The sequence below is a fragment of the Serinus canaria genome, chromosome 1, assembly GCF_022539315.1.
Source record: "Serinus canaria isolate serCan28SL12 chromosome 1, serCan2020, whole genome shotgun sequence".
NCBI lineage: Eukaryota > Metazoa > Chordata > Aves > Passeriformes > Fringillidae > Serinus > Serinus canaria.
The window spans coordinates 60,701,363-61,278,078 of NC_066313.1; positions in this window are offsets into that span (position 1 = coordinate 60,701,363).

The following is a 576,716-nucleotide window of genomic DNA, read 5'->3' on the forward strand; positions in this document are numbered from 1 at the left end:
TCAGTCATCATTCAGCAGCTGTTTTCTTTCAAGGGATTTTTACTTAAAATACATTTTTTTAAAATATTATAATTTTACTGCTCAATGAACCTTGCAATAACAACATTTTAGCATCTATCCACCATGGCAGATGGCTAACTAATGAGGCCTGCTGTAGCTGCATACTGATATGTTCTGTACACAACACTTCCACACTCCAAAGGGAGGTCAAAGAGTAACGTTTATTTATATTCTTTCTTGTATTTGATTGCTGAAAATCATAAGACAGATTATTAGGAAAAACACTTTTTTGCACCTTTTCATTAGATTTTCTAGTATTTACTGCATGTGATCCACTTACAGAGCTCAAAAATCATACACTCCATATTTCAGTGATCTTTAACTTGCATTTTTTATAAAAATTATTAATACTATTTCAATTTTTTTCCATCTATTTTAAATTCACTTTAAAAAAAAAAAGCTAGAGATGTTTTTGCCATGCTTGCATTTGCTATTTTGGAAAGCTAATACCTTATTGCTTTTAGCTTACTAATTTTAAAGAAAAATACATACTTAATATAGTACCTTTTTTTTTTTTTAATCTCAAGGTACTTTTGTTGCAAACCTCCACTCTTCAGGATTCTGTATTTTTTCCTAATGAAAACAACAGATAATATTCATTAAATCCAGGGGAGGCTAACTTAGTACAACTTCATGTTTCAGTGCCTTCATGAAAAACAAGGTGATGAAAAATCACGAGTCTGATAATAAGCACGATTGCCTTGACTGCAGTCAAGGTGTGCAATATAAAGAGCTGATCTGCACTCCTTGATAGAGAGGAGAGCAGGGAAAATGTTACAGACAGAGGAACTGACTCTTCTAGAAGATTATTTATCCTACCCAGTTTAAAAGAGTACCCAAATTGCTCTTTGGAGTTGTTTTTCTCCTAGAGTAAAAGCCTATGTGAGTAACCAATATCCTAAACTAGATTATGTTGCTGGTTTTTACATCAATTTTAGTAATTTTTTCCCTTTACAGGTATGTCCCAAACTACTTGAACCAAAATCAGAATATCTAGTTCTAGATAAATAAATTTTTGCCTTTACTGATTCCCAATCTTTTCTAAATCAGTTCCATGATCCTACTAATGACTGAAAGCTATCCATGAGAATCCAAGTAATCTCATGAAATTAGGGTCAAAGGTGAAAATATTGGAAAGTAAATTACTTTCAAGTATATAACCTGACAAAACATTGCAAGTAATGAAGTAAGGATGATAACAACTTTCCTTCCAAAGCACTGCTCCTCTCCAATTACCAGTCCGGTGCTGTGTGATTCTCTATCAATAACATATTACTAAGACCATCATATTTCACAAGAAGGAGAGTCTTGAAGTAATAAATTTTAAAGCATTAGTAATCTGTATCTGACCTTCATATATACTTCAGCTATCACTTCTCAGCTCTTCTGGCAAATTTCTTTTATTATCACTTGGTTACAGGAGATAGCTGTAGTCTTAGAGAAATACTGTCATTAACTCTTATCAGTATTCTTACAATATATTGAATAATTTTAATAGTTTTATTATAATTGAAATTTCAATATGGGTTTTCTCCCTGTAAATACTCTAGAGTCTTCCAGTGTGCTCATTTTACAGTCGTATAATGGCAATAATTTAATTACATTTACTTTTGTTTGTATACTGGTATAAAAGGACTTGGAGACTATTGTAATATGATATTAAAAATAAATTCATTCTGCATTTGCTTTTTGTTTTAACACAGCTTGAAGCATCTTGTCACAGCAGTAGGATTTAAAATATCACCTTAGCCTAAAGGTAAAATGTGATAATTTTATATATATAACATTGTAGGGGTTTTGGGGGTTTTTTATAAGAGGTTTTAGTTTTCTTTCATTTGAAGGATTATTCTGAAATATCCTGGCTGAATTAACTCTTCACATAAGAAAATTAGCAGTATAAGGGATGAAAAGAAAGTGACTGTGTGTTGGTTTGTCCTCATTCTTTCACAGAGATAATGTCTTGAAAAACTCTTTTCTCATCTTTAGCATTTGCATTTACTAGCTTTAGTAAAAAATAAAGCAAATAGTTTTCTTCAAGAGCCAAAATTGCTGTTATTGTATAGTAGATTTAGACATGTTTTTTAAAGGTGCAAGTGATTAATTCCTTCACTGAAAAAAATTAGACGGCTGAATATTGCTTGTAGTGCAAGTTGGCTTGCCTTCAGCCACATTGTCTTTTTTCTTTGTGCCTGGCTGCATATTCACAGACCTTAGAGCAGACTTTAAGTGATTGCTTTCTTAAGTGGAACAACACAACATAATAATTATTGCCAGTCTGATTTTCTGTGTTTATTCTACATATTATTTAAGAGATATTTAATATTTCTACTCAGCATGAGGGGCTTTTAAGAATGTCATTAAATACTGCATAATCTACTCATTATCTTAGTAATTTGCCATAGAACACAAATTATAGTCAGGAGCTTCTCAGTCAGTGTATTTCTGGAAAAGTCCTGCAGGGAATCCACATTAGAGAAGTGTTTGCCTTTCTAGGAAGGTGTGATTTTCTTTCAGCTTGTCATATGAAAATACAGTATGAGTAGTAGTTAAAAAATTGTGAATTCATCTTGTATGCTGCTTGTCTGATAGTGATTCATCTAAAAAATTTGCTTTTATATCTCTAGATGGTGCTATGTGTACCTCTATTAGTTAAAGAAGTATAAAAAAATATAAAATTATACAAATCATAAGTATGACAAAACAACTAGAAACATAAAAATTACTGTGAAAAGATTTTTGCTGTACTTACTGTAGGCCATGAGGCATGTTTTTCTCAGTGATTCTGCTCATGGGAAAGTTAATACTGTGCTTTATTAAATAGGAATCACAAATGAGTGCCATAAAAAGACAACCTACAGTTTTTTAGAAAATATTGGGCTACTTTCTTGTAGAAAGTAGCCCAATATTGTCAGAAGTAAACTGGAGAAGCTTTTTTCATTTAACCCTACTACATGAAATATTTGTTGCTCTCCCCATACATTAATACATATGTATTAATTTTCCTTTATATTTGTTTTTAATGAAAAACAATGGAAAAAACACATTGGTTTGTGTTAAACTGTTGTATCACTGAGCTTGTTTCCAGGAAGGCAATACATGAGTTTTGTAATGACTACAAGTTTATAATATTAAAAATCGGGAAAAGGATTTGTGTTGCAAGGAGCACTTTTCCAGTGGAATTTTACTGCTATGTAGATCAACAAATTTTGAGTATGTTATAGTAATTTTAAATTCCTTATAAGTAGCTTCAGAGACACCACTGGATATTTCTGGGGGTATTATGCAACCTGAATCCAAAGAAAGTTTATAGATTTATAGGCATATCAATTTGACTAAAGAAATTATTCAAGAAACATGTTCATGATCAGTGTCACTAATAGAATACTCTTTACTGCCACACTAAATTTAAAAAGAAGATCAAGACATGATTAGCAAAATGAGCATATTTTGTATTTCTATACCTGAATCCATATTTTTTTTTAATCTTTTGTCCAAATTATAAGTGGAACATGACAAGGATGACTCTTGATTCCCCTCTACCTTTATTAGGCACCACAGATAGAAGCTACCTGGTCATAGTTCATCCACTGCAGAGTCTCTTTGCTGCCAGCTGACTTCAATTGTGTGACTGATCTCAGTCCTTTGTCTCCAGTCTTTCAACAAGCATATTCGTAACATCTCTTTATGAAAAATAAATAGACACTGCAAGCTGTCCAATATAAGCTTCTGAGACAGTAGTAGATGAGAGCAAATTAAGAGCACATTTCAATTATGATTTTTAAAAAAAGGTCTTGACAGCTTAAAATATGAGATTTAACATCCTGTCCCAGCAGGAAATGGGAAATAATTCAAGAATGAAGTGAGAAACCTATTATCTTCACCAAATGTGGAAGGTTTTTAGTCCTTTTTCAGTCACAAGAAAGCAAAGATTTATTTGTAACTTTTCTTTCAGACCCATCTCTCAATCACCTCCCCTTCTTTAACTTGCAGTGAAATTTCCAGGAGAAAAGGAAGAAATAACTAGAGAGAAATACTGAAGTGACCACATAAAACTTAACTAATAGGCACAAGAAAGTAAACTCACTTTTTTTTCCAAGACTGGAATAAATCTTCCCAGAGGTGTCACAGGAATAGCACATCTTCCAGAAAGAATGGTGCATTAACATTTGCATGTCTTTACTGCAACGCACACTTATTTTTTCAAAAATTGTTTTAGCATAAATTTGGTAGAAAAAGGGGTTTTTTTATGTTCATGAAAGAAAACATGATATTGTGACCATATATAGATGTTATTTGTCAAAAAAAAACAAAGAAAAAATCTTTATAAGCAATTATTTTGGGTGGGAGAACAATGAAAAATCAATATGTGCACTTTGGCTAAATCCCAGAGAGGCTAAGAAAAACGGCTCTACAATTTAGTCTTCACCTTAACAATTCAGGATGGGACAGAAAAGCAGGGAAATCTTTTGTGAATGCCAGACATCCCCACATTTTTAATTTTTTTAATTTTTTTGGAAGTACTCTAATTCATGCTTTGAATGCTTAAACCAGATGATTTCAGCTAATAGTCTGAGCTCATAACTCAAACACTTCTCAACCTGAGATTTTAAGAGCATGCTGTCATGTGCTTTTAGAATGGACAGCTGAGGAAAATGAGTGTGACACTTTTCCAAGTATAGGTGCATATTCATGCAATTAAACACAATCTTTTTTAGGACTCCTTTGACACTTCACTGCATATTTCAGTCAAATAGAAGAAGAGTAGAATTAAATAAAATCTTCCTTGGCTTGTTATATTGTTCCAGAGCATTAGATGTTAACCTGTCCTAATTCCTCTTGTAGCTTCTCCTTGCTGGTAGCATCTGTTCATATAAATCCTGTCAGTGAACAGACTGCAGGGTTCCTAGCTTGTTCTGCCCTGTGACTTTTTTTTGTGGTAAGCAGAACAATGCATTATGAAAAAATAGGGAATGTAGGGCCTGATCCAAATAGCTGCTTTTTTTTTCTATTGAGCTCAATGTGCTTTGAAATCAGCTTCTCTAGAGAATCCCTTGCAAAGCAATCTCTATGAATGTTCATCTGAATATTTAAAGAAGTGCACTTAGCATAAATCTGGACTGTTTTGTTTCTTTTTTTGCAATGCACATCAAAAATGATCTTGGAAATTTTTGCAGTGAAAACAGCTATAATTATGTGTTGGAAAATATTCATTCTTTCTATTTGCATGAATAATTAAGTTTTGACTAGGCAAAGAAGCATAATGGAGAGAGGAAAAGCATAAGAATGATTCTACCCTAATTGTTTGGTTGTGCATTCATAGATAAGAAGTCTAATTTTTGCTCAGAAGAATATAATAACAATATAAAGCAGTTTCAGAAAAATAGATAGTATACACATCTTCACATCCTTCAAAGCCTCTCCAAAGCTGACCTTATCTTTTTGACCAGTAAATTTCTTATTGTGGAGGAAATACAGCTTTAATATGTCAATAGTAGAATCAGGTTGCAAATGAAGTTCATCTATAAACATATTTCCGTCCTAAAAATCTGATTAGGAGGGCCTTATTTTGTTTCTCTGCTTGTATCTTCTGAGATAAATGTGTGTCAGGACTTAAGTAGCTCTCCTGTATAAGCTAATACCAGCTCTTGTGATATCTGTTTAGAGCCCTTAGGTCACAAATGCTTTGCTTTGCCTACATCAGCACGTAAATCATTGTTCTTTCAACTAAAATATGTGGCAGTCAATGGCTTACCAGAGTGAAGAGTTTAACCTGATGAGACTGCACAGTGTTAATCAGAGTATAGAGAGGTACCTTTTTACAAAGTCTTAGTCACCTAATTTTAATTTCTATTTTGAAAACACTTACAGCTTTTCCTAAAGATTTCTAAAAGCTAGGATACTTTCTGGAGTTTTCTGGCTTCATTTTATGCTGACCTCAGATATCCAAATCTCTCCAACTCCACTTGAGATCATGAATTCTAATGGGAACAAGGCAGGAGATTATTAATATGGAATGTCTTTGGGATAAAGGTCTTTCCACATCAAACAAACACTTAGTTATTTTGCTTACTAAATTAATGATGGATTAATGCCCTAGTAGAATCTGTTGAAATAGGTATTCCATGTCCCAGATATGATTCCAGCCTGCTTTAAAATTTATTTATTTATTTAAAGTTTATTCTAAGGTAGAGGATTCAAATAAGTCATATATGCCCAAAAAGACATTTTTTTTTACCTCCTCATTGATTTTGATGAGGCTTAAAATAATAACTCAGGTAGAAACATCTTTCTTTTACATATATTAAAGCATCAATAGTCTAATCCAACTGCTGATAGACTGGCACAATTAAAAGCTTAAGAAATTACAGAATTTTAGAATATGTTTAATAGACAAAAATGTTGAGGTGATTATTTGTTATATCATCTTCAGGAACATTTTCAGTCTAATTGTAGTACTAAAAGTTAGTAGAGTTGGTATTATTTTATGTATTTATGTGTGATAACAGGTTAATATTAATATTCAGCTTTAGGAAAATTTCTAGTTCTACATGGCATTCACACAGCTGTTACTAACATGAAAGAGATGTAGGAAGTCATACTGAATGCTGCCTTCAACAGTGGTGAGCCTCACTTTTTTCCTAATTTGTTCATTGCTATGAGATCATCTGAGTGTGTGTAGAAGTTTCCCAAGAAGAAAAAAAATTCTCATTGCCAGTGGAGATTTTACTTTTTTTATAAGAAATAATTTTTTACAAATATGCTGTATTTATTGAATAAAATTGTATAAATTATCCATTTGTGGGGGGATAGATGTGGGGCTGGATTTAATGTCTGCTTTCACAAATAGTTTATTTAGTCTGAAAAGATGCTTAGAATAGCTGTACACCAAATCCTATGTGATTTTTATCTAGGTCAATTTTCATAAAATTATGTGGAAATGCATAATATGTAATATTCATATAATTACTGTTAGAGATAACAGCTGTAGCTTTCTCCATGGCAGTTTGGCAGCAAAACTGTTGTGATGGTGTTTGGATGTTGCAGTAAAAATTATATCTTTTCAAAATAACCTTTTCAGGTTTTCAAAATAAACTGAAATTTAAATTTTCCCAGACTAATGTTTGTGAGAAATGAGAAGTCCCAGTATAGGGTTGTGATACCTACCTCTGTATTTCTAGTGCTTCCTATTGAGCTAAAGGTAGACCTGGAGATGAAAAATAATGATATGGAAACTGATTCTTGCATCAGTTTATTATCAGGACAATTCAGATTATAGCTCTTATCAGTAAAGATTCTCTGTTTCTGAGAGAAATTTCAAATATCCTATATAGGATTGGCTTGCCAAGGTTTTGGTAGCGGGTGGGCTGCAGAGGTTGTTTCTAGCAGAAGGTACCAGAAGCTTCCCTCCATGGCAGACAGAGCAGCTCCAGGCAGCTTTAAGGAGGCACTACTGAGCAAAGCTGAGCCCATCAATGACATTGCTAGCATGCCTGTGATAATTTATCTAAGAAGGTGTAAAAAAACCACTGCACAAAAGCTGTTGCAGAAAAGTGAGAAAACATGAGAAAAAAAGCCCTGCAGACACCCAGGTGAGTGAAAACCAGGAAGAGGAGGGGCTCCAGGGCTGGGAGCTTAGATTCCCTTACAGCCTATGATGATCACAGAGACGCAGGTTGTCTTCCTGTGGCCCAAGGAGATACACAGCAGGTGGACCTACATAAAGTCACAAAAACAAAATTATTGTAGTCCATGCCACTTAAAAATCTTCAGATTTTCTCCCTTCAAAGTGTCACAGAGCCAAGAAGGGAACCATGTTTTTACATCTTCTTTGTCTTCCATTTTTTGCTGATGTTGATATGAATTAAGGCTGAACAAGACTGCATGCACACAACTAACATAGTTTTAATTATAAACCCTGGTATCTCAAGCTCATTTCCTTTTTTCTGTGCATTCACACAATACCCAGGTTAAATTCATTTTTTTAGATACATGAGAAAAATGTATGAATTATCAGACAATGTTTTAAGGTCATCATATTTACCTATGACTCTGTCATATTTTTCATCAGCTGATGAGGCTGTAAACAAACTCTTTCTGATCCAACCATTTTTAGATCAAACTCATTTCTTACTAGGGTGGCGATATCATAACTGCAAGCAGAATTTGCCTCACTACAATTTCCTAAGAGAGTTACCAGACAAAAGCTAGTTGCCTCTTTTCATACTGCTGCTTCTCAATTAGAGGTGTTGCTTAGGTGAGCTTGCTGTTTCTTTTCTCAGCATCTGGACCTATGCCAGAAGTTCATAGGGATATAATTAAGGTCTTCACATGCCAAAGACTGAATGAAAAACTCATGAAACATTACCAAGTAGTGTTTAGGGGCTAAAAGTCTTAAAGAAAGTCCTGCCAGGAATTGAGGAAATGATGCAAAGTCTGGAAGTGGTAAATACCTTTGGGATATTTTAAGAGAACCAGACAGATGCTCAGGAAACTGAAAAAATACCAGCATAGTAATTAGTTCTCATTCCTGAAGAGAACTTGAATTTGGGAGCAATTCAAAATGAAGGGAAAAAAGAGCACAGAGTATATCTTATTCTTCAAAATATACTTGCAAGCAAGCTCAGCTGTCATGCCACATTAAACAAGTTTTTATTATGTGCAGAAAACTGAAAGTACTAATCCATTACATATCCTAACATCTTCTGCTGTACACTTTACAAGAACAGGCCATCAGAATGCACACAGGTTACATGTGGGATTTTCTTATACACCATATTCCACTATTTTCCCTAAACAATATTTTTAAAATGTTCTATGAAAGTAAAACTTCATGTAACCATTTAGGTTATGGCACAAAGCTTAAAAAAAAATATTGAAAGTATAGTTTTGGTGGGTGAGACATGCAGCCATTTTTGGTTTTAACATAAAAAAATCTTTACAGTCTGAGTTTTCCTGTTCATTTTTTAGACTTTAGTTACAACAATATGATTGAGAGGTGATGGTGTTGCACTCCATAAAGAATTAGTGAGCTTCATGTGGAATGAAGTCTAGTAATTGAGAAGGGTACTCTGAGTTAGATTTCACTGTTGGAAAAAATAGTATTGAAAAGCAAACCATCTGCAAAATTTAATTTTACAAAAAATAAAATATTGGAAGGTCATCCTGTTCCTCATAAATAGCTGTCCACTTCCAAATAAGAGTTGAGCAGAATTACTGAAACTATTTAGAGAGGTTGTTTAATGTGTAACTAAGGTAAAATCTGATGTCAGAATACTATATTTTCACAGAATCTTTGAGGTTGGAAGACACCTCTGGAGATCACCTAGTCTAACACCTGTCCTTGAAGCAGGATTAGAACACTTGGAGAGTTTAGGTTCAGTGCTTAAGAATATACAGATTCAAATTTTCTACTGTCTGTTCTCTAGGCAAAGATTGGCTATTATGTCCTTCAAATATATCCCAAAAATAATAATTCTATGTTCTTTCTGATGGGAGTTCTTAAACAGGAAATGTTAAAAGTACTTTCATCCCGGTTCTTAGTCAGGGATGACTCTAGACCAGAATGCAGAAGTGAAAATATGCTATATGTTTTGGGTGTGAGCCTTATCTGGACACAGTAATTGACCATCACCTTCAGCTCCAATTTAAAATGAATTTCAATTACTTTCTGTTTCTTAAAAAAAAGAAGCAAACAACAACCTGAAGAAGCAGAACATGAGGTTTGAATATACATATTTTCTATAAATTCAGAGGCTCTGGTTCTGATCCTGTGGAACATTAAACATACCCAAATCCTTACTATTTTCTACCTGATGAGATGTGTGTCCTTTCACAAGCCTGTTTGTGACACTGCTTCAACTCCTGTGGAGTAGTAGCATTGACTTGGTAATTAAGTTTGACAAAAACAGGCTGGCAATAAGAAAGTAAAAGACTAGGTGCTTAATATCATATCAGTATTGTATCATTATTTTGTATTTTATTTGATGTGAATATTCACTCAATATATATATATATATATTAATGGCAGGCATATTTTATTCCAGGGTTACATCAAAAATAAATTTGAAGTCTAGGTTAAAAGACAATTGCATTCACCCAAATGAAGAGGATTAAAAAATGATATTATGATACAGGCTCTTTCTCAACAGTACTGATAAATTGGTCTATGCATTCCAATAATGCCAGAGTACATACTACCTGTGCATTCATAAAAAAATAAAATTGCTATAAAATCTTAAAAATTGAGAAAAGTTTAGAAAATTGAAATAATTTCTCTGCCTTACAATTTCCTGCACTTTACAGAGCAGTGGATCCAGTTAGTTTGAAAAAAAGAGGTGCTTTTTTGTTTTTTTTTTTTTTTTTTATTTCCTTAGGAAACTTAATAGGTAATTTACAGAACATTTTGTTTGGAAGGCACATTTAAGATCACCTACTTCCCCTCTCCTGCCATGGGCAGGGACAACTTCCATTGGACCAATTTGGTCAAAATCTCATCCAACATGGCCTTGAACACTTCTCCAGGGATGGGACATGCACAACTTCTCTGGCAACCTGGTCCATTGTTTAGCCATCCTCAAAGTAAAGAACTTCTTCCTTACAACTGATATAAACCTGCTCTCCTTTAGGTAAAAGCCTTTCCCCCTTGTCCTAGCAAAAATGCCCTGGTAAAATGTCCCTTCCTCTAGGTCCCTTTAGGAACTGGAAAGCTCCTATAAGGTCTCCCTTCTCCCTTAAGCCTTCTTTTCTACAAGCTAAACAGCCCCAGCTCTCTCAGACTGCCTTCACAAGAGAGGTGTTCCAGCCCTCTGTTTATTTCCATGGCCCTCCTCTGGATGCAATCCAAGAGGTCTATGTCCTCCATGTTGGAGGATCCAACGTTGGGTGCAGGACTACAGCTGGTGTCTCCCTGAGCAGAGTACAGGGGATGGATCACCTTCCTTGACCTAAATGCCACCTGTATTTCAATGCAGCCCAGGACACAGCTGGCTTTCTGGGCTGCAGGCACTCATTCCTGTCTCATGTCCAACTCTTCATCCACCAGTATCCCCAAACGCTTCTCCCCAGGGTTTCTCTCAGTCCATTCCACTCTCAATTTTTATTGATATGGGAGATTCTTCTGATGCAGGTGTAGGACATTGCACTTGGCTTTGTCGAACTTCATGGGGTTCCCATGGGTCCACCTCTCAAACCTGTCAAGGTTCCCTTGGGTGGAATCCCTTCCCTCCAGCATACCTTGGTATTGCCAGCAAACTTGCTGAGGGTGCACTTGATCCCACTGTTCATGTCACTGAGAATTATATAAAACACAATTAGTTCCAATAAAACCCCTGAGAATGCCTCACTGGTCTCCACTTGGGCATCAGGCCATTGATCATAAATCTTTAAGTGTGTCTTTGAATTTTTTTCCACTGAGAGGTCCATCTGTACATGAAAGAAAGGAAATTTATTACTTACTGTTTTGTTTGTCTATTCTTACCCCAGGAAAGAAAAGACTCTTGTGCCCAGCCAGACTGGGGACCCTTCACTGCTCAGCCTTGCTGGATCAGAGGGCAGTCTGACTGACTTATTCAGAACAACTTAAGCAAGACCCCTCAGCAAATTCCTCTGCTTTATTCAAGTATGTTACCCACTGCCAGTGACTTAGGTCTCTTTATTAATTGTGCACCTTGAGTTTCCTTAGATATTCATCATCCTGGGCTGTACCTAATGGGGGGGCAGTTCTTCATTCTTCTGGTTCTTATCTTTTCAGAAATATATATTCCATACTTCTATTGAAGGGCTTTACTCCAAGCATACCTTATAGAAAATACAAGAAGAAAACAACAGGAAAATAAACATCAAGGTGTCTGCATGTCATAGACTGTATAGCACCTCTAATCTAACAGCTTGCCCCAGAAAGATATTTTTCCTCTCCCTCTTGAATGGCTTCATCTTCTATTTCTGCCAACTGGTTCTACGATTATAATTAGGGTTGTTAGTCTCTGCCTACCTGAAATAATTGCAGGGTAATTATCCTTACCATACTGAACATGAGGTGCCTGGATCAAAGAAAAATTTGCTTATGATTAGGCAGACAAAAGACAAAAGCACAAAAGTATAAGCAAAATCCTTCTTGCTCAGAGGAAGTAAATGACTTTGGACTAGGCCTACTAGAAGATGAGAGGTCCCACATGCTGAGATTGCAAGCATGTAACTTTTTAATGCTTACCCCTCCAAATGGGTCATAGAGCTCTGTGAGAGGTGTATGGGTTTCTTATATTATGTCTGGTAAGAAGTAAACCCAACAGCTCAGCATTCTGAGATTTCAGCAAGTGATATGGTGAACAGGAATTCCCCACAACTGTAAAGCAAGAAGTGTCACTTTCTATATTGACTCATCTTGAGGTTGTAGCTCCAGTCAACTGGCCCTAACAGCTCCAAGTGCTATCTTAAATACAGTCTTCATGGTCCTTTTAAGATAAGAATGATGGGTTCTAGTGTTTAGTTCATTCACCCCGGATATAAGGCTGCTATCTGAAAAGTTTAAAATTCCATTTTCAACCTCACAATAACATGTCTTAACAACTACATTTCAGGTTACGTTGGTAACCATTTATGGCTGTTCTTTATCTCTCTTCTTGAAGCCTTGCCATGGGGACAAATAAAATGAAACAAAAGTCATTCAGCATTGGAAAAACAGAAAGGTAAAGAAGCTATTTATCTGAAGGGCAGAGACTTCAGTCTAAGTCCATGCATTCTGCATTGCACAATCACTGAATAAAATACAAATACACTTCAGGTTTCAAGGCTGGAACTATATATTTGTTTGTCCTATGCATGGAAAATCTGTAATTAGGATTTTTTTCTTCCTGGAAAAGTAAAACCTGAATGTGGGATTTTTCTTATTTGTTCATTTTCCTGATCATCTGTTATTTCTTGTAGATACACGCAGTTAGCAGATTTTTCAGTAGACCTGATCCATCCTAAGCTAAAGTACTGTGGAGAAGGGCAGATGCTATGTTCTTGAAAAAATAGAAATGAGAGAAAACTGTCAAGATAAGATAAAAATTGGGGTCACACTGTGTTTTGCCAATAAACTGGTCTTGAAGGGTTGGGAAGACTGTTTCTAAAAGAGTAATGTCTCTTCTTTCTAAGTGTTAGCATTTCTGTTTCAAAAACTACTTTTCACTTCAGAGACATGACATGCTGAATCTGAAATTTGAGCAACAAAGTGTTGAAGATTAAAATGAAGATCTGTCCTTAACATTTTATTTTGAATGACTCTAGATCTTTATTACCATTTTAGATTTTCTTTGTGAAGCACCTTAGTGCTCCCAGAAGTACTGAGTGTACACTGCTGTACAAGGTTTGTGAAGAATACTGAGTTTCAAGACACTTCTTTTATGTACACTTATGCTGAAATCTAGGCCATCTGTATCAAAGTTCTTTATCTGCACTGTCTTATAACACCTGTGATTTAAGTTACCTTTTTTGACTCTAAATTACAGTAGAGCAGAACAAGACCTCAAACAGCAAGGTAAAGGCCTCAGAAGGCAAGCAGTATTCTTAGGCAGATTTTTCAGTAACAGGCAAATTCTTCAGTTCCCGAGGATTCAAATATAAAATGTATATGGTAGACACAGAACCCTTCCTCTCTTGTCCTGCTCAGGATAAGCTGGTGAAAGAAGCTCTCATTCAAGAAGTCCAAGTGCTCAGCTAGGGAAGCTCTAATTCAAGAAGTCCAAGTGCTCAGCTTGAACATGAATTATATTTAGATTCACCCCTCAATATAAGCAAATCCTAAACTAACTTTTGGTTGATATGCATTCCAGTGTCAATGAGATTTTCACATAGAAGTCCAAAGTGACTGGTAAAAAGGGGCTATTAATACTCATCTTCAAAAAGGGTAATAAGGAGGCTTCTGGGAAGTATCATCCAGTCAGACTCGCCTAAGTGCCCAGTAAGATAATGGAGTATGTCAAGGGAAGACAGGGAAGTGATCAGAGACAGTCAAAATGGTTTCTTCAGGAGTAAATTTTACCTAATACATTTCTACAATGAATAGAGTGACTGCATCAGTGGAAATACCTGCAGATATCATTTACTGGGACTGACAAAGATCCTTTGATAGGGCTTTCCCCAATAAACCTGCCTCTAAATCAGAGGCATGTAGATTTGATGGATAAACTAATAGATGAATATGGAATAGGCTGGATTTTGCATCCAAGGAGTCAATGGCTCAATGTACAAGTGGAAACCAGCAATGAGAGGTTTCCTATAAGACTCTGCAGCAGCACAAGTAATGTTTAACATATTCATCAGTGACACAGAGTGTCTTGCTCCTCAGCAAGGGTGCTGACATCACCAAGTTGTGTGGTGCAGTCAGCACGCTGGAGGCAAGTGATGCCATCCAGAGGGACCTTGACTGGCTTGAGAAGTAAGCCTGTGCAAAACTTTTGGAGTTCAAAAAGGCCAAATGAAAAGTTCTGCAGTGAAATCCTCAATATCAATCCAGACTGAGACATGAATGGATTTAAAACAACCCTGAGGAGAAGCACCTGGGGATACTGGTGGATGAAGAGCTCTACATGTGTGCCTGCAGCACAGAAGCCTCCTGTGTCCTGGGCTGCGTCAGAAGAAGCATGCTAGAAGGTTGAGGGAGGTGATTTTCTCCCTTCAGAGAAGGGCCATGTAAATGATCAGAGGACTGAAGCACCTCTCATGAGAAAACAAGATGAGTGGTGGGGTTGTTTGGTCTGGAGAAGAAAAGGCTCCAGGAAGATCTTATAGCAGCTTTCCAGTTCCTAAAGGGGCCTGTAGGAAAACTGTATAGGGACATTTAACCAGGGTCTGTGTGACAGAACAAGAGGCAAAGGTTTAAAAATGAAAGAGGGTAGATTTGGACTGCACCCAAAAAAAAATTAATTATGATAAGCATGGGGAGACACTGGGACAGATTACCCAGAGAAGCTTTTGATTCCATCACCATAAAAGTATTTCAGAGCACGTTGGGTGTTTGAGGTACATAATACAGTGAAAAATGTCTCTGCCCATGGCAAAGGGGGGCAACAAGACAATATTTGAAGGTCCTTTCCAGCCAAAACCAATCTATATTCTACAGCATTTTTGTGAAATGGACCCTTTTGAAAATTTTGATCTTCCTCAGGTTCAACTTCATGACAGATCTTAAGTAGTTTGATGCCTATCAAGACTAAATCCTGCTGTGGACATATGAAAAAAGTTTAATTCCATCACGGGTAATAAAAAAATATGTAAGTACCCCTAATATTCAGTAGTGAGTGACATGGAGAATTTAAATCACAGCATTGGACCTAGGGAAAAAAAAATAAATCCCTTACTGGATTTGGCTATTTATATCTTTATAAATTACAGGGACATGCAAAATGCTCAGACAGCTTTGGTGAAAGCAGTATGAAAGTGGAACAGCACAGCCCCTGCCAGTTTGTTTCAATGCCAGAATTCCAAACTCTGAGTCCAATCCTCTGGTATTTTTTCCAGTAAAGTTTCTAAAATATCTGCATACTTAATAATGCCGGGTTTAAAGTATCTGATAGCAATAACTATTTCTATTACAGTCCAAACACTGAAGGATTTTTTGTGATTGTGGCCACACAGCAATAAAGCTTTCACTGTTGCTGTCATAGAGCTCTTAAAAAAATTCAAGCCAGCTACTTATCATTCTGTTCTTTGACTGAAAAACCATTAAGCAAGAAAAAAAAGAAACATGAGCAGGAAAGAGGAGCTATTCCAAATGCTCTTGAATGATCTCCCTTGCCAGGGAAATGACTCTTTGGCTTCTGTGCACTTGGCTTGATATTTCTTTGCAGCTTTCATTTCTATACAATGAATAATGTTCTACTGTCTTATGTGGAAATGTAAAAAAATGTAAAAAGCCAATTTTTTAATAAATTTAAATTGAAAAATTTTAGAACTTACAAAATGAAGATCTGATTAGGATTCTGCTGATGTTACTGATTTATATTTCAATATTTTTCTCCAGGTGTTGTGCATTTCTGAAAAGTCAGAAAGGGAGATAAAGTTAAATGCTTACAACATACGCAAAGCTAATCAGACCCTGTTTTCCTATGTACTTTAAATGCAAATGCCTGGAAGGATCATGTGTTTGTGGCAAGAGAAGCCTCCACAAATATAATATCTTGTATTAACTTTCCTCCTCTTTTTTTTCAAAATATATGTTCCCTCTGCCAGTTATTCACCTAAAAATAAAAATAAAAGAAAAGGAAAAAAATTAATGTGTGTCACTAAGTGCATAAACAGAAGATTTTACACTGCTAGCAAAATGTTCAGAAAACCTACTGATAAATACATGTAGTAGGACACTGAGATAAATACAGAATTTGTCCAATCCATCAGGAAATTATGATTATACTATGTTCTCCTCTCCCTGACTTCTTGTCAGTTTCCCTCCCTTCCTGCCTCTCTTCCTCCTTTCCTACATCTCTTTTGCATTCTCTTCATTCTTCTTTGGAAGTTTTAAAGGGAAAGAAGGAAACAAAGAAAGAAACCAACCTGCCAATGGTGTCCTGAGCAGCATCACAAGAGGAGTGGACAGCAGTTAAGGGAGGTCATTCTGCACCTCTGCTCTGCCCTTGTGAGACACCAACTGGAGTTCTGCATCCAGCTCTGGGACCCCTAGCCTCTAAAGGACATGGACCTACTGGAGTGGGTCCAGAGAAAAGCCATGAAGATGATCAGAAAGCTGGAGCACCTGTCCTGTGAAGATAGGCTGAGAAAGCTGGGGTTATTTAACCTGGACAGTAGAAGGCTTTGGAGAGACTTTACAGCAGCCTTCCAATACCTAAGTAGAGTTTTTTAAAAAAAAAGATAAAGAGTGACTTTTTGTATGGGCAGACAGTGATAGGGCAAGGGGGAATGATTTTAAATTAAGAAGAAGAAGGAGGAAGCAGATTTCTCAGGGAAGTTGTGGATGCCTCAAGGCTGGAGGTGTTCAAGGCCAGGTTGGGTGGGGCCCTGAGCAACCTGGTCTGGAAGCTGACATTCCTGCCACCATATCTGACAATTTCTTTCTTGGGGAACTTGAGTGACAATTAGTTTAAGCCTTCTTCATATTTTACTAGTGCAATTAAATAAAATTATCATATGGTTAGTGTCTAAAGTTTTCTTCATGTTTTATATTACAACAAAATAAGAATGTTCTTTCACAGGGAAAAAAAAATATTCCTACAACCTGAGGGGTTTAATCTTATGTAATACGCATAACGTTCTGGAAACATAAGACATTTTAAATTTTCTTGGAAAAAGAGAAGGAGAGAGACATAGTAGTCCTTTTAATGACTGCATATAAAGCAAGGTCAACATGGGGATGGTTGCATCCTTCCGCAGAAATGAACTCATTAAAAAACAACATTTTATTAGCTATAGGAATAATTATATCTACTCTATTAATTTAAAACTCTCTTTTTTAAATCATTAATTTTGTCATATATCATTGACTTTTTCCTCTCCAGAATGTCAGGGAAGAGTCATGCAGTGAAAATACAGCTTAATTTATTTCAGTAAATACATGCTGTGTATGTGAAAAACAAAAGATGTAAGAATACTGGCATAAACTATCAGTGAAGAAGAATGTATTATTATCAGAATAGGAGACAAATATCCTTTTTTTTTGCTGCATATAATCTAAGTTTTTTTCTAAATAAAACTAAAAACTTTGGTTTTCAAAGAATTTACTTACTACCATTAGTGTTAATTTTATAAATGACCCTTCTGTGCTGCTGAATATTTGCCAGATGTAATGTATACACCCAGGTTGCAGCATTCCTTCATTCTAAACTCTTTACTCCAAGAGAATTTAAACTCACATCATTTATCTGCCTAAAAAAATATTTAAATACTAGATTATACATCTCTGCTTTTTCAGTGCTGTGGCAAGTTAACACACATGTGATCAGTGCTTTGATAAGATTACAGAAGTTTCTAATTGCAACAAGTGAAACTTAAATATCTCTGTGCTGAAAAGTTTATAGTTCATTAAGGCAGAGTAGTATGTCATAAAAAAATCTGTTAGTTGAGTTTTCTAAATTCTGTAATGCTTGCTTTAATGGTATACCTTTTGATGGTATACAGCAGGTGAAGTGAAAATGAAAGAACAAACTATAAATAGCTAAATCCTATTAGGAATTAGCAGCATTTGATTACAATTTTTTCCATCCAGAAGTAAGAAGAAGAAAAGACTCAAACATCAAAATACATATGGTATATTGAAGTAATAAAGTCTAGGGACAGTTGACTGCTTCTGAGGTACTCATAGAATGAAGTCTTGGGAATATTTTTTTTTGTTTTTTTTTTTTTTTAAGTGAGTCAACAGATATTGTGGTTCTTACCATTTAAAATTGCTAAAATAAACATACCAGTTATGACTGAATTTTATGTTGGCACACATTTTCTGAAACCGTTATTTCAGAGTTGGGAAAATGACCTGATTCTTTCCTTATGTGAAAAAAAAAAAACATCCTTCAGTCTCCTTTTTGTCTTTACTTTGGTCCACTAGAAATGCATCAAATCTGTGATTGATAAATACACACTAACATTTTGTTCTAACTCTGTAGATGAGGCTGACAGTAAAGGTGCTTGTTAGTGTAACTAAAAATATCCTCCAACAGAATGGAAAAATTAGTTTTATACTTCCTCTTCTGCTACAGTCAGAGCACTCAGCAGCTATTTATGTGAGTGTTTTCAAAAAATCTTTTTTAATTAGTGGTCTGGCCTAAAACCAGGTAAACAGTGAAATCACTCTTGTCACATTTGGGAGCTAAAATCCCTACACAAGAATCAATGGCATATTCTAGCAGATTGTTAGATGACAATGTATATCCTTGTAACACAAATCCAATACAACCAAAGTATTCATATGAAAATAATAATACAAAATGTAAATAAAATATCATAATACAGGTATACCAGAGTCATCCTTAATAAAGAAGGTCTATTCACTTGTCTCTAAAATCTATATTAGGGAAAATAGATCAATGTCATACATACAAAAAGTCTGTTTAATAGCCATAAAACCCATACTACCTCCCAGAACCACCCAGAAGCCACAAAGCAGTGAATAGTCCTAGAATGGGTTTGTTTGCTTTTAGCAGACTCTTTGTAACTTTTTAAACCCCTAAACTGAACAAACTGCAATGACAGTATGTGTTGTCTCTGTACTTTGACTGACTGTGTTCTCCATGGAAAGTGGGGACTTTTGGAACATGAAGGGTTGTCAGTTAAACAATGCATGACCATCGTTTTTATCCTAAGAAGAGTGAGGATGCAGATGCTTGGTCTTTAAAAAATATAATTTGTACTCAGAAGTTAAAAGATTTTTTTTCGTTTAAAATATCCTAAAATTTCCATTCATTTATTTGGATACTCAGGCACAATGTAACTTGAAATCCTTAATCTAAATTTTTAAAATAATATTTCTAGACTATCCCAAATTAAGCTTTTATAAATAAAAAACTAAAAAGAAAGTTGAAAAAGAACATAATGCATTGTTCAACTACATAAGAAAAAAGAATAATAAAGATCACAAACAGTGACTCAATATAAAAAAAGTGGAATTTGCCAAATTCTTGGTAGAAAAGTTATTTGCTATATTGGAAGTAATCACGTAGAAGAAGTACATTTTTTAAAGATTATTTGGCTTCTGTGACCTTAACTAAGCAAAATTTTTCATGTAATTCTTATCTCTTTCATTTATGTGCTTAAGGAGTAGACTAGGCTTTCTACCAATTCCATTAGTAAGAGTGAACAGGATGTGTGAATTTCTGTCCAGTTCTGTACCACCCTTGCCTTTGATTTTTGGTAGGTTTCTTTGAGAATTACATACATCATAAAGATACTCCACTCATGCTTACCTTGCTTTTATGCTTTAGGACCAGTCTGTGTTATGCTAGAGACTTGGTCATGAACATTAATATATCTTTTCATAGAATGTATCAAAGAAATTTAAAAAAATATATAGATAAAGATATTTTTGTTCATAGAGATTTTTTTTTTATTTCTTCCACTCTTCTGAAAAAAGTAAAAACCTAAAAATAAAATCCAAAGTACAGTTCCTCTAAGGTTTGCTAATTTTATTGTTAAATTTCTTTGACTTTGTGCTATGTTTTGTGGGCTATTTTGGTTATAGATCTTATAGGACCCCTTAATATACAATAGCTGTCTAACTCATCATATACTGTAATATTTTCTAGATTTCTAGAGCCTTGGAGAAACCAGAGAAATTAAGCAAGTAAATGTAAGTATGATTTTTTTTTTTAAATTGGCTTCTTTTATTCTGCAGTGAATTGTTAGGTTAATGAAGAAGAACATTTATGAGAAATGTTCCAGTGAAATCCATTAATCACTAGAAAAACTATTAAATTTAGGATCTTTTCCCTTTCTTTCTTGATCAGAGAAATACCAACAGTATATTTGAAATTGTGAGAAATGTAAGTATCCTAGATCTTTGTAAGCAGAATGGAGAGAAGACTTGATCAGATACCTGATACTCTTTAATTATCCTGTGCACTTATTTAATTATCTAGTACTTTCTTAAAATTCAGAAACAATTTATGAGGTGACAGGTTTTTGCAGATTATGACAAATGAACCACATCTAAGGCCAGAAGGGAATATTAAATCATTTATTCTGACTGCCTGTATAGTGTAGGTCATAGAATCACTCTAAAATTTATCTTCACACTTAGATTTGAGCTAAAAATCCCTTTCAAGAATGCATCCAGTCTTGAATTGAAGATTTCAATACCGGATTTCCCTTTGGCAAGTGGTGAAAAATTCATTTGTTACCTAAGATAAAATGCTTCTTTTGTGAATCTGCCTCACTGATTTCTACTATCTCACATTTATTTTGAGTGTTATTTTTTTAATACCACTAATGTGGACAACAACATGACCTACATGTTTTGGCTTTTTTTGATTAACTTATATATTCTATAAGTGAAAAGTGATTTTTTTCAGGACGAATGATCTTGCTTACAGGTTTGTTTTGTTTTAAAAATACTGTATCTCCAAAAATCTAAATAATGAATATATTTTAAATTTTGCAATGTATAAGTTTCCATCCATTAGATCCCAGCATCAATGACTTGGTTTGGGCACTCTAATGTGAATTACAAGAGACTAAAGCCATGATAAGAAAGTAAAAAGAAGAAGATTCTCTGGTGTAGTGAAAAGAAAATGCCCTATCATAAACTGGGCAAAACAATGGCCCTTGTTTTAAGTTGCACACAGTGAGAAGAGTAGCTCATGAGGGAGCAGCAAGGGCAGCCTGTTCCATGGAGGGAGGCAAGATGAAAATCAGAAATGAAACCAGATGGGTAAAGCAGTCATCTCACTGATAAGGAATCAACAAAGTGCACTGGAAAAGTGTTTTTCAGTTGCAATCAAATGGAGACACAAAAGCTTAATTTCACCAGGATCATGGCAGCAATCCAGAATGCTGAGCTCCAACCCTGCCTTGGTTTGCGACATTTTAACTCATTGAGTTAAACTCCTATACTCAAAGTTATTTCAGCATTTGATATCTGCATGATTTCTGCTTGAAAAAAAATGAAGACTACTGTTTATGTGAGCATAATGCCCTTAAATTTGTCCAAAGTTCTCTCTTGCAGAGAAATATTGAAGGTTATCTATACCCTTACAACTTGCTCCATTTTGGAATAAACCAGTTGCATAATTTTAGCAACAAAAAATATAAAGTCCTGACCTTGAAGAAGTGGAGTAGTTTCATTCACATGCATAAAGCTTTTTCACTGGAAATTACGTAGCTCAAAGAAATTTGCAGTTGTCAGGAACACAGCCATTGTGTGAGAGTACAAGTACAGTGTAGATGACCAAGTGAGTCTTTGAGGTCTGTCTTTTCTAATTTAGCAAAGTACATGGAAAATAGAAACATCAGTTTGATCTTCTGATTACTTCACTTTTGGTCAGTGTAATGTTCAACGTAACTGTGTCAGGCAGCAGAAGATGCACTCAAGAGACAGATGAGTGTTAGACAGGAAACAACTGAGAACATCCTTTTCCAAGAGAGCTGTAAATTCTGTAGGCCTGGTTTTGTTTCCTGACAGCAGTATGACTAAACAAAGTTTTATGTATACCAATATGTCTTTACTTATGGATACTGGTAGCATTTTTATGAAATATACCCAGCATGGTCAACAGCTATTGATTCTACCATCTTTTCTCCATCACAACTCTGCCCTGGATCCAGAATTACTTAGTCTTTAATTAGTTTATTCATGAAATTTTCTAAAATATTTCCTTGACTAATAGCAAAAAAAGATGAGCTCTTCTTCAGAACCAGTACTGAAAGTGCATGCTCAATACCCATCCCCAAATTAAAGAGATTATACAAATATTGATGTTTTATAGTCATGCAGACTTCAAGAGTTTGCTCCCTATTTCAGGTTCATAAAAAGATTAGAGTTTGTTTTGGCATATTTCTCTCATGTGTTTTGTGAGATAATCTAAGATCAGTTGGGATTCCAAGGTAAGCACAGATAATTGCTCTGGGGCAGACATTCTCTCAAGCAAGCCTTGTAATGTTTAATTTGCTTGTCCTGTAGGCATGTAAGAACAAAGTCTCGGTTCCTGTTTCGTGAGTTACCGAATTAAATTTTCATGAGCTTTTCCAGTATAAGATTGCAATTACCCAGGCTTCAGCTAGTGTCTTCATTGCTGTATGGGTTTTGGACCAATTTTCTTTCTCTTTTTTTTCTTCTAGATTGTAATAGTACATTGTGTCCTTTCACTGCTACAATGCTTAAGAAAATATTTTTCTCTGCTAATCATAACAGCTGACAGGTACTGATATGAGTTCATAACTGGTTTTGAACCAAACAAAGAGGAGAATATTTCATGTGTTGCTTGTAAATGTTGTAAATAGTAATGAATAGCACTCTTTATAAAAAAGAATAATAGCTGTTTGTGCCTATAATGATAACTCACGGCAGCTATTTTTAAATTACTTGGATTTTGTCTGCCACAGGAAAATACAGGAAAAAGTAGGTTTATCTTTTTATTTCAGGAAGGTCTCTGTGCCCTTTTTGCAATATATCCTTTTCAGCATGCACCAAACACATTGCATAACTGGCATAGGTTTCCCTCTGTAGGCATCACAGCAAGGAGAAAGGCATGAAATAAGGCATGAAATACTGCTTTTTGAAATGAACTATATAACATAAATGGTAAAAAAATGTTAAATCTCTCTGCTTATACATTCCACTCTGTTAAAAAGTAAAGACAATAAAAGTGGGTATCTTATGTACTTTGTGCTAAGTTAACAAGACCACAGTGGAATTAGACTCATAGAGAATATATTTTTAATATAGATTATGATAAATCTAAATTTTTAATATGGATTATGATAAAAAACTAGACAGAAGATGTTGCAAACAGAAAAGAACACAATCAATTTGGTATATTTCCATTGAAAGATATATTTGAAAGATTTACTTCTCAGAAATGCATTCTTCCAGAGCTGTCTCTTTTTGATGAAATGGTTATTTTAAAACATTCTGAAGATTCTTCTATTGGATTTTTCTATCTCTTTTGTTGTTTTTCAGCCTATCAGTCTCAAACTATGGTTCAAGATTTTATTAGCTATTTCTATCATACAGAAAACTGCAGTGGCATGGTGTAGAACACAGGGCACACATTTTGTTAATAGATAGATGAAATATATTTTCTTTAATAGTTTCTTGGGAAAAATTATCTAAAGAAGTAAATTGCTCAATGTTAGAAAGAAAAATTCATTTTAAAGGATAAGGTTACATCTGAAGTCTCAAGTTGTATGACAAAACTGTGCATTAAATTCAATTTAAAGAAATATAATAGTAAACTTATAAGTCATTTTGTGGAATTGCTGCTTTTTTTCAAATGTCAGTAGCATTTTATTATTAAAAATCAATATATTTTGAAAGAACAGCTGGAAGTATGCTGGAATGTGAGATTTTAAGTTTCTCTAATTCTAAAGGAATAAATTTCCAATTGCTCTTGTAATTTTATCTGGATCTCAGAACAAATAAAAATTAATTTTATCTTTCTCTTTCTTATTTTAAATTTCTTATTTAAGTGTCAGAGACACTGAGCTACCTAAATAATGCTTTGCTGTTAATTTTACTTAATATGCTAAATCAGTTTAATTACAGTTTCTATAAATAATCTGTGCAAAATTCTTGCCTGGACAGAATGCACTTTTCCTTCTGTATGTGGCACATTTTAGTACTTAAAAGTATTAGAACAGATGTTAGGTGCCTCCTAAACTTGTTTTCAGTTTTCTTTTATTTATATGTTAATGAGAATTTAATTACTTCATGAATACTTAAACAACCTGAGGGTGCCTGATATCATTAGCTTGAACATGACAAGCACCTCAAGTGACCACATAGGAAGAATAAAATTGCTTTTAGTTCACTTGAAGACAGAAAGATGAATTCATTTCACCCCCTGCTATGTTCTACCTGCCACACAAAGCTGAGCAAGCTGTGGGCACTGATTCAGTCTCACCTCAGTGTGACCAAAAGGATCCGAGGAAGGAATAAGCACCAAAGTGCATAAATCATTCCTTTTCAATTTGCTTCCCTGTCCTTTGATAAACAATCAGGGAATGTTTTTTGCTGTGTCTTATTTCCTCTTAATAGTTTTTTCAGTTGAAATTATTTTCTGTCAAGTAAATTTCTGTGTTCCATTCTCATAAAATTATGCACAACATGCCCTACAGTGATCAAATTATCCAGGATGAAAAACAGAATGGAAAGTGTTTAACTGTCTATCAGGAAAATTGTTGCAATAAAAGTATTATTGCTGGGCATTGCAAAGTAATAGATGGGTCTGACTCTCAGCTGTGGAAAGAAGTGGGGAAAAATTAAAAATTAATTCCATTACTTTAATGGAATAGGATTTTCAACAGTAGCTCTATTTTCTGTATGCTTACTATATAGTCTGCAGGCATAAAATAATATTTTTGACACTTCTCTTTCCTTATTCATATGGTCCTCCTTCTCAAGATACACACAAGAAGAGAGAAAGGTAATAAAAGTTAAAAAGCACTTAAAGCACTAAAAGTTAAAACAACAACAACAATAAACTCCTTCTTTTCAGGGGGTGGAGGGACATTCTGTTAATTAATTTTTGAAAGGGTTGATTTAATTTTGATTTAGATACTGCAGACACTCTGTCTTCAATAAATTCTTCTTCTCTGAATGCATAATGGAAGAGAATTTCTTAAGTAATGCAGATTCTTCCAAAATATATTATAAAGTTTAACACCTCCCAGGAAGAAATATTTCATTTGTTCATTACTGTATCATATATCCATTTAGATTCAGTCTTAATGATGCTGAAACAGTAGCTCAGCTAGGTGTGACAACAAAGTTGGGAATAAAAAAAATGTTCAAAGTCCTACACTGAAAGCTTTGACTAATCAATTTTTTCTCATGGCTGGGCAGGAAATGAGGAATATCAGAGCAGCTTAGGAAAAAAAATCAGCCAACAGTTAGATGAAAGGGGTGGACCACAAACACAGTGTAAAAAGAATGATGATTTTACTAATAAAAGAATGCAAGTATTTTCCAAAAGTTAAACCCTGCCCTGAAGAAATCACATTTGTCAGGGAAGCATTGAAGCATCAAGTTTGTCTCTGACCTTTAAAGCTTTATAAGAATAATATTCCCTTTTAATTCAAGTGTCTGAAAAAAAAAAAAAAAAAAAAGCAGTGTGTTAGATACAGAGACACACTGTTTTCTTTGATCATCAGACATGTCCAAGTTCTTTAGGTTTTCTTTCCATTTCTTTTTTTTTTTTTTTTCATTATATTGGATATCTGTTGCCCAGGCACTGGGCACATAGGTCCACATACCAAAGAAAACTTTTGTTAGCTAGGTCCAGTGAATGAAAAGCTGTGTGCTTCTGTATGCATACAGAGAAACAGTTACCAAAAAAGAGCAGACTGAAAAAACACCCCAAAACTACATGCTGAGGGATAATTTCTGAATATCTCACAGGAACTGAATAGCTTTCAGAGCTGTCAGTCTTTTTGAAGCTGCAAGAACTGACCAAGTCAGAGTGGCAGAAGCACCTGAATGTGTTCAAGGCCACTAACATCTACTTCAGTAAAATATTCTATAGTTCTAACCACATCCAAGAGGCAGCAGCTCTACATATTGCCTCTGCAGAGAGACATTAACATATATAGAGGTTCCCATATATATATATGTCTGGTAAAACATAGAGCTCAGAGAGGTATTTTCCAACCACTTAGTAAGAAACTAGTGGCACATCTTTGTGACCCTTGGCACCTGTTTGGGATAGGTTCTCAGATGAGGATCCAGACACATTTCTTTGAGTGAGAGGGGTCTGAGGTGTTAAGCAGAGTTACTGTGTAAAGTTATTTTATAAACAACAGCAGCTCAATAAGAGGAGTAACAGCTTAATTATTATGAGATGTTCTAGTAAACACTGGATGTGATCTGTCTTCATGGTGCAACCTTCACATTTGCAAATCCTTTTGCAGCAGATGGTCAGGGAGCAGAAGTAGTGGGCTGCTCCTGAAGGGGTGGAGAGCTGGCTGCCAAGGGCAGGGCAATGCCCTCAGTGACAGACAGAAGATCCACAGATCTTCCTAAACAGCAAGTGCAGAGCAGGTCTGGTGCTAGGAAGCAGATTCAGTCAGCAGCTGGCAGCAGGCTGTCTGGCCAATGTGTACAGGGTCCAAGGTACGTGTAAGATCCCTGCCAGGATTCAAGTCAGTGTATAGGCAGAGCTCTCTAGGGATCAGTTCCTTATACACCCAACACAGTCAATCCAGAACTATCCTGGCTCTGTTAAGTACACGTGCTCTAACAGCACATGAACAGTCAAAATCCATAGCCTGACATAAAAAAAAGATTCGTTTTTTGGGATACCAGAGAACTCTAATTTCTGTGTCATTTCTGTGATGATTTCATATTTCATAGGATCTAGACTCTGTGGAATGTAGCTCCTCTGCACCATTTCACCTGGGGAAAAGGAATCACTCTCACAGGCACAAATGCAGCCAGTATTCCTCAAACTTTGGATCATGCCTTTGTTGTTCCAGGGAAGAAAAAGTGATAAAGGTCAATGATAAAACGTATCTTTCAGAATTAGAGTGTAAATTTGGTCTCATTAACCAAAGAACTTTACATCTTTAAATGAAAAATTTGAATAGCCAGATGAAGGAGAAAAATTTTGAAAATATAAACATTATTTTAATATATTCACAAAGTGACAAAGATTTTTTCATCACAACAGAAACAACATGTTTATAAATCTCTCTCCTCTACTAACAGTGCAGCACGCAGTGCTCCATGAGGTATTGTTTCTATTCCCACTCTGGCTGGGTATTTAGAAGAGATCTGAAACTTCAAAGTCTTTTCCTTTTAAAGCACAAAAACACCCTAGGAAAATTTATGCTAGTAGGATTTGTTTGATCAAAAGTGGTGCTAATCAGCCAGAATTCTCTAACAATCAATGAGGAGAAATAAGGACTTGAGGGACAAAATAGCTGCCAAAACTGAGGTTACTGGAGTCACTTATTGATCCCAGCATTTTCCACATATTTTCAAGCTTTATTTCTGAAGCACACAGGAGACCTCTGAGAAGAGGGCACCTGAGCAGCAGTCAAACCTGTTTTGATGCTGCCAGAAATCACCCTGTGACACTTCAGCTCATGTCCAGGCTGGGCACAGCAGCTTTCCTGAAAGGTGCAGCAAGCAGCTGCCCTTCAGCTAGTGGGGTGTTACAGGGGTCCCACATTTCAGGTGGCTGTGTCTGGCACCATGAGTTTCTGCCACGCTGATGAGGACATCAGTAGCAGGGTGGAAATCACCAGGGATGAACAAAAAAGCAGCACTCACTGGGAGAAGTGGGTTTCTTGTGTGATTCTGGGTTGGGCATTTGAAATTCTACAGCGAGTTGTGGAAAGGTTTTTAGGATATTGATCCTGAATGTGTAGTTCAATGACTGCTGGTTAATTGCATAGTGTTAATAAATCGATAGACCACTTCTGTCCTGATTTCTTTCAAGCTGAGTGAATTGAATTTTTTTTTTTCCCCTGCAACTTACAAGCTAAATTATTAATGATTTTCTTAAATAATAATGCAGGTATCTGGTATCCACAACAAAATTAAAATTGTTTCAACTGAAAAAAGGAGTTTGAGAGATAGAATGTGTTCATTTGAAAGAATGAAGCAGAAACCAAGAAATAAAAGCTATGAAATGTTATAAAAGATATTTGAATCTATAAAATTTGACTGCTTTAATTTTCATGTTCTATGTCATTAAGAACAAAAAGGAAGGTAAATAAAAAAACTGTTTAATTATAAAATCCTAACTATCCAGATGTTTAGCTACTTGCAGGTGTTACACTTGTCAGCATTTTTCTCACGTCATTAACAACTCACAATTATTTATTTAAAAAAAAAAAAAAAATTTCCCAGGGTCCTGAAATTTCTCTTGAGTGACCTTGGACTTCCTCTTGCAATGTATTTGGTACCTATATAAAACAGCAGGAGTGTGTAATATTCCAAAACCTGTGCTGATCTAGTCAGTTTTCTGTGATTTTCCTGATCCAGATAAAGTACTCTGTTCCTTTTTAGTTAACTTACAATATGGGTGAAGTGGCAGCAGTACTTTTTCCACTATGTTTTAAGTGTGCTAACATGACACAGTACTTTATATATATAATCACACTATTAATATTTCTTGGTGATAGTTCTTTGCTTGGGGCTATGACACTTCATCGTCTTTGAAGTTCCAAGAAGATATCCTAATGTCTTTGAACTCAGCTGAAAAACCATTGATTTTTCAAGGTTTAGGGTGACCCATGAAGTCAGCTGAAGCAGTGTCCTGCACAAACCCTAGTTACCATGATTTCAGAGAATTCAGCTCTCAGTTTTAAAATTTCTGTATCTGACCCAGTGTTACAAAATAGTTCCTTTTGTTGTAGCACTGTTCTTGTGTTTCATCCTATTATAGAGAGCTTTATAGTAACATTTCTGCTATGTACTTAAGGCTGGCAGGGGGCTGGGGCAGGGAGGTTTGGGGGCTGGAGGGCAGGGGATGTAGGGGTGTGGGGGCAGTGAAATAAAAAAAGTCATAATTACACTCTCCAACTGCAAAATTTAAGGATTTGATTTAGTTGCTCTCTGTCAAAATTAAAATAAACAAGTCATATAGGTATGAAATTCTTCTCTGTAAGTTGATCACCACTAAAAGAGAAAATGACCTCTTTTTCAAATCTATTCTGTCTCTGTGAATGTTATTAATTCCCCATTTTTTGATCATCTGTATAACCATCAGGTAAAATGTACTGCTTCTCCTTTCTCCCAGCCTCCCTGCTGTCTGGAGGTTAGGGAGCTTTCTTGTGAGCTGGAAATTACCTTTTGATCTTTTTGAATAGAGCATGGGCAAGTTCTCTAAGCTAAATGGTAGAGCAAAAATTGTGGTTTCTACACTCATTTTTATTTCCATAACATAAATGATTTCATGTCATAATTGGCAGTACATTCTTCCACCTTTTAAAAGAAAAAAAACCCAAACAGAACAACCATGTCAGGAATTCTTGAAGCAAGTAACAATCATTTATCTATGATGATTGAGTGTATTCTATTCTGTTTTCAAAATAAAAACTTGGCTTCTGCTTATGTGGAGTTTATTAAAATTTTAGGAAGTATAATGGCTTTAAAAGTGGTACATGTGCATCCCCTTGAAATATTAACAGAATATAGTTGACCGGGAAGACTAAGAAATTTCTTTGTCATCCTGTAATAAGTTTTGCATGAAGATATTATAATGAAACATTATTATAGCTGTACTAGATTTTACACACTGATGATTTTTTGTTATGTTGTAATAAAATATTGTCTTTAATTTGAAACAATTCTTCAGAGGCTTATGTTTTAATAGCCAAAAAAATAGGTGAAGTTATGTGATTCCTTGACATCAGAAGTGGCTTTTAACTTGAAATAATCTGGTTTTGAATAAAAAAAGTTAAAAGTTATACATTTTAAAAACTATTTATAATCATTTTCTTGTAATAATGTGTTGTCTGTACCCTGACCAGATGATGCTATTTTTTAGAGAAAAAACATCAGAGAAATTAAAGGAAACATAATAAATGCTTTCAAAGAACTAAGTAAACAGCAAAAAACCCATCAGCCAAGAAGATTTCCACCTGGATGTAAAAGTTTGCTCTTCTCAAATTCCTGTTTAGCACCAAAGGAGGAGACTAACTCACCCTAATTTCTAGCCCTACAGGAGAGTTACAATGATTTCTGTTTCACAGGAAATCTTCACACTTCAGGAAGTAATTCCTAATAGACAGCTTGAAAAAACAGTGTTTAGCTGTACCTTATCTGTTTATCTTAACATTAGGTGTGACAGCCCACTCTTAAGGTCTGGGTCACCTCCTTATTTTAATGGAAAAAATCAAAATAATTTAAGTTTAAATTTTATGGAAAATTAGGCACTGCCTGCCTCTTGTTTAGCCAGATATTAACAATCCAAAGGATAAAAGAGGGAAAATCAATTTTCATTAAGTTTTTCTATGTATGTATACATATTGTAAACAGGTGTGTACAGTACTAATTCATTTGAGCAGGAAAAGTGCTAGCAAACACAGTACATTTATTTTAGGCCTTTTTGAAAAAATTACTAGCAGATATTGCTTGCTGGTATATGTACAAGTTTCTTGTAAAGGCAGAAATATTTACAGTTCAATGAAATAGTGGGTTTTTTCCTCCTTGGCTGCAACATATTAGTATTTAAGTTGTCTTCATTGGCTTTCTAAATCAGGAGGAGGACAGTTTTGTCTGTCAAAAATATAATTTACTCATTTCCCTAGGGGAAAAAAAAATCTATGCTGAATTTAGATAAAGTAGTGGGGTTTTTAAAATGTCATATTTAACCAGTTTATCTGTTGGGTATTTGAAGTGGTGTGCATAGTTCAAAATGGATGGTAATGACCATTAGTGACTAAGTTCTTTATTCAAGAGACACTGCAGCCAGTAGCAATCATTTGTCTCCAAAGCACTGCTGACTGGTACACCTTTGTGGACTGATTCATTCAGTAATTCTATTGTTATTCTACAATGCTAAGCTTAGTTGCAATAATGATATATTAGCATGCATGATTTTTCTATTATATAAATGTTTAAATGTTTTATCCCTGTGCCATAGAATCACTCTTGACCTTTATTTTGAAGAAAAAGAATTTATTCTGCTGCTCATGCTGAATCTTTTGACTGAGCTATTATATCTCATATTATTATAAGAATTTAATATCTAGCAATTTTAAGCACACTTTCAAATGCTTTCTGGTTATATATATATATATATTTAAATCCATAGCCATTAGCTTGACTCTGCATGTAGTATTTCTTTGTACTCATGAGTGGACAATAAATATCATATTTGGCTTAAGGCTACAGCTTGTACTTGTGATGACCCATTAGAAAGGAAAGGAAAGTAATAAAAAATTTACAACTTAGACAGAATAAATTGAAAAAAAATGAAGAAAAGCAAAGTCAGCCCCTAAGCCTAAAAGTTGAATGGAGTTCTGAGAAGTACATATGCTTGTTTGTGATTTTTCTCTTGTGCCCATGCTGAGATATACCAACCTGTAATCATACTTCTGTTCAAGGAATGATTGTGAATGTGGAAAAGAAAGAGAGGACATCAATTTGTTTAGGATAGATCAGATGCACATCACCGTGTTTTCTTCCAGTTTCTGTTGTTTCTCTTCCATTTTCTTAAAGCCACATATGACAAATAGAAGTAATGTAGGAAATTTTTGACAGTGTAGAAAGATTTTGGTAGCAGATATCGAAGATATGACAATGCTGACATTCCAGATTCACTATGGACACTCATAAAAAAATGTCCATGTGATAAAAAAGACAAAGAGAATGCATTAAGAGAGTTTTTACTGGCCCGGTAAAATAGAATTATAAAGACCACTCTTGTAGTAAGTTGTTCATAGATTTTGGAAAATTTGAAATTTCAAATGAATGAGGAAAGACAGATTATCTTTGCTATAATTTCCCTAAACAAATACAGGATTTCCACAATCTCATAATATGTAAGCACAAATAATAATTTAGCTGTCTAAATGTTGTAAGAAACATAAAAAATGTTTAATTATTTGAATTCAATACTATGAAGGAATTTTTTTACTGTGAGAGTTATGGTGGTTGAACAGGCTGTCCAGAGAGGTTGTAGGAGCAACATCCTCAGAAGTTTTCAAGGCCAGGTTGGATGGGGCTTTGAGTATCCAGGTCTAGTGGAAGGTGTTCCTGCCCATGGCAGGCAGATTGGAACTAGATGATATTCAAAGTCCCTTGCAACCCAAACCCAAGATTCTATGATGCTTTGATTTCTTTTAGCTGAATGTCTTTGTTGGTCAGTCTGAAAGCCCCCTAGCAATTCAAGTTAGTGATAAATGAGCTGTTCTAGGGAGGAAAAAATGATTAAAAAGCATTCAAGAAATAAAAAGATTTCTCAGTAAATCTGTTAAGTAATCTATAGGATATCTAGTGAAAAATGGGAAAATTGCTTTGTTTGGGTTTTTTTTCAACCTGCACTTTGTTTTCAATACATTCTTGATTTTTGTGTGTGTGTGTGTGTGCTGGGGGGAATTCTGAGGAAAAAGAAGTGGGATTAATCCTACTTTCAATATTACCTCAGTTCTCTTAATTTTCAGCGTCAAATAAAATATAAAGTTCAAAATTAATAGAAATGGTACCATCAGATATATATCAAAGCACACACCTTTACAACAAGGATTCTTCTCTTCTCTTGGCCCCTGATAACTAGAGAAAGAATTTATTTTTAAATGGTCAAACTTCCTTTCAAGGAATCATGCCTCTAGATTCTTAGCGCTCAGTCCAGGGACCTGCTATTGCTAAAACCCAAGTCCCTTCAATATTAGTCACTAGTTGAAGTTTTACAAATTGATTCTAGATTTCTGAGGTTGTAGTCAAGCTTTGAAGATTTCCTGAGTATCTGTCTCTGAAACAAATTCCTGATGTCATGGAAAATGATTAAATGAAAAAGAATTAGAATCTTAATTTACTCAACCTCAGAATATTTTACTAACTTCTGCTCTTCAAAAGTGCATAATTTAAAAGCCATATGATAGTATTTTCTAGTATGATGTTTGGAACAGAAATGACTGCTGCTTTCACTTGAAGCAGGACATGATTAACTAATTATGACAGCACATTTTTCATCAAGATTTGTGTTAGATCCTTCTGTTCAGAAATATAGGACTTATCTTTCTTCCATGCCTTGCGTTGCCTTGGCTTAGCTTTTCTCCCTTTCTTTTTCCCCTTTTGTCTCTTGAGTCAGATGGAGTATCGGCTCAGGTACTGCTTTTGTACTCGTGAAAATTGCTGGTAATGTTTGCTGTGTCTCCTTGGAAAAGTATGTGATTCGTAGCATTACAGATCTTATTAATACTTAAATGATGGAACAAAAAAATATTTTGTAAGTAACTGAAAAATACAGCTACAACTTTTTAGAACTGCTTTCTGGAAAATTCTTTATGTGATGAGAGTGTTTTGAAGAAGCCTCTAATATACAAAAACTGACAACCATTTGGATAAAAGTGATTAGCATGGATTTGAACTCCTACTTCTGTCATTTTTTAAAAGTGAAACTAGTGTGATATGTATTATAACCAATTTGAAATGATCACACACAATTTCTCACCAATTTGCATTCCAATACTTTGATAAAATAACAAACTGTATCTGACATAAACAGAGACATATAAAATAAAAGAGAATTAACAACTTCTTCTCTGAAGACAAAGTACAGTTATGGAGCTGGAAATAAAATGACAGACTGTGACATGTTAATTGCTAAATATTTTTTCCCAGTTAAACACAAGCAGTGCTAAGAGACGGTTGGTAGTTTCCAGCTGACATTTCCATTTTATGCTTCATATTTTGTTTTTTGCTCCATCCATACATTGTTTCTAACCAAGTTATAATTTTTCTGTTGAGAGCCCTTGTAAGAGAGAGCAGTCTAAGAAGCAGAATTGCATATTCCATGTATTATATAAATGAAGAGTTTCCTAGAGCTCAAGTTTCTCAGAAGGATTGACTTTGGGAGAATAATTATGTTCTTCATTTCTGTACCAATAAAAAACATTAAGATGCTTAAGAATTTACTTTGTCCTGCACTGTGAGTGGAGGACCTACAAATAATTTCTAACTGGTTTGAATCGTGATCTTGTAAGTCACAACTGCAGGTAAGGCAGTCAACATGGCCACTCCATGGATCTGGTTTCCACTTGCACACTTGGAAAATGTATGTTTTGCATGTGGCAGTCAGAATGTCAGCTCTAATTCAGCAATGACAACCAGAAAAGGACAAAGAGAAGAAGGATTGTGATTAATATGAAAATGCATATATAAAGGTGCATCAAAAAATTACAATGTGTTTGGCTCTTGTTGCTTGAGCTGAGCCCCCATTCATGGGGGAAAGGAAAGCTGATTTACAGGTATTTAATTTTTTTCCTTTTTTCAAAGATTTCTAAACCATTTTCAAGACAACAGAGTCCTTTACTTTGTAGTGGTTTTGAGCTTGATTTTTATAATAAAAAACGGGGTTTTCCTAATCTGTATATTTTTTGTCATTTCAGGAACTATAATTCATGACATATTTTAATGTATTCTACAGGTCAAAATAAAAAAAACATTAAAAGTATAGAACCAAAACTGTGCTGCTGATGATAGAAATAAATGAATATTATACTACTGATGATTAAAATGATAAATTTAATTCACTAATGTATATCATATATTAAGGGAAGTTAAAATTTATGGCAACTTGAATATTTGTTCTGGATTTGATTCATGAATGTCAAACACTATATTATGCAGAGATAATCTAACATGGCTTTATTAATTTAGAGTAAATATATACTTGTTTTCAAATATTACCATTCATGTGTCCTAAAACCTGCTTATACCCAATGACCTTTGACCCTGTAACAAGGTGTCTTTCACCTCTAGCATGAAGGCAATTCCAATGCCAAATGTGACCACTGTAAATGTACACTGCTCACTGGTGACTGCTTCGATGTAGTTACATTACATCCCTTCCCCTTACAGATGACAGTTTCTTCCATGGGTTTCTTGCCAGCATGTCTGAGTGTAGGGGTTTAGCATTTTTGGAGAGCTTGTTAGCAGCAGTACTATTCACTGGAGAGAAAAAAAAAAGAGAATGGCCACCAATTTTATTGTTTTGGGCAGCCCACACATTCATATCGTCCCTCAAAAACTCCAGGGTAATAAGGAGACAAGGAGAGGTGTCAAATAATGGTTAAGGGGCACTAAGCATAGGTACCAATACAATGATTTATTTCAAAAAAAGGTGTCTATGAAAGCCATAAAGAAGCCTACAATTTATGGCCCAGCAATTTCATAAATTTCTTTTTTTTCATCCAAATCTCCCTTTGATGTATGTGATATAGTTGTGCTACTAATATTACGTTAATTTTAATTTGAAATCAAAAAACTGAGAAAATCATCCTTGAAGCAATATAAAGAAAAAAAAATTGTCTACAGAAAATTGTAGAATAATATTTTACCAAATTTAGGATTATGACAGCATAGATTTAAAAAGCTATCCTTAACTGATGGGTGAATACTTGTTATCATTGAATTGCTTCAAATGTCTTCAAGAAATTATTTTTAATGGGATGTATTTGCATTAAAGAGATAAGCAGGAAATATTGCTAAAAAAATTAAGCACCCCTTGACATGATGTCTGAAGTATCACTACAATAATTTTCAAGATGGCACTGCATTAAAAATAGCAATTAATTAAATAATATTTATCAATGGTGAAATAAAGGTATAAATCTAAGAATATATAATTTTAGAAGTGAAAGGATAGCTAAATAACAGAAATACCATAAAATGTATATTATATGTACAGCAGATTATTTATAGATATAAAAATTCTTCAGTGCTTTATGGCTTTGAAAAACTTAAAACATTTCTATATTTTGGTTTCTTTAATACCCTATTGAGAAAAATTTCAGAACAATAGTCAATCCATGTTATTGGTTATGATCATTCATCTGGCTTCATCTCATCAGTAATAAAATTTAATGCCCTAAAAGAAATAACACTTCACAAATATGAAGCTGTCCAGTTCTGCAATATTAATCTATGGTTCCCAAAATCTTTAGATCTAAAATAAATTTTTACATGTAAAATTTCTCAGCCTTTATTTTTTTTTAATGGGGAAGCAAGGCATTCTCCTTTCATTTTGATTGAAAACACAGCACTTACTATATTTAGTATGTTTACTTTGACCTTGCAGACCCAGAGGTAGTTTGATGATTATTTAGTAAACACTGCAATATTTTATCAGTTGATCCATTGTTAATTTAATGTAAATTATCCATTGTAAATTTATGTTAAAAACCCAGACTCTTTCCCAAAAGTTTCTCAGGCCTTGGAAATTTAGGTTGCTGACAGATAAATATTTCAAGACATGACTCAGCTTCTCCTCAGTCAAAGTTGTTCTTTCAGTCTGTTTATAATTTCACTGAGACTTTGGTTGTCTTTTGTGGGGAAAAACAAAACCAAAAACCCCAAAACATGTAATAAAACCAACCAACCTTCCTCCCCCAGACAATGCCCACCTTTTGTCCAGATGCCTAATATGAATTACTTTTCCCTTTAATATCACAGAATCTTAATGGACAGACAGGAAAATTTTGGCTGATTTTGCCTAGTTGTGTAAAGGTTACTTGTGCACTTACATGAAACTACCTCAGCAAATTAACTGGGCTCCCCATTTGAGTATATTATGATACTTTTCCCAAGACTCAAGAAATTAAGTTTGGATAGTATCATAATCCTTCTAATGCTTGATTTTAGACCTCTTCTTTTTCTCTTTGAAATTCTTCCACTATTATGTACATCTCATCTTTCTACATTTAATGTCTCTTACTTATACAGATGAACTGGTTGTATTATAATAGGAAGTTTTACTTTTTTTCTCGTTATTTGCTTTTTTTTTTTTTTAATAAATACAGACCTCTGTCTTTGCTGGTTTTGATTTCCTTTTTATTATTACATTTTACCAGACATCTTTTCACTGCTGTGTAGTAGGTCTGGCTAGTTCAGAACTGTTATATTAGCAGTATTCATATAAATGAATACATGAATGCATGTACCTGTGCCTGAGTAGTAAATTCCATATTATGTTCTGGAAAAAAAACCAAAATAGTTTTACTTTCAAAGTAGAAATTGGAGGTAAATTTCATCAATGATGAAATAAATTTAATTACCGATGTACAAATCTGTCTTTAAAAAAATTTAAAGCAGCTATTTCAATGGGAAAAAATAACTCTATTTATTATTATTTTTTTTAATTTAAATCTATTAATGATAAATTTGTAATGTGTAAATTCATGCCATTCTGTTCTTTATTGGAAAAACATCACATGGTGATTTACCCATGTACACAAAAAAAGAGGATCCTTAGCAGTTGTTGGGCGGGTAGATGAGTTTATTTACAGAGAACTAAATCATTTATAAAGGAAGAGTTAATAAAGGCTATGAGAGCAGATGGAAAAAATTACTTATATGGAAGCACATTCAATGCCCAGTGACTGTGACTCTGGTAAAAAACTCAAAAGAAGTAGGAAAACCAACCATATACTCCTTTCTGTGCAAAGCTTTTAGCACAGAATAAAAAAAATAAAATTGCAAATTAAATCTTGTGGAAAATAAGACTGCAGAAAATATTTTGGTCATTCAACAGAGCAAGGTTTTTTCTATATTTATCGAATAAAATAGGCATAAAATTGAGTTTGAATCAGAATCTCTGCATGCTGGAAATTGCCCTTCCAACACTACAGAAAAAACCCACATCATGCTAGCAATGAACCTGGTAAAATGCTCATAACATACAAATTAGCATATAAAACATACAAAGGTAACCAATAGAATTTTATATTCTTCTAGAGAGAATATAATCCTTCTGCAAGTGTATATTTTATTTATTTTTAGTTTTATTTTGAGTCCATAAATTGTAATCAAGTACTTTTAGCCATTGCATGCATGAAGAAAGAACAAGAAAATGCAATTATTTAGTCTTAGTGGTCCAAACATACCTACAAACCCCAGAGTTAGTAATTATTAGATAGTCACAGTATCTCTAGAAATTACACAAATTTTCTTTTTGGAGCAATTGTAGATCCCATACAGTGAGCCAGAAGGAGATAATGAGGTGAGAGCTGTAAAAATGTTGGTATCTGAGTACATGTAGGTCACTCTAAGAATTATCTGAAGATGTGCCTGCTCAGAGGATTGTGTCCCAAATATTCATCCTGCTTTGCATACAGGTTTCAGATTCCACATTAGAATAGAAACTGAGAAATAAAACATTGTTAACCTGAGGATTAGAACAGCTACTAACTGCTAAATCTAACTTACTTTCCTAATGAAATTCTGAGCCACTTGGTAAAAAAAGGAAAATCTTTTTCTAGGAGCCCTCAGAAGCTGGATGACATGCACAAATTTCAGAAGAAATTGAGAGATCATCCTGATGAAATGATAGGGATCCATCTACATGCAATTAAAGCACAGACATTTGTATTGAAAATGCACTGTTATACAAGCAGCAGCAAGATCAGAAAATATGAATAAAGGACATCTATGAGTTTGCTAGCTTGGCTTTCTTTTTTTCTTCACTGGAAAAGCTTTACACCCATTGTCTGTGGGTTGGATGAGTGTATATATAAGAATATAGAACAAACATTTGTTCCAAAAGAAACTGTGATGACCTCTTCAGCTCACTGATAGTCCTCAATCCCCCCTCCTGTCTGGATTTTCCATGTGTTAAAATGTAATATAACCTCATTTAGACAGCAAGAGTCCTGACAATCGCAAAATACAGAAATTCAGTCATTATACAAATATGAAGAGGTGCAAAATATCATCACTGAGCAAGAGAGAAGGCACTGTTAAACAGGGTAGACAAACAACATCTCTCTTTTCCTTGCCACACAAACTGGCTGTATGTATGCCAATACCAATCCAGCAAAGTCCCAGCTCTATTGTCACACTCCAGTTTGTCCCAGTGACTGAACCCCAACTCTCAGGAGGCTCAGTGCTCATGCAGCCACGTGGCTCCTGGGGTATGGCCAGCAGATGCCCTGCCAGACTGCATCCTGGGCACTGCAAGTGCTGTCAAGCTGCACCTGCCCATGCAGACCCAGGGTTTGCCTCCTCAATATTCATGTGTGCTCCATTCTCACTGTGTCTGTGGTGCGAGAAGCTGCCATTGAAGACTTCAATCAAATCACATTGAGGGCTGTGGAAGATGAAAATAGATTTTGATATGAGGTACTATGTGAAAAATTTCACTTGCTGTATAATTTTGAAATACTTTTTTAAATCTACAAGAAATTTTTCCAAAGCTACTTCAAACAGAAAAATTAGCATCAGATAATTTCTGCACCCTGGCAAAATACCTCAAAAGATAGAAATTGCAGTACTTGAAAGTATCTCCATATACTTACATAACTCTGAATACTTGCACCACAGTAAAAAAAAAAAAGTGCTGCTTTCTAACATTTGATTTTTTTTTTTGTTGCCTCGTTTTAGTACATAATTTTTCACTTCTGTGTGATTAGGGTTGAGACAATTGTGTAACTTTTTATACTTACATCAGCAGTTATATCATTAGATTAAAAAGGTTCCATAAACACTTTCACATCTTTATATTAAGACTGAAGTCTGAGAAATTTTTTCTCCTGAGTATTTCTTGAGGATAAAATTCTTTCAGAACATTTTCAGTGGCCCACAGAATGAACCAGTAAGCAAAAAACAGAGTCTTTTATATATAAAGTATTTTACTTTTTCCTTTTTTTGCTGGATCCATTAGTTTCCAAGGAAACTACACTAGCTGTGGCTTATAACTAAATTAAAAATTAAAAAGGTTGAGTTAACATGATTTTGAATTTGAATTGCACAATATTCCTATTGTTTTCAAAAGAAAATATTTCATAGACATATTCACAAAAGATTCACAGAAACTTAGAGAACAGAGAATGCTTTTATAAATCATCCCACCAAGAGGGGATTTTTTGCTCTAATATTTTATAAAATATAGTCTTATGCTGTGATGTCTTTTTTTACCAATTATAACCATAAATATCAAGATAATTAGGAAGTCAGGCCATAAGAAATAGAAAAAAAAGACAAGAAGGAGGGTTTGAAAACTTATTGTAAAAAAAAAAAACTTATAACAAGTACCAGAGGGGCCCTGATGCCAGTGAGATGGAGGAAAGGGACAACCAGGACTGTCATGGCTTAAACCCAGCTGGTACCTAACTACTACTCAGCTGCTCTGTCACTCCTCTGCTTCTCTTCCCTTGGTGGGATGGAGAAGGAGAATTGGAAAAAAGGTAAGACTCATGGGTTGAGATAAGGACACTTTAATAATTTAAATAAATTAAATTAACACAACAGCATCAACATCAGTATTTGTAATTATTATTTATTATTACTACTACTAATCAAACAAAAACAGCAATAATAATGAGAGTCAGAGAGGAATAAAACCTGAGAAAATGAAGTGATGCACAATAGAATTGCTCACCACCAGTACCCTGCCTGTCTCCAAGCAGCAATTGGTAGACCCCAGCCAACTCTCCACAGTTTATAGAGTGAACATGACATTCTGGTATAGAATGACCCCTTTGGCCAGTTCAGGTCAGCTTTTCTGGCCATGCTCCCCACCACAGCTTCTTTTCTGGCCCTGCTCACTGACAGAACATGGGAACCTGAAAATTCCATGACCTACGGTGAGCAGGACTTAGCAACAACCAAAACATTGCCCTCTTATCAACATTATTCTCATACTGAATTCAAACCAGCACTGTACTGGCTACTAAGAAGAAAATTAACTCTATCCCAGTTTAAAAAAGGCCAGAAAAATTATAGCCATTTATACTTTAATTTCCTAACATGAAAACCCAAATAATTGGGATTACATGATCATGCTGGAGAACAAATAAGAAAGTGGTAGTGGTTGAATGTCAGTTGTCTACAGACACAGGATTAAAACAAGCAGGCAAACAAGCAAGCAGTAAGTCATACAGGATTTACAGCTTGGACAGCTTTTTTGTCAACCTTAGTAAATGACTTTATCCTTTGGCTTGTAATCAAGAAACACTGCTGACTGCAACCTGTGAGATATTGAAGCCTGGTGATATAATGCCACAATCAATGTAACTAAACAAAAGTAAAATCCAGAACAATTGGTATGAGTCAACACAAACATACACCCATTCTTTACATAGCAGCTGATCAGATCATAATCAGGTTCAAAGCTCAAAAGGTGTGTTTGAATCACATTAATAATTTTTAATTACTTCAAGTGATTTTAAGTAGCTCAATTTTTGTGATGGTTTTCACCTTTCCTCCAGGTTTGAGTGCATTTAATTTTGACTAATGAAAATTCAAATATTTCCATGGATTTGCTTAGCCAGGTCTAAATAAAACGTAACAGAAGTCTGATCCACAACACATTGAAATTTATTCTAAGATTCTCTTGCATTTTAGAGTGATCTTCATCAAAGTCTTAGTCCTTTGAATATTTTACTTACCTTGTAACAATTGTATAAGTTAGCAAGATTTTTACAGGTATCACACATTTCCACGCTCAGCACGGTTGACAGCCTATTGTCAACACAGTTGAAAAATAATTATCTAAATTTTATTCTCCCCTTCCCTCTACTGAAGGACCTAATCTGCTAAATTTAAGCAAACATATCAGATACTTTATTAAAACAAACACAGGTGGGTTGGTTAGTTGGTTGGGGTTTTTTTTGTTTGTTTTTGTTTTGGGTTTTTTTTTCTGGAGAGGCTGAAAGGCACCTTCCCTCTTCAAGTGGTGGATACACTTTATGAAGATTAAGTCTCTAAAATTCCAACATAAGGCAGAAGTTACTCCTTTAATTCAGTGTTCTGGATCTCTAATCAATTGCAGTTGCTTACTGGCCTGTGAAAACAAAGAAAGCAATTCAAATTTTTCATTGGTAGAGTTTGCATTTAATCTCCATAAACAGAAGTAATATGAAAACAGAGACAGTAGTATGAACAATAATAATAGATAAGCTAATAAAAAGTACTGTAAATGTTAGAAAAATAAGAAGAAATTAAGACAAACTATCAAAGCGTAGGTTATTGTGATACAGAAAAATTGGAACAGTTATACAGCAGATAGATTTAGTGAAGCCATTAGTCTTCAGAAAACAATTCTAATAAAAAGAAAAGCAACCACTATAATTATGAATCACAACTACATTTCATAAAAAATGTATTTGTTTGATGTTCAATGTGAAATGATTTAATATATTAATGAGGTGAGATTTAGAAATACTTTACTTAAACTATTTGTTGTCCTTTCCTTTGCAATATCATCAGAATACCATCAATCTCTCAGTCAATTCTTGATATTTTTTCGTAGTAATAAAATGTTGATATTTTTGAATAGTTAGCGATGTCAGGTGGCTTCCTAAAGTCTGATTGCTTGAAATTATTTATAGTTCAAGCTGTAATTCATTTGCACTCATTACTGAGTGCAGAAAGAGTTGCAAAAGGTTTAAAATTTTTACAGACAGCAGGCTCATGGCTTAAATTTTATCCAGTCATGTACCTTTTTGTTTTGACTGAATTAAAATTTAAGTTTGGCATATATATAGTTAAGTTTTCTCTCTTTTTTTATCTGTATCTGTATCCATAAGAACATCAATATTCATTATAATATCTTGGTCAATATTCACAATATCTATATGTATCTAGTCTGCTGAGGTAATCTTGTACTCACTTAAACAGGATTGAGAGCACTTGTTCTTTTCTTTCCCCACATGTATTTTGGAAAGTGCTTATCAGCTAATTATTTACAGTCAGTATTAAAGTATTTTTTGCCTTTGATGCACTTAAGTTTAAAAATGTTAGAAACATCAAAGGGTAGTTGGCAGTTTTGAACCCAAAATTTAGGAGGGAAGCTCTTGAAGAGGGATTTCCAAGGTCAACTTACGTTCCTAATTCACACAGTGCATTTCCTGAAAGAAGGGAAAGAAGGACAAGGTTGTCAAGCCTTGGAGATGTTGGAGTCAGTATCCCTCAAGATGCTCAAGAAATGATGAGACATCTGGGTGTGGCATTTACTGCTATGGTCTAGATGACAAGGTGGAGGTTGATTAAAAGTTGGACTTGATAATCTTGGAGGTCTTTTCCAACCTAAAACATTCTGTGAATTCCGCCAATAGGTGTAAGCTTTGGGATCTGTAACAACCAATGTACTTACCAGAGCTCCGTCTCCTGCATGGCTTTTAGCATCTGTCTCAGCACTAAACATCTAATCTCCTGAATCTACGACTTTGAGTTTTGTAGTAAGTTGAATGCTCAATAGTTATAACACACTTAAGTGTGGAATGAAATTTCAGAAACAAACATTTCCCTGTGAACCTGCTGGAGCCAAGACAGACTGCAATAAAGCATTTAGGATTTGTGGATACTGGAAAGAAATAAGGTCTTAATTCTATAAATGTGGATACCCTTGGTTCTAATTCTTGCTTTGCATTCTATCTAATTTTATTCAGTGGTCACTTAAAGAGCCTATGAACACAAGAAGCTATTCCCAGATGAATGCCCGAGGATGGGATTATGAGTGTAAACAATACACAGCACTTTAGTTTTTTAGCTCAACTCTCATCTAGGTGATACGATAAAGGTGACAGTGTCTGTCACAATGAATGCTAACATTGCTAACCATTTTATCATCATTCAAATTATCGGGATCAAGGCATTTTATCAGTTTAAAAACAAACTAAATGGATTCTATTAGTGACAGAATTTTACAAGTTCACTAAATTTTCTCTAAAACCTTTTTTCAAAGTAAGTATCCAGTCACCATGCATAAATACATTGCAAGCCACTAACAAAAAACCTACCAAGATAAAATGAAAATGTGTTTGCATTTTCTGTGATACAGCTAAGACAGTGTACAGAGAAGTCTCCTGCTTTACTCTTTGAGGGGTCCTAAAATGTGATTTTGCTATTAGAAAGGTTATGTGATTTTAATGTTAAAAAGCAAATTTATTTTCCAACTTTCTTCTACAATAATTTATAAGTCTGCAAGCACTGAGTCCTCTGCTGATCATAATTAATCACCCTTGAAAGTATTGAGTGGTGCATGATTGCAAACATATATAAAATTAAATTATATATATATATATATATATATATATATATATATATATATATATATATATATATATATATATATATATATATATATAAACTGCAAAAGATTTTTGTGTGCTCACTTACCCTATAAAATGCATATAACTTCTCCTGAATCTTGTTGAGAGATAAATGGCATCTTTCCTCATGACTTATTAGGAAAGTCAAGCTTAGTTTAATTTTGACAGCACTGTTAATTTATAAGTATCATATACCAGGTGCTCTTGCCCATAATATTTGCTGTAATTAATAGAGCCAATCTGGGTGAATCAAAAAGATAATGCACCCTTCAAAAAGAAAGACCATTGGTTTAAATTAATGTTTTACAGGTCAGAGATGTTATTCTGGCTATGAGAAAGAATTTCAATTTAAAACAGTAGAAAGAGAAAATCAGAGAGGGAGAAAATAGCCAAACACTTAAGTGACCCAGTGATCAACTGTGGGACCCTGCGGCTGTAAGCTAAAAGCTCTCGTAGTTGGCTGCTATTTCTAAACTTGGGGGTAAAGAAATAAGATAACTTTTGCCATTGACAGAGAGGGATATTAAGTTGTGTTTTTTAGCCTCTTCTTTGCAGTTCCATGCCTATTCTGTTCACGTAATTTTATCTCATCTTTTTCATGTGTAATATGATAAATCTGATAAATCTTATATTTATGTGATTTATTCATATTACATGGTATTCCTATTCACAAAACAGAATGATACTTTCTGTTAAGTCTCTAGTTTCAAAGTCTCAATAACTCCTAACTGATAAATTAAGAAAATAGCACTGAAAGCTAGTAGCAACAAGAAATCCAATATAAAACAGATTTCTGGTGGCTTACCTGGAACAGCAAGGAATATTAGGCTCAGTAATTCCACATATACTAACAGTAGTACTAAGTAGTTTTCTTGGACTTTATACATCAATGTAATCATATTCTAGAATCTTTCATGCTCTTTTCCCTATAATATGTAAACATGTTCTATACTAGCAAAAATATTTGTGGCACTTTTGATTTTGTTATGGAAGATTAAGGAGGAGAACATGATTTCTGTTACAGTGGCATCAAATGGCAAGCTGTTTTCTGGAAACAGCTATTTTCTGTCTGGTTTTGGTGTAGAGAGATAAAAACCCTAAAATGCAAGTCAATCCATCTGTCTTAGAGGTTTACTTTAGGATGCACTGTGTCACAACTTATAAATGCCTAATTTTCCTCATGTATAAGTGCAGATCATTGAAATGATCAGGTGGTTTTCAGAAAAAAAATGCATTTCAGGTAGCCAAACTAGGATGAGACCAAATCATTTTGTTTATTAAGTACAATAAATAAAAATTTCATCAGAATGAAGAATGGAAAAAAAAAAAACAACAAACAGCCATCATAACCAACTAACCACAAAAAAAAAAAAAAAAAAAAAAAAAAGGAGTGTGAGCTAAAGGCTATTCAGAATATTCAGAAGTTCCTGGAAGCACTGCTATCTAATTCCAGTCCACCAAACTCCACTACATATTCCCAAGGAGATAACTGTCCTTCTCTCTAATATTCATATATTTTACTGGGACTCTGTGAATCTTAAATGTGATTGAGAATATAGCCCAGGGTGTAAAAAAGCCCAGTATTTAATATCAAAACTAATTTAGAATGTTGAATTGGTTTTCTATGAAGACTTGAGTGCTTAGTTTAATACTAAATTCTGTCTCGATCTAGTTAGACATATAATTATTTATTCAATGAAGGTTGGTAATCAAAACTTAAGTCAACATAATTATGTGAGAATGAAACAGTAAACAGTTATTTTAAAACTTGGAAATTATTCAATACTTTTAATTTTAGACAAGCAGCAAAACCCAAAAAATATACAAAAATGGCTGCACTGGAAATGAATCTGCTACTATCCAAGGTTGTAATAATAGTCTGAAGTCACAGTTTGTTTAACTGCATCTGCTACTGGCAAAAAAATGAAAGTGCACAATTGTTGAATTCCAATCAGTGGAACATGTTTTTGCATATTGCTTTTGAAATTAAGATGATTTTAATCTTTCTGAGATGTCTTTCTATGTGTTTGTTTAAAATGTTTGTTGGTGTGTGGTTTGTTTGTTTGTTTTTTGGGGAAAACTCTAAATACAAATCACCCTAAACCCAGTATTTCCAACTATGTTTCCTATAATTATACTTTCTTCTTTATTTCAATCCTTTTTAAATATTATGTTTTGCATAGGCAAATACTACCATTCAGTAAGGATTATAAAATATCTTCCCCTTTTTGTATCCCAAACCTCATTCAGACAATTCTGAACTCCATTCAAATTTGACCAAAAGTTTTAACTATCTGGCTACCTATTGATTTTGTATTGTGTGTCAACTTTCTAGATAATACATTCCTAGAAATAAAACAATTAAGTAAATACCTTTTTGTTTCCTTTTTCTTGTTCTTAATTTGTACTGAATGTACATAATTACTTGTATCAGCATCTTAAATAAAGCTAAAAAAATGCAGACAAAAAATATTCATGGTGAATTATGTCATGCCTCATATCTTCATGAATGTACACAGAAGTACAATGTGAAAAGAAGAAATGACAGCTTTGCCATTTAAAGATAATGAAAATTTAAAATGGAAAGATTTTCAAGTAGCAAGGCTACTCAGAAATAAAGTAATGACCAGTCTTCTCATCCTCCTTCCCGCAGATAAACAAACTCTTATGTATCAGATTTATATTGTTTAGCTTGTTTTGACTGGTTGTCAACATGACTGTCAAGAAAAGGCCAGAAGTTTCTTCTTTCCCTAAATTTCTATAATGGGAACTAAATACTAAGTGTTATCTAAGCTTTTTAACTATTACAGCCTGTTACGATGTCAGTTATATGAAACATATCTTTATATTCACTGTGAATATAAAGATTTGCCAGTGCCCTGGACTGCCAGTTTAAGTGTAGGAAAGCTGCCAAAATGCTATTTTTATTTTTTTTTTTTTGCATTGGTTTTTGCTGTGTATCAATAGATTTTCCACTGTAACTTATTATAAGAATGATCCTAGCAGAATTTTTGCTGATCTTAGACCACTTATTTTTCCTTCCTCTGGATCATTACAATTGAAAGAAGACAGCATGGACGTTTTAATAACTTTTTTTTTCTTTTCTGAGAAGTGCATGCATCTGGGAGTTGACTTCTTACTTTCTTTGAAAATCTGCAATCTATAATTTTATGAGCAGAGGATAGAACTAGGAATAGAAATAACTCCCCTTTTCAACTCCCATCAAGAAAAGAAAATGGGAAATTTAATCATCTTGAACAGAGTGCTAAAACAAGATGTGGTTTGATTGAGACTCCCTAGAATCTCTTTTTTATGATATATATTAGAACTAAATTCACCTTAATTTTACAAGAGGGACGTTATTTCACAAAGAGGCATGAAGCATGCTGAAATTATCTCTCTTTTGGGTCTCATAATTTTGATCACTTTTACGATGTAAACAAAAGACTCATCCAAAATATTTCTTTGTTGCCTAAATTCTTAAAAAAAAAAGAGAAACCCAAAAGCTCACAAACTCTTCATAACCTTTATCATAGTTACTAGTGGTTTAAAACCAAAACATACAAATTCAAAGCATTTTCCTCAAAGTTAGCCAAAACCCAATTATTTGCAAATAATTTCATTAATAGGTCACTTTCAACAGCCATAGCTACTTCATGAAATTAGTATTTATATTAAAAAATAAAGCATAATTTCAAAATGCAATTGATATCTCCTATCTAATTGATATTTTATATTTTCAAATTATTGATACTCAGTATGGATAATTATATATAGAGCATAGTACATGTTCTGATATTTCTTTCTTTTTTTGTTCTTATTGCACTTCTCTCTGCTCATAGTAGCATTATTATAGCTGCATATATCTTTGAAATATGTGATCACATCAACTACCCAGAATTATAACAAAATTTTAACTTACAGAAAGGAAAAAAATATGGGATTATGTATGCAGGGGATGATGAAAATATGAAAATAAATATTTATTTTCACTTTTTTGCAAATCTTCCATATTGCACAAAATCTCATAAAACCCATTAACATTATTAAAATATCTAATATCAACATTATTAACCTGAAAAAGACATAGGAATTTCAAACTACCTTCTTCTTTCAGTCAGGGAAATCCTGTAGTGTTTCATTTTCAGTATTTACCATTTCAGCCTATGGATACACAGATCAAACCTTAAATTTCTTAAGAATAGGCAAAAAATGCTTTCTAAGGTCTAAATATACCAAAACTCAACCTCATAATGGACAATTCAGTGGTCAAACACACACTTGTGCAACAGCAAGGGATGATCTCAGTGTTTTGCAACACAAAGATGCTCCTGATCATTTAATATCCAAAACTAACTGTCTATGACTCAAGCACTGCTAGTTTCCTGGGATTCCTTTTCTGTGGATTGCCAGCTATCACTGCAAATTGATGATGAATCCTTAGTATAGTTATTTTGGAGTTCTTACCATCATAACAGTGGAGGAGGAGGTTGCTTATTTTGCACTGCTTTGTTTAGCAGGGTTTTTCAGACACTGGTGTTTTCCTATTTAAAGCAAATCTTTCTTCCTCTGACCACACTTATGCCAAATTCTATAGAGGAAAATTGCAGCTATATGTTTTTGCTTGAAAACATATATTAAATTTATAGAAGAACCCTTTATTTTGTGGAAATCTTGCTTTTTTTTTTTTTTCTCAAAGGATAAGAAAAAATTAAAATAGAATTCTGGGAGACTGTCTTGACATTTTTTTTTTTACAACTAAATATTCTGTCAACCTCCAATCCAACTTCATTTCCCCATATTCTTAGGAAAAAAGTGATGTGTGCCCTCAAGACAGTCATCAATGGATGTAACATTTTTAAAAGAAACCACTTTTTCAGGATTCAAGTTTTCATAGTACAGAACTGGCTACTTCCTTTAACTGTTCTAAGCTAATAAAATAAATTGCATTTTCCATCTGAAGACTGTCTACTACTGTCACTATTGTAGAAATAAAACAAAAAATGGCCAGCAAAGAATGTCAATGTAAGAGTCATTCAAATAAGCATTGGTATAAATAATTAAATTAGTTATTTCAGGGTTCATTTATAGCCAGTATGTAGTAAAAAGGATATAAGGACATGGATTCTCTGACTTTAGATGTCTTTGGGATCATGTCCAAGAAATTTTTCATTCTCTCTGGCATTTATAGAGGGAGCTGGGAGTGACGGGTTCACATGAAGGTGTTCATGTGGTAGACATCTATTCTTACATCAGCAGAATCCATTGAGAGCTCCCATTGCAAAAACACTTCTGCTGGTAAATATTTCATGGCTGTTAAGAATTTACTGATGCACAGGCTTCATAATTAACAACAGAGATGAAGTGATACATTTTAGGAAACAGAAGATTTAAAGATAACTGGAATGAATCAGTATTTAAAACTGAAGCTTTTTAAATTCTAAATGCAAAGTTTTTTTATAGTCTAAACCATATGGCTGTCTTAATACCATACTAAAGAATTTTCCATAAAACTATTTTTTTTTCCTCAGGGGAAGGCCATAGATGAAGCCTGTGCTAATACTGAGCAAAACACATTTGACTCTTTTCATTAATACATTATATGTGGTCTCCAGGTCCCTTTTTTTCTTCTTCTTTCCTTCGTTCCTTCACTTACTTCTCATGACTGCTTTCCACCAACTTAGATACTTTTGAGAAAGGAGAGAATCAGAAAATATATTATGTCACAACAGAGCAATAGAATAAATATAGAATTGCAGAGGAAAGTCTAGTTAAGAAAAAAAAAAGTAATGAGTTTAATTAAATAGTTAAAATTTAATGTAGATTGAAGGAAAAAATAACTTTGTATTGAATCACTTGTTTTTTTATTGTCATCCATCCTTTGGTTTTGACCTCATTGAAGTGAGTGATAGACTTCTTGAATCAAAAGTTTAGAGAATGTGCTCATTTCCCTCCCTTCTCTCACTGCACCTCACTGATCTTGTTTTGATGGCTCATTCCAATCCTTCAAAAGCACCTTTTAAAAATATCTGGGTTCTTTTTCTTTTTGGAATGCTGTGTTGGAAGGAAAGAGGAGGAAGAAATTTCAAGTTTATTTTCTCATACAAGTTAATTAGTTCTGGGTTATACAATATGAAAATACTAATAATTTCTTTTAGATACAAAACATGCAATAGAACCCTAGTACTAAAACTCTTACTCATAAGCACATTTTATCAAAATATTTTTTGAGCAGAACATAATGAAAGAATAGGACATATGTAACTTGGTTTATAGGCATTTAGTTAGATAGAAAAAATTTAAACATTTTTTGTAAAATTAACAAAATTTGTTGACCTTCTATTGCTTTTAAGTTTCTGAAGAGATACTTCTAGCTCAGTTGTAATAAAAGATAAAAAGGAATAGGTGGTTTAAATATTCTTTTAAAGGATGTTTAAATCCTTGAAAACTTTGTGTTAGGTGGGGAAAATTAAGTTAAACATAAAATAAATTAGAAAAAGCAGCCAGTAGTCTATATTATTTATATCAGTTTTGCCTGATTTTTGTTTCAAATATATATTCATTGTTCATTTATTGTTGATGACAACAACGATTTTTTTTTTTTATTCTATTATCTTTCTCCATGTAAAATGTCATCTCCTTCAAAGTTCAAAGTTTCTCTTTACCAATTTAATAAAATCCTAATAGCAGTGATCCATGGCTTTTAGGTCAGAAGATGATTGATGACTGCCTCCAGGCATAATAATGTCATTGCTTCAAATAAAAATATAATGCATCTAGTGTGAAATACAGATTGACTTTTAAAGTCTCTGAAGTGTCACATGGATGCAATATCTACTGCAAATGCTAAATGCTAATTAATATTCATGTTTTTCACTGTTAATACTCAACACAATTTATTGCATTTATTAAAGCTGTTGTTGGATGCTGCTGTATCCATCATCTGAGTTCAGGCCCCACCAAGAGAGCCCCAACTTGTGAGTTTATCTCTTACATCATCAACTTCCAAAAGCAACTTGGAGAGTTACTATTTACTGTCAGTCCACCAATAAATGTCAATATCCCAGAGCAGCAGAGGCAAGCTCCATATAACCACTAATGTTACAGTTAAACGAACATAAATGTGATTTAAGCCAGCACTGACATTCTTGTATATTATGTAAATAAGCTACACAGTGTCTGTGTCTAGACAGATTTTAATTGAAGTCTGATCTGGTCTTAGGTTCACATGGTTCTACTTCTGAATTATTCTACCAAAAATACCAAACCAAAATGAGAAAAACAGCATCTCTGATTAAATATATATTTGCAAATGTATATATATGGCACATAGAAAGTAAACACAAAAAGAAGATAAATTCACACATGTTGAGCAATAATATAAGGAGGGAAAAATATGTTAATTATTTTTTTTAAAAATCCCTTTTTCAACCTATATATCTGTATGAATTTCAGAAAATAATAAATAATTCTGAAATTAAAATCTGCATGGGAGGAGCCAGGAAGACACCTTTACTACAGAGACTTATAGCAGTATATTCACTCCACAAACAATGTTGCAAGGTTGCTGTTTAACTCGGTTGTAAAGAAACTCAATCTGATTTCCTCCCTTCATGGTATTTATAGAACTTTTTAAGAGAAACAAGAAATTTGCCCCTGCAACATTATATTTTTACAACCTGTCTGTAATTAGATAGTGTTACAAAACAAATTTAAATCACTTTATTTGTGAAATGGTTTTCTACATTGAAATAAAATAAATAAATTAATAACAACATTATTGATAAGCAGAAAACCTCCTATTTACAAAAGAGATAACTAAGTTTGTATTGGGAAATAAAATTTCCATGCCTCCATAGTAAAGACACTGTGAGATATTTCCTGCATGAAGAAATATTGACTGTAAGTCGGAAAAAGAATAGCAAAATATAATATACAAACCTGCATTTCCATGTAGATTATTAAATGATTTTCTTATTATTAGTGTATATATAGTACCCTGTTCTTTTTCAATTATTATGACTGTCTTTCTTCTCATTGTTACTAAAAAGATAATGTGAAAATAGAAAAATATTTTCTGGAAGAGTAAGAGTTTTTATAAATTAGATGTTTGAAAAAATTTAAATATTGAAAAGGAAGAATGGGTAATTCTTAGCAGCAGAGAAATCTAGTCATCTGACCCTTTAACTTCACATCCAAAATATTATTGTTTACACACAAGGTGAATAGCTAACCCCTTATTAGTAGACATCTGGGACTTTGTCCATCTAATAAGGACTGGTGAGAAATGCAGCCTCAGAAAGCATCTAACAATACCATTCCCCACAACCTGTAATGACAAATCTGTACCTCTTCTAGAACAGAAATTATAGACATATCAATGATAGACAGTAATAATATAACTATTTCTAGATTTCTTGTTCTCTGTCAGGATTAATTTTTATACTGTGCAGCAGAAAAAAAAATTGTCTCAAATTTGACTTCAAATATTTAAACAAACTAATTTTAATCACTAAATTAGTTCATAGTACAGAACAATCACTGATAGTACAGAATAACTGTAACCGCAGTTTCTCTTCTCAGCAGAAACAGTGGGTTTAAAAATCAACCTTTTTCACTAAACTGCAGCCTTAATATAAAAATTTCAAACTATTAGTTTAACAGGTGGCATAGAACTATCAATAATTGAGTATTTTTTAATAATTTTCAGGTACTGCATTGCATTCAGCAGTCAAAATGGCTTGTGGTTTAGATGTGAAAACTGCAAACTATCTCCTGTCTATTTGCTAAAACTTTCACTTTATTCTGCATCATCCCTTATGTGTTATCAATACATAGATTTGTGAGCTGTCTAGAGCTAAAAAGAATATCACTGTTTTATGAGTAAGTCAATATAGTAACTTGGAGACTGCATCATGCCTCTGCATCACAGTAGAACTGTGAAATCAAGAACTGGACTGGAACACAAAGAAATTTACTGTAAATGTAATGTTCACCTTTCCAAAGCATTTCTAAATTTAAAAAATAAAATATTTGCATGTGCGTGTTTATAGGTGAATGTATATATGCATATATACGGTAAAAACATCCTAAAATAGAAATATGAAACTGACTTGCAACACTTTGGTAATGCTAAACTTAACAGGAGATATAAATATTTTCAATATAGAAATATTTATTGAAATAATTGCAGTGTCCATCAAAGTGCACTCCATAGTTATGACTTTCCCGGGCAGTAATGGGTTGCTTATTCCAATAATTTATGAATTACAGTCTTTTCTCAGCTCTGACATTTCTATCATGTACCACTGAAGCCTTGGAACACCCAGTACCCTGTTTCTTTTCAATGTGGTTTCAAGAAAGTAACTCCCATGCATCGGTTGAAAATTAATCAACTTGTAGCTTATGCATTTGCCAACACTGAATATACTTTCAACACTGGAAGGTCACAAAATCTGGTTTTATGAGCTACAAATAACATTTCTGCTCTACATTTGCTTTCCCAGAAAAAATAATGTTTTAAAATGTCAACTCTCTCAACCTGACATTGCATAATCACTTTATTCTTGTAATCAAGCATGAAACAACCTAAAAAAGACTTGATACAAACATAAAAATGCCACAAAGTACCGAAAAACTGTGATCTTCCAGTTTCAGGAATACTAACATGTTCAGGGTCACTGCTAATCAAAGGTTTCTTTGTTATTCAGTCTGATGCAAATAAGTTCTCCCTCAGTTATTCTGGCCAGGCAAGATGTCTGTTTACAGCTGTCCAACTGTCCACTTCAAGCTATGTAAAGAAGCACAGTTCTGTGTTTGAGTTAATAAGTCCTGCTGAGAATAAAAGACTATGGAAACTAATGCAGTTTCGAACAGGAAAAAAAAAAGACAAAAAATCCATGATTGCTAATAATGGCTCTAGTTTTTGATAAATAAAAATTACAATCTTCATTCAGATACAATGTCATTAAAGAATTAGTGAAATTCTTTTTGAAGTTCTTTACTAAGTAGGTTTTATCAGTGAGAAAATTATATTGGAGTTTGATTTAGAAGCTATAAATGTCATTAAACAAATATGCATTCTTCAGACTTAATTACATATTACAATATCAAACAGTAGAAAGCCCAGGAGATAATAAAGTGTAACTGTCACTACCAAGAGTGTAATACTGTCTTAATAATTTAAAACAGATTGGATATAGGAAATTACAGTCAACGCATAAGAATTTGTAAGTGGGGTAAATCAAGTATCCTGCCAAATGGTGAAATTACCTTTCTGAAAACATGACCTATGTATTTCTAAGTATTGCTACTCTTAGGATAAACACCTTCCCTCTGAGTAACAAAATTCTCTTTAATTATTCTGAAACATATTAATGACCGACCATTTTTTGCGCAAATATTGTTTGCCTATTTTTTAAATCTGTTAGCACTTCTCAAAAATCTACATTTGTAACAGAAAGTCCAGACAATTAAATAAAAATGTCAAGCTAATCATGATGAAATCTCCAGTATGTTTCACTCATAAGGGTCAAGTTCACCCTTAAGTCTATTAAGTCTTAAGACTGCACATCCCACCCTTAGCAAACGGCTTGGCCAGCATCACTTGAGCGAGTATAAACTGAGAGTATTTGAATTGAATATATGAAATAATGTTAACCCCAAACTGATGACGTTAAGAGAAAGCCAGCCTTCATTGGGATTAAACAGTAACCAATGAGAGACAAAGAGTCTTTTGAAGCAAAGAAGGAAACAACTGGAAGAGAAGCCTAATGAAAACATGAAACTACTCCACAGAGGGCAAGGGAGAAACCCTGTCATGGAAGCAGTAGCAGACAGACCTTGTTTGACACTGAAGACATCATACCTATACAGCCTGTCTAGGCACAGCCTCCCCCAAGGCTGCCTTGAGCTACCGCGTTCCATCAGGCTGGGTGGCACTTTGGGGTGCAGGACACGGGGACCAGCCCCTGGGGTGAGTGTCTTGCCTCACAGGACACTTGATGGACACTTGCAGGCTGTAGGGAGCAGTACAGGTACAGACAAAGCTCAAACACCCACATCTTCACCAGAAGCCATGTGTGGACCTTGCAATCCCAGGAAAGGAAGTTGTTGGTAACCTGCAAGGTCTTTGATAAACAGGATTTGCATGTAAATTGAGGGTGTGGGTGTGGTCGTGGTGTGGGTGTGTGGCTGGGAGAAAAAAATAACGTTGTTGAACTAGTCATAAAAATGTGCACAGGAATTTTTCAGTTCTTATTAATATTTGGTTTAGCTAATCAATTTCTGATATTTATCCCGATAATGTATTTAATTGATTACTGATTAATTGCATGTTTGTAAACCAATGAACCACTTCAATAACATTTCTTTTGCTAAGGTGTTCCACCTTGGATAAATCATGTCATAGAATAGATTAACATCATACAACACTAGCTAGTGAGCTATCAGTATTGCTTACGTCTACAAAAAAAAGTCATGCTACAATGCCACACAGAGTGCTTTATTTATCTTAGACAACTTTGGCAGGGAAAAATAAATTTCTGTTTAAAAATAAGTACATAATATATAATCCAAGCTCATCACCTCAAATTTGATATATTTAATTTCAACAAAGCTTTCCACAAATGTTTCTATGTAAAATCCAAAGAACTAGAACAAGTTTTGGGCAATTTTCCAGCCTTCAGAGATGAACATATAATTACAGCATCCCATAGTCTACCAGTTGACTTAATTGGCTCTTAATTGACATAGTGTTTGCCAAAAAAAGAGATTTATATTCACAGATCATTAGACCAAGGATGTTAAACATTGTACTGCATGACTCATTATGGCTTGTGCTCTTAGTGTAAGAGAATGCTAAACAGGAAGGATTGCTGAGACTGATGTATTCAGGTCGTGCAGGAAACAAGAGACGTGCCCTGTGTCACCACAGACTTACACAGGTTGTAGGGAAACACTCTTCTATCTCTGACTTACTTCCAGAAATATTCCCAGAATCAGCTTTTGAGATACAAACATTTCCAAATAAACTTCCCACCTTTTAGTTCCATCTACCAGACATGACTTTAGGAAGGATGGCGACCTTTTCTCTGGACATACTAAGAATTTTAAACTAAACTTTAGGTGCCAAGTCCTACTGAAAGACTAAGTTTAAGCAAACAAACAATGCAGACTAAAATATGAAACATATTTTCAATATTAAAAAAATGTTTCACATGAAATCTTTTAATGGAATGCAATAAAGCAGAATGATTTTGTGAAAATAATTGCCTTTGGAAATCTTTCAGGTCTCTTGCAAAAGAGTTAGTGTCCAGAATATGAGACAAACATTTTAAAGCTGATTAAATATTTGAAAGTATTGATATTTTTTTAAAAAGTTGTGTTTTTTCTCATTTCACCTCCCAACTCTCCAAACAGAAATGTGAATTTGTGTGCATGCACTCAGACATAACTCATATTTGTGAAGAAATGGAGTTGCTCTCCTTTCTCCCCTCTTACTGCTGTCTGCTTTTTTCTGTTCCTTAAGTCTTTGGGAGTTAAGTTTCTTTTCTTCATTCTCAGTGATTACTAGAGAAGGGTCCTTTTTTTTATTGAGGGTTTTTTTTAGCAATACATTTAAATATTGCTCTGCAACACCATTCCCCCTCCCTCTGCAAGCAAGCAAAGTGAATTTGTCAAGGGTTGCTTGCAGCTCTGAGGGAAAGGAGAATCACATACAGCAGCCAGCCTACTGCAGTGTCTCTGAGAAATTGATCTTGTTCTGCTGTGTCAGAATAAGACTTTGATGATAATGACATTTTCAGCTGCAGACAAAATCCTTTTTAATTTATTTGAAGGGGAAGAGGCTGAAATGATTTTCTATTTCAGGATGTGCTTTACAGCTTGACTTACTTTTTAGGACTAACTCTCAGTTCAGGGGCAGGTGGGGAGTTGCTCCTGACATGACCCTGAAAGAAAAGGAAGCTTTCCAAGGAGTTGGAGATTTTCAATTATTCATTGAATGCTCTTGTTTAAAGATCACATCCTTGGGTCCCTTGCTTGAGAACTAAATTAGAGGGATGACAGAAATGTTGTAGAATGAACTGACAAACTTTAGGAAACCATGAGATATAGATGAGGGAGAATGGAATAGAATTCCTTATAAACCTGCAAATTATTTTAATATCTCCTGTGCCTTTCCTATGTTGGTGATGCCAAGGTGTCCAGTTTCATACCAGCCTAACTGTAAACTCTTTCTTTTCTCTACTAACTTTTTTGCATGTTTTTTCATTATTTTCATACAGGCAGCTGTATGCTGTCTTAGAAGAGGATTTCTGGAATGCCCTATGGTCCAATACCATCTTCAGATACTTGATCCTGTTTCAAAACATCAGCTAATTATTTCCTCACATTAAAAAGTGCTTCAGTTTCTAAAATTGCTGGTGTTCCACTTCAATTAATTGAGAATTTTTTTTTTTTTTAGTGCAATAATTGAGAGAACTAAGTGATTTGTCTTGCAAAAAGCTTTTATCAGTTTCATGAAAAGCTGGGAATTCTGAGAGGTGAATCTGTTTCTGATTCTCTAGATAGCCGTTCATGTGCAATTATTATTTTCAAGGTTTCAAACTGACAGTAAAAAGATTTTATGTGCTTAAATGTATCTTTTTAAACCTTTCTTCTGACATCAGAATTCCAGCTCCTCACATGCCATTTGCCCATGAATAACTGGTGAGGAATAGTTTAAAGACATTTTTTACAGAGATTTACAAATTAAAAAAAAAAAAAAAATACTAGAGGAACAACAAATATACAAGCGTTTTGCAAGGAATGCAAAGCAATTCTGTAACTATTCACTGCAGTCCTTGTCTCCAGGAGAACCTGGGGCTTCTGTTGGAACAGCTATCACTAAAGCACTTTCCTTTAGTTCACCTTGTCTGAAGGCAAAGGACATTTTGTACAATCAATTTCCTCCATGTTACATTTCCTCTTCTAGCATAGCCAGATAAGTCCAAAAAAATGCACCTACCTAAGCAGCATGTCATCCAGCCCATGTTCGATGTCTGTGTGGTATCAATACTTGTTTCATTCCTCAAGTATATATCAGTCCATCCAGAGTTACTAGTGGGGATCAGGCCTGTCAAAACAAACTGCATTGTTTCACACTGTGGCCCAGTTTCAGGGGGGACTTGAGCAGTTGAAAGCAAAAGATGCTTCAAAAGTGATAAAGTGTATTCTAAATCAACAAACTGCTAGTCTGTGCACACTAGCTGCTTGGCCACTATTGTAAAATAGTAGCTAAGCAGCTAGTGTGCATAGAAATAAAAATTAAAAAATAGTAGCTATTTTTGCTCATCATTTCAGGAACAAGTCATGCGGATTAATGGAAATTTTCTCACTGAAGAAATGGTTAGGATCAGGTAACCAAATTTTTATCTTTGATATTTCTCTTCAAAAATTTTATGGGTTTGGCTCTTTGTTCAGAGATAAGTCTTGGAAGTTTACCCAGAAATTTTGAGGTTATTTATGATTGGAACACAAGTAATGAATGCACAGAGATCGATATAATATATTTATGTATACAACAGTGTCATGAAAATGCAATTTAGGTTTAAACCCTATATTTTCATAGAAACACAATTTTGCTTTGTGTCTTTTCATGCATGCATCTGCGCAGACATAGACATGTGGTTACAAACAGATATAAGTATAGGTATTGATAAAGACTATAATATAGAGACTAAAAATTAGTCATAGACATAGATATAGATAAATATATCATCTTAAGGAAATAAAGAAAAAAAACCCACATACAAAGGACTAGCTTCTCAGCTGGTTGAAAGCAGCTCCTCTCTTTTCTAAAACAAAAATAGACACTATCTCTAGAAAGAGTCATGAGAGGAGCACCTGAGAAATTCTGAAAATAAGAATTTAAATAGATGGCTAACTACATGTTTATCTATGGCATTTTCACTCTAAAGGGGAAAAAGGTAAGTAATTTCATGTTCATGAAATATGAATAGAGGGACAAGGCTCACAATAGGAAATTGCATTTCAGATTGAAAAAGCACCCCTCAACCCACCAGCAACAACAATAAAACAAAACCAACAACCAATCAAAAAGGAAAAAAACAAAACAAACCAAAAACCAAACACAAAAAAAAAAAAAACCCACCACCCGCATGCAACAAAATATCCCACAACTTGAAGCAAGATGTAAAATACCCAAAAGCACTGAAATGAAACATCCCTGACCATCAGAGATCATTTCTTCTACAAAGACATTGATAGGTTCTATAAAAGTAATAAGATTTCTCTGTATATAAGTTTTAGTAACCACTACTTGAAAAATATTCAATATACTTGCCCCACTTTGACTTGGGTACTTTAGCTCATGAAGTCACAACAACCCTCTTATCAGCCAACAGCAGAGCTGCAGCAGTAATAGGAGATGTCATCTTAGATTAATGCAAGTGAAAATTGCCTGCAATTTCTTATACTTCTGTCTCTTGTGTGCACTTTAAAGTTTCATTTTTATCTCAGAACATCCTTGGTCACACCATTCCTGATACTTCGGGAAAATATTTGAATGCACCATTAGAAATGATTAGGATCTTCTGTAATAATTATTTCTCTAAAATTTGTGAGAAATCAAAGGACACTGTGGCCCAGGGATTGTATGAGGACCAGTATAAATCCATAGACTTCTGCCTAAATTTCTCTCAGAATACACCTATATTTCAGTTTTACTTCTTATCTTAGACATTGACCCTCTTGTCAAAGTATCAGCCAAAAATACTGATTTCTCCTATTCCAACAAAAGGCCAGTCAGAACTTTTTTTGACTTCTTGATCATTCATAGAGCAGTTAATTTTGAATTATTCTTGATGTTGGTATATTATTTTTTTTACCGCAACATGAATATCATATCTTTGCTTTGTTAGCAGTTTGTATTGCAGTGTCAGAAAAACCCTTAAGCTTCTTTTGCCAACTTTATTAAACTACATGAACTGCAAGAAGCCTAATATACAGGGCTCATGTATGGACATATATTAATAGAGTAAAAATGCTGGAATTAATTCAGCACAATCTCTTAAAAAAAAAAAAAAACCACATATAGAATGTATAGGAAAGCATAAAAAAGGTGTGTATATTTTTCTCACTATTTAAAATATACTCCTCTAGAACTGATTTATTTTTCATCTTCAATACTAAGATTTAAATTAAAGTGAAGAGATCTTTTTGAAGTTTAGGAAGTACTGTCATGTCCCCTCTGTCTTAGGTAAATAAAAAGTTATAATGAAAAATCTTTAACACAAGGAAAAAAAACCATATTAAAATCTATGTTATGACCTTTATTGAACTCGATTTTGAGGAAGTGCTATTCTTCTCTGATTAAAAACTTTTTTCTATACAAAAGATCCTTGTTTCTAGAAAGTTAACATTTTTTTGTATTGTTAAGGGGGAAATGTAAAATAAAGTATGCCCAGAAACATGCCTGAGACATACTTGTTTCAAACTAAAAAGTTTGCACAGTAATCACAACCAACACTTTTGTCCATGTCACATCTCATTAGAATGAACTCTGTGTACAGCAGTGGAGGACAGGTGTATCGAGCCTTACACATTCTGAAGGTAATATAGTTGGAGGCAATGACAATTTACATGGAAGCTTCTATTAGATTGCATATATTATTCATATTTTTAGCATCATTCTCATGTAGAAAGCAAGAACTGTAAAAAAAGAGATAGACAATGTGAAGAATACCATAGTAAGCAAGTTCAAATTTTTTGATGCAATCACAGTGTCATAGAAATACTAGACTTTATTCAAATTACATACATATAGATATATTTAAATAACACATTTTTGCAATTTTAAAGGAAAATTATGGATAAGAATGAAAAGGAGAGACAAGAAATGCAGAGTCCCCAGTTTGTGTAAGGAAGAAAGTTGATATCTCTCAATAGAAAAGTTAAGGAACATATTTTAATTTTCATGAATTCGTATCTAAACACTTTGAAATTTATTTAAACCATGCATATACTACAACAAAACCAGCTTATGCCTTCATCAAGATTCATTAAGTGACAAGATCTGGGTAGATCCTCATGGAAGTTCTGGTTTACACAAAATTCTGGCACATTTGAAACACCTGTAACCTTCCATATAGAAAAGTAACAATACTACTTAACATTTGTTATCACAAAAAAAAAAAAAAAAAAAAAAAAAGGTCTACTCAACAGTAAACCCCCTTTCTATTCAAAGAAAAATCCAGAAAAAGAAATTAAAAATGTATGCTGAGTTTGATCTTTCTGGACAATATATGAGACATTTTCTGTAGAATTCAGAACAAATTAAAGTAGATCCACCCCCAGCATCTGAACAGAGATGACATAAAGTTCTCCCAGATATTTCAGGTGGATAACTTGCTGAGAAGGTTCTGGCAAATAAAGAGAAAGAAAAATGAGAAAAGAAAGAAAAGAAAAAAGAGATTTTTTCATGCTATTGCTTCAAATTTTGGTAAGAGCAAAATAAGATACAGTAAAGAGACCACTTGAAGTGGCTGGGTTTGTACTCACATCATAACATGGGTGGAAATAGACTAATAAATAAAAGGCATCTCCGTCTAATACAGAAATCTTTTATCCACAAACAAAAAAGAAAGACTTAAAATCTAAATCCTTAAGCAAAACACACCATAATAGAAATCCTGTCTCAAATTACAATAATATTAACAAAGGCTTAAATTCTTCTGGTGTCAGCTGTGATAGAGTTAATGTTATTCAAAGTAGTTCCTAAGGTGTACTTTTGGATCTTTGATCAAAACAGGGATAAAAACAAGGGAGTGTTTTAGTTATTTCTGAACAGCGTTTACAGAGTGGCAAGGATTTTCTTGCTTCCCCACACTGCCACACCAGCAAGGTCTGTAGGGGATACACAAGAGGCTGAAAGGGACACAGCCAGGACCAAAGGGATGATCCATGGCATATGATGTGGTGCCCAGCAATAGAAGCTGGGGAAGGAAAGAGGAAGGAAGGTCACTTGGAGTGATGGCATTTTTCTTCCCAAGCTATGATTATGCATGATGAGGCTCTTCTTTCCTGGAGATGCCTGAACACCTCTCTGGTTACTATCCTTCCTAATATTTCTCAAAACCAAAACTCCACAGGAAGGCATTAGAGAACCATAAAGTGATTGTTATAATTTAATTTTTTTTTTCTATTAAAAAAGAATTTATAAAATGCTCTAAATACATCATTAGCTTGTTTATATGGCATGGGGAAAGTCTGTGAAGACCCTTTAGAGTAAGAGAAGGCCATGAACAATACATTTGTCTTAGGAAAATAAAAGTCCTCTAGCTTAAGTTTATGCTCTACACCTGAGAAAGGGAGATATAGCATTTTACTTCCAAGCTACCATCAATTTCATAAAAATCACATATAAAATTATATTCTGCATTATAAATTTAATTTTGCATATATTTCCTGAATGGTATAGACCAAGTAAAGATACTGCCAGTATGCTCTGAGTATGGTAAAGAAAACTGTGTAAGCAGAAGCATTACTGGACAACCAAGAACCAACAGAGACATTTTAAAATTACCCTAATATTAATAAAAAGTTATTGTCTCTTGATTGTAATTTTCACCTTCTCAGACACAAAGCTAATCACCAGCTAATTGCTAATCCATAAATTTACACATCATTAGTTCCAGGATTCATGGAACTGCTTGGTTAAAAAACATAAGCTTACTTCTAGCAAGAAATAAAGATACATTAGTGTAAAATAATGTTCATATTGTTTATTTTGCTGTCTTTTTTTATTAAACTCTTTTAATCTTCCAGTTAGTCAACTGGCACACAGAAAAAATTCATTTTTAAGGTTGGATGGATCACAGAATTCTACCTTTTTTTGCAATAGCAGTGTGTTTATAAAGGCATATTCTTCTGTTAAATTAAAACTTTTAAATACATTTAGTTTTGAGAGGGCAATTTTTGGCTTGTCAGTGCGAAACACATAGAGGAAATTTTAGAAGATGTGTAACTGTGTCACCTTTGCAGTTTTTTTGCTATTTGCCACTTACTCATGTTCTGCTTATTATTAACCCTGTTATTAGTGAGTGAGCTCTTGTATAGTAATGAACCTACCAGACCTTTTCCTGTGTACATTTTTTCAGTGCATTATGCTTGCCAAAGACTTAGCAGGTTTGCATATCAAAGCTCTTCCTTGCAGACCCCTAAGGGACTCATTTCTCCATAGTAACACCAGACCCTACAGTATAATGCTTGATTTATTTTTCCATCAACTATTGTTCTATACCTACACAGTCTTTTCTATTTTTTGCTGTCTAGAGGATACAGCGCTGACCCTGCCTGCTCAACGTGCAGGGACTCATGCCTGCAAGCACTAAGGCTTTATAAGACTTATCCCTGTGCCTTTACTTGTCATATCAGCAGCTTCATCTGCAGAAATACATTCTGACTGAGTAAGCCTGAGGTAGACAATGCTTAATTCTCCATTACAAAATCTTCCGGGAAGAAGAGAGAGATTCAGCTGCAGGGCATCCATCCCTATTATCCTAACACACCATTTACTCTGTTACTGGTTTTAAGCTGTCCTTATTCAGTCTGATTATCATGTTAGAGCCTTGTCCTGGTTCACTGTACCCAGCATATTTTTTATTCAGCTGCTATTCTGAGACTCCAGGTATTTGTCTTTCTTGTACCTCCTTGTTGTACCTTTATCACTTATGAACAAATGGAGTTCAGAAGATTTCCAATATTGAATGATATGTTAAAATGTCAAAATGTGAACTAGTTTTCTACTGGGAAGGAAAGCAAGTAAACCAAGGAGAAACAGCTATTAATAATAAGTTTAAAAGATATAGTTTCTAGATTTTAAGTTTAAAAGATATAGTTTCTAGTCCCATAACTGTGGGAATGGATCCACACTTTACATTAATATGCAGCACAGTCAGGTGTGATGTATATCTGTGCAATGGATCACAAAGATCACATAACATTTACCATTTTCCTCCTCATGCTTTTAATCCATCAAGGCTTGCAGCACCATACAGTAACCTTACACACAGAATAAAGTGATCACAGGCTACAGAATCAATATCCAGCACGCAGAAATAAGGAGAGATTAAGGTCATTAACAACGTATAATTTAGGAAACATACCCATAATTTTATGCAATTTAAGGGTTTCATGGACCACTCATGGAAGAAATCTGTTTTTCAAAGCTTCATAAGAATTCTGGCTGCATTCAGTTGAAGAGGAGGGTGTTTACAGTAAAGTTTTGCAAAACATAGCCCAGGTTACAGAAGAAGAATTACTTCAAATAAAAAGTCAATAAAAGTTTGGAAACATTACAGTGATTTGAAAATTTCAGATTTGAATTTCTATTTCTGTGGTTTTATTCAGTAAATTCATTCAGTGTTCAAGTTTATTCTTCCTATATTCATAGAAAAATAATTGTCTTGAATCTATTTTCTCTTTTTTTTCATCTTTAAAACAATGTGCAAGAGTATGCTAATGCCATGATAGAGAAAAAATTTTCAAATCACATTTTATTTTTGAAATTATAGGATATTGAAGGCTCTTTAAACCAGTCAACAGAATGAAAAATGTTTCAGAGAGTAAACCTTTTGTCATTCTGGCTACATCTATTAATCAACTATTGAGGAGAAACTGTTCACCTGATTAAGATACCTAGGTCTAGCATCTTTCTTCTTCAAAGGTATGAAAGAAAGGTGAAAGAAAAAATATTGCATTCTAAATTGACTTCTAAATTTATTGTGTGACTAGTATCATTTTAGTGTCTTGGAAAAAATATCAACACAAAGCTTTGCACTGTTCCCCAGGCCTAGTTCACCAACATTCTTGTGTTGTCAAGGGTTAATGGTTGTTTCACTGTTTGAAGAAGGTACTGAAAATATCCTCATAAAGAGCTTGCATGATTTGGTCTTTACAACCAGCAGACCTGTAAATTAGCTCTGCAAATAGGCTTTGTGCAGAGAGCATCATTGAGCAGAGGAGGTGTGAGCCTGAATGCACAAGCATGTCCTGTGCATTATTGTGAAACTGACTTTCCTAGAAGTTAACTTCTTCATAGCCAACAGAAACAACAGCCTTGAAGTGTCCTTTTCTTTTTTTTTCTCACAGTTTTTAAATTGTGCTAATCAATAATATCAAAATATGATTGGTATCTAGTGACCAGCAAATCCCACTATGTGATTCTACATATTTCAATATGAAATAATGGGAAATATTTAAGTAGGCTAAAGTACAGAGGTAGCAAAAGAAAGTAATCCTGCAATGAAAAATACAATTACTGTGAAGTCTTCTTGAGAGATAAAGTAGATTTGTGAATATTTTTTTAAAAAGTAATTGCATAAATAAATCCAGAGAGTTATGAGCTTGGATTATTCAATATTAAGCAGTTCTGTAGAGTGAGACTGTTCACTGAAGTGGGGAAACAGAACACTAATGGGTAAGCTGATATGGTAAGTAAAAAAAAATACATTGATGTAAACCTCACTGAAACAGAGCTGTGCTAATAATTCAGGTTGTTATTTAGGGTTTTCCAGCAGGCACACAGTATTCTTTTCTCCCACCATCATAGTCATCATGTTTGGTTAGCCAAAGGTGGAGAATTGTTTCTCAAAGGGAAAGGTCACTCCATGGAATTTCAGAAACAAAGCGAATCTCTTCTCAAAAACAGTTGGAGTATTACACCACAAAGAGATAGAAATGTGGTTTTTTTATTTGCAGTTTCTGTATGTCAGAAAGACTTAAACTGCAGAATGAAAAAATAATGCAGAATAAGACTGAGTGGAAATTGGGGGGAAAATGTTATGATTATGAGAAAATCCATCTACATTGTAAAAAGTGCTCAATGGGATGGAGTTTGACTTTTTATTTAGAAATGCAGTTATGGTTTAAAAACTTTGTTTTGTCACTAAAGTACAATTAGAAGCATAAGTCAGTTCTGTTAGAACTCCATGATTATGTGAAGTGGGTGTCCTATGTCTTAAACTACAGCTTGTTTTGTGTTCACAGACCATTCAAATTAATAATATGCTTTCTCAACAGGGAAGACAAACTTTGAAAGTAGTTACAAAAAGGAAGTGATCCTGATAATTCATACTCAAGAGATTTTATTATCCTCCAGTGTTTTAATAAAAGGATTATTAATACAAAAATTGCAATTTTTTCATTGTGTCTCGCTACCTATAATATTTAGGAGTGCAGTAAAGACAATTTCCATCCTTTGTTGTTTAATCTAGGTATTATTTTTAACAAAGTAACTGGATAATCACTTCTGCATTTATAGTATCAAGAGTTTTCAGGCCTGTATAGCAGAAAACATTATTAACACAAGCCCTGCAGTTGGGCCCTATGACAGGCAGGGCAAAATATTTAGTCTGGATGTTTGTTTTACATTTTCTTGTCAGGATTTAGCCAACATCTAGCTTTAAAGGCCACAATTAGTGTGTCTAGCTAGTGAAAATTCAAACAAACAGAAAAATAACCAATGACTACGCGTGATCAGAGAAACAATGACAAAGTGGGGAACCCAGATAATCAAAATCAACAGCTCCTAAGACCATCAAAGCTGAATGAACAAGTTCTAATGCCTGGAAATGACTGTAGCATCGTTAAATTTCTGAAATATGCGAAGTCTCATTGACCTCATAGTGTTGTGCTATGTACAACTGTTTCACCTTACAGCTGCTTTTAGTTTTGTTTTGTAGATCATGTTTTTTTTTTTTTAATTTTAATTATTTCCTTTTGCTCCTTTATTTTTTTAATCAGACAATTTAACTTTAAAATATTTAAAATGTAAAATTTTTATTTCCTGAAAATTTTAAAGCCAAAATAGAATTATTAACAGTTTAATATATGGCAAACTTCTTAAAAGGAGACCTTCATTTGTAAGACTTTAGACCAGACCAATTGTCAGGAGATAGGTTTCTGAAGAAATCATTTCTGTATTTAACTATTTTCTAACAAAAAACATTCTTCATTGTAAATATTTCGTAGGCATTTATATCAATTTGATACAAGATGTGAAAAAAATTCTCTTTAAAATTTAATACCTATCCTTCTATTAGTGACTAAGATTGTTTCAACAGTACTTCTCAGAAGAGAGACAAGTATTTTTAGTAACATTGAGAGGATGACACAGGGAACCTTAAATAGTAACCTGCCTCAAAAGAGAGATCTTTAAAAACACTTCAGCTGAATAATAATATTGTTATTTGAGTACTTCTTGTCAGTGAACTGTGTGTTTGAATAGGACTTTCCCTCATGTTTCACTGTTGTTGCACCCACCCAGCAAGTGTTCAAAACGAAAGGCTGCTTTTAAAGATTGGACAAGAACTTATTCTTTGTCAAAATAACCAAAGGATTGGTTAACTGACCTTTACCCAAAGAGTAATAAGTAGACATCTCTCTCACATAATAGAACTCTTCACAAAAATAAAGGGTATCTCCGATGAGGGGACTCCCTACATTCCTTGGAAACTAGCTTCCTATGCAGGCAAGACAGCAAATGTGTAAGGAAACTCTCATGAGCATTCAAGTGCAGCATAAGCTTCTTGAAGCTTCTTAACTACTGACAGCAGCTTAGAGATTGCACCATTGAGATCATCCTATAATGTTTCTGTTCCACACACTTTCCCCACAACATTAATTCCCACCTGCTGCAGAGGGTGATGAACAGTGGATTAGTTGATGGGTCCCAATGTAGAGTTTTCCTCCTAGAATCATTTTTAGGTTGCTTATGTGAGAGAAGAGAAAGCTGTAGTTCCTATCACTGTTTCCTGGGTATCTCCTGTTTATACCCAATGGCAGTCTGGCTGTAAAGTGTACATCTGTTTCTTGAGACTAGAGTAGCTCAAACCAGGCATCTAGAAACATCTATATTTTAAACCATGCGTTATTGACTTTAGATACCTTCTGGAATTAGTTAGAGATTCAGAAGAGAGGAATCTAATCACTACCTGAAACCACTCCTCCCTTATTGTTTTCTGATCCATATTTTTAGTTAATGCTTGAATTTTATTAGCCTTGTGAATATTTTATCTCAAAATTTTACAAAATCTGGGAATAAATTCATTTCCCTGTGAGAGAAAATGAGGTGCAGACTGTCCTATTGAGAGTGGACAAAACATATTTAGAATATTGTATTCAAACTTGAACATATCACAAAAGTACATTATAGTACTAGTTTGGATGAACTGGATATACATTTCTCAGACAAAGCCTGCCCTAAAGTACATATGGGCATTTTGGTGCCATTTCCATACAAAGAATAGAGATGAGAAGCTGGAGTTCATATGCCTTGAGAAACATCCTGTCTTTAAACACATCCAGTAAATCTTACACCAAATATCTTACTATGGGTGCAAGGGCATGTGAAATGCAAGAGCTTAATATTAATCTAATTAGAACAGTAATTACCTAATTCAAACAAAACAATTATTGTTATTAGTGGAGTTATAATAGTGTAAATTATCTAATTATTACAGAAAAGCATGGTGAACAGAGATAAGACTGCTGTACTAAAAATTTTGGTATGCATTTTTTTTCTTTGGCATTATATTCACTCTTTTATGCCTTCTCTTAAGCAGAAGATAAGGAGGTTTTACTGAGCTATCGGTGTTCTGATTTCTTTGCCCTATAAGAGTGTCCCTAGATAGTCAGGATGATGAAAAAAAAAGAAAAGAGAGAGGAAAAAAAATCTGGCAGTTTAGCTAGCCATAAACCATATACACCACTATTTTTGCAATCACCCTGGCACAGACCTTGGGGATGCTGATTGCTCACATGCCATCTTATCTGAGAAAAGCTGTTACTACTTATCTGGGGTCCCAGAGACATACAGGTTGGAAGGGTGAATAAAGCACCAAAGAAGATTACTTAATTTTTGTAAAAATAATAATGAAGGCATTTTTTATCTTTTCTTTCTTTCTTTATTTGAGTGTTAACATTGCTGCAACATGTCTAATAAATACTGTTGTATGTATTATTACAACTATAAAACCACTTCTCCTAATCCAAACAACAACTTGTATTACATAAAGGGCTGCTGTCTATTACTCAGTGACTGCAAATGCTCGCAAGACCTCTTACCAAACATAACATTTACAGGGCTAACCTCTCTGTATTCCTCACAGGCTACATGTCCTTGCTTCTACCTCTGTGGGCTTCCTTTGTGTGTTTGACTTGTCCGGGTGATCCTAGTTCACCCATGCAGGCCTCCTTGAACTTTTTTCCCAATTTTCCTGTTACTGCTGCTGATCTTGGAGAAAGTGATAGTTGATTATCAACCAGCTTTCTTTGTCTCCTCCTCCCTCCAAGGCTTTATTTCACAATACTCTACCAAGGAGGTCACTAAAGAACCCAGCATCTGCTTTCCCAAAGTCCCAGGTACTGAGCTTCCTGCAGACCATCCTCATTTCCCTGAGTATATCAAACTCTATTATTTCATGGTCACTGCAGACAAGCTTTCCCTTGAGCTTCACATTCCTCACCAGTTCTTCCTTGCTCAGGAGAATAAGGTCCAGCACAGCATCTCTCCTTACCAGCTCCTCTCCACTTGGATAAGTAACAGATTGTGCTAGAATCACGCACTGGCTTGTGTTCAAAGGGATTTTAAAGGTCCTCTAGTTCCAGCCCCACTGTTCTGGGCAGGAACATCTTCCACTAAACCAGATTGCTCAAAGTCCCATCCAACCTGGCCTTAAACACTTCCAAGGTGGAGCATCCACAACTTAAATTAGGGAAAAGTTCATTTGATTAGGAAAGAGTATTGCAATGCTGATGAGAAAGTTACATTGCTATATGGGGAAAAGATAGCAGAAGTTAACAGATAATTTTTTCCTTTACCATTTTGAGCACACTGCAATATTCACTGAATATAGCAAGGTTAAATTGACAGGCTTATCAGCTGCCAATCTACTGCTCTTGTTTAGCCAAGTTATATTCACAGTTCTATAGATGCTCATTCAGTAAAAAAGCCTCAAAAACCTTGAGGTTTTTTTACTTACAGATTGGAGGGTATTGAGATAAACTTATCTTCAAATCAAAAATGTTTGCAACTCAGTCTTGTCATTTTGTGTCAGATTGGCTGCTATACTGAAAAAAGTGCTCTTTGGTTCAAATGGGTCTGGAAAAGACTGAAAACATTTGCCTGGTTTGAGTTTTCTATCCCCTTTTCTTGGCAGCAGCCTTTCTCTCATAGTTTATTTAATGTCAAATCAGGGAATGGAAGATTTTCTGGATATTGGAAAATACTTTGATTAAGCCAAATATGTTGCAAATGGATGGAGGATTATATGCTAACATTGGATGTAGAAAGTGATTCCGAGTCACTGATGAGCAACAGATGTTTGATTCAGAATAAGAAAAATTTAGTGGTTATGGAAAAAGAATGGAGGTAACTCCAAGGTTAAAGCTAGGAAGGAGTCTATAAATACTACCCAGACAAAACAGTACTCACCTTTATTGTCAACACTGCTAGTGTCAAGCCATTTGCTTAGATGTTTAAAATGTCACTGAGTTTTCTGTATCATCCCTTTAGGTATAAGGGTAACTCATCCAATGATACAGCTGGAATTAGTAATGATGGTTGGGTGTTTTTTTGGTTGTTTTCCCTGTTCCTCACCCAATAATGGTATACACACTCAAAAGGGAAATTAGCTTTTGTTGGGAAAGGTAACCCTCCAGACACTTCTTTGGCTTTTCTTTGTGTATGGCCCAGGAACCGATGCTATGCATGAAAAATAACACATTCAGATTATGGGGCCTTGCTTGGTCTTTTCTGAACAGCAGTCTGCTGCATTTCACTGGCAGATTTTTCTGTCAATTATTCATGTAGGTCACAGACACACAGAACAATGTAGCTTGGAAAGGACCTGAAGAGATAATATTGTCTAGGCTTCTGGTCAGACCAGGGTAGTTTGAATCTCTACAATGATGGAAGCTACACAGGCAACCTGTTCCAGTGTTTGACTGTCCTCATGACAAAATTTAATTTTCTTATGCTGAGTTGAAGAGTTGCATATTGCAACTCATATTACAACTCATCATTTAGCCTTGCTATCAGTTTACAAAGCTCCTGGCTTTGTCTTTTGCTTTGCCATTATAGACAGCAGCGTCTCCTTGGCTCATTCTTCTCACCACTGAACAGGCCCAGCTATTCTGCTTCTCCTGATATGTCATGTTCCAGCTTCCTTCCAGCTTTCTCCATGTCCCTTGATGGACTTGCTTCAGTATATCCAGTCTTGCTGGTAAATAGGAGCCTAAAACCTGATGCAGTATTCCAAGTGCAATCCTAAATTTTACCGGCAACTTGAGAAAATCAGAGAACTTTGGCAAAAGTTTGGAACAGCATTCAACCTACATAAAACACTTCACAAAGCATTGATTTAGACCATTCCACTCAGAAAACTCTAAATCCATCTGATTTTAAGTGACTCAAAACTTCAGGAAGGGTAATTATTATGAGAAAGAGAGTAAGACAGAAAAGACACAGAAAAGGATAAATTTAGCTACCACTCTTGGGTTCTGGCAATGTCTCAGCTAATATTACAACCAAAGGAAGGAAGGGTCATGAGATATGTTTGCCTCATGCTTCAGTTTAAAGACTCTTTGGCTTTCCTGAGCCCTTCCCCCAGGTGAGACTTCCTGTCTGGTTGTTGCTCAGGAGCTGGGTTAGGGGCTTCAGAGGCAGTATGGAGCATTGCCTCTGTTCTCCCAGAGATTGGCAGCCCCTGCAGGGTGGCATACCAGGGGGAGTGGGGTGTGCAGAGCAGGGCATCACCTCACCAGAGCAAAGCCTGACCTGTCCCTTCTACCACACACACCTCCCGAAATCTTTGGAACCAGAAATTCTTCCACTCTTTCACACTGAGATAGCTGTGTTTTACTCAAGCAAAACAAGGACAGAAAGCAAATATCATCAGTCCTTAGAGCCTGCACTAGTCCTGCCATGTGGATGGTCTGGAGCTGGGGTTTTGAGACAAAGAAATAAGAAGAGAAAGAGAGAAGAAATAGAAGAGAAAGACAGACAGAGAAAGGAGAGGGAGGGGGCCCATTCCACCCTCCTATATAGTTTAGCTGCTGCATGCCACAAGACTTTTCACACTGTTTTATTTACATATGCACAGCCAGTTTTCCACTAGGAAGTGAGTGGGGGGGGGGTCATCTGAGTGTGTCTCAAGATGGAACAGGAAGTTGGCTTGAAACATCATAGACCCACCTCTGTGAGACCCTCTCCTCTGACTTCCTGTCATAACAGCAAGAAAGTTTGACACAAACATGCTTAAGTCTGCAATTAGTTCACCTCAAATCTTTCTCTTTTCCATGCTGAACAGACCCATTTCTCAAAATATTTCTTCACAGTAGAGGTGCTCCATCCTTCTAATTTCTTGGTGTCTCTCTTCTGCACTTACACTGTACAACATGCCCATGTCCTTCTTGTGCCGCAACCCATTGCTGGTTGCAGTTATTTGGCCAACAAGATAGCAACAATTTTTTTCTGGAAGAGAAATTTGTATTTACCTTTGTTGGAGTTCATGAGGTTTTTTCAGCTCAATTTTCCAGTTTATTGATGTCCCTTCACACAGTAGCTCTATCGTTCAGTTGGCCAATTTCTACTCTCAATTTTTTGTCTTCAATGAGATTCATGGAGGATGTACTCTATCCACTGTATTGCATCACTCAGATCATTAATGAACTCTATTGGCCTCAGTACAGATTCTTGAGGGATGCCATTACCAACTGACTGCCAGCAGGATTTTGTGCTACTGGTCACTTCTAATTCAGCCTGACAGTCCAGCTAATTTTCTACTCACCTTTTCATGTACTTATCCAGTCCATCTCTTGTCAATTTGGCTTTAAGGAGAATATGCCAAAAGCCTTGCTAAAGAAAAGTCAGTGGGCCAAGAGCACTTTGTGCACAACATTTTCCATAGATATAAGCAGTTAACTTTTTAGTTAACAGTTAGATAAAACAAACGCTGCAGGAAATATGTTATGGTTCTTTAATTTAATGGTAAGTAGTCATCAGTGAATACAAATGAATATTGTTTCACAACAGACTGAAATGTCAGGAAAAGAGAGATTTGGCACACACCTAAGGTCTTTTCCTGGTCTTAAAAACTACAGCAGAAGGATTCCCCTCATTTTGATACAAACACTAGCTGCTGGCTATCAGAAGGTGCTGTTCTGGTGCACAAGTCTCAAGCATTCATCCTTATTTGTCAGAAAACATGAAATAAAAAGGATATTTGAAATGCCTACGCTTTTCAGGAGGGATGAATCATATTAGACAATAATAATTTTACAATTGCCAATAATTTATCTCAATTTACCAATTCCTGGAGAGATGATTGCATATATTAGACCTGCTCATGTAAGAGCAAAGATTATAAGAAACATTTATGGCACACAAAGGTGTAAGGAGTTCAAAGCTTGTCTTTTTTTCATCAGAAGATTCAAGAGTTTTCTTATAAAATTGTATTTGGACAGAACATAAATGAAGATTTTTCTATGTAGCAGGTGATAAGCACTATTTGTGATAACAAATAAATTAATAAACAAATAATCTGTCATCCTTCATCTTTTAAGCCTGGGAATGGGAAAGATAGGCAAATTTCAGAAATATTTAAATGGTAATCATACATATGTAAAAAAAAAAATGTGATAAAATAAAGTAAAATCCTGAGATGTAATTATCACTTCTCTACTTACTTTTCCCTTAATTTTCAAGAAAATTGCCTAATAATGCTTACTGCCCTTTTTCAGCTAACATATAATCATTTCTCTTTGCCTTATTGGAAAATTATTACTGCTCACTCACACAGTGATGACTACAAAGTCTTCTAACCACAGCAGACATGAACAAAAAATGACATAAAGCATCACTGATAACATGGTTTCTCTTTTCAATTCTATTTCTTAGAAATATGCTATAGGGAAGGATGGAGTAGCAAATCTTATGAATATTTAGCATAGTTCAGGGAAAATAAATTATGTCAAGTCGGGGATGCTGCCAACAAAAAAAAATGTAAAATACTGCCATGGAAGCTAAGGGCAATTCTGGGCCTTAGGTAAAATTTCATAGATGGCATCTGGAGTTCCCTCTTTTCCTGTTCTGTTCCAAAAGAATCAGTTCTTTGAGACAAAGTCAGAATGGGGATTAACTCTGCTACTTTTCTGAGGAAGACACCCTAGGGAAGAGGGAATATTGAGTATTTGGTGTTTCCTGCTGATTCCCTTGCTGCTGTACAAGTTATAACCTAGTGCTTCCATAAAACCCTTACAAGGGTTTCTTTTTTTCTTCAGATTTGTCAAGTATGACTAATAGAGCAATGCATTTACATGTACTTAGTCCACAGGGGTTTGAGGATTAATCCCTTATAAAGATATCTGGTCCTCAAGTGTAAAGAAAATTATTCTAACAGAAACAAGCAATTTCCCCTCAAGGTGAAACAAAGACTACAACTAGGAAAAGATTTAACAGTAAAGAAAAACAACAATTCTCTATCGAGTCTAGTCCTGCCGAATAGGATGACATGGAAGATACTTAAAGGGTGTTCATCTCTTGAAAGCCTGTTTGATTCTCTTCCAAGAATATGATTTGGCATGATGATCAATGTCTGTAGTCCCACATGTTGTCCTGTTTGTAGGAAACATATTGATAGCAAGCCTATGAAATAAGCATTAAGATGATTAAAAAGGTTAGTTATACATAAAACTGTAATTTTTTTCATGTTATCTACTATTTGAGCATCAAAGTATGAAGTGCTTTTATGGAAAAAATCATCTGTATGTATTAGCAGTTAATAATGTTATGTAAAAGATGTCATTCAGATCCATCTCCAAAAGTCACGCTACAGCTGCATTCTAATTAGTTCATTACAAAGTATGTCCAAATGCAGCAACTGGGATTAATTGTTTAACTGCTCTCTGTAGCTTTAGAATGACTTTTAAGCATCAGGGAAAGAGAGAAAAAAAAAATTACAAAGATAAAAGTTATCCAAGATCAGAATTTTGATACACTGCCAGGTCTGAAATACCAGCATGAGAGCAAAAGTGTTTGGAAAACTTTACATTATTTGGTGTAATGAATGCTCACAACTCACAAATAAGCACCTATCTTTACCTAAGGACATTTGCAAGGGATGAAACAGATTCTTGGACATTTAATCATCCTAAAAACATTGATTTATCAGGTATGATGTAAACCTGACTAATTCAATTGAATTCTGTAATGCAGTGTCAGCCTTGCTTATTATATAATACTTCAGTGGTTAAGATAGTCAACCCAGAAGTAAAAAAATCGTGGGACTTCCTTCCTTCTAATATGATTAGAAATAACAGTTTCATCATCCTACAAATGTTCACTAATTGCTCACCTTCTGACTCTAACACACATTCTGTCCCTGACCAGAATTGTGAGCCACTGTAGAGATTCTGCAAACTCAGAACAAGACTTTTTGATGCCAGAATGAGACTTGATAGAGCTGCAATCCGACATACAGGCATCTTCCACCTAAGGTGGAAGGAACCATCAGCACCATCCTTGATGTTTTTAATTAACAACTTTGTATTATAAGATACATACATAGAGCAAGAATCTAAATCTCAGACACAGGGACCTGAATCCAAAATTATAGAATCAGTCATCCATGCTATAGCCTTCTGTTCTGGATCTGTGGATGCTGTGCATGATGTGTCCTCCTCATTTTGAACTAGATGAGAGATAAAATCAATAAATATATTTCCAGAAGATCATATAGGTGTTTTGTTAGCCAGGAAGTCTTATTATGACCTTATGAAAGCTGTAATTCGGCAGGTAATTAGATGACTGCTTAGTTTAATCACACAAGTATTGTTATGCTGTTGTCGTCCATGAAAGCATTCACTTGTTTAGAAGTAGGTACATGGTATTATTACTGAATGAAACCTTTATCTCACTAGTTCATTTCCATGCATTTTAATTATTTGGGTTCTCCTTTTCTGGCTTTTTTTTTTTTTCAATAAATGACTTTACAAGATCTTCATTACTTTCTAATTGCCAAAACTGATGTTGACTATTTTGTTTCTTACTGACAAGTTGATATCAAGAAATTCAGCAATTTAAAGCCTTCATTAATTTCATCCTTTTCTCATTTAGTAATTGGACTAATCTTTTTACTATGCTCTTATCTGCTGTAGCTCATCTGATTTTCTCTACACCTCTGACTACAATTCCCTCCCCATTTTGGCTGCTTTTTGCTCTCTGAGGTATCTGACTCTGTCCAGGTATTCTTGTCTTAGGGTATCACTTGTTTTTCACCCTTACATCCTCAAATAGTGGTTTTGAACTCCTTCTGGAAGGTGAAAAAATCCCATTTTTAATATCTGTATCTACATGAGGATTGGAAAGATGAGTTGGCTCAAGTCAACTGAGACTGGCTATATCACAAAGGCTGTCCTAAAAAAACCCACTGCCAACAAATGGGCACCTGCATGCAAAACTGCTTTACATTTTGCAACTTGTCCACTTCCTCAATTGTCTGTTTAGCTGCACAGTGGAAGAACTAAGACTAAGGTCAGCACTAAGGTCAGACTTCATTTGTGCTGATTTGTCTCAAATAATTACAAAAATAGCTAACAACACTGGGAAATAATGTTTAAAATTACTGTCTGGCTGTTAGTTTTGGATGAGTTAAATCTGTACTGTGAAACATAAGCAACTAAAATAATGAAGTACAGGAAGAGTAAAATGCTCTAGGGTAGATATTTAGAGATGAAAAAAGCTTGACAGAAAAGCTCTGTTTTCCTCAGCTTTCAACAACATTTTTTTCCCTTCCTCTTTTTTTCTCTTTACCCAGTGTCAAAGACAACACTCCTGCCAAATATAACCTCTGCCTCTTTGGATTGTAATTTCTGACAGCAGACAACCCATTTCAAAATCATCTACATATCTGATAATTGCTGCATCAAGGAAAGGTAGCACATGAAAATAGAACAGGACTGCAGGACTGGAGCTCTTTTGAGGTCCTAAATCTCTGACTATATAAATAAAAATATTCATACAGCAAACCATATGAATCTTTATCCCCAATAGATTACCATTAAAAGCTTTAATGTGAATTGAATTTATATTGATGTCTTTTCAGACTTCCAAATAAATAAGGGACTTGACAGAAATACATAATGAGAACACTATAAAGTTGCTTAGGGCTTTGTGTTATACCAGAAACTGCTCTGTGTTGCCAGTCTGGTTTTGTGTCACTGAAGCTGGAGGTTTAACCATTGCCTTCATTTAAGAGGAAGGAAAGAGCCCCATGCTGCATGTGTGATATCACTCTGCAGAATATCAAGGGTTTGCAACCCAAACATATAAATGAACTGCTATCATGTGCTTACGTGCATGCATTAAAAATACAAGATGCACAGAGGAAAGAGATAAACAAAGCTGCTGGGCCACATATACAGGCTGCCAAAATGACCACTAGAAAAGTCTTTGCTGAAAGACTGTCTTGGTTAAGTGAAGAATGACCATGGAGATCATCAGCTGATTTATTTCTTTTGGGTTCAGAGAAACAATGTTTATTGTTCTTGCATTGTTAGTGAATAAGTACCTTTCTTATTTCTAATTTTACTGTGAGTTGCTGTCATTCTGAATTACAGAGGGCCACTCAGGTAAAAGAAAGAGGTGGGGAGGGGAGGGGAAAGGGAGTATGTAAATAAATCCTAAAGGAGAATGAAGTATTTAAGTGTTTTAAAACCAGATTCTGTTTTATTGAAATACATTATTTCCTAAGTTTTCTCTTGGATTTATATGCCTAACTCGTAACTCAGTTGAAATGAATATGATAAAATGAACTCATAGAAGTTTCTATAAAAACTTACAATATAAGAAAATCCTTCTGATTTTGCTTAGATTAAATTTGAATGTAATACTTTTTCTTCTTTGTTAAGCAGAAATTTGCTTCCTCCAGAAGCAAATCGCCAGAAGGAACATTTTTGTAAATTTTGTGAATTACCATGAGTCTACTGGACTGCATCTGCACCATGAGAAGCCCATTAGCATGTTGCTAGGTGTTACAATGATGAAAGAATAATGTCTAGGACAATAGTCAAAGAGAGACAGTTTTCTGTCTCATGACTACTTCTACATCTAATTAATTTCCTTTTTAATTTTTTTAAACCAGAATGTTATATAAAACTCTTATCTTAAATGTGAATTTGGTTAGGAAGTAATATTGATTATTTACCAATGAATTTCCTGAAAGGGAGAAAAAGCAAGTATTTCTCTCTGCCCTCTTTAATTATGATGTTCAAGTTCCAGTAAAAATGTTTGCCTTGTGGGGGTTTTTATTCCCAAAGGAAAAATCTCTTTCAAAAATTATTAAGTAACACTATTGTTTTCAGAAAACAACATTATGTCTGTTTTTGAGGCATATGTGTCACATTTTGATATATCTTGTCAGGTTTAATCAATCCTGTTGATGTATGTGAGACATGATCCAATTTCACATGATCAGAATTGCTTCATTTGACATACCACCATTTGACATTGAAGGTCAAATTGCCAACAATAACAAGTGAACACAAACTTTTTACTGTATTAAAATATTTTAGAAAAACTGAACAATTTTTAAAGACAAGTAATGTTCTTAGATTTTAAATACTTCCATTTTAACTATTTGTTGTATTTTGGTGGCCAAATCAGCATTTCTGGTATTATAAATTTGACCAGTAGTGTAACTCAGCACAGAGATAGAACCTTAACACTCTTTGGGTTGATAATTCATTTGTAAAATCTGATAGAACAATCTAAAATGGAGAATGAGGAGGTGTTTGCCTTTTTTTTGTGAAGGCTGGGTAATTAGAGTACTGAAGTGTGGAGCACAAGACCTTGTGAATTCAAAGGTATTCTCTGCCATTACATATATGGGTTTTTTTGAAAAAGGTGGACGAAAAGACAAAAAATTTTTATTACTACAAATAAACCCTAGCCAAACCAAAAAGCTCCTGCTTCTTATGGAGCACTGATAAGGGTGGGAATTTATTTATTTATAAAGTTGATATCTGTTTTCTGGAAAAAAATAGCAAGCAAACAAGGAAACTGTGTTATAGCAGATTTTGCTTCATATGCATGTGAATTCACTTGAATTTGTGTGAATGATTTCCTGTGAATGAATTTACATTCACTATCCTCCATCTGTAGCAATATCTACAACTTCCCTTCCAAGGGTGACATGTGCTGAGCTAAAATTTTTATCATAAAAAGTTTCTGGAATACTCAGTGTTTCAAATTCGTGCTGAATAAACTTTACTGATATGGTTTCAAGAAGCTCTTTATCAGAGGATTCCGTATTTGCTGCTGAATCTTAACAATGCACTTCTAAGAAGCCTAGACACTTTCATTTCCTTGAACTTTACCTCACTGAGCTACCTTTCATATCTTTATTTGCAATAGAGGTATAGAAATTTAGAAATCAGAAATGAGTCCAGGCCTAAAATAATTGTCTGGTGCTTTATGATGTAGGAGCAGGGAATATCTACAACCTGTGAAGGATCCTTATCAGAGCGGATGGACATTCCTGAGAGAACTGCACCCTTTGGGAACCCCATGCCAGAGCACAGGGTACCTGTGAGAAGGAAGGATCAGCAAAGAATCCCCCATAATTACTGACCATAACCTCACATCCTCAACCTCTGCTGTTTACAGGGAGTGAATCTGATCAAGGAAAATGAGGAAAGGGAAGCTGTTGCAGTTTGCCTGTTTTTTCACCACCCAAATCAGTAATTAAATTTTATTCTTAGTGCAAAAAAATGAAGGCTTTTTTTTTTGGTTTTTATTTTTTTTTTACAAGTTCAGTCTCTGTTGCTTGCAGTTGTAACTGGTAAGCCATCTCCCTGTTTTTATCTTGAACCATGTGCTTTTTCATCCCATTTTCTCCCCCATCCCACTAGGGAGGGAAAGTGAGTGAGCAGCTAGGTGTGGTTTTGTCCATTTGCTAAGGCTAACTCAACACAGACTGAGTCAGCAAAAAAACAAACATATTTTTGTTTTCACGTGGTGTATGAAGAAGAAGGGGTAAATGGTAAATCCTTTTCAGTGGCAGAGGTTTTGTGCATAAGAAACTGAGAAGAAAGGGGTCAAGACGATCATATTGTGGCTGTTGCACACTTTCAAGGATAAGCATTAATCAAAGGGGAAAAGTGATTAAATTTAAACACTTGTATGAAACCATATTAAGTGTAATGGGGATTTACATCTGGAAAAAGTAAAAAAAATATCACTGAAGAAAGACAGAGGCTAACTTCTGAATTGAGAAGATTAGTTTCACAACTTTCTCTTTGTTCATATGCTATTCACAGATTCATTGCAAGAGGATTTGTCTCTAATATTAGAAATATTAACTATAGATATATTAATTATATTATATTAATTATATTAATTATATTATATCATAGTATATCACATTATATTATATTATATTATATGATATGAGATTATATTATAGATATATATTATATTATATTATATTATATTATATTATATGATATTAGATTATATTATATTATATTATATATATTATATTATATATTATTATATATTATCATATTATATTATATTAATTATATTATATTATATTATATTATATTATCATTATATTATATTATATTATATTATATTATATTATATTTATATTATATTATATTATATTATATTATATTATATTAGATTATATTAGATTATATTAGATTATATTATATTAGATTATATTAGATTATATTAGATTATCTTAGATTAGATTATATTAGATTATATTAGATTATATTAGATTATATTAGATTATTCATATTATATTAGATTAAATTATATTACATTATATTATATGATAATAAATGTATTATAATATACATGTAATACCTAAATAAGTACATATAAACAGTAAGATATATAATGTGGATGATAACAGGGTAGATATGAAACAAACTTACATGATATAAGGCCGATTTATTCAGCAGGGAATGCATTTGGATGCTGACCTTTAAAATCTTTAGGATAATAGAGATTCTCATATTTATAGAATATAGAAAAATAGTGCTGTGATTTTTACTTTGGGAATAACTAAACCTCCTTCTGTTAAAGGCTGTTGAGAATATGAGGTTTTATTTTTATCTCTTGCTGGCTGAGGTCATTTCTGCAACCTGATGACAATGTTTTTACCAATACCATCTGAAACAAATTGAGGTCAGTGTACATTTTCTCACTGCCCTGCTCTCAGACTTCTTCCATGAACTGGAGAAAGTTTCAATTTACTGAAGCACTGAAGTAGGTAAGATCCAATCAAAGTAAAAGCAGAATCAATAAATACTAACCTCAGATGACTAAATAGTAGCGACATCAGACAGGGGAAAAAGTTGCTTGCAGGTCCAAAACACCATTGTTCTCTATGAAGCTATGTATTTTTTATATTGCTTGTTTACTGAGATGTATTTAACATGTTTGAAAAACAACAAGATGGGTTTTTCTACCTAGGCTGGGAATGCACCTATAAGTTTTTACAAACGTTCAGAATATATAGACAATCCATGGAAGCCAGTCCATGGATATCCAATATATCTATCCAACATAGATGCCAACCAAAATTCAGCTCATTTCTGAAGTGTATTTCCCACTTCTTTATCTCCTAGCATTTAGAGGTTGTTTTAAATTAATTATACCTTTTTAAACACTGTGATCAATAAAATATACATAAAATATTCACAAAACAAGTTATGTATTGAACTAGCTACACAAATGTGGTAAAAAATTAGTTTTAACTCTAAAGGATTCAGTTATCTCTGCTAATGTTTTTTTTTTTTGGTATAAAAACATTCAGAAAAAATTAAATATTTTCATGTCAACAGTATCACAAAGGAAATATGTTTTAAGAAGAAAAGTTGTTCTCTGTAGTTATAGAATAGTTATGGGTTTATGTATAATTTTAAGTTTTCTTTTAAAACAAACACAATTACATTTTTTGCTGAATATCAATTAAACTGTATTATGCTCAGAATCGCTCTGTTGTGTCAGCACTCAAACTTTTTTCTCACTCATCAGAAATTTCTATAAATCAGCATTAGCTATGATTTCCCTGCTCTATCTCCATGAATTTTTTTTTTTTTTCCAAAAGTTGTACTGGGTTTTATGTCCAGGGTTTTTTAGCAGAGGACTACAGGGGAGGCTTCTGGGGGAGGCTTCTGTGAGACGCTAGTAGAACTTCATCCATGTTCAACAGAGACAGTGCCAGCCAGCTCCAAAATGAACATGCTGCTGACCTATCAGGAATGATGGTAATGCCTCTGTGGTAATATATTTAATAATAAGAAAAAAAGGTTATTGTGTAGTCATGATTACAGTCAGAGAAAAGCAGGGGAAGAACATGAGAAGAGCAATTCTGCTGACACCAAGGTCAGTGAAGAAGGAGAGGGAGGAAACACTCCAGGCACTGGAGCTGAGATTCCCCTGTATCTCGTGGTAAAGACCATGATGAAGCAGCTGTGTCCCTGCAGTCCATGGAGGGATGCAGAGAGCCACACACAGCCCATGGAGGTGACCCATGCTGGATCAGGGGGATGCCTGAGAGGAGGCTGTGAACCCATGGGAGCTCCATGTGCAGGAGCAAACTGCTAGCAGGGACCTGCAAACATGTGGAGAGAAGTGCCATGCTGGAAGAGGTTTCCTGCTAGGACCTGTGACCCTGTGGGGCACCCACAGTGGAGCAGTCTGTCCTTGAGGGACTGCACCCTGTGGAAGGGTAGCAGTGTAGCATTTTGGGAAGGACTGTTGCTTGGGATGCACTCAGACTGGAGACGTTAATAGAAAACTGTCTCGCATGGCAGGGACCCCACACTGGTGTGGGGGAAAGAATTTTCTCCCCAAGAAGCAGCAGAAACAAATTGTGATGAATTGTCAATAAAGCCCATTCCCTGTTTCCCTGTACCACTGCAGGGAGGAGGCAGAACTGGGAAGGAGGGAGGGATAGGGGCAGGTTTTTTTAAGGTCTGATTATATTTCTCATTATCCTGCTCTGGTTATTTTAGCAATATATTTAATTAATAGCTGCAATAGCTCTGTATTGCCCATGACAGTATTTGGTGAGTGAAATACATTAGATGTCCATATCTCATCATTGTTATTGAAATATTGATCTGTGAAGACTTGCAACAGAAGTAAAGGAGTGAAAATTTGCCTTCCTTTTCTTCTTGATATCTAGGTAAATTATGAAAGCATCCACTATTTATATATTGATATCTTAAAACGTAATTAAGGTGTACACTAATAAAATTGGCATATTTCATAGCTCAATACATTTGCTTTTTTTTCCAATTCTTTATTAATGTATAATAAAAAAATAATGTAAGTAGTAGGCTGCATGTTAATATAAAAGGTCACTCAGTTCTCCTTTACTGAAGAAGGATGAAAAACCACTTGACTTTAATTATAGTCACAGATAAATATCTATTCAGATCTTCAATATGCAGTCTATAATCACAGTTCACTACTTTTATTATAAGGAAAAGTTCTCTATTTAACATAAAGCTCTTCATTGCAAACAGAATGAGGACTCCTGGTTTTTATTCTTTTCATGCCAGTCTTTTTTGTCTGTTAAATAACACAAAACCATTGTCTCTGACCTTTCCTCCTTCACTATGTTTTCAACTTTTCATGCTATTTTTGCTTGCTATCTTCTACTTTGACTATACTTTTCTTTCTGAGTGGGTCAAGATAAAACTGAATCTTAAGACAGAAAAATCATATTGCTTCCTAGATGACATTTTCCTTTTTCATGCAGAGAATCAATTTTTGCTCATCACCAATGGTTAACTTATGGACTTCTGTGAACCTCCATCTTTTAAGCAGTAATGTCATTTAATTGTAGTCTGTATTTTTTAGTGAATTTTACAGAACTGAACTGTAACACTGTACAGCTGCTATGCACTGTTGTATTCTTGCTGATTTCAAAGCATCTTTACTTTACAGACTTTACAGTCCAATCATCCAATCAACCTAATTTGATTTAGTCAGATTTGTTGATGTCGTCAGCATAATTTAAAATATGTTTTGCATTCTGCTGGTTAACTCAATAAAAGTATTGAACAAAACTGTGACCAGACCAGACACCTCACATACTAACCAATAAGAGTTGGCATCTCTTCATTCAGTGGTATTTTCAATATCAGTTTGAGCTACCCCTGAAAATTTAATCTTGTTATAATTCTCTGCTTTAATTTTAAGAATGTCCTCTTAGACACTTCCAAAGCTTTTAAAAATAAATGCATAATTATTTCACTGTTTCAATGTTACCTGCTAGGCTAGTTATTATATCAAAGAATATTTGATAATTATGTCCCAATTTGTTAATGAGATTCAAACTCTGTGTCATTACATACTGAAAATCAATTATTGATATAAAAACACTTCAGGTAAAGATTTATGCATTCACAGTAATAATTCTTGGTTCATACTATCTGCCTTTGTCTTGTCAGGGGCAGTTAAATATTGATAACTTCCAGCAGCAGAATGAAGGCTTAATTTTGCAAGCAAAGGCTAGACAGCTAACTTAGTGATCCGCTTTCATATGCTAAATTTCTACTTTTTTTGTTTTTTTTCTTAAGGTATTAATTATTCTTTCTTTCTTTAAGCTATAAACAGTTAGTGGTTTAGGACTGGTTCTTTTTTTTTCCAAAGCCATTTCAGCTGCTAACATATTCAGGGGTGTGCAATAAGCACTGAATGCATTTCTGTCTTGATTTGAGCTGCATGGTTTCAGTTTTCAAGGTTAAAAGTGACAGTCACATTATCTGATAATATAATGTGACATTAAACATGCAATAGAAGTACTAGATCCCATTCTACAAAGATTTATGTAAACTCAGGATCCTATTATTTATATATGTCATATTTGGTACAAAAGACCATTTTAAAGAGTTGTTAAAATCAAAATTATAGCATCCCCTTCACAACTACATTTATAAATAGAAAATATGTGATGTAACGTCAAATCAGAAATGGTATTTGCTGTTGTTGACAAACATTATTTCCTCTTTAAGAGATTTAAACTATGGTGTCCCCAGTGTTCAAAAAGTCTAGACAAAATTTTAGCCCAAAAGAAGAAATGTACATGTTTAAAAACTATACACTGTCAGGGGTTTTGCTCTGTTTTGTGAGGTTTTTTAAAGAGATTTCCTTGGCAGCAATTAGTTTGTTTAAATATAAATATTCTGAAGCTAAAATATTTTCAGATATTGAAGCAACATGTGGAAATAAAGCAGACAATACTGAGGCAAGCTGAGCTCTCTTTCAAGCAGGGATGGGCAGGGAGGGAAGATTTTGCAAGCATATGTACATTTCTGCACTGATAAAGCCATTAGTGTCCCATTCTCTTTGCTGCACTCGTACTATAGAATGTGCAGCAAGCGTGGCATGACAAGAATGCCTGAGGGAATAATCCCTGTTATATCCAGGGTTTCTGTTCAGTGAGAAGGACTGCATCTGAGCTGCAAAATTGGTAAGTGAGGGGAGGCTTTGTGGAATGTAAACAATCAAACATAAAGCTGGTCAAAGGGCATTATTGGGAAGATGGGTAGGCTTGAACAAGACTTAGTACAACTTACTTTTTGTCACTGAGCAATTCATCAAGCATGAGCAATTTTTTTCTTTACAATAGAACCATAAATGAACAGCCATAAAAAGAAGATGATGCACTATAGTTGAGATATCAGCTAAGGCTTTTTGCTGTTCCATTACTTTTTTATTTTATAGAATTTTGTAGTAAAAATTCACCCCTGTATTGAACCCTTGAGGCAGTGGCATCTTATTACAATATAATTAAAAGCAATCAGTTAATTTCTGTGTGACTGATGTCATATATTTGTTCTGCCATATCTCAGTGGCAAATGTAATGTCTATATAAATGTCTAATCTGAAAAAAGCAAATTCTAAAACATAAAAACAAAACTTGCTGGATTCCAGATGTATAGTACTTACAGCATCTTGCTACATTTCTTCATTTGTGAATTTAATCTTCCAGATTTTGGCCAAAACTGCATTTACTATATCTATCTATAGGTGAAAAAAGACTGAAAAAAAACTCCAAATGTAATTATAATGACAATAGTATTGCAGTCCCTTGTGTTGCTGGCTTCACATTCTGCTGTGCACTGACCTTGACAACCCAGGGATTGCCTCCTGAATTCCTTCTGCTCCAAGACAGGGACTTCTTTTTAAATGGTAAATCCAAGGAGCACTGAAATTCCCATCTGTTAATGTGGCTCTTTTTCCAAGTAGTTTTCTTAGTAATTTAACCTTACTCCTATCTGAAAAACAAGTTACTTCAGTTTATCTACCGAGAGCCACTTCTGCCCAATGAAATGAGTAGCTCTTGTCTCCCTAAGAGGAAAACAACTTAGACATTTATTCTTTATGATTAGAGGTCTGGACAATCAATAACCATGTAAAGTTTAGCAAGGGGAAGTACTGGATTCTGAATCTGGGATGGGTATATCCAATCCTGGATATACCTGCAGACTGGGGAATGAGAGACTGAAGAGCAGTACCACAGAGAGTGACCTGGGGGTCACGGCCAATGGCAAGTTCAATATGAGTCAGCAGTGCCCTGGAAGCCAAAAGGGCTTCCTGGGGGACATCAGGCACAACGTTTACAGCCATAGATGGAGGTGATTGTCCTGCTCTGCTCTGCAGCCTCACTTTGAATCTTGTGTAGATTTTTGGGCATCAAATTATAAGAACAATATAAAGCTATTAGGGTGTGTCCAAAGGAGATGAAGATGGTGAAGGTTCTGGAGTGGAGGCCTTACAAGGAGTAGCTTAAGTCACCTGGCTTGTACAGCCTAGACAAAATGAGAGATCAAGGGGAGACCTCATCTACAGCTTCTTCACAAGGTGAAGCAGAAGGGCAGACACTGATCTCTTCTCTGTGCTGACCAGCGACAGGGCCTGAGGGATGGCCTGAAGTTGTGTTACGGGAGATTTAGGCTGCATATTAGGAAAAGGTTCTTCAACCATAGGGTGGTTGGCCACTGGAACAGGGTCCCCAGGGAAGTGATCACAGCACCAATCCCAGCAGAGTTCAAGATGTTAGAGAATGTGCTCAGACAGATTTTTGGGGTGGTCCTGTACAGTGCCAGGAGTCACCCTCAATGATCCTTGTGGGTTCCTTCCACCTCAGGAAATTCTGTGATTCTTCCTCCTAGTATGAGATACATTCAAACATTGTCCCAGCCATCCATTACACTGCATTCCTTCAAGTTAGCTGTTGGAAAACTATTCTACAGGTAACTGTGTTTTCTCTAACTTATATAGGGAATTTACCTATTCATCATTTTTAGAATATGAGGGTGACCATGGCCCTAAACAGATACTTAAGGAATGCTCAAAGCAAAGCAAGCATATAATATTTCTTCCTAGCACCTTCCCAGGGTCTTCTTAATACAGCCCAGCAGGCACTTAACTTTCATTGTTGCAGAAGCACACTGCTGACTTCTGTTTAACTTGTTGTCTCAAAAAAATTATTTGTGTCTTTTCTGTCTTGTCAGTCAGCTTACAGCCTGTACTGCTGAATGATGTTATTTTGTCCAATGTACAGGGCTATTGAAATCGAAGTTATTTTTGTCCACCCATTTCTCTAGTCATTTGAAAACCTTTTCAGTGGCAGACAGTCCTTCAATCTAAAAGCTGTCCTCCATCCAGGGACATGCTGAAAGTGTATTTTCCCTCATCGTGCAGACCACTAATGAGGATGTTGAACAATATTGACCTTAGTATCAGCTCTGAGGAGTAACTTAGGCTGACGTATAATATCTGGCTAAAGCTGGGTTTTGAAGTGCTGACAATTGTTCTTTCAGCACAGCAATTTAGTCAATTTTTCACCCAGCTTGTCATTCTATGCATCCAGACCATTTTTTTTTTGCAATACAGCTACAAGAAGTTGTGCTATGGGACACCATGCAAAAGATCTTGGTAACATTAGGGCAGTCACTTCTATTCCTTAGCCCACCAAGCTGATCTTCCTATTAGAGAAGGAAATAATTTTGGTGAGGCATCGTTCCACCCTCAGTAAATGGCTGTTCTCAGTTGTCCTCTTGTCCCAGGTGTGCCTGGATGTGGTTTCCAATCTTCAGCTGAGTATGGTCTGCACCTCCCTGAATCTCTCTTTCTTGCCCATCTTGAAGGTGAGTGTGACTTTTGCTTTTTTTTTTTTGAGTCACTTGAAACCTTGTCTGACTGTCTCAGTCTTTCAAAGATGATGAAAGATGGATGGCTTTGATGGGTTTCCATCATTATCAGTCAGTTCCCCAACTGTCTTTGAATGCTCTCATTTTTTTGTTACTAATATAAGCACAAATTTTAAGGAACTAATCCAATGTTGGAATTTATTAATGAAATTCTCAAAGAGAGAACATATCTAGATTTTGAAAAAGAATTATTCCCTTGTTTGTTTTTCTCCTAGAATCTGGTTTCATAAAAGCCTACCAATGTTATGATCTACATTTTATATCACTTTCTTAAACAAGTATTTCAGAAGAAATAAAAACAGAAGGAAAGGAAAATGGTTCTTTTTTATCTTTCTGACTTCAAAGATGAAGTCAACTGTCTTATAAGTCAAAGCAAATCTTAAACAGTAACATTGAGAAATAACACTCCATTTATGCTGTCTTTGTATTTGTACAAAGTAATAAAGGTAAGCAAAGGATTTTTTTTTTGTGTTTTGCTTTTTGCATGTCGTAGCTTCTTAGAAGAAATCAAATATTCTTTAAACAAATATGTTCAAAAGACAAATTGCATACAAAAAAAATCTAAACCATTTAGTTGTACTTCTGGTTTTACAATACTGAAGAGAATAAAACAAGCTCTTGGGAATTTTGAATGGAATAATTTAATCCCTAAATGGAAAAGAAGACAGTAAAATATTTAAGGAATTGAATGGTGCAAGAGTCAATATTGTACCAACTTTTAATAAGAAATTTGTTACTTTCAGCACTTATATAACAGTATTGTTGTACATAACTTTTATATGTATAGGTAAATCCCCTCTATATGCTCTATTCACACTTTTTCTATGTTTGATATATCCTGTTATCAGATAATTCTGAAAATTAAAAAAACCCGTGAACTAATGAATTCTTCTGTCTGATGTGTAGATGTAACCAAGAAGTGAACATATCTTCTAAGATAAAAAAGTAATTAAATTGGAAATATATGAAAATATAAAAATATTGATTGCCTTTACATAAATAGGTACATTGAGGGAACAAAAAAAATATGATTTCACAGCTGTCTTAAACTCTCTGTGCACTTCTGTTGAAAGGGAAGGTCCCAACACACTCTTTATACCTCTTCCTTTTGCCCATGCATCAACTTTGCCATAGCTTCTGTAATGCTGGATGTAGCAGTGTTTCAGACAAACCTACTGGTCTACTGATGTTTATCAGTTAGAGAGTTACATTATTATAACCACTGTCTCAAAGATCCCAGTTCTAGCACAATGTAATAATTTTCAAGTCTTCCATGTTGTTATTCTAACAAATTTGCAATCTATTTCTGCTTAAATAATATTTTCCTGTTCTATCATTTTTATTTTGATTCTTTCCAATGTATCTCAGAATTCTACCCACATTAACTTACTGTACACCTAAAGAGTAATTAACGGTTTTGTGCTCAATTATTTTTACGATGTATGCAGAGAACATTAAAGTGATTTAGTCTACAGTGTGCACATGTACTAAAACAGGTTTCTTACACTACAGCATTTTCCCTTATTTTCATATATTAAAATTTACTGGGTAATATCTGGTCTTAGCCAGACGACACTCTACAGTTCTTAGCAACATTGTACTCAGAAAAAAATTACTACTCAAAATATTTGTCATTTATCCTCTTTCTTTACGTTAATTACCTGATTATATAACTTACAGTTGCAAAGGCTTAAGGCATTATCTTACATACCATATTTACACCCAGTTATGAGATGAAATCCCAGAAAACAAGTCCACAGGGTTTTTTTGGGTTTTTTTTTTTTTTTTGGTTTTTGTTTTTTTTTTTTTTAATATAGCCAATATAGCCACGGCAGAATATTTTTGGTTTGCATTTTGAAGTGCAGTCACATCACAGACGTAGTGCTGTTTGGTCATCTGGGCATAGTTGAAACCTGCTGATTTCAGTTATCTGCCCTGAATGATACTGTGAATCTCTTGAGAATGTGCTATTGTTTGCTTGCAAAAACCAAACAAAAAACCAATTTTCTTATCTAGTTTTTTTAACTGGTTGCAGTCAAGGGGGTTTTGGTATATATTTATTTAAAGACATTACTTTGAATTTATTTGTTAATAATTTTGACTGTTCACACTCATCTTTGGCACTATTGACATTCATATGGGTTGCCAATTGTTTTCGCTGACCCTAGAATAATAATTTGTGTGCCTTTAGACTGGAATGATATTTTTAAAGAAATTTTTTATGAATAAGCATGATGGGAGTTTAGAGAAAAAAATAATTATTTCTAGGCTGATCTTGATGTTATAGATGATTATGAGATTATTCAGTATTTTTTTTTTGACATGACAGAGATAATAAAACAATAAATCACCTACTATGTCATCCACAAGTTTTGTCCATAAACAAAAAACACTACAAAAACAAAAAAACAGTAAATAGTGCTTTCTGCTCCTCCATGCAAGCATCATTTTCTGTGGTCAAGTACCTGAATATATTAATATTCTGCCACTGTTTTTTCTCTCTGTGTGAAATGCCTGTCAAATGAGCAGAGGGACAGTTAGTTATGGGCTCTTAACCAGCTGGAAGTTGATTTCATTTGAATGTCTGCAGAGAATGATAAAAACAGTCCTTGCTCTTCTCTATCATGTCTATTCAGTTTAGATTGATTTTTATTTTCTCAGGATTTCCACAATTTTGTTTTTTCTAAGATAGAAAATAATCTTTTTTGTAACAAGGTTGTGCTATTTCAGTAATAGATATAGTTGCCCCAAAGTCACCTGCATATGCAAATAGAAAACATAATTAGCCATAAAACAGGAAGAAGAAAAGTATTTAATTGGATGACTCCATTAACACTTTACTTCCTGAGATTCTCATAGAAAACATACCATGAATATGTGTAAACCATGACTGATGCAAAGAAATAGTATAGATAGTAAGAGAACCTGGACCACTTTGTTTAAATTTCCAGGAAAGGAGATTGAATTATATTTAATGTCCGCAGAAAGGACATGTAATATTTCTACATATAATGCAGAAATGAGATGCAAACGTAAGTTAAGACATGTAAGATATGTCAATTAAAATAAAACCATTTTTATACATTGGTAATTTTGAAAGGATTCTGGGTGAATGAAACTATAATGCTGAGAAAAAAAAATCTCCTAGACAAAAAGATAGAGGAAAAGCAAAATTTACTGTTGGTTATAGACCAGCAGACTTTTTTAGGAATTTTTTCCTACATGGACAAAATCGTCAAGTGTCAATTTTATATCTGAACTATTATGAATCTTAGGACATAGATTCATAATTTTGAGAGTTATACATAAGAGCGAGTATTAAAATTTGTTGAGCATAGTGTCCATATCTTTGTACTTTTATTGTCATAGAGAAATGTTTCTTTGTCTTTTTAAACTTACTGATTTTCTTTCATGCAAGAACATATCTTATGTTTTTGACACCAATAATATTTTTTAAAATATCCAACTGCCTTTTTTTATATTGGTTCTATTTCCTGGAAAATATTCAGTATCTCATGTTGCTTTATCAATCATGCATATAATGACAATAAATTCTCTATTCCAATAGAAATTTAATTGTGTTTTCATTAAATCAGCTGGATCAGGAAGAAAACATGCATTCTTTCAGCATTTCTCTTTTTATAATCTTTGTGTCTAGAAAACATGACACAAGTTAAAAGTATATTTTCTATCACTTTACTGCATTTTTGTAAAATGGATGTGTCAAGATAAAATTACTCTTCAGATCTGATATTAAGAAGCATTCAAACACAAGACATAGAATTAGTTGCTGAGCTAAAGATGCTTATGTCAGATAAGAAGTAGATAAAAATGTTGTCAATGTTTAAGGTATCCAGCACAGTTGGAAAAGAAATCTACCTGTAAGTAGATGTAAACTTAAATTTATGTTTGTTATGTAGGAATGTTCACAGGTAGATTGAAATATTGGTGCTTGGTAGAAAATAATTTGGAAAAGAAAAAGGGAATATGACAATACCAGATGCCAATTTCACCTGAAATACATGGAATGAGAAGGAAAACAGAAGTATATATTGACATGAAAAAAAAACCAACACAAACCCCACAAATAAATAGGTTGTTTTTAAGCTGCTAAGTACAATTGCCTTTTGAATACATGATTTGACAATCTTTTATAAGTTGCTAACATGCTGGGTAATAGATACATTGTCAATAGTATGAGCTGTTTCTTGAAGTCCTCTATTGTAATTTCTTGGATTCATGAAAGGATGGTAAATATGATAAATAACACCCAATTGACAGCCAACTTATCAAAGAAAAAGGTTGTTTGAATTTTGGAGGATAAAGATTTTTCATTCCCTAGTCTATCTTATGTATCAGTCTCTGTGGTGTAAGGGGTATCCTGTAGCTCTTTGGGATAGTTACTTGCAATTTAGGCTGTAACTTAAGTCCTCTTGTTTGTCCAGTCTAACAACATCACTAAAAGAGTTATACTACTTCACAGAATATAGGAGTATTGCCACTGAGATTATGGAAGAATTTTCTTTTGGTAGGTTTCTCAGTTATTCAACTGGACTACCATTTATTTTTGAAGCCTCCCACAGGGACAACATACTAGTCATAATGGGCCATCATTCAGGTCTGCTACACTGCACTGTAAAGCTCCTGAAACCTGGGACACAGCCATAGTGCCTCTGGTGGGCAAGAATTAAAGGATGAGCCCCTTCAGAGCCTACTAAAGCTACTCTTTGATCAGCATGAGGAACTGCTGCTTGAATAACATAAATTTGTTTTGCTCTGCTGCTCAGATCCTAAGAGGTTACCTCTGCAACACTCACCACCTTTGTAAACCATGTCTACAAATGCAAATAAACCATGCAGAGCACAGTAGAGGTCAGGAAACAGCTAGTTTCCACCTTGTATTTATCATGCTGGAACACGTGGAAAGTAGAGAAGCAATTGCTAGAATTTAATAAAAGATTTTCAATTGGGCATTGCTTCAGCATTTAGGAGAGAGTGCACAGAGAGAACAGGTCATAAACATATTTTCTTTTGCCATCTCATGTAGTCAGGGTGCTTAGTTAAGGCCCCATACAAAGATGAAAAAATGTCAGTACATATACACTAGCTATATATGCATAACAAGATAAAAAAATATCCAGCTTATAGGAAAGAGCAGAAGGTTGAACTGCCATGGACGGAGTTACACCAAAAAAACTTCTCTCTCCCATAATCCCAAGATTCCCTCTAATAAAGCAGTGGGAGGTGCTGACATGAAATCAGTTGTGGGGCCCTAAATTCTTAGGGCAATGATCCCCAGTACAGGTTAAAGATTGGAAACTCTCTTATCTCACATCAACTCCCATAATTCCTATTGGGTCAGACACCAAACAGGATTTCATAAGGTACAGAACTCTTCATCTATTGTTTTTTTCTACCCACTTTTGCACACTATGTAACTACAGGCATGACAGCAGCCAACTCTCCTAACTTGAAGGCATGACAATTTTTTTTATAATAACTTTAGCCCACAGAAGAACACAAATGTATCTCTCATATACTTAGCACCTGTGCTTAATAAATCCAAAATCTAAATACCAGCTATCTAAAAGACAGCTGTATTCAAAATTAGCTGCAAAACTCTCAAACTTTTAAAGTTCTGAACTTCAACGTGTAACATGGGACTTCATCAGCATTTCTAAAATATTGAAATGTTCTAAAATACCTTTATAAAGTTCAACAGCTAGATCAACAAAGGTGAAATATAAAAAGTAGAGTATTAACCAGTACCTACTTTTATATATACAATTGTCAAATTAATGCAGGGAAACATGACAATCCATGCACGCCTGGGGTATGATGAGAAGAAAGCAAGATTTTAAATGAAACCGCACTCAGTTATTTGAGATTAATAATCATACCTTATATTGGTTACTAAGAAGGTGGAAAAAAGGGGAACTTGGAAGTGGTCTTATGAATCGTGCTCTTAGCCTTGCACTTCAGTATTCCTCTTTCAAATCTATGTAGGTCACAGATAAAACAGTGCTTCCCAGCAAATATTTACAACAATCCTCACAGTAAAACCATGAAGGTTTTCTTGGCTTGGGATGTGCCATGATTTGGACTGCCAGGTTTTCAAGGGAAGGAATGCAATACTCCAAGCCATCCAATAGCAGGGCTAGTAACTTTCCTTTTCAATTATTTCACACTAATTTAATTTTTTTTTTAGTTTAAAGAGATAAACACGAAAGGTGATACAGCTAATTTTCTCATGAATTCTGTGAGACATCTTTAGGAGGTTTTATTACTCTTTCATTGATAACTTTTTTGTCTTAGTAGCATTTTTGGAACAAGACAGAGTTTTTATTGCATGAAACTGTAGGTGTGAATTGAATATCCTGGGGCATAGTATGAGAAAATGTAGTTTTTTGAAGGTTAGGAGTCCTCAGGGATAGTTCTGGAAGACAGTATAAAATGGAGGAAACTGAATCCGGTGCAGTTTCATCTATAAAACTTTTTCTTTTTGGAAGTAGCTTCAGGAGTAAATACCAGAAAAATACCCAGAAACTGCAAGAGCCAAATTGAATTGTTCAAAAGAGAATGGGGGGTTAAGCCAATGAAATGATAGGAAACTACTCTGTTTTTGAAGTACACTCTCTTCCTGAAAACCCCTAATTTCCAAATAAACTAAGATTGAACAAAAAGAGAAAAATAAAAAACATTGTCTGAAGTACACACATAGAGAAGAAAGGAAACTAAATCAGTCTGGATGGGCACCAAGTGTTCATCAGCGTGAGAAAAACAGACTGTGTGTGTATGGAAGAAGAGGGAAGCAAAGTGAAACTAGACTAGACTTGAAAGACATAATTGTAGCTAAAACCCCAACAAGTGAAAAAGAATATCAGGTTTGATTTAAATGGGAAAACAAGTTCACATGTAAGAATTAGTTGAAACAGCAGAAAGGATGATGGAAGTTTCAGTAGTTTATGGAGTAAGGGGTCTGATTGATATATGTTGCTGTCTGAAGCAGGACTGATGAATCTGCCTAAGGCAAGAGACACTGATGGTGGCTGAAGAAACACTTCTTGAAAACAAATTACCATTGAAATGAGAATATCCATTTAGTGGCATAGGAAGTACATCTCCTGTGCTCCAGCCTTTAAACTGCTACCTTCAGTCAAACCTGAGGTGACAGCCTTATCTCCTGGTCTCTGAATGCCTAAACACTGCTTTTGTTTCTGTCCCTCTGCCTCCATTTTCCTTTCTTTCCGTTTCAGATCATCCCTCAGAAAAGTAATATCTAGTGTAAAATATTGACAATCACTTGTCTGTAATTTAAATCAAACAAGGTATACTTGTGTTATAATAGTTTTCTAAGTAAAGTTTTAAATTGTGAAGATTCCATTGTCCTTTATTGTCATTAAAAACATGATAATGAACAGAGTCTTCCGAATTAGTAAATTAAGGTGATTTCACTTTTAAAGAAATAAATATAAATGTTTGAAATTCTGATCCTACATAAAAAGGCAGAAGTAATCTGCATATAAGTTCCTTGACCCAGTACATAGGCATTTACACCTGAGTATATCATATATCATATATTTTAGAAAATGAGCTGTAATTAATTTTAAGATAATTTTGCAATCAGGAGGGTTTTTTTTTTTTTTTCTGGTTGGTACACGAGCATAAAATCAAAACAGATATAAGGAAGACACCCAACATTTCTGAGTGGTAGCCTGATATTTTTCAGAGAAAAAAGATAATCTTTAAAATAACAGAGGCACAATGTCTTTATACTTTGCAAAAACTCAAAAAAAGAGAGCATTTTGATTGTCTGTTCAAAAAAGTGAAATACATTATAAAATAGAGACAAGATGAAATATTCATGCTTTGTTGCCTTTTTGTCAAAACATCCAATTATTAATGTCTTACTTTTGAAATCTGCAAAGAAAATGTGATGTATTCTTGCTCTTTTCCCTCAAGTGTAGGCTTAAAACTACATTAAATAAATTTTTTAAAAAAGCGACAATAAAGAAATGTATTCTCTTTCATATGTTTTAATCATATAGTGGCATGCAATGTAGGATAAGATGCAAGACTTATAAAATATCTGTCAAAAATGTAGAATTTTTGAAGGAGAATTCAATTCTGTAAAAAAATGTGCCATATATTATTAAGTATAAACTAGACCTGTAAAAAGCTAGACTTAGTTAAAAACTAAGCGTAATCTGTATTCAGTAAGGATAATAAACAGAAAAACAAGCATGAAGATATTGATAGATTGACATTTTCTGGTAACAAAGAGACACAATTCCTTTATAATTCAGATTGCTCCTTAATCATTCAATAATATTGGCTATAGTAGTCACATGAGAGAGAGGAAGTAAAGGTCCAGAGCAGTGGAAATAAATAATGAAAATGTTCTCTATTAACATTGAAACTAAATTCTTTAACTATAAAAGCAATTGGGTTTCTAAGCTATGCACTTGCACCTAGAAGTTATGGCACAAGATATATGGGACACACATATCTTTCTGAATAGGCAGCTAAAAGTCACTGCAGGTGCACTGCAACATCTTAGGTGTCATTAGGCACCTAGGACTGGGAATTTGAATGAAGTCTTTCCTCTTTATGGTGCATCCTGGTACGTGAATCATGTGCACAATGAGTAGACATCAATACAGAGAAATCTACTAAGAGAAAGACTCATGTTTTAGTCCTGGCTTAAATTCTGCACCTGGTACCATAATTTCCAGGAACTGTCATGTTTCTAGACTCTGCTTCAGGTCTTGATTTGGCCTGGTGTCTAAGGTGAAATTTAGGTGTATATTTTAGGTGATTACCACAGCATGCATAGAGAAAAAGAGTTTGCCAAAATTCATATTATATTCCCAAGAATATCAATGAAGGAGCAAGTGAATGTCCATCTTTGTCCAGTCTCTGCCTGCCACAGTAATTCTCTGTCTGTCACTGTAATTCAGTGACTAATGGCAGCAAATCAGCTTAGAAAGTTTCTTTTCCTAGGATGGTCAGTGCAGTGCATTAAAATTATATATTAATATATAGGCAGATGAGCCCCATGTTTTCTTTGTGCTAACTTTTTGAGTATCTTTCTCTACAGAATAATTTTTTTTCCTAAATACACCTACAAAATACATCATGACACAAAAAGTTGTCTATAGTTTTCAGAGGAAACATGGTATGAAGCTGGTAAATGCATGCAATAACTTTTGAGATAGTTTTTTAAGAAAATAAAAAGAGAACTTTCTTCACAATACACACACCCACTCATTCAGAGAGATTTATATTAAAACTCAGGTTGAAATGTTAGGGATATTTTAGGACCTGTCCTGTGAAGAGCTAATGGCTTTTCCTCATTGACTTTAACACAATGAGACATGTTCTACTCTGACATTGGAAAGAGTCAGAATTTTATTTAAATTACATGTCTTCATTATTCATCTACACTGAAGAGCATATACTAAAAGGCAGCAGCAAGAAAGCAAGGTTTTCTGCAATTTTCATAGTAACGTGGTATACCTGTCATTTTTGCAAGCTCACTCTGCCTGAGAAAATGTTCAGACATCTATCTTCAAATTCTTGGAGTGTATTTTACTTCTGTGTGTGTCATATCCTGAAATACATTTTCAAATATTACACATAATAGTGTAATTTGGTGCTTGAATTTTTGAGCCCCAGTTTGTAACCCAAGGAACACTACCAGAAGGCAGAGATATAATGGATTTTTGTGCTATATTACAGGAAGGCTCAGTGTGTTAAGATGATTGATAGTGGGATTTAATAATTTGAAAATACACTCCCCCACTGAAAATAGTGAAGAAATACTTTATTTTAGTGGTTTTTTTTTTTTTTTTTTTTTTCCTGTTTCTCATGTCTATGGAAAATTCCTGTGCTGGATTTACAAATGAAAGTTTTATTTTCAAACTGGTAGTTCTGGAAAACTAGAAAACTTTTTTGAATATTTGGTTGGTGGTTTTTTGTATGGTTTTTTTTTTTTTTAATTACTTCACCTCCCTCCTAAATTGTATCTCAGGTACACCTTATTCTGCAACTCCTCTTCCTCTAACTGGGATAGTAGTGGTAGCCACAGTCCCATAAATTGCCTTGCTCAGATGTATCTAATAGAAATTTGTTAAGATGTTCTGCAATGATGGATAAACTGAAACAAGAGATCTGATAGCTCATATGATCTTTGGTGTGATGGTTTTAAGGGGTTGATGCATGAGATGTCATCATTGCATTGACTTTATCAATTGAAATTAATTGGTGAGTAGAATATAGCCTTTCTTCCTTAGCCCTTCATTTATTATTTTAGATCAGATAAAGATTATTTTTTATATAAATTATTCTCCTCTTTGTCTTATTTTAACATTTCCTTCATTCTTACTCTGTGATAAAACTTATGGACAGTTGGAATTTTTCAGCACTATCCCAGCTAGCTTCCCCATTCAAATGACAAATTATATACATTTGTCAATCTATAATATTTTGCTAATAAATACTGAGATGCATATGGATGCATTCACATGGCACATTTTAACTCAAAGGGTCCCAAATGGCTCTGTGCTTTATCCTTATCTCATATTTACTAATGTAGTTAAGAAAGGGACATTGGCTATTTCATTGAGATAACAATTTTTACATCAATAAAAATCTAGTGTAAGCAGAGATCTTTCATTTATAGTGATAAAGTAAAGCTTTTAAACTTACTGCTGTTTTCTCTGCTGAAACAAATCATAAAGCAGTTTTCATCAGATCAAAAAATACAGCAGGTGGCAAAGACTAAATTCAAAATGTTAACAATTGTTTAAGAAAGTTAGTTCCTCAAATTGCATGAAAATAGGGTCCTGAAATAGTTTGATGAGTCATGTGATTCATGTTTCAAAATGTCTGCTTGCCCTTCAAAGTATCTGGAACATCTATTAATTTGTATATTATTTCAACATATTACTAAATACTGAGCAGAAATTTTAAGTTTTTTTCCAAAGGAGCAACTACTATAATATCTGGGAAAATTGTGTTTAATTAATGTGATGCATCCAAGACATCCACAACAAGTAAATTTATTTTACTGTTATTTGAACCTTTTGCTACCTGAAAATACATTAGAAGTTGTAGAAATTTAGTATTGATATATATCAATCTAAAGAAAATAGGTTATATATTGCATACCAGACCATCTTGCTGATGGAATTGACATTTTTAAATTACAAAATTTGGCTTCATGTAGCCTAACTTGTAACTGGGATTTATAAGCAGCAAAAAAACCCTACCATATTATTTTAGTATCAAAATTTAGTATCAATTGTTACCCAAAGATCTAGGAAATACATTACTTATAAAGTTAAGGGAGTCCATGCTTCACTGGCCATTCTTCACTAAGAGTACTCTTTTCCTCAAAAATGTGCAGGCAATTACTGTGTGATTTCTAAACTTCTAAAGCATGAACAATCTTTTTCTCACTTTATGATTTCCACAATTACAGCAGGGGCCCCTAAATCCTCTGAAATGTGAATCATGTTACAGTGTGTCACATCATGCATTTGAAAATGAATTCAATCAAGTTGATGTGACGCAACATGACACAACACATAAGGTTAGAAATGTTTTACATTATTCCTTTAAACAAAACATACCTTTAATTATTATAATATGAATAGCTATAATATACATTATTACTACTTTTAGTAATTATAAGTAATTTTTAATTATTTTTCAATAAGATGAGCATCTTAAAATTTTGATTAAGTAGTGTTTACAACATACTCTATACTTGAAAATTTCTAATATTGGCAAAAAAAAAGCCAATGGTTGTAATAACTGGTGTCTAATATTTTTCTAATTTAATTATTAATATTATTGAACTGTTAACAAAACAATTTTTTGTCACCATTTGAAATTCAGTATCCTACTTTATCCTACAAACATGGTCTTTGTTTTTGCATGTAACAATGAAGATTTTGATTTGAAGAATATTGGCTGATTTTCCCTCCCCTTCCTTAAAGCACCAGAGATATTTCCTCTCACACACAATGCCAACATATGAGCATATTTTGACAATTCTAAAGAGAAACAGCCTGAGTCATAACAAACACAAGAACGTGGGGGGACAAGCCCTGTCCTTGTTTGGCCGACTCATTAAGACAGAAATCATTTACAGGGATAACCTACTCTTTATTGAGATAGTTTACCACATATTTTAGCAGTTTTGCTCATTACTATTCTAGCTGTCTTTCATGCCCCTCTCATATATGTAATGTCAGGCTTACTAGTTTATTTTAAAAACCCTTATGTGTATTTTTGTCAGGGAAATATCTTGTCTGTGGATTCCATTTCTTCCTCTCCACCCACTTTTCCCTTTTTCTCTGTTTCCCTACACAGGGAACTGCAGAAGAGTTTGTTTTGAGTTAAACTGAATGTCCTAGCAGCAGCTGACTGAGAGCAAACTCAGAACCACCTACAGGAGGAGTCTGTTTCAGAGAAAGTCATCAAAAGCAGCCTCATTTGCTTTATTCATACACTTAGATAGTCTCTTGACGATAATGTCTTGGTTGGTAAATTGCCTTTCCTTGTGAAATGTGCAGCCAACTCTTCTGCTTCTCTTGCTGTTTACCCCTTGTGATTTTGGAGCATAATTGGACTTTCTGTCCTCTCATTGCAGGGGGTTTTGAGCAGTCCTACTAACAAAAATTAGATCACTCATGTGAGAAGGTGATAATGTGAAAAAAAGGTGTCTTATTTTTGCCTTTCTTTGGAATATTATTATGTCTCAACATGGCAGAACACATTTTTACACGATGTTTCTAATGTTTAATGGTAATGGGCGTTTATAGTTAATGTCAACTTAATTAGTTTCAGACATGAGAAAAATAAACAGAAAACAGTTTTCTTCTAGCTTGTTCTGAAACTGTGCCCTCCCACTGAGACAACAAGTGGCAACGTTTCCTGCTGACCATCTGAAGCAACCAAGCAAAGTGGCTGGAAGAAATTTGTACTTGAGCAGAAAAAGAGCAGATAAATTTCCATCTTGACAGTGATATCTGAGCTTCAGGTTTAGCCTATTGCATCAAACGTAGAAATTCAAAGCTAGGTTTCTGGAGAAGACACTGAAGAGGATTATTATGTGGCTTGAATATAAAACTTGAAGCACAGATGAACAAAATGAAGTGTTGAATGAGACAGTAGATATATTTGCTATCTGCCAAAGAAATTTTATTTTAAATTTGATTAAGCAAAAATATAAGTCTATGCTGATTTCCTACCATGTATCTGACTTTGTATATGAGAAAATACATTTTACATATTTTAATATGTAAAAGTTGGGCATAAATGTTATTTTCAAAGGCAAAAGATATGAAACCAGATAAATATAATCAGTGCATTTACCATAAAGTAATGTTTGTTATTCCAATATGGTTATATTGAAAAATCTATGAACCTCTCTGTAGATGTCCCAGTTTACATGGAGATCAAGTACTATTAGATCAGAAATAGAAAGTGAAAATAGCCTAAAAAAATTCTTATGTTCTTTTTTAGTGTTCCTTGTAGCGAATGTTACAGTGACATTTAGTAGAGACTTAATTTAGATTTAAAAAGTAGCAGGTAATGAGAAATAGAGGTGCAAAGGTGAAAAAAGCTGGCACAAAAAAGAAATCAGCAAAGAAAGGGACAGTTGTCTTATACACTTTGAAAACAAAAGTATGTTTCAAATGCAAGTTAATACATTTCCACTAACACCTCCTGAAAGAAGTGTGTACAGTTTAATATGTTGTAACTCCCTTTGAAAGAGGTCTAGTTTGTGACTTCATAGATTTGTGATGTTTTATTCAGTACCAGAAAAGCACTAAAGATGAACCAAACCAAGAAGTAGAAAAATTATAAATAATCTAGACCAAAACAGCACAGATTCACAAAGAAAATATATATGTTTGTGTATGCTTGTGCATGTCTTTGTAAAAGGAAGTAGAGGGAATGTTGAATACTCTATTACATCTTTTGAATACTTATTTGTTTATTAGGGTAAAGAGCAAGTGGTTTAAGAAGGCAAATTCATAAACAGATTATTATGTAAGAGAATTTTTCAAGGATAAGCAACTCTCTTAACAGAAATATGAGGTTTGCCAGACACAAGGATCTTTATTCTTAGATAGATGCTGGTACATAGTGGTTTGAAAGTTATTTAGAATGAAAATTTATTTTCCCCTTTCAAAGCTTTTGCTGTTGGTGGATCCCAAACAATATCTCTTTGTATAGCCTGAGGACAAACCTTCTATTGCCTCATAATACATCTCTGTAAGTGTGTCAATTTGTGAACAAAGGGAGGATTTAACCAAAGTTTTCAGTTTTGTAGACCAAAGACCATCTTGAAAACTTCTTTGGAGATGACATAAAAGAAAAGGAATCGAATGGGATTATTAAAATGTTCACTGTCTATCCTTAAGCCTTAAGAAGTGGAAAGAGAGACTCCAATTTTCTTGATCTTACATCTATGATTGCAGAGAATCTCCCACATAACCTTTCCTTGTGGGTGTACTCTACTTTGCACATTATGGAACAAAGCAGCTAACAAGACATAGCACTAGCATTTGATCAGGAAAAATGTAATCTTTCACTTCAGTTCCACCTCATTTCCAATCCCAGACTGAAGTCACAATAAGCTTTACATAGTTGTGTAAGGAGCAGAGAGCTGGACTCAATGATATTTATGGGTCATTTCCAACTCAAATTATTTTCTGATTCTGTAAGAAAAATCATACTACAGGAAGAAAAAAAAATCCATGAGATAAATCTGGCTGCAGTTTCATACTGGTTTTAGACCTCATTGTAGTTAATTGACATTGACATAAAGTTCACCATTGTCTTTAGGAGACAAGAACAGACAGTAATAACAGATCAAAATATGATACTTTTGAACGAACACACAAACTCAGAACAAATAGATTTTTATAACCCTGGAATATTCAGTAACTTATAGAAGTGTTAATAGCAAAAGATAGTGTAACATAATACCCAAATATCTATGCTGCAGCAAGGTGAAACTTACTTGCCTGCATCCTTCCACATTCGTTGCTCTTGAACCTTTGTTTACTCATATTTTCTTTGGTAATTTGTGCCTTCCTTTCAGAGTAATTTTTAGCTTCCTTCCTCATTGTTTCAGGCAAGGAGCAAGACTGTATGAGATTTAACAAAAAAAAAAAAAAAGTAAATATCTGTGCTCCATATACCTACACAGATGAATCAGTTAGACTGACAATTCTATTGGAAAATCGATACGGAGAAAATAAGAAAAAAAATTCAAAGGTTGTCAAGCAAATGGTTTGTGGAGGCAGAAACTTCAGAAAAATAGCACGATTTATGACTGCTTCACTCAGCCTATCTGAGTGAAGTACAGTATGATCAATTACAAGTATATCTGCACATCTTTCTTGACCATTCATGCATTTCTTCCCATTCTATACTCTGCATATTTTAAGATTTTCAAACAAATAGTGAAAAGCAATGATTGCAGGTCAAAATACAAATTAGGCCCATATGAGGCCCTTTTCAGATCCTGAAAGTAAAGCATATCTATCACTAAAGCAATTAATATCTGTCATTAATAGTCCGTGTTATAATTTAACATGACCTGGATCTTGACAGGCTGGAGAAGTGGGCAGAGAGCTATCATAAACTTTAAATATTGGAAATTATTTTAATACTCTGAATAAAATATTAGAAAGCAAACTGATGTTATAAACATCCACATGAACCATTCCATATGTCTATTTCCATATGTATATTTATTCCATAGTAAATTTGAAAGACACCCATAATATTTAAATAACATAAAATATGCAAAACAATGTCTATTATTATTGCAGTCTTAAATAAAACTTCACATGTTTAGGTAAATAAAAAAAAAAAAAACTATCATGGACCTTTTCTATTTGTTATATAAAAGTACCCTTTTACACAGGAACAGCTTCTGAATTTTCAGCAAAATCAGGCACATTGTATTTATGCTTTTCACACGCTCGGAACTAGGAATGGACAAATATGGTTTATGGAAGGTCATGAATACAACTATATAGAATTGGGAGAGATTCTAATCACCTTCATGAAACCAGGAATAATCTAGAGAAAGAAAAACTCAACATTCTGATGATTCTATAAGAATTGAAAGCCATGTGTATAATTATCATTTTATGTGAAAAATGCCAAAAAAGCTTTCAGGACAGAAAACTGATGGTTATTTTCTTAGTTTTCTATAGTCTATAGTTTTATATTCTTATGCTATATTTCCAATACAAAAATATTGGTTTGGCCAGGCTAGTTTCAGTTCTTTCCTTCTTAGTGAGAGTGCATTGATAATCCTACACAGGACATAAATTTGGCCCCAAGAAAATAACTGAAACAATTCATGATTCTTTTTTATCAGTCTTAGAATATAACTTCTTTATAACCTGACAGAATATTAGTAGCAGAAAACAAGGGTATTCTTTGTTTATTGTGGAGGAGAAGGGTTTGTTTTGGTTTTGGTTTTTTATATCATGCAGGTTAAGGTAGTCATCTAAGTTCCTCTGTCCAACAGAGAAATAATTCATACAGGCAGCTACCTTAACACTATTTAATTTAGATTAATCATTGTGAAAGTAGGTCCTTCATCATTAGTAGGTGAGGACAACATTGAACTGTTAGGTGAGATGGATTTCGCCTTATAAAGTAAATGTTAGGTAAGGTTTTTTTTTTTACAAAATTACTTTTCATTCTTCTGTCCAACAAAATTCTAAAGACATTCACAAACACATGCATCATTGAAATTAATTGAAAGGGAGGAAGTTGTAGCATTAAAAAAAATAAGTTTTACTCAAAATCTTTTCTAATTTGGATTATTAAACTTGAACTACAAACAAAACTAGGCACTAGTAAGCAACTTTGTGTTATTCTATAGCTTTGTTTAAATGTAGTCTCAAGCATTTCTGCAACAGTTTCTGACATTAGAATATCAAATCAGTACTATTTATAGGCCTTGTATAATACACAAAATAAAATTGCAGCATATCTTGCTCAAAACTCACATGTGTTATTTAAAAATGAAATCTAGAAAAAAATGTATTGTATAATGATTTATAGAATACTCATTATTTCTGTTTATCTAATTTCAATATGTGATATGAGCATATAAATTTTTACTGAGAGAAGAAATTATTTATTATCATGAACAGAAACAATTAATTCTGTTGGACTGCTTGGTTGAAAAATGGACACATATTGAAGGTCTGAAATCCTACTGTCACAATATATTATTCCGTATTTCAATCTTTATATTTTGTTAACTTCTAATATATTTCTCATTTTAAAAACTTCCTTTACATCCAAAAGTGTTTAGTGCTATTTTTCTAAATTGTAAAGTATACAAGCTGAGAAATCACTTGTCCTTTAATATTCTGATTAACACATTCTTTAGTGTTCCACTTTAATGCATTTGAAACAAAGCTTTCTTTAACTATATGTAATAGTAAATGAATATGAATTTGTTTGGTCAGTTTTGTTGTCCTTACTTTCCACAGATAAACAGATTGCCATTGCATAGGATCTGACATGAACTGAAGTGAAGGAAAACACATTAAGGGAAGGAAGAGATCTGATTAAAATAGATAGATGTCACATTCAATATTTAGAATTTTATTTCAAAAACACATTCTGAATTTTCATCACAGATCTGCAGTAGTTTGTCAAGTTTACTTGACAATACCTGAATTTTAGAGTTGACAAAACCAAAACAAAATGATCTCCTGTAATGTCTGACATTGATACGTGCAAGGACTAACCTCAAAATTGCTTCTGTAAATATCTAATTGTAAGGGAGTAATTGAGGTGTAAAAACAAATTAATACTGTACACAAAAGACTAAAGTTCAGAGTCCAATACAATATTCTAAGAAAAGTCTAATCAAGACCATAACAACAACAATTTGTTATTAAACTGTACTTTTATCAGAAATGCAAAAAGTACAGTGTCACAACTTTATTTAAAAAAAAAATAAGTCAGAAAAAAATCTTTTAAAATCTAATTTATCGTTCATTGAGATGTGCTCACTACAAAAAATGAAATAGTTATTGGCAACCAGCCATAAATCGAAAACCAACAACAGACATCAGGATTGATAAAAAAAATCTGACCTTTGGTATTCTTGCTATTATTTTTGTCACACTGAAATGCAGCAAAGAATATTTAAAGAGATGTATTGAATTGTCAATATTAATTAACACATTGATTGATCACAAAAGTGCATTTTCCAGATTTGTTTGCCAGGCAAGAATTAATAACAGCTGACTGATGTTAAGTATTCACTAAAAATATATCTTTTAGTATTGAATTTAGAAATGTAACTTTGGATCAAGCATTTCTTGAAAAGGAAATAAGAGAGTAAGCAGTGGTATCTGATAGGTCAAAAAAAAATCCTACCAAAAACAACCAATAACTCATCAGGTTTTCATTTGTTGGTTAACAGCATTTACACCCCCCAAACAAAAGAAAGTTTGCTCTGTCAAGGAAATAAGAAAAAAGAATGTTCATAATCTTGGTGCCTGTTTTACCTTCAGATAATTATGTCCAAGCACATATGTTGATGCCATATTCGATCTTAGTTGTACACCTGATGATACACTGAACTGACCAGTGTTCAGTATCAAATTATTTCCACTGTGATTTGGAAAATCCAATGAAGACATTCAGGAAAATTAAAAAATAAAAATCAAAAAAAACAGCTAGATGCTTAGTGTCTTAAACCCTGAAAGAGAGTTATGCTTTGTTTCCGGTTTATCATTTCCAATAAAAAAATGTATCTCAATATAATCTTCCTATCTCATGATGGATTAAACTTTATCTTTGAACAAACTCTATGGTTCATGCTACACTCCAGTCACTCTGGAAGACAGTAACTAAAAAAACAAACAAAAAAAAAAAAAAGAAATCGCTGCTAATTTTGAAGTGTGTCACTTTTTCATTTCTTTGAAGATGATTTGTACATACATAAATAAAAGTCTGTATAGGGGTTCTTGACAATATTTCTCTCTGCAGTAGAACAAGGCTGTGTAATTTCTTTTCCTTGCTTCTTCATAGTCTTGTTCTTAGTTAAATAAATAGTCTTGCACTTAGCTAAATAATGAAACTTGTATGAATCAACATAGCACTATTTCCTAAATAGTATACCTCACATTGTTTGACTATACCCTATTCCCTATTACTAGTGGTCCAATTCCCAACATGTCTGTTACAAATATTTCATGTTTTTAAATCTGTAAGATGAATTTCTTTTCTCACATCAATATAAATGCTTTCTTTTCTGGATATTATCCTGTACATAATGAGCCTGATATTGCTGCCACATATTGCTTAGCATCTGTCAGCACAGAAATTCCTTTTATAAAAAGTTACCTTCTGGTTTATCTTAGTATGCCTACTCATAATTTTGCTCTCCCCTCCCTGGTTTAAAGAAGCTGAATATATAAATGCCATATTCATTATTTGTTTTCTCTTTGGAGAGCACAGATAACTATGTTAAACATCGATCCTTCCGATGGAAAAGGTTTTTGTACTGTCCCTTTTCCTTCCCTGTTTTATTATCAATAAAACGTTTATCTTTTATATGAGTGCTTAATTATTGGAATAACATAGATGAAAAGACTGTCTATTTGAAAATGTAAGTTGTCCATATTTATTTTGTTTTACAGATTAAGACATTCCAAAATCATAAGCAACTCTTTCATTTCCCTCTATTTGGGAGGGTCAGCTCCAATAATATTTTTTTAAAATGCTGTTAAAGGAAATTAGATAAGCAAAAAGTTATCACCATTTTGTATTTTATCCCATCATGATAATATTTTAGATATATCATAAAAAAAACAAACAAACAAAAAATAAACAATAACAACCAGTGAAAACAAAACTTTTAAACTTTTCACTCTTAGGATGTAGTAGTTTGTTTTTGTTATTTCATGTATTACTGAAATAACAAAAGAGATAAATAGAGAATGAAAAAAAGCATTGCATCTGTCATTGCTATTATGCTCAGTTTCAATAAAATGTCATCTTTTGTCTTAGTAACAGAAATCTTTACCCTGTACTAGGAAGTCTAGCTTAATTACTCTTAATTCTCTTACCCTTTATTATTTTAATGTAATAAATTTTATTTGAAAGATTAATTGAAAATGGATATGTCATGTAGTCATCTCAATATTTGAGGAGTAATATTGTATCAGTAATTGATACTTAGCACTGCACATGTTCAGATTTTTTGCATTTGCAGATTTGCAGATGTTTGCTCCCCTACAGACACAAATATGTTTTTCAGAAATCATGTTCCAGGTTCTTCATCTGCTCACCACAGCACCAGTCAGTAATACAGGCTTTATTGCTATATTTAAGTGATAAAGAATTAATGAAGAACAGAGGTATTACTGAGAGAGCAATAAAATAATTTCTAATTTTTTAAGTTGTACTAGTCATAATTGTATGCTATAAATTATCCACTCGGGAGTAGCGGGGGATAAAAATAAACTAGAAAAATGCTTACACATTTGTATTTCTGAATTAAGAGATACTTATAGTATGTATAAATGCCAGTATAAATTTTCTGGAGTGACAGCATCAAGAGACAAGAAAAGCTTTTGAAAATCAGGTAATAAATGTGCATTTTGCTCAAGCTGAGAAGAAGCTTAAATTTGAATCAGTGGAAAAAGAGACTTTGTGCAGAAGGTAGTACCATAGACTCAAACATTCATATTACCAAAATGATCTGTTAGGTTTCACAACATAGTGAGTATTAAAAAGACAGAACAGTGAAAGAAACAAGTGCACAGACAGATGGGAGTAATTTGACTTAATGTACTATTGGAAAGATTTCAGAAGCTGTGAACAGGAATGAGGAGAGGAGAGGAGAGGAGAGGAGAGGAGAGGAGAGGAGAGGAGAGGAGAGGAGAGAGAGGAGAGGAGAGGAGAGGAGAGGAGAGGAGAGGAGAGGAGAGGAGAGGAGAGGAGAGGAGAGGAGAGGAGAGGAGAGGAGAGTGAGGAGAGGAGAGGAGAGGAGAGGAGAGGAGAGGAGAGGACGAGGAGAGGAGGAGAGGAGAGGAGAGGAGGAGAGGAGAGGAGGGAGAGGCGAGGAGAGGAGAGGAGAGGAGAGGAGAGGAGAGGAGAGGAGAGAGCTAAACACTGAACTTTTTAAAAACACTTCTAGGAAAGAGATGACATTGCAGAAATAGATGGATCAGCTCTGTCTTATTTACTTAAGTGTGTGCAGATAATGCCTTATGTTGATGTAAATAACTTCATATAGTGATATAAATATTTTTAATCTTTTAAAGCATGGACTTTCAGAAAGGTATTGGAGTTAAAGAAGGAAGGAAAAATTGTACTTGGCTTATCCTGAGTACATCTCAAAATTAAATTTTTCTTCTTGATAAATATAGAAAAAGGATGGTCAAAATCAGTGGTTGCTGATTTCAGTAAACTAAGTCATTCAGAGTGTAGCAAGGACTAGATCTGTTCTCATATATGTCAAAAGTATTTTGCAATGTCAAAGAGATTTTGCAATTAACTTCACAGCATGATAAGATTCTGGGTCTTTAAAAATAGAGTTATGGTATAACTCACAAAGTTCTCAGTAGTTTTGATTTTTAAATTTTTTTCCTATCACATTTTTTTATAAGAAAGTCACAGAATAACACTTCAGGTATATACATTTTTTTAAAAAGCTAGGTATTTTAAAATATTTCATTCTCTATTTTTTTTCCTAACATCAATTATCATGCAATCGGTAGTCTGCTATTTTTCTTACTTTCATTTTTCTGACAGTTTCAGTTATAGTTCTAAAGAAACACAGCAAGACTGAGATTGAAAAATTTCTGTTATTTTACTGGGTAACAGTTTTATTCAAGCAGAAAAATAGAGAAAGCAAAAGTGTGTCTTAAATGTCAGCTGGAAATAAAGCGTGTTTGTTCTGCATGTGTATCTGCCTTCAGAGAAGCTACATAAAAGGAGGAACCTTCAGGAAAAATATCACTTTGGATTAAAGAGATTGTGCTATCTTGAATTTATGTAAATTGATAATCAAAATGTACACTCTTAATACAATATGATACATTATAGATATATAGTCTGAACTTCTGATTTTACCTTAATGCTTCAATAGTTACTCTAATAACTTTGTAATACAAAGCAGGTTAAAACATTTACTCTTTTTTTGTGTAGCTTAAAAAATGCTTTAATTATGAATGATTATTAATTAATTAAGAATGTTTTTCAAAGAAACGAAAGTTCTAGTTTAGTATTTGCTTAAAATATTTAGCAGAGCTTTCAGTCGTAAAATGCAACCACCTTGGTAAAACAGATTGTTGTGCTATAGAAACACAAAAAGGATAACCCAGAAAGAGCATCTATTATGGGTCTGTTTTTAACACTGAAATTGTTTCTGAAATGATTGTGAACTATATTGCCTCTAGACATCACTGCCCCAAATATAGGGAAGTCAGACCAAGCAAGTTTTAGCTGTGGTACATTTAAGCATATGGGTCATTTTTGTGTAAAGACTAGGTTGATTATAAAAATATGTATTCTACTGCAACTGATAACAATGAAGAGAATTTACTGATTTATCTGGAAAACAACTGAATAGTTAAGTGGGAAATTAAACTGGAAAAAAATAATCCCAACCAACCCAGCCCCCCAAATCCCCAAATCCCTTTACAAACATCCTCTAAAAACGATCATATATACCCATTATTTAATAAATATCAAACCTATCTTCTATTGAAACAGGGAAGATTGAAGAGTGACAAAAAATCCATATCTACTATTTCCAGCAGTCAATTTAAAAATTTAAGCTACTGAATGACAGTAGTGCAGAGCAGATTGAAACATAAGACAAAATGTCTGAGTACTTTTCTATCTGAAGGACAAAGTTAAAGCAGTTACTTTTTTTCAGGGCTTAAACCACAAAAATACTGTTCAGAAGATAGGAAGTTCTGCTACTCTCCCCTTTTTTAGGTGTTTGTGTGTGTGGAAGTGTGGTTTGGGGGATGGGGGTGTATTTCTTTCAAGAAGATACTATGGGTACTTTAATCAATATTCAGGGTATTCAGAGGGTACCCAGCCTAGCAGGTTCATTTAGTGTGCAAGGTTAACTCGTAGGTTAGATGAGTCCTTCATTAACAATTTCAATCTGTGTATTTTTGGAAAATTCCCTTGAATGTCAACATTCTGGCTTACCTTAGATGCTAAAGCAGGAACATTTGTGCTACTCTGGGATGCTAAGAGGAGCTGGATGAGCAGTAAGCTATCATGTAACATGCATGAAAATACTAATATCTAACATTGTGCTAACCTCTAGAATACTCATAAAATTTGCCTTTTCTATTTGTATCAACCTAATTAACAGAATCCTCCTTAGGTGTCTTCTCTAACACACGGCACTATTACCAGGTCAAAACAAAACATTTCCCGAAAGCTTGATCCACATGTCATTGAAGTCAATAGAACTTTAACTTTACTGAGTTTGGATCAGATTTAATGCATTTTACAAAACTGCTAGTCTTGCCCAGATTCTGCAGTGATTACTGAAGTCAGTAATGATTTCTGACCTCCTGTTCAGTCTAACCACATCCTTTTTGGTTCAAATCAGAGGTTCACTAGCACATTAAAAAATAAGCAAATGAGACATTCTATTTCTTAAATAAAATAATTTCAAATCTATGCCAGAACAAGCATGATATGTAGAAAAATTTACAAATTAAGGCAGAAAAATACAGGAAATGAGACTAGTTGGAAGGTAATCTTTGTTATCATTAGTTGGAAATATTTCTCTGACAAGTATTAAGGTTATTGAAATGTGAATTTTAGTACCATTATTTGTAAAAAGAGTAAAACCATGTTGAAGCAAACTTTTAAAAAAGCACAGGAGTCTCATTATTTGTTAATAAATATTAAATTTAACTCCATTTAATAAGCTTATTAGCTGAAAGCATTAAACTACACCAAAAATTCTTTCTTTGCATATTTTGTATTTCTTGAGCTATAAATAAGCCACTCAAAACAAGCCCCTATAAATAAGCACCCTTAGAAGTGCACTGTTCCTAGCATATTTCTAGCCATAGATCTTGAGAAAAAATGGTTCTCAATTTCATATTGATGATACTGGTTCTTGCTAGCTAATTGTTTCTTTTTTTTCTGAAAATTTCAATAAATAAAGCTATTTCAAGGCAACTTGCTAAAAAAAGTGAATAAAATGGTTTTATATATATATATATTTAATACTGAATACTTTATAAGTTCAGAAGTACAACTCAAACCTTTCCTAATAAGAGAAAGGCATTTCAGTCAATTTGCAGACTAACCCTCTATCTTTTGACATAAAACATTGGATTTATGCTACAAGGTTTAAAATGTTTAAAAGTTAGCCCTATGTGAGCTTGTAAAATAGTCCTTTTTTACAGTTAATAGACTCATCTTCTGAAACAATGTCTTAGTGTAGGATACAAAGAACAGAGCTAGCAAGCTTTGTTCTCTTTACTATAGCTAAATCCACAGGACCTAACAAATTAACCAAAACTGCTTCCCTTTTTTTTTAAAAGTTAAAAAAAACCAAACACAAAGAACACCAGTATTCTACCCAATACTCATAGGAAATTGGCTATTTCTGCACTGCTCTACACCAGCTCCTTTAACTTCCACAGCCTTACAGGTGGATTGCTGACCACTGCCATGGTACCACGTGGGACTGACCTTCTCTCAGATGCAAGCAGGTTTAAAAACCAGTGACCACAATAATTTTCAATAGTACCTGCATGCAGCATAGGGGCTGTATAAGGATGATCTTAAGTACTCTGCAACTTCATCCTAGAAGTTGGTCCTCAGGCTTATGACTCACACTGTGCCTCAGACCAGTGCATATTTTCTTCTAACATTCAGTGGCAAAGGCACAGAAAACTTTAAAAAGCCCTCTACACCTAGTGGTCCAATTCTGACATTAGAACTGCATGGTGTCTCAAGCAAGATGGCACATGGGCAAGAGGAAAGATTCATTTAAATGCCACTTTAAAGGGAATATGATTTTCATTTTAGCTCTTGCCTCTCCCAGCATCCCAGTTCTTACACACTGATAATTTCAGTGAAAGAGTACCAGATACAGCTGAAGCTGTGGTGAGACATTGAAGCAGGGTACCCAGAGAAGTTGTAGATGTCCCACTCCTGGAAATGTTCATTGTAAGGTTGGACAGGGGCTTTGAACAATTTGCTCAAGTAAAAGATGTCCCTGCCCATTGCAAGAGGACTGGGTCTAGATGGTCTTTGAAGGTCCATTCTAGCTCAAACCATTCCATGATACAATGATTCTGTTTCCATTGTGTCTAGAGAGTGAGGCAGAGGTAATGGAAAATTTGCTTCAGAGAGAATTAGACTTTTGAAAGACTGAAAGATTATCCTTCCCACATAGTCCTTTCTGTGGACTTCCTCCAGAAGCAACAAGACATTAGAGCCACCTCTTTAGAGGTGAATGGGAGAAAGGAATCAAGCAAGGAACACCACATGAAAGTACACACCACCAGAAAAAAAATCAGAAAAACCCATTAATTGATTGGGTAGGTCATCCAATTAAATAAGGACAACCTGTCCTGTATGCAAAAGACAAAGCAGAATATAGACCAGAGAAAGGGTGTGGGAGGATATCAGGAATGTGGACACGTGTGCTGATTCTGAGTGTGATAAAGCCTCAAGTGGCACTTTCCCAGTAATGATGGTCACAGCTGCCTCAAAGTCTCAGACCTGCTGAATGGCTTGTGTGTCTGACTGACTTCAAGACGAAAATGTCTACATGATAGACAGTCAGGATACATTAAAATGGCTGTCCCATCATAATCTGAAAATAGCATTGTATGAGTAAATTAACTAGAAGCTAGCATTAGGCTTTGGATACTCTGATGTTTAGGTACAAGAATGGATCTCTTTCATTCAATGCACACTCAGATATTTTCTTAGGAAAGATAATTTTGCGACTAGGATCTTATTGTTTAACTATTTGCTCTACAACTCAAAGGAAATCTAGAGAATTTGACTGTTTATTATTTTAACACTGACAGTAATTTTAATAATTTTCCAAATAAAATAAAATTTGTACTCTAGACTGCTTGAATAGCATCCATTCATAAAATGAATGACATTATCTTTTCTTCCACAGGTTAGCAGGTGCCTTTTGTCACAATGAATTTATCGTTCTGTGACTGAAAGCTTATTAAAAGTATTCACATTCTATATTTCCAGAAACACAAGTTTGATTCATTGCCAACCTGACATGAATATAACCCATGTTAACTGTTAACGATTTTGGATTTTTTTTTTTTTAAGTAGCAAAAATGCAGAAAGATAACAAAGATTCCTCATGGTATCCGTTGTATTTATCTAATTTAACCATAAAGGAATTTTTACATATATTAATTCTATATCTTATGAAGATTATATATAGTGACTTGATACTGTATAACATTGAGGACACTGGTATGTATGTGATAACCTAATTACTTAAAGTTTTATTCCAAAGATATGAACATAGAAATTGGGGCAGGGAAGTCTAGAGGAGGTTATTGAGTTAAAAAAACACAATTGTTCTGAAATCCCTTTTTTGAAGCATACTCATGCAGTTTTCTCTCACCTCCTTCTCTCTAATTCTTACTCAGAACTCCATGCATATTTTTTGTCCAAAGACCAGACACAGCTGTCACTTCTAATTAAATTTCAATAACTCAAGCTGAGTATTTGTGAATTTGATTTAATTGTGTTAGCACTGTTTTCAATAAATACAGACAAAAGCCTTCTACTTTTATTTAACTGTAAGAAATGTCTACCAAAAATATCTTGAAATGGAAAGGTTTTTTTCCCTGGGATTATGCTGTCAAAATGAAACACAGGATTAGTTTCTATTTAGGTTGTGTGGCCACACTGTGAAGCAGCTTTATTTCTTAGAATTCAGCCCTGTGTTCCCTAACATACAAGGTAATGGCAGTTTTCTAGAACAGTAACATATAGAATATGCACTTCTCCAAAGTTGTGTTGAACTATTATTTTAATATATTCCTAGACACATAAAGTCTGGTTTCCAGGGTATTACTTTCATCACTGAAGATCATGTAGGACATGGTGTAGTCTTTGGATGTAGGCTTTGGATCTGGTTTCTAAGAAAGGGAGGTAAGATGTATGAAAATGAAATATTATCTTTCTGCATTGTTTTACATCTTATAACACATTTTAGATCTCACATTGTAATAATAATATTCTTGACAAGATAATTTAACAGTCCTAATTATGCTAGCATTTAACTGCTCCAAATCCGTGGAATTCCTCAGCTGGTAAATTTGAAAGGGAAACTTAAACAAATGTTATATACAATAGCTGACACTTTTAAAATCAATAGGAGAGTGACAAAATTTCAGTGAATTCTAATATTTTGAAAAAAATTCTCTACTGACTGTAATTGTGATCTCAAATTCCAGTAGATGGATATATTTAGCAACACCAAGGCTGCTACTAAAATTCCCAATGGTTAAGTAATGGCATGCATGGCAGAGATAGTCTGGTTTCATCATCTCAACCTCAAAAGCTTTTCCAAATATACATAAACACATATATTTTTTTTTTTCCTTTGAGATGGGCTTTAAAGATTGCTTGAGACTGTGAGACAAGTTATGTTTGGCCTTGCTTATGTTTTCCCTAACTGCAAGGAGGAAATCTCCTAGTTTCCCAGAACACTCCCTCTTATCCCTTTCTCTCTGCTGTAGGCTATTTCAGTCTGCTAAGGAAAATTTTGTCCATATGAGTGAAGAGCAGAAAATTGCTAACATTCAGAAAACAGTTGCAGAACAAAGAAAAGTCTTTAGCAAACTGCTTCATGTTCATCTGATTGAATAAATTAATGTATTTATATCTTAGAGACTAGAAATATCTTACAAATAGTCTCCAAACACATCTGCCAGATCACATACAGATGTACACAGTTACATTGCACCTAGTCATGAAAACCTGACCATGTTATGATCTTCCAAGATAGGTTTCATCTCATTATGAGTGGTTACCTGATTTTAGGCAGATTAAACTCAGTATAAAAGTTCCTCATTTTTCTCTGCTGTTTATTGAAGGAGTGTAAGATGACTAGCTATAAATGAAGGCATTTTAAACTCAGGTGAGGTTAATTTTTCCTTAAAAATCTCAGTTCAATTGCCCAGACATAGCTGTTAATACCTTTTTAAATGGCATAGTATCCATTCCTTGAGCCCTAGCTGGTGTTACAGAACAATGCAGATCATCCATAAATCCTGTGTCATAGCTGATAAGTCTATGTGAGTATCTTAAATACCCTGAGGTATCATAAATGGCACTACATACCCAATGTTTAGACAGCTGAAATTAGCCTTAAATGGTGATTGTTTAATTTTTTTGATCCATTAAACAAGTTTCAGGGAGTGTTAGCAACAAGCATTTTATTTGGAAGATGAAGACAGTTCTGCTAGGTATAGCAAACTACAAACAGCCTCATAATACCCTGGTTAGCTAGCTGTAAATCATAACAGAAATGTAAAACCAGCATTATATTTTATTTGCAGCTATTTTCTTTCATTGATTATATAAATGAGATGCAAAGATTACCTGACATAAATAGATGCAACTGCAAAACCTCGTTCATAGTGGATATGATAAAATCTCTGACTAAATCAAAGAAATATGCAATCCATTGTTCCTCAGAGTCCTGGGAGAGTGATGAAAGTGCAAGTAGCAATTCAGGTGACTCAACCATCCTTGTAAAATCTCTTATATATACAAATATACACATATATATAAATATATGTTAAAATATATACGTGATTAATATGATTGCATGCATGTGTATATTTATTTATTTGTATAAATAACCGTAGAATAATTTGGGTTGCAAAATATCCAGTTATATAAAGTTGCTTGGCAGCTTGACAAGCTAAATTGGGAAAAGCTGCAGGAATGAATATTCCACAAACTCTTTGAGCAACCTGTTCCCTTATATCACATGCTTTCAGTAAAACCATTAGAAAATAATTTAAAAATAATTAAAAATTAACAAAAACAATGATTATAAGTTAAAAAAAAAGAAAAATATCCTCAACTCAGGAATTTCTATGTTCAGCCTTTTTTTTTTATTGCTGCTTCCATGGTGTACTTTTTAAAAGAATTTAGCTGTCTTCACTATTCTTCTAGTCTCCTCCATACAAGTAGGTCTGGATTCTTGCAAGATCTTCCCTTATACTTCTGTTTATAGAACTTTAAAAAGGTAAGTTCTTGCAGTATAGAAAATATTAAATTATTTAAAATTTCATGTGGTTGCTGTTTTAGTAGGTTCAAGAGCTGCATGACAATTGTCAAAGAATGTTGCTCTGCATCAAGTTTGAGGTGTTCTGATGAGCCTGGGGCAGTACAGAGATTCCTTTGCTCACCGCCTTTGGTTGAAAAGCTCAGCAACTGAGTAACAAAGTGAAACTATGCATTCAGTCTGTTAACTTGATGGGTATGCCTTAGTTGGTGTGCAGTGTAAATTCCAAGTATGGAAAACAAGGATAAGAGATTAGTCTTCATCTAGATAGCAGAAGTGTAAAACTCAAGGTTTAGCTTATTTCTCTCAACTTTAGCAATATATGATTAAAGCCTCTAAAAAGTAAGTAGACACTCTCATTTACCCACATAGTAAGTGTTAAAAAAACTACCCACATTAACCAGCAAATTCACCTAAATATGAAAAAAATATTTAAGAACAAAGTAATTTACTCTGGAATTTTTGTCTTGGTTTATTTAGTAAGACTATAAATAACTTACTGAATACAACAACTCTCCTAGAACTAGATATTTAGGATAAACCAGGTAGATCTGAATACATTAAACTTAAAGAGAAAATCAAAGACACTGTGCAAGACAGAAAACACTGGTATGTCTCGGTTTTCTTTCTTTGTGACATTGATCAACACTGTGATTTATAACTGGAATAATTTATCAAGTCCATAGTGAGATTCTGCAGGACTGAAAAATTTCTTTTTGTACAGACCCTTTCAAATAGAATTATATCTTCTGATATTGATATATATCAGAAAAAAAATAATGTATTGGTATTTACTTCTGTTGTGTTATCCTCATAATTTATTAAACCATTTAAACATGCACAAAGATTGATATTCTGAAAACCTGTTTACTGCTTGTGTACAAATAAATAGGCAGATATTTCTCTGTCCACCTACATGCAAGGGTTATAATTATATTTTCTTTTTTATTATTTTGACCCTGAATGAATGTCAATGCTATGATGTATATCTCTGTTACCACTCACTCCCCTCAAAAACTTCCTAGTTTAATCACCATATCCAGTATCCACCAATACTGGATATGTAGTCTTAGTAAGGATCTTGTAAACTATTTCCAAACTTTCAACCTTTTTTTTAAGTGGAAAAAAATGGCTCATGATATTGGATTTTACAGTTTCACTTCTGAAGAGTTTGAGGTTTCTTTTTTTTTTTTTTATTCCTGCCTGAAGGTCAACAGACACAAAACTGACTAATGTCTTTTTCTAGTCTTAATAAGGCATTTTATCTGAGGATAAATGATGCCTAAATTTAGTTTCCTAAACCCAAAAAGAGCATTTGATCTAAAGTATGTTGAAATAGTTGGAAGTCTTTTGAAATTATTGGAAATCTTACCATTGGTAACAATGGCTTTTGGATCAGGGATTGAGAAGCCTGAACAGCTTCACTTTCAAGAGTTCTGTGTGTCTGCATGCTATCAATGATGTCAGGAGATTAAATGGAAAATAAATGACCAATCTTGTCTAAAGATAACAAATAAAAGAAATAATAAGGCAGAGTACAACCAAGAGGGAGATCATGTTGATGGATTTTGGGGCATTTTTTTATATTTTGGTTTTCTGTCATTTGAAGTTACTTGTACACATTTGTTCTCCATTTCCCTGAGCATCCTATAAACTAGTGAAAATCATTATATAGAAACATAAACTAAAGAAGAGCTTTGTTAGCAACCATTTAAGACATCAATTCTTTTCCTTAAAAAAAAATGCACAGCAACTAGAACAAAATATGAAAAATTAAAAAAAAACCAAACCCTACATAGATAGAAGAAAAACAAAGAAAAAATCCCTTGTATATGTACACTTCATAGTACAAACTGTAGACACCCTTGTGTGTAGGATTTACTTACCTAAGTTGTATGTTTTGCAGCTGAAATATATTTCTCTGCATAGATATTAGTTCTGCAGAAATACAGAAAATCTTAATTAGAATAATTTGAGCCAGTGTCTTTCATTCTATTATGGTTTCTCTGCCTCTATAAAAAAAAAAACCAAACTGTTATAAGTAATACGATTTGTTCCTTAGTAAACTAAATGAAACCTCCACTAGGTAAGGAAGACAAAGGAAGAGGAAATTGAAAGAAATTAACTGTGGTCTAGAAATTACATCTGCAGAGAAAAAGACACATCAGATGAAAAGAGTTTCCATTTTTATGAGGTATTTAGGACTTTAGTCAGAACCACGAAAAGCTTAACTCAGTGTGTCAGAATCACTTACTGGATGTATCTGATAATGAAGACCAAAATTAAAAGATTTTTTAAGATGGTAAGGATATTAAGTATTACGAGATGAAGGGTCAGGCAGGAGAGCAACTATAGCCTGGTCTTGGGAAGCATTCTTTAATGACAAATACAACTCCAAAAAATTAGGAGAACATTTACTGAATATTTACTGCAGACAAGAAGGTGGGACACACTGTCACTTCAGAAAAATGAAGAAGAATGTGGAGGTTTACCCTGAAGTATAGAAATGAGCAAAGCAGAGTAGTTTTTAAAGAAGATGGAAGGAAACGGGTAGACAGAGCATGGGAGATATTTAGGTCTACAGGTTAGGCTGTGTAATCAGGATGGCACTGTCAAAATCTTCTGCTTTCACTATGTTTTTGGAAGCAGAGATCTAACCTCTGCCTGTGAACTCTACTTTTAAGGTCTGTTTATATATACTGAAAATAAGTGTAATGCATTATCTGCCACTATTTCTGCTAGGTCAGATGTGATTCTAAGTAAATGATGAGGGTCACATTGGATCAACTTGGCAGAACACTGAGTTATGAAGTTCCTAAATAACAATTTTTACTTGTTGTCTGGGTGCAAATTCTCATATATCATGTGTTACTGCCAGATGTATATATAGGCTTTATTTAATCAGACAATTTTCTTCTAACTCTAAATGCCATTAGCAGAGGACTTGTAAAGGGTGTCATCTGAGGATTTACTGATTGACAAGTATCAGGTGATGCTATCCACACAATGCTGAATGGATTTGGGGAAAGATGGACTCAAGATGCTGATTGGCCTTGTGCCTAGAACCTTGTTCTGAAATGCAAACACAAAAAGAAAATAAAAGAAAAAAAATGTAGTTATCTATATGTGAACTCCATATCCCATAATTGACAAGAAAGATGTCGGGCTAAACTCTAATGAACACATGAAGTTGTATAAATTTAGGGTACCCTTCACAGTCTACAGTTAGTGATTCACCTGTTATTAAATAAAGCTCCTAATCATCCTAGAAAATGGAGTTAGATAACAAATCAACTCAATGAATGAAGACAACTAATGTTAAAATTAATCTTTCTAAACACGGCATGTTGTGACTTCAGTAACTATAATGGGACCCCACATCTCAAAAAGTAATTTGAGACTTTTTGTAGGATTCAATTGCCTACAGAGGGCAATATTTTAGCGTGTTTAAGATATTTATGTGGTAAGTCTGACACAGGTGACACAGAAGCTGCATGAGAGAAAGGCACATAGATATCTGTCAGCATCTGATAAAGTTTCCTAAGTTAAGATACTCTTTGTGTGTGCATCACTTGCAAACTGTAAGCCAGAGTAACAAGTTAAGAAGCATGACCTGGGAGCTATCAATGGTGATACCACTGTTTTGGGTCTAGACACTAGAGAATCAGGAGTCTGATAGCCAGCTACTGGAGGGACCATAGGTTTAAACCAAGTACTGTAGAGATTGGGATCTGAGAATTGGCTGCTTGGGGCACTGTAGATCTGGACAAGCTGGTAGATATGCCATTCTGTGGTTCCACAGTAAATGAGATGAGATGTGAGTACCTTAAGCTGAAGAAACCCAGGTGCCCGTGGTTGTAGAGGCTGGGGGTCTGAGGCTAGCTACTGGCCAGTCACTGGTGCAATTCATATTTTGCTTGTACATGCTTATATAAGTTCCACTAGCAGAATTCACTCCTGATCAGCTGGAGACAAGGAATAGGACAGAGCCATCAGTGCCACTAACATTTGTGCGAGTGCTGTTGGTAATTGGGTGGGTGCTTGTAAGGTAATGTCTTCTGCCTGTCTGTGGCCAGATGTGTGTGTCCACTGTGCTTATGAGTATGGACACATCTACCAGGCACACATGTTCTGCCTGGTTTTTGGTGACACCTGTAAAAACAGAGTTAAAGCCACCTTACATCTACTGAACCTCGGGCTAGGCAAACTCTTAAATGTTTGGGTTTTTTAAAAGTTATATTGAAATGTCTAAGCAAAACTAACAGCATAATAATCGGCATATAGAAGTCTGAAGTTAATCACTCAGCCCTTAAAATACTTTTATGTATAAAAATTTATCCAAGTATGGCTTTATTTTATTCATAGTTTCAGATTCCTGGTTTCTCCCACTTTCTAGAGAGAGGCAACAGTAACTGTATAGTGGTTTAATCTACTGCGTAAAGAACTTTCTAGCCTACTTTAAAAATATGGCCAGAGGAATCAAATATTGCTGATGATGAAATTAAAGATGTTTTAATTAAATTAGAGCCATAGAATGCTGAAATATATCAAGTTGGAAGGGAACCATAAATATTGAGTCCAACTCCCTGCTCCTTGAAGAACTACCTAAAGCTAAATTCTAGGACTACGAGCATTGTCCAGATGATCTTTGAACTCTGACAGGTTTGGCATTTTGTCTGTGCATTGTAATATTTGTTTTTCTTTACTGCCAAAATGGATATTCAACACACCAATCAGTGGTTTCATCAATTATCTATTATTTAGCATTATTATACAGCATTACTATTATTGCTGTAATGTTTTCTGTTTCCTTGTAAATTCATTCATTTTATGAGTGAAACCACTTCAGCTTGCTCACTAATTTGTCAGGGTAATGATGTACTACCGTTTCTCTGGAAAAAAATCTGAATATTACTGTGATGTACAGAAAAAAATACTCCTACTTCATTATCTCTGAAATATCTATGGACTGTTCCTTATTCTGACATTGCCATAGAATCATGAAATATGTAATGTAAATATGTAAGAAGTATGTAATTGTTAAATATATCATTTTCATTGAGGTGGTAGCAACAATGACACAGAATTTGATCTTACCTAAATATTCACCTGAATCTCTACCATAGTACAACACAGAATGCAGTTTTATGGAAAAACAGCATATGCAGTAGAAATTGATTCATATCGAATGGCTTCAGCTATCACTTTACATAAAAACCGTTGAATATTTGCATGGATAGATCTACACATCACTATCTCAGAACAACAAAGGTTTGAAGGAACCTCTGGAGATTGTCTGATGCAAAACCATAATCAAGTAGGGTCACCTGGAACCAGCTGGACAGAACTGTGCCCAGGTGTCTTTTGAATACATCAAAGCATGGAAACTTTACATCATCCAAGGGCAGTTTGTGCCAGTGCTCAGTAACTCTGGCTGTAAAGAAAGGTGGATAAGGCTGGATCCGTATGCTGAGTCCAGTGGTGTGAGATTCAATAAGTCAAAGTGCCAGCTCCTGCTGCACTGGTGAGGCCACACCTCAAATCTTGTGTTCCTTTTTGTGCCTACCCACTGCAAGAAAGACATTGAGGTGCTGAAGTGTGTGCAGAGAAAGCAGAACTGGTGAAGGTTCCAGCATACAGGTCTTATGAGGAGCAGCTGAGGGAGCTGCTCTTGTTTAGTCTGGAGTGAAGGAGGCTTAGGAGGTTTTTTTTCTCAAAAGGCTGGTCGAGATTAGAATAGCTGCCCAAGCAAGCAGTCAAGTCATCATCATTCGGGAGGCGTTAAAAGATGTGTAGTTGAATCGTGCTTGCCAGCAAGGTTTAGCTATGGACTTGGCAGTGATAGCTTTATGGTCAGACTCAATGATCTTACAGGTTTTTTTGTAACATAAATGATTCCATCTTACTGTAATTAATACTAACCTCCATAAAAAAGGAGAAGGGTTAGCTGGTAGAAAAACATAGATCTTTGTTCCTGTCTCTTCTATTACTGACTTGTCAAAGAACTAATAATATATTAAGTCTTCCACAGATCAGGACTTCACTCATAGATGGTACCTACTCTGATTGTCACGCAAAGCTTTGCTAGGACAGTGACATGAGACATAATCCAGCCTGGTTTGTAGGCAGCTTCTCAATTTTCTTTTTCTTTATTGTGCAAATCTGGTTTTGGCTCCAATATTTTATTCTCTTTGGGAATTAAAGCCATTTTCTGGAATGTTATTAAGTAGAGCTTGCCACAAAATTTTGTCAGGAACACTCTTTTAACAGAAAAGTATCCTTCAACTATCCAAAAAGACTTTGTATGTCTTATTTTTGAAAAGAAAAAAAGAAAACCATAAATTTTATATGCTTACTTAGGACATTATGGGATTACTTAATGTGTGATTACCAGAACATGGTAGAAAAAAGAGAAATTTGAACATGTGGTAGTAACTGCTTTCAACTCTTCCTTTTATTTGCCACCAGAATCAGTAGTCATTGTAATGAAAGAGCTATAACAAAAGCAGGTGTTAATTAAGTCAGTGATAAGAAAGCTTTATTTTTCACAATAAAATAGTCTGGCATACAACAGATTTATTTTTATGAAACTCATGTTAATCTCATGTTAACCTACAGTGATGAGCAATTTGTACAAAACGAATATTAAGACTTAAAGCAAATAAGTAAAATTATAAAGCATTTTGTGCAATGAAGAAAAAGAGCAATTTGATAGAACTTTGCCATACACTCAATGTTTTCTGCTTGAGAACAGAAAATATTACACACCATTTGGAGAAGAACAAAAAACCATGAACAAGTGACAATATTTCATTCTGGTGACAGCTTTTCCTAATTCCCTGATGAAAAGACATTCATAACATGTTTTATTCTCTTAATGAGAATTTTAATATTTGATTTTTAGCTTACATCCCTGAGTCATGGCAGGGGGAGAGGATGTTTGCTTGTTTATTGGGTTTTTTTTACCTTTTTCATGCCAAAATGATTTATTTGTTTGTTTCCTTGTTTGTGTAATTAAACTGGAATTAATTACTGTTACAAAACTAAAGAGCAACTGTAGCAAAAGAGGATACCAAAGTAGGTAATAGTTTAAGGGGCAATCAATGTCTTCAAAATGCATGGCAATTTCGCATTCAGGTTGTGATATTCTCACAGCCTCACAGTTCTGCTAGAACTAGCAAAAGTAAGTTAAATGCTGGGTTAGAAACCTGCAAAAGTATTGTGACTGGATGAGGCTTTAGGGATACACTAATATTCTTTGTGTTTCTGCTACTTACAGAAATCTAAAAGGAATAAAACTTGAAAGTAGGAGCCAATTTGCCTTATGCAACTAGATTGTATTACAGCTTAGGTGGCTGCTTGGATATCTAACTTATGCTGGTTTTTTCTCATTTTCTGCATTGTCTGGAGAGAAATAGGCACCTCAGGGGGCCGTTCATTTTACCTAAATTAGACGCCTACCTTAAAATAGGGGAAATTGTTCACTGGTGGTGTATTGACTGCAGAAAGAATTGTGGTTGATTAGCTGTGTGCAGACAACTGAAGATTTAACTTATTTCTATTTTTAAAATCTAATGCTTCTTACAGACTTTTAGAAGGGATGTCAATGATGAGACTGCAACACTGTACTTTTCAACAGCTAAAACCAGGTGTGTTAAATCTTGGCATATTCTTGATCCATTTTACTAAACCTCAAGTTCAAGCTTAAGCTAGGTGATGAAGTATGTCAGATCTTTCTCTGAAATCACTATTTTCCTTTATATTTGAAATATTCTTGATTCTCTTCGAACTTACCATACATCAAACAGCTTCCCTCATTTTCTAGAGCTTTCACTTAGAAAATTCAGAAATGAATTTGAGGAGATAGTTAAGGGATGTCAAGAGCAGCCACCTTCTCTTGCTCCATCCTGGAATCCATTCTGGCGAGCTGCCAGCACCCAGCCTGGCGTGCACACACACAGGCACACATGTACGTGTGTCAGCATGCAGACATACACACAAACACACACAGACACACAGACACACAGACACACACAAACAGTGGGCTGTCACACAGCCTCAGACAAGGCTTTGCCCTCAGCAGCCCCAACATTTGGACTCGCATCAGACTCAGGCACTGATGGACACGTCTCCTCCTCTTCGGCTGGCAGAGGCAGAAGGTAACAAGTGCAGCACACACATAAATAGTCAAACTGTCAAAATAACTGCCTCACCTGCTCTCCATCAGATGGTTTGACAGGTCTTAATTCTGATAATACTCAATTGACCCACAGATAATCAAGACTAGTCTAAACATTCGAGTGTACATATAAAATGGAAAAAAAACAATGACTTGGCCACCAAATCATATGTAAATATTTTCTAAGGAAAAAAAAAAGAAAAAAAGAAATATTTTATGTTCTCTTATGCTAACTTTAATGATCTATTCATCTTCAGTTTAAAAACACATCCTATTAGATTTTAGGGCAATTTCTTTGACATAAACTTGGGTGAAGACAATCTTCTGAAATAAAATATTTGTTACATTCAAAAACAGATATTAGAATGAAAGTACAAAAAAAAAGGGCTAAAAAGGATATTTAACTTTAAGGAATTGGATAAATTAACAAGCTTCAGAAACTAAAACAAACAAAAATAATCTTGTTTCTGACAACTCCCAAAAATCCTCCTCAAAACCCAGGATTCACGGAATTCATTACTGAAAGAATAGAAAACAAATAATGCAAAAGACTGCAGGCAAAATGGTTTTTTTTATTACTGAAATATCTTAAATTAGGTAGTGTTTCAAATTAGGTAATGTCTTGAAGTGAGGGGTTTTGCAGACTAAAGCAAGCTGTCAAGGTTCCTATTCTGTGATATATACCTTGTAATCACAGGCCTCTCTGGTAGCAGGAGAATACATTCAGTGTAATGGGAAATAGTCAGCTGTTTTAGGATTAAAGTAAAAATGAAAGGTAAGAGTGCATTTGAAAATTGTAACTCAGTCTTACAGATATATATAGCATGGTTCTTTCAGATTTGAAGATTCAATAAAATTTCCTGAATTTATATATACTGAAAGCAGTTCTATGTATAGAAGCCTTTACATATCATTTTAAAAGAAGACTTGGAAGAGAAAAGCTGAGGGAATAGAGATGCAACACTGCATTTGCTTTTATTTTAGTGGTTGCATTATTTTTGAGGTAAAAATGACCCAGAAGTCAGTAATAAATATCTTCTGTTGTATTTTTTTATCTTTCAGGATATAATATATAAGACGTTTTTAATTCAAAAAACCCAAAAACAACAAAACAAACAAACAAAAAAACCACATAAAGGAATTAGAAGAAAAACTAAAAATGCCCCCTTAAATTACAGCAGTGTGTATAGATAAGTAGACTGATAGTAGTTTTGTTTTTCTCTATTGTATGAATGGAAAAAATGAAAGTTGCATAGTCTGTGTTTACTTTCCAAGGCTTTGGGTGCACCATATATCATCTCTGTTTGCTATATGCTGTAAGATATCTTCCTGCACTTATTAAATCAAATATTACTGTCTGAACTATTGGCACACTTATTCCCTAGATTTCTGTTGTTCTTTTTGATTGTTTTTTTGATTGAAAACTGACATTCCCTTTCTACTTCAATTGGAGATTACAGTTTGTTTGAACTTCCCACAGTTAGGTCAGTCAAGGAACAATAAAATTTAAAATTACCATTTCTCTAGAATAATTTCAGAAACATGTTCCATGGTGCTTTGTCTTCCCAAAAACTCATGCATTTTTATTTTAATGGTTTTTCCAATTCCCAGAAGCATTGCAGGATGATATTTGGAAACAATAACACTAAAATAACCTGTATATCTTTACTGTCTCTAAAAGTTTCCTGGACTAGAGAAGTAGAATATATAAGCAAAGATATGGTGATACTAATGGTCATCTTGGCAACCTCAGCTGTGAAGATTTTTTTTATTTGTTTTGTGCTACTTTTATTTTGACCCTCCTTTTAAAGTTTCTCTTCCCAAGGGCCTTAAGATTTACCTAATACAATTATTTTGCTTATCTTAAACAGAAGAAAAACTGTAGTGGGTAGTAGGTAATTTCACCATCCTCTCTCCATTCCCTAGTTAGAAACAAGATTATGTGTACAGGCTTAGCAACCTTAACCAAGATTTTAATTATTGCATTAAACTTTACTGTTGAGGAGAATTCACCACACATATGTGCTCAGTTATGGTCATTCATCTCATTGCTTCAATATTCACCTGTGCTCTGCCTTCAAACACATAATTTTCTAATATCTACACATGTAAAATGTCTCCAGGTCATTCTTCTTTTTCTACTGCATTTAATGTTATAGTCCATTGTCCTTTCACAAGGAGGAAGGGGTAACAAAAAATGCTCAGTAACAAAAGATCAATCAAAAACGTAACATCCTGTAAGTTAGAAATATCTATACACTATTGCCTTCCTCAAATTTGTTATAACTTTCCCAAGGTGGGGAAAGCATATATTGATGAATTAATATGATCAAAGAATCATAGATTGCTTTGGGTTAGAATGGATCTTAAAGACCCTCTAATTCCAATCCCCTCTGCTATGTGAAGGGATATTTTTCACTGGACAAGATTTCTTAGAGTCCCATCCAACCTAGCCTTGGACACTTCTGGGAGTGATGTAAGATGAATGATGGAACTAACCTTGTTTGGGTTTGGAATCATAGAACCATTTATGTCAGAAAAGACCTTTGAAATCATTAAGTCCAACTGCAAAACTGACACTATTCAAGTCCACCGGTAAGCCACGTCCCTTAGTGCCACATCTACCTAATAAGCCTCAAAAGGTTGAACTCAATGATCTTGAAAGTCTTTTCAAACCATAATGATTCTATGATTCTACAAATTACTTTAGAAGAATTGCTGAAAAATACAACGATGTATTTCATTTTTTGCTTTTAAAACATGCAGGTTTTGTCATTTCCCCACCTGCATATAAGCCATTGCATACCTTTATTTATCTCTACCTGGGATATCACAGTGATCAGTAGTCTGAATGATGACATGTCAGAATTAATGACTGATTATTCTCAGTATCTCTACATCTACTATAAAATTTACACTATATTCTTAAGTTATTTCAAATAGCATTTATTTCACCTATATTCAAATGCATAAAGTTAGATCTCTGATTTAATTCTGTTTTCTAGTCTTCTTCCATGCTCAAAGGACAATTTTTTTCTATAAGGGAAGAGATTAAATCCTATGAGAAGTTTAAAATACATGAAAAGAATTTTGGCCGCAACTGTAATTGAAATGTAGGATAATAAATTTTGCTTTGGTTACAAAAAATGATTCCTTACATTGTTGTAATTGTTTTATGAAATTTCTTGCACACAAAGCCCCTCAGGTTTAATACTTAATTCTGAACAGGAGTTCTCTCACGAGACTCAGAGGAAATAATTTACACTACTTTGGTGCCAATGTTGCTGTTGGATTCCCTGTCTCACATATGCATTTTGAATATAATTAAAAGGTTTTCTAGGAATTAACATCTTGGAGATTGCTACAGAGTGCAGCAGATAATATTACCTTATTTCCTGTATCTACAGGATTAGCATGATGACCATCTATAAAGCTGGAACACTTATCTACATGGTGCAACTGACAGTAGCTGAAATACTTCTCTTACAAAATTAACATTAATGGTTCTTGGTAAAGCCTATCTTACTTTTATTTCTAAATGCATTTGTAAATCTCCAGAGAATACTTTAAAAAGTTTTGTGAAAGAGAAATTGAAGATTCTGTCACTGTTGCCATTGTTTTGACAACCTAAATCAAACATAGCTTTGAATGTTAATGGCAAACACTACCAATTCTTAAAATGATCCCAAAGAGAATATAATTAAATTGGCTTTTCAAAGTTCCTCTTAGATTTTTATTACTTAAAGATTGAAAAAGTTAAAAAATTTGATTTCAAACTATTTTATTTTTGCTACATGTTCTTACTTATAACATTCTAGTAGGGGAAATTGACATGGGGAGATGATGATTGATTGGGGTTTCTTTTTCTTAATAAATAAAGAGGAACATTTAAAAGAGAGAGTGGAAGGAAAACATTAATTACTTTAAGGTTTTTGAATAATTGACAAGGATTGAAAATGTCTAAATTAACTTGAATTTTTCTTCTGGTTTTACAGGCAAGAAGTAATTTAATCTTTTACAAAAAAGAAAATGTCATGAGGAATAGGAAATTGGGTTAAAATGTCTGGAAAACACACTACATTCACTGAAATACCTGGAAAACTATCATGTATTGCAGCTTGTCCCTCAAATAATTTAGCAATCCTGTACTTACACAAAATAGGGATTCAGGGATCCTTGGCCATCCCAGTCTGGCAAGAATCTGATGGTCCATAAAAGAAACTTTTACCTCTCAGTCAGTAACTTTAGGTGACCTTAACATTAAACAAAGAGAAACAAAATTTTCAGTCATTATTCTTGCAGTCTGCTTTAGATATAATTTAATATACATACAAGCTGGTATCTATAGTATCTTAAGTTAATATTAAAAAGTGGAATTCTTGCTATTGGCCATAAAGAAATCTGACTCACTTGTCATAGGTGTCTATACTTTAGATCCAGTGTGGATTGTCTGGATAAACCGTGTGCTGTATCTTGCTGAGATTCACAATCTGTCCTTCCTCTTTCTTAGATCCTGTCCCTCAAAACTGATTCCAAGGTCAGCTTTTTAAGGAACTAGGTCCCTTCACAGCATCACAAACACTCTGTGAATTATCAGCTCTGAGCTTATGAGAAGATAAAAAAATTGCAACCAGGCTAGTAAGTGAGAGGGATATGCCAGACTCATAAATACACATACTGTGATCTTCACAGCAAGACCTAAAAATTCAGGCTTTCTTTAATTACAAAATGAGAAAGTCTGGAGCTGTTATGCTGTGATTTTTAGGCACCAGATGTCCTGGAAATGGAAAAAGAGTTTAGAAGCAAGAAAGTTTTAAAATTAATTCTGAACAGAATGAAAGTATATACTCACACATGGCTTCTTAATTCACATAGGCTCATCATTCTGAAGTTTCAAGCTACAACTTAGTTTCTGGACTTACTGTTAATCACACAAACAACGTTGCACTCTTATTTGTTGTTAGTGCAGCTCTTTATTCAAAACACTTGAAGGTAAATGAAAAATTAGATATTGATTTCCCTGCCTTTAAGAACAAAGAGTTCCAGCTGTATTTTTGCATGAAATTTTCATACTCATTTTACATTGTAGACACTGAGGAAAGAGCAAACAGAAATAATAAAAGTAAAAATATTTTATATTGTTCTTTTTCCCTGGAGCCCACAGCATACTTACTTTTCTCTTCAGCATTGTGGTTTGAACTCCTGCCCCCAAAGTATACAGAAAGCTTTTTTATTTCCTAGTTTGAGAGGCTAGGAAATATGATGTTGTTATTCTTGCTGCAGTCATGTTATTGACCTGCCAAAAAAGACCCTCAAAACTTGTCTGGCATCTCTGAGCCTGAGCTGCTAGTTTTAACTGTTATAGCAATTGTCTGGGAGAAGCTGACTATTGCCCAGCTTGGTTTGGTGTAACTCTGAGATTTTCCTCTATGGAAAAGGTTTGAAAATCTTACACAGTGACAAAAAAAAAAAAAAAAACCCTGAACAACAACGAAAAAAGCCCAAGCCAAACTAAACAAACACACACCCACCCCACCAAACAAACAAAAAACAAATTAAAAAAAACAACATTGGCCCTTTATTTTGACAAAGTATTATGTTGTCGTAGATAACAGCCAAGTAGTGCAAACAAACAAATTCTTCATGAAAGCCAAGGAAAAAAAATAAAGAATGGGTAATAAATCTGTGGTTAAAAGCTCCATAAAAAAAGCTCCATAGAAGTGGAACCAAAATAGGTAAACTTCAGCTATGAATGGTGGAGTTTTCATATTCCTTTTGGCAAAAACCTAATGAAGCTGATGACTCCTCTTTACCTAACCCCATACTTTGGTAGGAATGACCTTAAGGTGCAGTGTCTTTGACGTGCATCAGTAATGAGCCTAAACTCAGAAAAACCTGGTTAATATTAGAAAGCCTATATCTTCCCTGTGTCAATGATTTATGAACATTACTCTCATTGTAATTAGACCAATAATAGCTTTTTCTTGTGTTTTAATTAGACTGTTAAGACTTTAATTAGATGAAGAATAAATGATGGAACAAATTTTTCCATTAAAAAATTAATAATAACTGTTTCAATAAATATGCAATTATCTTGTTGAAATCTCAAGAAAACCCCAGTCTTCACTTGGGACATCTGTACTTAGTATTCATTTTCATGATTATTGAATCTTCTTACTTGAGGAAAAGTATATTGATATTTCTATGCTCTACAAAATTATGCAGCTCTCCTTAAACATTGGGGCTTTTTCCCAATTAAAAGTAAAAAGGATATATCCCTTGCTAAGGAATATCCTCTGTATGAACACTGTGGAAGCACAAAAGCTACATTTAGGCTAGTAAATTAAATATGTCTAGGACTGTTGTTTGCAGTTGAGGCCAGCTGGCATAGAACAGCTTGCATTCGTATTATTAAATTCTCTTACTCTCCAAACAGCATGGCTACATTCTAATTAAGAATTCTCCTTCTTCTATGGTATCTCCCAGAACACACTTGGAAGTAATTCTGAAGAGTGTTGCTTGGTGTATTTGGTTTGTATGGGAAGGTTTTGATGTGGGCGGGGGGCTGCAGGGGCGGTTTCTGTGAGAAGCTGCCTGAAGATTTCTCCGTGTTCAGCAGAGCCAACGCCAGCCAGTGCCAAGATGGACCCACCCCTGGGTCCACTGGCCAAGGCTGAGCCCATCAGTGACAGTGGTAACACCTTTGGGATATCAGAGTGAAGAAGGAGAAAAAGTTACTGTGTAAAGAGCAAACAACTGCCTGAGAGAGGAGTGAGAATTCATGAGAGAAGCAGCTCTGCAGGCACACAGGTCAGGTGAGAGGGAGGAGGAGGATGTGATCCACCTGCTGGAGCTGAGATTCCCCTGCAGCCCATGGTGAAGCCCACAGTGAAAGAGGCTGTCCCCCTGTGGCCTGTGGAGGTCCAAGTGCAGAGATCTGCCTTCAGTCTGTGGAGGATCCAATGCTGGAGCAGGTGGATGCCCAAGGGAGTCTGCGATCCAATGGGAAGCCCATAGTGGAGAATGCTCTGGGCAGGACCTGAGGCCCCTTGGAGGGAGAATGTCATGCCAGAGCAGGTTTGCTGGCAAGACTTGTGTCCCCATGGAGACTCATGCTGGAACAGCCTGTTCCTAAAGGTCTGCACCCCATGGAGTTTGAGAACTGCAGCCTGTGGGAAAGATTCATGTTGGTGACATTTGTGGAGGGCTGTCTGCTGTGGCAGGGATCCCACATTCCTTAAGCACAGGCAAGGCAGTAATTGGTGAGTGATCTCTCTCTGTCCTTGACTCAACCCCCAAGTCTTGCAGTGTAATTTTTCTCCCTTATTGAGTTTATGAGGGGGAGGCTTTGGTTTATTTCCGGTGTCCAGCCAGGCTGAATCCCTCACCCTGAGTCCAGGCAAAACTGTGCCAGGGGCTGTCCTTGCAATTGAACATTACAGAGAATTGGTTACTAGTGACTGGGAAATGGTAATAGAGATTTAGCTTATACATTTGATCTAGCTATATATACATATTTCTTTCATTGTCTGCTTAAATATTGTCCCATAATAATAAATGAATTTATTTCTTAAAATCTTCTGCAAAATGAAAATACTGAGGAACTTTCATTTCAGAATTATTTCCCTCAAATGTTATATTTCCACAATGAAAGAGAGATATTGTTTGAACACAAGACATGGCAGAAATTCAAACCAAAATTAAGAAGGCAGCTATTAGCTTCCAGATTATAAGAGGCTATATTCTTAGACCTACAAAAAATACAGCATGGTTATTTGTAGCTGCACCTTTTTTTATTGAAGATTTGTTATTTCCAGTGGCTTGGTATCAGGATATGGATTTGCTGGCTCCTACCATACACGTATCCATAGGCAGTTTGTCTTGTGGTAAAGCACTCAAGCATGCAATTGACTTACATAAGGAATGCTGACAAGCATTAAGCTTTTCTTAGTAGTAGTAGGAATATACACATTCTTAAAACTGAGAACTTACTCAAGAGTATTGTATGAAGTCTTAAAGAGGACAGTACAATTTGCTGACTCATCAGCATCACTTGCTAAAGTATTCAGAACTTTTTTTAAAATGCTTTATTCAGACACTAGTTTGTTTTTTCCCTGATGTGCTCACTGGAGTTTATAGATTGAGGTTTCATTTCAGCATATTTACCTTACTTTGGGTAAGGAAATGAAAAACTTTGAAATCTTTAAATCTGAGTAATTTTTAAATTGATTTATCACTGTCCTTTTTGTATGTGGATGGTCTGTTCACTCTGGCAAACAGTTGTCTGTCTTGCCTACACTTCTCTGCTTGAACAGAATAATTTTTCTTCTCTGACAGTGGAAATTGTAAAAAATGTTTCCTATTCACATTGCCTTGTATCTGGTTGTACTGTAGAATTGATCTCAGAATCTTCTTCTCATCAAGTCTGTTTCCTCTTCTGTTAAACTCTCATGGGAGATATGCTCACTGCAAATGTATTGCTCACAGAGCTGAGGAGTCACTTCAACTCTCCCACTGCTGCTCTCGGGCATTAAACACTGGCAAAAGAAACCAGAACAATTTTCTAAAGAGAAAAACACTATGCTTTCTAAAGCAGCACAACTAATTCATATTGTCATATTTCCTCCTTTTCACAGGGAGAAATTGCTCAGGATCTAAAAGGTCTAAAGTTAAATCTGGTGCAGTGGCAATTAAGTTCCTTATCCATCAGTGTTTTACTGGTCACTAGCCTGTTTATCCAGGCCTAGAGTTTTCATAATGATCGATTTTCCTCCGGAGAAATTTGGAGGGAGACAAAGTTTCAGTGTTTGTCCTTCATGTTTACAGTGTTGACAGATGCTTTGCATGTTTGCTTCCCTGGGTGTGGCTGAATTCACAACTGAGCTGTGTCTCTATCTGTTTTTTCCTGTCCCTTTTCAGGTGACCTGACTCTCTGAGAGGGAAACAAAGAAATCCTGGCCTATAAAAAGTTGTCATTCTAGTAAATTCCTCTCTGGATGTCAGAAGACAAGTACTGCAGGCAGCAATGTGGTACATCTGCCCCAGCATTGGGACACAGCTAGGATCTGTACTTAGCAGGGTTGACTGAGCACACAGCAGAGCCAACGCCCTATAGTGGGAGCACAGCTAGTCAGTGCCTAAATAGCAGAACTGGAACCAAAAAATGGCATCTACAAAACCTAACCCAATAAATAAAGGATGCATCTTTTTAAACAGATCATTCAGCTGTTAGGGTTTGGTTTTGTTTAGTTTTTGGGCGGGTTAGGGAGGCAGGGACCGGGGAAGGCAGTGTTGTTTTTTCTGAGTGAAACACAGAGAAGTCATTTTACAGTCCCATTTCTGTAAAAGTGAATAAGAAGCTTTAGGATTTTTTTGACTGGATGAAAGACATCTGGTGCTTGTATGCATAGCAAAGTCCTTGAAGGTGCATTCATCACAGGCAGCTACTTAGAGAAAAACAAGAAGAAATGTGAAAAAAAAGAAAGCTTCAAAGAAAACAGTCCTCTGGGGTTGGTGATTTGCTCAGTGTTTCAGAATAGTGACCTGGTAACTGACTTCAGGCATAAATATCCTAACCAGAATAGTTATGTACAATTTAATTTATTTTAACAACTGACAAATCATTTATCTTCAGAAAGCACAGCCAGTAATTATACTGCTTCTCATTTTTATATGATAGCCTATCAGCTGGAAGAACTGTTTGGGAAGTGGATTAGATCAATTCAGTTCTTGCTTTACCTTGAGTTAAGCTAATCAAAATTGCCTCTTCTAGGAGATTTTTTCAATAGCTGCATTATTTCTTGGGGTTTTTTTCTCCTTTTTGGCACTGTGTTATAGTGCAAAAATAATTCAAGTCTTCGGGTCATGGGAGAGGGAGGGGGGGATGAAGGCTGGTGTCAGAGGAGAGTGAGAGAGGAAGGAAGTGGCAGAAGGAAGGAAGTGGCGGAAGTGGCGGAAGGAAGTGGCGGAAGGAAGTGGCGGAAGGAAGTGGCGGAAGGAAGTGGCGGAAGGAAGGAAGGAAGTGGCGGAAGGAAGTGGCGGAAGGAAGTGGGGGAAGGAAGGAAGGAAGGAAGGAAGGAAGGAAGGAAGGAAGGAAGGAAGGAAGGAAGGAAGGAAGGAAGGAAGGAAGGAAGGAAGGAAGGAAGGAAGGAAGGAAGGACAGGAAGGAAGGAAGGAAGGAAGGAAGGAAGGAAGGAGGAAGGAAGGAAGGAAGGAAGGAAGGAAGGAAGGAAGGAGGAAGGAAGGAAGGAAGGAAGGAAGGAAGGAAGGAAGGAAGGAAGGAAGGAAGGAAGGAAGGAAGGAAGGAAGGAAGGAAGGAAGGAAGGAAGGAAGGAAGGATTCTACTGAAAATATCACCTCTTACTTGTTTTAAAAGGAAGAGGAGTGCAGTCATTTAACCTTAATTAATCAGCAAAATCAGGGGTTTGTTCTCATACACCAAAGAGAAATTGCTGTCTGCTCTTGAATTCAATTCTGTCATATCCTTTCTGGGTACCCAACACAGTCTCAAATAGCGTGATTAAGAGCAGACTAAATGACAAAACAGTGCAGGATTTTATGACAACAGCATTAACCTATTCAGAATGTAACATTGGCCTCAAGCCCTCAGGGTTTGTCTCTAAAAGATAAGAAAGAGCAGCTGGATACAGCCTAAAAAGGGTCAAAGTGCACTAAGTTATTTGTTAATGAAAGTGAAGAAATTTGCTCTAGCTGTATTGACAGCACAGCTAGGAAAGGAAAAAAAGACAGATTTTAACAGAAAATGATGGTTACAGTAAAAAAAGAATTTAAACTGAAAAATCTTTTTAATTTTTGAAGAACAGAAGCTGGTGGAAGAAAGGAAAAAAACACATAGCCTGCTCATATCATTTCTAAACAGATAATTTTTTTAATGTAAGTGGATACAAAAGTTTATGGTTTTGTCTAAAAACAATTTGTCTTGCCTGAGCTGTCCCATGATAATATATTATAAGGCACAATTTTATCTTTTACTATTTACCTGTATTCTTATATGATAATAATTTTTAAATTACTTTTTATTATATGATATAAACTTCTTCTATTTCTTTATATTTATTTCTTATATTTCTTGAAATTACTATTTATTATATGATAATAATAAACAGTAATTTAAAGAATAGATATGTGTTATTGCTACTTTTTTCATTACCTGGAAAAAATTGAATAATATAATGTATTTTTAAGTAAAATATTGAATATTACATATGGTAGGAGAACAAGAGTTCACTGATTTAAGTGTTGCAGGGAAAGAAGACTAAGGCAAGAATATGTACCAGAGCTTTCGAAACAAACAGTTCTTGACTGTAGCTGAAAATAGCATGTCTTTGGAAATTAAAAGAAATGAAGAAAAAACTCATAAAACTGGCAATCTCCTTGAGGATACCAGATCATTTATCAAAATGTGGAATATTTGAAGGGCAAAAAATAAAAAAAAATAAAACTTGTCATCCTTGCAGGGGAAAGTATTCTCATATAATTTAAGAGTCAGTCAAATTAAAGGCCATTAATCCATGATGATCATTCCACTGTGGGTTCTCTTCTCTATAGGATCAACCCTTCCCCTGTGTGAGAGAATAGTTTGCCATTGACTATTTTTGAACCCAGTAAAAAATGCAACTTAGATGTTAAGGTTCAAAGTAAGAACCTTAACAACTAATGTGCAGGAAATTTTTGAAAACTCTACAAGAAAAGATTAGAAGATGTCTTTTAAAAGAGACCTCAACCCTTCAAGAAAAATACTTTGGATGCAATCAAATTGCTGGTCATCTAAATACAGCTCAGATTTTTCCCTTCTTCTCCTTTCATCAACAAACTTAACAGCTGGGGCCTCATCCAGGACACAGAATTGACAGATAAAGGACTCAGATGCCAAGGTCCAAAATAAATTTTTTAGCAGCAACATCTGTGTCTGTTGCAAAGCCCTTGGCTGATTTCTTGGCTGGCTGCTTGGCTGCCTCTGTTCTGTCTGTGACTCCAGTGCTGGCTATGCTAATGGCCATGTAATGGCCCCTGGTGCCCTCTTGGGGAATTAAACTGCTGATAAGCCTGCTGGCTTGTCTTTTCTCTGGGATCTTTTTTTAGCTTTGAGTGACCTGCAGCTGGAGGGGTTTGTTCCTTATTTGAGAAGGAGGCCCTTGAACAAATGCTCACAAGTTCAGCGTATGCGAGGCCAATTGATGCTGCCAAAGGAATATTTAGGAGTCTGCTGTAAAGTCACATTGTTTTTAGACATAACATTTTAGATATACCATTAAGCCACAGGAAGTGCTAAGGATGTCAGAAAGGAAAAAATTCCAGAGACCAGAGACTGTGGATTCATAATTCATTTTAGTCAGCTATGAATTTCAAAACAGAGGGCTCAAAACATCTGCCTAAGTCTATCCTACAGAATATCTGCCCACGAAGGACTGTTTACTAAATAGGTGGTTGGCTCATCAAAATCAGGGCAGGTAAATCTTTGCTGGTAGAAATACATGCTTATGTTTTGTTATTAATGCAAAATCTCCTTAAAAAGATCCTAAGTCACAAAGGATATTTGCATGTATTTACACTTAAGTGTCCTATGAATATTCTTTCATTCTCTGCCTGTAGGTACTCAGACTCTTTGGCTTCACCGTGGGCTAATAATGAGTATTTAACTGAACTTTAGTCAAAATACTAACATTCAGTTTCTGCTGACTTACTTTTCAAATTCATTCTAGAAGATGAATAATCATCACCTAGGTGAAATCCTGCTGTCTTTATACATAGAAACACAGTAACCCCTCAGGAAATGATTGTTCTACTCCCTTGAGCTTCTTTATGCATTTGGGTGATATAAAATCCCTGCAAATATAGCAAATGCTGCCAAGAGGGAATATTGGGGCATACGGAACAGGTCAAGGGAATGGCTGAGAAAAGGGTGTGTGACTGAAAGCCTCAAGCTATTGGAAACAGAACGAAACAGCCGTGTTTGCACAGCTCGAATTTTCTCCAAGATTGGACAAACAGGATTTTGGCTTGCCTCAGAGTACAGATTCTTCCACAGAGAAAAAATTATAATTATAAAAAAGGAGATTCAACTCTCTAACTTCAATGGAATTCTTTAAAAGGGGAGGGGGGAAGGAAAACAAAACCCTGAGAAGATACATGTGAAGCAGAAAAACACAAAACAAAAAAAATAGATATGAGTATCCAATTCCAATGCCTAATGTATATAATGCCAGACAAAGATGAGATGGACTCAAGACTGGGACATTCAACTCCTAGGTGTCCTCTCACCCAGGTTAGATGGCTGAGATACAGGCTAACGTTATATACTAAATGCAAGGCAAGACTGATGTGTCTAAGAGTAAGATTCATAGATATCAATGACAGGCAACTAGCTATTTTATAATTTTCAGTTATAATCAGTATTCAAATGTGAAGTGTTGTGTTGGAACCCCTCCAAAGAATTAAGTTTTCAACCAGAATTAGAGAGAAATAATGTATTGTTCAGAATGACAGTCATATTCCAGATAAAATTTCTTAAGACAACCAAAATGTTTCCTCTCAGGAGGAATAAGAGGAAAAAAAAATTCAGTATGTTATGAATCACTATTGACCAAGGATATCCCAAATCATCTACTTGCTAAACTTCAAAATCCCTCTGATACTTCTTGAAACAGACTTCCGTTTATTTAAATATTGTGTGGAAATTGAAACACTGTTAGCACATAGGACTGAAAGAAAATAATTTCACATTATTGTAAATTCATTGGTCATGATTCTCTCCCAAGACCTAAGAAATACAAATATGTGCTCTGAGTCAAGCACATTATGAGTTTGGGTCTGTAATGAGTCTCCTAGTTACTTAGATTTTTGTGCTGAGAGAAAACTCGCTAAACACTTTCATTCTTTTTTTTTGTGTCCCACCAGGTCTACACTCACAACGACTGCTAACTTCATATTCTCAGGAGACACATTAATGCCATAACTGAAAAAAAATAAAATGGACAATGAGCATTCTATTTTCTGAGTAGTCTTTGATAATTTTCTGCTCACATCAACATTACTAATAAATCAAAGAAGTGAGATAAATGGTCTGTAACACTATCCTTTATTTGACCTGTACTTTATTAAATAGTGTTGTCAGGAATGACATGCATCAACAGCTGTATGGACTGGCAAGAATATATGGACTGTCCATTCAGGAAAGATTTTTCTTAACATTGTTACAAATCAGAAGATACCTTAATTATTCTTTTCTTTAAAGCAGTTGAAATTTGGTACAGAAGGATAAATCAGAGGAATGTCTCCTGGCATGCTAGAAAATATAACTTATGCAACTATTGTGCATTCATAAATTAGTTAAACTTTTTTTAATTTTAGATTTGTAAGTTTAGATTGGATATATCAGTAAGATTTTTCCCAGTATTGTTAATTTGCAATGTTCTCTTGTTTAACATTCTATTTATACCACTGCCATTTAGAAAGCTGTTAGCTTTTATAACAGCTGATGAGGTAGTTTTCTGAGATGAGCACAGGATTGTACCACAACAAGGTCCTAGGGCAACAGGGTAAGCTTTTTGAATACATTTGAATTGAATATTTCATATTTCACTATGAAACAACACTGACATACTGATGATGAATACTTATAAAATCAATTATCAAATTTAAAAAAACAAAACAACAAAATATTTTGGCTCAGGCTGCTCATCCATGCATATTATTAGCATCTTTCCTTCCTCCACAGCATGTTTATGTGGATAACAATAAGCAAACCAAGCTATATCTGACTTTATGCAACTTGGTTGGGCAATATAATGAGAAGCTACAATGGTCCTGCAGCTAGCAGTGGCTTTGCGTGAAGATGTCTGGAAGGGCAGACCAGGATCAGTCCATTTCCTGGCCTTCATTCCTAGCCAAGTTCTCAGTAACAAAAGCAAGAAAAACAAATCCAAACAAAAACACTGAAATGTGCTGGTGCCATATTTTTCAAATGGTGTAATTTTCAGGCTTATTGAAAGATATTTGGAACTGAAACTCTCTCTTTGTATAAGATAGTCAGGTTTTGAACGATTTTTGTGCTTTAAACCCACCAAACAACCAGCCCTACACAGCTCTTTGTTCACTCCCCCACCATTGGCACAGGAAAGAGAATTAGAAGAGTAAAAGTGAGAAAACTCGTAAGTTGAGATAATGGCAGTTTAATAAGTAAAGTAAAACCAATGAAGTCAAGCAAAACAGAGCAAGGAATTAATTCACCACTTCCAGCTGCAGCCAGGTGTTCAGCCATCTCCAGGGCAGCAGGGCTCCATAATGTTTGACAGTAACTTGGGATGGTGAACACCATCACTCCAAACCTCCCCTGCTTCCTCCTTCTTCCCCCTCACCACCCTGCCTCCTCTTTATGTACTGAACATGATGTTTCAGGATATGGAATATCACTTTAGTCAGCTGGGGAAGTTTTCCCATCTGTGTATGCTTCCAAATTCCCAAATAACCCAAACCCCCTTACCAATATGGCACGAGTTCAAGCACAAAAATCTTGTCTCTATGTGAGCACTGCTCAGCAATAAAAAAACAAACATGTCTATTTTATCAACCCTGTGCTCAGCACAAAGCCAAAACACTGCCCCATACCAACCACTGGGAAGAAAATTAACTCCTAACAGCCTAAACACGCACAATTCTATGAGAATGTTCCATATTGTACTGTCAGTAATGTAATTTAGAGACTCTCTGTTAGAGGTCTCAGAGTGTAAGACATTTGAAACAGATATCTTCATATTTTATTATCTCTGATTCACTGATTATGCAGCAAAGTATTTATTCATGGTAATCTTTATTGTCTAAGTTACTAAAAACTTTGAGAATAGTCATGAAATAGTGTTTCAGCATAACAATACAGCTATCTGCAACAAAAATGATGCTTTGGACAAAATTTTCTAACTCGGTGTTGGTAGAAGCACAAAAAGCACGTTGTTGTTCATGATTACATAAAAGTGCATGTTTATGAAGTTTACTGCACTAGAAAGAATATTCAGTTCCGTGTTAACAACTTGATATGCTGAAATTACTAGTTAAATTGTGGATTTTCTTTTTGCTTTTAAGAACTATACCTACTTGAATATAATGTTTTCTGAAGGTTTGGAATAGAAAGATAGGGAATTATAATTTTTAAATTTTATTCTCAATTAATAGCTTGAATCCTTCAAGAACCGGAGTCATTTCCCCAGAGGGTGGCGACTGATGGTTCAAAGTCCCAATGGATATCAGTGACAAGTGTCCCTCAGGGGCTTTTATTGGAATGAGTGTTATCTAATATTTTCACTAATGGCCCAGATGAAGGAATTGAGTACACCCTCAGCAAATCTGCTGATGACATCAAGTTGAGTGATCCTGTTGACACAAATGAAGAATGGGATGTCATGCAGAGCCACTTGGGCAAACTTGAGAATGGGGTGCATAGGAATATCCTGAGGTTAAATAACACCAAGTGCAAGGTGATGCACCCAGGTGACAGCAGGCCTTGGTATCAACACAGGCTGGGGGATGCAAGACCAAGAGCAGCCCTGCTGAGCAGGACCTGGGGGTGAGAGACTAGGCGTGACCCAGTAATGTGCACTCACAGTCCAGAAAGCCACTGTACTCCAGCGAGTTTATCCTGCATCCAAAGCAGTGTGGCCAGCAGGGTGAGGGAGGGGATTCTGCCCCTCTGCTCTGCTCCTGTGAGACCTCACCTGAGGAGCTGCATCTAGTTCTGTCACTAGAAGAATATTGACCTGCTGGAGCAAGTCCTGCTGGAGCAAGTCCAGAAGAGACTGTCAAGATGATTAGAGGAATAGAACATCTCTTCTATGAGGAAAGGAAAAGAGATTTTTGATTGTTCAGCCAGGAAAAGAGAAGACATAGGGTTGACCTAATTTTGGCCTTCCAGTGTCTGAAGAAAGCCAGAAGAAAGATAGAGAGGGACATTTTACAAGACCACATCGTGACAGAACAAGGTATAATTCTAAATAAAATGTAATTTTTCATAGAAATAGAGTAAACTCACATACTTTTCATTTCCTTATTCAGTACTCAAGTTGTATGGTGTTCAGTTACCAAGCAGTTTTTACAATATATTTTATATCTATTCAAATTTTTTTACTTCTGGACACTAATCAAATGTTTCTTCAAAGAGAGAATAATTTTTTTTTGTGAGTTTTTCCTCTGGGAAATGTGAGTGTATCAGAAACATTAATTAATTTATTTTTGCAGCATCCCTGAGAGGTGGAGTGATACTATTTTACTGGTGATGAATAGACACATAGAGACCTCAAAAAACAGTTTTACATTTATTTCATCTTTCTGTGCTAAATAATATCTTTGAACTGTTTGGGTTCAAGCTCTTGTCTTAACTTTTCCACAAATCACATCACTGAGTTCTCAAGTCAGACAATAAAAACTTTGGGAGATATATTTATTAACCTTAAGTGACCAACCATATAATATATCATATTATGAAGAGCAGTCAGCAGATCCAAGAAGTTCAGGGAGTGCCTTACATGCAGCATTTGTGAACCCACACCTGAAGTTCTGGATCCATGCTTGGACTTGCCAGTACAAGATAGATTGATACACAGAGTGTGCACAACAGCAGCCACTGAGACAGGGCCCTGGAGAACATGCTGTACAAGAAGAATCTGTGTGTGATCAGTCCTAGAAAATAACTCTAAAGGGAGATCTTACTGTTATTTTCAGCTATCCATGGAAATTCTATAGAACAGATGGAGCCAGACCACTTCCTGTCAGAACACATCAGAGAAGTGGGAGAAATCATGCTGAAAATGGAGAACTCTTGTAACATGATATAGTTGTCTCTTTTGTGCTGTCATTCCATTAGAAAATTAACTGTTTTAACTAAAAATTACTATCCTGTTGTTGATTATTTCCAGAAGTAAACTTCCCTGGAGGAAACTGTGCAAATAGAGTGTGGGTTCTGCAGCTGATAGGACTTACTTTATAGTGAGAAAGGCAGTTCCACTTAATATCAGTAAATGCTGACCTTGATGACAAATGCTATTATAGTGTATCCTTACAGGTAGTGATACTGTACAAGACAATAAACACAATACAATACTCTTGTCTGAGTAGTATTACCGCAAATCTTTCTTATTACACTCACACTTGATTTTAAAAAATTTGGTATACAAATTCATAGATACATAGATACATAGATAAAGCCTTTTGGTGTATTACCTGAAAACAAAGGAAAAACAGAGTGGATTGTAAAAAACAAGTTGGACTTGATGATCCCAGGAGTCTTTTCAACATAAAAGAGAGATCATTGAATTAATCAGTTCTGTTAAAACACTTTTGTACTGAATTTTACCAATTCTTTTGAAACTTTTTTTTTTTCCCTATCCAACTCTTGTTTTCCATCTGGAATGGTTGAGATCTTCCAGCTGTACTTCTTTCAAGAAAAGCAATTGTTGTCCCAAGCCTTCATTTTGCCCCAGTTGTTCATCACTACTCTGAGTCAGAGCTGCCCATTAGGCCTCTTGTTTAAACTTTTCTTGACCTTTTTCAGGAGAAATAGGCCAAAGGTAATTTAAGCAGTTTGAGCAGCAAGTATTTGACAACTGAAATGAAATTGTTTAGGGAGCTACCACACAGCTAGGAAATTGGAAAAATGATGAGTGATCTTGGGGACTGGAGGTGATCTGACAGGGAAGGAAAGGAGAATAACAAGCTTCTTCCATTCGTACAGCTGCTGCTGGACCAGTCTTACCTCTTTGACACTGACTCCTTCTTTATTCTAGAATTTCCAATGGGATTTGCTATCACCTATGAGCTTTGAGCTGTGTGGAAGATATTCAGTAAAGATCTTAAAAGTGTACCAAAAATCAAGTCCAGCAAAATCTTACAGTGAGATCTTTACGACACAATCTCAAGGCTCTTGAACTAAGAGCAAAGCTCCCATTACCTCAGTAGCTATCTCTAGATCAAAAATTCCTGCAGTAAAAAGCTGGTATTTCATTATAGAAATACCATAAAAAGAACAATTATATGTAATTAGCTTGGCTTCATAAGAGTTATTTGTGATTGTTGTCTTAGATTCTATTTATTATTAATATTGCAGGGTGAAATTCATGGCGACGTATTAGAAAGACAGACTCAGGGAGCACAGAGAATAATGCTTGTTTTCTAACTTTCTCATAGCCATCTTCTTGACTTAAATGTCATTTCAAAAACATTTTCAGGTATTGTAAGTGTGTAAATTTCCTTTCTTGTAATCTAAGTTCAAATAGATTGCTTAGATCTTAACCTTCATCTACTTTTATTCTATAGCTGGATAGTTAATACAGCTAATATGCTTTTTGAAGAAAACAGATTTCATAGGGTATGGGAATTATTTGGATGGCATCACAGATTTTTGATGCCAAGGTCTGAAAAATATTATTCCAAAGGCAGCATCTGGCTTCTTGGCACATCTAGCCTTTAGTTTCTCAGTGCCTCTAGGTTCTGTTGTATGGTTGATCACATTTGAATGCTAATTTTACTTCCTAACTTCTTGGAATAATATAGATTTTTGACATTTTGTAGAATGTATGTGTAAGCATATATATAGTGAACAACTTGTACTTCTGCAAAGTATTATTAGTTGTCTTCATCAATGAGTCTGTCAGTTACTTGCATCCATACTTATCTAGATATCTGCACACGTGACAAAATGCATGTAAAATTAATTTTAAGGGGAACTTTTCTTCCCACCTGTTCAAACCATAATCATGTATGCAACACTGAAGTCAACAGGGGATAACTTTATTTCTTTGTCCTTTCCAAAATTAATATTTTTTGAAAGTAATCACAGTAGTTCCCTCATTCTTTAACATCTACAGAAAAAAAACCCCAACATTTAGTTTGTGGTAAAGTCCAAATTTTTCTCAAATTCATCTGGATCATTTTTTCTCTTTCATTTTTTTTATCTCCAACTTTCTTGCTTCTTTACATTCATTTTGCTGATCTGGTCGCAAAAAAATAAAATTTACTCTAGTGAATTTTTTCTTGTGTCATTATCTCATTACAGCCAAACTGATCCCCTTCTCTATTCTTGTTTACTTCCCCAAAAGTCTGTTCTCATTCCCGTGATCTCATGCTTTTCCTTCCTGCATTAGATTTCTCCCTGCTCTTTATACACTCTTGTGATCACTTCTTCCACTTTACTTCCAGAAAAACTGTTGTTTAGTCCAACATTTGTCCAAGGGATCCACGTAACTAAGAACGATAAATTCTGTGTAGAGGTGATATTCAGTTTACTCCACCAAATCCTCAATAATTCTGCTTTCTTTGAAATTCAGAGTACTGTGTGTCAGCATGGTAGTGACCAAGGAAAACTAAGGCTGGTGGTAGGCATTTTATTCACTAATTTGCCAAAACTTGAAACTGCAGATTTATGGGAGCGTACATGGAATTGAAGGTTTAATTGTTTCAATGATTTTCTTAATGATTTCTTTGAGATATATGTCTTCAAGAATCTTAGCTTCCATCCTGACATTATGAAACCACTTCATCTCGTGAGTCAATATATGCTGTCCTGTCAATTTTCTTTAAAGGAATCTAGAAAGTGGGGCATTTCCTCATAAGGGGACATGTCATGTTCAGTCACCCAGTTTTGAAATTTCCATAGAGCATTTTAGATTCACTCCAAAATCCAGTCCTTGACATAGAAAACCAATTGCAATTCTGTCTCCTTCCAGGGAATGCGTAGTTGAATGGGTTTTAATGGTACCATGGTAATGTATTTCAGAGCCCTGACTTTAAGGGAATTAACTTTGTCTCTTCAAAATTGGCAGAACTGGGACAGTTAGCTAAAGCCCAGGCAGACAGTGTTCATTTTATCAACAAGGGCCCTGTTGCTGATATAATGCTTTATAGATTACATATGACAGTTTTACATCTGCTAAACATCTATTCACGGCAGAAATTTTTTTCCCTTTTGTGTTAGAACTAGTGGAAAATTATTCTGAACTAAAGTTATCTCCTTTATGATACCATATACAAGTACATATACCAATTAGCACATATTAGTTGGAAAGATTTTTTTTTATACAATGCCCTAGAAAAAGAATCAAAACAACATCCAGAGTCCTCAGACATACTTGTAGTACTAAAAGAAGTTTGATGCAGAACAGTTTATTTTTCTTGCTTTTTAATTTTACCCTAGATATTTTCCTGACGAATTAAGCTAGTTTAGTAATTTTTGTTTAGTTAATTATTACTATTTTTTTATGCTCCAGAAAACATACTTAGAATAAATGTGTTAGACCTCTGAATTCATTCAGGTTGGAGATTAAATCACTCTGGTCAAGAGTGGTTTAAATGACACACTGCCTGTAATGGAATTCAGACTGATGTCAAATCATCTCTGCTAAATGATGAACAACTTGTAGCTAGTCTGCAGGGAGCTCTCTGAACAGTAAAATATAATCATGATGAGACTTAATTTATTTGTCATAAAAATAACTGTCAACTCCAACTAGCGCAAAGTATTTTGTCTGGAAAGTTAAGCAAGAAATGTTTTCTGGAAAAATACCAAGGAAATTTCTTATTCCTTCAGCTAAAATTCCCTATTTCCAAGGACACCAAATTGATTAAAAATATTGATACATTTTCTGTAAAGTATGATGACTCTTATTAAGGTTTTATACCTCTCCTTTTAACTGGTAGGCAAATCAATGCATAGAGAATGTAACTGAAGCAGAGAGAGCTCTTGAGAAATCAGAAATAGACAGTATATTTGTAGAAACTTAGGTACCTTTCCTTAAGTATATGCACTGCTAAATATATCATAACAAAATCTGGTCCCTCTGATGTCATGTAGTTCCTCAGTCTGTATTATGTTTCAACATAGGAATGTAGATGCTGAAGGTACTGATTCAGAATGCCAGCCTTACACAGATATCTGAGACTCAAAGGTGGTGGCTGCTGAAATGTTTGCTTTCTGATAATTTTTCTTGTCCCTAGATACTTCAATTCTACCCAGGCCTCCCTTTAGGAAAAAAAAATCAGGCATCCCAACTTGATTTTTTTTTCCCTTTTCTATGTTGTGCTAAAAGAAAATATATTTTATTAAATAATATATACCAAATCTTAAGGCAAACATTGAACTCTGACAGTATTAACTCATCTAACAGTGTCATGATTTGGACTCCTTCTTTGATAAGGATTTGTATCTTTGATCTCATCAGCATCTGAGTCTTTCCATCTTTGGTTATTGTACCATCTGCCAAGTTATTGATTGACCTTAATCAGAGAGTGATTATCCTGGTTTCATCTAGGATGGAATTAATTTCTTCTCAGTGGCTGTTACAGCACTGTGGTTTGGATTCAGAATGAGACTGGTGTTGATAACACACTGATGGTTTTTGTTAAGTCTTGTTTATCCTAATCAAGGACTTTTGCCCCTACCAAATCTCATGCTCTGCCACTGAGAAGAAACACAAAAGAAACTGGGAGGGAGCACAGCTAGGACAGGTAACCCAAACTGACCACAGGGATGTTCCACACCACAGAATGTCATGCCCAGTACATGAACTGGAAGGATTAACTCAGCAGGGTAGCTGATTTGGGCTTGGAAAAGGCGGGGGGGTTGACCCTAGTCATGGCTGGTGACCAGCTGTATTGTGCACCTTTTGTTTGGTTGGTTTTTTTTCCTTTCCCTTCTTCTTCTTCTTCTTATTTATTTAAAATATTTTATTTTTACTTGTTTTCAGTTATTCAACTGTCCTTATAACAATCCACAAGTTTTACTTTTGATTCTCGTCCCCTTCCAGAGGGGAGGGGGGAATATTAAGCTAGCAGCTATGTGGTGCTTATTTACCAGCTGGGCTCAAACCATGAAAGGGATTGAATTGATCTCACTGCACATGATTTTCTGCTGCAGTCTTTAGTGAAGCCACTCACTCACCCCAGGGTGTCTAAACTTTCCATCTTCTACCACCTTGTCAGCAGGATAGGGCACCCTTCCCCAGCCAGGGTGTTTCGGTTTAGTGCAAGCACCCCAGCAGAACAGTCCTTGGTCTTGTTTGATTGTAAACTTGATTGTAAAAGCCTCAATATAAAATAAAGAATGCATAAAGAAACATTTATTGCAGACTATTTAATATTAATCAATATACCTGAATCATCAGTTGGAAAAGAAAGCATTTTCTTCACCGTATAGAAACAACTAACTTTAATTTTCTCATTTCAAATCAGGGACCTTATACAAGGAAAAAGATCACAATCTAAACCAAGATAGGTAAGATGTTGACTGACTAATTTTGTCAGTGTACAAAGTACTTCTGTTTTCATTTGCCTCTCAGTTATCCTTAGATAATTTCTTGCTTTCTTCCGGTTTGGAGATTCAAAAGCCAAAGAAGTAACTGAGGTTTCCTTGAGGTAGTACAGGTAATACAAGAATACCAAATTATAATACCTACTTATTTTCTGAAATCTGAACCAAAATGTCACCATGAAAACACACAGAGTTTCTATGTCAGCCCAAAGCAAGAGGAGAGTTCTTTTTTATCATACTAGAGTTTAACTTGAACATAAGAGCAACCAAGCAGCTACTAAAATCTCTTTCTACATTTTGTCTTGCCAAACCAGTAAGAGAAAAACCAGTTTATTCATAGAATAAATTATTCTTTGGGGTAATATGGAGTGCTTTTTTTCCAAAAGGGCCATATGTTTTCCATATGAAACTACAAATTTACCTCAATAAACTAGTAGTGCATAAGGAAAAACAGATTGTTGCCTATGTTCTATATTATTAGGAGGTGTTTAAAGTGCAAACTGAAAAAATAAATGTTTTCTGAATAGAGAGAAAAAGACAAGGTTTTCTCTATCACATTTTATAGGCATTGCATAAATCATAATTTACTTCTTTTGGATAATTGTTCCTAGAATTTTGTAAACTTATGACAGATGTGCTGATGAAAAATTATGCCCATCATAGAAAATTTGGAAAGAATCCTAGGCTGCCCAATTATGCAAAATTTACAGCTCATGTAAGGGACACCTACTGTTTTAAAGAGAAAAGTGGGAATTAAAATTTTCCACAAAGGAAGTTCTGTCTGCAAGATTTAGTGGAGTTGGGACTTGAACAAAAGATGTTCAGTCAGGGTTTTTTGTTTTGTTTTGTTCTTTTCTGATACTTGTTTTGTCAAAGCAATTAATATTAAGGGCTAGAGGGGTTTGGATCCAAACATAAGTATTTTATTCATACTCTCTGCTTAATGCACGCTATATAAAGAAGAAACATAGTGAAAAAAATAGGCATATTGCCAACTGTTTTGTTTTTATTTTCTTCCTGAAGGGATTTAAAAAAAAAAAACAAAAAAGAGGAAGAAAAGGAATTTTGAATGCTATGTCCCAAACCAACTACCCAACTTTCCTCCAAAAAAGTTTTTTTTGCTAGTTTTTTAAAAGAAGCTGCAATCTGATCAAAATGAGGTACAAATCATAATTATCAAGAACAATATGTGAAAACTTTCTAACAAGTTTCATTCAAGTTAAAATTGGCCACTTGAGAGCTAAGTGTATATTCTAGAGCTTTTCTCACTTGCAAGTGCATTCATATTTTATTGTAAATTTATACTATGCAACCTATTTAATAAGTGATTTATTGTAACATTTTTATAAATTTTAATTTGTTATTTCTTACTATGTACTTATTGCCAACAGTGCGTAGGAGTCTCTGGACACATTCATTCATTTCCTTCAGAATGACCTTTGCTCTAAATATGCATTTGCTGGAGTATATATAGCACCACAAACACACAAACTCAGTATTCTGTATTCTTTCAATAGTCTGAATGCATTCTAATTACAGAAATATCATAAAGACTATAGAAAATTTGTTTTGATTGAAAAATTTTATGTTTAAAGCACTTAATAACAGCCATTGCTTATCTAATTCATGATGTTCTGTGTAATTTAATTATTTTTGTTACCAGCTAAGCTACTAAAAATTTTATTTTCTTTATTAATACAGTAGTAATTTTATTTGACTTTTTTGTATGTCTTTAGATGCACCACAAATATTTCTAACTAAGTAATGGAATAGCATTTGAAAAATCTAATTTACATTATAGTCTATCTAAAAGAGAAAGGTAATTTATCTACATAAATAAAGAAATAAAGAGATAAAGAACTGATATTTTATCAGCACTTTTTATGAATATTAGAGATATAGAAGGGCACGTTTTGAGAAGCAGAAAGAAGGGGTATTTGGGAAATAAAGGGAGAAGAGAGAAGAAGAGACATAGTTATAGCAGAAGTTGTGATACAGGATGTATTGGGGTATACTCACAGTTAAATTGCAATTTTATAGTTATTTCCAAAAGTAGAATTAAGTTTATACATACAATATAAGAATGTGCATATAAAATGTAGTAGTTTCTAGTATTCCATAAACTCCTAGCCATTTGACTGAGGTATGGAGGAGTTTAACATCTCTGTACAACTGCATGCAGAGTTGCAAGCAGTCCACAAGGATCATTGAGTCTCCTTGCCCTGCACAGGACCATCCCAAATAATCACACTGTATAAACAGTTCAGCAAATGTATGGAACCCAGGCTTAACTGTATTACACAGTTCTGAACAGACTTGAACTTGGATTTTGGAAAAGCAAAAAATATTCTATCTATTCAGCCATGTAATATAATAATAAGGGCTACTTTCACTTTCTTCATTTGAAGCCTTTTTAAATGGAATAGAATACACACTGGAATACATGATTCTGTATTTTAATTCTTAGAATGCACACCAAAAAGGAATATGGATGTATCTGGCCTGAATACTTCTTTTCAAGAACAGTTTCTCTATTAAAGACTGGGGGTTTTAATTTATTTTCTTGTTTTTGTTGCTTTAAGCAGTTTTTAGTTTGTTCATTTATTGGGGGGGGGTTTAACAAGGAAAGTATAATGTAATGAGTTGAAGGCACATTTGGGACATTTACTCCTTAGTTTCTATTCCAATAACTATGAAAATATTTTTGCAAATCTGAATAGCTTCTGCAAGAAAAGACTGGGAGGACTTCACTCAGAATACCACATAGCTCAGTTATTGACCATAGAGTGATAATAAAGGAAATAAAATCAGACATATAGAAATCTTATCTTCTCTCAGAAAAATAGTTCATTTGATGAAATTTAAAAAGGATTGTGCAATGTCTTCAGTAAGAGAGAGATATGTAATCTACTTTGAGTGCTTTAGGATAAGATTAACTATGAAACTCCAAATATGAAATATTTTTAAGGCAAAGCTCTCTACATGTTCTCCTTGGCTTTTATAATCTTAGCACTTCACTTTTACTTTCTTCATTGTGTTTGTTTCTGTAAACTGTATTGCAAGACACTTGAAGTTTTATAGTCACAAACCATCCTCCTAAGAGTTAGGCATTGCAATGAAGATTTCATCTATGTGAAAATGCCCAAAAGAAGGCAATAAATTTATGGTTTACATATTTATTAAACCTCATTATATGTATCAGTGTAATATGTATATAGTTGATTCGATTTCATGGAAACATAGGCTATCCAATGTTGGAAGGAACCCATATGAATCATCAAGTCAAACTCCCTCTTCCTTCTAGTACTACCTAAAACTGACAGTATGACTACAAGCATCATCAAGATACTCCTTGAATTCTGACAGGCTTGGAGCCATAACCACTTCCTTGGAAAGACAGTTACAATGACTGACCATCCTCTTAATGAAGACCATTTTCTAATGAAAAGTTCCTGACATTCCATTTCATTGTGTCCTAAATTCCACAAGGATCTGATATGTTACTGCTATAGACTGTTACTGTTCATCATTTGAAAATTACTTACCTTTGAAAAAGTAAGAGAGATATTTATTCCTATTTTATTTTTATTACACCAACAGAAGTCAGTGGTGATGTGAATGGTAATGGTTAGCCATTCAAAAAATATTGTGCTGACAAGTAAGGTACTCATGACATCATTAGCACTGGTGTGATACTGCAGTCTGAGTCAAGGTCTCCTCAAGGTTGCTTTGAGTTGTTCTTGTCTGAAAACATTAAATTCAGAATCAGAGAAATCATGAAACTGGAGGTGAGAATATAAAAGCAATGGGCAGGTTTTTATCTTGTTGTACCTTCCCTCCTTCCCTTTCTTTTTTTTTCTTCTTCTTCCTATACTTTTGAAAGTGATTCTCAAAACACCCATTGGTTCCAATAAGAACAAGCACGAGTACATTAAGAACAACAGAGGACAGAGTCTTTTTATGCCTGCCTTGCAGACTGTCCTCTTCCTAATTTACAACAGAAGTATATTATTCTTCTAAGGAGAGACAAGGAAAGAACAAAACAGAAATGTATTGGTTTTGAAATTGTGAATGACCTAAAAAAATTTAAGACACACTTCAAAAACATATATGGATATTTATATTTCCAAAAGCTATATCACAAGATGATAGTTAAAGTTTTGCAATGATTACAAACATGCTTAAAGGCTTGTTATTTTTGGAGGCTCTAGAAAACCATATGAATAGAAAATTTTCTTTTGGCTTAAATATGCAAACTGTTTACAGTGAAAAAAACAGAATAATAAGTATCTAAACTAAAGTTAAAAACATAAGATGGAGGATTTTGAATTGTTAATTTTTCATCTTCAATGTTATATTAATTCTTTGGCAAATCCTGTTGATGTGTTTTCTTCTGTTTGTATTATAATGTTATAGGTATGCTTTTATAAAAAAGGTGTATTCATAACTGTCTTCTCTGCTATTTCTTTTCTTGTATTTCCTTTTCTAGCAAGGAAAATTATAGTCATAGTCTTCTTATATGGTGCAGTCTTAGAATTCATCATTAGTAATTTGCAATTAACTCAAGGGTGCCATTTAGGAAGATGACCTGTTGCAAATACTCCCACACATGGAGAATGTATGCTATTACTCAGTGAATTAAATGTAGTGAAATGTTTGATTACATTCACTGTAAAAGTGTAGACCACCTTATCTGTGCCAATATATTTTCAGAAAGCAAGTTCCTTGCCAATATTTTCACAGTGGTGGTGGTGAGAGAATTCCTGTCCTTAAGAACATTCAGAAAAACAACAACCAATGCAAGAGGATGTATTAAATCAGTATCATTCACGGTTTTTCCATTTCTTCCTCTTATACATCACATTTTTTGACACCATTGTTATAAATTATAGTTATTCTAAGATGAAGGAAACAGTGATATTCAGTATCAAGAAAAACACAGGCCTGTGTTATATTTTCAGTAGCTATTTCAAAATTGCTAATTAGGTTTTGTCCCAACTTTCTCGGCCTAAATAATGAGTAATGCAATAATTCATATTCTTTTAGTTATTTATTCCACCTTCTATTCTATCCTATTGCTAAGTTGCTATATTTTCTACATGTAGACTTTATTCCTCTTCCACCTCTTCATATTTTGATTTGGCAGTCTAAAGTCAGGTAATTTTTTAAATTTGGACATTCAAAACACTGTTGAGACAGATAAGAACCTTGCAACTATGCCTGCTAAACAAATTGAAGGTGATAGATTTTTCTTAACTAGTTCTACATGGTCGAAAAGAAACATATGACAGCAAAGTCATTCAACTGAGACAGCACTCTGAATTTACTCAATCTTTGCAATGTTACTTAGATTCATAGAATCATAGAATGGTTAGGGTTGAAAGGGACCTTAAAGTTCCAACCACACTGACATGGACAGGAATGCCACTCACCAGATTAGGTTGCTCAGGGCCTCATTCCACCTCTCACTGAATAATTCCAAAGATGGAACATCCACAACCTCTCAGAGCAAGAAATACATCTAAACAAAGCCTGTTCTCTTTCAGTTTATAACCATTGCTGCTTTTCCTGTCACCATTCATCCCCATTAAAAAATCCCTTTCCCTTCAAAGGTCATTTTAGTCTAACCCCCCTCCAATAATCTGTTTCATTTTCAACTAGATTAGGAAGCTCAAAACCCTGTACTTGTAATATCAGAGTTGAATAACAATAGTAATAGTAATAGAATTATAGTAGTAGTAACAACAACATGATAAAAACTGAATGTAAATGTTGGGTCAATTTATAGTTACATTATGGCTGGATTTTAGTACAAGTGAATTGGAATAACAATTGCATTGATGCTAAATGAGCCTTTCTAATCAACAGTAATGCTGCTCAGTTAATGTTTGTGTTCATCCCTAATTGTTCTGGCTAGAGCACACACATTAGAACATTCAGGTAAGTACAGGTATGTGTGTACTAGAAAGAAATAGTTCATATTCTGTTAACCAGAAGGAATCTTCAACAATGTTTCCTTCATGGCATCTCCCTCATTATCAGCGTTCTGTGTGTGCACATGTGTGTGAAAAGTAATTATAATAACGCAGCACTGAAATTGCAATGAAAAGCAACATAAGAATTACTATAAAAGAATAAATTATCTTCTTTTACATTTTTTTAATAGCTATCGACGATGTTCGTCTGCTTATTTTGCAAAAAGTGACAGAAATACTTATAGTAATGACTCACTGTAAGTGAGACTAAACATCCTGCTAGCTCAGAAATTACAGGAGGGTTACACACAGATTGGGGAATGGGGCATTATAAATATATGTAGCTTACCCAGCTTATTTATGTTGCTTATTTTTGAACAGTTTCTTTTTAATTCTTCTCAAGACAAAATAAGGGGTGAAAGACTACTACGTTAGCATGAACAAAATTGCTGCTACCATCCTCTTTTTCCTGACATGCCCTCAAGAATAATGTGTTTTAAAGACTTTTAAAGCTCAAACCAGGAGGGAGTTCCCGTGACTCACCCTACAGCCATATGCTAAGTGCAGGTTCAGGCTAAAGAGTTCAAGTGTTGTCTGTGATGTAGGATTTCACCTCACAGATGAACACAGATGTCTGTCCTGATTAGCATACACTGCTCCCTTAAAAAGAGGAGAAGTCTATAAGATAAAAGACACACTTGGAATATGAATTAAATATTGATTTAGGTTGGTAGAAACAGGTAACTGCATTCAAATAACACTTGTTCTCTACCATTGCTAAGGGGTTTGATCACTTGGTTGCTAGGAGAAAATATCTACGCTGCAATCCATGCTTGGTGATTTAGCATTACAAAACTGATTGACAGCACCCTGAAACCTAAATAACTTCCTTGAAAGGCTTTACTATCTTTCCTTGCCTCATCAGAAGTCCAACCCAACCACATGTTTCCAAGATTAAAGCATATTCTAGTCTTAAAAAAAAAAAGAAAAAAAGAAAAAAACAGTTTGTTTCTGGAGATGTTAATCAATTCTGCAAAATGAAGGAAGATATATCATTCTAGTATAAGAAGAACAAAGGTGAACAGAAGGAAATTAAAAATGAAATGCAGGAAAAGGGTCCAATCTTATGCTTCAGTTAAACTGTGGGAATATGTTTGGGAAATGGGACAGCAAAACATCTTTCAGCATTATGCATATGGCAATAATCCCATTCATTGCTTTGAAAATCAAGAATAGATAGCCAATCTAGTATTTCTACTCAAGATAAAGCTGTTGCTGAGAATGTCAGATTCACATAACCTGTTCCCTGCAGCATGTATTGATAGGAACTCCAAATTCTGAAATTCTAAATGGCATGACATTTTCTCACAATACAGTATTTTTTTTATAAAGCTTATATCTTTCAGTAAACTCTAGCTGTAGAGATACAGCATCATGAAGCCATGCTAAAAAATAAGAGTAGTTACATCAAAGGATAGAACTGGCTTGTCTAAAAACACTAGACATCTTTTAAAAATGGGCAAAATAAATTTCATAAAGTAATTCAGAGATTTGGATCTTTTAGAAACTAACTAGCTCAATGAATATGGGAGCTGTTTGCTTTTCTCTGGATCAATCTTCCCTGTTTGCTTGAATTTCAATAGAATGATATCAATACTTAGTAATATCTCTACTTGCTCATGATTTTTTTTTATTGAATATTGTAGAATCATTGAACAGCTTAGCTTGGGAGGGACCAACCCCCTGACATGGGCAGGGACATCTTTCACTAGACAAGATTGCCCAGAGTTTCCTCCAGCCCGGCTTTTAGCACCTCCAGGGATGGGGTATCCACAGCTACTCTGAGCAACATTTTCCAATATCATCCTCTGGGTGAAGACCTTCCTGAGTGACAAGAGGCAGATTTAAGATAAAGAGGTAGATAACTATTCTTTCACATCAGTTTCATCTTAAGGGTCGGATTTTATTTTGCTGTCTTTTTTTTTTTTTTCTCTTACTTCATTACATGAGTCTCCCTATCCTTACCTTGATAATTTCTCTGCAATGCTGTATCCCTAACTTGGCTTTATTATTTCCTTATTTCTCTGCAGTCCATGTTTTCTTTGAAAATGTTTAAATTGTTTAAAAATTGGTGGAATCAGTTCTTTGCCTTTCTATAACAGATCTGCTTGCTAAATACAAACATATTTATTATTCTGGAAAAAAAAAATGTTAGCTTCTTGAGTTCTATCTCTAACAAAACATATTTCATTAAAAAACATACTGTATAAAAAATTGAGTATTAGCCAATCTTAGCCTAAAACCTGGAACAGTATAGCAGACTACTCTGCTGCTCCTCCTTTTTTTTTCTTTACCACAGCCACGTAAATATGGACTTTGCTTTCCTGGTTGGTTGGGGTTATTTTTGTTAAGAAAAAAGCCTAACCACTATTTTGTAAAGAAAATTTTCTCCTGAACAAAAAGAAAAAAACTAAAGTATTTCTCACTAAGGAATTTGGAGGTTTTTTGGAGGTTGTAAAATTTTAATTCCTGAAACCTTCTATTTGCTTGGACATAGAAGAATTTTATTGTAAATTTTATGTAAGTTGAATGCAAATTTCATTTAAATGTCATTTTTAGGTCAAAAATAGGGAAGAATCTTTGAAGAGTTGATTAAAGTCTGGAGAAACAATTGGTCTTTTTCACCACTCTTTTGTTTGTTTCAAATATATATAGTCATGGATTATTGATAAGGGATGAGGAGTCTTATTTCTTGCAAGTGAAAAGTAATTTTGTGTTTAATTTCATTTCAGATGTATCAGTTCAGTCACTAAGAAAATGTTCTCCAGCAGTACAATTTTTAGTGTTCTAGCACACCTCTAATTGGGCGCTGGCGTATAGTCTGTGTACGAGTGTTTATATGTACATTGCACCTTTACTGTGAAATTTGTCCCCACTGAATTTTCAAGACAGAAATTTTAGTGGTGCATTTTGTAATATTACTCCACAATCAGAAGTTCTTCAAGCTGTGTGACAAGAATATTTTAATCCCGTGAAAGGGGAGTGTAGGTATTTTTCTTAGCAGGTAAATATAGGTTGTAGTGCTGTTCTCTGCATTATAATTGAAATAGATTCAATGGCTTATATTCATCATGGTTGGATCGCCAGTGCTTGAAGTGAGCTACTTTTTTGAATTGTTCAGAATAACATTGTACTGTACAGCAATGCTCAATTACTAGCCACTAGCAGCCTGAATCAGCCCTTTCTGAACTCTTTCATTTGACTGTTGATAAGATGTAGCATTTGGGGCAAGCATAAGAGTGTAGAGCAGCTCCAGTTTAAGAATATGATAGGAAATAGCTCTGCAATCAGCTAAGCCTTTGACTGCAAAAGTAATTTATCAGGTTTGAAATTCTGTTGCTATACAGACATGGTATGGCTGAGTTGACCTCCTTTTTCATGAGTGAGTTAAAAATTTCCCTGTTGAACTTCTCCTGGCTTCTTCAAACAAGGAAAACAAGACCTGACCTTCTGCTGAAAATGGCATGTTACTGGTCAGTCCAATATCAAAGTGCTTATCAAAGGCTTCTGCCAGAGACAAAAAACAATTTTCTAGAAATATCTGCAGTTCTTTCATCTCACCAAAGTGAATTGAGATGGACCTCTGGCTCCCAAAATGTTTTGAGAAATTGATTGTATGAGCTATTTTATAAGCAAAGTATGTAAATGGCTGTCTGTCTTTCTTCTGATAACCTTGAGAAAAAAGTAGCAAACTGAATATACACAGCTGCCATTTCTTTTCCTACCAAAACTTGTAATAAATGTCATGTTTCAGGAAGTATAGTGCAATAAAAAGTGCTGTTTCAGCATGTGGCCACTGAGTCTGAAATTGTAAAGGGTGGAATAATGCAGGAAAGACTGTTTTTAAAATAGTTTGTACTTTTGATTTTCTCACCCTCAACCTTAAAAAATGCTTAGGCACAATGTTGAGTAAAATGAATTCATTGTGCAATGGTCGTTTTCAGGCTTTGGGTCTCAATATCAGTTAGGTGCACAAAATAAGAGAAGAAGGGCAACATTTTCAGGGTTATTCTGAAAATTCTTTTTAGTTTATAATGCATTATACTTCCAAGAGTGCTGAAGTTAGGACCTCAGTAGCTGATTCATGTCAACTAGGCATGAGCTAAAAAAAAGTAAGTTTTGTCAGAGAGTCTGCAGTTAAACAAGAGTGGGAAATTTCTACTTCAAATGTTTCATTCCAATTAAAACCTCTACCAGAAATAAAAAGAAGCTATTTAAAGGATTTGAATGATAGAAAATAAAAAGTTTTTCTAAATTAAATTACAAGGATAAAAAAGTAACATTCATTGCCTATAAACTATGTAAAATTTATTTATTTGCCTTATCCTTGTTATTTGACTAAAACCAAGATTATTTTGCTATTTCACATCTATGAGTGCTATCTAGGTCTGGGTAGCTGTGCCATTCTTAAGGAAAATCAACTTGGCTTAATCTTGAAAAGGCTTAGTAGCTCCTGCAGTTTTGAGTATCATTAATACTCACTGAAACAGAAATAAATCATAATGTGAAGGTTCAGCACCTTTAAGGAAAATGCCTATAAATATTAAGGCTGCATATTTGAAGCCTTGCATTCTGAAATTTATATATAGTGTGGATGAATCAAAAGCTGTCTTAATCAGGAGATAGACTGAATACTTCACTGATAGAAGAACAATTGTGAAACACATTTGAAAACTCAGAAAGGAGCAAGAGCTAAAGCAGTGAATGAAAGCAAAAAGCATGCAGGAAAATATTTGTGGGAATGCAGCCAGCTGACATAAACAGTGATTTAGCCTAGGTAGCATATACAGGAGGCATCAACCTGAGACCATGGGACGCAGAAATCTTAATACTTTGAAAAAAAAAGTTTTGGTGAGATTAACAAAAATTACTGTACTGTTCTGTTAGTCATGAGATTTCTGTTTCAGAAGAGTGAAGATACTGTGAAAAAGGTTCAGAAACATGAGCTCAGAGTCTGTGGACTCAATATCAGTCTTCTTTCTGTTGAACTTCTCACTTCAGGAAAGGTATGAGCCAACTGAAAGAATATCAGAAGAGATAATGGGCAGCACCTCTTACCTGTGGCTGAATGATTTGATTAGTCTACAGAACATGAGGAAGGGATGACAGTGTGAAAGGAGTTTTCAGTTATTTGATAGGCTGTAAAGAGGTAGGACGTATTTTGTTCTCTGTTCCTCAAGTAAAAAGGATAGGGCATGGTAGGATAAAGCATGACAAGGAAAGAAATTAAATATAAAAATAGTAATGTGAAGAACTTCAACAACTTGCAGAAAGGAAGGCATTTGATTAATTTTAGAAGAAAATTAAGGCAATCATCAGGCTAGAATAACAGTGAGACAGAATGCCTGTGAAACTTGTCAAGGCTACTGTCACTGGAAGAGAAGGAGACAAAGTGAATGATTTCTGAGACAGAAATAGAAGCAGATTACTTTCAGGCAACACTTGTGAATATTTTTATAGGTTTAGATGTTTTCTCCTGGTAAGAGAAAGAAAAGGTACAATAAATCACACATAGATTTCAGTGACCTCTGACCCATCATAGTAGAGTGCTCTTAGTAATCAAAGCAAATCTAAACTCTTGACAGGGAAAAAACAAATTTCTTCTTGAAATGCTTCAAGAAGCATTCAAAACTTTCAATATGTTTTTTGTAGACAATAGGTGTATGTTAGTCTGCTCTTAGCTTTTTTTCAATTGTGGGCAAGAAAAAAAAAGGCATTCTTTTACCCTTTCACTGTAGGAATTCAGTATAAGAACTAAATATTCAGTCAGTAATTGTGAGAGCTCATTGTGTGAGAGAGAAAATATAACAAACATTCATTACAGTTGTCTTAAAGAAATCTTTGTTGTTGAAAAGCTTTATATAAGTACTAAAGAAGGAAATGTCTAAGTCAGAGAATCAACTATCAATTATTTTCTATTAAAGAACAAAAGCAGGCGAGTCTATTTAGGGAATACAAAGTGAGAGTACTTCCCCATGCCCCCACCCCTTAATCTGGGAAAATTTTGTCTTTTTTCTTTCAATGAAATTAAAAAATAAAAAAAGAAAAAGGAAAACAACAGCTTTATTATCTCAATAACATCCTGAAAATGAAGAAAAAAATTACATTTTTTCCATGGGAAAAATAAGGAATATAAAGGTGTGTGGTTTCCTCTGGATTTTTGGTAATCATTTATTGCCTAAGACATTTGGAAAAGCTTTACTTTACTGTGCTGGTTCCATCTAGCTCAGTCTAATAGCAGAGGCTTCTCATTAATCCACCCAAATTCTGTCTGAGAAGTTCAGTACTTGGAAGTGTAATCTTCAATGTCAGACTTCAAAATCAGTTCTTCTTCAGTGCACTATGAGAGACAGACAAAAATTTAAAATTTAAAAGATTTGAAGCCAGTTGATAGCATCTGAGTTGAGATAGGCAATGCAAATACCAGGACTTAAAATCAGGGGAATAGCAAATCAGTGGGAAAAAAAAAACAAACAATAATCAGTAAGGGGCCAGATGAACATGCCAAAGTCTTCAAACAGTAGAAAGATAATCAGACAAAAAATGAGTAAAAAGTCATCATTCACTGTCTAGAATGCATTATCTCTGTTGAAAGGACAAGGCAAGCATTTCCCCACACTTACATAAAGTTCTTCTCTCTGCAGTAGTAGTAACAGTAAAAATATACCAAAATGAAATATATGAGATTATGTAATACAAAATAATAATCATATTAAAAATCCAAAACAATTTTAAAAAATTGTCTGCAATATCTAGTACCTAAAAATGAGAATCTATTCTGGGGTTGAAAATGCCATTATATTTCTTGAATTTGCAATCCTTATATTGAGAGTTTTACAGTTTAGCCTTTTTTTTCTTTTTTTTTTTTTTTTACAAACTATCAGATGTCCAAACCCAAAGATTTTAATATTTAATTACCCTTTGTCATCACACAGTAGAGAGGGCAGGAGAAAGGTGAGGGTATTAAAGCAATAAGGTACTTACCTGTAAGAATGAGAATCAAGAATACATAACACAGAAGAACAGTGAAACAATAAAAAAAAAACTAAAATGGCTGATAAAATCACTCTGATTTTGAAAAAAAAAGGACCTTTCCTGAAACCTGAGTTGATTAAAAACACAGGATCTAAGGGATCCTTTATTTTTACTCCATACTAAATGATCTATAGCCTTTTGTATGTTTTGCATAAAAATATAACTTATTGACAGATATTACTAATATTATTTTACAAAAAATATTTTGTAACTGAAACATCATGCCAACAAAGGACTCAGAATATTGAATGTTCTCTACTGAGTCTACTTAATTATTTGTGTCTTTCTTTTGTTCAGTCCTTCAGAGCTCAGATAGGGTTCAAAAAGTCTGAAGTAATAAAAAGGCCATAATTAATTATTTTCAGAAATTTCTTACTATTCCATTGATCAATTCTGTCATCTTCTTGGAATGGAATTTTACGTGTGTGTGTGTGTGTGTGTGTGTGTGTGTGTGAGCGTGCATGGAAGAATAACCTGTTTCCCTAGAGTATCTTATTTTAAATGCAGTAGTTTAAAACTTTACCTGGCTTTGATTATTATCAAAATGGCATTTTGGGGATCCAATAAAATGTAAATTAACACAATACTATAATCAATTTTTAGGTGCGAATTGAATTTTTATTTGTTTTACACAAATAGTTTTGGATGCCACAGTAATGACACTAGTTTATTGATTCAAGGTGCACATATAAAGGCAATCCCAAGCACAAATACAGGCTGGGAGAAGAATGGATTGAGAGCAGCTCTAAGGAAAAAGACTGAGGAATGCTGATTGAAAAGAAGCTCAAGATAACCCAGCAAGGCAGACTTGCAGACCAAAAATCCAACATTATCCTGAGCTCCATTGAAGAGGTGCGGTCAGCAGGGCAAGGGAGGTGAGACTGTCCCTCTGCTTTGCTCTGGAGAGACCCTTCCTGGAGAGCTGCATCCAGCTCTGGCTACAACACAAGGATGTCAACCTAATGGAGCAAGAGGACGGTCACAAACATGATCAGAGGGATGGAGCAACTCTCCTAGATGAGCTGGGCTGAGAGTTGGGCTATTCAGCCTGGAGTAAAGAAGGCTTCCAGGAGTGAAGCTGCATTCCAGTACCTAAACAGGGCCTACAAAAAACCTGCAGGCAGACTTTTGACAGAAGCATGTGGTGACAGGACAAGGGGGAATAACTTTTAACTGAATGAGAGTATGTTTAGATTAGATATGAGGAACAAATTCTTTCTGGTGAGAGTGCTGAGGTGTGAAAACAGGGTCCATAGAAGTTGTGCCCTACCTCTGGAAGTATTCAGGGACAGGTTGGATGGGGCCTTGAGCAACCTTCTCATGAAAGGTGTCTCTGCCCATGGCATGGAGTTAGGAGCTGGATAATCTTTAAGGTCCTTTCCATCCAACCCACTCTATGATGCTATCATTACATTATATAATATATAGAATTATGTATTATTATAAGTACATTACAATTATAATGAATGGTTCATTTTTTTTTGTCCATCTGTACTGATGTCAGGGTTTGAAAAAAAAAGTGATTGTTCATTATTTTTCTCATGTTTTGCTCTTCTTGAATAATCAGAAAATTATTCAGAAACAAGTGATAAAATAGCTTGCAATAATCATATTGGACTTAAACCTATGTTACTTAAGTGGTGAAAGACTTGGACCATTAGTTGTTCCCTTAGCAGGAAGGAACATTTTGGTCCCACTGAAGTCAATAGTAACTTTGTTATTCCTTTCAGGTACAGTAGGAATTCTCTTATAGTCTTACAGTGCTTGCCCAAGTCCTATGACATGAATATCATGCCAACAACCAGACCAATTTTTTTTTTTATTTTTAATTTTCTATTTGAAGAAAGAGCTTGTTTTTTTCTTCTTCCAGGTCAGAAACATATTTCTTTAGATATTGCAGATCTTAGGCCAAATATATTGCACATGTTAAAATGCAATAGAGGAATTAAATCACTTCAACCTTGGAAATCACTTGCCGCTTTTGAAGGTGATAAAGTAAATGCTGAACCCATTGTCAGTATTATCTTAATGAATTTCTGGCACAACTTCATCTAATTTGCAAAATCATATTGTCTAGCATGTTCTCTTCTTGAATGTTTACTTTTCAAAAAAAAAAAAGTGTTCAAGTCCAAAATAAATTTTACTCTTTTTTCTCCTGTTTCCATATATGGTTTTTTAGGGAAAAAATAAATCCCTTACAAATATTTTTATGGATGTGAGGAAAAAAGCCTCTTAAACTATGTCTCTGAAGACAAAACCTACAAAAATCCAGAAGTTACTTCAGTTTATCAGTTTGTTTAATCTTCAGCCTTATTGTCTCAAATTCACATTGACTAATGGAAACAGACAATAAAAAATTTACTCCAGTGTATGTGTATGAGTCCTAAACAAGAGTGGAGATAGGAGGAGGGGGGAGGGAGAGCAAAATAATTTTTTTTTAGATTTTTCATTCGCATATTCTGTAAATAATAAGAGATAGACAGAGATTAAATCCTCTTATCTGTCTCTACCATTACTCTGGGTATATTCCATACATTTTGTTGCATGTGTCATGGTTTTGATAACTATTCATTGAACAGTTCTTGTAGTTGGTCGGTTCTTTGAAGAAGTGACTTTTTTACCTTCTAAATAATATTATTATTTTAGATATAATTTTTTTAAATGTATTTATTTGCTGTTTTCTTTATGACTTAAGTGACAAGAGAAGGTTGTTTGTTTAGCTATGTGTCTCCATGTGTTTGTTCTAATGTCTAGCATTCACACCAAAATATATTAATCTAAACTTCTTTTTTCTTCCTACTATAGTTCTCAAGTATAGGGAGACTTCATTTCTCTAGATACTGCATACTGATTATCATTGCCTATTATAAATAGTAATCATTTTTATGCCAAAGAGACCAGAAATGTCTATTTCATTTTCTTGTCTATTTTTTAAATCTCAGCAAAGGGTCACAGTATGCTTTTTTATCATTATTACTTCCAAGAGACTGCTAGATATGATTCTATAATGATTGCCACTATTTAGGGCTTTAACTGCAGTTACTGTTACTCTAGCCACCAGTCTCTCTGGATTACTGAACACTAAATGACTTAGGACTGTTTCACTTCCCTTGAGCTATTTTAGCAAATAGCTAAAGGGGTTGAAAAAATAGCTCAAGGGGCTGAAAAATGTCTTGTCAGAACTATCTTATATTCTGACATTAAGTCAGTTTGAATTTTAATAAGTGTCATCACTTCTTTAAAGATAATAGGTATTTCTACAAAATGAAACACACAGGATTTTAATTTTTTTTTTTAATGATGTTGAAAAAAATAGCCCAGATATAGATAAACTGCAGTAGGTTCCCCACAGCAGTGTACATACAAACTAATTAAAAACTGAAGGGCAGCAGTGTTTTATCATAAGATGTGGGAATACTGGTCAGAGTTCACTGGCTCATGGAAGGAAGCCACAGTCACACAGGGCCCAAGAGTGAAGAAATAGAAACATTTCAAGAGCAATTCAGAAAATTTGTATGTTGAACATTATTTCTTTGGTTTTCACCTGTTTGATTCAAGGCATTTTCATATATATAGGAATTTATGTATGTTCTGCTGAATTATAGACATTTTATTGAATTCCCCTACTGACATCATGCAGTTTCTTTGCATGACAGAAGAAGATAAACATCCAGAGAACCATTCAGATGCCACATGCTCCCAGCTTCACATCTGCTTGGTGCACTGATCAAATTATTGAGTCCTTGTAGACATCCACCTAGCCTGAATTTATTAGATAATTCTAGTGTGCACTGGAAAAGAAAAGCTGAACACAAGTGCTTCTTCTGAGGAGGTCTACTGCAAAGTTGTGCCAGTCAGGTGTGTACTGTCTGTGCTACACTCATGCCTTAGATATGTGTAGGGGAAATAAAAGATCAGCAGCAAAACAGAACACAGATGAGCTGCTGTCAGCTTTACTTCTTTCTAACACAGCTGTGGAGTGACACCACAGGGTAGCAGGAATCTCAGCAGCAACTTCTAAGAGGCTTTCAAGACATGGAGACAATCAAATAAGTTGGCCTGGAGTGCTGTGATTAATGAGGTCCTCTGCATCTCACCACCTAACTTAGAAAAGCAGTTTGCAGTGAAGTTGTAACAGCAGCTGTGGCTGACATAGGAAATATCTAGCATGGATATCCCACACCCTGTAGATGTATGAGCCCATGGTGGAACTTCTGCATGACCTGTCATGGAGTTGTCTAAGAAGGACAAAGTTTTCTTTTCTAGTGGATGCTGGACCACTGAATTTCAGAATTATTAATCAGTGGACAAGAAGGCAAAAAGAAACTTGATTTTCACAGTGGATATGACACAAATTTGGGCAGGGAAGACACTGCCCCAAATTTGGAAAAAGAATTGCTATCCCTCCTGTTTGACTTGGTTGTTTCTTTAAAAACAGTGTTTATAAATATTCATTAAAAATTGAAAACCATTTTCTCCTGTGCTGTTACTTCATGCCCATGCTAAATATCCCTCTCTAGCTCCCTTGTAGGCCCCCTTCAGTTATTGGGAGAATGCTATAAGTTTTTCCCTGGACCTTCTTTTTCTCCTGTTTCATGAGATCTGGTGGCTGGATGGGCAGTATTCTCTTTTTTCTGGCTCCTCTCTAGATTGTGAGCCAGTACCTTCCTTAAATTCTTGTAATAATAAATTGCTCTCATTTATGTGCCCAGTTTTTTTCTCATACAATTTATTTGCATCTTTTAATTAGCCATTCCCAGACTGTCCAAGTTTAATTTCTCTCTAGTTAATTAAAAACAACAAACAAACAAACAACTCCTCAAAACAAAAACAAAACAAAAGAAAACAAACAAACAAACAAAAAAACCCCACAAACCCCAAAAAACCAACCAGCCAAAAATCTCTGATTTGCTGGACAGGTCTTAGTCTTTGGGTTTTCTGCTTCCTTGCTTTGGCCATTTCTCATTTAGCCAGTGTCATAGACCTCTCAATAGGTTGTTTCTAGAGTTGTCTAATTAAAAATAATTCAACTATAGACATGAATGGGAATAAAAAGCATTCAAAGTGGGTGTCCCTGCATGCTTAGGAGTGCCAGGTTAGATAAAATTTCCCTTTTCAAGAAAGATATTCTATTTTCAGTATTTCTTCAAATACTTGACAGTCAGCATGAGTGGGTGTGCCTTATAAAAGATCATTTTCTTCCCTCTTTGCCTCACTTTCTTTCTTTCTTTCTTTTATTCTCATCCCCTCCCCTTCCCCACTTTTATTATTTGTTCTGATCTGTCAGGACCAGAACAAAAATTTCAAGTGTCCCCAGCCAGCTCTACCATTACTTCACCTCCTTAAAGGTAGTTCTTATATTTTGAAATTTGACATGTTAAAAAGGATGTAATCATCCTATCACATGAAAAGAATTTCTGCAAGTAAGCAATAATTATCATCTACTTCCAGTCATAGATATCTGGTGCCCTTTACAAATACTATATTCTTCTATAAAAGACATCAGAATAATAAAAATATGTTCCAAAGGCAAAATTTTGAGAGTTATTAGCATCTTCAAATGCATGAGAAGAATTATTTTCTTAGCCTGACCACATCCTTAAATTTCCAAAGAAATTTATTAACTATAAAAATATTATTATTATAATATTATTATGTTTTCAGTCTCATTCTGGCAGTCTTTTTGACTTCTTAAATTCTGCTTTAAGTGAATTGTTTATTATTTACATGTATACAACATTTTCTTTATTGATTACTCATCATAATCTTAAGTGTGCTGGGCTCCACAGAACTTATCATATAAAACTTATCAGATGGAATTCACACTAGGAACACAAATTTCTTGAGCTCAAATGATTTGTGTTACATAAATTGGAAGAAAACTCTATGCAGAATTATGATTAAAACCTTTAAATCATTTTCTCCACCTCTCTTGATAACTAGCTTTGCAATTTACTGTCTGTCTTGGTTATGCTCCCAGCAGATTATTAACAATTAATTAGCAATATATCTCAGATGCTCTCTGCACTACTCTACTAATTGCATGGCACCAGGATGGGAATCCACTTGGTAAATAAACTGTAGCCATAATCATTTGTTTCTAGATGAGACATACACACTATTTACATATATTTTTCCTGTTATATTCAGGTCTTTACTCAGATGTACTGCTAGGAGACAAGAAAGACTATTTATGAGCTTTGGTTGAAGCTATTCAGCTGTTCCACAACATATAGAAAATTAAATAATTTTGCTTGTGTCATAGCCCTCTCGTCTTTTCCTTGAAGTGTTTTTTTTTTTTTTCTCCCTTTCATTTTCATTCTATATCAGGAATCTTGTTCCTTGCATTAACAAAGAAACAAGGAAAAGTGATCTCCCAAGCAACTACTAGATGATTGAGATAAAGCCATAAAACTGCAGAGTCTGAGCAGGGTCAAATGAAAAGACATCAAAAGTAAAGCAACCAGATGTTTTTCATAAACTACATAAAAATATAAGTAAATGCTATTCATGTGTGTTCAATAATAAAATCTTCAGTGAACATCCACCCCAAAATAACATTTTTTTTAAAGAAAGGTAATAGCACAAATGGATAGACTTCCTCTTTTTTTCCCTGTTAAATTATCATCACCTTTTCTTCTATATCTTCTAAGCTATATAAAACTAGACCAATTTTTGTCTCTTAAATAACAAGAATAGTTGAAATAAATGCAAATGATACAGAATTGGATATATGTAACCAATGCTTAAATTGAGTCCATAAGTTGATTTGTGTATATAACTTCTGTTAAGGTCATGTGGCTACAATAAATATGACCAGTTTAAGAAATTAATTTCCTCATTATAGAGTATTGAATTAATTTTAGTTTCATTTATCATACATTTAACACATTTTATGTTGCCTTATGATATTTATTCATTGGTCATCTTCAATTCACGTTTTGTCTCCTATGTATTGAATTAAATTGTATTGATTTAGTTGATATCATTATTCAATCCTTGATACTTCTAAATAATAAAAATGAGAGATTGAAAGAAAGGCAAAATACTTGGATATGAGTGCTGGTATTCCAAATTAAGTTGAGATCTTACTCCTCTGTTGACCTGTTTTTGTATTTAAAATCAAGTGTAATTAGCCACCTTTTTTTTATTAATGAAAAATTTTAATTTCCATATTTTTGCCCCAGGCCAATGACTTTCATGCTAAGTCTGTTCTTCTGGAAACATTATAGGCTTTCTGCCCAAAGTACACAAAAGAAGATCAACAACTTCAAATACACTTAAAAGTCTTAGCACTCAAATATGTCCAGGAAAATAGAATAGAAAATATAATCTATCACTGAAGTATTTTAAAAATCCTACAGCACTTGGGGATCTTCCTACATGACTTTCTAAATAATGATAACACTCAAAGTATAACTAGTATCTTGGCAATCATGAAACCAGCCATTAAACAGATTTTTCTGAATTTCTTAATTTTTTTTTTTTTTTTTTAGCAATTTGTACTTTGTCATGATTCTCTGCACAAATAAAGCTGCTTAATTGTTACAAGGCTTTTGAGAATAGGATTTAGACTTTCATTTTCACATCCTGGTCTCATAAGAAGCCCATGGAAGTTCAATTTCAACATAATTTGAATAGATTTATGAGGTAAAATCCTAGCTCCACAGACTTCAAAGATGACAGGATTTCACCTGCAGCCTCCTCGGAGATTTAATATTGTCCAACACTTTTTTTGGCTGTAACTCAGCACATTTATCCCAGACCCTGTAAGCAGAGCACAACAATCTCAAAGAAAGCTAACATTTTGGAGATTATTTGCAGCTGTTTCACAAAGTCTCTATAGAAAGCAACCATATAACAAGGATTTCACATTAACATCTTCCCAGAGTTAACATCCTAATGGAGCCTCCAAAACAGCCATGGATTAACTCTATTTGTTCCCTAAAGATCATCTTTTTTTTCTTTTTCTAATGAAATTATATACTTAGCAAATTCTTCATAGCATCGCAATTAACCATGTAAGTAATTATACTTGATGAAATTACTAATGAAATATTTGAAGTTGCTAACTGACCAGGTTCTGAAAGCCAAGATGTGCACTTTGCTTAAATGGAATTAACTTTTGTTCTCCAAGGCAGATTGAGATGACATTGAAAACCCTTGTTCTGTTAAAAATGTTGTTAATATTTTTGTTTAACCTATGTAGAAATTGAAAACTTGTTCTTAGTTTATAGTGTATTACTTAATACTGGTCAATTTTGAACTAAAAACAAATTTCACGCAAATACTATTTACAGAAATAGTAAGGGGGGAGGGGCTGTGCTGATAATTATGGATGAAAGGAGAATACTTTTACCTCTGGTTTTCATCTGCAAATTTTCTAAAAGAATTTGGAAAAAAAGATCTCATCTGTCCATTTCATCTTTGATCTCTATCTGGAGGGATAAACCAATGCTTACTTAAGGCTTAACGCATCAGCAAAATCTTTTTTGGTTTCTGGAGTTGTTTTAAATTTCCTCTGGAAGTTGTTATCTAAAAAATTGTATCACCAGCCCAAATAATTTATGATGCATTCATAATTCTGCTTAGAAGAAGGCAAGGATAAAATACAACAATTATGATACGTTTTCCTAAGGGTATTGTTGCAGCTTAATTCTAGTAAAGGGAAAGGAATGTCTGAAGCCTTTATTTCTTTGCTAGATGTGTCGCTTACTGCTGTTGAACATTCAGAGGGTCACAAAGTTAAATTTATTATTTTTTGAATATAAATATAAAATATAACAAGTATTTGAATCCACCTCCAGACAGAGAATTTAATGACAAGCTAATAGGTGACCAGGCATAGCAGCACATTTTCATTTTGAAGGAAACAAGATTTACTCTTAGTTAGTTCTATCAATACAGTATTTCAAAGTGCTTCCTATTTTAATTAAGGAACATATTTTCACAAGGTCTGGGAGTAGCAGCAGCATTCTGTTCTGCTAACAGAAGGATCAAAAGTGTTGGCACTTAATTCTACTCCTCTCAGTTCCATAGATTTCTAACACAGCAAAATGGTTTTATGAATACAGGATGATTCCAAATAGTAGTTGAAATTTTAGGCTTGATTCAGTAATACAGACACAAATATAAACTGACCCTAATATATGAGACCCTTTACCTTGTCAGAAACATCTACATAGAATGGAAAAAATGAGATGCAAGTCCATGAGGACACCACATGTCATACAGTGGTAGGTTAGAAGAGTAAATGTAATGATCTATTATATCAAAAAATAAAGCATGTATTTAGCATCCTTTTAAGTGCAATGGAACATTGTCACTTGTGTTCCACATCCAGCGTGATCTTTAGTCACCTGTGGACAGGTGAATTGGATTCTGTACACTGCCTGACTTTCAGTCTCCACTGCAGAAGAGCACAGGTTGTCCATAGTGGTCTCACAGCTGCCATCTGTGTATGCACAATGGAGATGTGGAACATTGCTCCAAGTGCCATTGGATGTCTGTGTATGTGCAGCTGGATACCCTTGGGGGTGCTTCTGATTTAATGGCAGAAGCTGTCTTACCGGGCCAACCACACTTTCTGACCCATCACTCTGTTGACTACACCACCACTGATTGTAATGGGACACAAGAAAACTGCCTCTCATAGAAGCATAACAATTGGAGTAATTTGACCATATGTAGATGTCACTGTTTAAGACTGCAGTCTAAGGTCCATCACCTGCCTTCTGGCTGCCAGGCCGAGAAGACACGAATCTCTCACGACTATTACATTAACGTCAGTTGTGTTGGAACAACTTTCATGAGTGCTGAGGTCTCCTTAGCCTATCTCATGTAGTACTAGGCACAGTTTTCAAAAAGCATTTAGACAATGTTCTCAGGCACATGGTATGATTCTTGGGGTTGTCCTGTGTGGGGCCAGGAGCTGGACTCAATCAGGGTCCCTTCCAACCCAGGATATTATATGATTTCTTTGTGTGCAACTAAATTAACTGCTACAGTGAGATAAATTTAGGTGACTGAACCTTTTATCTGTACACAACTTTTACAATATTCTATTGGCTTAAATCCTAACTTCAGTTTCTTTGCTTATGAGACAGAACAATATTTCAAATAATTTGAGGGAGTGTTCAAACCATACCTATATTTAATGTTGTTTAGACTTAGGAATGTAACATACACCTTCCTCTGAGGAAAACTATTGCAATAGATAATTGCAAAAAGATAATCTTAAAACAATCTATTAAAAATTAAAAACTGTTTTTAATTATATTATTTTGAAAAAAAACCCTTTGAAACCTTATTATCTACAATCACACAAAGCTAATGTGAAGTCTTTATTGATGATTATGATGAGGAGCACAAAAACTTAGCAACTAATAAGCAACAGCCATAGGAAGCCTGTATAGATGAACAGGGAGATTCTGATTAAATTCAGACCTAGAAAGAGGCCATGCAAGAAGTGAAAGCATGGACAAAAGCAGGATGAATAGAAATGCTGAGAACATCAAGGGATGATTTTAGGAAAATCAAAGAACATCTGGAGTTGAATCTAATGAGTGATGCAAAGGTCAACAAGAAAGGATTCCAAAGTATATAATCAAGTATATATCTATATATCTATAAATATATAAATACAAAAAGAAAGACTATGGAAAATATGAGTCCGCAGCAGTATAGAAGGGGAGACCTAGTGACAAAAGTAATAGAAAAGAACCAAGTACTCAAAGCATTCTTCAAGTTATTCTTTACTGGGAAAGCCAGCCTTCTGGAATCTCAGGTTTCCATAGCCAGTAGGAAGGTCTGGAACAAAGAGGATTTACCCTTTTTTGCAGGAAGATGACCTTGGGGAACATTTAAACAAATTTGACTAATGAAAGTCCACCAGGCTCAGTGGGATGAACCCACAAACACTGAGGGAACTGGCTTTGTGAAATGGATTTTTGAAATGGGAATGATGTTTAATCAAACCAATAGCTTTCTACAATCATATGGGTGTTGTAAATGAGGAGAAAATTGTAAAGGTTGTTTACGTTAATGTCAGCAATGCCTTTGAAACTTTCTTCTGTGAAATCTTCACAGATAAGCTGATAAAATATGGACTACACAAATGGACAGTGAAGTGGATTGAAATCTTGAAGAAATTTCAGGCTTAGAAAATTGTGATCAACCATGTAAAGAGCAGATGAAACACAGCCACCAATGTTGTAACCCAGGTGCTGGTACTGGCTTCAATACTTTAAGTACTTTATTTACATTGTGAAGCTAAAATGAATTTTTTTGCATCAAAACAATTATTGTTAAATGAAGAAATATTATGTAAAGAATTTTGACAATGTTATTATAAAAACATGTATTCTGCAAATTCTACTTATCACTCCTTAAAATCGTCAGACATCATTAAAATTATTTTCAAAAAAAATGTTTACATACTTACCATTTACTATTTAAAAAATCTTACCAAGCAATTCAGCTAATAACTTTCAGCTAATGCAGATAGGGGAAAATCCACATCATACCAGGTATTTGAGAAAACTTGCTACATTTTTTCTGTTTGTTAAGTTCTGTACAGTGGTCTGTCTGTAGAAGACAATTGTTTTATTTATGATTAAAAGCTCAGTGTAAGAAAGCAAATACTAGTATTTTTCTGCATTGCAACAATGTTCTCAAGGTATTTAAAACTACTTTCCTTCAATAATTCAAATATGAGATCTCATCCCTTTACTTTTTTTGGAGAAATATTATGTTGAGTCTGAAACTGAATAGTGTTACACCTGAAAGCAAGATCACAACCTTCTTATTTTTGACATCTTTATGAGCACAACTCTTTTCAATGGAGAGAGGGAAAAAAAATGGTTTTTTTGAGTAGAAAAGGCAGATTTTGTTTTATTTGTTCCTGGCTCTCATGGGTAAAGCAGTGAAAGGACTGAGGTTTATGACAGTTTCCTAAGCATATATTCCTCCAAGGATATGGATATAAGCCTTTTTGAAGTAAAATCCCAATGGAAAAATATGTCAGAGTATATTAGAAACAGCTGGCTATTTTTCATACTTGATTGTCAAAATAATACAAAATCAAAACTCAACAAAACCACACAAATTCAGTAAGTTTAAAGGTCAGACATATTTTTTCGTTTTCCTCCTGATAATACCTAACTTTTTTGGTCAATGTATTTTGACACTTATGCTCTTCTGATTTACCCAGATAAAAACAACTTCATCAAGAACAATAGTCCTACTGTTTTAGAATCTGAAACCCAATATACACCTAAAAGATATTCAACTACATACATTGGACACTAATAGTTAAAAACACATTATAACAATTTGTTAGAACACATTGTAGAAGGCAAGAAGAGTAATTTTGTGAAAAATAAAGTGGTTACTTTCACCGTCAATTTTACAGTCACAGTACTGTGTGTTCTGCTAGGCTGACAGTGGAAAGATTTCACTGATTTGTTCAGATCTGGCAACTCTTACTAGAACTTTGTGTTGCTTTCACAAAGAGAATATCATGAATGCAGGTTCCAGTTCTACCAGATTGCTTGTGAACTAGGAAATGAGGCACATACCTGTACCTGGCTTGTACTTTTTAAAATTATTTGATAGCTTCCAAAAAGAAAGAGAAAAGTGAATCAAATCCATAGAATACCAGCTACACTGCAAGGCAGTGTGCAATTTTGGTGCCTGCTCTTATTTCTACTGTATTTCACAAATGTTAAGTACTTAGTATTTTATCTCAGCTTCACAGGAATCTAAGGGAAAAAAGTTAATGACTTGGCAGTAAAGGATAGAGCTTGAGATATATGGCTTGAGTGCAGAAATTTGCTTTGTGTAATCTAATATGCCATGCTGTTCATATGTTATTTATGTGCCAGTAGATCTCAGAAAGGCATGGAGCTCAGTTGGATGTGGCTGTAACACTAGGTTTATCAGGTTTGATTTAGCAATCTTGCCTCCAAATTCTATGAACTGCTCTGGGGGACCTCCAAAAGCCAAGTCAAGGTTTGTCAGTTGTTCTCATAGACCCTGAAGAACAGATCAAGTGTGGAAGAAAGAGCATGGGGAGGGAAGAGTACTGTCTGATCTTCATAGAAGATAGATTTTGAACTGTGGTGTTAATCTGTATGTCCAGATTTTTTTACATGAAATATGAGATAGGATGACATTTATCTTGACATTCCCAGTCCTCAAAATCAATGAAACACAAGAAGGGAAAGAAGAAGAAGAAGAAGAAGAGAAGAAGAAGAAGAAGAAGAAGAAGAAGAAGAAGAAGAAGAGAAGACCAGACAGAAAGAGAAAGAAGACTAGGAAGAGAAAGAGAAGAGAAGAGAAAGAGGAAAGAGAAAGAGAAAAGAGAAAGAGAAAGAGAAAGAGAAAGAGAAAGAGAAAGAGAAAGGACAACAAAGAGGCTGCATTACTGCTACTAGCACAGTATTTCTCTTTACTATATCAATAATGTTCATGAATGTTGTCATTCAGTGAATGGGTTTATCTGTAATATAGAAAGAGAGAATTTTCTGAGGTGTTGTTTTATGGGAAAAACTAAGCAGAATTTGAATCACATTTTTGCCCTGCATTTGGCTGCAATAGTACTGTGATATCATTTAATGAATTAGATTTCCAAATAAGATAACAGCTTCTTTAACCTATTAATTGTTGGTTAAGTAGAAAAAGGACATATATACTGAGTTCCAAATCATTCTCCCAGAAAAGCAAAATTCAAGCTGCCATGTAAATATTTCTGCCAGCAGCTTAATAGCAACAAATTTTGTTATTTCTCAAGGTCAGAAAACACATTTTCTATAAAATTTGGATACTGATCATATAACACATTGTTTGATTTCCTCCTGCACAGAAAATTTATTTATTTTCATCAAGATTACCTAAGTACTAATGAGTCTCATTGTAAACAATTTAAAAAAAAAACAAAAAAACCTGTCTTTCATTGCATTTTCTATAAAGTTAAATCAATTTTTTTTTAAGGTCAAGCACAACAGTGTTTCCAGAGGGGAAAAAATGTTAGAAAAACAGCATGAAATGTCAAATGTAATTTTAGGAATCAGTCTATATGCTCAAAATTTATTTATATTTAATGTTTTAGTCTTTAATTCCTAGATTCTAAATGCTTAATATCCTCCCAGAATTTGGAGCATATCTTATATGGTACATCTCTGAGATCAGTGGAGAAAGATAAATGAGTCTTCTACTCCTTGACTGGAATTATATAATTCTTTTTGTTTGAACTCTTTTGTGTCTAAATTGAGGAATGTAGTCATTCTTCGGTTAATTTTCACTCGGTGGCAAATAAAACCTGGGTGTGGAAACACAGAGTTAATAGATATACAATAGAATTACAGAAACACAGAATTGTTTGGGGTGGAAGGAAGATTTAGAGGTCAACTTTTCAAACCCCTCTGAAATGGGCAGTGATATCTTTCACTTGATCAAGTTTCACCTGTATGAATGAATGTGCTGTATGACCTTGAATATTTCCAGGTATGGGGCATCCACAACTTCTCTGTACAAGCTGTTCCAGTTTCTCATCATACTTATAAAAAAGCTATTCCTCATATCTAAACAAAATTAAGCCACTTTTAGTTTAAAACCACTTCCTCTTGTCCTGTTGCAACAGGTCCTGCCACATATACTGCATATACTGTGCTGAAGTTGCTCCTCCCCATATGCAGGACTTTACACTTCCAGAGTACACTGCACCATGAACATAGCCTCCTAATTTGTGATTCTAGGATATTTGAATTATGAGCACAAAGAATGACAGGTATGAGTGAATATGTTAAAGATCCCCTTCCTCTCCTTCAGTAGTAGACTGAAGGCAAGATTAAATACCACTGATCCCTTCAAATTACTCTAGACGTTTCTTTTGTGCAACCAAGATCGAATCTGAGTTCAAATCTGGAATGTAGACATGTAGATTTTAGCATCTACATTTCAAAGTGAATATGTGAAAGATGTTTATAATTCTCACTCTATTCAGTGAGTGTCCAGGTGTGAATTCAGCTGCTTAAGCATAGGAACTGGTGTAACATTGTATGAAAGTGCATTCCATCCAGCCCTTTGGTGCTTAACCAAAAGAGTACATGTCTGCTATTAAGCCTGCATCATACCTGCCAGATTAATATGAATATTTCAAGCATTTAGGAATTGGTATTTATGTTTAGGCAATCAAAACCCTCTTTATATATACACCATGTATAATAGGGCCTTAGACACTTGGCTTGCCTGTTAAACCTACATTAGGTTTAATTTGACATGACTAAAGCATAATTAATGTGCTAATGAAGGTGATGTGTTAATGAGAATTAGCATGAATTAGTGCATGAACTCTTCAATGCAGTCTTTGGAGGCTATTTACAAGAGAGAGGGTTGCTGAGATTGTGAATTTATTCTAGACTCTATGGACTGAACCCCTAAACTAAAATATTCTATATGTCTAGTTCAGCAAAGTGCTTATGAAATGCTACAAAAATAATATATCTATAAATTGGCTGAAATATTAAAAATGTAGTTGTTCTTCCACCCAAGTTAATGTGTAAGTTCATGAAGCTTAATGTAAGCACATCAAATTAAGCATCCTGTGTGCTCAAGTGAATTGTCTTCACAAAATTGCACAACCAAACATTGGAGGTTGGCTTTCAGCCCCCTTTGAAATTCTGGTTGACTGAATTTCACATTCTGAGTTGTCTTGCTTCTGTTGTTTAATAAAACATATGGACACATTGTTCCACAAGATAAATTCTGATTTACAATTGAATCCCCAAGAAATATTTTTTTAAAGTGTCTGGGGGAGACTAAAATGAGACAGTAGCTGGATGAGTGACGGGAGTTCACCACTCGTCTCTTTGTACTTGAGGATCTTTTATCGTCTCACCACAGCAGGACTACAAATGTTTTTGTTCTTCTTTTTTTGTTCTTTTTTCACAGAGACTTTTATTTTTCTATCTGCTTTTACTGCCTTTACTTTACAACACTAAACGACTAAGGAAAAATAAAAAAAAATATAGAAACATCCCAGTAGGAAAGATCAGTGAGTACTACTCTCAGTCAGTAGGGATATCTTATAATACATGGTTTGTTCATGGCAACTCCCCATTCCCAAGAGTGCTGCTTGACTGTGTGCAGCCACAACTGTGTGGCTACCCCTCTGACACGAGAGTTTTACAGTCATACTGCTGGACCAAATGTTTTTACCTGTTAAGGAATGGAGAGAAGATCAAAGTAAAGTACTGAAGATTTTGTCCATGAATACTTAGAAAGTTCAAATCACATATTTGAACTTATAGAATCACAGAATATACTGAATTGGAGGTCAAGGATCATCAAGTCCAACTCTTTAGTGAGTCCCTATCAATCTGCTGGCCAAGTATAGCAGTTAAATAAATGGTCAACAGAGTGGCATTGCCTGTTATGGGATGGAAGACCCTATCTTTCAGCTGCATCAAAGACACTGTCACCTATGAGCAGCTAAAAATCCAAAGCAATCTAAGATTCATTTGGTGAATTCAAACCTACTTCCAGGTTGATGTGTATGATTTACATTGTTGAGGGTGCTGTCTGCATTTGATTTCCAAACTCTGACTCTCTCAAGACATTTGTCCACTGGTAAGTGGTGTCTAGCACCTCTACACCATCATTTTAAACACTTAGCTCCAACTCCTCTCCTAGTTCCCTCATAGACTGTTTTTCTTTAAGAACCAGCAATGTGCATTTAAACTAAGATTGTACCATGTGTTGTGAGGGCAACCTTGGAGCATGCATTCTGTCAAAGAAAATTTCAGAAATATTTTTCACTTCTGGTGGTAGGGGAAAGAATGCATCTGTTCATCCACATTATAGTGGAAAACCATAGTCAAGCTGCACTCTTTGCTCTTTGATTGAAGGAAAAAGACAAATGTTCATCTTTTCAGGCCTTCATTATGGTACATTCCCAAGATATTCAAAGGAAAGAAATGGATGGGAAAACACATGAGACAAGCAGATTTTATTTTTGATATCATTACTGGCCACCAGTATTTTTTCTTTCACCACATGACCAACAATCTAAAAATAAACAAATTATTTATTGTGTGTATTTTTTCCCCTCTTTTTTAGTCTTTTCTTGTTCTTGCAGGGATTTTTTTCCTTGTCTTTGGCTCTAAGGTTGAGACACAAGTATCAGATGTGCCTGTGGTTCTTTCACAAGTAGCAAAAATCGTTAATTACAACTGCAATAATACAATCTTACACCGAAAAGTAGTAAATTTTAACTATCAGTATATTTCTTTAATTTTTCAATGTCTTGAATTGAAAGAAAAAACCCCAAACCACAAAACAAACAGAAAATCAAAATGACATTATGTCTGTCACTTTGCTATGCTTCTCTCTCAGGTGGATGGAGAATCTTTACTGTCTTAGTAATCACAAACTCACAAAATGGATAAGATTGGAAGGACCTTTGAATGTAGAACTGGTCCAGCCATGTACTCTATCAGAGCTACCTAGAGCTGGTAGCCCAGGACCACATCCAGACACCTTGTAAATATCTGCAAGGACAGAGACTCCACAACCTACCTGAACAACCCATGTTCAATTGCCCTCACAGTGAAAAAAGTGTTTCCTGATGATAGAAAGCCTTCTTTATCTCAGGTTGTGCCCATTGCCTCACCTATCCACATATTTTTTATCCTGTCCTAACCTAGGTAAAGGTATGCCTTTTCACTGCTCGTGAATTTATATATTATGTACTTTGTATTATTCCTTTCTGGAATGTTATATAATGCAATTTCAAGCTAACTGTGTCAATAAGTAAAGACAATTCTTGAAAGTATATTTTTAGTGAAAATTCATTTGTTTATTTGCATGTGGAAACCCACTGAGCATGACTAATGCTTTTGTCCTAAAACATGAAGTATTGAGAACGTAAGCATGCCTCCCCCATAACTGTATGAGTTGACATAACCTTTTCTCTGCTCCAACAAACTCCTAGGCAGTGGACTTCACTATTCTTTTGAATTCTAGCAAAACAGACTTCAGTGATATTTGACCCATTATGTTGTTGCTACCTGTGACACAAAGGAGTATATCTCTTTTTTTACTGAAAAACAGTGGGAGTTTTTGCAGCTAATTTCAGTAAGGCCTACACAGAAGCAGAAATTCTAGCTGGAATCTTCTAACATGTATTTCTATTATTCACTCAAAAACTACAGAGAGCAGTGAAAACATAAACTTCTATATGGCAAAGAAGAACAGAGGAGCTTTCCTAATTAATTTTCAAAGACAGCTTCTGTTATAAGACATTGATGTTAACTAAATTTAAATAATTAAAAATGTCAAATTTGGGGATAAGGTGTTGGTAGTTACAGGTTGTTAATGTATTCTGCTATTTCTATAATAAATGGAATTCTGGGGAAAAAAAAAAGATCAGCTATCAGGCAAGGTTATAGATTTTTCATTCCTTTGTGTGTATTCAACTATGCACTGCTCTTATGATATATATATATATTCCTTTAATAACATTTATTTCCTGTGCACATACGAGAAAAGATCTGTGGGTCTCTGGCATCCCTGGTGAGCATCTTTGCTCTAAAGAAACACTAATGAGCTATCTACTGAATCACTAAATCTGATTGTTCATGCAAAATGGCTTGTTCATGCAAATTGATTATGGTAAAGAAGTTATTTCTATTTCTGCTGTATGAATGACAGCAGATATAAAAGAATAACACTAAATACTCCATCCAAGAAACTAGGGTACAATCTTACTTCAGCTGAGATTGAGAACAATGTAAAATATAACTATATCACCTTCCTGAATATTAAGTTATCTGATATTTTTCATTATTCCAATTTTATTTTTTTGGAAGAAATATATTAGATTTATCTGTATCATTTGCTGTGCCTATGCAAACTGATATTAAAAATTAATGGTCAAGGTTAACATATGCTTACATTTCTACCAACTGAATTTTATAATCAAATAATCAAAATTTCTCTTTTGTAAGATTTGTTCTCTTTTTGTAAGATTTGTAGGAGAGATCTCTCCAAATGCAACGTGATCCAAAACCAGTATGTGACAATTGGTGTCCAATTTATGTAAGTTGTTCACATTGGGAGGGTCACACTAAGTACATATCTACTTTTCACACAGCAACTGGAGGGAATTCAAAGTGAAGTATTACAATGATTGGCACTCTGATGTAAGAGAGAAAAATAGAAGCACAAAGAGCAGAAAATTCATGTGATGACTTTCTTCCCAATAAATACATATTCTGTTAACTTCATAGATACCAAGGGAAACTGAGGATACTGAGTGCCTTTTGAAATAAAACCAGCTTGTTTCTATTAGAAAGTCTACTTTTCTACTCTTCCTCATGTTCTAGTTAGGTTAAAGTTGTGATAATCAAAATATTTCAGTAGTAAGTGCTAATTGATATAGATTTCTGTAAATCATCTGAAAAATTGTACAGAATACCTTGAGGATTATTTTAAACTAGCAAAGTAATCATTTAGGGTCACAGATATTTTTGGACATTTTAAGTTCAGGATTCCAAAATAGTCTTCATCCATGATATATACAGTTACTATTCTGCTAGCAAAAAAGAAAACAGATTCAGAGAAGGAAAATGCAAATGGTACAATTGTTCCAATTGGTTTCATTTATAAATGTCAGAGGACTTGCAAAAAATATAGAAACATTTTTTAGGCATAGTCAAACTTTACATCTTTTAGCATTTTAACAATTTTTAAATCGTTTTCCTCAGCTGAATGAAGGGCATTTTTGAACCAATATTCAGCAACAACTTTCTTCTCAAACTCTTACCTTCTCTGCACTATGCTAATATAGTATTCAGAAATGTCCTTATTCACTGAGAATTTATAGTGATTTTTGGTACTGATCTGTTGCCTAGTGTCAAAGAAGTGTGCAATTATGAATGTTTTACCAAGATGCTTAGACTGATTCTAAAATTAAGAGGCTTAAGAATAAGTTGTTCATTCAACATCTTTGTTTGGAAGCCCCAGACATCAAAGTTAAATGGCGAAGAAATAAATTCTGTCTTCAGAGAAAATGGAAAACTTCTAGTTATAAATATCTCTTGAAGTTTGAAAATTGATTGATTTTCATGGGTGGAACATCCTGCTTATTTTCTTTTGGACCATAGCCAAAATGGAGTCCTGTTGCACCCACAGCAAGTGAAGAACTCTAAGACTTAAACATTAGGTGTGTTTGAACCCAAGCATAAGCACACTGATAAAACATGTCTAGAAAAGCACTTTTGAGGCTTTAAGCATAGGGTAATGACAAAGGACCTAAAAATAGGGCACAGGTTGATAACAGGACCTGGAATGATGAACTGAGGCTTGAAAACTGGGAGAAATTGATTTTACAGTGAGAAAAGAAGTGTCTAAGAAATTGGAATAGCAGTCTGTGATATCTGGTGAGCTGGGAAAGTCATATTTCAGACACTGCATAGTGTGTAGTCCAGGGACAGAGACAAAGGCTGGCAGCTGAAGAGATTCAAATATCATATAAAAAGAGATCACAGTATCACAGAGTGGTTGGGATTGGAAAGGCCATTATCTGGTCAAAAGCCCCTGCTAAAGTGGATTCACCTAGAGTGGGTTGCACAGGATCACATCCAGGTGGGTTTTGAATATCTCCAGAGAAAGGGATTCCCCAGCCTCTCTTGAGTAGCCTGTTCCAGTGCTCTGTCAACTCTGGAAGCAAGGAACATCCTGTGGTTGAGTTTGTGAGTCTGGGGTCTGGTAACAAATAAAAAAGGAGATGCTGAATTTGGCTCCACTTTACTTGCATCAAGAGTTCTGTGGCTTGGTCACTTCAATGACTAACAACAATCAAGGGTCAGAGTTGTTGATGCTAACTTTAGGACATCAGCTCCGTGGTAATCTTCACTCTCAAGTAGTCTAGGTTAAAACATTTGGAGATTTTCTGTTTTGAATGTGTGACATGGCATAGGAAGCGTGACTTGAAAAAAGTAACAGTTAACATCAATTATACTAATAAAGACCTAGTAAAGTTTTGATTTAGAGGTTGAAACTGCATTGAATTATCAGTTTTGTAAATATTTTAGTGATCTAAAATTCCCTAAGTGGCATATGGATATAATTTATAAACTTTCTTACTTAATTATTATTAGTTGTTATTACTTGATTCATGGTCGGAGGGAAGCTATTGATAAGAAATACGGCAGCAGCAATACCTGAACTTCAGACAGGCTTCACATGGCATCTGGAAACTCAACACTAGAGTTAAGAAAGCTCATACACCTGAAAGATGCATACAAGACATTAGATGGTTTTTATCAGATCTATTAGGTTTAGTAAGCATGGGGTCTCCAGTTCTCAGAAATGGCTGGAAACTAGTTTTGCCTCAAGGGAGGTCTTGGACACCTTTTGGCTAGAGTAACCTCATGTTGAAAGCATAAATCCTCTTAATTTTCCATATTTTTTTGTTTTAGCTTAGAATGTTCATGCCTAAATTGAACTGGAAAAAATAAGTCAAAGCACACTAAAGAGAAAATAAAGTAATTTGAAATTCTTGTGGTGGTTTATTGCAGCTGCTGCATATGTAGGGCCATATAAATTGCCTTGTTGTATTTACAAGGTTCACGTAAATGCCTGCAACTTAGCTCTTTAAAGAGCAGTTAAAAATCAGGTCTCTGTGTTACAGTTCATACAGCAAGCTCTGAATAACACAATCACAGCATTATGTCACAACCTGACAGAGGTCTTTCATCAGTACTGTTCTCTAGTACCATTTTTTAATAAAAGCTTAGTTACACATGAATTTTTATCCCTTCTTTTATTTCCTGTCTCTTGAATATTACCTAATTTTTACACCAATTTCTTTTATTTTTTGAATTTTTTTTTCTCTTTGTGCATATGTGAGATGCACAGGCAATATAAGAAAAAAATATAGATAATATATAAATACATTTACATATTTATTTTGGTGCCCATGTTTTGATTGAAAATCTGATGGCATCTCTTAACAGAACCATCCATATATTAGAAGGTAATGGTGGATAACAACTCTTTGTTCCTATATCAATGAGTTAGAAATTTGTTAACAGCTGAACATTTTCAAGAGAGAAGTCTTCACTAAAAAATACATAAATGCAGCTTTTAAAAAACCCACTAAAATATTAAAAATAGATTTTTATTGAACTCAGAAATAAAAACCAATATTCTTTTGGAAATGAATGAATTTTTTTCTTAATTTATTTAGTCTTAAATATTATTTCTTGCATAAATTTTCATTATAAGAAATTGTTACACTCAAAATCTTTTTTATGAGAAATAGGGAACACACTTTAAAATATATGTAAAATATTTTTCTACCATCTACCTATTTTTCCCTGATGTTATGCTCGTGTTCTCAATACCTTTCTTTTACATACACATCTATCTATCTATCTGTCTATCTATCTCTCTATCTATCTAATCTATCTATCATCTATCTATCTATCTATCTATCTATCTATCTATCTATCTATCTATCTATCTATCTATCTATCTAATGTATACACACACCTTCACAGAGATGTTGTGTTCCAATGAGTTTTGCATTGAAAAATTATTGTTTGCATCAATTAGTGCAATGGTTGATGTTAATTAGTTAATGGTTAATAAGTACTGTTTCAGACTGCTATGTGACCATCAGCTGACTTTGTAAGAGAGCATAAATGTACTCTGTATTGTTTCCACAAGGCCCATGTGAATATCTCACATGCTAGCAGACACCCTACATGAAGATGCCTGGGTGTGTTCAGCAAATAGTTCTGGGAGGAAGATTTACATGCAGAAAAAAGCACCTCATTTTATGGATTTGCTCCTGGCTAAATAAGAAAACTAGGTTGGTAAGTTTTCAGTAGTTGCCATCCCAAAAGAGTTTATGTACAGAATACTGTATCCATAGTTGTTAAAAAGTCAGGTTTTCATCTTTCAGAAATGAAGAGAAAAAGTATTTGATTTAAAGATTGTGACTTAACACTACTGTTTCAAAGTGCTATACTTTGTGCTTAGAGACATAGAAAGTAATTATTTATCAACACAAATTTCTTTACCCCTCCATCTGGTTGGGATTTGCACTTAGGGGCTTCAGTTATATACTTGTGCTGTTTCTCTATTAAGATGTCACACATCTGACTACAGGGTAGCAAGCAACTAAGTGTGTTAATCAATGACTATCAAGTATTCACTTGGCTGTGGCAGGAATCTTTGACATCATGTTTGTCTGATAAACTCTTGTCAAATTGACTTCTACTATTTATTTGTTTGTTTGTTTGTTTTTGGACATACAGATATCACACAGTGGGAAAGGTGAGGAGAAGAGTTGAGAAGGGGAAGTTGATGAGGGGAGACAAGGACAATATAGCACAGGGGAAGGAGAATGAACAGACTCCAGGCTGTCGATAAGTGTCAGTAAGAAACACCACACTTTAATTCCCAGGCGAGACCCAACATATGAATTCTTTGACTTTTCATCCAATGACAGTGATGGGGAAAGTAGCCTTGTAGTCTTAATTGGGACTGTTGGAAACTACGTACTAAATTTTACACGGTGCTTCTACAAAACAGATGCTGCTTGATTAATTCTTAGATTATCTCAGATTAGTTTACAGAGCAATTTCAAAAGAAACCCTAAAGAGAACATTTTTTGAAAGTTGGTTAGTAACTATTTTTGAAGCTTTTTTGCCTATTAATGCTTGGATTTGTAACTGAGGTCTGTTCGTTTTAATGGTATAGTGTATTTTTCTTAGATGTTCTTCAGTACGGTACAGCTATGAGCTTAGTCTTACCTAAGTTTGTTGCCACTGGATGACCCTCCAACTTAGAAGTTTGCCCAGAATTTAGTAGTTCACCCCTTTACTGAATAATGTAACAGTATAAGCTACTCTTGCCATTCTCACATATTTAGCTCTAAATGAGCCTTTTTTTTCTCTCATGCTACCCCCATGTGTATACATGGGCAAGGTTTCATTAGGGTCTTCAAAAACTTAACAAAAATTCTGTATGTTAATCAAATATCTGCAGAAAATGCCCAACTGTGATGTCACTTTTACTTTCCTCTGATCCAGAGATTCACAAACTCTCAGCCCACTGGTTTCTAATCCCACAAAAGATCATAATCTGAGCTGCTGTTTTAGAAGTATGGATCAGGTGGAGCTTGTCTATCCCCACCAGTCCTTCATCTTCAAACAAATCTTTCGGATCACAAATGCCAAATCCCTGCTGACCACATGACATGAGCAACCAAGAATTGTCCTGTAGAATCCGCCTGCTCCTCCCCATGTCTTGCTCTTTCACCAACAAGATGGAGAAGAAAATCACTTGGACCACCATGCCCACTTTTACTTTATTCCCAGAGCTAAACCAGGTGCTTTGGTTACCTCAGAAGTCCAGCATTATTATTGCTTCCTACCTTAGTAAGATGATGTGACTGATGATAGAAAGGCCAGATGAACCACAGCTGATTCTTTGCTGCATCCACTTTCTGGGCACCCAAGCAAAGCAGCAAATCTCTAGAGCTGAAATGCAGGTTATCAGATGCTGTTTTCTCTGATTAATTTCAGTGTCCAGTTGTCATCTGACACATACCTTCTCAGACACAACTTCTTCTCCCATCTTTGGGAGCTGGTCACAGGACCTGCGGAGATTAATACCTACAGGAGGAGAAGGTGGCTTTTTTGCCTGTTGACAGATGTCATGATTTTGTAGATTTTTTCTGTCTCAAGAATTTTTTTTTTTTTGATGCTTAATCTGGTCTTCTGTTTTATACACAATTAGACATTCAAAACTTCATCTCTCAAGGACTCTGTGAGACTCCTTTCAATTCTTACATCTTGTGTAGTACTGTTCTGTCTAATATTTAAATATTTTTATATACTTACTATTATTTTCACAAACAAACAGACAAATAATAGTAGCCTGGAGCAGACAAAGTTATCAGCAAAATGTACAGTAAAAGTAAATTAGATGGTCATAGTAAATAAGCCAGAATCTATGAGATGAGAAAATGGAGGCATTATAATACATGGTTCAATATGTCTTGTCCGTAGGAACAGGTTTAATAAATCTGCAATTAATGAACTCATCTTGCTTCATCCTGTCATTACAGAGAAGTACAAATTGGACTCTCAACCCATCAAGCTATGGAGGAGATCACTTGATTCATTCAAAATACTGACATGAATAATGCCTTTAGAGATGATCAGCACAAATGTCAGGTTTCCATGTAATTTCACAAAATAATCAACTTCACAGACAGAAATTACAGAGATTCAATTTACATCATGCTACACAACAGGTGTGGTAAACCTTCAAAAACTATATCATATTCAGGAGCATTTACATAAATATTATCATTACCATCCTAAACTCTGCTAGATTAAAACCCAAGCCCTTGCTAGTTCACAAATCTTGAAGGGAAGAACAAATAACAGCAAAAATGGAGATGTCTATGGAATCCACATCTGAGTTAATTGACTTTGACTCCCTTCTCAGTTCTCTCAGTCTATGAAAATAAATACTGTTGTGACATTATTCATCTCACATAGTTTAATAATTTATTTCTGGACAAGACAAATTGCACCACGGCTTATTTCTCTGTATTTACTGTAAAAAAAACTAGCTGCACTTCAAATTCGTCTCATTTGGTTTTGTCCAATTAAAAGTGAAAGATCTGGTTAAGAATAGTATTCAGAACTCTCTGTTGGATTACTCTTCATCCAGAGTTCTTTGTGTCTGTTCTATTCTAGGACTGGATGAATCACCTTAATTATAGCTATGTTTTTATACACATAGATAAAATCTAAGTGATATATCTAGAATAAGCCCCCCAAAGCTGAGAAAAATAATCTTAATATCTATTTATCTTTTTTCACTGTAAGTGACTAAGCACTGACACAGGTTCCCCAGGAAGGTTCTGGAGTTAATTCCATGCAGATACTTAGAAGTCATATGGCTATAGTTCTGGGCAATCAGTTCTAGGGGGCCTGGCTTCTGCATTCTGGTAGGTTATATCTGTTGAACTGACTCTTTTGCATTAAGAAAAGATTGATTAATTTTGGAGCAATCTCTCACAAAAAAGATAGTACAGACTCTTTGTGAATAGGGAAGGTCCTACTTTTTACCAGAACAATACACTAAAAAAATGGATGCAGATCGCAGCTTCCTCTTGTGAACAAGTCACACTATGAGTAAATAAAATATTAAAGTTTGAGATTTATAAAGGGTTTGAATTACTATATCTAATATATAATGATGACACATGTACCAGTAAACCAAAATTTAGATCCTTAAATATCTGTTCAACCGTCACATAATTTTAAAGCTATGTAGGGTCTCTGGACTTCACCAGTAAATTCTCTAGATCCCTTAAAAATCCTTAACAAAATAGATTAATTCACTTTCCTCTCTGTTTCATGTTTTGCTTCAATGGCCACAGGTCTCTCTCCAGTGTTTTAGTATCCCAATTTCAGTTCTTTCCAAAAAAAGTATTTCACATATGATTTATCTCTCCACCATCTGGAAGTGCTGTATCTTGCATGAAGCAACTAATGGGATGACAATATAAGTCTGATTCTGCAGTTGGTTTTTCACGGCAGTTACCTGCTATGGTGAGAAAGGAACTTTAATTACACCTCCAGTGAGTAGATATCAAAAAGTCTTTACAGATGATTTTATGACCAATCCAGGCCTCAGCTTGAATATTTTAGATCTTAGCAGAAAAGTGACTGAAATTTGAGCCCTATCAATATCAGCATAGTTTGTACTGAAATGTTAAACTCATTTTCAGATATACCCTTAGCTTGTTCCTTATATCTTGAGTAGACATGAGTAGTCACAAATGTTAACTAGGGAGACTTGGCCCATAAAAACTCCTTTATGGTAAGAAGAGGAAAGTTAGTAGTTCTAAATAAGCATGCAGAACATATAAAATAAAACTCTTTAACAGCCCTTGAATAAGGTTCTTTCTCTCTTCAATAATGGAGAAGTCTATGGAGACCAGTTGCACAAGAAAAATTCTCTCTTGCATACACACACAATGTTCTTTACCAAGTAATTTAAACATTAGGCTAATATCTAGTAAGAATTTGTAATGGTAAATGAAAATACTAACAAACTATATAGTTATGAAAATTTTTTAACATCACCAGCACAATGGTTTTATCTCAGTCAATTTCCAATAAGAAAAAAGTTGGTCTTCTCCTGTCATTCTTCTTTCCTCCTTTATTCTTCTTCCTTTGGTCATTACATCATTTAAGAAAGTTGTATAGATTCTTCCAAAAAAGAGCCTGAACCATGATCTCCCAAGGATCATTTTAACAGCAATGCTAGAACCAATGAAAGAGGAATAACATTAATGATGCACGTCTTGTGAACTCATAGGAATAAAAGATTAAATTGTTATTAAGAATAAATTTGCTGGATACTGGTTAAATTAAAAATAAGCCAAACCTCTCTTGCATTATAAGTACCAGAGTTCTACAGCAGCCTGACAAATCTAATATATAATGGACTTCCCAGAATGAAAACATTGCATGCTCCTTCTGTCCCAAAGCTCTTGAAGAAGAGAACAAATTGTAGTACTTACTTTCTTGCTCTTTGAGAATCATGTAAGCTAGTGAACAAGAAAATGTACTGGATTTGAGAAACATGGATTTTATTCTATATGGCTTCATGGAGAATGAAAGTGTAGACAGCATAAATACATTCACAATTAGATATTTCTCCTTGTTAAACAGAAACAGAGTAGCATAAGCTCTGATACCTTGCGGGAGGAGGAAATCCCAGGAAAGTAATTATTTCATTTATTTGCAGATATCTGTCAAATAGGAAGCTATCAAATACATTTTTAGACTGACATTTTTTCTTTTTATTTTATAAAATGTCTTTATTTGATGACATTTTGGATAATTACTCACTATTAATGAGGACCAAAATAAGTCTTCAAACAAGGTCATATATAATTTATAACTATATATGTTTCAGCAGCTGCCAGTATTATGCTGCTGTACGTGTTTTATATTAGCAACGTTCTCTTTTATGTTAGAAAATATGTCTATTTCTCTTTGACACAATCTTCTCTCCTCAAATCTTTACAGCATAAAAGAAAAGTTTTTCATTTGCCCAGGAATTCAGATGAATCACATGAAGTCAAGCTTTACATAAGAAACAATATTTTATGCAGAAAAATAGGTGCTTCAATTTAAGATTGTGAAGTAGAAGTGATATAAAATGTCTCAGCTTTATACATCTATGGGGAAAAAATATATTTAAAGTATTTTTCTACTAAACTATAAAACCAATAACAAGTTAAAAAGGTCTAAATTAGTACAAATTGTGCAATCAAAAATTAGGAAAATATCACGACTAAAGATTTATGTGCCTAATTTCATTTTTTATTTCTTCATTAGTTGACATGCAAACAGTGTTTACTGTTACTGTAATGAAAAATATCAACAATCTAAGATTTTTTCTCCACAGAAAATATATAATATGCCAGTTTCAAACTATGATAACATTATCTGTAATAAATAAATACACTAGTTATAAACCAAAACAAAAAAAAAATGCATTGAAGCAATGTATGTTTAGAAACAGAGACTTTCTGAGAATAAGGAAAATTTTTAAGTGTCCTTGTGAGAACATCTGATAAGCTGTGATTGTATAACTTTTTCTCTACACTCAGGGTGTGCTAGTATTACCATTCCTGATTACAGTAACATTCTAGACCTCAAAAACTCAGTGTACTGAGGAATAATTGTAATGGGAAATGTGAAATAGCCTAAAGCTGAATTAATTATGGTTTTTATATCTGCATGCTAAGGATATGTCCATATAGGTATGTAGTTAAAAGAATACCAAAGTTGAAAAATTAATCATTAAGGTGACTACAAAATGTGAGAATAAAGGTTACACCTGCAAATATATTTCAGCCCCCAGGCAGATAAACATCATATAATGTGGCATAATAATACCATTAGAAGCTATTTTTTTGCTATAAGGCAGCCAACATTTATATCTGTTTTTCCTAACTTTTAGATTGCTTTGTAACTCTAATCCTCACCAATGTATCATCTTATGCACCAAAGACAAGAATGGCAAATGTAAAAAGCCAGCCAGCATGACTTTACTTCAAATATGTAGAACAAGATATTTTCCTCAAATTTCATTTAAGAAAAGAAAAGTGCAGTCACTGCTATATCATTAGGCAAATATCCAGGATGGGAATTTAAGTTTAAATAATTTAACACTGGCAAAATTAAGAGCAACTGAAAGCATTCTTCTCCTACAGGAAGCATCTAGGAAAATAAGAGGTCTATACTTCCTATAAATGGAAGATAATCACTTTACAGTGAAATAAATTTTGTTTAGAACTAAGAAATTATTGAAGAATTAAAATTACAAGGTATATCTGAAGATTATTTAATCCATTTTAACCCTTCATGTAAAAAGCATAGTTAATTTCAAAAACAGGTCGCATTGCTCATGTCTTGTCTAGATGACTTATGAAATTATCAAAGGGTAGAGATCTCACAGCCCTTCTGGGCAACCACCTCTGATGCCCAGCTTCTTTCACTGTCGAGGATTTTCTCCTCAAAGTCAACCACAACCCCATTTATTTAGCTGTTTTCTTATCCTTCTAGACACTTCACAGGAGAAACTTATCTTACAGCCCTGATTTATGTAGGTGAGGCCTGTAAGTCAATCCCCTCCTTTATCCTTTTATTCTTCAGACTCAGCCCCTTTAGTCATTTCATTGCATTCTCTAGTTTGTGGGCATCTGTCTTATGCTAAGGCATCAAATATGGGATACTAGTCTCCTATCACATTGCAGTTTTCCAGCCTTATAGGTAACAGACTGAAGGGTATTCCCTTTCCCTGATATAATGGCTGTACAACATCCTTACAAAAGGGGCCCAGCATGCAGCTGACTGTCATCACTGCAAATGCACAATGCACTCTTTTACATTACAGAGCTCACAGGATTCTGCTTAAATTGCACTAAAACTTATATAACTATTCTAATTCATTCTTTTTGTAGTAACAATTTTTAAAACGTTTCATTTAAGAGCTTTGGCCAGTTTTCCCATATATATGAATATGAAATTATTTTCACAATGTAAATATTTTGAATTAGAACAATTTCACACTTTAAAAAAAAATCAATAATAAATAGTATATGCTATTTCCAACCACGTTTAGTAAAACCTGCAGTTTCGACTGCAAGAAAAAGGGGTTTTGGAACATGCAGGTGTTCTTTGCTATCTGAAGACAGTGTTCCCAGGCTGGTTCCTACATGGAACAGGTTATAGGTTCACTGCTGTTTTTTTACCTCTGTGCTGCAGATATCACAGCAGTCTGTCAGGGTTTAACCTCAGCAGACAGCTCAGCTTCCTACAGCTGCTGGCTCACTCCTCCACAGTGAGGTGGAGAGAGAATTGAGAAGGTAAAAGTGATAAAAAAGGGAGTTTAGATAAAGACAATTTAATAGGTAAAGCAAAAGCTGCACACACAAGCAAAGTAAAGGAAGAAATTAATTCACCACTTCCCCATTGGCAAGCAGGTGTGCAGCCATCTCCAGGAAAATCGGGCTCCATCAGGCATAACAGTGACTTGGGAATACAAATGCCATCAGTCCAAACATCCTCCCTGTCCTTCATCTTCCCCCAGATTTATATCTGAGCATGACACCATATGGTGTGGGTTATCCTTCTGATTAGCTGGGATCATCTGTCCTGGTTGTGTCCCCTCTCAAATTCTTGTGGACTCCCAGCCTTATAGCTCAAGGGGTGTGGTGACGAGCAGGAAAGGCCTTGAGGCTGTGCAAGCAATGCTTAGCAGTAACTAAAACTTTTCCCTGCTATTAATACTCTTTTACTCACAAATCCAAAAGACAGTAAGATATCGGGTTTTATGAATAAAACAAATCCTTCTCCTGTCAAAACCATTGGAGAAACACAAACTGAAATCCAGAGAAGGCATGGGTAAGAGTCATCTTCTATCTTACTGTCATAAATAAACACCTCTTTCCTTGTGCCTTTCCTTCTGTCTTTCAATAAGAACTTTATCTATCATGGATGAGGAATTATTATTAAGCATAATTATGATTTCTATCAGAGCACTAAGAATATTTTGAATCTCCCTCAGTTTACAGAATAAATGTCTACTCCTCTTTTTTAATAAAAATTAAAATGTTGGGAAGCTTCTGGCTATCTCAGTAACAGATGCTGCTGTTGATTCTGATCCAGTTGTTGGCACTGCCTTCCCTCCCCACTGTTACCACAACAAGAGGAAAAAAAAGAAAAGTTTAATTTAGCTCTTAACCTTCAGCCCCTCTGAGAAATGTGTCATCATTTCCATGTCTTATGCCAATTGATTTCAGATGCATTATTTTGCTTACATCCCTGAAGTGTTATTGCCATGTTTAAAGCAATTAAAGCAAATAGAAAATAGAATTGCAGAAATCTGAATGGAAACTTTGACATCAGGGAATAGGTAATTATATGCCTTGGGGCAGGATCCAGTGGGAACTGAGGTACTTGAAGTGGGACTTAAGTGACATTTATTTGTATATCTCAAACTTCAGTTTTCTGTCTTCAGCAGCTGTCTGCTTATTATAATTTGACCTTTGAGCAGTTTTAACAGGCCTAAGGATCCTAATGCCAAGCTATATTCAATTCATGAAACAATTATGCTTCTACCTAAGTCCTGTGAGAGGACTTATCAAGATCCCTGTGAAATACAGAGAAGGTTATCATTTTAAAAAATATCTAAATATATATATGTCATATGTGGCAACCAGAGTTCACTGAGCAAACATAGCCTCCATTCAGTTTTTTCCTGTTGCAAGAAATTTAACCCATTAGATTGAAGGCAGTTCACAGGCCCTAGGAATACTTCTATCTATTTAATAAGACTTTTATTGAAAAAAGCAGGAAGACTTTTCTGTAGTCTGTTTGTTAGGGAACTTTACCTATGTAAAGAAATCTTGGTTTGCAGTCTTACTCTAATATGCCAGGTGTATATAGGTCTTACTCTATATACACCTGGCATATTAGACTAAAAATCTCAGCATTAGGTATGAATAATCATCTATCTGTCACTCAAAACCTCTCCTTTTCTTTCTGTTTCAGTAAGGAATATTCTTTTCCTTATCCAGAAAATTCCTAATCTTTAGCAATCATCCTTGGTATGTTTCCTCATGTTTAGTAAGAGCTGTGATGCAGCATAGATGGATGTGTTTTATGTGCTTTAGATAGCATTTTAGAGGACACATTTTAGTGTGGGACACATTTTAGAGGAAAATTTTACTCAGTTTTTGTCCCATGTTGGTCAGACATGATCCAAACTAGTCTGGCACCTGCTGGTTTTATTAACACAGTACTTTGGTCAGGATGATACTCCAATAATAAAGAGTACAATGAAGTGCACCCTGCTTCTTCTAGAAGTACAAAACTATTTTTATGCATTTCTGTAATGTGAAAAGGGGAGATTTCTTTGACCCTCAGTGATTGATTTGTCTGCCAGTGCCCCAGGAAAGCTGAGACCCTCAGGCCCAACAGTCTGTCAACGTTAAATTGCTAATTTTAAGCTCTTTACAAAATGCACCCTAAGGTGGCACTTCTTTTCATGATTTACATGTATTCATAGGATTGTATAGGTGGGAAAAGATGTTTAGGATCATTAGCAATTAGTCCAACCATTAACACAGAGCTGCTCTATCTAGCACTTAGCCATGTCCCTAAGTGCCACACCTACACATCTTTTAAAGACCTCCAGGAATGGTGGCTTGATCACTTTCCCTGGGCAGCCTGTTCCACTGCTTGATAACCCACCAGGTGAAGAAGTTTTTTCTATTACCTAGTTTAAACTCCCCCTGGTGCAACTTGAATCCTCTTTCTCTTTTCCCGTCTTGTGCAGTATATAAACATAAAAACTTTAAACTAATTAGGCAAATGTCCCAGAGCAATAGCTCATGTCAAACTCTGAGTCAGAGTCTACTTGCCCTCTTTCTCACTTACTGAGAAATCACTTCCTGTGCAGAAATTCATCTGTGATCACAGACAGGAAAAACACATTGTGATCTGATTTTCTGTTACACCAAGGAGTTGTTACAGTGACAAATAGGGTTTCTCACTGCAAGTTGGTGTTAGAAGCATGCATTTCATCTAATTAATTTCTAATGACAAATATATGTATGATACAAGATTGAAACCCAGTATCTCTTATGTCCAGGTTCTCAAAAATTTATTTAGGTGCCACAATACACAAAATGAACATAATTTGTTGTGGGATTTTTAGAGATATTTCTGTGCAACTTCTCCTGAAATCAACAGTATCTCAGAAAAAAAAAATACAATAGCAATTAAAATAATAGAAAACCCAAACAATAGCAATAAAAGTGATTTTTAAAAAGTTCTAGTGGTTTTAATGACATAATTATGAATGTGAAATATAAATGATTGCTTTGCCAGAGGTCATTGAACATCACAGGTTAATTTTTTTATTTAATTACACTGAGAATACGACCACTTGGTACCTGGAATTTAGTTTATCATAGAGCAGTGATAATTTCGTATAATTTCACTTGTAATAACACAGTACATACAGCTATTGACATTTCTAAAACTGTGAAAACAATCTTGATCCCAGCTTTCAAGATAATATTATTAGAATATTATTTGCATTCATGAATACTATCCATTTTAGCATTTATCATTTCCTTACTATTGAACTTAAAAAAAAATGTTGAGGCATATTAAGTATATAAATGCCTATTAAATAATTCAGCATTTATGTAGCAGGAAGACAAATATTATGCCTGCATAAAGGGCAGATAAGTCTGGGGTTTTTTTTAATTTTTCCAGAAAGAAAATGCTGAGCTAGAAATAAGACAACAATCTGAATGTCTTCCAGCTCTGCTGTATAAAAATATATAGCCATTCTATCAAATAATTTTCAATGAAAGTCAGTCTGCTTTTTGAGGAATAAAATGAAATGTTAATTTTAAGTTTCTAACTTCTTGGCATGCCTGCTGTTTCACTTACAAATTCTTAACAAAAGAGAACACAACATATGCCTGAATATATACTCTTTTTTTTGTCTGGATAATGATTTAGTAGTCTAATAATCCATATTGCCTGATTAATTTAGAAAAGTGTCATTAAAATGAGTAAAACTTGTGTATGAGACTTTTCTCGTTGTGTTTGGTTTTGGTTTTGTTTTTGTTAATTGGTTGGTTTTGTCATGTCTGTCCATCCACCCCTTTCCCCACAATTAGTTTTCAGTTACCAATTTATTTTCCCCTGTATTTATGCTCAGTGTTTCTCGGGGTCCCTACTAAGAATAACCCTTGTAGGCGCCTTCTAACACAAGGGTGAAGGATTACATTGAGTTTTTTGCCACTGACTTCTTTGCTGGGCTCATGGTAATTTCTTATTTTCACCTCAGCCTTAGGCATATTTGGATATAGTTTTATAATTTCTTAGGACAGTGTATTTACTTCAGCACCCCACAACTGTTCCTCTGAACTGGATCCAGTCAGGAGTTCCCTTGTGGTGTCTGAACAGATATTCACCTGATGAGTCTCTAATGTCAGGCATATGAACATTGCAGGAATTTGTAACCAATACTCCTAAACTTCAATTCCGGAAATCTGTCTCAGTTACTGCAGTAAAGAGAGTGAAAGACAGTCTTGTTATGGAATTCCCTTAGAAACTTGTACTCATGAATGGTTATAAAATCTGAAGCCCCATAACAGCAAGTCAGGGTATTTTTTTTTCTTTTCCCTCTAGTTCAGTTCCTGCATTTATTGCATTTCCTGCAATAGAAGTTCCTGCATAGAAGTAAGCACAGATCATTTATTTTCATTTTTTAAATTATTTTTTTATTTTTTATTTTTATTTACCCTTGGGGCTAAGACAGCAGAAAAGAGAACCCATGTTATTTTCACAAAGTATTAGAGTGCAGGAGACAGGCCACAATCACTCCAAAAAAACACATAATACAAAGTTATAAATAAATAAACACTTTCATACGTTTACAAACCACATGTGAGAATGTACTCAAATGTTCACTGGCACTTCCAGCCTGCATAAATTTTAAACCACCCTGGCATTTTTTCCTGCCACAACTTCAGCAATCCCAGCAACATGTTATTATTTATTTGGTTGTTCCTATGGCTAGTTATTCAAAGGAAGTTCAGGAAAAGAAATTGCTTCTTCAAGTATTTATAATGTTAAAATAACTGTGAAAAAATGCATTTTAGTTACTGCCTTCCATGCGCTCTAAATATTATATGTCAGAAAGTCAGAAAATTCTCTTTTTATATTCATCATAGTTTTTTATATAATACATTATGGAAATTATAAAGTGAGGTTTTAGTTCTGTTAGGTTTGAAAGTCTTTTCCAAATCTTAGTCGTTTTGTAAAACTTCAGAAGTCCTATAAAAACAAACATTATCTAATACACATACTGAAGTCGATTATAATTTCCATAATTCCAAGAGTATAGGATTTTGTATCCTGTATTTTAGCAGGGGCATGGGTTTATTTTTCCGTTACAATGTCTGCAAGTGTCTTGAGAACAGTCTTTTGAACCCAGAGATAGCCAATCTCTAACACCAATATCCTACTCTAAGATTCTACTTTTCCTTTTGTATTTTAAAAATTATTATGATATTCATAGTTTTTTGATCATGATCTTAAGTCAAGAATACTGAATAGGATTTGAGATTTATCCTGGTTAGAGAAAGCTTTTCAGGCATCCATGAGGAAAGGATCTGGCTTAATAACTGAAAACCTAAGAGCAGATAAACAACAGATAGGAAATAAAGAAGCAGATATCCTCTAAGATTTAGATGAGCTCTGAAGGCTTTTGGTTCATCACCAGTGAATCTTGTATAACCAAACACTATGGCATGGATGAAGAGATGTGTGGGCTGTGGTTATGACTCCCAACACAAGAGTCATCCAGGGTTGCCTGCGCCATTCTTAGATATGCTGACAGTCTTCAATGGTATTTAATGACTGATTTATCCTTTATATTAGGAAAAAAATCTTTATTGGCAACTAAAATATGAGACACGTGCTTAGGTCATCCTTGCAAAGTATTTCTAGACCAACATCAGAAAAATGTCATACAGAGTGTGAGCATTGTTATTTGGCATTAAATTAATAACCAGGTGATACCTTGGTGTCACTTATTCTTTACATTCACTGAATGTGATTTTACTGTTTATTTATTTGTGTTTTCTTTTCTAGATGCAGAAGGGAATTCTTTTAATTTTCTGATAATCGTGTCATCCATGATTCAGACTATCAGCTCAATTTCTGCCACAGCAGGTGATTTTCATAAAAACATACACTGGTTTTAAAAACTCTGGGGGAAAAATAAGACTTCTCAAGCTGCACCCTCTTGATAGTGAGGGGGAAAACAAAACAAAAATAAACTGAGAGATATTATATGTTGGAGTCTGCATTTACTAAAAAATCAGGAATTTTCCTTTGGCATTGAATGCATGGTACTGTTATGGAGCGGGCGAGAGTGTTAGATAAGCCCTGCCTTAGACTCAGAGTTTGGCATCAGCTCTACTTTGGTGACCTGCACCTAAAGCACTCTGGCTTGCAAGTTCTTAGGAATGGTAAATCAGGTCTCTTAAGAGTTATTCATTGAATAGACAGGAGATTAATACAGAAAAAAACCTTAAACAAAGTTACTACTTGGATAAACAAAAGAACTATAAGTAGATTACAGAAACAGTGCATGACATAAAGGTACCTATATTATAACTAGCAAAGAAATGGTATAATTAGGAGTCAATGTAACTTACTACTGAATTGATGATGGGGTGCACAGAGTCCTTCACTCAACCCTTGAGAGAATTACTTTTAGTTATAGGTGTCTCAAACCTTGAGAAGAGATCCTCACACATTTCTAGGGAATGTGCAGAAGATTTCTGATTTGTGAGAGTTTGCTTTTATATAGCTTTTATAGTTTGTAAAGTGAAGTGTCTGCCAGTCACAAATTCAATGTTGTCTTCCTATGATGTTGCTTACAAGGCAAGATGTTTATTGTCAGCTGGAAATATCACCTCCATGGCCCTGAAATAACTCACTTCCAGACAAGCAATCCTCATTGAACTATTTCACCAATTAGCAAATTCATGTGAGGAGGAAAATGTCTTGAGCAATTGAACCAGCTGATAGGCAGAAAAGACAAGGTTTCCTGTGGCAGGGGAAACATTCTCCTACAGGTATGGAAAAAACAAAACTCCACCCCTATCTCTGTGACTAGGACAGAATCCTTTACCAGTATATGGCTTTACAGCTGCATTTAGCAGATCTTAACAATGGGATTTCCCCATACACCTAGATTCTGGCAAAGACATGGAGTAAGACTGTCCTTTGGAAGGACAGATTATCTAACAAATGGCTACTGAGAAAACAAAGTACTATGATAGTACTAGAAACTGTAATTGTTTCCTGTGTTAAAGAGCATATGCAGGACACTATGACACTGTAATGCTGGGGGATTGGGGATTATTATTATTATCATTATTATTATTGTTGGTGGTGTTTTTGTTGTTGTTACGATTATTAGAAGTATTAGTATTGCTAAATAGATTCCTTTTAGGGCAAAATGACCAGAAATATTTCCAATCATCATTGAATAGAAAGAGAACAATACAGATTCCTTCAGAGGCAGCCATCCACATGATATTTAATTTGCCATCATATCGTTTTTATTGACTATATTTTGGAATGATTTTAATAACTGAAATAATGGAAATGACAGATTGTGGAAATTTTAAAAGAAAAAAGTCAAAACCAGAAAAACAGCTTTATATGGCTATTGATTTTTATTGGCTTTTATTCTGCATTCAGGTACTGATTTGGACCAAATAAAAAATTTTCCTACATATTTTACAGTGCAATTTTGGTAATGAAAGAAAAGTAGGTGGTAACTCACAAATCCAAGCTCAAAAGAACCTGCATTCTCTTTTCTTTGCTTTAAAGAAAGAAAGCAAACCACTTTGGAAAGTTTTACCACTATATGAATATTTTTTTTTATTTGTAGCCTGTGATATAAATTAATAGATGCATAAAGAAGCAAGCAAGCAAACAAACAAACAAATAAACAAACAAATATATATATTTGCTGGTCTTTAGTTCAGTAATCACATGAATCTCAGATGCAAGAGCTGAAGGTGTTGCTTATGAGACAGAATATCACAATTCGGTCTGTTATGATTTACTGTGTGAATGAATGCATGAAATTGCTCTTAGCCTTTGTCAGTTCAGCTCTGAAAGGTGTCTGTTCCTGTTTGGGAGCTGGTGTCCCAGACACAAAGAGAAGCACAAAACGTTTCCTGCAGTCAGAGCCTTGAACAGATAAAGTCCTCCCTCAGGACCCTCGTTTGGGATGAGCTCTCTAATTTGCAGAGACATACTGTCCAGCTAGTGCTAGGAACTGTACTCTACTGCAAGTAATTTATTTTGTTTTACTGTCTCTCTCTAGCAGACCCATGCTGTCTGAGCAGCTCCTCTAGGGTCTCTTCCATGCCTTCTAATGCATTTACTGTCAAAGTTTTGTTTGCTCATCCAGGTTGCCACACTCATCATCCCACAGCGCTCCCATACAGTTGTTGAATGGGTGTCTGACACTGCCCAACCACCTAGCTTGGGAACCACTGTGTCAGGAAGCAGCTGAAGCAGAAAACTGGCTTTGTTTTCAAACAGCAAATGATTTTCATACAAGCAGACCATAGTCATAAAATGGTTTGTGTTAAAGGGTCTTTTCAAAATCATCCAGTTCCAATGTTCCTGCTGTTGTTAGAAACATCTTCCACTAAGTTAGGTTCTCAATTCTGGTACAACCTGCTCATGAATCTTTTCAGGTATGGATTATTCACAGATTATCTGGGAAATTTTTTCAGTGTCTCAGCACCCTCATAATAAAGAATTTCTGCTTTCATCCTACCTGCTAAGTCCCTGCTCACCATGTTCCTCATCAGAAACATATGGACTAATTTTAATACTCTCCATGCAAAGAAAACTGGACAGAATATTCAGACCTACTTTTCATAATGATATCTTTTCTAGATAAAATTAACAGCAAAACTTAATGAAAAGAATGTGGTTTCCTGTATTGATTTGCTATATATATTTCTCAATTACCCTTGCTTTGAAATTTTAGTTTTATTGAATTCAGCAGCACTACTCAACTTCTATTATGTTAAGATTCAGAATGTCCAACAGTTAATCCTAAGAACTCACTGTTGAAACAGTGAGAAATATTAACATAAAGCAAAACTTTAATTTCTAATTATCGTTTTATAACAAGTTCAATTTAGTTTCTGTTTTTAATACAGTTCTCATGATCCCTGATTTTCTTTTTTTTAAACTTTGAGGCAAATGGCGGCTTTTTCCAAGTATATATTTCACACAATTCTTGCAATTTCAAGTACACAAAAAACATCATTTTACTAATATAGATATTTATGCATAAGTACTTCAAATAGAAAAAAATTCTAAAATTGCAATGAATCCTTGAAGTGTTTTTATGTTTTGTGAATAATGAATGACTTTTCATTTTCATTATCTCATGAATGAATTTTTATCTTTGCTCAGTGGGCTGAAAATCTTTGCTTCACTTCCTTAACTCAGCATTGGCATCATTTTCTTTCTGAAGCTGTTGGAATGGATGTTCTTAGAAATTGCCTGTGCATTAAGTTTAAATTAGCTGTGATTATTATTCAGAAAATAATGAGACTGAGAGCAAATCATGCCATTAGCAAAAGCTTTTGCATTAGTATCATATTTTCTACTCTGTTTACTGCTAAATGTACAGTTTACCTAAAGAAGGACTGAGAGGAGAAATACGGATAAAGGAATTAGGAGCAAATGTTTAAAATGATGGGAATATTACTCTTCTGTAGCATAAGATGCTTTTTCAGAAGTAGGGTATATGACCTTGTATGTAAACTATTTTTTAAAACTTACTGTAGGACAGTGCTTTATATATACATTTCTGACACATTCCCTTAGAAAGAAATAGCAGGGTTTTTTTCTTTATTAATAGAGAGACATGAAAGAAAATTTCAATTTGGGCATGACAGTATTTGTCATCATACTGCTCATCATACTCTAAATACAAAGAGAGACCTGAAACAATTAGAAAGACAAAAATAGCAGTAGTTAGAGAAAAATTAGTACATCAAGGATTTTATTAATTTCACCTTTATCACCTATATTGTATAATTTTCTAATATTAGCCATAGATATGCCCTGATTTCTTCTGCTTGTTTTAAAGTAAGATTAAATCACTTTTTTTAAGTGCAATGTTAACATTTGAGCTACATCAGAAAAGAGAAAAAGATGAAGATCGAGAAAAAGATGTCAAAAGCAGACACTGGAATAAAAGGCTTTAACAGAAAGAATTTAATTCTGGAGTGGGGTCTAGTAAAGACGGTAAGCTTAGGAACAAAAAACTTTTAAAAACCCAAAGCCTTACAACAGTGGAAATTAAGAGAGACTATAAATGAAAATCAGAACAAATGTGTGATCAAAATATTTGAGAAAAAAATGTTTTTTTAAAAAAGTTAAAACTAATATATGACCGTATGTATATACAATTCTTGCTGCTTAAATTAATAAAGATATTATGTCTATGTTAGAGCAAAATTTAATCTTAATAACCTGTCTATGTATTAAAGTGTGATTCTCTGTAAGAAATACTTCAAATTTGACATTTTTACTATAAGTTTTCTTCAGGAAATACACTTCCAAATCTTAAATATATAGCTACATATTAAAAGGGGAAACAGTGTTGTAGGTTTTTTTATTTCATTAAAGAACAAAAAATTAAGTCACTGTACTACTTCAAATTTTATGCATTTTACACACACCAGAAATTCCTGCAGGCTGACGCACAGCTATTCTTAGTTTCCTATGGTTTCTCCCTCTAGAAGGCATTCCAATATCTCCCTCTACCATTAATTCCTGAATTTAAACATGTAAAGGCAACCTTTCCTGCTAGCAACATGAATTTTTTTTTTTAATCTACTGAGCAGGGAATATTTTCATTAACACTTCTTCCCCAGCACTGTCCTAAATTCTAATGGTTCATTACTCAGGCACATTTAGTCTGCTATGAAAGCATATTTCTCATGAGCAACTAAAAGGAGGCTGTCCACCAGTATTTGACTACTAAATTTGATGTCTAAATGTCATTATAATTGATTTATAGCTACATCCAGACACATGGAAGTAATTCAAAGCTCCCTAGCCTAATCCATCTCTGTGTCAGAAAAATAAGAACATAGAAGAGACCTGTGACCTGACATAGCAGGAGCTGAAGATCAGGACATAATAAGGGTATTGGATAAGCCATGTGATAACTAAATATTGGAAAATGGATCAAGGCCATCTTGTAGCTTTAGGACTAGTTCACATAGTTCCTTAATTTTTCTGGGTTTTTTTTTCTCCAAAACTTACTAATAATTCTTATTTGTATAAGCTGTGTGATGTTTCTGACTGAGGTCCAGATTCATGCAGTTAGAAGCTCACCTTGAAAGGTCTTCACATGAAGTAGGGCTCTTAACTCTCCTGTTAGCCAGCGTGCATCTATTTTGGACATTCAGAGATATCTATGAATCAGTTCAGTTTAGATTTTTGGCAGTTAGAAATCAGTTCAGCTGCCTGAACACAGTATTTTTGACACATCTGAGGTTTTCTGAAAGGTTCAGAGACAGTTGGCACGTATGATTGTGGAGACAGAAATCTTTCTGAAGTGGCAGCTGGAAGCCAGGTGGGATAATGTAGGACATCTCAAATGACATTTGTTAGGAAATACATGGGCAACTGAACTGAGACCTTGATGTCTGTATGGCTTTTCTTCAGCTGCCTTTTATGTTAGCACACTGAAATTGTGTAGGTAATTAAAACTAACAATCAAAACCTGTGATAGTGGATAGTGTCACAAATTCTTCTGAACATTCTGAACATGTTATAATGTTATGATTCTCATATCTACTTTTTCAGAGTTCATTTGTAAATCTAAAGAGAAGAGTAGTGTTGGAGCAAGATATAAAATAGGAAAGAAAGTCAATGGAGAAAAAGATATGTTTGAAATGTAAAATGAGATGGCAAGCTGATGAAGCAGGGAAGCAAGGGAATGTTGTTCCAAATGGCAATAGTTAAAAAGCTTCTAATACCTGCATGTAAAGTGCAGATGGAAGAATATAAGCAGAGTAGACAGTTATTGAAGGGGGAAAAAAAAAGATTATTCAAAAAGGAAACACTGAAGAAGTCTTATAGGAATCTTTAAACACTGTTGGCAGAATATAAGTGGGACAAAGTAGAGGAAAATTGGATTGAATGCAGGAACAATAATTATCTTCTAATGTGAATGACTGTGATTACTGTTCCTTGTGCATGTATGAGAAAGGGATAATTGTTGCCTTAATTTCTTTATATTAGGAGTTTAACCAGTTTGGAAAGTCATTGGAAGAGGAGGTGATAATAAAGAGCATAGAAAATGATAAGTCTATGATACTTCAGGGATTTACCTACAGCATAAAATAGAAAAGGAAAATATAAGTAAAGACTGTACAGTACTTGTACATGCTCACGTGGCAAGCAGTAGTAAATTAGAAGAAACTTGTATTTTGGAATCTGAATGAAACTCAAGTTGAAAGCTCTTCAACTGTAATTTCCCCTCTGAAATTCAAAGCATTCTGTATTTATGACAGTTATCTCCCATTCTGCAGATCCTTTTGAGGCCATCCACTCACTGATTACTCTTCTTATGAAACAGGACTTTGGTTTATTTCATCTGTTGAGTGCTTAGGCAGTTAGCTGAGTCATTATGCAGTAATTATAAAGCAACTGTGTAACTTTAACAATCTCCATAAATGATTCGAGGAAGTATCTTTCCTGATTGTCTCCTTACATCCTTCCCAAGATGTCCTTTGGTGTTGTATACCAGATGGACTTATGATTGTCTCGGGAGAGAAGGTTTTCATTCTTTGTCACTGTTTCCCAGAATTGTATTTTATAGTGTTAATCTCCATAAACCTAAAACAAGAGTTCATAGCTTTTTCTTCATGCAGAAAGACCTAATTACACAGTCATAGTAATAATCATAATTCTAACATGATCCACTTCAGTTTGTACATTACATGTATTTCTAAATGTATTTGGTCCTAACAAGAAAGGTGCTATAATAGAAAATATTTAATGAGTATTGCAGAATCTCCTGGCATTATAATACTTTCTTGGCAAACAGGTGATGTGGATGCAAGTGATACAAGCAGATGCATCCTCAGAATGGGGAAACACTTCAACCTGAATGATTCCATGTGCAGTGATGGGTAAGCATACAACTGATATATGAAATGCAGATAATGTATATTCAAATCTCAGATAGTGAACTCTTCTCTCTGGTGACCAGTGACAGGACCTGAGCGAATGGCATGTAGCTGTGTCAAGGGAGATTTATGTTGGATATTAGGAAAAATTCTTCATGCAGATGGTAGTTGGGCACTGGAAAAGGCGTCCCAGGGAGATATCCAGGTGACAATATCAAGTTGACACAGTTCAAGAAGCATTTAAAAAACATTTTCAGGCATACAGTTTGATCCTTGGGATGGTCCTGTGGAAGAACAGGGGTTGGATTCAATGATCCTTGTGAGTTTCTTCCAACTTGATATATTCAATGATTCTATGAAATTATATGTTCCTTAGTGCAGGCGGTGTCTAAAATTTAAGTTTGTCTAAAATATAGGTATTTGTCAGGTAACTAAATAATGAAGTAGTGATCTATGCTTCATAGGTTCAATTTGGAGCAGCCCCATTTAGAAATTCCAAAGTCTGAATCTGAAAAAAAAAAAAAAAACACACCCAAACAAACCCAAAGCCAAAACAACATGTTCGAAATGTTCCTTGCCAGCAACATTGCTTTTCAAATACATAATTTAGACTGATGCTTGAGCAAGATGTGAAAATAGGAGTAATACTGTCTGGGAAGTTTACTGAAGGAGCAATGAGCCATTTGAAGCTAAGATAGTGTTGAAACAAATGTGAAGGAGAACTAGACAAGAAACTTACATCTAAAATAAACAGTACCTTGGTGTCCAGCTCAAAATACTGATACCTACAAAGAAACCTCATCTGTATTTACAAAGGCATGTCAGGAAGGGATAAAAGGTAGCAGTGGTAGGAATGTGACTGCATTAAAACTGGTCCAACTGGGATTTTTTACATTTTGTACTCCCAGGAAAATTCTGATAATATGATAAAGAAGGCTGGAAAAGGGAGCTGGGTAGGGTCATTTTGCTCTTGGCCTGTCCACATGAAAGTGTTAGGAAAAATTAAAAACTTGTTATTTTTGAAGAAACTGAAATAATCAAATACATATAAAAGTTAATAACTGGCACTACTTATGATGAGAGAAAATGTTTTGGAAATTGTGTTTTTATTTTTTTGGTTTTTTTTTTGTTTGCTTAATTATATTTTTACTGATACCAACAGAAAAAAACATGCATAAATGTCCTAGAAGAGTGTTTTGACAGACAGCCATGTGTGTTTTGTTAGCCCTCCAAAAATTATATAGGAAAATAAAAATAAATATTTCAGTGTGTAGATAGTTTTATGTGCAGAATATTTGGGGAAAAAATGCTGTGAGGAATGGAAAAGGAATACATTTATAAATAGAAACCCTAGAAAATCTTGGAGTGCAACATTTTTTAAGGAAGAAAAATCAAATGGTAGCAACATGCATAAGAGAGAAAACAGACCCAGAAAAAATTTATACATCTTAAGAAGAAGTAAATAAATCGCCCTAAGGAAAAATATCTTTAAAAACTAAATGTACTTATTCTTGAAATCCTTATTTTGAGGCAATACTGCACCACACCCAATTGCCCACCTAAGTTTGTCTTCTGGGACCATATTTTTAATCAACTACTACTACTACTACTACTTCAATATCTGAACATCTTATTGCTATTTTTTACATAGATTAAATTGACAAAATTTGGCTCAGATTTTCATTTTAGGCATTTGCACTAAAGATGGGAATTCTGATGTATGATTTACTTTAATAAACAAAGATGGTGAAAGAAGTTTTCCTTGAGAAATGTCTATTGACAATATAGGCTGTCTTGGCTTACAAACTCAAAGCAGACACCTGCATTTTAGGAGAAAAAAAAAATCAGTGTATCAAGATGCTTACATTCAGAGGACAATTTTCTTTGTAATGAGTATGTATTTTTTTTTCTTGATTATTTCTATATTTTTAGTAATTCGTACAAAGAAAGGCATGTTAACTCCAAAGCCATGGAGAGAAAAAAACAGCAAAACAAAAAGCTCTATTCAGAATTGTATTCCTTTCATTTTCCAATAATAAATTTATGGTCCTGTAATATAAACTAAAATTATATAGGAATCTGAAAAAAAAACAAAAAACCAAAATATTGTAGTCTTAGATATATTGTTTTGGTATTTGACAATTCTATTTTCTGTATTGAAATGCTTGAACAGTCAGTGGATTCTTCCAGATTTGAAAGGGTGAAATGTTTCAGAGTTGTGCCTTTCACATAAAAATTTCATGACCCGAATTACGGGAGTCTTAATTTAAAATAATTTCCTACTTTGTCATGTTAAATAGAAGTCATCAGATAATTTGTGTTATTGTCTTTTATTTGTTAGTTTTCTTTCTCTCTTATGGTGCCTGGGTTTTTTTTAGTAACTGCTACTTTAGAGGGCAATCTTGAAGAATGAGTATAACCACAAATATAACAGATGTCTCATAAAATTAACTTCAATTGCTTCTATATGACCTCTGTTGAGGAAGTAAGACTCAAATTGAAGTCAGCAAGAGCAGCTGTAGATTCAGCTGTTAGATAACAGTGACCTGCATTCCCCAGGGTAGTGCCCATAAATAAGAGAATTGTGGTCCTGCAAACAATAAATGTGATTAATGCCAGAATAACTTAGCAAACATTGCTTCAGCCACATAGTGTTGTGACATCTTGGGTCAGAAAGAATAGATTCAGTAGCAACAATTAAAATTTATCCACTAGGTAAGCAAATCTCAGCTGTACTCAGGAGACAACCATATACTGAGTTTAATGCCATAATGGTTTTATTATCTTTGAGGTTGTTTTTTTTCCTTCTCCTCCACTTCTTACATTCTCTCTTGCTGAGTTTCTCTCAGCATCTTGTACGTATATATTTAGGCAGAGTATATTTTTTATATAAATGTATCAGTTTTGCTATCTTATGAATAATCTAAATGTGAAAAAAAATTGAAAAGTGCTCTCTTGCCCTTTCATCTCTTTTTAAAGAGTTGAATCTAGTGGAATGAGACATTGATGAGAAGGAGATACTACTAAAATAACTGCACAGCATAAATGTAACTATGGCAAAATGGGGCTGGCATCATCACAGTGATTCAAGTATTTACTCAGCTTCTTGAGTAGGCTTTGCAGATCTTGGAAAGCTTTTTACTTTTCCCATTATATTTCTCAAAATATATGCATATTAGGTGAGGTGACCAAAGAATAGAAATGTTCAGACTTTTGAAGCCACAGTAGTCATGAGAATACAAGGACAATGCCCATATAACTTACAGATATAGTTGGACTCATATATCAAGATTATCATCTTTCTTTTGATACTTCTCAATCAATTCAGTGCTCAGAATTTGGTAAGCATGCAAGGAAAACAGAGATGTTATACTGTAGTAATGTCTTTACTCTAGTAATGTCATTCTGATGGTATCCTATCATGTATTATTGTCCAAATATTCTGAAATGTACTTTTCACTGAATCACAGATAAAAGCAGGTTCATCCTTATACTGATTTACATTTTCACTTTAAGAATTATTTTATACATGGGCAAGTTTCCAGAACTGATTAGGAAAAATTACAGATTCACCATTTGTTCCAGACCTCTTGAAAGCCTACTATTACTCTTTTAAACTAGCACCAAACCCTGTTATGTAAAATCCTCTGCTGGTGTCAGATACAATTTAATATAATATGGAGCAGTCATCAAATCTTACTAGAAATAATATTTTTATTTTGCAACAAAAGTCACTTGTGCATATCCATTCTGCTTAAATTTAGTTTCTCATCAAGTTTTTACTGGTTGCTGGCAATTCTTTGGGTTAGAAAAAAACATGGACCTTTTCTTGGAAGAACCATGCTCAGTTTTATTAAAGAATTGAGGCAGATTAAGTCTCTCAAGACAGACTACTAACATAAAAAACTGACATGTGTCCAAGAGCTCCAATGATATTTTAAGGTACCGTGGCTTCACTGTGTATTTAGACTGACTGTGTTGCCTATCTTTATTGTCCTTCAGCAATAAAAATTAACATTCTACACAATATGATGAATGATTTCTGAAAATAATTTTCATTCTTGCTTGAGTGATCAGCAGAGAAAAACATAACATCTACATCTTTCCCTGTAATAGATGGTATAAAACCAAAAAGTGTAAGGCTGCACACTAGATGCAACTTTCATCCATAATCAATTTTAATTCATCAGGCAAATGATGGAAGGGGTTCTTATAAAGCACAAGGAGGGAGTACAGGGTGTAGCCCTGCAGTCTGATAAGTATAATACCCTCTATTAGGATCAATTGACAGGGTTTTTATTAGCATATGCTAGAATCTGGACTTGCCAAGCTCTGACTGAACTTGTGTTAGCTTGTTTGCAGTTTGTTTTAGCTTGTTTAGTTGTAACAGTTGTCTAATGACCAGGTGGCTAAAACATATTTTGTCCAATTTTTGCTTAGATTTCTATATTTGGATGCCCTAATGCTTCTTGTTAATAATTTTGATATAAGTGCCAAAAAAAGTAGTTGTGCTGTGGAAAATGACCTAGCTATAATTCTCATAATGATGCTAAATAAAGGAATACAGGCATGGGATGACATCAGGGATTTCAAATATCTGAGCGTAGGATGATGTGGGAAGTCACAGGGTGGCCAACAACTCAACACTGCTCACAAACTAAGAAACTGGGTGAAAAATAATTTCAGGGATTATGAAAAGTACAAATATAAAGCATCTAATATTTCTAGCATGCACCAGGTTGCAGGGTGATGAAGAAAGAAGGTGCAAAGAAATTTAGAAAAGACACAGAAATTACTCCAACAAAACTCAGCCAGAATATTAAAAAAAAAAAAAAATCCTAATACCCAATCAAATCAACCCTAAAACCCCACAATATTGAAACTGTGCTTCTATTGACAAAAATAATATAGTAAATCTCCACATTAACATCACAGTCTTCTTGAGGAGGATCTCAAAGATAGTGCCAAACTGATATTCCTGTTAGTGTAGACAAACCCATTAGGCTTGGGATTAAGGCATTAATACCTGATTGAAGACTTGCATAATGATTTTATTTGCGTCATTCCTAACAATTTGTTTTGGTTTTGTTTTGTTTTGGTTTTTTTTTTAAAATTTGGATCAATTTAAGGTAATTGTGGAGGGTCAGTATTGATTTACTATATCTGGATTAACAGTACCAATAATTTGCTGCATTTCAGCTGTGTGGTTGTTTTTTTTAATTAGACTGACAATAAATTCCTGATGTCACATATATGGTTGTTATCATGGCTTAGCCCCAGCTGGGAACTAATCCCCAGAGAGATGATTGCTCACTCTGCCCCAGTGGGATGGGAGGAGAATCAAAAGGGCAAAAGTGAGAAAAGTAATGGTTTGAGATAAAGAGTGTTTAATAGATACAGCATGCCAAACCAAGCAAACAGGGAATTTGTTCATTAATTCCCAGAGACAGGCAAGTGTTCAGACATTTCCAGAAAAGCAGTGCTATATCACATGTAATAGTGACTTGGGAAGACAAACATCTTTGCTCCTAACAACCAGCCTTCCTTTCCTCCCAAATTTTCATGCTAAGCATGACATCATAGGGTCTGGAATATCCCTTTGGACAGCTGAAGGGAGCTGTCCTTGTTGTGTCCTGCCCCATCTTCTTGTGTGCCTCCAGACTCCTCACTGGTCATGTGGGGTGAGAGACAAAGAATTCCTTGAGGCTGTGCAAGTGCTGCTCAGGAGTGAATAAAAGATTCCTGTGCTATGAAAAATATTTCATAATCACAAATCTAAAACTCAGTTCCATACATGCTAAAATGAAGTAAATTAACTCTTCCCCAAACAAAACTTGAACAGGTATTGTCTTGCTCTGCCCTATCACAAACAAGGTTTGGATAAATAAATTAAAATCAATGGGCTACAGAAATTTAAGCTATGTTTGATGTACCAAAAACTGAGCATATATGGATATGTACTGTATATATGGATATGAGTATATATGGATATTTTTAATATGCTGTCTTCAAGTTAAAAATATTTTACTAGACATTTTCTGCTTTCTTTCAGAAAATATTTTGAGGTGTGCAGGAAGAAAAAAACATAATATCAATTCATTAATATCTTTGGTAAAATAACAGATTAAATTTCAACCCAGCAGCAAAGTAGCCTCGAGCAACATATTTAAAAGTGCAGCTAGACTGTGAGCAGTTATTGTGCAAAGTGTTTATGGTTAAACAAACATAGTTGTCATAACTGGCAGATTAAAGTAAGATTCACAACCTGAAATGTTTATTATGAGCAGTTCAAGGTGGGTAAAATTAAACAATGTTTCCTACATTAAGCTATGCGTGCTCATCATTTATCTTAATTTCTGACTAAGATTTCAACATCCATTTGTAAACATTTCCATTTTTCAGGCCAGACCACCCAAGATCTTGTCAATTTTATATACAAATGAATTTAGCATTAAACCATTAGAACTTCCTTGTGAGGGGAAGAGTAGGGGCAGACAGTGGTCTATTCTCTCTGGTGGACAGTGACAAGACCTGTGGGAATGCCCTGAAGCTCTCCTGTCAGGGGCGGTTTAAGTTGGATATTAGGATAAGGTTCTTCACCCAGAGGGAGGTTGGGCACTGGGACAGCTCCCCAGGGAAGTGGTCACAGCACCAAGTCTGACAGAGCTCAAGAAGCATTTGGACAATGCTCTCAGGCACATGGTGTGACTCTTGGGGATGGCGCTGTGCAAGGCCAGGAGTTGGACTTGATGGTCCTTGTGGGTTTCTTCCAATTCAGAGTATTCTGTGATTTCCTAGGAATAGTTCAGGGTTTTTTGTAGGGTTAAAAAAGTTTTTACTTTTCAAGTGATACAATCTTACTTTCTATACATATGTAGATGGATAATGGCATTCAGAATATTCCCATGGCAAAATATAAATTCATGTTCAGTTTGCCACACTAACTCCTGAGAAATACAAAGTCAATAAAAGCATACACTAGACCTCATCTTACAGGAGGTTTTGAAAAATTTTTAAATCCATTTTTGTCTTTCCCAGTTCTAAAGATAGGACTTTTTCTTTGCCTATTTGCTGTTTTTCCCCCTGCCTTATTGATAAGTTTATTAAAAAAAAAGGATAAAATTTGTATGCGTGTGTGTAATTTTAGATATTCTAAGGATCAGCAAACAGAAAAAAGTGATCTTTCTTTTCTGTCATTTCTTTCTCATCTGTACTTCAGTGGTATAACTCAAGAATAGCAGTTATTGTTTGTCTACCTTTCATCATGGAAATTAAAATATCTTGTAAAATGTTGTTTTCAAGTATATGAACCAAGCCTTTAATTTTTTTTTCCTATAACAAAAGAACAAGAGAGAAGTAATCTTACCTGCAATGCTATTAGTATGGTTTTATTGATTGATCTGATATAAAAAAACACATCACAACATGTCTCTAATATCATATTACCATGTGTTTTTAAGGATTAAAAAGGATTAATTGCTTGAATTTTAAATGTTTTCCATTGTCTTTGATGAGAAGATTTAAATATATTCATTAATTAAAGGAATGTAAAAATCAGAAACTGGTTAAAATAATGCAAGTTTTAAAGTGTATACATTTATTTTCACTACACAATTTTTATTAGTGTAGATTAAATCTGATATGGTCACAAAATATAAGTTTCTTTTTACTTGTTCTCTAATCTTCCTGAATTAATTTATGATAAATTTGTTCCTGTGGGTTTGCCACTATATATTTTGTAATATTTTCATAAATACAGATATATTTCATAAATTATTTTCCAAATAGATATTTTGTTTTCTTTGTTTTATGCTATTTTTTATTTAATTTTATTTTGCTGATTTTTTTGGTTTTTTTGTCCTGGTTACGGATTTTTTCGAAATGCCACAAAATAGTATCAGATGATGAAATGCCTGAGCTGCTGCTTCTGGGGAAACCTTTTTCTTTCCCCTTAAAAAGAGATTCTATGAATTGATGGGGGTAGCCCATCTTAAACCTTTTTTTAAATCTTGTCATTCAGCCACTTGAGGTTTGGGTCCTCAATAGTGTTGGCAGACCTGGGAGGAAGGCCCAAGTAAATGCTTACTCAAAGTATCATATAAAAATAACTGAACTATAGTATTTGCACATTTTCTCCTCCTTTCTCCCCCATGTTTAAAGTCATTAAATTTTGTGTGAGGATATTTTCACAAGTCTAAATTGAATCCCTGCTGATTTCAGAAATTAAAGCAAACATTAAATTGTATCTTCAAAGGTTTGATTTTTATGTCTGCCTACCAAAACTGAATTTGAGCATTTTAAAAATAAATATCTTGAAATAAAGTATTTTAAAGTAAATTTCAACATTAAGCAGCTCCAGTCATGATTATACAACATAACCAGGCTGATATTTTACCTTTGTCTCCCCATTCTGAATGTCTGGGAATTGGTGAGTTTATTTTTATAACAAATTTCAATGTTTTATTCATGCTGAGTGATAAGTTATAAAAATGTCAAATTACAACTATTAAAATATTGCTTTTCAAATTCAGTTCATTACTATAATTATTTATAAGTTTAAAAAAAAATGGTTTACAGAAGCCTAAAAAGGATAACAATATTTTGTCAGAATTCTGAAAGAAAACCAGATGAAATAAATATAGAAAACAGCAGTCATGATAAACAGTTTTCCATATAATAATTATTTTTTCCAATAGAAAATTGGCTTAAAATGAAAAACTATTATTTAAAATTACATGCATTCTCTAACACAGGAAATTCATTACCATCACTCACCAATCTAAGATCATCTACCATTTCAGGGCACATCTGAGTCCCTCAGCCAAGATGATGGTGCCTTGGGGAAAATGTTGCTAAGAAAGGGTAAAAACTCTGTGCAGGCACAGAGCCCACCAGTTCCCTGGGCAGTCTGTTTCAATATTTGACAGCTCTTTTTGTGAAGATATTTTTTTCTTAATAGCTAGACTAACCTTCCCCAGTGGTGCAGCTTGAGGTCTGTCATCCTGTCAGTGGTTACCTGGGAAAAGAGACTGACCCCTCCTTTTCAGGTAGGTGTAGAGAGCAAAAAAGTCACCCCTCAGCTTCCTTTGCTCCAGGCTATTTAGCCCCAGCCCCCACAGCTTCTCCTTGTAAGAGTTGTTTTCCAGGCTCTTCACCAGTTTTCTTCATTGCCCTTCTCTGGACACGCCACTGATGAATGTATGTCCCAATGGCATGGAAAGAAAATATAGACAAGGGAAAACCATAATATTATTTTTGAGTTTCAATTACTAGTGGTAGGTCCTGCAGAGGAAGATACAGGGTAACATGCAGGAGGCAAAGATGGCATACTATAACAAGAAAGAAAAAAGGTGTAAAAAACCTAAATCTCAGGAAAGTTTATTCCCAAATCCATAGGATTTGTAATTACCTAATTTTCAGACACACAGAAGTTTCTAGCTGTATTAAAAAAAAAAAAAAAAAAAAACTTCTTACAGTACTTCTGCATATTCTCTGTATTTATTTGAATACCTTGTCTTTTCTTGGGCATTGAAATACCTTGCATTTAATTCCACACAATGCATAACATTTGAAAATGAATGCAGATGCTCCATTTGTTCATAAAATATCCTGAGAACAGTCAGATTTATAAGCAGAAATGTTAATGAAAAAAAGATGACGTTGAGAAAATACCTTGAAACAATACATTTGGAAAGACACTTGCATTTTTTTAAGTAAGATATTTTCAGTATCTTTAAAGTATGTAATGGTGAAATAATGTGTAATTAATAGTGGGATTAATCTGGCCTATAACTATATAGACGTTACATTGCTAGTGCACAGTATTCACTCAATTACCTACAGGACCTCCTGTAGAAAATGATTCAACCCTCCTTGCTTTGTCAATTGCATTTAGTGTGAATGCTGCCTTCTGCAAGATGCCCCTTTCCATTGACTTTAGAGGACATCCAGACAAATAGCTTATATGATGTGCCTAAGTTTTAGACAGCATCTTGGCAGATGAATGTCACTTTACTTGGCTAATGAATATTAAACATTCTCAATTACTATGTATTTATGAACTAAAGCTTGATACTGACAGATGCTTTGAAACTTAAGCATGTTGACGGGAAAGTCTATAAAGGTGTGAAGCTTCCAGTTCTTGCCAGAATACTTGTCAAAGTTGTGGTACCATCAAATAAATTACCTTGCAAAAATAAGAGCAAATAGATTGAGCTTCATTTTGTTGCCTAATTCTGCCTTCTATAAATGGCTTTTTAAATTTCATGTATAAGGCTTTTTTTCATTTAAAACTCAAAATAAATTTATATTCAAACTTGTAAGTACCTGTTTAAAAAAGTTCTAAAAGATATAAAAGTATTTTGTCTTGGGAATATATATATATACATATATATATATATATATACACACATACATATATATACATATATATATATACATATATATATGACCATGCTTCCTGCACATTATTGCTCGTTAAATTGTTGTTACCATCATTTAGATTTGTGCTACAATAAAAAAAATCATTTAAAAAATTGGCTATTCTACAACCAATTAAACTTTCAATCATAATGAAGATTATCTAGTAGCACTAAGTTCTGACATAGAAGTAACATATTAATAAATGAAGTTATGGGAAAAAAAATTGCCCTTCACACAGAACTGTAACTTCCAATTTTTCCAAAACAAGTAGTTCAGCATTGTACCCTAAAAGGTTGTTTGGCAGACATATATTGTGTTATTAAAGTGTGAATAGAATCAGAATAAAATAAATTTAAAAAAAAAGGTGGAAGCTAGATCTCCTCCAGTTGTGGGGTTCAGTTTCTGTTTGAAGTCCTGACACACAAAATTCAGATTTGAAAATCTCCTGTTCACACATCTAATTCCCTAGAAACATAAATCTTTGCCAACAGCATCTCCTAATTTTTTTTAACACAACTCTAGAATTTGCTAAATAACAGTAACAAATGTTAAATATAAAGGAACATTCAATACACTGAACACTGTTGGGTTTAGATTTTTTAATCTCTTGTCCTTTTTATAAATGCATTCACCCTATGCAGTCATAGGAATCACTCAGTAAATTAGCAGAGAATCCCACACAGCCATGAGGGAAGTTACAATTTGAGCACGAAATACTGAGGAAAGTGCCTGTGTTGAGGTATTCAGTGATTTTTTTTGAGACAAGTCTAACTGGAATCCAATCAAGAAAATTACAAAATAATCTGAAACAACGGGGTCCATGTTCTAATTATCTTTCAACATTTTTAATGAAAGGAAATAGTTAGGATGACACTGGTTTCACACAAGACATCATCTCACCCACCCAACAACAAAATAGGAAATGTGAGCACAGTGAAAGCTAAAAATTTATTGAAATTACTTTTTTTATCTCATTATAGAATTTCCTAGCCATCAGGTTAATATTAGGAGGTATGCTTGGGAATGGAAGAGTCTGTGCCAAAGCTGTTTGCTCAAACAGTGGAAGAGACAGTTGTTTACATTTTAGCTCTTATACTGCCCTGCTAGGGGAGAAGCCTGGGGAAATTGGGAAGATACTGTTGTATCAAAATATATTATGCAAGAGGAATTACTTTTTCCTGTCTAAAAATAACAGTATCAAAACAGCAATACAGTCAAACACAACATCTTTTCCCCCTTTTTAATTTGAATGTAGACCCTACAAATGATAAAACTCTCATATTTTGCCAAGACACAAAATAGACTTTTTTTTTGACATTTTAAACTGGATGATCAAATAATTCAATCAGAGTATTCTGGGAAGGGAGTTAGACAATTGGCTCTGAACTCATCTCCGAAGCAATATTTTAGCAAATGCAATTTGCTCTCGATTATCTCATTCCATTTCCTTGTATTGGTGTATGGAGACAAAATCTTATTTCCCTTTTATTTATGCCTTTATTTTCTTCTCCTCTCCCACTACTTCAGTACCAACAGGCTGAACTAGTATGCAAGGAAATCAGACAGGTCTCCATTGAATGTAAAAAATTATTTGACAAGCAGAATAACCACAGTTTAGAAGATTATATATTCATTACATTCTGTCATCTGTTGTTTCTTGTACTGGCAGGAAGAAATGAGACTCAGATATGGCAATCTATAGGAATTTTGCTTTTCAGTAAAATTTGGATAACTGTTGCCAGAATTGTTCCCCTGACGCTTTATAAAGCACTAGGTAACATAGTAGCTGGGATAATATGAACTGTAGCTTGTTAAACTATTCAAATAGGTAAAATGGAAGGTGTGAAAAACATAAATAAAAACTGACAGTCTTTCTTCTTTAAAATAGAAAAGACTCTGCTTGCTCCCAAGCCACTTGTTACATCTAGCCAGCAGCCTGACAAGGTTTTTTAAGTGGAACTTTTGAAAAGACACCAACATAGATTTTCGTTGAAGCATTGTGTAGCATCGCTTTTGAGATATGAACTGTTCATCAAATACAGTTCAATTTTAAGTGAGAGGACACTAAAAATAAGAAAGCAATGAAAAAATTTATTTTATTCTCATGTAAAGATGTGTTCCAGGAATCTAGGGAATAAAAGAGATAGTTTTTCAGTCTTCCAAACATTGACTGCTTTGTTTGCTTCCTGACTTGAATATCTGTATCTACAGCTTGGCCAAGTATCCTAATAGGACACTGAAACATATAATTTAAATCCAGTCTTCTCCTTTGTTATAAAGCCAATTAATGCTGTCCATCAAACATATTTGCTCACTGGTGTTGAGACATATCCAATAATTTTTAATTATCAAATTTGCCTGTTATTTCTAGAAATTTAGTAAAACACATAGCAATCACTCATATATAATCAGAGTAATTCATAAGGGTGCACATGAAAAAAACTAAATGATCTTACATATTCATAGCTCATACTTTGAAGGATGTGTCATGCATAATAAATCAAAAATGTTGAAATAAAATTACTGGAATTTTTGTGATTAAACTGAAAGACAGCAACATATGATAACATTGTTCTTTCAGACAAACACAGTTTTAAGAAATGCTGGAATCAATTTGAAATTTTGAACTTCTGAGGAAATTATAGTAGTGCAGCTTTAGTTGTGATGTATTAGGCTGTGTGCCATATCTATTAAAATCACTGTAATATTCTAACTGATTTTTACTGAGTTCAGATGAGAAATTTTCTAAAACTTTTTCATCTGTGATATACCTTTAATAGTCTAGCAAGGCAAAGTTACTGATTTCTGATTTCTTTTAATTTTAGAGGATGTAAAAATAATAGAATGCAGTATTTTAAGGTATACACCTATACCCCTAAAACTCCTGATTAAATTCTGTCTCTTTCTAGGTTGTAGATGTCATTCCTAAATGATTATGGGTTACAAAGAAGATTAAAATCCCTATCACTGGTAAAGAAGAGAAAGAATTTAGCTGTATAGAAGACTCACACTTTTTTTCATCATTCTTCCAAAATTTGTTGTTTAAGTGCCTGACTCTGGTTTCTCCCTTCCTGGACCCCTCTTGACAATTCTGTTTTCTTTTCTATTTTAAATTCTGACTAGAAAGATGTTGTGGCCTAAATGTGAACAATACATAATTCTCTATGCAAGTTACCCAGTCAGTGAGAACATTTGCATACAAAAAATAGCCTGTCCACACAAGAGAACAGATGAGGAAATATGCAGCTAAGCCAATAAAAGTTTATGCCCTGTTGTCTTCTGTGTTGCCAAAAATTATTCTGAGTTACAAAGTAACTCACACCATTACACTGCATATGAAATTATAAGAAATTAATTACCAACAATAAATGGACACATTCAGTATTCCATTCAAATTCTACTTGAGTGGTAAACCAATTTTTTCTCCACTTGCTTGTTTTAGATAAACAGTGAGGTGATAAAGAAACTATGACAATCCAAAATAACTGTGAAACTGCTACTGAACAACTGCTATAACTCTTAATGTGACAGTAATTCTAACTCAAAAGGTGAACTTCTCCTAAATTGTTGAATATGCTACAAATATTAAACAAAAACCCCAACAAATGAAGGAGACATTCAGTCTCCTAAATGTAGCTGTCTGGCACAAGCTGAGCTGCCCTACAGCATCCTCTTTGGCTTCCAGTTCCTTGCTCAAGTACTTGCTCCAGAAGTACAAATATCTCTTGTGCCAGGGTGATTGGCTTTCCTAGATTTGTTGACATATTCTAAAAGCTACTAAAAATTTATCAGTGTGAAGTTCAGAATATATATTAGGAAAAAATTCTTTACTTTAGGGTAGTGAGAGACTGGAACAGGTTACCCAGAGAACTTGTGGACTCCCCATCCCTGGAAGTGTTTAAGACTTGGTTGGATCGGCTTCTGACTAGCTGGTCTAGTGGGAAGTGTCTTTGCTCATGGAAGGGGAGTTGAACTAGATGATCTTTAATCCAAAGAGTATTCTAGGCCTAAACCATTCTGTCATTCTGTGATCATGCCTTCACTTGCATGCTGGCAACTACCAAATAGCCCATTTGATATTTACAGAAAAATACGATTTATAAAATCCTAAATAAAGGCCCTTTATTTAATAAACCCTAAATAAGGTTTATAAAATCTTAATTGAACATATTGTGTACCTCTTTTTTAGTCCTCAGAATAGAATTGCATACACAAACCTGCATGCAGAACTATACCATCAGGAAAGTTATAAAATTACTTTTCTGTTTCCTTGCCAGGGAAATCTATGTGGTAAAATCTATATGATCAACTAAACTGATAAAAGACTTATTCAGACAAAAAAATCACATATTCTTCTTTAAACATTAACTTTTATAAGTAGATTTGTGTCACAAAACATGGTTTGTTTTCAATATTTATAAAGCATTTGAAGAGATTAAGCGTTTTATATAAATCAGAGATAAAAGGTATAATTTTAGCTAGGTAGAAGCTTGTCAATCTATCTACTTCCTATCTATAAATAAAATCAAATCAATCAAATTGACATTTGATAATTGAATTCTTCATAACTGAAATTATTGACAAAAACTTATTTCTCCTGTTACTTATATGTCAATGCCATCTGTCTTGCAGAGTTTTTGATTACTGACAGTATAAATTCTATTTTGGGGTTTTGGTTTTTTTTTAATGTGTGTTAAATTTGAGCGTAGTTTTAAGTGATTATTGGTATTTTTTTATTTATGGGGGTAAAATAAAATTTTAAATGCTTCCAGGTAGTCCGAGAGCTGTTATCAGAAATAACAATAAAATAGCTTCCATAATGTTGCACAAATATCTGACACACCCTTCAGATAAGCACAAGTATTTGTTTGCTAATGATTGTCTACAAACTAGCATTTTTGAGGTTTGAAATCAGAAATTCTCTGTAACCTTTTGCAATGAATTCAATAAATGAAATAATTATATATAAGACTCCTGGGTACACCAACAAAAAAGACAAAAGTGAGAGTTTTAATGACAGATGCAGTGCAATAGGCAATTAAATAAGATAATAAAGATACCAAATTTCTTGAAAAATACTGGCTGGAGCTGTGTTGGTGTTTATAACACTAGACTGAACAGGGGGTCCCTTCATAAACTACACATTACATCTGATAAATATTCATTTTGTATTTAGTATGGTTTCCAACTAAATATTACACAGAATATTTGATAGCAAGTGTCAGTGACACTGTTTACTTTACTTTTAGAAAGTCTTTATTTCCAGATAAATAGATAAAGCCACAACAACTTTTAAAAGAAAAGAAAAGAAAAGAAAGAAAAGAAAAGAAAAGAAAAGAAAAGAAAAGAAAGAAAAGAAAAGAAAAGAAAAGAAAAGAAAGAAAAGAAAAGAAAAGAAAAGAAAAGAAAAGAAAAAAAAAGAAAAGAAAAGAAAAGAAAAGAAAAGAAAAGAAAAGAAAGAAAAGAAAAGAAAGAAAGACTGCTCACAACTTGAAGACTGTCCATCCTCCATAAGTCTACCATCATAATCCTCTCAGGTGTATTTTTATTTGTTGTTGTTGGGGTTTGTTTGTTTTTTAATTTAGAGTAAAATCCATGAGTGCCTGCTGTTATAGCTGATGAAGGACACACACGATAAACTTGTAGAACCATCTGTTGCTTAATAAAACACCATAGCAGTGTCAAGAAATAATTCTGTCTAACAATACATTCATCTAGAAACAAACAACAAAAGAAAATTGCTACTGTAGAAAATAAAGACTGTTATTCTTAAATCTTTGTGAAAGATTGCTTGTGCATCAGAACTAGAAATTAGAAAAAAATAATTTGTGAAATACCAGTAGGATTGTCATTTCCTTAGAAGAAATAATATTTCTTCTTCTAAATTTCCCTTACAAATTATAGAGATGATGAAATTATAATAATTAGATTATGCATGCAATGTCATACAGGCTTTTTTTGAAGAATGGGTAGAGTATTTTCAGCTTCATAAGTTTACTATGTGAAATATTTTTTTATTTGGTTAATAGTAATAACTGTTATTATTATTATTATTATTATTATTATTATTATTATTATTATTATTATTATTATTATTATTATTATTATATAATTAGTTCTTAACACTTTTATTATTCCAGAAGTTTACTTTACAGTAAACAGACAAACAGATAGAAGACCTTAGGAAAATTTACTTATATATAATAGAAGGATTTAATTATCTAACTTTACCACAAAACATTATATGAAACAGGATTTCAGTAGTTTATTACACAAATAACATGTGAATAAGATTTATAAGATTTATGAAGTATTTAGAACTATATATTTGATGCATAACAGAAGTGGAATACTAGAATTTTAAGAGTTGAAAGGGAACCTAAAGGTCATTTGGTTCCAACTATCTCCCATCCTACCAGGGGCAGAGACACCTTCCTAGAAAAGGGTATTCAAGGCCTTATCCAAAACGCTACCAGGGTGGGGGTGTCCAAGAACAAGCTGTTCCAGTATCTTACCACCCTAAAAATTTCTTCTGTATATCTAACCTAAACTTCCCCTCTTTTAGTTTGCAACCATTATACTTTGCACTATCACTAGAGCTCCTGATAAAGTTCCTCTCCATCTTCCCTGTAGGCTCCCTTCAGATTCTGGAAGGTTGTTATGAGGTCTCCAAGAAACCTTCTCTTCTCAAGGCTGAACATCCACAACTTTCTCAGCCTGTCTTTGCAGGGGGTGTGCTCCAGACCTCTAATCAGCTTTTGGCCTTCCTCTGGACTTGCTCCAACACTTACGTGTCCTTGTTACGTTGGGAGCATCAGAACTGTACTCAGTATTCTAGGTGGAGTCTCACAAAGCAGAGTAGAGAGGAAGAGTCACCTCCTTTGATCTGCTGACCACTTTCCTTTTGATGTAGCCAGGGATTCTGTTGGCTCTGCGAGCTTTGAGCACACCTGGCTCATGTTGAGTTTGCATCAGCCATCACCTCCAAGTCCTTCTCCATAGGGCTGCTCTCAATCAATTATCCACCCAACCTGTGGGTGTGTCTGGGACTGCCATGACCCAGTGCAGGACTGTTGAGGAGTACGTTTGGTGCAGGTATCTCAGGGTACGGCTGCGGTGCAGGTAGCAGTGTGAGTTCTAGGGGTTGGACACTGGGCTGAGGAAAGAGGTCTTGAACTGCTGAATATTTGCATAAAAAAGGACACAGAAACCTGGGGCACAGCCAGGTGACTGAACACTCACTGATGTGTCAGGAGCCAGCAACCCCCAGACTTCACTGCACTTCGACTGTCAGGGTATAAAAGCCCAGGGATCCTTTGTTCAGGGTCCATTCCCAGGGGCATCCAGCTCAAGATGATATTCTGTGATTTTATCATTTAGTTATGGCATCAGAAGTAAATTATTTTAAGGATAGGAACATCAGAGGCTCTGCTATGGAAAACTTAAGGTCAAGCTGGTAAGGAAACCTGATCTGATCGTGAGTTTGAGATGCAAAGTGGCTTCAGTCCCAGCTCAGATGGTGCCAGAATGACTGCCAGAATGGCTCCTGGATTGTCACAGAGACAAGCTTCCTTAACAAGGACCTTGCATTTCACATTAATGAACCTCATGAGGATTGCATCAGCCCACCTCTCAAGCTTTTCCAGGTTCCTCTGCATGGTATCTCTCTCTTCCAGTGTGCCAACTGCACTCCACAGCTTGTTGTAATCAGCGAACTTGCTGAAGGTGCACTTGATCACCGTTTTTTGTTGTCAAAAAAGATGCTGAACCTCAGCAGCAGCCCCAACACTGACCCCATGAGACACTATTAATGACTGAACAATGATCTATCTATTCTGATTTCTTGACTATCTGACAGGTAACAGAAAGGAATTATTCATATGCATATGCATTTCAGCAATCCAGTTGTAATATTGTGGGACTGTTGAATCTCTGTGTCTTGGAAGTTCAGTCATGCTGTGGACATCTGCATGCATAGTAGGAGATAGCCAAAACTATTTGGAACTAAGATAAATAGTTTCACACACTGGATGTTTTAGTGAGGCACCACGGTGAATCTGGCTCACCTGTGTTTAGGAAATTGTTGGTGATTTGTGAGAAAGCTAAGACCGTATCAAAATTTTCAACATATTTTTGAGATGGCAATATGTGGCAGGTCAAGAATTCAGGAGAGAAATTGTGGAAAAGAAAACATATAAATACCTTAGAAATAAGTAGAGAATCAGAAAGTGGAATGTCAGCTACATGAAGGTCAGCATGTTCACTGTAAACTGTCCACACAAGTCAGTGACAGGCTGGTTTAAAGGACAAGTAATGCTATGTATACATAATTATAAAGTTATATAATAAGAAACAAATTATGAATCAAATTACAACTATAACTGTGAATTTCCTCAGAGGGGTGAAATATTTTCTGTGAATGTTTCTGTGGATGCACCAGAAGAATCACATCTAACACTATGAAAGACACAACAGATTGACCCAGCTCTCTCTGAAGTAATTTACCTAAATGTGGATTGAATTATAACTGGAAAAATTAGTAAATGATCACAAAAAAAGGTTATTTCTACATAGTTGATCATTGAAGAGGATCTTTAAAAAAGAAAATTCACAGAAGAGTGGAATACATGGGTTTTTTTTACCATTTTCAGGTTAAAATACTTGGAATTACTCTAGTATCTAAACAAGAGTCTACTTAAATAAAAGGTTTGTGAAGTTATTAAAAAAAAGCAAACTCATTGTTCATTAAACATTGTAAATAAACTATTTTTTCCCCTTAAAGAGTGATATCACATGAAGCTAAACATTGTTATTGAAAACACAATAAAATAATTATTGTCTTCTTCTGCTTTATGAAATTTTTTTTTTTGCATTTTTATCCAAAACTACTTAATCTCTTGGTAAAAAATTATTCTCTCTATTATCAGCATGGATTGATTTTCAAGAATTCAAATAAGCTTAATGGAGGGGAGCAGACAGACTTTGTACTTCTGTATTTCAGAGATTACTGAAATACAGAAGTTCATCACAAGTGAACACATTAAGCACTCATTTAAATCTTAATATTTTAAATTTGTACACAGACAACTTATTGTTTAAAATATATCAGAATTTGTATCGATATAAAGCAATTCTTAGAGTCTTTTTAACCAGAACTCACCAAACTGATTAGCTCCTAATATATTGAAAATATATTCATTTATAATTACTTTAAAAATACAACCTGTGTATGAGGGGGAAAAAACCAATTACATTGAGCATCAAAAAAAGACAGAAAAATGTGCAGCCGTTTGGAACTTTGTTTCTCCCCCCAGAACCTCTTGATTTCTTTCCTGGTTTCCTATCATAGAAATGCTGTACTGATGGGAGATTTCTTATACCTCCTTTCTTTATGTGTCAAGCAGGGAACTTTCTGGAGATGTTGGACCTGAACACTCTCAAACTAAAACAAGAATCTGTTCTCAGGTTTTTGGGCAAGTTCAATAAGCATTTCATTTTAAGTGTGATAGCTGTTTTATTTCTGCTGTTCAAAGAAATAAGGAAATATCACTGATTACTTCCTAATGAGGGAGTCCATTATCATTCGTATCTGTCAGATGTGTTTTGAAGATGTTATGAATGTGTCCAAAAACAAAACAGAAGAATGCAATTTTTTTAAAAAATTGAGATAGTGTTGAATTTTTGGTTAAAATTTAAAAGATTGACATTACCAAATATAAAAGTCTCAGACAATGAAGCAGCTCCTCAAAGCACACAGCTTAAACATTTCCACTGTTATGCAGAAACAAAATTTTACAGGATCCTTTGCTCTACAGTATCTTTTTATTTTTTTTTTAATTAGGTGCCATAGTTCTGCTTGTACTAAGTATTATTGTTTTATTATTGTTTTATTTTGTTTCCATATTCAGGATTTAAACTTGTCATAATATATCACAGTGTGTTCTCATAATGAAAAAAGGGAAATATATGTATATATAAATAATATTCTACGTTTAATAGGAAAATGCTTTGGCGTTTTTTACAAGATTTCAATTTCCCTGTAATAGAACTCTTCAAATTCATACTGGCAAAATTCCAAATTCTGCTCATTTAGTTGATTATAAAGGAGTCATTCTGAAAACAAAGAACAGTCCTCCAAGGCTGTTGCTGAAATCTGGTAATTGAAATTCTTTAATTTCAGGCAAAAAGAGTTGTTCATAGAGCCGAAATAATTTTGTAAATACAATATTAGTGCAAGAATAATGAAAATAAAGAAGTGTGGGTATCAATAACTTTTCGAGTATCAGTAAGAAGATAGGTTAGAAATACAAAAAAAATATAGATAATCTGGCAACACATTAGGTACTCAAATTTCAATTTTTAATTCATTCAAGTGGGTTGGTTTTTTCTCAAAAATTATGGATATATTGTATCTTCATATAAATCACAAATAAAGCTAGCTATATGGCAGTGAATATATGTTGCAGTGAGAAAGGTAAAGTTTCACACCACTCAGTTTCTCTTCAGGCTTCTGAAAGGCACTTTGAACTAAATGAAGCTCAGTCAATGTGTTTCACATGATTAAAAGGATGAGCACAATCATTAACAAAACTGACTAATGGACTAGAGGGTTCTAAAACTCCCAAATGCCATCATGATGAAATGGAGGCATTTTCTTATTAATTTTCTTGCATAGATCTTAGCTGGAGAACCAGAAATGTGTTATTACTTTGGAACTTCCTAGGCTGTGTAGGTGTTGTGGGTTCAGAGTGATATTGCTTATCCTATGACTATCACTCTTTCCTTTGGCATTCTAGTTATAATATATAAGGGTAACATCTGTTTCATAGTTCAAAAGTTAAAATATAAATTTGAAGAATATACAAGAGAGTGAAGATGGATACATATGTACATTTTGTATGTACAATTGTACATATGTACAATTGCCAACTGCTTAAGGTTCTATGGAATAGAAGTTAAGTTTCTTATATAGACTCTGTTTCTAAAGTAAACCCATTTTTCTGCATTAAATATTAGATTTTAAATATAATAGGAGGCATCAAATACTTAATTAAATAAAGATATATACCTCCATATTCTAGAATAAATATTTGCCAGGTTTTGATTATATTTATATGAGTGAATATGATTTATCAAAGAAGACACACAATAAATAAGGTAAATGTCTTAAACGTTATGAGTTTATTAACTCCGAAGTGAAAATTTCTATTTTTAGTAGCAAAGATTGCAAAGTGTTTTCCCATATACTTAATCCATCTTCCTACTATGTAAATTAAACAGTTGATTATCAAAAATTTATGGGTCATAACCCTCAAATTTTTTTGGCTTATTCACCTTGTGGCTATGATTGTATCCCCATCACATTAAGAGTTAAGGATTTGCCTGTAATTTATTCATAACCTATGTTTCCATCAGGTGCATTTTTAAATAGAAATAAAATACTATTTCTTTGCCTTCATTGAGAAATTAGTAATAGCTCCTAACAGAAGAGTTCCTGCATACCATGTTTGTAGCAGGTTTTAGCAGCAGTAGTGTCCAGCAGCACCAGGGCAGTGATCATCAGCATTGGTGAGGCTGCAACTCAAATCCTGCAACTCATCTGAGCCCCGCACCACAAGAAGGACATTGAGGTTCTGGAGCATGTCCAGAGAAGGACAATGGAGCTGGTGAAATGTCTGGAGCACAGTTCTGATGAGGAGCAGCTGAGGGAGCTGGGGTACTTTAGCCTGGAGGAAAGGAGGCTCACAGGAGCATGTGTGGGGTGGGGTTCTGTGTGTGTTTCTGTGTGTGTGTTTCTGTCTCTGTGTGTGTGCATGTGTATGCACAACATAATGACACCACCTTATCACTCTCTACACCTGCTGGAAAGGAGGTCTTAGTGAGGGGGCGATTGGTCTGTTCTCCCAGTTAACAAGTGACAGAACCAGAGGAAATTGCCTTAATTTGCACCAGAAGAAGTTTAAATTGGATATTAGGAAAAATTTTTCACTGAAAGTGTAGTCAGGTATTGGAACAAGCTGCTCAGGGAAGTGAGGATATCACCATCCCAGGAAGCATTCCAAAAGTGACTAGATGTGGCACCTGGGGACACAGTTTCCTGGTGAACATGGTGGTGCTGGGTTAACAGTTGCAATTTATAATCATAGAAGTCTTTTCCAATCTTAAAAATTCTATCATATCATGAATAATGTGTCCTTCCATTAATTCTATTATCCAAAGAACTTGGCAATTACAAGACAAGAAACATACAAATGAAAAAAATATTTTATTGGGGTGTTTTGTAATTCAGTCTTGGGGGATAGGTATTCTAGCCTTAATCGTCTCTATATTGACTGTATTTCAAATTATTCCTCTGCTGTGGATTAGGAAAATGTCTAAACCAAATTACTTTGATGACATATGAATATGTTTTCAGAAATCTAGTTACATGATGATCCAGTGTCAGTATTAGCAGAATAATCTGCAAATGGGATACCAATCTATGAGTTTGCTAGAGAAAAATGCAAATATACGATGATTTTGGTAATCTGGACTAGAAGCAACACCCCAAAAAAAAGTGCTCACAAATTATAACAATATCATAAAGTATTAGTTATTTGTCTCCTTAATTAAATTGAAAACTCAATGTAAACTTTTTTAGGTGAGAGATAATTTGCTTCTTATCAAGAAAATACTTTAATTTTTCATTAAAATTTGCTGTAATGACAGAATTCACTTAAAATTAAAATCAAGAAAAAGAGAGGAAAATATCCTTAAAATATATTAAAATTTTAAAATAAATTTATATACCCAAACAAACAAAAACCCAAAACTTTTTCATATATTGTCTAAGTTGAAATGTGGAAGGAGTGAATAGCAACTAAGTTTCATTTTTCGCTCTTATTATTCCCCTAATAAAAATTAACAAATTTCTTGAAGTGTCAACACAGGTAATCTGTCCATCTGCAGAAGCAGACAAGTATTAAGAACATCAAAAAATTTCACTAACTCAGTCACAAAATAAACAGATATGGTTTGCAAAATATGCATTCAACACACCTGAGAGACATTATTAGATCATATTGATAAATCATGTTTAGTAAGCTATTTGAGAACACAAAGCTAGTGAAAGGAAGTGGTGTTTCTAATTCATAAATGATTGGAGCAATTCCTTGAAAATCTGGAGAATTAAGTAAAAAATCCCACCTCTTCTGTGGCAACTATAGTATACACTTTCTAAATTTCAGGAAGATATAGTAGTCCCATGACTTTTGACTAATCTGGGACAGATATTTCTCCCAAGGATTTCCATTTTGCATGCAGTAATTAAATATACCTAGATACAGAGTGAGATCCCAGCTGGAGAGAAGAAATATCCCAATGAATTTATGTCTATTTTATTCAAAATGGAGTGGAATCCTCAGATATTTCAGAAAACAATATAACTATATTTTTATAGTGCTCTATTCCCAGTGTTTCTCCAATCATTATTCGGTTCTCTGCTTGCAAGGTTGTTGCAGCTTTGACACAAGGATGAAATATTATTTTTAGCATAGATTTTTTTTAGGGAAAAAAAAATTTGTACCAGAAGATGAATCAAAGAAGCTATTGGGAAAAGAAATGGAAAATCACATGGAATACTAAAGCAGAACTTAATGTCTATGTTCAGAACAACAGTCTGAGAATTAGGGTATCAACAAAACCTATACAAACAAAAGCCTGTAGTTCCACTGATAAGCATGTCCAGAAGCCCATGCCTTAATCATGTAAACATCCAGAGCTGATGAGAGAAACAGGATCATCTCACCCAGTTTTTGAGTTCTGCAAAGTACATGTCAACATTCAAACTAGTTATATTCTCAAATCGTGCATTGGAAACCTTCATTTATTTGCATTGACTAGTTTAAGTGAGATGTCTAAAGCCTACATGTAAAATGGTAAGCAATTTGAATGCTATGTTGAGGGTCTCTATTTCTATTTCTTTTGAAAGATTCAATTTGCTAGACATCTTAAAAAAACACCTCACACTGAGAACATTTGTCAAAACAAAATTAGAGAAGATGGTGCTCCTGTGACGACCCACCCCTCTACCGCTTCTAACATAATTGTCTAGTAATTTGAGCTTTCTGTCTAGAATTGATCTAGAGAAAATCAAGCAAAATGAAGCATGACTTGACAGCCTACTGCTTCAGAGATTCTACTGATTGTAGAATCTCTACCCTTTCACTGTGTTCTGTTTTATTCTGTAAAGGTGATGAGGGTTATTTTATTTTTAATCTGAAGTCTCCTAGGAGGAGGCAAGTGTTTCTTCTTTCCTTAGTTTTTGTTAGTGAATATGAATAAAAAGTCCTGGGTTTTTTCAGTTTCTTCCCACCTGCATATGGAAGCTTTCTGACATGCTGATTTTCAGAGTAGGCATTTTCTGAGTAGTCAAATTCCTCTCCACTCTGCCCCCATTTTCACTCCACTTTCTTTTGCAGACTGCTGCCCAAAGAAAAGGGTTGGGTTTGCTGTAGTACAGAATCACTCTTGGGCATTTCACAGTTGTGACTTCTCAGACTTGGGATTCTAAAACTTCATAAGTGTATAACACTGAATATTCAACCAAATGTGGGTACTGCTTTTGGCTGGGGTAGAGTTAACTTTCTTCACAGTGGCTGATTTGGGGCTATGTTTTAGATTCGTGCTGAACACAATGATAATACAGAGATGTTTTTGTCATTGCTTAGCAGGGCTTACACACAGCCAAGGCTTTTTCTGCTTTTTGTAGTGCTGTGCTGGCAAGAAGTTCAGGGTGTGTGGGAGGCTGGGAGGGGACACAGCCAGGACAAGTGACCCAAACCAACCAAAGGGATAATCCAGATCATATGGCATGATACTCAATATATGAAGAGAGGCAAGAAGGAGGAAGGAGCAGGGGCACATTTGGGATTATGGCATTTGTCTTCCCAAATCACTGGTATGTGTAATGAGGCCCTCCTCTTGTGGAATTGGCTGAACACCTGCTTGCTCATGGGAAAAACTGAATTAATTCCCTGTTTTGCACTCTTTGTGTGCCCAGCTTTTGCTTCCCCTGTTAAACTGTCTTATCTCAGCCTCTGAGTTTTCTGACTTTTACCCTTCCCATTCTCTCCCTAGCTCCTCTGGTGTGGGGACTGGGTGAGTGGTTGTGTGGGGCTTGGTGGCTGGTCAGTTTTAAACCACAACAGTGAAGGAGGAAAAAAAGAAATTGGCCCTCACTTTCTAAAAAAGAAGATAAGAGAACTTTGCCTAAGCATTGTCAGTAATGACCTCAGAGAGTCAATACTATTATATTCAGATTCTAGATGTAGTGAACCCTTCCTGGCTTCATCACTTATTCCATGCATATGAATGTCATAATAATTTGATTTTAAAAAGTATAATTTGATAAGCACTGTGCAACTTTTGTGACATGAGGTTTTAAATGAAAACAACTAATACCAGAAAAGAGATGAATCTTCTAACTCATGGCCATGGAGTGATATACTTATAAATTATCAGCCCCTTTTCAAGTAATACAAAAAATACTCAGCACTTGGTAAAAATAGTTCATATTAAAACACCTAACAATCTTATTAATTCATTGAAAAAAAAGAGCCTATAAACCTACTTAGCCATATCATCATGGCAAATTAATTAGATCATTAAAATTATGTTGAGGATATTCTAAGAATACAGTCAATATACCAAGACAATTTTAAATGGAAAGGAATTGAAATATCAAAGCCTATCACGAACTGGTTTCTTATTTCAGCATAAGTTTGCAAAAACCTATCGCAGGAACATTTCTATTGATGTAAAAAATGGCAATGTGGGCTGAGAAAAATAAGATTGTCTACAATGTACTGTACTGGCAAGTGTTGTTTGTCGACAGTATATTACATGTGAAGCATATCCTAAATTTAATTTATTTTGAAAGAGGAGGAGAGGAGCTAAAAAATACAAACTTTATTCATGAGATTATGCATACAGAAGTGGTATTTTGCAGCAGTTCTATTTATATAGAGTAGGCTGACATTACATATTTGTTATGTAAAGTGCCTAAACTGATCCAAGAGCAGACACAGTATTTCAGGGCTTTCACAACAACCAAGTGCTCACCAAAATACCAATCTATCTGTTATACAGATACATGAATTTTGTAATATTTACTTTCTCTCTAGTGTTGCAGTGTGACTCAGCAATTAGTTCTTAGCTTAGAAAAAAGCTAATTATGAGTCATAGCTTTCATAAGTGTTTGTAAGCAAAACAGAGGAGACAGAGATGGAATCGAAGGAAGGAGGGAGGGAGATGGAGGAAAGGTGAAAAAAGGGAAGGGAAGGTTCTGGGAAGGGAAGGTTCTGGCAAGGGAAGGTTCCGGGAAGGGAAGGTTCCGGGAAGGTTCAGGGAAGGTTGAGGGAAGCTTCAGGGAAGCTTCATTTTCTGAGTAGTCAAATTCCTTCCACTTCTGCCCCCATTTTCACCCACTTTCTTTTGCGGGAATGCTGCCCAAAGAAAAGGGTTGGGTTTGCTGTAGGACAGAATCACTATGGGGCATTTCACAGTTGTGACTTCCAGATTGGATTCTAAAACTTCAAAGTGTTAAACACTGAATTTCAACCAAAGTGGGTACTGGCTTTGGATGGGGTAGAGTTAACTTTCTCCACGTGGCTGATTTGGGGCTAGGTTTAGATTCGTTGTGACCCACAATGATAATACAGAGAGGTTTTTTCATTGCTTAGCAGGGCTTACCACACAGCCAAGGCTTTTTTGTTTTGTAAGTGCTGTGCTGGCAAGAAGTTCGGGTGTGTGGGAGAGGTGGGAGGGGAAACACAGGCCAAGTGACCCCCACCAACCAAGGGTACTCAAGATCATATGGCATGATATTAAATAGATGAAGAGAGGACAAGAAGGAGGACAGGAGCAGGGGCACATTTGGGATATGGCACTTGTTTCCCAATCACTGGTATGTGTAAATTGAGGCCCTCATCTTGTGGAATTGGCTGAACACATGCTTGCTCATGGGAAAAAATGAATTAATTAATTCTGTTTTGCACTTTTGTGTGCCCAGCTTTTGCGTCCCTGTTAACGGTCTTATCTCAGCCTCGAGTTTTCTGACTTTCTTTTACCCTTCCCATTCTCTCCCTAGCTCCTCTGTGTGGGGACTGGGTTGAGTGGTTGTGTGGGGCTGGGTGGATGGCTGGTCAGTTTTTAAACCACACAGTGAAGGAATAAAAAAAAATTGGCCCTCACTTTCTAAAAAAAACAAGAAGATAAGAAAAACGTTGCCTGAAGCATTTGTCAGTAATGACCTCAGAGAGTCAATACTATATGTTCAGATTCTATATGGTGAACCATTCCTGGCTTTATCATTATTCCATGCATAGAATGTCATAATAATTTGATTTTGAAAAAAAGTATCTTAATTTGATAAGCACTGGGGCAACTTTTGTGCATGAGGTTTTATAATAAAAAAAAATAATACGAGAAAAGAGAGATCGTCTACCTCATGGCCATGGAGTGATATACTTATAAATTATGTGCAGCCCCTTCAAGTAATACAAAAAATACTTCGCACCATGGTTAATTAAAAATAGTTCATATTAAAAAACTAACAATCTTATTTCATTTCATTGAAAAAAAAAGAGCTATAAAAACCTACTTGCCAGATCATATGGCAAATCAATTAGATCATTAATTATGTTGCGGATATTTAAGAATACAGTTCTATACCAGACATTTTAAATGGCAAGGCATTGACATATCCAAGCCTATCCACGCACTGGTTTTAGTTCAGCCTAAGTTTGCCAACAACCTTGCACGGAACATTTCATTGCTTGTTAAAAAATGGCAATGTGGGCTGACGCAACCAACGATTGTCTACAATGTACTGTACTGGGCCAAGTGTTGTTTGTCGACCAGTATCTATTACCTGTGCCTGCCATCTCCTACATGTACATTATTTTGAAAAAAGAGGCGGAGAGGGGCGCTACCATACCCTCCCACACTTTCTTCCTGCGTATGCTGCATCCCAGACGTGGTGGTACTTTGCGCAAGCCGTTTTATTTCTCTAGCGTAGGCTGCCATTCTACATATTTGTTCTGTCCAGTGCCTAAACTGATCCCACAGGACGCAGACACAGTCTTTCAGGGCTTTCACAACACCCACGGTGCTCACCCAAACTACCAATCTCTCTGTTATACAGCTCCCTGCCATTTGTCATAGTTAACTTTCTCTCTAGTTGTTGCAGCTGTGCCTCCGCCCTTAGTTCTTAGCTTTCGCCGCCACAAAGCTACTCTAGAGTGCCTCGGCTTTCCTACGTGTTTGTACGCACAACAGCGGCGCCCGCGCTGGAATGCGGCAGGAGGGCGGGAGCTGGAGCTGATCGGCACAGGTGACGACACAAGGGAAGGGAAGGTTCTGGGAAGGGACGGTTCTGGCACGGGAAGGAGGTTCCGGAAGGGAAAGGTTCCGGGACGGTTCAGGGACGGTTGAGGGGAAGCTTCAGGGAAGCTTCCGGGAAAGGGAAGGTTCTGGGACGGGACAGGGAAGGTTTCGGGACGGGGAAGGTTTTCGGGACGGTTTCGGGACGGGACGCGTTCGGGACGGGACACGAGAAGGTTTCGGGCCTGTGTAAGCGGAAGGTTTTTTCGGGAAGGGACGGTTTCGGGGAAGGGAAGGTTGCGGGCAAGGGCAAGGAAGTGGCAGGGCGAGGCAGGTTTCGCGGAGGGGTTTGGGACGGGAAGGGAGGTTTTCGGGGCGGGAAGGGAAACGTTTCGGGAAGGTTGCGGGAAGGTTTCAGGGAGGTTTCGGGACGTTTCCGAAAGGTTTCGGGAAGGTTTCGGGAAGGTTTCGGGAAGGTTTCCAAAGGTTCGGAAGGTTTCGGGAAGGTTTCGGGAAGGGAAGGAAGGTTTCGGGAAGGGAAGGGAAGGGAAGGTTCGGGAAGGGAAGGTTCGGGAAGGTTAGGGAAGGTTGCGGGAAGGGAAGGGAAGGGAAGGGAAGGGAAGGGAAGGGAAGGGAAGGGAAGGGAGGGAAGGGAAGGGAAGGGAAGGGAAGGGAAGGGAAGGGAAGGGAAGGGAAGGGAAGGGAAGGGAAGGGAAGGGAAGGGAAGGGAAGGGAAGGGAAGGGAAGGGAAGGGAAGGGAAGGGAAGGGAAGGGAAGGGAAGGGAAGGGAAGGGAAGGGAAGGGAAGGGAAGGTTTCGGGAAGGGAAGGTTTCGGGAAGGGAAGGGAAGGGAAGGTTTCGGGAAGGGAAGGGAAGGGAAGGGAAGGGAAGGGAAGGGAAGGGAAGGGAAGGGAAGGGAAGGGAAGGGAAGGGAAGGGAAGGGAAGGGAAGGGAAGGTCGGGAAGGGAAGGGAAGGGAAGGGAAGGGGGAAGGGAAGGGAGGGAAGGGAAGGGAAGGGAAGGGAAGGGAGGGAAGGGAAGGGAAGGGAAGGGAAGGGAAGGGAAGGGAAGGGAAGGGAAGGGAAGGGAAGGGAAGGGAAGGGAAGGGAAGGGGGAAGGGAAGGTTCGGGAAGGGAAGGGAAGGGAAGGGAAGGGAAGGGAAGGGAAGGGAAGGGAAGGGAAGGGACGGGAAGGGAAGGGAAGGGAAGGGAAGGGAAGGGAAGGGAAGGGAAGGGAAGGGAAGGGAAGGGAAGGGAAGGGAAGGGAAGGGAAGGGAAGGGAAGGGAAGGGAAGGGAAGGGAAGGGAAGGGAAGGGAAGGGAAGGGAAGGGAAGGGAAGGGAAGGGAAGGGAAGGGAAGGGAAGGGAAGGGAAGGGAAGGGAAGGGAAGGGAAGGGAAGGGAAGGGAAGGGAAGGGAAGGGAAGGGAAGGGAAGGGAAGGGAAGGGAAGGGAAGGGAAGGGAAGGGAAGGGAAGGGAAGGGAAGGGAAGGGAAGGGAAGGGAAGGGAAGGGAAGGGAAGGGAAGGTTCGGGAAGGGAAGGGAAGGGAAGGGAAGGGAAGGGAAGGGAAGGCGGGAAGGGAAGGGAAGGGAAGGGAAGGGAAGGGAAGGGAAGGGAAGGGAAGGGAAGGGAAGGTTTCGGGAAGGGAAGGTTTCGGGAAGGGAAGGTTTCGGGAAGGGAAGGGAAGGGAAGGGAAGGGAAGGGAAGGGAAGGGAAGGGAAGGGAAGGGAAGGGAAGGGAAGGGAAGGGAAGGGAAGGGAAGGGACAGGGAAGGGAAGGGAAGGGAAGGGAAGGGAAGGGAAGGGAAGGGAAGGGAAGGGAAGGGAAGGGAAGGGAAGGGAAGGGAAGGGAAGGGAAGGGAAGGGAAGGGAAGGGAAGGGAAGGGAAGGGAAGGGAAGGGAAGGGAAGGGAAGGGAAGGGAAGGGAAGGTTCGGGAAGGGAAGGGAAGGGAAGGGAAGGGAAGGGAAGGGAAGGGAAGGGAAGGGAAGGGAAGGGAAGGGAAGGGAAGGGAAGGGAAGGGAAGGGAAGGGAAGGGAAGGGAAGGGAAGGGAAGGTTCGGGAAGGGAAGGGAAGGTTCGGGAAGGGAAGGGAAGGGAAGGTCGGGAAGGGAAGGGAAGGGAAGGGAAGGGAAGGGAAGGGAAGGGAAGGGAAGGGAAGGGAAGGGAAGGGAAGGGAAGGGAAGGGAAGGGAAGGGAAGGGAAGGGAAGGGAGGGAAGGGAAGGGAAGGGAAGGGAAGGGAAGGGAAGGGAAGGGAAGGGAAGGTTTCGGGAAGGTTAGGGAAGGTTTCGGGAAGGTTCGGGAAGGGAAGGGAAGGGACAGGGAAGGGAGGGAAGGGAAGGGAAGGGAAGGGAAGGGAAGGGAAGGGAAAGGGAAGGGAAGGGAAGGGAAGGGAAGGGAAGGGAAGGGAAGGGAAGGGAAGGGAAGGGAGGTTCGGGGAAGGGAAGGGAAGGTTTCGGGAAGGGAAGGGAAGGGAAGGGAAGGGAAGGGAAGGGAAGGGAAGGGAAGGGAAGGGAAGGGAAGGGAAGGGAAGGGAAGGGAAGGGAAGGGAAGGGAAGGGAAGGGAAGGAGGGAAGGGAAGGGAAGGGAAGGGAAGGGAAGGGAAGGGAAGGGAAGGGAAGGGAAGGGAAGGGAAGGGAAGGGAAGGGAAGGGAAGGGAAGGGAAGGGAAGGGAAGGGAAGGGAAGGGAAGGGAAGGGAAGGGAAGGGAAGGGAAGGGAAGGGAAGGGAAGGGAAGGGAAGGGAAGGGAAGGGAAGGGAAGGGAAGGGAAGGGAAGGGAAGGGAAGGGAAGGGAAGGTCCTAAAGCTCTGTTGTCTGTAAGATTCCTCTTACATGGTCATGCTTCCACACTGTCTTTAGTTTCAGCTAGGATAGAGGAAATTTTCTTCAGAGTATCTGGTACACTACCATGCTTTGGGTGTAGAACAAGAAAAATGTTGATTACACACTATTGTTTTATTTGTTGGTAAATAGGGCTCACTTTGAAGATTCAAAATTCTTTTAAATAGAGCTCACTTTAAAAATTCAAAATTTCTTCAGTACATTTTATGGTGCTATGAAAAAAAAAACTTATCAGCACATCTACCTCACTGACCAATATCAGAATTCCCCATTAAAAAATAAACCCATCAAATAAAAATCAAAATTGGCATCCAGATAATATGAAAAGAAAATATGGAATATATTTTTCATTAATTATTTTTAGTGAAAAATTCAAGACTCTGTAATATGGCAAAAGACAATATACTTAGCAGAAGTGCAGAAAAGTTACAAATGCAAGGTAGGCCAATCAGGGTATGTGGAAATATCAAGTGTTCTTTAATAAATTAATCAGTCTGATAGTATGCAAATTATGTTTAAAATTTTTCACAATTTAAATAGTTTATTGATCTAAGAGGTGGTAGATACAACTAAAATAAACTGTGTAATTGTATACATAATATTAAGCTCGTGTATAAAAATAATGCTTACATTAGTAAATAGCCGTAAAACCAAACCAGCAAATTAACAGAACACAGACCTATTTTCTTTGCTCCTGAAAAAGAAACTGGACACACTAATAGTATCTTTCCCCACAGAACAGGAATCGTTTCTCATTTCACTTAGCTTTTTACTACATTTGGTACAGTAATGTCTATCAAGGGGTAAATTTACTTTCCTTTTACAGATCATTAACAGCTGCAATCAGCCAATACAGTTTGCATGAAGTGGTTCTAGATTGTCTCTTAACTCAGACATGAGTTCATTCAGCATTGTAAGGCACACTAAATAAACGGAAATATGTCCTTGAACAGTAATGCACAACTTTTGACTTGTAACTACAACAAATAATTTTCTATAATTTTTATTCATAATTTAAACCTTTATTTTGTAAGGAATTAGTGTTTTGAAATACTTAAACCATATGTGTCCATACAATAACTTATGATACTCTATCAGGAGTCTAATCCACATTATCTGTAGCTGTCATCATAATGGTAAAGATCAGTCTAAGCATTTGGCTGACATTGAACAAGTACAAGTTTGACTTCTGAATTAACAAAACAGGAGTCAGAGAATGCTACACTTTTTCTCTCCTTTAGGTAAAAATAGTTCATTCTATGATGGTCAGCCCATTGAAATGAGCTATGCATGTATGAGAGTGAATTTCTTCATGTGTATTCTCTTCTAGAATTCAGACTCCAATATGGTTACATTTGTAACCATATAACAACCATTTTTGCTCATTTCCTTTGAAGTTTCACTGAATTATCCACACAAAACTGAGAGCTCTGGAGGTGCATTTTTTTCACCTGAATGCAAGTTCCTGAGTGGCAGACCAGTAAAATGCAATTAGCTGGCTTTTGACATAAGGAAAGGAAGGAGCACCTGACTCATCAATTTGCTGCCCCTTTCTAGGATTTGTTTCTCTAAAAATATAAGCACAAAAATAAATCTTAAACTAAACAAAAGATGAGAAATAGGAATGGCTTGGTTCACTTTAATCTCCAAAAAATGTAGAATTATTGAGGTTGGAGGGGAAATTATCTAGTCCAACCAAAGTGAATCACATTGTGCAGGCCCTAATCAAATTAGTATTTGAAAGTTTCCAAGAACAGTGCATCCACTGCCCCTCTGATAGATCACCTTCATGGTACACAGTTTTTCCTATTGTCCAACTGGAACTTTTCAAAATACATTTTCATTTCTGCTTTTTACCTATGCACACTCAGTAAATGCATGTCTTTTTATTGCTTATTCAACTTGTGTCAGCTTTCACAAGCAAAGTCTCCCATGCCCCCGTTTTGGAGCACTTGCCTTATGTGAACAAAAAGAATTGGGGTTTGAGACCCTAGAAGAGAGATACATGGCTTTGGGAGCTCCTAACAGGAACCCCACAGTATTTAGGTTGAGTTTAGTAAAAAGAGAGAGCCAAGCAGTTCACAAAAGTGTATGGTTGGAGGAAAAGAGACAGTGGGCATAGGTTGAAACAAGACAATTTCAAAATGGATATAAAAAAAAATTTCTCACCATGAGGACAGTCAAAGAGTAAAGGAATTTGCCTAGGAAGGTTTTGCAGTATTTGCAGGGTTTTGGTCCTGTCTGGCGTAGACTCTGCATCACCTGCTTTAATTTCACCACTGAGCTTAGTAAGTATTCGGCCTATACCGTTGTGTGGGGTCTTTCAGTGTGTCATGTTTTAACATCTTGGTTTTTAGTTAAAGAGAAAATCCAGCAGTGAGTCCATGTGAGGACTGCTAACACCTTCCTCTGGGCCCAGCAGAACCAATCAGCTGGCCAGTTTCGAACATTGACACTCTGTTAAACCACTTAAGCAAGCTGAACACACCTCTATGAAATGACACTTAAAAATGACCAAACCCTCGCAAAAACTCTCTTGCTTCTGGTCTTTGAACAAGTAACTGGACACTGGCAGGGCCAGGCCCAGCTCTGCAGCACGGGCTGGGGTGCTGCTCTGCTGCAGCGGTGGTGGGGCTGGTCCCTCTCCACTGCGCAGCCCGGCAGCTCTGCCACGGCACAGCTCAGTTGAGATTCTGCTGCTGCCAAGTTCTAACCAGGGCCAGAGCCAAGCCAAGCCCTGCTCTGTCTGTAAGCTGCTGAGCCATCCTGCCGCACTGTGGAAAATCAGACAGCTGAGAACAGAGTTGGCCCTGAAGTCCCATGCAGAAAGCAGCCCTGCAATTGGGATTGACTGAAGCAGGGGCTGGAAAACAGCCATGCAGCCAGAGCAGCCACCACCCAGCAGAGAGCAGATAACCATCTGCAGGCCCAGGTGAGATATTAACTCTTTCAGTGGACAGATGAATCTTGCAGGCATCAATCCTCTCAAGTGAGAGAAAAAGGAAAGGCTGATGATACAAAAAAAAAAAACAACATGGAAACACCGAGGTCAATGGAGAAGGGAATGAGGAGATGCCTTAGCTTTGGGCTGAAATTCTCTTGTAAGGCTATGGTGAAGATATAACTGATATGTCAGACTCCTTTTTCCCCCCTGTAACTCATGGAATGCACTGGGGGGATGTAGCATTCTAACCACAGCTGTGAGAAGAGGCACCCTTGTTGAAGCAAGCAGACGTTGCGGTAGCTGTGATCCAATGAGAAGCTTGAACAGAGATGAGAGAGATGAAAAACCTTGCCCTAGGGATGGGAGAAGAAAACTTCTTTTCCCTGAAATAAGACAACTTTTTTTTCTATACTAGACAAGCTCATCCTTAAAACTCCACCCCAATAAGCTGAAATGACCCATGGTGGTAGATGTGGGAAGGAAACTAAACTGTGGGAGGGATTTCACAATTGCAGATTTCTGGGCTGCTATTCATGAAAACTAGAATCATGAGAGAACTCTCCTGGAAAAGTCTCCATGGCATGGCAGGAGAGACTTCTCTCTCTAAATGAACTGAAGAAGGATTATTTTAGAACGGGTAAACTGACTGAAAATACCAAATTTTGTCCCTTTACGTTGTCAGTAGGAAAGGAAAGAACAGCTGGGGGAGGAGAAATGTTCTGAAGGTTTATTCTGATTCTTATTATTCTTCTTTTAGTTCTGTTAATAAAGTTTTCTTTATACTCTTTAAAGCTTTGGCCTGCTTTTGCCCTTCTCCTAATCCTTATCTCATAGCAGAAAATGAGTAAATAATTCTAGTGAGTGCACTGGCATTTGGCCAGCACTCAACCCACCTCACAGTCATAACTGCATTTTACTTTGTTAAGCTTCTTGAGGTTCCTGGTAGGTCATTTCTCTATTCTGTCACGGATTATCATTGTAGCATCCCTTCCTCTGAGTGCATCATTTAATGCTCACATTGGCAGCACTTTTTGATACTATCCACAAATTCCTTGAGGGAGACTTCCTTCACATTATCCTGATACAGACATAAAAACCTTATAATTACCAGTATCAAAAAGAGTTCTAGATACCTTTGCAGAACACCAATAATTATTAGCCTCCAGGTAGATTTTGTTCTTTGATTAGTACAGCACCCAATTTAAGCCAAACATTGAATTCTCCTACCTTAAAGCCACGGGTCCAAACCACACCTCACTAGTTTTGTGAGGTATGATACCACAAAAGACAATGTCAAAATTTTTGTTAAAGTCATGGTAAACAACATCATTTTGTGAAAGATACTGCTAAACAGAAGACCTACAATTGAATTGAACATTTTGTTCTTAGTTTAATCACATGCAGAACTAACTCAGGAGGAATATTATTAAAGCATGCTCTATATTTTAATACCTAAAACAGGTGATCATTTTATTCACCAGCTGATAAGAGAAGAACTGAAAATAAATTGCTTTGGTTAAGGAGAAACATTAATTAGTTCTAGATGACACTAAGCATATTATTGACCTTTTTTATGCAAATTAAATTTTTTACAAGTTTGCAAATCAAAATCATTCCTTTAGAACTGATACATTGAACATGTCACAAAATTATTCTCTGAGATTTTTTCAAACATCACCATATTGTAAATAAAACTGGTTTAAAGAGTAATGCTTTTCTCTGAAATTTTGCATTAAATAGTCCTTTAAAGAAATCATAACAGCGTCAAAGGATGTAGAAAAATTTATTCTTAATGTAGTTATGCAGCTCTTTAACACAGTCAAAAAGATTTTTATAAGCAAAATATATTTGTGTTTACAAAATCACCCTGATTCTTAAGACCTAACTGGAGGTAAAAAGCTGTCTTTAAAATCTTCTATAGTTTTAAAAAGTTCTGACAAAGGCAGAACTATTAAACATAAGTGATGTATAGATGGGAAAGAGTAGAGCTCAGTGTAGCATAAGCAGCTATGCTGGAAGAAAAAGCACAGAGGAACAATGGAATAAATTGCAGTTGATTGTAAAATTGTTTGAATTGTTTTACATTTGCTCTTAGCTAAAAACTTGTTCTAGTTGCTTTACTACCTTCTGAGGGGAAAAAATCTTAAGATGCTTTTTATCTATGGCTGATAGTTTGGAAGAACAAAATCTTTTCCAACCTCTTTCCTGAATGGAAATAACCAGGATGAATTTACAGTAGTGGTCCAACCTGGTCATAAATTTCCTGTGTGTTATCATGAACACTATCATGATGCATTCTCAGCTCAACAAGAGGTTTTTTGCTCCAGAAGTTCATGACAGTTCTGGTCCACTATAGACTACCCATACAACCCACTTATGCAGTCTATCAGTTAACGCATGATTTTTGCCTTACACTTAAGGACAAAAAAATAAAAGAAAAAAAGAAACATGAAAAAAAGACAAAAAAAAAAAAAAGATAAGTATATAAGTTTTTCCTAATAGGATGGTAAGCTCAAAAAGTTTGTTACTTTACAGGTCTGTTTGATTTTATGTTATTCTCAAAATGCAGGAATGCATGCATGGGGTGCTTAAAGTGCTGCTGCTTCACTGCACGTTTTGAAGAGATGTGTTACCAGTCCTGCAGTCCCCAAAGTACAATATAAACCCCACCTACTATAAAATCTGTAGAACTGAAATACTTTTACTTGGCTAATGAGAACATGATAATAGTAGGAGCAAACCACAAAAAAAGTAGGCAGTTTAATATTTTTCCCTGTAATAATTTGATTGTGTAGGCCCTGTTTTATAGCCAAGATAACTTAAATGTTTCAGAATACTATAATTATTATGAGACCTTTCTGCAATTAATGTCTTTTCTGAAAGTCAGTTCAAGGAGGCTTCACTCATTAAAACAGTTTCAAGCAGCTTCAGGCTACTCTTTCACCCCTACTTGCTGTTTGCAGATGAAAAGTATGTTAAAAGATCAGTAATAACCATAATCTCCTGAGATGCAAATCAGCAAGATACACCAAGGACTTTCCTCTTCTAGAATGTTATTAAACTTCAAAGGTTCAATGATCCATCACTTTCAAGATCACTTTCAGGATCTTCTAGTCAAGCCGTAACCATTACCAGTGATGATAGATAGAGCTGGTGGGACCTGGCAAAGCAGCAGCAGGTGTGAATGCTGCAGTCCCTGCCCCTCTGACTGCTACTTTCCAGGACAGCAGAGACTCTTCAGGTGTATTATAAGGACTGAAGTCTATTATAGGGAGTTGTAGTACTGACCACACTAATGTTTAACCTAATATCTCATTAAATCCCTTATATCTCATTAAATCCCTTGCTGATTGTGTACTAATAGATTTTCACTTTATAGTTTTGAATTGTTTACAACCTACTTTAAAGTATCTCTGCACTCAGCTAAAGATGTCTAAACTGTTCCATAAGATGGGCCATAACTTCTCTGTAAAATCTACCTTACCTTTTTGATGTAACTGCTGAAGTTAGTTGTATCATGTAAACAACAGGCCCTCTGAGACAGTCTTTCTCATAATTAGAGTTAACACTCTTGAAACTTACACTTCCTATATAGATTTTTTATGATGTTTTCACTGCAATTAAGCCCAAACTGGTATATTAATCGTCCCATATGTTCTTTGATTGTACTAATTTCCATAATTTCATAAAAGATGACTGGTGATCACATACATTCTCCCTTCACACACATGGCATATTGGATTAGATAACTCCAACTGAAATTCTGAATAATTTTCCATGGGTTTTGGGAATAAAATAAGAAAATATTTAATCTTTTTATTAAATTTCTTTCTGAATCATTCCTATGAATGAAATCTGTATATTCTTCTGAGTGAAAAAAACAGCTACATCAAATTTATATTTAAACTTAATGGAATTTCTGAGCAACATTAGGGTCACCATGCTGCTATCCCAAAAGTGTCCACAGTTATTGGGAAACATGTAAGTAACTATGGTAATGCCAATTTCCTATTCAAAACTTTGTAGAAATATGGTAAATTTGGTAAAATTAAAATTAAGTCTGATATTTTGTTAAGCCTTCTCATGTCTTATAGACTGCTCATGTTTATGTACCAGCAGAAAAGAGAGCAGTGTATTATATGGATATTCATTTTATAAATTAAACCTTTTAATTAATACATATTCTCGAAGGAAAAAAATCCTCTATTCTTTTCATAAGAATCATAAAATACCATTCAGATCTAAATTAAACAGTTAGATCAGCCTATAGAAACAAAATAATAAGCCAGTCCTTTGTACTCAATATTAAATTATTGCAATTGTTTTCAGTGTATGTCTAAAAACCTGAATCTCCCCTGCTATAAACCATTCTCATATTAATGTGGCTATATGAGACTTATTATGTAATTTGTCCAGAATATTTTTAATCATGGAGAGTATTTTTCTAATTCATAGCATTTTATTTTCTGTGTTGATTTTTTGTTACTTTCTTGGAGTTGTGGGTTTGTGTTCTTTTCCTCCTTAATGTATGCTCTAGAATATTAGTTTTAGTCTATTTTCTTTCTTCCTTACAACTTGCTTAAATATTTAGAATTCTCAGTTCTTTCTGCAACAGAGAAAGGTGCAGTACTCCTTTCAACTACGACAAGAAAACTATTTATTTGAGAATGCAAGCACTATGAGAATTGAGTTACTGTGCACCAAAGACAGGGCTAAAGCAACAGTGAGCTTGTAGTAAAGCATTTGTATTGAGCAAAGTCTAGCCCCTTCATAGAATCATTAAGGCTGGAAAATACCTCCAAAATCACCAAGTCCCAACTTGAACCAAATGCCAACCACCATGCCAACTTAACCATGTTGTGAACCTGGGTTTGTGTCTGATTAGTTTCTTATTCAAGGATTGTTCAAGTCAAAACTGTCCTGGAAGCTGAAATCAGAGTAACTGTTTCTAATTAAGATCGCTAATTGACTGGTGGGAGGTGGTTCCTACTTTTTTATGCTTTCTGTGTTTTTTCATTCCTGGATTCACAATAGCTCAGGGTAAATAGAAGAAATCAAATAGATTTAAAAATAGTTTTGTAGATTAATTTTACGGAAGTCTTGAGTGAAGTGCAAATTAGAAACAACCTAAATTTTGAGAAACACTTGTTTGTCTTTCATTATGGAGGATCAGTTTTAGCAGTATCCTGTCATATGCAAACATTGCCTCTAGACTTATCTGGAAGATTCTCAAGCCTATTTAACCAGTCCCTCAACCTCAGAGACACATCTGTCCTGGATTCTGATGGGATGTATGCACTCAATCTTAAGTTAAAGACCTGGAAATCCCTATGGTAATAGAAATTGAGCCATTCAGCTGCTGTCTAGATTCTAAAGTGAAGGATGGGGAATTGATCTGTATTGCTTGTGGAGTTATGCAGTTCCAAATATTATACAAAACTTATTTGCCTTTAATGCTTTGTAGGCATCCCCACAAATGGCTGTAAACATGTACAGGATGTTGCAAAAAAGGTACCTGTGTCTGAGAGCTGCAAAGCTCTGCATCATGGCATAATGCTCAAGCCAATGTGTTTTGCTTTTACTTCATACTTTTCTGCCTCCAGTATTTAATTCCATGGTAATTAATTAATTTCTGTCACTGATTGCCTTTCTATCTAGACTGAATCTGAGCCTGGCAAACTTAGACTGTCTGAATCTTCTCAATCTCCTGGCTCTGCTTATTTCCCTGTTTGTCTGCATTGCAACATCTTCTTTTGAACACATATTTAGATATTTTGAAATATAACTTGACTAAAATATTTTGAAGCTTAAGAAAATCAAGATTTAACAAAACTTGATGCAAACATTTCTAAGGCTAAAAAAGAAAGATAGTAACTTTGACAAGATCACAAAGACTCCAGGTATTCTTAAGCTTAATTTACATTTGACATGGAGTTTAAACCTACGAAACTATGCTATCCTTTTCAGCCTAATTCTTCATACATGTATATATATATCTAAGTACATCCCTTTTAAGGGAATGTAATTTTTTGTTGGTATCTCTTCCATGCATGATTTTTCCCAACTGCAGCATCTGTAAAGTTAAATCAAAATAAATGTAAAAAAAAAAAAAATCCCCACCTGAAGTAAGGGGACTAGATAAACAGAGTTATTTCTTTTCCTTATTATTATAAAAAATATTTGTGTATCTAATATAATCACTTCTATTAATAAGTTTCAGCCTCTTTGATATTAAATTAAATATTTTTTCTTCTTTCTTTTTTATTTTTTCTCTTAGTTTAATCACTGAGAAATAATACCTGCAGAAACTAATTGCTTTCCAGTTTATATTCTGGTCTAATAGTTTCCTTCAAGAAATACAGCATCTGGCCTTTCCTTATATGATTTGCTTATAATTCATTTACTCCTAGTGTTTATGTTTGAATGGTTTAGGTCAGGCATGTTAATGCTGAATGATTTAAAATCTGATTGCACCCTTCAGTTTTCACAATGTTTGTCCTTATTAAGGCTTTTCATCCCCTTTTCTAATCTTGATATAGCAGCTGAAGTTAAAAGAGATTAGCATCCTAGTTCAGAAATCTAATTCCCTTCATATATCCTTTAACCCCTCAATGCTCTGCATTGCTTTTGCGAATCCAGATGGCTCCAGGTTTCTACAGCTTTTACATGGCTCCTACTTGATTGAGCTTTAGCACTTTTTTCCACTTGACCACAATATTTAATTGACTTTATACATATGTATTGAACTAGATTCAAATCAGTGGAGCCACGGTAACTTCCAAAGTCGCCTCTCTTTATTTCCTTGCAAATTTTTGCTATTGGACTTGAGTAAAAAGCTTTTTGTCTCTCTCTTTGTAAACTTTTGCATTTGATAAAACTCCTTCGGCCTTTTTTTTTCTTTTGAGTGGCAAGGTTTCTACTCTGGAAGCAACTGTTTAGCATAGCTGCTAGTCTAATGATTTTGATCTGGAATTTCAATATAACAATATCTAATTTTATGACTCTTTATGTGGTATTCATGGGAAAGAATGAATCAATCATTTTAAGGACTATTTCACAGTATTTCTTGAAATAACTATCTTTGCAATTGAACAGCATGGCTTTTAAATGTAAATACAGTGCCACAGGTTCCTAAGAAGACTTCTGAAACAATAGAAGTGATCATATATTGGCATTCTCAGCGACAGACTCTTGACAAGATGATTATCCCCCCTGTGCTTGTAGCAGTCACAACCTGTAATAAGCAAGAGGCTGTAAATTGTATGGGCTACTCATTTTCCCCTTGCACTGTCTGCAGGAGCCAGTGAAAGCTGAAAATCTTCCATTCTGCCCTTTCATGTCAGTTAAGATAATGGCCAATTTTTTTTTTTTTTTTTTTTTTTTTAAGCAGAATATAATTGAGAGATATGTGATAGTGCCAGAAAATTGGGATCACTTAATCAAAGGTCAAATTAGTTTCTCACTACATACACCCACCTAATCAAGAAGCTCTTTTTTTCCTTTTTTTTTTTTTTTTTGTTACCTGCACTGGAAATTCAAAGCTAGCCTTGCCATCTACTTGTGTTGATCAGGCATTTCCCAAAGGAACTCTGTACATTACATCCTCTTAACGAAGTGTTTCTACGACATTTCTGCTTTATTGTTTTTTGTCCAAGGGCATAAAGCATAGGGAATAAAATTCAAAATGCAAGCATATTTTTCTTGATGATATTTGATTATTCCATATTTCTATAGTATTATAGGATAAAGGATATTAAAATTATAAAATACTTAAAGAAAAAAAAATCTTTTCCTAATTTTAACCTATTATATTATTAAGTATAATATTCCACATAAAAGAAAACCTACTTTCTTAAATCTAAAGAATACTTGGGCAAAAGATACATAAGAATATCTGTCTTTCAGAGGCAGGCTTTGTATTTTTTAAGAACAGGCCAACTGCTAGTTGGTCAATGCCTTTTTCTCTTGGAAAAAAATCAGAAATAATCTGGCAAATATTTCCTTATTCTATTCTAAGATCTGTTTCAATAAATATTTTAAGTATAAATGGATAGCCATTCATGTCATAATGTAGAGTTACTTTTTGTTTTTTAATTATTGGAGTTGATTCTAGCTTACTATTGTTTCATAGCTCTGCTTGTCACGGCAGGATTTGGTTCTTCCATTCACTGTCCTATCTAGAAAATATGTTTTCATAATTGGCTCTTCTCTTTCCAACACATTAATACAGGCCCATCATTTTACAAAGGTGCCACTAATCAAGCTGTTTTGTGAGATCCAAATGAAAGGATGGATGCCTAAACAGAAAAAAATCACATCAAAAAGCAATGGAAACTCTGCATTAAAGACTTTCACCCATGGATAGCTGTCCTTTGAATGTAAAGGAGTTACAAAATACAAAATCCAGATTAAAAAGAGGAACTTTTCAAGCAGGATGGCGTCAATATAATATAATTGGCTGCATACCAAACAGTCACACTGAATAAACAAGTATTAGAAAATTTAAAATAGCTTACTTAAGTTATTTATCATCTCCAAAAAAAGAGAAAAATTTAAAAAGAAAAATCCATACATTTTTCAAGACCTAAAATATATTTGAACAAAGAACATGGAATTTCATACAAGAAAACCAAACACAGATTCTTACTGTGTATTTCAGTAGTAATATTTCCACCTCAGTCATGTGCATAGATCTCAAAAGAATAATCACACAAAATTAATGATTATCATGTATCCAAGATATGTAATTTCACATCTCAGAGCTGTGGGATTTTTTAACATCAGGATTTTGACCTCTGAAATGTCTACTCAGCAGTTAGAGTTTTCGAGAAAGAGCAAGTCAATTCCAGGCATAAACAGCTATAATGGCTGGGCCCTACAATGGAAAGGAACTCCCCAACTGGTATTCACATGAAGAGCTGGAACTCTCCAGACCTGCTGCTCACACAAAGTGTTATGCACAATCAGCCTGATTCTTGCTCTACTTAGTCATAATCCGATTAAACTCAATGTTGCAAAGTCTTACTTTGTACCTTGATTTGTGGTTTATCTCAGAACCAGTCTGAGACTAAGACAAAAGACTTGAAAAACATTAAGGATAGTATTCACCTGCCTAAATAATAAAAAACTGTTCTTATTTGAGATGACATAGGGTATATGAGATATCTGTGAGGGGCTGGATGTCATGCTATAAAATGTACAGAAGAGAGGAACCTTCTGGAAACCAGATGGAAACGGAGCTAGATATGATAAGTAATGTAATGTCATTAGACATTTTTTAGACATGCAAAAGCAGTCACATCCCTCACACTTAAAATGTAATAAATACATAAATAAACAAATAAATATCTATATAAAATTATAAATATATGTATTAAAGTTATAAAACCAGTATAAGTATATTTACTTACGAAACTTCCTTCCAAGGCTTCAATTCAAAGTGACATGAAAAGCTAGCCTAAAAATGAAGTTTTAGTTTAGTTCTCTTTATTTTTATAACAGCAGTTTAAAATCAAGGCTTTCATTCATGAACAGGTATTTTTGTCCCAAAATTAATAAAGTAAAATATTATGTATTTATCTGATAGGCTTCCTCTGGTTTATGTGGTACATATGCTACTTGAAAAAGTTTTTTTCAAAAATGTTGTTTGGTTGATTTAAAGAAATTAAAGCCTACTATACAAATTCTCATTTCTCCTATGCAAAGAGGCTGTATTTTATGAGTTTTAAGGATGAAGGTGTGAAAAGAAGAGAAAAATAATGCCTCCCTTACAAAAAGATTCAATTATCAGATCTATATAAAAACTTTCTAGAGTTAAATTTTAGGTCAAATTGCTTGTTAAAAATAATTTATGATATACCTAGAGAAAACAAGAAATAAATGAGTAGGGATTTTTTACCAATTATAAACAAAATGAATAAATGGACAGTTAGCTTTCTGAGCACTACCAACTTACATAGTTACAGTGTGATTAACTGATTGTAGAGAATTCTTATAGACTAATTAGATTATTTTCAATAAAATTCCTGTTTCATTCACTATCATCTGCATGGAGTAGCTCTTCAAATAGTGTATCATAAATAGGTTGATTCTCATATGAGATACTGATTACAAACTCGCTGTAATCTTATTTAATTTTGTTCAAGTTAAGTATGTTAAAAAAATTCAATTTAATAATTTGGAGACAAAAGAGCTTTCATGGACTCATTTATATTTGTTTTATAGCTGTTTAACTGAAAGAAAAATAGATGAAACAAATGAGATTGCACTTTCCTTTTGCATTTCTTAATTTATTTCATACACCATTATGCTTCACACCTTCTGTTCAGACATCCTTTATGTCTTTGTTTGTCTCTTTGTTCATCTCTTTCACATATGTTTTCAATTTTTCTCAGCTTTTTAGAGCAATTCATAGGTACTTCAACTGAGTAATTCACTTGACTATATTAATATTTTATTAGTACTTTACTTCTACAGCTAGAAAGGTCTGACAGTTGGACTTTTAATTATAGCCATTTTATCTTCATCTCCTACCAATGCTTCCTCACCTTTCAATTTTTTTTTTGACTCATGTTTCATTCTCCTTCTTATTATTGAATTTCAAAAACATTCACAGTGAAGATTGAAATTCAGTTTTGTGCATTTGAATATTTATCTGAAATTGGAAGGCTTGCAATATTAGAATACTTAGTAGATCAAGGTGATGTCTAAGTCCTTCAAAACTTTAAGATGATCTATTTAAACTGTAATTTAAAATTTTCTTCTTAAAATAAAGACATACATGAGATACCATAAATCAATGACTTCATCACTATCTCAGATACTGAAAATATTATCTAGGCAATTAATTTCAATTTCAGAAAAATGGTCTTGTTCTTTATTTTAAACCAACTGGAACTTATCTGCTCATTATGACTGTTACAGTCTGTGAGATGAGACAACTAGTCACTGTCACCTTAGAGAATTTTCAGTTAAATGGCCAAAACTTAGATTTGCAAACATCCTGCTTGAATGCAATCTCTTTCTGCAGATTGTATGTATGTATGTATGTAATTATTTATTTATGCAAGATCAATGCTACTAAATAAAGGTGTAATATAACCAATTTGTCTTACAGAGCATACAACTTAGAGTCATTGTAGAAACTTCATAATAAATACACTTCTTCTTTTATATATATATATGTATGTATATATATATATATATACATATGTATATATATATAAATTTCTTCTCTATGTCATGTATATTCTATACATTCTTCAGTTGTTTTCTTTGCCTTTGAACTATTGCTTCTGTGTATTCCATATACATCAACAGAAGAGTAGAGACTTCCAGAGGTAATTTTATATTGGTTTTACCCCAAATATTTTGCCTGATAGCTCTCAGGATAATGTTTTTTATCTCACGTTGGGGACTTACAATCACACTGTTATCAATAAATATAAAAAAATCCTTTATGCACTTTGTCATCCAGCTGGTAGATCTTTACCTAGTAGCAGAGATGGGGTTTTAATTCCCCAGGTGGATTGCACTTCATGTTATCATTTTTATTGTTTCTTTTTTTAAGGTTGTCTTATTCTTCCCAGGAGACCTTCAGGTGCTCCTTCTGCTTTATACATTTTAAGGCTTTCTGTCATCATAAAAATCCATTAGCATCAACTACAACTGTTGTTAAACAAGGTACTAAAGATTATCGAAATTAATCCATGGAGCACTCCACTAGTAATTTCTCTATCACATAATTATTTATTCAACTTTCAATTCATGTACTAACCACCATCTTCAGTGAAAATTTCCCATGAGATACCAAAGCAAGTATTGTAAAGAAGTCTAGAGAGATTAGATCTACCCCAATTCTCTTGTCTTTAACAAAAGAGTCATTTTGTTAAAGAGAATATTTTATCAATGTGACACAATCTGTCTTTGCTAATCCCTTGCATTGATTTATCCACCTTCCATGCATGTCAATTCCTTCATAATTTGTTCTGCTGGTTGTGGTCTCCTGTTAAGGTCAGGCTCTGTAGTTGTCCAGTTTTATTTTTCATCCTGTTTTTAATTAGTGTAATTGTAATCTACTCCTGTGAATTGAAAGATTGCATTGGATGTAAATAGCAAGTCCTGGTTGAAGTTGTCTACAGGTTTGACCTCAGTGAGAAGAGACAAGGGTCTGCCCTGGGCTGGACTCAGCCACTCTCAGCTATCTCCGCTGGACCCACCACAGAACACAGCTGAGCACATCAAAAAAGACATTTGTATCTTTGTGAAAACATATTTAAAAAAAGAAAAAATATGGAAAAAGTGAAAGATGAATGAGGGAGCATCAGAAGAAATGAGGGAATAAAAATGCCAGAGGAGGCACTCCATGGCAGAGTAACAACCCATCTGGAGGGACTGTGCCCCTGGAACATGAAAAGTGTGAGAAACGAGGAGCAACAGAGAGAAACCCCAGTGTCCTGACTGTGACCTCCTGCATGTTTTGTTGTCTCACTGAAGGGACTGATTTTAACATGTGGTGATAACAAGGCAGAACAAGAAGTGTCTAAAATGAAATACTGAAGAAAAAAAGAAAACAAAACATGGGGGGTCAGTGGAATGCAAGAATGAAAGAAATTTGAAATGAAATTAATTGAACCTGGGAAAGGCTGAAGATAGGTACTTTATTGATTGTCATCTCTGCTTCACTTTTCTAATAGTAATGCAGCCTGACAACAATTTATTAACAAAGCATTATTGAGACAGTACAAAAGATGAGTAGTAATGCACCCAATGTGGAAATTCATCCAATTGCTGCTAACAAAGACAAGATCATAACTGATGCAGTGGCTTTGGTCCACTGTCAGGAACACTTGGTAGTCAGGTAATCTCACAGCAACAGTAAATTGTGCAAATCACTTTTGGATGCAGGTAGGAGGCATGCTGACCCTTGGCTCACCAGTGGTAACATGATATGAGACCCTCACACATTACACTTGGACAGCAGCCTGCCTATGCTACCGATGTTGGTCAGGGGAAGGGCATCAGTTTGCCAATACCTAAGTCAATAATTAAATATTTCTGCTAATTACTGAAAAATGAAGTTAAATTTTTACAGTCCAGTCTGGTTTGCCAAAATAGTTCTTGACCAGTTATATTCCTGTCTTTATTTAAATCCATAAGTGGTCTTAATCTTGCTCTTTCCTTTTTTTTCCCTCTGCCCCACTGGGACAGAGAGACATGAGCCAGTGCCTGTGTGGGTGCTTGAATGTTAGTTGGGATGAATGTACTCAGTGGGTTTATTAAGAATATTTGCTATAAGACCTACAATTCATTAGCTATTCTCAGAATTGTTGGGACAGATTTGTTCAGGATCAGGTTGACAAAGACAGTGAACAGCCAGGAGGGGAAGCCATATGAGGTCACTTGGTAAGTTCAGCCTAAGGAAGAGGAGATTGCAGGGAAGCCTCATGTCATTCCACAACTTTCTCACAGGGGGAGGGGAAGAGGCAGACACTGATCTCTTCTCTCTGGTAACAAGTGAGACACCCCAAAGAAAAGGCATGAAGAAAATTTTAGGAAAAAATCTGTAAGGTGACAAATACTGGCCTAAGTGAAATATTCATAAAATGCTCACGGAAAAGAGACATGAAATCAAACATTTAAATTATATTAAATAAAAAGGAATTGATATGGAACTATGCAGAAGTTATTGAAAAGGTCTGTCATATAGCATGCATGACAACAGTCAACTTTATGGTTTTTGCTTGTTTGTTATTTCTCAAATGGGGGCTTTACACCAAATACAAATATTTGGGTACAGTCTGGATCCATGGGCACACACTGTTTCTTTCACTTTGGAAAAACCACATAGAAAAATGTCTTAAAGCTCAACTTGGCAAAGACAGAGCTTAGGGAATATGCAAATAATATTTACAGGAGGGACAAGATCTTTTTTTAAAAACAGATGCTAAGTGCATCAAGAAGTAGTTTGGGACTCTCTTTGACACAATCCCAACAGCATGATTTTGTTGACTTACAATGTACTGCCAGGATTACACAAATATTTCTGTAATTTATTTTCCCTGTTTGCATATTCCCTCTATGCTCATTAATTGCCCTAGGATGGAAGAGTAATAGAGACTTCACTTGTTTTCAAGAGCACACATGTTTAGACAGATGCTGAACTTTGAAAGGAAAGTAAAATATCTTCCAGTGAAAATTCTGACAGATCTTAAAGACTGAAGGTCTTTAAGACTTTGGTCTTCCACAGAGAACATTCTCCTCCCCTTTGTTGGAAACTGAAATAAGATTTAATGACACAGGCAGGTTTGTCCAACAGGGCTGCTACTATGATTGGCATCCAGGAAAGAGAAACCAGAGTGATAACACTAGAACGTTTAGACTTAATTTTGATGTGAACTGTGGATTTGTTTTTAGGTCCTGATCTCCTAAAAATTAAGTCTAATATCGCACTGAGGCCCATGTGATTCCCATGTGAAGTCACACTGGCTTTGACAGGGAAGGAATTAATTTCTACACAGCAGCCTTTCTGATACTACATTTTACATTTTTAACCTGAAGTGTTGATAACACACACGCAATTTAGTTATTTCTGAGCAGTGCTTGCCAATCATCAGTTTTTTCTGTTTCTCACTCAGGCCCCAGTAGGTTGGAAGAGGACAAACCTAGGAAGCAACAGAACTGAGACAGCTGATCAAAACTGATCAAAAGGTCAATGTTGTGTCATGCTTTTCAATAAAACTGGAGGGCAGTGTTAGCCAGGGATTGTCATTACTCGAGGACCAGCTGGGCATTGGTTTGACTTGTGAACAATTACTTTTGCATCACTTGTTTAAATTTGCTTTGTTTTACTGGGTTTTTGCTGGTTTTGTATGTCAACCCATGAGGTTTTTTTTTACTTCTGCTTTTTCGATTCTATCTCACATCTTTCTGGGGGAAAGGAGTGAGTGTCTGTGTGAATCTTAGAAGACTAATTGTGTTAACACACAAAACAGATGAACACTGAAACTCCTTTATTTTGAAACTATGAAACAGGATAAAATAAGAAGAGCTTGAACCTTTGACACAGTCCTAGAGATGTGACATCACCATCATAAGCGAAACCTGGTAGGCTGAGTTCTGTGATGGGAGTGCCACACTGGGTGGCTATAGGCTCTTCAGGAGGGTTAGGCATGGCAGGGGGATGGCATTGTATGTAATGGAGGAGTTGGGATATGTAAAGCTCACAGCTGGCAATGGCACAGTTGAGAGCCTCTGGGTAAGGATTAAGCTACATACAAATAATGAAATGTCATTGCGTACGTCAGCTAAGGACTCCCTTGCCAGGACAATCAGACTGATTAATTATTCTTTGAGGAACTAAGGAACACCTCCTAATCAAATGACTTTATCCTTATGGGAGGCTTCAACGTGCTGGATATTAACTGGGAACACCACACAGCTGGCACAAAAAGGTCTGGAAGATGGGTGAAACATAAGAATGGTGTTCATGGTACAGATACTAAGGCAGCCAACTAGGAGAGGTGCCCTTGTTGTTTTTGTTTTTTTAGCAGAGAAGGTTGCATCAGTGGTCATTGATGGCCATCTTGACCACAGTGACCACAAAGCAATTGAGTTTAAAATCTCTGCTGACAGCAGGAAAATAAATAGCAACATTTCAACCCTGGGCATGAGGAGAGCAGACTTTAGGCTGCTTAGGGAACTAGTGACTAAGGTGCACTTAAGAAGGTGTTTGGGTCCACCAGAGCTGGTCACTTTTTAAGCATCACTCTCTAAAGGCACAGGAGCAGGCAATTCCAAAATGTTGAAAGCCAAGCAGACAAAGAAGAAAGTTAGTTTGGCTGAGCAAGGATCTCCTTTTGGAAATAAGGCAAGAAAAGAAGATGCATGTCCAGCAGAAGCAAAGTCAGGTGACATGGAAGGACTGCAGAGATGCCTCTGTAGTGAGAAAATTAATATGGTTAAAGTTCAGCTGGAGTTGAAGCTGGACAGTACTGCGGGAGTAAGTAATAAGAGTCCTTTTAAATACATTAATAGCAAAATGCAGTGCAAAAATGACATCATCCCATTACAGAATGTGGATGGTCACAATACAAACAAGGACAGAGACAAGGCAGAGAGGTTTTATGCTTTTTTTTGCCTCTTTCTTCAACACTAACAATGGGTAAAGGGGGTCCCAGTGCTCTGAGCTGGAGGACCATGACTGCAAGAATGATTAACTACTCCCATTTGACCTTGAACTTGCGCAGGTGCTGTTGCTCCAGCCGGATCCCTATAAGCCTATAGGGGCCGATAGGATTCAAGAATACTAAAAGAGATGGATAATGTCATTGCAAAAGACATATCTCTATGATTTTTGAAGAGTTGTGGGAATCTGAGAAGGTCACAGTGGATGGGAAGCTGTCAAATATTGTCCAAGTTTTCAAGAAGGGCAAGAAGGATGACCCTGGAAACTACAGGCCTGTCAGTCTCAATTTAGTGATTGCTAAAATTATGGAGAAGATTATTCACAGAGGTATTAAAAAAACACCTGAAGAACAGTGCAGTCACTGGTCACAGTCAGCATGACTTCATGATGGAAATCCTACTTGTCAAATATAATTTATATTTTGACAAGGTAACTCACCTAATTGACCAAGTGAAACCAGTTGATGCAATCTTTTTGGATTTCAGTAAAGTTTTTTATACAGTCCCTCACAGTATCCTTCTGGATTATATTCCCAGCATTCAGCTGGATAAACACACTATGCTATGGGCAAACAGGGGAGAGACAGCTGGTTTAGAGGGCTGGGCAATCACCAACCATATGAAATTTACCAAAACCAAGTGCCAGATACCTGGGATGGGGCAACCCTGGATGTAAGTAGAGACTGGGGATGGAGATGCTGGAAAGCAGTGCTGCAGAAAGGAACCAAGGGTGTCCTGGCTGATGGCAAGTTGAATAAGAGTCAGCAGTGTCCTGGCAGGCAGGAAGTTCAACCATGTCCTGGGGTGCTCTCCACTGGGGCAGCCTCCCCTTGAGTGCTGGGGGCAGTTTTTGGGTAGTATTAAACTATTAGAAAGTCTCCAAAGGAGGGCAAAAAAGACAGTGAAGGGCCATGATGGGAAGCTGTATGAGGAGCAGCTGAGGTCACTTGGTCTGCTCAGCCTGGAGAAGAGGAGACTGAGGGGAGACCCCACTGCAGTTAAAACTTCCTGGTGAGAAGAGGAGGGGCAGACACTGATCCCTTCTCTCTGGTGACCAGTGACAGGACCCAAGGAAATGTCATGAAGTTGTATCAGAGATATTTAGGTTCTTATTTAGGAGAAAGTTCTTTACTCAGAGAGTGGCTGGTCACTGAAACAGGCTCCTTGTATTGGGCTTGAATGACTAGGCTTTGTTAGAGGGGTGGCTTCTGTCAAAAGTTGCTAGAAGCTTCTTCCATGTCCAGCAGATCCAGTGCCAGATGGCTCCAAGACAGGTGTGCTGTTGACCAAGGGTGAGCCAGCCAGAAAGGGTGGTAATGCCTCTGTGATAACATATTTAAGAAGAAGAAAAAAGCTACTGCACATATGTCATTGCAGCCAGAGAAGACAAGGGTGAGAACCTGTGAGAGGAACAGCCCTGCAGACACCAAGATCAGTGGAGAAGGAGGGGGAGGAAACACTCCAGGCACTGGAGCTGAGATTCCCCTGTAGCTCGTGGTAAAGACCGTGATGAGGCAGCTGTGTCTCTGCAGCCCATGGAAGACCACAGAGATGCAGAGAGCCACCTGAAGCTCATGGAGGGGACCCACGAGGAAGAATGTGAATGCCTGAGGGAAGGCTGGGAACCCATGGGAGAAGTGCTGAAGTAGACCCTGTGCTGAAGTAGACTCCTGGAAGGGACCTGCAGACCTGTGGAGAGAGGAGCCCACACTGAAGCAGTATTCTTGGCAGGACTTGCAGCCCTGTAGGGACCTACCCTGGAGCAGCCTGTCCTTGAGGGATTCCACCCTGTGCAAGTGACCCACATCAAGCAGTTTATGAAGAACTGTTGCTAGTGGGATGGACTCATGTTGGAGAAGTTCATGGAGAACTGTCTCCCATGGAAGGGACTCCACATTAGAGGTGAATGATGTACTTGAGCAATGGCAGGAGCAACCTGTGATAAACTGACAGTTAGCCCCATTCCTTGTCTCCCTGCACCACGGAAATGGAGGAAGTACATCTGGGAAAGGGGGAAGGGGTGGCAGGAAGGTCCTTAAATTCAGCTCATTAACCCTTTGTTATATTTTCTCTTCCCTGTCCTGCTAAGGAGTGGAGTGATAGCAAGGATTTAGTGGGTGCCTGGCATCCAGCCAGGATCAATCCCCTACACAATTTTAGGTGTCAAAACCAAGGCAGGAATGCAAATTTTTGCTTTTCCTTTAGCAAACTGCCTTATCTAAACCTATGAGTTTTTTTCAGTCTTATTTTCTCTCTCCTGTCCATCTGGGAAGGAGAGTGGTAGAGTGGCTTGCTGGGTACCTGTTGTCCGGCCAAAGTCAACTCACTGCCCTCCCTAGGGATGTGATCACAGCACCAACCTACCAGAGTTCAAGAAGTATTTGGACAATGCTCGCAGGCTTGTGATGGGATTTCACGTCTGTCCTGTGCAGAGCTAGGAGCTAGACATAATGATCTTCTTGGGTTCCTTCCAACTCAGGATATTGAATGCTTCTATCAAAACATTCTGCTAAAAATGCAAATAATTTTCTAGCAGGAGTGTGAAGTTGTATGCAACATTTCACTATTGAATGATATTGATGGAAAGCCATCTGGCTAAAATGACATAAAATTACATAAAATCATGAGGTATAATTTTTGAAGTCTGAATTTCAGAGTAAAAAACACTTCTGTTTTACTTTTGCCTCATAAGAGCTGTGATACCTCATCATATAGACAATTATTAAAAACAGTTTAAATTTTGGATTTTTTACGGTCAATTCATAAATTTTGTCCAAAGCTCAGTTTTATGTTAATTATGTATTAGAATTAGAAAAAGCATCTTCTTAATTATGGCTTGTAAAATGCAGTCTATACTTCATTATACAGGATAATAGAGCAAATAAACAAACTATCATACATTTCCAAATTTGAAAAATCCTGTTGTCAGAAAGACTGTCATAAAATATTACCAAAAGATCAAAGCAATTTCGACAAGGTATAGGAAGTATAAAATGGAGGTTAATAGAGGTTAACATTCCCCAATTTGGACCATTATCTCAATTGCTGAGTTTGAATCATTTATTCCTAGTTAATGAATAAACAACACCTTCTAATCCCAAGGGCTCAGAAAGCAAATCATCCATGCCTGCCAGGTTTATCAAAGTGGACAAAAGTACACAGATAGATGGCATGTAAGAATTAACCCAATAGTATATACTATGCCATTTCTCTCTTGCAGATGCAAAAGAAGAATAACTTTTTTTTTTCTATAGCTAAGGATTCTTACCTTCTTCTGTGAATGCTATGCCATTTTAACACATATGCTTGATTCATGGCTGAAAATTATTTCCTAATCCTTATAATTTCTAAATAAATCTGCTTCCCAGATGAACTGGGGAAAGAGGGAAACAAGGTATGCTTTTGAATAGCCAAAATAGGAAAACATTGAGAATGGCAGACAGGTAAGACAGGAAAATTGTAGCTGTTTCATCTTTCAGTGATCTTTAATAATAAATGATTTTATCTGACCATTATTCATTCTTAAAATGAAAAAAATGCTTAACTTTTCAGTTAATTTTATTTTTTTTCATTCCATTGGGATATTTTAAATTTTCTGATAGGCTTTACAGAAATGTATGCAGAACATGTTCACAAAAATACTTCTGGAAAAAATCCTATGCAATTTTCTTTTAAAAATCCATTTCTCTGTCATGAAGGATTTATAACTCAGCTGCTATAAACCTTATAATGATTCTGATTTTAAATAGCTTCAATTTTTTTCCTGGTTCATCAGGACAGTATTTTTCATCATATTTCAGCTTAAATATATGATTGTTTACATTTATAATTTAAATGAATTTATATACATAAATGAATGTAAAGGAATTTTATACATTTATAATGTAAATGAATACAAATTCTGTGTTCTTTATAGAAATACATCTGTTGAAACTGTTAACTCTCAGCTCATTCAGAAGTGAAGGAGAAAATAGCTGCTGACCATACAAGTTCCCATGTACTACATTTGCCAATAGAATCATAGAACAGCCTGATCTCTGAAGGGCCTTTGAGCTCAGTTTGTTCCAACTTCTATGCCATGAGCAGAGATACCTTCCACTAGACCAGGTTGCTCAAATTCTCATCCAACCTGGCTCTGAACACTTCCAGGGATGGAGCATTCACAGCTTCCCTAGGCAACATCTTCCAGGTCCTCACCCCCCTCAATGTAAATTTCTTCCTAATATCTAATTTAAATCTACTCTCTTTCCATTAAAAGCCATTCCTCCTCATCCCATCACTATACACCCACACAAAAAGCTTCTCTCCCTCTTTCTTGTAGGCTCCCTTCAGGTACTTGAAGGCTACAGTCAGGTCACACCAGAGCCTTCTCCAAGAAGAACAATGCAAATTTTCTCATCCTTTTCCTATAGATGAGCTGTTCCATCTTTCTAATCACCTTCATGGCCCTTCTCTGGATGTGCTCCAACAGATGAATGTCCTTCCTGAGGACACCAGACCTGATAACAGCTCCCCAGGTGAGGTCTCATCAGAGCAGAGTAGAGGGGCAGAATCCCCTCCCTCGACCTGCTGGCCACTCTGCTTTTCATGCAGCCCAGGATACCATTTGCTTTGCGGTCTGCAAGCACACACTACTATACTTGATGGTCTGCTTAGAGAGTCAGATTTACCCACTGCTGACCATGTTCCCTCTCTTAAATCTGTTTTTTTTTTTTTTTCCAGTTTAATTAATTAATGCATCTTTTGTTTAATTAATGCTGTTTCTGTTTCACTGATGCTAGATCATACATGACACTATCACAAGGGTGCACACATCCAGACCTAGTGAAGCTGACTCCTGGTGACCACTAGAGAAATTAACTTGCCTCCTGTCTTCTGAAATGGTTATTTGAATTAAAGCAGATAATTATTTAGAGATTTCCAGAAGCTGAATTTTTTGATAGCAATTAATCCTTTAAAACTCTTAAAACAGTCACAATAGCAAATAATCTGAAACTTAATTTGAGCCACACAGGTTTTAAAAATACTTTTCTTTCTTGTGAATGGAACAATGGCAGCCTTATTTTATTACCTGTAATTATTAGATAATGTTTATATCAGTTTTAAAGGCCTGTCATATTCAGAGAGCTTTGATGCCTTTAATTTGACTAATTCGACTAATCTCTTGATTTTGCATTTCTTATTTTATGTACACGTATATGGGTATATATAGATATATCGCTTTTGAGACAACTCAGTGTTTAAAACTTCCTTATATGTGTTCTATTTTTTTCAAGTGACACTGAAACTCTAAACTGCTCCAGAATAAAACTCAAAGACTTTTCTTTCACCCTCAGTGTTCTGCTGCAATATCTATATTCTGTGATGCCTTTCAGAAATCAAATTACTGCTTGGAGCAACAGTCAGAAAATCCTGATACACATGCCATTTTCATTTTTATAAATTTACTTCATATTTTAAATCTACTTTCTCTTCCCTGCATTCCTAAAAGTGAGTTGGCTTTTATTATTGCCACATTATACTTCAGAATTCTTGCCTTGACAGAAATAATCCCTTCACATTACTCCTATGAGTCAGTAACCAAGCTCAAATTAGAATTCACCATTCTGATCTCCACACTCTAAACAATGCCATCTTGTTATTTCTTTGAAGAGTATTTTGAGAAGATGAAATGAGGGATAATATTTGAGAGTTTCCATCATTTTCAGTCTGTTGTTAATCTGATCCACTGCCTGAATTTTATTCTGTCAAGTTCAGAACACTGTTTTCATGTAGGTATTTTTATATCATTCCTTCCAATTCTTCCTGTAACAGTCTGCTATATTTTCATTTGAAGTGCTGACAGCATCAGATATTTCTTCACATTATCAGATCACCTTTCCTTTATATCTTAACCAAGCTAGACATATTTAAAGGATTTTTTTTTCCCCTGCAAGTGAGTGTTGGGAAACCTTTCATCAACTTTGTTGTCCTCTTTGCATCCTAATCAATTTCCTGACCATTAAGTGAAAATGAGTATGCACCACCACACACAGTAGTCTGTTGGCAGGAAGGAATGAAAGTTAGAGGACAGATCTTAAATAATGATGTGGTTTTGTAATATATAGTTGGAATGGCTAATGTTATGCATCTCAGAGAAGACAGGAGACCAATGAAATGCTGAATTCATTGACTTCCATGTCAAAATATTCACTTAGTTCTGGGGGGCCAAAATTTATCTGATATATCACCTCTTAAGGATATCCAGAATGCATGGTTCTGTTCTATCAGGTGTGTGTCATGGTTTAGGAATGGTATTTCCCATTTCAGTGTTCCCACTTAACATTCCAAATTAGAAGCTGCTGTCTCACTCCTCCCTCCCCCTCCCAGTCCTACTGCAGTGGAAGGGAGAGGAAAATTGGCTCAATAAGGCTCAATAAGTAAAGATCATGGGTTGAGATAAGAACAATTTTCTGGAAACAGCAAATAAATAATAATGATGTGAGGGCCCTACCTCCTCTTCATCCCTCACTAAGTAAATTGATTTGGTCTTGAATTCTTCTTTTGTCTAAGGGAAATTGCTAATAAAATGGATTGTTCTCCTGGTTCAGCTTCAGTTTTAGTGGTCAAAGTCACTCTAGGTCTGCTTTCCTCCCACTTCTCCTGAACCTGCTGTCTAGTGATGAGCAGTGTCTGGTAAATAGTAGCTGAGGCTCAACTCATTGCATAACTTCATACCTCTCTGGAATTGCAAGAACATTTTTCTTTCAAAAATTTTGCCATTTTATCAGGGTCATGAGTTGTTCAAGGGTGAATTTTCAAACCATTGGAGCAGAATCATCCTTCAAGAACTGGCCCATTTTCTCCCATCTTCTACGTCACTTCTGAATATCCAACTTCGGGGCATATGTCTGAAAGACCGCCCTAAAATATCTCTTTTGTAACTCTAAGCATGGTGTGGACTGCACGGGGGATGATTGCTAACAGACTTTTAGAGACATAACGTGAGGTAAGGATAGGAGACCAACAATGAATACACATCCCAAATGACCTTCATTGCCCTGGATGTTAGAATGTCATAAGCTGGAATTACACAGTACAGTAACAAAGCAACTTTGATCCCTCTCCCTGCTCTGAAAAATATCATCACATCATGAGTAGTACATGTTGCATTTAAAGGAATACATGCAGAGTTAGGTACCAAGTAACATTGTGACCCATGGTTCATTACCTAAACCAGCAAATGATTAAATGCTCTGGGCAGACCTGTTGTCGCCCCAACATTTTGTACCTGATGTTGGGTGCCAAATAAAGATGTTTTTTAGGAACAGTAGTTTCTAATTTAGTGTTCCCACTAAACTGCTCTTAACCACATGCTGCTTCCTCACTTCTCCTTCCCTCTCCATGGGAGACAGAACAGAGAGAAGAACTGGAGGCAACCAGTTCTTTACCTCAAAAGGTAAAGATCATGGGTTGAAACAAGAATAGTTTATTGAAAACAGCTAATAAGTAAAACAGCAAACAATTATAGCAAAGTCCTAATAACAGAGCACATAAGAAAAAAGCTGGACTAATCACGTTTATTCACCTCTCCTGGACAAGCCCTGAAAATCCAGGGCTGCTTCCTCCCCACACTAGCCAGACCTAGAGCCCCACCCCTGTCCTCAGCAAATGAAGGGAGGTGATGTAGAAATTATGTCTGGGTCCTAGCCTTGTCCACTCCTGGCAACTGCAGTAACTAACACTGTCCTGTCCCAAACCAGGACATTATGTAAATGCTATTCAGCACAACAGACAAATACAAGAGATGTAAACAGTAATAAATTAGGCACACACAAAGATAAAGAGATTCATGCTATTTGCACCTCTCCCAGGGGGAGTTTATGTGTGCTCCTAAATCTTCATATCTCATTTTTGGTTTTTCAATCACTGTTCTTGCGCATTTAGGAAAGTGAACTTCCAGTCTGTAGCTCTGTCTCTCCTTTTAATATTTGATTGTCTCCTACCTGCACTATGGTCACAAATTGAGTCCAACCTCAATTGAGTCTGGCACTGCAAAGTCCACCTCTAAATTAATCCCTAAGTGTCACGTCACATCCATGCATTTTTCGTACACTTCCGGGGATGGTGATTCCACCACTTTTCTGGGGAGCCTATACCAATGCTTGACCACCCTTGCAGTGATGAAATTTTTCCTAATATCCAATCTAAACCTTGCCTGGCAGAATTTGTGGATATTTTGTCAGGTCCTGTCATTTGTTGTCTGGGAGAAGAGACTGACCTCCTACTCACTACAATCTCCTTTCAGGAAGGGGTAGGGAGGGATAAAGCATCTCCTGGCCCTCCTTTCTTCCAGGCTAAACTTACAAGTGATTCCCTTTCCATGCCATTTTTATGTACATATTTATCAGAAAAAGTAAGCATATTTTAATTCAAATTGTTGGGGACTGTTCATGATTAGGGTATGGATAGTTTTAATAAATACTTTTTCTATTCAAAATTAAGCATAATTAATATAATATTTCATGCAAATACTAGATTAAAACTGCTCTTGAGGAGATGTATGCTTCATGGCCTTAGAGAAGAATTAAGCCTATGCCACCATTTTAAATTACACAACGCTGCTGGTACAGCACATGAGAACAGGATGTGTCACAGTTGCGTCTGTTGCATCCCTCTTTTTCCATCTGATAAATAATTCACTTATCTGTGCAATGTGAAACAGTTCTAACAGCATAGAACAACAGATCTCTTTCCTCAAATTTATGGTAGCCTAAAGGTTATGGCTCTCATTAGAGTTTCTCAGCCTCTATCAGAAGAAGACCTATGCAGAGTGTTTGCATCCTTTCTACATCACTTATTTGTGTGAAGATCCTTCGGAATATAGCTCTGTTAGTGTCATTCTTTGAAAATTCTTAAGTATAATCCTCATATAATAGTGCTTTGCTAAGCCCTTGTAATTGCCCTCGGAAAGAAAAATTCACAAACAAAAGTGGTATTATAGGGGTGTCATTATGCAATTTTAAAAGGAGGAAACTTTTATCAGAATATACAAAATTTTTTAGTCAGGCTTTTTGTGTGTATGTGTGTATATGTACCATCTATGCAATATTTTTAATTTGGGAACTCTAGGAGCTTATCGAATTAAGGATACCATAGTGAGGAAAACAAACACCTTAAGATGCATTACACCTCAGTAGATAATGAATAAAGCATTGCTCACATGCTGTTTCAAAGCACAGTGCTGTCCTAGTAAATCCATCTGCACACAGGCTTTTCATCTGTATGTTTTTACTAAGGAACATAGTCTGGATATTTCCAGGAGCTTCATACCAGTCTGTTAGCCGAATAAGATCCTATCTTTCTTGGTTATGTTTATGAGAATGCATTTTCACATTAAATTGGAAACAAATGAGTCTATTGCCATTCCTCCCTGGAGTACACATACTCCTGATGCTCGGATTTAACACAGGCTTAAGGGGAGAATGATTTGTGAGAGTCTCTTGTTAAAATATTGGCAACACATCACCGAGGATTTCCTCCAGCAAAGGGAACAGATTATACCTCTGTGAGCTGAATGCAAAACTGCATGTGGTTTCTTTGTGTTTATTTGCAAAAAGATACACACAAACAGCAAGGAAAACATAATTAGAAATAGTCAAACTGGTTAACGACAAAAAATATGGAAAAATCCCACATTCAGAGTACTTGCTTTGCAGCAAGAAAATGTCACTCAAACATAAAAAACCTATTCAACTAAACTAGAAATTGAATCTTTGCATTAGATTTAAAAGAAAGATTAGACCATCACATGCAGAAATTACTAATGCTTATTCGTGGTCTATTAAGTCACTTAAATTTAGGAGATGACCTACAATTATACAGATGACCTAGGAGTTCACCTGTCCCCTGGCAGTATCTCTATGAGCAAAAATGGCAAGTATGAATTTCTATAGATTTTGTCTCACGCCTGTTTACCCCAGGTAAATATGTCAAACATCCTATCAAATAGCACCAAAATTATATTTGGGCAATTGCATCTTTAATTTCTGTATTCTGACTTTTACCTAAAATGCTGAATTGCTCATTTCAATATCTTCTCATACTATTAATAAAAATACCCTAGACCAATAGAAAGTGCAGGAGAGCTTGCAGTACAAATTCCTACTTATAAGAGCCCATGAAATTTGTGTAATGTAAATGAAAACATCTAGATACCAATTTAAAATTGTTGTTAACTTCCTTCAATGATCACCTTTAAGACAGCTGAAATATTTGGACTTTCTTGTCTCCTGTATAAAAAAAAAAATGTTTTTTATATAGTTTATTTTAAAGGATTATGCCGTCAGGATACTTATTTAGTCAGACATACATAGTGAAAAACACCACAAACCTCACACAAGATGCTAATATTATTCATTAAAACATTTTCTGTAGGTGTTATTAATAACTTTCCACCAGGATATTTAAAGAACTACAGGAAAGAAAGAGACAAAATAAAATTAATACTAAAATTAATAGTATATTTGCTACAAAAGTATTAAAACTAGCAAAAGAACCAGACCTAGTGCAAAATGCTGCATATTGCTCAGCATAAGAAAATCCACGTTCTCAGAGCCCCCATGTATGCAATACCTCTGAGTTAGTTTACACTTGCATTCTGTCACACAGCAACCTAGTCCGTTTTTGAAGAACTTCTGTTTCATGTGGAGTTTGGATTAATTCTTCATTAATAAACTTGTATGGAGTTTGAATTACCATTTAAGGCCGTGGCATCTGTCCATAGCGTGGGTGCCCCTATCTGGGGCTGAGAAATATTCTGTCAATTATTCTACATTAAAAGCTTTTATGGTATACAAAGTATTAATGTAAGTGTAGGCTCAATAGTCACATTGTTGGAATTGTGCCTGTTCCTCAAAATTCAAGCAGGTCAGGCAATATGGATGTCATTCTTTGTTTCTCTTAATATTATTCATCTATATGTAGTCTAAATGAATGCTCTCACAGCAGGCAACAAGGGTACCCTTCACATCATCTCTTCATACAGCAAAATCCATTCATAAATCCTGTAGTTTGAATTACAAGGTAACCATCTGATCACAGAGTTGGTTTTCTGCTGTTTACAGCTGCTTTGCCCACTTTTAGAGTTCAAAAAATATGTTAATGGTATAGAAGAATGACCTCTAGAGTAAATTTTTACGGAAGGGAAACATATTGAGATTTGCCTTATATAAGTCTCAAGCCTTGCAGCATTACAAATGTTAGCATATGACTTTGTTTCCAATTACTTCATAATTGTGAACATAAAGAATTTCTAGCTTTGGTGTTATACCTTAAAATCTTTTATTGACACCAAAAGCTCCTTAATATGAAGTTAAAAAATAATCCCCAGAAACCTGTCATTTTTTCTGAATACAACTTTCTGATCTGTGCCTTATAACCCAAAACCCTGTAAGACGTGAATATGGAAGCTGGTGGCAACAAATCTACCTGAGAGGCAAAAAAAAAAAAAAAACCAAACAACAAAAACCCAGAGAAAAACACCCCAAAAAAACCTATAGTTTTTCTGCTCAGTATAACTGTTATTATTACTAAGTATGAGCCCTGCATGAGCTGTTTCATTGAGGGAACTGGAAATATAATATGGACACTTTTTACCTCTAGGTCACTGTTTCATGTATAGCTCAGACTAATAATGACAAAACTCTCGTATCATCTGCTGGCTCTGGAATGATATGCACCAAATGATTTGGTAATTCAAAAGAAATCCTAATGAAACTCAAACTCATCAACTTTGCATCAAATAAAATCATAAATGCAAACCATAACATAGCAGCAGTATTTTCCTTGGCTTAGAAAAATTGGTCTTGCTACTTCACTAGCTATGTAATTTCAAGGATGAAAAAGAGCTAAAACTTTGCATTTGGCCAACTATTTATTTGCCAGAGAATACACCTATAATTATTCCCAATATTTAGTAAAGTTACAAACTACTATATTGGTTTAAATGAAGATATTAAACTTCCATTTTCACCCCCATTTTAAAGAGTTAAACAGCTATGAAATGTTTTGAGTATATCTAAAGCTGCACTGGAGGTTTGGTTCTTATTTCTTCCTCATAAGAACTGGGTCTATAAGGAATTTTCTTTAAAGAAAACCACCCAAAACAAATTCCAACAAAGCCTTTTCAGTTTAACTTTTTCTGTAATACATTCTCTCTAGTATTTAACAAACACTACATTTAAGTCTTTGAACTAGATATTTCACTACTCAGGTGCATTTCTGAACCCCCAAGCTCATCAGCCCTGCTAGAAAATTGTCTTTACTTCTCTTGGTCTGAAGTAGACTTCTACAGTTTCATGAATAGTGAAAAACTTGTGAGAAATGGGCTTGAAAAAGTATCATATTAGGACACCTTATAAATGGATGGTTGACATCTGTCTCCAGAGTAATATAAGTCCATTTCAAAATCCCTAACAGCCTGAATAAAAGACATAGTTTAAACCAATTTTGCCTCAGGCCAAGATTCACAAAGGCATTCAGGATTTTGGATGATTTTTTTTTTTCACTGTTGAATGAGACTTAGTTTCCTCAATGACTTTGGGAAACTGCAGTCTACTTCTCAGAACTTTTGGCTAATGAAAAGCTCTGAGATTAGTTTCCCTCAGTGTTCATTTAATGACTGTGATACACCCCACTAGAAGTCTTGAGTTTAAGCATTTACTCCAAACTATTATTGTATGACTGACATCCTTGTTTTCTAGATAGAGTGATGTTTGCTTGTCTTTATCAGAGAATTACCCGTTAGAAATTCTATCTGGAACATAATTCCTAGGAATATCTCAGCTAGTTTTCACATTCTAATAGCACTCTAGAACTCCTTGATAGTGGATAATATTATTTCATCCAGACATCCCTCATCCCACACCAAATTCACTACAGGATCCAGAAAAACTTTAATCTCTGACCCCAAACCCATTCTAGCTAACTTTTGCAACAGATACAATGATATCATTTGGTCATTCTTCTTAATTAAAATAATGTCCCATGCTTTTTTTCCTAGAAAATTCTTTAATAGACTAGAATTTGTCTTTTGTATTTCACCAGCTAACACAGAGTATGTTAAAAAGCTACATCTCTTTGGTGATTGTCTCCTATTTTTATGTGTCACAGCATGATATTTTTTGGCTGAAAAAAACCCTGAGGTTTCTATTCCTTTTCAATGTGCTTACAAACAAACGGGGGACACAAACACAAGGATAACTGTTGAATGAAAGAGATATGGTTCACAAGAAAAGGAAAATGCAGAAGTGCTGAATGTCAACTTTGCCTAGAAAATGTAGTATCTACTATAAAACCCAGCCTTTGGGAATTCCAGGTATCAGAAACAAGGGGAACAATTTGGAGAAAAGAAGATGAAAGCTGCTGGAAAAGAATCATATAGGGACTACTTGAGCAAAACAGACATACATAAATTCATCATCCATGAGGGGATGAACCCACAATTTCTGAGAGAGCTTGCTATTGTCATTGAAAAGAAAGTAACTACTTTTCCTATTTTTGGACTGGGCAAGGAGGAGGACCCAGGAGCTATAGACAGGTCAGCCTCAGTCCTTCTGAAGGTCTTTAAGGAGATAAACTAAATCTAAACTCTATTTTCAGCCATAGCCAGCAAGGTTTCACTAAGGAGAACAAAGACACTTGACAAACTTCTATAGTGAAATGACTGTCCTGGTGGATGAGGGTAGAGCAGCAGATATTTACTCCAATTTCAGCAATATTTTTCACAGTGTCTCCTTTAAGATTCTGATAGACAAGCTGATGAAATATGGGCTCTGTAAGTAGACAGTAAGGTGCTTTGAAAATTGGAAGAATGGACAGACCAAGAGGGTCATGATCAGTGGCACAGAGGAAAGTTGGAGACCAGTGACTACTGGTGTACTCCAGCAGTCAGTACTCAGTCCAGTCCTGCTTATCCTCAATGATCTGGATGATCAGGCAGAGTTCACCTTCAGCAAGTTTGCTTATGACACCAAACTGGGAGGAGTTACTAATGGTCATCCAGAGGGATCTCAACAGGCTGGAGAAATGGGCTGATAAGAAGTTCATGAAGTTCAGCAAGGAGCAGTGCAACACTTAAAAATAACCAGTAGTCTTCAGTTTAGATTAATGAGTTCCAGGATTTGAGAAAAAATAATGAAGTATTGATGAATGTCAAAGTTACTTCTCCCTCTCATTTTTTAATGATCTCATTGGACTACCTACTGTTGGTCATGATTTGGTCATGATTTTTCATGATGGAATGAATGCTTTTCTGCTAGACACAAAACTTTAACCCCTTACAGCTACACTTCTCACTTCTATTGCATACTATTTGTTATAACACACAGATATTGTCTTCTTCTCAGAGTTAATCAGGGACAAAACAACTTCCCAAATAACACAGACATTGTTTGGGGCAAACCAAAAGCGAAAAAAATGTGTACACTAAAGCATTACATTAAATAGGTTTTGCATATATTTAAGAATATGATTTAGCACGCATAATACTGACAGATTAATTTCATAATTCAGTTAATGGGTTCTTGAAAGTGCTTGGCTGTCTATTTTGATTGTTTCCTTTCTGTCTTTCTCTGTTTTTGAATGAGATGAAAAGTAGTACTGTTTTCCAGTCATCAGTGAAAAGATGAATGCTATTTAACCAGTAGTAGAATGTGCACCAACACCCCTTTTCCACATGACTGAAATTCCAATTTTCTTTCCAGTGCTTAGTCAGGAATGCAGTAACTACCATCCCCTAGAAAACATCTGTATCATACTGTATTATTCACTATATTCCAATGTTGTATTTCTCAAATGCTCCATGTGTCCAGAGCATCCACCATCTGACTGGAGCAGTCCATAAATATTCTAAGCATTCAGAGTATAACATCTGGCACACTCATTATTAGCCTTTCATTCCACATTTTATTTATATTATAATTTCGGTAATGGCTTTTTAGTCCAGACATGATGCCTGTGTCAAAAGTACATCTTATTAGTATTCACAAACTATAGACTGATGAAATAATCATGTCAAAGATTTGCTGATCATAATTTCTATGATACTGAGGATTTCAACAGATATTACAATTGTCTCCATGTTCTGTATTATTAATGATAACAGCTGCAAGTCTTGCATGTTGCAGTAGTCTGAGCTGAGACTTACCATATTTTGACATATGACTACTTAACCTAAGTTCAGAATTGTTACATTTCTTCAAAAAAGTGTTAAACAACTGTTAGCAGTTAGAAGAGGGGAAAATAGCTTCCTTTTAACTCCATCTGGTACATTCTGGAAATCCAAACTGTTACTAATAAAACATTAGTATATTAGAAGAACATTAGTAGAATCTTATATAGAGTACATGGTGAAAAAAAATCTGAGGGAAAAAATGAGTGAATAACAAACTACATACTTTGATAATTGCAAAAACAGAACAGAGAAGATAACAGGAAGACACAAAAAGAGTATTAAATGATGCTATCACAATAACATAATGTGCTTCATTGAAAGTGTGCCTATGGAAGATGATCCTTGCAACTAGAATTCTAATATACAGAGACAATTGGGTACATAAATGAAAAGTTAGTTAGAATCAGAACTCTTATTAGGATTTTAAATAGCCCCACATCATTGGGTAAATCTAATTTACTCCATACTAAAAGAAAAAGAAACCAAAAACCAACTCTAAACAAACCCAAGCAAAGATAAGTGCATAATTCCTTTGATCCTCTCGAAAACTCCAGCCCTACATGTGAGGAAAATCCATAAACCCTTGTTAATGATTCAGTTTTAGGTAAAGCTTCAAGAAATTAAAAACAAAGAAGAAATGACAGATGGTATATGACTAGAGACTTGCAGGTACTCAGAATCACAAAACACCATTTGGAGAGGAATTATCTCCTAGTAACTGAAGACAGCCAACCATGGACCAACCAGAGGAGAAGCCATCCTTGACCTGCTTGCAGATAGAGAGGAATTCATTGAAAAATTGAGAAAAATATTGAAATGTGGAACAGCCACAATGAACTAGTAGAATCTAGAGAAATAATTAATGAGTTTACTTAGTTTAATGGTACATGAGCACTGAATTTTAAGAAAGAAAATTAGGCTCAAATCTACAACAACTGAGGAGCCAGGCAAATTTGTGAGCAGGTCCCCAGAACAGCAAATGTGAGAGAAGTTTCCCAGGACTTTTCACACTAAGTCACTGGAACCAATAAATTAGAAACTTCTGTAGCTGATCTGAGTGAATTGATGAAGCTTCCAGTTTCCCACTGCTCCTTTTCCTGCATAGCTCCTCTTCATATTCTGTATTCCTCTTTGTATTCCTTTCCATATATCTGTGTCCTTCCTACAGCTGAACCCATAGGTACTAACGCCAAAAATTTCCTTAGAATAACATATCCAAAGTTCATCCATACAAATGCTTCTAACAATTTGGGTCTAACTGTCCAGAGGGCAGAAAAGAGAAACAGCAAACCTAGAACAACAGTATTTAAACTCATTTAAATAATTGAGTTTTCCAGGCCAAAGTAAAATTGATATAGATATTATTATTATTGTTATTATTATCAATCTGAATAATGGCAAAACAACAATACTAACATAGATTGCCTTGCAAGGATTAGGGATCCTACAGAAGTGGGCAATACTCCTACTTAAGACCATATGTTTTGAAATAATTTTTGATGTTAGACTAACACCATAGCATGCATGAAGTCTTCCTAACATGTACTGCTTTTACAAAGCTTTTGTTAATGGGGTGATTATGTTCAAAGACAAAACTATAGGAGGTGAGTGGAGGGGAAAATTGAATATGCCTGACTGTCTTTATTTTAGTTCTTAACCAAAGACCTTTTTCTATTCAGTTAAGCTGAAAAGTTGACTAGATAAAGTGTGTCTTATTTTGGGATTGCTCTTTCATCTGGGATTCAGTCCCAAAAAAATGATTGTCCTCAGGCTTGTCCTTCTGTGAAGTAGATGCTGGTCAGAGGAGAGGTTTATTCTATGCCCTTCCTTTCTCCTGAGGCTACAGTCATGCACACAACTTCCTCCAAGGGATTTTCTGTAATCCACGAACTTGCCAGATAATCACAGTTCTAGCTTCTCTCAGAGAATAGGCACCTGATAAGGCATATCAGAAACACTGCTGTCTTTTGGGTGTTAGTAAATCCTTTTCTCCCCTGGAAAGTAGTAAAAATAGCATTTATGAAGGGTGAAACTAATGGTCGGGCAAATTGTTGAGCAATAATCCTGACTGAAAATAGTTTTCCTAGCAAATTAAATCCTTCAGTTTTGTAGAGGTTTATGCATAAATCTCTGTAACACATAAATTGAAAACCACATCTCAATGAATTAAAGGAATATATTAAAAGCACCAGGGCTCTTTCTCTGAGTCACATCAGCTAATTTAAAACAGCTAGTATCCATACTATTAAATTCTTATACACTCCAGAGAAAGTATAGACACTCTTAATTTGTGTATTGGGAGTGGTCTGTGACCCACCCTAACTCTCAAGAACTTATTATAAATTATTTGGGTAATGGCTGGAAAACCATGTTAATAAATAATTAAAGCAATTTAAGACATTTAGCAACATGTGTACATAAGCAATAGAGTTAAAGAGCTCAGGAATGCTCTTGATACTCTTTAGTGGAGACCATACAATACCAAACTATTGTTTTAATAGAAAAAAGAATGCTACATTTTATAATTCTTGATGCATTAGATGCCACAACAGGCAAATAAATTTTGTGTATACAGGATGTTTTGAAGGAGTCAAATTTTCTAAATTTGACATGCTGGGACTAAGAGTCATAGTAATCATGGTACAACAGAATAATATATCTGCTGTTGTAGAGGGATGTTTTTTTCATTGAAGACCACACAGACTACAGTTTTACAGTTTCCTGCTGAAGATGTCTTACCATGTCAAACAGATTGCAGGGAGACAAACGGCCAGGTAGATTGTCGAAGATAGAACTTCAGCCCAGGAACCTGTGGTAATTTTAATCTCATGTAAATAACCAAATGAAAACTAGGATTGTGGCTGTCCTCATACCATTTTTCAGAGGGCCAGTAGTAGAGCAGATATTGCACTAGAAATTTAAATCACAGTATAAAGGACAGAAAAGTAGATTTTTCAAATTTTAATAAATCAAAAACATTTGTTATTAAAAATTAAAAGCATTATAAGGGAAAAAATTAGTAGTGCAAGAAAAAAATACCTCGTGAGCAAAAAGGCAATGCAAATAAAGGAAAATCAAAACACAGATTGCCTAGCTAATAGTTTGTACAAGAAAATCTATAAGGAAAAACGAGATCTTATCATAGTCTGTGCAAATGAACTTTATCTCTTAAAGAATCTGCTGTCACTTTACTACATTTTTAGTTTCACAATATTACTGGAAATTCAGGACAAAAAAGAACAAATTTATCTGCAAAGATGAATTAATACATATTAAGAATTTAAAATGTGTAGATGAGTAGCACTCTAACAACACACAAGCATTTATACAATGTGTAGTACAAGATTTTATAGGTGCCATACTTACCAGCCTGAGTCTATTGATTGGAATTTTTGGTTACTTCAATGAACTTTGATTGCATTTGCCATTTTGCTTGATTGAATAATGGATAATTAGACTTAAGGAAGAACATTTTACACAGCAATACAAAGTTGTTTAACAAAAATGTCTTAGAAATATTTTGTTATTATTTATTTTCCTTGCTGTAGTGAAATTTTTTAGAGTTTGGGGATTTTTTGAAGTAAAAAAAAATCAGATGAAAATGGGTGCTGATTTCCACTCTTGTGCAAAATCAAGCAAATACATCTCTATATTTCTTATTTGGCCTTTTTTTCTGTTGTTGTTTTTCCCCCTAAATAATCCCCAGATTCTTCCGTAGTATTAATTTAATTTAAATTTCAGAACCAATCAATCACCAAACAATTAATTTTCTAGATAATATTATGAGAAAAATCTGTTGGCTGGAAGTTTTATAAACTGAATTAATTTGTAGCTTACAATTTCTCTTTAGTCAAAGCGAAATTTCTCTTCACAAATACAATCAGAGATTTCTACCAAACCAAAAAAACCCAACAAAAACAATAAAAAAACTACAGGTGCAAATTAAACAGTAGCTATGATTATGAATAGAAATCAAGGAAAAAAAGAATTTGGATATTTGGCTTTAAAATATATTAAAAATAAAGCAATTCTTCAAATGAAAGGGACAATATTTATTATTAAATGTAGTAATTAGGAATCTCATGCATATACAAACACTTTTTTTTACATATATACATAGGTAATATGCACAATTCTATCAATTCCTAGTACATCTATGATGGTTCAAAACTTTTTCTTCTGGTTTACATGAATAAGCTAAAGTTGGAAAAATATTAAAATTTCTATTAGTAGAAAAAACTTTATGTCAAAGGGCACCCTTTGGCAAAAGCATTGATGGGGTGATGGAACAAGATTTTCTCTTATCTCATATTCCTCATTTCCATTATGTGAACAGAAAACATGCCTGGGAACACAGACTTGGTTTTTGGTTTTTATTTCTTCGTTGGATTTGTTTTCAGCTTATTATGACTTCAGTGGTAATTTTATAATCTTGAAAATATCTTTATTCAATCTCTAAGGTGAAAATGTAGCATAAACTTCATCTGGTTTTGTGAGCATGAGTATATTATCACAATGTTTATTGTCAACTTCTGTCTCATCTTTTCTGCATTTTATTTTAAACTTCTGTCCTTTCTTTCATTGTGATACAAGAATGGTAGGCCTTCCCCACAGATATATTTTTGATCCTAAAAACACACCCTTTAGTTCAATATGGCCACGGATATCCCACTCAGGTTATTCTATTATTTTGTAGGTCTATAACATTATTTATGATCCATCAGACCTAGACAGTGCAGGAACCCGGAGACCAGGATTTTTCTCTATTCTACAGATTTGTTGGGAGGTTTGTTTTTTAGTTAGAATTTTTGCTGCATATTTCACACAACAATTAGAACTGAACAATTATTGCAGCTTGTCATCTTGTCTTCATTTAACCAAAAATTTGATTTAAGCAAAAATGACTTAATGAAGACTCTTATACATATTCACCATGGTAAAAACTGGCATTACTAGGAAAAACTAAAATTAAGGCAGCTGAGAATATGGACTTGATTCCGTGGTTGACATTTAATAGTATTCTCCAGATGGTTTATACTACTCTAAGAACAGAACACAGCTGTAGACTCAGTTTAGTGTTTTGCCATTAAACCAAATTCATGACTTCTTTGTACAGAAAAGCAACTGAAGTACTTATAGTAAATCAGTGAATCTGGTTCTCAAGCTTGCAAAAATGAGAGCCAATCACATTCCTTCATAAGTTAATATACTTTGTTTCTTTCTTTTCCCATTTGTATTATTAATGGAGAGGGATTTGGATTCAAATGCCTGTCAGTAATTAATTATTTCCACTCTACATGGTCAACAGCTTTTTTAGTGTAAGTATTTTCTATGTGTCCTACATGCATTTGAGCCAGCTGGGTGCTAAATGGGCTGTACCAAGGATTGTACAGTAAGATTCTATCCAAACTGAAGGCCACTGCTCTTCTATAAATGGGACAGAATTGGCTTTATCTATTATTTTACCTCAAAAGAATCATCTTAGATCTTCCAATCTTTTAGTGACTCAAATAATATATCTTTAAGGCCCTTTCTGGTTAAGGGTGGTGTAAATTATGTGATTGTCCACTACTGGGTTGGATCTAACCCATGAAACTGGGAGATCAAAGATGGCATTTTGCCACCGGCTTGATCTAGTTCAAGAGCTTCTAGGGCCTTGCTTTACTATCACAATTGACTACTCCCCATCAGCTTTTGATGCATCTTGATTAATACATGAACAAAAGATTTCATGTAACTTTTGCTCAAACTGAATCTAAAAGCTCATTTCTACAAAATTAGTGATTCCAACACTTTTCAGTGTTAACTTTATGTGTTGATTTCAACACTATCTGAAAATTGAACTTGAGATAAGCCCCACTTCTCTTTCCACTCTTCAATTTACTGAAAGAGAAAAGCTTTGAAATAAGATAAACATAATGACAGCGATATTAATTGCAAAGGCATACAAAAAGAGAGGGTTTTTTACCCACAAAATTGTGCTCACCGCCAATGAGGAACAAAAGATGATGGACATCCAGCACAGGTCATGCCCATGTGACTTCTCCATACAAAGGCAATATGGCAACTGCTCCTATGCATCATACCAAATGGTCACTGGGAACAAAGGCAAGATGGCAGGGGAGCTCCTGCAGTTAATGTGTGTGTCCCTCCCGCTGCCCCAAGCTCAAAAAAATGACAAACAGTGACAAAGAAACTCCCCAAACCTGGGGAGCTTGAGTCAGGTCACACTGCTACTCCACTGTGGCTCAGTTCTGCACAGCTGTCTGTGCTTTTACTGCTTCACTGCTCTGGAGGTTGTTCCCACAGGTCACTGCCACTTTCCACTGTTCCACTCCCTTATTTTGACTTGTTTAGGCTTGGCTTGATGGTTTTGACTTGGCTGGCATTGCCCTTGCCAGTCCTGTTGTCATGAAGCCTCTGTGCCAGAACCGTTGGGTCAGCACTACTGTTGATTTACATTTTTGATGGTAGCATTTCAGCACCATATCCCATAGCCACATCCCAGAGAGAAAAGGGAAAAGGACTGGCAGTAGGGCAGAGGAACCGGGATCCACAGTGACCCAGACTCTCTGCTGAAGAGAAAGAGAGGAGAGAGAAAAGAGAGCGCTCATTTTCATCCTGAAATCACACCTCCCAGTGATGTTTTGAGTGATATAGAATAACAACTGGGACAACCACACCTCATTAAACTCATCTCTCCTCTTTGCAACCAGGACACTCGACAACTGCTTTGTGCTTTTAGAAGTTTTATAGTGCCATGAAAAAGAGATAAAATTTCTTTGACGAAGCAATCTGAATTGCAAATAATGTTTCATTAACAAAAAATAACTGTCACAGTGATGGAAAAGACAAGATCAATTAGTTATGTTCACATGTTACATGGATGGAGACACTGTTACATGGATGGAGACATTACATTCTAAAATAACTGATGATGTTAACAGAATTCTTCCCCAGGCACACAACAATGGTCTTTGAAATTTTGCTTCAAAAGATCGTATGAATCAGACATCCATATGTTTTCACTGCCACGATATTTTGTTGATTGTTGGGCAAAAATGATTTTAGAAATCTAGCGGAAAGATGCCTTTTTAATTTTATGGGAAGTTAACATCTTCACATTAGACAAAAGTTTCACAAAATGCAATTAAATATATTTTGGTTCCTCTCCAGGTGAAACTAAGTCTTGAAAAGACTGAAAATGGAAGCTAAATGTCTTTGATATTGTAAGATAATGAGTATACCTAATATCGATGGGCATAGGTGAGACTACAGAGTATGTAACATCTTAGAGCAAATTTCAAAATGCACATTAATAAATGGTGTTCTTCACATTACCTCACAATGTATCTCAGCAGAAAAGTTCATTTTTATTCAAAATTTTCTAGAGGAAACAGAATTCCCTTTATCATCTTATTACACCTTTTTTCCTTGCCATACATTGCAGAGGAAAACAGATAATTTAAATTAACAAACTGAAAATTAAAAAGGCCTTTTCAGAATGCTGCCCACAGGTCTTTAAAGTGATGAAAGCACTTTACATTATAAGATTGCTCTAGTCTCTGAACATGGATCCCAGTTTGAAAGATTGAAAATCTCCCAGAAGTCTGAAGCACTTAAATAATTTAGATTACATTTGAATTGTCCTACGCTTTACAAGCCCAGAACCATAGTCACATCTTTACTGGAAAGCTTATAAAAATTTGAAATGCTCCAATAATTTTAAATCTTGTAGAAGCCTAGTACCTTCCAAATTAAAGTGCTAATAAAAAAATAGCGCTGAAATTTAAATCTCTATATGCAGTGTAGAATGATTTAAAATTATTGAAGCCTTTCAATTTTTTATGAGGTCTCCATGTAGAAGTGAATCAAACAGCATTTTTAGTACAATGGAAATAAGTTACAAAATAAACACGGAAAAGCTGCCATCAACATAGCAATGTAGTATGAGAACTTTTTCAGGGTGCCAAATAAGCTTTGAAAGAAGAAAATTGAAGCAGATACAGCCTTCTGCTAAAAACTTTTTCATTGGACTCAGGAGATACTTTAGGTTCTGATTTTGTGCAAGCTATTTAATGTCTTTAAATTTCCATTTCCCCCTTTCTTATTTAGATAGCAAATTCATTGGGGCAAGAACTGATATTCAACTGATTAAATATGGATATCTGCCATGTCAACATCCATATTTAACCTAGATATCCCAGAACTGCTTCATAGTCAGTGGAGAGAAATACATTATTTTCAAAGGCTGTCCATATAATTGTAAACCTTTAAATAAGAAATAGATCACATCCTGAAGAAGCCTATTAGTCTCCATCATCAGTAAGAGGAGCGTAAAGTCACTAGTTTATCTATGGATTTCAGTATAAAGTTGAGGGAAATGCAGCCATCTTGCTATTATCTTGTCTGATTATTAAGACTTCTAGGTTTTCCTGAGACACCTATTGTTAATAGCTATAAAAATTTCAAATACATAACCTTAAGTCTTCTGAATCTACAAGTGTTCAGCTGTGAAATCTTTAGAAACAGAGAATATGCAAAGACTTTTCAGTAATATATTCATAGATATGTTCCTGAAGTGAAAAGAAAAAAAAGAAAATATGTGGGTCAGCTATATCTAATTAGACAGGGTTTTTTTTCTTCCCATAATACTCATGGTAGAAAGAATTGAACAATGAAACATATCAGGTATTTCGTGCACCTTACCTGTAAGGATGAATAATTTTCTTCCAGAACTAATTGTAGGAAAAGCTGAAGAAAATCCAACCACTTCCACTGACTTGACGCAGTCTGAGTTTCAGTAATAGACTGAGATTACTTTACTGGATGACAAAATCCTTCTGACAGCTAAAGAAGACTTCAAGATAGAGAACCACAGGTTTTCACAAAGCCAGAGTTCATCACACATGGCAGATATGAAACGTGTCCTCCAATTAAATGTAAAAATCCATGGCAGGAGGTGGCTGACAGTGAAGAATCCCAGAAAATTTGTGTTTCATGCTGAGCGTAATCTACTGCCTGCTGAAGAAATTCAGAAAGGGTGGTAAACCTTTAAAACTTGGAGTGGGAAGTGGTTATGGTGAGGTGAGGTGCAGTGGACTGCGAGACCATGGGTGCTGCTCTTCTAAGAGCCAGCCATTTCTCCTCAGCTTCCAGACCCTGGGCCAGGAGTCCCTTGCGTGGAGGGGCTAAGACAAACACAGCCAGGCACAGGGGCCTCCCCAGAGAGATGGCCAGGCATGGCCATGGGGGCAACTCCATAACATGCCAGGGGTGTTAGGGTATGTGAGGGTGGCACAGCGCTGGAACAGGCTGCCCAGAGAACTTGTGGCATCTCCCTCTCCAGAGACATTTAAAATCCATCTAGACACTTTCCTGTGTCCCCTGCTCTAGGTGACCCTGCCTCTGCAATGGGGTTGAACTGAGGGATCTGCAAAGGTCCATTCCAACCCTAAACTCTTCTGTGTCTCTATTAGAGACACCTGTGCTCTCTGCTGCTCTACCCTGCTGGGAACAATGCCAGAAAGTGTTTGAGTAAGCAGCTGATTTAATCTGAAATGTTTTAGTCGGGGCTTTACAGAAGCACAGAAACATTTGGGTTAAGAGGAGCCTCTTTTACTCTACTGAGTGAAACAAAGCCAGAGGCACACAACAGGAATATACAAAGCTTCTGTTGATGTGCGCCATGTTGACAACAGTGTGTCACAAAAGAGCGGTTTAGGTCACATAGGGAATCACCAGAAAAAATTACCAGCAAAAGCAGGGTTAATATAAAAGTTCACATGACAAAGTTCACTGGCAAGGTTCACTCCTTGATGGTAAAAGCACACAGACAAAAAGGAAACAAAATACAACATCCATTGGTATAAAACCAAACTCAACTCAAAAATTATCTGTGCAGAGACTGAGGGAAAGGCAAAGGGCAAGAACAGGAAAATGTGTGTATTCAAAGGGTTAAGGGAGACCCTCCCACAAAGTGACAAGATTCAAAGTGGTTTCCATTGCCAAACTCCGCCTCAGACTAGACTACTGAGGATGCAAAATGTACCCACATGGGAATGGAATGGAATGGAATGGAATGGAATGGAATGGAATGGAATGGAATGGAATGGAGTGGAATGGAGTGGAATGGAATTGATTTGATGCAATATGATGCCAGGATCCAGCCCAGCGCAGCTCTTCCAGAGACTGGGATGGGCTGGCCAAGATGCAGGGTTCTCTGGGATGGTCAGAGCCAGCACAGGTGTGTCCAGGCTGGAGGTCTCATTACTCACCTTGGCTACAAGCCATGGGGCTCTTTTTCTGCCCTGCCTCCTGGGCACTGCCTGACAATGTAAGGGAAACTGAACTTGGGAAACAGACCCACTGAGGCCCTGCCTGGAAGGTGAGGATATTTCAAGGGGTGAAAATGTACCCTGACCTTGGGGGATCTGTGGTTGGGCTCTGCAATGTGGAAGGCTCTGGTGAGGCCAACGTGGCTCCCATGGGAAAGGTGGGATGTGAGCCCAGTGAGCTGCAGGGAGAGCTGCTATATGTTACAGGTCACAGAGTGGTCTCAGTTGGAAGGGACCTGAAAGGATCAACAAATCTGATGCTTTCAGGGACCAGTCTGTAGAGGGATTGAAGCTGCAAGGTGCCAAGGGCCCTGCCCCAAGGGGGTGGGCATGGCCAGGCTGGGAGTGCAGGTGTGGCCATGCAGGCACAGTCCCAGGGCCTGCCGGCAGTGGCTGGTGGAGATGAGAGTGGCCAATGTCACCCACAGTGGCTGCTGAACCTGCCAGTGTCTGGAAGGTTCTGGAAGGCTCTCCATGGCAGTTGCTGCTGACCATCAAATGCAGTGCTTGCAGCCTGGTACCTCTGCACTGGGCCTTAAGGTAACTAAACCTCACCCTCTTGTTCTGTTCCGCCAGCCCACACTGGCCATACTGGGAGGCTGAGGTCTGACCCTGCACCTGAGGAGATGTTGTGGCTGTACGTGGCCCAGTGAGTCCCCCTGTGCAGTAGAAGCTGTCAGGGAAGTGGGGAGTGTTACACAGAAGGACCTGGTGCCAGCAGGAACCCACAGAGAAAACATAGCTGGTTCGGGAGCCCCCTGCCTCCCACTGCTGGGGCTTATCCAGGGAGATGCCGCTGTGTGGGATCTCGCCCTGCTGATGTTTTTACATCAGATGCTTTTACAGAAGGCTTTGGCCATAAACCATGGCAGGCAGAGCACTGAGGGGAGGGGACGCTTGACCAGGCCACAGTGGGAGCCATGGAGTTAGTAGTATGCTAGTAGGGCTATCCTATATTTGGTCAAGTTTCAGTTCTTTTTTGCATCTGGCTCCATGCCTACCCTCATATAAGGTCATATCCTGAGTTCACCTTTGTGACTGGACCTTGTGCCCCTATACCTAGCTGTGTTTGCCTCACCCAGGGGTCTTTGGAACTTAGTCTCTGTACCTGCGTGACATTTGTTATTTTCACTATTTTTGTATTTTCTTGCTAGTTCCATCATTCCTATCCCTTCTTATTTAGCCAGCTCCTCCCAGCTAAGCTGAGCAGGGACCTCCTTACCACCGTGTGCTTGGCCTCTTCTCAAATGATTGTTGGGCCTCACTTACACACCCCACAGGTCCCTGAGTCCCATGAGGCCGGGGGTGCATGGGAGGTTAGGAGGGAGCTGCCCCCAGATAACTAAGTGAACATTCCATACCATATGGCATGCTCAGCACATAAAGCTGCACAAAGAAGGAGGAAGGGGATGCACACATTCCATTTTTAATTCCTTAGTCACTGTTACTCTTGTTGGAGCCATACTTTCCTGGAGATGATTGAACACCTACTTCCCCACAGGAAGGAGTGAACAAATTCCTTGTCGCTTTGCTTGTGTACATGACTTTTGCTTTAGCTGTTAAACTGTCTGTCTCGAGTCATGAGTTTTCTAATTTTTTGTTTCTCCAGTTCCCTCCCCTACTCCACTGGAGGGGAGTTAGTGGGTGAATGGCTGTGTGGAACTTAATTGCCAGCTTGGTTTTAACCATGACAAGTTACCAGAGAAATATGGAACATGAAAGGACCCATTGTAGATAAATATTTTATTGTTCTTTCAATTTATTACACAAACAATTCCAGGAAAAATAAAGTCGTAATTGGAAAATAAGATAACACTTCCACATGGTAGGGGAAAAATAGTATTTTATGTGATTTGACACTGGGGGTGTTACAAGGCTATATACTGGGCAAGATCATATATTTAGCAAATTTAATAAATCAAATAAGTAGAACAGTGGGGAATAAATTAGCACGTCAGGAGTATTACACTCTGTTACAAAGAAAAAAAGTGCAAGTAATCACCTACATAAGCATTTGCACTGCAGCAAGAAATGAACCTCATATTTTTTCATATGTCATGTCAGACATTTGCTGGTGATCACAATTTATTAGGTGAAAAATAGGTTGCATATTTACATTCAAATAGAACTCATATGTATCCTGTTAAATGTCTTGGCACAGATAAGGAAGATCAAAAAAAGGGGAGTTTCTGGCCTTTTTTCCAAATATCTTTTATAAACTTAAAAGTAAGACAATATATTATATGCATCAAATATTTTTGAGTAGGAATAAAAACCTCTTGCTTTTCCTTCACAGCTGAAAGTCCTTAACATATTAAACTAGAGAATCATTTTCAGTGTGAGTCTGTGTCTCTTATTCTTTGGCCTAAATAGACTTTTTAATGATGATGTAATAAGGGAGGCTACTTCAGCAAGAGGGGCTGACACACTATAACTTCAGAATAAGTTTTACTCTTAGTGTTTAAGAATTTTCCTTTGAAATATGAGATTTGGAACAAGACCCAGTATACCAAAATTAAATATGACTGATAAAATCAGACTTAGTTAAATTACTATCGGCATAATGTAAGTATTTATACTCAAGAAGACAATAAAGTCCTTTGAAGACCATTACAAGGAGAATCTGCCAGCTTAAATTTAACTAAAGGGCAGAAAATTACCATCTGGATGCCTCAGTTTTCTCCTGCATTGCAGGGTAGTGATTTAAATCTGATTTTTTTTTTTAATCAGTTTGCTTTGCATGGAAAATGATTAGTAGTATTACATTTTGCCAATAACTTGGTCTACATATAATGTATTTATATGTGTACTAGATGTATTTGTATGGTATTAGATGCAGTGTAAAGCAGCAAATTGGACAAGTTAAGACAATCTTATGGAACACAGCACGCATTTTAAATAAGAAGTCATGCTGCAGGCAGTCACAGAAGGGGAAAACTAGGATATAGGGGAATTTTAATTTTTTTAAAAAAGATATCTGGATCATTCAGATTCTAAAAAATTAATTACAAATAAGCAGCTATTTTTAGGATCCAAAGTATATATTTCAGATCTCTAAGTCACACCTGAAATTTTTCACAAGGTTCTTCAATTCTGTTGTGGATGTAGACGTAAAGGTGAAAGTGAGAAAACATTTCAAACCAATAAAAACCAGATATTTTCACCTGCTGGTATATTACCACAAAAGGCAAGATTTGGAATTTCAAAATTTTTGGATTTCTCATAAGTTTCTTGTTCAGAATTTTGTACTTGTCTGGTCATCATTCCCTCTAAGAAAGAGTGCTTGTTAAATGCAGCTATCCCTGCTTGTTTCTCTCAGTGATCAAAGACTTTTGTCATTTGAGTCAAACCACTCAGATTCAGGAGTTCTATCACTCTTTGTGCTGGTTCTGGCTGTAATTCATTTAATTTTCATCACGGAAGCCCCTATGATGCTGTATTTTGTATCTGTAATGGGCATGGCGTTGATAGCATTCCAATATTTTAGCTTTTGCTGATCAGTGTTTATATAGCATTAAGGCCAGGACAGCTGACCCCAACTGATCAACAGGATATTCCACAGCATATGTCATTTTGTTCAGCACATAAAGCGGGGAGAGGAAGGAGAAGGAAGGGAAGGGATGTTTGGAGGGATGACATTCGTCTTTCCAAGTCACCATTATGCCTGATGGAGCCCTGCTTGCCTGGGAATGGCTGAACACCTGCCTGCCAAAGCGACACCGTGAATGAATTCCTTGTTTTATTTTGTTTGCGTGCAGGAGTTTTACTTTAGCTATTAAACTGTCTTTATCTCAACCAATCAGTTTTCTCACTTTTACCTTACTGATTTTCTTCCCATCCCACTGTGGAGGAGAGAGCAGGGGCTCTGTGAGACCATGCTGCTTCCTGAGGTTAAACCACAAAACTATCTTTTTCAATTTTACCTGGTAAGACTGGCTGGCCATTTATCTTTCCCTATTTGCTTTTATTAAAGGTAATCTTCTAGGGAATTAAAGTGGATTAATCAGGTATAGTCATATGCCTATCAGTACCTACTATCAGCCCCCAAAGCAACCTGAAACACAGTCTTTATAACATGGTACATTCCACATTTTTCAGTACAAAATGAATATTTGGGACATTGTATTTCTTTTAAATGTTCAAATTAGCCCCTTTTTCCATCCAGAGTGCAATTGACATGGAACATTATAAACAAGATATGCATTGCTCATAATTTCTGTAAATATTTTTCTCAAGCAAATGCATTGGGGCCTTTACCAAAAAAGTCTCTGAGAAGAATGGGTTGAGAAGAGACATACAAATATTGTGGGGAATTAAATATATTCAGTTAGCTCTACTTTTATTTATTGCAGTCCTACTTTTCATTCTCAACAAGCATTCAGACATTTAATCAGAAATATAATAAAAGAACTCTTTCAAGTCTCATGCTGCTAGAATGTGTCAGAGCAATGCAATGCCCATAATGCCCACATGCTGATCAGTTCTTCTTTTTCTGAAGTGTCCATATTAAATAAAACTATTTGGCACATTTCAAAACACATTTTCAAATGTTCATAGGTGTCCTGCGGCACCAAGGAAAATATCAAACTGCACTTGCTGAGCTGTTAAGTTGCCATTGAATTTCATTTTATTGTTCCAACAGCCAGCAATTTAAAAAGCCACAAACTTTAAAATTACTAGAAGTACAACTGAAAGGCATAATGTGTTTGATCTTGTGTGTGTATGTAGACACTGTCAAGGAATATTTCTCAATAATTAAATCTGTCTTGTACAGATACAAGCAAGGACAGATTATTTTTTAATTGTTCTTGTTAAAATTACTTCAGCTTCATTAAGAATTCATAAGATTCTTAGTGGAAAAATTAAAGGAAAATTATGTTATTTTTTTTTTAAATTTGTATTCTGCATATAGAAATGTTTTTATGCTTCTAAGGGTAAAAATTACCAAAAATGCAACATCTACAATGTGAGATATTTTAGTCAATGTTTGCTAAAGCCATATGGAAATCTAAAATCTTAACCTCTTTTCCTTCTTTGTTGATGTGAAAAATGTTTCCACAAATATGGCACTAGAAGTAATGCAAGGAAGGGTGAAGAAATGTTTCATTCCAGTTTTCTAACACTTTAAAACAAGTTCAAGCTTTCAGAATCCATACTGTAGTAATTTTACATATACATATATAGAATATTCTGAGTTGGAAGGAACTCCCAAGGATCATGGAGTTCAGCTCATAGCCCTACAGAGGACAGCCCCAGGAATCCCACCTTGTGCCTGTGAGCATTGTCCAAATGCTTCTTGAGCTCCGTCAGGCAGGTGCTGTGACCACTTCCCTGTGAAGCCTGTTCCAGCGTCCAACCATCCCCTGGGTGAAGAACCATTTCCCTTACATCTGACCTAAATACTCCCTGACACAGCTTCATGGCATTCCCTCAGGTACTGTCACTGGTCACCGGAGAGAAGAGATCAGTGTCTGCCCTTCCTCTTCTCCTCACAAGGAATTTGCAGACTGCAATGAGGTCTCCCCTCAGTCTCTTCTCCAAGCTGAACAGACCAAGGGACTTCAGCTGCTCCTCATATGGTTTCCCCTCAAGGCCCTTCACTATCTTTGCTGCTCTTCCCTTGGACATTTTCTTGCAGCTCACTGTTTTTCTTATATTGTGGTGCCCAAAACCGCAGACTGGACTTGAGGTGAGACCACACCAGAGCAGAGCAAAGCAGGACAATCCCCTCCCTCAAAACACACTCGTGCACACATATGCACACACTCATACGCACACACAGATGCACACACAGACAATTTATAGAAAAAAGAGCAGAATCAGGCCCTTCTTCTGCATTTAAGTCAGTGGTTTCACTCTGGTATAGTTCTAGCTTTAATTGCCATCAAACCTTTGTAGTCACTCTAGATGTATGGTAGTGAAGGATCAGACCTCACCTTTTTCATTCAAATCCTGACTTCATTTTATATGAAACTGACATTTGCTCTAATACTCATATCCTTGTCTTTGTACAAAATAAGGATATTTGAAAAGCTCAGCATAACTGTAGTTTCTGCAGAAATCTGGATATATGCCAGTGTTAAGTGGTATTGAATCAGCAAAAATGTCTGCAGAATTGTGAACAAATTTGTCAAGAGATAACAGTCATAATCCTAGCTTAAATTTAGGGTCACAGCTGCTCTGTATTACCAACAGAGTAGAAGGTGAAAGGAAGCCAAGGCACATATGTCCTCTTGTCAAGCAATAAATACTTGAAACCAGAATGATGGTCTCACTCGCATATGTATTTTATATGTATGCACTTTTATGAATGTAAAGAGATATTTTATTTCACTTTATTTATTTATTCACTTTACTTTCCTTGTCTTTTTGTGGATATCAGTCCTCATAACTGTACTCTGGAAAGAAACTGTTACAGAAGTGTCTTTGCCTGCTGGCAATAGATTTGTGATGCTCCTAGCTGGTATTATTTTTTTTTTATGAAGATGGAAACACAGAGCTGTGAGATGAGGTAGATGAACTCAGTAGAATGAAGAACAGAGTAGGACAGTCAGTGAAAGGCTGCACTGGCAAAGATCCCTGGTCATCTATCTGCATAATTAAAAATACCTCACCTATCAATTGTAGTCAGCCCAGTATTTCATCATTACCTAGAGATGCCCTTCTAGGCATACTGAGAGTCATACAAGTCTTGGACACTGCTGAACAAGGGGGCCCCTAGCTCATCATTAAGCATTACTAAGAACAGCAAATCAGATATTCCTACAAATTTCTTCTTTTCAGTGGATCCACCAATCATTCTTAGAACATACTGGCTGTAGATCATGATCAGCATTTTCCTCTGACTTGACTGCAGGAACCTATAAGTCTACTTTCTGCTTGAATAAAATAGAGTATTTTACCATTTTGCATTCCATGTTATCATGGGAACTCGAAGTAATGAAATTCATCCCCAGTACTCTAAAATATTCATAGTCAGTGAAAAGTTATGTTTACTTTTGGGTGCTATTCAACTCATTGTGAAATAAATGGCAGAACTTCTGCTCTGTAAATGCCTATTTTTTTCCTCCTTGTAAAGAGTCCAGAAGAGAAGTTTTAGTGATAATAGTGGTGTGTGTTCCAATTGTTTGAGTATGGGAATTCAGGAATTTAAAAATGCTTCATCTTCTTGTTCTGGAACACTGGATTCATAGATACGGGAAGAAAATTGAACCCTCCCTGCATAGCCTAGTGATCACATCAATCCGGTCCAGGAGCCTGAACAGGGTTGCAGTGAGGATCATGGTGTTGGGCAGGCTCAGAGGCGGGCAGGGTTGGACACAGGTGACTCAGGAACGGGTGCAGAGATGGAGCAGGCAGGGCACTGGTCAGGGACACAGGGAGGCAGGGCAAGAGCCAGCGATGGCAGGAGAGACAAAAGGCAGGACTCCAAAAGCAAGTTCGAAAAGCCCTCAGAGTCAAAAGGCAAAGAACTGAACAGACCCCAGGCTTACAATGCAGTTACTTTTTATGGCCCTGGCACCTCCCAAAGTCTGCCTGCTGACAGGAGACCATTGGCCCAGTCCGATGTCCCAGTGCAGTCCATTGGCAGAGACCTTTTGCCATCAATTGCAGAGTGTCTCTGGGGTCTGTCTTTGGTGTTCCTCTGCTGACTGCTTGTCCCATGTGAGGCATGAACTGGTGGCCAGGCAAAGTATCCTCAGAGACAAGGCTTTCTTCCATCTTCTCTTGGCTGTCTCCTGGACATGGCACTTGTGCCACCCCTCCCCAACATGCCTCTGACAACCGTTGTTGAGGCATAACAAAACTCATTGGACCCTCACAGAAGGGGAGAAAGGAGGCTGTACATTGTTGTGTACTGCACAGAAAGAAGACTGAGAGAACTGTGGCTTTTCTGCCACCAGAAATGAAATATACTTCTCATCAAACAATACACACTGGCTTTGTTTTGGTTTGTTATTTTCCCTTTCCCCTTTCCCTTTCCCTTTCCCCTTTCCTTTCCTTTCCTTTCCTTTCCTTTCCTTTCCTTTCCTTTCCTTTCCTTTCCTTTCCTTTCCTTTCCTTTCCTTTTCCTTTCCTTTCCTTTCCTTTCCTTTCCTTTCCTTTCCTTTCCTTTCCTTTCCTTTCCTTTCCTTTTCCTTTCCTTTCCTTTCCTTTCCTTTCCTTTCCTTTCCTTTCCTTTCCTTTCCTTTCCTTTTTCCTTTCCTTTTCCTTTCCTTTCCTTTCCTTTCCTTTCCCTTTCCCTTTCCTTTCCCTTTCCCTTTCCCTTTCCCTTTCCCTTTCCCTTTCCCTTTCCCTTTCCCTTTCCCTTTCCCTTTCCCTTTCCCTTTCCCTTTCCCTTTCCCTTTCCCTTTCCCTTTCCCTTTCCCTTTCCCTTTCCCTTTCCTTTTCCTAAAAAGAACTCAAACAACTTTTCAGGACAAATATGTCTATTACTCATTTATCCAAGGAGACAGACAGCCAAACCCAGATCTGTGTCTAAGGTGTGTAGGATTTCCTATGATCTCCATCTTCCTAGGCAATTACTTTTGACATACAAAGTATTAAAGGGAAGTAATTTTAAAAAATTAGCTTTCTACTCTCTTTCACATATATAATTTTTGAAATTTGTAAGTAAACAGAGAATAATAAGGATGAGTTCTCTTTCTCAATTATTACGTTGGTCTTCTGAAGAAAGAAGACTTATGAGTTAACTTTTTTTGTCTAAATCCACCTACCCCTATAATTTTTCAGCTGATTTTTGCTGAACATGAGAGAAATGTTAGGGTATCAAAACCAGATTTCATAAAAATTAGTAATCATAAGAATAATCTAAATTTTAGTGTCTTTTTTGAACAGCTGGGAGAACTGGACAGCAAGCCTATGAGTACTGAAAAAACACCAGTATACGTATAGGCAGTCTGGAGCTCACGTTTGGCACATGGGTTAACCCACAAATTATGCAGGTGATATAATGAATGAAAATTAACTGGAAAAAAAATGGCACAGATTTTTGGAAGAGATTTCACTAATTCTGCCACTCGTAGGAAATGTCTGGGTTTTTTAAATGTTTATTTAGGTTCTTCACTCTAAGTTTTACTTGATTTCTTATTTAATCTAGAGAAAATCAGAAAGCTCTTTGTGTCTTCTCTTCCCATACTTCCCAGACTCTGAGTACAAACTGATGAAGAACAACTGTGATTTGTGGCAAAGGCAGAAGGTCTTCAGGCGCTGTCTAGACATTCTTTTTCTAGCTTGTATAATCTGTTATAGTGTCCTGCTTTGCAGATTGGCTTCTAGTGTATATTAGGGCATCTGCTATTGGAACATCAAAGTGGGTTTTCTTTGTGGGGAAAAAAGACCTGGCATGTGCTTTATTTAGAGTTACCTTGTTGTGACATAGTATTAGTATGGAGCAAAAGCAGCTCTAAAACTTGAAAACTGCAGTCTTAAGTATGTATCTAAATATAAAAATGAAATAAATATGCAAATTAAATATTTGCCTAATTTATAGTAAGGGGGGGTTACAAAAAATTTGTATGGCATTTACCAGATAGAATACTTTATAAAGACCTATATTTCATGTCTTTCATTACCTAAGTAAGTTACCTCACTAAAGGTTAATCACATTGAACAAAACCATGGAAAGGATCAAAGAAGCAGTGACAGGTGAAGGAAACCTGGCAACACAGTCAGTGAAAGAGTATAGTAGCTCAGCTACTTCTTTGACTACTAAAGGACAATAATTAGATCATCTTCCCGGGTGAGAAGCTCACCAAAATGAGTCAGCAAAATAAATCTCCTGGAAAACCATGCAAACTAAAAGGGTTTATTGTCTAAAGGACAAAGGACTTCCTAACGGATGCAGTTAGAAGAGAGAAAAGAGGCCCAAAGTCACTCATTGTATGTAAGTAACCTGTTGGTCAATGTATTTCTACGAAATCCTCTGCTTGATAACTGAAATCTGTCCTTTCTTCTTATGACTCTGTTCCTTTTTTCTGGCTGTGTCTCTCTGTCCTCTAGGTTCATATGTACACAAGCCACTAGAGAAGTTCAGGTTGGAGCAGCCAATAAGTAGAGTAAGGGGTGTGAGTGACCTTATCCAGAGAGGCAGGCTATGGGTCTGATACCCATGGGTTCAGATTCGAGGAAGTGGAGGAGACCAGGCTCTGGGCCAAGATACTGAAAAGAAGCACATTGTGCTTGTGCATATTCTACAAGTAGATTTATACCAAATCAGCTGGAAAGGTAGAACAGAAGTGAGTGTGCTGTTTATGTTTATGCCACTGCTGTTTTTATCTGTGTAACCAGCTGTATTTGTCTGTGAATCAGGAATATGTGCTCAGACTCATTACTGGCTGAACCTGGGGACATGAAGCCAAAGCAACCTCCGATCCATCTGGCAGAAACAAGAGGACATCTGAAAGTGAAAGAGGTGATATGTGCCAGGGAGCAGAAGAAATTAGTTACTCTGCAAGGCAATGCAAGTCAGAAACTGAGGGTGACAGCAAAACAGACAGAACATTGACAAAAACAGCAATTGAGTAATAGGAGCAGGTCTATTGCTGGAAGCCAGGTTCAGCCAACAGTCTGGTGGCAGCCATTCAAGTCTGTATATGGCTGCTCACGGCTTGGGCAGGTGCACTCTGCCAGGTAACAAACTGTCTGGATGGCTGGGCCCAAAATGTGGGGTGATAAAATGTGATACGCCAGAAGGAAGTCACCACTGGGGTTCCCCTGTTCTAAGTGTTGGGGCCAATTCTCTTTAATATCTTTATCAATGGTCTGGACAAGGGATTGAATATACCCTCAGTCAGTTCACACCAGGTTGTGTGGGAGTGTTGATCTGCTGGAAGGTAGGAAGGCTCTGAAGGGACAGATCCGGACAGGCTGAATCAAAGGACTACAGCCAACAATATGAGGTTCAAGAAGGCCAAGGGCTGGGTTTTGCCCTTGGGTTCCAGCAACCCCATGCAGTGCTACAGGCTTGAGGAAGAGCAGCTGGAAAGCTGCCTGGTAGGAAGGGACCTGTGGGTGTCAGTCGACAGCTGGCTGAACATGAGACAGTGTCTGCCCAGGTGGTCAAGGAGGCCAATGGCATCCTGGTATGGATCAACAATAGTGTGGCCAGCTGTACTAGGGACTCAGTACTCAGCACTGGTGAGACTGCATCTCAAGTCCCGTGCTCAGTTTTTGGCCCCTCATTACAAAGAGGTGTTGTCGCCCTTCTTTGTCGCCCTTGTACAAAGAAGGGAGACAAAGCTGCTGAAGGGTCTGGAGCACAGGTTTCATGAGAAGCAGCTGAGGGAACTGGGGCCATTTAATCTGGAGAAAAAGAGGCTCAGGGGGGACCTTGTCACTCTTTACAACTACCTGAAAGGAGATTGCAGTGAAGTTATAAAGATATCCAGATCTCCTTCATGTATTTGATGAAGTTCCATTTTATTAATAGATACTAAATATAACTTTTCACCACCTTATTCCCACACTGAATATTCTTAGTAATTTTCAACTAACATCTGTTAAATTATCCCCAAAGTGCTCTGTTTGTATCAACAGAAGCTGTTGTCCTGACAAAAACCATTATTTCTCCCATCAAGGACAAGGAAACATAATACACATAAGACACACATAAAAGATTACAGAGCCAACCAATTTTTCCTTACCTATAGCACATGAAAAAAGACTCACAGAAGTAAAATATGCATGCAAATTAGATGCATTTCGTGCCTTTCTCTGTCCTAAGGCAGTATGCAATTCCAGATGACAATATACATAGCAGTCAGTAATTCATTGCCCAGTTAGGTATTACATAATTATGAAAATGAGATCTCATAAAATTTCTGAAAGAAAGCATAGGGTCTCAGAAAGAAACACTGCATCTATACTGCAACTATATTGCATTCCTGCTTTTTTCTCACAGAATCAGAAAATTGTGCCATTTTGGAAGAGACTGCAGTGGATCATCTGGTTCAACAATCAGAGACTCTACAACCTCTCTGAGCAATCGGTTCCAATGCTCTGACACCTGAACAGTAATTCTCTACCTCATGTTCAAGTGGAACATCCTGATCATGAGGAACATCAGTTTCTGCCCATTGCCTCTTGTCCTATTGCTTGCCACCACCATGAAAGAACCTGGCTCCATCCTCTGGACACCCTCCTTTCAGATACTGATAGACATTGATGAGGTCCTCTCTCAGTCATCTCTCCTGAAAGCTGAATAGTCTATTTCCTCATAGGCTGAGGATGCTCCTGTCCCCTAATCATTCCTGTTGCCCTCCACTGGACCTGCTCCAGAAGCTCCATGTCTGTCCTGTACTGAGGAGCCCAGAACAGCACTCCTGATGTGGCCTCACCAAGGCTGGGTACAGAGGCAGAATCATCTCACGTGACCTGCTGTCAATGCTCTTTGCCATGCATTCACCAATTCTGTTGGTCATCTTGGCTACAAGGATACGTTGCTGGCTCATGGGCACCTTGCCATCTACCAGCACCCCCACATTCTTCTCTGCAGAGCTACTTTCCAGCACGTCAGCCTGTACTGGTGGGTTATTCTTTTCTAGGTACAGAATGCTGCATTTGCCTTTGTTGAATTTTAAACAGTTCTTCTCTTCCCATCTCTTCAGCCTGTTAAAGTCCTCTGAAGCACAGCCCTCTGGGGTATCGGCTGCTCTTCCCGGCATTGTGTCATTGGTGAACTTGCTGACATACTCTACCCATGCCCCTTTATCCGAGTCATTGATAGACAAGTTAAACAATACTGGGCTCAGTATCAATCCTTGGGAGACACCACTAGGGACAGGCCTCCAGCTGGATCCTGGATCACTGATTAGGATGCTTTGGGGTTTGCTGTTCAGCCAGTTCTCAATCCACCTCACTGTCTACTCATCTAACCCACACTTCTTAAGTTTGATTATGAGGTTGCTGAGAGAGCAGAACTAATTTCTGAAAAGATGATTTCTCTATTCAGTGAAGCTCATAGTTGTTGACATGTTGGTTTAAGTTGTATTAGATATTGAAGTCTAATAAATATCTTCCTTTACTGCTCTAAACCACCCTAAAAGTCAGAGGAAGGTGTTAAAATTACAGGGTTCAAATTGTCAAACAAATTGTTATTATCAAGGAACATAGTTGCCATAGGCCTCCTTTAAAATAATGGAAACAAGTGTTTTAGGAGATGAATCAAAACTGTGTCTCTGCTCAAATATCCCACTGAAGATGTCAGTCATTCTTTCCTGGGTATAAGAAAAAAAATAGAGACATTGAGCAGATTAAAATATCAGGAACATGATGCCTAAAGCAGACATTGATATCTAGTTAGCGGTCACTTTTACACTACGTTTTCAAGGGATATCCCTTTCAAATAGAGATTTCTATTTATAATTATTTATGTTACCAATATTAGGTACAAATATAGACCTATTATAATTGCAAATGAATACTCAGTATTAAGCTGCTGTTGCCAATTAAAATAGAAGGCCTACTTGCAGTCGAGGAAACTGCTGAATAGTCATTGGAACTCCTTGAGAAACAGGGAACCACTGCAAAAAAAAAAAAAAAATTAAGAACTGATTTCTCTGTTGTTGAATAAGAATGAGAAGACAATCCAATGCTCTGTGTTATATTTCTTACTTGCAAAGCAGTTGAGTTTTTATTTAGTGTCACCTGAAAATCATGCATTATGTATTTGTGATAAACTCAGTTGTACATCAGTGAAATACTTTGGGGATAGTAGTAGCTTTTTGTATGGAAACACTCATCTGAAAATTGTATGTCATTCCTCATAAGCAATAGTGTGGTTTTATGTTCAAGGTAGAAATTTCTAAACAACATCTGAAGGTGCTTGAAATGAATGTCATAATGGAATTTAAATTATTTACCAACTTAAAATAAAATGTATGAAAAAGAAAAGTAAATACCTAACAAATCAATAACAAAGCAAGTGATAAATTTGGTGTGGAGTACAAGACTCATCAAACTCAAATTTATAAGTTAGTATCTTGAGCTATAAATATTAAAGTCAAATAACCAGAACTAACAATATCAGAAAAGTGATTATGACTGACAGTGTGATCAGAAACACTGCAGATCTCATTAGAAATAATAATTTGCATGTGCAGTATGTGTTACAAGTCTGTTGCACCTTTCAAATTTGAATCTTCCATGTGAGATAGCATCTTTCAAGGCTATTTCTGTGCTACTCAGATTCTGTCAGTATCACATATAACTATATTCAAAGTTGAATTTTCTGGAATTTATTTTGCTCTTTACATCTATTCACATTTCATAAACAGAAAGGCATACAATTTTAACAACTTGTCCCAGAGGCAAGAGCATAAAGAAGGTCATAAGAAAAACAAAGCATATTATCCTAAATGAAAATGAAGACAGGGAATTAAGAAGTTCTAGCATCTTACAGCTTAAGCTACAACAGACCAAAGCAGAAGGAGAACAAGATGTTCACTTATGGGTTTAAGAAGGGAAGAATCACTTTCTTTCATAAAGGATTATTTATTTCCGTCTCACAGCTTCTGTGGTGCATTGAATGCTTGACATTGTTATAGAAAATCAATGGAATTCAATCTAAGAAAGTTGTGTTGCATGCATTCAAACCTAATGGTTGCATAAATCAGTATTTCTGTTAAAAAAAATCTTTGGGTCGAAAGAAAGACACATTCATTTGTATACCTTTTCACTTCCTTTTAATGACAAGCGTGATTGATATTTTATTTTTCTTCAAACAGACTTCAATTACCAGTTGGCATTCAACTGCCCTGTTAAGCCGAGCAATGAGTGATATCTCTTTATAAAAATCTGATTAGGAAACCTGCCTTCAAAGCATTTTCCCTTATTGAGGTTTTTCACAAACGGACACTGAGGTGAAAGATATTTATGGTGATAGAAAAAGCAACATAACCTTTTTTTCATTCAAAGTAACTAAAGAACCCATATAGCACAGTTGCAGTATTTCTATTTGCTCAAAAAACCCCCGATATTATAAAATAATACAGTTTTTCAGATATTGCGAATATTGATTAAAATAATTCCTAAACCAGTGTACTTGATTTGTTAAAAGTTTAAAACACATCTAAGGTCAAAAGAACAAGTAAGAGATGAAGAAAACTAACCTAATTTGAATACAGTATATATAAGAATTGGGCCAGATGTTCAGGAAATGGCACTCAAAAAAGTAATATAATATTATGTTTTATAATATATATAAACCACATATTTAAGGGGAAAGATTCTGAGTCATAAAAGAAAGTATATAGGATTTTTTTTAGACTAGATCAGACCTCCAATACATCAGATATTCAGGATTAAACCAATACTCAAAAATATAGGAAAAATGAAGCATAAGTGTTGTGACATTTACCTTGGGAACGCTGCAGTGACATGGCTGAGAATTGTTTCTCATAATGTAGTGATCATTTACCACCTGCCACAGAAGATTTGGGTAGTCTCTTGTCTCTGCTTTGATTAAAACCATAAAGATTGATTTTCTATTAATGGCCTATAAATTTAATTGACATACAGTGTCATTCTGGGTAGTTTTCTATTAATGAATAGCCTAAGGGAATTCTAAACCTCATAATGGTTTAAACAAATTTATGCTATGTAAGTTTTTCTGTCACTTCATCATCATCATTTCTGTTCACTTTTCAAAAATATTGAAGAGTTCCAGAATGCCATCTCTCGTTCCAGTTGTTATAACTTCTGTCCTGAAAGACTATACAGGGAGTGTGTCTTGATGCATGAATTTATCTATTCTTCTATAGGCTTATACAGCCCAAAGCAAGATTATATATTTGTACTTTCATCTATCTCTGCAGCAGAAGAAAAAAATTATGAACATCTTTAGTTCCTTTAAGTGCCTATTCTAATTAACCTTTCCCATAAGAAAAATACATCATACATCGATATTCTTTGGATTTTTCTCAGAAACTAATGTGTCTCATGTTGAATTTACCACATCTTTTTTAGCATTTAGCTGAGAACTATGGGAAAGGTAATAAATTATCCTATAGAATAAGGAGCATAGCTGACTCCACAGCTAGCATATATGCATCAAATTTCTGGAGCATATATTCTCAATGTACTGGGTTGAAAATGTTCAATAATTATACTGATTAATTAAATAAAAATTTATACTAGTTTATACTACCCATCAGGTTTAAAGGACCGCATATGATTTATTTACTGGGAAACTGTGATTTAGTTTGTTGTATAAACTATTATCTTATTTATCTGTATGCAGATTACTGCATGTAAGTGAACTTTTTTATAATAATATCCATGGACATTGGATTGACTTGAGAGACATGAATGGCTGGTTTCAATTTGTTAAAGCAGTTCTAGATGTTTGGCTTTGCAGATGAAATTAACAGTTCATAGTCTAATGCCAAAAGTCCTTGTGGAACTAGAAGTTATCTGCTGTGAAAAAGCAGTATACTCCAAAAGGTCAGAAAACTTTGAACTGAATTTTAATCCTCGTTCATCTTCCTATTCAATCTTTAGCCTTTTTGTTGTAAATTATGTAGATGCTTAAAAATCAATGTAATATAGAGTACTTTGGATATCTTTTGATAAAAATACCTACTTTCAAGTTAAGCTAGTTTCTATGCTTACCTTCATGTATGTAAACCACATGAATTGCAGCTTTTTTCATAACATATTTTTTCCCCTCCAGATATATATATCCAACTAGGAGCTTCATTTGGTCCTTCTACTTTTTCTTCGTTATTACATTCTCTCAAAGTCCGTGATGTTAGATGTTTCACCTTTTTATCTGGTAACTTTGTATATGCCTGTGACTAAAATCATTCACATATTTTTTAAAAGAGAGTCTCTGTAAAGTAACGTAAGGAATTTCTCCTATCAGAATAAGTTGTTTATATGCTTAGCATTTCGAAATCTTACCCTTAAAAAGACACATTCTTTGATGCAGAGGTAAGAGAGTCAATGATAGAATAAACCATGAAAGAAGAAAGCAAATATGTGCTAAAGACCAAAACCTGGAAATTAAAAGATACATACTTTTTAAGTCTGTGTATTCATAGGGAATTTAAAAAAAGGTTTTGTGAGGACTCTGGTTACACTTCTTCTCCAAGTAAGACTTCCTGTTGATATGCCCAATCTTCCTGGTGATTTGAAACATCTTTTAAACCTTCAAATTACTTAGTTCTGAAAGGTAAATTTTATAAACTTCAGAGAACTAAGAAGGAGAGGAGGTCTAAAAGTTCTTTGTCAGAGGACAAAGTTAAGACCAACCAGGTCCAATCCCAACCATGTTCTCACTCTGGTGGATATCTGCTGAACCACTTCCTAGAGAAGGAGAAATTCTGCGGCAGTTTCTATGTCAATGCTTCCATTCTTCAAAGCTCATGATGCAGCCCAACTAAAGACACCTTATCTGAGCTGATCACAAGCTGCATACAGAAGAGAATAGACTGAGAATTTCTGCTGCATGTTGAGGTGGAAATAAAATAGCAATATATTTAGAAACAAAATGCATTTGGTAAGGCAGGTTTCAAGAAACAGAAATAAATTAAAATTCTGACTTCTGGCTGATAGCCTTATTTCTACAAAAGCAGATTTTAAAATGTGTGGGTACTATTCAGTCATATGCGTGAAGCTTTTACCCCATCACTGCATTCCAGAAAGACTCCAAGGTCACTAATAGTCCTTGAAAAGTGCTTCTATCTCCTTGAGCTAGGTCATGCCAGCTGTCTGTTCGCTCAGGGCCAGGCTGATGAAACAAGAACTCACAAATAATGCTTCTGTATTTTGGGTTCAGTAAAGGACACACTAGACAGCCTCTGCACTTCTAAGAGTTTCTGAGGATAGTTTATAAATTCACATGTACTTGGATGAGGAATGCCTTACTGTTATCCAGTCACTTGCAATCAGACTTAAAAGAAGTTAAGAAATGTGTAGCTGATCCCTAGAGCATTCCTTGTAAACATATTGTAATGGGCTAATATAAATTCTGCAGAACTCTTGCAAAAATTAAACTAAATCAGAGTACTATTTTTCATCCAGATTCAATATTTACATTTCAAATCTTACAAATGAAGCTGAATATTCCTCTCCTTTTTCTAATACATTTTATTCCAGGCCACTACTGACCTTTAAATTAGAATGGTAGAATAATTTAGGTTGGATAGGTCCCCTAGAGGTCATCTAGTTTATTCCCCTTCACAAAGCATGGCTAACTTCAAAGTTAGATCCCACTGTTAAGTGTCTTGTTCAGTTGAATCTCTGAATAACCTGTTCCAGTGCTTGAATACTTCCTGTGGAGAATTCTGCTCTGATACCGAGTAATAATTTTACCCTTGATTCAACTTCTGACCTTGACCTCTTGTCCTTTCACTGTGAACACCAAAAAGTCTGTCTCCTTTTTGACCTCCCATTAAGAACTCAAAGACAGATGTCTTGAAAGACATCCCTCTTTAGTTTCACCAGTTCTCTCAGTGTCTCCTGTGTGTCATATGCCTGAGCCCCCTGACCCTCTCTGTGAGTATTCTGGACTCTCAGTGTCTTTCTTGTACTGGTAAGCCCAGAACCTGAGGCAATATGACACAGACTTGGGTCACACAGCTGGCACACACAGGGTAATAATCTTTGCTTTCAACCTGCAGGCTACACTCTTAGTTGGCTAATATGTCACAAAGTAGTACTGCTGATTCATACTCAAATTCTTGTTCACTACCATACGCAAGACCTTTTCTAAAATGTTTTCCCCAGTGGGAAGTGGCTAGTGTGTGAGAGTAGAGAGCATTTGGTTCATTAAGCTTATTATGTCAATGACCTTTTATAAAGTAAAGTAGCAAGGAAAGAGATAAAACACACAGAGACACAAATCTATTAAGTAAGTGATAAACAAGAAAATAACGAAGACCAAAACGCTACAGCTGTTAATTGATGGGCTGTTAAAAAACACAAGGCACAGCTTTAAGGAGAGACAATCTGAGCTGCGCAACAGATAACAGGGGGAAATTATAGGACCATGAATAGTTTGGATTTTGAGAGGGGACTGGGACTATGCAAAACTTATTTATTGTCGGTGAAGCACTGAGGTTGGGAGAAACCAAAATAAGGAAGAAAAAAAAAGAGGAGGAGAATTGAGAGGAGAATAAAAGGGGCCTTTTTTGCATAAGTTGGTATGTAGGTTCATCTTGGCTGGGCACTGAATGCCCACCAAGCTAGTCTATCACTCCGCTTCCCAGTGGGATAAGGGGAAGAGGGTAAGATGGATAACAACTAGTAGGTTAAGATAAAGCAGTTTACTAAAATAAAAAAAGACAAGCAAAAGTTGGTACATGCATAAGCACTGGGAAAAGTTAATCTCTACTTGCCACCAGTGAGCAATGTTCAGACACTTCCCAGGAAACAGGGGTTCAGCATGCACCGTCGTTGCTCTAGAAAGAAAATTCTACAGATTAATGAATACACTCTCCCCTCCCAATTCCCCCTCTCTCCCTCAGGTTTTCTATCTGAGCTGGCATCACATGTCATGGAATAGAACTTTGGTTAATTTGGGTCAGATAGCCTGGTTATTTCCCCTCCCAGGATCTTGCCCACTTTCAGCCCTTTGATGGTGGTGGCGGGTGTGTTAGAGGGACAGTGCTGCTCAGCAGTAGCCAAAACACTGGTGTGGTATCAATATCCTTCCAGTTACCACTGCAAAGCACAGCACTGTGGGGGCTGATGAGGAAAAATAAACTCATGTCTCAATCAGACCCAACACCTTGTACAACTCAGTTCTGCCACATCGCCCAGATTGTTAATATAGGACTGCTTCATGAAGAATACAATGCACTGACAGATTTTTAAATGCCAACACTTAAAATCTGGTGGTTCCACCAATTGTGTTCATTCTTATCTCCAGACTATTCAAACCATCTGTTATAAATTTGGCTGAAAAAATACTATGTAATACCTTGCTAAAGTCAAAGAAAATTATCTTCCCTGCTCTCACCTCATCCACAGAGCCAGAAGTTTCATCACAGAAGACAATTAGGCTTGTCAGGCAGAGCTTAGCCATGGGAAATCCATGGCGGTTGTTTCCAATCACTTTAAACCTGAACATGGCTTCCAGTTCTGCAGTTCCTGGGAATCTCCTACTTGCTTTTTGATGCTCAGCATGACTTTTGCCTTTTGCGGAAATTAGAGGTTGTCTTAGTTGTCACCACCTTCAAAATGATGAGAGCAGCTTGCAATAGCATCAAAAAGCTTTGTCAGAAGTGTTAGACATGAGGAGAATCAAATTCAAATGTACAGCAGTAATTAGATGGTTGTTAATAATAAGCAGATAGAAAGACATTTTGCATAAGTTCTTTTACCACTGCCATGGTATGCATTACAGTGCATGCATAAAATGATTTGCCATTAATCCTGATAAACCTGAAAATGCCATAGAAAGACTGTGTGCCAGGTTCAATTAAAATGTCCTGAAGTTGTCAGAAAATCACATCCCTGAAAACCTCAGTGAGAGGTTATCTCCTCTAAGTATGTAAAATGCATAATCACAATATGACAGCTGAGGCTGAAAATAAATACATAAACAGAAGACAGGGACGCTTGAACTATAAAATATTATGGCCATTTGCTGATGAGTTTGAATTCAACCTGGAGAGAAGCCAGTTTTAGAGCACAACAAAAGCAATGTGTATGAGCTAGCCAGATAGATGAAGTGATGCTGCCATAAAGGCACAGCAGGAATCCCCTTCATATTTCTTGAAGTAAGGCAGGAAAAACCAGTACCCTCTGTTAAATCCTTTGCAAAGACCGTGCATATAACTATATACTAATATGGTGTACTAGTTTCAACTAAGACAGAGTTAATATTTTTCCATAGTAGCCATTATGGGACTATGTTTTGCATTTGTGCTGAAAAGTGTTGATAATAAAGGGATGTTTAATTGTTGCTGAGCAATGCTTATACAGTGACAAGGTCTTTTCTGCTTCTTACACCACTCCTCCAGTGAGGACACTGAAAGTGCATAAGAAATTGGGAAGCAACACAGCCAGGACAGCTGACCTCAACAGGCAAAATTTCATACCACATGACATCATATTCAGCATATACAGCCGGGAGAAGAAGGAGAAAATAGGGAATGATGGTTATTTTTCTTGCCATTTCACCATTAGAGATGATGGAGTCCTGCTTTCCTGGGGATGGATGAATGCTTGCCTGCCCATGGGATGCAGTGAATGAATTCCTTGTTTTGCTTTACTTGTGCTTGTGGCTTTTGCATTGCTTATTAAAGTGTCTTTATCTCAGCACAAAAATTTTCTCTTTTTTTTTTGCTCTTCCAATTCTCTCCCTTATCCCACCAGCTGAGATTGAGAAAGCAGTTGTGTGGGTCCTAGCTAATGGCCAGGATTGAACAATGATATATACCAGAAACAGAGTTGCTTTAGGCTTCAGACTGGCTTTTAAATTTGGATGCAATAGCACCCTCAGATGTATCCCACCTGATACCATTGAGCTGTGCATATCCTGCTTGTCAACACGGTCCCTATCTTGAACCTTTTTGTAGTGAGGATTTCTGTCTGAATTCTGTCATCAAGCACAAAACTTTGAGACCTGTTGGCAGACTTTACCAGTAAATATTTAGTTATAGAAGACATTGATTACCTCAGTGAGTTTCTCCAAGTTCTTCACCAGCTGGTTGCCTGACTATTCCCTAATCTTCTTTTTTTCCTGCTATATATTTATAGAAGTGTTTCTTGTTACTTTTCACATCACTCACTACTTTGAAATTCAGCTGGTCTTTGTCATTCTGAATTCCATCCCTGTATTGCATGGCATTTTCTGTATGTTCCTCTTGGGTATCTTTTTTCTGCTTTTATCTTCCATATGCTTTATTTTGGCATTTAATTCATTCAGGGTGGATTCCTGTTATGCCTACTTAATTTTATGCATATAGGACAGAGTGCTCTAGTGTTTTAATTAGGTTGTCCTGAAAGATCATCCAGGTCTTTTGGGCCCCTGCAGGGCAAGATGCCACAACATCCAGCCTAGCAGTTCCCTGAGCAAGCTGAAGCCTGAATTTTTTAAGCTTCTGTTTGCTTTCCTCATTTCCCTCACTAAATTTGTTATATCACAGGTACAGCAAAGTTTCTATCAGCATTCCCATCCACCACCCCTTTTTGTTATTTGTCAGCAGTAGGTGCATCAGAGTGCCTTCCTTAGCCTCTCCAGCACCAGCAAAAAACTGTCTCCAGAACATTCCAAAAACCTGCATTTCTTGCACCTTTCTCTATTGTATTCCTAATACAATCAGAAAGTAGAAGCTTCACATGAGCTGCTCCATGTCTGCATGAGATTTTATGTTCAGTAGGTGAATTCTTAAGTTGGCTTTGGTGCCTGACTCATTTATGAACATCAGATCTGCAGCACATTTTCTTCCTCCTACACTGTACTCCAACTAGACTAAAAAAATATTAATCCCACAGGAAAAATTTTGTTAAGTATTTTTGTCACTGGTATCAAGCCATGCAACAAGAAATACCAGTATAACTAGTAGAAATACTGTCTGTAGTGCAAATACATTTATTAAGCAGAAAGTAATAAGAGGGGAAAGAGCAACTGTTATTTATCTTTTGATATAAGGTTGTAGAAAGAGCAGAAATATTTTGAAGAAAGTAAATGGTTCTGTTGCTTAAGGCTACCATTTTAACATGTTACCACATGACCCAACTCTATCAGATTTCAGCATGACCAGATACTTTGGGATTCTTTATCAAACAAATATGACAAAATTCCTGTCTTTATGATTAAGGATTAACCTCCACTTCACACCCATTCATTCATAGTCAAAATCTTGTTATGGTAAAAAGGGACATCCTGTTTTTATGAAGACAAAAAATTATTATTAATCTAGTCAAAGTTTTAAAAGTCAATTTATAACAGATCATTCAGCTCCTATTAGCAGACCACATGCACTAAAAGCTCCTTCTCCTTGTTCAAATTCAAACAGAAATGGCTCATGCATCAATACTTTAAAAATTTCTATACAAGAGAACTTTCTAATATCTATACATTTTTCTCTAGTATTAAGCTCACCTTTCAGTGTTCTCCTGTTGTCAGGAGTCAGCAGCTTTCCTTGAGAATTAGGGTCAGAGTTACAGCAAGTCATCAGCACATTTGTCAAGAGTATGATGTTCACAGTAAAGGGGGCTTTCCTTCTTCCCATCAGCCTTGGGCTTGTTGAGGTTTGTTTGAATGTGCTTTCTTACAACATCCTGCTTCTTTCCTGCTGGTACACAGATGAAGTTTTCAGGTTGCACAATAAATACTTTGCCTCCAGCCTCTCAGTACTCCCTCAGACCAAAAAAAAAAAGCAAACAACCCCCCTCCCCAGCCCCACCCAGTTCTGAATCAAGGCAAACAGACTATTCCTCCAATGCTGCACTGTTACACACATACAAAGCTGACTCCTATTTGCTATTGCACACAAGCTTACAAGTGTTTCCTCTTGAAAAAGCAAAGAATCTAAGATCATGGATAAAAAAATCAACCAGTCCTTTATGCTAAATTCCATGGACTATGTTCCTCTCAATTTTAAGAAGAAGAATGCATGGAAAGAGACAGAAATGGGGAAAGAAGGAGAAGCAATGATCATTTTTATGAGACTTATGTCTCTCTCATTCAAGTGAGTATTCTGACCAATTATCTGTCGCATAAAGGTGAATCCTATCATCACTTGATAAAAAGAATAAACTGTATCCAGTTCCATGCAAGAAAAAAATTTAGATGATAGCCATCAGAAGATCATCCAAATTCCCAGGGCTCTTCCTAATTTTATTTTCACAAATGCACACAAAATATAATTCAGTCATTGATACTTATTTTCATTGTGTAGTGGGGAATAAGAAATCCTAGAAATACTTTTTAGGACTTGAAAAAAATTTCCTGTGCTGTTCTATTATTAATTCTTGGCATTTCTTTGTTGACCATATTGAAGAACAAAGGATTTTAAAACATCTGTAGTTCTTCCTCAGGCTCTTCAAAACTGTGTTTGAACTTTTTCATTCTGTAAAATTCTTCTTGTGAGAGTTAGTTACAAAATGTATCAATTCTTTTTTCTGCTCAAGTTTTAATCAAAGTAGTTTTTAATCAAACACAATTTTACTGACTCTCAATTTTGGTATTAATTTTTGAATTATCTGTCTTGATCATACCTAGGGTTTGAAGTACTTGAAGCCAATGGAGCCTGCTGAGCTGAGAATCTTAAAACAAATGAGATAAATTGTCAGGCCTTCTCCACAACCAGTGACCCTCCTCATAAATAGACTGTGGGAGTCAGTGAAGTGAAACTAAAAGCTGTCTGAGACCCTTGACTGGAGTGGGGGTTGTCTCTGAAGAATTTCACGGCAGTGTCAGGACAGTGCAAGGGTTGAAGGTGCCTTGTGTGCTGGTGTACTGGGAGCATCAGGGGACTCTCCATGGGGTCCATCATGGGAGGGCCTGGCAGTCAGTGATCACCCTACCAACCTCCTCAGGAGCTGGGCAGCTGGGGGTCACAGGGGCAGCCCAAGCTGGGGACATGGAGCAGCTCTTTGGGGACTGGGGCAGGTAGAGAGCAAGCTATTGCAAGGGCCCACAGGCAAGTCCATGCATGAGGCATTCATGGCTCAGCAGTGCCCATGAGACCTCAGCTACTTTGATAGCAACCGCTCTTTGAGAACTAATTCTGTGAATGTGCAATTTATTCCAACTCTCTGCAAAAAGCTTCATCTACTTCTTCCTCATCAGGGGCTCTATAGAAGACATCCACCATAACATTTTCCACCTTGGTCTGCTCACTAATTCTAATTGGCACTATATCCAAGCCAGCTAATTGGTTCTGGAACTGCTACTCAGCAAACTGCTTAGAAGGATCCTAGAAAATGTCAACAGATGGAAAAAATATCCAGGAGTATTCTGAAAATTAATAAAGTTACCAATCTTCAATCATCAATCTATTTGAAAAATCATTCAATTTCGTTTTACAGAGAAAATGTCCATATTTCTCATGTCAAAAATATAGTTCCTGTTTGCAGGTCTTCTGTCTTACTGATCATTCAGGCAATTTATACACATTTAAAAGAAAAAAAAAGCCTCTAGAAGTAAAAGCCTCAAGACAGGGTAAACCTAAGTTGACACCTTTCTTCTAAGAAGACAGGCAGATTGTAAGGGAGTGATGGCATACTCTTAGCAAGTCTCCAGGCCTCTCTTTTCCTTACAGGCTATGGCATGGCACGAGGTAGTTTGAGAAGGTAGATTAAGGGCTGTGTGCATTGATGTTTCCCAGAATAGAGCTCCCCACTCTGGTCCATGTGCACTGAACATGCAATGAATGTTTAGCAAAAGCCGATTACATTAAAGTTGAGAGAATTTCTGTTTGTTGTTCCTAATCCTTCTGAATGTTTACTATTCCTATCTTGAGTAGACAACAGTCACTCCACTGATCTCACAGAAGCCATTTCTCTCAATATTTTCAGCAGTCAAAGCTAAAAGAGTCAACATGGAACTAAGGTCACAGGATTTTTTGCTGTTATGAATTTTGCTACATAAATATTTATTAATGCATTATTGTTTCTCAGGTTAGTTTGTTTTGGAGTCTAATGGAGTAGTAATATATCATAAGAAATTGTTTCCATTTTCTGCTTCTGGATCAACCAGTTCTATAAGAGTTGATTATTTTAAGTAAAATCACTGTAAATGTTAAATACATGCTGTATTTATGCAAGTAAAATGGTTATTGATGATAAATTTTAAAGGAAAAAAAAAGTAAAAATCTTATTACAACTAATAAAAGTATTCCTCTTTCATGTTTTTTTTTAAATCACTTGGTGAAAATAGCAGTGAAGTAACAATATTCTAAAATCTATACCAACAGATGGCAAGCCTTTATTATGCCAGATATGTACTCTGCACCTGTCACATTTTTTGCTATAAAAGTGTAAGTATTGCTACTGTACATGTAAATGACTATTTCGTCGTCAGATCAATTGCCAGTATGTTAGCCATAAGTCAAGTAGGAGAACAAATATTTTACCATAAAAGGAAAAGAAAATTCTAGTTGCCATATGATTTTCCTTTAATGAAGAGATTCAAACATGTATTATGGACAAACCTCTCTGACATTTGTTAAATATCTCTTTTCCAAGAGGATACTTCATTATCAGGCTCCAAACAATGGAATTCTGTAATGAGAGGAATTGAGCTTCTTTTAGAAAAAATTGTTAGACTTATTATGAATGGTGGTTCTACAATTGATGGGAAGTGACCCACAAGGGTTACTGCTGCAGATGAAAATAGATAAAGGTCAGTTTGGGTTCCACAGAAAAGCTGTCTTAGCATTTCTAGTACCAACAGATAATAGGTTATTCTGAGAATGATGGGTGAGTTCAAAGTGTTGTTATGTTGTTTGGCTATAAAAATGGAGCTCCAAAAGGAAATCTGGACATACAATGCTGGTAAACACCTTATAAGGCATGTATTGACATAGGTAACATACTTAGTCCTGGATCACCAAGCAAACCATATGAAGCAGCAGGAACAATGGTGTTTGAAGCATATTTTCTGTCTGGTACTTCTTCCAAGGTTTCAGCCAAGTACTTTTCCAAAGGAGAAGTATTGTGTCAAAAGTATTTTTTTAGATGATCACCCTCTTGATTTTGCTGGATGGTAGTGTTGATAGCATTCATTCCAGCTTGAGTGGTAAGCACAGTCTGAGCACACCTTGTTAAATGCATTCCCTTGTCAATATAGTTGTCAAAGTATTACACATCCTTAGGACAGAGACAGTTGGCCTGGCAGTGGCAGCAGAGTCGCATCAAGTAGATGTAGTGCCTCAAAATTATTAAAAGAGAGTTTATTTTTCATTTGTTTCCCAAGATTGATCTCAAATTTCCTATTTACCCATTCTGAGAAGAGGTAAATCTTTACAACAACTTCTCTAAGAAACACCTGTTTTCAAACTTTTGCTATTTTTGGGGGGTTAATTTTGTTTATTTGTTGGATTAAAAAAAAAAAAGGTACTCTAACAGAAAAGCTCATAATTTTTTTTTTCTCATTTTAAGTACTTTCTAAATATTCCTAGTGGTTGCTTTGCAAGTAGTTGTATTGACAACCAAGATCAAAGAAACAGTGTAGGCTGGATTCCTGGCCAATAATATAATTTATAGTGTGTACTCACTACTCAAAAGTATCCAGTAATCCTTTCTAGGAATTAAACATAAACAGAGAAAGATATGGGGGAATTAGCCACATATTGAAGTTCTATTTGGACAAAATTACTACTGGCTTCCTTGTTTCTTTTTTTGTTTTTTTAATCATAAATACCATTTTTGGTGTAGTATATTATTCATTGTTGTCTATACATGTGTGGTATTCATACTTAACCACAAAATAATGACATAAAAAATACAAGCCACATTTATTGTATGAGATCAGTTTCCATTTTCCCCCTGTGATATCTGAGCACTACAAGCAAATCATAAAATGGGATAAACAAATTCATCTTTTTTAGTTTTAAAAGATAATATATGGCAATGTATGTGAAAAATAGCTTAGTACATATTGTAGGAAAATGTATTAGAATGATATAGCAGATTCCTATTCTCCCAATACATTTTTGTCATAGCTAAGCTAAGTTAAATTCAGTAAAATATGTGAATGTTTTTCTCTGTTTTGTTTTTTTTTCCCTGACTCAAAATGCTAACTCCCTAATTCAAAGACTCTGCTCTTTTCATGATCTGTCATTTCAGGCTCTAATCAGCCACAGTCATTAAAAATCTCACAGCACTTCCCACGAAAGTAATCAACATGATTTGTTAAGTGCTGACACTGGACTCATCTTCATACCAGACACAAACAAAAATAAGAGCAATTTCCAGATTAGGTCTATATGTTCCTATAATTTCCTGTGTTTTATAAATACTTATGAAATTAAATGCAGTCCTAAATTGTAAAGAAGATATTTCAGAAGAAATTGGAGAAAATGGATTTTAGTGTTAAATAAAAGTATTCTTTCATATGTCAATTACTCAACACATGGTGACTTGCTTGTATGAAATGATCATAGGATTGTTGCCTTTTTATTCACCAGGGTATAATATTTCACTAATTTCAGTCTCTGAATTTTAAAATACTGTGCAATTTTATTTTGGTAATTTCCTTCCTTGTCATTCTAAAGATAAAGATATGATACTTGGCACTCACTACAAATTCCTTGATTTGTTATTCATAGGAGGTAAATTTCCAAGTCCTTTAAAAATGTGTTCTGTATCATGAGTTCTATTTACTATGTGTCTTTCCATTTTATTTTTTTATCTTTTCTTTTTGTGCCTCCTACTTTTCATTTTCTCTTTGTTTTTCTAGTAATTACCTCATAGCTTTAATAATTTTTTAAAATGATCATGCAAATTACATAAATTTGGTTCTGTTGTTCTAGAAATTGTGCAGCAGTTTAAATTAATTTTATGGTAAGTCTTACACTTCAAACCTTGAGGTTTTTACCATGGATAACTTCTAAAAGGGGGTAAAAATTTCTTTATATTTATTAATTATAAGATACGTAGTCACATCTTTGGCTCATATAATCCAGTTAATAGAAATCTTTCTACCACACTTGATTAGCATACAGTATTCTCTCTCTTACTGGTAGAGAAACAACATAAAAGTAGCAGCTGGGAAATTTGTGCTAAGAAATGTGCAATAACAAATGAGTACCAGAAATAACCTAAAATTCAGCAATACCTGATTTGGTAAATTCTTTTTTTTCTCAGTGGTTTATTCTTTCACACATGAAATCAGTTCAAGGTTTGAATCTAGTAGGAAATCAGTACTCTGAATATTCTGTAAAAACAGAAATCATTAAAAAATATTTGGATTGAAGTCCCAAGGCTCAACCTTTTCTTGATTTTAAACTGTATTTCTGTCTGATATTTCTAGCATTATTTTTTTTGCCTTAATTAGTCAGTTGATTAAAAAAAATCCAAACTTATAAGAAACATCTATGAATCCTGAAATATGAATCATCTCTTTACATCAGTGTGAATTCTCTGATAATTAATTTTTTAGCAATTATCCTTTTTATGTTTAGTGCATTCATGGTGCACACAGAGGCACATCTGCACCAAGATGAGTAGACAGCATCTTTTACTTAGCCAGTTCTTTAATCAAATATTTAGGTTGTTATATTAAATAACTATGATTGACATTTGAGAGATGCCTGATGTCCTGATTAAAAAGAAACAAAACAAAACAAAACAAAAAAAAAACCTCCTGAAAAAATCCTGAAGATATTTTGAATCCTAAATACAGGGGTTGGTTTTGAATCCTAAATATAGCTGATTGCTAAGCACCCCAGATTGGATCATCCCTTCTAAAACCAATAACATTCAGAGATTTCATGCTAAAGGCCAGACATTAGAGTCAGAGAAGTTTATCATGTGTGTCTAAGAAAGATACAGGCCTTAGTTCAGACAAATGGGTCTCCAGATTCCTCGGGGATCCATATAGTTGTCCTTACATAGGTATTAAGTACTGCTGTATGACACGTAGCTCACAGTGTCTGAGACATCTTCAAAGGGTCTGCATATTTAATAAGGGACCTTAGAAGGTGATCAGGCTTTTGAAGTAGCAAGTGAATGGCTTCACAAATGGTATTAGATACTTTAGTGTGAGATATGGTACTGCTGCGTACAAGTGCCAGTTTCCTATGAATGCCAGGTCCTGCCTTTCTGGTTCTATGCAACAGGTTCTAGGCCATCAAACTGTATGAGCTGTCTGTGGTTAAGAACCATGTCCCTGGGTTCAGTTTTTTCTATGGCTAGTAATGAAGAGGGATTTTTCAAGTGCATTTTTCTAAAAGTCTCAGTTCCACCTAAGTCCTAAATAGTAATTTACATATTTGGCTGGATCTAGTCTTTAATCGGTATTTGACACATGGCATTATTGTTATTTTCACAGATTAACAAAATCAACCACTTTCCAGTATCATTATAAGGTATGTTGGGCCTATATTCAAGGTTTTTTACCTTTGAAATTTTTCGTGTTAGAAGATAAAAATCATGACATGGATTTTCATGTATAATTTCTCCTTAGGGATATTTGCTCATTTTTCATGTTATCATATATGTAACTTCCGCTATTTAGTATTTATGTCTTAAGTTCGGAAATGCAGACCATTTGAAAGGTAATTCTTACCTTTCTTTTGTTTTTAATTTAAAAGTAGCTATAAATGTTGCCCAAATCCATTATAGTAATACTAGACATTATTTTCTCTTGAAATTAAATGTCAAGTTTTGGGATTTTGATTTGTTTCCTAATAATAATTTCCTTTTTGTTGATTGAAAGACATGTTCAAAAACCTGTTTCTTACTAGCATTTCTTTAAATTCAATGGATTTGCTTCCATAATTCTAAAATTATTTCCTTAGCTAAGAAAGATGTAATAAATTTGTCTTCCTGTCTACTCTAAATCTCTACTTCAGTTGCCTTGATGAATCTTTGCAACGTTAACATTAAATGTCTTCAGATATGCACACTTTTACAACTTTCTTTAGCCTCATGCAGATTGCCCCTGCATGATTTCTTCCTCTCTCAGGAAACCTTATCTCTTGGCCCAAATCCTGGCATATATATGGCTTCTATCCTCAGAGGTCTTCAAGACCCAGATAGATGAAGCTCTAGTAGCTAGTGTGACTTCAAAGCTGACCTTGCTTAAAGCACAGGTTGGACTAGAGACTTCCAGAGATCACTTTTAACCTGAAGTACCCAATGTTCCAGTGAATAAGTCAGTGGTCTTGGAAACTGTCTAGTTCTTTTATCATTAACTTGTCTTTATAGCACATTACAGAGACTGTAGCCTTCTTTAGTGAACTCATGATTCATGAAACATTTCTTATAGTTTTGCTCCTCACTTTACATGACCACCAGAAGCAGACTCATCTGCTACATATTATTTTCCTTATTACATCAGGTCCTATATGTTGTACATAACTTATTTTCTTAAATGGTATTGTTCAGTTTTGTAAAATAGGTTTATACTTTTTTTCATATTTATTAATCAGAATTTTTAGAGGCTACACTTGACCAAGCAAGTTATATGAGTCTGCTCTACTGTTTCCTCCCTCTGTTAATATTGACCATAATTTTTTTTCAGAATTTTATAGACTGAAGTTTATCATCCCCAAGTTTTCCCGATTATTAAATTTAACAATGTTACACAATGCATATATAATATAGCTATTACGCCCTTGAATTCATGTTCATGCAAGTCATTCAGCATGACATTTTTTATATATGTATTAGAGATTAAGTCAAGATCTGCTCCAAATTTGTTCCTATATTACAGAAGCTGAATATCAGTTCTACTTCTGCAAATTTGTAACCTCCCTTGAATATTTTCACTTTGACCAGGATAATAATTTATATTGTGAAACTGCATATACAAAGAGAAAGAAGATCATCAGCTTGCACATCAACACACTCGGAGGAAACAGCTTGTCATTGTTTTTGAAGCCACCAACTCCTGTTCAGTTGCAAACTATGGTGGTTACATGGAAAACTTGGAGGACCACTGAGCCCATGTACAAACAGAAGCCAAGAAATGGGCTGCAGTGATGAAAGCTGCCTTCTTCTTCCCATGTTTCTGTGGGAAGGAAGAAGACTCCACAGTTTTCTTTATATAGATATATCACAAAGTGATGTCATAGTATTTGATAAAGCTGAATAATATATATTTTGATGAAAACATAGTTATCACTGAAATAAGAAGAAATTATGTTTTGTACTCGATTAATTTGGCATCAGGCAGTGCTAACAGTAAAATGTGATGTTAGATTTCTCTTTTTTAGTTTTGTTTGGCTACCAAGGAAAACACCTCCATTTACATTATTGTGTAGATTTTACTTTTTTAAAAAAGTAACTTTATCTGTCACATCAGAAGCTTTAAAGAAGCCTAGACATTTTATTATCCCATGCACTCTTAATCTACTTTGTGCACATTACACACTTAGACTTTTCTAAATTTATTGTAATTAGACGTATGTATTACAAAAGAACTGCTCATATTGCTCCTACCTAATCTCTAATTTATATGCAGAAGAGCAAAGCTAAATAGTTTAGGATTTTCACATTTAATACCCTTTTTACCTAATCAAATTATACAGCTTAGTAGCTTCCTTTCCTGTCATTTGCACTTTTTTTTTTTTTTTTAAATAAATCAACATAGTCTTAGGCAGGCATTAATGCTACTTCTGTAACCTTTCTCTTTTCACTGAGTGTTCTCTGAGGACACAATAAATCATCACTCAGAAATAAATGTTGCATGAGTAGCCTCTTATAAGTAATGAGTTTATAGTTGAAGAACTAGTGAATCCAAATCATGTTTAAATGAAATTGCACACCCTTTGTATTTTCCTTCATTCTTTTCTCAAAAGAGCATTAAAATTTTGACTACACAGGCAGTGAGAGATGTGTCTAAATAAAACTGGATTAACCTAGTAAACTCCTTCACAGAATCAAGACTTTGCCACCAGAATTGGTTCTGATGGTCCAAGAGGCTGATTTAAATTTTGGTTTTCTCAACACTGTATATCCAACTCAATCATCAACAAAGTGTCATGCTTCAGCAACTCACATGATCATTTAATAAAAGGCATAATTTCCTGCTGAGTGTTAGGTTTTAATAACTAACTGAAATGAATTCTCAAAACTGCAGCTTATCTCTTTTCTTTATCTTAGAATATTACTCTCAGTACCATATGGTACAGTGTCTGCAAACAGAACTATAAGTCTGAAAACAAATAAATAAGTCCAAGGTAATAAGTATTTAATATTTTTTTGCTTTAAAATATTATATTGGATTGTCATTTGGCTTCAGATATTTGGTGCTCCCTGATCAGATTGAACTATTATTTTTCTTTTCCTTCTGAAAACACTAAAAAAAATCATACTATGTTTAGAAATGTTTTTCTTCTCAATTTAATGGTTAAATTTTATGTGCAAGATGACTGAGTTCCTCATCTATATTTTTTTTCAGTGACAGAATTTTACAAAGACCATTATCAAGTCATCATCTATCATCTTTCCTGTATGTATAAATTGACATCTTCTCTTCAGTGTTAGATTTGGGCTTCTTTGTTCACTACTTATGTTTATTGTCTTCAGAAAGATAACTAAGATATTTACAGAACACTAACTTTATGGAGAATGGTTCAAGACAGTAGAATTTGAAGGGTTAGGAAAGGACACAGTAGAGAAAGAAACTGTGCATGTCAGAAACCATGGAAGAAACAAGGAAAAAAGAGCATGGGTTTAGTTCATAGTCTTGCATTGAACACATTTTTAATTATCATTCCAAATACAAAACAGCTGAACAAATGAAGGAGCAACAGAGACAAAACATTTTGAACTGTCTGCAAGAAAGTCAGGACTGATGTTGAGTCTGAGAGGGGTAGGAAGAAGCTGGTTTTAGATTTCCTCTAAATTCTAATTAATGTCTCTGTGTTTGATTGGCAGTAAATTAAATTAGTTTCCCCAGGTCAAGTCAGCATTGCCCATGACAGTAACCAGAGTGTGATCTCCTTCTTTTTATCTCAACCCAAGAGCTTTTTGTCATAAATTTCCTCCCCTGTCTTGCTGAGCAGGGGGAAAGATGGAGCACCTTAGTGGGTACCTGTCAGCCAGCTAGGGTCACGTCTCCCCACTTAGAGATGGAACAAACCTCAGAGGAATCATTCATTCACCAGGTAGGTGGGATGAAATTTAGGTGGACCTCATCGACAAAGAACTGTGTAGACAGGAATCTGACAAAATTAACCAAAGGAGATGAGGAAGATTTTCATCATGGCAGAAATAATCCTATGCACTAACTCATGATGGGTAAAATATCAGTTAAAAAACAGCTTTACATTGAAGGATATGGAAGTCTTTGTGGACTGTATGTTGACCAGCATCCAGGAACATACCCTTGCTGCCACAAAGATCAGCAGCCTCCTGGGCTGCAGTAAGAGGAATATTGCCAACAGGCAGATGATCCTTGCTCTTTTCTCTTTCCTGGAGAGGCCTCATTGGGAGTATTTGGTCTAAATTTAGGATGTAAAAGATGGACATGGACACACTGAATTATGACTATGTCCAGCAAACGGTTACTCACAGGGAGATGATTAAGTGTCTGGAGCATCTTTCATAGGAGGAGATGCTAAGTGAGGTAGAACTCAGCTTGGAGAAGAAAAGGCTTAGTGAGATCTTTTTCATATGCATTAATACTTTATAGCATAAAGAAGTCAGACACACTCTTTTCAGTGATGACCAGTGACAGGACAAGAGGCAATGGGCTCGAAGTAAAACCCATGAATTTTCAAATGGGCACAAAGAAACATTTTTTTGAATGTGCGTTTTTGAATGAACAAGTAGTTGTATGCTGGAATAGGTTTCCCAGAGGAATTGTGGAGTTTCCATTTGACAAGATACTGGAAATGTGACTGCAAAGTACCGCAAATAACCAACTCTAGTAAGCAGGGGTTTTGGAGTGGTGTCGTGGATTCACCCCAGCTAGCACCAAAGTGCCACCCAGCTGCTCATTCACTCCTTCACCAGCAGGATCAGGGAGAGAATTATTAGGATAAAAGGCAGAAAACTTGTGGGTTGAGATAAAGATAGGTAATAGGAAAAACAAAAGCTGTGCCCACAAGCGCAAAGAAAAACAAATAATTCACTGGTTCCCATGGGCAGGCAGATGTTCAGCCCACTCCAGGAGAGCAGGGCCCCATCACATGTAATGGTGACTTTGGAAGACAAATGCCATCAGTCGCTCTTTTTCCATCTTTTCCCCAGCTTTATAAGTTGAGCATGATGCCATATGTTCTGGAATATCCCTGTGGTCAGTTTGAGTCACTTGCTCTGGCTGTGTTTACTCCCAGCCTCCTGTGCACTCCCAATTTCCTTGCCAGCATGGCAGTATGAAATGCAGAAAATGTCTTGGCTCTGTGTAAGCCCTGGTCAGCAATAATAAAAGCATCTCTATATTATCAACCCTGTGTTCAGCACAAATCCAAAACACAGCTATGTATAAGACACTGGGAAGGCAATTAGTTTTACCCCAGTCAAAACCAGCACAACTCGGCAACTTCAAGAGGTGCCTTCCATCTCCAGTTGGTCCATGATTCTGCAAGTTTTCACTCTTGGTATGCAAGTCTATGATGTTTTCATATTTCCTCTGAGTTTTCCCTTAAAATGAAGGAGAAATCTACTATCTTTCATTGGCAGGATCTAATGTTTACAACTTCCTCTCTATTTATAGACTGTTTAGGGAACTTTTGCACCATCAGATAAAAAGTAGTCTGCTTAAGAGATGAAAGGCTAGGAATTGAACACCTTATAGAGGGAAAAGATCTCTTTCCCAGATCATAGTGAAAAGTCATTCCAGAGTAAAAAATAAGTTCTGTGACACCGTCCTCCTTTGACATCTTTACAGTTGGATCCTCAGTAAACCAGATTCAAAAAGAAAGGATTAGGAAGGAGTCTTGGGGGGCTACACCATCAGCTATAATTTACTATAGTCATGGAGTTATAGGGGTTTTGGGTTATAGGGGAAAATCTCTTGAGCCTGCAAAGTAGATCAGATGAGTTAAATTTCTTAAGTGACTATTTTGATATCTTATCTGAAACCATCACTGCTGAGATCTCTGTGCTTTATTATCATTCCACAGAAAATCACAGGCTTAACCAAAATATTACTTCCCTCCAAAAGTATGAATCTTACAAATTTCAAGGATCAAATTCAAAGTAGGCGATGCAGGGAGGGCAGAATAAAAAAGGTTCATTAACAATTTCAAAAGTCAATATTTAATCTAAAACTGAGGTATTGTTTTATCTCACTGTTTAACTAAAACAGTATCTGTCTGAATGGTAATATTTTAGGAACATCAAAAAAGTAATTTAATTACTTTTTTTTTTTTCTGTGAAGTTGTTCATAATATTAAAATCCACACCTAAATACAAAAGCTTCTGTGAGGCATATTTCAAAATGCTTTTTAAAGATTATTATTTGAACAAACCTCATGGGATGTTTTTGCTATACATTGAAGATGAAGTCAGTGATGTAACTTACAAGATGCATTGGTCTGATGTGAACAGATTCTTTCAATGCACCCAGCATACCAGTCAAATTTTACATCCCCCAGCTTAGTGTGTATTCAAAGTATGCTGAAATACATCCTTAAAAGACATCTCTGTGCCATGTCTTTACAACTAAAATGCAGAAATCGGGAGGGGGCTTTTATAGATACATAACATCTATGTACTTCTGTGCCATACCAAGGTTCTTGGTTCACAACCATGAATTTAGATAAAAGGAAAAGGTACCTTTTACTAAAAGTTAGAGTCCATGTCTTTTGCCTTATCATTGGAGAGTACTTTTGACACTTTGCTTCATTCTGCTTCAAAGACATATTTTTGATATTGACCTCATGTTTACAGTGTAAAGAAATGTACCTGTGATGTAAAATGTGCTAACTGTAATTTATAGACTATTTTAAATATTGTGCAAGATGATCAATAATAATATTTTAAAATTAAAATCTGTATCTCGATAAGATTATTTGACTTAGAAATTGACACTTAAAAATTATATTTCAAATTTATTTCCTATATTTTAACAAATACTTGACAAGATAAAAGGTTTTATTTTTGTATATTTATTTTATTTTAATTATTTAAAGGGTTTGCACAGTAGTGGTTTCTAATATCCCAAAAATAAATATTCTGTATTAATATTGGTATCCATATGAATAGGTAAGAGTTACAGACAGCAAAAATATAATGCTTTAGTTGGAGTGCTGTTGTGTACAGCAAGAATAAATAAATATTATTATTATTATTATTATTATTATTATTATTATTATTATTATTATTATTATTATTATTATTATTATTATTATTATTATTACTATTATTATTATTATTATTATTATTATTATTATTATTACTACTCATTATGATGAAAAAGTGTAACTCCAAGATGAAATAGGGGCTTTAGAATTGGGACCTAAGTACCTAACTTTAATGTAGCTATTCTCTAAAGGAATGCAAAGCCCAGTCCCTAATGGATCATTTCATTTACTCCTATCCCCCCCACACCCTTCTAGTATTACTTGAAATGCCCTAGGGTATCTGAGACATCTCTGAGACTAACGTGATATTTGATTTATGAGATAACTCTGCCTTTCTAGAGGAGCAGCTTAAAACATGTGGACTACCTGAATGTATTGCAAATGACACTGGAATCCAGTGTTTAGGCAACTGAATGAAAGTCCAGGTTACATTATTACCATGGAAAAAAGGCTATACAATTAAGATTTATTAAGCCTGCATAAAACGAAATCTTCAGTGTCTGTGGGGAATACCCCAAATTTACTGCTCTCTTACTGCTCCATATAATCTTCTACAGATCTTGAGAATAATTTCCATCTTTGTGCAAATTCTCAAATACCCTGTTGCATTTCAGATGCAGTGGTGGTGGCAGCAAGTGTCTGAGTAAGGCAACTAAGCCTTTCTCAGACACTTGCTCCTTCCTTTCAGTGTGGTGGAGGATAGAATTGGAAGGGTAAAAAGTGAGGAAATTTGTGAGTTGAGGTGAAGAAAATTTAATAGGTTAAGCAAAAGTTGTGTGCACAAGCAAAGATAAATAAGGAATTGATGCTTTACTTCCTGTCAGCATGCAGATGTTCAGCCATTTCCAGGAAAGCAAAAATTTAATATAACCTAACTAAAACAAGCACAACTGGACATGTTTAGGCAATTGCATCAAGTTTAGAAAGAAGGCATCTTACACAAGATGAAGCATCCAGAAAAAATATATAGTGGGAGCTGAAACTTGAAAAAATCTCACTGGTTTTAGTAAACTAGGTATGATGTGTGGCTGGATTGTAGGAGGTCCTCAGTGTCTAAGATCAAAATTGGAAGACATGAAGTGGCTGGGGGACCTATATCCTTCTTATCTGGCAAGAGGAGAGTCAGATAAAATATCCTAAGAGCTCAGAAACAATGCCTAGATCTACTTTCTTGAGCCACTGAATTTGGTCCTCTGGCTATGAGACTTTCAAGGACCAGATACCCACGCCTTGCATGGACTTAGGCAACTGGCAAGTGACTGGGTTAACTTTCTAAACAAAAACAGGAATGAGAACCTACCAAGTTTTCTTAGACTGGGTGAGAATTATATTCTATAATATTTGCATCATAATAAGTACATGCTGCTGGGAGATTTTAATTTTATATCTTGTATGATTAAAGCACCGGTGGAGTTGAATTTTAAGATGCTGTACTTTAGATGTAGGACATATGACAACCCATCAGTGTATATGATCTGCTTTTATTTAAATCCTATTCTGATATAATGATTTGTCTCCTTTCTTGAGTCAAAAAAAAAAAAAAACCAAAAAGAAAAAAGCATGTGGCACACAAAGACCTGTGCTTGTATTTTACACAAAAAGTCACTGCAGTCAGCAATGCCTACAATTAACTTGATTTGCTTTCTGTGGCTAACGTTTTCTTTCAGTTAGAAATCTTTCTTTGGATATCAGAAATGATCCAAAGTTTTTGGAGTTGTGGGGGCTTTTTCCCTTTTCTGAATTTATTCCACAAATAATTATGAAAATTATATAATATTCTGTAAATAGAATTATTTAATTAAGAAAATCTAGAATCTCCATTACTGAGACATGGAACTTGATATTTGGCAAGAAGTTCCTTAGCATCAGCAGTTTGCTGATACGTAATTGACTGATATCCAATCATTTGGTTGAAGAGTGTAATAAGTATTTTCTAATTTTAGTAGCAAATTCAGAAATTTTAAAATAGTTTTATTTTTATTTTTCATATAATAATGAAATTATCTTGTCTTTCACAGGCAATAGAATTGAGGACCATTAATGTATAGATAAAGCTACCTACATATTCAACATGACATTATTTGAAGCAATATTCTGATAAGACATTAGAGAAAAATCTGGATTTCTCATTCATTCTATGAACCAGTAAAATAATTTATCTACAAAAAATAAGGGTAATTTTTTTTAGTATAAATTAATTTTTTCATAATCTGAACTCAGACCTTATATGAAGATACATGTTAAAGGAGTTCATCTGTGCTTTTTTTATGCCTAATCCATCACTAAATCTTGCTGTGAACCTTTTTATACTTTTTAAGACACTAAAGAGAATATTGTAATAGGAAAATAAATGAGAATCATCATTGGCAATAAAAAATTTTCATGAGAACAAATTCCTCTGAAGTGTTCCTTTAGGCTCACTAAATATTCAAAAAAATAAATGAAGAGGATTTTTGAAGATCAAGAAGAGCCATACTACTTTAAGGTAGGTGATGTTTCATAAATGAACACAGAGAAGGAGACATTGTACCTTATTGTTTATTTTCTCCAAGGAAATTTAAAATTAATAGATATTATTTGTTTCTTATTCAGGCAAATAAAATTTCAAGGAAAGAAACACCTGTGCTGTACTATTCCAAATGGAATCTTTCAGTTTAGGGTCCATCAGACATTCATCAGTATTTAACCAACTACATCCCAAATAACATATTAATTTCATAATTACAACGTGGTCTTATTTCCATGTTAATGAGGATAGCAGGACTGAGACAAATAATTTTTAATATTTCCTTTAGTATTTGGATAATCTGTACCAGATGGATGAACACTTATATATAAAAAAAGGTTTATTGGCTTTTAGCCAATATATGTGTTCAAATAAATATTCTAAAAATATACAACTCCTTCAGTTCTGGATTTAAGAACATGAAGTGCAAACCATGATCTGCACATTTTATTAGGACAGATTCAGATTTTAAATCTGGACCAAAATAATTTTTTTTTTTTTATTTTTAAGTTTGCAGAAATTTTCATGTAATTTTGTTTGAGGTCAGTTTCTTGTCAACATAGGGGAAAAATGAACTGTGTTTTAATATATATGACTAAAAAGGTTTAATATATAATAAAAGATAAAATATAAAAGAAATTTAAAAGGAAAAATAGGTACTGCATTCATAAAAATGTCCACAAATGCATGGCGAAGAACCTTTGGAGCAAGAAGCTAATTGAAATAGCTGAATCTGCAGGAAAACAATTTTAATAGCTATGGAAAAATCACAAAAGGAGAAAGTGAAGATAAATTGTAAGCAATGTATTTTTTATTTGAGAGATTTGCTCAAGCTTGCCAGGATGACATGTAACATGAGTATAGAGGTCACAAAAAAGAAAGCAGGAAAATTATTATTCCTTCACAGTAATCAAAGTAAAGTACATCCTTTTGTGAAATGTTTTTATTTTAATAATCACTGTTGGAACTATGTTCTGCTTTCATCCTTTCTCCCCACTAGCATAAAATGGAAGAAAGTCTTAAGACTCTTATTTTTAAAAAAATTCTATTATTTACCTGCATATTTCTAGTTACTTTCAATGCATCCTTATTTTTTTTTTTTTATATATAGTATTTTATCTTTTACAGGCAGCTCCTGATTTTGTTAGTTAAAATGGAGGGACAAGGACAGAAAGAGACAACACTGGTAAAGCCAAAATTTGGTATGTAAATTCTAAGCCAAATATGTAATGCATTCCTTTTTATAAATATTGTCATGAAGAACAAGACGTGAGGAGAAAAACATTGAAGTTGTGCCATGAAATTCTTTCACTTCCACAAATGCTGGAACCTGTTTAATTCACCACCTTGGTGATGTACCATTAGACAATGAGGAGTTATGGATGTATGGTGTGAATACCTAATCACTAAAACAAAATGAAATACTTATGAATCATCTAAAGAAATTTTGCATTGTCCAAAGCTTGTCTAATTTCCCCTCCTGCCAAGAGATGCTATGTGTTTCTACTAAACTTTTTTTTTTAAGTGCTTTGATCATCACAACCACAAGATATTGTCACAGAGAATTCGGGAATATTTCATATTAGAACCATAGAACAGTTTATTTTGGGAGGGGTATCCAGAGACTATTTACTTCCGATCCTGCCCTAAATAGATCCAACTGGCCGAGGTTTTGTCCAGTCAAGTCTTGGTTACTTCCAAGGGCAGACACAGAACAAATTCCCTTGGTAACTTGTTCTAGTTTTTCTTGATATTCATGGTAATTTTCCCCCCCTATTTTAATCAGGATTTATGTTTATTTTATGTCTCTTGCTCTACTGTCAAGTCAGGCTCCATCCTTTTTATGCCATCCTGTCATCACTGCATGTACAGTACTTAATATTCAAAATTTATATCATTTATATTGCTGAGTAGTTGTGAATACAGGGAAACATGAAATTATTGCCATAGGGTTATCACTGACAGCTGTGATTCAAGGTGTCATGGATCTCTGCTTTGGCTACATTTGCTGTGACCAAAATGTGCATCCCTGAGCCATTCTGTTACTGTCTCAGCTATTAGGTCTCTGATGGTCTCTGGCAGTGTGTACTTGTCTGCTATACTTTGTTATGTTGCTTTAACATGTCACAAAATATTTAGGAATTTCAGCTCTGCGTAGTTATTGTCACTGACAGGTCAGGTTTTCCTACATCTCCACTGGTTCTTGTCACTTTATTGTCATCAATTGCATGAATGCAGCCCATTTCTGCCCTTCTTCACTGACTGACCACAACCTGTATCTCATGTTCCTTTAACGTCTGAAGTTCACATAGGGTATGTTGCTCTTTTTATTATGCTCTGTATGCTCAAATAATAGAAGGACCTTAGGCATTATTGGGATTACTTTGTAGTATTTTTATGTCAGTGCTGTCTCATGCCTCCCTTGATGCCTGTACATCACCTCTATATGTTCAACTGTAGATTTTCTTACTGATTTCATATCAGTACAAAACAACTTTTTTCCTTTCTTAATTTTTTTCCAGTATAGTATATTCTTCAGAACAATTTTATGCAATGTATTAAAAAAAGAGAGTACAGATTTAAAGACTGGTCACCCAAACATTAAATTCATGCTCCACCCAGGGAGCTGTTCTTCTATTAAACTGTCTCTTTCTCTTCTGCATTGAAAACAACTATGCTCTTTTACTGCTGTGCACTTCATGGCCACTATATAAAAGTACTTCATTAGTCATTTTCTTGGTTCCTAATTTTTTTCTCCAGAAGCAGCAAAATAAGTTACTTTGCATACTATCAGGGGCCTCTTATCAGTATTTGTTACTGTTGATCGACTGTTGAAGCAGCGCATAGTTTGAATTCCTAAATCTGAAATTAAGCAATAAAAGCAAAACATACTTATGAACAGTTCAAGCCTTACATATAATTTTTGACTCTTGTAAGAAATAAAATTTTGGTAGGCTTCTGCTTTATATTTATTGACAGTGAAATTATTTTACATTTTTCAGTCATATATTGAATTCTAATTGTCCAGAGTTATGACTTAATCAGCTGTTTCTGAACCCTTCTTTCCATCATGTGGAAATTGTATTAGACAAAAAAACCCTAAAAAATTTCCATAATTTTTCAAAGATGTAGTATAGGGAAGAGCCTCATAGAGAGAGTTACAGAAGGAATGGGAAGTACCTGCAGACAACACACTAATCTATGTGTAGAGATCATGAGCATCTGTGGGCACACAGGAGGATTTCATGAACATGAAGTTTTTTTCATACTAAGAAAATAGTCCTTTAACATTTCCTGTTAATTGAAGGAACACTGCATGGAGAGGTGAAACAGGAAAATAAGATCTGTCAAGCCATATTTTTTTGTCAAGAGGCATGTTAGACAATGACATCTGGGTGTAAGTACTGTCAGTTCACATCAGCCTGATGCTGGATGGCTCAAAAAACTGTTCAACTCCTGAAGGCAGAGCTTCATTTACAGACTCTATCCATGCATCTATCAGAAAATAGCCCGCTTTTTTAAATAAAACAAGCAAGGCAACTCTTGGTAGAAAAGAATCAAGCAAATTATGGATCTCACAAAATCAGCAAAACTTCTGGGATTTTTGCTTTTCTTTTAACTGTGCAACTGGTGTCATAACCAGTTCTTATGACACCATATAATCTCAAAGCTCTTTCAGCCATTCTTCCACTGGCCATTCAAGTCCTGATCTCATGGGACACCTATTTAATTTGTTGTATTTGTGTGCATGGAACTTATGTGGAGTAAAAACCTGGAAATTCTAAGCTGTCGATGTAATCAGTGGATACCTGGTCAATGTAGCTAGAGGGGTATGGAGAGCTATTCAGCTCACTGATACTCTATATATTGACAACATTTAAAATTGATGGGCCCCTTCTTAATCAGATTATTCTGTGATTCTCTGATAGGCTAAACTTTATGATTTGGAGCTGTGTTTCAACCATGGCATCATCACATCATAGCTTCTCTTTCCCTGCCATTGACTGATGAAGTCATAGGCAGCAACAGTATTATTTAAACTGGAATGAAGTCATTGCATCAATCCCATCATATCGCTCACATTCCTTTAGAAACATACACCTAAAAAACTTGTCCATTCCCCTGCTGTTATTTTAGGCTTGGAATCTCTTATATGCATGAACCATCTTCAAATTTCTCTCAACTTTGAGTTCAGTTTAGGGGCTTTTCTGGCTGAGATAAGAAAAAATATGCACAAAATCACACTCTGGGTATTCAGTTAAGAATTTCTCTCTGCATGTATAGGACAATTAGTTACAAATATCCCATGCAGGTATGATTTACAGAGCACAGTAGCACTTTTCTTGGAACTCCTGGAAAACAAGTTTCTTAAAAGAAGAGAGATATGACTATATAAGAAAATAAAATCAGTATCATATTTTGCTAACCTAACAGTGCCCAATAAGGTTTTGGGCCTTATGTTCCTTATACTTGACATTTACAATTTATCAATTATGTAAGTCCGTTCTTTTACCACTGTAATTTGGGACAATGATTTTCTACCTTTTTAAACAGTTTTTTTCCTAAAATTCCTTTCTGTAATTCATAAAAGCTTCTAACACTAAAGTTTTTCTATTCCCTTACATTTCCTTTTTAGTCTTCATATACTTACCCATTATAATATCAGATTAGTTCAAATTATGTCTTCACAGATAACTTCCTTAGATACCCAAACAGTTTGTTATATTTACTAAGAATGTTATGGTAATTACCATATGGGTTAACAAGTGAGCTGGGTTAAATTAGATAAATAAAGTGTATTATATAAATAGGTAGTGATGTGAACTGAAAAACTGAGCACAATTCCCAGTTGGAGCCCAGTCACCAGTTATGCACTCCAGGGCTCAAAAATGGATCAGGAGAGCAAAGTTTAGAGATTGTATAAATGTGGGAGGAGTAGTTGATACAACAGATGGATATGGCCCCATTCAGACAAACTTCAGCAAAATAGATAATTGGATGGATACAAACCTCATGAAGGGATGTACCAAGCCCTGTACCAAGTTCACTCTGGAGCCTAACTAGCTGGAAATTAGCTGTACAGAGGGAACACAATGGTCCTGTTGGATAGCAAGCTGACCAAGGTCCAGCAACATGCCCACACTGCCAAGATCAATGGTCTCATTAGCTGCATCAATAGGAATGTTGACAGCCGGGAGATGATTCAGTTTTAGGTTCCACAGTATAACAGGGATTGGATTGGATTATATCCATAGCAGGGATATGGACATATTGGAGAACAAGAGCAGCATGTGAAGATGGTTAAGGATCTGGAACACCTTTCATATGAGGGGATGCTGATGAGGTGGAGCAGCTCAGCCTGGATAAGAGAAGGCTCAGTGGGATCTTATTCATGTGTGGTAATACTTGATGGGAGATATTACTTCATAGAAGTAGTGGTTTTTAATTCAATAAAATAATATGGAAACCATTCATTCATGGCTACCTCTGTGTAAATCCACATGCACTATTCTTATAAAAAATGTTGAGCTCTGGGAAAGCTATTTATTCTAAATTTCTACTCCTTCAAAATCCAGTGTGGCATACTGTTGTTCTAACTTATTTCTGATACTTTGGTCAGTTAAATTAGTGCAAGAGAGTTCACTACACTGAAGAAGGAATCACTTGAAATGAAGACAAAAATGCAATCACAGAGTTTAATACAGGATCAAAACTTTTTACTCTAGCTTCTCACAGTAACATACATATTCCTGCAGATTTTTTAATCATCTGATCAGACCAAATTATGGTTAGCATCCCTCTTCTCCTTTAGTGAGACTTAATAACCTACAGTGTATGGGATTAGGTACATAGAGCTTGCTTTCCATGGATTTTGTTAGCAAGGGTCACAGGAAGAAATTTTTTCTCTAAGAAAGAAATGAGTAAAATAAAGATAGGAAAACAGCAGAAAATTCCAGTAATATCACGCAAAGGAAACTCCAGGCTGTTATCATTGATTTTGTTTTTTGCATGCAGAGCCATCCTGTAACAAGAACACCATATGGCATCTGAAGATCATTCTTTGGTCATAAGTAATGACTGGTACCCAAGAAAACTATTACAGTGCAAGAAAAGAGAATCATCCTCACTCAGATGGAATGGAGAAAGGTAAATCACCAAGTCTATCTTTTGCTCTTTAGTGACAGATGCAGCTTTTAGAAAGCATACTGTAAACAGATCCAAAAGGTAATAAATTTTACCAAGGTGTAAAAGCAGATATTTGGGGTAATTTGATTACTCTCTTGTAGAGTAACATTAACATATACTGTTAAAATTCTGGAAATGTAGAAAGAAATATTTTTATCACTCACATCTCCTATTCCCATTTAGTGGGAGATGGAAAATAACTTTATAGCTGTAAAGTTGGAACTTTAAAGTTGGAACATGTTGGAACCCAGGACACAGGGAATATTTCACTGCCCATTCAGAGGTGTCCTGATCCTCAGGAGAACACTGCTTTGAACCTTCATCCGTAGACAAAGCTTCCAAGACTTTGGGATGAATTAAAATCTGTGAGGGTGTGAAATAGACAGTATCATTTATTATGGGGTGAAAAATGTGGAGTTTTATTGTATGGGGGTGGATAGGAGAAAAGATGAAAGATTTTAGGCATTGTCTGACCTCCTTCTTGTTCTTAATCTACTCCATTTTTCTGCAGTGTTGGGAGCACAAGGTGATTGGTTAGAAAGAACTGCAATGCAGATATTGCATAGAGAGAAAAATCATTAGTCATTAGTAAAAAAGTAAAAATAAAGTACATTCTAAGAGTTAATTAGACAAAACAGTTTTAAAAGACCTTGAATCTGTGTGTCTTGTGACTTTTGGTGCCTTCTCTTCATACTCTAAGTCTCGTGTGTAGACAGTGTGCAGAACTTCTGATAAGAGAAAATAAACAATACCCTAAAGACCAAAAACCAAGAGTCCTGTCTGTCTCTCATTGCTGACACAGAACTTTTTAGGGGGACCCACGAAGGAAGTTTCAGCAAGCACAGAATAAAATCCACTAAGCTTTCAGATGAATTTTTTTATTGATTTTTTTCTAATTTACATATGATGCAAGTACTTTTTTATAAGGAAATCAACTCTCAACATTCTTTCTTGACTATAGAATGAAAAACATTTTATGTTGCAGTGTTGGGTTTTGAAAAACATCAGATAAAAAAAATTACATAAGAAATTTGACATAGCCATTGAAAACCTAATCCCAATTAAAACAGACTTAGAAACTGAGTTCAGGATACAAATTCAGAAAAATCTAGGATTTATCTCTAAACCTATTCTGCTGCCTTATGACTTATTTTACTGATGTTATTATCCAGGACACAGGAAGTTATGCTACTGAACATGCAGCTTTTCCTCTACTGAAAGCTTTCTAGATAATCTGTCCTGACTGTTCTCACTTGTAGCCCCTTGGTTTGCAGAGAACAGGTATTCCAGTATCTATTAACTGAACTACTGTCACTGATGAACAGAACTACTCTCAGTGAGATCACATTTAATCATATTAAAAGCATTGTTGCTGTCTGATTTTTGATCATTAAACCTAATTACCTGCAGAATATTTACTCTGGAGGTCAAATATCTAGGCTTTAAGCAGGTTTCAGACTAGTTAGTTTGAAAAACAGTTTCCTCAGGCTAAGAAATAAGTTAACTACCAGAATGTAGATTATCAGGGATGAATATGCTTTCTGACTTTTTAGTTGAAATGGACCCTAGGCATAAAAGGAATACTAAACTTTGAGGTCTCTGTAAAAATATACTAGAGAAGTGGGATGTTACTGACCTATCTAAATTCTTCTTTTCACTAAATAATAATTAATGATGAAAGAGATCAGTAACATTGACTCCACATTCTACTCAACTTCAAATGCTGTAACCTGCAATATTAACAGTCTGCCAGTCAGAAGATTGCTCTTGTTACCTTAGCCTGCAGTTCTGAAATCCACATCCCAGCACAGTGTGGCTGAGGCTGACACTCATGACATAAATTTCTTTTACCTTCATGTAAGCCATTTGTGGGAGTAATTCCCAGAGGTGTTTCATAAAATCATGGATATATGAACATGCACATTTAGCTAACTAGCTAAAACACCCCAATCTCAAAACATCACTTTAAGCTAACAGTTTATAGTTTTTATTATGGTGACCAGATTGATTTTATTGTTTTTTCCTTGAAATGCAGATATATTTTTGCTACTATTTTTTTTTCTATTATGGAACACTGGATAAAATGTCAAAATTAAAACTGTTCTTCTACCATGGAGATGATTGTCTAAATATTTTCTCTTTAAATCAATTATCCTAACCATTTGCTAGATTCAGTCTTTGCTTGTTCTTTACCTGAACCCATATAAAAATGTTGGCTAACCCTGAATCACAATCAAAACTTAAAGACATGTATGTACCTTGCCTCAAAGCAGAAACCTCTCCAGTGTATAAACATATTCAGCTAAGCACAAAAGATAATTTTAAGCAGAGTGTCACCTCTTATCCCAGGTGTGTTTATTATTCAGAAGACTGAATTGCTGCTTAGGGTCTGAACTACAGTCTTTGTTTTGAATGTCAGAAGATATTTTCCAGGTTAAAGAAGATAGCATTCCATGTTAAAGAGATTTTTAAATTTTACTGATTCATCATAATCTTAAATCTGGAAATAAAATTATAATAAATTATCCAAAATAAATCAATAATTTTCTTTAAAGTGGAAATCTTAGCAGAATTATGGTGGTGAGGAGTGATATGGAGAAGGGAGGAAATATGTAAACTCCCAAAAGCTGCCTGGCAGCTTCTGTCACTGTAATAGCATACATACAATATGCCAAGTACTGTGAGAACTAGGCAAAATGAATCCAGTCTTTAAACATTATTGTCTTCAATGTCTATGTTATTGTTTAGATGTCCAAGTGTCTTTGGAGATACTGAGTTTTACACCATAAATACACAGGTATTGTGGCCTATTTCTGTGCTGTTCTTTATAAACCAGACAATGTTTCAGTGTAAACTGACTATTGATATTACATCTCAACAATTGGATTCATGTATTGTACTCTAATGTTGCTAGTACCTAGCATCTTTTCAAGTCAGAATAGTTCCCAAGTATTGGTTCTTTTTCAGACCTTTAATGGAACATACATTGTACTTAAAGACAGTAATATTTTAATTTTTCCGTTTAATTATTAAGTTATACTATGTGTTCATGCAGAGATAGAAGTTATTAAGAAGATAAGATGCTTGAAATAAAGTACTGGAATAGCTTAGTAATGATGCTGCCATGACAGACTCAGGGAAGAAGTCTCATTTTAAAATTTAGAAGCAATTCTGCAGGAAAATAATGATTTTGTGCACACACATAAAACCTGGTAAAATATTTGGTAATTCAGCTTTGTCTTCCCTGACTTCAATCATCACCAAGAACACTGAGTAATCAGTAATATCATATGCCTATGGCAAACAATATGATCTCTAGTCACTGTTCCTGAAGCCGTGTAATAATGGCTCTGGGATAATTTCCTATTCTGACAAGAATAATTTTGTACAGTTTGAAAGACATTTTAGAAGAAGAACTTATTGGTCAAAAGGATAATGTTAATAATCAAAGTTGTCTATGTCAGAAAAAGAAGTTACCAAGGAGTTATCTTTTAGACTGTGGGTATTTCAGGTGTTCACTTCTTATCTACCAGGGAAGATGTCATATAATCAGCTGCATGACTATCTCAGGTTATTTAGACCTTCTCTTTGCAGAGTGAAAAATTATGTTAAATACTTAATATTGACACCATATTTTATTGTTCAGATGTGAACAGTTAAAAAAAAAAAAGAGCAATATTTTGTGATAGTCTTTTATGAAAGTAAATTTAAACTCCAGGAATATTTATGTATCTTTCAAATATTCTGAGACAATTAAATTTTTCTTACTAGGGTTTTATAAGAGTTGTTTAGAAAAATATAAAAAAAAATCAGGGTGAAGATCTAACTCCTGGACATTGCTGGCCATTCAGTGAATTGGCAGGTTCATGCTGCTCAGTGCTGTTCCTTTATTAAAAAAATTGTCCACATTCACACAACATATATAAATATATGTACCTTGTGTGACCTAGAATCCTAAACCATAATTTCTGCGTGTGTGTGTCTAAAGTTTCTTTTTTTGTTTGATTCGTGAACATCCTTCTTCACCATGGTCTTTACAACAGGCTGCAGAGGAATCTCTGCTCCTGTATCTGGAGCACCTCTTCCCTCCCTACTTCACTGTTCTGGGTGTCTGCAGATTTATTGCTCTCACATTTTCTCTCTCTTCTCTCCAGCTGCAATTGCTCTTGCACAGTAACTTTTCACCCTTCTTAAATCTTTTGTTGCTGCCACTGCTGCTGATGGGCTCAGTTTGGCCAGCAGCAGGTCCATCTTGGAGCCAGCTGGCATTGGCTGGCATGGTGGAAGTTTCAATCAACTTCTTACAGAAGTTGCTCTTGTAGTGTACCACCTCTCCCCCTCAAAAAAAAAAAAAAAAACCAACCCAAAAAAAAAACCAGCAACAAAACCAAACAAATCCTTGCCATACAAACCCAAAATATGCCTTTTCTGAAATATGTTTTCATGAAGAGTTCTTTGGTCTATAGCGTTGTGGTTTATATTACAAAGAGATATCCAGGAACCTTGTTCCATGCATCAGTCAGCAAATCTCACAGAGGAGCACAGGGCTTTGTTTATCTTGTCTGTCCATACATATGTGACCCTTTGACATGAACATGTAGATGGAGTTGGGAAACAAAGCAGATTTGATAGAACACTCTATGTGTCTGTCAGCTCTGTAGAAAGAAAACATTGGCTGAAGACATTTAGAATTGGCAAAGAAAGCTGTATTTTGAATTTTAAGAAACTAGTTTTCACAGAACTGCTTTGCTACTTGTTTTGCTCAGAAATCTCACTTCAGTGCAACTTTGCTTGATGGCACCCAGTTTTTTGAACTCTGTTTATGGCAGATATCAGACATTATGAGGAATAATACTTCTGCTTTTAAGAAGGAGTCTACAATTTAGGGTTGCATTACGGGGTTGTTCTTTGTGCAACCCTGTAATGAGTGAGGCCATAGTACACCTTTTTCTTAATAAGAAAATAACTTTCTACTGCAAGGCAAAACCTTAGCATTTAATTAAAAACACAATGTCCAAGGTAGACAAAATAGGTATCTCGTTATTTTACACTAATGAAACATTTTCAGCACTTTTGAGTTTTCACACTCACATAATTTCCACATTTTGTTAATCTCTTTTTTTTTGCTCACAGGGGTTCAGCTATTTTTGATCAAACACATGATAGTACAGTGTGTGATTAATGAAAAACAACATCCCTTAAGGAAAAACCTGAAACACTAGGTATAATATTTATGTTTACATCTACTCACAAGGGCATTCCCAAGCTCATTCTCATTTGTAAAGCATGTAAAATATGACATCTTGCTGCAATACAGGTATCTGGTTTAGTGACTTCTTGCACATTCTCTTGAACTCATGGTAGAAAGTAGCATGGGTGCTCATCCCAGTATAAACTACATGTCCTTTTTCTAAGGTCACAAATCTGTTCATGAACACTGATCTGATTTACTGTGATTCCGCTTGATGAAGACACACAAGTTTTGCTAAAAAAAAAGTTGTTGAACTTAAAAATCTTTATAGCAGATCAGTGGTTTTCAGATTTAGAAAGGAAAAGTCACTTGAAATATCAAGCTTTTAACAAACCACACACCTTGTCATCCCTAAAATATATGCCTATATCCTCAAGATGTTTCTCTCTTAAATCATGCTGAAGAAGTCCCATATGGAATAAAATACAGGCCTTGTCTTCCAGCTCTCAAATTTTGTGTTCTGATGATGGAATCCTAACTTCATCTTTCATAGTCACTGCTTGTAGTTGTGAAAATAATTTAACACCATGAATAAACAAAAATTGGCTCAATTTTAGATTATAGAAATTATAGGTCTAACTTTGCTTTATAGTCCCTGAGAGCTTTACAGCCAAAGGATTCATATTTCTTAAATGAGAGGTAGTTCTGTGGAGGTTCCTTCTTCTCTTGACTGCTAAAAGTCTAGAGTCACTGGATCAAATCTGCACATTTAACTTTTAGATTTCTGAAGATAATTTGTGGGGTTTTTCTCAGCAAGGTTATGGTTTCCATGAGGCAGTCTGATTTTTTCAAATTTCCTCTCAAATGCAATGCTTATTTTAATGGAATTATCTGTGATTTAATTTCCTGTTGAGTACTTTATTAACTTTTACAAGTCATGTGAACAGGCTCAAAACACAGGAAACTTTATAAATATTTTGTAAAATACCAAGCCGCAAGGGGGAAAAAATACCAAGCAAAAAAACCAAACAAACATGTCAAATTTTATTTCTACCTGCAAATATTGCAAAACAGAAGGACCTTAATGGCAGATAATAGTCAAAGGGAAATGACAACCTTGTCTTCTGGTCCCCAGAGCAAATAAAAGCCATAAGAGGAGTACAACTGTCTAAGTATTGGATTTATCTTCCTGCAAGGAATAAAAAGGAAAGCAGATATATTTTGAATAAAAGTAACAGTCTTTCTTATTAATGTCTGCCCATTATCATGAAGATAAACAGTGAATCAAAAGCATTATTTTTGCCTAGATCCTGCCATTTAGAAAATGACACCAACTATTCTTTCAATTAAAAAGAAGTAATTTAAGAACAGTTCAAGATAGCCTTAGGCAACAAAATAGCACAGTTTTAGATTAAAATGGCTTAGCATTTTTAGTTTTGATTACAGAGGTTTTAGATCACGTTTCATTTCTAGAACTCCTACGGAGACAACTTATTCTCTATAATATATCCCAGAATAAATGTGTCCCAGAGCCTTTCTAGTAGCAGAACTATATTTCTTTATAATTCAATCTGTGCCTCACATGTGCTTGATTTAGCCTTCTCAGCAAGATCATGAGGCTCATGTCAGAAAAAAGCAGTGTTATTTTCTGGTATTTTTCATCTGTTCTTTTATCTTATGAACGTCTTTTGATTTTGGAAAGTTTAAGTTGCTATGTGTTCTGAGCCTATTCACAGTAGTATATAGATGATATATTCAACACCTGCAAGCATTTATATAAAAAGGTATAGTAAATTTTTTACAAGAATAGACTCTTATGAAATCACTTGATAAATTGGAGTTTCATTCTTAAAGTAAGTTTACATTTTAGATGATGTGTCTATTTTCACTGTAATTCAAACATATCCTTGATGTTTTAAGTCTTCTAGAGTTAGTGTCAGGATACTATCTTCATCAAAGCATAGGAATAAACAGACAAATGTTTAACCAAAGAATACTTACTGCTTCATATTCTAACCTCTGTTTGTGTTGTGTCGTGTGGTGATCTACTACAGTTGGGCTCCTTAGCAGCCTTACAAGGAACAGAACCATTTTTTTTAATACATTAATCTGTTTTTGCTTTAAAATGGGCATACCAATATATCTGCATCAGAAAACCTGGGATTTAGTATGAGGCCAATGGAGAAAAAGAGAAAGACTTTAAAGACACAGTTCTGTCCACTTGAGATTTGCATCAAATCATGGAACTGCTAATCCTTCTCCATTTGCTAAGCAGTAAAAAAAAAAAAAAAAAAGAAAAAAAAACCACCAGCTTTATTCTATTGATTAAAACAGATTAATTATATTTTTTGCATAAAATATTATCATTAAATATATATATGAAAATATGTGGATTTATTACAGCTTCTTAGGACTTCTAATTTATTAATAGTCTCATAAATTTATATATTACATATTTCAAAAATTAGCAGGTTTTTACACTTTTTTTGGATCTGAATAGAAAAATATAAATATTATTTTGCATATTTTATCTTTAAAACATTGTTTTATTGATAAGATTAAAATAGAAACCCTGCAACATCATCACCTGTAGAGGAATAAAACCAGCTGAGTCTCATGATGTTCTGAGAAAGAGAATCCATCTAGCTAAGCAATCAGCATCTAAATGATGATGTGAGTTATATAAAAAACAACTGGAAAAGAATTTTTTTTAGCTCTTGAGCTTTGAGTGAGATTTCTTAACTTTAAAAATAAGTTCATTTTAAAAAAGACAAAGGAATTATTATGTCAAATATTCTGCTCTGTTTGAAATTATACTTTGCCTGCTAAAGAGAAGTAAAAAGTGTTTTCAAGTGTACTATGCACAGACACAGGTGCATAAATTATTTAGAGAGTAAACAAATAGATCTGCTTTTGTGTAAGTAGTAGCATAGTCAGGCTTTTTCTTCTTTGAGAATAGCTTATATAATATTCAGCTTCCTGTGTTAGTGCAAATTACTGCTATTTTTGCAGATGAAGAGGAATAAGGAATGTGACGTATAAAGCGAATTACCTTCATTAGGCTGACAAAGTTAATGTGTACACCATGGAATTCCAAGTTCTTCTAATGCACTCTCCCTCTTCATCAAGAAAATGTGAACATTTTTGTTTTTTCTCCTAGTTTGCAAAAAAATTAAATTTGGATTATGAATGTGTCTTGTTTTCAATTTCCCCTAGCTTTTAGTACATTGCATATTGTTCAAATCTATGCTTACTTGTTCAATACAGTAACCTAATACAATAAAATGAAAATCTGGGAGAAAAATAAAGTTGTAGGCAATAAAGACCTTTGGGGAAATATTTTCATTAACTGCCTTTACATGACTGATTAGTGAATGTCAGTCATAGTCTACTGGACCATAGTCCAAGGCACAATGATGAGGGTACCCAGACCAGATATAAGAGTACATGAGTATTTCATAATAAACAAGGAGTCCATTGATTATAACTTTGAAGGATATTTATTTTGACTAAAAGATTTTTTTACATTACTTTTATATTTCATCTCAAAAGAAGAAAGAGGAAATAATATTAAACGGTAAAAATAAATCATGTATACAGAACCTAATAAAACAATAACGGAAATAAACATATTAGAGAACTGATATAGTCAAATTGAAGGGCATGATTCAAAGGACTGAAAAATTAACAGAGAATGCCTCATCAATGTCTTTGTCATTGTAATATTAAGAAAGAAAAAAAACTATTAAAATCTTTAAAAAAGCACAGAAAAGGTAATTTTAATCTGTGCATGGTACAACCATAGTTTTATATACATAGTAAGAACAAGTAATTATTTTGTGAAGAATGAGATATTAATGATTCCAACATAATGGTGAAATGTAGAGAAATACAGGCCTGATAGGACAGCAGAGGCCTTGAAAAACAGAGGAAGCAGCATAAAGGACAATGAGAGATATATCCATACATGTGTGCAATGATAAGGCATAAGGTTGGCATGTGGTTGGAAGGAGAGATATAAACAACTAATCCATAGTCAGTTACAAAAATACAAACTTGGAGATGTAAAAAACTGGTCTTAGGTGGAACAAGTAGAAAAAAGCCCATGACACCATATTTGATAAATTCATATGTAATGTTGATATGTAGACCATTGAAGAAAGAGAGAGAAGTAAAATGTGCTAGCAAAAACTCTGAAAGACCCCAAATGGATGCTGCAGTGAGGAAGAAAAAAACACTAATACAACCATCATGTTTCTTTTGGCAAAAGCTCCAAGTGCTGATGACTTCACAATAATCACTACCACCAAGCTAACCAGTAATTTTATGACCTTGCGAGGCAGTGGAAAGAAAAGCATAACACTGGGAAAGGAGTAGAAAATAATATGTGTATCTAATAATTTTACCTGCAGTTCTGTGCTCTCTTACTTTTTCTGACTGGATTTTCGGAGATTCTTCAGATTTCAGTAATATTAACAATAATTTTTTGGCTTTAGCTACACATAGGGTATGCTTCTCCTTTGCCCATAAGTAAGATTTTGTGCATAAGAGTTTAGAATATGATCCCGGTGATTTTTCCAGAAATAAATGTCACTTGACATGACTGTATTCTGCCTAGTAGATCAATATTGTTTCTGAGATAGACATTTCAAATATAAATAGGAAAAAATATTTCATCACTTTTATTCCAACACTTTTCAGTGTTCATGAAACCAATTACCAATAAGTAGCCTGAGGCTTGCTGTGAGGAATCTTTTTTCCTCACTGTGGCATCTGACAGTGCATCAAGTGTCATATCTCAAGGTTAAAACTGTGAAATGTATTAGGAATGATGTACAGTAAATTGTTATTAGTCACCTTCTTTATAATATCAATCTTTTTTTCTGTGTCTGGGTGAAATGAGAATGCTGCTCAACATACCCAACGCTGATGTTTGAAGGACTCTGAAATATTGAAAGAGTAACCTCTATATAAATCATTACTCACAGAGAATTCTGTCTGAGTATTTTGCATTTTAGCCACAGAAGATGTATGTGGAAACCTGACATTGTTTCTGTCCAAGTCAGTGAATATTTTAGCCCTATGTAATATTGAAGTAGGATTAGGAATATGAGTGCATGTAAGCACAAAAAGAATAAATACCATGGTGATTTTATGATATGGTAGCTGATTGGTAGATATGTTCTACTGCTGGCTATTTATTTCAATTAAAACTAACAGCTGCATGTCATGTAATTAATTCATTCTTTATTATAATGCAGTTTTGCTGATATGTTTTATTAAGGAAAATACATAAAACCAAAAACAAAACAACCAAAACCCCCTAACTCTGTCAACAATTTGACTCAAGTGAATTTTCTCTCCTTTTATTTTTGAATGTTTGAAGATACTGTGTAACTGTCATAGCCAGATATTCCAGGTTAGGGTAGGTACTTTATAGCCCTGAATGTAGATGTCTCCAGAAAGGAACACAGTTTTAGTTGTCTTAAATCTATGTTAGAACAGAGGTGAAAAAAATTCCCTTTAGTTAAGGCAGGACTACAGTCCTAGAAAAACATTGATACTTCTAAAAAGTAAAAGAACATTGATGTTGTGAATGAGAAGAGTGGAGCATGTTATAACAGAGATCCCATGTGACATCACTTGTACTGCTTTTCAGTAAGACTGTTTCTACAATCTGCTGTATCCATCTTTAAATATCCAGGACTACTCATACAAGAAAAAACATATTCATAACTTACTAGGGGCTTAAGATTCATGGCAGAGAGAGATTCATTTTTCTGGCATCTTTAAATAAGATTGATCTGCATATATGTCTGATTATCCTGAACTTCTTGAATTTTGCACTTTTAACTAGATTTTCTGTAATATTATATTTTCTGAGGCAGTTTTTCTACAGCTGACATGGCAATAAGCAGGAACGGATGTGAAAATGTTGAGATGACATTCTCAGAAATAAGGTGCATAGATTAAACATAAATACATATATTTATCTGTGTTCAACAGGAGTTTTATCTGGGAATACTGTGGTTTATACAATCACAAGGCTGAGCCATATATAGTTGGGGTATATATATAAATATGTTATATTGAGACCTTATTAAGTTAAAATTTATTATTCATTACATACACACAGTAAATGCATTCATCAAAAAAAAATATTGCTACAACTGCAATTATATTGGTTACGTACCTCACAACTATTACAGTAACATCTCATCCACAACAGGTTGTCTGTACTCTGAAGAAAAAAGTTCCAGATTTCAGAGACGTCTCTGTACTAAAACAAAGAAAAGAATATCCAGTTACAGAGTAAGACACAGTGCTTTTCCTCATAAGGAAAAGACCATGTAAATGTATTAATCTGCTTATCCTGTGGAAAATAAAATAATCTGCATAATTTTCTTAATGTCATCCTAAATGACTTTAGGATAATATATTTGAAACAAGTGAGGGAGACTAAGTGGTCACCATCTTAGAAAGAATGTTTCAAACACTGGAGGAGAAAGAAAAAACCCTGAAGATGGAGGAACATCTGGAATGGATGAAGGAAACAAAGGGAAAAAAAAGTAAAAAAAAATTGAGAGAGGAGAGAGAGAGAAACAAAACAGATGGAAAGTAACTGCAGCCAAAACTGTCAATCACTATGGACTATAAGCCTAGAATGAATGTAATTATTAATTGAGGATATATGACCTTCACTTCAAGGTACATATAAACTGAAACTGTTCCTAAACCATGCATGTCAAACCTTTTATCATCTCTTCTCCTTTTCCCTCTTAGGCCCTTATTTCAGAAAAAGGTTATTTTGTGTACAAGATATGAAGGTATTGCAGCAAACTCTGCCAGGTTTCTGACCTGTATAAACAAAGAAACAGGGAATCTATAGTCTTCTGTCTCTCCCCCATAACCATCCACCCATTGTGACCATAGAGAAATATTTTATCTGTATTAATAATGTAATCAGTGGCAAAAAGAATGGGATTTAAAAGTTAAAATGTTCAGATATGAAAATTTGTAAAATTATGATTTTTCTGTGTCAATATTAGAATAAAAAAATCTTTTGATCTCATCTTGTTTACATCACAGAATCACAGTATGGATCAGGTTGGAAGGAAACACAGTGGATCATCTGGTCCAACCTCCCTGCTCAAGCAGGGTCATCCTAAAGCACATTGCACAGGATTGTGTCCAAATGGCTCTCAACTGCCTCCTGTGAAGGAGACTCCACAACCTCTCTGGAAAATCTGTTCCAGTGTGTGGTCACATGGACAGTAAAGAAATTCTTCCTCATACTCAGGTGGAACTTCCTGTATGTAAATTTCTGCCTATTGACTCTTGTCCTACTGCTTGGCACTTCCACAAAGAGCCTGGCTCCATCCTCTGGACTTCCTGCTTTCAGATACTGATAGACGTTGATAAAGTCTCCTCTCAGGCATCTCTTCTTGAGGCTGAACTGTTCCAACTCTTTAATTCTCTCCTCATTAGACAGATGCTCCAGACCCTTAATCAACTTTGTTGCCCTTCACTGGACCTGTTCCAGGAGCTCCATGTCTGTACTAAGGAGCCCAGAACTGGACAAGGTCTCCAGATGTGACCTCGCTGGGGCTGAGTAGAGGGGTGGAATCACTTTCCTTGACCTGCTGGCAATGCTCTTCCCAATGCCCCCCAGGATACCATTTGCATTCTTGGCTACTAGGACCCACTGCTGGTTGTTCTGTGCAGAGCTGCTTTCCAGCAGCTGCCCGTAATATTCCGTAATGGTGTTCAAAGTCATCTCTGGTATGGCACAACTAAACCACACTGCTGGAAGAGGAGCCATGAGAAATCACACCTAGATTTTTACCCACTGGCTTCTTAAGGTAAGGACCAAAAACTGACCCCTTGCCTGGGGAGTCCTGTCCTGTAGATATGTCTTGCCAGACCTAGCTCCTTGTTGAGCCTGACCTGCCTTTTCACCAACACACTGCCCAGTGATGACAGGATTCTCAGCTGACTTTGGTTATCACCAGCCCTGCCCTGCTCTTTTTGCTTGGGTGCTACAGGTGAATCTACCAGGCAACTGTCCTGCCTGCCTCACTTTCCCCTGCCTAATGCATCAGTGAGGTGTTATATTAGTTAAGTGGCTGCAATAGCCAAAACCAGCATGTATAAGTGCAGGATAAGAGTTTTCAGCATTCTTTAACTTCATATCACTTACCAATAACGTAAGGCTTTAAACATAATAGGTAAATAATAGGGGACTTATTAGGATGCATGTAATTCACATTGCAGTGCTTATAATAAACCATTACAATCTTTGCAGATATGGCTTTATTACGATGTTTATCACTGGGCTACAGGCAATTTACTAGGTCATTGCCTTCTGATGGAAAATGAGGCAAAAAATACTGTAATGAAATCTATTTAAAAAAATGACTCATCAAAGGCTGTCAGGGTGGTTTTTAAAGTTTCCTCAAAAATTGTCAAAAGTGGTTTGACAAAGGTCATGACATAATCTTCAGATATTAAATATATTTTGTGGCCTGGAAAGTGCCTGAAACATGGAATGTGTGAATCAGTGTGAAGAGTTATTGAAGTGCCCTGGGATGCTGGATATACCTGTAAGCGACTGAGAAAGGTGACACAAAACCTAGAAGCGATCTCAATTTTACTGCTGTAGAAACTTGAAGCCAATGAAGATATTCTAAAGGTTCTAAATGGCATCAGTGAAACAAATCTCAGATTTCCACTTGCTATAATGGTAACAGATTCGATTCACCTGTCAAAGTATCACTACAGATGCCCAAAAGAACATAATAAATCTGATTTGCTTAATTTCTGAAGAATTGAGCATCCAATCAGTAGTAGTTATCTAGATTCCTTGGATTCACCTAAATTCCCTCAGATATATGTGTATTGATAGGTGCTTTAATCTACCCCAGCTGCTATTCAGTTATTCCTTCAGAAATGTGTGCAATTCCCTCAAACCTTTTTCATATTTGTTGAGTCTGTGAAGATGTTTGGGATACTGTGGGACATCAAAAATGTCCCTAAATGTTCACTACAGACATTTAAGACCCCTATTTAAGTACTGGATATGGGAAGTTCCTGAAAGCAATTTTTCATGTCTGCCTGGTGCATCTACCTTAAAAGAGGGTCAAAAACATTATATAGGTTTTTCTCATTGTGCTTTATAAAATAAGAAATGTTGTAGCCTAATGTGTGAAAGATTCAAATTTTTAGCTGAAGTTATAGTTAACATATGGCTAAAATTTTTTGTATAAGACCAAAGTAAGAAAATTAAGAAGTTCTGAACCAATTTTAATGAGAATGAGGAGAAGTAAAAAAAAAGTTTTGAGATTTTTCAGCTTGGTTATTTGTGAATGAAATAGAGAAAGAGGAAACTGAGAAGGAGAAATTGATAACATAGTATATTTAGTTAATAGAAGTGCTAGGGAAACACAAGCAAATTTATTCTAATCTATAAAAACAGATCTAAAAAACAGAACAGAATTTCATATCCCTCCTTTATAATAAGATAAAAGTATTTGAAATACTTGAGTTCCCACTTATGGAAGTAGAAATGTAATAAAGGAAAAAAAATAAATGGTTATGCTAAATCACTCTAAAAATTCAACCATCTCACTTCATTTATAGAAACAATTGAAGCATTTCTCAAATCAGACCCTAATTGTGTACTTGATGGTTTTAGTTTGAGTTGGTTCCAGGATTTTTTTTCCTATTTTTCTCTAAAAAATTCCTAATTCTTTTTTTTTTCCTATTTCTTTTCTCTATATCACCAGTTCTACTGGGGTGTTCTTGTATGTCTTTTCTCTGTCTCTGTCTCTGTTCAACTACATTTTCATGTTACCCTCCATTTTATGTTTTCTCCTTAATTTTATTAATTATATTCCCCTAAAATTACTTTCTTTTTACCTATAATTTACATAGCTTGTGTATGGAAATGCTGTCAATAATGATTCAGGACTGTGAGGATCCTCCTGTACCTTCTGCTTTGGTGAAGAATGGTATCGCACACCAAGTAGGAAGAGCAGAAATACTCAGATATTCTCTTCATTAATGTGTTATAAGAGTTGCTCATGCAATTATATTTTTAAGTATTGGATAAAATTAAGACTTGTTGAATGTGATGAGATTTGTTCACTCTGGTAGAAAAATGTTTAAATGAAGAAAATAATTTATAAAATCATTGATGTAGATACCTTAAATTTATTTCTGATCTTTTTATCTAAATTCACTGTGCAATCTATGCTCTCTCTGTTCATATGGATTTTGAAGAAAAAAAATAGTAGAAACCAATTAATTTAGTTTTTCACTCAAGATTATGTTTGTACTGATCTTTTGGTCCTTCATATTTTTGTTTCAGTGTAACTTTTTTAGGTGTTTTCCTGCAGATAGCAAGTAATGGAGTATTTTGCTTACAAAATACTCTTGTTTTTTCTTCACCATTGCCTTACAGATACTGAAATTTGTATAATGAAAAGATGCTAGGAAATCCTGACCATTGTATGTCCATCTGGAAAAGGCTGCTTATCAGCAACAAACTTATTGTATCACACTTTAAGTAACCAAATTAAAGGTCTTGCTTCTTCTGAGTTTTTGTCTGTGGTTGACTCTATGGGCCAAACAGTGCAGCAGATGAACACCAGGACAGGGCTGTTCTCAAATCTGCAAAGCAGAAATTCACAGTATTTTTTGTAAAAGACTGTGTTGTTGGAATTTGCCTTTAAAATAAACCTCTTAGTGCTCTGAAATTTGGTCATTCACAAGTCTGAATATTAATGCTTTCATGAAGTCAGAATATGAAATGGAAACCTATTCACATAAAAAACTGCAAGACTTTTGGGCATTATCAGCATGTATATTCCTGTATTCATGATTCTTGAGTCTTCACTGCAATCTTTCAAGTAACTGAAATAAACCTTCAACTGTTTTGCAAAAGATTATACAAGAATTATTGTCAAAGTTAGAGAAAGTAGAGAGAAAATTGTATACAATTATTGTATGCCTATTATATATTATTATTCACTACAATAAAAATAAATGCTATGGCTAAAAAGTGCTCAGAAATAAAAAGCTAGCCAATGGGTTCAGGTAAAATACACTGAAATAAGGAAAATATCTGTTTGACTTATATGTCTTTTCTATTTTTTAATGGAGTTTTTATTAAGTCATGCTAAAATAGGTAACTGTGTGTGAGAAAAAAAGCAGTAACAGTAGCAGAAAATCAGAAGCATTATAATGTGGTTGTTATGTTTTAAAATGTACCTAGCAGACTTAAACCTTGCAAGCTGATGTGGCCAGGGAGTTTTTGTTTTTTTAAGTTCTTTGATTGGTTGATTTTAGTTATGAAACGAAAATAGGAAAAAGGATAAATATGTTCAATCATTATTTTCTCTCAGCTACATTTAATTTTAAAGACACTGTACATCACAGTAGCCATAAAAAGTAAATATGTAGTTGTACTTGAAGGAGTATCAGAAAATTTGAAGAGCAAATGAAAAATGAGAAAATCTATACCAATCCTCCTCACACAAACAAAAATAAAAAAAAAAAAAAAAACAGTGTTACAAAATGTTGTCTTGACTTCCTTTCCACACAGCAGGGAATCACCAATGATCACAACTTGCCAGTGTTTGTAGGTCTTATTGTAGGGCTGGTCTCTCTGTCCTCTGAGAATGTTAGATTAGGTTCCTCATTGTGCGTTTGAACAATTGTACCCAGGGCCTTGTACATATTTGTAAAGGTATAGCAGAGGGTTAATTAGAGGACGAGGAAGGGTCTCCCTTACTGCTGCATTCTACAATCTTTTACCACTCATCCTTATTCCTTGTGGTGTTGCCTTGCTTCCTGCACAAACCAGGTTCAAGACCTGCCTCTGCAGTGGTCACACTGAGTTGGCCTCTGTGCCTTGTAGAGATCAGGGTATGACTCCAATGTATTCCTCAGACTCTCACCTCATCCTGCCCCTCAGCCACCAAGGGCAGCAGTTCATGAACCTGGTCACATCTCCCACAGACTTGCTTGCAGTCACTTTCCATCTCTAGGAATACCTCTCCACACATCCCACAGCTGGAAATTTTTGTGGTTGTATAGTTGAACAGAAGCTTGCTCTTTGTGCAGCCTTGGTTCGACCAAGAGTTAGCAACTCAGTAAAAGCAGAGGACACTGTGTTTTGCTGTGTTCTCACCATGCAGCCATGTGCCTGCCCACCAGAAATGTATATTCTCATCCTTTGCATTTTCTGAAGACATTTACCCCAGATTTGTGCAGAGTAAGATGATATCTCATTTACACTTTAACACCTTAATAAAAAATAGTAGAGCAGTGTCGTTGATCAACAAGCACTTGAGAGTTCCTGACGCTTCTGATACATGGGACTATCAAAACCCTCCACCTGAAGAGACTGCAGCACTTCAGTGTGCCATATGGTATAAAAGTACTATTGCAAAAAGTGACATATTGCCCATTAAGCTCAGCAGATGAATCTCCATTACTTCCATATATACATCATTCTCACACTGTGCCAGACAAACAGAAAAAGAAAAAATACTTGTATTTTTGCAAGTAGTATAAAGTTCTTAGTTTATTAAGTTTTTTCTGTTGGGTTCAGTAATGCGCAGTAACAGGTTTTACAGACACAGGGGAAGATTTGCTAATGGTAGCCTTCCCTTCACATCAGTACAAACAGACACTTGTTTCCAAGGTGTGTACAGAGGGAGGGCAAGGGAAGTAGAAATTATACTTGTTCTTTTCCTGTGTGCTGAAAGTGCCACTACTGTGAGCTACAAATGCAATGAATTTTAGAAATGTCCCTACCAAACCAACACAGAAAGTTGATGGAGGATGGACTGTTGCTGTTTTGGCTTTCTTTTGGGGCTTTGTCAATTTGTTTTGCTTTGTGCTTTTGTGTGGTTAGGGGGAGGGGTGGTGAGTGGGAGGGGGGGAATATGTTGTTGGAGTTTGTTTGTTTGTTTGTTTGTTTGTTTGTTTGTTTGTTTGTTTTCCCTGAAGGCTCAACACATGCATTGAAATTTCATCTCCAAAGCTTTTTAGCTGGTGGAATTATCCCCTGCACTGAGGACTATTGTAGAGGCACAGTTAATTTTGTTCCTAAAGTGTATTTGCCATTCACATGTGCTGTGGTGCCAGGCTTCTTGCTGGCATGTGCACAACTGCTGCCAATAAACCACTTTATTTAATAATACAAATAAATCACTGTTGCTAAGGTGTGATTGGCTGTACATTAGAGAATGAACATCATTGTACTAAGAGGCCTGAGTCACCATAGGTTATGTTTTTGTTCATAAGTATGAAATTATTGTTAAATGTTATAAAATCAGAATTATAGCATTAGAAGAGGGGAAGTGTCTCTGCAAATTTCAGGATAAAGAAAAGCAGGACAAGCCATAAGGTGGCATTACAATAGCCTCATGTTAGCTGTTTTTTTTAACATAAAAATGTGCCATTTTTGTCAACATTGCTTAAAAAAAATTGATTCTATTATCATATGATTCAGTATGATGGATTTTGTAAGAATAAGGTGAAAGTCTTTTTGATACATTTTGTGTTTTCTGAAATATGCATTAGAAGTGCTAAGTGATGGTGCAGAACTATCCCTGGAGAAACTGCCCTTGAAATATTTAACATTTCCTGCCAAGAATATCTCTGCTTTACCTTAGTATTGCCAGTCATTCCTGTACAATCACGTCCAAAATTGTCATTTATTCTTAATTTGTGGTCATGCATCTTTTTTAAGAAACAAATAATTCCAACTCTTTTATTGTTAATATATAGTGATAAGTATCAATAAAATACATTTTTCCTAATAAGTGAGTTATTATTATGTTTGCAGAACTAGTTTATTTCTTTTTAAAATCTGATATTCCATGACTCAATAATTTTTCTAGCAGTTCTTTAGATTGGATGAGTAAGTACATAGTGGTCAATGATCAAAAGTGGCTATTTTAATTCTTTGGGGAATTTTTTTTCAATCTGATGAGATGATTTTATCAATAAATCAGTTTTCATTATTAGATAGTTTTAAAAGTAATGTGAAAACATCTAAGACAAGCAAAAGATAAAAATATTATTTTCCTCTTTTTTTTTTAATTTTATTTAGGTGAATCTGTTTTATTTACTTAGAGACCCATGTTTCTTTTAGCTGTGTTATCAAAACACTATCTTCTTTACTTTCTTTTTCTTTCTAAGTTGCTAAAGAAAGTCAATTCCAAAAGATCCAAAAGACTCTTCGAACAGACACAAAGTTGTTCCAAACCACATTATTGTTTTGAGAAGAAAATGTTCTAAGATAAAAAAATAATAACATTAAAAAAAGAACAAATTTCACAATTTTCTATCTCCTGATCTATCTTTAATGATGTCCGTAATGAGGCCTTCTGCACCTATTTTAGTGTGTTCCCAGCAACTTTTGGTCCCATGATATTTATTGTGGTGTGCATATTTTATATATGAACAGTACTGTTATTCTGATCATTTATTTATGTTAAGCGGTGGCCATTATAGCAAAGTGTAACATCTGTGGTTTCATTTCTGGTGCAGAGGTAAAGTGATTACGGAATTATGAGCCTACCACACTCAGGGGTATTACAAAACATGAAATACAACAAAGTTCAGTAAGTTCTTCTACTTTTACAGGTATGTGATTATCTCACAGGAGCTACATCTTGTAGTTACCAGATGTTTCACGATAACAGTAGCTCTGAAGTTGCTTCATTGTTATAACAAGAAGATTTTACTGCAGAGAGAAAGGTTGGCATTTTCTCTGCTGGATGAAGATGAAATTGGCAATTTGGAACAGCGGTTTCAACTGAGCTATGTGGTTTACATTGATTAATCTATCATGCTAGAATATTAACCTACCAATTGGAGCTCCCTCCTAGTAATTTTCTAATCTGTGCCATATGTCTGGAGCTTAATAGACATTTTCTTTAATTCCAGCTACAACAAGGGCTATTTTACAAAAGAAAGAATCTTGAATTTTCTCCAAAATATCAAATATTTGGGATCTTAATTTTCCAAGCAAAGCTAGGAATTTTTTTCATGTAATGCTTAGAGTCATCATCCAACTATAATTGCAGTGACTCAGATTATATGGATTCTGACACTGTACCTAAATCAAGCAGCAGTTCACAAGAGCATAAATCCTGTTCACATTTATAAAGCACTTAAATGGTTCAGGGACAACTTCTGGGAGTATTACTCACTTTACACGAAATCTTCTGGTATATAAGTGCATTCAGTTGATGCTATCTAGGATGAGTCAAATCTAGGTATAGGAAAGGATGGAATATTTATGGAAAGTCACCCAGAAGGACGTCTTAAAGATAGACAAACAGACACAGCTAACCTGGCTAACAGACAGAGAGATGCTGCTAGATGCATGCTATTCTTCAGAGGCAAGCCTATCAGTTCCTCTCCACGGGAATTTTGTAGTTTTGCTCTACATGAACTGTAAAATCAAAGAAAAACTGTTTGTTTACATAGGCAGCTTCTGAACAGCAACAAGGAGAGTATTTCTGTGCCAGGACTGTCTTTAGATGAAACGTGCAATAAGTAGTTCAGAAAAAAGGCTGATGATAGATAGCCATTATTTATTTTTATGGTAGCCTCTGACATTATGTCAAATTCCAAAAATGAGAAGAAATACTATTTCCTTGCTCCAATGAAATGACATGTATGCAAATATTCAATCCAGTCATAAGAAAATGAAAGTAATACCTCGGCTGAAACGGAGAAGCATTTGCTCAATAAACTACAGAGAGATTACTTACTGGCTATCCTAACAGGAAAACCAGGAAATTAAAGAAAATACTATAAATAGTAAGAGAAAGCAAAAATGTAAATTATGAATATTAATAGAATTAGTCTAGACCTTTCTAGCTAGCTTCTTAGACTGCCATAATAAAATCTGTTCTGGCTGAAGAGCAAGTGTGATGTTGTGTTTTAATTATTCTGAAAAATACCTCAGTGTATGATTAAAAGATAGAAATGTAAGCTGGATAGAGTTACTGTAAAGTTTAGTATGTGATTCCTTTTGTGCATATTTTAATTAGCCATAGTTATTTCTTCTTTAATTGCTATCTAAAATTAAATGTATTGAATTTCTTTCTAACCAAGGAGTTTAAATGATCATTCGTAATTTTTTTTTATGCCTTAGTTACTGACAGTAAAGTGGAACCTCATTTATGAACTATGGATTTCTTTATCCTGAAGAAAAATTTTCAACTCAAGATTGTGAACATTCTTTTTAAAAAAGTAACCCAGCCTTAGTACATATTTCTAGGTGTTATTCCTTTTTGTAATTAGTGCATCAGGCATTTTTGGAGCAGTGTTCAGCCTGAGTAGTGTTCTGAATTAGAATATATGAACTGCCCACTATGGGTACCTATTTTGTTCCATTAATCTTGAAGATATCCCCTTAAAGGGTCCAGTCTAGCTCTACATATCTATGTTGTAGATACCTGAATTTAGGAAGATTATTTGCATCTAAAGTATTCCACTACTTCTGTATGCAAGAATGGTGAATAACAGCCTCTATATAGCTGTTTCCCTTCCTCCATCGTGGAAACTGGCTTGAAAGTATCAACAGATTCATTATTTTCTTATTACTGAACTGAATCAGTTTCTATATGTTAAATATATTCTTGAACTTGATGCATCATTTTTATATCAGGGAAAAAAAAATTTGGCTGATTTTCAATACACAGCAAACTCTCATCTGATCCTTCATAGTTCATAGTAATGTCTACACAGAAGGAAGAGTAGTTTTGTCAGTTGAATTTTGGAGTCTGGCAAAGAGCCTTAAAATCCTGTCATAGATATGCCATTAACAGTTTGTTTCATGCTTTTCATACAGAGCTTTGAAGATGAAAACTCCTTGGAAAATTAAAAGTAGTTTGACTAAACTTCTACATAGACATTCATAATAAAAATAATATTCTGAGCAGTTGTCATATGTACTACAGTTTGCTAAATTTTTCATCATTTCCTGGGTGAAATGGTTAACATCTGAAAAATCTCATCTTTCATAAGTCTGTGTATTTCACTTGGGATCAGTGAAGACTTGCTGACTTTAAAATGCTGGGGTTGGTCACATCTTTTGGAAGACAGCTGTTTCTAGCATGAGGCTCCTGTGATGCTACAACAGATTTTTTGGTGACGGAAGAGTAGAAAGGACAAAGAGTTCTTGCATTTCTTCTTCAGGAAATAGGCATTCAGTAATTATCTTCTTCAGTAAAAAGGCATTCATCATTCTTTTTTCCTATGTCTGACTCAATTTACTTCAGAGTGGTAGTTTTCAATGAAATGTCTTATGTTGCTTTAAACTTACGGAAGAAATTTACAAGAAAGAGGACATTCCAGCTGTACTGCTTTGCTGCTCTCTCCTACTCTCTGAGACGTCCCTTAGAAATCTCTCCAGCTTTTTTATAGGCCCCCTTAGGTACTAGAAAGCTGCTGTTATGTCTCCCTGGTTCCTTCTCTTTTATAAGCTAAATAGTCCCAACTCTCTCACTCTGTCTTCATAAAAGAGGTGTTACAGCCCTCTAATCATACTCATTGCTCTCCTCTTTATGCGCTCCAAGAGGGCCGTGTCTTTTTTGAGCTGAGAATTTGAGCTGGACATAGGCTGGTTCTGCCTCCCTCACTCTGCTGGCTTCACTCCTTGTTATGCAGTCCTGGACATGTTTGGCTTTCTAGGCTACAAACACACACTGCTGTCTCACGTGGAGTCTCACATCCACCAATACCCCAAAACCTTTCCCCAGTCCATTCTATACCATCTCTGAATTTTATTCTAGAAATCCTAGATGTTTCCTTATTTTCATGTACTAACAAAGTACTTTTTGAACAATGGCAAAACCACTAAAAGTAATTAGTCTAACTGAAAAGCTTATTAAAATAGTTTAGAAGATTTTCAATTCTTTTGTGTGTGTGTGTGTGTGTGTGTGTGTGTGTAACACTTAGTGTTTAACTCTCTCCCCTCTGTAAATATTGAAAATACTCTGGAGATAGGCTGAGACTAATAGGAAATTGACAATTAAATAGCTACTGTACATGAATGACCTAAAGCTCTAAGAACACAAGGGAACTATACACTATGATTGATACAGTTCACAATTTCATTAAATACTGAAGCAAGTAATTCATCTGTCAGCACAAACCCAGAAGGACATGGAAAGATGAATGTAAAGTAAAGAGAGACAAATCTTCAAGCAGGCCAAGTATCCAAGGAATTGGACAAAGGACAACTATTTATGTTACTTGAAGAGGTAAAAGTTAATGAAAGAAACAAGATCTGGAGGACAATGAAGTCTGAACACACCAAGTTTTTGAAAAAAGTATAAGAAAACTGTCTAAACATTAGCCATGCTGATATGTGAAATTTATGTATTCTATAAATTCTTTTGAAGGACATCTTCTAAGGACATTATGTTCTTTGATGTACAAGACTTGCTAAATCATATATGAGTAAAGTTTAAGTCAAATATGTCTTCTTGGTCTTGTTATGCTTATAGAAATTCTTTCTTCATACTTTAGAAAACAAGGAAATTGATGGCTTGGACCAAAATGTTACCAAAATTAAACAGGTGTAAGAAAGGCATACATACACAAATTACTTATGCCAGAACTGCTTTACAGTAAAGTGCAGGGAGCAATTCGTTTCATTCTAAGGTAAATCAGGTAAAAATATTCCCTAAAAATATTTGTGGCTCAAACTACCATAAGAAATTCTTGCTCAGTAGCAGGCATGCATACTTCAGCTGTTTGAAACCATATTCAGTGACTCTCACCCAAGCATGTGTGTTCCCATTATGTGCTCTACTATAGTCTCTCCTCCTTTTTTCAGACATCATTGGCTTCTGTTCCTTGAAACACCTATTACTCAGCCCACCCTTGTCAGAACCAGTCTTCCCTGAGTTTTCACAACATAAACTCTGTTGATTTGTTTCTCCTGGCACAGCTGCCCAGAGCTTGTCTTGCAGACCTGTCATAGATCAGAAACCTTCAGCAGCTTGTCAAAAGTCTGTGAAGCCTGAGAAAATGTCATGACCTGTTTTATATTTGATGGATCTTCTGATTATTTCTGAGCCATTGCTATATTTTGATAGTTAAGCCACTTTGAGCTTTTATTGTTAATTCATATAACTGAAATAGACATCATCAATTATTCTGCAAGGTATAAAACTCATTAAAAAAATATGTAATAGATTTTCTCAGGCAGAAGAAACTTCCAGAAATCATTTTGTCCATCATCTTACTTAAAATTTAATTACTCTTGAGTGACAGAACAGGCTTAATTAAAGTAAAAGTTCTGAGATGGCATTTACTTGTATTTTGAAGCCAAATAACTTTTATCCATTTGTGTGATTTCCTATTGTTCTAATCTCACTCTCCAGTACAACGTCTACTTAGAAATTTGCACTGAGGTATAAAGGACGACATAAGAAAATCTCTTCCTAGCATTTACCAAAATTAGATTTCATGGGCTCAGTTACCATAAATGGAAAGAAGCACCTGCTTTAGTAATCAGTTTATATCACCTAATGAAGACATCTCCAAATGCTTTAGAATGAGTTCATACTGGAGGTACCTAACTTTAATAACACTATTGCATTGAAGACAGATTTATGAAGAGAACATACCTGTATCAAACACCCAAGATAACTAACTCAGATACAGCAATCTAAAGCTGGTTGGGATGAATGTCTCTGTCTATGTCTCTATCCCTTCCTCTCCTAATTTTTAAAGCTTGACATATGTGCAGTTACAGAAGCCAAGTATTTTAGAGGTCTGTAATAGAAAAAAAATTGAAATACAAATTGGTTAATGTTGTGGTGAGTTATAAAATAAAACTTCCTCCAAGCACTACTATTTTCTTTTTAATTTTTTGTTATCCCCACAAACTCAGTTTTTATTATGCTGTGTTATTTCAAAGATATTTTAAGTTTTTTTTTTGTTTTACACTGAGAAATTTTGTCACATGACTATGGCCCTCAAAATAGAATTTTTACTTATGTAAAAATAATCACTAAGTGCAGCAAGTCTTTCATATCCATAAAAATTAAAATATTTCTCTCTTTGGACTTTGTACAGGTAAGTATTGTACCTCCTTTTGGAAAACTTTAGAAGGAAGTGTTTGTGAAAATTAGGAAATCTTCAGAACTTATTATAGATCCAAACGATTTTTCTGCTCATGTATTATAACTGACAAAATGCAAATTTTGCATAAGGAAAATTACTAAATTAATGTGTGAAGTGTTAAAAGACAAGATAGATTTCAAAAATCTCTTGAAATCTCTTGAAGAATAGGACATTAACCTTTAAATGCCTTAAAATACTCACTGAATTTTGCTGATGAACCTCATCTGTTTCTAAGTCAATAATGATTTTTAAGAAATGAACATTACTTGAACAGAAATCAGCATATAATGTAACAATAAAAGGAAATAAATATCCCACTGATTGCCACTTGCCTTCTTGTGTTTGGTTATTGCATTCTGCCTCTGCATTCAGCAGGGTATAATGGAAGGGTTTATTTCTTATGTGATTAAAGACACAGCTGTTCCTGCTTACTGGATTGCTTTAATCCAAAATGTATATGAAAGGGTTGAGTCTCTGTTTTATAATGTAGTTTTCAAGTTTCTCACACTAGCACTGAAAGAAAAAATATCACTTCCAACGAGGTCCCTCAAGAGTGCCTTCATTACTTTCACATGATGATGATAATGTAAGGAAATACTTGTATTCATCCCCAGAGCAGCCCCACTATGTGGATGTTTTTTTCCCACAACACTTTAGGACCATATTTTGTAATTCTATAGCAAACATAGCTTTACTGTTTCAATCTAAGTACACATTTTTCTCTGTAATGTGACATATTTATTTAAGCTGGGGTAATGTACAACAACCTGCTTTAATAATGTGGGAAGGTAACAGATGCCAAACAATGTGTTATGGAGTGTAGCAAATTGCTAGAGAGACTCTTACTTCTTGTTTAAAACTAAACCTTGAAACCAAGATGGAGCAGCCAGAACATGTACTGGGAAAACAGCATGAGCAAGATCATTTGTCACCAAAATTTGCAAGGTATCTGCTAGTCTGATCAACAAAGATTTCTTTAGCTGAAAACTAACATTCACACCACAAACAGCACACATTATATCACTCAGAAGTCTGGATAATGGCTGAAGGCAATCCCTAAACAAATTCAGACAGTCTAGAGTCATTGTATTATTGTCTCAGAGTGAATGGGGTGGTTAATTTAACTTGGAACACAGCAACATATTTTATGAGGGGAAAACCACGTATTTGTACAACTTCATAATTTTGTTACATATTTCCTCCATTACAACCATTCAGCCATTTATGTTTTTCTTTGAATTTTAAGACAAAGAATCTAAAGTCTACAGTTTTGACCAACTTCTCATGAATCTGAGAAGCCTAAAAGTCTTCTTTTAAAAATGAGAGCAGACACTCAGGACGTGCTTTCAATCTTCCTGCTGTCACCACATAGCCTACCCTATATATGCCTAACCAATCATTGTGAAAAAGACTTGGAGCAATCTTAGCGGTTCCCAGAAGCTGGAAAAGATCATGGAAATCATGGCATAATTTAACATAGGTGATGGAAAAAGGATCAGCCTTATTGCTGACTCCTGACCATTACAAGAAAAAAACAGCTTCAATTCAACATTCCCTCTTGGTGCTGGGTAAATAACAGTTTGAATTGAAAAACTATAAACCTTGATTGCTTGAAATCAAAGTCATTCCTATATCAAAACTTTTTTTTTTAAATTCAAAATTAGGACAAAAAAAGGAAATATTACTTCCCATTACTGACAGTAAAAAGTGTTCAATATAGGTTTTCTAGAATCATGTCTGACACCTGGAAGTGCATGCTGCATGTCTGCTGATATCTGAGTATTGGAATTGATTTCCATTGCCAAAATCAATATGTTCTGCAAGTTTGTGTGAATTTTCAAAACGGTCAGTGAAGGTCTGTCAGAGCAGCTCTTGGAACACATTTGATAAAAGTCTCACACATAAAATCGTCACTGCACAAAACCCAAGAGACTTTTGTGGCAAATGAGGCTGGGAGAGGCTGTTGAACAGCTTCTAAACTTCAGCTAGAAATGAATGAGAAGGAATGCGAGTGATACAAAGTTAAATGTGGAAATAAGTCCAAGATAATGCTGCCACTGAAGAGGATGGAACAAATCCTTATCCAACCTTGAGAACATCATATCATATTACAGCACTTCAAGGGGAGACCTCAAAGTGGGGTAAATTTGCCAGCAACCACACCCTGCCTGGGGCAAGCCAGAGAGCCAGCTTTAGGATCCAGAGAAAGGATAAGCATAACACAGGAAAAAAGATAATAGTGATGAAAATTATTTTGTATGCTAATTTATTTTCTGTATTAATAGGACAGTTTGGTATACTATGCTTCTAAAACAATAAAGTAGATAACAAAACTTCGTGGTTCTATTTAAACTGCATTTCAACTGTAGCAATATTTTGAGCATACCTGTGTCTCCAGATTAAATTTTTGAAAGGTGTTGACTGGGGTTATTGAGAAATTGGTTGTGAATATCTCTTAGAACAATTCCAAATGAAATTATTCTTGAATCCAGTCATTGGGGTGTAGTAGAGGAGCTTGTAAGGACTGCCACATTTTGGGTGCCCTGTGTAGTCTATGAACCAGTTTTTTCCCCACAACACTACCAGTAATACACCAGAGTCAAAATACTGTAGTAAGAAAATCTACTCTCGTGTGCTGCAAGCAACACTCATTTTGGAAAATTCCCAAGTCTAGTGTTGATTAGATAAGGACTTACTTTATATTCAGAAAGAATGCTTTCAAGGACAAATAGCCTGGCAGTAAAGCACAAGAAAATGAAAAGCCAAGTGCACCAGAACACAGGGAAACTCTAACAGAACTAATCCCTGCTACTTTTCAATATCATATTACATTATTATTGCTATTGCTTTGACTTTTAGGAAGCAGTAATATGGGGGATCTACCACATTTACTTAACCATCAGCTTACTGGGTCATTTGCAGTTTCTGTAAATGGTTATGTAACTTATGATTTCATTGTTTCTTCTTTATGAAAAATACGAAATTAAGTATTTTTATTTTGGCTGTTAAGTTCTACACATAGTATCTTCTACAGTTTTTCATAGCTACTAATGCACAATCCATAAGGCAGATCATCAACCACCTCAAGTTACATAACTCCATTCTTATCATCAATTTGGACAATATAGACTTGATTATATATTTTATAATATAAAATAAGATTTGATTATAGTTGGTGTGAGGGATTGGAGCAAATTAAAGATAATAACATTTTGTAAAATAGTGTATAGACTGTGTTATAACATATGTATTAGGGAACCAGTTTCATATAAGCCTCACACATTTCTGTCTTTCTGATCTTCTCATGTATTTCTCTTCATTTGACCCTCAAAGGCATGCATGCATACATGTAGGAAAAAAAAATGTTCATCCTCCAAAACTGCTCCCTAAACAGATACTGTTCATTATACATCCACAAAAAAATATTAGTTAGCACCTGCTGAAAGTGAATAAAAGAACTCAAGAACAGGGCAGTTCATATGGTACTCTATCAAATTTGTTTTTCTTGAAAATATAAAACTATAAAAAGAAGGAAATTTATATTGTGAGGAGAGAGATTTACTTTGTTTTCATTATGGATACCTAAATTCTTCCAGGTTAATAATCTGGTTCCTTACATCGAAATAAGAGTATGAAGCTCCCAACACTATCCTTTTTTCCATCCATCTCTCCCTCCCTCCATTTTTGTTGTGAAAAAAGAAGAGAGAAGTCTAAATTACTTTTCACCCAGTCCACAGAAAGACTAAATTCAGAGATGAAATAGAACCGGGAAAGCTGATGGAAAGAGTTTCATATTAATTATCAGAAAAGCAGATGGTTGCAAAAAGCCTCCTGAAATCCAATGCACTTCAGCTTTAATCCTTTCATGTCATCAATTCTTGGCTACAGAAAATGAATAATAAAAAAAAAAAAAAAAAAGAAAGAAAATGAGAAGACAGAATTATAAGATGGGACAAGTGAAAAGATGGTGATACAACTGCAAACAGAGGTGAGAATGAAGAAAAAAAGTAGAAAAATAGAAAGGCAGCCTAGATATTTGTAGTGAAAGGATCAAAGGATAAGTACAAAGTGTTGAGAAGAAGGTGAGAAATGCTGGTGGGAATTGGGGGGAAAAAGCAAAGGAAAGGGATGAATAATTGAATGAAGCAGCAAAACCTACAGTGTTACAAGTTGAGCTAGAGTGAGAGGACAGAGAAGGTGTGTGTGCAGAGGTAAAAATCTTTAAAAAAATAAGTGAAATCAAGTAACATATCAAATAAAAATGAAATTAATCGGCTTTAAATGAAACAGCTGAAAAGGAAGTAAAGGTAAAAGCATAAAAGAAAAGGACAAATATAGCTGGTAGTTGTGCACAGCAGTAAGCATATTTCCATAATGTTTAATCACCACACTTTAAATAAGACAGAAGATGTTTATGGTACTCCATTTCAAGAAAAATGTCTAATAGGAAATTCTGAATACAATTTAATTAGAAGATTCATGTCCAAAGGCATTTTTTACAGTTGGAACCGTCATATTGTAATTCCTCTGTACTCTGCACTGGTGAGGCCAGACCTCTAATCCTGTGCTCATTTCTGAGCAGCAACATTGAGGTGCTGGAGCTTGTCCAGAGAAGGGCAATGAAGCTGCTGAAGAGTCTGGAGCACGTGTCCTCTGAAGATCAGCTGAGGCAGCTGGGGTAATTTAGTCTGGAGAAAAGGAGGCTCAGGAGAGAGCTTATCATAACCTCAAGATGTACTGGGGAGGTTCATGTTGGTGATCAGGAAGAATTTTTTCACTGAAGGTGTAGTCAAGCATTGGAATGGATTGCCCAGAAATGCAATGGATTCACCATCCCCAAGGTATTCAAGAAATGCCTGGAAGAGGCACTTAGTGCCATGGTGTCGTTGATGAGGTAGTGTTTGGTCAAAGTTTTGACTCAGTGATCTTGAAGGTGTTTTCTAACCTTAATGATTCTGTGATTCTGTGAGACTGAAGAAGCCAGGTTGTGCCAGGGGAAGTTTAGATTGGACATTTAGGAAAACGTTTCTTCACAGAAAAGATGGTCAAGTATTGAAATAGGCTACACAGGGAAGGAGTGGAATTGCCATCTGTGGAAGTGATTAAACATTTATAGATGTGGTGCTTGTGGACATGGTTGAATGGTGGACCTGACAGCGTTGGGTTAATGGTTACACTTGATCATCTAAGATGTCTTTTCTAACTTTAATGATTCTCAGTTCTCCTCCGTGGGCTGCAGGGGAATCTGCTTCTGTGCCTGTGGTATCTCCTTTCCTCCCTCCCTGACCTTGAGGTTTGCAGGGTCATTTCTGATCTTTTTTTTTTTTTTTTCCTCCTAAGAAACACACTGTTGTACAGCACTTTGCCCCTTCCTAAATATATTTTCCCATATGCTTGCTGCTGCAACCAACACAACACACAATCCAAATTCAGTGCTCAAGGGAGTTTCATACCGTATTTCATTCTTTAATAATGTGCATGCCTTCCCTGTCCCAAAGAGGCACTGAAGATACCTTCAAGAGAAAGAGAAGTAGGATGAAAAATCAGAGCTCAAAACCATGCAGACAGATGACTGAGCAGACAGCATCGCTAGGTGAGGGGGAAACTGTCTGGACCAACAGAATAATGCTTCAAGAAGCCAATGGTATATGGGCAGTTTTCATGGTTTTGGATAATTTACAGAAAGAAACCATCAATGTGTTACCTGCAATGAGTAGAAATGACAAGGGTCTGGCTGCTGTGAGGGGAGTATGGGGCTGCCTGGTACAGAACAAAGCCAATTCCAGCAGATCCACTGCAGGGCACAATGTCAAACCACAACAGAGTGCATAATGACCAATTTGGAGAAGTAACATAAAATTTTAAGCCTGACTCTCTACTCTCCTGTCCATACTGTGATGAAATGCACCACAGCAAAGAGGTCAGACCCCTGAGAAAATGAAAAATAACCAAATGCATCTTCCCATCTTTAGCTGCAAGCTGTGTTTTTCAATTAGATACCATAGAAGGATCTATATGAATCTGAGTGATAACACTATTAACACACTGTTAAATTAAAAAATATTTTTATTGGTCATCTTAAATGCAAGCAAAATATTTTTTAGTCACTGGAGGAAGAAAGACTGTCTTTTCTTAAAATGTGTTCAGCCTAATCCCTGGTCAGGGACTCTACAGATTACCACAATTCAAATGTTCAATCATAATAATTATGTTAGAGAATTAAAAAACAGTATTGGGACTAATTTTGTACCCTTCCACTTGAAAATCTAGGCTCCCTTAGTTATCTTCAGTCAAGCCATACAAGACTCAGAGGGAGTCATAAAAAGAACTAAAAAAACCCTTACATAGCTTTTCTAGGCATAAAAATGTCATACTTTAACCTCAGAATCTTCCTGGGACAGAATTAAATTCTATGCCTGTCCCGCTTGGACAATGAAAAATCTCTTTTCTTACACCTTCTTGTTAGAATTAGGTTTTATGTACAATTAAGTGCACATAATAATCTTTAACCTTTGTGTAGGCTCATAAATAACCTGACAGTGTGAGCAGGTGTCAGGAATGGATGCACGAGTGCAATGAGTCATAAGGCAGAGAAGTGACAGAAATCCATAAGGCCAAGAGCAAGTGGGGCTCTTTAGTAGGTGTGTGCAAGTCAGTATGTTCCACAGTAGACTTCAGACCCGAACTGTGTTGACTTTTTTCCTCATAATTAAGCTGATCTTACAGGATACTTTTATGTTAAGCCATGATAACCTGTATGTAAAACACCTGGATGTTTAAACAGCAGAACAATGTGATTTATGTTTTTTAAAGATAAACTTTTGCTTTCGCCGTGTGAGGGCTGTTTACTCCAGTCTGCTATTACTAAAAGTCCTTTGAAGTGGTGGAGTTATGGCAACCAAAAATGTCAATGATGAGGAAAATTAGCTCCTTAGTAAAGTACTTGTCCTGAAATTTCCAAAATTATTATGCCCACAAAATAGAATATTAGGAAGCACTGCAAAATGAATGTGTTTTTTTTAAAGTTAAATTATGTTGTAATGTCATCTATACATCAATGTTAATATCAGTTCTCAAAATCATGAAAATGTAGTCTTGAACCATTTTCTGGAAAAAAAAATTAAAAAGCAAGGCAGAAGAAAAATTTTGGAGAGAAGAATGTGCACAAAATGACTTTGAAGGACAGTCTTATGCTCATAACACAAAACAAGATATACTTCATATATTTATGCACCATGGCAACTCTATAAACTTTTGTTTTCCATTTCATTGTATTTTGTAACTCTCAAAATTAATTGATATTCTTCAATTGTTCTTCATTTTTGTTTTGAAGGAAACAAAGAATTTCCTGTGTGAAATTATCATCAAATTTATTGTATTAAAGAGTTTCATTCTGCTAGTTGCAAATAAAAAATTATTATTGTGTTGGGTTTTACGATCCCATGCATAACACACAAAATAATAAAAATAATCATGCTTCTTTGGGCTGAATAGAAAACTGGTACTTTATACAGCCTTGATAGATTTTTGCCCTGGCAAGATTAATAGAAGTACTTCAAGCCTTATAGCATACAAATATATTGAGATGAGAGGGGTATTTTCTAGAAATTTTCTTCTTAACAAAACCTGAACCTACACCTAAACTAAAATCTAGAAAATATACCTATTAGGTGGAAGATATTTGTAGTAAGATTTGAATGGATTATTTACACACAGAGCACTCTTTACACTTTATACTTTGCTTTTCAATTTCTCTGGGCTTCAATGTCTTTTCAGGGTGGTTTAGTTTTTTTTGTGTTCCTGGAGCTTTTTTGTTGTTGTTTGGAAGGTTTTTTGTGAAACAAAAATCTTAGTAATGGTAAGAGAAAATAAATGTATGCAATGTCCTTAGGAATGAATATTTGAGAACATCTTCTTTTTGAAACTTTGAAACTGTAACACTCTGAGACTTTCTTAAAACATTCAGGTTTGTTTGTTTTGTTTTTGTTTTTTTGTTTTGTTTTGTTTTTTTCTTTTTGGTAGATAATGGGAATTAGGCACTCCTGAAACAATGAAAGTTCTTATTTTATAAGAGGTTATTACTTATAATAATTTCCATTTGTAAAACAACAGAATCTATTCCACAGAATAGATATGGGGGAAAAGGGTATCCAGTCAGTTATATCAGGACAGTGTGTTGCTTTAATTTTGAAATCTTATTCCACAGTCATAATGAACCATTGCAATTAACACACTCTGTTGCAGTAAAAGCTGCAATAATTAAAGAAGTGGTATGTCCAGACCTTTAATTGAATCCATTAGCCTAACTTTGATTGTTGACTTTGGTGTTGTCTTGTGAAGGAGATTATAGCTAGGAGGATGTGAAAGAAGGTAAGAAAGCAAAATTTATATATATATATATATATATGTATACATACATATGTATGAATTTATTACTGTTACTCCTACAAATACCCTTCCTAATGTATGCAGCTTTCCACCACTGCCAAGCATCTGCATCTAAAGATCTAATCAATTGGAAAATTTATTTACTGTTACTCAATTTTCAGGGATACCACGGGGATCAATTTATCTCAAATTGCTCATTGATCTCCATAATTGACATCCTCTCTCCAAATCATGCAAATAGCAATTACATTGCTAGTGGCTTTAGTATTTTGAACTACTTTGTATAATAGAAAACAGGATAAATAAGTAAACACGTGCACTATTAGAACTGGTATTAATTTGGCTCTTTTTCTTGACAGTGATAAAGCAAAATGAATCATGGCAAGTATCTGAAAACAGTGTATACCTGAGCTATCCATATAGAGGTAAGATTATGTTAAAGTCAAAAGAGCTTTGACTTATTTGCTCACAAGTATGAAATTTTAAAGGCATATGTGATATCCTAGGGTGCTTTCTTGGCTTTTATCTGCCAGTTGACAGCCCATGAGTCATCACTGGTTTTGTTTATTCTATCAGCTGCTTACACTGAAAATCTTGTGGACAAGAAGGAAGAAAACTCAAGAACATATTTTTTGTGTGATTGAAATCCTTATAGTTCATCCAAACACATATTTTTACTTCAGATTCAATTGTTACAGAACAACAACAACAACTACGACAAAACAAACAGAAAAGATAAAACTAGTACTGCTTTAGAGGGAAAGAAGTTTTATAGTAGGCAGCAGTTCTTTGTTCTCTTGATTATCCCTGAAATGTGTTTTATCCAACTCTACACATGAGATTATTTAACTGGCTGTTTGTGAGCTGTTTAAAGACAAAATATCTCCACTCCTTGTCTGTGCCTCTGGCATTGTCATGTCTTTCATCTACTCCTCCTTTAAAGCAGTCTCTGTTCCTGTTTTTCAAGGCTTCTACTGTCCTAATAGACCTTCATTTCTCTATACTACACCCCTACATTAGAGTTATGAGTGTATCATTCTGAAAAAATTAGTTGTTTCTCCTGATAAATTTAAAACTATAGTTCTGTCATAAAAACATAAGCAAAAAAAAAAAAAAAAAACCAACAAAAAAGCCAACCAACCAAACAAAAACCCCTAAGCAGATAAACCATAGCTAAAAGTTACAAATGAACTGCATAAAAATGAAGTTTTTGGGTTTCAAAACAATTTGAGGCGAAGAAAGTCTGACAAGTCTCATTCCTGAGGCCTTCCAGAAGACATAGAAAGACTGTAGCCTGTTACTTAGAGTGAGTGTTGTATTACTTATCTACATGACTCCCCAGCCTGAAATAAAGACACCTCCATTTAGGGGTTGCTGGGGGGTTCAGTGGTCTTCTCAGCATCCAGCAGTGTCTAACATGTCTATGCACAGGGGAATACCTGGTTCCAGCCAGCTGACTCTCTCCTCATTACTTCAGGAACTGAACAGGCTTTGATATGTTCTGTGGTAGCTATGAAGTGCTTAGTCTTTGTAATTGCTGTATCAAACAGCAATTTAGCATCATTTGAGATATCCTGAGCTATGAATCTTGTTATCTACCTGTCAGTGTAGAGCAGTATGGTGACCTTGGCTGGCCATGAGGTGCCCACCAGTTCTCCCCCTCCTCAACTGGACAGCAGAGAAAATACAGCAAAAAACTAATGGGGATAGATAAGGACAGTGAGATCACTCTGCAATTATTGCCACAGGCAAAATGGATATAACTAGGAGAAGATCGTTTTAGTGACAATTAAGAACAGAGTAGTATAACAGGAAAATAAGAACAAATCTAAAATCTAAGATTCTCCCACCCCCTCACAGTTTTTTTAGTCTCAACTTCAGTCTGTATTCTTCTACCTCTTGCCCTTTTGAGCTGTTCAGGGAGATGAGGAATGGGAGCTGTAGACAGTTCATCACAGGTTCTCTCTTTTGTTCCTTACTCCTCACACTCTTCTCCCATTTCAGCATGGGGTCCCTGCCCCAGGATGCAGTCCTGCACCAGTGAAAGCCCCAGGAGCTCTGGAATCATGCCAGAAAAAATTCTTCTATGTGTGCTCCTCTCCACAGACTTCCTTCAGAGTGCTTCCACCTGCTCCATCATGGGCCCCTCCTTGGTTTACAGATGGAGATCTGCTCCAACATGGACCACCATGGGCTGCAGGGAAACAACTTGCATAGTCATGAGCTTTGCCAGGGACTGCAGGGGAAGCTCTACTCTTCCGTCCCTCTTCTTCACTGACCTTGGTGTCTGCAGAGCTCTTTCCCTCATATTTACTCACTCTTCTCTCACAGTTTGCTGTTGTGCAGTGTTTTAAATCCCTTCCTATTTATGTTATCACAGAACCAATATTGGTGTAACTGATAATCTCAGCTCTGGATCCCTCTTGGAGCTGGCTGGAACTGTCTCTGTCAAACATGGCAGGGCAAACTTCTCACAACAGTCACTTTTGCAGCCCTCTCACTACCAAATCCTTGCCAGGTAAGCTGGACACAAGGAGCAAAGGTTTCCATGCAGTCTGCACCATATCTGCCAGTGCCAAGGAGATGTCTCAGATAGTCCAGGTAATTTTAATTAGTGTTTGACACTTACAGTAGGGCAATCATACAAAGCCTCTAGGAAATATGAAAACTTTTCAGCTGGCCAAGCATATTTTATGCTGAGACAAGTAACTCAGAAAGCTCAGCTGGCTCAGTTGTTGATCAGCAGCTTAGTTCATTTGCCTTAATATTGGAGACTAATGTCATTTTAGACATTCTGGGGAAACCAAAGACGTCACAAGGTAGTTGCCAGATATCATAAATGATGCAGAGAACCAATATATTTGATAGCCAGCAGTGGAGGCTAATCCTGGAAGGTATGAATACTGCAGGTGCCTTGAAATTAGAGGAGATTTATATCTCCTCTGTTTTTTTGTTTTGTTTTGTTTTTGTTGTTGTTGTTGTTATTGTTGTTGCTGTTTTGTTTTTATTTTCTTCTCCATACCCCCCCTCTCCAATACTTAATTACAAATATTACTAAGCTGGTAAGAATTACAAGAGGTTATACTTCTCTTCCATTTTGGAAGAGTGCTCTAGCCACCCAGTCAAAAAATCAGGCTTACATATGCCTAGTTAATATTTAATCATCTTATGCATAGTGGAGCATCTTTGACAAAAGGAATTGAGAGGATATGTCTCTCCTAGATAATCTTCAGACTAATAATTAGTTAATCTCAATGGAAATGGAGTCTTAGGTCCTTGAATTTAAGAACAGAGTAAGCCTATGTCTTTCAAATCCTTCATGATTGCTGTTATCATGAAGCTCATAAATGGAAAGATGATATGACTGCTACCACACTTTTTGAAAAGAAACAAGGAATAGGCTCAATATTTGACCCATGCTAGGTGGTTGAAATTGTCCTAAGCATTACTAGCTTGTACAAGTGTGTTTCCCTCTCTGAAGTGACTTTGCTACAATAATACAATATATAGAAAATGATGAGGTTTGAAGGGATAGACTGTTCTTGAGCAACTTACTTTGTGTGTTAAGAACCAGCAAGTTGTACCAGAAATAAATGACATTTCTGTCAGACACTTTTTTTTCTACTGCCATATTTTTATTGTATGCAATACAAGGGGGGAAAGACCTTTCATATGAAATTTCCTTAGTGAGTCTCCAGACCTTTTCTGAGAAATTGATTCAACATATTACTTTGAAGACACTGGCAAAATATAAACTGGTTTGTAAAATAACATATCAAACCTTTAAAATCCTTTTTCATACATTAAATATAATTTTGTTACTTAATGTTCATAATTCTTCAGTGTCTAAAATACTGTGATTATTTGCATCTGTGGAAAATTAGTGTACAATGGAAGAAGCATTCTATTATCTTCATCCCCTGGTGTCTACTCTGACTTTGTTTAGGAATGAAAAACTACAGGAGACAAAGAGAAGATTATGTTCCCTCAATCTAGTTTTGTAGTATCTCCCAAGAATTTGTATTAGATCTTGTAATAATGGATGAGAGGGCTTGAGCAACATTACTCAATATTGTCAACATGCAAGGAATCACCAAGGCAAGGTATTATATCCATATTTCATTAAGATAAAAATAGTTCCTTTACACTAAACACTTGCGAAGATTGATCACTGGAGGCAAACTTCTTTATGAAAGAGATTTTTAGAGGTAAAAGCAATTTTATGCTTACAATTGCCTTTTACTTTCAATGGTATTTGGGTACCTGGATGGTCTTTGTGTCTTATAAAATTTGTAAGTGGTGGTTGCTTTTTTTTCCCTATCCTGCTGTCCAGTCATGTCAATAAATTTTGCCATTCTTACAATCAATCAGGTATTTTTTGAAAATTATTGAGTAATGAATTTTCCATTTATTTTTTAAGATTGCTATAAGAGTATTCCATGTAATCAGCAGACTCATCTAATACCAATAAAGAATTTTAGTGACAAGAAATGTATGAAATGTCTGTTTTATTCTAATCTGCTTTAATGTAATCCAGTACTTCTGAGAAAGATTGCTTTATGGCCATTTACTGACTTCATTTCCTATGTATGAATCCAGAATAGTGGTGAGCAAGCAAAAAAATCAAGATACAGAATAGATACTTAGTTCAAGGGATTCAAAGACCATGAAAACTCATGCTTCAAGTGGTAGAGAGGAGCCAAAAAATGGAAGTAGGAGTAAAACATATCCCATTGCTGCAGAGCTACATAGAAGATGCTAATAAGTACCATAATGTTTACTTTTTTAATCCCCAAGACCCAGAATAGAATATGCGGGGAGCATCTTTTCTTCTGCACAACATTAATTTCCATTGATTTTTCTGTGACCATATATGAGAGTCAGATAGCAAAAAAAAGGAGTCAACAGGCACTGATGTCACACACTTTTAGTCAAAAGGGATGTAAATGACAAAAAAAAAAAGTTTAAAAATCTATCATTTGAGATTAGACCAGCAATCTTGTTTCCTTCTTTATTCCTTCTTAACTGTCAAGGCCAATCTTTGTGAATGACACAATGCTTTTTCCAAGTCAGTTGGTTGGGGTTTTTGCTTTGGTTTTTGATTTTTTCTGAAATGTTGCCTCACTCTTAAACACTGTCCAGAAGGCAACTTGCTTCATGATAAAGCAAAAACAAACAAGCAAAACCAGCCAAAGAGAAATCCCCACGTTCTGTTTAACCAAATGCATTTAATAGCTTCTAAGACTAAGATTGCAAATGATGGTCCAATGCAAAGGAGATATGTGAAAGACACAGGTCCCCCAAAACTATGAGAAGGGAACAAAGGCGGCAAGTGTACAGGGGGTTGGGCAATTACTGGACAATGAAGGAACAAAGCCCTTGGAGCTGGGTGAAACTGGTTTTACTAATAACAAAGAAAGAACAGAACAAGTTTTCAACATATATCAAATATAACATGTTCATAGGATATCACAGGAAAGTTTAAAACCATGTAGAAAGAGCAAGTAAGTGTCAATGTTAATAAGCAGAAAAAAAAACTCAGGCATAGGTTTTTTGCATGAGGAGAGGAATGTCATTAAGGTTAACAAAACACTACACTCAGAATGGAACGTGGGATACAAGGCACTGTAACCTCCCCTGGTTTCTCTCTAAAGAATTGAAACACACAAGGACAGTGTAAAGGTCAGAATAACAATGAAGACAGGTGTAAATTCTAGAAAGTCTCTTGCCATTACTGAAAATTAGATATAACTAAATAAGTTATATCTTATTAGATAACTTGGAATAGAAGCATTATCATCCTTCTAATTAGGTTTGTAATTCCTTCATTAGACTATTAAGGTTTTAGTTAGACTAATGTTAAACCCTTGGATTTTAATACAAATTGTATTCTTTGTTCTTACATAAATTTCATGTGATCAGGTTTCTAGCACTAATATATTTGCTTTTAAAGTTTGTAGGCAACATCTGGGATTTCATACAGAAAAAACTTCATGACCCTAAACACTCGGGCAATAGAAGTTATGTGAAAGCAGTACAAAATGCAAGGTCCCAAGAACTTCTGTTTTTAGCAGAAAAATCTCAGCTGGAGACACCTGGAAAGTAATCAATAGCAGTCACATTAAGGGATCATTGTATGATGACCTACCCTTTACAAGATGCAACTATTAAAAAAAAAAAAAAACAAATTACAGAGATACTTCCAGTAACAGCTGAGAACACTCAAGTCATTTCAACATTTAGTGCTGAGAATAAGTCAGAATGAGTTACATTGACTGGTCATCTTTTTAAAATAAATTGAAACTTGAAGAAGACTAGTAAGTGAGTCTGTTTGGTGAGAGAAGAATATAAGCCATTTGAACAGAACAAAGACTGAGATGAGCATGATTGTCCTTAATAAACATTCATGTTGTGAAATGCAATGGAAGAAAAGATATTTTTTCTAACAAAACAGTGGTTGCCAAAGGAGAAACTGGTATAGAATCTTTAAATTCACATTGGAAATTAGGACCTTTACAGATGTAAGGTATTGGGGAAATCTTGTATTAAAGGCAAGAAGGAAAAAATATAACAAAATAATTATTGACTCAGTATGAAATACGAAAAATAATGGTTGCTGTTGCAAGAAAGTGACTTCATGACCAAAAATTTATTTCTCAACTTTGTTTTTTATATTTCCAAAATCTGATGCATTTTGTCCTACGGCTATATTTTATATTTTTTTTAATATTGCAAGAGCAATGAAAATTGTAGATGCAATAGAATGTGGTGTCAGACTTGCAGATACATATAATACAAACTTGGCAACATTCAAAATATTTCATTCTAATATAAAAAGCACCAACGTATTTCTATGTGATTTGAGAATTTGTTTCCTATAAAACTAACAGAAAGCTGAAAAAAATCTCTTCTCTGTTTCCTACCTAACCACCTACTTATTAATATGACAGTAGAATTGACTTGGTTGTCATGGAATCTTAAAATATTTACTGCAAAGCAGTCCATATAGTTTGCATTTTACTGGTGTGAAAAGGATATACTGACACCTCAATTAAACCTATGTTCAAATCTCTATTAAGCCCACAGAAGAGATACTCAATGAAAAAATAAAGATCTTTCAAAATTTTAAATTTGTAATGCTTCTACATTCATGCATAACTTTTTTTTCTCCTAACTCTAGAAGAATAATAGCATTTGTGTTCTATCACCACATTATGAATCTAATTTAAATAATGTTTAAGATATTCATCTATCCTTAATAATGAATGACTCTTTTCAGAGAGCTTCAAAGTATACTAGATTTAGAGAAGTCAAGAGGTAAGACACATTTCTTAAATTCTGTCAGAATATTAACTAAGAATGTAGGAATGAAAAGTATTCAGTGCCAGTATTATCTTTTTTATTCACTTCACTTTTTATTTTTAGTTTTATTAAATGCTGGCTTCTGCTTCGTTGTTGATACCAGTGTAAGATTTCTGTTCATTCTAACAGTTCTCCTTAGCAAGTTTCTTCCTACTTCTCAAATTACATAGAAAACATTATGCCACAGTCTATGATATTTAAGTTATAATTATGTTATAAAGATAAAACTAATGCTTTTCATAACATTACAACTGTGTACCTATGTGTCTGTGCAACCCAGATGCATTTAAACAAATTCCTCAGGTATTCCTAAGCAGCCATACAACTACTCTCTGCATAGGTGAGACAATACATAAATTTGAAATGATGCATCAACTTTAAACAAGAGGATTGATTCTTACCATCATATCTACCACCTTTACAATTAAGCACTAATGCTTCCGGTTAAATATTTCAGACAGTTCTGGAGGTGCCTCTAAGTAGGTCCTGCTGTGTTTAGTCCAAATGGAGACAAAATTTCTGTCCTCATGTATTACAGAAATGTTAACTAGCATGCTGGATGGAGAATCTGGTCACCCCGAGAACTTCACATGTCAATTCCTGATGCAGAATTTACTAAACTCTATCCACATAGTTTTAAAAATCCTGTATAAATGGTTCTTCAGATGCAAGAGTGGTCATGTAGTGTTTTCTTTGAATGTAGATAAATTCACAGGTATTTTGTACACAGTGTGAGATGATAGAAATTGGTCATGCATACCCTGAAGCGGCCAGGCAGGATCATGGGCCAGCTGGATTGTAAGGGTTTGGCAAAAGTTTGAGGTCTGTCACCTGAATCATGCAGTAGAGACTCTGGTAACCATCCAGACAGATACTGGTTCTCATATTCAAGGTGTTTGATTCCCAGTGGGAATATTACACTATGTAAGGTATGCCAAACTTTTTAAAATTCTTTTTTAACAAAATCTCTTCACACTAGTCTTTGTGCTACATTATAGACAGTATAAAAGCACAAGAAATGTGGGTTCAAAAAAAATGAAAAACAGATAAAAGAGAATATGTATAAACAGAAAAGTTAGGAGTGTGACATGATGTCCACTTTTCTGCTGGAGGTTGGGTAAAATATGTTCATTTTGAGTGAAAACCTAGCCAATTTTTGTTAATTATATGTTTTGTCATTGTCTCACTAGAATTATGATTCATTAAACTAAAGGAAATTAGGACCTCAGAACATTTTTATACACTTGAACCTTGTGTTTTTATGTTCCTTATCATATCTAAGTTAAATTTAATAATTATCAGTTGCAGAAATTATTAACTGAATTTTTTTTTTCAATGTAAGTCTCAAGTGCTCAGTGTCATCAGGTAGTGTTATACTTATTGACTGCTGAACCATAGACCTGCTTCAGAATTGCTGATGTGCTTTTTCATTATGAATATCTATGAGAGAACACATTTGCTCAATGCTCAATTTCCATTTGTAGGGTATACTGTAGTAACAGATTAGTTAATTAAAATGTCCTTGGAAACTTATAGTAAGAATAAAATGTTCACATAGAATTTACTTTACTCTCAAAGTAATTTAGGTAAATACTTTTAATAGTATTTTATCATTTAAAACATTGTGTTCTGACATGTCATGCTTATCATTTTAATCTCAGTAATAACAGTCTCATAAGTAGATTCTCAAACATTGCCCGAAAAAAGAAGCAAGGAATTATGCTTAAAAATGGTGACAGAGTAAATAGAAGTCAAAGAAATTCCTCAGTGTCATTTTCAGCTACATTGCTGCCCTGATCTATGAAGCTTTTCTGAATTTTAATCCTTTTCTCCAAAGCTTCTACCTTTCATTTTTAATTGGGAATGATTGGTTCCAGGTATGATAATTTGAATAAGTTAAATATTTTTTTGTAATGTTGAATGCATGTTAAATTTTTTCATCAGCTGCAGTCTGGAGAACTAAGAGAGAACAGTGCAGGTTCCTGATAAGAGCAAAACTTTCTTTTATTTACAGTTTGTGACATAGCTTGGATATTCCAGCTTGTCCAGTCATGCAAATACAACACTGTAAACACTTGAGAAGATTTTTGCTCTGTAGAAAATCTCTCTATGGAGCTCTTTAAAAATAAATAAAATAAGGATAGAATGGCTCCTAATAAGAATGGTGATTCACAAGAGTAAAAAGGATGGGGACATCAATGCCTTGACCTGATAGTCACAGAATTTTAATTTGCACTTAGATGTCATTTATTGACACTTCTAAGTCATACCCGTAGTACATTTTATACCTTAAATCTCTCCCAAATGTTGTTTTCTTTATGTTGTTGAAGAAAATATTTACTTTCAAGAGATTTAACCAGAGATCACAGTCTTGATCCTTTTGCTTTTTAAAAAAAAAACCTGTAAGTCTTGTACCCCTGACAGCTATTCCATGAAATAAATAATGAAATAAATGGGCAAGCTAATCCCATTAAGTGGACAAGTCCCATGGAAGACACGGGAAAATGTGTGTAGCTAATCACCAGCATAATCAGATGGAATTGCTTTAAAAAACAACATTCCTGTATTACCATTGGTGCTGAATTTGTAGTCAGAGATATAGATGAAGCTAGGGAGTTAATTTCTTTCCATGTCTGTGACATCACTGTTGTTTCTCATTGTTGGAGAATGTATGTTATTAAGTGGCCTAAAAATATATATTTGTAGCTTTCATAGCCATGAAAAGGCAAGAAATGTCACAGCCTTTTTACATGCTGTTGTGTATTTCACATCATTTTGAACACTACTACAGAGACAATTTATTACTTGTATAGACTCCCCTAGTAAATTTTAGTCTTTGCTGTTTAATCTAACAGTTCTTTGTCTCTCTGAACCTGAGTGGGATGCAGGTGCCTGAACATTGATATCCAGAGACATTTTAGACACCCACGAGTATCCTTGTTGCTCTCTATCTGCCACACTACATAGATAGGAATCCCTTACTGTTTCTGTACAAGGTAAATGACTCAGACTCCTAAGACATAACAAATTGAACTAGACATCTATGAGTAGGGAAATGAATTTCTCTCTGAAAGTCAAAATACTTCCTTCCGCTTGAAGGTACCAGCTTCACGTATTACTGAGGAAAAAACATCCCTCAAACTGCAATTAATTTGAGCAGTGTGGGGTTTTTTTACTCCAAGAAAGTACACAGAAAGTTAATGATACAGAAAACCCATTTACATCTGATGCTTTGATGCCTTTGCATATCTGCATAGCTGGGTGATTACCCACACTTTTCTACAATCCTGTTAGCTTCATGTAAAACATGCAGTTCAATATCTAAAAGGATGGGTCTGCCTGTACAAATCCACAGAGGACCCAGTGAAACATGTTTCTTTGTCCAATGTGGCTGTCCTGCATTAAAAACTTTAAATATTTAAGTGCATATTCTTTTCAACCATACATCTTCTCTAAAGCATAAATGTTCCTCACAATGCTATCAAACTCTTCTACTACACTTTTTTTCTTAGCCAGTCACTTCAGAATTTAGCATTTAAACCTCCCTAAATATGTTGGTAAGTACCAAAATCCAGAAAGAGGTTTTGAGTCCCACAGTTTAGGTTCTTCTCTAGCCATGATTTATGCACATTATGATCCAGGCACACATTATTCCCCATTGTCTTCCAAAAGCTTCTTCTTCCCCTTCTTTCTCACACAGAAACTTATCAATATTGTCAGAGAAGGATTACTGCACTGCAACAAATCCACCAGTCTGGGCTTGCATCGGAGAAGGGCTTCTGGCACATTTTTTTCCCCAAAATACGGTGCACTGTTTTAATCTTTAACAGCAATGAAGATATTAATTCATTTTTTTTAGGTCTCCTGTCTTAGAGATGATTTCACAATGGACCCTGACCAAAATGGTACCTCTAAAACCTGTTCCATGTAAATTGTGACTGTAATAAAATGACATCAGCATCTTAACTGCTTGTTATTTCATAGCTTCCTCTATCACATCCAGAATATCTAGAAGACAGTGGGCAGACGGTGAATGGTATGCATGACCTTCCTGGATAAAATGTGTAGGGATTACACTGTCTCATGAAAGAGGACAAGGCTGCCATCGCATTGATGTTAAAATTTTATTTTTAAAATTTTAACATCAATGATTGTTAAAATTTTATCAGGCCTGTTTCCTGGAACATTTAATGTATTTCTGGTGTATTTAATGTGTATTCCTGATGTATTTATCTTCCACCTCCATACTGGTGGAAGCTTAAACAATCCTTTTCTGGAAACCTATTTGGCATGACTAAAGAAGATCAGGTCTCTAGCCACAATTGATAAATAGTGAAAAAAATAAATACTTTCTTAGCCCCTTTGTTTATATTAGCTGCAAGGATTTTTATTTGGTCTCTTTTTAGAGAATGATATTTTGTATTAGATGAATGTTGATAATGGCAAAATCTACCATATAAGTATTGTTTGTGACATTTTGTGAAACATTAGGTTTTTTTTTCTTGTAATTTTCAGATTTGACCCTACTCAAAAACCATGACTGGTTGAAGAGAGTTTATATTTTATAAAAATAAAAAACCTAGATCCAAAAATAAGCCCCATCCTCAAATCATAGTTACCTTTAATCTCTCTACCTGAGTGGTAGTCTTTCATATATATCAACTTTTCTGCTATTCATTTCCTTTGGTATTTCCAAGGTCAGAGTGCAGAAGAAAAAGCACAGTTCTCTATGCAGTTCTGAGGACTGAACACCACACACTGCTTTTGAATAACAGATGATTTCGTTTTCAGGACATAACTGCTAAACCCTTCCCCTCCTCCCTGGCTCTCCGGCATTCCAGCTGAGATAATCAGCAGAAAGGGACTTGGCACCAAATGTTAATGTGAAACATGGTGGTGGGAAGCTGCTTACAAAGCTGTTAGAGACAGTGAAAAAACAAAGAGTTGTACTGGGTAAAAAAAAAAAAAAAATCCTCTCTCCAATGATATAAAGGAAGAAAAAAGAAAACAGCAGATGTTAAGATGATGATTTTGGTGATTTGGAAATCCGGCAGAGAGTTCAAAAACGGTAAATTAAATTAAGTGGAGAAGAATAACTATGTCTTTCAAAACAGAGCAGAGCAGTAACTCCAATAGAGAAAACATCATTAGAATTTGGATGCATTCACTCTGCAGGCAACTTTTCCTTTCTGCTGAGGTCTATCTTGCTTTAAATTATCCATTGTATCTATTCCTCACTTCTGTTAAAAGTCACCTGCAGCTCTGTTGAATTTGAAGTCTTCTGGAGATAATAGCAAGGGAAAAAAATGAGCTGTTTGGAAATGATGAAGGAAAAGAGAATAAGCTCCCCAAGTACAGGGGAGAATTGTTCAGTTATACGATATATTATTTAAAAATGAGTTCGGGAGAGAAATGCAGATGGTGGCCTACTGCTTCAGCACAGCACAGTTTTGTCAGTGGAATGGTTTTTGAGTTGTTCTGCTCTGGACTTACAACAATAACTACTGGTGAAGCACAGCTGGTGATCTGGAGGCAGAAGTGCAGTAATCCACTTATATGAAAGAAGTGATTGTATAGGCATAATTATGAAGAGATAGATCAATTAAAAAAAAAAAATTAAAGTCACCAGGAAAGAGGAAAAAAAGTAGTTGCAAATCTCTCTTTTATACTAGATCATAGTGAAGTTCTTATTTGGGATACAAATGCACAGAAAGAAAATGGTCCACTATGTGAACACATGATGGTTATATAACTAGTTTTTTGACCTCTAATTCAACTCAGTCACTTTCCCATAGTCTTTTTCTGCTTAGTTGAAGTAGCAGGCCTGAGCCATGATTTCACAAGGCCTTCTTTCTGTAAGGCTTTACCTATATGCAACAAAAAGATATGGTAATTAAAACTGAGGTAAATATAGAAGCATTTTAGTCTCAGAGAGACTGAAAAAAATATTTCAAATTTAGCCCTGTGGGATATATTTTTTTATATATCTGGCTTATATTTTATTTGAATATCTAGGAGAATGAGAACATCTCCAAGATAATGCTACATCTTTCCATTAAAAAGTTGAGGGCTTTAAGCTTTCCCAAAATGCAATTGCAAACACATTAACATGTTCACTACTCTTAATAACAAATTAACTGAAGGATTCCAAATATAGCTTTATTCTATTTCCAGTGTTTTTTGTTTCATTTTCAAAGCATTCTGAAAAATAAGAAAAACACCTAGCCAAACATTACCTTTTAGCTTGCTTCAAAATATTTTGAATTCTACTGTCACCTTCCATCATGTACAATTAAATTCAAGCAAAAGAAAAAAGACGATTCAGAATCTCCAAACAAAATGAAAAAGGAAAAATAATTAATAAGAAGGTTAGTCTTGGTGACTTGGATCTTTGTAACCAAAGACTCTGAAGAAGCTATTTCATCAAGCAAAACAGCAGACAAAATATTATCTGCCTTTCCCTCTAATTCTTTATTTCTTATGGGAATACATCAAATTTATTTCTTGGAAATACATTGCTAAGGGTGATTAATCCAGAAAACACAAACATATATGTGGAAGAATTTTCACTATGTGAATCAGAGTTTTCTACAGAAATCTGTAAATTTTCATAAAAGATTGTTGACAAACAGTGGTTTGTGAAGTTAAAATAGTATGGTACTCCTAAATAACTAAGAAATTGAGAAGGGGTATAGATTATGATCTGATACTAAAAGACTTTTGTCTAACAAAATCAATATTTCTCTTTAATGTAGTAATTGTTGAATGCTGTCCCAACGTCCTTTCTAGCAACAGAATGGCAAGGAGGTGTTTCATTTTACAGGAGCAGGCTGGGTTACTTGGGACAATGAGGACTGTGACAAGTTTTAATCAGGTATGCTCTTGATTGTATTCTTTCCTTATGCTTCTTGGCCCTTTAGGGCTCCCATAATATTTTTCCCTTATAAAACACATATTCCTAATAACTATTTGTGCTCTTATATGACTAGTCCCATTGAATCTATTGACTGAAGAAGTTAAGATAAAGGCTTTTGTTCTCAAGACTATAAAATGCCACAAAGAATGAAAAAACCTTTTAGTTACATATATCTCAGTTTCAGCACAATATCTCTCAAGTCTTAAGTCACTACCGGAATGCTTTTAAGAAATGGAAAATAAAATAACTCTGTAAGAAACAGTAAACTTAGATACAAAAGAAATTAAAATTTACATTTTTGTCTTCTACTGGTAAACAGTTTAGAGACCCTGACCCAAATTTTATGGGACCAAACGAAAGTGGCACCTTCCTTCTCAAGATTCATCATCACTGCAAGATTTACTTCTGAAAGTGCTCTATGGTCAGTTAAGGCAAAACAGCTCCCATTCTATTGGCAAAGAAGAGCATCTTTTCTGCTATGAGTTATCCTGAAAATAAAGCTAGATGGAGCTAGAGCATATTCTTATATTTTTGCAAATTTACTTCTGATTGAGTACTTGGTCTACATCATCTTGGTCCGGCCAATAAAGAGTGGGGATGCTAAATGTAGCCTGAGTGATTACTGGCCTTGTAAAAAGAAGTGCACTTTCAACAAATCTCTGTGGAACACTTCCCTATTAAGAGGAGGAATATTTTAAAATTAAAAAAACATACAAAAATAATTTCCTTTTTTTAATTAAAACCACAATCTGTTTAGTTTTGCTGTTGTCATTTTAATATCATAATTTCAATATCAGAGGTGCACTTTATCCACTATCTTCTCTTTTGAGATCCTCCCTTATGTACTACTAGTCAGATGTTGCTGGTGGAAAAAGTGTAAGAATTTTATAAATGTCCTTGCTTTTGTTCCTAGGGATCAGCAGCTGAAAGACTTCCAAATGCAAAGGAAGTAAATTTTTTCATAATAGTATTTAGTGTTTTGTCCCCAAAACCATGTGTTTTTTACTCCTTTTTTGTATCCATATAAGCTTTTGTTTCCCTAAATATTTTTATCAATGATTTTCATAGATAACTTTTTTATATGTGTTCTCTGTTGTAGCCAAAATACTGTTCTGTATTCTTTGAACCTAAGATATTCTGTTTGTGTCTTGTTCTTTTTCCTTTACAAGAAACTATGAATATTCAGTCTTCCTCTTTTTTTTTTTTTTTCATGTCATGGCTTTAAAGCAAATCTCTCATCTCTTTTCTGATTGAAAAGTCATCTTCTTAATTATTCCTAGAGTAGAATCTCTTTCAACAACAACTTTTTCATTAATCTCTTTAACTCCTTTAGTTCCGTTATTTTGAAATCAACACCCCAAAGCTTGTTGCACTTTCCTCTATGTGGGTGTATCACATACTTATATTGATTCATTATAATTTTTCCCTTGTTTCTGATAAATCACACTGTATAATGAGGTCCTTCTGCAATCCATTGCAGATGCTACTGTCTTGACTCTTTGAATAATTTAATCTGTGAAGTTTGTCACCAACTTTTCTAAGTCATTCATGTTCCTTCTCTATCCAACATCAAAATTTGCCAACAGTTCCAACATTTGAATGGCAATTATTTATTTATTATGTAATTATGAGACAACTTGCTTAAATCAGTATGTTATTCTGTAAAGGCAATCGATAATTATGTATGGGATAAAACATCTGAAAAAAATCAGTTCACATAAAGATGGCCATGAAAAACTTGCAACAAGCTGCTACCTCAGCTGTCAGTGTGGGAAGTGTAGAAGTGAATATGCACGTGTACAGCATTTTGACAAAGGCAATTTGCCATAAATATAATCAATCTGGCAGCAAATGCAAATAAATGGAAAATATGAAGGAACTCAAGATATCTCCATCACTGAACCCTGCTTTTGTATTAACAGTGAATTAGGGATAATGAATCCACAAGACGTATAAACAACTTCTGATTGACTTGGAAATAATTTCATATTCTTGTAATCTGAAAAGAATATTTGACGACAGTGAAAAAAAACATGCATATCCTGAATACTTTTCCTGCCAAAGATTATTAGAAAAGAAAATAATTAAAAACTTCAAATTTTCCAGGATTCATCTCATGCAAAAATTTTTCTTTAATTATGGTGTCTTCTCTCTGAACCTTGCTATCCCTAGGATGTTTTCTCAGGCTGTTAAAAAAGACAAGAATAAAAGATGATTCAGATATTTGATAAAAAAAAGGCTAAGTCTTTTTAGTGTATCCAGAGACCATTTTTAAGTAGAGCTCCTGAGGGGTCTATCTTGTGTCCTATTGTATTTAATACCATTTCCAATAACCTGGAGAAAGAGGAGAAAAGCTACACACCAGCTAAATTTGTGGGTAACTCTAATTTTTATGTGTGTGTATGTGTATAAGCAGTCAGCATACAATGCAGGCACAGCTTCTGCCAGCGGGACCTAAAGAGGTTGGTGGAATAGGGCAATAGGAACTTCCTAATGAGGGGATGCAAAGTCCTGCATCTGCATCTGCCAGCCCTGTGCTAGTACAGTTTGTTGATTGCCTCAGGCAGTAGTAACTCTGCTGGAAAAGCTGGCATTCCTCATGGCCTGGCACCAATGAATCCAAACACCTTAGTGCACCAAAAATTGACATGAATTTTATCAGTGGATTCAGGATAGTGATCATTCTCCTTTACTCAGCATGGCATTAGCCTGAATAATGGAATCATAGAGTGGTTTAGGTTGGAAGGGACCTTAAAGATCATCAAGTTTCAACCCCCCTGACAAATCCAGGGATGCTATCCAATAGACCAGGTCTCTCAGCCCTCCATCCAACCTAGTCTTGAACACTGCCAGGAATGGATTATTCAGAGCTTTTCTGGACAACGTGTTTTAGTGCCTCACCACCCTCACAGTAAAGAATTTTTTCCTAACATTTCACCCAAATCAAACCTCTTGTGGTTTAAAACTGTTCTCTCTTGCTCTATCACTCACTGTGTTTGCAAAATGTTTGTAGAGCCCCCTTCAAGTACTGGGAGGCCACAATGGGGTTTTTCTGAAAACTTCTCTTTCCCAGGCTGAACAACTCTTTCAGCCTGTCTTCATAGAAGCGGTGCTCCAGTACTGTACTCTCCAGCACATCTTGGTGGCCCTCCTCTGGAGCTGCTCCAGCAGGTCCATGTTTTTCATGTGCTGAAGACCCCAGAGCTGGATGCAGTAGCCCAAGTGGTGTCTCGTGAGGGAAGGGTAGTTGAGGAGAATCACATTCCTTAATCCACTGGTAAAGCTTCTTTTAATGCAGTCAAGAATTTATTTGGTGTTCTGGTCTGTGAGGGCACACTGCTGGCCCATTTCCAGATTTTAATCCACCAGAAACCCCTCCCTCCTCAAGTCCTCCTCCTCCTAAGGGCTTGCTCTCAGTGAGAATTTCTCACAGTCTAGGATTGCCCCTACCCAGGTGCATCATCTTTCCCTCGGACTTTTTTCCTTTCAGGGTCTTGTGGGAATCAGGAATATCTCATGCCAATTTAGTCACACAGTACAAAAAGACACAAATAACTTGAGCAAGTCCAGCAGAGAGTAATAGACACCAACACAATTTTTTGCTTTTAGTAGATGAATGACATCTGGTTATGATATCAAATCCTACAAACAGAACAAAAATACCAGTTAGAAATTATCAAATCTGCTGACATGATAACAGAAGGTGATCCATGTCTCACAACTGCACAGGAATGCTGTGAGCACAACTGCTCAATAGACCTGAAACTTAGTATTGCCATGCAGCATCATTCCAAATTCACAGCTAGTCTTGGCTACATAGTGTGTTTCAATGTACAACAATCTAGCACCATGGCATGCTTTAATGTGTGACTGTGGTGTAATGCTGGGTGATAATGGAAATACTTGGCCCAAGTCTGACAATCTCTGCTCTAGAAATTCATCTGAGTATTAAACACTGCTGTTTACCTTCTCAGTTGGTGACAAATGACTCATTTACTTGAGGTATTTAGAAAATATTAGAGATTTTGATTTTTTTGCCTATTAGCGAAGAAAACCAAATTCTTGTTTCTGTTGGCACTCTTAAACAAAGGGTTGTATGTTAAATTTTTAGACCTATATAAAAGATGGAAAGTGCACCTCAATAGAATGTTACATTTAGATTGATAAACCAGGTATTTCATTTTCAGGAGTGTGGCTTCCTTCAGCCTCACAGACACTTCTTTCAGCACTTCTCTCTACTTTCTAACTGAACATAAAAACAGAATGACAATTCTGCTTCTGTTGAAGAAGATAACTAAATTTTTTCCTTTTTTTTTTTTTCCTTTTCACACCTAGCAATTGGCGTTAAACACATTTTTAAGTGCTTAAAATTCAAAATGGATGAATCAGGCTCTGCATTTCTATAGTTCTTCTATCACTTCAGAGTTTGCACTATTATGTTTTTATCTATGGCCGTTTCATGTCACTGAGAAGTGTGCATCACTTAATCAGATTCACAGATCTAATTTTTAAAGTATTTTAAAAGTAATTTTAAAGTATTTTAAAGTAATTGTAAACATTCCATCTATTAAATGAAAACCTTATTTAAAAAAAAAAAACAAAAAAACCCCAGTTTTTGTTTCATCATTTATTATATATCAGTTTGGGCAAACAGTTATGCCAATTTAAACCCATTGAATAGACAAGCTACACAAGCTTTAGAAATTTCAAAATGAAAGTACTGCGAGCCATTCAAGGAGAAGTATAATCACAGTAAAATCCAAATTGATCCCATTCTCTGAAAAAAAGATAGTGAAATTAAACACTTCCTATTGCTAGACTTCCCTGAGGAAAAAAACTGTTCTTTCCCCAAGAGAACAATCCAATTCTACAGTGATTAGAAATTCTATTAAAGATATCTACTTTTACAGCGTAGCTTTCTGTCCAGTAGTTTAACAGAAAGCTTTTATGGGCAGAAGGAATCACTTATGATTACTTAATCTGACTTTGTCAGTGCAAAGGTCATGGAATTCTTTACAGTACTTTCATCTTTTACCCTAGCTAAATCTGATTAGATACAAATCTGTCTTTCAGAAGGAAGAATGGTCAATCTTGTAAAATTTACTATATTTTTAAGTAATCTCATCCATTGGATGTTTATTTTACTAGTTATTTGTACTCATTCAGTTTTTAATTTGTTGGCATATTTTATCTCTTTGTTTTTAAGAGCCATGTAATTTCCTGTACAAACTGCTGTTGCAGTTTCTTTCTGTTCTAGCCTACTGATGGGGAACATTTCTTAGGAAAACAGTGATCCAGAAGAATCAAATGCAGAGATAATTTTGGTGTGCAGTGGGAACTAGCAGATCTATTTGGTCGTCGAAATGTGGGAATCTGGTGCCATTTGAGATGCCTTTAAGTATGTAATCTGACTTCCAGCTGTCACTCCAGAAGAAATCAAGTCATATCTTGTGTCATATCTGCCAGTTCCACATAGATATGCTAGGACATCTAAAAATGGCACTAAGCATCTTACTGTGAGCAACTAAATCCAGGCACAGAGAACTGTTCAGCTCATCTTAAAATAGACATCAACATTTGGTCAACTAAGTAGCTTTGCAGACACCACTGGGAGCTATTCTGTTATATGAACATAAATGTCTAAGCCTGTTTGAGATGCTGTAGCGTATGCCAGATGTGTACCAGGACAGACAGATGTTAGACTTACTACAGACCCAGACCTTTCTGGAGTGGCACTGGGATGCCATGCAGGGTACTCTAGGGCATCTGAAAGAGTAGAAGGAAGATTTTCAGAAGTTAAGCAGTGAAAAATTAACCTCTTAATGATATGAGTCTTATTCCTCAGTGGCTTCAGCGAAAGGCAACGGTGACTCATTGTTAGGTACCCAATTTATGAAGCTTGTGAACCTTTTGTGTTTGGCTTTGTTTTGAATTCAGTGGGGAAGATAGATACACACCTATCTCTTTACCAGTCAACAAAACAGTTTTATAGAAGTCACAGAATCACATATGGTTTGGAGATGGAAGGGCTCTATGGAGATCATCCAATTCAGTACCTGTGTCACAGGATACAGCCAACATGAAGGAGTAGACACAACAGTACACTTATAAAGTTCCTTTCGTGTTAGTGTGGAAACCTTGGTTCCCCATCTGACAGGATGAAATATGAGCCTTAGGATGAGCCTTTCGCAGAGAGAATTTTAAAAGAGGTCGTTGGAAGAACATTATACCTTGCAGTAACCTAACAGTGAAGATTTAATGAGTAAGCTGCCAGCCCTGGCCTCATGGATCCCTGGGGGAGCCTGCACTGCTTGTGGCCCCCAGCCCACAGGTTGCTCCTGGCCTTTACAGCACCCTGACCCTGCCCATGCCTCTTTTGGCAGGCTGGGTGTCAGACATAGGGGTTTGACCTTTGGCTTGTGCTTCTGTTTGATGGTGGGGGTCCTATGGATATGTTAGTCCAAAGGGTATTATTTTTGCATTGCTGCTTTCTAATTAGAATGATCAGCATGAACCACAAATGACCTCACTGAGACTGATCTCTGTGATTTTCCACATGCCCAAAGCCATTACCTGGGTCCTTAACACATTCTGGCTTCCTATCCCAAATATCTTAAAAAGATCTGAAGTTTTTATTTCTTTTGTTTCCTTGTTTTCTTTTCCATGCACATCTAAGCCATAAGAGGAAGGCACACTCAGCCCTGTGCACATCAGTAAATCTTCACTTCATCTGTGTCCCTCTTGTTTTCTCAGTGTATACCAGAATCATCAAGCAGGTTAAGTGATGGGTCACACTTAACTGCATGGTGCTATTTACCCTGTGTCAGAGGTAACAGCATAGCTTCTGAAAGTAGCAACAGTAGAGAAAATTATTTTCTTTTGTATTTCCTTGTTACAGTCCTTTCAAGATTTGGCAAACTGGAAAAATTTCACTGGCAATTTTCCAAACACTTGAAATGAGTATTTTACAGGCATTCCATATATGCCATGTTTTAAATAATGTGTGCTGAATAAATACTGTACTCAAATATACAGTCTACACACAGGAAATAAATACATTGTGCTCTACACCAAAATTACTGGCCAAGCATTTGCCTTTATTCTAAGAATATTCAAAAATATTTTTACTGCAAGGAAACTATTAATAATGAAAAGAACATAGATGAGGACATTGCTATATTAGTCTAGAAATACTATTTCTATCCTTTACTTCAGCAAGAAATGTAAATGTTCTTCATGAAGTTATGCACAAGTACGTCTTAGCTTCATTAGCATATGCACAGTTTTCAGTCTTGTTTTAATTTGTTTACTGATGCAATTTTATGAACTTATGTACACTTACTTTATGTACCTCTGTTTCTTTGTTTTAAATTGTGATCATGAATACCCCAAATCAATTAAACTTTGTCAAATAAACATAATAACAGTAATGAAATGAACAAAGAAAAAAAAACCACACTTCCTTTTGTGATTATGCTAGAATTTAAGTTTACCGGATTATTGCCTGTTCATATAACTTTTAAAATATTGAAAGAAAAACTGCATAGAATTCAGGTCCAGCGGTCCTCAAAATGCTTGTCATTTAATGTTTTCTTCTTTTGCAATTAATAAAAACTTTTTCAGCATTATAGTTTCTCCACTGAGCTCAGAAAAAAATGTAAAGAAGAGAGATATCATGAGTTCTGTTTTAAAAATAAAGTAGACACAGAGCAGCACAGCCATTTACTTCAGATTACTGATCAGACCTATGATAGAGCTTCACGTTACCCTTTGATACATCCCTGAAGGTTTCTAAAATCAGGCGTTAGATATTTACATTATTTGGAAATTTTTCCATAACTGTTTGTAGCCACAAGGTTAAAGGGAAGTTTTGAGGTGCACAAAGAGAGCTGCTGTCAGGGCAGGGCTAAATGCTGCCTTCAGTACTTTATGAACAGCCTACAGGCATAAACATGCATATGCACCTTTTCTGCCTCCCTCTCTCTCTCTCTCTCCCCCTCAGATTTCAGGAGAAAAGCTTCTTTCAGTTATTCTTATTTGATGTATCATCCTGTTTTTAATATGCAGCCCCTGAGGGCTTTTAAGATTATGATGTGTCTAGGGATTTTGAGTTCCATGGGAAAAGTTCCCACCATTTAATTGTGGCAGACTGAGCAGGATTTCAGCCCAGAGAAGCAAAATCAATGGAAAGCTGACAGGTTTGACTCAAAGAAAAGCAGAGAGGAGAGTGGGAACATGGAAGAAAAAGTTAATATGAACCCTCTGAAAACTGGTGAAACTGCAGTCTGAAGAATTCTAAAGGGAACAGAGCCATGAGCAACACTGGGAAAGTTCTAGATCTCCCCACAGAAAGATATGTGGTCTGTCCTCCAAGAAAAATTATGAAAACACCCCATATAATTCTGAAAGAATCCTTAGCTGGGAAAATAATTAAAATTAATCATGTTAAATATTTTGCATTTTATCAAAGACATTTGATTCTATGAACCACATTGCATCAAGTTCATAAAATGACACATCCTTTCTGTCACCATTGTTTTGATGTTTTATTCAAAACTCCATTTTTCATCTCTCTTCAATATTTCTATAACACAGTCTCAGTAGAATCTAAGCATTATAGCATATGATTTGCTTTATACAAGCATATGATGTATATTGCACTTTTTTAAACAGCATATCATTCCACATTCTGTGGTAATTTTCTTCTATTTATGAAATCAAAGTTAATACTTATTATTTGTATTCCTGTTATTTTAAAGACTATGATTATTACATGCTTAACCCTTAGGTTGCTATACTTGTCTATTGCCCAGAAACTTGGACTAGAACATATCATAAACCCAAGGGAAGTCCTGTCTGGTGAAACAAAAATGACTACCAGGGCATGGGCGAAATGCCAGAAAGCAGAGGTTAAATTTGAATAAGAGACTGGGGTTTCCTTTATTTCCAGAATAAAATGGAAATGGACCTAATGAAAATGAGCAGCATAAGCAGTGCTCTGAGAGAAAAATATGGGACTACATAAACATTGACTAGATTAAACTGAAAGATAAAAACACAGGGCTTGCTTGCTTTGTTTTGAGTATTTATTTGTGAAGCCAGGGAAATAAATCAGGCATGTAGAACATACTAAACTTTATCAAATGAGAGTCAGGCCACTTAATCTAGGGAAATAATTTGAATTTGAGTTTTTAGAATCAAGGTGGTCAGAAGTTAAAGGTCTGGATGCTCTTGCCTGGAAAGAGGCAATTATCATAGAATGATGTCAGAAGGAGGTTCTGCTCATGTCAAAACACCAAAGTTAGACAGACATTTTTATCCTCAGAGGTATTGAATATCCAACTTGAGGTATTGTAAAATATTTTAGATACAATACTAAGGAAGATTAAAAATAATATCTTAGTGTTTCTTGTCAAAATACAGGATCTATAGGTTTAGCTGTGTCTTAACAAAGATTTCATGGAGAAAGTTATTAAATAAATACTATGAACTTGCCACTGTATTACCAAGTCATTCTTGTTTGCCCAAAACTGCCTCCAGCACTTGAGGTGAGGCTGCCCCAGCTCAGAGCAGAGCAGGACAATCCCCTCCCTTGCTTGGCTGGTGATGCTGTGCCTGATGCCCCCCAGGACAGGGCTGACTCTCCTGGCAGCCAGGGAACTGCTGACTCGTGTTCAATTTGCCATCAATCCAAATCCCCTTTTCTCTTCCTGTGGATCTTCTCTCCAGCCTCTCGTCATTCAATTTGTGTGTATAACCAGTATTACCCTGTCCCAAGTGGAGAATCCTGTACTTGCTCTTGTTAAATTTCATACAGCTGGCAATCACTCAACTCTCGAGTTTATCCAGATCTCCCTGTAAGGCCCTCTCTGCCCTCAAGGAGTCCACAGCTTCTCCAGGTTTAGTATCACCGGTAAAATTACCTAATGTATGTTTTATTAATGTATACCAATCATTTATAATAATACTAAAGAACTTTGGCCCTGAGCTCCAACTTAGAACTCCAGATTCTTAGCTTTATTTCCATTCTGAAACATTTTCTCCTTTTTTTTTTCTCATTTTCATAGAATGCTCTTGGTGTCTGTAGAAAACACCTCAAACTTTCCTATTATTTTCATATTATTTCTCAGATAATAGAAATTAAGCATTTTGATATCTTTCTCCACCTTGCCTTTATGATTTCAGAAAAATGAACTGAAAAACTAGAAGTGGATAATATGCAGGTAAGAATTATGCTTTTGATGTTGATGGGATTAAATTGTAGTGACTTAATTTTCAATTAATTTAATGAAAAATAAGTAAGAATTTTCCCTGAAAATACAGAAGTTTGGAAGATGAGAGCCACATGAAAATCTGTTAAGCCTTTTGCACCAACTGAGAGGAAGCAGATGGCCAGTGACAGCCATATCAATTGCACTTGGTACCTAAAGTTAATAGCAGAAGTATTGTTGATAATTACCATAAAGAATAAACTGTAATCTCCAAGTATATTAAAATTTTGTACATGCATCAAGTTAAATTTTAAAGTGAGAGGTCCTGTTTCATTGGATATATATCTGCTGCACTGAGAGAAATAATGCACAATTGTTACAATTGTTACAAGTATTCTTCTAAGAGTAATGTGATATGCTGAAAGAATATTTCTTCTAGATGTTTTTTACTCAAATTGTGAAAAATATTTTAATAATCAGTTTAATTTCTTTACCACTTGTGTTTTTAAGTTTGTAAAATTATAGCCATAGACCTGCAGGCACAGAGTAATAAATTATTTATTAAAAAAGGGTTTCTTTAGGTTTTGAAATACTTTTATTGCATGTAAAGTCATAATAATATTTTTAATCAAAATTATCATTATCATAACAAGATATCTGCTGTCTGCAGTTATCATTTAGCTATTCATAGCCACATTTCTGACTTATCAGTCATCATTTACTCCCTTATGACTAATTTGAGAAAGAAAATTACAACATACACTTTTTTCACTGTAAAATGTTTGTCATTAATCATGACAGTCAAGGACAACATTATCACTGATTTCACCTAGAGCACTAAAGCCACAAAAAATATCACTTTTTGTTAGTTGCTTCACCGTTCATACCAGCAACCTCAGAAATACCCAGTAAGACTGCAGGTTAGTTTGCTTTCACATCTTGTGTGAGCTATAAATGCAGCAGAAATTAGTATTCTAATCCTTATAAATTAAAAAAACCCCACTTCCTTCGGTGTCTGTCAGCTCCACTGGTCCCTGTAAGTTTGACATGTGAAATGGCAGATGCTCCTTACCTTGGTCTCTCACTACATTCCCGCAGGATAGAAATGATCTGACATAACCACATCAAACCTCCTCCTTTTAATGTCTCATAATGCATACAAAAGACTTACCTTCCATTTATTATGAATACACAGATATCATACTGCTGAGGTAGAAATATTTGTTCTAAATATTTCAGAGCAAACGGTTCACGTTCTCAACAATGTTACAAAATAAACTTTATAACATAAAGATCTCAGTCAGAAATTTCTATTGGTACTTTCTTAACAATTTTTATTGAGCTACAATTTAGATGAAGTATTTCATTTGCATACTGGAGTATACTAGTGAAACCTTTTTGTTATCATCTCTGTGGTAATCCTCTATTATAAATGTCTCAAAAGATAGAAATTGTGTATAGGACACTTTCTACAGAAAGAAAACAGAAATGAACAAAAGTGAGTTCAGCTTCCCTTTTCCTTGAAAGGTGAATTCACAAATTCAGGCACACAAGTTTTTAAAAGACAATAAATCACTAAGATCTATCACAAAGAAATAAACAAAGGAATATCAATCTTACCCTTAAATTGTTTGAAGGAATGAAACGCTTTAAATCAAATAAGAAACCTTCTGAAAATTTATGAGTACTGCACCACTTTGGAGGCATCTCTGTTCCTTGAGGAGTAAAGTCTTGTTGCAAAACATACTGATAAGACAGTACAAAATTATCTGCACTGTAAGGAGAAAGTAGTGACATGATAGATCTAATTGAAATCAACACAGTGCAATAAGGAAGTGGGTATTGATATAGTTTATGGGAGTATCTAATATAAGAAGCCACTGATGAAAACACATAATCAATAGAAGTAAAGAATGACCAGAGCTTTAAGACAAATGAGGCTGACATACAGGTAACTGTGATAGTGAACAGAAGACAGGATCATCTGCTTACCAAGAGAATAAGGCAGGAAGGGCAAAATAAACTTGACATATGTACCAAATATTGGCAAGAGGCAGGTCTCTGTCAATGTGAGTTTTGTACTAGGGAATAAAACCGGGTTTGGTTCTCAAGTGCATGAAGAACAGAATCTGGCACTTCATTTCTGGAACAGGTTTACAAGATACTATCTTGGGACCAAAAATAAACACACAGGTCTACAATCGAAAAAAAAAAAAAAAAAGTGTATTACAGTAACAACTGAATACAAGAGCTGTCATAGTTGAAACACTTCAGGAAAGCTATGCTTGAAAACAGTGAAATAAAAATGTTTAAATAGCACAAGAAACTGTTAAAAACCCCCAATCAATCAACCAACGATCCAACCAATTCAGAAAGTATCCAGTCTCTAACAAACTTAAGTAGACCATTTACTCTGTAGTGAACTTTAACTATGAAAGTGTGAATAAGGGATTTGCAATGTTTCAGCTCTAACTCAAAACAGAAAGGCTTAGTATCAGTATATTGGATGAGCAGTGCTGTATCTAGTTCATAACCAAGTAAGAACTGAATATTTTAAGGTTTTCCCTTGTTCTGAATAAATAAGTGATGGACTGTGTTCTCTCTATTTGGATTATGGAAAAATATGAAAAATTAAGTATGTTGATAGAAAGCTAAAGACCCAAATGGACCAGTTTTTGTTTCAACTAGCTAGAAAAGAGAACCCTAGATGTTGACTTACAAGACCAATTGGAATGGCCTTGAAATAAGGAAACAAGGTAAAAAGTGCTGAAAAGGACCAACTAATGTTTCTCACACTTCTTTAATGCATTATATTTTGAAAGACCTGACCAACACTAGTACTTCCTATTAAGTCTAATCGCTCTATTAGTAGTGCCAAAATGGGGCTGTAGAGATAGTGTACGGCTTGCCTAAATCAGCATAGCAACTTGGTGACAGATCTGGAGTTGTATTTTCCAGTTTCAGAGTCTCATGCCTCTCTTCAATCCACTTACTAAATTAGATCTGGAATCTAACTTTCAAGTAGAAAATTTGACAGGGCTGGTTATCTCTCCCATTCTGCCTACGCTTGCTATGATCTCAACAGAACTGACATCTTAATCACTGTTAGGTCTTGTTCAGTTACTAGGTGGGAGAAACAAAAACATTCTTCTGCATGTTTGTTTCTCTACCTTTTTCATAAAATATTGGTGTGGTGAATCATACCTGCCATTCTTTTTACTGAGTGTTAATTTGTGTTTACAGGGTGATGAAGTGATGAGTGAATCCTGGATGTTGATCTCAATGGCACAGCTTCAGTTCTGTGCATTGAGGGAAAATATCTTTTAATTGAGATAGAGGAGAGTTATAACTGTAAAAAACCATAGAAAACTAACTTGAGCCTCACCCTTTTCACCATTTTTTGTATAAAACAAGAGTTGTTTGCATAACTTCAGTTATGGGAAAGAGAAGGTCAATGCCAAAAGTCATTCAGTCTGCTATCAGCTAGATCTCTGAACACAGAGAGATTTGAGATTGATCATCTAAACTAAAGAAAAACTAATTTCTTAGGAAAAAGCTTTTACATCCCTTAGTAGAGATGAAGAACAAACTTTAGAGCTGGTAAGTCAGGAAACAGGAAAATTAACCTAAAATGCATTAAACATATTTATTCTATCTATAATGTAATTATGTTACTGGGTCATAACACTTGAAAAGAAGGGATAGTTGTTCCCTGCAGAACAGAGGAAAAGAGTAATTAACATTTGGGACACATGAAAAATTATAGTGATCCAAAAAAAGTCTGCATCTGTCAAGTGTGTGATTTTTAATATGAAGCAGAATTAATAATTCCTAGGCTCAGCTTTTGAAGTATTTTATATATCTCACTTGGAGTTCAGGATTGTTGTGTTAGAAATAAAATTACAGTTTCCTGAAAAATATTCTTCTATGTTTTAATGAGATATTTTCATGATCAATTTCTATGAGGTATTTGAAAGCACATTATGGGATAAAAATTCAACAGGATCTGCCATTATGAATGGTTCTCCACAGATAACCATTTGCCATCTGGCCTTGGGACTGTAAAATAGAATACAACTTTTAACAGGAAAAATGATGAATTTTTTTTTTGCATTTTTTTCTATTATACTATTGATGGAAAATGAGCAGTTGTCAAAGTGCTGATTAGCAGTTTCATGGTTTCTCAAAAATTTTTTAACAATAATCCAAGCAATTTTCTTTTCAAAGTGATTTTTAAGAGCCTTGCAATTAACTTTTTTTTTCTATGCTATTTTTTCATCTTTCTGTTTTATTTTTTCTTGAAGGAAGCATTTTGTATCTTGAATAAGAAGGTTTTATTATTTTAATGTTATATTTGGTTCTATTACTATCACTTACTAAATTTAATTTTTTTTTCTAAATATAAAATAAGGAGAAGTCATGTAAGTTTTGTCTACTACACTCTTCATAGCTTTTTCCTGGAACTTTTTTTTTTAATTTCAGTTTTTTTACTTTAGTTGATTTTACATCCAAGATTGGTGTTTTTTGCAGAATGTGAACTTTAGTCTTTGATAATGAAACAAGGTCACTTTCAAACTCTTTTCTTTAGAGACACCTCTTGACAGTGTTTACAACTTTAATCTTTTATATTTCCTTTGATCTGCTTGCTCTACTTTTGCTGTGATTCTGAGCAGCTATACTACTGGAAGGAAGTAATATTATTTTTTCTATTACAGAGCTCTGTGTTCTGGTCATTGTAAAGTTCATCTCATGATTTTCAATAGAAGGAGCAACATGAAATTTTAAGGTCAACTGATTCATAATGTCAGCAACAATATTTCTAAAAATTAACTTGAGCTACAACTATACTGCAGGCATCAGCACGGGATAAAGATATCAGAAGTAGCTTTAAGAGGTATAGGTCAGCTAATAGATACAGTCTAGCCACAACAACATGAAGTATAATTAGTCAGATAATAACTAGTTTAAACTATTTCTAGAATTTCCATATTACTGTCCTTTGCATACTTTGCCAATTTAGGTACAACAGGAAATAAAACTTTCAGTTGAAAATTATCATCACCTTTTGAAACAAGTGCTGCGAATATCTGAAACAGCTTAGCTGTTTATCCTTCACCATCCCACTGGTCTGCATGGGAAAAAAGTCACAAGGGAACATGTCAAGGAAGTTTATTCTGTTCAAATTGAAGAAGAGGGTTGAGAAAGGACCTGAATCATCTTCAGTGACCTAGAAGATGATTACAGACAAGATGCACTCTTCTTTTGAAGTGCAAAGCAAAAGGAGAAGAAGTAGTGTACAGAAACAGTGCAGAAACAAGAATTCTTACTGCAAATAGGGAAAATAGGGAAATTGTCATAGGAATAGAAATTAAATAAAGAAGCAGAAGGACTGTGCAATCTCCATTCACAGAGATTGTCAATGTCCACATGGACAAGACCTCTTACAAACTAATCTTTCAGCAATGGCTTGGACCAGATGACTTCTCAACATCCTGACCAAAACAAGCTATTCCGTTTTACTACTTTTCTTCTATTTAAATCTGGCTGCTTCCCTGAACCAAAATATCCAGGTAATGAATCCTTAAATGAGAAGTAGAATGCAAAAGTGAAAGGTCATTTAACCCTAAATGGGAAGAAGAGATACTAAAATCCTGGTGATAGTATGTGTTTCCCAGTAAATATTCTTTCTTTATTCACTAATGAAAAAAACCAGATTTCTATTACCTCAGCAGTGCAAGGTCTTGCGAATTGACTGGATTTGTATTGAATTGGGATTTTTTTTGTTTGTTTGTTTAACTGGCATAACAATGAACTAGTTACAGGAAACCATTATTTAAATTAGTTTGAGTTAAACTTTAATTAAACCGGTAGGGAGCAGCTATGTTCAGTTAATTGAATTGCTTGTGACTTTAGAATAAATTTTGTGGAGAGGAATAATGCAAATGTGAAATGATACCACAGATTGCAGATTATGAATAGAAATTGTGGTGGTGAGTTATGAATGTGACCTTATACTGTTCAGTAAAACCAGTCAGGAAGACAACAAAGAAAACAGTAGTTCTGAGTAATGGATAACCAAGGAACATGCAAGCAGACTTCACTGAGAAAAAATACATAAAAACAAACCTAAGCAGATTCTACATGGACAAGAATGAAGGGGAAGATATCACAACAAAATTTAAAGCTTCTCAGAAAAAAGGAGAATGAAAAAAAAAAGATTAGGACACATCTGCCTTTTAAGAATGTTTTTTTTCTGATTAAAGTTACAAAAAAAAAAACAGAAAAAAAAATTAAGGAACAAATTTTTATGAAATAACTTCCATAATGCAAAAGCTATATCTGTTCTTTAAGTTAGTGATTAAATTGTGTGCTAAAATATTTTTTCCTGTTTTTTTTTTCTCTAATGTGGTTGTGAGTGTTTTCATCACCTAGATAACTGTCTAATACTTCTATCAATTCAAGTCTTGTCTCAAGGATATATGGTGGCAATGAAAACTACAAGGTAATTTTGTATCATGCAAAGATGTACTCGCTTTAATCAACTTCAAATTTGTTGCTTTTCAATTTCATTCTGTGTCTCTTTGCTCCTGTATTACAAACTTCTGTACATTTCCTTTCATTAATAATTGCTATTAGGATACTTCATTATTGCATTTTCAAAATGTATTCTCTATAACACAATCTTTTTCAGACCATTTGAATAAATGTTATTCTTACTTCACCCTCAAATACCCAAATGCCATTTATTATATGAGTATATGGGGAGGTTTCACTTATAATCTGCCTGCTCAGTTCTTTCCAGTGTAAAATTTTATTTCTGCTGTTTAAAAATTATACTGTGCTTATTATTATTCCCTTAGAAGTAGATTAAGTAATTTATTTTGCAATAGTAAAATATTTAGTTATCTAATTATAAACTGATTTTAATTACTATAATGCTCACAAAAATATATATGCTTGATGACATGACTTCTATATTTTTACACTGACTGGTAATATTTCATTGAGCATCTCCAATGATTATTTTTTGTAAGATCAGTCATGTATCTCAATGCACAGTTAATCTCTAAACTAAATGGTTTTTAATGCAATTAACAAGATCCAAAACATTGTCATTAAAATATGGATTTACAATAGAACTAATGATTTAAAAACCTTTATTTTCCTTGTTATGTTGTGCCTGCTTCAGTTATGAGATTCAGTCTCCTAAGAAAAATAAAGGGCAAATCCAATTTGGCATACATATAATTTCTTCTCAAGCCAACAGATGTGTCATTCAACTCAACATCTGCTTGGCTTTTCCTTGTAGGAAAGCTCATGTGTGAATTTATAATTTATTTTAAAGTATCAAAGAAAAGGTGGAAAAATCTCTCAAAAACTAAACTAAACTAAAGTTTTCCTGTAAGAAATATTATGAAACCTACTTGGCTTTAAAATAAAAGATGCTATTGGAAGTAAACAAAACAAACAAACAAACAAACATACAAGTGTATTTTGACATTGGGTAAAAAGAAGCAAAATATTTGAGGCAGTTCTATAAATAAGATGCAATAACCAGGGAGCTGGGAATTTGCTTTAAATGTCAACTGTAATATCTAAGTCTACCATGATGGAGACAGAATCTTAAACATAGAAAATACACATAATAAATACAGGAAGCTGTAAGTACATGTCAGATGTAGTTAAAATGATGTGTGACCATGCTTACATAAATTCAAGCACATGTATCTGAGATGTTTCTAATATTTATATTGTAATTTTCAGGTCAGATTGTGTCTATCAGACAATTCACCAGAATCAATTGATGCTACAAAAGACGTCGAGAATAGGAACCAAATAGAAACCTGATATATAAAATTCATTCATTATTCCATAAATATCTTCCTGAAATTTAAGGATTAACAAAAATTCCCAATTAACTGACCTTTTGTCCCACCAACCAATTAAAATAATGGCCTAGCTCCAAATATGTGAATTTATTTAACATCTGTCTATAAAGGAGTAAGATCTAAAGTTGAGATTCAAATTATTTTTCTGGCTATCCATGTCACAAGTGTCTATGACTGAATGTAGCCACATTTTCTAATCCCTGGATATCAGAGGCCTCCAGTGAACAATTCTTCTCATAATGTAGTTTAGATGTTTAACATAGGTCAATTGAAGCATGTTCTAGAAACAACTCATCTTCTTTACTCTGAAAAGATGCCCAAAATGAACAGCTTTTATGATTATTTCATTGTCTAACTCCTAGAACAATATTTAATAAATACCAGCTTTCATATCTTCTTGTACATGTCTGAAGAAGTACCTGAAACTTGACAGCAACTATCTCTTCAACATTCACAGCTAAGCTACTATAGAGTTTACAGACTTCAGTTTCTTTATGCCAGCTAAAATTATATGTATTGAAATAATTGATGTAGTTGATACTAATAATTTTAAAATAAATTCAGAAAACAGTAATTCATGTTTTTGTACACCACTGTAGATTTCAAGGCAATTTCAAGGCAAAACGATTTGACAATAATTGTCAGATTTGTTTTGAAAAGAAAGATGTGTGACTGAAGAGGAAGGAATGTAGACCACATGAAATTTCTACTTGAATATTTTCTACCATTCTGGTGTCCACTAGATAAAAATGCTGAAAGGTTTTTTTTTTCACTTTTTTTGTTGGATGGTTGTTTTTTGATTATTTTATTTAGTTGGTTGGGTTTTTTTGCTACTTTTCCTTTTTCCATTTAACATCAAAATTTGTCAGGCTTGTGGAATGGCTAGCAATTAAAATCTCAATGAATGTTCCTCTTGAGATTCATAATTTTTTTTCTCCATTTGCACAGCTCAATTTAATGTAGATCAATGAAATCATCACTCAGATGGTTGGACAGGGAGTGCAAGGAGGCTAAACAATGACTGGCTTTGCACTGCAAAAATAACAATGACATTGTCCACATGGGCCGTTTCTTGGTGCTCAATTTTCTAAATGTTTGAGGAGCACAAATGTTTAACTAAAAGCCATTAAAAACCAAAACAGATTAAATCACTGCCAAATCAGCAGTGGATGCATGAAACCATAGCTCCTCTTTTGAGTATTCAAACTGTTGAGGTACAGTGCAATCTAAACAGTACAGAATTATCCCTGAGCTAAAAAGAGATCCACTAGCACAGGCATAGAGTTTCTGAATCATATTTAACTTGCCAGTTATCATGCTGTATCTTCCTGCAGGTGCTCCACAAGGCTTTATTATAAATGACGGGTAGAAAGTCCCTGTACCCACTCAAAAAGCCAAAACAGAACATCAAAATGAGGAGCACTTAAGCACACATGTTGAAAAACATACACACCCCCCCAAACCCAAACCAAGAATCCCACAAACCCACAAGAAATCAAAGCAAAAAGACAGGCAAAACCCATGAAAGCCTCACTTCTCTACATTATACTTACAGTAATTCTTTCAATAGCTCACATTTGAATTCCACAACTGAAATGTAAGATTCTGTTTGCAATAAAAAATTTAGAAAACAAAATAAAAAAAAAAAAAAAAAAAAAGGGGGATGTTGTCTTAGATCCATTACTTAGCATACATGTAAATACCATATTTTTTTAAATACTGAAACAAAAGCATACTCACTGAGGGAGCTTCCAGGATGCTGATAGCCTAACTCATTGAAGCAATAAATGTTACTTCACCTGGCATTAGTATTCCATAAGTTGGCATGCACCACTGAAGCAATACTCATTCCATCACAGCTATCACATTGCAATTTTATTACGCTATTATACAATATATTGTATATTAATTTGAACAGTGTGTTAGTTTAATAAGATAATAATAAAGCATGTACTTTAAACCATCTATTTTATGAATAACCATAACACGCCACCCAAAATGCTTAGCATTTATCTTCTTTCTTTTCTTTTCTTTTAGTGTCTCTGTTACTTTTTTACCCTTAGGACCCAGTCATGTGAACTGATTCTGAAAAGTGAACAGCTCTTTTAGAGTAGTGATGCACTGGTTTCAACTTGGCAATGACTTTCATTTGCTTTTAAATGCATGTAAATCTGTCTGAAATAAATAGAATATAAAAGCTAAATGAAATTTAAAGTTGTGCTACAATAACTTTTATCTGGCTGTGGTTGTGTAAGAGCAGTAAAAGTTGCATCTTTTTCTTATGGAATATAGATTAAAAAATATTTATTTGTAATATTTTTCCCTGTACATCTGTGAGAATATAAAAAAGGCAAGAAAAAATACCTAAATTATAATTTATATGATTATAGAATTTTTAGGGTTGGAAGGAACCTCTGCAGTTTATCCAATCCACCACCCTACAAAGGCAGGGTCACCTAGAGCAGGTGACACAGAAGCACATCCAGGTGAGTTTTGTATATCTCCAGGACGGAGACTCCACAACTTCCCTGGGCAATCTGTTCTAGTGCTATGCCACCCTCAAGGCAGATGAGTTCTTTCTCTTGTAGAGATGGAACTTACAGTGTTTCAATTTTTATGGTTCTTACTCTTGGTCCTGTGGCTGGACATTACAGAAATGGCTCTGGCACTATTCTTTCGGCATCCACCTTTGAGATATTTCTATTTATTAATGAGGGATTTCTATTTATTAATGAGATCCTTTCTCAGTCCTCTCCTGACCAAACAGGTCCAGCTCCCTCAGTATCTCCTCATAAGAGATGCTCCCATTGTCTTTGTGGCCTCTGCTGGGCCCTCTCCTGTAGGTCTTTGTCTTTCATGTACTGAGCAGGCCAGAACTGGACACAGCACTCCAGATGTGACCTCATTAGGGCCAAGCAGAGGGGTGCTATCACCTCCCTTGACCTGCTGGCCACACTTTTCCTGATGCACCCCAGGATATCACCAGCCCTCCTGGCCATAGCAGCACTGCCAGCTCATGGTCAGCTTTCCATTCCCCAATACTCCCAGGTCCTTCCCAGCAGAGCTGCTCTCCAGCCTGTGCTGGTTATTCCTCCCCAGGTGCAGGACCTGGCACTTGCCCCAGCTGAACCTCATTAGATTTCTCTCTGCCCAGCTCTCCAGCCTCTCAGGGTCCCACTGAATGGCAGCACAGCCTTCAGGTGTGTCAGCCATGCCCCCCAGTTTCACATCCTCAGCATTTATAATTAGCTTAGGATATTTTTGTAATCTGAAATTGAAGGTGCTATGCTTTCTTGGTGAATTTTTGTTTCCTTTTTGTCCCTTAAAAATGTAAAATGAAAAAAAAAACTGGGAGCCTTTTTTCATTGCTGCTTTGACCAATTAATTTGCATTTTATCCAAGCAGAAATTACCCTTGTTTCAAAAGGCATTTTATGTTTTTTTTAATATTGTTATTTTCTTCAAAAAACTTGTTTCTTCCTTTATTTTAAGTATGTCTACAATGTCATGTACATAAATATCTACTGAATAGTCATACAGCCATAAAAGTAATATAATTATTAATTTATCTACAGTGATGAAAAAAATATTAAAGGAATATATAATCCATATACACTCAAGTCTACGTAACCTGTATCCTGTACACAAAGATGTAAATATTTTTTGAGGCTTAACATTTTGCTTTGGACCTACTTGTTTTACTTCTTAATATTAGATGCAGACAGAGAAGTACATGTATGTCTTTATTTGCTTTTATGCTCTGCCTCATGGATGATTTTCTTTATTATTTACTGCTATACAATATGATATACCTAATATTCAGCAGAGTACATCCCCTGTCTTACAGTTCTCCTTTTTAGTTCAGTCAAAATATTGCATTACACCAGAAGCGAAATTAAAATGAGAAGGGTAGAAAGAAACAAGGAAGGAAAGTTAATGAAACTTACCCACACCAGATAAGGAACCCAGAGAAATTCAAAGTCTACACGCATAACAGAATGAAGGAATTATGTTAAAACTGTCTTTATGCCTTTTCATGAGGATATGTGGAACCATTGTAAAGGAACAGAAACAAATGGTGATTATTAATTTTTTTGGTCAGAATGTAAAACTTCAGAACATGCATGAAGACGAATTATCTCCAGTAGCCTGAATGTAGCATATCCAAGAACTAAAGTGAGAAAGCAATTTTGAAGTTTCAACATCTAGCATTGATGAAAACATGTTAGACAAGCTTAAATTTCAAAGTTAGGAACTTGTTATTCTGGAACTCTGACTTTAACCTAAAAGAAGCAAATAAAATTTTTCATGTTATGAAAAAACAAAGCAAGCAGATGGACAACTACAGCTACTAAAGATGGGTTGGCTAAATACTGCTCTTTTATAAAACCTGCCTAAGCACAGCAAAGAGTTTATTATTTACTGTATACTTGTACACAAGAACAAACAAGATGCATGTTTAGCATTTTTTAATAATAATCAAAAAATCTTTTTCAGAAAAAAAATTCTGTATTTATTTGCTCTCCTGTTCATATTTTCTTGGCTTGGCAGGAAGCCAGATTACAGATGTTAAAGGCTCCATCTTGTGAAAACCAATTCAGAACAGAAAAGACCAGTGTACCTTTTCACTTCCCATGTTCTATATTCAGCATGAGCTGTTGCCATTTATTCTGTAACATAACTGAAATATACTATTTTCTTTGTTCAATATTGCCTCTATTCTACCTCAACAGCACTAAACTTACAAAGAGAACATTACCATAATTTCATCTTACAAACATCTTACAGTCTCTGGAGTCAACACAGTCTTTAGGACAAAAAAAAGCCAATTAAAAAAAATCTGGGCGCTGACATACAGGTCTGAGTGACATCTGAACTTAATGGTATGAAGGAAATGCAGACATGTAACACATTGACATATAATACTTAGAAAAGCTTAGACCATTTAGTGATAAAATTGTTCCCATGGTGAGTATATATGAGCAGCAAAAAAACGATTCTTGAATGGATAAGATTTATAGAAGAATGAGAATAAAAGAAATTGAAACTAAACTTATGTGTAGAAATTAAAAAAAAAATTAGGAAATAAGACAAATATCAGAAGGAGGATTTTTTTAAAAATATTTTATAAAATTATTGAAAGTTCTATTTTCTCAAACTCAAAAACCATGTTTCAAATAAGCTTTAGTTGAAAGAAAGTTTAGAAAAAATGGAAAGTCAAATTCAGATTTCTGTCACTGAGTGTGGAAAAAAAACCTTTTAAACTGGGTTCATCATATGCTGCAATTTTTGAAAAAATATTAAGATCAGATTTGTTGTTTATTACCCAAAGATACAACAAATACCGTTAAAAGAATAAGTAAAAAAGAAAATTTATATTATAAGAAACTTTAAATGCTGCATAAAATTCAATTAGGAATCTGAAGATAGAAGGCAATGTAAAAAAAGACAGCTGCAACAAGAGAGATTTTTCTTGGGTAAATAATGTCTCAGGACAGTTTTCTCTATTCCCATGATTCTTAAACAAAACCCGACTTATGGGAAAGGAAAGGTAACACTTCCAGCTCAAGGCATCTCAGAGGTGCCAAGGACCTTGTTGTCATACTTTGCATCTGTCATCTCAGCACCAAGTATTCTACATCACAAAATTATTCTGTACATCAACAACAAGTCTGACACTTTGAATTTATTGTATGTGAACAGCTTGTCTAATCTGGCTCCAAATGACTACAAACAGGCAGTGAGACCTGGGCCCTATGCCTTCATGCTTTCAGATGCTTCACCTTTTTTTTTAGGAAAGGATTAAAAAAGGTGGATGCTCTGTCTCAAATTTCAAAGTATTTCTTATTATACAGTAGCCATGAGGCCAAATAGAATAATAAAATCTAGGCTGACTAGAAAAGAAAATGTCTGAATGAGAATGCAGAATAAAACCTATGAGATTATCCTGAGAGCCCAGAAAAAAAAAGAAAAATTCAATATCCAGCTCAGAACTGGGGATGTATATGTTGCATTAAGAATACAACCAGGTTTTTCCCCATTTGGGAAAAAGAAGAAAAAGTAACTGATCACTTATTTCAGAAATGTGATAAATATTTACATAATATATTCTTTTCTTCTTGTTCAGATTTCTCATTCAGTCTCACATCTGCCGTGCTACAACACCAAAATGCTTTTTAAACTACATATATATATATATATGTGTGTGTATGTGTATGTGTGTGTGTGTGTGTGTGTATACCTGCACAGATGTTCTCTGTGTTTATAAAAGACAAAGAGACAATCTTGCCAAGTGAACTTCCTTTCTCCTGTGCTCTCACTGGTCTTAGCAGAAGAAACAATCACATGTTTTGCCTGAGAGAGTGAGACTATTGAAAACCCTGGAACATTTTTCAGAAAAAATAAATTTATTGCAGAAATTAATAAGCAATGAACTCTCTCTTGAATGTTGCATGACTAGCCTAAAACCAGATATTTTCACCTGAGGAAAATTTTCCTTTACTTTTATTTAATTACACTGTATAAAATTTTATTGGTTAAATATATTCATCCATATTTTTATAGGGATTTTCTCCTTTGTCAAGAAATTTCATATGTATTAACTTGACGTAAAAATTATCCCTTGGTGTCCTTGTGGAGACACCACTTAAAAAAAAATTAAAAAAACCTTTTCACTTTTAAGCTGCAGAAGCTTACTAAGTCACAAAATATTACAAAGAATAATAGAAATTGTTTGAAAACATGGTTATAGAACAACAGTAAGCTGGCTCAAGTCATTCATTAGAGGCTGAAGTTAGATTACTTCTCCTTCTCGTGAGCTAAGAACATGTGCTTATAGAAATAACATGACAGAGTCAGCACAGTAAATTTTTAAGACCTGTTAAGTGGATGGAGAGGCCATTCCAGTAGTTACAATAATTGTACAAGAGCAATATTTTTTTTTTGTACAGTACTTAGGGCCTTTTAGAGTACAATTATGTCATACAATGAAGAACCCAAAGACCTTACAAGATGTACCTATTCTAGAAAACTTGTTGCTTGAAAGTACACGTATCTTTCCAACAGTTGTTCAAATATGCCACTTCTCTAAAGTTTCTAATTATACAGTGAGGAACCCAAAATAATGTATCATAGTTTTGCAGAAGTACAAATTTTGTCCTCTTGTACTAGCACACTCTGAGAGATTTTTCTTTTTGTAATTATGTCCACAAGTGAAATAAGCATTACTGGAAAATGTAAAACATACAAATGCCCCAGAGATTCATACATACCTGTGTCTTGGCAAAAAAATTTTTTTCACACAATGCTCTTCTAAGTAATTGATTTTATTTTTTAAAAGGAAATTTAAATTCTTACAAACAGGCTAAAAATTATTATCTGACTAAATCCCTTTATTTCTTCTACCTCCATTTGAAACAGTGAAAGGGTAACACAGCTCCTTGGAAGAATTATAGAAGTTAGTTTAGTTACACATTTTACATCATTTCCCATATTTAAATGGGAAATTAACAAGTAATTGTTCCCTAAATTGGTCAGAAAATTATCCTGGAAACTATTATTTAAATTTTACTGCTTTATTTCTTACTCACCAGAAAAAAACAAATTTTTAATTACACACAAAATTTGATCCACTGTTGTCTTTGCTGCACAATCAATCTGAAACATTTGTGACAAAGCAACAAAGGTCATCATTTAAAGTCTAAGATCCTCATTCCTGGTACTAATGTAATCAATAACAAAATAGCTTTTATTTCCATCTGTTATTCAATATATCGTTGTTTCCATTCCTAGGAAACATAGCAAGTTTTTCTTCTGAAATATTTTGGCTTAATTATATCAGGTTCAAAGCTTTACTGCATTCAGCTGAATTTCAGATTTTGCAGAACCATCCCTAACCAGACTATTCAAATAATTTCTTCTCTGTTACTGTTTTTTAAAATCAGATTGTAGTTTTCTCTTTTTGACAGGCAGAGCTTAATTTTAAACTATTTTCTGCAAAATCATGTGTATAATTTCTTTTTTTAAAAAAAGCAAAATATTAGGAAATTCATGTAAAGGCCTGCAAATATACCTTTAAAGGAATTAAAAAAGAAGTACAACAAATCTAGTTTTCAATATCAATTTTCCATTTTATTTTCCAAGTCAAAATGGGGTGGATACATAGATATGGATGCAGTTTTGCCATTGGAAAGATAGATATTTAGTTGAAATGTGCAACCTAAATTTCACTAAATACAGCTGAAATAGCCCAAAAACTTGAATTCTGTGGACCACTAGCTCAACTTTCAGTGAGAAATAGTGGCAAAAAGCAATCTTCTGTTTGTCTGTAAAAACATCTTCATTGTTAGAGTAATATCTGTGTATATCACAGGAGAGGAGAATTGAAGGTCAAGAGGTTAATTCTACTTACCACAACATATATTCTGCAACTGACTTGTAGCTTTGTGATCTGCAGAACTCTCGCTTAATAGGGAAGGTTTAAAGTAGAGAAAAAAAAACAGGTTTCTTTTAATGGTAGTTCAAACCACCAGGGTTTACCAAAGGAAAGGAAAACTAATATTGGGGGAAGGGACTTGCTGTATTTTCATTTTGTTCTTTGTTATCTTTATGTTTAGAGGGAGAGGAGAAGGTCTGAAAGCTTTTTTTTTTTTTCAGAGAATTCAAAGGAGAAATAATGATGGGGAGGGTGAGCTTTTATCCTTTACAAAGAAAACTTACAAAAAGCTGCTACTCAAAACCATGAACTTACAACAAGGTGAGAAGCAATACAATCCACTTATGTTTAAAGAAAACTGTGGAAATAACATCTCTCCAACTAAAAGTGTCACTGAAAAAATAAAAAGGATGGGCATGGGCCATTAAATGTGCTATAATCTATTCAGTGAATTTAATGTAAGAGTCATTATGAATTTAGTGGTTTTGCAATGATTTATAATGCAATGGCATCTAGAAGTCACTCCTGGGGTAGACATACCAATGTGCTATGTTGCTTTTTCATACTGATTAAGTAAAAAAGACTCAAACCAGAGAAAAATTTGTAACTAACCTAAACAATCAGGAATATTGTTATGATAATATAGCAAAAGATAGCTCTCATACTGTACTTTTCAATTTCTAAATTAAGAATATGTACAAAACCCCTGCAGATCCCCTTTATTCTTCATCATCTTTCCTATGACTTTGAAAATACCCAAGATAATAGTTAAGTATTTCATAGAATGGGTTGAATGCAAGATTCACATCATATGTCTATTACTGCAGTATATGGAACATTACTTTTCTTATACTTTACACAGATTTAGATTAACAGAGCATAGCAGCATTTGCACATCATGCTGAGAAGATATTCAAAAGCTCCAGCAGGTTAATATATTTGTGCATATATGTGTTTCATACTATGCTTGACAGACACTTAAACAGGGAAGGCTTGGGTAGACCTCCCACCACCAGAACTGATAGCCTAATTTCAATATAACTGGGACAACCAAATCTTTTTGTTCTTCTTCCTTGTCATTGACATGTGATGAGACTGGATTTTCTATTTTTTTTTTTTCAGATTACCTGCTGTCTGTGAACCTTTGTCAGAAACGGGTCTTTCAGGTCACTCAAAGGATCACCAGCAAAAGTATCAGCAAAAGTAGGTTTAATACAAAAGTGAAAGTGGAAAAAATTGTTGGTAAGTCTACTACTATTGTTCACTCTATTACTTACTAAATTGTTACAGCACAAAGAGAAAATTCAGATTAAAATCAATGCAGAATTATCTACATGGAGCTAGGGATGGAAAAGGGGAGCAATAGGAAAGGGCAAGCATAAAAAGGAGCAAGACAGACTCCTCTGTTGGTTCACAAGGTTCATAGTGGCCTCCTCTCCAAATTTAGCCCTGTACTTGACCAGTGGTTTAGGCCAAAGGTTTTAAAAAGAATTTAAAGGTTCAAAGAACCTTTAAAAGAATTTTAAAAGAAGGTTTTAAAAAGAATTTAAAGGTTCAAAGAACCTTTAAAAGAATTTTAAAAGAATTTAAACTTAAATAGTTTAGTTCAAGTTTAATAAACTGAAGGTTTATTCAGGCAAGAGGCTTAACAAAAGATTCTATAGAATTTACTATAGGCACAATAATAACTCATTTTTAAACTTAGTTTACTTAAAAATCTGACATACTTAAAAAATTTAATACAGCAACATTCATAATATATTTTCTACAGCATATTCACAGGCACACACAGTGATTCAAGATGTATACATACCTGTGAAAAATTTGCTTTGCCTCTTTGCAATGGGTGAAGGATTGAGCCTCAAGGAGTGGAAATAGCCCAGGCTCCATCACTGGCCTTCAGTGGTGGTCTACAGGTATAGCAAACTTGAGATTTCCCTGGCTCGGAGAGCTACCCCTGTAAGAGGGACTCTTCTGGTCACCGCCTGCTGCAGTCTGGGAGAGCTCAAAGAGTCTCATTGAGAACCACAGTTTATAAGGTCACAAAGGAATCGGTTCAAGGCTTAATAGTTTTCCACCCTGGATGCAATTTGGGTGAATAACCTTCCTTAAAATTTCAATAACAATATTGTTGTTCCACTTGGATTGTTATTCAGTTAAGAAAAATAAATTTCCACACCTGTATGTTAAAAAAAAGGAGCCCATTGGACAACATAAGTTCTGAAGAACAGACATTGTTTCTGAAAAGTGCAAGAGGAGCTTAGCCTGGGTGATGTTTGTCAAGGCCAAGGTCTGATGAGCATTTCTAAGATCATAGTGCAGCTTGGAGGTGAAGTTAGGGTGACAGTTGTACCCCCTCATCCTGTTGTGTCAAATGCCTAAGGCTAGCAGTATTGTATTTTCAGGGAAGCCTTGACAAAGGCAGAAATGATGCATCTGATTCCATGTTCTCAGAGGCTAATTATTTACTTTATTATACTATATTATATTAAAGACTGCTAGATTATACTATACTAAAGAATACAGAAAAGATACTTATTGAATGATAAAAAGATAATAATGAAATCTCAAGACTCTGTCCAGAGTCTTGACACAGTTTGGCCCCAATTGGCCAATGAGTCAAAACAACTCACACCAGAACCCAATCAGGCAATCACCTTTGGGTAAACAATCTCCAAACACATTCTACATGAGCAAAACACAGGAGAAGCAAATGAGATAAGAATTGTTTTCTTTTTGTCTGAGGCCTCTCAGCTTCCCCGGAGAAAAATCCTGGGAAAAGGAATTTTTTCAGAGAATGTGAATGTCACATAGCAGGGGAGCAGCTAGCCCCATAATTCCTGAAGGAATGATGGTAGCTGTATGCCATCATCATAAACAGGAAAAAGTGAAACCGAGGCAAAAATCTATGTTTTACTGAGCACTGCATGCTACTGCATAGTGTGGTAGACTCTCAGACTTGTGCAGAAGCATCATGAAGAAAGGAGAACATACTAGAGAAGAAAATATTTATATGGGGCACCAGTGAATGACTGACTAGAAGGTGATGCTTCCCCAAGCCGTGATGTACACTGTCTCCTGAGCACGCAGCTTAATATGGAAAGTCAGTACCCCATACATTAACATTTGGAAAAAAATTCTCTGTTTTCTTTTCATATTTAAAACTTCTGTGTTTTCCTTACATTTTTCGATACACTTCATTATCTTCTGTGTGAAGGCCTGCCACTCATTAGTATCTGCTGTCTGGCTCCCATCGTATTGAACTTGGCAGACATGAGGACAGGAGATAGCTCACAGCACTTACCTTCAATAAAACAGACATGTTCTGCCTAAATTTATAGTCTGGCTTTGGGGCTCTTGTTTTTCCCGTTTCAGTTCTGACTTTGACAAGACAATGTGGGGCAAGGTGATCTGAAAATACTAACTGAAGAACAGAAAGGTCATCCATAGCTGTGAAAATGTCAATTGGATAGAGAGGACCTTTATTCTCCCTGCAGTATCTGTCTGTATATACTAGTAATAGAAATAGAAAACCTATAAAAACTTAGGCATGTCTAATACCCTTTTTACTATGTAGTTGTGGAAGAAAGTGGTTTCTTTGCACATTTCCATTCCAGTTTATATTCTGATATGAAACCTGCAAGATGGAGAACAGCAATCTCCAGAGCTATCAGGATGCTATACCTGGCCTTGTGAAGAAAAGTGGCTAAAATTCTGTATGGTTTGGCTCAAAATGGTGCCAGATGACACCTGTAAATTCACTTCCATGGCTATAAAACTATGCAAGTCCAGTAACTTCATGACTCTCAGCACCATTGTTGTGAGGTTGTCTGGAGTGCAGGCTGGCTGTAAATCCCATCTGTCTCCTTAAAAACTGGCACTGAACCTTTCTGAACTGAAGGCTTTGTCTGCACAGCACATGGCGTTACTGAGGATAGTGGTCAAAATAAGTCATTCTATGCCTAGTCTGTTTGTACTACAGAAAGATTTACACATAAACCCACAAGGAGATAGAGTACACCTGAGATTTTCTTCCTGAAAGCCTCAGAGATTGTTTAATAGAGACAGGTAAACATCTCTCCCTCAGTTTTTTTAGTGAATTTAGAAACGATATAGAATTTCTTTCTTGCTTTGCACACATGCCACAAGAAAAAAATAATTCTCTGACTGCCGAATAAAGATGCTTGTCTTTAAAACATTCAGGAGAGGTGAAAGTACAAAACTATACTATCATGTAATTAGTTTTCTAAATCTTTACCAGTATAGAATGCAATATTTTGTCTCTTTCTAGATCTTCTGAGACCTTTAGTGCCATACTAGCTCACACATCACTGACTCCTCTAATATAAAGGTCATTTGGAGGCTAAATTACAAAATGCATTCCACTCAGTATTTTGCTAATTAAGTGTCATGTGGCCATCATCATGATATGTAATTTCAAAGACAATGGAGAACACTTTTTGTCTTTGCTCCTGAGAATATTCACTCAACCAAGTGATCATGAGATTTAATTGGAAGGATGGATATGTCACAAAATGTTGTCTAGAAAGAGTTAAAAAATTCTAGCAGGTCAGTGAAATGTCATTGGCATTAATGGCTATGACAGATTAAAGGCCTTTAGGCGTGTGCTCATATAAGATCAAACACCTTTTTTGTCTGACTGGTACTACATCAACAAAATATCTGCTGACTATGGGATCACAGAGGGGAATAATTTCTTTTTCTTTTCACTGCGTATTATTCAGTGCAATACAGCTTGAGCAATGGCAGTGACACTACTTGTAATCATTTCTTTGTGCATTTATCCAGATCTCTGCTGAGAGGTGTATGCAAGCACCTATTGCTTATTGTTAAACTTTTATTTCATTGTGCTGTGGAGAGATAACTGCATCCCCAGCTACCCCTCCAGATATTTTAATTGGTATAGACCGGGAAATTTTTTTTATTTATAAGAGAGAATGTTCAGAAAAAAATATTGTTCAGTGAGTGTGGTGACTTTTTCTCATGATTCACTACTCTAAAACGAGTGTTCCAGAAACAGACATAACAAAATTTTGTTAATTATTTCCTTAGCACTTGAAATAGCTGTTTTCTGAGCTCATCAGTAGGGCTATCTTATCATTACTCAAGTGTCTCTCTGACCAGTTGTTATAAATACAGCTATTTGTAACTTTACACCAGATAAGGAATACTGTGCAGAGATCATTTGTCTAATAAGAGAAAACAAAACAAAACAAAACAAAACCTCAAACCAAAACAACAACAATAAAAACAAACAGACAAAAAAAAAAACCCAAAAAACCCCAAACAAGCTGACCTGACCATGTAGCCTTAAACATCATCATATGAATTTACCAATGACATGTCTTCCATTTTCTTATGATGCCACAACTTCAGGTCATGAGCTCTGATTTACAGGAATCTATTTGATGAACATAATCTTGTAACAATGCTGGTTTTCTACTGATTCCTGAAACTTCCATGATTCTAGGTTCTTTTAGAGTTTTAATTTTTCCTAATTATTCTACCTTAAAAGCTTTCAGTGGTTTACCTTGAAATGGACAATGTGAAGTCTTTTCTTCATCCTTTTGAAAATCTCCTAGTTCTTTTTAACCTCTGATATTTAGATCTCCTTCTGCTTTCCCACATCTTGTCAGTCTACTGATCTACACAGACCCCACCACTTTACACAGCATAACCCACCACAGGTATGCACTGCTCCAAGGATTAACCAATCAAACCAAATGGTTCAGTCACCAATCCCCAGGGGAAATAACTTGTACAATTTTTTTATTCATTGCAGAGACAAGTGATATCACAATGAAAGAAGCTTGCAGAACAAAGTAGTAAAATAAGAGATTCACCAGTGGAATGTGTCCAATGGGTACAGAACTATATTTACTCCAGCTTATGTTTGCAAACAGGAAAGTAGGAGGGAATATGGAACTCTGTCCTCCTAAGTAGGTAGACTGACCATCATGTTAGTATCTCTTTGCTCAAGATTTATTTCTGAGGAAAAAGGAAGGTAATTTATGGGGCTAGGGGTAAAGAAATATTGAATAAAGTAAAATAATCAAAGTTCACAAAGAGTATATAACCACAGAATCATAGAATGATCTAGATTGGAAGGGATCTATAATCTTTGGATTAGATAGATCCCTATAAATATAGAGATCTATCTAATCCAAAGATCCTGCAATAAGCAGGGACATCTTCAAATAGATCAAGTTGCTTAGAGTTCTGTCCATCTGTTTGAAATATTTTCAGGGATGGGACATCTACCACCTCTCTGGAACAGAAACCTGTTCCAGTGTTTCACTACCCTCATAGTAAAAAAGGGTTGTTTTACATCTAGTTTGAGACAATTTTGAGGCCAAATCTGGAGCTGCAGCTATATGGTCTATTTGAAAGGCTTTTGACACTTCAGTAATGGCAGGGTTTAAGTCCAGCTGGTAATAAACACCACACTCATTCAACACCCCATCTCCCCACAGTGGAATGGGGGGAAAAGCAAAAATAAAATGTGTAGGTTGAGATAAAAGCAGTTTAATGATGGATAACAAACTAATATGTAATAATAGTAAATAATAACAAGAACAATAATTACAACAATAATAATAAAGACAATAAAAGGTAATAGGAAAAATTAACCCAAAAAAACAATAAGAGATGCATTGACCTGCTGATTAATGCCAGAGCACATGCCTAAACCTAGATTGGCCAGCCTTCTGAGAAACTTTCCCAGTTCAGATACTGGGCATAACATACTATAGTGTAGAATATCCTTTTTGCCAATTCAGGTCACCCATCCCAGCAATGCTCTCTCCTGTTTTTCTTAGGTGTACCTTATCACTGGCAGAGCATGAGCACAGATATAAAAAAGCCCTTGACTTAGGATAAATGTGACTTAACAAAAACTAAATCAACACTAATATTATTAACATTCTGAATCCAAAACACAGCACTGCACCAGCTCCTGAGAAAAAATTAACTCTATCCCAGGTGAAACCAGGATGAGTAAAAAGGCTTGAAGCCCTATTTCTGAAATAGTAATAGGTTATGATGCATTTAATTGATTTCTGTTTGAACATTTGATGGTTTAAACCCTGTAAGAAACAATCTCCTCTTGGATAATGTAAATCCACTTATTTAAATCATAGTACTTGACCCAAATTCACCTATTTATCCAAGATATCATTGAAAGCTTTTTATTCATTGTTTCTTGATATAGTTAAAATTAAGAAATTGAGGTACATCCATTCCAATGACTATAAAAGTTTGGTAGTTTTTTAAGGTCTTCTTCTTTATTCCTTTGAGTAAATAGTTTATTTATGCAAATGAATATAAAGTATTAAACTAGCAGCAGAAAGCATCCTTTCTCACAAATATAAAGATATTTTTCTGTGTACAATAATATGCATAGTCTCTCACACCTGTGTGGAATTTCCTTTTGGTTTTTTGGAAAGTCTGGATATGGTAGCTAGGAGTACCATCCACACAAGCTCAGAGCTTCAAAAATTCTCTTCCTTTCATTCCTTCTATGATTTTCACAAAAAATAACTGAATACATCCTGCACATAGTCTGATAATGTTTGACTTCAGTGCTGGAACTCAGAATGAAACTTAGTAGGAAGGAAAAGACAATATATTTCCTGAAGCTATTATTGGTTAGCCCATTAACTGAAGTCAAGCTACCGGAAAAGTGTATGTATGCTCATGTTATTTAATATCCCTTTGCATTCCACTGCCTTCTACTTGTTTCTAGGGTAGCATGAAAATAAGGTATTCTGAAGGTGAATGAATAATTGGAAGTATGAGGAAAGTGACTCGTGAGTGGTATGGCATCACAGCATGAAACCTATCCAAACAGACTGCTCATGTAAGTGACACCTTCACCACATCTTCCTGGATGGAAACCAGAGCTATAAATGAACTTTGTTGTATAATTGTTTCCAAACTCGCACTAATATCATTTATTTGGGGCAGAAAATCAGAACATGTTATAAAATCCTTTAGTAATTGGTGAATGACCAAAGAGATAGATTCACTGCTGCATGCTAAGGTCTTCAAGGTTTAAGCTTACTTATTCAGAAAACAATAAGTAATTAAACAATACCTACCTTCTCAGCTGAACCTGCTTTTAGGATAGTGTAAAAATCTGAGATGAGGAGAAACTGCTATATGCAGAAACAGGAATGCCACTGAGGACAAGGACGCATCCGCCAGACAGAGTGAGTGTCCTACTAGACTGACTCAATAGTGCTGATTGGAAATGGATTAGAGGAACAGGGGTGATTCTGTTATGGAAAATAATTTATTTTCAATGTTTTCTGAGATTATACTTTTAGTTAAGATGTGTTTATTTCAGATATATTTTCATGAAGATATACCTGATTTTTTAATTCTAGATTTTAATATGCTAAACAGTTTTACTTGGTGCACTTACCAGGGCATCAATATGTCTATTCTAGTTTCCTTAACAATCTCACAAGGTCTGGAACATTTTAAGGGAAGAAATTTCACCTTTTCATTGCTATTCACATAGAGCAAATTGGCTTCCTATTTTCTCTACTTTTATGTACTGCTTTCCTTCTGAAATTTAGGGACAAGATTCTGGATGAGAAAAGTAACCTAAACCTTGACCCCCAAGGATTTGGAACTATTGAGTCATGAGAGGATCAAAATGGAATGAAAGTGGAAGTGGTCAGCAAGATGAAGAATTCACATAGACCAAAATAAAATTAAAATAACTATTGAAAAAGAAAAGAGAAGCAGATTACTAATATTCAAACCCAGTTGGAAGAGTAAGTGTTGTAAAAGTGGACTATGTGTCCAATATATATCTTCCTCTTGGAAGACTGATTAGAAACTAATAGATAAGATTTAAACTCTTTGGAACATGGTGGGTAGAGAATGGGGAGGGTTGTGTCTTCAAATATGTGTGAATATTTAAATGTAAATGTGACTTTCATTGAAGTAACAAGACAAAACTTCTATATTTCTATAAATATATAGAAATTTATCTCTTTATTTATTTATAGTCAAGAATCAGACCTTTCCCTTAAACTTTAATACAAGCCTCACAAGTGAGGCTTGTCTTCATGTGAAGACTGAATGTTGTCCTTTTGTATGCAAGCCCTGGAAATTGGGTTTTATTGCCTAGGGAAATTTCCTTTGCACTAAATATAATTCATATCTTTTTCGTTAAAAAGGGAAGTCATAAAAACAAGCAACAATAATGTATCACTCCATAGTTTTTCAGGTTTGACAGCTAGCACTTATTAAATCTTTCTGTCAGTGCTAGCATCTATCACTTTAAAATCTCCAAACAGTACAACAATATGTGGAGCTCATGTTATGTGGTTTGTATGTAAAGGAGTAGAATTCCAGAAATTGTTTACATTAATACGCAGTGTTTTATCTTCTGCCTGATAAATAATCAAGTTAAGCCAGAATATGCAGACTGAAAAAGGACATAAGAATCTATTTTGCAAGCTATCCCTTTACAGGATAATATTTTACACTGGGCCACTCTCTAGTGACATTTGAAATTACAGGATTCTACTTACCTGTGACTGCATTTAGGAACACTTTTGAACAGGAAACAAGAATTTGAAACTTTTCCCATGTAATAGTTATCTTAAAAATTTACCAAGAGAACAATGTCCTCTTCAGTTTTGTGAATTAAAAAAACAAAAACAACAACAACTTAATGGTAAAGAAAACTATTTCTCTACAGCATTAGTCTTTCTTCCGAGAGATTTACTAGTTACAGTCATCATTTACTGAGCTGTACCATAAAGTATTCCCATGTAAACTTAAATGTATCTATTTTCCCTTAATGTGACAAACAGATATTCCAACTTTAAGCATATAGGTAGAGTGATATCCTTTCCCTTTGCACGGAAACTATTGTGGCATCTCATTCTTTCTGCAGTCAAGAATTGACTAATACCATAAATACAATAACTGAGCCTTCTTCGTTATGCTTTTTACCTCACATGCTAGTTAGCATTCACCTGTTCTTTCATAAGCTTGTGGAAGTAGGATTATGAATGCAAACTTCTTAGAGATGATATGGTGCTTACACAAAAGAATTGTAAAGCTGCTGTTTGTGTCCAGAAAACAACCAGTTATTAAGTATCTGGAATTTTTTCTACTATTAATATAGACTTCAACTGACCAGTATCCTCTTCACCAAAACATTTAGGCATCTGTTGATTTAACTTAACTGGAATTTGATAAGATTTAAACAGATATTTGAATAATTTTTAAAATTAAAGCTTCAGAATTACATGTTTAGAGACAGGGACAACTAAATTGAATGCTTTCTTTTCTATTTGTATGCCTCATGCAATGAATCTTGCAGCAATCAATTAGGCAAACTGCACTCTACAGTGATCTTAATCTTATATGTTGCCTTTTGATCTTTACTCAGGAGTATAATAATAAAGATATGTAGTACTGTGCATATACCAGCATCATTTGGAAAAATTAAATTAATTTTTAAAATATATCTAAATGAGATACAGAAAATAATTTCTTGCTTCCAAAAATCACATATTAAATTCTACTACAATGATGTTGAATTAATAAAATATAAGAAAATAATGAAATTACATTAAGCAACTTGCCACAGATTTTAATAAAGTACATTTGTTGAGCTCAGATAGCAGTAGTGTTCATAGGCTGAACACCACACAATCTACTGGGTTGCAATTTTTTTTCATTTAAAGTAAATGACAAAACTGATTGATTTTATCACAGCGGAGAAAAGCTTTTCATTGTATTCATTTTTTAACCTTCACCTGAGTGTTTTAAGAAAAAAAATACCTCTTCTTATGATCATTTATTGAACCTGAGATTAGCTCACTTTGTTAGAGCATGGTGTTAATATCATCAAGGTTGTGGCCTTGATCCTTCTATGGGCCATTCACTTAAATGTTGGTCTCATTGATCCTTGTGAGTCCCTTCCAATATAGAATATTCTGTGATCTGCTGGGATTTATCTTGCAGAGCACAGAAAGAACAACAGATTCTCTAAATTTCACATTTACTGACATCATCTAGTAATTCCATTTCTATTCATTTTTTTATTTTTGTTTCCTCTTCAGCAAACTTGCTCCTTTTTCTGCAATGCTAAAGCCTGACTGCAAATATTGGTTTGATATTTAATATCATATTTCCGTGAGGCTTCTTAAAATTGCTGCTCAGCTTAACCCTGTGCTGTCAATCAGTGAGCTGTTGGCTCTCTTGTGTTTTAGTAACACTGTAGTGTCCAGGAAGCGTGAGGATAAGGAGGAGCAGAATATCAAGACAGGCAAAAGCAGCCCAATCACCCATCACCCACTGCTGTCTGTGTTGTAGCATTGAGCAATCCTCTAATAATAAAAAAGTATGCATCCCCTAATAATAAAAACAGATGTTTCTATCACAGGAACAGATCAAAAAACATAAAACCACTAGACCAGATTTGCTGGTGGATATACAAATTTTCTTCTTTTTTTCTTTTATTTTTTTTTTTAATATTGTACAGCTATCAACTCAGCAAACCGCATTTTCATAACCAAGGCCTTGTCCGCATTTTATTTTTACCAAAGTTGGGGTTGCAGGATGACAGGAAGGATTTGTGAAGGGCCAGTAGATTTGCTACTTTGGAAGCACTGCAGGGAAGTATTTTGAATCCTGATAAGGACAAATTAGTTTAGTCCTCATCTTTCTACTAGTATTCATGATCCAAGAGACTTCTAGTAGAAATTGAACACTGTTCTTGATTCAGCAGTGTTTACTGTTACTAAGTTACAGCATTATTAATATGTACATAGGCATATCTTTGGATATTTTGGGGGATTGTGGAGGATGAAGGAATGGTGGAAAACAATATACATGAGAAAAAAAATAGCCTTTTTTGTCATTTAACAGCTAAAGAAGAAAATTAATTTTTCAAGTGACAGTTGAAGTCACTGGCAAAACTCACATTAATTGCCACGATGCATAAGTATGACATGTAATAAATAAGGTTTGTTAGTTAATCATGTGGCCATTTTCTTTCCAGAAAGTTACAGATGAGAGGAAAAAATCATCATATTTTTGTGTGGATTACAAGGATTAAGTAGTTATTAGTTCCATTATATTTATTTGACCTACCATATATCAGCAACATTTTGCCTACAAAATGTATTCTTGCTTTATTTTCCATAAATGAATTGTCATTGTTGAAGAAAAGTTTAATACCTCCACAGGTATAGTCTGTAAGAATAAGAAATCCATCTAAAACTTAATTGTAATGAAAAAGAAAACATCTTCTCCCTCCTAACTGTCTTTTTCCATTTAGGTGTGGAAGCTGTCATGCAGTATTCAAATTTTAGCTGAGACCTGACAAAAATTAAGCAGACTGATAGAAAAATGCTAAAAATAGATACACACAGAACCCAGGACTGGAGAGGAGGAAAATATTATGTTGAACTCTAGGCTGTTGTCAGTGTTAGTTACTAGCATGTTAGCAGCTCATCATTGGAAGAAATAATGAAGAAACTTTCCCCAATCATTTATTGCATGGTATTTATGATTTTATAAATTCTCTCATCAATTTCCAGCTGTTTGCTTTTCAGGTTGCATGATAAAAAATTTTTTTTTGGTTGTGTATTTGAGTACTTTTCTTACTGCTTGGAGAGAATATAGTTTGGGAGATCAGGAAAACAGAAGGTATTCAAGACACTGGCATCCCATAGATTTCTAATAGAGACAATTTTGTAAAGGTGTTATATTCTCCTGTATGGCATTCTTAAGAGTAAATTTGTTTTCTTTACGTTTACAGGGCATGGAAATAAAATTTTACCAAAATATCTAACAAGAACACAGCTAAAGCCTACCCTGAACTGAATAAGCATTACTTCTATTTGACTTTTTTCATTTTCAGGAGAGAGAACATGCAAATGTACTAGAATAGAAATGAAAAAATTGTGCAAATACTGAAGCTAACTTTTGTAAGCTACACTACTGATACAAAATATAGTCCTGAAGTACAGAAGAAAGCCTTTATGGGTGTTGACCTGCAACCAAAGATTTCTGTAGATATTTATACATATGAACTCAATATCATTCACCAGAATTATTATAAGATGGTAAACAAATCTATTTTAAGTCTTTATGAACAGAATAACTAGTGTGCTTTGGTTTTTCATGTCAAGTAAACACAAATTTGTCAAAGGAATGTAAAATGTTCATTCAGCTTAAGTCTATGGATAATTTGTGTCTTCAGAATGGCAATAAGACCCTAGAACTTATGGCTAAATTACATACTGTTATTCAGCAGAGAATAGTTTCCTTCTTTACACACCTAAGCCATCCTAGTGATCTCCAAAGATGCAATTTTACTCATTAATATTTTATATAGTGTGTCCAGAAATCCTAGTGACAATATTAGTTTTCCAGCTCTATCCCCCAGTTGCGTCTACAGCAGCATTATAAATTCCATAGTAGCAGCTCACAGGGAGAGCAACTTGACATTTAAATATAATGTTCATTCATTAATATTTGGATATTATAAGGCAACTAGAAACCATTCAAATCCAACTAGAAAGAGTTTCTGCATAAGTAATACTTCTGTAAATAATTACTTAGACATAAGTGGTAACACAGAAAATTTTGAGTTTATGTGACAAGAAAGCATGTGATAAAAATAGCCTGGAATCCATTACCCAGAGAGCCCTAGTTTTAGGTTTTCTTGTGATTCCAAGTATACATTAACAACAGAAATACTTATATATTTAAATGGGTTTGGGGGTGGTTTTTTGGTTACACACTATTTTGAATTCATTTATTCAGAACAAACAAAGAAATATGCATTTAAATTTAGCATTTTACTGTGAAATTCCCTGTAAAAAGCAAGACACCTTGAATCCAAACCCCAATAAATTAGTACGGATATTCAATTCCCAAATAATGTTCAAAAGACTGGCAAAGAAACTTATTTTTTCTAATTTAAAACAGATTTCTTCATATGCAAAAGCTTTAGCATCTTATGAAAAAATATTACTGTACTTATGTCCATTTATATTTCATGTTCTGCTTTTATTATCTCTTTTGCTTACTATACTTTGATACCAGAGAGGAATGACATTTGCTTTCAGTGGATTGTCCCTGCAAGTGTTATAAAAGCTAAATATGCTTTCAAGTTGCATTTCTGAGCAGAGTATTTTGGATTATACTCTTTTGTTTTCACAGGTATTTGTTGTTCTATTTAATGATTTCTAATGTTTTCTACAGAGTTTTTTTCCAATATCTCCGCATCTGTTTAATTTATTCAGATTTTGTCCTTTATAAGCTGTTGGTTTCCCTCTCACATAAATATTTTTCTGCACCATTATATTTTTGTAAAAGTCAGAACGTCCATAACTAAGTGGCTAAACTTAAGAATTCAATAAACATTTAAACATTCAATGACATTCAATATACACTTTTAAAAAGTATTAAGTTTTAAATCATTTGTATTGACATTGGTGTATTATCAGAGCTATTTTCTGTTATAAATGTATAATCATGATTCTCTAATTTGCTGTAAAGACTTGTTGTTACTATCAAAAATGAAAAATAATTTTAAAGTATAAAGGCAAGCAGACAGAAGTTCTTAAAGGAATAACTTGTAAAGTATGGAACTCAGTTACATTACAAGGCTACAAAAGAGACACAATTATCCTTTTAAGTAATATTTGCAAAGATATAACTTGCCAATCATATACTATCAATATGAAGAATGTATGAGGAGAATGTTAGTCCAGTGAAAGAAAATGTTGTGAGTTTTTCTAGAGCGTTTTGACAAGAAAAGTAACACTAACATAGAGATAACTTTCCCAAGTGTGACCTCACTTATTCCACATACCTTAATTTAGAAATACCTAAAAGATGTTTTTTCCTTCTGCAGTGGTTCTTTTAAACTGTGAAGGCAAAGGGTGGGAAGTCAGAGGAGTTCTTTTCTGCATCCCAGACTACAAGCTATATAATAGATCATGTACTTTCCAGATAGGGTCATCTCAGAAGATATTTTGCTGAGTAGGTTTTCTGGTTATGCCTGAGTGGCTGTATTTTAAATTCTTTCAGCTATCTTGGACAAAGAGGACAAACAATGGATTTATAGTAACCCTACATCCTCATGTGGAGTGAAAAATTTATGGTTTTGCCTAAAATTGATAAAAGTTTACATAAATATGTCAAATTTATTCACCTCACTTTAGATTTTATCTTTTTTTATGGTAACAACTTCAGAGAAAGGTATTGTTCTGTGTAGCAAGAGCAAAATTTATTGTAGCTGCAGAGATGTACAAGAGAACAGATAGTCTTGTTCCACACCAGGTGATCAAAACACAAAAACCTACTTTGGAAAACTTAAAAATGTAATCTTTATTCACATGATCCTTTTTGCACTGATGGGTGTTACACTGCTTATCAATACTTGTTCTCTGTTGGATATACGTGCAAGTGTAAAGTACACATTCATTAGCATTCTGCCATATGTCCCATGGACGACTATCCAGGCATGAATTCTGCATATAGACTCCTTCAGTTTTCCCTAATTAGGAAGAATCATTCATGACCATCTGTCAGCCTCTATACCCAAGTCCTGGGTACATCCAAGGACTTGGATGCCTATAAAGTCAAATTCAATCCTCAATTACTCATCCTGCCATGCCAATAAAGCTAATAATGCTCAAGGTAAATTAACATGGTGTGTTCCCTCTATATCTGACTCATGGCTAAGAAGATGCTTTAGACTCAGGGGGTCTAACTCTTCATGAGTGGCCTATGAGGAGCACTGAATTAAAAGTTTACTGTAGTCTTTTTTTGTTTAAAAAGCTTTTTTTTGGGACAATAAAGACAATAAAAGACTTCTGTCTGTTTCCCCTCCACAGAGGGAAAACATCATGCATTTTAATATATAAAAGTAAGTTTTCAGCTCTTCTTCATAGTTTTGGTGGTATTTTATTGGGTAGTTGAGATTATTCTAGTTTTTTGGACTGAATAAGAGTGCATCTATTTAAATCTCTGTTCTCATTTTTAAATAAAGTATTTTTATCTGAGTTTTGTCACTTGATTCATTTTGAGGGGAAAATTCTCAGCTGATACTGATAGAGTTGATTTAATTTATTTGATGTGTTTATTTACCTTATTATCAGGGCTTTTTCCAGTGCCCTGACTGAAAATTTCTCAATTTGAAACTGGAGAGTTTTCTACATACATGTATAAAGGAATTTCAAGGTTTTGTTTTATCCTAAGAAAATTTAATTTTAATTTCCTTATAGAACAGCAGCAGAAGTGTAGTTCTTAGGAAGAAATACAAAAATAATTAGATGTGCAATGGATCCTTTGAACTCTTGTAACCCATTATTTGAGTTGTATGTTCTAGGAAGTACTGTAACAGGAAACACATGGTCTAGTGGAGGATGAGCCTCACAAGAAACGTGCAAGTGCAGCACAGACACATCCTGAACTGGCTTTGGTGCTGGCTCTGTGCAACACCCTGTGTTTCCCATCCTGAGTGACTACCATACTGAATAGAACTAAAATCATGGACTAAAGGATCTCAATGAGTATTTTATAGACACTTTACAGGAACGGCTCATTGACTAAGCAAATTATGTCAGTGTATGTATCAAAAGATACAGGGAAGTAAAGAAATATCTAATGAGATAATTGGACATCACAAATATTATATGGACTGAGGAGTGTAGATTGTTTTAGCTGGAGATTTTTGCATAGTAGCTCATACGGTGTTTGGTTTTCGACCTGTGACCAAAACACTGTTAACACACCATTGTTTTAGCTGTTGCAGAACAATGCTTACACAGTGTCAAGGAAGTTTTTTGTTTTTCTCACTCCATCACATAAGCAAGGAGTCCAGGGCTGCAGAAAAACGTGAAGGTGCAAAAGACCATGAAGAAGAACAACCAGCAGAGCTGCCCCATCCAACCAAAAGGTCAGTCTGTACCACACAGACTCATGAGCAATGAAAGCTCAGGGAAAGAAGGAGAAGGAGGTGACATGTAGGGTTAAGATATTTATCTTCCCAAGTAACCATCACACATTCCAGGAGCCCTGTTTTCCTGGAAATTGCTAAGAATCTGCCTGCTGGTGGGAAGGAGTGGATGAATTAATTTTTAAATTATATTTAAAATTTACTTGCATGCACAATTTTAGATTTACCTATTAAATTGTTTTTTATCTCAACCCACGTGTTTTCTCACTTTTACACTCCCCATTCTTTTCCCCATCCCACTTGTGGGGGAATAAGTGTGAAGCTGTGTAGGGCTGGGCTGCCTACAGGTGTTAAACCACAAAAAGAAATTTTCAGCTATTTATGCTAAAAAAAAATTTGAAACACTTACTAAATAGAAAGAACTGGAAATGAAGTATTTGTCCAAGAAGGGACAGGGCCAAGCCCTGTTACAAGTAGTTGACTTCAGGTCAGTTTCTCAGGTTTTAAAGAATATTCACACATTTCACTTGCACAAAGGCTTCTAGTTTTCTGTGGTTTAGAGTTTTTTGTTTGCATTATGTCCTTTTATACTAATCATTATATTTACACCAACAGTCAAAATAGTAATAGGAAATGTAACAACGACCAAAATCCAGAACAATTTCAAATTTTGCATCACACAAAGAAAGCCATCTCCTTTTGTACCTATAAAACTGGTACTTGATTAGATATGTGCTGCTTTGCTAATCTCAATATCCTCTTTTTTCCCAATAAAAGAGTCTTCATATTATATGAGAGAATCAAAAACAGAGTTTGAGTTAAGAGCCTGAAGAGAACAATTTATAGTGAATTGAGGCAAATGGCACAGATGTTTACAGACAGTGCATATTGTTGACATCTCAACCATCATCCTGCAATAACCAGAGGTTATCTTACAGTCAAAGCAGGAAGTCTGGGAGCTGGTAAGAAATATGACACAGAAGATTTTACTGCTCGGAGGCTGCAAGCTGAGAACTTCTTATGGTTAGAGACATTATAGACAATTTGACCTTGCCTCTAGGTCCCAGAATTCTCCTGTGCCACATATGCCATTCTTTGCTCTTGACATTGAGCCTCAGTAGTGCTCACTGTTCAGCTGCTGTGCCCATCTTTTTACATTATATTTTTCTTAAAATATGTGATTATGCAGCACTTGCTGATGAACAAGCTGAGCTTTCTATTCACAGATTACTCTTTCTTGTAGTTACAGTTTATCATTATCCTAAAGATTTCACAGTTTTTAGTTTAGTTGCAAAAATACTAAAGAAAAAAAAAATTAAAGACAATTTTTAGTTAATAACTCTATTTACCAGGACAACAGGTACTAATTATAAAATTTTTCACTGAAAAAAAAATTACTTTTTATAGGGGAGGGAATGGATTTCTCAGTGATGCTGTGAATGCTCCTAGGCATCTATGCAGAAAACAGAGAATAGCAGAATTTGGAGGTGGTCCAGTCTGGGCAATAGAGTAATGCTTAGTCTGTTAAAGCACTTTCTTCCTATTAATTGTTGATTTTGTGGAAATCTAAAAGTCTGAGTTCAGTTGTGGCATTTTGCTGCTTCTGACCATGTGTTCAGTACTGTGCAGATAAATTAATGACCCTTTTGAAGTGAAGAATAATTTCTTCTTTTTTTATAAACCTTGAAGATAGTGAAATTGCTGAAATTCAGGTTAAATCTGTGTACATCTAGTCTGCTGAATAAGACCAAATTTCTGAGGGCATTTAGGCACCCAGATTTTGTGATAACTGTGGGCATTAGATGCCTAAGTATATTTATAAGTCTTCTACAAACTTAAACTGAAGAATTAAGGACAAAACTTAGAAAATATGAAAGACAGTTACTGGAACATCTGTTGGATCTCAAAGGTATAATTGTGACACATGCCACATGTCACCTTCAGTGACTATGTCCCACCAGCATTGAAAATTAAGAGAACTGGAAGGTGTCCATATGTCAGCCAGAAGACAACAGAGTCTTGGGCTATAATAAACACATATTCTGATTTTATCCACTTAGAGGAACAGTTTTTACAATTTTTATATGAGATGATAAATTGTGTTTCATATTTTGTAATTTATTTTGTGCTGTTAATGAGAGATTACATTACCAAGTCCTCCAAGAACATATATTTGTAAAGACACAAAAGAATAGTGCCTGAATTAGGATAATCTTAAAAAGCTTTCAAGGAGAAAAAAATAGGTTCATCAATACTTCAACAACTTCTAGACTATTTTCAAATATAAGAGTTCCTTAGTAAGCTGAAATTACTGAAATAGCAGGGAGAGCTGTGTTTTCTATGCAAAGTGACTCTGGGAGTGTAATATGAGCAATTATGACAGACACATGAAGAAAAAAGGGTAACAGACAGAACATTGTAAAAACCTGTCTTCAGACACACAACCTAGATATTTTATCATGAAATTTAGAACTAAATATATGGAGAAAAACAAATCTGATTTACCTTAAGAAAGTAGTAAAACCAACTGTTCTCCTACTTCCTTTGAATGAAGCATTCCAGAATTGTGCAAATATAGCTCAAAGTTATTTAGAGTTTTTCAGCCTCTCAACACTGAATTTTGCTCTGCTGTCAGGGGTCGAACCCTTTGTTATCAAATCTTTTCTTTTTAGAAGTGTATATGCTACAATTTTTTCTGAGATGGCCTTTAGAACAGACGTAGCTGATTTCCATAAACCTCAATCATTCATTTTGTTACCCAGCTCTGAACTACAGTGTTTCTGGTACTCTGAGGACAACGCTATTTTTTTTTCAAACTATTTGGTATTTATTTTTTTCATAGTGGAATGGATATTTCCACAAGAACTTTTTGTATTCTACATAAATAATTTATATTCTATATATTCATAGTCTGAAAAAAATATATTATTAATATGGTCATTTTTCAGGGCTATTTTCTAAAGATAATCACCTAAAACTTACTCTAGATCCCTAATGTGAAAAACTGACCAAAACTTCATTGAAGTCTGTTCAAAAAATACAATCAACTTCACTGGGGTTTAGTTTGCTCCTTCTATACTTTGCTTCAAATCAATAAACAAGGAGATTTTATTGTCTTTTAAATACATGCAGTACTGGATCTGCCATGATTCAGCAGCTGTATATATAAATACACACATATGTAAGTATTTCAGAGATATTGAAGGTAAGAATGACCACCAATTGCACAAGACTATTCTAATTATTGTTACCATATATAATCAATTTAAAGAAAGATTCTGTAGGAAAGGGACAACAAAATCACACAGCAGGTGAGTCACCATTTTAATAGCCTCATGGCATCATCCTATATTATTTTAAATAATCTGTGTTATTTATCTAACTACTATATCTATGGGATTAAAAAGAAAACAAAAAAATGATACATAAATGAAAAATTTTTCTTTAAAAAGTAGCAGATATTTAATAATTTCCTCTGCCAATAAGCACTCCCTTAAAAAATGTCTATTATTAATTACTTTCTCTTAACATTCCCATTAACTACACGATGGGGTGATGTCTTTTTATTTTTTTTTTTTTTTGTTGTTGTTGAGTCCTGCACTTCAAAATTGAAGTTCAGGACTCAACTCAATTAAACTCTTTTTGGTTCATTCAATTTGTGCAGTGATATTATTTTCAGAAACTTCAGGTATTCATTTATTCATGTTCCCCCTGGACATAATAGTTAACAAGTCCTGCTTATTTTGATGCAGCTAATAAGAACTGATTTGATGATAGCATAGTTTATTGTGTTCCAAGTGAAACTAAGTCACTCTTTGGACAGTTTGTGATGGGTAAAAACAACACCTCAACAATACCATCTGGATTCTCATTATTAAATATAACCTTCAAACAGTTTAATTTTTTCAATATAAAATTGTATTGCAATTCTTAAGTTGGTATCTTACCAATACTGAATTCTCGTTCTATATTTTTGCACCTACTTCTTAATATTAAAATTGTTACATCTCAATGTTCCCTGATTTTAACATTCTCATTGCAACTATTTTTTGAGATTTCAGCCTAAACTTAATCACTTTGTTTTAAAAATCAAGTAAACCAAAAGCTTTCCAGGAGAGACTGCAGGGTAGAGGAAGAGAAAAAACAAAAAAGGTTCCCCAAGGAAAACCCCAAGGGATGTACTAACAAGAACTTGGGTTTCCGTCACCTCATAATATTGGGTCACAACATCTTCAGCATCTTTATTAAACACTTGGATGCAGAACTTGAAGTAAGAACAAAGTAAATTTGTTGATGACACTAAATTGGGATGAACTGTTGGCTCCCTCAACAGCAGGTATTCTGACCAAATTGCAGTCACCTGTTCTATTTTGAAATCCTGTTTGACTAGAATAGTGTAGTATGTTGAAATACTCTCTGATCTACGAAAAGTATATTGAATTAAATATGACCTCCAGAGTATGAAAAGAGATCATCTGTGCAACTTGCAGGTGTACAGTATGATTTGGAAAGTCACAGATGTGGCGTATGTTTATTTGTTTACTTTCAGTAATTTCCAGCTAGATTAATGCAGTGATGCCTTACAAATTCTTCTAGTTCCCATACGGTGCATATGAACTTCCCATTTGAACAGTCTTTTGAAGCGTTAAGGACCTTAATGAAAATAAGCAAAACCTTCAAAAATACAAATTAGAAGCTTTCCCAATCTTGCTTTGCTGTACATTAACTGGAGATGGGGAAGGGAAAGATAGAAGAGCTTCTAGATGAACTTCGCTTCTAGTCCTCTTGAATAAAAGCCTTTACCATTTTTTTAGGCACCACTTAGGGCTGATGAGAAATTGTTCCATGTTGTCGTTCCATGGTGTGGTTGGCTCATCTCCTCTGCTACACTGAGCACAACAGGCAATATTGGGATCTTCTCTTTCAAATATGGGAACAAGATGAAGGAATGTTAGAAACAGAAGACATCCATGTGCGGGGTTGTAATGTGTAAATATAGAACAAGATTGGGGTTCTAGTTCAAGAAAGTGATATTCTGCAAAAATGTCAAAGAAGATAGCAAGTATTCTTGCAGGAGAGTCTGGATCATGTAGCATCATAATGAAGATAAAATTACATAATGAAAACTGGGGGTTGAAAGGATGTACTTGTTTAGGGGGAGAACATAATACAAATTTATGTTACATTATCCTATTTTGTAGTCTTTAACCTATTGTCTGTGCTTGTGTTGCCTTGAAACAGTGAGGTTTCATATTCATGGTGTCAGAAGTATTCCATGCACATACAAGAAACTTGTTTTGAAGCTATTGTCTATACACCTTTTTCTTACCTGCTGGGAATAGGCATGTGGGATCCATATTCAGTCAATGCAGTGGTTCATGGGGCTCAAAGTCCATAATTTCCCAAACTCACAAGCCCAGCAATAATAAATGATGCAGAAGAAAGGAATGTCTTCAGTGTCAAATAGCTCAGCCCTGACTCGCCTAGAAAGATTATATACATTTCATAATTTTGCCATTTGAAAATATAATATTACTCTCACCTGAAACCAGAAGTTTGCCTTGGCCTTGTCACTGCAAAAGATCTAACAAAGCACTTGCAGAGAGGGGAACCATAAGAAAAAGATACAGAATAGCATCAATTCTCCTCTTCAATCCCTGCACAGCCACAGGACCATCATTCCCCCTCCCCTAACTTGACAGAGTCCTGCCCTGTCACTTGTAGTCAATGACATGAAGGCTATGAGATGTATTTAGGTAAGAAAAAAGCAAGAGAATGGTTTCCTAAGACCCAGCTGATGTTTTCTTCTTGTTTAGGATCATGTCAAAATGTTCCAGTCTGCTAAGTATAAGGAGAAAAAAGCTCTAAAACATTATTAGTAAATACACAAGATCAGAGATATTTTTGGGGTTTGTTTTGGTTTGGTTTGTTTTTTGTTTGTTTTGGGGTTTGTTTGTTTGCTTGTTTTTATTTATTTACAATCAGGGCCACAGGACAAAAATTGTTCTGAGGGAAAGAAAAGGTCCATTCCAGAAAGCTCGACACTGCATATGGGCTCCTGTTATACTGACATACTCAGTTTCTGATTTCCAGATGAAAAAAAGGCCTCAAGTTATTATGCAAAACATAAACCACATCTTTGTAATACAACAGGAATCTGCAGTGGCATTCTGTATTGCCAGGGGTTATTTGTGGTTTTATCCTAATTCAGTATTCAGCTAAAAGTATGATAAGAGACAAATTCTATCTCTTTTTATCGAACTATAGCCTCCAATATATTATCTGAAAGTTTTTACCCGTCTTCGGATTACGCATAATAGTAGAATTTATAGAAAGTAATTTTCAACAATGCTTTAAGTTTTTTGTAAGGGACAGGTAATTTGCTCTTTAAATATTTATGTATGCCATGCACTACAAGGAGCTAAAAATCATTCTGCAATGTTTTTTCTGTCATCTTGTAAAATACATGGCTTAAATACTAAAGCAATTTTCCTGAGTTTAAGGAAATTATTCTTAGCCAGGATAAAAAAATGATTGCCACCTTTTGAAGCAGAAAATATTGAGGGAAAATGTAGAATAAATATAATATGACAATATTTTCAAAATTCAGGTGATCTTCAATTTAGTTTTTCACAGAAATAAATAATCTTCAGTCAATATATAAAGTTTTATGATCTATTTTTATGATCAGAGCCTAACTCTAAAGGCAACTTTCATTTATACACTCTAACCCTACTTATTTTCTTTGAATTTTTATAAATAAGCTAGAAAATCTTATTCTGTCATGCTTTAGGTCTAAGCAGAGATCTTTCCCAAACAAAGTATTCCACAGCAGACTCTTGTTTTATTTATTTTCTCATAAAGACAAAGCACTTTGAAAGAAATAAAGGGAATATCGGTTGGCAGTTTCTGTTTTGCATTGAAATTACTGTACCTGTGTTCAGAATCTGTTTGCCAACTGCAGAGTGCTATGGAAAACTGTTCCAGGTGCATAGTGAGAAAATGGAACTAGAATCAACAGAACCAATAGTGAAAGAGTCTGATCTTGTAAGATTCCTTACTGCATATAATGTAATTTCCCTTGTCTTCTAACAAGGGCACAGCCAAAAGATGGCTAATACTTGTTTATCTGGCTAGCTAATAAAAAAATATATCCAAAATCACCTTTTTAACAGTTTTATATAATTATATCAATGCTTGTGTTCCTGACCATACATTTGAGATATATATGAATGAATCCTGACCATTGTCAACATAGAATAACTTACCTTGACCTTGACCTAAATTTCTCCTTGTTTCTTTTTTTTTTAAATTGTTTTTCATTTTAAAGACTTCTATTTCTCAGAATTCATCTTTAGTTTAATTCAATGACATTAACATAGAGATTTATCTGAAATGATTTTTCTGTAAATAAGGCCAAGAGTAGGAGGGAAAGTGGAAAAAAAATACCCAGCATTTCATAAATTCAAGTTGACAATTTTTTTTCAACTTACTGATTATTCTGGTTCCCTAATGATGCTTCAGTTAATCCTCTTGGGATTTATAAAAGGGTGTGTGCCGACAGCAACTATCCTGAGTAGCAGCATCTGCAACCTCATTCCTTTTCTGCATAATAGTCTAGAACAACAACTTTGCCCACATGGCATTAAGCTCTGCCCCCTCTCTGCAGCCTGGACACAGTCATTCACATACCTGTGTGCAACATGAGTAAATCATTTGTGTTATCAGGAATAGAAGGCATCTGCCCATGGGCACAAGCCATAACATCCTACTGGGAAAACCAATTTAGCCTCAATATGTTTCTATGAAAGTGGTCACATTCTTAAGGTCTTCCAAGATCAGCTGTTACAAATATATATTTATATGATTATTAATATTTGAAATTTTTGAATTTTTATTTCAGGCTTCAAAGACTAATTGTTCCAACTTTTACTTCCCTAAGATGAAAGCAAACTGGGAATTGTAATGATAAAATGACATCCTCACAAATAACCTGTTTCAGGAATTACCATCTGCAATCCCAAGTGATCCTGCCTTGCAGTTATGCCTCTCAGCTATTTGTACACAATATGCATCTGCCTGTCATCTGACAATTGTGCCAGCTTGGATGACACTTCGGAGCAGAGGTTTCATGTGTCATTCTTTGCAACATAAACTGAACTTTGTAGGGATCAGCAGCCTTCCACAAAATCTCCTGCTTTTTCCTCAGGGTCTGCTGTGCCAGTAACACTCTTTATGATATCCCATGGAAATAAAGTGCCTGATGTTTTCTGCAGTATATGAGAAATGTGATACCTGAATCACTGAAAAAGCAAATTTAGCACAGACAATTCCATATGTAACACCAAATGGAATGAGCTCCAAAGTTGCAATAAAATCTTAAAAAACATATGAACAGGAACAACGAAGCCTTCCTGAGATGAAAACGTTATAATATTTTCTATATATATTCTGCAGCAATGTCCCTTACCCAGAAAATTTAGTTCATCTATTTTTTTTTTCTGTTTTGTTCTCGGCTCCATAAAAATACCACCTGCCAAGTTGCTGAGTATTTACAGATCTACAATAAATTCAGTATCTTTAAATTTGCTAACAGATGTTGAATTATTCTGGAATTAACTGATACTTTGTGGTTTCTTGTAGCAATTAAATGTGTAGAAGTTCTCTGAAGTGGTGAAGGATCTAATTTTTCATTTGCATAATTGTTTGTTCTAGTTAGACAGTAGTTTAAAATAAAATCTTACGAAAGCAGAGCAACAGAAATGAAAGAGCAATAAATAAGTAAGTAGCTGTACATCTGAAGAGATACTTGTTAAGCTGTTTATGTACTACCTAAGGAATGAAGATCACAGAGATTTCAGAAGATGAAGTTTTTGGGAGTTTCAATTAGACTTATTTCCAAGTTACACATGAAGTCTCTAATTGGAGAAGCAAGGGCAAGGAAGTAGAGAGATCTGCATGTCTGAATCAGAAAATTAGAAAACCTAGAGATTCCTGAGAAGATCTAAATATATCTCCCTATGCTTCTTTTCCAGTTTTCAACAACATCTACTTTATCCGTTGGCTCCATTGGTCCATGAATTCCTACAGTATTCCTATTACCTAAAGAGGTGATGGTTACTGCCTTTTCATAATGATATCTATTTCTTCTAAAATGAAAAATCTTACTTTAAATGCTATAAAATTCCTTTTACTACCTTCCAGACTGTAAGCTTTATGGGAAAATAAGACTTCCTGAAAATTCAATAATTGAATTAATAAAAAAATCAAAATGGGATTATAAAATCACATATTTTCAATTTTTTTTTACCAGAAACATACTTCATTTGGATAAACTAAGTAAACAGTGCTAGTCCTGGGTTAGCAGAATATTTTACTGCTTTCTACTCTTCCAAAATAACCTTGGAACAGAGTTCAACTGGAGATTGCAGTTTGGCATCAGGACAGAGGTAACCTTCCATAGCAAAGAGTCTTCGCAACAGATATGATAGACAGAAAAAGCACACTGGCAGCTTATCCTTGTGCTGTACTGATCCTCAGCTCTTTCACATGTCCAGAGTTTGTTGGCATATGAACTGAATAGACTTCTAATATGAAAGAGTTGGCATAGGAATCAAGATAAATGCATCATGTGGATCACAGAGCTATTGTATTTAATTTTTTTTGTTTTTTTTTAAATCTCTAACTGATGAACAATGTATTTCTTGGTGCACAAACACACCACTGCTTTACATTGCCAAAGTATTGTACATATACCAGACTGGTAAGATTTACTGCTGGTATATATGCCAGTTTCAATGTCAAAGGAAGCACTAAAAGTATAGATCTTTTGTCCATCTCCCTCTAATATTCTGTCTCTAGCAAACTGCTTAACATCTCATTGCAAAAAGTTTGGAATGTGCTACAGAGTAGGTTTTTTTTGGAGTATAAAAATAAAAAATCCAACTGACCCCAGATGTAATTGCATCTCTTTTATTGCAGGAAACTGTATTACCTAAATTAGCCATGATCCTAACGCCATGCAGCTATGACAGTTAAAGCTATACCATGTCCTCTGCAGTAATTAAAATAATTTAATGGTTCTGATAAATTGTACATCTCAGTGGTGTCTTGTTCTAGCATTCTCTTGAACTCTTTATTTTGAATTTGCAATCTCTAGTTTAGGGAAATTATCTTAGCAGTTGGAAACCCTTTGACTAGCTAATAAAATACCTATGGCTTCAACTGATCTGGAAACTGAAAATTCATGTAAACTTATAGAAATTGCTTCTATTTTTTTTTTTTTTTTTTTAACAAGCCCACCAGTTTTTATACCACTACAAAACCACAAAAATCATTACTTGTTACTCACTGTAGCATATCTAATTTTAGATTGCAAACTGCTTGGGGCAGGTGTCATGTCTCTTACATGTTGTGAAAACTGGATAGTGAACATCGTATAACCTAAACAACACAACAACATGGGGCTGGATCATACCCTAAAGTCATATGCAGAGACAGCCTTCTTTACAGAGACTGTTGTAGCCCAGTCTGGGGAAAAGGGATGTGTCAGCTGGTTCCTCAGTGCTTCCCTATAACAATGAAACCCTGCTTGAGATGACAAAAGAATTAGCTGTAGGGCTGAATAAAAAGTGGTCAGATGACAGAAAGAAGTTTAAAAGTGAAGATAATCTATTATAATAGCTCAATTCACATCATCAATAAATTCTTCTCTAAAGGGAAGCCCTGAGCAAATTCATTAGGCCACAAAATTATAAGTCCAGCAGTCATTATTACTTATTTTCTAATTGAAATAATAAAAGGAAGAAATTATATTTGATTATGTTGGGATTAACTATCTATTTCAGTGGAGTCACTCCAGATTTATATTGGTATAAAGGAGACTAAAAATTGCCCTAATTCATTCTCCTGAATTTCTATCAATGTGACTTGGAATAGTTTCTGTCTTGCCCTAAAGTTATTTTAAAGACACCACAGTATAAAGTTGTTTTTTTTTTCTTGCCAGCCTGCCAAAACCTGGACATTTTAAACTAGCTCCTCCTATTTACTAACAGGAGAATACATTTTAAACTTACGTGGAGGCAACTACAAACATTCCCACTGACAACAAATCCTCCAATCAAATTACCAGAACATATCCAGTCCCTCTAGAAACAAGAAACATCAGAGGCTTTTGGCTTTATGTGCATGGGTTATTCAGTATGCTCAAGCTTCCTTGCATGATTCAAGAAAAACATAGACTTGAACATCTAATCTAAACCAGAGGTAACAGAAAAGGAAAGAGCTCTAGTCACTGCACCAAGCAGTGACAACTTTCCTGCAGATCTCTGTTAGTAAAAATCATCCAAGAAACAAATATTTTTTAAAGGGACAGCTTTGCTTCATTTTCTTTCTCATATCTGTGAGTTTTTAAAAATATCCATAAGTGTAAAAATAGAAAAATATAAACCAATTATTTCACAATAGAATATTTTTATATTACATCCTGGGATCTTGAGTAGATAAACAGAAGATTTAAAATGCATTTCTTCAAAAATTCAAAAAGCAGGACTTAGGCCAACCACTTTTATTAATCTTCATTACATTGCTTCTGGAGAGAATTGTGTCTCACAATCACAGTAATCAAGCTTTTCAGCATCAAAAAGTTAATTTATATTCATTTTAATCTATTTTATCTTCAAATCAGTGACCTTTCCATCCACTATTTACCACAAGGTTAGAGCACAGTGTTTTCATTATTTGAAATGTATTTTGATGCTTCATCAGTTATCTGGAGGTTCTGCTTTAGTTTTGGGTACCCACAGGCTCTCAAAGTGTTGTAAAGTCCTTGTAATATTAATCCAAATTGACATAATAAAGAAATAATTATTTCATGTATCTTGAAAGAAATAATCTGCAAAGATATAAATTGCAAAGCTCAAGTGATGTTTAAAAACATGCACTTCTGTATATACAGCTTTTTAAACTTTCCTGAGATTATGCTCTGGCGCATTGTGGAATTTCAGTATCCAAAGTTTCCAAATGATACCTTCCAAATTCTCAGATATCCTCAGAAAAATAGAGAAAAACAGAAAGGTAGAGAAGAATTGAAAAACACTTGATAATATTAAATTACCAACAATATTCATGAATTTTGTCTTCTCTTTCAAAATACAAAGATATAGTTTAAACAAATTTTTCAAGAAAATAAAGATTTTGACTGATTTTGAAATTAATGTTAAAGGTACAGTAGGGAAAATATAAGTTTTGTTGGTGAATTTCACTTTTATGCTTCAGAATTCTTCTTTTATTGTTTAATCTAATTCTTGATGAGTTAAAATGAAAGATTAATAGATCTTATATTCTCATGAATTAACTTCAAATTACAATAATTCTATTAATCACTTTATGACAGCATTAATTACATTATTTTGATGCATGTCACAACAGACAGAAAAGAGCTATTTACATTTATGGATATTTCGCTATGTTACAGTAGATATCCTGAATATCAATCTGCATTATGTAATATTTTTAAATTCAGAATCTTTAAAAAATGCAATGAATTAAGCAAATGATAAATGATGCCAATCAAAAGAAGCTTAAAAACATTTGCTCTTCTTTAGCAATCAGGTACTGTGACTCCAGGTTATGTTTCAACTGTGAGTCAAAATTGCCAGTTTTGCTAAGATTTCTGGGGTAAGGAGCAGACAAATACAATCTGCTCTCTTATGTTTCTTTATGTTTCTCCTTCTGGGGAAAAAAAAAAAAAAAAAACACCAAAAACCATAATTACTTCCCTATGGATCCATTTTTATGGCTGCAGAAGATTAAAGGGACCTTCGCAGAAACAGGAGTGAGGCTGTGGCGTATGCTTCAAAGATGAAATAGGGTGACACAACACTAAAGTAATTATGGCAACTAAAGCAAATTAGGAATCAATAAATATCATCCTGCACTGCCATTTGTTGTTGTTTTATGAGTTGCACTAAATTGTTCTGAAGATCTTGTCTCTAGGACATTATATATATTACAGCCATAAGACATTATATATACTTACAGCTTACATTCTTTAATATCCAACAGAAGCTTAAATTAGCTGAATTTACTTTTTGTGCCAATGCCTGGTAGTGATAAAATAATGTTTGTCTCTTTTGTTTTAACTGACTCTTTAGAAGCCATAGGGCTCACTGTTAAGCCACCACAGATTTCCTCCCTCTCTTTGAAACTGCTCATATAGCTTGGCATTCCTATTTTGTATCTCAGAGAGTACTATTTTTTTCTTATTTATAGAAAGCATTCATTCTGCTCATTGTGAACAGTTGATGTCTTTACCCATTTTTTTTAATATTTTTCTGAGTTTCTTAATGTGTTTTATTAAAAATACATGACTGAGAGACTTTTAATAGATATGCAAAATTATGTTGTACAACAGTTAAGCACTTTATTGATTCCCTTGAAGTAGTAAAATTTGGATGCAGACTGTAGCTGTCAATTCAGCTAAATGCTTCTGCTTTTTCTTTTGTAGTGAAAGAACTATTCCTTTTCATTGGTTACTATATTATCAGCTAGTTTCTTGTTCACAGATCCTGCACTACATGACTTTCAGCAAAGATAATTGTCAGCATGGTAATAGAAGCAGGAAAGACATGTCGCAAATTTGTAGTGAGAATAGTCAAACGGCATAGAGCAACAAAACTCAAAGGTAATTAAAAGAAGGGATTTATGCCATTTGTTCTTACTAAGCTTGTCATCTAAAATTTACTGTGCTATCAAATTGCAATCCCTCTAACTTTCAAAGTTTTCACATTATGAGGGTAATTTGGAAGATTTTTCATTGCTCAAAAGGACCAGTGTCCTCTGTAGGGGAAAAAAAAAAAAAATCACAGGACTCTTGGTTAGACCCCCTTCAGGAACAATAGCCACCAAAAAGCAGATGACCCACATGTAAGAAAAGACTTCCTTATGAAGGAATCTATTCATTCATTTGACAGTAGATAGGAGTGGGGAACCTGTATCCCATAATTTAAAGGCAACTTAAAAATTTACTCAATCACATTAACAATGCAAGCATTAAACTCACATCTTTATAGTTTTGGATTACACTGTTATTAAATTTGCTGTTATTGCTGTTGTTTCATGTTGAGTTTTCTTAACTTCATTTATTTGTTTTTATGTATACCAGTAAAAGTGTTTGGAATTAAAATCTGACCCTCAGAATAAAGAGCAGTTTTTCATCTATGTTCTCCATCTAACTCCTTTCTCCATTAGGAAACCACCTTTCCAATTTTTTGCTTTCTTTCTTATGTTAGTATGATTAGAGATATTGCAATTGGTTCAATATGACTCTAGGAATCAGCCATGATGTATGATTTTTCTACCCTGAGCTGATTGATACACTTCTGAGAAGCAAAACTTATTCTTTCTTAAGCAAAATATTATATTCAATATTTCTTTGAGTTGTGATAAAGATTCGATTATAATTGGTTTAATATGATACAAAATAATAAGATAATCGGTTCCATATTATACGAAAAACAAAGCACAAACACTGCTCTGAAATATTGTAGAACCAGAGTTTATTCCCATAAAAATTTTCGAAGAACCTATCTCATTTCATCTGTTAAAGGATTCAAGGATAAAAGGAGTGATGGCCAAAACCAGTGACATTTAATGAATGATGCAATGATAAAATAGATATCAGTTGGGATACTAATGGAACACTAAGAAACAGTCTGTTTTGAAAACCAGAAGTATTATTGTCAATCTCAGCAACCTAATGAATCTTTAGAGTGCTATACCTGGATATCACCCAGACAGTTTAGCTCTTCTGTGCTTGGAGATGTACTTAAAGCACATTGTTCCTAATGTAATATTTACATTTAGTGATATTGAGTGAGTTACTGGCAGGGAGGAAGATGAATTAGAACCTTTATACTGTATTAAAATTCACTGGAAGAGGAAAAATTAGTTCTTTATAACTTTTAAAGCATTACTACTAAAACAGCAGCCAAATTGCAGCAGTTCAAATGAGAACACAAATATTTTTTAATTCTTCCCCAGTCACAGAACTCCAATACATATTTTTCTGAAAGAATACAATGCAATGTATTTGAGGCAATATTTCACATGTAAATAGTCTATATGCAGAATATGTACATAGTCAGCAAGAAAAGCTTTCAGCCTTTTAAGACTCCCATAAATGACTTTTACAAATAAATAACTTTTATGAAAGTTCCGTTCAATTTTATGAGGGTTGGACTACAGTATTCAATAAGTTTCCATTTCTTGTGAGTAGGTACCTTATAAGTACAGAGAAAAAGTAAAATTTGAGTTATGCAACATCATTTGCTACCAAGAAAACATTAGATGACTTCAGTATTTTAATGTTCAAATGAAAAGAAGACTAGCATGTGTTACATCTATATTCCATATAGCTTCTAGAAAATAGCATTCATGGATTTTTCTCTGTTTGTCAAAGTTTATTCCATTTAATTGTGCTTTAAGAATGTAGGCAATCTGATTCCAAAAGCTGGACAAATACCATATTTACTGCAGAAGTGAATACAGAGAACTTCCTTAGGTTGCAGGTAATTTGACCTTTACATATAACCTCTAAACACCCCTCTAAACACTAAGAAAAAATAAGTCTATTTTTTCTTCACAGTATATAAATAAGCTGGTTATTGTTTTCAAATAATCTGTGCTTTCCCCATCCTCCCCTTCTCTCCTTCCCCAATTACTCCCTGACCAAGTTTTACTGTGCAAAAATTCATTCTTTCCCTCGTCATTTGAATGTTTCTTTTTTTTTTTTTTCCTGACAAGACATAACAGTTTTCTTCTGGATTATTTGTATCTGAGTCCTGCCAGTTAATTTGAGTGAAAAGATAATTGAATCTGATCTAGGCATATCCTGCTTAAGGAAAGGGAATTTAGGCCCTTAAAAACTTCCTGCTAAATATCAGATGCAAGTATATGTGGGATTGTCTACTCTCTATATGTTTTGTTCCTTAGGTGCATCCCTGATTAGTTTTAATGTTGTTTAGGTGGCTAATTTTGTGAAGGCACTGTGGAATTATTAATTCTGGTACACTGCACTTAGTGCTCTGCTGCTGTTCAATTAAGGATGATATGAATTCCATGTCAGATTCCACCAGAAATACAGAGCTTCTGTGATATGCTTTTCTTGGAGTGACCAAGATCATGACTGCTGTCTTCTCAGCAGTGTGAAGCCTTAAGCTGATGGCAGCCTTAGAACAGGTAGTTCTGAATCCCAGTCCCTCCTCCCCCTATCCTCTTTCCCCTTATCCCCCCACAAAGTATTTGTTAGGGTCATAAGGGCAAGTTTAGCAGCAACAAGTCAAGCCTGGGAACAATGTACATGGTGTTGTCATCTCTGGGAGCCTGGCATAGATCAGAAAATGCTCTGCAGGTAAAGTGGCCTAAGAGGTCCTATTCAATAGAATGCATTAAACTTTTGTCATCAGGGTAACTCTTCCATTTCACACGGATAAAAACCTCACAAATTCTTCTATATGCCCCAAAGACTAAACAGAAAAACTGGAATTCTAGTAAAACCTAACATGATAGTGTATGTATGGCCTTATCACTTCCGCTTGATTGGCAGAATAGACTTCCTTACTCAGTGGTCCATGAACTGAAAAAAACAATGAGGCCATGTCTCAACTTTTAATTGTTTTGGTGTTTTAACCCCAAAACCTTTACTTATGAGAAGTACTTTTATTTGCAAATATAGACAGCAGTCAGATCAGCAAAATAAAAAATATTCTTTAATACCTTTTTTCATTCAGTTGCTTAATGAAATATTCCCTTCTTTCTATTAAGTAATACAAATATTAGTATTCAGGAACATGTTTACAAATTTTTAATTTTGCTGTGTCTTTTCCAAGCAGATGATACTCCAAAATAAAACAGAGGGTTGTTTTTTTGTGTTGCATTCTGAATGAGGCAATTTCTTAAGATGTTCTGCGATCTATATTGTCTTCTCAGAAGTAAACATTGATCCTGCCTTGGATATATGAACAAATAGAAAAAATGACTTTGCTGGTGTCTGATTCTTGTAACAGTAACATCTGTATGTGCATCTGTGGTATGTAGAAGCAGAGGCACTGTAGGCATATGAAGAAATTGTTCTTAGATATTTTTCTACTTCACTGCTGCATAAAAGCAATTGTTCTGGCATGACTGAGAGGAATGAATATATCATCTTCTGTCTTACCGGTGACTCTGCAGTTACAGCTATTTTACTGCTCTGAAATTTCCTCCACATTTATAGAAGTAGTTGTGATTTTCTTTCCTAAATAAAAGTGCCATTAATTTACACCTGATTTAATTACTTGTTTGATTCCAGCTTTTGATGATTGTAATAAATTCCTTTCTTCTTTGTAAAATCTTTTGATTCTAAAATCTGAGTTTTCACCCTATAGAAATTTTAAAATTTGACACTTTTTTTTTTTTTTTTTGGATCAGAATGAAGAACCCAAATAGTGGGTTTTTAAACAAAAATAATATTTTGAGAAAAACTTGCTTCAGAGAAGTCAGAATCTATGTTTTCCGTCATTTGTAGGCCAGCAATCTAGATCTGCCCAGCTAGCTTGGGGAACTGGGACCATGACTGTTTTCTGGGCAGAGAACCTGAAAAATCCAGTCAGCCAAGAAAGGGTCTGCCCAGGAAACCATGCAGCCTAGCTTATCCATGGAGCTGTGGCATTCCTGTATACTGCCAGTTGAACTATAAATTAGCCAGAGCTCCCAGGCACTTGGGCAGCCCACACCCAGTCAGGTGAGATCTCAGGGAGCCAGGGAAAACACATCTCAGTCATTGGACCAGTGTGAGAGCAGGCAGAAAAACAAACACTCACGAAAACCTTCCAACCTACCCATCTGCTTTGCTTTTTGTGAAGTTTCTGCTAAGCCAACAAAGTTGCAAGGAAAGTCTTTAATTGCATTAGGTAAATTATTTTCAGAAAGAATTGCTAGTTGCAAAGCTTTGCTCAGTTCTGTGTATGGATAATTCAGCTATGTAAAGGAAGAAGTTTTATATCATTTCACTGGCACTCCATTTAAGTCCTACAGGACATACTATAAATTGAAGGATGCTGTAATACAGCCAAAATACACTGCATTCCAGAAATTCCCACTCATAATAATGACTCCTAGGGATGTTTCCATACTGGAATAAAATAAAATAGTCCTAATATTATAAATTTCTTATAATTCTTTGATAGCCTCACAAATAGAAGTATATAGGTAGTTTAAAAACACACTTATGGTTTCAATTACTGGGCCATGTCTCAAAAAAGTACTTAGATTTATCCTTGCAAGCAACACAAGTCAGTCATTAAAATATTCTAAAGCAAAATATAAAGTACAAATAAAACTTCTTGAATGGACCTTAAATTACCTTTCAATGATTAACTGGCAAAAACCTGTTTCTGGCTATTTTTTACTCCTCCAACCAGTTTACAAGATAATCAGTAGACAAATAGTTTCTAAGGTGTTTCCACTTTGGTTTGCTGCATCCTCCTCATTTTGACACATCTGGGGCATGCAATTATTCACAAAGGTCATTTTCCAAACAAGAAAAGGACAGTGACCAGAAGGCAGCATTTAGGCTGTGAATACACCATGACAATTTAATCAATGAGAAAACCCCAATGTCAAGAATCATCTTATTTCTGAGTTGACAATGACAGACATCTCATCACTTGCTTGTAAAACTGACAAAAGACAGGTCAAAAAAACAGCACAAAAGGACTAAAAATGTTCTCTTATTTTAGTCATAATTGTGGAAATAATCTCACTTTAAAATATTCATTTAGCTTAAAGATCGAGGTATTGTTCACAGAGTAACAGCTGACATATGTTTGTGGCTAATGCTCACTAAAACTAGCCTCTGTCCTTCTTCACTTGCAACCTCTAAAAATAACAATCTTTTTTTCTTTTTCAGAAAATTGCAACAACAAGAATTTAGCTGAGGTTTAGTTGTCTGAATGACACACTACAAATAGAAAAATCACAAACTGAAATCCTAAAAAACTCCACAATGTTGATATCTAGATCTGGAAGTATTTGTGATGAATGGCATGTGAGCATGCCTGAAATGTTTGTAAAATATGAAGTAGCTTAACTTTCAAATTTTATCATAATTCACTTTTTAAATGCTTGTGCATCTCCCTTGTGCCAACTAATAAAGATATGTTGGGCTGTAGGTAATGTATAAAGTAGACTGAGCTCACTATTTACTGGAGGATATAAACATACAATTCCATTATTATCTTGAGCTAACCATTATTATCTTGAGCATGCTTAGTGATATGTATGCCCACTTCTCAAGTGTAAGGGTATGGAGGAAGACCACCCAGCAACTTCACTGCAAATTGTGTAGTTTTAAATCAGTTTGTGACGCATGTAAAATTCAGGCTGATTCTCTGAAGGGAACTGTGCCTTTATCTCCAATGTGTGACCTAATCATCAGTCTGTCTGTGCAGATGTAACTGTGCAGCTATATTTATGCTAAAATGTAAAGCTTAACTAGACATCAATGGATGGAGACATTTAGAAGAGCAAGAATTTCAAGTCATTTTTCTCCTGACTGTTGATTGATTTCTATTTAATAGATCTTTCAAAACTAAATGAATTGATCTAAAATGTTTTTCAGATAGCATGAACCAGATAGATTTGTTGACACAAAGGGACCGTGCTGATATGCTCAGATTTCTGCACACTTTTGATGTGCCATGAGATTTTAATTAACAAAAAGACAGACCAGATCCTCTTTTTTATTTTTACTCATTTTTAAAAAATTTATCTCCTGATATAGTTTTAATTTTACTATTTTTTTTCATTCTGTGAAAACTGGTCACAGATTTTACCTTCATCCTGGATGTACTTCACTTTTAACATTTAATGGTGAACGTGGTGGTAGTGCTGGGCTGGCTTTTGGACTTGATGTTCTTAAAGGTCATTTACAACCTCAATGATTCTGTGATTCCATAACTTGAATTAGAGAATTTCAGTGACCAGCACTGCTCAAGCAGGCTTTTAGTTTTGTATGACTCATATAAGATTCACCTCTTCCATGAGAACTGCAGGGTGTGGCAGTTCTTAATTCAGCAAGGGCTCAAACTTCTCTTGCCATAGCCACATAGGTCACAGAAACAAGAAAGAAATACTTACAGCTTTATGTTTTTTCGTCTCTACAAGGACCCCACCACAGATGTATCTTTTGTATTCTCCATGGATTTCTGCTAAATGGATTTAACCTGCAGGAAGTGATGGTTCATGAAGATTAAAACTGTAGTGTACAAACTCAGTCAAGGTTTTAATTAAGAAATACAAAGAATATGGAAAAAAAAACAAAAAAGAAAACTTGTTCTGTATTTATTTATTTATTAACAGCATCTATCAGTGTGCAGAAAGTCACTGGTTCTTAAGCTTGACCATTGCCAGCGCTGAAAGAAATATATGAATAGTCTGAGAAATTGGGACAGCTCTATGATCTGTAATATCTAAAACTGGTATTCCAAAAATGTGCATCAAAATAAAAATCTTCCTATCTTCTTCTACAAAAAAAGTATGAATCTGAATCTGGTCCATCCCCACTTTGAAAAGAGCTGATGATAAAAGTGGTGGCTACAAGGATGCCGACACTACTTTTGTAGTCATAAATATTTACAAATATATAGCTGTAGTTACAAAATGAATGAACAATCCAATATATTTTGCTGGCATAATGACAGCTTGTGTTAATGAACTTGTTAGATTTCAGATGAACTAATAATTTTTATTTATTTTAATAAAGATAGAATATGTTATCTTACACATATGTATCTGCGTACATTGGCATGACTGAGTGGAAAAGCCCTGTAAAGAGTAAGTATGAGAAAAGAAATTGTAGTTGTTTTACACAGGAATTTAAATAGTTCCTTAGCTTCAGAACTACTTTTTGGTTATGCTATCATTGATCTCTTCTGAGTTTTGATTGATTTATAAAAGTTTACAGCCAAATTAATTAGGACTTGAGCACAATATCCTTACTCCCATTACTCAAGCAAATAGAATTGGAATAAGTTTAGCACTTTGCAATGAGACTTTGAACATGATCCTCCTGAAAACCTTTAACATACTATGCTCATTAATTTACATTGCTGAAATGTCACATCCACTTTTTATTTACATTATTGGGGCGGGGTTTTTTTTAAAACTAAAGTTTACAAGAGCATGAAAATTACAATCACAAAACATTAAAGAATTAACAAACAAGTAAATAGGGATAAATACTTAAGGCATGCCTTGAGCGCCAGTTTCAGTACAGCTACCTGTGTGAAGCCTGGGCTTCAGGCTGGGGATTAAACTCAAAGATGTAGCTGGTTTTATGCTACATCTAGTATGAAGTTACTAATAGGATGTCTGATGCTTGACTGAAATTGCAATACCTGTGAAGAAAGAGATTGCTAAGAATGTGATCTACAAGAGCCTGTATGACCACGTAGTGTGGTCAGTGCTATTATTGGTAAGGCAGTCATATATTACTTTCTTCATCACAGTTTAAAAAATATTCTTTATAGGATTCCTAACATGGAGTTTATCATCTAGGCTAGACCCAAAAAAGCCCAAAAGTGGACTGAGTTGAATGAGATGTGAGGTGAGAAACATCAGTCATGCCAGTCTCTAAATAACATCAAAAAACCTCTGTCAACCATCAGGTACATTGCCTAAATTCCAGAGGTATTTCACTGCTTGACTTCAGAAGTGGTCAGGGCACACAGTTGCACATCTGTACCCTAAAGTGTCAAATCTTAGTTTGGAGCAGCTGAATGCCTCAGCACTGTCTTGCCTGATGTGGATCTAGAAATGAGGCCACGAGAGAACCGTGGAAGTCTCGCTGTCAGTACAAAGTATAAGCACACAGTCAGACTGCTTGTGATGCACAGGTGAAGAAACCATCTGCTTTTCCTGAATTAGCTGAAATGAGTTTGGGTAAGGGAGCCTCATACATATTCACAGATATCCTATTTTCCACTTAGAGCCCTTCCAACATGACATAAAAGTGGCTTAAATACTTGAATATGTAAAGAAAATGTGAGATGAAGTCTTCATTATATCATGTGTGTTATAACTAGCCATGTGTGAAATAACAGCAGGTAGTACCAGCAGAACGAAAAAGTCCTTGTCCAACTAGTTTTGCCTTACAAAGAGGAAGAGAGAAGGGAAAGCATTTCAAACAAGCTTCCAGCATGCCTGCTGGCTAGGAGAAAATGGGAAGATGGCCCGAATGAACTGGTGGTGAGCTGCTATAAGCATGTTGAGCAGCAGAGGAGAAAACATCTATGAAGATTCACAGATATATAATTTTAGCTTGGAAGAATTCAGATTCAGAGAAAAAATGTTATAAATTTAAATGACAACTGATTTTAAAGCTCAGTGTCCAAAATGATGTCTAATGACCTTTTCTTCTACATTTTAACTTGCCTTTTCAATGCTCCACGTTAGCAAAAAAAACCCCCAAAAACTAAAACCAGCAAAAAACAAAATCAAACCAACTAAAACAAAACCAACCACAACAAGACAAAATAAATTTAAAGTTCCAAACCAAACCAAACCAAAAAATGAACAAACAAGCAAACAAAAAGCCAAAATTAAAAAAAAAAAAAATTTAAAAAAAAAAAAAAAAACCAAGAAAAATAACTTAAGCTATGAGACAATATGGAAAACAAAATATAAGCAAGAACATTACATTCAGAACTGGAGGAAGTAAAAATGTCCTCTTGTTTCTTTTTTCTTTCTGTAAGGAAACAAAACCTCTGTGTTTTGTCAATATATTTTCAGGTTCAAAAAAATGATCTGACCTTCATTTGGGATGATCACATCTGCTTTCTCAGCCTACACACATACACAGGTTGACAAAAAGCTCTTATTGAAGAAACTCAAGAGAGGAGTCTTACCCTCATTCCACCAGAAAAAGATCACTCACAATTAAATGAACATTGGTCTCTCAGCATCCAGAACACTTCTTCGTCTCATTGGTAAGGCTTTAGACTTCAATAAGAATATTGAAAATACTTTACCACTGTAAACTTTAGTTTTTAAAGCTGAAACAGTGTAAAATTACTTTCATTATAATTTCCAGCTGTTGTTGGTTTTATACACAGGGCTCAGCTGTACACATGCCATCCTGGGCAGTGGGCTCTAGGTGATTCTGCTTGAACATAGGCATCCAGGTGTCTCTTCCAGCCTCTATCACTGCCTTCTCTAGGACTTTTCTTCTGGAGATGAGGGGTATATCCCTCTCCCTTGGCAGCCCTCAGAGGAGACAAGGGACGGCATTCTGCTGGCACTGAGGACATCACCAGGGCTCCTCCACCTGCATTGCTGGGCTGCCTCTTGCCAGGTTCTTGTGCACAGGAAAGTTTCTCATCACAGGATCTGATACACTTGAGGTTAAACCTATCTGCAAGATCAGAAGAAGATACCAATTGTCTTGTGAGACAGGCTTTCTCCCTTTGGGACACCTGTCTTCCTGGGTGAAGTGATGGGTGGCTCCTGGGAGCTCTTTTATGTCAGAGTAAAGCACTCCCATGTCTTATAGCTTTTCAGCAGCTGCAGGCTCTGCCCCCTTAAATTTTGTCCAGGATTTCTGTGGGCACACGTGCACGGTGTGAAGGCTCCAGAAGGATAGTGGTCTTGATCCGCAGTCTTTGGTTTGGTGGAGAAAAGCAGGTCCAGGCACTGAGCGAAGGCAGCCCCTTCCAGTACTTCTCTCCTGTCTGCACGGCTGTGAGTAGCTTTGGGTCCCACACAGGGGCTGTCCCAGGGGCTGGGGGTGCAAGGAGGCTGTGGCACACCTTAAACTAAACAACAAGGAGAGACAAGGCACAGTTCTCTTTGGTTTTTTCCTACAAGTCTTCTCGAGATATGAACAGTTGCTCAGCCCCCCTTGTGACGGAGTCTGGAAGGAGCTGTCCCAGTTTGGTCTGATCCAGAATCAGGCCAGCTCCTTCACCCTCAGAGTCAGACATACCAAAGCAGCTGTGAGGAGGGGCCCTGGGGCAAGGCAAGCAGCAAAGGACCATGTCCTGCCTATGGTGCAGGCATACAATGAATCTGAGTAGAATGGATGTGGCTTTTCAGCGGAAAGGTGCCCAGATAAGGGCTCAGAGCAGATCTTTGCAGCAGGCCTACACCTTGCATGGTGAGAAGATGGAGCCAGGCTCTCCACAGCAGTGCATGGCGGTAGGATGAGGAGCAGTGGGCCTCATCTGAAACAAGACAAGTTTACACTGGGGAGAAAGGGAAACATTTTTCCCTATGGGAACAGACCAGAAAAAAAGTAAAGTTCCCAGAGAGACTATATTGTCTGCACCCCTGGGGCTTCTCCAGAGAAAGTTTTAAGAGACCTGAACCACATCTGATGCTGCTTTGAGCAGGAGGATTTGCCCGGGGCCTGGCATGCTCTCAAAATTGAATTTTCCTATGACCCCATGATTTTCTTTTTCTCTTTCCAGGCTTCCCCATCCAGTTAGACCCACTCATTCTCCCATCTTTGGGTCCTCCCTCGGGCATTTTAGGATGAGTCAGTCTCACATATTTCCAGAAAGCTCTGAGCAATATCCTTCGGAAGTGTCTGAGTACCCTTAAATGCTCTGGCCCTTCATCCTGCAATGATTTCAGAGGCACTGACCCCCTTCAGCCTGCAAGGCCTTTACACAGAATTTCTGTGGGTGACACAGCTCAGTTCAGAAAATAATTTAATGGCAGTTCAGCAAAGAAAAGTGCAAATTCCTGCATCTGGGAAGTAATAACTCAATTCACCAGCACATGCTGGGAGCAGATTTGCAAATTAGACTTGGAGGGAGCAAACAACAGACAACAGGTTGGACCTGTGCCAGCTTTCTGCCCTTATGGCAAAGAAACCCACCAGTGTTCTGGGCTGCATGAGGAGGAGTCTTGAGAGCAGATGAAAGGAGATGATCCTTCCCTTCTCAGCAGTGCTAAGGCCATCACTGGAGTACTGGAGTACTGTGTTCAGCTCTGAGCTGCAAAACTTCTGGGCTTTCATTCCTATTTCTGCTTGTAAAGAATAAGAATAGGTGATGAAGGACCTGGAGCTTCTCCCATAGGAGCAAAGGCTGAGAGAGCTGGGACTGTCTAGACTGGACAAGGCTCAGGACAGATCTCATCCACATATATGAACATCCAGAGCAAATCTGTAAAGAAGTCAGAGACAGACTCTCGAAGGAGGTATCTCTTGAAACAGCAGGACCTGAGGCATTGATCACAAACCAAAACAAAGGTTCATGCTGAAAAGAAGGAAATGTTTTTCACGAAGAAAAGTGACCAAGCACTGTTACAAGTTACCTAGAGAGGCTGTGAGTCTCTGTCCCCAGAGATTTTAAGATGTTGCCTGAACATGGTCCTGGGCAACTATCTCTATGTGGCCCTGTTTGAGCAAAGGGCCACCTCCAGATAATTCTTCAAACCTCAGCCACTCTGTGATTTAGTGAACTGCTTCGTTTTATAGACCAGGATGAATTCATTTGTGGAAGTGTCTAGCTTCTAATTTTTTTCCTTTTTTTTTTCTACTTTACTTGACAATTATTAATGAACCATAACCTGTTTACCTGATTATTTTTGTTTCACTTCCATTAAGATGACTACGCACATGCATGAACATATACACTTCCCTGTAGATATGCTACCAACAGTCTACTGTAATATTGTCCTTTAGCAGTACAATTTATAAAATTTTAGAAACTTCACAAAAGCACAAATAATAATACAAATGTTTTATGCTTTATTACAGATACATGTCTTTTTTTTCAGCAGATGTTTTCTCAATGGCAAGCCACAAAAATTAATACCAAAAATATTACCCAGCAGCCTGTCTAAATTATAGAAATTAATATATCAGCTGGTAACAAAATATGCAGAGCATATATCTGTACTTCACACCTTCAGTCTTCCCCAGACATATCATCAGACTGATATGTTTTACAGAATGCACAGATGATCAGCAAATCACAGGTGTTTTCCTTTCTCCTTCTGTTGATTTACAGATCCACCTTTAACACTAAGTTCAGCATGTAAGTAAGACATTGAGTAGGGTATATTTTAGCATGCATTTACAGCCCATGTTCAAATGCAGAATTTTTCTGTTGCTGTCTCTTACAAACCTTCATTTACAAGACTGTTCTTTATATTTATTTTGGGGGAAAGGGCAAATTGGTCAATTTGTTTTCTTAGGAAAAAAACTAAAACCCACAAGAACAATAAAGAGAATCAGTTTAAAAGTTTATTCATAAGTCTTTTTTGTAATGCAGCTGATGACCATTTGCATGTTTTTTGTATTCCTGTGTTTTTGTCAGTTTTACACAATTCCAATAAACCTAAATTTGCTCCAGCACTTCATAAATTCACAGTAAAATTTAATTGTATGTGTCAGTTCACACAAATCTCAGTGATTACAACAAAAGGGGTTCATATAAAAGGTAGTGATATGAAGAATGTGAGTGTATAATTGATTACAGGTTATCCATTATAAGATTTGAGCTACATGATAGACAGTATTTGCCTTTTATGAACCCTACAGAGAAACACGGGGAAGGATGAAAATAACAGGATACTGAGGCGAGAAGTAAGGAAAGTTCATAGAGATTTAGTATTGAACAACTTCAGAATTAACACTGTCATGACAGTGGTTATAAATACACAATATGATTTCACCTATGTAGGAAGGACAGTGTGCTGGAAACAAGAAAAAAAGCCACAACAGTATAAGGGAAATAAAAATATAAGATACAACACAGGGAGAACATGAATATAAGCAGTTATGTGTTCTCAGTGTTTTCCTTAATTATTTCTAGAACTTCATAAAAACTAATAAGAAACAGCTCAGAAATACCAAAGCCTGGAAAGAGGAAAACATGTAGAGAAGAGAATGAATAATAAAGTGGTTTTCCTTTAAAGTTAGTTCAGAACCTTCATACTGTGTTAAGTATGAAAAAGAGTTTGGAAAACTAATCCATTCTTGACAGACATTTATTTAATCTGCTTAAAAGTACTTTCAGTGACAGGAGGTTGACAGGTTTCTTTGGCAAACTTTTCAGTTCTTCACTACCTTTTCCTTTCGAAAGGGTTTTCTGATATGTTTTATACAAGACAATGAGTCTTTTTTTTTCTTGCAATTTAAGCCCATTGCTGCTTTCCTGATGCAGAGAGTATATAAGCCCTTTTGTTGAATAGTATTTTATTTTCTTGAAATCTATTAACACATTTTTCCTAAATCTCCTCTTTATTTTATCTTTCCTTGAACGTTATAAAATCAAGACCTTCAATCAGTATTTTCGTTCAGTTGGCTCTCTCATCAATTGGTATGTGCTCATCATAAAACCCAGTGAAAAAATATTTCTCAGAGTGTGCAAGTGTATTCATGAATGTTGAATTGACTAAAAGGATATCTGTATGCCTCCTGTATGCCACAATAAATTCTTTGTTACAATGTCCACTTTTTGATTTTGCTGACTCATGATCATTGGGATTCTTTTTGTTGGTTCATGTTGACCTTGATATCCCCTTATTTGGAGACCTGCAGAACTTTTACCTGAACAGTTGTTCCTTAACTTCTATGTGTGCAATCTATTATTTCTGCCTGAGTATCTTGTAGTTGTCTTTATTGAGTTGCATTCTATTATTTCAAACGTGCTTCTTATTTGTCAAGATAATTTTGAATTCTGTTGCTGTCCTCCAAGGAATTTGCATGCTTTCCTGAGCCTTTCTTGTATCATATGTATATATTCTCTATTTGAAATCCATGCCATTCATACTGAAGCTTCAGCATGACATCTTCAGATTGCTGAAGCAGACCTCAGAAGGGAAGTAAACTGAACAGCAAAAGTTAAAAAAAATGAACACAGTAAATAAAGCAAGCATATCAGTAGGCAAAAAATACAAAGAGGAAAAAGAATCAAAGCAAGCCTATATATGGATTGTGCTGCATGAAAATGTGTCTGCATTGTTCTATCATAAAACAAGATGATCCTTAACAATAATGATCCTTTTTTTCTTTGTTTGTTTGCATAGCTAGTACATATGTAAAATCATCTACTGATATCTTCAAACAAAAAACTTGCTCCTTGTCCTGAGAATTTTAGAATATTTGAGTATTTATAGACTCTTGCAAGAGAAAATCATGTGTTCCAAAATTATGTATGAATAAAAAGGACAGTTCAGTGACTGACACAGAAATCTGTGTTCCTCTTTAATTAATGTGACAGGTCATCTGATTCTGCTTGTCTATTGCTAGTTTTTACTTCCACAGAGAAAAGACATAAAGATGTTACTTCCTCTAGCTAAAACAGCAGGAAGAAGAATTATGGCAGTGTTTCCTCTCTGTTTTAATTTTCATTTTAATCTTCTTCCTTTCCAAATTTCAAGATGTCAATATAATTGTAGTACGGAATGACTGCACTATCACTGTACTAAACACAGAAGAAACACAAATTTGCTATGGTACAGATCAGTACTCTAACTCTTCTCTTCCATGTCCGCGGCACAGAATGTAGATCCATGAACTCCCTCAGCTGGAAGGTAAGTAATCAGTCTCTTAGGTACACTTACTTTTCCTCTCTAAACAATTATCCCAAATGACTTACTTCATATGAACATTATATTGTGATTGGATCAGCGAGAGGCATAGCCACCAGGTGTGTATATAATGTGCCCCAATGCTTTTAACTGCATGTCATTTATTAAAATCACGATGTCACCTGCTTAGTGCAGCCACCTCACTCTGGATACTGGTTTTTTTATACAGTCAATTTTTCACACAAAAGTTTGACTAAAAAATCATCAGACAGATTCAGGAATCATTAATCACTGTATCTTCTTATATACATAACTGCCATGTAACAGATCTGCTCTAAATCCTGTGTCTTCCACTATTTTGAGCTAATTTAATCTTTTGCCTTAGTAGCATGAATTGCAAGAAAACCTTTATTTATTGAGTTTTTTCAATTGTTTATTGTACTTTTCTGAATTAAAAAACTACATAAAAATCCTCACCCCCCCAAAAAAAAAATCACAACAAAAACAAATAATAAAACAACAATAATGAGACAACAGCTGTTGGGACGATGTTGGGCACAATGCAGTCATTTTTATGTGCTAAGATAACCATGACATTGTCGTAGTGGAAACTAAGAAAGTGTACTCTTTGTCACAGAATAAAAGGATTGTGTCCTCATACTCATACCATTGGATTACCATATTAGACATTGCAATTATGTAGATTATGAAAGATTCATGTTTAAAAAGATAAGAGCTTTTTATTTATTGTAATTTAAGTCAGTTACATTCAATAACAGGAGAAAATTCTCTCAGTTTTAAAATGCTGATGGGCAACTGCTTGAGATTAACTTTTCTTTATAAGCATCTCTCACTTTGTCTGCTAAGTATTCTAAAAATTGTGTGGTTTTACTCTATAAGTCATAGCTACTCCACAATGTATTTAATATAAAAAATCCAATTAATAGAACTTTAATTCTGGTAGAACAAGTCTTACACATCGGTAATTATGCTCAATGCACATGGGATACAAATTTTAGTAATACTGATTGTAGCAAAGACCATTAAATATATACCAGATGTAAGCACTTTGTTAAGGCTTCTTGAAAAAAAATGTCAGCATTTTGACTTGAAAGGACAAAGCATTGACATCTGTTATTTTTGTTCAGTACTTCCTTCTATCCATGTCTGTATGTGCACTTGTGTTTGTGCCAACATGCCTTTGTGCAATGGTGTGTGCATATGCGCCCACATCAGCTTGGCTGAAGCAAAACAGTACCCATTCCTCTTTAAAGAATCAACATATAAAATAATCAAATCACAAGTTTGCTTCTTTTTAATGAGGTATAGACTTGCTATTTCTGCATGTACTCTTGTTTAATCTTTGTGTTGACACATGGCATTTAATTGTGTAAAAGCAAATGTATGAAATACAGTAAAGTTCAAAAGTGTGCAAAAGAGTAATTATTTATAATTGTAGCCTATCTCTTTGTGTATCTGAAACACTAACTCTGGAAAAAAAGATTCAGTTTTCAGGAAAGATTTTTTTAAAGATGGTGGTTATAAAATTTTTTTTTTAATCTGTAAAAATGGTGACATTCACAAAGATCAGGATTCTAATAATATTGTTAAAATAGTTTCTATTCAAATAAATAAATGTAACTTTTAGGTATTTGATTCCTAACTTACGAGAACATTATCTAATTTTGCTACGTCATTCTCTACTGGACTGAGTTGAATCAGATGTAAAGTGAGAAATATCAGTCATGCCAGTCTCTAAATAACATCAAAAAAACTCTGTCAACCATCAGGTACATTGCCTAAATTCAAGAGGTACTTCACTGCTTGACTTCAAAAGTGGTCAAGGCACACAGCTGCACATCTGTACCCTAAAGTGTCACATCTTAGTTTCGAGCAGCTGAATGCCTCAGCATTGTCTTGCCCGACGTGGATCTAGAAACGAGGCCACGAGAGAACCGTGGAAGTCTCGCTGTCAGTACAAAGTATAAGCACACAGTCAGACTGCTTGTGATGCACAGGTGAAGAAACCATCTGCTTTTCCTGAATTAGCTGAAATGAGTTTGGGTAAGGGAGCCTCATACATATTCACAAATATCCTATTTTCCAGTCAGAGCATTTCCAAAGTGACAAAAGAAACAAAAAAATGGCTTAAATACTTGAATATGTAAAGAAAATGTGAGATGAAGTCTTCATCATTTTACGTGTGGATCCAAGGCCTTTGATTTGCCACACTTCCATAGAAAATAATTGAACTTTTGAAACTTCAAATAAAGTGGAAGACAAAATCCAAAAAATAGGAGCAAAAAGGTAATATTTCTACTATGGTTTTATTCCTGCTTAACTATGTTTTCTATTTAGTCTGAATTTTCCTATAATTTGACACAGTAAAAACATCAGTCATCTTAAAATTTTCTCCTGTCATTAAATTAATTTTTCTTTACAGCATCGATTTTCTAAACCAAAGTAAGTTTTAATACATGTAGTTGTAATTCTAATCTTCACTTTTGTTAATATAAACAAAGGCTTTCTCTGTTTTTCTCCACCATTAGTCTTTCTTTGCTGTGAAGACTATGTATGGAAAATATATGAGTAATTTTTGATTTGACTATGTATTTTCAGAAGGTAATGTACATATCGTAATAGCATACAATTCTTCCCATTTTTCTTCTGAAATATTTTACTTTCCTCTATTTGTTTCTAATTTCAGATTTTACTGGTATTTGGATTATTCTGATTGCCTTCCTTTTCTCTAATACTTTGTCACTTCTGTTTTGATGCCCTCTGTATTTTCCTTCATATGTCCATTTAATCTTGAATAATTAATGAAAATAATCACGGCTCTCTAGACACTGATTTTGGCACATAGTCTTATTGTTAGATGTCAGCTTACAAAATGTAATGCTCCTATGAGGACATTTTCAAAAAGTCAGAGAATTCAATTATTCACATCCACAGAGCAAGAATCACAACGTGTTAATACTGTCCTACAGTGGGTTTTATATTTTGGCATTAGATCACAGTAAAGCGGCAGCTTTTAAAAATCTGGCAAATGAAAGGAGAGTCACCAGATGGAGTCCTCAGGTAACATACTGAAATCAATGTAGTTTATTCATACAGAAGTGTTTGGGTAGGCTGTGTATTAATCTCAACCTTCAAAAGCAAACCGACAGTGACTTGCCAGATTTCGGAGTTCACAAGAAAGAGACCCGGTTAACTGATGAAGTTATTTCACATATTTGCCTAGATTTATTTTAAAGGATCTTTGGACGGTTTATCTGCCATTTGCTGCTCTATTCTTCTGTCTTCCCAGCCAAATAGATAGAGTTCAGCCTTCCCATTTAAAAGGAGTCCGGGCCGAATAATTATATACTCCAATTGTTCTCCATCTGCTGCTTGCTTGATCTACAAATGCCTTTTCTTGTACCAGGAAGCAAACAGCAGAAACTCAGCTGTTCTGAATTTCCATCTGGGAAAATGCAAGTTGCTATGAACCAGTCCTTAGAAGAACAAGCTATTTTTGCATATAACTAAGTATAGATTAAAACCTATAGAAGGGGTAAAAGATTTTTAAAATTAAAATTATCTCATTTATGTTGGACTGGTATTAAAAGGTAGGCAGAAGAAAATCAAGTCAGAAATAAACTGCCACATCACCTTTTGCTAAGCCAGACCTCTGCAAGTCAGAACACATGCTGCGCTCCTGGAGTTGTAGGTGGTGGCTGTGTCTAGATGGTATCTGTGAATTCCAGAACACATTTATTAGGACCAGGTTTAAATTTCTTCTGGATTCATGTGCCTCCAAGCTTTTTTTATGGGGCACATTTATTAAAATATCAATTCCGAAACTTCAAAGCTAGTCTTAGAAAAATAGAAAATATCTTGATATAAAGTGATACAAATCTGATATCTTTTAAATCCACAAAAAAAAAAAAAAAAACCAAACAAACCTACCAGCATAAATATAACTTACTTTCTGTTTATTTTGCAAAAATATGATAAAACTATCAAAATTGAAATTTTAAAAATTGTTTTTATAATTTGTTATTTTTTTAAAATTTATTACAGAAACTGAACTCTCCTGCTTTTCTTTCAATTAAAAGAATTAAAAGGAAGTGGTCTTAGTCATAACATTGATTTCTTTTTTTGCTCTATAGCCAACAACTTCTCAAAATAAATTATTTGCACTAGAATTTAATTTTATTCAAAAGAGATCGTGTGTTTTAAATCTAAATCTTATTATTTTAACATGGTATAATTTGAAAGATTTCTATGACTACAAAACATACTGGAGCAAACTCTTCTAGCAACAACGTTTCATGGAAGACAGCAAAACCATAGATGTATGCATGGAAGGAAGGAAAAAAACTCACACCTTCTGCTCCTTACATTAAAAAAAGAAGAAAAAGAGAAAAAAAAAAGAAAAACAAAGAAGTTAGAAAAATCAGAGAAATAATATATATGATAGATGCTAACATTTTCAGTACAATATATGTTTAAAGATTAATTAATTTTTCTAGCCTGCTCCAACTGTCCCATTGCAGGACATAGCTGAGCCCAACAGCTAATGAGACTGAGGTGTGGGAAAAGGTGGAATGCACCACACAGAATCATGAGAAAGTAAGGAAAAAAAAAAAAAATGTGACAAGCAGTCAGTGAACATGAAGAAGGAACAGATATTCTGCTGGAAGATATGTCAAGTAATATGGATGCCAGAGAGCTGACAAGAAGCAGCCAATTTGACTTCACAAAGAGCAAATTGTGCATGACTAATCTTACAGTGGAGTGACTCTATTGGTGGACAAGAGGTGATCAATTTATATCAACTACCTGGACTTCTGTAAAGCATTTGTAAAGTCCCCATACTGCATCCTTGCGACTATACTAGAGAAATGAGGGTTTGAAAGACAAGCCAATTGATGGATAAGGAATTGATTGGATGGCCACATCCAAAGAGCTGTGGTCAATGGCTCTATGTGAAAATCAAAGTCAGAAAGAAGTGGGTACAAACCCTCAGGGGTCTGTACTGGGACTGTTACTGCTGAATATTTTTATTAATTCCATAGACAGTGGGATTGAATGCACCTGCAGCAGGTTTGGGGGTTACATAATGTGGGTGGTTTGGCTCATATGTTTGAAAGAAGGAATGTGAACCAGTGGGATCTTGAGCAATTTGAGAAGTGCATCAATGAGAATGTCGGGAAGGGAGTGAAGCACTGGAACAGGCAGCCCAAAGAAGCTGGGGAAGCCCCATCCCTGGAAGTCTTCAAAACTGGGTTGGAGGGGCATTCAGCAACCTGAACTAGTCAAAGATATCCATATTAGGAGTATTGGGATTTGATGACTTTTAAGGTCCCTTCCAACTCCAACCATTCCCCTGAAGCCTGCTAAGAGACTGTGGTGAAGCAGATATCCACACTGAAGCCTTGGGAAGGGCCCCTGTGGAAAAAGAGGAGAAGAGAGTATCAGAGAGAAATTGTTACGAGTTGCTACAATCTGCCCTGCACAGCTTTAGAGGGAGAGGTTGAGAATTTGGGAATAAATTAATTAAGCTGAGGCTGGGAAAAACAGTAGGAGGTGGGAGAAAATGTTTTGGAGCCTGGGGGTTGATTGGGTTTTTTTTACTATTTCTCATGATCATACACTTTTTTAACAGGCAATAAATAGATTTTTTTCCTCAAGCCAAGTCTGTTTTGCCTATGATGATAACTAGTAAGCAATCTTCTATCTCAAGAGTAAAAATTATTTTTTAAAAGAGTTTTAAGCTTTTAAAAAGGTATTTAAAATTAAAAACTCCCTTTTTTTAATTAAGCAGGGATTTGATCTGCATGGATTTTTTGCTATCAGACAGTCTCAGATGGAATATCCTGGTAAAGCAACTTTAATGCAGAAAAACTTGCATTTAAAAGTTTTTTGCAGAAGTTTTTCTGTCCTTAAATGTTTTTAAGTCAAGTACATGACATGAAGTGCTCATAAGAGCTTTTCCTACAGCTGTTTTGTCTGTGGTTTTCTCAAAGACATTCTTGCCTTTTCCTTGAAGTTGTGGGTAGAGTTCTCCAAAATATTTAAATTTGCTTCAAGTGAAAACAAGAAAAAGCAAGTGATTAAGATGCTCATAAGAGGTATTCATATGAGGTGAAGTTACTAAAGATTGTAATTAAGACATTTTATTAAACTTGTTCTCTGTTCAATGCCTTTCAGCTTGTCAGAAGAAATCATTACTACAGGTGTTTTCATTTTAAGAAGCAAACAAAATGATGAGGAATTGGAGAACAAAATTCTTCTGGAAATATATCTTTTAGTTACCATATTGAGGTTACTGCTGTGTGATGCTGCAGATATAAATTTACTAGCTGTAAATTTTTTAGCGATTTATGGAAGTAATCACTACAAAAGACAGTCTTAAATATGTTATTGTGTTACTTTTTGTCTTCTTACAATAAAGCACAGATAGTAAAATCCCTGCTGAGCATTCCTCAGCAGAAATAGAAACTTCCATGATGGCACTATCTGAAAGAGTCCTTCACATGTGATGTGTAAAGAAAAAAAGTATGCCATAAAGAAGTTTTATACTATTTATGTCCGTAGGTATAAGAATCATCAGCACTAACTGCTAAATGTAATGTAACTCATTCTCAACCATTCACACATTCTTAAGTTCAGTGAAGTTGTAATGTCACAGGGGGTCATGACTGAATCTTGGTGTGTCTAGGAGCTCTGCATGGGTAGTCATGATCACTGATTTTACTGCAATTCTCAAAGAGACATTAAGTTCCCTTTATATTCAGAACCATATTGGCAATTAACAAGAAGTCCAGCTCCTTCTGTGAAGGAAATAGGTTGACACAATCAAATTTTGTGTCTCAGTTTGTGGTCAAGGAAGTACTGCACAGTTATTTGGATCCTGTGCTGTTTATTGAAACTGCCATTTTCTTTTAAAGTTCATCACCTTTAGGTGTGTGAAGACTTGGCTCCAGCCTTTGCAAATATGTTACTAAGAAAAATTTGGCTTTTGGCATGTTCTGTACTCTGAATGTTGGTCAAGCTGTGGATTTCAAAAAAGGTAGCTCTGAAATTAATTAATGTGGACTTAATAATTAAAACAGCAGTATCAGCATCCAGTAATTTCTGCTACATTAGTCAGTTCACAGAGTTTATTTACTTTATCTGAATTAATTAATTCTCCTTTCAGCACAGTCATTTATTTTCAAGGTAACTGCTATTCTGAGCTATTCAGCCACCCAACTTAAAAGAATTCAGCGTGGTGTTAGGGAATTATTGTGCCTCACTTTTAATCTTAAGAGCCTCTAAGTGTATTTGGGGTTTTAAAGGGAAAAGTATGACTGTCTTCCTAATAGAACAAAATTTCCTGTTGTTATGAACAGTACCTTTCATCCTGTATGACAGAAGCTGTTAAAACTGGTACATTAAAAGGTTTGTCTGTTTTATTTAGAAAAATTTAAAGTGCTAATCTCTCTATAACACTAGATGTAAAAATACAGATCCTAAATTCCAGCAGATCTTCCCTTTTTTTATAACTGAGTAGAATGTAAGCAGAACAATTTCTTGGCCAACCTTGAGGACCCAGTTGTGTAGGACATCCAGAGCTGTGGTGCTGAGCATGAACTATGACAAGATTTGAATTATTTCCACAGGAAACTCACTCCTACAAACCTCCCACCATTAAAAATGTTACAAAAATAACCAATAAGGTCACAAAATACAAAATATAAATCTGCTGTTGTTATGCTGAGCTATAAGTGGATATATCAGGGTTGGTATTATGATAAGACATAGAATCTTTAAAAGACCTTAATGGACTAAAGACAGAAAGTGTGTTAAAGTCTCTGTGCAGAAAGAGATATTTCACTGAAATCTCCATGAACAGTTTTTGAAAGGTTCAATTACAGAAAAGTCTGGGAAGAAAAGACTTGTAATTCTAACTTACCAAAACCAATTCCATCAATCAAAAATTTCTGGCTGATCCCAAGAAAGAATAGAAAAATAAAATGAAGCTTTTATTGTCTTTAAATTGTGTTTAAACTGGTCACCAAAAAAAAATTTAAAATGGGCTTCCAAATAGAAACTCTCTGAAAATATAAAAGAGTCAAAGAATAGAAAGGAAGATTACATGAAAAAACCCCTATGTCAGTGAACAGTGACATTGTTCATTGAAGACATGAAAATAAAACGTTGATCTAAATTGTTATTAGACATCTATTTATAGGTTTAAATTATTTTCAAATTTTTTTAAATAATGATACATCTTTCAAAACAACTTTGAAAAATCTAATAATATTTTGGAAGCTAGCACTCTACTGATTTTATATATTTATTATACTAATGTATGTGGAAAGCAAGCAAGGTATTTTTCTTACTGTACTGATAAAAAAAACCCAAAAAACCCAAAACCCAAACTCTTGTATGATGCTTCCAATAAACTTTAGATTAGACAAAAATAGCTATCTATTCTTCCTATTCTCTCAACAAGGCATGTGAAAAAAGGTTTCCTTACAAAAAAAAAAAAAAACAACAAAAACAACCAAAAACAAAAAACCCCAAAAAAACTTAACTAAGTACTTTTTTATTATTATAAACTCTAATTACATTTTTTAAGTGTTTTTACTTTTTTATTTTAGGGGCTTTTTCATAAATCATAGAAATAACAGGTAAAATGGTTTTGTGAGTTTGTCCTTGATTAAGCTAAAAAGTGTTTCCAGCTGGAATGATTATGTTTAATCTTTTGTGTTGTGAAGGAAAGTAATCCAAAAGACAACAGTAAATAATTGTGTTTCCACCTTGGTTTAAGTCTGTATAATCAGTTTTATTGAATAGGATAAATAAATAGCAGAAGATAGCTCACATTGTCCAAATAAGTATTACTTGATAAGACTAATACCTTGCTCAGTGAGCCAGGATCTTTTCTGGTAAATGGAAGGTTAACAATCTAAAAAGCCTCTTATAGCTTTTGTCTCTGACAATATGTTTTCCTTATATGGTATTTCAAAAATTTGTGTAGTTCAACCTTAAAGAAGTGACAGGACATTTTGCTGCTGGAGAATGTGTGTTTTCTTGTTCTTTCTGGTTTTGCTTCAAGAATCTATATCAATAACAGGTTCACATAATTGACCTTCTACTGTAGTGAGTAAAAATATTCTAATTTCAGACCGTTGATAGAAAAGACCAAATAGGTCACAAGGTCACAGATTTTTGAACCACCCTTACTTTGTTGGGCTTTTTTTGTTCTCCTTACAAATGTATCTACCAAGCTCCACTTATCAGGAAACATCCTATGAGTTGGAGGTCTGAATGTAACTTCCAGGACAACCAAAAGGAGCCCACAAGGTGGCAACTAAGAACCATGCAGCAACTTACTCAACACCAACCCCTCAAAGCCACCATCAACCTCTTGCCCCCAGTGATGAGGAGAATTGGATATAAAAAATAAACCTCATGTGTTGAGATAAGAACAGTTTAATAATTAAAACAAAATAAAATAATGGCAATAATAAATACTAATAATATTAATAGTTGCATTGAAAAGGAGAGACAAAGAGGAATAAAGCCCAAAAGAAAGAAGTGATGAACAGTAAAATTCCTCACCAACTACTACCCAGTGTTAAGCCAGTCTTCAAGCAGCTATCAACCCTTCCCAGCCAAGTGCCCCCAATTTTTATTCTGACCATGGTGTTCTATGGTATGGAATAAAGGGTAGATAATGTCTTGGTTTCAGCTGGGATGGAGTTCATTTATTCTCATTAGCTAGTAGGAGAATAACATTGATAACACACTGATCCTTTGGTTGCTGTTTAGTAGTGCTTACCCTAAGTGATGTGCTTTTCAGTTCCCCATGCTCTGCCAGTGAGCAGGGGCACAAGAAGCTGTGAGGGAGCACAGCAAGGACAGCTGACCTGAACTGGCCCAAGGGAAAGGAGGAAATTATTTTCACAAAAGCAGCACAGGGTTATTATATGGAATAACCATCTTTGCTCCACTTTATCCCCCAGCAACAGCTAGGATCTATTCAAAACATTGCATGCTGCCAAAATCATCATTTGCTTGTTTTCAACCTACCTATACAGTCCTGAAAAGAGAAGAGAAATTTTTGGAATGGAAATGTTTTCAGAGCTTCAACTACTAGAACTCTGTGACTTTGTTACGTAAGAATTAAACGTGCCATCTCTCTGCACTCTGAAAGGCAGAATTCCCAGAAGGGAGTTTCAAGTAGATCACTACTTGAAAATGTGTTGGAGAATCTTCATTGATAATGTGAGAATAGTTATTCACAAGCTCTTTTAGCAGATCTCATCACTCCAGAATTTTGAAATCCTCATTTATATCAGCAGGTCATTGAGCTTAAACTGCATTTATTTGGAAAAAAATATACACTAAAGTGGATGAATACATTTTCTGAACATAATGTAACTTTTAGTGTCATCTTTTTCACATTAAAGCATTTCTGTAGATCGTGAGGGCTGAAGTATTTTGTGTTAAATCACAATAAATAAATAGAGTTTGCAATATCAGCACCAAGATCTCTTACTAATTTTTTGAGGTGAAAGACAGTAAAAGCAATTTTTACAGTTTCACCTGTAAATGTTGTAGTTGCTTGTGTGCTACAATAAACCCCAGAATTCCTACCTGAGTCCCGGAATTTCTTCTGCTAGGAAATATATAAAAAATGTAATATGAGACAATACAGAAACTAAGAGACTTTCCCCATAATCACTTGGTCAAGCAGAGGGAAAGATCAGAAAGTTAGTTTTCACTATCTGAGAGAAATTATTTTTTTTACATGGACACCATATTGAAACCAGTACTGAAAAAAACCTTGTAAACAGTTCTAATTAATCAGTGTCATTTTATTTAAACAGAAAAGTCCTTCATTTTAATTTAAACAGAATTTAAATTTTTAAAATTCAGTTTAAACAAAACTTTTTTTATGGTCACTCAAAGTGAGCCAAGAGACTAGTAAACAACATTCCAAATGCACTCCTGGTCATGCCTAAAATAACCACCTGGGGCAAAAAATCAAAAGAAAGAAAAAAGAAATAAAGAGAAGAAAATGTTGGCACAGATAAGGAAGTGTCCTCTCCATCTTTCAGCATTTTGAAAGCAAAGTTGAATTGTTCAACATTATGGACAAAGATTTGCTTCATCTTCATCCTAGAGGTGAAAAATTCAATACTGTGTCATTGACAAATGTTGATTGCAGAGAGAGGAGTTTGTAAACGCAAGTGGGAGGTTTTGAAACGGTCAGTAGGGAATGAGGAGGGTGGACAGGGTCCATGAGGTTTGTTTGAGGAACAAGTGTCCTGCTTGCCAGCAGCTGCTCTCTCCACAGGGGTTCCCCTTGGTCTGCCCTCGCCCACAGTTTTGTCTCTACTCCCTTAACACTGCTGCACTTCTTTCTCAGGCTGCTACCATTGCATCAGGGAGGAACCTATCTGGTGTCTGCTACTGCTGCAGTGATGGGATGAACTGGGAGGGAAACAAGCCCTGGTGCCAGGTTGATCTATTTCTCAATACTATGAAAGTAGGCATCAGTTTTGGGAAACCAGTGCAATAATGATGGACAAGGTGTGAACAGGCATTAAGAAAAATATAACTATACAAGGAAAATTACTTTTTTTTATTTTTAAATAAAAGGTAATAAAAACCTAATATCAACCCACCATGTAAATTCATGGTGTACACTAGATAGATATTTAAAACAGCAGACAAAGTAAATAATAATATTTTGTCTGTACAATTTACTGTCTTTTCATTTAGCTTTAAGGTTTATATCACATTCAATCATCTTTAGTTGCCTTTTATAATTGTTTTTCTGAATGCATTTTTTGTTTTGCGCATGACAACATGTTGTAGTGATATGTTTTCCATTTTAAAGTGCTTTGTGTGACAGTTGTTTCTAAAATTTAACTAAAAATACTTGCTCCGTGTTCTGATTCAATGTCATCCAAATCCTATGCTGTAAATTTCCATTCCTTCTCTACTTTCTCTAGGTTAGGCATTATATCATACTATACTTTCTCTTTGTTCTTTTACCTTTATCCCAGGAAAAACTTTTACAGTCTTAGAAGTCAGTAGGATCTCATGTTTCTTTGTACAGAAACTGCTTCAGTCCTTTCCTCACCTTTCTCTTCTGCATTTCTATTACATATATTCCATATATTATGTTACGTAATATTCTAGGTACATTTTAGGTCTATATCTACTTGTAGTCGTATAGTTAGAAAGAGGAATAGAAAGACATGGGGTCACTAGATATGCACACCATATTCAAACTTCAAGCACATGGTAACTTTATACAATGGCATATTACACTTTTGGTTAATTCCTTCTTAAATTGTTTTCAGTATCTGTTTTACAAGACTAAAAGGAAAAGGCCATTGTGCCACAATTGGTAGGCTGACTGCACTAATTCCATGTAAATGCCAGAATTCTGTAAAACTTCTATAGAAGTTTACTTTTCTTTGAATGGGCAGCCAAAATCTTCTTCTGGAGTGGAAATTAATACTCCTGCCTCAAAAAAAATTATAATTATTTTATTTATGCTGCACCTATACTCTTAGCTTTTCTCAGGTGCTGAGATTATTTAGTGAAATAGCTATCTCTCATAAAACCTATATAATTTTGGAAAAAAAAAATACCTATAAAGTCTATCAGAAAATAAGAGTTTAAACTTAATTTCCTTAAACAGACAATTCTTCAAAAATGTATTCAGTCTTAAAAAAATCTGTATAAATAGGAAAAAACCACCCAGGTTTTTTGTCTTGGTCAGAGCCATTTCTTGAACTGAGTGTGATCTGTCCTGCCTGTAAGTCATCATTGACTCTTAAAAGAGTTTCAGGCTCTTACTGTTGCCAGTCTTCTAGATTATTATAAAGAACAAAATTTTATTCCCATTATATGTAAAACTTAGAAGAAATTGACTTCATTAATTGTATTAATTACCCCTTCAGTGAGTCTCTGCTTGAAATTATCCTTTGTCTAAATAATTTATGCAGTAATACAATTGGAAGAAAATTTAAAAAATGAAGTTATCCTCATATAAATATATATCTATATATAAAGAATAATTACCCAGTAGTGTCTGAATAATCTGTGCTTCCAAAGCACTTTAAACTAAAATTTTTAAGAGATAAACTTGAAGTTAAGAACCATGAAAGCAGAGAAAAATTCTAATCCATGTTTTGTTTTGCAGATTTGAGGCTCCGGGCACCAAATGTGGCACTCAGAAGTGATTTAAGTACCAAAATTCAAGTCCATAATCCTCAAAACATCCTGAGAAGGCACTGGTGACATGCAAGATTGCCCCAGGAGATTTCTCAAGATGTATGGCATGCTGCTGCCACGAAGAGCCAGGACTGTTGCCATTTTGGCTGAGTACTCTGTACTTGTTTGATACTCAGCCCCCTCAGTAATCTGTATAGTCTTGCTTTCCTCGAGGACTCAGCTGGAATTGGAGATACTCTTTAATACAGTTCAAACACAGAAAAAAAAAACAGGTCAGCACAATATTTAGCAAACATTGCTACTTTCATTGAAAAATGTAGAAGTGATGATTGAGAAAAAAAGGATAAAATTATTCTTATTAAATACAATATTTTTACTCCTTCAGAAATTCAGAGGTACACTCTCAAAATCTTTCCTAACATGAAAAAATTCAAACTCAGGTATCCCATTCCAAGCTTGAAGGTAAGTTGATTACATGCTTCTGGGCAAACTATGTTGATGAAAATTAAAAATTTTTATGCCGTTTGTTTAATTAATAAAACTTTTGAATTAAAAATATCAATTTTCTTTACCTGTCAGATAGACTAGAAGACCAAAGAAACATATTCAGTTCAGAAGACCAAAGAAACATATTCATAGTTCCCACAGAAATAAAAACTTGATTGTCAGTATCTATAAAAATTTGACTTATCAGCATTTCCCCTCTTTTTCTCTTTAAACCTTTATAGTTTTATAGACTTTCTCTTATGATTTTGACTAGTAGGGAAACATATAATTTTTTAAACTCTGAATAGGAATCTTACACAACTTATATCTAGACCTTTTTTGTGGCCACACCAATATCACATGGAAAAATAAACCATTCCAAGAACTTCTACAGATTTCCACATCCTGCTTCATAGGCACCCCCTGTTAAATAAATTTAGTATAATGACACTGGTCTGGAGACCTGGTGTGACTGTTCTTACTGTTTCACATGAAAGTGAAACTCTCTGAAACTATATATATTAATACACTACAGCTACTACCCAAAGGACAGCATTCATAGAAGCAAAAATGTGATTTACTTTTTTTCTTCTCCACATATCAAACTTGACAGTTTTGTCAAGTTGTTTATGATAAAGTTTATGTGGAAATTACAGGTATATTCTGTTCAGGGGGTGTTCATTTATTTATAACTCTACATCTACTGTAACTGTTCTTTTTAATGTACCTTCCTCTACCAAAAAGAATTGGAACTGAAATTCTACTTGAATGGATTCTGTCAGGATTTTCTTCACCTTTTAGTTTAATCTTTACCCATCCCTGTCACTGCAATCCCATTTCCCCAGAAACATCAATAAAGATTTAGACTTTGATGAGGACACATCATAGTATAACAATATTTTACTCTTTTCTCTTCTTAACATTGATGTAATGCCTTTTGAATTGGCAATCAACATCTTTATATTTATAAATTTGCAGTTGGAAATTAGTTGTAGCTTGTAAGAAGCATCTGTTTTGCCTATATTTGGCATAACTGTAATTGGGATGATGTTTGCTAACTGAGAAAGATGGGGTGGATTACAGCAAAGCAATTCTGAGACTATACTAGCTGTCATACTGAGTTATAATCCAGTTTTCAGTGTCATTGATCTTTACATGAAACCTCCATCACTCAGTAGAATCACTAGGGAATACAACTTACCCAGGAAAAATGAAAGCTTTGTGCCTCTAACGTTTTTGATTTTTTCCCCTTTATCTGACATGGTATAAAAGTCACCACTCTCTGTTTTGCATACACAAAGAAGGGAAGTTCATTTAGTATTAAGGTTTAGAATTTAGCCTATTGGTAGGTGATAAGTCTGTGTTAGCTACAAATATCTTGTTCATGTATACCTTGATGTTCCTTCACTTGATGATCCTTTTCATGAGAAAACTTTGAAGTCAGCATAGGTTCCTTTAAAGCTTATTTAGAAGCTAAAGCAATTTGTTGGAAATATAGTTAATATATTTATCTAGTTATCCATTAATTAGGACATTGATACATTTCCATATTTTCACAAGTGTTAGCTTATTTAAGCATTTTTTAAAAAATATTCCTGCTGCTTATTTAACTTAAAAAAAATATGCAATCATCAATGACAGTATCCACAAACAAGTAATAATAATGATGAAAACAAGTCCTGGGGCAATCATTCATTCACAACCAAAACAAAATAAGCTAAACTAAATGATGGTTGGAAATTATACTGAGTAACATTATCTAAATTAAGGAATTCTATTTATTTCTCTATACATTGACAGTTCCTGAAGATGTCTGAGACATCTTCATAGAGCTGATAGACACTAAATATCACCATCTGAACGTCTGTTTTCTTTGCCTAAGGAAAAGAAGAACGGCACTAATAACATCTTGAATGGCAATAGATGCCTATTTTGATCAGCTGAACTCAGCACTAGCTGTCTGAAATGTCTAAATATGAGCAAGGTGTCTAATTTCTCATTACAGAAGTTTTCTTACCTATTATAAACTTCCACCAACTCCTTCACAAGATATGCCACAATGACTTTTCAATTAAATATAAGGTGATTGATGCCACCAAGTACAAAGAAAAGGGTGGGAAGTAAGTAATGGAACCATATGTCATGCAGGTAGAGTAGGGAGAAATGAATCACTAGTTACATCAGCACTGCCAAAAGAAATTATGAACCTAAGAAAAGGTCCAAACCAGAAATTGATATCCCTATTGCCTTTAAAGTGTATTTGTAGCTGAGCAGGAAGTATTTACCATTTTACATTGATAGCCCTGTCTGAGCCTGACTAAAATGTTGTCTCATTTGCAGAGACATGATAATTAAATCTTACACGGATGATCTCACAGACAGCTAGCTATTCAATTTGGTCACACCAGAGATTGGTCACTCCAGACCCATCAAAAGATGTGGTCGTTGATTAGCTAATCTCAGTGTTCACAGTGCAGACAGGACTGTAACAGGGACTATAATAAAGAGGATAATGGATTGGCTCACAGTCCTACAAGGACTAAATTTGAGTCTAGATTCAGTTCAGAAGGCATTTCAGACATATCCACTGGACTGTCCCACTTTACTGAGCTTCCTACACCTTAGCACAAGTCTAAATACAGATCCTGTCAGGTATTTTTATCACATTCATCTGCATGTGGGTTGAAAAAGGCCAAAGGTTGATAGGAAGAGGGGAGGCATCTCATTCTATGGCTGCACCAATGAAGAAAAAGATAGGAACAGCACTTACAGATATCTTACAGATGCCAGCTGCTACTTCTAGTCCTAAATAAGCTATTTATAATAACTATAGACTGACAACTTTGAGTTCTAATAAAACAAAACCAGACAATTTTTCAATACATCACTCCAGACCGCTTAATGAAATGTGGGCCCTCAGTTTTCACCTTATAGTGAGCAGCCAGATCTGCACTTTTGTACCATTAACAGTACCTGGAAGGCACTCTACTAGGAACACTGCCAAGCTATTTTATGTAAAACTGCTAAGTGAAATAGGCCATTTCTTCACAGAACTTTGATAATGATTGAGCTAATGATTTGAGCCTGCCTAATGCAGCCTCCTTGATTACTTATCCCAGTTACATACTACTAAGCCCAGCTGTAGCTGGTAACTCAGCCATGGAACTGCAAAGAAAGTTTTCTTTGTGATAAAGAAAATATCATTGAAACTAGTGGTCATAATCATTGTTCTTCATTAAATACTACAGAAAAAATAATGTTTTCTGAAACTCAAATATCCTTATTAGGCAAAAATTAATTCTCAAGAAAGGTAGATGAAATCTGCTCAAGCATATGATCTAAATGGAATGGGAACAGCAGTGGGAATTTCCTAGGTTCATAAGGTTTCAGTAGAGAATTAAAAATGAATAAGTGCAGAAGATAGTAGCAGTAGAATTCAAGGCAGGGGGAAGGTTTTTGTAGAATGATATGCTTATTAGTAGAAAAGACACAGGAAACAGCAGAGATATGCCTTGTTTTTTGAACCATCCTGGAATCATGAATAAAAAGGAAAACCCCTTAGTATCTCTTTTAAAAACAACAATAATTGCATCAGAAACTGGTGATTCAAATTAATCATTTTCTTCTCCTACTGGAAACAAAGCACTGAAACCTGAACTTTTGACTAGATTCTCAGGCCAAAATAATGGGATTATATTATAGACTACTTCCAAAACATAGTTAAGAATGTCTAGATAGCTGAAAATAAGACAAAAGATGAATAGCAAAAGTTTAAAGTGTTCTGCTGTGAAATCATGCAGCTTAATAATTTTAACCTTATTTAAAATATAATTATTGCTGTATTGTATTACTGGTGGGCTGTGATTTCAATGGGGAAAAAGTCTCGAACAAGTGGCTAAATCTTTCAGTACAAGTGTAAGGACTTGAGAGAATCATATTGTCTCTCTCACTGAACCAATCAGCAGCAAAATTATTCTGCTCAAGGCACAAGAAACAAATAATGTTAAGTACAATGCTATTCTTGTTCTGGTCTCTTCACAGTCCTCAAGGACTGTCATGTTTCTGACACCAATTTCTCTACACGTCGCTCTTTGTAACCAGTCTTTGTGCCCTCGTGCACACTCAGCCTGTTCATCTGCATTCACAGCTACGCACGCTCAAGACTGGAGGGACACCCAAGGACAATAGTTCTTTCTGAAGGTCTAGTGCAATACTAAAGATAAACTTCCTAATCTCCTAAGATTGCCGAGCCTACTTGAACACTAGGACTAAACAATGAAAATGAATGTAATGATGTCTTTGACTTATTCTCAGTAAAACTGAAAATATCTGAATTATTCATTTGTAAACCCTAATATTTACCTATACTCTCATCTTGTTGTACTTTATACAAAAACATATCATTTGGACAGTCTAATGAAAAGAGAATTATCTCTCCCCCCTTGGCAAATATTAGTAGTAGTTGAAAATATAGCTTTATCATTGTTATAACAACCTTTTATAGAAAACTGTAATATATATTATGCTTTACAAAGACAGAAATGTTCTGTCAAACTTACTTTATCTAAGCAAAAGGAAAAGCAAATTACTGCAAACCACGGCAAAGGACAGTTCTCATAACCCATGCAGATAGATACTAGGTTTATTCTTTTTGTACAGATGCAGTGTCTACAGTTGATTATTCATACCTCCAGTTTTCCTTGTTTTCCACTGATCTCACCTGATTTTAGGAACAAACATGTATGTATGAAATTGCCTTATTTAGTCTATTAAGACATATTTGTAGATATCTCCAAATGTGAATCAGGTCTCAAAAAAACCCAAAAAAAAAATGCTTTTATTTAGAAGGAAAGACCTGGATAATCATAACAATATTTTTAATTATGTTTTCTTTTTTATTTTCGTGTCTAAATCCTTAGACATATATATTAATAAGCACATCATATAATTTGGTCTGGTTTTGCCTAAAAGAGGGCTATGGGGCACTCTAGACTGCAACTTCATATGGAAAATTGTCTGTCTATCACTACTTTGTCCAGAGCACTAAATTTTTGGCATTGTATTTGCATTGCAGTACAACTTCTGTATAACAAGTTTATTACTGTTTTTCTCCTCTTTCCATAACAATAACAATATTGTTATGTTTATACATTAGTTGATGCAATAAAACATTGGTGAAAGATTAAGTCTCTTCTTGGTAGTGGAATGGAAATTTTTTCTCACCCTGAAAAAACTTATTTGTGACTTATTTCCTCAAAAAGTTATGTGATGAATATTCTATAACAACAAGGGTATATCAAGGCAACATTTTGGTAACTATAATAAAAGTGAGTTTACTGAATTTCTGGATCTTTCCCATTCGCCATCAAGAGCATGATGCTAATTTACTAACCAATAAAGAAATTAACAAAATTTTAAAGGAGTTGGAAAGTCCATAATTGTGTACATATAATAACACTTAAAATCAACTTTATATTAGATGTATTATAGCTAAGAGTGCAGAAAGTACTTAATCAGGGTTGACTCTCCCATTAAAAATTTTATGGGCATAATTAATAGCATGTAAGACAACTAGTTTTGGACTTTACTATATATGATTTTAATATACTGAATAGCCAGAACACAATAAATCATAAGCGAGAGCATTTAAAAAGATTTATGCAAGCCTGGTGAGTAGAAAGATGTTAGCCAGCAGCCAGTTTGGTCATCAGAAAATGTGATATTTTGCTACTTCTTGGAATAGTAAAGTGTTTCAAGAGTTTTTTTATTTCTTTGCTCTACATCCTCCCTCACACATCAACTGACACTACCCATAGTCCCACAGAGATGGTATTGCAAAGACAGCAAAAAATGTACACAATGAAACTACTGAGTGAACATATGTTAAAAAAAATGAAAAAAAAATCCTATATATTGTCACAGGTAAGGTTTTGTACAATAAACACTACATTTAAATACTTTTATAGTATTTTGATATTTTCTTGAAAAGAATTTTTTACTTTGTGTATGATGAACGCATCCTGAAGTAGGTGAGAGAAACCATTTTATGTGATGCACACATTAAAAATAATAACTAAAACTAATAACTTTTCATATAGGAATTATATATGTCATCCCAAATGTTTCAAGGGTGTCAAGAGAATTCCAAAAACACTTGCTCAAAGGGCTTTTATGGACTCATTATCTACAGCTAATGAAGGTCTCCCTTTATTACACACTTTTTTCCTTTTTTTTTTTTTTTGCATAAATTCCACCATAATCACAACTATTCTCTTTATAAAAATGAAGAGAGTATAGATACATATATGCTTCAAGCAAGGTGGTCATGAACCAGATCTGCTTTAGAAAGCCTTCGGCCCCATTAGCCCAGCATGGAGATGAATCAGAGTCCAGACAACCTTTCCTCTATCCACAAAATCCCATTCAAAAGTTGTTTCAGACATTCTCACATCACAATGCACCCATCAGGGAAGAGTGAGGACTATGATGTATCTGAAATGATACCCATGCACATGTTGCCACTGGGTAAGTGGAATTGACAAAATTTCACCAGCCATATTCCCCCTACTCAAATCAGACATGAAAATCTTCTCTTTGAAAGACTGAAGGCTCAAGGCCATTGCGATATCCAAGAAATCCACAGAAGCTGTTGAAAAGAAGGGAAACATTGGAACAGTTTGCCTGGAGAAGTTGTGGATGTGTCATCCTTGGAAATATGGAATGTCAGATCGGAGGGTCTCTGAGCAACCTGGTCTAGTTAGAGGAGGGTAACCCTGCCCATGATAGGGGACTTGGAACCAGACATTTTTTCTGTGACTCTATGATGCAGCTACAGGTGAAGTGAAGTTCATGAGTGACCTAAAATGACTTCTACATGCCTGCAAATGAAATTAGCAGATCTCTGAGATGAAGCCAAATGGCTCCAAAGTCCTTTTAATACTTTGACTTTGAGATCTATTCAGTTACCTAAATCTCCTTCTCTGATGCTATTTACTATGGCCAAGGGTACTAAGGAAGTCTAAACAGGATGAAAGATGCTCGGGGGTATCTTAGAGAACGTACATTTTAAAGCATTTTAAAAGACTTGAGATGCTAACAATCAGTGTGACTTGAGATGCTAACAAGTGTGTCCTGAGAGATGGGTTCCAAAGAAATTCTTATGGCACCTGTGAGTTTCATAGTGCCCAGTCTGGAGCTGGGTTAACAAAGAAGTCTGTGAATCATTTGAACTTGTTGCCTTTTTTTAAAAGCAGATACTTGCAATTTTCATCCTGATTTTAGTGTAATTAATGATCCCTTTGAACTTCTCTGTAGCTTATGAAGGATCCATAATCAGTTTATAAACTGCCTGGTGGAAAATTCCATGGCAACTGTCCAGTGAGTCCATAATGTTATTTAATGCTTTTCTGGCAAAGGCCCACCAGAAAGCTTCATCATAAAAAGATGACCAGGTTTATAGGAATCTTATCAGTTGCACAAGCATAATAGGTGCCAACATACTTAAAACTCCAAACTTATAAAAGTATAGGTCTCTAAGTCAACATTTTTATGCCAAACTAAATGGGTTTTTTTTTGCTTTACCTAAAGCTGTTTCCCAGGCAACATGGGAAACTCATATTCTGAGACTTATTAGACAGTTTCAAAAGAAATTCTGTGCAACCCTCTTTGCAAAGTGAGAGAAAGACAAAGCAAAACAAAAACCCCAAAAACATAAGTATAGTTTTCTGAATTGAGATATTTCGCCTCAAAGCATAGTAATAACAATGTCTGAAAGCCCCTACTTTTGCCACTGATGCAAAGAGAGAATTAACAGCAAAAAATAATATAGAGAAAGAATATAGAACACAGCAGATGCTCTACTTTCCAGCAACTATAAATTGCACTTTCTTTTTGGCATTGGGAAATCATTTGTGGTTTGGCAGTCTTCCTGAGTGCTCAGATGCCATGAAAATTGCTACTGTTACTTAAATATGATATCATGGCCGTTTACATAACTTTCAAATACTAACTAATGATTTTGATTTAAACTGCCAACTTTCTATGGCTACATGGAGATACCAAAGGTAGTTTTGAAGCATATGTCATTATACTTGGAATGCATAATTACCAGTAGTATTATTGATGTTCATTTAAAAAAAGTTAAATAATCAAAATATGTAATAGACATCATCTACTTACAATAAATTTAAATCATATTAACATTTACAGAATGAAATTGCACTGATTATGGAAAACTGAAAAATTCATATGATCTAACTGCCTGTGGTACAAAAGAATTCTATTTCAGGCTTATATTTGTAAGGTAAGCTTGGTCAAAAAAAAGATGTATACAGAACCTGAGACAGTTGCCAAAACAGAAGCTTCAAGACTCATTTGAGGTCCTCTGTGATATGCATGGTATAAGGAGGTGACAGATACAGAAACCATGGGAGTTCTATGGAGTAGCAGCTAGTGACTGTTGGGGATACTTTTGGTCATTCAAAAGGTTAATTTGTTTTTTTAAGGATACAAAACTTCTTTGTCTGCTGCTCATCCCATTTGTACAATTTTCCTTTATTTGGGTAACAGGAAGATGAAACACAGCTGTCAGCTGAAGGGTAGGAGATATTCCTTAGATATGTTTCAACAGAATCTGATATTTCATCTGCTTATGTCAGGTATTCTTGTATTTCTTTTTTCAATTGTACAAGGATAATGTTGTGAATATCACTTTTTATCTGGATTCATAGAAAAGCAGTATTTGTGAAAATTTACATCAGAAAAAGCTGTGATCTGCACTAGATTTCAAACACAAAACAACACTCTTTGATTTATTTTGAGGTAAAAATAAACAACTAAGTATTTGAGCCATCAGAATTCAGGAGATCTCTGTAATTTGGGGTTGTGGGAAGCAAATAAGTAAATTTCATCAGAAATATAAACACCATCAGGTAAACAATAATTTAATTTCACATACAAAATGTCAAAATTTTGAAATTTATTTTCATTTTCCACCAGGAAAAACCCAGAAATTTATCACTAAGCAGATAATTCCTGCAAAGACACTAAGGCATGAGAGTACATTCTTGACTTTAGGTGGAGCCAAACTTCATTCTTTATTTATATAACTTAGTGTAGACATTTAAATTTTGCTCACTCCTGAGATGATTAACTGAACCACTAAGCACATGGTCTATTCTTTGTAGTGGCCTTTTATAATTATTAATTTCACTCTAAAGCTTAGAAAGTTTTATCATAACTCACATTTTCTATGAAAACTTTTTACTTCAAGAAACAGATCTTGATGAAAAAAAAAATACCTATTAACAAGCAAAAGCAGAGAAAGGTTAGAAAAAAGGTGAAAAAAATCTCAGGCAATAGTTATTAGCAAGCAAGTAGAAATGTCTAGATGAGCAAAGACCAAAACCTTTTCCTGAGTGATACTTCTGTGTATTCTGCTACAATCTGACTTTTACTGCAATTCAGCTATATTAGTCCCACTGGCTAACAAAATGCTTAAGAATGACACCAACTGAGACCAAGCAGAGACACCTCAATTATCACAGTTCTACATGACTATGCTGAAGATACTAACCACCCCCACCAGAGGAACAGATGATGCTTCTGTGATGTTCTTATCAGATGGTGCCTGATGAAAGTGCTTCCTTGTTGTGCTTCTTCTGTGTAAGGACTGTCTTTAGGATTCTACAGATAATGGATCCTTTATGGAGCTTAGATGCTGTTTTATGGAAGTGAGGAGCTGGCTGTTGCTGAGCATGCAGAACCTTTAGTAGAAAATTTAATAAATACAGCAAGACAAAATCTCATAACTGATTTGGATGGTACTTTTTATGGTGGACTTCAAAAACCTTATTTTCTAAGCTCAAAGCTTTCCTGTGTTTGTATACACAATGAACAAACACCAGGAGGAGGCGGAAAGCAAAACTGACAATGAAAATAAACTTCCATTGCTGCATTTTCACTCATTTGGGACCTAAATGTGCTAAGATAGTGCTAAAGATGAGTCTTACTTGAAAACATACCTAAGTTTGCACAAACATACTGGCTTGGTTTATAAATTTTGGATTTTCAAAATTCTGTGCATTATTTCCAGCTCCTTTTCCTGTTCTATAGGTTTTTTTGGGTCTTTTTCCTTATTTTATAGTTGCACTGTGCTAGAAATGAAAAAAATATTCATGAACATGTTACGTGGGCATGTGCTATGCATATATGTAATTTAGAGAGACCAAAATTTTCCCCAGTTCATTGATGAAGACTACACTTGATAGTGTCAATTAGGTGTCACTCAAATGTGTTTTAACCAGCTTTCTCATTGCTGAAGCAGATTCCTTTGTCTTTAAATCAACCAACCCTTCTACCCAGGAAAGCTCCTTACTCAATATAGCCATCAATATTAGCTACATTGCCTGAAATAGCGATAATGTACATGATTTCCAGCCTAATGCAAAGTAACTCTAAACCTGATCTAAAACAGTTTCTGGGTAGAAATCTAAGGCAAAGCTATGACAAAAACCATGTACAATCATCAATTAATTATACTTTCAATTTTGTCAAATTACAAAAAGAAACGCACAACTCATAATTTTTTAACTTACTGAAATGTTTCATCAAAATTTTTTAGGAATAAATTTACTAATTGAAGTTGTAAGATTAATTTGTAGATAAATGGTAAGAAAAGAAATTAATTCATCTGAGTCTGGGATATAATTAAGAGGTTATTAATGAAATTACATGTTACAATACTAAGCCTTTTCACTAAGTGTAATATAACTTTAATTAATACTTTTGACTTGAAAATGAGTAGCATCATCAACATCATGGATGATAACAGTGTTGAAAGGACATGTTAAAAATTAATGACAAATGAAAATTTAATCCTACAAGACCTCCAAGTAGTTTTTATTCAAATTTACTAAATTCTCAGTATGTCAAAGTCTTAAAGAGTATACATGTGGTGAAAAATGGGAATGACATCAGGTATCCTTATTGATTCTGGCAAGTTGCTCTACTGTAGCTCCAAACACAGAGCTAAAGGGGGGAAACCTAACCAGAATTGCTGTCAAATTGAAGAAATGCATGATTCTAAGCAAGGGAATATGACTGCTGATTTCTCCAGACAAAAGGCCCTGTTTTGTGTATTCTGAAAACTCGTAACCCTTGTGTCTTTCATCACTATACATAGAAAAACCTGAATTAAGAAACCAATTAGTCAGGTGAACTTTTCTACCATAGTATTAAAGGGTTTTACTTTTACTATGCCTTCACTCTTTTTTTTTGTCATTCTCGCTACTAGCAATCTGTGGCAGATAACAGGTAAGAATAACAATTGGATAATATGAATGATAACTATATTCTTATTGCTTCTATTCTACTCAGCTGGCCTCGATGCTTTTTATCAAAGGAAACTTGAATTGAGCTCACAGACTGGCACTGCTAATTTTGTTGCTCTGTAAAACCTAATCAGCTATCTTTCAACTACTGACTGGAGTAGAGTTTTCTCATTTTCATCGATCTGTGCAAGAACAGAAAGAACTTGAAACTCTTGTAACCTTTGAAATCAACAGGATAAATGTTCTAGCCTTCCAGGTCTGGGCTAATGAGCATCTGTGGGAATTAAATTAAAATTGTTGGGTATACAACAGTTGCTCTCCTTCTTTAAGTACAGAAAAAAAGATGTACTAACTAGACTTCTCTTTCCTTTCATAAAAAAATAGAACTGGGGAATGTATCTGAAAGAAGTAAAGAGCATGAACAGAAAAAATTTCAAAGTAAATAAAGTGTGGCCTACATATCTCCTCAAAACTAGTATTGATTTTTTTTCAACAATAAATTAGGTGATATTTTGAGGAAAAAAAAGTAGTCAGTCTTTCAAGTCACTGAAAATAAATTTTCATTTATATAAAATACTAGAAAAGGAAAAAAAAATTCTATTAATGAGCATTCAGATTATAGGTAATGCCTGTGTAACAACATTTCATGAGATTTTGCTTAGTATAAGGTCTGAAGAAGTATTTTATTATTTAAAAGATTTGTGACAAATTCTGGTAAGAAAATGCTAAAATTCGAAATTAGAACTTTTAATTAACTCATATACCGAGAAACAAACTTGTAAGTTCTCAGAAAATTCTATTTGTCCTTAAAATCTCAAACAACAAATCCTGGTTTTGAACAGTATAATTATAGGGAGGATGTAATGTACTACAAATGTAACAAGTGTGTTTGTTCTTTAGGTGTAAAACTCTCCTTCATTGTGAAGCAATTGTCAATGTCTTCCTGCTCTCTTTCCTTCCTTTGTTTCATTGATCAGGAACGGGCTCAGGGGAGGGGTAGAAGAAAACAAAACACAGTGGATTGATTTCAATTTAGAAAACCTTAAATTATTATATCTAAGTTAGACATAAGATCTTTCATGGAACCCACTATTCTCATTTCTGAACAAACCCCATAAGAAAATAAAGAACACACATACAATGTCTGTAGACTGCAGTGCCACCCTCATTTCACTGAGAGTATCCAGGAAAGGATGCTTAGAGATAAAGAAATAGATATCATTTAGAATTTTGATTCCCTGGAACATTCACCTCCTCTTCAGCTTAAAAAGAAAAAAAAAAAACTCTTTTATTTTAAATTCTTTCTTAATTGATATCTTTAGAGTATTAAATTTTATAGTCTTCTTCACACCCTCCAGTCTCCTTTTCTCTGTTACATGCAAAAAGTACATGGGTGGTAAATTGACTCAACATAGACACAAAATTTTATGCAAAGCTAAGTTCCTTCCAATCACATTTAAACAGCCCACTCCTACTCCCACAAGCCTTCACCCTTTCTTTTCACCAGTCAGCTGTCATCTAAGGAAAATATAATTAACAGAAAAATATGAAAACAGTACACACTAGAGAGTAAAAGGCTCAAGCATAACCTGGAATTGTGTCATATCTGATGTTTAGCCCACACATTTAGATTGTTTTACTGGGCTACCTATACAGTAGAGTGATAAAATTATTTTATTTCATAACTTGGGGAGGGACAAGGTGGGGTTGCAGGGGAGAGAAGAAAAAGAAAAAATCCTTTTGCTCCTCTAGGGATTCTCCTTGTTTGATACATTATTTTAAGACTGAAAAAGACATTTTCAGCTACAATGAACAAAATGGAAAATGCTGCTATTAATGCCCTCTTCTTTGCCTGAAATAATAATAGGAATTAAATAATAGTATATATTATGACTCAGAATATATATAATGCACAAATAATGAGGTATTACCTTACCTTAGTTTTTGCCTGTGATGAGAAATACTCATCACGGAGATACATCACATTTTGTCTAAGATAGCACATCTTAAAATGAGACAGGAAGGAAAATACTGGATAATATTTACAGAACTACTTAGGAAAGAAAGGAATTTTGAAGTTTTCCACGAGGCGTCACCAAAGTCTTTACACAAGTTTTCCTAACAGGCAGAAGAAGTAAAATCTAAGGGACGTACTTTGTTTATTATGAAAACACTTTGTGTCAAAGTAGGGATGTTTGATGTTTAACTGATATAGAAAGCCAGACTTCTTAAAGGAACCACTAATATCATGCTTGTATCTGAATAACATGGATTAATTTAGTCACTGGAAAGGTGTTTTTGATGTACATAATCTGCACGGTACATTTCAATTAGAAAAACTCTGTGACAAATACATGCTGTAAATAGCTCCTGTACTGCTGTATAGAATAGAAATATGTCACTTTTTTTCATTAGTTAAAGAAAAAAGGATGAAAAGAAAGGCCTTTGAAAGCTGAGAAGTTCATAGTTTTAAAAGCCAGACAAGGGTGTGATTTGGGCCAAATTACAGGGAAAGAGTAGCCTGTGGAAGAATAACATCTTGTTCCTCTGTGCTATGAAGATATTCCAATATTTAGTGCATCTCTTGTCTAACTGAAGGAGTTTAACACCATCTTAGATGTTCTTATCTTAAAATTATGTTCTAAAATAAAAATTTGGTTTTCCCATCTCCACATTCCTGGCATTAGATCAGAACAAACAGATAAAAGTAATTCTCATTTCTTTAATATTTTTCAGAAATTTTCAGTAAGCTTCAGCATAGTCTTCAATGACATTTATTGCTATTACATCAAGTGATGAACAAATGGTTTCTATAAAAGCAGGATATTAAAGAGAAGCTTTTACCTCAGCATGTAGAAACATCACAACAAATAAAACATACTGAATTAAATACAAGAGGTATCTAGGCATCCATTTAAGGTGTGCAATTGAATTCATCCAAGTTCTGAAGCTAAGCCTTGACACTTTTGTTTAGTTGTTGCAATGATTGTTTATAAATGTAAGTGTACATAAATAATCTAAAAAAATCAGTAAATCCTCACCTCCTTTAGATTTTTTTTAAATTAAATAATTTTTTAAGCTCTTACATATAAATGTTACTCCACAATCCTGAAAAGTCTCCAACCTCTTTACTCTTTCAGAAAAGCAAGCTCTTGTTTTAACTGTGAACATGGAAATTTGAAAGTATCTGTCAGTTTATCCATGTCTTTTAAAAAAACCAACAAAACCTCTGATCTATCTTATACACAACAACTACTTCTTGCATATACATTTTAATGGGTTTTTTCAGGGGGGGCTTGGGTTTTTTGTTGGTTTTTGTAAAAATTATTATTTCTGTTACTTGTGTGTTTTCTTTAGAGTTTGATTTGGTTTGGTTTGATTTGGTTTAGATGGAGAATTTTAGGAAAAACTATCTAGTTTTAAACTCTTTGAACCTTTGGGTAAGAAGGTAATTTTACTTCTTCCTTATTTTTCCTTTCTTCTGGATCAATAATCCTTCATCCAGGACTTCAAGTGAAATCCTCCTTTTAACTACTAAAGTTATAGTGGAAATATCATATCTGAACAAAAAGAGCCCCTTGGGAATGCAAACAGATTCTTAGTTTCTCATTATGTCTTTATTTTCCTGCTTGACTGATTTTGTCCATGCATGCATGGTAGTAAGAAATGAGAAAGATCTTTCAGAGTTTTTTCAATGCTTTATTCAATATACAGAAAACTTGCACACAAAACCACTTAGGGCTAAGAATTACTAAACCTACAGGTTATAAGATCCTTTTAAAAAATTTTTAAAGAGTCTATACTATTTGTGCATCTATCCAGTACTGGATTTATCAAGAATAAACATTTCTACCCTGCAGAAAGGTGTTCACACCATTTAGTACATTATAGATAAAAATGAAAGGTGTAAGAGAGCTTAAATATGGAATTATTTTTAGAAAATAATTTTTCCATCTCTAGTAACTAGTACATAATTCTTTCAGCAGGTGTTGGGGTATCTTTCAGGATAAAGTTCAGGACAAGACCATTAAAATAATCTAAACCTCAGCTCCTACACCAAAGGCTTAGGAAACCAGGGAAAGGGACATGAGAGGGAGATCAGGAGGGTATTGTATGAACCCACAGTTTAATATCAAAGACAGAAACTTTTCTGAGGAAGTCTAAAGATTAATTCTCTCTCTCTCTCTGTATGCACTATTAAATTGTATTTTGTACAATATCCTGAGGAGGAAGACACCCATTAGGATCATCTAGTCCAACTCCTGGCCCTGCACAGGACATCCCAGAAGTCACACCATATGTCCAAGAGCATTGTCCAAATGCTTCCTGAACTTTGCCAGGCTGGTGCTGTGACCACTTCTGTGGGGAGTTTGTTCCAGCACCAAACCACCATCTGGGTGAGAAACCTTTTCCTGATATCCAAGCTAAACCTCCCCTGACACAGCTTCAGGCTGCTCCCTCACTGACCACCAGAGAGATCAGTGCCTGCCCTTTCACTTCTCCTCCTGAGGAAGCTGTGGACAACCATCAGGCCTCCCCTCAGGCTCCTCTTCTCCAGGCTAAGGAAATCAAGTGACCTCAGCCACTTCTTGTACAGCTTTCCCTCCAGGCCATTTACCATCTTCATGGCTCTTCTTTGGACACTTTCTAATACCTTTATATCTTTCTTTTGTTGTGGTACCCAGAACTGCACACAGCCATTGAGGTGAGGCTGCACCAGAATTGTTTCTTTTTCTTTCACCATATTTGCACTGGTTTCACACTCCTTTCCCTCTTTTTGCACATCACAATCTGAAAAAAATAGAATTTCAATACAGGTATAAGAATAAAGACATTAAAGTCTACATATGATGATGTTTCATAAGTAGCTCTTTTCCATCTGTCTCTCAGGGCTCACCTCAGCTCCTCTTCATACACAGAGACTATTTTGTATTCTCTTACAGGTGCTCAGGTTTTTCAATTCTTGTTGCCTCTTGAAGATAATAATATTATCCTCCATATGTGCCTGTTTCAGGACCTATTTCTCCCATGTAGTGACGAAGATTCCTCACAGAGACCTCAACTTCACCCTATTTTATTTCATTCAATTGTTACATTTTCACTGTTGCAGAGGTTTTGAGGTGCATTCATAAAGATCAACAACTCTTAATTTACAGACCTTCGTGGAATTCTCCTCCCCTTTTGCTATAACATTCTTAAACTCTGAATTTCCCTGAAGCTACTATTGTACCAGGGTTCATAAGGGTGTGGAAAAGTAAATGCAAGAATAGAATACAGGATGGTTTCCAGAGGAGAAAAATACCTGACTGTTTGCCATGTAGAAAATATAGCAATGTGTAGATCTGTAGATTTAGAGATTTCAGTGATGATTCTGTCTATAATGTTGTCTGGCACAGTTTACATTGTAGAGGAAGAACAGAGAATATGTATCTCATGACACAGTGTTCAGATAAGCAGAAATGCATTTTTGAACTATAGAAATTCTAGGCAATTCTTGGAACAGGCAGGATTAAGAAAGTGTTGCTGTGGTGAGAATTGAATAGCATTATTTGATAGTTCAGGCAGAAAGGACTTCAGGAAGTCCCTGGCTGAAAAGAGTCAGCCATAATATCAGATTACTTAGGGCTTTATCCAGTCTGAATACACAGTTGCAGTCGTGTGCTATTTTAACAACCCCTGTGATCAAATAGAGTCATTCCCATCTGAATCTAGTTAAATGATGTTTTTCACCAAATTAGGTTATAGAAGAATATAATTTATGAAGTTTAATACTTAATTACAAAATAGCTATAAACTAGTCTTGGACATAAACTGGGATACTGGTACTGTGTATCTGAGCTATGCAACTATCAGAAACATGCCCTGAACTGTATTTATTTAATTTAGTTCTGTAGAGACTCAATATTATATCTTGCACAGCCATGGAAAAGTGGTTTGTAATAAGTAGCTAAGCTGTCCCAGTCCCTTTTAAAGATTGATGCTTTATTACTTGTTTTTTGCATGTTATTCTCTTTTTCTCTGAGGTGTCAGTGAAGTTGAGAAATAAATCCATTCAAAGTGAAAACCATTTACTACATCAATAAAAGGCAGCTTTTCATCTATAAACAGGAAAATATACAATTTATTGTGTCACTACATTTGAAATATCTTTGGTTTTTCTGATGTCTTAATACACTTCTCTGGTCAAAAATCCAAGGGTCCAAAAAAATGCTATGAAAAGTTTGGATCAGAAACAAAATCAGACTGCTTTCTCTTTAGATGTTTATTGTCCAAAATATATTAATTAAGGTACTTAGTGTTCTACTCTCAAAATACAAGAAATGAAAACTCATCCTTTGCATTTCAACATATGTAAATAAAAGATTAGCATGGTACAAGGAAGTCTAGACAAAAATCACTGTATTCCTTTAGCTGTCTATTTGGCTCCATATGAAAGATTTTGCTGCCATTTGTATCAAAAGCAAGCGAAACATCTCTCCTCAAACATATTCATAGTGTGGGATTAATCATAGTAACTTTAGACTTCTGCTGTGCAGATACCCTTATAAAGTAATCATCTAGACTCCCTTATGAATTAAATAGGAATTTTCAGGAGGCACTCGACTTTACCTATCTTAAACTTCTACCTCAAGAGTGAAAAATTTGCTGGCTGTCTGGAAAAAGTCTTGAATCCACAGGCTCATGACAAAACAAGGGCATTGCACATAGTTACTACATTTGGAATACATTTACACACACACACACACACACACACACAGCGCCATGTGCATGAACATGGCAGTTGTGCATGAACACATAAGCAGTGCCAATAAAAAAACTAACAAAAACTAGGACTAAACAAAAACAGCATTAGTGTTTTTTTTTTTTTTTTGTTTTGTTGGATTTGTTGTTTTTTCATTGGCCTTTTTTGGGGAAGTTGATGTCTTCTACCATGTGTGTAACTATAATTTAAATGTATTTTTTAAAAATACTGTGGCTTTGAAAAAAATTATTCTCAATAACGTTAAAGAAATCTGCTGCTAGAGTTATCTATAGAAAGATCCATACATTTACAAACTTTTCATGATGGTTACTTGTAGTACAAGAACAGTTCAGATCCACCAAAAGTGTCAATTCAATTCACACTCCCTAGAAAAGATATTGCTTCAAATAGATAAAATCTAAATACAAATTTTCTGTCATCTATAAGATCAAGTGATCTACACTGAAAGATAGAAAAGCTTTCTTCCATTTTTTTTTACTTTTACTAGTTTTTTCATCACAGTGACTTGATAATTTCCAAAGATATTATCTGACATGCTACATTGTTAACACTCATTAAAGTAGCTTTTTCAAGCCCTACTTTTGTATAGAACTTGTTGCTGCTCAGAAATGAACATCATTATATTAGGCGTTCATTTCATGTTGTCTAACATTGAAGCTCCTTAAAATAAGCACCTCAGACTGAAGAACAAAATGGTTGTCAATAGAGAAAAAGATGCATTTCTAAGGCACAAGTGATCCCATCCAAAGTTCTATGGAATGTGTATGCTTCTCTCCATCTGTTTTAATGGAGACATACTCAGTTTATGGCAAAAGCTTCTCTTTCAGATATCTCATGTTAGGATAGATAAAGCCAAGGGTAAGTGACTTGCTCCGAACAGCACATCAGGTTTAGGAAGATGCATCTTCAACTCATTTCGCTGTCTACTTTCTTGTCACTCTTGAGAACACAAGTTGCTCCTCACCAAGGAAGCTGACCACACTAATTCAGAAGGCCAGCAGTCTGCCTTACATTGGATTTGAGTTTAGGTGGCTTCCCACCAGAGTAATTGTCCATGCAGGATAATACTGATGTTTTTTTAACGAATCCTCATTCATAAATCACAGTCCAGCTGTTTCCCACAGCAGAATGCCATACGACTGAAGAGCTGTTACCAGGCTGGCACCTGCCCTCGTCACTTTACATCTTACAAAGTCATTTTGATTACAGTTACTTTCATTTACTTTGAAGTAGTTTACAGGCAGAAAGGACAGGCAGATGACCAGAAAGGTCTTCGGAATACACAAATAAGTTCTAGACTTGTTATGTAGGTCAAGAAATTATATATATATATATATATATATATATATATATATATATATATATATATGTAAAGGTCTTCTCAAACAGTCTGAAGTCTTTTTTTACTACAGAAAATAATCAGCAAAAGACAACAAGAAAGTTAAATGGATTAATTAGTCAAAAAGCTCATTAATGTAAGCATTACTGTTTTACCAATAATTGATAAACAACTGGTCCATCTGACTATAGCAGTTATATCATCTTGAACATCTTGCATTCCTAATTTAAGTGCATATTTTCAAAAACATAAAGATTTTTTTCTTTCCAATGTCTTCCCATCTTAATAGTTTACATAAAAGACAAAAGAATTTTAGGAGATTTCTGAACACTAACAATTATCCTTATCATTCATCACATGATTGTTTTCATGTACATACACAAAGGACCAAATAATATTAGAAAATCAACCTTTATATTTTTTGTGAATGCAGAGGAGAAAGACATAAGGTATCTCTAGTTGATTCAGAACTTCAGAACACTGAATAACTCTCTGGATTCACATCAGCTAGAAAAAAACACTTGCTTGGTGCTCAACATTAGACAAAGAGAATCTGAGCCTAAATGTTTGCAAACCTGATTCTAGGCTACATTTGAGATTCATTCTCCTAATGTGAGATTTGTTCTCCTAACCAAGGCAGATCAGATCAGACACCATTTGGATCCGTCTCTGGCTGAGCACCAAGCTTTCCATACAAGACTCAACTCAGACGAAAGAGGAAGCTCCAAACTTGGAGTCGACATACAGTCCCTTCAGTATCCTGTCAGTATAGGACACACACACATTAAATTAATGCATAACTGGACTGTTTTTAAAAACAATTTTTTCTCAAATAAGAAGGAAGATCATGTTATTTTGCTATACACCCCTGAAATAAAGCATTTTTTGGAGAAATTATGTGCAAAACACAGTGTGAATTCCAAAATGAAAAATCTTCAGATTCTTGCAGCCTATTATCATAAATATGTAAACAATTTAAATTGGTTTTTTTGTGTAATCAGATCAATCAGTAAAGTTTTTTTAACTTCACAGTGAACAGGAAATTGCAGGATGACTTTTTATTATTATTTTGTGTAATTTAGACAACAATTGCACTAACTCATTTCCCACTGTTATTTTCTTTCAGTTTAGGAGGAAAACAGTTTGACCTACAATACAGATTCTCTTGGTATTTTATCAAATTTATTTTACGCCAGCAGCAGTCACTGATTTTAATTGAATGGAAACAACTGCTCTCATCCTGTGTGTCACATTGCTGGATTTTGTATCATTGAATTTCAATCTGGTTTCACTGGGACCTGCCAAGTGTGGCTAACGCCAACCTCTGAGTCTCCTTGCTATACCCCTTTCCAGGACAGCATTGTTTGCCTTTTGTCTCTTCTCTGATTAAATTGACACCATTTTACCTTTTGTGACTCCTGTGTCGTTTTCTGTTGACAGCTTCTATCAGTGCTAACAAACCAATGTCCTTGTGGAAGGGGCAGAAACCATTGATTGTCTGGGTGTATTAATGCAGACCCTTTAAAAGTCGTGCAGACATGGCTTTGTGCTAACTGGCAGCTGAATGGGGGCCAGCAAAAGATGCTATTAACCACAGATAAGAGTCAGCACCTCCTATTCAACAGCAATGTCACTTTGTACCTTTTGAGGGACAGCTGGTAGTGAAATTTTTAAAAGCAATTCTTCCTCCCCCTGTACACATCCTGGACTGATACTATTTAAGGCAGAAGAGTGGAAATAGTTTTCTGATTAGAGTGATGTTGGTAGGATGCTCATATAATTTCCAGGGAGCCGAAACACTTAATTCAATCCATCTTCACTTCACAGCTAAAATCTCTTTAGAACAACAAGATAGGCCCTGCTGACATGAGAGGTTAAATGTTTACCATGCATAGGGAATTTATAATTGCCTTTTTAGAAATGAATGATTAAAAGTGCTTACAAGAAGCACCTGGCTATATAAGTCTTATCCATAAAACACAGGGGAGACATAATAATTATGTCAAGTCCTTCCACAATGGCCTTTTAAAATGGGATGGGAAAATGAAAATACCAAAGTCTTAAAACTGTGAACTTTAAAAAACATCAGCATTTAGAAATAAAATATCTGATAAGTGTAGAATGGTCTTTTTTCAAACTTATGTGCTGAATATGAAACACTTAATCAGTCCGTTTCTGTTCAGCAATAAAATCAGACACACTTTTGTCATACTTGCAAGCAATTTCAGTGTGTTTTCTAGACTAGGGAATTTTCCAAGTGTTAAAGTAGAAACTAGAATGGGAACTTTTCCTTCCTTCTGCTCAGTTTATGGTATCATGAGCAGCATTAATCAACCAATGTATTTTGAATTTCTACCAACGTGATGAAAACATAACTGTCCTCATATTTCCCTCAGAAAGAAAACATTTCATCCCGATTCTAAATGACTCTGTGAACAAATTAAAGTACTGATGGCACATAAAATTTCTGATCCAAAGTTATACTGTATAATAAGAATACTAGCTCCTGCACAGTGAAATATCAAAGTAACTGTCTTCCCCACCACAGCTGGCTCACTTCTAAGCCACTAGTGGAATAAATAGCCACTTCTAAGCATTAGTGGAATAAATTCAGCCTGTCTGCATTCACCCATTTAAACATTTCCTAATTACTGAAAGATAGTGTGGAAGCTGAAAGGAAGTACAAATCCCCACTGACTCTTGGAATAAAGTAAGAGCCAAGCATACATAAGCAGAACCTACAAATATGCATTGTTATGCACAAGATGATATGCATTGTATATTATTCTGAAGATAATTAAAATAACACATGCTGGGACATTATACATTACTATCCTATAAGCTCAGTAGAATGATATTTACTTTATTGAGTGCTTTTCTTTACAATGGTTATTGTTTTGTTCCACTGTGGCACTGCGATGCTGGCACAGGTTATAATTCACTACCTATGGTTTTGAAAATATATTTCTCATTATAAAATATGTAATTAGCTTCTTTCTCATTTGGTTTAGTTTTAAAATTTCACATTTTAGCACAAAAGAGAAAGATTTTTTAATTTGGTAAAGAAAACACCAAAAAAAGGGAGTATTTATTCATTTATATTCATGATCACCATAGTAAGATTCATTCCAGTCTTTACAATGTATTTAGATCTATATTAAAAAATTCATGTCAATGTGTTGCAATTCTGTATAAATGACCATAGATTATTACTGGAATGCTATTTCAGAAAAGCTCTTCAGCTGAGTTGAAGCATTTCAGCAGTGGGGATGCTCTAAGGAGAATTCAGTAGTATGTGTGTTTCCACATATGCACCAAAAAGCAAGAACACCATTTTAAGTAGACTCAAACATTAATTAGGCCCTTGCAAATTGATAATTATTATTTCTATACTTGAAATACACCACTGCATATCTAAAAATAGACATCCTTCCAATAGTAAAGATATTGAAATTTTTTTTTTTTGATGTTTGGGTGACATAAATGAAATAGCATCTTGTTGCAATCATAACTGATATATATCTGTCAAACTAGATCCTGATGGATAGTTTTGTTGCTGTTTATCCAACTCTGAGACAACAGTGATGTCTATGACACTCAAAGGTTGTTGTAATTAAACTCTCAATCCATCTGTGCATAGGATTTGATAATATTTTCAAGAATAAACTGTTTCCAGTTATTGTACATGTTTATTTTGGCTTGTTAAGGGACACATTATCCTGTGCAACTTTCAAGAACAGTTTGTAAGGAAGTTTCCTTCAGTATGTTTCACAGAAACAGAAGGCAGCAACTATTTAAAGTATTTAAAGGTTAACTTAGATGTTCTTCCTCTACAGATTGTAAGATGCTTCTCTTGTAAGATTTAGTGACAGTACCAGAACATAAATTAGGACAGAAAACGTTTGTTGTTTTTTGGGGTTTTTTTTCCCTTTTTTTCTCTGGCATTAAATATTTTATAGCTATTAAATGTGTAGGCAGTGAAACTACACTAGGACCAGAGGCCAAACAATTGTAAAGGCAGAGAAGAAATACAAAGGAAAAAGAAATCTACTGATTCTGTGGATAAGTTTTTTTTGTTTTGTTTTGTTTTGTTTTTAATGTGTAATCATTTCAAGAAAGTTCTATTACTGATTTCAACACCTGTAGCAAAAGATACTTTGTAATCATGAGCTCATGAGTTGACAGATATATATTGAGTACTCAGAATGATTGAAAACACTTCTGGAACTCAAATAGAGTGTATGTATTCAATAAAAGTTTCAAAGGGCCTCTAAAGGAAAAGCAAAAAAACCAAGGCTTGGAAATTAATATCAAAATGGTGCCAGAAAGTGGTGCTGATTAGACAACTACAATTTCATCTCCCTAGAAACTTTAAAAACAACAAAAGCCAAACCAAAACAAACAAAAACTCCCACAGAAACAGAAACACACCAACCCAATACTTCTGTCAGAAAATGAAATTCATAGAATTCTAGCATCAATATTCAACACCATCAGTATATTAGTAGAAGTTACTCTGTTAAAACATCCACCTGAACATCCTGTTCACATAACTGAGTTCAGCCTCTTGTACTGTCTCAACTGTGCTTTCACCATTCCAGATTCATTTGAGTCAAGTAGAGTACAGATGTAATGATAGTTTTTGTCATTAAAAAGAGAGATATTCTTGGTTTTGAAACCATCAGATTTCTGACAGTTTATTATTCTGACAGAATAATATAGAATTATATTTTGATGAAATATAATTCTGGCCCAGAATTATATTTCATCAAAAATATTCTATATTATTCTGTTAATGAAGAAATAATTAGTATGTTACTGTTACACACTACCTAATAATGTAGTGTTTTACTTTCCTTGTAACATAATAGATTCAGAGAAAACAGACAAAAATGTTTTTCTTTTCCTTCAACAAGAAACAGTTGAAAAATGTGAGAACATGACAAGGGTCTTTTTTAAAAAAAGAGATCATTGGGATCTTTTGGACAAGGGTCTTTAAAAAAGCCGACACAAATAAATCTATTTTATCAATCTAAACACTTTGGCAAGTAGGTAATGTATGCCTGAAAATAAGTGTTTACAATTCATTATTATATAGTGCTAGCAGTTCTGAATTGTATGGAGGCCTATGAAAGTGTTTGTTTACCTCACTAACCCAAATGTCCTCCCTTCTGTGTGCAGAAGGGAGGACATTTTTGTTGCAGCTGGTTTTGAGTTTCTTATAAGCTGCAGTTCTGAACAGGTGCTGGTGTCATTATTTGTCTGCCACCCGGTCTTGCACATTTATGTAGCTGGATACTTCTATCATAAGTTTCAATAAAAAGAAGGAGGAAATAAATGGAAAGAAAATAATTGTCTGAAGACAGGGAGATACAGCCACTGCTGATATTTCATTCTGCATCTTATCTACATAGAAAAAAAAAAAAATACAGCTAATTAGAAACCAGAAATTATGGTGCAATATGCTAAATCAACTACCAGGTGGAAAATATGTCCCTAATATTTAAGTGTATAATTAAAAATAAGTGGCTTGGGGGCGCAGGGGGGGAGGATGTTCATAATCAGTTCACAGTAAAAATTTTCAATGTCGGTTTCTACTAACTGATTTAAACTTATATTTTTTCAAGTTTATTATATTGCAGTAAATCTGTAAAAAACTGAGAGGAAGATGAAAAAAAAATAACTCAACTAATAGAAACCAGTTTCAGTTTAGTCCTCAGGATATTTTTGATTTATTAAACTGTATCTCAGCATGCCTAGAGGTGAGAGGGTAAGTTGAAAGAACAGCCTGGATGACAAAAGGAACTGGGGAACAAAAAATCATTTAAGCTACCTATGGTATTCATATAAATATAAGCTGACACTTTGCAAAAGGTCACTGTACTTCATAAATCATAAGTTTAGAAGGGACCCCGAAAAATAAGGTATTCCATCAAGTAGATGTAGTCACTACTAGCACATTTTTGTCTGCTCTTCAGATAAAGAGTTTCCATTTTCTGAATGCTTTCCTCTTTTTCTCAAGATCATGCAGTTTAGCCAGGTTTATCACTCATAACAATTTGTATTTTCCTTCACAATGCTCACAGTTTCTGGCAAATCTTTTCATATAAATTCCTATTTCTCTTGAAGTTTGCATTCTTGCTTTGGTTCCACTGTATTTCCTCTACCCGATTTTGAAGATTATAGATGTAGCCATTTAATACTTAGTCTTTCTAGGTAGGCTCAACATCCATATTCCCAATCAGTTCTCAATTAAGAAGAATAAAATCTGCTAATTAGAATCCCATCCTCAAGATGTTTTCTACATCTTCTGTGTAGCTAAACTGTTATTAATCCCTTCCAAGAATTTGTGGATCAGTATGGCTTGGGGATTCCTCTTATCCCGCTGTTGAAATCAAAAATACAGATGAAGAAATCTGACTGTGTCATTCAAAGATTCAATTACAGTCAGCGGAGAAATGAAGTACTTGGCAAATAACATTCACCAGCTGCACACCAAGAGAGGGCTGCTCTTACTCACCAATCACATCACATCAATTGAGAAAACAGCATTGATTGAGGGAAGAGTTTCAGTCCACTCACCAGTTTGGCCTTATAAGAATTACAGCTTCTCTCATCATAGACTGTGTGAAATTACTCTTGGCTACACGAGGAATCACAGAATATTCTGAGTTGGAAAGGATACACGTGGGTCACCATGTCCAGCTCCGAAATGAATGGCTCGTACAGGGTTCACACCCATAACCTTGAGACTATTAGCACCGAGCTCTAACCAGCTGAGTTAAATATCTGTATAATCCTCACTGGAAAGCAGTGAAAAAAATTTAGGGCTTTCCTCCTACTATATCACATAACAACTTCAATTTACCTGATTTCGGTGTAGGTGTCATTGTATCGAGACACTGATAACAAACCTCTTAGTTTATATTTATGCATCCACCTAAAATTTTAAAGCTGATTGATGCTGTTATTGTTTTTCTGGTTCTTTCACATGTTACATGTTAAAGATATACTAGTTGTAAAATTTCAGAAAATGGTTTACTTGGTTTGTAAACAGCTCAACATTTCTGTTGTCTTAAAAGTCTATGTTGGAAAAGAGTACTTCATTTTGATTTGAGAAAATGTCAATTGTGAAAGCAAGCAACAGGAGCAATTAACCAAGTAGGCTTTGCCTTTTATTTTTAACTGCTTGTCAATGAATTTACCACCCACAGCCTTCTCTGTGGGTGTATGCACATGCACAGGATATTTTTCAGGGCTGCTCAAATTGTACTACAAAATTTACATGGGAACCGTATTTTTAATTTGCTTATTCTTTTATTCCTCTGATTTATGCACTAGAAGTTCTTAACAAAAACAAAAAATACACTCTATGCTGGGATTAGAAATTCTAAAATAGTATGCTAACTGAGGTATTGTTTTTGATAAATGAAGACTTATGCAGCCTGCTGTTGAGGACAGTTTATTTTAATAGTATCAGAAATTAGGTGTATTCAGGAACTTTGGCACATTTTCTGTCAAAAGCAGTGGATCTGAACTCCTTAGCCTTTACAGGTTTATGGTATATATTTGATCTATTATAAAATGTTACCATCTCTTACCTCACTGTACTGCACAATATACTCTTTTAAAATAATGAGTTAGAGCAGCTAAATGTGACTCTGGTATTTCAAGTTCCACAGAAATGTAAAAAGTGCTTGTATTTTTACAGGCTGACATTTTTAATGGTAGGTTAAATCAGGCACCAATATCTGGATTGGTGGGAATGAGGTAACAAAATTGCTATTTTTTTACTTGTCACATTAACAAGAGACTACAAGAAAGAGCAGAGTTGCAAGGAACATATGGGCAGCTACCTCCATGACATCAAGGAACTAATCACCAAAAAATAATAAAAGACACGAGAGGTTTAAAGGAGTAATTTCAAAAATTTTCAAATCTCACCAGATAATATTTATTTTGAATTAAAATAAAAGCTAGCCTGTGAACACAATAGTCAGTAGTAGATCTAAATCAGAAAAAGTTGAGACAGGATTTCTAGGCTGATGACTAATTGCAGAAGTAGCTGAATAAGATATTATTGCCCATGTTATGCAAGAGGTTAGTCTAAATGACTATAGAATTTTCTGAATCTACAAAAGTAGATGTTCATGCTTTAACAGAATACGACTGGAGCTTCCTCAAAATACTTTTTTTATTCATCACTTTGAGTCTGAGGTTGCACTGAAAGAATTTTCTCTTCAGAACTTGAGAAAGTGATTGACGCTTTTTTCTTATAGCTTCTATCTTTGCGTATTCCATTACTTCTAAAGAAGAGAAGGTCAGTGTGCAAATTCTCACACTGGGCTACTGATTAGAGACACTGTTTCATCATCATGATGGAGTGATCTTGGCCACCTGCCTGACCCTTACTCAGCTGCTCTCTTCTTCTCTGCTCCACATTACAAGGGGAGAAAAAAAGCTGAAAAAGCTGACAGGTTGAGATAAAGAAATGGACATGACTTGCTAGTTGCTCTAACAGAACTCAATTCAAGGAATATTAATTTCATTTATTCTTAATTTGAAACAGAGTAGAATGGTAAAACAAAACCAAAAGAAATATAAATCCCCTTCTCCCACACACACATTCTTCCCCAGGATCAGATTCACTTCTTTATTACTGAATCCTCTACCTCCCCCTTCTGAGTGGCACAGAAGAGATGGGGAGTGGGGGGCTGTGGGTAACAGGTTCTCTCTGCTTTTCTTGTCCTTAGCACTTTTGCTCTGCTCCTGTAACATAGGTCTATCCTACAGGCTACAGCTTTTTTGGGGGCCTGTTCATCTTCTGCAGTGTGGGGTCATCCATGGGCTACAGTTGCATCCGCTCCCAGTGGTTCTTCAGCGGCTGCAAGGGAATCACTGCCTTGCTGTCTGGAGCAACTTGTTCCCTCCCTCTCTCCCCCATCACCTTCTTGTGCAACCTTGCTGCCTGCAGGACTGTTTCTCACTTTTCACTCCTGACTTTCTCCAATATGTTATCACTGAGAAGCCACCACCTGGGCTTATGGGCTCAGCCATGCTCTACAGCATGCAAGGCAGTCCCAGCCTCTCTTCCCAAAACCCATTCCCGAAGTTCCCTGCTGACAAAACATTGCCAACTACACTCAGTAAAGTCATTGATGTCTTCCCTGTATGTTTTTGATTGTCTGGGTTTAGTTTTTATTGGTTTTGTTTGGTCTTGCTTTTTTCCTAGAATGACAGAGCTGTAAAGAGAGATGACACTGGGGATGCTGTTTTTACTCAGAGACACCATTCTTTGATACTCTTTTATTTAGCAGTATTGCCAATCATTCTTCCAGGGTTGCAGCTTCTTCCACTTTTTATAGCTAGTGGCAGGAGTTCTTCTGTAGTCTTTGTACACAATCCTTTTTCATAATTTAGGTAAATGGAAATAACTGTGATGAACTGCCTAAAACAGGTTTATAGTGCTGTTATTCATCCTGAAACATAGCCATAATTTGAAATACACATCACTATGAACAGAAAATAATGCTGACATCTCAGAAATGTGTTGTAAGCAGAGAAGTGTCAATAAACAAGCTTCATGAATTTTAGATTTTCCACAACATCACATTTTTTCCATTTTGCAGTTTGAAGATTTTTGGACTTGTAGCAAAATTAACTGCAATCTGTGCCTCTGTATAGGAAAATAAGCATAAGTCAAAACCCAAAGAAATCTATCTAAATTAATCTAGAGACTGAATCTTCTCAGCAAAGTGACTGGTTTGTTTTCTCTTTTCAAATGAGTCTAAAATGTTACACAGAAATTCAGCTCTTTCTTTTCTTTTCTTTTCTTTTCTTTTCTTTTCTTTTCTTTTCTTTTCTTTTCTTTTCTTTTCTTTTCTTTTCTTTTCTTTTCTTTTCTTTTCTTTTCTTTTCTTTTCTCTTTTTCTTTTCTTTTTTCTTTTCTTTCTTTTTTTTTTCTTTTTTCTTATTCTATTTCTTTAATTTTTTTTTTCTTTTTCATCTTTCTTTTTCTCAAATTTAGTAGTATAAACAGCATTGGCATAATTTTGAAGCAAGAATTAAATCTGTTCAAGTACAAATTCTGAGATGAATGTCTCCCAATGTGGCCCAACTCAATTATGCATCAGTTTTACTTGTAGTTCCTACATCACTTGTAGTTCTTCCTAATTTTCTATTTTGCTTGTAATTATTAAGTTTCAATATACCTGTAAGCTAGAAAATACTTTTCTTCTTTTGTCTGAGTACATAGTTTATTCCCATATGCTTTATTTCTTTTAAACTGCTCATTCTTAATTGTATGCCAGGATTTAGAGAATGTTACATCCCCAACACCCCAACAAGTGATAGTGGATGTAACAGTTTCCCTAGGAGATCCCACACTAGCATCCAGAGCAAATATGGTTAGACTCCAAGTTGCTGCTATGGCTAAAGCAGGAGGGTAATACTGCAGAGGAAGAGAAGTTTTTATCAGCCTATGAAAAGCCACAAGATGTCAGTTGGCTCACTGTTCTAGAGCCCAGAGTTTCTCAATACATTCTTCTAGATGAAAGAATGTGAAATATTTTGGGAAAGAAAGGCTGTCATTGGTACAGCCATTACCATCATCATCATAAAGTCACTTCTCTTAGACAGGAGCATTTTTTTCTGCCAGCCTTCCAGCACATGGTTATTCCCTTGCATTCCACAAGATTTTGTATTTCAGGTATTAAAACCAATAAAATAAAACTTGTTTGAACTGAATTGTATAACCATACATTTAGACCTTTGATTTTCCTTTTTACAATTAAGAAGGAAAAACAATCCTGCAGGCTGAAATTCTCATCTGACTCCAGCCATGTAACACTGAAGAGCCTAGAATGCAATAATCACCTTTAAAATAGATGCTGACCATTAGAGGACAGTTCTACCCATCTCACCTGCAATTGACTGCATTTTTTCCTTCTGGATATAGAAAGAGTGTGGCTAAATATTTTAACTTTAGACTGGAACTTGATGTGAAAAATATAATTTGCTGTTTTAAAATGCCCACAGTAGCAAGACAAGATTCTTTATTACTGATTCAAAAACATTCGGCAACTAGGTTTTTACAGCCATCACTTGCCAGGACTTTTTCCTGGGTTCTCTGAAATTCATAGCCATGGGTTTTCAGATTTAAAGAATTTATTTTTACCAAGGAGTCCAATTTTCCAGATGCTTCATAATCTTGTCTGTCCATTACCAATATTGTTCTTTTATCATATACTTGGATCATTTTTTTTTTTAATAATATTTTCCCCTACGGTAATAAAAATAAAAATACTACCAGAGAGTTATAGTGTGGCTTTGTTGTTTTGCTTTTTTCTGTATATCAGGGGGCTTTGCCACTAAACTACAACCTTAAGCAATCTGTCTGTCTTTTACTTCTTTACTTTTCCATTTTCTTTCATGCCTCTGGAAATCAGATTGTAGCTCATAGCACTTTGGACAGTACTGCAGTTCTTTGATCTAGTGCTTAGCAAGTGAATTTGCACTGGATGGTGAACTGAAGCAAACTGCAACAATCTCTTCAAGTAAGTAAAATACCAGGAGTAAAAATGAGCTTTACTCTCCCATTAGGTGGATCTTTTTGTTTAATGGGAAAACAACATCTATTTTATAACTGTTTTAGGAAGTTTAATAAGAAACTCACTATAAAAGAAATGGTTCTTTAAGTATGAATATATCTGAACTGAAAGTACTTATCACAAACTGCTTCTTACTTTCTGTGTGGAACTGGTATTTCTTCCAGTGTTTCTCTCTATTAGGATCCCCTCATGGAATTTCTACTTTTCTTGTATCATAAATCCATGTGATTGCAGGGATCATCTGGGTGCCTTGAAAGTGTGATAGAGCAAAAATTGGGCTAGCCCGCATTACTTAGGCTGTTATGAAATATATGTGAAATCTACAGACATCTTTTAGGAGATAGATGTGAGCAGTTCCAATATCATAGCTTACAATCAGTTACTCAGTTTAGGGTTACTTTTAAAGGTCATTTGGATACACTTTTTGTTGATATTTTTAATATATCAGCTTGTCTGTAATTCACACTAAAATACGATGGTTTGAAAATGCAGTCTCTGAAGTCAGATATAAGATTGTTGCTCTGAGATTGAAAGCAAAACGTGACATTTTCTTTGATAACAAAAAAAAAGTTATACAGTATGGGACAAATCTTGTCATAATGTCCTGTGGTAAACAGGAGTTCAAAAATAAATTGTTATTTTTGTAGGGCATCGTTGATGTGTTGAAATTGTAGATATTGAAGCACCTATTTTTCAATTACAATCACAGCCTTTTTTATTTACTATTTCTAAATGGAAATAGAATTATCCACTGAAATTAAATTAAAATAAAGCATCACTCTTATGAAGCTCTGTATATGCTTCTGTAGAAAGTTTAGAGGACCTAATTACTTAAAAGAAAGGACTATGAAACCATCTCACTAATTTTCCAGCATACCAAAGGACATCCTAATAATTCCAGTCATTATACGGTTCTGTGGATATGCAATACTCCTAGGCATATATTAATTTCACTTTCCAACAGGTAGTCCCAGAGATGGGTAATATAAAAAAGGACAGTTTTAAAAATTCTGTATCATAATAAACTATTTATGAGATACACATGAAACTTACAAGGGTTCAAAACTAAAGAATTTGTGAAAAATCTCTGAAAAGCAGAACTATGAAACATGCAGTATCATCTTCTGGACTGTTTGTCATTTCACTATATCTGTTTAATGTTATTTGTTCCAATATTCGAGGGAGACAGATTGAATTGTCTTTCCATCTTAATTTCTGCTCAAGGATTTCAGATTAGTCTATAGAAACAACTCTGATGAATAAAATCAGTCTATTTTTTTTGTCTTTAAATTATAGCTTTATTTCTCATGGTTATCTGTATTTCAATTTATGTTAAAATTACATGTGATGTTTACACATGCATGTTTTGTTTATATGCAAATTGGACCTTGTGTGAATGTTATGTAGTAGCTGATCTTCAATTGATGAGATTCCTCAGATTATAAGCTATCAAAAACGAATTAAATTCTCAAGTTTGATTACTGTGGAGCAGTTGCCTTTAATGGTTACTGAGACTTTATACACCAAGTTATGGCATAATGTTCTACAGGCAAAATGACAGGATTAACCTAGGAAAAAGCAACAGCTTGTGGGCAGAAGCACAAATTCCCTTTAGCTGAATAGGCATCTAGCAGAACAAGCCAAAGCAAACTAAACCAGAATGTATTTGGACCCTGAACAAATTTTGAACAAAGTTGGTTATTTCTGCTTGAGGAAAAGAAAAAAAAAAAAAACAAAAAAACCACAGAAGCGGGGGGAATGCTACAAGAATCATCCTTCAAACTAAGGTATCCAACTTAAATACTGGGCTGGGACTGGGAGGTAATTCAGATGCTAGAGAGAATATGCCAACTCTCTGAGCCACATACTAATGTCAGAAATTTGAGACACAGAATAAATTCAGATTCCTCAGAAATTATTTAGTGCAAGCTTAAACAGTGAAAATATTCAGTGCAAACTATGTTTTGCAGACCACAATATTTTCTGGAAAACATAGGATTGATGTGCTGTAAAGTTCTCCTCTGAAGCAGAGTTTTCTCTGACTTCCATTTGCTCTTAACTTTGAGCTTCACTCAATTCTCTGAACAGTCAACTAAATTAAAACCTACCTCTGCATACTTCTTTGGTGTACCACTTTCAAACAGCCTCAAAGAAGTTAATTTAGAAATGTCAGATACACACACACACACACACACACATATATATATATATATATATATAAAGCAACAATCTATGCTTCCTTTTGCTGTTCAGTTCTGTCTAAACACACCTGCTTCAAAACATAGATCTCATGTTTAAAATTATCTTTTCTTTCAGAATTATTGAATATCTTGTCATTCTTTCATTGTGTGATATACCATCAAGACTAATGAACCGTCATGGCTCTTTTTTATGTCACCCATCACCTCCATTTTATTTTTGATGAATTATTTAAGCACAATACCATAAAAATATGATCCTTTTTTTTTTTCAAAGTTAAAATTCTTATAGTCTTTTTTTTTAATAAAAAACATTTGTGTGTCAAAACTATCTGATTATAATTTCTAACAAAAGGATTAAGATAGTATTCTTCTGTTAGGAAACTAGAAGGCAGCAGCCATAAGAAAACAATTAGCTTGATAAACATGAATTATGAACATTTACAAATAAGAATATATGATTTGGTAGGGAGAAATGATGGTAAGAATTCTAACCAGATAGACAGAATACAAATGAAAATTCTGATTTATAGTTTATTACATTATCACATTATTGTATCATAACTTCCAGTTGTGATTTAGATTGTTTTCAAATTTGATAAGATGACAATAAATCTCAAGATACACTTTCAAGAAGAAAATAGATAAACCAGAAAATGGTGAGGATGTTTAAGTTATAGATACAAAATCGTTGCTCCACATACATGAGAAAATTGAAGTGTGTAAAATTTTTAGAATCAAGTAAAAGCACAAGTGAAATTAATGGTCACTACACAGGTAAAAGGAGAGACATGACAAGAAACGTTGGATTAAGTAATAGGACTGGGTCAAGTTCTCCAGAATGTTGCTTTTAGGTGACTAAATTTAATTTCAACTTAGTTAAGTGCTTGAATGATTCTATGGTTCTGGGTGTACATAATTTTTTAAATTATTTATTTTATTTTAATTTAATTAATTAATTTTATTGCAAAGTTGTTACAGAGTTAATCACAGGTGAGTTATATGTGGCAGCATTTCAATATTAGTTAATATAAATATAAAACTAGAATTTTATATCTTTCTTTCACACGCTCGCTGATTTCCAACAGTGACCCCGTGAAGGCACAAAAATTCAAGTTATTAAGTTTCAACAACATTGTCTGTAAAAACATTTTTTTCCTCTTCCAGTGTATCCAAGCCATCATTTTAGTGTTCTAAGAAGTGAGTTTGGGATCATCTTTAGCAGAAATGTGAAGGCAGAGACACTCATATTACTAGCAGATCGAAGATTTACAGTCTTGTAAACTACACCTGGTATCCCTGTTAGTGGTATCATTTCATAAAAGTCTTGGAGCTTTTACCATCCTATTGCATAGTAAATCAAGTGAAAAAAATATTTGCTATTGTTGTTAAGTAGTATGCAAAAAAACAAACAAAAAAAGATGTTGCTTAAATGGTGCTATTTTGTAGACTTTCAAATATGTTTGTTGATAAGCATTATTTAAACTTTCTGTGCTTCTTGCTTTGTATTGCTAAACATGAAGCACAGTTTATTCTTGTTGCATAAGGCTCACAGTACATAATTACATATATATTAGTGAAAAACCTAATCAATGCAGTATTCACTTGTGTCATTCTCCTTCTAGCCTTCCCTGTATACCTCATCATTGTACATAGAGGTAGAATTCAGATTCACCCACATTATACAGGATTTAGTTCAGCTGCCTGCACACAGAATATTAGTACCATTTTTGGTGTTGGGTGTTATTTTGTCTGTTCTGCAGTGTCTGTTTAAGAGCTATGAAGACCTTCTGAAAACACTGTGGTCTAACTACCATACCAGCAAGATGGCTTGCATATTCTAGGGCAAGGAAATTTGCAGTAGATATCTAAATTTAAATAAACTGATAAAATTTATGTTCAATACACTGGTTGAGACTCAAACAATTTGCTTAAATGTGTTCATCTCATGCCATTTTCTAAATACTTCAGCTGCCAGTCAGGGTGACATAGGTCTGCTTTATATCCCCTCTGTCACTTTTTTTGTGTATATCTTGGATATGCCAGCAAATCATAATTGGCTCCAGGAGCCTATATTTGGAGCAAATGAACTAAGCCTATGCAGGCTAAAATGCTGTTCAGCTGACTAATCTTGCAAGACTTTTAAAGGCTGAACTAATTCCTTAGACCTCCTCAATTTTACTTTGATACAGATTTGATTCATTTTTTCAAAATAGGTGCACAATCCCTTTGAAATACTTTTTCATGTCATGTTAGACCTCAAGTGCCAGTACAGGATGGCAGAGGTCTCCCATGCAGGTCTTCTGTTGTTTCTGCTAGCTCCACATAGATACTCTGTTAAAGAGACCTCATTTGTTAAAGACTGCTAAAGATCTCATCACACAATAAATACTCATAAATGTCAAGCAAAAAAATTTCCAGATCCCCACAGACTATAATGGCAGCATAGGCAGCTCACACGTCAATGTGTGCATGTGGACTATTTAAATATTATAGTAAATTACCTAAGAGGAAGAACAATGCTTTTTAAGCTGCTTTGATGGAGACAAATATTGGAGGGCATCTAAGATAACTAAGATTTTTCTCTGCAAAGTGTTGTGGGAACAAGAGAATGTTTAAAAACATGTCTATGGAAATTCCTGATGCTGTGGAGAAGCAGCGCAGTGCTCTGCAGACAGACTAGTGCAACATCAAAAAGGGTGCATACAGCAATACTTCATGATCTATGCCTCAGAATTTTCAGCAGGATTAAAGATGGTATTATATTAATAGTTAATTAATTAGTTTAATTAATTAGATTAATTATTTAAAACTAATATTGTGTAGGACTTGTGAATCTGGTCCATTTTGAACTATGGTACACTGTGTCCTTTGGAGTTCTTTAACTGAAATTCTCATAGTTCCAATTAAAAGAAAACAATGCTTAGATATTGGTCCTGCTGACTCCAAAATTTACTTTCCTATTTGATATACTTCTTGAGCCTGAATACCTAAACATCCACATTTGCTGTTAATTATGTCATTAGAATTTGCTGTTTGATCTTTTGAGCAAGTAATTCTTGGGGTAGGAAAAGTAGTGAAGTAAGTGATATTGAGTATTATGTTCTGAATAGTAACATTATCTAACTGTGCTCGAAGCATGAACATGGCTTAGGAGAATAAGAAATTACTTTAAGTACAATTGCTCACATTTATGAGTTCACATTTCGTTGTCTCAGCATATTCACTAATACTTGTTCAGAATAAGATATTTAAACACAAATTCCAGAGGGTAGATTTATCAACGGACTATTTATGTACAAAAAAAAAAAGTGCCATACATTTTTTTGCATATTTCACACCACTTGTTTATTCAGGATTATCTGAAGTATTTGTTTAGGTTTAGTGTTCTGGTTTTTAGATTTTTTCCTAGCAGCAAAAATATCATGGGCAGAGTCAACTGGTTCTGCACATTCAGTGCATTTTTTCTGTAAACTTTAGGGCCAGTTCTAATCCATCTTCTAGTATTAAAGAAGTCTTTTGAGATTTGTCAGTTTTTAAAAGTCATGAAACAAGAGTTCCAGAAATTCTTCAATTAACTATCTCTTGTTCACAAATACCTGAGAAAGATCTTTTATTTTCTGAATGGATTTGAAGCTTAACTGGAGCATCAATACTGCACACTGCATCTGTCATAACTAAAATCATCCTTAGTTTCATGTAGATATACAAAGCTTTCCATGATTTTAAGTATATATTTTCTGATCTGGTATAAATAATTGAGTTTCCCAAAACTTTTGGGGGTACATAGAAAATATACAAGGGAAAAGCTATGGGCAGCTGGCACAAGGACATGAGCTAAGTGACAGACATTCACTTCTGAATTTCAGATACCTGAACACAGGACTTCATAGCTATCTGATATATCATATCTTGCACCAACTGAACTTTTTTCCCCATCATGTTATCCTACACTATTCAGTGTCTGCATCTTTTGCTAATAAACTGTTGTGCAGTTTTACCATGGATCCAATCTATCTAAACTTTAGGTTCCCAGTTACTCTGAAAAAGTGTGAAGGCTTTTATAAATTAGCAGGTAAAGACAATATGCCTATGATGGATCCCAGAAACAGAGGTTGTCATCCTAAGTTTAGTTTGAGTGGATGGGATTTGCATTCTCTCAATCTATAAAAAAAACACATTTTTCTTTATTGGATGTACAGCCATGGCATGACACATTCATGGCATGACACATCCACACGCAAAACTTCAAAAATTCTATAAAATTGTCCCAGGGCAGCTGTCATGGGAATACTATATGTGCCCTGGAGTACTACACCAGGGTGGGAAGAGCTACAGAGGGGCTGAGCAGAGGCAGTGAAACTTGTGACTGCCCTCAGGCCCTGTCAAGTGCAGCCCAATCTATGCTACTCTTTGACAACACATACGGAAAATACACCAGTGTGGTATTCATTCCAAATTGATCTCTTCAGTTTAAAATTAAGTCTTAACAAAAGAGAACTTCTTGGAAAAAAGAAAAAGTCTAAAAATATGTAAATGAATGTCTGGCATATGAAGAAGTGATTCCTAATAGGAGGTAAATAAGGAAAGAAAAAAATTTCTAACAGCTAGGTGCTTCCTTCTTTGAGATTGCTTGCCCACATCTTAACTCTGTAAATAAACCCCATGACTCGTGCATATGAAAGATTCCCTAAATCCACAGGCCAGTTAATATGATTGTACATGTAGCACAGTACAGTTTTACTTCTGTTCTTCGGGGTACTTCCTTTACCAGCTCAGGTATTTCTAAAGGAATTGCCCAAATGGCACAATGATTATCAATTGCACAGTGAATAGCAGTGGCACAAAGAAGCCAATATATCTGTCTGTATCCTGAAGAGAAAACCTCTCTTTTTCTTTTCCTAAAATCAATATTTATGTCATCTACTTCCAACACAGGGTTTTAATAACTTTTTAGTACACAGTTTACTTGTGAAGTTCTCTAGCACAGTATGAAGCTTAGTCCCAAAGCATTTTAGAAGAATTTCTTCTGACAACAATTTCTTCTGAGAAACAAAAAGGAACATTAAAAATGTAATGGTCAGTACCATTATATAATTATATTTCTCAAGATTCCTAAACTTATGAAAGAATGATCTTAGAGGCATATGACAAATTTGGAATATGCAACCACATACAAAGAAATGTTTCACCAACTCCTTTTTACTGCTTTAAAAATAGCAATTTTTTTCTTTATTATTTAAATATCTTGGAAATATTACAGAAATAATGAAATATTGAAACAGCTGCAGATTTCAGAAGACTTTGGGGGTAACTCTTTCCAAATTTTTTGTGTTCCCATTATAGTAGTTTAATTAGGCATATGAAGCTAAACAACTAAAACTAAATGAGACATGCATTTGACACTAAGCTGTAAAGCTGCCAGGAATAAAGGAGTGCCTATGTTTATTAATCAGACTTCTGACAAGTGAAGAGTGAAATGGCTCTTAAAATATGAGAGCTATTTTAGGTAGCAGTAATTATCTATGATCTGATAACGTACATTTTCACTGACAGCAAATGATCCTGTTTCACATCTGCCCAGTACTGCTGTCCTGGAAAAAGTAAGAGAACCAATGTGGACTTCATCCAGTGTTCAATCTACCAGCAGATCAACATAACCCTTGCTGAATATTAGAATTTTCATAGAACCTCAATAAAAAACCCCTTAAAACCAAAACATACCTTGAAACATTAACAGTTACATTGGTCTTTTTCCACTGTCACAAAAGATCAATTAAGCCTTTCATAAGAGAGAAAGCAAAAACTTAAATGCTAACATTATGGTATAAATATTTTAGAAGCATAATATTTTATTGGATAAATATATAAACTGAAAATAACTCATGCTAGTCCTCTGATCATGACAGAGACATGTCTACTTGGGAAAACAATCATTGGCCAAGTAGTGGTTTTTTTGGAGGTTTTTTGTAGTTTTTTTTTGACTGGAGGGAATGTTTGATTGGCAGATTTTCTTTTTAATAGCTAAGAGAATGATGAAAGTTGGGATGAGGGATTTCAAGGTGGTGGATTCATAGAAGTTCTTTCTGTTCTTTCTCTGGACAGTGTTAGTGTGTAAGGGCTAGAAATCAGTCAGCTCTATACTTATAATGCTGAGCTGGTCAGGGCACAAAGCCAAATTATTCAGCAGTTAGCAGTTAGGTCAGGCAGCACTTTTCTGTTAAAACCTCAGGTATTCCTAGGACTAAGCACAAGAGTACACTGTTGCTAAAATGATTGCTCCTATCTCTTTCAACAGAACAAATCTATTTATCAGAGGCAGAGATTATAGCTGTATGGATTAAATAATTTCCACGTTCTTTGTCCTCAGGACCAACAAATTGTGTTCTTAATTTTCTAGGATAGACATAGATCTCCTCCCTCCAAAGCCATAAACCACCAAGTTTGCCTCGGGCCTTGTTTAAATCTAGTGCTCAATATTTTGCAGAAAGATATATGTCAGCACATGAGTAGGATGTGTTTTGCTTTCACTAGTCAGTTAGCAGAGAGCTGATTCTGCTGAGTAACTAATTTTAGTAGAAAGAAACTTAAGAGCTGTAACTTTCCCTTGTTCTCTATATTGTATTTTTGCATGCACTATTGCTATGTGCTCTGTGACTTGCAGTTATCAATACAGTATTGCAGCTGCTTTCACAAATAGAAGTCTGTCCCAGGAAAACAACTGCATGTTAGGGAACTCAAAAATGCTTCCCAACTTCTTTCTCTTTTCCTTCTTCCACTCCTCAGTGGAAGGAGTTTTCCAACACACTAGACTCCTCTGCACTACGCATGTGTATAGTTTTCTCAAAGTTACTCAATAAAATGATGCTAAAAGCATTGATGGCACCCAAAGGTTGCCCGTGTGGGCAGTATCCTGAGCAATGCTGTGGCACAGCTCAGAAACCATGGATGTGACCAGTAAATTGCTATGACTGGACAGAACATCAAATGTCTGTGATTAGAGAGAACACCAACTCTCTTGTGGGCTTTGTAGTTCTCTTTTTTTGATGTCAGACTTCAGTACCACAGAATATTTCCTTAAGGAGCATCTGTGAAGTCATGATTCCTGCCAAATATAGAGCTAGCACTAGTATTTTTCTTAAGTAAAATAGTTTCAAATACATCAATATGTATTTGAGCTTTCAAAAAAGAGCTTCCAGGAAGTTTGATTGCAAAGCTTGCTTATTTGACAAATTTAGAAATACACCAGCCTATTACACTTACATCTCTTTCTACAAAATGTATTATTCAAAATTAGCAGCAGGAAGAATAGTATAATCATTCTGTGATTTAATTTGAATTAATGTTAACTACAGTAGAATTAATTCTCCTTTTTATTTGAAGCACCTAAAGTTTGCAAAAAATAGATCTCTAAAATTTATGGCAAACACGTATCTGCTGTTATGCTCAGGTGGAATTTTCTAGGTTCTTAAAAATAATGTTTTTTTCTGAGCTTTCTTTTTTTTTTTTCTTTTTTTTTTTCTAACCTGTTTGCATACTGTGCCACATGAACTTTCCAGATTAAAATTTTAAATTTTATAGATATTGTAGCTCATCTTAGCACCTAGAGAATACTGGCAAACTAGTAATATATAAAATCCAAAGAATTAAAGGAAGAATTGTGTCTATATTTTCAGGAAGAAAATGTTTGATGACTGGATAACAAAAGTAATTTTGTAATGCAATCCAAATGTATGTCTTTAAATATTCATACAAAGGTAACCATAGCTGAAATATTCAACATCTTACCAAGCCCTTAAACATTCTCATTGTCATAGTATTATTATTAAAGTTATTTCAGACTGATTTTGTAATGATGCATTCCTTTTAAACATTAATTTCCTGTTAATATCCTTTACCAATATCAGTATCTTTAAAAACAAGTAGAACGATTAATCTTTTTGTGATAAACTGCCTAAAAAAACTTCTGATATGAGAGCTTCCTCTATTCTGTCTAACTTCAAGGTTTCCTTTTTATTCTGCAAACCTTTTATAACATTCACAGGAAAGCAATTTTAGTTCCTCCCTCTCCTATTAATTTGATCAGGCATAATTAAATTAGCATTATTTGTTATACATGCAGTGTATTATAAATTAGTACATCAATACATAAAAACAACAAATATGTAATCATAGGATAGAAATTGCAAGAACAAATATTTGTGTTTCCCATTTGAGCTTAAGTAGAGATATATTGTTTAATCTTTAACTGGCTTCTTTCATTTCTTCTTTATTTAGGAGTCATTAGACATTACTCTAACAACAGCCCTTTTACATCCTTCCATTTCCATCATATGCATGCTCCAGAGTTTTTTCACCCATTTGTTCACCTTACAGCTGAAGTTTATCTCTACTAAACTTAATTGAAAACACAGTCTGCCCCCTTTAAAACTGGAAACATACAGATTCACTCTAAAAACAACCACCAGACTTCGAATTTCCAAATATCTTCTAGAAAAAAAAAATTATTTTCTTCAAAATTTCCCATTCAAAAAGCTTCTGGAAGACTGAATGACACAGATTACAAGTGGATATTTTCTCTTCTCTTGTTTTTGAAGTTCAGTTATGAATTTTTATATAACTTGCATTAGTTTATCATGGAATTTAATTGTTTGCATCTATGAAGCAAATGAACAATCAGTTGGGAATGGCTGAGCACAGTTAGATACCTGGTAAGATACACAAATATTTCCACCTTTAGTGGAGAGTCTCCTTATTTGTTTCATTCTAGTATATTTATGTATGTGGTTCATTGTAAACACACACAAATGTGTGTAAGTGTGCATACACACTGTATTTATATGTATATTGAGGAGTGTGGGACACAAACAAAATATCCTAGCAATGTAATTGTTCCCAGGTAATTTTTTGCTTGATGTTACTTTATAATTTTTTTTTTTCAATCTGATGTGTGTATATTTACAGATGAAATCAAAGTGCTTTTTTAGTCATATGAGTAAATGACAAGTGTACCATTCCTTGTTTTTGCATAATTAATTCTTTAGTAGGTGTTTGTGACACACATAAAAGAGAAAAGAAACAGTGGCTTTTTCACAATATTTCTCTGTGTTCAATCCTGACATATGAAAGAACTTAGGAGATGCATAAACCATGATTATATCCTTTTCTTTCCACCTCTTCTCACATTCTGGATAAATTCTTGAATACTTTTGTTTGCCCTTTTTCCACTTTCCCTATGATGTCATCCATTATTATTTTTATATTTCATCCTGTCTCTTACCCAAGTTGTTTCTATACTAATATTCTTGAAACTAAATGACTACCTTACAGCCTCTATTCAATTACTTTAATTCTATATTCCTATTCTATTAGAAAAATTCAATCTAGAAAGTATTATTTCATAGAACATTAAATGTTTTAAAAGCCTCTATAAAAAGAAGAGAAAAAAGAAATTATTTCGCTTAATTTCATTATGTTTTGTCCTTCAAGAAATTTTTTTTTGGAAATGTCTACCTGAAACTGTGAAAAGGTGGTTTGTCATTTTCAAATGATTTTTACATCCCAGGATGCATTAAAAAAAAAAAAGTAAAACTGGAAAACAAGAAACAAGTTAAAAAAACTACAATGATGTGCATGACTTGAATTATTATGCCCAAACCAAAACATGCCCATCATCTTTTAAAAATATACATCAAGGAGAAAAATCATTGTGGTGGCATTTCATACATCATTATAAAGGATCTTACTTTGACAGGCAATCTGAAATTTTTTTTCTCTTTCATTAAAACTGAAATTCCTGTTAAATTGCAAAAAACCCAACCCTACACTGATCTGTTCTCTGTAGTTTATTCATTCTAAAGGGCAAATAATTTTACTTTATTTTTTTTTATCTTTAGAAAGAGTTTGCATATTGAATTTTGTTGTTTGTTTTTTTAATACTATCCTTGAAAATCGACTAGAATTGTCTCTTAGAATACAGACCTTTTAAGCATGCACAATTTGCCTTGCAAAAAGATTTAGAATATTGTTGGGGTCTGAAAAGTGAACTTGAAACATATCCTTTGAATGTTTCTGTCAGGGGTCATACAAAAATACAGACTTGAAGAAGGGGTAAGAGCTGTGATAAGAGTGCAGTTTCAGCTGCTATGGATTTTTACAATAATTTATACTGCTTCCTGACTGTAGGCAGGCAAATAACCCAATAAAGGGTGAAGCACTTGAAGAAAAAGACCAATGAACAAAACCCAGTCTACTCTATGTAATTCCCAGCAGACTTTCCTAACTCTAATACTGCAGAGACATCAAATATCCTGCTCTTCTGCCCAAAGAAAATAGTGCCCACTTACAGCATTTGAGAGGAGTGATAACTAAGTTCCCTCATGTATTTCTAGTGAGTCCAAAGTCTTGGTGTGAACTGAAAATGAAAGTCTAAATATCTACAAAAATGTGGGCTGTATTGTCTGTTTTGATGCTCTACTGCAGGACAATAGAGGTGTGGTGGGAGACATAATGATAGTTTTGGGAGACAATACATGAAATCTAACTCTAGTTGATCATAGAATCACAGAATGGCTTGGGTTGGATTACCTTAAAAAAATATATATTTTTTTTTTAATTAGTTGTTTTGGAGTCTAGCAGAAGACCATACAAATTAAATACTATGCTGCTTTAGTAGTTTTGGGAATGACAAATACAAGACAAAAGAAAAATTTGAGTACTTAATAGAAATAGATTATACCTACTTCCCAAATAAGCCATCAATATCACTTTGCTTAACTCAAACCCTTTAAATATCAGGACTTTTCTAACACAAATACTTCTGGCTGAACTGTGTTAGGGAGTGATTACATAAGCAGAACACAGGGCAGATCTGAGGAAGGGGTGATGTCTGGCAGGTGGAGAGTAGGAGATGAGCACCTGCTCTGGGAACATGAGCTGACTGTCACCACTGCTTATGCTAAACAAGCCTGGATATTTTGCACTTAGTATCATACAGAAGAAAGGGTGGAAGAAAGGAGGGAATGACAGGATATAGGTGAGCAGGAGGACATTCTCAAGCACACATTCAAGAAGTTGATTTGACAAAGAGGGACAACATACAGTGGGTTTATTTCAAATGCATGTCAGTGAAAGGTATCAGAGAAAATAGGCAGCTTGGAAAACATTGATGATCATTTCATCCAGCAATTATTCAGTGTATCATGTGGAGTTTGGCACAATTGAAATCTAGTGAGCAGGTTTCTCACCTGTAATTTCTTCAATCTTTATCAAATGCCAATCCACACTGAGATACCAATTCAGGGAGAGGAAAACAGGGAAAAGGTGAGGAAAGGCAGTACAAAATCAAGGTGCCAGTATTTGTGTTCCAATGAAACAACTGTTTTCTTTCTTTTCAACATGGCAAGGGTGAATTTTTCCACACCAAACTGTCTTCATATGAACACTTCATTATTTTCAACATACTTTTCACTCATTATTTCAAAAACATACATTGCTGTGACTTTATTGATATTTTAGAGATTCATATTTTAATTTCTCACTTAAGTGTGAAATTAAAATATGAATCTCTAAAATATCAATAAAGCTGACATGAAATCTTCTTGATTGTCTAGGATAGAAGGTAGAAAGACTGTGGCCTTAGGGCAATATATTGTGCCTAAAGGCTCACGGAGTCTGCTGTCACACATTGCATTAAATATTATTACTCTCTGTCTGTTGACATTATGCCTTTGGGATTTTCATAGAACATTGAGCATGATCTCCAAGATTGCTCACAATTTAGCTAGTGCACACTAATATACTGCTGCTATTATACTCATGGGTAAGCCACAATTGAGTCTTTTCTTGCATTGGCTACTAAGAGTGTCAAATTACCAGACTAAACCAAGTGAAAGAGAATGCTAATTAAAAGGGCAGGATGTGTTCCATTTGTTCTAATCAAAGAGTGCTTAATCCCTTCATAAGCTGGCTGGCTTTGTTGGATGAAATTCTGAACAACCTTGCTACTTTTGATAACTGTAAGCCACTGACTCATGGCCCCTTGACAACTAGCTGAGCATGTAAAAACATTTCTCTGTATTTGGGGGCTGGCTTAGCTGGCTTTATAATAGATTATCGTGGATGTTAAAGTGAAATGTTAGTCTTTCTTTAAAGCGCTGTATTCCCTGGTAATTAAGGTTATAAAAAGGGCACTGAACACAATGCAGCTTCAAGGTCGCCCAGCATCTTCAGTTTGTGTAAATAAGGTATTAACCATAGGTTTGTTCTGCTGTGCTAATAACAGAAAGACAGCTCTTCCATTACTGGTACATGACAAATTTACTGAAAGCTATTTTTAAGTGCACACAAGCACCTTTCACTTCAATTAGAAGACCCATTAAATTGTAAGTACTTTTATAAGAAGACGGAAAAGGTGGAAATGCATTGTTGAAAAAAGACAAAACAAAAGAGAAAAAAATCTCCAAAACTCTCAAGTAAGCAGAACAGTACTGGACAAAATACAATCAAATGACATTGCACAACTACTTCTGCAGAGGAACAGATTGCTTGGTGTAACAAGAACCTTAGTGAAATCTCAGCTCTTGGCACAGTAAGTCTAGAAGGACTGAAAACTAAGATTTCCTTTTAGCTTTCAGGGCACTGACTTTTTTTGTTGTGTCTGCTTCGTCATCTGTCTATTCCACTGTAAATGTAAAAAATTGAAGAAAGGAGTTTCCTGTACATAATGCATTAATTTCCTAACAGGTAAGGGAGTAGGACAATGAGAACTACATAAAATAAGAATTCAAAACCCTTTACAAATTAGGTTAAAAAATGAAAAATTTTAAGAAAAAGGTGTCTGGCATTTGCGTGAAAAATAATGGAGGAAATGAGAAAGGTAATATAATAACAATTAAATGCAGCTATTAAGAACAACCAGTATAAAGGCAGACTGAGATCGCTCTGTGCATTTGCATTTATTAGCAGACTCTAGCTTTGTTTTTGGCAAAGCCAACATAAGTAGGTCCTTTACTGCATTGTGCCCTGATCAAGAAACTGGTGTTATCTTTCAGGTCTGCTAATTCAATAGTTTGCTTGACAGTACTAAAAGACAAATGTGTGAAGTTACTTAAAGAAAAGCAGTTCCAAGAATACCTACACCATTATTTGATGCAAGCACAATGTGAAGTGCAATGGGCGCAAACTAAACCATGTAAGGATCAGATTTTCTGGAAAGAAAATTTTTCATAATGAAAATAGTGAAACAATGGAGTAGTTTGCCCAGAGAGATTGGAAGGGAGTTTCAAGACCTGACTGGCTAAAATCTTGAGGAACTTAATCTGCCCAGCATCTGAAACTGATAGGCTGGCCCAGAATTCTACTGAGGTTCCACCGAACTTAAACTTTTACTCATAATAGAGCTGCTCTTGTAAGAATGTAAGGAATTTCTAAATCTTTGATCATTGATACAAACATTGCCTAAGTATGAAGTTTTAAGCCAAGCAGGTTAATTCAAGCAATTCAAGCAAGTTTCTTTTCAATCAGTTTAGAGACAAAAGAAATGAAAAATGAACTATAAAAAGGAAACACATAACACTTGAACCTAGAGAAAAAGGACTGCTGTGTTAGAAAGCTATTTAAATCTTAACTGTTTTGCCAATTAAGAAAAGAATTGCATGTATAGCAAATATGTACCAGTAGATACAAAATTTTATTATAGTGTTCATAATGAAGACAAATAATCACAACTGTAACTTAAAAAACACAATGTTCCAATATCATGTAATCACCCAAATTATTCCCATCATGAAAGCACGTTTATACATAGCAATAACATTGCATGGCATATCAATATTTAGTTACTAGGAATACTCACTTTCTCCAAACAGAAGAAAATGCTCTGCAAATGTCTCATTCCTGAAGCATGTATAGAAGACCTGATTCTGCTCTCAATGACTTCAAAGGCACAAATCAAGGTGTAGAAAGACAAATTATTTTTATTTGGAATAGAACAAATGTAGTTGCTCAGGGAGTTGCTGTGAGGGCTCAAATCAGTAAGAACATAAAAAGCAAGCAACTCTTTTTGGAACACTCCAAAAGGGAAGGTACTGCTGCATGTTGTGAAGCACTCAGTCTTCCTGGTGGGCAGACTGAGTTCTTTTGAGAGCCTGAAGTACACCAAATTTCAAAATTCTGTCTGAGCCTAGAAGACAGGCAAGCAAGCTTTTGGGTACAAATGTTTTGCCAAATTATAGAAGTAGGATACAGTAGAAGATTAAACCACCTGAATTCTGGCGTCTCCATATGTGCTGACAAATGCACATATGCATATTCTGTACTTCCCTCACTTCTCTGTCCCAAGCATCAGAGTACTCTTCTGTTTCCTGAAGCAGTTCAGTGTATTCAGATCCTGAGACCGGATAGACAGTTTGTTGCTTTCTCCGCTTCTCATTATCACAAATATTCTAATAAAATATTCAGCTCATAAATATGTAAATGGTAACGTACAAAAATTTATTGTATATATATAAAGAACATGAACAAGTGAGACAGCTATCCTCATCAATCAGTGATCATGGATTTTTCACTGATTAGAATAAAGCAACACTTTTTGAAGGGAGAACAAATCAGCACAATGTGTTTTTCTGCATCAGCTGAAGCTACTATACATTCCCAATTTTTCATCCATTGTATAGTTCTAATTATAGTGGTGCTTTTCTAAGCTATCTCATTGTAAACTACATTTCCCATTTTGCCCTGAAATAAAAAAATATTGGTCTGAATTGCTCACATCAGGCTATCGGTGCACCAGGCTTGTAGCAATTTACAAATGCAGTATCAAGGAGGGTCCCAAAGGAAATACATTTTCTGTGTTATAAGGAGCCAAGCCCTCTACTGCTGTAAAAAGATATTTCACCACTGACTTTGTTAGATGAAAATCAGTTTATGCAAACTAAGAATTTGGCTGGAATTCTGTGAAAACTGTCAACACGTGTTTTGATTTATGGAACTGTTGCTGTTTGTTTTGATACTATATTAGAAGTATAAGGATTAAATTAAATTTACTATAAAATCAAAACTTGGCAGGATAATAGAATATTCACTCTAAGGAGTTAATGAAGAATTAAATTATTCACATTGTACCCAAAAGTTGTCTACAGAATCTTCATAATTTATATTTATGACCCAGGTATTCATTTGCCAGTTAATAAGAATCTTTTCCCCTGTGGGAAATTCATCAAGTAATAAAGAGACAAGCAGGGAAATACTAATGAAAAGTTTCAACAGATTTAAGTTTTCCTAAAGGCTAAAGCAGGATAATCATTATTTTTACTTACTCACCTTTTTTACTGTACTTACTTTGGCTTCTGTTAATTTCTGCTTAGAAGATCAGAAAAAAACAGGAAAAGGAGGTCAGAAATTTGAAAAAAAAATTAAAAATTGAGAATTCTGCTTAGCCATGCTCTTTGAGTCATATGAAAACTTTTAGACATATACCTGCATATGTACATATAAAACTTTTAATCCTAAACCTTTTCCTATCTCTACTAGAGGGAGGCCAAATGCCTGCATTCTGGGTTTACTGTTACAAAAATTCATTATTTCATTCTTTCCTCTTATTGCTGCATGTAGTCTTCTTTAGATTCTTTGTTGCAATTTCTTGGACTTATGTCAAAAAGAATAAAAATACTAAACATTTAGATTTTCTTTGTGGTGGGATTTTACAGATGGTTCCAACACTTTTCCATTTAAGTACATAATTGTAAAACGTCTGGCAACATTTTTGTTCTGCATCAAAATGTGACACAGATGGAAACGTAAGGATTATATAAACTTAATATGAAAGGTAATATTAACAGAATCACATTTTACATCTTCTTGAACCAGCTATACTCATATTGTCAATTCCAAAAAGCAAACTACAAGCATGAAGAATTCCACATTTCCTTTGCACATTAAAGTTGTGCTCTGAGCTTTAACAGAGAAACTTGCTGATTGCACTCCATTGTGCCAGTCATGACAATCTGTTAGTTCAGCTGAACTAATTAAACAAATCTGATATCACTATATAAGAATATGTGTTTATACATATATGTAAATATTTATATGAAGCGCACATTTAACTAATTATTCTTTTTTAAACCAATCACCAAATGACATCTGACAAAACAATTCACCCAAAGAGCCTGAGTCCTGAGTCCTGAGAAATTAATAAGCAAAGGATAAATCCCAGGAGGATGTTATTTTATAGTAAAAGAACACAGAACTTCTGGCTCAACTCCCAATGAACTCATTTTTCCTTTCTGAAGGGGACAACCTTGGTCTGTCTCAAGCAGTTCCAGTCAATACCCTATCTCAGCTGACTCTTCTCAGGGAAGCACGGAGTCCAGTATAGGACTGCAGGAGCAAACCTCCTTCCCACCATTCCTGCAGGGTAGCAGAAAGCAACAAGCCTTCATAACCAAGCCAAATGCTTGTTGCTTTCTAGGAAAGAAGCTAATATTTGCACTTTGTCAGGACAGTTCCACGTTCATCTAAGAACTAGAAATTGATAGCCATTGGCATCCCAATTATTTTCTCAGATATGGTTGTCTTCATCTATAGGTGCCCTTGTTAAGGAAGTTTTCCCATTTGACCATCCAGGCAGCCACAACCACACCATTCAGTGGAACTGCAGCTCTTCACAGGACAATTCTTCAGTGAAACAACAGGTGCTCCTTTTAACTCCCCACACAACCCATTCCCACAGTCCATACCATCTCTATCCTAGGTTTCCCAAACTCAGTCTCAGGCATCTTGATACTTAAAATATTTCAGTCCTGGCGCAACAGCTAAATAAAAAAATAACAGCCAGAGCCAGATGCCTCTAGAAAGGGACCCTAAATGAAGTAAATGCAGGGATTTTATATCCTCCCTTTCCAAGTGTGCAAAAGTCTAGGACCCTCAGCTCCAGCTGTGCTTCTTAGTAGCCAGTCACCTGGCTGCTGCCACAGGTTCCTGGGTCTTCCTGTAACTCAGAGCACAATCTTTTCTTTTCTGAAGAGCGTCTGGCCTAGAGTTTATACTTAGTGAAATTATATATTTTGTGTTGGTTCAGAAGCCAATAAGGTTGGTTTTCTGTAACATTAGAATTATTAGAAACTGCATTCATTTTCTGCAAGGATGACTTTTATCTGTTATCCTGCCAGCCAACACCCTAAACCCTACTTTTCGCATCTCACATTCTCTATTCCTTTCTTCGCCTTACATTCTTAATGTAACATTCTTTAGCCCCTACATTCTCATTTCCCCCATGACATGTCTTTCATATTTTTCTACTTGATTTTTCCTTAAATGCTAACCAATTGCAAGGAACAGTTCTGGTATTTCCTTCGGTCTTTTAACTGTATGGGGGACCCACTGTCGCAGCTTAAAACAGACCTGATTCTCTTTCATTCTCAGAATGCTCTTTGATTTCTCAGACATTTGGGGAAATTATTGCCAATTACACTGTTGTGCAGTAGCAAAGCCTAGAGTAACTCCATTTTGTATGACAACCTAATCCAATAGGTGCATGCTAAATATGCCATTGTCAGAATGCCTCACAGACTGAACACTTCAGGGAGCACAGACATTTCTCCAGATATTTTCTGGAAACCACTAGGGTTTAGGCATATGGCTGCTCAGAATGGGGCAAATTTGGGCATGTGAAGAAGTACAATTCCAAGAAATTGCATTTGCGGTGATAATCTATGCAGTCATCTTGCAGATATATTTTGAAGAAGAAACTAAGAAACAATATTGGACAATATATTAAAGTGAAAATTATACTCTTACATCCTTCATTAAAAACTAATGCAGCAGTTGAATATTTGCTATAACCACTCCAAACTCTGTCTTAAATTCTCTGTCAACATTTATTTAAAGTACTGCCAATCCTGTTGGAATCAAAATAACTTTAGAAGTAGCATGCTATTAAAATGAGAGCTTCCTTTCATATGATTTACAAATATATTTCTCAAGTAAAATGTCTGTGTAAACACAGCAGAATAATAAAAAATCTGTGGGTGTTTCCGGCATAACCTACAGCTAAAACAGCTTCTTCAATCTTATGATATCATTATAGTAAAGAAAGTGGAAAGCCTTACTTCCTTACAGAGTAGCATAAATGAATGTAGTTATTAACATAAAAAAAGGAATGATACCCTTGAGTGAAGAAGGGGCAATCAAGTAACAAAAGATAGTTATTATATAACAATCATGTTATCATCAAATGATGACTGCTTGATCATGATGGATTAAACAATTGCAGCATTTTATTACTTCATATCCCTCCTGCAGTAACATTAGAGCAGAAATCATGTCATTTTTCCCCTGTAAATTTGGCACCTGCTGACTTAAAGTCATTTGTAGGATGCTGTTAAGTTGGTTTCTTAATGCAGGTGCTAAGTTACCATTAACACACTTAATGACCATGAGGAATATGAAATTGGATCAATTAAAAGAGGGGGTTAGACCTCCCACAGTTTCTAATCACACGTGGACAACCACTAATGAATTGGAGCTCTCTTGGGCATCTATTCTGAAAATCAAATCTTTTAGACAGTTAATCAATTGAGATAGATATCAGTTGAGCTTGTGCTTCACTGAATTCACTGTTACTTAGAGAAAAGAAAAGCAAAAGGAAGGAGGAGTAGTAGAGGAAAGCAGGTTTACAGTGGTTTATCTGCAGCCATACAGAGTAAACAATTATGCTTCTTGTTATTCCTGAAACGTAATGACTGTTTGAATAGAGGGACTTTTCAGACTTTCTGTCTGCTGATATTTTCCATGCAAAAATAACAACAAAAGTCTACAAGCAGGCTAAATCTATTCCATTGCTTTCAGATCTTGGACACTAATACTGCCATGAAATAGCTGTAGGCTAAACATCTTTTTCTGGCACAGACACAGTAAACATTCCTTTTTGCTTCCAAAATATCTACTACCCCATATTGTCACATGTATAGGATTTTAATAATGCCAGGAATACAGCAATGATTTGTTTATTTCCCAACTTAATGGCACATCACAAAAAGGAGACTGTCATAATTCAAGGAAAATAAGAGGAAGAACACAAATCCCAATAAACTCCCAAAACTAACTGACATAAAAATATTTTAGTGCATTATTTTAGAATGCTAATTAGAGCTGCCAAGCTGAAGAGTTGTTGTTTGTATAGTAATTTATCCACTGGCCTGAAAATAAGTGATCAAAATATTTTCTAAAAGTGGATATTTCAGCAATGTCACATGCATAGACAGCTAGAAAGCAGTGACTGTTTGCACTGCATGTCCAGCCTATCTCAAATCACAACTCTATTGCACCAGGTTCCACAAAAGTCTATGGCTCCAGTATCATCCAGTTTATTTTTCTTATCAGTTTATATGAAATACCAACCAAAAACTCTGAAAAAGAAAAGATGGTGGATTAACTGGCCAGGCAGAGATGATATACCCAGACCATTCGATATGAAAAGCCATCCAATCTCTGTGGAGATTTGCCCCTGCAAATCCCCATTTTTGGAAGATTGACTTGCACTGAAAATTACTTGGTGACGGGAAGCTCAAAAGTACATAAATAAGCTATCCCAAAAAGAACATATGACTTTGCTTCTTAGCCAAGAGAGTGCTGCTCAGCAAAACGTGGGAATACAGCTCCAGATGGCAGCTTTTCAAATTTGAAAGATAAAGATATTTCTCAAACATCTTGCAGGAGCTGCCTACTATCTAACAGAATAGATCAAGCTTTCAGCAAAACTGTCTCTGGCTGATCAATGATATAATGAATCTTTAATCATTTAAGTTATTAAATAACAAAATGGATACCTTTCTGACTCATCCCAAATGCCATAAATAATTAAAGATGTTAATAAGTTCAATGGATTCTTCCTATTACAGAAGATAATAAGGAAGAGGCCTTTGTTTTTCTGAGCTGTGTGTCTAGGAACAAAACACTTACATCTAGAAGTGTTAGTGCCACCAGTCCTTGTATCTTTTACCTTTCAAAAATCCAGAATTAAATTGCTCTTATTTCCTCTATATCTGAGGTTAAATTATACACAAGAATTTTAGGAAACAGCAACTCATACCTTCATTTTTGGTTAATGAAATTTGTGGTATTGCAGGCAATACATACATTCCTATTTTCAAAAATATATTTTCAAAGTATAAATTTTACCTTTTTTCTAGTCCAGGTAAATAAATCTGTTATCAAAATATTTGTATTTCTCCCCTAAAAATGCTTGTATTTCTCCCTTTGAATATATGTAGCCACTGTAATTTTTGTTTAATTACAAAGATTAAAACAGTTATCTGTTGATCTTTGTTGCCTGCACTGATATCTTTCTGAAGAAGGGGTTTTATATTCCCATGGGTAAGACAGTTGATACTCATACTCTGGGCTAATGTGGACATGAAGGAACATAGATATTGGTGTCTAAATGTCGTAATGCCTTCAATGATTTTTTCAGCATTGACAAAATATCTTATGCCTTTGATGGAAATTAATTTACCAAAGGTGTCCTAAATAGGCTTCTTATCTCTCCAAGGTCAAAGATAAAGAGTATATGCTATACTGACATGGTACAAATGTATGTGCAATCATGCCCGTGCCTTTACTAGATAAAAAGAAAGGAGGGAATATCAATATATTTCTAGAATATTTTTCTTCTTTTTCCCATCTCCAGTTTCCTCATTAAGGATTAGCATTTGTTTGCTTTATAAATTTTTAATCTGGCTCTTTTTTATGGGAAGTTATCCAGAATCATTCTAGTCACATATTTTCTTATTCTCTTTCTAGTGTTTGCTTAAGCTAGCTAGGGGTCACAGCTAATGCACTAGCCATTGGTGACCATGCACTCAAATAACCTGAAAAACGTTCTGCAGCCCAGCCTTATCAATGTCTAGTAAAATCCAGCTCTGTGAGGCAATCACTGCTGAAAGGCCATTTTTGCCCATTGTTTTATATTGTCCATCTTTTCTAATCCTTTCTCTGACAAGATCCTCCTATCAAATCCAGATGCAAGGTATGAGACACAGAGAAATTAGACATCTGGTCCTTTAGAAACAGCTATTGCAGACAGCAGAACAGGGGAAGGCAGGAGAGGAGGGGGTCAGTAGGCTGACACGGTAAGAGAAATACTTTACTGATGGCATTTCTTTCCTACCCTCCTTATCACCATTTAGAGACCTCAATGTACGTAAAACAAACATGCTAAAAGTAGAAATCATATTATCTCAATATCTCCTTCCAGAATGTTTGAAGGTCACAGATGAGATAATGAACAAGCAATGCCTAAAGAGTCAAACTGAAAAATTCTCATTAAAAACTACAGTGTCCAAATTACAATATTGAGGTCTAAAGGGTTTTCCCTTCAAGTATTTAAACACCATGAAAAAAAGCCTATCTTAAAATATTATAAATACCAAATCATGGTTACAAAGAACAAAGAGAATTCAAGAGGTTTAAACTTTCATTAATCAAACAGCAAAATTGCAATCTACATTCTTCAATGGCAATTAACTGTGGTTAGTGATACCCTGCATGCAATTAGTTTCTAATATATGCAGTACTTTAAAAATGTACTGTTACTGTCTTTATTATTTATATTGAAGAGCAAGAGTTTGTGTTCTTCAAAATTAATTTCCAATTCATAGAAACAAAGTGACTGATACCCATATAAGGCGAAAACATAATTTTTATTAGAGGCAACAAGAAACCACAGTCCTTGGAGATGGAATTCAGCAGACATCACAGGCTAAATACGTTGGTTCCTGAGCATCTGTCCTTTCAACTCAGTGTCATTTAACCCATATTAGTACTTTCCTTTTATTACTGATGCTTACCTCACTATTTAAGCTGCATCTCTGTATACATCTCAGATTTATAAGCCTGGACAGCTCAAAGCCTGGTATCATTCAGAACCTACAAATTGCACATCAAGACTGGACAAAATTTAAATTATATCAGTGTTTGTTATCCTCAAAACATAGGACATGTTCCCAGTGTGCAGAATTTAATACAGATTATATTTCCTTTTGGAAAAGAATTGCCTTTTGGACTCCTTTCACCAGAACAGTTCCAAGTGGCAGTCCTGTTGGCAACAACTTAGGAAGAGATACATCTCTGCCGCTATATTTGCTTTCCTGAATGTTGGTTTCTAGATTCCATTTTGAGTTACCTGACTGTCTTGATATTCTGCCCAAGTATTTAGGAACCTAAACTAGAGATTTTGTATTCTGCTTCAGAATAAAGTTAGATACTTCAAAACAGAAATTTCAGAATCCTCATACCCTTTATTAAATAAAGTCATCAATATTTATGAGACGATAAACTCATTAGACCTATTTATTAGTAGTATAAATAATAGATTGTAATTTTAATGAAGAATATCTATCTAACTACTAAGACAATTTCCATGTTATAAATGCTGCAATTTGCAATATCGGCCATGCTGAATTTCTTTCAAATTTCTTTAAATAACAACAATAAATATTCTATGACAGGTGAAAAAGAAAATGTATGGACTTTTTTGAAATTACAAATTTTATCCTTCAGTTGAGTAGAAGGTTAATAGAATGTAAAAGATGATAACATAACATATAGTGGGCTAAAAAATTAAAAGATCAAGACAAATTGGGTGACATAGAAGAAAATATTTAAAATATTTTAGATGCATGTGTCATTATTTGCTCTAACATTTGGATATTCATCAGCAGAAATGTAATTGCAAAATAACTATTAGATTTAGGCTTGGATTTTAGCAGCAACATTCCTAAAAGCAGTTCTCAATTGCAAGAAATTAACTTTCCTTTGATACATAATATGCCTCTTGGAATTTCAGTCTCAATCAGTGTGAGAAATGCTGTCCTGTATCCATAGACAGGGCACCTATACCTATATATATAATCATAGTAATTGAACCATTTGTCTGACAGAGGAGCTGATTAAAGTTACAAATCAGAGACCTACAGAATTCTCCATTGCATCCAACTAGAAATTTGCTAGGGTATCTCTCACTGTCAATCAAGGAATTAGTAATTTATAAAGGCTGATGCATGAACAATAGATGGGTGGGTATGAAAGATGGACAGGAGGGTTAATTTTTAAATTGTACAAGACTAAAAGAATTACAATAGCAGAGGCAATGCTGTAAAAAATTATTACTTCCAGGTTATTGTATACATTTATCTTTGCACCAAGCAACAAAAACCCTCCTAATCTATTTGTTGGCAAGATAGATAGGTGAAATCAATTGAATTTTTTTTTCCAAATCCATTTTAGTTCATTGTCTTGTTTCATGGAAATTTACCATCAAGCACAAAGCAAAGAAAATTTCCTGTTCCTTTTTTATCTTCATTTTCTTTTCTCCTAAGTTTTCACCTGATTCACACCTCTGGCACTGACATGCCAAAGATTTCATGGTGAGGCATCAGCAAAGTAAAATATTAATGCCATGTTCCTTTCCTAAGGCGAGATTAAAAAAAAAAAAAACAACCCAAGAACTGGAAAGAATAATTGTCTTAATCTCTTCTGATTTCTTCCACAATCAAGCCCATTGGAATTTAACCTGAAAGTTCCTCTTGCAAGTTCACAGTTTTGCAATGAAACAGAATTTTGTAATGAAACAGAATTTTTAGTGCAAAACTGTCATTTTGGGATCAAGTGAGAGAGAATCTTGTACATTCAATGATGACTAAACCCCATAATTATTAAGCAACTCTGTTACAGTTCTATTCTAAATTCTTAATTTATCTAGATTTATTTCTTGCTACTGAATCTTAGAAATATTTTCCTCATGCTTTCTCATGTTATTATGTCATATCATTCCCATGACGTTAATGGGATGTAATCTGCCAGTCTTTTAAGGCTTAAAAACTTGGTCATGTTGATTCATTTGCTTTAAATCAGTTCTGAAAATCTCAGTAATTTCTCTCCTCTTGGTTCAAATCTTTCACTTTTTTCTTTAGAAATCATTTATTAATTAGGTGGTATAATGGCGCAAAGTATTATAAAAAGTATTGTGACACAGTCACCTCTTTTCAGTTATTCATAACTGTGGAGTTAATTGAATTGCTACTTTTGCCAAGAATTTCCATAAGTTCGTGGTCAAATTTTCTTTCTATATACAGGGACATGCCACATGTGTTTCCATATCTATACCACAATATAACTGGCCTTCAACAGCTGACAAACATAATAAAAAACAATAAACATATATATAGAATAAAACCCCAGTATCAACAGAAAGAGAATGCCACTAAAGAAATTGTAATAATAGTAGTAATAACTACAACAACAACAACAACAACAACAACAACAACAACAACTAATAATAATAATAATAATAATAATAATAATAATAGTAATAAACAGATAAACCTTTTTGGTAATGTGCTGTTTTAAACCTATTTGAAAAAATAATTTTGATATAAGCATATGAATCTATTTAATAATTACCTCTTGCTATGCCTCTGCTTACACACACACACACACACACACACACACACACACACACACACACATATATATATCACAGACATGAAGACATATATCTATCTATATCTATATCCATTATGTACCTGAAAAATTCTTCATGCTATGAAACCTTACATTATTTAACATGAATTATGCTAATAAATTTTGAAACTTATAGAGAAAGACATGTCCCAAAAGTTCAATGAATCATTCAATTTCCAGATGTACTTCCTCCATGTATCAGTAGATTCCTAATGTCATGCTGTCAGACTGTGGAAGGTTGTGTTAGAATTAAGCACTCCAACACAGGATTTAACACAAGATGGAAAGCTTATCTAACCTGACAGTACTCTAGAAATAATCATTCTGACTTGTCAAAGATGGTACATGCCAGGATACTTACATTATTTAGAAATGTAGGACGTTTAAGATAAGAAAAAAAGAAAAAGGAAGGGGAAGAGAGAGAAAAGAGAAATCTTATATAAAATTTGGTCAGATTTGAACTGTGCCAAAGGAGAGAGACATAAAACCAAGGAACAAAAGAATTCACAGAATCTCATCATATGCATAATTTATTACTCATAATCTAACTTTAACCCTTAGCTACCTCTGGAATACATTTCAAATTGAAGGATTAAATTAGAAAAAAGATACATGTCAGCAATACTTTCCAGTGAGAGGAACTTGATCATTCATTAGTTGGTTTTACCTGCCCTTGCAGAAACAGCCTACAGTTGACTATGAACATTGAAAATGCTTTTTGAAGTTAAGAAATTTGGTTTATTTTATCATTCATAATGCATTTAGTGAAAAATGTCATGTGACTATTAAAAGTTGTCCTCTTTTCATGACAGCGGCAACCCCTGGTCTTACTTTCTCATAAAAGTTTAAAAAATCTAAAATCTAAACCAACACAAAACAAAAACTTCTTTTTCTTTTTTTTTCCTTCCAAAGATCTCTTTTTCTGACCAGTCATTTTCAGTTTTTAAGTAAAAGGCTGTTTTGGTACAAACAGGGCCTCTCCTGTCCCAGAGATGGAGAGATTCTCATTTTTAGGTGGGAGGCAACTTACTTGAAAGCATTTTGTTCTTTTGCAAGGTTCTGTTTGTTCTTCAAACAGCAAAATGCTTAGGGGTGTGCTAGGTGTGTATACAATCATGTTGACTACTGGCCGTTGTGCTTTATCAAGCACTTCAGTTGGTTGGATATATTTTTTTTAATTCTATGTACTCAACTAAGCAATCTGGATGAAAAACCCCTCCTGAATTTAGCTAGTCTTAGCTAACCATAACCTGGGACAGAACAGTGACTCTTTGAACCAGTTTTTCTTGAGCACTGACAGTTGCACAGTAAGTATCCTGTCTTGTACTTTTTAAAATTAAAATTACAAAATATAAATTTAATTACATTTAAAATATAGGGAATATATATATCTATACATTATATATATGTAGATTGATTCAGATGCCTGAAAATGGTCACTGAGTGGCTTTTGAGACATGTTAGGGTACACAAACAGCCATATAGGGCTATGGTATTTGACATAGGATGTGCAAGAGAGCTCTGCCCTTCTGAAACAGCAACTAAAGGCACACAAAACCAGGGACTTTTGAAATAATGGTAGACAATTTAAAGCAACTGAATGGCACCTCTGGTGTCTGCATTCAGATGATACTGCTTTTTTGAGCTTTGTTAACTGTATTGGCTGACTCTAATAGAAACTTAGATATATATGCTTTATAGGGGTCCCTCTACTGTAGATGCCTGCATTTGTGAATCTGAGGCAGTCTCCCTATCTGTTTGGAAATTATTAAATTGTATATACATGTATATATGCAGATACACACCATTTATTTCAGTATTTTATCTCTTTTCTGTCTTACTGACTGCTTGGGAACAGAAAGCCTTTTCATGAGTCACACTCCTGCCCAGAAATCCAACCACTTGGATCTTAGAAAGGATATCTAAATGTCACATAGACAACCTCTTACAACCCCTGCAATTGCATTCTCCCTGTTTTCCACTATGGGAGATAGCCACACTGCCGCTTCTGGTTTGCCTTTGTGCAGTTTCAATTTTTGAAAAAAGGTCAAAGAAAGGTCTAAAAAGAATAGATGTCCCTGCAAAAGAATTCAGTGTGATTTGTATTCAGTCTGACAGTAGTGACATAGACCAAAGCAAGTGCATTCATATATTGAAAAAAAAAAAAAAAAGAAAAAAAAAAAGAAAAAAAAAAAAGGAGAAAGAGCAGGAGGATTGACAAACGCCAAAACCATGACAGGAGAAATAAGAATCAATACTGAGGCAGGCATGACAAGACCCCTGACTAGACAAATGAAATTGGTCTTGCCTCACAAGTAGAGGACTGAGGACAGGAAAATCAAGAAGAATGAAGGCCTTGACCTAAAAGTAGGTAGAAACAAGGCAGTCAAAAATAAGTTTGCCTATTTGTAATATGTGATAAGTGCAGCTAATGTGGACCCATATTAGTTCACTTGGTGCTAGGATGTGTTCTGCATCTGCTTGAGACTGTCACGATAAAATACAGTGGCTTTTCATCACCCTGTGAGGGTGACCTTTCACAGCTCCTCATAAACACTGACTGGGGAGCTCACTGGGTGTTCCTTGGTCAGTTAATCCCTTTAAGAGGTGTTGATTATCCCTTCAACCCCCAGTTGTTGAGTTGAGGGAAACTGAAACTAGAGTGTAACTTGCCAGTGTAACATCAAAACCATGATTGCTTTTAGTGGAGGCAAGGTGAGCAATGGTTCACTCCAGTGTTTTCTGGATATACATGGGTAGTATTAAGTCTGTTGGACATCTGGTCTGGTTGTTGGTTTTTTTTTTTTTTATTTTTTTATATAAAGTACTTTAAATGCAGTTTGTAAAAATAATGAAAAAATGTGTTGCAATATGAAAATGGGTGTCGAACGCAGATATGCCATTTATGGTGCCAGGGATATGACAGTCAGACCTAAAGATTAGGATTGTCTTTAAAAATCTTGAATTACATTTATTTTAAAGAATATCAGGATGTTATCTTGAGCATTTTAAAAGTCTGGAATGAGTGACACAGACTTATCAGGGCTTTGACCCTACTAAATTGAAGAAAAATTGTCCAGATGAGTACAGTTGAGCTAATACTTGCAAATTTAACTCTTATCTCTTTTTACAGCTTGTTCATCAAGAGTTCATAATTTTACTAGCTTATTTGTCTAATTTTTTTTTGGAGATGCAATATGCCTAATTTCTGTGAATGTCTCCATGTGAGAGAAACTTCAGTGTTAAATTCACAGCAAATATTAAAAGAAAGTCTGAATAGTTTTTTAGAAATTAATTCAATAATTATTTGTTCTGTATGATGACTCACGGAAAACTCTGGTCATTCTGAGAAAGTCTGTTTCTAGACTTCATTCAGACCTTGTGTCCTTTGGGATTTCCTTTTGAAATTTCTTTTAACAATAGCAGTAAAAAAAGGCCCATTAATTGTTTAACTTGACCAGTATCGGTGCAACATCACACTCTTGACAAAAATAAAAAGACACATAGATCAAAACCAGCATTAAAATGTAGGCAAGGCTGAAAAATATCTGTAATTTAAATAAATAGAGAACTGACATAAATACACTTATCATCCACTCTCAGATAAAATATATTTTTCAGCTCACAACTATTAGAAATAAAATCTTTTTGCTACTCTATCACTGTAGTGTCTGGGCAGTGATATTTTTTATCAAGCCACTCTGTTCTAAAGGAGCCTTGTTTTGGGAGTCTTAACTTTTCTACACTTACTAAAGGTTCATCCTTAGAATGGAACTAGATCAGTTAAATTATTCCTCACTGACTCATAACATAGTCTGAGTACCACCATTTCTAATCAGAGGTAGCTGTCATAGATCCTCTTCATATTTTAGTACCTCAATACAGAGATACTGCATAGGACACATAAAGCTGTTTCTTTCATGCTGGCAGTGACCCAGTAATATATGTCTAATGCCATTTCCAATGGTCCTCAGATGCTAATCCAGAATGATTTAGGTTTTTCATAAGCTCATGCCTAATTTCCATTTTGGTGTTGAGATTTTAGATAACTTAAAGCATTTAACTGGCATCTGAATAGCGGCTTTTGCACCAACTTGAAATTCCTTTGGGATATCAAGCTACATTTTTCTTTTTTCTTTTTTGTGCTATTTTTCACTAATACAAATACCAAACATTAGAAAGAGATTAGGAAGAAAAGAGAATAAATTGGTATAAGCAGTATGATTTGTATGTATATATATATAAGAAAAAAGATAACACTATAGTCAAAGTACAATACATATGATAGCCATAAGCTCATATGATATATTTTAAAAAAACTTATGCTAAAGTTTTTTGTGGATCTGAATCAAACCAGATTCTATTGATGTATTATCTAAATCAAAGTCACTATATTAAACAGAGAAAATTCCCATCTTTTCAGGCCATTCTGAATGAAGTCAGCACTGCAGGATAGAACCTAGTATTGCAGCTAGGTTAGCCTTCATCATCACCTTCTGTCTTAGTTACACATTGGAAAAGAACTGGGTAAAATAGACAAAAAATTTAAGACAAATGTAGATATAGAATAATCTTCTTTTAAGTCAATAATCTTTAAGTGAAGAGATCAACACAATAACATTGAAGTCTGCACTAAGATTGCAAAATAGCTCAAATTTCATCCCTCAGGAAAGGTTTTGACAGAAATCTTACTCACCTAGGGCATACCAGGTGCCTGTGAAGTCTGAGTAGGCAATATTTATAGATGCAGTCCTGAATTTAGGCTTATAAATAACATTTAATGTTGTGTAAATCATCTATTATTAGAATTAAAATGCTCTTCTAGTGTTACAAATTCATCTAAGTCCTAGCAAGCACAAACTTAAGCACATTAAAACTCCTGCTTCAGAAACTTTGTTTCTGGAGCACAAAGTTTATAATGATTATACTGAGGCACGTGCTAGAAAATGTAGTTAACTTGGAATTTAAAAATCTCATCCTGAAATGATATTATCATGCATCCGGAATAGGGAGCCAGAAATACAGAACTCAGAGTCTGTTCCTTTCAAAAATCCTGCCAAGATAAGAAGTGGTAGTGTCCAGATTTTACAAAAAGACCTTCCAACTAGATGTGTTTAACTTGTGCACTACTTGTGTCAAGTCTTTGTTCCCCCTACGTGTTTCCAAAATACTTCCAGAGCCTGGGGCATTTTGTTTAGCTGTAGTGTGTCAGGACACAGAACAAAACTGAAATCAACACAAAAATATATAATGATAAGAGCAAAAAAAATCTTCAAAGGGAATTTGAGTGCCAATTTGTTATTCAGAAAAGCTACTTTGGTTTTGCTTTCCATTGTTTAACATGTGCAATGATTTTTTCTTGAGTTGATGACTTTTATTTCTTTCTCTTTTTTTTTGTCCTCTTTCAAGACATTTGTTTATTGTGAATTCACTCTGTGTCCCCAAGGATTACATGAGTGTCTGAGGGGTTCTCAAGTGCCAGTTTGGAAGGATTAAAAAAAAAAAAATGAAGCAAGACCATGCCATAAATGTTCACAGAAACAAAGAGCTATCTTGGAATTAAATGAAGGAAAAAAAAAACCAAAAACCAAACAAATAAAGTGTGGTGTACACTGTCTGACTGCTAAATCAATCTCTGTCTAACAACAAAGGCCAGCATTTAATCACATGACTTGGAGTACAGATCAGAAATGTTTTGACAATGGTTGTCTATGGCTGTCAATATCTTATTTGTGTAGTATTGTTATCCCAGTTTCTGTCTTTGCCAGAATGTTACTCAACTCAAGGCCATTAGAACCTAGATCAAGTTTCTATTCAATTAATAAAATTAAAATAAAATAATTTAAAATATACACCCTTGTAGAAAATTATCTAGCAAATGAGTTCCTTCAAACTGTAGTCTCAGGAGAAATATTTCACTCCAAGGCATAACTAAATAAACACCTGTTAACAGACTGCAGCTACTGCTAGTACTTTAAAATTCACAGATCGCAGCCCTAAACAGTGCTCAGAGAATTGAGATGAAACAGATTAAAAAAAAAAAAATAAAAAAAGGAATGGAATGGAATGGAATGGAATGGAATGGAATGGAATGGAATGGAATGGAATGGAATGGAACTCTCGCAGCACAACTGAACTGATTAATTGCAGCTTTAGACTTCTATAATATTTTAATATGTATATATTAAAGCTGATGGTACCAAATGTGCCACCACATAAGGTTACTAAATCTGCATAAGCTTCTCATCATGTCAGACCTTGGTAGAGGACTTAGAATGAAATAAAGTTCACTGCATTAGCAGCTCTTACATCCTTACCATCTGCCCACAGAATACAAGATTAACTAGCACTCCTTTTCCTGTTTTAAACAGGAATTTGTACTTTGCACCTTGATTAGGCTGTATCTTTTTTTTTTTTAATTGAAAAACATTTTTTTATTTTTATTATTTTTCTTCATCTCCCCCCTGGAAATTTTTTCATTGTTAATTACTCAGGGATATATTTTTTTTTCCCAGAGGATGTTCATTACTCTTTGTAATTCTTATTGTGATGTCCTTTTAATAAATGGTCTATTTTTCTACACCAACCCAGGGAACCTAATTATCCAAGTAATTGAAGCCTCTGTTAACTATTTTTGTTTTATGATGATAAGCACACTAAGGACAGGAAAAGTGAGAGTTTCCATTTCTAGGCATTTTTCTTACTTTCTTTCCTGTAGGATATCCTTTTTTTGTCCTGGTTTATGAACTCTTATTATGTATGATTTCCATATTTCATCATTAACTGTAACTACCCCCTATAATATTGAATATAATCTTTAATATGACATAATTTTATCCCTATAAGTAGGCTTAAATGTGATGCAATTTAATTTTAAACTACTTTTCTGAAAGATAAACAAGAGATTATTACCATTTATTCAAATGTATACAACACATTGGGGGAATACAATGGAGGTAAAGACTAAACACTTATAGAATATTTCTTTAAAATAAACCTAATTAAATAAAATAGTGTCATAATAATGCACAGAGATCCTCAGAGTAAATCTATCTAAGAACTATAGTTTACATGTGACCTTAACACACTTAAAATGTTCATATGTTTATTTAAAATACAAATGAGTATGGGAAGTTTGTGTATTCATATATTATAAAAATACTTTAAAAATACCTTTCTACATGGTGTGTGAGGTAAAAATTATATAGATTGTAATTTTTTGATAGGAATGTGAATAGGTGTTAGTGCTGATAGGAATGGATACATGTGTTAGTGTGTGGGCAGCAATTTAAAAAAAACCTATTCAGCATTGTCCACCCTACCATGCTTAATTTCAAAATCTGACATTTTCGTAATGTAAATTGTTTTTTCACTTCTGTTTTACATTGTATGAATTCATGCCCGACATAAAAGCTAATCCAGATGTAATCATACTCACAGGATGGTGGTAATTCAGAGCATTGTTCTTAGCTGTAATTTCTTCCTTTTTTTACTTTTCCATCATTAAAAGTGACATTTTCAGAGCCTTCCTGAGGTTAGTGGAAGAAAAGGCCACACTTAGTGATATCCATTCATCCCAGCATGTGAAGGAAAATGAAAAATGCAATATTCATAACCAAAATTAAGAAATCCTGGAAAATTAACTATAAAATAGATTGAGAATCTGATTACTAAAAATTTACCATATTGCATATATTACAAAAATCTACATAAGGAGGCATATATTTTAAAGAGACCTAATAGGAATGACAGAATTAAAGGTTATTTTATCCTATGATTCAGTATCTGAAATGTCATTTAATAGAGATTAGTTCATGAATGAGACAAATCTGTGTGAAACCCAGCTCAGACCAAACTTACGTGATACTGATGAGCTCACTATAATACTTGGAAATGATTGCAGAAGTTACAGTGTCAAAATAAGTTGATGTGCCCATTCTCATTACTTGGCTCCCATTTAAGCCTTACTGCAGATTCCATCTTCTTGTAAATGGCCACACTTTCAAAGTCAGCTCTTCTTGGCCTCATGTCAGGGAGGATGTATTTTCTCCAATTAAGGTGTCATTAGGTCTTACAGAAGGGCCATACCTGACTACAATTAGGAAAGGGAAACAAGTAACATACACCAGCTTGCTTTTTTTTTTTTTTTTTTTTTTTTAATCTCTATTTTAGGGCACACGAAAGCAGTGCTCTGGGAAGCATAGCAGAGGCTAGATCCATTCATCTATGTAAACACTGAACTAGGAATTGCTCTTACTGAAGTATCCTTTTAGTATAAGTGAAGAACAATTTCTTTTCAGAGAAAAATCAGACCTTAGATAGTCATTTTTACTCTTTGGATATTTTTAGCTGGATATCCTTAATCTGATGACTACCTTGTGCTACACTGACTTCTATGTCACATAAGACACTGGAGAGTCCAAAACTAAATTAGAGCTAGACTCAAAACTGTGGATCAGTTAACCTCTGAAATTAAGGCAATAAGTGAATGTCATGAGGTGGGGTGAGCCTGGGACTTGACTAATTTAAGTCTACCCATTCTCTTTAACATCTGTTTTACCTTTTCTGAGGAGCAGTTTTTTATCTAAGTAGTGATTTTTCAATACATAGAAGTACTTGATTTGAAACTCTTCATTAAAAGAAGAACCTAGGAGGACTGAAAAAAAAAAAAACTCTCTCAGTGCAGTTGTGAAAACTGATGCCATATTTGATGTGAAACAGAACACTGGGAAATGAATACTTCTTTCACAAAAAAAAAAAAAAGCAAAAACCAAAAAAAACAAAATGAAACAAAAAATTTCCAAGCAAGTAGAAAATTGAGAAGCTTAGACTTGAAGAATTTGGAGTCATTTGAGATCCTGCAGAATATTCCCTTTGGCATACAGCTGCTGCTCTAGAATGCTTTGTGCATCCCACAATGACCTGTGCTATGTATTTCATATCCTATGCAGATGTCCCAGACACTGTCAGTCATATAAAATTATTTTAGATGAGTATGGTTAGACTATTAAATGCAACCTCTAGTGTTGACTCTACCATAAATATCCAGACACCCTTTATTGCCATGATTTTTTACTTTTATTAAAAATTTCTAAACCAGCACGGAAAGTTGATATATTTTGACTATTTTCTTTATAATTGAGCCTAAAGTTTATAAGCTAGTGGTTCCAAATTCAGTGAACTACAAGTTCAGCCAAAAGAACTGGGTCTTTAATGGCTGAGGTTTTGCCAAGACCAGATAAATTCTTTTGTTTTTCTGCAATAAATAGGAAAATGCAAAAATCTAAAAGAACACACCAAACAGTTCTTGAAGGTTGTGTGATGTATCATCATATAAACACATTTCTTACTTCTTGTATCTGCTTATTCAGAAAATTTTTATTATCAAAGGAATGGAAAACTGATACTTTAAAATAAAAATATTCACCAGACTCAGGATTTTATTGACAATCTAATTTCTCATAAAAATGAAGGCAATAGTTAAATAAAGGAAATGCTGGGGAAAATGGCTTTTTGCTTCTCTGATACTAGAGAAGAGTCTTTTGTAAGGTCAGTGCAAGCTGGTTCATCTAAGTCCATGATTGATGCATGACTATCCTGTTATGGTTTTGCTGCTTTCAGAACAACTTATCTTGTGAAAGATGACACACAGCCTCCCTTATTAGGAGTCTTTAGAGTCAGTTTGATGAAAGTGAAAGTATGTGTGTGCTGCAGTTGGACAATTTTTTGCATGGCTGCTAAGAAGACAGAAAAACCCTGAAAATTCTGTGTCAGTCTTTCAAAACAATAGTCACAGCCACAGGAAAATCAACATCTGTTGTGTGTTTTCCCTTTGTTTCTTCTAATCGATCCAGCAAGTCTTTGCCAAACATTTGCACAGTGTGCCATAGAAATGTCACTTGAGGGTGAAAAAGACTGTCACTTTATAAGTAAATGTCATTTTGCAAGTAAATATCATTGAGTAAAAAGAAAAATGGCACTTAAAAAAGAACCTCGATGGCTAAATGGCTGATGATACAAACAAGAAACAGAGCATGTAATGAAGATTCCAGATGATTTGTAACTCATCTGTGTGATGTCTTGATGGCAGTATATGGTGAAGGAAGTGTTAGCCCTGTGTTCCCAAAAAATCTCAACACTGGAACTTATTTTTCAACAAAAATCTGTAACAGGCAACTTTTCCACCTTAGCCAACCATGGCTATTGAAATTATTCTCCTTTTCAATTCCTTCTTTTCCTATCAAGTCTCAGTTTTCAAGTAATCTTTGCCTCTGTAAGAATCATATAATCATAGAATGTTTTGTCTTGGAAGGGACCTTCAAGAATATCTGGTTCTAATCCCCCTGCCATGGGCAGGGACACCTTCCACTAGACCAGATCGCTCAATATCCCATCCAACCTGGCCTTGAACACTTTCAGGGATGGGACATCCACAACTTCTCTGTTCCAGTGCCTCACCACACTCACAGTAACAAATTTCTTCCTAATATCCACCACAAAATTCCCAGAATCACAGAATATGCAGAGCATTCTGAGCTGAAAGGGAGACACAAGGATTATCAGCCCCTGACCCTGCCCAGGACTGTCCCCTACAGAGGCGAGCAGCACCTCTGTGTTCTTTCCATGTCACATGATCCTTGCTTCCCCTGGACATACACTATTCTTTTTTGCCTTATTTCCAAGAGAAGATTCCTGTTCAGCCAAACTGGCCTTCTGCACACCTGCTTGACTTCCAATATTTGGGAATTGCCCACTCCTGTGCTCTTAGGAGGTCTGGTAAACAGATATGAGGGAATTAGAGTATATCACTAGAAAAGGAGTGGTTATCACAAATCCTGGGCATGCACAAGTGAGAAATGGGAGTGTATCAGCAGAGCCTGCTGAGAAAACTTGACCCTAACTCTTTTATGCTACAGTTTAGGTCTTCGAAGCACACACACACAAAAAATAATTTTTTTACCACTACACTCTGTGACCTTTGTTAACTGCCAAATCAAGATCATAACCTGAGAACAATTAAAATTGATTCAAATGCAGTGTACATGCATGAAACACAGAAAATTTTTCTTGTCTACAGTTTCAGCCCTAGGTTCACACAGCACTTGAAGTATGCCTATGCCAGTTTAAGATTGATATCAACCCATATGGCTTCCTCTATCTGCACAGGATAAAATGTTTATTGAGGAATAGTAACATATAAAAATGAAAGGGAAGAAAAAGCCCATATAATTACCTTCTTCTGATAACAACATAATGGTATATTAACACTGTCTGAAAACAAATTTATTATCGATATTTATCAATTAAAATTCTGAAGACAATAGAAAACCAGAATTTATTATGGCAAATTTTCTTGAACTACTGTTGTAATTTTTAACAAAATTAAGCTGGAAACTTGGCTTCAATTCACAAAATTAATATTATCAAAGAGTTTTCATAGAGATTTTGAGTTTCTATTCAGGCCAGGAATAGATTTCTAAAAAAACAAAATATTGTTCCTTAATTTTCTATCTTTTTATACCTTTAAATGGAGTAGCAGGCACTCATTCTATCTGTGGATTACTTTTGATATCATGTATAGATGGAGAAATTCTCAATATATGGTGCTGGTCATCCAAGTTTTTCGCTGTCTTTTAGTGTAAAAACTGAATTTTGCAAATAGTGCTACTATATTGTAATAAACACTTGAACTCTTATTCAGACTGTCCTTCTGACCCACAAGACAAAGCACATTTGACACAATATCTTCATAGAGGAAGCTCATGTAATTCATAAAGTAATCTTATTAGTTAATGTGTTGAATACTTGAGACTGTGAAAAAAACAAACAAACAAACCAAACCAATTGAAACCAAACCAACAAAAAAACAAACCAAACCAAAGAACACACAAAAACTCTTCAAAAAACAAAACCAAAAAACCACGAAAAACTCACAAAAGCAAAACCACAAAAACAAACAAACAAACAAACAAACAAAAAAACCCTGAAACTAAACATCCCCAATCAAATATTCATGCAGCAGTGAAAAAACAGTAAGTAAAGAAACTAAGTCATCACCTAAAGTGAAGTTAATTGAAGTTAATTGTTAAAACAGATCGACTGCATTTCATGAGATTGATCAAGCTTTGTCAGTCTTAGAATACTGTTGTAGAACTCAAGTTCACCTTTGGACACATCTGATCCCAATGATCATTCATTTGTACAGAATTTCAAGTGACATACCAGCACAGTTTTACCTTCAGTGACTTCCCTATGTTGTTAAAGGAAATAATGCTTCAGCACCCATCTGTAACTATCTGTGCAAAATTTCTTTGGTAAGCAACCAGTTCAGCTGTTCCAATGAGGCTTCCAACTTGACTGAAAACTAAATTTTATAGTGCTGGCATTTGTTTGTGTGTGTGTGTGCATGCATGTGTGCTTCCGTGCACACCTAAAGGAGTGGAATAAATTCCTGTGAGGAATATGTAGTTTTCTAAAGAGGGATGCAAGGTAAAGATGGCTTTATACCAAATTCAGTTTATTTATTTATTTTTTCTTACAAAGACACCTTTTATATTAATTCTGTAAAAAGGGAGAAATATTTTAATTAAATGCTTAAGTCATATGCAATGATAATAAAATGATACTAAAAAGGCTTGTAAGTGTAAACACATTTTCAATAGGTAAGCCAGACTTTAGAAATATCTCTGACACAAATCACTGAAAAACAGGTCATGCATAAGAATTTAGGAGTGGTTGTGGCTTAACCCTGGTAGGCAGCCAAGCCCCACACAGCCTCACACTCAGTTCTTTGCATTGGTATGGCAAAAAGAATTAGAAGTTCAAAAGCAAAAAACACTCATGTGTCAAGATAAAAATGGTTTAATAAATGAAGCAAAACCATCTGTGCAATAAAGAACTATAAGCATTTCAGTCATCACTTCCCATGGGCAGGCAGATGTTCAAGCATCTCTAGGAAAGCAGGGCTTCATCACATGCAGGGGTGACTTGGTAAGACAAATGTCATAAATATGAATGTCTTCCCTTCCTATTCCTTTCCCCAGGTTCTATTGCTGGCCACAACCATGAATGGCATTGGATGCCACCTGGGGTGAGCTGCCCCAATTGTGTCTCCCCACAATCTGTTTTCCACCCTTGCCTAGTTACTGACGGGGAAGTTTGAGATAGAAAAGACCTTGATGCTGAATAAGCACTGCTTAGCAATGCCTAAAACATATCTGGATTTTTCAATCCTGTTTTAATCCCAGATCCAAAACCTAGCTCCATACTATGACAAAAATTAACTTGACCAGAGACAAAACTGAGACTAAAGTAAATTTTATGGATTTATTTTTGCTTTACCAGTTTCTGACTAAATCTTTAAAGTAAAACATAGGTGTAAATCAACAGCACCCAGCACTAGAAACCAAGTTAGACACCTTCTTGGAAGAGAAGTACTTCTGTGGTTTTTATTCTGTAAACAGAAAGAAAAATAGACAGAAAAGTAAAAGATAATCACTCTATCTAATAGAGTTGAAGCTCAGTGACAGCTGAGAACTTTCTAACTTCCTTGCTGAAATGAACAGAAGAAAACAAGAGCTCATGAGGGTGATTTATGCTGTCATCAGAGAAGTGTCTTAGAGGATGAATCATTTGGCCTGAGTTCTCTTCAAATTCAGTAGGGGGCGAAAAAGAAGCATCCATAAACAATTTATCATTGTACCTTAATGTGAATACCTGAGATAGCTGAGGTAACTTCTGCTCTGACAGAAATTATATCTCTGCATTATTTATTAGTGCAGTTAAAACAATGAAGTAAATTTTAGACATCTGAGAGTTGCTGAAGCAACAAATACCCTACTAATTGCTTTTATTATCAAGAACACCGTCTTATTTTAACAGTTCCAAAATTATAGAATCACAGAATGAACCAGGTTGGAAAAGACCTTTGAGATCATCAAGTCCAATCTATGACCTAACCTGACACCTCTTCATCAAGTAAACCACGGCACTGAGTGCCACATCCAGTCTTTTTTAAAACACATCCAGGGATGATGAGTACCATCTACCTGGGCAGATGAGTCCAGTGCCCAATCCCTCTTTCAGAGGAGAATTTTTTTCTGACGTATTACCTAAACTTAACCTAGCACAGCTTAAGACTGTGTCCTCTGGTTCTGTCAGTTGCTGCCTGGAGAAAGAGACCAACCCCACCTGACTGCAGCCACCTTCCAGGGAGTTGTAGAGAGTGATAAGGTCACCTCTGAGTCTCCTTTTCTCCAGGCTAAACACCCCCAACTCCCTCAGTCGTTCCTCACAGGGCTTATATTCTCAGCCCCCCACCAGCCTCGTTGCCTCCTCTGGATGTGCTCAAGCATCTCAACGTCCTTCCCAAACTGAGGGGCCAGAACTGGACACAGCACTCAAGGTGTGCCCTCACCAGTGCCAAGCACAGGGGAAGGATGACCTCCCAGCTCCTACTGGCCACACCACTCCTGATACAGTCCAGGATGCCACTGGCCTTCTTGGCCACCAGGGCACATGGCTGGCTCGTGTTCAGTTGGCTATTGAACCCCAGGTCCCTTTCTGCCTGGGCCCTGTCCAGCCACTCTGTCCCCAGCCTGTAGTGCTCCAGGGGGTTGTTGTGGCCAAAATGCAGGACTCGGCACCTGGACTTATTAAACTTCATCTTATTGGACTCTGCCCATCTATCCAGCCTGTTCAGGTTCCTTTGCAAAGCCCTCCTACCCTCCAGCAGATTGACATGCTCCCAGTTTGGCATCATCTGCAAATTTGCTGATGATGGATTCAATCCTCTCATCCAGACCATCAGTGAAGATATTAACCAGGACTAGTCTTAGTACTGATCCCTGAGGGATACCACTAGTGACTGGCTGCCAGCAGGATGCAACACCATTCACCATCAAAATATAATCTATTTTAAAATATGTTGCAGCAGAATACCTTGTAATGTTTATTTATTTGTTTTATTTAGTTCATAGTTCATATAAAGTTCATATAAGTCTGTGTTCAAAGAGGGTATGTTTTCTTTGTATACTCACCTGGAGGAGGATCACCTTTATCTCAGTTCTGGTGCTGTCTTGTCCTAGGGAGTGTATTAATTCCTGAGTGATTATTATGTTACTGCAATCCTTTCATATCTTACTCCAACCTCTATGAGACTACAGGTCGTATCCCACTGCTTCCTGTACAATAATGCTTCATTTCATTCTCCACATTGCATCAAATACAAATCTGTCTTTAGAAGACAACTGTAAAAGCTATTTCATAAATATCAGTGTTATGCTGAGAATTCACCAGTGGCCAACTTGCATTGGTAAATGCATTTTCACAACACCATGTGATCTGCTATTTGGTAAAGAACAGCGTGCCACTGGAATGCTCTCTTCTGCTGGCCAGGCATGCCAGAAATCCCCTGAGCTTTGTGGTACCTAGTACAGTGGGAATGCTCAGTCAATATGACAGAACATAAAATTATCAAAGAAAAAAACAACAGCTTGGATGGTGACCTCTTCTATTTTACTGTTAAGAGCATTCCCATTCTTATTGTCCCGTATTATTTTATGCAAATACAATCATTTAAATTCTTCCTTTAAAAGATTTCGCTTGTCTTTACTTACAGTATCTGTATCCTTTGTAAATGAAGACATTTATATCTTTGCTACTTATTTCACTAGTACCAGATAAAAGATTTGCTGTTCATGTATTTGTACAAAGCTTGTCATTTTATATTATGACATAACATGACATTTTGCCTCTGTGGTACTTTTGATAATGTCAAATAAAAGTACAGAAGACTGGAATTTGCAGTTAGACATTTTTTTCTCTCTCACCCTAAAGGCATGGTACCATTCAAACACACAAATTACTTGTGAGAAAATATATTAAATAGGGTTAATTGACATCGACAAACAATAAGATGGAACTACAAAAGATGCTTTTCTTCAAAGTGTAGCTGAAGGTTTGCCTTTTAGTTACAGGTTTTGCATGATAATGGTATCTTGTCATCTTGATCATCAGAAGCTACGCTATGCTCGCAAAAGAAGCCAATCAGTAAAAGAACCCCAATTTTATCAAATTAATTATTCACTAAAAGCAGTAAACAGTGTGCTGAACAGAATACCTTTTAATAGTAATGTATATGTAAAGAGAATGCACTGTCTTTGTACTAAACCAAAACATGAAAAATAGCACAAAGAAGACTCTTTAACAAAACCTAATTGAGGATAAACCTGTCACATTAAAGCATGTTCTTGGCAAGAAGGTTATGCACAAAACCTTTCTGTGATTAATCTAAAAGTTTAAGCTGAAGAAGTACCGTATAATTGCTTATTATGATGAGCTTCTTACAAAATCTTAAGGGAGAATATAATTTGCACAAACATATGCTAGTTTTTAGATTGCTTAATATTTCTTATGGGAAAATGGTTAGAACATTAATGAATAATAACAACAGATAATTTCATTATGGTTAACACAGTCATAAGCTTTTTTTTTCCATTGGTATCTGAAATGTTAATTGCTACAGTATATAAAAAGAAATTATTTAGAAATGTTTTTGTCTTACACTTTATTGGATATAGAAAAAAGCTACATTGTGAATCATCAGATCAATTTCTTTCATTTAGGGTTTTTTAAAATTCACATTTATCCAGGGAAAATAATTATGTTTCATAATGATAAAATGATTGAATGACATATAATTTTGATCAACATATGTTAATAAAATGTATTTAAAAAAGCCTAAAGTTTTGCATAATTTAATAAATTGTAAATATTTAGCGGCATAAGACAAGAGATAGAAAGTAACATTCCTTGAAGTTTCAAGAATAAGAAATGTAGGTGCAATACTTGTGTTAGTTGGAAAAGTGCTCCCTCCTATCTGATTATATTTCCTACCTTTTTCTGGTTAGTAGAACTAAGAAAGAAAGCCCTTGAAAACAATCTCTTGAAACAGGTCATGTCAGACGGCATCATCAACATATATTTCTGCATTGTCTTATAGTAAAAGGTAACCTATAAACCTTTTGATAACTGGTACATGGGATCAGCTGTCTTTTTCTTTAATGGGGCAGCAAATTTTTCATCAAGCAAATGCCAGCCTTCAAATGTTTCTCATAGGACAAGATGCCAATAGCAAAAATTCTATGTGAATGCTCAACCCTTTTTCTAGGCTTTTACTTAGCAATAACAGAGACTATATGTTATTTTAAAGATTATTTTCATATATTTAAAAGGTATTGTCAGCACAAACACATTTCCAATCAATTAGAAGTTGGATTGACTCAGTCTAGTTTTGTCATTTCTTCTTAACCTGAATAATTTGTGTTCACCAGAGTAAGAACAGACCAAAGCTCCAGAGTTACCAGAAGAATTTGCAAGGAAACTTGGTTTTCACTCCCTTGAAGGTCTAGGTTCTTTGGAATATTGTCTTACATGCCTTTGTTTAGAAATCTCCCTTGGGATATGAGACAGAGGGAAACCTCACTGTACCTAAATGTAGGTGCTTTCCAGTGGTCTGTCTAGAACAACGTTGTCTTCTGTGGAAGTGTCTCAGGTGTCTGTCACTATTGTCACTGGTTCTGTTATTGGTCTTGTTGTTATCAGGGTTGTGATTGTGGCTGTTATTATTATTACCCATATAATTATTATTGTTATAGGGGACCATCATGGTTGAACTTTGTGAAGGTATCACATTTTTTATATATTACTGTTCTGAATTTTTTTTAAATTGAAAAATACATAAAGTTAAAAAAAAATGCTAAATCAATTTATTTTCTTGTTGAAATGCACATCGGCAAACTTCAATATTCAGATTCTCTAATACACCAGTGAGAGAGAAAAAAACCCCAAAAATAGTGGTATAAATTCTCCAAAAATTCTGCAGAAGATCCAGGCAATAAATGTCCCTGTATGAGCATGAATAAAAAAATGACAACCCTATTTTGCTATTTTGTTTGAATCTAATTGCCAAGCTTCTTTACTTGCTTGAACTGGTTTCTTAATCATGAAATTCATGACACTTTTTTGTATCATAGACTTAAGTTTCAGGAAACTTGCAACCAGTTAACATGACTCAGGAAATAGTCCAAAGTTGCTGACTACTTTTAGCTGACTACTTTTCAACAAATAATAAAACAATACTGAAGCTTCTGAGTAAGATCTTTATTTTTATTTATTTTTTACAATAATATGTTTTAGCTAACAATATCAGATGAGGTGCATGGACCATGATATTTATATCACAAGTGGAGGATGTGTATACCACTATGGTCCTGTGTGAGGAACACAACAGATGAATTTATTTTTGTAGGTAGCAGTGGTCTGGCATCACTTCCATTCATATCCATTTATGCCTCCTTGTACTTTTGTGCATGGTAGATGGAGTACAGTAACTAGGGATGACATTGTCTTCATGTTTTAAGAAGTCATGTGTATCAAATGCATATTAGAATTGTATATATGTCACAACCCTTTGAAATAAATGGAATATTGCTAGATTTTAAGTATCAAAACTATAGCTTCTTTGTTTCAAAATATTAGCAAGTAACTCTTATTACAATTTACTCTGTCTTTGGTCATAGAACTTCCAAATCTACAGTTTACACTATTCATTACTGTTGCCTTCTTAGCCCATTTTTACAAATTTTTTTGGTGTTCATTCTGTTTCTGTATACAATTACACTTTTCTAAAAATGTAGCATATATCGCTATGGACTGTGGACATCTGACTTTATTGTCTTCTATTATTTCAATTTATCACTGTTGAATTCATTACTTAATATTCAATCTAGATGGAGCAAAAAATATCCCCTGTAAGAACCTGTAGATGCAGAATTTAGGAATGAAATATTTTAATAAATCCAAAATCTTTCAACTTTGCATCCATTCTGCAAGGGACAAAGTATTCCCAAAGTATTCCCATTAATACCAGGATTGTTTAAACAAGCTGATATCATATAGTCCAGAAGCAAAATCTTATTAACTTAACTTGTCCTCCTTATATCTTCATACAAGTTTTTATTTATCTTTCTCTTTCTTGTCCTTTGAGGTTCACTGTACACTGTACCTGTTGTATTATCATTTCAATATTCCTATGCATAATCTACCTTATTTCCTGAAGACGTCAATTCATTTCTTCACGTTTCATTTTTCCTAAATTGTAAGAGCACAATATTTCTTGTAAATCTTTCTGCCATAAGACAATTAGAGTATGAGGTGATTACGTAAGATTTAGATGTTTTTCTCCCAAAAAATACTGCCTTCAGAATGCTCTAAGAAATCACATGGTAAAGTGTTTTGCTTTTAGATTAGATTCAAATACTTATTTTTATTTTTCTAGACACTGATACTTGGTTTCCATCATGCTGAATCTTCATGCTGCCACTCAGCGCTCAGAATGCATCTCTTAGAGCAGACCAGAGGAGGCAATTTCTCCTAAGGGTGCTCTCCAACTTGTGAACTGAGCAGAGTTCTAAACCCACAGAAGATCAACTGCTTGAATATTCCTAAAAAAACCAAAAAACCCTGACTTTCAAATGTAATACTTTTATTTTTTAGGTGATTTGAGGGGTCAATTGCAGGGGGGGGAATTCTGTTTGCTTTACCTTTTTTTTTATTTTTTTCTCCTGTGTAGATGATAGTACTTGCAAACAGATAAGCCAGTGTTGCAAAAGTTTTTAAATAGAATTTTGACAAAAATTGATAGCTAGTTTTGACCTCTAACACAATACATTATGAGACAGGAGCACACAAAAAAAAATTCACTTCAAATATTCCTTGTCACCATTCCATCAGAAAACTACAACTATTTCTATATCTTTGCTTAGTACCTGAGGACTCATTTTACTTTACAGCTCCTCTGAGAATGCCAGTTTGTAACCTTTCCAGATACAGCAAATGAAGCACAGCTCAGAATGAGTTAGAGTAGGAACAGACTACAGAGAAGTGAGTCTTTGCCTATAATCCTCCAGCTATCTCACCACAGAATCATAGAATACCAGATTGGAAAGTACCTCAATGATCCTCTGGTACAACCAGCTTTTATTCTGACCTCTCATTATTTTAAATCACCTTAAAATAAGAAAGGAAAAGAGTCAAATCCTACCTCTGTTTTATATTCACTTTTCACTGTAATTTATCTGAAGGCAGAACTAAGGCCCAACTTTCTTACAGTAGAATTTATTAGCATTTAATGTAGGACATCTCCCTTTCTCCTCAGGTCTTACTTCTCAAATTTAATCAAAATCAGTTTTTTAAAAATGTCTAATCTTATCTTCTGTCCTTTCACATGTATGCCCTGGCTCTGGTAATTTTTTCCCTATCTTAAGACGTTATTTTCATTGCCCATTTCTAACTTATGTGCACATGATCACCTTTTCCTTCACTTCCTAGTCTATTTTGCTAGCCTTTCTTGTTTTCTTTCCAGCTGTCCTAGAAGTACCCAGTACAATTGCCAAATCTACTCCTTCTGGTATCCAAAGTGTCTAAATTTCCCTACTAGTTACTTTTTTAGTTTAATTGATAAAGCTTTATCTGCCTAAGATGGAAAAACATACTAAGCAGTCATGCTTAGGTGTTAAAGCACTTATGTTATGCCTTTTCCTAACTCTAATATATAATGAAATTATTTTGTGTATTTCAAAAAAAGTAATCAAACAAAACACATTTTTAAGAGTATATATTTTGAAGAATTGACTAAAGTGAAATTTTAAAGCATGTATTCCTACTCTCAATAAGTTCCTAATATTTGTACCTCCTCAGGTCATACATAATCACAAATTGCTCTATAGAACAATAAGAAATGAGGCAATGCCTTGTATATTCCACAAAATAATGTTTATATATACTTATTTTTTTAGGCTTTTTTTTGTCTTATTTGTCTGTATATACATAATTTTCTCTTGTAAACAAGCTTTTCTATCTATCTGGAGAGAACAGGTAAGAAATTCTCAGATTTCTGAGATTTCTGGCACAGAAATTTCAGAGATGCATTTCTTCTGTCAGCAGACACCAGCAATTGCTGCAACTGATGTTTCATCCGTTACACCAGCTCGATTTCTCAGACAATGGATAATTAGCTAGACTTTTCTGCTGGTTGATTACTTCTATCTTTTGAGGAATCTCATGCTATAATGGACAAAATGTCATGAATAACGAGGTATTATGTTAGTGAAAGCTACATCACTAAAAAGTATATTGTTCTTTGTCTTTGAAGAAGGAAAGTCTTTTATGCATTAGTGGTTTCAGTTCTGTTTCATCTCTTGCTTTAGAGAGAATGTTAACACTATCTACAAAAATTAAAAAGTGAAGATAAATCTGTATAAAGCTCATCTTATATCTGAAGAAGAAGATTAAATAAAAGGACTGCTGCAATTTTTAAAATCCTCAGTATGCTCAGACAAAGTTTGTCATTTAATCATACATGAAGATTTTTTTTTTTTGCCTCTGAAATGGCTTGTTATAATATTATAATTGTATTAGGTGACTCACATTTATGAAATTACTTTAGGATATTGTGTTATATATTTCCAAGGATGTATTTTTACTAAGTGCTGCCTATTGAGTTTATTCACATTATCCCATAGATAACAGATGAGGCTCTTTTCTTGTCTATGGGAGATGTTTGAAATACAGAAACAGATTCTTTCATCATGTGCTCTGCAGCAAGTACACTGCACAGCATCCCCTGGATCACTGCATGTTTTACACAGACAACAGAAAAGGTGGTAGAGTGCTCTCACTTTCTCAGTACTCTCAGTTTCTTCTGAACTAGCAAAACAACAGCAATATATTTGTATTCATAGAATTTTGCACAGATATGGGTACCATTGAGCAAGCAGTAAATGGCAAGGCAATGACATTTATTAGGTTTTCACTCTGCCACAAGGGTTCTTGATGCAGCTTGGTACATGCCTTTTACTTGGAGCGGCTTGCAAGCTTGAAGACCCAGGGGAAAGGAAGAGTGAGAGAGAGAGAGGTTTAGTACTGAAAATATGTGCCATTGAAAACTTCTTTTGACTTTCTCATCATTTCCTGAAAATTTTTGTCCATTTTGATACACTACAGCATCTATGAGGACTATGGGTATTCTGTAAAGGAATTTGTGTGTGATTGTGTTGGCTTTGGTTGAGGGAGACTTAATTTTCTTCACAGTGACTGGTATGGGGTTGAGTTTTGGATTTGTGCTGAACACGGGGTTGATAACACAGAGATGGTTTTGTTATGGCTGAGCAGTGTTTATACAGAACCAAGACATTTTCTGCTTTCAGTACTCCCACATTAGTGAGGAGTCCGGGGCTGCATGGAAAGCTGGGACAAGACATGGCCAAGACAGCTAACTCCAACTGACCAAATGGATATTCCAGACTATGTGATATCATGCATGTCTGTAATGTGTGAGGGGAGGAGAAGCATGGGAAAGATATTTGGGGTTATGTAATTTGTCTTCCCAAGTCATCATTACTGGTGATGGGGGCCAACTCTCTTGGAGATGGTTGAACACCTGCCTGTCTATGGAAAGCATTGATTGAATTCCTTGTTTTGATTGCTTGCGTGTGACTTCTGCTCCACCTATTTAACTGCCTTTCAACACATAAGTTTTCTATCTTTTACCCTTCTGGTTCTCTCCCTGATCCTATTGGTGGAGGAGTAAGTGAGCAGCTGCATGGGGCTTGGCTGCTGGCTGGGGTCAAACTGTGATAGGGAAATAGATGTAGTGAGATCCTATCTAATAACACAGGTTCTAGGTATATTTGGAATAGCTTCCATGTTCATAAGGGTTTCAAAGACAATGAGAAAAAACGGTCTTGATAACTGACCCACTTTGGCTGACTATTCTACTGGAGCATAGGTGCACCCACAGGATTATCTTCTTGGGAGTGATTTCCTAAATTAAATGAAACTGCAAGTGATAGTTCATTGCTGTATACCCCAAGATAACCCATACACAAACCTGGACAATTTCAAGGTGAATATTGCCAGGATGCTCTGCTGGCCACCATGGTGAACAGGAGCAGGTCAGACAGGGAGCGCCAGGGACAGCCCCATCACCAGAAATCTCCTGGGAGTGGGGATGAACCACAGACCTACAGGTGTTTCTGGCTTAGTGGGGTCTGTGACCAGGTAGGGCAGGGCTGTGGGGAGCTGGACCAGTCTTCCTGCAGTGTTTCTGGGGGAGGCCCTGATGTCCCTGGGTGGCTGACAAAGGGTCCTGGGCCATAGGCAGGGTAGGGGGACCTCCGAGAAGATGGGGGGTGGGGTGGGTATGGTAGGAAGAGGTAAGTACACAGGACCTTGTCAAAATTGTGCACCCAGAGCTATCTTGCCAAAATGGAAAAGGTTTTAGTGTTCAGCAATTTTCTAAGTAAGTCATCACTAATGTATTGACAAAATTAACTAAATAAAAATGCAAAATAGCAGAATAAGTGTGGTGTCAATAAAGCAGCAAGATGCTTGGTGTTTAGCCCAGTGATGATGGAGAAAAACTTCACCTCAGCTGGCATGATACTTTTACACCATGAACAGAACTGTTATCATTTCTTATGGGTGCCAAAACAGACAGGTGGTCAAAAAGTTATTTAGTACAACCCTTGACATGAATGTAGATCATGAAGAGAGCTTGTATATGGAAATGTCTCAAATTAAAGAAATTATATTGTCTGAGACTCACTCCAGTATTTTTCTTACATGCTGAAAATGTTCAGGTTACCACACGCCTGCCTTCGCTCTTCCATCTCTTCACAGTTCTTCCTTACATATCTAGCCCCAAATATCTTTTATTTTTATACACCAAAAGACCCAAAGCATGTGCTATACACAAGCAAGACCCCTGAAGGAGTCATAGAGATTACTCCAAAAGAGCAAAGGTATTTATCTTCTCAAAGCTTCCTGTACTCACAAATGTTTGACTATCATTCTTTTTTTTTTTTAGATTTATTGTCCCATTTAATGATTAACAAATAAATTTTTTATTTCAGTGAAAAGGAGAATTAAGAAGTACTCTGATGCCACAGATGAGATATTTAATAATGGATGAGTGTTTTGTAGCCTAATGCTTCTAACTTTACTCTTGTAATGATTCCAGGCTTTGCATTCTTTAGTTTTCATGCCTTATATACTCATGAAGTGGAGAACATCTTTTGCTGAGTACTTTCTTTACTAAGCAATGACTTCAGATCATGTTCAGTAAAAATGTGCTGTCTTGTTTAGTGATTATATGCTTCAGGGGAAAAAATAACCCCAACAAACAAAAAAAAAAGAGAGAGATTGTATACTTGTGTTTTTTTTTTTTTTTATTTTTCATTATTCTATATTTTTCATTCTTTGGATTCCAGTTAGGTAAACAAAGATATATTGGGTGCTGAATGGTAGCCTCAGATTTTTTTTCGGACTGGAGATTAAAAATTATGTCTAGAACACAAAAAGATCTTTTTCTTTTATTTCCATTTTTTTCTTTTCTCTCTCTTTTTTTTTTTTTTGTGTCTGTTTTTAATTGCGTACCATTCTCTTTCTTGGTATTTTCCTTCCTAATTTAAAAAAGCTGTGCACTTTCAGGCCTGTTCCACATAATCTTAGAACCCATGAATTGGTGGATGATGCTTTTTCAAATAACAAGCAGTGCATATTTAAAACTTAAGTGTCCAGTAAGGTACACACATTGCAGCTCAGCAAGCTGAGCAACTGAACGCTGAGCAAATTTAGCAACAAAGACACTTTCTGTAGCCACTGTACTTTTTGATTGTGTTTCTTGTTCATAAATTTTAAAAGGGGCAAACATGTATTTTAGTGTTTTGTTACCCATTGACTTTAATGGGAATATCGTAGCCAGAATTCATTACATAGTTTTTGTTGGAAGGTATTGTATGGCAAATAATTGAACAGAATTCAGATTACATGCAATGTCACTCTATATAATCACAAGCAAGTAAAAAAAATTGCAGATAAAAATTGAGACAACAAACTAATATAATAACAGATAACAAAAATATTTCAAAAATCCATTTTAATTCAGTGAAAAATATTATTCCATTGACTTCAGCAAACGTCTTACAAATTAAAGGACATGACGCATAGATTTATGTCTGGAGACTCTTCTTATTGACTAAAACTATACCTTTGTAAATGTTTAGTGAATTTATTATGTAGGTCTATTCCCTAATTTTTTAAGTTAGGTTCATTTTTTTTTTTAATAACAAGGTACATGTGTATGACTGAATTTTCTATTAATGTCTCTTCCTTTTTTTTTTAGCCAGCTCAGGATTATATCTTATAAAATAAGCAACATTAAAAAGCATAACAGGTACTTGCATATGCAGTACTCTTAGTGGTCTATCCAACGCCATTGCTGTTCATGCAAAATTCCTTTATAACTTTGTAAATATATGTTTGTGAAATTTGTATTCACCTTATATTGGTTATTATATTTTATGCCTTTTCTGAGTTATTGTTCATTTTCTTCCTTTTTTAATATATTTTTTCCTCCCTTTTTAGGTAATTAAATTGCAGACATGAAATTTTACCAATTATTCTTTCATCATCTTCAGAGCACAAACATTGTAGAGCATGGAAATGTGTGGAAATGTGCATGTTAAATAGCAAAAATACAGAAAATCTCAAAGGTGATTTTAACTATATATGAAAGCTCTATGCTCAGGCAACTGTCCCTGTTTCTTCTGATCATATCCACATTTACCTGAACTGGCAAACCCTAGGAGCCCAAAAGCTAAGAAGACCTGGCTTTATGCATAACTACATTGTCTTTTAAGGTAAATTGAGTTCAGAATAAGTTCATCCTTCCTGCAATTTCTCTCTGTATTTTCATCAGGGAATGCCAAGGATGGATTTAGATGGTCTCTGTCTCCCAACACCATCTATGTTACACTGTCACAAGGACAATTGGCACAGGCAAGCTGCCAAATCACAAAGGGAGCAGTGGGACAAGTCTATAGTACGTGGGGGAAATCCGTAATAATATAATTAAAGCAACAAAGATTTGGCTGGTCAAATGTAAATGTCTGCTTAAGGCTGAGATTAATTGCTCTCTGAAGCCCACTGGCTGCACTGAGGAGTTCAACCCAGCTGACAGGACAAGCCCAGACAAATGCTGAGACCCTGCAGAGTCAGGTCAGTGCAAGGTCTACAACCTCCTACTACTAATGGCCAAATTACATTTATCAGGATGAGCCAATATTTATGTCTCTAACTACAACAAACATTGAATACAAGATGTAAGCAGTGACCAAGTCAGCAGGAGCATTTGAATTATGCATTACTCTTTAGGCTATCTACTATTAATCAATGTTGCTTTGAAAACATGATCAGTGATAGAGACTCTAAATTTTAGGCAGCATTTTAAAATTTGGCCACTCCAATGACCTCATAGTGGACATACAACCTGATGTGTCCATCATCAGAATGCAATGATGAGAGATATGATGTTATTTTAAAAACTTTGTCTTTTGTGTAAACCTTTACATAACTCAATAATATTTGTTTGTTTCTTTTGTTTTACTAAGTATGTGTACATCATTTTGGTAAGATGACATCTTTTCAGCAGCATTATTTGAAATTGATATTTCTTTGGCCCCTCTGTATGCTGAAGTTTAATACATATTTCACTATGAGGCCTAATACAGCTATTATTAGTAGAGGAAAAATTGATAAATATCAGTAGTTCCCATTCTTAAAAATATTGATGGCTTGTTATGTATCCAATTAACTTTGTTTTCAGTGTATAACTCAGCAACATAAATTGCCAGTCCCTCTTGAAAGTTATTCTTGGCTGATTTTGTTAAATTTCAAAATCTGTCCTGGCAGATCACAAGGCAAATTTAAATCACCAAGACATTCAGCATATCACTTAATCCAAACCCCCCCCAAAAAAAAAGTATATAATATAGAAACATTAAACTTTTCTGCCATTGTGACCTTAAACAGACTGGATTATAATCATCATTTTAAACTCTCATCATGTCGTTACAGAGAGGAAGAATTTGAAATACTTTAGATGTAAGGGTGGCATGTACATACTGTTGTATATTTTTGATTAATGCTGGTATTCATTTTTCTGTTGACAGGAAATGACTGAGATGCTTGCTTGCCCCTTTAACAAAAAAGGAAAAAAAAAAAAGGCAAAAACATATAAGCTACATTATGTCATCTTGGAGTTTTTCAGTTCTTGTGCCCTCTTTTTGTCTTGGATTGTGCTTTCTTAACTGGCAGGTAATTTAAATATTATTGAGAGTACTTTTCAGAATTGTTTACTGTATTCGTTACTTCTGAGAAAAAGCAGGGCATGCATGGGAATATCCCAGGTTTACAGATTTGGATAGGCATTTATTTGTTTTTCAGATAAAAGGTCTACAGTTATTTTGCTGGAGTCATAATACATGTTTATGATTATCAACTATTCCTGCAGCAATTTCCCCTTATATCTTACCTTTTTACTTTTAATTCAAGTCTAATATAATTTTAAATTATTTATTTAACTTTTAATTAGAATACCAGTAAGGAACATATTTTCAGCCTAAAAAAATAATTGCAGCATATGTTTTCATATTATCTATACAAGCTATACAATATCCATAAAAAGAGGAACAGGGAAAGAAGGGAAATATCTAGTCAGTTGAGCATTTTTCTACAGCAGAATCCAATCCACATTTTTTCTTTCCTTAATAAGTCACTGAAATAACATATTTCATTTGTAACAGGTGGTATTTTTTCACAATCTTGGAGGAATATTTAGATTGTCATAAAACCATATGTTCTATGCAACACCCCTTAATTTATTAAGAAATAAGAAAGCATGTGACTGACATTTCCTGTTATCCACCAGATTTACAAACCTTGAAGTATTTATTTGAAGATTGTATTTAGAGATGTCTTTGTTATTGTTACATATCAAAGAACTCCACTAAGGGTAGAAAATATTTAATGTTTCAGTATCCTGCAAATTGCTTGAAAAATTCTACTAATGATGCATCTTCTCCTTTGACTTTATGTTCATAGAAAGACTGCCATCCTGATAATGAGCATAGATTAATTAAAGCAATGGACTAAGACTGACTTTTGCCAACAGATATGAGAATTTAAATTGTTCTGTGTTTAGTGCAAAGTACATAAACAAAATACTTCAAGGTGTCAGTGGTCTTAATTAGTACATACAAAACATGTATTTGTTGTGATTGAACAGCCTATTTGTTTATTATCCTGAAACTAACCTGAAAGCTTTCTTTATTTCTATCTTTCTGTTTTGTTTTGCAGCTCCTTTGGTGTGTGTCTCTGATGTTATTTTCCACCAGTAGCATCCCATCTAATTTCGAAATAGAATATCTTTAAAGTTGTGGATTTGAATTGAACTACCTGTTTTCTTAATTTTCTTGCAGACAAGACTGACAGGTGAGTCTTCACTGAGAATTAAAAACTCTTTTCAGTAGTGGACAATAAAAGATATCCTTCTATTCCATCATCATAGTGATACACCATCACATTTTGACATTTCCTTGGAATCTTATTAATATCTGGATTTTGTTAGCAGCACCATAACAGTAAAAAATAAAAAATAAAAAAATCAGAATGTGGGCATTTCCTTATTTACAAAAAATATAATAAAATCACCATCTTCTCCCAGAACATTGCTTAATGTGATGACACCTGAAACAGTTATTCTCATATCAACCACCTTCAAAATTAATCTCTGTTTGTCTCTAAAGCTTGGATATCTCATGGAGTATGTCTGTCCTCATAAAAATGACTTGCATTTATAATTGTTGTCTGTAGGAGTTGTTGTGGAGAGATTAAAGAAATATGTGGCACAAAATTTTGTCTGACCAGACTAAAATAAACCTGAATTAAACACCCTTTCAATTAATATACAAAATTCTCCAAATATCACTGGAAATGGCACTCAAGAGTGGAAGAGGTACTGAAACAGAGGATAAGAAAAAAAAAGATGAGATGGGGTTAAAACCATAAAAAAAGAAAAATATATTTTAATTGGCTTAAGGAGAAAGAGAGAAAAAAAACTTACATTACTGGCCAGTTGTTAGAGCAGTTACTATTTCTCCAGTGACACTTAGATACTGCAGTGATATATGCTATCATAAGAACAAGAAACTAGAAAGTTAGATAGAAGTAATTAAAATAATATATGACCTGTCTTCAGTGTCAAAAGGATTACATCTTGAGTGAGAAGGTGTCTGGTTAATTTTTTTTTAAGAGCTTGCTGTTTAAAATTTATGTTTTAATTAATGTTAATTGCTTTTTGTACCCTTTTTTATTTACTGATGATTGTGAGAATAAGGTTAGCGCATTAAAATTTGTTATTAAGGGTCAGCTCATGGTCATTTTGCAGAAAAAGTACTCTGACCACTTTTAGATTTTGATTCCAAACAGAATGCACCATTATCAAGATAATGAGAGTGAAATCTAGAGCACCTAATTTGACAAAAGTTGATCCAGGCCACTGAGAGAGTCTCTAATTTTTCAATAAAGCTGGTACAGAGCTACAATAACATTTTAAACCGCTAAACTGAAATCCAGACCATCTTAGTCAGCTGCTTACATCTTTTCATTACACCTATCTGAAGGCTTTGACACCAGTGGAGGGCAATCTAACCTTCCTTAGTGTGGGTGAGGTGTCCTTAACATGACTGCAAGGCTAGACAGACCTAGACACACATTTCATTGCAGATGGGATTACATGGGCTGATTCCCACTTTGGTTTTAGAACTCAGTGACTGCAGCACCAACCTAAAATGGGGGAAAGGACAACTCAGACAATCTACTCAGATGATATTTAATTATGTTTTTTATGTGCCATACTTGAGATTGGAGGCAATGAGAGACAATTACAGTGGAGCACACAGTGAAATGCTTACTGGCTAACACACTGAAATGGGGATTAATATTTTTTCCAGTAAATGACTCCAGAAAGAGAAAGGTTTAAAAACTTACTTGATTCCAAAGATAGTAAATCATTACAAATAACTTGTTTAACTTTATGGCATTGCATGAAAACAACTTCTGATTTAAATTTGTGGCAGGCACTGATGGCTTCTCTCTGATGACCAATGACAGTACTCAAGGGATCAGCATGATGCTGTATAGGGGGAGGTTGAGGCTGGATAGTAGGAAAATATTCTTTATCCAAATGGAGGCTGGGCACTGGTTGGGCTCCCCAGGGAAAAGGGGAGTAGTAAGTGTTAAGCCTGACAAAATTCAAAAAGTGTTTGGACAATGCTCTCAGGAGATGGTGCTGTGACTCTTGGAGATGGTGCTGTGACTCTTGGAGATAGTGCTGTGCAGGGTCAGGAGTTTGAATGGATGATCCTTTTGGGTCCCTTCCAACTCAGGATATTCTATGATATTTAATTTTTGTGGAAGACGTGACTGTTGGAAGAGTCATGCTTATCTCCTAATATTGGTGGGGTGTAGTAAAGAAGTATTTTGTGCAATTTTCTTTTTTTGTAAAAAGTTTCCAAAAATGTTATGTTAATGCAGTCCAACATAGTGATATTTTTTATGGGAGCCAAACCTTGTTGCACTCATACTTCCCCTTGAAAATGGTCTCTTGTAGCTGATGGCCTCTGATCAGAGATTTGGACATGCTTCTGGGGGTGCCTGTTGACAGAAGCAAAACTGCACTCAGCAATTCAGAAAACATTGGCTGAGTACCGTGGATTATCAGTGCTTGAACTTCTACCAAGACTTTCTAAGAATAATAGATATGGGCAGTAGTTCTATAATGATTTGCAGAGCTCAAGCTCTAAGTGATACCGAATAGCAAAGATTTTTAAGGTTTTTTGACAAAGAAATTGGTGCTCTGTAACCAGAAATGAAGCTACATATCATAAAACATGTTGTGGTGCTTCTGCACTTCTGTTATGCACAAAATCCCCCCATAACACCAAGTTTCCTGCCATAACTTATCTATGTCCCTCAAGCTACCTACTTTTTTATTTTTATTTTATGTAATAAGTTTAATAGTTTAATATCCATATTGGAATGTCTTCTCTATTTGGGAATTCGTAGACTGTCTGAAATGAGTAGGGGTCGCTAATTTAGGAATCTTCACTAAGATTTATAATTAGGCAGGAAGACTTCAGGCTTCTGTCTTACAGGTATCCTTCCATGCCATGCAGTTCAACAAGAATCACTGACAAAAGGTAATGACTGAGGCATTCTCCACAGTACCATTGCCTCAAGGAAAGCTAAAGTAAAGGTTATGAATTATGATTTTGTTCCCTTACACCCAACTCTTTCACCAGTATGATTGGAAATTCTGAGGATAGAATGAAAAATCTAGCTTCATGACAATAGATTAGAAGGCAAAATATCTGCAGTGATCAACACTTTAAACATGACTTGAAACCTACGCTGTGTCATTGAAATCGAACCAGTGGAACCTAGTGCCTTGTGTCCTTGCTGTGTACTTGTATGAGTGTAGCAGGACACAAATTAAACATTATTCAGAAACGGATTTTTAGTTCATTGGAAGGAGTCCAAGATCAGAATATTTTAATTGCAGACAGCCAAATATATAATGACAAATATTTAGCTCTTAAAAAAAAATACATTAGATTTTTGAAATATTTCTCTAGTAAGCTATTTTTACATTGCAAGTCATAAAAGGTTCAGAGTGATAAGACAGATGGCATCACTGACTAGATGATTTAATACAAAACTTGGAGAATAAAAGGGCTGTTAAAGAGGCAAAGTATGTTTTTATTTTTGCCACAGAGAAGTAAACACTGGCTTTGCAGCCATCCACAGCATTCCTCTGTCAGCTTTCACATCTTCATTGTATCAATGCCAAATTGCAATAAGAAAAATCTTTAAAATAAAACATATTTACTTCCAGTCTGCAATAAACTAGTTTCCTAAGAGAAAGAAAGCAACGAAGTAGGTCTGTAACTCACTCTTGGAAGTCCAGTGACTTGTACTGTGATGTATGTATTATATTAAGAAGCTCAGATACATTCAGTTTAACAGTGTCGACTGTCTAAATTGTAGACAAATATGTTTATAAACAGGATTATTGGCTCACTACATCAACCAGTAATTTGAGATTTTCCTTACTTGGACTCAGTCAAACAGCTATTTCTTCTATTAAGATTGCTCCAGTTTTTCCCCTTACACATGTTTTTTTTTTTTTTGTTTAATGGGATAACACAAGTTTTAGACAGATGTGAAAATTCTCCTTGGGACACTTCTTTATGCATAAAGAAAGAGAAAAAAAAGGTGGGGGGGGAGGAGGGTGCAGAGGAAGGGTAGGGAAAATGTTATTCTGATAGCATTCAGATTTTATATTTCTTTAGACACAGATGGCCTATCATTTTTGCTGAATCTATTAAAAGAGAATAGTTATAGTTGAGACTGACTTTCTTCTTGTCTTAGACTCCTGATTTTGTACAAATAAGGTTCCAATAAGCTAAATTTTCCTGCTCTAAGTACAATTTTGTCATGTTTGAACCAACAATCTATTCATGATGGTCTGTAGTTTTGGCATGGGGCTTTCAATAAGTACAGAATCAGTATGCTATCTTACACCTATTATAAAAATTCAGAGACTCTCATAAAGGAAATCAGTAGTCATTACATTTAAGTAGGTACATAGCAAAACCTACATACTGCATTGGCACAGGCAGATTGCCCTGTTCTTCTCATAGGGCTGGCAACTTGGGTAAAAGAAAGTGAAAATAACAAAGCTTGCAATAAACTACAAACCTGAAATGCCCACCAACTGCATCAGGATCATAGAAGCTTATAATAAACACACTTGAACTTTCCAGCTTCTGTCCATAATTCCCATGTAACCAAATTATGGGGTCTGAGTAACCACAATCCTAATTGTGCAATTATCTGCTATTCTTAAACAAGTTGAATACCAGACTATTTTCTTGAATTTGTCAAAGGACACAGCCTAATTGTTGCCTAATATTAATTGTATTCTATTGTTAATTATCCTCTTTCAAAGATCACATAACCCATTCCAGCATCATTAAAGAGCTTAGACTCTAATGCACTTGCAAAAACTGCCAACTTAGTTTTGAAAAGGAATGAAAAATGCTTTTGTAAATCAAAACAAATAAAAAGGAGTAATGGAATTTCCCTTAAAATATATAAAATTCTAAGATCAGTTTGTTAGAAATATGAGAATATTCTTAACTACTACGTTAAAAAAAAATGTTTTGAAGTTTGGTGGGGTTTTTTTTATTTTCTGCTATCAATTCTTTTCTAGTGCTTTTCTAGAGTATAGGTTTGTAATGAGGACTAAAATTAAAGCCTGAAAAATTCATCTATTCATGGGCTATTTGACCAGAAAGGATCACTAAAATATCTAGTCTCACCTTCCACATGACATGAGATTCCATGCAGTTACTCTTTATTTGAACCCTATAACTTGTGCTTGTCTACAGTTTAGTTTTCAGAAGTTTGTCTTGGAGAATGCAATTACAAATCTTATTGAAGAATGGAAAGTTCTTATTAGAGGCTGTACTTTCAAAGATTTCAAAGATTTTTTAATGGCTTCTTGAAGTCTCTGTCTCAGTAACTGAAAACCTTATATTCTGAATGTCTTTTTATTTAATAGATCTATGTTAGAATGAGAAATCACTGCTTTCTACTAAGGAACCTCTTAAGAAATGCACAGCACTCTGGTAACCAGACTTAAATAAACAGAAAATTACATTATCTCTACTTACACTGCTAATAACAAATAAAGGTCTTTAATATATATTTCAGGCATTTTGTTCAGAGCTAGTCATATCTAAATATAGCAGATAAATTCTGTTGTATTTGAGTTGTCGCAACTATTTTAAAAACAAGCACAGGACCTTTGAATTGAGATGATTATCTTTTTAAAGTTGCTTTTTTTGAGGGAAGTTAATTTAAAAAGTCAGTAATCTGTAAATCAGATATAAAAGATCTAATCCACAAATGAATCTAATAGCTTTTTACTAAAAGGGATGAATTTCAAGAACAGTACCAGAAACCTAAACAGTTGAAAATTTGGGATTAGGTCCAAATATGACTGGAGTCTCTCTTAATTTTCTGTTTCTTCCACGATAAAAATCAGACTGCCATTATCCATAATAATAACATTTTGATCCAATGTAATATTAGCCTCAGGAAGAGAGTAATTCTTTTTAAGTTTCTAGACCCTGTAGTTACGATGTTGTGACAACAATTTGCAAAACCAGGGAGCATCTAAATTCTCTTCTCATTCCAGCCTTGAACACATGCTGTCTTTTAAATAGAAACAGAGTCCTAATTTCTGCTTATTGACCTATATTTTGAAATGGACTTCAGCTTGGTTGTGTGTTTTAAATTTGCTTAAAATTCCCACAGCTTTTAAATAAGTGTTTACTAGTGACATGGATTGTAGTGAAGTATTTCCATCCCATAAGTAAACTGTACAGGGATACACCACAGGGATATACTCTCATTATTAAAGTACATAGAGTTTTTACCTCTATATGTCACATAAACTTTGAAATAGAGAATAGTTATATTGAAAAAAGTGAGAGCTTATGCCATTAATCTTTTAAGCATCTTTTTATCTTCTTCTTAGATGAAAGTCCTATTAAATCCTCAGCATAGCCTGTTGGAGCAACACTTACAAAATGGTATGGGAAGCTCTGTTAATGAGTTCTTGCTGATCACCTCCAGAGGAAACAGGTGAAAGGGAAAAACTTTGTCACTATATTATTTTGCATGTTGCTGTCAGAACTCTCTGAGAGCCGACATGCTAGTTCAAAACATTTTCTTCTGGCTTTCCAGGACTACAGGGGTTCTATTTCAAATGGTATCTGGAAAATAGGTGAGCTATTTAAAACTGCAGAATGAACAATTCCATAACACTCTGAAACAGGCACTGAAATACTGAAAAAGAATTCAGGAAACAGATTGTGGAGAATGGCCTCCATGTACTTTAGGTGACATAAATTCCCAAAAGATTGGATATGTAAAGAATATTTTAGAATTGTTTTGCTAGTTCTTATCTAAAATACATCATCTGTACTATTATTTAGTAATAATGTAGTTCTAGAATAAAAATCATTGATTTAGTCTCAATTCTTCAATAACAATTAAAGAATATGGAGTTTCTTAGTGTGTTGCAATTTTTAGGTCCCAGGAATAAAAAGTAAAATTAAAAAAAAATATTTAAGGAAAATGCTAAGGGTTCAAACTCCTGTGTTCCAGCTGCAGGGCTAGCAGTTTTCCGTTGCACCAAAGTTGTTCTTCTCCAGATAATGGAAAAAATGTCTACAGAGATTACAGTAGATAGCTAAAAAATCTGTGGGTGCCTTCCATGTCTTTTTGTTACAAAGAGAAGATGTGTAGAGTGAAGGTAATCCAATTACATTCCATAAATATATATATATATATATATATATATATATATATATATATATATACATATATATATATATATATATATATATATATATATATATATATATATATATATATATATATACTGGTAAATTTACTGGAAGGAAGTTTATAGAGGAATATCTGTGATTGGAATCTTATGTGCAAAGATTGAAAAAAGAGTAAGTAAGTTTTCCTGTGAAAACTTGCTAGTCATTTAGCATCAAAAAATTAATCTAAGCAGATGGAGCTGTAAATTCTACATATATATATGTAGAATGAAGGAACACATGCACAACTATCTACACAACACTGTAGTCCTGGTTCTGTACTATGCACAATTTGCAGTTTCATTTTTTCATAGTTAGATTTATAATTTTAATTTTATGGTTAATGCTACTTTAAGACAACTTCAAATATTAGTATAGCTTAAGGGGAAAAGGATGAAAAATGTGTAAGTATTTTGTGACAGATCATGGTAAAACAGTGACAAAGTGCTAGTCTGTAACTTGACTTACTGGGCAAAATATGTGACTGGCACAAACCAGTATGCCTAAAGAGCATCTCAAAATACACTAAGAAATTTGCAGCTACGGGCTCTTCATTCATTCACTCAGCATAAAACTCTGCCTAAAATATCTATTTTAAAATGTTGTAGGAGAAAATTGGTATTAATTTTTCTCTCAGGTTTTCAGCAGTTTTTGTGCAGGTAGCATCTCCTACTTGCCTCTCCCTTATGATTATTGACAACAGGGATATTCTACCTTGTTTGTTGTGGAAGAGTTTACGATATGAAATATTTTTGCTTTTTTGCTACCTTGTACTGAACATATTCCTCAGTTATCCATTTTACCTTGTACTGAACATCTCAGTTATCCATTCTCTCCCTTGTTAGTTTTACATTGCTTTCTTCTCCAGGTTCAGTCAATACCTAACTCAGTTTGAGGTAAAGACAGGTTCTCACTCAAAAAACCATACTGAAATCTAGCATGACTGCAATACTATCAATCAGTCAACAAGCACATGCTTTTTTTCAAAACAATTACAGAAGTAAAGAAGCCTCACATTGAATAAATGCAGAATCTTTTATTGTCTGTTCTTTTATATCTACATTTTTGATAGGTTAATTTCTGCCAGCAGTTAGGCACCCACACAGCTGCTTGCTTATCCTTCTCTCCTACAGGAAGGGAAAAGGTGGAAGGGAAGAAGCCCCATGGACTGAGACTGATCAATAGGTGAAGAAGAAGTTGAGTATGCAAGCAAAGAGGTAATTTATTCACTACACCTGACTAGCAGGGTTCTCACTTCTGGGGCAGAGTGGGAAAAAAACCCAAAAAACCCCTTGATGCTGTGCAAGTATTGTTCAGCAACAGCAAAAGATATTGCTGTGTTATCAACTCTATTTTAGTCACAAATCCAAACCACAGTACCATACAGGTCATCATAAAGGAAATTAACTCAATCCCAGCCAGATACAGTACAACATCATTTATTTTTTAGTTTTGCATTGTGATTTAATCTGTAATCTTTTATTCAAGCTAGGCAAAGACACACCACAGTGCATTTCCTCTGCTTGGCTATAGGATAAGTCTGTTATTGAAAGATTGGTTCTAAAGCTATAGTTTGAATCACAGAATATAGCAAGAATCTGGATAACTAGTTTTTAAAACATGAAGTTATGAAAGACTTTTTCCATCCCACCTGTTTTCCCTTTGTACCTACCCCTAGAGCTACCCCATACAGTAAGCAATAACTTACTGTCATTACTGATATTATCCTGAGAAATCTAAATCCTGTAATTGCAGTCATCTATGTGGTTGCTCTGTCAATTTCCTCTGATGATGCTTACAGCATCCTGTAGTAAATGTTTTAAAGATGCATTGAACCAAATGCATCGAAATTTAAAGGTATTATCTTAAGTTCTCTGTAAATGTAAACATTTGACTCTAAAGTGAGCTTTTATCAAGCATGTGGAAGTGTTAGCTTCTGTTTCAACTCCTTTCAGATCCATTTTGTTTCTATATTTTTCAAAAAAGGGGTTAGGAGATGCTGTTCTAAGACGGCTTACTTTGAAGCTGTTTGGGTATTCCCATCCTCCAGGAAGGTGAGAAATTTTCAGTGTGTTTTACATATTAGTTATATGCACTTATTTCCAAGTCTGACTTGATCAAGTTTCCTGTCACTGCTACTGAAGCTGTACAAGAACCAATCCATCACAGACTACTTCAGTATTCTGCTTCATCATTCTGTGCAGTTATCAAAAAAATGAATCCTTATCCTTTAAAAAACCCTGTCTTTTTGTATGAGCTTTATAATCCTATGAGGTTAATATTACCTGTTATAAGAAAATTTATAGGACCAATAAACCTGGGATCCTATTTCATCCCTTGATTGACCTCTTTATCCCCTTGTATATTGCTTCTGCCCTTGTTCCAGCCTGATTTCATCCCATTACCCTTTCAGCCACTTCTCTCTTCTTCCCATCCTTCTTATCTCACAAGGCAGAATGTCCCTTCTAAATTTCTGAGCTGAACACAATCTAGCCTTGCTCTCTTTGGCACCTGTGGCTCGCCATAAGGTTCAGACACTATCTTTCCTTCATGTCAGACAGGTTTTACTCAACTTCTTGTAGCCTGTCTGATAAGCCATGCCTATACTGCCAAGATGGGAGCCAGGGACTCCCTTTCCACTAGGGAATTCTTACAAAATAAAACTAGTTGATCCAAGACTAAGCAGAGAACAGTTCTAAGCAACCTGAGAACTACCTAGTCAGTACAAACACTACTGTCTTTCATTAGAAACGGAAATATGTTATTAACCAGGATACAATTTCATTTGTAAATGCACAAGAAATGGAAAGTGATTTAATCAATTATTTGTTTCAAAAGTTTGCTAAAGAATGTAGGTTCAATTTGATGCACAGTGCATGAAAACATGTTCTTGTGAATTTTCCTAGTCAATTTACATATTCTCTAGTTCTAAATATTTGGAGAAAAGTAGTGATAAGAGAAGATGGAGAAAAGTAGTGATAAGAAGTGACGGAGAAAATTAGTGATAAGAGAAGATAGTTACCTATCTTCTAGTTCTAAATATTTGGAGAAAAGTTAATTACTGAATGAAAATTTGGCACAAATGAAAATTGAAAAATGAAATTTCTGTCTTCTGTATCTAAAAGGTGCTATTAAGTCTACTTTGGACCAATGCAGGCCTTGAAGATTTATTTGGAAGCACTGGGAAATAATGAGATCTTCAGTCTAATATTTTTAGAGCTAGAAATATTATTTTAAATAATAAAATTAAATTTAATATATTAAAATTTAAATTAAAAATAAAAATTAAAAATTAGTTCCAAAACCACCAAAGGATTAACCTCAATAAAAGAAATACATCATCTCATATGTAAGCATATTACAGTGTCCCCTGTCGTGTAGTGCAGTGCTCCCCTGGTGAAACTGTAATAAAAATATCGAAATTTCCTATTGGAAGGAAAATATCTTTGAAATTCCTCAAAGGAAAAACTGAAATCATCCTGCAGAGTTCTCTGTGAAGTAGTTCCAGACTTACTACAGAAGATAGGAGCTATAAAGAAGTGTAAGGGCAACACTGCCCTTTTAGCTGGAGTTACTAGAAAAGATATCAGATGAAAAGCCACTGCAGTTCCTCATAAATCCTTGGTTTAAGAATTTAATGTTGAGAGATTACATTAGTCATAGAAAGTGTAACACTGGCAATTGTATAAAATGTTAATGAAAATAACCACTAAGTTTCACATAAAACAATGTGGTTATTAAATATATTGTTGTTAGAAATGCTATTTATTATTATCTAATATTGCAGAACTCATAGAGATCTTACAAAGACTGGTAGATTTAGGATCCCCTTCTTGTGCTGGGACCCAGAGCTGGATGCTGCACTGCAGGTGATGTCTCCCCAGAGCAGAGCAGAATGCCCTCCCTGGCCCTGCTGCCCACACTGCTTTTGTTGCAGCCCAGGACAAATTTGGCTTCCTGGGCTGTGAGTGCCATGGCTGGGTCATGTCCAGCCTCTCATCCAGCAGCACTCCCAAGTCCTCAGCAGAGCTGCTCTCCATCTGTGCATCCCCAGCCTATGCTGATACCAGGGGCTGCCCGGACCCAGGTGCATCACCTTGTGCTTGGTCCTATTAAACTGCAGGAGAACCCTTCCCATGCACCCACATCTCAAGCTTGTCCAGGTCCCTCTGGATGGCATCCCATCCTTCAGGTGTGTCAACAGGACCACTCAGCTGGGTATCACCTTCAAATTTACTAAGGGTACGACCAATCCCTCTATGTAATTGGTGAAAATATTAAATAATACTGGTTCCAATATGGATCAGTCCCTGAGGAATACCACTTGACACTGAAATGTTTATCTTATTTTATCTTGGTGCAAATTAAAGGCTTTCTGTAACCTAGTTCACTTTTATTCACATTCTTATCTGTTTATTATTGTTTGTGTCTTTCTCTTGGTATAGAATATTCATTCCTCTCATTTTTATTTCAGTAATTTTCCTTAGAAATTTCATTTGTATGAAAAGAAATAAAAAGCTTCTTTTGATCCAATATCTTATACTAAATTATCTGTCATGGGTTCCCTTTGTTTCCTCATCTGCATGGATTTTTTTCCCCTGCAAGATTTCTTCATTATGCCTGAAGCATGTCCTTGTTTCCAATGTCTGCTATGCAACTCTTAAGTCCCTCAACACAGTAGGACAGGCCTGGGAATCTGATGCTGTGTTTACTGCATGAACAACAACTTAATTAAGTCGTGTTTTAGAAATATCATCAGTGCTTTGTTGCTACTATTGCACTTGGGCTTGTATCACATTGTTCTGATAAATGTATTGGGAGAATTGCTTTGTAGCTCGTCTTGTTTCTGGAACATTACTGGCTAAGGACCCTGGAACAAATTGTTTCTATTGCACAACTGAGGATAATGCTCTCAGTTCCAAAAATGAACACAAAAGATTCAGGATGGGGACCAAAAATTTTCAAGGCAGTATATAATTTGAATCAGAATTAGACCTGCTTCACTTTCACTGATATCTCATATGAATGACACAGGAGATTGTATTTCTTTTTCTTTTTTTTCTTGCTTTAATAATAAAGAGAAAACCCAGCATAAAATTGCTTTTTCCATTTCTCTTTATATGCATGACTAGGGAAGGCGGCAAAACAGAAAAAAAACCCCAAACTTTGTTATGCGTTCTATGAAACCTGGACAAGCATTTTCTGTTCAAGTCAATTGTTTTGCACTCTGTGTGGTATATTCACTTGCATCACATAGATGTAAAAGAAACCAGTTGGGGTCAATTCTCCATCAATTTTCAACAAGTGTTATAGTTTGTACCTTTGTGAAATAAGTCCAAGGTGAACATAAACTAATATAAAAAAGACATTTTCACAATTACTGTCCTCAAATAATGGAACAGGCCACAGTGCTAGGAGGGTCAGTGTCAGAGGCCTAGAAAAGAAAGGCTAAAACAACTGTTCAGAGATTACTTACATTTCATGAAAAGTTTTAATTCAATAACTTAATAATTGTACAGAAAATCCATTGATGTTGCAAATGAGGATGAACAAAAACATGTTCCTAGCACTGTAACAATTGTTATTGGTATAGATAATAATAAAAGGTTCATGAAGTAGAGTTTAGACTAGCTTTTACCTTCAGAATTAATTCTGCACAGCTCATATATCTTCATATAAATTGAATAAATTATTTTAAAAGTCTGCTTAAAATTGCTGATGTAAAGTCATTATGAATTTGCTGGTCTTTTACATGTTACTGTTCTAGTTGGAATATTAAGCTCACAGAATCACAGAATTGCACAATGTTTTAAGTTGGAAGGGCCCTTTAGAGATCATCTAGTCCTAGCCCTCTGCTAAAAAAAGGGGCATCTTTCACTGGCCCGTTTTTCTCAAAGTCACTAAAGCTGACTTTGAATATGGCCAGTGACAGGCCATGCACAACTTCCCTGGACAATCTGTTCTAGTGTGCCACCACTCTCATTGTAAAAAGTTTCTTCCTTATATCCAATCTAAAGCTACCTGCTTTCACTTTGAAGTCATTACCTTGTTTTGTCACTACAGAGATGTCACTACAGTATAAAGTGTCTCTATCTTTTCCATAAACCCCTATGCATTTTCTTTCTTCCTTGCTGTCTCTGAAAACCCAGAATGTCCTCTGAAAAAAACGGGGAGAGAAAAACTAAGAAAAGGCACAGTTGAATGCAAAACAGGGCCCTTCAGAGCACCTTTCTGGCTGAGCTACACACCTGATCTCTTCAGTCTGTCCTGCTTTATTACATCCTCTCTTAATGACCTCTGCATAATCTTACTCTCTACCCCATACGTGCCAGTGCTTCAAGGACTCCGTGCCAGCTACTGGGAAATCTGGCATGAGGGGAATTGGTGCCAGCTGCTGGACTCAGACTGGGGCTGTGAGAACCCCTGGCCCTTGATGTCTGCTCCTGGAGCCAGTGGGCTCTTGGCATGAGCTACAGGAGCCAGCAGCATCTTTAATATCCAGCCACTGCTTTGGGAAACCACAAATGTGTGTGTTTGTGAAGCTGGGGAATGTGGTGTGTGTGCCACATGAGTGAACTCCTACCTCTGCCAGCCCAAGAAGATGAGGAGACACAGCCATCTGTGTGACTCCTGAATGTGGGGCAGCTGGAGTTAATGCCTTATCTGTAGACAACTGTGTAGCCACAGCTGTGGCTGTGTCCTTGTCTGCTGTGCGTGTCCACATCCCCTGTGTGTATATCTGTGGTGGTGCATACACTGTCCCTGTCCTCTGGGCCATTCCATGATTTCAGAAAGTCCTGTTATCCATTGGCCTATGTGTAATGAGTTGGGCAGTGAAGTGTCCTTTGACAGTAGGAGGAAATCTCGTGTGGCTACAGTGGGGCTGGAATTGTCATACCAGAGACTTCAGCTTCCTGACCAAGGAGGGGAATGGGAAATCATCACTCATCACCTGACAGCACTGGAAAATTACTTACCTAAATTGTAGCCCAAGTGGAATGGTACCATCATTACTGGACTTTAAAAAATTCTAGTAGTTACTTACTTGGATTTTGGTCAGAACATCACTGACAACCATCTTGAGACCCTAAAAATGGTGGTCCTGAGTGAGGTTGTTTGAGCTCTCCTGGTTGTGTCCATCACCTCCCTCCGAGCAAGATACAATCAAATTCTCAGGTTTGCTAGGTTTAGAGGACTATCACTGAAAGTTAATTATGTGGCCTGGGCTGATACACCCACTCTTAGGGCTCAACATCCATTCCTTGAGAAATACAAAGACATTAAATGTATTTCACTGAACTTGAGGGGAATTTTTAACAGGTATACCATAGTACTTTTATGTGCATTCGTCTTTGTGTGTGCACATTGAATTAAACACCCTATAACATATATAGAATATATGTTAGACCTATAATTAAGTCACTGATGTAATTTTATTAAACCCTAGAGAATCAGTTTGTAAATGTTAAATTAGTCAACAATTAATACAGTCAGATGGGTCTTCTTCCTTATGTAACCATATTTTCATCTTATACTTTCTTTGCTCATTTTTCTCACCAATTTCCTCTTGCCAGTGCTTCAACCTCAACAGCAGAGACAGAGAAATGTTTTCTCAAGAGTGCTTGAGAACTTACATTCAGTACAAATACCTGAGGAACAAGATCTGCAATCAGCTTCAATGTAAAGCTGTTGAGAAAGACTCCAAACCTTTCTTACACTGTGAGAAACTGTAAAGATCACTATAAAAAGTACTACTTAGTTAGGAGACTAACTACAAGGAGATAGTTTTCTCCTCTCTATTGATCTTACATTTCTTCTTTAGTTGATATTATACATCCTTAAAAATTCTACTATTTCTCTGTTGACTGTGAAAAAGGATAGCTGAGATTACTGTACACAGAAAATTTAGCTGGTGAAAACCTGGTGAGTGATGACAAGAATAACCTTAAAGCTCCCAGTCCTTAGCACCTAAAGATAGCTGTTCTTTCCAAAAAGTGGAATTTTCAATAATGAGAGTTTTCTAGGTGTGGTAGCTCCCTAGGATCCATTTAAAAAAACCTAAAGAACTTGAATAATCCTGTCCAATGTCTCAATAGGTAAATATACAACAGTTCTATTACTACAGAGTAATTTAAACTCTGCCCCAGATAACATTTTTGTTACCAGATGAAGAATGATTAATTGAACTCTCGTGGATTTTTTTGTCCTGAAGATTACCATGTCAGATAGAGGTTGCAATACATTATGAATATATTACATCTATTCTTTGATAGCAGCCATTATTCCTTAAGGTGTAACATTTATATTTAAGGTTGACTATCTCTAGACTATCTTTCAAACTGACTCTAAACAGGATTGTGTTTGGGAACTTTGGACCCATGCAAATTATATTTCCTTTATGATTTTGTCAATAGATTCCCCAAAAGGCTTAAGTATTCCACAGCCTGCCATCATAATAACAATACATAGCCACCACAGATGTATGAGCAGAACCCATGTGTACAGAATGGTATGTCAAAAAGGAATTCTTTATGTTAACAAATTTGGACAATTTCCCTTTGTAATATTAGTTTAACCAACAAGATATCTAGTTTTAATTTCTCAGACATTTTGCTCCAAAATGCCTGTACTAGCAGAATTATAAAGTGGAGTCCAAGTCTGAATTTACTATACAGATTATGATACAGGTATTTTTTTTACTAGAAACATTATATAAAATATGAAAGTATTTAAGCTGTGCAATTCTAAATGATATTTTTTTTACCTTTTCCTCAATAGATTTTTTGTACTGTAGAAACATCCATAATGTGCCTTATAACAGCTTAATTCTTTCGTGGCTTTGATTTATTTAATGTAACTTACAATGTTTACACTGCAGAAGTCTCTGTGAGAGCTGATATCTCTGCCATCCTCTTGCACTTAATGAAGGAAAATAGTCATGCATATGCTGCATTATGTCTTATTTGGTTCAGACCTATAGGTCATGTAGGAATTATTAGAGTACCTATTTCTCTGTGTTGACTACTCTGGGAGACTAACTCCACAGAGTAATTTATAATGGTGTAAAAATACTTGTATTTTTTTTATTCTATGAAGTACCTTTAAAAAACATTATATGCATCTTTACAAAGCTGACATTGTAACTCCTCTATTTACAATGTCATCTTTGTAGAGAATTGGCAATTGTCTCTATGTATGCCATGTAAAGTTTTGAGTTGCAGCAAATATTTTTAGGCACCACAAGCAATATTAAGATATAAGTAGCACTAATAATAAAATAAATAGCTATGAAAAAGCATTTGCACTCATAAATTATACTAGAATGAAAGGTCTAGGACAAAAAAAAGCCTACATATATTAAGATAACAAGTTGTCTGAAGTTCTCATTGATAGGAGTGCATAAGTTTGGTTGTTAGATGGATTTTTAGAAATGGATAAATGACAACCTAGAGCTAAAAAAAAAAGAAAAAAGGTGGAGAAATCCTGTTGTTCATGGGGCTGAAAAACACTTGTTAGGATGTTGAGTCAAAAAAATTGTATTTTTGTAACATAAAGTTGGTATTTCTTTAAGAGACTGAATTTTAAGTCAACAAGCCCATAGGGCATTTCTATGAATTAACAGACTCTAAAATAATGTAGTTTTGAAAACTGTGTCATGGTTTTGTCTTTTAGACTGATCCTCATTTCAGCTTTATATTTGGCCAAGAGCATGAAAATAATTCTATCAAATTAAAGAATTGCATCCTTTAAAGCAATGTTAGGTAACTGTTTCCTGGAGTTTCTTATGACCTAAGCGCTCATGTTAAAGGCTTATCCTCTTTTGAAGCACAAAAGCAGAATTTTCTTAGGTTTTTTTCATGCTACACTAACAATATACACCCATTTTTCATCATTGGTACTTATATTAGTTTCACAGGTACTATAATAGCAATAGACTAAAATATTGCAGTATCAGCACTTAAAAAGCTATGCTTCAAAAAAACAAATATTAACAGTCATTTTGCAAAGATATTTTTTGAAGGATGCTTCTAAATATTTTACTCAAATTGTCATTAAGATTTACCAGAAAACATAGCCCACTATTATTTGTGGTATTAACCTTATGAGGGCAATTTCTCCTTTGTATACTTCCTGATTTGTGGACCCTGAAAGATTTTAATTTCTTGCACATGGAGCAGTGCTATTAGTACCATAGAGTATTTTGAAGCAATAGTTGTTACAACACACTGTAGCAATTACTAAAATTATGTGATTCTTTTTTTTCTGTATTTTCCTTTTAAGCTGTCTAGACAGATCTCATGGATGTATTCAAATATACACCAGGGAATGTTTGCAAAGCTTTTATGGTATGCTTTAAGCAGCTACACAAGTTTTGGTTTTGAGAAAGAGCTTTGCCCGGAAGGATAAATCCTTTAGAGCTAAGAAAAAAGGGAACACAAGGACTCGGGAGAAAAAAAAAAAAAAGTTTCACAAATATAGAGAAAGATTAGTACAAAAGAAGGAGGAGGAGACATCTATTGATTAAATGATTTTTAGAGATAATTAAGTGCATTCATCCATAAATAACAAACATTACATATCATTTCTTGAAAACAAGAGAGAATTAAACAGAACCTAAAAAATAATCAGCAGCATGGGGGCAGTCAAAACGCTGTCACTGACATGACCTTCCAGATTTTGAAATATTCACCTTTAATGGAATAGCAGTAGCAACCAGGTGCTGAATGATAGATTAATAGGGTATAAACATAGATATAGGAAGCTGAAATGAAACAATCCTTTTCCAAAGTATTGATCAGCTTTTCATTTCATAAGTAATCAATCAATATTCATCAAGAATACTACACAATTTCATTTATTTCATGTGTTTCTCACCTCAAGAACCTCATATCTGTTTTTCAAAATATTAGGTATATTTATAACTAATTCATTCTGATGAGAAGCTTCTGATACTTTTTCAAATATGACAGATATATGAAGAAGAATTCAAGGACAAAATACTCTTTAATTCAGAGGAATCATGCTCTATGAACTACAGAGTTAAGGCTACTATATACCTTAAAGGGCAAAGAATAAACAGAAAAAACTTATTATGTGGCATTTATGACACCTTAATAATGTGTACTTGGAGTATTTCTGATTAGTACTACATTTGATACTTTTTTTTAATGCTGTGACAACACTTTAATTGACAAAATAGTTCTTTCTTCAAGAGAAAATTCTTCTGATCAGAGTGGTCTCTGGCAGTTTGTGTTTCAGAATTATCACTTGAAACCTACTTCCCTAACCTACAAATATTTGAAACAGTTACTGTTGCAACCAAGTTTCACCAGGTAGAAAAAACACACCAGAATTTTTCACCTTTGCTTTAATTCCTGTCCTTCTGTTTACTTATCGATGCTTCTCTAAATCTTTGAATTTGGGCTTCATCTTCTGCTACTGCTGGCACAGAAAGCACTAATAAAGAACTGAAAATGTGCACACACACAAAACCAGCAAATCCATTTAAATATTTATATGTAGCTAAGATTTAATTTCTATACCTTATACATTTTCTAAATGCAAAGCTAGTTTGGGATTGGGTTCTGTGAAGTAAGATGTTGTTTTGTTTTGAATATAATATATTTATAGATGTGTTTGACCAAGATACACTCTTGGGGGATGAGTTTGACCCCAGACAAGTAGTTACTGACTTTTTCCCAACTGGTGCTTTATGAGAAAAGTGTGATGGGTTGACCTTGGCTGGCTGCCAGGTGCCCAACAAGCAGCTCTATCAATCCTACTCCACCAACAGGACAAAGAGAAAATAAGCTAAAAAATTGTTGAGATAATGACAAGGAGATCTCTGCTCCAGCACCTGGAGCACTTCCTCATTCTCTTTCTTCAGTGACCTTGTTCTCACATATTCTCACTCCTCTCTCCCATCTGCTGGTACACAGTGCTTCTCACCATTTCTTAAATATGTTATGGCACAGGTTCTGTAACATCAGATTTGGACAGCAGCAGGTCCATCTTGGAACCAGCTGGAGCTGTCTCTAGAACACAGGAGCAGTTTCTGGTGTCTTCTCACCAGAAACCACCCTTGCATCCCATCCACCTGCTACGAAAACCTTGCCAGAAAAGAAAAATGCAGAAAGTTAAAAAAACACACAGATTGCAATGAGCAGATGAACTTATGAGATAGGTCACTCCTGATATTAGACAAAACTAAGGCTTGCAGAATCAGCAGTAACCCATGCACTGCAACCTTGCTAAACCACTGTTTAGCAAGGATGGAGGAATTGTCATACCATAAGCAGTAAGCTACAGAGAAACTTTTCTCACACAGTTAGATTGGCCAGAATCATATCAGGGTTTTACTTATTTATTTGTTTAGTCTGAACTTCTCCAAAAGTTCCTGAAAAAAAGGAAGTAAATGTAGTACTGGTAAGGAAGCTGTCAATATTGCTATAAGAAGATACAGAATATCCAAGAAGATTTTTCCTGTGCATATCATGTGCATCCAAAAGTCTTGAGGAGTAAGAACTATGGTAGGAAAGTGCTGGCACTCAACACATTACCAAGTGCTCCAATAGGTTCCAGGCTTGCAGCCCCTGAGCTTCATGAGAAGACATAAAATAGGCCAGATGCTAAATAGTATGAACTAATTCTTTGACTCAACCAGTTTCTAAATGGACAAAAGGATTTTGCTCATTTCTCAGCCATGAGAAAAATGACTGGTCCTATTCCCAAAACCTAAACACTTCTGTGTAAATATATGGCTATTTTACATAGTGTGGTAGATACATAGTGTGGGACACTATTTTACATAGTGTACAGTTTACATAATCTGATAGCTTTTGTATTCCCTTTAAACATGTACTGTGTCCTGCTTTTCTTCCTTATCTGTTGAAGACAATCAACCAATATCATAACTAAACCAGTGTGTTACCATAATCTTTATTGATTAAAAAGAATCGGAATGAGTTTACAAACAGATTAACAGAATTAAGAAAAGAATCTAAAATAGGGTAAAACCCTTATATTCTCTGATTTCAGGAATGATTAATTTATTTTCAAACAACAGGCCTTTGTATAAACTCAGTAAAAAGATGGAAGACAACTAAGAGGCTTTTTGTTTTATATTTTCATAATCTCTTTCTCTACTACACTTGTTGTCCCGCAGTTTTTACTCAATTCATTTGTGAGGTAATTTAAGAACAGATAATAAAAAACATCTTCCCTGTTTCATAGAGACAAATTTATTTTCTTTCTGATTGATTTTGACCAAATTAAATGTGATATGAAATGTGGCTGGTTTTGTGATTTCAAGTTTTGATACATGTCTCAGTTTCTTCAGTTAACTAAATACTACTGCAGGTAGAACATAGACCTAATCAAGGTGCACTCTTGTAGCAAAAATTTAGATACCTGAAAGAATAGGAGTAATTAAATTTCCTACAGAAGTAGTGAAAATTATATTCTAATTTCTGAATATGAACTGATAGGAAATGATAGGCATAAACATTCTGTTCACCTGCCTGAATCAGTTTTTCTCATCACCTTCAGAGGATAAGGCTTAATCAAAAGGGATTTTTCTTTCTAATATAAAAAACCCCAAACCCCCAAATGGATCTAAACAGAAGCTGAAAATAGCACCTGAACCCACCAATTTTTTTATTGTAATCTCTCTACAAATAGTTCCATCCCTCTGTGTGAGCCCTAACTGTTGGATAAGGTCAGTTTGCATTCCTCCTAACTCCATCATAAGCCCATCCACAACAGCCCAGTGACCTGTCTTCAAAAAATATAGGATCTCCTACTGAGGATACCCCTCAGACTGCTTGTCACTGAAGTGTTCCAGGAGATGAAAGTTCAAAGTCATTCTATCTGACAGGGTCAAAAAAACAAGCTTACAAATTCCTACTTCATTCTTAAGCAACATCACTCCTATCAAATGAAGCGTGATGTTTACACAAATTTGACAGTGCCAAATACATGTTGGTTTTGGGGTTTCTTGGTGGTCTTGGATCATGCATCTGAGATATATTTGAGTCCCAATGTAAAAAGAAGTACTTTTTCCCCCAAAATTAGCACTTGTAATCAGGCATGACAAATTAAACTGTCATTAGCCAGTGAACATCCAGGCTAAGAAGAAGAGTAAGTAATGAATGTCAGGGTAAAGCAGTCCTAGTATGAAGGTAAACTCAAATGTTGTGTGACACCAAATTGTGACTGAATTCTAATTATGGGGTACTTTTCTTGATTGAACTCCATGACATCAACAATCTTGCCCTCTTCTTTGCAATTGCAAGACAATTTAAGCACTCCATATTTCTTTCTTGATTCAGCCTTAGCATATACTTGGGTTTGGCTTCATTCTTCCTCCAAATCTAGTATCTGTGTCATGAATTTAAGAGATTAAGAGTACTTTGGTTTTAAAGGCTTTGGTTTTAAATACCCTTTTTTTATGCCTTTCACATCTGCACAGAGTTGTCCCATGCATTTATGCTTTTTCTTATTTGACTTATGTAAACCCACTAATATAGCATTTCCACAACACAATTACAGTCTAATACATCATACTCTGAAATTTCTGGTTTTCCTATCAACTCTGAGTTTTAGTTTTATCATATTTTTTTCCTCCTACTTATACAATTTTCCTGTTATTCTTTATGTTACTATGTCTGGTATGTACCTCTCTGAGTGATAGCCAGGGGATTATCATGCAGCTTTTTTGCTCTCTCTTAGCAAATCTGTGAATGCTAACATTCATTTAATTTCTGCTTATCTTAAATCAAATCAGCTTAATTCCCTGACTACTTCCTTTTCAAGTCAATGTACTCCTGGTTAAGAAGTAGCCAAATATGAATGCAGACTTGAATCTTATCACTATATATTTAAAGTAGATTTCTGAGATAGGTTCTGAATCAATGAACAAAGACTTCACAATGAGACATCAGTCAAGATGACATATTGAGAAGTTTACTTTATCTACTGAAAAAAAATTTACATTTGCCCACAAAATGAGAAGAATCCATCTTACACTTAGGAACAGCAACTCATGAACAAAAGCAGATAAATCAGACTTGATGTCTTCTAAAGCCTGTAACCTACAGAATTTGAGGGAGTACCTTATCTATAAACTTCAAGTAGTTTCAAAAAAATCTAAGCCATACATCACATAACAATCAAAACAAAGGAAGGGGAAAACCACTTGAGATTACGTGAATATTGCTATAGAATGATTTTAAAGATGTGTCTCAACCTCATCTGTTTATGAAATGGACTTAATTAGATAGCTCTCTTTTGTCACCACTGCATATAATTCAAAAGATATGAGTAGGTGGGAAGCTACTTCCTGGCTTTTAATTCTATAAGAGGACACCTCACACCTCTAGAAATTCTAATCCCATTTGGAAAACAAAAACAGTAGTTTAAATTTGTTTCATTCCTAAATGAAAATATCTATATGTATCAAAAAATTCTTCCAGAGTAGATGTGAAACTTATGTATAGCTACTGTGTTTGGTTTTCTGTACCTTGTCAATAATTGACATATTTGAGAAGTGCTGAAATCAGGGATTTTTTTACGGTTCTTTTTCATACCTACACACAAAGAATCCTGTTTGCAAAACAATTTTTTTTTTTTTTAAATATCAGGCTAAATATAGAATCCTAGTAACTGTTTTTACCATTTGGATCCTACAAACAAGTGTAATGTATGTAAATGCACACAACCATCTAAACATATAGACCTTACATACATGTACGTAATCTAAATCTGTAATATGTATGCATTTTAGTATACAAACTATATTTTATAGACATATCACTTGCAAATCACAAGCATATTTAAATAAATAGCATGCATATTTAAAAAAAAAACATAGAGAGACTTTTTTCACTTTTGAAAGTGTTGTGATGCAGGGACATACCTGTGATCAGTCTTCTAATGAATTTATTCTCATAAAACCCAAGCAATATTCATTTTAACATAGTAAACGTCTTTTGTATAATGGATATGTAATTGGTACTAAATGAACTATGCTGATGACTGTGCTTTGTTTGCTTATATATTTTTCAAAGGTGTGGAGAATGAAATCCACTTTTTATGACCTTTTTCTTTGTATAAGCCTGCTAATCAGTTATGCAAACCAATGACAATTAGTGTGTTTTATCTTGTTTATTGTCAGGATTTTATTTTCATGTTGGATGTGACCACAGATTATTTCTGTGTGTACAGCTGAATAGTCCTTACACAGCAAGAGCTTTGCCTTAACACAGCCCTAGGCCAGATTGAATTCAATCACATGGAAAAGGGAAGATTTGTAGACCCCTCTCAGTCGAAAATTGTCAGAGTTCCACTCTTCCAATTACTGGTTATAAAACCAGAATATTTTATGGCTATTTCTATAGACAGAAGTGTTTCCTAACATTCAGCAAAGTTGTTCATGTTTGTGAAACATTTGTGACATTTTTAGTTACAACAATTGCTTTTTTTCAACCAGTTCTACTGTTCAAATGAAGGTATACTTTGTGGAACACACCTGAAGCACAAAACAAGCAGAAAGAGCAGATACAAAAGACAAAACAAAATAAATTGAACCAAAATTAATATTCCATCACAGTAACAATTTACAAAATACTTAGAGCATTCATCCAAGATTTTATAAACATTTCTTCTTCCACCTAACATGTATTTGAATATAAATCTTACTTTTCTGGTAATAAATGCTAAAAATAGCCTGCATTTCTCTTACTAATGCAGTCATGTGCATGTTTGATTATGCTGGTTTACATTTAGTGTATTCCCACTTCCTGTGTTCGTACACAACATTATGAAGAGACATACAGGAAGAGAATTATTTTTTCAAATGAATTTGCTTTCTGTTTGAATAAAAAAATATCTATGCACAATCTCACCTTCTGAAAGACTATCGCAATGGAAAAATTAGAAAATACATTCAGTTACTCCAATAAGTCTGCTGCCCAGGTTGCTCCCTTATTATCTAGGTTTTGGCCATATAAAAGTCATACTGAGTCCCTTGGGAACCTTGTGTGAGTAAAAGCTGAAAAAGAAGGCTTCTACAGTAATTGAAGGCAGTGGAAAGTTTTCTAATTATTTTAATTGAATTTAGATCAGGCCTTCAAGGGAGATGACCATTAGGTATTTTATCACTTAGCTTTTATGTACAGAGATGGAAGCAGAACATTCAGCCCAAATGAGACATTCAGTTCCACTGGGTGATTAGTGGAGGTATTTCTTGTTGCATTATCACAAAAATAGCTAACAATTCAGAGCACTTAACTGAGAAGTGAAATATTTATTTTCTCAAGGTTGTCCACAACTAGAAACAAAAGCCTAATCATTAGTATCCTACAATCTAGTTAAACATTTTTAGCAAGTCATGGAGCTGTGTTGCATTGAGTTTACTGGTTCCCATTTCACCACAGTCTTCCTATGCCATCAAATTAGCAAATGAATGTTCCATCCCTCCAAATATGGAGTTGTAGACATTATTCCCAGGCATATTAATACATATAAGGAGGTCCTTAACCCCCACTGGCTTTGATGGTACTCAAATTAAGTAATCAGTTTGAAGTAGGTGCTTATATGCTTACCTGAAATAAGTAATTGTCTCATTTTCAGGTTTTTTTTTAAGATTATATTACTTTTATATTCTAAATTAAAATAAAAAGTATCATTAGAAAAGGAATTTGGACTACTGTTGTAAATAAACCCCACAAAATACCAAGTCCTAGAGAAATATAAATTGACTTCAGACTGAAGATTTTAGTTCCAAAATGAAAGCTTAAATACTCAAAAATGTGGTTTTCTAAGACATAGTATTTTCAGTTGATGCTTATACTTAAAATTATTGCAACTCAAAATTCCTAGAAAAGAAAAATATCACACAGAACTCTAAAAACAAATGATAGCGAATAACATTTTAGAGGTATCATGAATAATTTTAATGGATCTCTTTAGTTTTAGAGTGAAGGATAAAAATAGCAACGAAGGACAAGGCACCTAAAACATTTTTTAACCCATCTCCTTGCCTCTATTAAAGATAAGATGAAAATACCCTGCCGATGCAGAGATATAATTTGAAGTAAGATGCATAAACTTTGATACGTCCTCATGGGTTTCTTAACTCTGCCACAGATCTGCTATATTCTGCATACTGTATAAACACAGTTCTGAAGGTAATTCTCACACCAAAATTAGAAAAAAGAATAGCATGCATATTTGATACCTCCCTGAAGTGTTTTACTTCAGCAATAAAGCATAGCAGCAAAGTAAGAAAAAGCTTGCAGTTGCTTTCCTGAGCTGTTTGCCTGAAAGGGATCACATTGCAGCATTTGTTTTATTATGTAGAAGCAGATTCATTTGAATAGGAATGCATTTCTCCACATCCTTTCCAATTTATAAAGGAGAAACAAAAGCAAGAAAAAAAAATAAGTCAGACAGCTGGAAGAGGCTCATAGAGCAGTCATGGCAAATTGGATTTAGCAACAGTAATTTTGTGGGGAAAACCATTCTACCATTTAAAGTACAGTATATGCTTTTAATAGGGCTTTCTTTTACAAACCAAAAGGGAAAATGGGTAGGTGGTTACCTGACTGGTTACTGTAATATTTCAGGAGATGAGATTTGTTGTAAAGTTGAAAGCATATAGACTTATACATATTTAGTAACTTTTTTTTCTGGACTCATTAAAAAACTTTTGAACAGAAAAGTGCTAATAGGAGAAAAGCACAGTGATATATTTTTCCTTACCTTCATACTGTCATCATGAACATACATCTACCAAGAAATTGAAATTTCTTGCAATTTCTGATGCAAAAAAGAAAAATACTGTGGGAGTTAAAATCCTGCAATTTTACAGTTTACTGACACCCATGGCATGAAACAATGATTGCTAATTAAATTAATGTCTATCCTATTTATAATGTAGGAGAAGATATTTCATATTATGATAGACAATGGGAATAGTAAGATCTATATTTCAATTTCTTGGGGAAAACATATAACAAGGAGAAACAAAAAGAACAAGGTGCAACAAAAAGAAACTGAAAGATAATTGTGAGTACTGTACTCATACTATGTGTCAGTTCAGAATTTAATTGTAACTGTAATCTGTTGGAACTTAATGATTTGATTATGAAGTGTGATAGACAAGAGAAAGTGCAAAATGTTCTTTGTTCTTTCTTATGTATTTTGTGTCTTAGCAAACTGCAATGATAGAACTAGACTAAACTAAAATAAAGGTGGCAAATGAAAAAAAATCATAAATATTTCAACAGTCAAAATTTGTTTTGATTTGCATTATTTTAAGCATCTAGAATTACAGTAGACAGCAGATTTATTCCAAGAAAGTTATTGTAAATTCAAACAAGACTGAGACAGGAAATATAATTTGAATGAAGCACTTCAAGCATCTCATGCAGTAGTATCAAATCTATTTTTTAGGCTGATTTGCCCTGCCATATTTGTCTTTACATATTATAGCTGTGTTTTTGCTGTGCCATTTATGGGGTTTTTTAGATTGTATTACATGTACTGTGAGGAATATATGAATACTGAAATGAATATGTGAATTAAATATATGTATATGTATATGTATATGTATATGTATATGTATATGTATATGTATATGTATATGTATATGTATATGTATATGTATATGTATATGTATATGTATATGTATATGTATATGTATATGTATATGTATATGTATATGCATATGTATGCATATATAATAAAATATGCTCTATATGTATGAATGTGAATGCATTAATTATTAAAATAGGAGCACAACAGAAATAAGCATGAGAGTTTTGATGCAGCCCACTGTGTTCAAGTTAGACATGAAAATTCACAAGTGTCTTGAGCATTGTCAGTTAAATAATAGCTGAGAGTCAACTATAAACCAATGAGGTGATCAGGCTGGCTATTAAATTATCATGCTGACTGTTAAGTGTGGCTTCTAACTCAAGGATTGTCTTCATGAATGAGAGGAATTTTTTTTATATATTAATTTGAAATATGATGAGGCTTCAATTAAGTCAGTTATATGAGTTCAACAAATAACATTTTTTTTTTTTTAAAAAAGTCAGCATCATGTTTCTTTACTGTGAATTTAAGCTATGATAACATCTAATATCTGAGGTTGCTTTGTCTTGGTTTGTTGTTTTTTTTTTTCCCTCTGGGGGATTCATGCAGCAATTTGTCCTCTTGAAGTGCAAACTCCTCTGATCAAAATCTAAAATCATAACTGGACCCTGAGAAAGCAATGGTAACTTCTTGACGTATAAAAGCCTTTTTCAGTTCCATATAAAAAAGACTCTTGACTGTCAATATTTTCTCTGGGAATTCTCCAGATTTAGCTAATGAAACACTTTAATGTTTCTGTAGTGACAAAAATAAAGAAATCCTAAATTCCATTTAAGACTGTTTTAGGATCCTGGAATATCAAATGAATGACTTTGGGTCTGGGTCATTCAAATCAAGTCTTTCTTTCTCTTGTGTTTTCGTATGTTTATCATGCCTATCATTTTGTTTGTTTTTTTTTTTTTTTCTGATAACCTCAATATGGATATGTCACCTGCTCTAAAGACTTCACCTTGCTGAGGTCTATAAAATACCCATATGAAGCATAATTTTATTTCTTTACATAGGAATCTAATTGAGAATAATTTAAATAGTACTTTTACAGAGAAGTATTCATAGAACTGAGAACGCATCAAATTCTTGCAAAGTTTTGCAAACATTTCACAGTGCAACTACCTCAATTCTTATTTTGAATTGTGCTTTCAGGTAAGCACTAAAGGAAAAAAAAATCTGTGACAAGAAACAAGTACACTTTTTATCTTGATAATCACTACCTAAAACAGATACCTTTAAGCAGCATGCAGACACATTTCAAGGAACTCAGCCAACAGCAGAATTATACTTGGATCCTTACCATTATTTTATCTTGCAGCAAAAGCAAAATGCTTCTTGAAAGTAAGCTAGGCAAACTGCAATGCATCAAAACATCACTTTTCCACAGGAATTGTCAATTTTATTACATATTAAGTGTTTAGGAGTAGCAAAAAAATATTTTCTTCATTCCACACATTGCCAGTATTTAAATGCAGTATTTAAATCAAGCTTGAACAAGATTTTGAAAAAGGAGATATAAATGAATCAAGCAATAGACTTAAAATAGTAGTCTATTGACAGAAAAAAAGTATATATGTAGTAATGTATAAGGTCTGTTATTTTTCATTCTATTGCCTTGGACAGTGAAGATTCAGGATCACATATGTTAGTTTATAAATATGCCAGGCACAGGCGATGCCTTCTGATCCTGCACCGAATCGAGGGATCCCTGCTGAAGGGAAATAGCCTCAGTGCCAAGTCACAGCTGAGAAGGAAGTGACAGCATCTCACAGCAGTACTGCTGGCCCTAGCAGAGGTCAGCAAGCACAATCACCATCGAGGAAGGAAATTCAGCTTCACTCGCTTCTTGCACATTTAAATAAATGAATCCTCAAGAGGAATGCCACAGTGAGATCTGTAACCAGTTCATCCTTTACCATATGGATTATAAGATTTTCTTTTCTTCATAAGAAATAAATATGATAGTATTTGGACATTTTTTGACATTGAACATGTGTTAACATTTATTCAGACTAGATTTTCTTGAAGTTGAAGGGAAAAAGTGTGTAATTTTGAAATGACAATTATACTTTGTGCATTCAGCATGACAATAATATTGGCTATGTCTATGTATGAGTATATAATT